General features: G+C 46.0%; 1 protein-coding gene across 6 annotated transcripts; it reads right to left on the bottom strand.

Annotated features, from left to right (window-relative positions):
* Positions 1–170,802: 170,802 nt before the first annotated feature.
* TRPM4 (transient receptor potential cation channel subfamily M member 4) lies at positions 170,803–540,106 on the bottom strand. Of its 6 annotated transcripts, none has more exons than XM_078655174.1 (25): positions 539,895–540,106; positions 394,599–394,666; positions 367,911–368,088; positions 334,408–334,588; positions 327,403–327,575; positions 326,500–326,677; positions 317,815–317,879; positions 309,014–309,196; positions 306,814–306,913; positions 292,138–292,256; positions 290,431–290,802; positions 286,411–286,536; positions 276,375–276,504; positions 262,557–262,702; positions 261,825–261,937; positions 245,278–245,367; positions 241,173–241,613; positions 240,082–240,214; positions 235,212–235,386; positions 232,689–232,857; positions 219,056–219,237; positions 204,970–205,102; positions 204,633–204,705; positions 186,433–186,526; positions 170,803–174,219 (listed from the first exon to the last, which is right to left on the bottom strand). In XM_078655174.1, the coding sequence occupies exons 1-25, from the start codon at positions 539,919–539,921 to the stop codon at positions 174,206–174,208; spliced, it is 3,663 nt and encodes a 1,220-aa protein (XP_078511300.1). In that variant the 5' UTR covers positions 539,922–540,106; the 3' UTR covers positions 170,803–174,205. The 6 variants fall into 6 exon arrangements, with proteins under 6 accessions (XP_078511300.1, XP_078511301.1, XP_078511298.1 ...); XM_078655175.1 differs by having other exon boundaries at positions 241,173–241,610; positions 539,895–540,100; XM_078655172.1 differs by lacking the exon at positions 539,895–540,106 and adding an exon at positions 481,292–481,411.
* Positions 540,107–576,716: the final 36,610 nt, after the last annotated feature.

The following is a 576,716-nucleotide window of genomic DNA, read 5'->3' as shown; positions in this document are numbered from 1 at the left end:
AATTTTGCCTCTGTAAACTAATAAGGGTTGCCTGCAGTGTACCTCTTTTTGGTGCACTTTATAGAAAGCCCCATTTCTACAGTAATGAAGACCCTGGGAGTTTAGGAATTCACCCAATTGCACTTACTGTGGTTAGGTATACTGTAGGCCCTCCTGCAGATGTGAATTTTCATGAGCACATTAAAGAAATGCCATGTGCAGCCCATCGCTGAGCTTAGAAGTGCATGTTGCCCGGTGCGAGAGACTTTAGACCATTTGGCTGTGTGATATCGCGTGCATGCATAAAGCACATCCCACCTACAGCCAGGCTATGAGCTTCAAAATGCATAGTGCCTGGTATCAGAGGGTTTACACCAATTCTGACTGACACCTCACGCACGTATAAAACACATCCCACGTATAGCTAGACTCTGAATTCCAAAGTGCATGGTCCAATTCTCCCTCAATGTAAGTGATCTATCTGAGAAATCCCATCTACAGTCCACTTCTGAGCATAAAATATACACAAGGAGTGCGGGTTCACATCCCCATCTAATTAAAACATATGAGTAATCAGTGCTTAATATGTAAAAAAATGAAGTATGTGCCAGGGCCTACGGTATTTCACAAGAGGCTTTCAGTTTGCACCACCCACTGTCGCTGCCAGCTCTGCCACATGTGAGTACCAACATAAGTACTAATCGCCACACTCCGACAACTGCAACGGTTTAGCCGGAAGCGCTGATATTTATAATTTTTCATGCATATTTATTGTTAAACACGCTGCTGATATGCTCACTTTAAACTTAGACAAACAAGGCCACTATGTGGTGAACTATCATAAGAGCCAGAGTTGAAAATTGAGTGCCGGTGCCGGAGCTGAGCACTGGCAAACACTGGCTCAAATTAAGCACTGGTAGTACTATCATCTATGGATACTATCATATATTAGAGAGGTGTGATGTAGCGGCCAGGGCAGCTGCCTTCGGAGCACAGGGTTCACAGTTCGATCCCTGGCTTTGGCGGCAGCTCAGATCAGCACCATGTGACTCTGGGCAATAGCTTAATTTCCACGACGACCTCCAGCGCCTTGAGACCCATAAGGGTGAGTAGTTTGCGCTTTACAAATACGGATTAACATTTTAAGTCAGACTTCTGGTATGAAGCCTTATATAAAAATAAGTTATAATTAGATATTTATAAGGTACTTTGTAATGTGATTCTGTGAGATATTTGGGCAGAGTTTTCTGTAAAGTAGCGTCCCTAAAATGGCCTAGAGCCACCAGGAGGTACAAGGTATCAAAGTATCTCTGGAACCCACCACTTATCGACTTGGGGGTGGAATGCTGGGGACAGAGGCGATCCTTCCTTATAGGATGCATGGACCACAACTTAGGGAGTAGTATGATGCACTTCTGTTCACTTGTTTTTGTCTCTTCTGTTTACACAGTCCCTTACAGAGGCACAATCCTTAACTGCACTGACTGCCTAGGTTGTCTACCCCTGACTCTCTCTGTGATAAAAACCTATGAATCCTATGGAAAGTCACACATGGACTGCAGAAAGCGCTGGGATATAGCCCCATGTAAATTGGAAAGAGGTAGAGGCTCTGTGATCTAAGAAAAGTATATGACTTCCATGAAAGGGTGAGAACAGAAGGATAACGAGGGGAAGACCAAGTCGATCTTGTTCTGTCAGAGCAGCTAACTACCAAAAGCATTGTCTCTCACCCTTGCACGCGCAGGGTACCAGTTTGGAAAATGTTCGAAACATGACACTGCCAGGCCTCACCTGACTGGTGTTTGCCCATCTTTGGGAGCCATTTGACTGCCAGTGGGAGCATAAGCGAGGATCTGGTGCAAACCTTTCCCCAAGACGTTGGCCCACTTCAGCCTAGCAGTATTACGTGATATTTGGATCTTTAAAGAATGGGTAGTTTCTTGAGGTACTGGGTTTTTCAAAACCGGCACAGACACCGGTAACCCAGCGGTGTCAGGGTACACCCAGAGACCTCGGGTTCTTCCTGATCCAGACCACAGAAACTCAGAGTCTTCTAGGTGAAGTCAAAGATCGATTTATTGGCTGCAACCAAGGTAACAAGTGTCCTAGAAGTACAACACACGGGGAAGTATATTCTCAGGAGACTGCTCGAATTTACAAAATCAGGCTTCTCTTCTTATACACAATTTTAATCTTCAGGCAAAACATTCTTGGTTGTAAAGTAAATCGTTAACATATTTCCAATACAAAGAAAAAGCAGAGTCATGATGACATGTCCATATTTCACTTCGTGCTGCCTACAACAAATCACCCGGCAAGGCCCAGCATTTCATCAGATATCGGTGGACCACCAATAAAAACTGGCACCTCCCCACCATAAAGCAAGTGAAGCAAAGGAGCAGAGGTAGATGTGAGCAAGATACGGCAGGTGTGTGCGCTGAAATGGATTTATGGCTTGTTGAGCCTTGATGCTATCTTGTTCGGCCACTGGGAGGGGAACTGACCTAACGAGTTCGGCCTGGGGCAATGGTTCCAACTTGCACAGGTCATAGGAAAGTCGATTAAGGAGTACGTGTCCTTGCTGTAATGAATTTGGCTGGATTAAGGCCTATGTAAAGGGCAACACACAAGATGGCTGCAGTGTATAAAATGGAAGCCAAGGGTTCTGGACGAAAATGACGATTTAAAGAAGAAATCGTTACTCGAATATGCTGAAAATATATGTACATGGGGTGCTCGTCATTCTCGGTCTTTTGATACCAAATTCGTCATGTCTCGATGAAGTTTTAATTCTCGAGTCCAGAACGATCACATGAATCCAGAATCTTCAGAACCACAAACCCTCCTTTTGCCCTTACATAGGCAATTAATCTATCCTCATGTTAATCTGAGTCCAGATCTATATTCCTAAAGTCATTGAGATGTTGCTGTAACATCATTCTAGTACTCAGTTCATCTCTTGATACAGGCTTCCTTACACATGATGTAACACAGAGGCCACATATTGCAGGAGCACACTGTATGCATAGACAGAACAGAAAAAGAATGGCTAAGACCATCCCAATGACCATCAGAATTTTCCATCCCCAGGCGGATATCAGTTCCCAGAGCCATCCCATTAATGACCAATCTCCTTTATCCACATGAATAGATTTGGAAATCTTATGTAGTTTGGAGATGGCCTGGTATACTGTTGGAGCGTTATCAGGGATGAAGATGCAGCAACTAGATTGGATCAATCTGCATACCCCACCTCGGTCTGCAAGTATGACATCTAGAGCGACCCTGTTCTGAAGGGTCATAAGTTGATCCGACTGGAGCTCAGCAGTCAGGTTACTAAGGGCACCAGTAGTTTCTATCACGGTGGACTCAACTACCCTTGTCAATTGCCTTATGTTTCTGCTGTTAGCCATGGATCCCCAGAACGGCAGAAAACCCTTTGCAAAGTCCCCAAATTCTTGACCTGCAGTGTCTTCTTCACTCAAAACACCTCTAACTATCCTTGTCCGGTGGTAGTCTGCCGCTGCTGTGTAGGTGGGAGGCAACAGGAAGGAAACAAAACATGAGCCCGAAAAGTCAGGGGGCAACCATGTATAGGCTCTATCGTGGCAGATGAAATAAGTACCCTTAGCTGCCAAAAACGCAGGGGAGGTCTGAGATCCAAAAACATACGTTTCAGTACAGACACTCTTCCCCAACTGAGCCCTGGGATTCGTGCCATTACCTTGCAGACACAGATAATCCTGATGGGGTACAATCCAAATCGGGGACGACCTCTTAGCTTGCTGTTTCTCACTCAAGGTAGCTCCATATCCAGTCATGTTCCATCCTATGTATAATAGTGTCTCATCTCTAGGGATAGTCTCATAAGAAATACCTTCCTTAATCATGTCAACTATACCTTTGACTAGAGCACTTTTTCTAGGATTGTCTGTTACAGAACATAGGGGGTAGATTTCGTGTGCATATATGAACATTGTCCTATATGCCCATACAGAACCATTGTGACTAAATGGCAGGACCAAATAGGGGATACCTTTATCCGTTGTGTGAGGCATAAGACCGCACACCCAACAGTTAGTTGTGTTCATTACAAGTTGGTGTTGGTGTAACAACTGAACAAAGGAGTTATTAATGAACTCCAATCTCCTATTTGATTCGTGGTCAGGCAAAGGGTGGAAAGAATGAGAAGAAACAGTGGGAGGAGGTATGGGGGATGCAGTGGGTGCAAATGTTACACGAAAAGAGAATAAAACATAACTTATTAAAAATACCATGACACTGAATAGCATGGAAATACACAATATTATAAAGTTTTTCCTTGTCATCACGTTGCACAGTCGGCGCTTTAAGGTCGCTTGTTTGGCAGGTCTCTCCACATCGGGAAACTCCATCCTCTCTAAAGTGCTGCCCGCGGTGGTAGGTTGCCTCTGCTAAGGGATGCTTCTGTCAGTCTAGGGCAACTCCCTTGGACCAACCAGAACTACCGACCTAACGTCGTCAGCTGCACCCCAAAGACTTTTAATCAACCGCGGCCCTAGCAGCGTAACCCGGATGGCGGTTCGAAAAAGAAAAATAAGCAAGTTACCTAGATGGGAGAGCTGCACTTTCAAAAATAGTACTTGGGGGGAAAAAAAGTATCCGTTTTATTAGTTCATGGATCTTGGTCCCAAATTTGCAAAAAGAAAGTGTTTTATTAGTTCGTTTTTCTCGGTCTCAAATTGTATCGTCGTTTCCCAGGTATTGTCTGATCCTGGAACAGAAGGTCAGGCTCTGTAATGTTCAATCGCTCGGACGGTGTCACAGCCTTGTGCAAAATGTTCTCATTTTCTTGTTCAGAGTCAGTTCTCTTTACGTGCAAGTCATGAAAAGGGACGGTATGTGACACGGTATCAGGTTCAGGGTCAGCGACACCCTTCTGGACCCACTGGTCATGGGGTAGAGGGAAAGGGAGTTTCTTACAATGGATCCCGTGGACCCAGTTGGCCTTCCCCTCCACCCGAACGGCTGATCTTGTAGAAAGAAGGACGAGATGAGGCCCGGTCCACCTGGGCTGGTCGTTCTTCGTTCTTTGGAAGTTCCTTACAAGGATGCAGGAGCCGGGGTCAATGGCGTGACCCGGAGTCTCAGAGACCGGAGGCAGGGTGTTGTGGACCTGTTGATGCAAAACACGCAATTTAGCCGTCAATTCATACAGATAGTTAAGCAAAATAGGGTGTTCAAGCTCGCTGAACTTGGTGGGTCTAGGCACTCCCCATATGTTGGCTGGCCGGCCAAAAACTATTTCATATGGACTAAGTTTCACTCGTGAATGCACAGTCATCCTAGTGGACAGGAGTGCTAAGGGTAGAGCGTCAGGCCATTTGTGGTAAATAAATAATTAATTACCGGTACTATTTTTGACTAGATATACAAATAACAGACAGCTCAATAAATAAGAGTCAAGATTCGAGGTAGCTGGAGTTTGCAGGTTTTAATCAGGCATAAAGGACAGGAACAGGACAACCTGCATGGGAATGGGATGGCAGCTGCCGGGGGCAGGATCTGGGAGCATAAGGGGGGTAACTTTTAATAACAGTGCACAATATTTATAGTTAAACAAAATACATTACATGCAATACAGTAGGCGTAGCAGTAGGCGGGGTTTCGTAGCAGTCGCGAAAGATAAGGCATAAAGTGGGTGTAACAAGAGGCGTGTACATAGACATGTGATGTAAACGTAACAGAATATGTCATAAATGGGGCGGAAACATGGAGGGGGCTACCTAAGGAGCCGGGACCTTTAACCTAGTGGTGCGCGCAAGCTGGCAATGACGTGATACCAGGAGGAACTGGGGGCTATGACTTCTGCACTAGAAGAGGAGACGAAAGTCTGGAGTGTCAGAGCGACATGTACCTAAGCCTATCTAGTATCTGGTGTTTAGAGAACATGTTGATAGAATCCAAAAGTTATCAGGGCAAAGGCTAACAGACTCTAAGACTGGTGCATGCATTATTCTACATGTAGTGCGTGTTGAGGAATATTAAATGAACATTAATACAGTATTTCTCTTACATGGAGACGTAAAGGCTAGACTATGACTGAAACTATTGATGCGATTCAGTAGCTTAGGAATGCAGAGAAGGAGGGCTGGACTGATAACTAGAATCATAACATACTCTTGGCAGACTGGCAGGCAGAGCCAGGCCGAGCCGGGCACTGTGAGGCAGGAAGTAAGTGAAGGGTCAGGGATGCAGGTGGGGGCTGTATCGCTCCTCAGCGAGGGTTCAGGAGACAGGAGCTGAATCTGGTGTCCGGGCCCTTTTGAGGCCTAGAAACGGGGATTTTTACTGAATTAACGTGCACACTGTGAAACGTGGCAACATTGCTTTACATAGGCCTAATACTCGTAGCTTTCACGAGAACTGGAAACTGGCATACTAGAGTTGGACACAACTGTAATTGCGTCTTTAATCAATCATAAGGGAATACATATGCATATTAATCATGCACATATAACATAGGATGGGGAACACGTAGGGACACAGAACATGGCAAAATTTACTTTTCCACATTCCCTCCTTGTCACTACGTTTCCATCAGGAAACATCAATATTCATGATACCATCTATCATTTCATACAGTATCATTTGCTCGTCTCGAATTGTCTTGGAACGGGACTTAGGACTAGGACTTGGAATACAGGATGTAGCACAAATCCCGCAAATCGCAGGGCCACATTGTAAACAGAGGCAGCAACTGAAAACGATCATTACTGCTATACCTAGGAATGACAATACTTTCCATCCCCAGGCAGAAATTATACTCCAGAGCCAACCGGACCATGTCCAGGTGCCTGGATTCTGGTGTAACTGATGGGCAATTTTATGAAGTCTGGTTATAGCTGAATAAACAGACGGCGCGTTATTAGGAATGAAAATGCAGCAACTAGATCCGATGACTCTACATGCTCCTCCTCTATCGGCCAGTATGACGTCAAGAACGAGACGATTTTGGAGCACAACAAATCTCATAGCAGATTGCTCTTCAGTTAAGTTACCTAGAGCAGAAGTAGTCTCATTCACTACTGCTTCAAGGGTTCTGGTTAACCTACGGATTAACTTACTATTCTGGATAGGTCCTATAAAGAAGAAGAAACCTCTATTGAAGTCTGTATACTGTTCTAGAGCAGTTTCAGTTTGATCGACAATCGGGGACTCGATCTCTCTTTTATGTCTAATGTGTACTAGATGTGTGTTTCTATGATAATCAGATGGGGCTAGAAAAACTGGTGGCAGTAGGAAGGCAATGTAACATGTTCCATCCCAATCGAGGGGCAGACGAACATATGCGGTCTGACCACAAACAAAATAAGAATGACGTGAGGCTTTGAAAATAGATTTCCCACTGTCACTATACTTGACAATAGTAGTACAATCACTATGTCCTACATGTGCGGAACCATTTTTTCGGACACATAATTCGCCTTTGACTGGTAGTACTGAAATAGCAGGTAAATCTGGAGTAGTATCAAACTGAACATTCAGGACCATAAAATTCGAAGAATAGTTACCTAAATCATAAACTTCATTTTCTAGATCTAACCCGGTTCTATGGGTGAGACCTTGCTTGTCTGGAAAACATGTACTATTCAGAAGGGACATATCAGTTGAGGATGACGTTAACGTGGACCACGCTCCACACGAACCATTATGTGAAAACGGATAAGGAAAGAGTGGCAGAACTCCCTTCGGTGTCTGGAAAGGGGGGAGTCGACCACACACCCAACAATTAGTGGCATTGCTGGTCTGGTGTGAATAGTGCAACATTCTAATGAATGTATTATTTCTCATAGCAAGACGATAGGATAGCTCGTGAGGAGGCAGATCACTGAATGTGTGCTCTACTGTACCATTAGAATACTTATTTACATGAGAAATTGGAAAACATAAATGTAATGCATAACTTGTGCAGGTAACCATAAGACTTAGAAACAATAAGAAACTTAGAATGACGATACATCTTATAGAGTTTTGACTAACTCTCTCACTGTGGGGGTCTATCTCATACATGTCAGAAACCTGTCTAACCGTTTCACCCGAGGGGGACTTAGACAATTAAACTGGCTGACTTATTTTACTAGACCGGAGCTTCTTTTTATACTCCTGCTGCGGAGTTTCCTCTAACAGGGGAGGTTTGGAATCAAAGTTTGTAGCGGGACAGTCCTTAGAAATAGGGCAGTTTTTAAAGTTCTGGCAGTCCTTAAAAATGGAACAGTCCAATGTCTTTATGCGACATCCATGGAATTTCTTGACGTGAGACAGGTGCACCCAGCCCTTGCGGCCTTCCAGCTTCACGGCCGTGCGGGTGGTCAGAAGGACAAGTTGAGGCAGTTTCCAGCGGGGCTCCAGCGGACTTGAACGATCAAAATTCCTCACAAGGACTAGGTCGCCTGGAATGACCTCATGCGGTTTCACCTCGGTTTTGTCTGGAAATGCGGCGGCAACCTGTGAACGACAAGAGTGTAGGGCAGACATCAAGGAAGCTAGGTAATCTGTCAGCATATTACTGGAAACATCTGTAATACTTCGGGGTCTAGGTGTACCCCACATGTTCGGGGGCGGCCGAATACGACCTCGTAAGGGGACAGACCTGATCTGGAATGTGCGACCATGCGCATATAAAACAGAGCGACTGGCAGAGCTACTAGCCAGTCTACACCTTTCTCTTTACAAACTTTAGAAATGCGGATTTTCAGGGTCTGATTATGTCTCTCTACGAGACCTGCTGCTTCAGGATGGCGTACACAATGAAACTTCCACTGGTACCCTAACAGAAGGGACACATGCTTCATTAACTCTGATGAGAATGGCTGGCCGTTATCTGAGTACACGACCCTAGGGAGTCCATAACGAGGGAAAAATTCACGAACCAACTGCTTGGCAGTGGTCGCGGCAGTGTAATCTGGGACTGGATATGCCTCTGTCCACCTGGACAAAGCGCATACAACTACAAGGACATACTTGAAACCTCGACATCGCTCCATCTGAATATAATCCATCTGGAGGACCTCAAAAGGGTGGTCAGGAGGCTGGAATCCCCCTTGTTCCACCGGGACACTTTTACCTGGATTGAACTGACAACATATCATACAGGTACGGACTTTCTGCTTGGCTGCAGCTCGTAAATGCTTGTTGAACCAAATGTTCTGGATACTGTCTAACATGGCTTTTTCTCCTAAATGTGCAGGACTATGTGCGGTATTGATAATGACTTGAACCATTGAGTCGGGGAGAAACCATGTGGCTTTTCCCTTCGTCAACCATCCCTGATCTGTCTGGACCCCTCCTTGTTCGGACCATTTCTTGATTTCTTCGGAAGTAGCATGTAACTGTATGTCTATGACATCTTGTGTAGGGTCCTTAACTGTCATACATGTAGTCGGATCTGGAGTGTGTGTCAGTGTCGTGTTAACTGGAATGTCTGGAGTCTGAGCTGTGAGCTTGGCTGTTCGGTCTGCTAGATCGTTACCTTGGGAAATAATGTCAGTGACTTTCGTATGTGCTTTGCACTTCATAATAGCGATAGCTGTCGGTAAATGTATTGCTTCTAACAGAGCTTGTATAAGAAGACCATGCTGAATCTTGGTTCCATGAGAAGTCATAAAACCTCTTTCTTGCCAGAGCACTCCAAAGTCGTGTACGACTCCGAATGCATAACGTGCATCTGTGTAAATATTAACTTTCAGGTTCTTGGCACGTATGCAGGCTTGGGTCAGAGCAACTAGCTCTGCTGCTTGAGCGGACAGGGTGTCAATACGGTGTGTCTCTATAACTTCAGTGTCAGTAGTCACTGCATACGCGGCTACTAGTTCTCCTGTACTTGTTCTCATACATGAACCATCCACATAAAGTGTCAGGTCTGGTAATGGAATATCTGTCAGGTCTTGTCTTGGCTTTGTCATAGTGTTAACTACTTCCACGCAGTCATGTGTGGCAGGATTTGAAGTAACTGACGGTAACAGTGTAGCAGGATTTAGAATGTTGCAGCGTCTGATTTCTATGTGTGGCTGGAACAGTGTCAGTTCATAACCTGTTAAACGTGCGATTGTCAAGTGCTGAGTCTGTGTTCGGTTTAAAAGAACTTCCACGGAGTGTGGAACTTGTACTGTCAGGGAGTGTCCTAACACTATGGAATCACTTTGTCTGATAGCTAGTGCTGTGGCTGCAACTGACTTGAGGCACGCAGGCAGAGCCTGGGCCACTGGATCTAATGTGCTCGAAAAATAAGCACAAGGCTTGTATTGTCCTGCTTGATCTTGTGTGAGAACAGATAATGCTGTACCATTACGTTCTGTGACAAAAAGTGTAAAAGGCTTACTGTAGTTCGGTGTAGCTAGAACAGGAGCTTGACATAAAGCTTTCTTTAACTCATTAAAAGCAAGTGTATGTTCCTGGGTCCAAGGGAGGACAGTCGATACGGCTGCCTCCTGTGTCGTTAACTGTATCAGTGGCTTGGCTAGAAATGCATACTGAGGAATCCATTGTCTGCAATAAGAAGTGAGGCCGATAAAAGCTCGTACCTCCTTCTGTGTCTTGGGCTGAGGAAGACTTGCTATTAACTGGATACGGTCAGGTGTCAACTGCCTACCCCTCTTGGACAGTAAGTGGCCTAAATAGATCACTTGCTGGACACAGAATTGAAGCTTCGAAGGGGACACCTTGTGCCCCATCTCGGCTAGGAAATACAGGACTGTAAGTGACGCTCGCTCGCAGTCACGTTCAGAACGGGCTGTGATCAGTAGATCATCGACATACTGGAGCAGGGCAGTGTCAGTTGGCATGTGAATATTGTCTAGTTGTCTCTTAAGTGCTTGACTGTAAATACTAGGACTTTCTGTGAAACCTTGAGGAGCTCGTGTAAATTTATAGCTCCTTCCATTTAAACAGAATCCGAAAAGGAACTGACTGTCTGGATGAATGGGGACACTGAAAAATGCATTTTTGAGGTCTATGACAGTGAAAAATGTGGCTTCAGAATCAATGGCTGTCAATAGGGAAGAAATATCTGGAACAACTGGGTACTGGGGAATGATACATTTATTAAGTTCTCGAAGGTCAATCACTAATCGATATACTGGAGGTGCATTTGGATCAGTACGTTTCATGACTGGAATGATAGGAGAATTACATACATTGGAGTCAGTTTCTACAACCACTCCTTGAACAATAAGCTCATCAATAATTTTGGATAAGGCTGCTACAGCCTCAGGTGGCAATCTGTACTGTCTGATTCGTGGTAACACTACACCTGGTTTCAGAGTCACACGATGGGGTGTGATCTGCATACAACCTACATCAGTTGGACCTTGTGCCCATAGATGCTGCGGGACATTCAGTAATCTTGGATCAAAATCACGTAATACATAGTGACCCTTAAAGTCACGTAAAAATAAACGTATTCCTTCTGGGGAGCAACAAATAACTGCACCTAATTCTTTCAATGTCTTAATACCTAACACATTTTCTGGACATGATTTCGTAAGTAACAAAATCAGTAGTTCGGGACAATGGACCTACTTCTAGAGAAACTGGTTTGGAAATTTCATTAACTATCGGCTTTCCTGAAAATCCAAGGGAAACATTTCTAGAGCCTGAGAGCGGAGCCCCTGGAACCTCGTCATGACTGATAGTAGTCCTACTTGCCCCTGTATCAATCAGAAACTTTCTGTCTTTCCCTAATACTTGACTGTGAACATAGGGACCCTCTTGATCTACAGGTATCTCGATGAGAGGCAAGCCTACCTCCCTCTCTAGGCTGTTTCATGAATACTGCTGATACTCTGGATACTCGGACTGTGCATACTGGTACATTTGCTGTGTAACATGCTGTGTTGCAGCTATAGGCTGCGGTGCTGTAACTGTCTGTGGTGCATTCTGTGGTGACTGAAAAGTCTGTGAAACTTTTTCTTGTCTAGGCGGACGTGGTCTTTCTTTAGTCTTACCGGTAGCTATGTTGTGTTTCAGAACTGCACACTCGTTTATAAAATGACCTGGCTGTTTACAATAATTGCAGGTCCCTTTAACAGGAACTGCAGGATGACTGGCTTGACTCGGACCCCTCTTCTGACTGTCTTGTGGAACAGATTGTGCAACTAATACTTTCATTTTCGTGTCTTTCATACGTTTCCTTTCATGATCTTGCTCTTCTCTGATTCTATTCTGGTGATATTGAAGCATCTGAAGCATTTGGGACGGAGTATTAGCTTGCCAGGTACTTTCGACTTTCAAAACTCGATTTTTAACTTGTGGACTTGAATTCTCGACTAGTTTAGTAACAAAAAGATGAGGGCATGACTCGCTACTCGTCTTCAAACCACTGTTGATACTAAAACATTTCTCGAATCTAGAATAAAAATCACTAGTATCTTCGTCTGGTTTCTGTTTACAGGCTGAGATTGCATCCCAGTCTTCCTTTTTCGTGGCTAGTAATCTTGGCAAGACTTGTATTAACAGTTCGGGTAATTCTTTACATTTATCTCCTAGACCGGTACCTGGTACACGTGTATTTTCTTCAGCTTCTAGAGCTGTCCAATCAATCTTTTTCTCTCCCACCTCCCATTCTTTTTCCTTGAGTTTTTCATATGTGCCCGCAGGCAACAGGACCTTTAACATTTTAATTATATCTGGATACGTGTATTCTCCCATACGGAGCATGTCTTTTAATTCACGGTGGAACCCTGCTGGATCTTTGTCGTGACAGGGAATTAACTTTTTCATCTCTAAGAGTTCCATCTTTGTAATCGGGGTGTAAACAAATACTCGTTGCATTTCACCACCCTGTGTCCTAACTGGGTGTACTTCTCGTAACGGATGCTGTCTGTCTATGTAGAATGGTTTATTTTCTGGGGGTGAGACGTGAACAAAATGCGGATTCAGAAACGTTCTATATTTGTGGCGCTGTTCTAGAATGACACTAATTAAATCGGTACCTAGACCTTTCCATCTATACTGGAGTAACTCGTTCAGAACATCATGTAACGGACCTGGATCAGAATGCTGACCCTCATACAGAGTGATGAGGTGCTGGATCATATACATACCCACCAGTCGCTGCTCGGCTGGGGGCAGTTTCAGAAACATTTGTGCCACTATTTCGTCTGGAAAAGTGGTAGAATCAGTAGCCCATCGGACTGCTGATCGGGCTAGTTCTTGTTCATGCATGGTACTAAGTTCACTATAACCGATTCGTGATTTCAGAATGTGATCGGTAGCTTGAAATACTTGCTCTAGAGAACACTGTTCTGGTGCTGGAAGAGAGATAACTTTCTTGTGTTCTAGACGTGAATGTCGGTCGGAAAGTCTAGTTCTACCTACATACGCTATTCTGGAAGGATTCTCGTCGTCTACCTCTTCGGTAGGAGAGTCGTCTTCTTTCTCGCTTACTTGTGCTGCTTTGCGTTTCTCGTGTAACCTTATTATTTCCTTACGAATTTTCTTGTACATACTCTCTATACTACTGAGTGTCCTGTGTCTTCCCTCGGCTATATGATCACTCCATTTTGTCAGAACTCTCATTTCGGTCGGATCTTTAGTCGGATAATCTTGTTCCCTTATTAAACAATTAATTAGAAACTTTAATAGCATGAGCTGGATCTCAGCTTTCCTTAGAGACATGATTTCGCCAATACTTTCTGAATCTGTTCCTGTACGAATGAAACGATATATTCTGTCTAGATCTTCTTTCATATTCGGTAGGGTGTCCAAATACTCGGTCACCCGTCTTACACGCAATGAATATATAACCATACTATCATCACCTGGAACTGGATCATAACGGCACTCGGTAAGAGCTCGCCTGATATCTGCAACGGACTGATGTTTGGGCATACGCTGTAACGCACGTTCATGTAACTCGACTGACGTTACACGTTTGTGTGGCGGCGGGGTTCCCGGGGGACCTCCTCCCGCGGCCCCTAAACTGGAATCGTCGACTGATACTCTTCGTGCTGGCAGAGTGACTGATGTAACGGGTACTTGTACTGTAGGCTGGACCGGGGGTACCGTAACAGGTGCTGTAACAGGTGCCCCGGTGGCTGGAGGAACAGAAATTACATTATTTACAGGAGCTGGCGGAACAGGATTTGCATATTCGGGGACTGTGTCGTCCAAATAGGACGAGAGAAAAATATCAGCCGCGGTCGGTTTGTGACGTAGCTTGGTCGGAACTAATGATGGCGGAAAATTACTGGATGCCTCCTGGGTTGCTTTTGGCAAGCCCTCGGCAAGAAGAGGGTACATACCCTTAATAAGGGCATTCCTCTGTCTGTCTGACTGTTCGGTTTTAACTCGTTCACCTATTTCGATTAATTCCCTTTCTTGGGCTCTTTCCGAGGATTCTCTACTTAATTCTGACTTTCTGATTTCTTTTTCGGTTCTTTTATGAGATTCTTTGCGCCATAACTCGATGGCATCTTTCTGTGACTGTCTGGCTTTCTTTTTCCATAATGCTTCTTCTACTCGCATGATGCACTCTGCATCCCATGTGCCTGATACAGGCCATCTATATTTCTCTTCTAATTCCTTAGTATACTCGACCCATAAATCTAGATATAATATGGCACTTATGCCATGCTTATGATACATAAAATGACCTGGACTGTCCCTAGGCGGGACAGGAACTGCTTCCTCGAGCAGACCTTTCCTAGTTCTTAACTGACGTAATTTTGAGAACAGAGGCATGACGTAAACTGGGATCTGGACACAATACAATACACGATAAACACAATAATGACTGAGAAAACAACTCATGCATACCACGACATTGAAAACACATTTAAATGACATTTAAAATAACAGTTCGAACAGAAACATTACCTGGAATACTTGAAAACAGAAACACAAGAATTTCTCGAGAACAGAACTTACTAGAATTACTAGATGCACTGCTGAAACAGTACGAAACATACCGGTCCCATAAAGAGACACGTCAGGACCCGCATCCACCTAGGTGGACACTTCGTGTTGGATTTGCGTACCCAAACCCACGGACCAGAGACAAATTAATTGACCCTGTCTAGATACTACCCCAGCAACGGTACTCACCGGGCAGCAAGAACGGAAGGCCTCGGACTGGACTGGACTGCTACGACGGCGGACTATGAACTTCGGACTTCAGTTACGGGTGGGCCTCCGGATACCTCGGACCTTGGACTCTCGGCTTGGGCTCTGGTCGGGACTCGCCGCGTTCCTCCACCGCCTCGTCTGGATGCTGGACTGCAACCTCCGTCTCCTCCGTGGGCCTGAGGGATACTTGAAGCAGAAATATCTGCCACTGCGCATGATGGTTCCGTCACAACTGCAGAGGGTCAGGGGGCTTGCGTGGCTTCGCCGGCGCGTGGGGAAAGGGCAAGACCCTGTTCGGGGGCCATTATGTGGTAAATAAATAATTAATTACCGGTACTATTTTTGACTAGATATACAAATAACAGACAGCTCAATAAATAAGAGTCAAGATTCGAGGTAGCTGGAGTTTGCAGGTTTTAATCAGGCATAAAGGACAGGAACAGGACAACCTGCATGGGAATGGGATGGCAGCTGCCGGGGGCAGGATCTGGGAGCATAAGGGGGGTAACTTTTAATAACAGTGCACAATATTTATAGTTAAACAAAATACATTACATGCAATACAGTAGGCGTAGCAGTAGGCGGGGTTTCGTAGCAGTCGCGAAAGATAAGGCATAAAGTGGGTGTAACAAGAGGCGTGTACATAGACATGTGATGTAAACGTAACAGAATATGTCATAAATGGGGCGGAAACATGGAGGGGGCTACCTAAGGAGCCGGGACCTTTAACCTAGTGGTGCGCGCAAGCTGGCAATGACGTGATACCAGGAGGAACTGGGGGCTATGACTTCTGCACTAGAAGAGGAGACGAAAGTCTGGAGTGTCAGAGCGACATGTACCTAAGCCTATCTAGTATCTGGTGTTTAGAGAACATGTTGATAGAATCCAAAAGTTATCAGGGCAAAGGCTAACAGACTCTAAGACTGGTGCATGCATTATTCTACATGTAGTGCGTGTTGAGGAATATTAAATGAACATTAATACAGTATTTCTCTTACATGGAGACGTAAAGGCTAGACTATGACTGAAACTATTGATGCGATTCAGTAGCTTAGGAATGCAGAGAAGGAGGGCTGGACTGATAACTAGAATCATAACATACTCTTGGCAGACTGGCAGGCAGAGCCAGGCCGAGCCGGGCACTGTGAGGCAGGAAGTAAGTGAAGGGTCAGGGATGCAGGTGGGGGCTGTATCGCTCCTCAGCGAGGGTTCAGGAGACAGGAGCTGAATCTGGTGTCCGGGCCCTTTTGAGGCCTAGAAACGGGGATTTTTACTGAATTAACGTGCACACTGTGAAACGTGGCAACATTGCTTTACATAGGCCTAATACTCGTAGCTTTCACGAGAACTGGAAACTGGCATACTAGAGTTGGACACAACTGTAATTGCGTCTTTAATCAATCATAAGGGAATACATATGCATATTAATCATGCACATATAACATAGGATGGGGAACACGTAGGGACACAGAACATGGCAAAATTTACTTTTCCACACATTTAAGACCTTTGCTCGCTTGGATTTTGGCCAGTTTAAGTTTTAAAGTGCCATTGTAACATTCTACTAATCCAGCTGATTGGGGGTGATTTGCAGCGTGGAACTTCTGCCGGATACCTAGCCCTTCACACACTCTTTTCATCACACAACCCACAAATTCACTCCCATTGTCAGACCAGACCATTCTAGGCATTCCAAACCAGGGGAAGTACTCTTTCACAAGGGCTTTTGCTGTGGACAAAGCAGTATTGTCTTTTAGGGGATAGGCTTCTACCCATCTTGAGAAGGCACAAACAACAACGAGTACGTATTTTAAATTGTTGCACCTCTCCATGTGAATGAAATCTAGCTGCAAAACCTCGAACGGATACGTAGGAGGTGCAAAATGACCAGCTGGAGTTGGGGTTCCCCTACCAGGATTGTGTTTCAAACATACCATGCAATTCTTGACAACATTCTCTGCACACTTGGGAATCCCTGAACTCTTCCATACTGGGGCCAACAACTCGCAAATCCCTTTAACGCTAATATGAGCCATTCCATGAGCCATTGTAACCACTGCAAGCACATATGCATCGGGTAACAACCATCTCTGATGCTCTGATAATTCAATCCAACAACCATTTGCATCCATTCTACCCGTACTTTCTCTCCACGTGCTCAACTCTTTCTCTGTGGCCTCAGCTTGGATGGACTTCACACTCTCTATTGTGTCTTCACACATTCCAACATCACCAGTCGATCTTGCAGGGCCTGCAACGTACATTCGGCTCATTACATTCTTTGCCGTTTCTTTCGCGATCTCATCAGCAAATGCGTTTCCACGACCAACATCATCAGTCACCTTCTTGTGAGCACTACATTTCACAATCGCCATTTGCAGGGGCAAGGTCAGTGATTCAAGAAGCTCATTCACCAACTGACCATGCTGAATCTTAGCTCCATGCGAAGTCAGGAATCCACGTTCTCTCCACAATCGCCCAAAACTGTGAGCCACTCCAAATGCATACTGACTATCAGTGTAGATAGTCACTTTCATCCCTTTAGACAACACACATGCTCTCGTCAGTGCAATAAGTTCTGCTGCCTGAGCTGAATTATGTGGGACACATGCAGCTTCAACTACTGTGCGTAACGTCGTAACGGCATATGCTGTGGTCGTGTCTCCACTCGGGAGCTTAAAGCACGAACCATCCACCCATAATGTACCATCACACTCAGCAAGAGGAGTGTCGAATAAATCTATTCTCCCTTTCGTCTCTTCCTCCGTTCTGAGAAAACAATCGTGCTGTTCTGAAACATCTGATTCCTCTGTAATTGGCAACCACGTAGCTAGATTTAAGGTACTGCATCTTTTTATGTGCACATGGCTCGCTAGCAGTGTCAATTCGTAACTGGACAGTCGAGCACTAGTTAAGTGCTGTGTCTTGGTTCTATTTAACAATGTGTCTACTGCATGCGGGACCATCACGATTAGTGTATTATTCATTACTAGACCAGCAGACTGTCGAATAGAGACAGCTGCTGCTGCTGTGGCTCTTAAACAACTCGGTAATGCTTTAGCTATCAGATCCAAAGTCGACGAAAAATAGGCGCATGGACGCTGCCTACCTCCAAACAACTGAGTCAACACAGACAATGCACAGCCCTCTTTTTCGTGGACATATAATGTGAAAGGCTTACTGTAATCGGGGGTACCTAACACAGGAGCCGAACACAATGCTCTGCGTAATTCGAGAATACTTTTCTGACACTCTTCAGACCAAGGAATGGGATTGGGTGTATTTTTACACGTTAATGCCACCAAGGGTTTGGCTAATAACGAAAAATTTGGAATCCATTGTCTACAGTACGATGTAATGCCCAAGAAAGCATGCACTTCTCTCTGTGTTCTTGGCACATTCAATTTTGCTATTGCCTGAATTCTTTCTGGGGTCAGTTTCCTTCCCTCCTTCGATAAGAGGTGACCTAAGTAGGTCACTTCTTGTCGGCAATACTGCAGTTTGGAAAGTGACACCTTGTGATGAAGATCACACAAATGATGTAACAATGACAGCGTGGCCTTTTTACAAATTTCCTCAGTGTCTGCGGCAATGAGTAAATCATCCACATACTGTACAAGAGTCGCACCTTCAGGTAAAACAATCGTATCAAGCTGTGTTTTTAGAGCTTGACTGTATATTGATGGACTTTCACAGTAGCCCTGGGGAGCGCGTTTAAAGCGGAAGCTGCGGCCTCCTAAACTGAAGGAAAAAATATCCCTGCTCTCCTCAGCAATCGGGATGCTGAAGAAGGCATTCTTCAGGTCAATCACCGAAAACCAAGATGCAGATGCTGGAATCATAGTCAATAATGTGGTAATGTCGGGGACAACTGGGAATTGTGGCACAACTATTTTATTCACCTCTCTCAGATCAATCACGAATCTGTACACAGGTGGCTGAGAAGGGTCAGTTCATTTTAAAACAGGCAGAACAGGACTATTGCAAACATTGCCTCGTGTTTCTTCAATCACATCCTTTTCAATCAATTCGTAAACGATCGCTAGCAAAGCTTTTTCACCTTCGCTCGAGATTTTGTATTGGGGAATTCGTGGCATTTTAACGTTGGCTTTCAATGTTACAACATATGGTGGAATTTCTAAGCGGCCCACATCATTAGGACCAGTGGCCCAAAGAATATCTGGAAGAAACGACAATTCTGCTGGAAGTTTGTCCCTCGACAAAAACATGGGAGAAACTACTTTTTTACCTAAAGTAAGGTGTACTCCCGAAGGAGAACAGTACAAAGTCGCATGCAACCTTTTTAACAAATCTAATCCTAGCAAGTTTTCACCACAACCTGTTGTCAGAATGAGGGGTGCTTCGAATTCGCAAGGACCAACAGAAAGAGACAAAGGGTCAGAAATCGGATTTCTAACTAGGGCGCCAGAAAAACCTACAGAAACGTTCATTTCGCCAGACAAAGGTGCGCCAGGGAGTTTGGAGTGCATAATAGAACTCTTTGTAGCACCAGTATCCAACAGAAAAGGCTCTGACACACCTGATGTAATCACCTCAACGTAAGGTCCACTCTGATCTACTGGAACTGAAACAACTCCCTCTCTTTGTCTATGGCTGTCCTAGCAATCATTATTCTCCAAATACTCATCTTCTGTATAGTAATCATCAACGTAGTATTGAGCTGTCCTGTCAGATGCGTTATTCTGCTGATCAAACCTATTCATAGAGTTTTGTGGTGGAAGGGGACGTGCGTTCTGAGGGGAGTTTCCACGCCCTCTACCTCTAGGTGCTTGCTGACTGCCACGACCTCTCACACCAGAAACTCCATTTGCACGTTGTAATAGAATAGAACAATTATACTTGAAATGACCCTCTTCTCTGCAATATGAACACTGGTTGGGGCCTACAGGTACACGGGGTTGAGTTTACTCGACTCTTTGCGAGTTCCACTGATACTGTTGAGGCTGCTGAAAATTATTTTGGTAGTGATTCTGACCATTATTATTTTGATTACCACTACCACGTGGCGGATATGCTTGCTGTAGTAAAACCTTCGTTTTCAATTCTTTAGTTTTCTTTTCTACTCTATCGTTCTCGTCTTTGTCTCTATTTTCGTAATATTGGGCAGTAGCTAATATCTGCGCTGAAGAGGAGACTGCCCAAGAACTTTCCGAATCCTTTAACTTTTTACACAATTCTGGAAGCAGATTGTGCACGAATTTATCGACAAACAATCTCTGACCACCTTCTGTGGTCATGTCTTGACCGCTGTGGTCGACAAATGTCTCTTCAAACCTGGTGAAGAAATCTGAGACTGTTTCTTCTTTCTTCTGCTTGCATGCAGATAACTTATCCCAATTTACACGTATCGCAGGCATTATCGTTTTCATGTAATCAACTATTCTACCAGGAAGTTCTGCTATCAAAGGCTCAGGCTTAGCACCACCAACTTGTCGGGCGTCTGCAGCGGCAATATTAGCCCATGAGTCACCTAATTCTTGATCATGATCTGTATGACGAATTTTACCCCATAAAGGCTGTGGAACAACATTCCCAAATAGCATATCGATATCGGCTAAATTCATTATACATGACCCAGCAGTTTGTGACAACTCTTTGTAATACCCTGCAGGATTTTTACGCGGATCAGGTAATGTCTGTTTAAGTGCTAAAACTTCAGCTCGCTTCCATGGGACATGTACCCATACACGCTGAAAGTGTGGCAGGATAGGTGGGTTAACAGTTGTGTCGCCCTCTCTCCATTGTGGGGGAACTTCTCTCATAGGGTATTGTCGCGCCTTTTTCCTACTAGATGCACTAGATTGCGACCCAGAACTGCTTCCCTTACTCCGATATGATAACAACATTTCAACTGCTTTCTCCACATCTGGACCTACAATCATGCCCTCCCCAAACTTAAACCGTACACGACACATCTCTTGCGGGATGCATTCCAGATCATTGTCTTCCAAATCCTCGCAAAGGAAAACACACATCTGTTCAAAAACATATTTCTGAGTCGGTGCTTCCCATTGATGGAAGACTTCCATGACCGACTCTACATCATATTTTACGGTGTCCATAACCCATTTTCGTGCTAAACGATTCAATGAGTCTCTCTCTTGATAGTCAGGCAGTCGAATTCGCAACTGTCTTCGTTCCATTCTAGGGGTCGTGGTAGGCGACCCAAATAGAGGTGAAAGAAGGATAGTGACAGTGCTGGCCATTTTCTGCCGAATTGAAGGTGAAACTGAAGGAAGAACGGGGTAAGATAAGGCAGAGGCAGACATACTAGCAGAGGAGGCATTAGGAGAAATAGAAGGAGCACTAGGCACAATCGTAGAAACAGGTGTGATCGGTGGGCCTTGAGGAGGCTGCACCAAAGGAGTAGGAGCCAGCTGAAGAGTAGCTGGTGGTTGCTGCAGAGGAATAGGAGGCATAATAACCACAGGTTGTGCAACTGTGGGTTGTGGAGGTGCCGTGGCATTTTGTGCATAGGGGGGTGGTGAACTTAATAAATGCGACATTAATGGATCTTTTTCACGCTCTTTTGCTGCCTCTTGCTGAAGAGACGGCAAAACTGGATAACATTTATCTATTGCCATTTTACGTTGCCTGTGCAACTGCTCACTCATCTGCTCTTCTTCATTATCTTTAAACTGCATAGCAGCTTGCATTACTGAAAGTCCTCCTTCTCTCTTATTTTTCTTAGCTGATTTGATTTCCTTCTGTTTGGCCTCCTTACGCCATAGGCGGAAAGAGTCAAACATTGCCGGCCGGGCTTTCTTTTTGAACAGTTTAACTTCAAGGTTATCTAGGATTTCGGTATCAAAGCTACCATATTGGGGCCATTTTAAAACACCATCTTTCCGTGTGTATTTGATCCACACTTCATTGTATGTGATGGGGCCTACCCCATGTTTCACATATAACTCGTAAGTTGGAGTTCCAACCGGAGGAACCGGACATGAGTCCTCCAATCGGGAGTCCCTATTATTACAACCAAGACAAAACAAATTTCCAAGTCTAAGACTAGGCATCTCTGCTCTCTAGTCTAGTTCCAAACTTCAAAGGATTATCGATTACGATATTTCTCGTGAATACACGAGTCCTTCGGTTTTGGTGCTTGCAAGTACCAACAATTATTCCAAAGGATACCCAAGACTAAGATCAACTACGGACTGGGAGACGCTCCACTTATACTTAACTGAGATATCGATGACGTCACCAGAAGACTCGTCTTAGTGTTTCGCTCTACCAAACTTCAAGGGTCCAAATCAGGGCGATAGCCAGGGCAGCAGTCCTTGTAGCCGTCGGGAAGCGGGGAACCTCGCAGCAAAGACCTTCGGACCACGTCGACATGCAGGGGTCGATGAGGTGGTTGGCCGTCCTCCGGAATTTTCACACGAAGCTCCTCACGAACCTCTGGCTGACTGGTACCACTGGAATCGCCCCAAACGTTGGGCGCCAGCTGAGGTACTGGGTTTTTCAGAACCGGCACAGACACCGGTAACCCAGTGGTGTCAGGGTACACCCAGAGACCTCGGGTTCTTCCTGATCCAGACCACAGAAACTCAGAGTCTTCTAGGTGAAGTCAAAGATCGATTTATTGGCTGCAACCAAGGTAACAAGTGTCCTAGAAGTACAACACACGGGGAAGTATATTCTCAGGAGACTGCTCGAATTTACAAAATCAGGCTTCTCTTCTTATACACAATTTTAGGCTTCAGGCAAAACATTCTTGGTTGTAAAGTAAATCGTTAACATATTTCCAATACAAAGAAAAAGCAGAGTCATGATGACATGTCCATATTTCATTTCGTGCTGCCTACAACAGATCACCCGGCAAGGCCCAACATTTCATCAGATATCGGTGGACCCCCAATAAAAACGGGCACCTCCCCACCATAAAGCACGTGAAGCAAAGGAGCAGAGGTAGATGTGAGCAAGATACGGCAGGTGTGTGCGCTGAAATGGTTTTATGGCTTGTTGAGCCTTGATGCTATCTTGTTCGGCCACTGGGAGGGGAACTGACCTAACGAGTTCGGCCTGGGGCAATGGTTCCAACTTGCACAGGTCATAGGAAAGTCGATTAAGGAGTACGTGTCCTTGCTGTAATGAATTTGGCTGGATTAAGGCCTATGTAAAGGGCAACACACAAGATGGCTGCAGTGTATAAAATGGAAGCCAAGGGTTCTGGACGAAAATGATGATTTAAAGGAGAAATCGTTACTCGAATACGCTGAAAATATATGTACATGGTGTGCTCGTCATTCTCGGTCTTTTGATACCAAATTCGTCATGTCTCGATGAAGTTTTAATTCTCGAGTCCAGAACGATCACATGAATCCAGAATCTTCAGAACCACATTCTGCACAGGCTACCAACCTTGATATCTTTAGCATTCCTTTCTTCACTCATGAGATAATTTGTACAGCAGTAGGAAATATCCATGCCATTAGAGAGCTGCATGGTGACTACTCAAGCCACCTACTCCTATTGTTGTCCATCTGGTATCATTTTACTTCTTTCGCAGCATCTCTGCCTTGTACATGTCGTCATTAGGGTTACTTAGCCTTCTCTGATTACTCCCTTTTTGGTGTATATGTCCAGAGCACCCCACAGATCATCTGACTAGATTGGTGTAATGTAGCTGCTGATATATATGTACTTCCTTGCTCCCCCCCAATAGATAGATATTGCTGTAACCAGTGCTAAATGTGTAAAAGGCCCAAAGCTTTGCTCAGAAGACCATGGCCAGTGCTACTGAATGCTGGGGTGCCGAATACCAAGACTTCATAGTCTTTATTCCCCCTTGTGCCGCTTTCATCCACTACCAGACATTCCATGCCTCCTTATCTCACTCTTTCAGGTTTTTGGTTACACCTGCTTTCTTTCTTTGTTACTGTCTTTCTCTTTCTCATTCTCTTCCCCTTTTGTGATTTTCAGTTTCTTGCTCTGGGTCTAGGGGTGGCTACTAGGGACCATAAGTGGTAGGGCAGCTGGTTAAGGGAGTAATGGTGGGTGGTGGGTTGAAAAGAAAAGAGAAAAGATCACTTACCTGTGTACGGTTGCCGCCTCTCCTCCGACCTCTTCTGTTCCTGATTCCAGGCAGCACACAGGCTCCCAGACTTCCCATAGCTATTAGGTCTCAGTGTCCTGGTGTGCCGCTCAGACAGTGCCTGGGAGCCTGGGACAGTTCTCCACCCGGCTGTGCAACCATAATGCCTACTTATGGTGCCCACCACTCCTCCTCCCATCTGGCTGCTGCTGGCTGTCAGGATAGCACAGCCCCGCCCCACCCAGGTTCAGTATTAAAAAATTCAATAATAATAACATTGGTATTATCATTTTATTTTTCCTTCTTGTACTACCGTCGCTGTCTGGGTCAAAGTCTGAATAAGTGCTGGTCCACACAAATGAGTGTAGGTGGGCCCCACCTGCAACCACTGGCTCAAAGTAAGCTCTGCCTGTAGCACAGATCATCCAGGTGGATCTCGCATCGTCCCCAGTCCTCAGGGCAGCATGCCACTCCATTTAGAGTGTGGACATGCCCATTGAAGCCAATTGGGACAGACTGTTCTAAAGAGAGTAGGCATGCGTAGCCATAGTATACATGTGAGCAGACTGAAGGCATGGTAGAGCCTGCACTCGGCAGGATGGGCAACTTTACCAGGAGTGTCTGAGCAGACTGAACCCATCGGAGAGGACAGACTGCTCTCAGAAGGGTGGGAAGCCATATTCCTTGTATATGTGAGCAGGATGAAGCCATTGAGACAAGCGGAATTAAGAAGCGTGCGCATCTTCACTGAGAGTGTCTCCGTGCAGTCTTACGTCATGTGAGACAGACTGCTCTCGGAGGGCCGCACAGCTTCACTTGGAGTGTTTCTGATAGTCAGTGGAGACAAGCTGTTCTCAAAAGGGTTGGCAGAAAACTAAAAGTGTTTTTTTGCAGACTGCAGTCAGTGGAGACAGGCTGCTCCCATAAGAGTGAGTGGATTTACTAAGGGTGTCTCTTTGTAGACTGTAGTCAGCAGAGGCAGGCTGCTCTCCGAAGAGTGAGTGGCTTCACTAAGGGTATCTCTTTGTAGACTGGAGACAGGCTGCTCTCAGAAGAGTGGTACAAAAGGGGGTGGTGATGGACGGAGCATCTGAACCAATCAAACACTCACACCCAGTCAAAAGATCTGGGTTTAATCCATCACCGTTCTTTAGCCCACTCTGCCACACCAGTTCAGACATGGCCATATGCAATTCAGTCTGACCCTGTGCCTCATGGGAACAGTCCAGCCCGAACTGCCAAGCCATGCCTTTCCTGGACCGGAAACAAGCTTCCTAGGATCGGTTTCTGGCATTTCAGCCGTCTTCAGCCAGGCTTGCTTGAATCCAGTGGCAAAGTGAGCAAAGGACTCACGTCTGAGCATACCCTGCCAACTTATGGCAAACAAAGCGGTACAAAAGGGGGTGGTGATGGAAGGAGCATCTGAACCAATCAAACACTCACACCCAGTCAAAAGATCTGGGTTTAATCCATCACCGTTCTTTAGCCCACTCTGCCACCCCAGTTCAGACATGGCCACATGCAAATCAGTCTGACCCTGTGCCTCATGGGAACAGTCCAGCCCGAACGGCCAAGCCATGCCTTCCCTGGACCGTCTATCACCACCCCCATTTGTACCACTTTGTTTGCCATAAGTTGGCAGTGTATGCTCTGACGAGAGTCCCTTGCTCACTTTGCCACTGGATTCAAGCAAGCCCGGCTGAAGACGGCTGAAATGCCAGAAACCGGTCCTCGGAAGCTTGTTTCCGGTCCAGGGAAGGCATGGCTTGGCAGTTCGGGCTGGACTGTTCCCATGAGGCACAGGGTCAGACTGATTTGCATATGGCCATGTCTGAACTGGGGTGGCAGAGTGGGCTAAAGAACGGTGATGGATTAAACCCAGATCTGTTGACTGGGTGTGAGTGTTTGATTGGTTCAGATGCTCCGTGCATCACCACCCCCTTTTGTACCGCTCTCAGAAGAGTGAGCAGCTTTGCTAAGCGTGTCTCTTTGTAAACTGCAGTCATCGGAGACAGGCTGCTCTCAGAAGAGTGAGGTGGTTCACTGAGAGTGCTCTCAGAAGGGTGAGCAGCTTTACTCGGTTTGCACTGTGGTGGCAGCTTTACCCCAGAGGGCCCGTCCATTAAAGTCCTGGGAGCCCCTGGGCCGCGCGAGGGTGGCAATGACGCCGACGAGTGTGAACCGAGACTTGAAAGCGGTTTGTTTTGCTGATGGCTTCGGGTTTGCTCTGCTGATGGGAGCTGTGCTGGTGTGAAACTGTCGTCCCTCCTCCATCACCTGTCTTGAAGGGGCTCAATTACAGCCAGTTTGTTCTCCCTACGGGGGTCGCACCACCTCAGCTCGGCAATCTGACACAGTAAATATGGCATCCCTTAGCAACTACCCTGGCCGGCGGGGGGCCTTCAGTACACTAGAGTGGCGGTGATGTAGTGCCCCCCCACCCTCCACCCCCACCCAGGGAGCAGGCGCCCGAGCTGCTTTCCATGTCATTGATTCACCCCCCTGCCTGATGAGGAGAGGAGAGGCCGGCACTAGGCACGTGCGAGACCCGTTCGTTTCACTGGTGGATACCAGGGGGCCACAGGCGGGGGCTAGGGTCAAGAGTAGGGGCAGGGGTTGTGCAATCTACGGGCGAATCACTGGCGGGTGGCCTGAGCTCACTGTTATGGTTTGAAATTACCAGTAGGTTTGTGCTCACTGATGGGTCTGTAGATTGCTCTGTCTGGAATTACTGGTGGTCTGAAATGGCTGGTGATCTGAGCTCACTGGTATGGTTTGGAGTTACCGGTGGGTTTGTGGTGACTGATCGGTCTGTACTGATTGTTCCAAGTGGAACCACTGGTGATATGAAATGGCTGGTAGCCTGAGTTGCCTGGTATAGTTTGAAGTTTGTGGTTACTGGTGCATCTGTAATGATTGCGATGTCTGCAGTCCCTGGTGGGTTGGGGTGTCTGGCAATGCTTGAAGTCACCCTGTGGGTTTAGATGTTGGTACATCTGCTGTGAAGTCAGTGGTTTGTTTGGGAGTCACTGACAGGCTCTGGTGTTACTGGTTAGCTTGGCATCAGTGTTCGGCCTAGGGTAGGGTGACCAGAATTTTAAAGCCAAAAACTTGGATATTTCACAAAAATAGAAGGACAACATTTTACTTCAAGCGAGTGCACAGAAGGACAGCGCTCCTCATCAGAGAATTACAGAACAGTTAGTTAGAACATACATAAACTGCACTTTTTAAACTCAGTAGCTTGCCTGTTAATTAAATTGCTTTCGTGAAACAACTGCTAACTATCCCTGCTTTGTAAAACATAAAAAACACCTCCCGCCGTTTTCAGTCGACCCTCTCTAAAAACCGGGACAGAAGCTACATTTCCTGAAATCTGTTGGGACAGCTGGTGAAAACCGGGACCCTCCTGGCAAATCCGGGACGCCTGGTCACCCTAGCCTAGGGTGATCAACCAGAGGTGGAACTTGTTGTGTGGTGGAGGGGTTGGGGCAGGGGGTCAGTGATGTGCCTGAGATCACTAATAGATCAGAGATGAAAGCTGAGGTAGCTAATGATGTTTCTGGTTACTGGTTGGGACTCGCGCCTTTTGTGGGCTTGGGGCACCAGCTGGTCTGTATTTATTTTTGTGTCCGCCTCAATGTTGGGTCTCGGTCACTGGTAGCCATCAGGTCATGGCTTGATATGGGGTTACTGGTAACGGCATGAGGTCCCTGGTGAGGTTTAGGAATCAGTGGTGAGGTTTGTGGTGCTTCTGTATGTGGTAATCTGATATGCTTAGCTGGTGTTCGGGGGAAATTGGAGGATAAACCCAAAAGCTGGCACCTCTAAAAGCCTATAAGGTTGGGGCAGAGTCAGGCAGCCTGACATTTTTTTTTGTAGAGTTTTATATAGCGCGAACTAGACCCGAACCGAATCAGGTATCAGAGCGCTTTATATAGCACAAGTTACGTTTTTACATGAGGACACACACTTTCATTTTTAGGCACGGGGAGATTAAGTGATTTGCCCAGAATCACAGGAGGTTTTGGCGTCGTTACATGTCACCCACTCACTGTATATATAGTCAAAGAGGGGGGGGGGAGAAAGAAGAAGCTGCGATCCATTCAGCTTCCTTAATCTATATCAACAAAATCAAGTGGGGAATGGATCACTTGTCTTGCGTAACCAGGGTTTACAATTTTTCGTTCAGTGTACCAATAAAAAACCCTCATTCACGTACAGAGGATGGAATTGGCGGTATACCTTGATTCTCCACCCAACTCTTAAAAACGTGACAGCGTCATTTTTTTTACCCACTCACTGTAGCCAAGCCATAGCTTTCAGATGCACTGGCCTGTCATGGAAATATCTTTGCCCCACAGGCCTGCCCCCCCTCTAGTCTTTCACACATGGTACCTCTGTCCAGCTCTCCCCAGACCCTGGTTACTACGCATTTGGCAGTGAATGGGGCAGCAGGGATGATTTGACTTGGGGATTATTTACCCTCTGTCACTGTTAAGCTGTTGAAGATTCCTTGTTGATCGGGCTAATCCATCTCTGCTTCCATGGGGGTGGTCAGACGCGAGTTTGATGGTTTACTTACTGAGGCACTTGGAAAGCTCTGAATAACCTGTCAGCAGCATCCGTGTCCGATGGCCAGTGGCACTTTTCTGACATTATTCATGGCGGCGGGGCGGGGTGCCTGCGAGGGTGGGAGGTGCAGTCATACTGGCAGCAGATGTGATGCGCAGCATCAATGAAGAGGCATGAGGCCGTCGGAGGAGGGGGCGCCCGGGGGGGTCAGCGGGACTATTGTGCAGAACACACTTCAGTGTGACCCTCGCCCCCCTCCGGACCACCTCTTCACCCCTGGCCCATGCGCTGCTGCATTGTGGGACAGAGTGACAGCCTAATATATCAGGGCTGGGGAGGGGGCTTTGTTTGAGCCCCCGGACCGAGTGTGAAGGGGACACAATAGGACAGCGTTGACTCTAAAGGACCGTCCAGGCTGTCACAATCTACCCCAGGACAAAGAGTGCAAGAGAATGGAGGGAAGGGGGGAGGGGGGGGGGCAGAAAGAGAGGGATGAGGAGAGGGGACAGGCAGGAAGGGAGAGCGGAAGAGAGCCTATGAGAAAGGGGGATGAGAGAGAGAGGAGAGGGGGATGAGAGAGAGGAGCAGGGGAAAAGAGACACACAAGAAGGGAAAGACAGTGAGAGTGCAGAATGAGAACTCTTTGTAGTACAGGGAGGGCTAACTCTGACAAGAAGGGAATGGAAAAAGAGGACGCAAGAGATGAGTAATGTATAATAAAAAAAAGCTAGAGGGCGCGCAGATGGGAGAGAAGGGAAAGAGCGATAATGAAACGGAGGCGCGGAGGACAATTTGAAGGGTGGATGAGGGAGGACTGGCATTAAGGGGGGCAGGAGAGCGCGGGATGGAGGGAAGGGAGAGACTGTTAACTGAACTAGTGCACCTCAGGGGATGTCCCGGAGCAGAGAGAGCAGCGGCCGGCTCTAGAGAGACATACAAGAAGAGGGCGCTTCTAACTATGTAATATAACCTGCCTGCGCCACCAGCCCGGGGCCGACCCCTGCACTCGGTGGGCCTCTGCCTGAACGTGTGGTCTCCTGAACTGCAGGCTCACAGCGCCTGCTGCTCGTGGCCACTCACTCGCCATACATTTGGTGGCTCTTTCTTTCCGGCACCCCCAGGTCTGCCTGTCACTTCCTGTCTGCCCCTGGAGCCGTCGCACCCTCCACCCATAGAATGTAAACAGGTGCAGCGTGAGCAATGTAACCAGGCGGGGCGCAGCATTAACGTCACACTTGCGTCAAGGTCTGAACCTGTTTCCCGGAAGTGACTTCACGCAGAGGCGTGTGCGGGGGAGAGGGTGCTCACACATGCACCGGAGGATAATCCTACCACCTGGAGAGTCGCTGCAGGGGCTGCCAGCACAGCTCCTGTGCTGACACCGATGTGGTGACCCACCGATGGCCCAGCCGCACAGGAGTCGCCTGTGTCGCGCATCCTGTGTTTGTCCACTCCTTTACATATGAGGTCATAGTATATACCTGGAGTCCGTTGCATCCCTCTGCGTAGTTTATTTTTTATCGTGGAGGCCTCCAGGTCTCATCCATTACTTTGGCATTATTTGTCTCTATCTGAGAGCTCCAGTTTTTTTTGACCTCTTATTCCTGTGACCACTCAACTCGTACTAGATACTTTTCTCAGGGGCGTTGCTTCGAGAGTAAATGTATTTTCTGATAAGTAGTTGGGTCCAGGTGCTTTCAGCCCGGTATGGCGAGGTGTCTGCCTGATTTCACCAGGAATGTTTCCATAGAGTGATAAAAACGCGCGCACAGAACTCTCTCCCCCTCTCTTCTAAAAGTCTTCATAAATGTTGGTTATTTTTTTTTTAAATATATCGTGTTTTTTATCACTCCGTACTCCTATCAATGTTCATTCAACCACATTCCCTTTTAGCCCCTCGTTCATGTACCATGTTTGTCATATTATATATTTATTATAATGTGCCAGTGTGATTGTTGGGAAATCCGAGCCCCCTCTCTCCCGCCCCCCCACCGCCCCCCCCCAATCTGACTAAGCTACGCCCCTGCCTTTTCTGCCTGTATTTGAGATGCCCACACGGCTCTATTACTGCCTGTACGTTCAGCCCACGGATGCTCAACATGGATTATTTGATGATTACCAATCTGTTTGGGTTTCCTAGTGTTCTTCGTGTCCGCTGTGCTGTACCTCGAGCCCCTGACCGTCCAATCTGTATTTGCTCATTTCTTGCCTGTATTTGATGTTTCTAAAGTTGCCTGTTCATACATCCTGCCTATGGCCACCTACCACGTATTTAGTCATTCTTCCCCTTATTTGAATTTCCCATGTGTGTTTGTTGCCTCGCCTTTTCTTTCAAATGAACATTTTCTTACTCCCCATTCCTCTGCACACCTACTCTCCGAGGACAGCCTCATTCACGTCATTCATTCATGACAGTCGCATTCATGTTTGCCTTAATCCCTATTATTTTATTTCTGCAAACGGCCCTCACCTCATTTCAAAGATCACAGGTTTCCCTTTAAAGGGCACAACTCTGCAACTTTACGTTAACGAATCCCATGTTGTTCATCTCTAAATATGGCAATTATTTGCATGATTTCACATACTACCCCAACTCAAAATCACACCTAAATTATTCATTCAGTTAGATTAATTGAATCTACCACGTAGAAACTGGAGTAAACCTATGGAATGGTTTCCTTAAAAGCACCAGACGCATCCAAAAACCAGCAATTACCACTGATAAAAACACTAACTTGGGGGTCCGGAGCTTCGTGCTGCCGGGTGTAAAGCACTGTAACCCCTTGTCAGGGATAGTAAGCGCTATATAAATGCAATTATAACACAGTGCAATGTTCTGCAACTGCCTCTAACTACCTCATGCGCATGGCCGCACACACTGCATTTGCTTGTTATTGGGCTGTATTTTACCTCTCCATGTCCGTCTGTATCTGCCGCTAAGTACCGCGTGTCCATTGTCGCGCACCGTGTATTTGGCTGTTATTTGCCTGTATTTTACCTCTCCACCTCAGCCTGCATCTTCCTAACTCCATGCACATGGCCGCACCTGTATTTAGTTGTTATGTGCCTGTATTTTCCCTCCCACGCCTGTCTGTATTTGCCTGTACCCGACTCCTTGGCTACCCACCATGTACTGGGTATTTACGGATCTCTATCTAAGATCTCCTCTCTTGTCTTCGCCTGCCTGGCACTGCCACCTGTACATGGCCTCCCACTGTAAGGCTGGTCATGTTTTGTCTGTTCTTGGGACCTCCAGGCCAGACTTATTTCTCTCCAGCCCTTGGCAGCTCGGCTGGTGTTTTCCGACTATACTCCCGGATCGGGGATCTTCTTCTGCCTTGTCTGTGCCCGCCCCTGACTCTTTCCAAGCAGTTGTTTTATCTGCCGGTTGATATCCTGTGAGGCAGCAGCCCAGTTTGGTTGCCAGTGACATTTAGCCTCTATCTGAATTTCTCAATGCTCTATGTTCATTTAATTGTGTTCAGCTTCTTTACATCTTGGAATCAAATATACATTTTATGGGAATTTAACCATTTTCTTTCGCTGCTGTCGTGTTCACAAATTAAGGATGGCAGGCTGGCACCGCACAGTGACAACTGTGCCAACGGGAGCACGAGCGCCCACATCATGTGAGATGCTCTGCTGGCAAGGGAAGCTCGAGGAACAGGTGGACTCTTTTACTACAGCCCGGATGGGGCGGGGGTTGTGGGGGGCATGCGGACGAGTCGTGGCGGGAACGGGAGAGGGGAACTCCAGAGGGATGTCCCATCCAAGTGCCCCCTTTCTTCGGGACTGTGATGGCAGCAGGCCCTCCCTTAGCATGACAATGCAGGGCGGAGAAATGCGCCCAGCCCGGGCCAGGAACGGGACAATGGCCGCACAGATGGGCTGCACAGTCCTATTGTGTACGTCAGTCTGTCTGCAGCCCCGGCACAGAGCACAGTGACGTGCCTGTCCCAGCCAAGGCACCTCTGACTCGGGAGCAGACCTCTGGGGACTGCAGCACAATGTCTGCCCACTGCACGCGCGCATCAGCTGAGTGCATGCCAGCGCCGTCTGCACAGGAAGCCGACGAGCAGCTCAGAATAGCCTGCAGGCTGCGACAATACCAGCCTTGATCAGCAGCGGAGTGCATGCCTGTACTGTCTGCTGAGACGAGCAGACACCTGCCAGAACAATGCACCGGCGTAAAACACTGTCCATGGAGCTGCGGCGCTAAACTACCGCCCTCAACAGTATACAGCCACACGATATAAAATACAAACCCGGATGAAATGCAGCTAAGCGACGCCGACAAGCAGCACTGAATAGCCTTCAAGATGCGCTAAAACCAGCCTTGATCAGCAGCTGAGACAAACGCCTGTACTGTCTGCTGAGACGAGCAAGCACCTGCCAGAACAATGCACTGGGGCTAAAATACCGCCCTAAAGCGCCGGAGCTCCAGTGCCGTCCCTGGGGCTGCGGCGCTAAAATATCGCCCCTGAGGCACCGACTCTAAAATACCTGACCCGGGACACCGGCACTAAAATACCGTCCCTAAACACAACACTACCAATAAAATTAAAATCCTTTAAAGTAGTGGCTGAGTTCATGCTATGTGATGAAATGGCAGTCCTCACCAGCAGCTAGCACATGCCTGTACTGCCTGCAGAGAAGCCTAAACTCCAGCCAGACCAATATATCAGCGTTAAAAAATGCAAACTGTGCTAACTGCTATGAATTGATGCGGCTCTCGGAATGGAGGGTCGTCTCCCACTTGCACTCAAAAACAAGGTAATCTGGCAGAGCTTTGGTAAATAACGATTTGTTATCAATAAAGTTTTCTTCAATTCAATTTATATGTATGTCTTCACTCATTTTTGTTCTTTCATTTGTCATTCATAATTCCATCAATAAACCTGCCGGTCACACTAACCTATTTCGTTCTCTCTAGCACCAATATGGTCACGCATTCTTTAAAGGGCATGTCACAATACACTATATAAGTACAGTCTGTGCACTCGAACCACTATTACGATCTGTATCATCTTTTGACCCTTCCTGTTGGTCACGATACATGAACCACACATCTAATATATCCGCTACACACGCACAATTGAGTAATATCCTGGGGTTACATTTCCTCGCATGCTAATTACGGATGTGTTTGATAAACATCATTTTCTATGAATGTTTGATTACATTAACCTTACGTTTCCTCTCAAATTATAGAATTTAAGCCCATAATGATGGGCTCATGCCTGAAATGTATTGAGCGAGCTGATGTATAATACTATGTATAAAAAATCACATTTGTAATGATGGAATTATGAATAACAAATGAAAGAACAAAAAGAATAGAAGAAATACAAATATTTGAATTGGAGAGAACTTTACTGATTTACCAACGCTCTACCAGATTAACATTGTTTACGAGTGCAAGTTGGAGACGACCCTCCATTCAGAGGGCCGCATCAATTCATAGCAGTTTCTCATCCTCACACTCAGGAGGATTCACCAACCTGCACCACCCACCTGAACACTTCTCGTAAACAGAGTTGAACAGAGTGCGAATTGTCTACCCTTATCATTCTTCCTAACTGCTAAACTACCAGCACTCAACATGGTGCATGTCTAAAGCACTCAACAGCGGCTAGGTGCATGCCTAAAGCCCTCAATAGCGGCTGGGTGCATGCCTAAAGCCCTCAACACCGGCTGGGTGCATGCCCAAAGACCTCAACACCGGCTGGGTGCATGCCCAAAGCCCTCAACAGCGGCTGGGTGCATGCCCAAAGCCCACAACAGCGGCTGGGTGCATGCCCAAAGCCCACAACACCGGCTGGGTGGATGCCTAAAGCCCTCAACACCGGCTGGGTGCATGTCCAAAGCCCTCAACACCGGCTGGGTGCATGCCCAAAGCCCTGAACAGTGGCTGGGTGCATGCCCAAAGCCCTCAACACCGGCTGGGTGCATGCCCAAAGCCCTCAACAGTGGCTGGGTGCATGCCTAAAGCCCTCAACACCGGCTGGGTGCATGCCCAAAGCCCTCAACACCGGCTGGGTGCATGCCCAAAGCCCTCAACAGCGGCTGGGTGCATGCCTAAAGCCCTCAACACCGGCTGGGTGCATGCCTGAAGCCCTCAACAGTGACTGGGTGCATGCCTGAAGCCCTCATCCACGCTGGGTTCATGCCTAAAGCCCTCAACAGCGACTGGGTGCATGCCTAAAGCCCTCAACACCGGCTGGGTGCATGCCAGAAGCCCTCAACAGTGACTGGGTGCATGCCTGAAGCCCTCATCCGCGCTGGGTTCATGCCTAAAGCCCTCTGTGGCTCAGTGCATGCCTGAAGCCCTCCTCAGCGGCTGGGTGCATGCCTAAGGCCTTCAACAGAAGCTGGGTGCATGTCTGAAGCCCTCAGTAGATGGGTGCATGCCCAAGGTTCTCAACAGCGGCTGGGTGCATGCCTAAAGCCCTCAACAGCGGCTGGGTGCATGTCCAAAGCCCTCATCTGTGGCTGGGTGCATGCCTAAAGCCCTCAATAGCAGCTCGGTGCATGACTAAAGCCCTCAACAGCGGCTTGGTGCATGCCCAAAGCCCTCATCAGTGGCTGGGTGCATGCCTAAAGCCCTCAGTGGCTGGTCTGATTTTATTAGACCTGTCTGTGGACTTTGATACCGTTTCTCACGCTAAACTCCTGGCAGGCTACAGGATTTTTGAATAGGCGGCACCCTTCTGAAAGGGTTTTCCTCCTTCCTAGAGCACAGAAGCCAGGAAGGCTGGACTTCTCCCTTTGTAGCCCCCATCCCAGTCGGAAAGTTGGAATTCCTCAGGACTCCCCACTCTCTTCAACTTATATATGACCTCCTTGGCACCACTGGCAGAGGCTTGTGGTGTTCTTGCGCTGACGACAATCAGCTCCTTTTTACCTGTGATAAGGGAGCTGACTTTGAGGGTGAGAAGTTCAGTACCTGCCTCTCAAAGGTGTTTTCGTGGCTGAAGAGGAACCAGTTAAGATGTAACCCAGAGAAATCAAAAGTCATCTTTTTTGGTTCCCCTCCTGCTAATGAGCGTAAACACTGGTGGCTTGTGGATATATCGCATCCTCTCTCTGCGCAAAACTCTGTTAAAAATCTGGGAATCATGATGGACAGTATTTTCGATGAGACCTCAAGTCCAGTCGGTAGCAGGCACCTATTTTGGGCTTCTGCGGGTGGCGAGGAAATGTTTCTCCCTTTTGCCACTTGAGCACAGGAAGACCGTAGCCCAGGCTTTGGTTACCTCCAGACTGGACTATGTCAATGTCCTGTACCTGAGCCTCCCTGAGTATTTGCTCAACCACTTACATGTGGTCCAGAATGTAGCCAACAGAGCTGTTCTCTTGCTTAAGTTTAGGAATCATATTTCCCCGCACCTCAAGGCATTACACTTGAAGAACTGAACTCTTCATTCTCAGGGAATACTTACTAATAAAAAAAAAGAACTTGGCACAGAAGCTGAAAATATGAAAAGACATCTTTATTAAATTTAATAAGTGAGGCCACGTCACACAGAAGCCGTAGCAACTGAATGAGGTAGTCTGAAGAGTACAGAGAACAGAGGCCTTTTATATGCTCTCAGGGTTACAAACTTCAGCATACAAGTAAGGGGCAGTCCTAGCTTTTGCAAGCATGCAAAATACCTAACATTCCTTCTTACACAAGCCGGACAAACCCATAATAAAAGGACCACAACCCATATCATAAACAGACCATAAAAGAAGGAACAGAAACAGATAAGAAGCAGGATAAGGGGTGTGTGTGTGTGCATACCAAACTCTACAATGTCCCGTGCTTTGATCCTCAATCTTGATCAGCTAAAGGGCAGGAACTGGTTTAACAAGGTCAGCTTCAGGCAACAGGGTCAGTTCACTCAGGTCAAACAGGAGTCAGCATGAACTCAAGCTAAGGTCTACATGTCCTTAAAAGACTAGTTTCAGCCACAATCATGGCCTATGTGAGGGTAACCACAAAATGGCTGCCATACACAAAATGGAACCCATGGGTTCAGAATTCACAGAACCTCAGACCCTCCTTTTGCATTTACATAGGCAATCACTCAGTCTGTATCTGAATCGATATCAATATTATCCGTTATTCCCTTCACTAAGGCACTATTACTCGAGTTATCTTTCATGGAACACAAGGGATAGACTTCGTTGGCATAAAACATCGTCTGATATGCCCATACAGACCCATTGTAACTAAATGACAGAACTAAATAGGTAATACCTCTATCTGTAGTATGTGGCATAAGACCACACACCCAACAATTAGTGGTGTTCATTACTAACTGGTATTGATGCTGAAGCTGTACAAAGGAATTATTCACAAATTCCGACCTTCTAATCTGCTCGTGTTCAGGTAAGATATGAAAAGAATGCAAAGAAGTAGTAGTAGGAAAAGACATAGGTTGGGAGGTGGGTGCAGAAGTCAGTTGTGTTGAAAATTAGTACGGTTTGGTGAACATTATCTGCGCCATCTTGCCTCTACCCCTGATGCCACACTTTTGTCGTGCGCACCCGCCATTTTAAGATGCCCTGATCAGAACAAACCCTTTTGCATGCCGCTGGCCCCTGACATAGCCCTTCGCCCTCACCAAGCCTGCACGCTGACCAACCCCCTGCTTGCACCTGCCTTGAATCATAAACCCCTCTTCAGCGCTGCTCTGCCTCAGGCCCTCATCCCGTTCCCAGCGCAACACCTCCCTTCTTCCCTTTCATGATCCCCGGCCCTTTGATGCAAACCCCCTTTTCCCCGTGTGCCCGTTTGTCTTCCTCGTTCCCAGGCCGACACCCAGCTCTGCCGATACTATTCCTTGCCCCTCCCCGTACAATAGAAAGCTTCCCCCATCAAAGGATCCCCGGGTTGATCAAAGCCCCCACCCCATGAGATCCGATCGAACCCCGCATTCCATGAATCAGCGGAATATCCAGCTGCGCGATACTCATCACCTGTTGTGACCAGGGTGGGGACCTCTACTGTAAATGCGTGTGGGAACGGGCCCGGAGGGGGGATTCCGGGAATGTCTTTCCGTACATCAAAGCTTTGTCATGAGTATGTAAACTGTAATAAAAACCGCAAAACCCTGTATATAAGGGGCCAGGCCTCAGACATAAGTTAGAGCACCTCAGAACGATACCTGCTGTCTGTTTTGCTGTGTTCTCCTCCGGAGAGAATAAAACCTTGTTTCCTGCTTTCCAGTCTCCAGCGCCTGCCTCTTCATTGATTAAATAATTCGAGGGTCACAGAGGCAATACCGCCGGGCAAATATCGATTGTCCCCGACCCGACTCAGGTTTTACAATTGGCGCCCAACGTGGGGCCCATCAATTGGCGCCCAACGTGGGGCCCATCAGCGACTCGTGGATCCAGTGGGAGAGGTCCCGACGACAGAGTGAACAACTGCAACGATCGGGAGAGCTCTTGCCCAATAGACCCTCGTCTGGCAGCCGATCATCCGAACTTCACTAGTTCCGAACAGACCTCTCTCGAGTGATCTACGGTCCTGACTGGGGACCATTAGGAGTGCCGTGAGAAATACGAGAAAAAGAGGACGAACGGGCGCTGGATCCGGAAGACAAGAAACTGTCCATACGGTCCGGGTAAGGTCGTGTAAACACGACGGATTGCGAAAATAATTGATTGCTTGATTGTTTAAAAAAAAATACTAGTATTACTCTTTGTTAACTTATTTGGAGATTCACTGTCTGCACGCGGAGAAACAGTAGGCTCTTTCCCTTCTGCAAACAGTGAAGGATAGGTAACGCACCGTCGCGCCTGTTTTTCTCCCCCACTGACTCTATTATTTCTTAACGGTTTTTGGGAGACTCCCTCTCCCTCACTGATTAACTGGGTTCTTTGACCCCGAACTACTGTTCGCAGATTGTCTTCTGGAGATTCTCTGTCTGCAAACCGGAAACAACAGATTCCTCTTTGCGGATAGTGAAAGGGTAGAGGACGCAGACTTTTGCGCCCTACTTACTCTCCCCATTGATCCTACTCTATCTTATTTATTTATTGATTGTTTGATTGTTCCTCGTTATTGGTTACTTTTTATTTTTTTGTTCATGAGGTATTCACTGCCTGCAAACAACGTAGAATAGGAATATTCTGTCTAGTCTTTGCGCCCAGTGATAAGATAGGCAGTGCTGACTTTTGTCCCTCGTTACGAGCCGTCATGTCTGTCTTCTCCCCACTGATTGATAATTGGTTCAGCCCGGACCGTGTATTAGAGGTGGACCATATAGCTCCACTAGAAGGCACCCCTAATAAGGACATGTTCATAAACTATGGATTAGTTACCATAGCCTATAATAAATTGTGGCACAGGTATACCAAAGAAAGTCAAGACAAACAGTGGCCACTGGCAGGATCCTTTGACCTTGATAAAATAGAAACGTTGGAAATAGCCCTTTGCAATAATAAGACAACGCCTATTATGCTCGACAGTCTCGGTATGTGGCGCAGAGAGGCTATGCAACGACAGAGAAAAGACGAGGACAAACCAGGTAGAGAAATATACCGACAGGACAACCCCGGGGCACCACGACCCAAAAGTTATCCCCCGACACTACGCAAAAGACGGCCAGACTTAGGGCAAGACCAATGCGCTTTTTGTAGATATGTCGGACACTGGAAAGCCCAATGCCCGACTCTACTGAGCGTGAGTAAGGGCAAAGGGCCGACAGGAATGACAGGCCGGCAGAATGAGAAAAAGCGCGAGACAAAGAAAAATCCGACTCGCACGGACAGACCAGATAGAACCACCACGTTTGATTATGCCCGATGGCACAGGTTCCGCCAGAACGATTTCAGCGACATGTTCGAGTTTTCCTAGGTCGGACAATATAAAAACGGGAACCCAGCCTAGCTCTAAATTAACAGACGGAAAAAGATAATTTTGGCCAAATAATCACTGTTTTATGTTTGTCTTTGGATCTTGTGTTTCATACTTTTCTACTACCCCCCCCCCGTCTGAGTTTATGTGTTCGTAAATCTGCGTCATCCCCCTGCACGTGCTTCCATGTTACATAAACTATGTTAATAGAAATTTTAGCATGAAACAACCTGGAAAGAAAGAAATGGGAAACGAAATCAGTAAGCCACTGATAAAAACGAACTTTTATTTTAACATAACAAGCAAAGAAAAACACAATAACGCTAGAAAAACAAGAACGGTAAACTGTAGAACATGAAAGTCAATAGAACATTCGCCCCCCCCACCTTCTGGAACCTTCCAAAGTAGGGTAGGGTTACGGCTACGCCCAACCGGCGGCAACCCATATAAGGCGGGCCCTGCTGCCAACTCTTGGTCAGGAAATCTTAACGTATTGGGGAGCCGGAGGAGAGGCAGGGGCCAGCGGCCTGGGCAGTTACAGGTAGTCCCGCCACATGTCTCCTCGGCCTGCCGCAACGGGCCTGGATAGTCTTAGGTAGTCCCGCCACATGTCCAGAGAAGAACGAGACACCTCTTTCTTTTCCCTTCCGTAACAGCCGCAGCAGCTCTGGACGGCGGGATGTCCTGCACGTACCTCCGCAACAATTTGTCCAAGTTGGGCTGGGAGGGAGAGGCGACGCGGACGAGCCTCTCCCACCTCCACGGATAGGAGGTCTCCCAGCCCCCGGCCCAACGCCGAACACCCCCAGCCAGGCGATGGTGCCCCAATACTTGCGCAGCACCGAACGTGCAATGGTGCCCATATTTTCGGAGCACCGAATATGCAATGACTGCACCGATACTTGTGCGGCACCGAGTGTGCGCCACAGATGGCCATACTCCCACAGCACTGAGCACAAGACTTGGGGAACACCGGATGTGGAGAGACCTTCGTGCGGGCCGATGAAAAAGAGCAGCATGGAGTGCACCGGGAGAAGGAGACGGCGCGAACGAGTCTCCCTCGCCCCCCAGGTGGGGGCATCGCAGCCGCACCCCAGCCGAATGTCCCACTTCCACAACACAGAGTTCCACTCTCTATTTTTGTCCTCAAAAGGTCTCTTCCACTCTTGCAGACTTGATGAGAGGGGACTGCTGCAGGACTTCAAAAATGGCGTCTGAGTCTGCTGGAAGGCGGGTCTCGGTCGCTAGAGTAACTTTGAACAGCAATATAACTCGGTCGCTCGCCCACCGGAGCGTGAGCCCCCACCCCCGACAACATCTCCACAGCCTTGAAGATTCTACAAAGATCCCCGGAGGAGCCCTCGGCCACTGCAGGCCTCCGGTAAGGGACAACTGCCTTGTTCGCCAACGAAATAAACATGACATTGCCACTCCTTCTGTTAGCATGAATTCTAGAACTGCCGAAAAGGACTCTGGTCCAACTGCCGGTTGTAGGAAACATTTTTCCCTGATGCTACTTCCGGACTAACCCGGCCCCGCCCAAAATGGCGCCGGTATCAATAGGAACTTACGAGCACCTCGTGGTGTCCCTTTTTACTATACAAACTTAATGTTCTGAGACATATATGACCCTTTGTACACTTGACAAGAAGAAAGGAGAGCTCACTCGAGGAACATGTCAAAGGATCGCGTTAAAAATGATGATTATAAATGTACAATGTATTATATTTTTATAGCCGATGTATATCCTCGCTTATGACGCACGCACACGGTATGCATATAGGAAATCTGATTGCAACTAGTATGACTATGCTTCTAAATTATGAAATAAACGCCCCCGAGCCCCCGGCCAACTGATAGACGTTCTGGTTTGCTACAAATGAATTGCTAAAACTTCCTAACGTTTTTATTGCTGCAAAACGGCACCCCCACTGTACGCACTTTAGCCATTGCCGTGTCCGGCCAAATACGACTGTACCCCCATAAATCCACGTGCCATGATTTTGCATAAATAAAGGTCTTCGAAATAATGAACGGGTGTTGCATGCTTATTTTGAAAATATGGGACGGGCGGGAACGTTCTTTTCTGTGCACCCTACTATGCTCTCTCTTTTAGGTTATTAAGAAGATGGCTGCCCAGCCCTGGAGGACGGATCGGATCTACGACACGACACTCTGCCTTCAAGGTACGCGACTGACTCATGAAACTCTCGCGTGGAGGAAGACCTCGGCTTCCAAGGATGGGTAAAACGAACGGTATAAATGAGGGAATGTAAAGGAAGGGTAAAATAACACGATGTAAATGTTATAAAGTACGATGTTCAAAGGTATTGGGGAACAGAGCTGACCCGAGAACCGAAGAACCCTAGAACGTCACAGCGTTGAAGGAGATTTAAGGACCCCGATAGTGAGATACATCTGCTAACTAGATACCTCGCACTAGGCACCTCTGGTTTCCTTTTTACGTTTCCCCGCGCACGACCTATATGGACACACTGCCCCCCCCCCGACTCCAGAAACCATATCCCCGGGGACTCTGCCCAGAGGAGGAAAGACGAGTAAGAGGTAAGTAAAGGACTCTCGAATCCATGTATTTGAATATGCGCGAATGCTGTTCCCCTCCCTTCCCCCCCCCTTTTTTTTCTCCCTCTGCAGGTTACATCAGAGATTACAGCCGAGGTGTGGCGAAGATCTGAAGCCTTGCCATGTCTAATACACGAAGCAGACTGGCGCTGCAAGGTGGCGCCTAAGCACGCCTACAAACTACTCACGCAGCGAACAAACCCGTAAAATTAGTATGACCTGATAAAAAGTGATCACCTTAAACCAGACCGCACGAATGAACCCATGTCACGTATGATGCGAAACTATGAGAGAATGTGTGTGTGTGACTGAGGCGTTGACCCAACTGGTCAAAGGATCGAGAATGCAAGAAAGTGCGACAAAATGGTACCTCCTTTCTTTTCCTTTTTCTCAAAGCATGTCCCCTCTACCCTGTCTAATGCTCAAACTGCATGATTTCAAGATTCTAACGCAGACCCGTGAATGTCCTTTACTGTGTAATGCACTAAATAGCCTTTCTTAAATACACTGCCACTCTCCCTGTCGCACGTGTACTATTTAGCCTGCCGTTGCACTCTCTCTCTCTCTCTCTCTCTCTCTCTCTCTCTCTCTCTCTCTCTCTCTCTCTCTCTCTCTCTCTCCTTCACACTCCCACTCTTCCGAGCGATTAGCCCCGAAATTGGCAGACTGCCACCCCTAGCACACCACCCAATTGGCTTCAAATACCGCCGGTATTTGCTCAAAACTTGTCTTTAATAAAATCACCCTAATGCTGTGTCACCACCTCTCCTTTCCGGAAATATTTTGATGAAACCGAGAATTGGTCATAAAGGAAAGGACAGGTAAGCTGACTGAGGTTCCCTAAATCTGACCCGAAATGAGGGAACTACATGTCAGCGGCTACTACTATGAGATAAAAGTGCCTCAGATAACGCGCCCCTCCCCGTCCCAAATTGTCGCGATACCCAAACCCATAAAGGTAACCGAAACCCCCCCATCTTCTCAGGACGCACCCAGTATTGCGTTCAGTTGCCCCTCCCCCGATAACTATCCTTCATCCCCCGATTGTAAGGGGTGGGTCGACTCGCGACTCACACAGGCCAGCTGTGGCACCTAGAAATGATTTTTATATATAGGCAAATTTCAGAGTTTGAAAATTCGAGAAATGCCACTGAATGCTCACCAACTGAACTGTGGCCTTCTGCCGACAGTACCCCTATAACCCAAAATGAGATGATGCCCCCCATCACAGTTTTCTATGTACCTAGTTGTCTTCCGATGAGACCCCTGTCTTCTCTAATTTAGTAATCCGGCCGCGAGAGGCTGCATAGGGACCAGAATGATGTTTTACAAAGTTAAAGATTAGACCGGAGCAAAGAAAACCATTACACTGAACCTTGTCGAAAGTGAAAATGTTTAGTTAAAGGGCAGGATGCATTGATGATATGAAAAATGTTTAGCCTATGTTCGTCCCTCAGCGAGAAGCCTATTAGTACCATGCGGATAGCTCACACCACTTTTTGTTAGCATTACCAGGCTTACATTACAGAGGTGGGTCCCCATCAGATGAACTGTCGTGACTATATTAAACAGTTGTGAGGGAAAGTCATAGTAAACCCAGCAGGTCCACCATCGATCATTTATATGTCAGTCGTGAGCCCTAATATAGCGAACGTTTCTATCTTCATTTGCCTGGAGCTGGGAGAGAAATAGACTTATGTGGTTACTTTCCTCTGCCAATTCTCTAAAAACTGTCTTTTCAAACTCCTTCAAGGGTACGGCTGTCGGAGGAAAGAAGGACCGGATGTGGGAGCACGTGGCCTGACTACGGACTATGGAACGTCTGCGACATGGGCCAAGGCAAGACCGCGACAGAACAGAGCTACAGGACGAGGCACTATCTCCAACAAAATGAGAAGAAAGGGCTAACCTGATGCCCCCGCTCCATGTTCGAATGTGTGCCGAAAGGTCCCCGCTCTCTAGACTCGGTCATGAGCCCGCCTATCTGAAATCTCTCGTTCCCCTAGTTTGTTCCTGATTTGGCCTAGCTCCATCCCCCTTTTTCTCCGACCTACCCTATGGACTATTTTGTACACTCTTCTTCCACCTGAACTTTTGACTATTGATCCCAAAGGACACCGGGCGAGAAAGACCTTTTTGACCAGAAACGCGAGGAAAAGGTCGTGCCCTGCAACACGGAACTTAGAATAGAGCTGGACTCGTAGCTCCACCGCCGGTGCTCCACAGTGCCAACGGAAGACGAAGAATTGCTGAAAGCTTACTAAACCTCGAACATTCCTGATCATTTCTGCCACGTCTCGTTTCTCTCCCAGCCAACATTGTATTGATTATGTAACAATCCATCAGTTCACCTTATGAAATGTACTCACTGCTCTCACTTCGAATCACTTTTGCATTGCATTACTATGACTTTCCTGCTAAACAAGTTTATCAAAGTTTATCAATAGGTCCGCCTCCTAAAAACTAGAGATCTTAAAATGTAATGTTTACAGCTCTTTCATCTAGGGTTCCTACTGCTTTCTTTCTCATGCCCACCACAATAGAACCGAGTAGAAAATGAACCAGCAAGATGTCTTGAATATGTTAAAGGGAGGACTGTTGAAAATTAGTACGGTTTGGTGAACATTATCTGCGCCATCTTGCCTCTACCCCTGATGCCACACTTTTGTCGTGCGCACCCGCCATTTTAAGATGCCCTGATCAGAACAAACCCTTTTGCATGCCGCTGGCCCCTGACATAGCCCTTCGCCCTCACCAAGCCTGCACGCTGACCAACCCCCTGCTTGCACCTGCCTTGAATCATAAACCCCTCTTCAGCGCTGCTCTGCCTCAGGCCCTCATCCCGTTCCCAGCGCAACACCTCCCTTCTTCCCTTTCATGATCCCCGGCCCTTTGATGCAAGCCCCCTTTTCCCCGTGTGCCCGTTTGTCTTCCTCGTTCCCAGGCCGACACCCAGCTCTGCCGATACTATTCCTTGCCCCTCCCCGTACAATAGAAAGCTTCCCCCATCAAAGGATCCCCGGGTTGATCAAAGCCCCCACCCCATGAGATCCGATCGAACCCCGCATTCCATGAATCAGCGGAATATCCAGCTGCGCGATACTCATCACCTGTTGTGACCAGGGTGGGGACCTCTACTGTAAATGCGTATGGGAACGGGCCCGGAGGGGGGATTCCGGGAATGTCTTTCCGTACATCAAAGCTTTGTCATGAGTATGTAAACTGTAATAAAAACCGCAAAACCCTGTATATAAGGGGCCAGGCCTCAGACATAAGTTAGAGCACCTCAGAACGATACCTGCTGTCTGTTTTGCTGTGTTCTCCTCCGGAGAGAATAAAACCTTGTTTCCTGCTTTCCAGTCTCCAGCGCCTGCCTCTTCATTGATTAAATAATTCGAGGGTCACAGAGGCAATACCGCCGGGCAAATATCGATTGTCCCCGACCCGACTCAGGTTTTACAGTTGGGTAGTGAAAACGATCCAACCCACAAAAGACAACGTCATGCTTAAAAATACTAGAAAACATGTTATTAAGAACATATGGACAACAGGAGAAAGTAATGACCACTATTAATTTTTTTAAAATAATTTTTCACAACTCTAAGCAGAAAGCAAATCCTAAAATTATCTAGTAACATTTTTATGGCTCCTATGCACTTCAGTAACTTATTATATGTTCAGGTGAAACAGTGGTGATCTTCATCAATGCTCTGAGGTGAAAAGGGGATACTCTTCCACAAAGAATGGATTTTATTCGGCTTTTACTAAACAGAATACTACTTTAAAACAATGCCAGTAAAACAATAATGATCAGTCTCCTCAAACCCATTTTATGCAATCACACGGAAACCACTTGTGAAACCAACTATGCTCAGAGTCCGTTCAAAAGCCTCTCTGGCAGGCTTCTATTGTCCATCATATCTGCTCCAGTTATTGCATGGGTCTCTTGATTCAGGCCTCCCATGAAAAATAGTGTTTTTCAGTATCCGTTGGAGTGCCCTCCTGGCAAACACTCACAGCTCACCTGAAAGTCTCAATGTCTCAAGGCAGTGCACCAATATCTCTCCTCTGCGGCAGGCACTACAGATAGTGTGCTCTTCATTGATCAAGGGCACAGATCATCTCATGCAGACCCAAGTACTATTAATCAGGAAAGAGCAACAGGCTTTCATACTCAGCAACACTTTCAGACTCCAACACTCGCTTTTCAGTGTCAGAGGATGCTTGGGCTGCTCTTCCATTTAATCATAGGTACCACAATGTAGTGCCTTTTTCCAATCCTGGATCCTCTGGTGCACTGCCTTTCCGTTGGAGAAAAGAAAAGGGGGGGGTGGCCAAAACTCAGGCCATGGGGCTCAAGGGACTGCACACTGTCAGAGGTTGCCAGCACATGACAGGTGGGTGGAAAACTGAAGCCTCAAACAACAAGAATCCTTCTCTTTCGCTCTTTGCACTGAAATTATTGTTCTGTGATGTCCAATGCCGTCTGATGGAGCAAGTGCGATGCTTTAAACATTTCATTGTATAACAAGGGGAATGCAAGCAGGTGGCCTGCAATCTTCAAAGGAGTGGCCATATGCCATGGGACAATTCTGGTCTAGAACACACTGTCATTCTCATGTAAATGTATTGCGATTTATATAGCGCACGTATCACCCGAAGGCATCAAGGCGCTTGCCTTGGGAACCCGTCCTGGTATTCCCCTGTGAGATAACCCCAGCAGGGTATCCACAAGGTGAAAGCCAGGCATCCCGCCGCGAGGGGCCGTAGTGGAGATTAAGCAAGCTATTGCCCAGAGTCGCAGAGTGTGAACCTGTGAATCGAGTAGGCACCGGAGCGAGAATTGTCGAGTCCGTGGAATTTTGAGCCCGAGACCCGCCGAGGCGGGGAATCGAACCCTGGTCCAGGACCGATCTCAGCTTCCGATTCTGCCGCCTCTAACCCCTGAGCCACACTTCTCCACTGATAGAATACAAAGACAAAGGCAATAAGCAAAACAGTGCCTCTAATTTCTTCAATTGGGTTTCCATGTGAGAGCATATCCTCTACCATCTAAGGGTAGATAACTATATGAGAATTTTATCTAAATGGATGTCCTCACACATAGTGACATCGTCTAATGGGGTAAACACATTTTTTCTCTCAATAATTACATATAGGTGTTCCTAAATTCCTTATCTAGAACATCTCAAAAGAGAAATCACATGATACATATTATCAGGGACATGTAGATACCTCCCTTTTAATAACTGTGCATCAAGTGCACTATGCAATACACATGCTAATGATCAAAATGTGGAAACTTGTCTTATAATAGCATTGAGTCAGTTAACCAGTCCATCACTACCATGACCGTTAGACTGAAAAACATCGAGTAAGGCCTAAAGAAAATTCTTAAAAAACAGTCAAGTCATACAAAAGGTAATTATACATAATATAGGGGGTCTCTGGTACATTACTGCAATCTGGAAGTGTGAACCTAATACAATAATAATAATAAAAGAAGGCTAACTGGTGAAAGGAATATGGAAAAGGGAAAATGGGACTAGGACACAGCTAACATCCCCAATTACTAGGGACGATGCGCTTGGGTGATAGTCAGGCATGTGACACAATACCAAGAGTATGGGTGATACACAAAAGGTCAAAATAATACACAAATTCAAACTCTACCGCTGGCCGCTACACCATATACGATAATCTCAGCTAATGTTCCAGTTCCTTCTTCAGGGAAAAATGAAACCTGGTTTCCTTTATGGTACAAGGCCATACACTACTTAGGAAGCAGAACAAAACTGACTAATGTAATATAAAAATTAGGTCACCATGCACAAAAGTCACAGATCTATAATTTATCCTTACGTCCAATTCAGGATACATAATTTTAGGGCTGCCTGTTCCTTAAGGGGAGGGGCAGTACGTGACTAACAGCATGTGACACACTTTGATTCTGTATATCTCTTTTTTATTTTCCTTCACATACCATTAAAGCCAAATTTGACATACACTGATGAAGTGTTGTCTGTTTTTCTGTGAAATTTAGTGTCAAAGCAAATCTACCCAACTGTTTGCAGGATACACATCGTCATGTATATCCCTTCACAACACAAGTAAACTTGTAATAGTATTAAAAGCAGCAACATAAAACAAAAAACATGCAAAAAAAAACAGCACAAAACGCACATGTCAAGCCATCAGATATACTTGCTGTATATCAAGCACAAAAAACATAGACAAGACAATAACATATGTAAATGAGCGGTGACGCACCCACTTCAAGTCCTGTACTTTATGCACTGTGAACCTGCAGCCCAAAACCTACTATTGAGGCTTTCTTAATTTGTCAGGTTTAAAATCCTCACCCTCCTTTTGACAGCAAATCACCATTTAGTGGACATTTGGCTGTCAAATACAACCCACTATGTCTCTTCTGACACACAGGACCCGCAGGAACAATTCATAATAGGACCAAATACACAAACATAAAAAAAAAAAAACACGTGAACATTTCTTCCCAAAGGCTACGCAAAAACACATCCCTTTTTAACCAACCAAACTCACGTGTCTTGTCAGCCTTAAAATCACCCAGAACAATCCATGAATGATCTGTTGGCAGAAGCAAAAAAAAAATACACAACACACAAAAGAGAGACATTTCTCATAACAAACAGACATCAATTATAACTTTTAATCCGAAGACAAAACATAATACACATTAACAGACACAAAAATAAATTTCCATTACTTAACTGTTACCATCTTGTCAGTCACCTTGCAACATGAAGCCATTTTAACTTTCCAAAAGTAAAATTCTTTCACTGACACTCCATGTTATCTTTGGGCCACAATTCGTTCTCACTTAGGCATGTAGCCTTCAAAATTTTAGTAAAGGGCTTCATCTGATTTTTCTGCCTAAGACTTAATGCAATGCTTCATTTTCGGTCAAATAAAAGCAACTAGCAGACATTATTTTTAGAGGCAGAGATACAAATATATCATTTCTGCAGAGCATTTAGCATGTGTTGGGACTTTCAAAAAAACCTTTTACATATTTTTTTCCTTTGGAATTAAGTTCTTTAATTTTATTGATGTTCTTATTTAGAGACCAGAAACCCCACCTTTTAGATGCCTGTTTAGCAAGGTCATTCTGCATTCCACAGAGACAAGGCCCTAATTTAAAAGGTCACAAATGTCAACATGACAGCCTCTTCCATTGTTTACAGGAAAACCAAAGATAGCATCTCAGCGCGACTTGAGCCAGCTGCAGCTTCTTCCAGCCCCCACCCTCTGCTCATTCTGAGGCTGCCAAAGATGAAAGGCCTTCCTAATTCCTCCTAACCTGCAATAATTCACTCTATTTTGAAAAATATTTTCTCTTTTTCAGGCGCTAAAAATGATTTCCATTCCCAGATTATTAAACAACATTTACTGTGAATAATTCACAGAACCTAATTACACACATACCAGTTTTTAGAACAAATGCTTATTGCAATGGTACTCATTTCATCAACCTTAAATGGATCTCACTGGGTCATTTAAAAGCAAACCCCAAATAGGGACAGTCTGCAAATTTGTATTATACCTAAATGTATGCATTTACTGAAGCCTAAAGCACTTTAAAGCTATCATAAATGGCAAGAATGCTGTTTTAAATGGTCTATTTTACCCAAATTCGACTTTGATGTTTGGGGCAGTTAAAATAAATATCCTATACTTGTGATACATATTAATCATCCTCAGAATGTTCTTTACAAATGACAGAGATTGGACATTAGACATATCCCATGTAAATCCTTAGAAAAATGAGTTTTTTACGCCTGCGCTAGGTAAGATGTCATATGCTAATGTCCTCATTATGCAGTGCAACACAACTCAAATCAAAATATAATGCTAGGAGGTCACAGTATGAGCATTAAGCTCCATGAATAGTAAAAAACGAATTTTGTAGCACTTATTTTTAATAATTATTTTTCATAATTAATATTTATTTTAATAAACCCAATTATTTTTGATAATTCCACATATAAGAGCAAGCTGCATCCCTTGCCTATCATTTTTAGACGCATTCATTCATAAGCCCAAGCACAGACGCCTAACTTGAAACATGACAAAATGTTTGCTCCATTTTTTTTTTCTAAAAAGGACGATTTTATTTAGCAACAGACCCAAGAATATGCTTACAAAATGTTGCTTAATAGACTGAAAACATCAAGAAAAACCCACAAACAGACATTGAGCTAATTTCAGACATAAACAGAAAGGGGTCAAAACACTCAGGACACACAATACAGCGCGCTTTAGCCATGCATCTCGTGAATAGCGCCATCGCTATGTACTTACAGAAGTTGCACTAATGGGAAACCCACATAGACATTTAAACACACATTTAACCCACAAATCAATACCCAGGACAGAAACCAAGGACAGCCCACAGACTGTACTTAAACCAAACCATTTGTAAATATTAGTTGTAAGTCATATTTACAAGAAACGCTTCTCAATTGTGTTTCAAAAAGACTGCAAAAACAGCCCAACAGACTGATGTATGTCCAAGAAGCGAAAATACACTCAATTCACTAGCTTTGGCTAGCAGAACACCAAACAAAATCGCTCTGCATATCTTCCTTCATAACATTGCGCAGAACAAAGGATCCTTATATGTATTATGTCATATTTTAATTCCCTGGGGATTACAGAATCACCAAGGAAGAAATATGTTTGTATACTTAAACCTATTTAAGTATTCCTTCTAGGAGAGCCGACTAATTAATTTCACATCACACTATGGTACCTTCCAAATAAAGCCACACATTCTTATGTGAGCTTTTAAACAGGCGTGCCAAAAATATTGCAAAATATACAATATTATAATCAATGTAGTGCTTAATGTTCTTTTTGTACGTGCACCGTTCAACTAAACCAAATAGAGAAAATTCTCCTCATTACCAGTTCTACACAAATTGCAATTCGCATGTACAAACCTATACAAATCCAAAGTTGGCCAACACAAATTCCAAAGTTCCAAAGCTACAGTACTAAATTTGCCAAGACCAGGCATCTTATAGCTCACTAATCTAGCTTCAAACTTCAAGGGGTTATCTCTACCAATACACTCGCAAATATACGAGCCCCTCGGCTTTGGTTATTGCAGCAACCAAATCAAAACCAAGAAACCAACCCCTCGGCTTTGGTAATTGCAACAACCAAATCAAAACCAAGAAACCAAACAAAGTCGTGGGAGCGACCCACTTGTACTTCTTATTCTTACTAATCAAAAGGTTATCCAAATTCTAACTGTCAAGTTCTACATGACCTAACGGTCTTTTTTAGAATACTCACGACAAAAAGGTTCTCAGTCAGGAGTGACATCATGTGGAGGATCAAAATCAGGAAGATCAGAAATATACTGGGCTGCAGAATCAAAGAATCTCCAGAATCCCTGTGCACAGAGTACCTCCTTGAATCCTCCTTGAGTAGAATCCTGTTCTGTCCTCCTCAGTAGATTTCAGTCCTCTGACCAGATCACTCCCACAGAAAGTCACTTCTCTGATGAAGCCCACGTTGGCCGCGCCATTTGAAGAACTGAAATCTTCATTCTCAGGGAATACTTACTAATAAAAGAAAAGAACTAGGCACAGAAGCTGAAAATATGAAAAGACATCTTTATTAAATTTAATAAGTGAGGCCACGTCACACAGAAGCCGTAGCAACTGAATGAGGTAGTCTGAAGAGTACAGAGAACAGAGGCCTTTTATATGCTCTCAGGGTTACAAACTTCAGCATACAAGTAAGGGGCAGTCCTAGCTTTTGCAAGCATGCAAAATACCTAACATTCCTTCTTACACAAACCGGACAAACCCATAATAAAAGGACCACAACCCATATCATAAACAGACCATAAAAGAAGGAACAGAAACAGATAAGAAGCAGGATAAGGGGGGGGGGGTGTGTGTGCATACCAAACTCTACAATGTCCTGTGCTTTGATCCTCAATCTTGATCAGCTAAAGGGCAGGAACTGGTTTAACAAGGTCAGCTTCAGGCAACAGGGTCAGTTCACTCAGGTCAAACAGGAGTCAGCATGAACTCAAGCTAAGGTCTACATGTCCTTAAAAGACTAGTTTCAGCCACAATCATGGCCTATGTGAGGGCAACCACAAAATGGCTGCCATACACAAAATGGAACCCATGGGTTCAGAATTCACAGAACCTCACACTGGCTCCCAGTAAAAAAGAGGATCCGTTTTAAAGCTCTGGTGCTATTCTTCAAGGCCCTACATGGAAGCGGCGCGGAGTATCCCTGGAGAGTTACGCCTAGAATCTTCGAGCCTGGCATCCGTCCCCAGGATACGCCGCGCCCGATCAGGCGGTCCTTCTTTTAGGTCCCATGGAGCCCAAGCCTGGAACCTTCTCCCACTGACTCTCAGAACTGTGACTGACTTAGCCGTTTTTAGGAGAATGCTTAAAACCTGGCTTTTCTGCAACTAATCTAGCTCTCCTATTTTGTAGCTGCAGTTTAAATCCTAGTCTCCCTCTTTTAGGGGTTGCAGCTGGTTTGATAGAGTATTTTTAGCGGCGGGACACTCTTTTTGAGTAGGTGTGCGCTCTATAAATGTTTTCATTCATTCATTCATTCATTACTTGATATAGCATTTGTACTGTCGTGGACAGAGGTCAAAGTGCGACGCTGATCTTATTAGATCTCAGCGCCACCTTTGACACGGTGTCCCACGAGATTCTACTCCAGAGACTCGAGGAAGCAGGGATAGAAGGCATAGCCTTAGACTGGCTTCGCTCATTCCTGACTAATAAATCATTCCGAGTCTCAATACCCCCATATACATCTCAGACCCATGCCATTGGTCAAGGGGTGCCCCAGGGCTCGGCCATGAGCCCACTGCTCTTCAACATATACGTCCAGCCTCTAGCTGCGGTCGCCAAGCTGTGGGACCTTACGATTGTCTCTTATGCTGACGACATGCAGCTAGTGGTCACCTTGGCGGACGGTTCTTCCCCCTCGGCCTCCAAATTTAAAGACGGCATGACGGCAGTGGCCAATTGGATGGCAGCCAATTGTCTACAGCTAAATGCCGGGAAAACGGAGGTTCTGTTGTTGGGTAAGCACGTCAATCTATGGAATGATTAGTGGTGGCCGGCAGCCCTGGGAACAATTCCCTCCCCAAAAAATGTAGTGAAGAACTTGGGGGTTATGATGGACTCTTCCCTCTCCTTTCAGGCCCATACCAAGCAGTTAGCCGCATCATGTTTTGGTATTCTGCGAAGCTTAAGACCCATTCTAAAATACTTTGCCCCCTCGGTGCGTCAATTGATCGTGCAAGCTACCATCAATGCACGTCTTGACTATTCAAACTCTCTTCTCCTGGGGGTAAATAAAGCAGAAATTACAAAAATGCAACGCATTCAAAATGCTGCGGCTCGAGCCTTGGTGGGTCTGCCACGTTTTTGCTCAGCGTCCAGCACTATCCTTAAATTGCATTGGCTTCCCATTGACAGACGTATTCAGTACAAAACACTTTGTATTTCTTTTAAAATTCTGAAATGTGCTAGCCCGGCCCTGCAGAGTAACTTGATTTCACACTATGTTCCTTCACGCCCCCTTCGCTCAGCAGAGCTATACTTAGCAACGGTGCCTAGAATTAGGCTTTCCAGGACAGGTGGTCGGGCCTTCCGATACCTTGCGCCTAAGTTATGGAATTCTCTCCCGGTACACATCCGAGCTATCGATTGTCTGACGTCTTTTAGAAAGGCTATTAAGACCTTCTTGTTCCCGTCACCTTAACTTTTTTATCAATTTTTTTAGGCTGGCCCACATTGTTATCGTTTCCTCATGTGGTAGCGCCGGGACGCCCCTTAGCTGGGGCAGCCATGCGCTTTACAAAACAGTTAACATAACATAACATAACATACTCAGCTGACATCAGCTGGGACAAAATGTATTGTAATTTTTATTTATATAGTACTTACTACCCTGATGAAAGCCATCCTTTCTTCCAGTCACCAACATTCACACCAACCTTATCTGAACAAGTTATGCAGGGATGGGACTTCCTCTATTAATTAGATATAAATGTAAATGTTAAGCCACTCCCCAGAAGTGTGTTGACATCAAGCACCATGGTGCGATATGACCCAGATAAAACCTGAATAGACTGGCCCAAAATAAAAGAGAATAGACAATATGTTGTCATGATCTCCCTAGCAGACTTACATCAGAAAAACTCAGAAAGAGGATCCAACTCTGTCCAAGGCTTTTTTTCCCATACACCATCTCATAAAGCTATGAAAGGATATACCATGGCGTATTTTTCAATGCAATGGACTGTTATAATTTTTCGAAGGAGATTCCAAGTGCTGGGTCAGACACACCGCCCTACAAGTAGCGGGCATCTTGGAACCACCAGACTAAAGAATCCATATTGCAGATTTGTTTGGCCCAATATCCTTTGTTGACATCCGGATACAGTGACAGTCTTTTGAAGTGTGTCAAAACCAGTCCTCCCAAGAGGTACCCCAACCCAAGATCAAACAGAGACATCCTAATGTTATGGGGCCCTCGGCACAGACATATTTTAGAATATTTAAAAAGTGTGTTAGAAATTCCATACCGTCATGATATCACAGTCATCCACATATCCTGACTATGTACTTTCTAGGAACCCACTGCTGTTAACTATATAATTCATCACCACCTACCCTCGTTTCTGTGCTGCTCAATCTAGCACTTTAAACTCGATCTGCTGAACTAATTCAACAATATCTTGCCCTTGGACTTCAAAGTCCCACGCAGTTTCTCCAGACTTTGCAAGAACCTCCATTCAACTTTCTTAACAGCAAGAACCAGCCCCATCCTGTCCAAAGTCAAAAATTTATATCTGGACTTATAAAAACTCAGATGTCCAAATGCACCAGAGTGGCCAGACTATGTCCCATCCGGTTTTCATTCTCGCAGACATCATCCACCCACCACTGTCAATCAAATCCAACCACACCACAATACTGCTCCTTCGTGGACTTGCACTTTAAAACTCTCAAGTAAGAACTCATGGCCCTGGCGATCACAACTGACTAAAGCCAATGTCACTTAGTGCACCTCACACTGAGAGCTAATATTAATACTTACATCTTCCTGATTAAAAGCAAAGCTTGCAGCATCTCGAGGAAGACAGGAAAGCAATGACAGCAAATGACATCTAAGCAAGAAAAACAACAGCATCAACCCAAATCTGAGTGAACTGTCTGCATTGTTCACAGAGACACCTCATCTCTGCAGACAAAACCACCTATAACAGGTCAACATTTATGCTGAATCTTTGAAGTGTTCAACATCATTTGCATCATCATCAAAGCCATCAGGCGTTGCTTCATTAGGATCCCAAACCCACACTAATGCAAAGCCATCACTCAATTCTTCATGAAAACAAGACCTCACTAGCACAAAGTAAGATAGTGATATCACTCCTATGGCTCTAGAAAAATGCTGAAGTGGACCTCTTTAAAAGTGTCTCCATATAACATACTTTCTCCCAACCTTACCACCGTCAACTCCAACACAAACGGAGACATCGAAATAGTAATTGCCTCTCCTGCACAAGGAATCTTTCCCTGTACAATCCAAACTGGAAATGTTTACCTGCTATTTAAACAAGCATTGGCATAGCCAATAGGTCTCGCTTTTGGGACCTTATAAGTATTTAGTTATGCAGCACAATATCCTTAGTGCAACAACACCAAATGTTGCATGGCTAAACACTTATAAGGTCCCAAAGGCGAGACCTATTGGATATGCCAATGCTTGTTTATATTTTTTACCCACACTGTCACTTTTGCACATGCTGAGCATAGAGTACGGTGGAAGGATATTCACTGCAGCCTCCATCGTGGAAGGTTGAATACATGCATGGATTTACTTACTCATGTGATGAGAATAAGTATTAAGAATACACCTTGAGAAATCACACATTAACGGTTATGTTTAGTAGTTTTAGCTCTGACCAATACCGTGTAAATATTCTGGGCACACAAAGCGTATGAACTGTATTAGACACCTCTTGGTATAAGCGCACTTACCATAAAGACGGATACAGTAATAATATGCCTCCTTGAATGGCACATAATGCTTGACAGTGTGTTAGCAATGGTAAACCAAATCACTATTGAGATAGGGTCACAATCACAATATTTTCTGCCAATGCATTACACCAAGACTGTGAGAAATTGCATAATTTTTCTTGTGCAATTCATTTAACATTGTGTGAAAGTATGATTTTGTAGTGAAATGTAATTTGCTGGTATCCTTGTCACTTTCCGCCGCCCACTAAGCAAATTTTAATAGTCTTGTAGGAGACTGGTTAAAGTAGAAAATGTTTCCCGGTGAGACCTTTTCTACTTGAACCTGTCTCCCACTGGTACCGTGCCAGGCTTTTTGACATAAGAAGTGTTAAAGTAAAAAAAAAAAAAAATATATGAAAAAAAAAATGTAAACAATACCTGCAAAATGGCGTAATGTTATTTTGAGAAATTTCATGAAGTTTGCACAGCGCGAAATGCAGGAACTTCACTGGAATAAATGTAACTTTGCCAGTCCTAATTCCTATTGATTATGATTGATTGTCATAAATATCAGGAAGAGACTTTGAGACCATTAGCTATGCCATTAGCAATGATTTGTATCTATCCTTTATAGCAGTGTCACTGCTGTGCAGCAAGGCTAAAAATAGTAATAAACAAGCATTGGCCGCGCTGCCGTAAAAGTGGCGTTGCCGTGAAAGTGAAGGAACAAAGGCCTAAGGGCAACAAGCCCGGGAGTTGTGTGTGCGCGCGCACTGAAAGGAAATTAAACAAGGCGTGGAAAGGAACACCAGCCCTTGTATTTGTGCCGGAGAGGGAGTCACTTGATCCTTGGTAAGACGATAGGAAGGGAACAATAGGGGACAAGGCAGGGCTGAGAAGGAAGACAAGCGAAGGAGGGGCGCAAAGCGGGAAGCTTGTGATAAGAAAACAGGCGTCAGATTCAGCCCGGTGACTAAAAAGGAGGGAGGGGGAGAAGGGAGGGGGTAGTGAGAGGGAGGGAGGGGCAGAAGGGAGGTGGTAGTAAAAGTGATTCGCACTCTGTAAGGCTTAATGAACCATAATAGAAAGCCAGATGGCAGCTGCGCGCGTGCATGCGCGCGAAACCGCAAGCTTGAGGCCAGCAAAAGCATGTGGTAGCACTTTTAAAAGCCCACTTACTAAATGTCTGGCAGCGCATGCGCTGGCTTAGGCCAGACATAAAAATCAACTCAAACAGATAGACACCTTCAGATCCCACAGGCTAGAACCAGCTTGATAAGTAACCTATATAGTGTACACACAGAACAGGCACAAAGACATCAGTAGTACAAACTTCCTTCAGACACACAGAACAAAGCACAGCAACAAAGCCATTATGAAGTCCTGGATTCAGTATCTGTATGTTTGTGCATGTTTGTGTCTCATTCTTGTCATTCTGATGGACCTGGCACAAAATAGCCTTTCTTGGCAAATTGTGGCTATTTATTTAAAACCAATGTTGGCACTGTCATGAGGCAGCCCTCCTTGGTATAATATGTGCTTCTACGGCATCATGGTGGCGTAAAGTGATCCTCATTAACTTATCGTGAGTCTCCCAGGCATTATGGTGCTCTCCCGGCATAATGGGTTGAGCTGGGTATGCTTTGTATTTTGCCTGCATACATGGCATAATTGTGGAAATCACATCATACTGGTGAAAATCACTCGGAATTATGAATACCAATGTCTTCTGAAAGGTGACCCGGTTAAAGGTGGGCATCTGTGACTTTTTTGAGATTGTGTTACATGGGCATATGGGACAGATTCTGCCATTGTGGTCCAATAGTATGAGTGTCTGATGAAAATGACAAGCTGCTATTTAGGGAGCAAACCAGTGGATTAAATAAAAACCAAAAGCTGGTCTTTGGGTGACAACAAGTAATTTTAAAATGTGCAAGCTACTTTTTGGAAAATTGAATTAATTTAATTAAATTAATAAATATTGCATTTGTTTGAAACTCAATATGATTGTTTTGCAAGCAATTTTGCTTGTTTTTTCCCCAGAAAATGTAGATGTTGTGCTATTGTTTGGGAAACAATGACGGCTTTTTCCTAATGTATTTAGAACGAATGTTCAATATATTCATGTTCTATTGCAGACACATATTCCTGATGCTATTTCCATGGAGCTGTAGAGAGCCTCCTGCTTTGGATGTTATTTCATGATTGACAAAGAGGCGTTTCATCCTCTAGATTATTACCTCCCATTATTAAATTTTCAGCAGTACTGATGTAATGGTTTGAAAGAAGAAATTAAGGATGATTTGATCTGTTCAGAACGTCCTACATTATTTTATGAACTTACTGATTTTGTGTTGTTGATTGAATAAATATTACAAGAACGATAAATGGAAAAAAGGATGTTCAGAAGAAGTTATTCTAATTTGACCAGAGTGTAGCCATCTGTTCACGCAATGGATTCACTGGACCCAATGTCTCAAAAAGAGCCTGTGCGAGTAGGAGCTGTGAGGGGTCAGCTGATAATGAAAAGTAGAGCCAACAAAAGGCTGGGCTCTTTTTATTTTGTGGTGATGCTGGACATATGTTTCAAGTGTCTGGTAAACACCCACAGAGGAATACTGTAAGAAGCCAGCCATCTCCTGGGAAGAAACAAGTAGTGCATGTGCTATCTTATATTGAATATTCCATGAACAGGACAGACAATCATTTGCTTATTCTACCAATTGCTACGAAAACACAAGAAGGAAAGTTTGTTACTACCACTAAAGTGATGGATTGTGGTGCCTATGGATTTTTTTTATTGATCAGGACCAGGACAACAAAATAATTTTGCTAAAAGAATTAGAAGATTCCTGACATCATTTGAACTGTTGATGGCTCACCATTAACTTCAGGTCCAACAACAAATACCTATTCTCCATTGAAGGTCTTTTTGAGGGAGCATGCAGAAGTGTAACTCTAACATTATTGCCTCTCCCAGTTATGATGCAATTTTGTGAATTGCTTGGTTAAATAGGCATAGTCCATATGTCAGGTGGCCTACTCGCAGTTTTGTCATGATCATTGCTATGGCTCAAGAAGTTACCGGTCATTTAGTGATGAGGTAAAGGAGTGCAATATAATTTAATATTACCTACATTTTGTCAGTGCCACTGCAGTACCAAGCTTTTTTCCTAGTTTTTGCTAAGTCTAACATTTTGATATAATTAGGTTCAAGTGAACTGTGCAATATGCCAACTAGATTAGCGTCATTTTCATAATTTCCCATTACTCTTGTTAGATGAAATCATGATGTGGTGCAATTATGCCACATCCCGTAAATGTGCAGCATTTGCTGTCAAAATATACTCTAAATGCACAGGAACAATGCAAATGACAGAGCGCGCCTGGCTGTTCACGCTGCTTTTATTTTTTTTGCACTATTTTGTGTAAAATGCATACTTGTGTCAACGTGGATGCAAACATGCATTTCCCAATAGTATATCGCGCAAAATGCAAGTTTAGCATTTTGCGTTACTATGTGGAATTTCTTATAATTGTGCGAACATTTCTCAGAATTAAACAAAAGTAAATTACCCAAATTTCACACACCCGTAGAAAATATATATTTTCCAATTAGGTACCCCTTTTGCATTGTTTATGTTCATTTATCGGATGTAGGTTTTTAAGTACAAATGCAATACAAATTCAATGTAGTTAAAATATTTGTTTCAGTCCAATGTGATAATTCTGCTCACTCAAATATATTGCTTGACGTTTGTTCTAGCAAAGCATGATACCTTGATTTTCAATATTGGTTGTTTATTTGGAAACATTCAACAATGTTCAAAGCAGTACATAAGCAGTATTAAAGCATCGTTAGTGAGAGAGGAACGTCGATCAAGGGATTTCAGGCTAAGGGGTGCACAGACGAGAGCGCTAACTGTAATCTGCCTGTGTGGGGACAATGGAGTTGCTGAAGCACAAAGACAGGAACAATAACTCTCTCCATACTAAACATGTGTGAGCAACGCCATCCCTTTTGGTGCCTTTGGTGTTAACACCAGCTTAGTTAGCCAAGGGAAGGAAGTAGTTGGGAAACTAATGCAGAGAAATCCTAAATTACAGTTATAATGCTGCAGTATATTCTGTTGTTCCATTTGTTGACAAATATAATTGCCACTATCTTTATATTTTCATAGTAACTGCTATTTATATTGTGTGCACTAGGAGAGGTGTATGATATTAATAAATCATTAAAACAAATCCAAGTGTGAATTCTTGAGTGTGTCTAATTATGATAAAAGAGGATTTGGGGGCCAATTACAACAACTACTGTTACTTGATACTCACTTTACTCATCCAGTGTTCAGTGGGTTGTGGAAGGTTGCAGTCCACTGGATTCTCTGTCTCATGCTGGCACATTGACTAACTCCTTCTGCCAGAGGGTCTAGAGAAACCTTTCTCGGGCTGTGTTCAGGAGAGAGTTCTATCAAATGAATCAGATTGTTTACACTCCTTCATAGGGAGTACTATTATGCTCTACCAATGGAAGCTGTTGCTATTGTTACTGTCAGATGTACCCCTCTCTTAGAAAAAGACAGATACTAAAGGCTTATTTGAAGGCGAATTTATTTGCAAAATAGTTTAATTCTACCCTCCATCTTAGCTGCTGATGTATCTTTGTTCAATGATAGAGATCCTTTGCCTCTTATAAAGGCATTTTAGAGTCAGTCCACAGAGGATGAGTCTTGGCTATTATGTTGAGGAGGGGCATTTTTGGGGGTAAGGCCTATATGGCAATCAAGGACAGCACTCAGCGTTGCCTGAAAGGGTGAATGGTCGTACAGCTCCACAGTGTGTGCAGGAAGTCACCCACTGCAATTCCACAACGAAGGCAGGTAGGGTCGGGTGCTCTATTCATTCGCTGTTGGCTCAAGTATATGCAATGTAGGTACGTGTATTGTATTAGGTGGAATCGTGTACTTATTGCTGATTCCTTATGTCCCATCAAAGCCATCGCCCACTCAGCGTCTTCCAACTCTCCGGTGTATTGATCACCAAGGATTTGTATATGGCAGATACCGGCCTTTGTCAGGAAAGGAATCCATAATCAGTTTCGCCTCAAGGGGCTATAATCAGTTAATTCAGCAAGCGTGTTTAAGTGGGGCGAAGTGCATATCATAGTTGCAAGTAACTGTAAAACTGTTAGCATTCTAGTCCAAACTCGTCCTGCAGCTCAGTAAATGATTTAATGTTGATACCATGTACAACATGACCCAGAGTGGTGATTCCTAGGAACGCTCAGTCCTGGAATCTTTCTAATGATGTAACATCAGGCAGGAGGGTTCCATGCCAAAAGGGTGTCTCTCCAGGTAGTCTCCCTACCACCAGCGGCCCCCGAGTGACAATTTTCAGATTTGTAAAACCGCTCGTATCAAGGGGTAGTGGAGGGTCTGTGGTGGCAGTCGGCCTTCATATGGTCAACTCTATAATCTAGATCAAACACGGGTCCAGAGATCCCATCATTGTAGATCAGTCGTGAGCGGTGAGGTAAGATTGTCCGATTTATGTCACTGGGGCTTGGATATGAACCTCTGGGTAACGGAAACCAACCGTCGTCACAGTCATACCCGTCTGATATGTCTATTCCACAGTATACTCTGGTGCAGGAGCCTAGTTTTGCCCATATTGAACTGGAGTAACTGCCAAAAATATCAACTGTGCTATAATGATCAGTCCAGGTGTATGTGGGTGGGTTTGTGCAGAGAGAGTGGACTATGATCTTCACAGCTAAGGCAAACAAAAGGGCAACAGGGGGAGCCCTGTTGTGTCCCCCGCTCAAGAGCGAGAGGTGTGGACACAGCACCTCCATCTATCACTCAGACATATGGTTTGTCATATAGTAGTATAACATATGACAAACAGTGGGGTCAAAATCCAAGGAGTTTGAGCAGTACAAACAAATAGGCCCACGACACACAAAGGCTTTCTCAAAGTCTACGAGCATCACCTCCAGTGACTGTCGTAGTTGGTCGGCAGCTGGAAGTGTGTTATGCAGGCGACCGATATTGTGATGTGTAGCTCTGCATGGCATGAAGTCACCCACCCTGGTCTTTGCGGATCAGGCCAGTAAAAATTGGTGAGCCGTGATGCAAGTATTTTGATGAGTATTTTAGTTTCGTAGTTGATCAGTAATATGGGTCTTTATGAAGAGAAGAGATATGATGGGTGGCCTGCTTTGAGGATTCTGGCAATGTGGGATTTTTCTAGGTCTCTAGGAAGCTAGCCAATCTGACATGCTTTTGTGAAGAGGTCCATTAGGGGTTGTGTAAGGAGTTTGGCAGAGAAAGAATTTAATAGGGAGTCAACTGGGGTTTTTCCCCATGGATAATTGAGACATGGTCATAGTGATTTCATCAACCGTTTTAGGTCTGTCAAGTGCGCGTTACTGATCATCCATTAACCGCCGAATCATAATGGCTGAGATGGGGAAGTCTAGGTCTGTGCAAAGAATGAGACTTAGTACATACCAAATGCATTCGCTATCCACTCTGGATTTGTGTATATCAAGCTTGATTAGTCGTCAATCCAGTGAAGATTGCAAATCCGGTCCGCAGTTTGGCTCAGTCAACAGTTTGCCTGTTTTTTTGCTGTGCTCACAAAGGCAGCTTTGGGATTCCAGACAGATTTTCCTGGCTTCATCAGTTTGAATATGATAAGCATTCCCTAGCACAGGTGATATAAAGTAATGACAGTTTCAGATGTTAATCACATATAATTCAGAACACGAAAAATTGGTCAGTCGTTTCTTTCGTCTTTTATTCTTTCTTCAAGTCTTTTAATAAGTAAACTGTTCCCAAGCCAACACGTGTTTCGTCACCTCAGTATGGTTGTACATGTGACTTGTTCACGGCTAGGCAAAATATAATATAAGGTCTTCCATTACTAATTATCTATATCAATTTGTTCAACCATACTGACGCGACGAAACACGTGTTGGCTTGGGTACAGTTCACTTATCAAAAAGCTTGAAGAAAGAATAAAAGACGAAAGAAACAACCGACCAATTTTTCGTGTTCTTAATTATATGTGAATAACATCCGAAACTGTCATTACTTGATATCACATGTGCCAGGGAATGCTTATCATGTTTTCTTGTTGCTTAGCCCACAAAGTTTAGGGAGGCAGGTGGTTCTCTCAATCCTACAGCACCGTCACTACTTTGACCAAAACCATATATATTTAAGTGAAATAACCCTATTGGCTCCTATACCCTATTGATTATACCACCATTCCAAGAAAGTCATCAGTTTGAAGTTGCTAAAGTGTTAGGGTGGCTCCTGTGAGGCTGTGGAGCATTTTTTCTGAGACTTGTTCCATATAGTCACACTCTGTGATCTGTGCCACTTGATCAAGAGCAGTGAACTAGCATATTGTCTCCTTTTTCTTATGGGGCAGTTTGAGATTATCTCACCCCATGTCACCACACCATAGGCCCCCACAGACTCCACAGACTCTGCGTTCTCCTGGAATAAATGGGTCATGCTGCCCTCCAGGGCCTTTAGATAAGGCTGTTGAGCCAACCACCAATCGCTAAGGTGCCAGGGGATCACTAAATAAGCAACTCCAGGAGGGCGTGGTCAGAGAGAACTCAAGCATATAAGAGCATATTAGATATCGAGGGCAGGTAGGCAGTAGGTATCATGAAATAATCGGGCAGGGAGAGGGTACCATATACTCCGGACCGAAAAGTGTATTGCGTTGGTAGTGACGCCATACATTGTTGAGGCCAAGCGCCCCAGATAGGATTCCAATAAATTAGTCAAGGTCAGAGTTTGTGGTATCGGCCCAGGCGAATCAATGGGAGTATTCTTTAGACCAATTAAATAACCTTCAATAATTGTGAGGCCTAGGGGGGCTGAGAGGACAGTCTCAGTAAGGCGTGTAAGGAATGGTTACGTGAGAGGCAGTGGGGCATATGTGGAGCAAAAAATTATAGTGTAGCCCCACAGCTCATCATAGAACACACGGTATACCATTATGGGAAGGCGGGCATGAATGAGAACAGCTACACCCGAGTAGCCCTGATGGAAACCAGTTTGGTATACTGCATTGAAGCTGTGCCTCTGGAAGCCGCGGCAGTGGTTTCCAGCGGGGTGCATCTCCTGAAGGAGGAGAACATCTGCTCAAAGTTGTTTGGCCCCTCTAAAGATGGCTCCTCATATAATATTTTCGAGTAGTCCATTGAGGTTGCATGTAAGGCAACATAAGTCAGAAGTCGTCGGACTAAGCTGGGCCTTTGCATGGTCACATTGAAGGCATAATATGCATGAGAGAACACAACATTATAGATAACTATCCTCATCCCCCTCCCCATACCTTGAACAGTGAGGTACCGGTCATATACAAATAATGCAAGTGCCCACTCCCCAGACGGAGTAATATTTCATACTCTGCCGAGAACATCCCTACCAAACAATTTTAAAAAATGGTAACTGATCTGGGCTGGCTATGGGGGAGATGGCCAGTGCTCAGTGAATATCATAGTGTCGTATATTTGTCCACTGGAAGGTCTGTACAATAGCAGGGCAGTAGCAACGATCCTGTCGAGCTCAAGTATGGCCAGCGCTCAGCTCCGAATCCAGGTGGGACAATGGTTGAGCAGTGTTTTTCACAGGCGATTGTCTTGCCAGAGGACCCGATCTGTCCTTGTCACCTCCCTCATTTCTTTTGGTTCTCGGTGTAGGCGAGGGGCCTTAGAGCCACCGCGACTGTCTCCCATAACAACAAGAATGTTTACGACATCGGACAGAAAGGGGTGTGCATTGCCAAGGAGTAGTCTGTTTTTGAGGCAGCAGCTCTCTTTCTCATCAGAGTTCTTTCTTCCACCCACTGCCAAACATGTTCTGGTGAGTCGAAAAAGAAGGAAAATGACTGGAAAATCACCTTGAGTTTTTTAGGGAATAACAGCATGTACCACAGTCCCATGTTTCTCAGCTTTTGTGTGACTGAGTCAAACATTTTCCTTTGCTGTTGTATGTCCTTTGTGTAGTCCAGGAAGACCATTATAGTGCGAGAGTCATGTTGGATGTTACCGTTTGTTCAGACATTGCGAAGGACCAGATCTCAGTCTCAAACATTAAAGAACCTGGCAATGATATGCCTAGCATGGGCTTCCCGGGGTGGGTTCAGTCCTGGGGTTTGATGGACATACTCCAGTATGAAGCTTCAAGACAAGTCCTGTTCAGGTATGAAGGTGTCATGGCAGGTCGTCAGGAAGAGGGCAGATTACAACTCCTCCAACCCCTCCGTGAAGCCCATTAATCTCAGGTTGTTCCAGCAGAAGGAGCCCTCTGCTTTCTCCACTCACCAGTGGCATAGCAAGGGAGGGGTAAGGGGGCAGTCCACCCTGGGCGGCACGAGTTTTGGGGGGGATGCCCCCCGCTCTACACTGCGGCAGTCGGGTGTGGCAATCAGTGGAATCTTGCCAGTAAAACCCCCACACCCTCTGCTCTTAAATTTGTTTGTGGGCGGCAAATGCAGAGACCACCACAGATCCCAGAAGGGCTAGCTATGCCACTGGTACTCACATGTGAAGGGTACACTAGGGTCAATAGTCTTGCCATGGTGTCCTTTAGCTCCCAGACTGTGTCCTCCAGTTCGGATATTCTCCCCATTGCCTCTGTGATTCTCTCAACAGTGTTGCAAAGATCTTGTTGTAACAGAGACATCAACTTGGATCTTCTCAATCTTGGCCCCAAGAGAGGTTTTCGAGTCATCAATGGCCTGTAGAATAATTGAAGTAGAGGGCTGGTTGCTGGAAGGTTCGAGGGATAGGGGGCCGTCTGGGTCTATGTTGCACTGGCGGTGGGTCCTTAGTGGTGCTGATCGTGTATTTATGAAACTTCCCCTGTACGTAGATTGAGGCCGATATGTCCCTTCCACCTAACATTTCCGTCATGTGATGAGGGACCCGTTGAAGACAAGTGACAGTATAGGCAAGGTGGGGAGGGCAGAGTGCCTAGTGTTCAGTGGCAGTCCAATCACTATACTGCACCTCAGGCTGAAGTGGGGTATCGCTTTCCCTTGCCACGTGTGCGGATTCTCAGTGGACCAGGGTCACTGTAGTCCATGCTATCCAGTGTCTCCCAGCATGGCCCTGCGGGCCCAACCTAGGCCGTCTCTCCCCCGGTAGGTGCTACCACGTGTTGCAGTATCCAGTGAGGTGGCAGTTGACAGTTATGTTGTGTAGGCAAAAAGGGGATGATTAGCAGTAGGATCAGTTGTCACTGGGCATCCCGGCCTTGACACCTTGCCACCAACGTATGCCAACCACGGCGCGCCCACACCACCGAACCTAGACCTTCAAGCGATCCCCGCTCCGATGGCTTCCAAAATTCCCCCGAGGGCCCACTTCACACGCTATCACGTATCTAGCACATACCCTCAGAAGCATGTCTAAACCCTCAACCTTCTGCCCGTGGAATCTTCCTGCACTCCGGGATAAGGAAACTCCTACTAGGGCCCACCATACTGGTATGGAAACGCCTAATAGAGCCCAGAACTTTGGTCGAGGTAGCCCCGCCACTAGGCCACACACTCAGTCAGACTAAATCGCCCCCCCCCTGCTTTCTGCCACCTGCCTACAAGATTTTCCCTCTCATAATGACACCGATAGACCTAGCCCCCCTCACTCCGTCCGAATAGCGTGCCTGCAACCGGCCCGCCTAAACCCACCTCTAGCCTGCCAGCACACACTATCAGGACCCCTCCCTTACAACTGGCCCCCTGACGGCCAGAACCTACTTCTCTTAGAGACATTGATAGACACCACACTGGGCATCCACAAGTCCATTTTGGACCTAAAGCACCTTTTTCACATCACCGAACTCTCCTTCTCCAATCTCTGGCTCTCGCAGAACGCGACCCACATCCCCGTCACGATGCCCCTCCTTAACCCCCTACCACTTTCCCTGAGACACCTGCACCCCCACAAGCAAACCTGCCACCTCTCGGAGGAGGAAATTCTTGCTCTCCTCCATACCTAGAAACCCACTCCTGAAAGACTTAACCCCTCAGAACTCTCGGAGGAAGAAGTGCCTGAGCTTCTCAGTGGTTACAACTCTGCCTTGACCCCCATGCCCCTCAGACCTGAGGGAAGTACTCCCTATCGACACGGTTGCATCTAACCCTAACAGAACTGCTACCCTCAGCATCAGAGTGGTGGTAAATAGCAACCTTGCTAGAGTTCCCCTCTCTGCTTCTACCCTTGACTCTCACTCCGGCCCCTCCTTAGGTGGCCTCCTAATAAACTGCCAGTCAGCTGTAAAACATGCATCTGATGTCGCCGATCTCACCCAGAGACATAAATCAGACCTAGTGATTTTGACTGAATCTTGGCTCAAGGAATCCTCATCACCCTAGCTAGACCTCTTAGTCCCTCCCAACTATATCATTGTAAGGATGGACAGGCACTCAAAGAAAAAAGGGGGTGGCATTGCCTGCATCTACCGCTCCAACCTCCTTGTTACGGAACTGCCGGTGGACCCCACAGTCTCCTGCTAATACCTTGCACTCTCCATCTCCAACAATACTTCTCAACTGTGCAAACTACACATCTTTTACCACCCCCCAGGCAAGAATGACACCTTTACGGACCTCCTCATGGAAATCATAACAGCCAAGGTTTCTTCAAACTCTAATGACATTTTCCTTGGCGACTTCAACTTGCATTGGAACGACCCTAAGGATCCTCAGGTCAATGCCATTAGACACTTCTTGGCTGATCAAGCCCTTACCCAAGCCTGCTCCCTCCCTACTCATTTGAAAGGCGACACCCTAGACTGGATCATTGCTAAAGAATCAGAGGTCAAACTTATCTCTATTGACCCTTGTGATTGGTCTGACCACCATGCCATCACTTTCCTCCTACCCAGCACCCACAAGACATAAACACTTCATCCCGTGATTCCCAAACGAAGGGTTAGAGACACCAAGAACCTTGACCACGAGAAACTGGCAGCGCGTTGTGAGACCGACCTCCCCATCTCAGAGCACTTTGGTCGACAACCTAGCGGATCATTACTCCTCAACCATATCCGACATTCTCGGAGAGGAGATCCCTTCGACAGACTGAACGTAACTGGAAACAACACCCTTCAGGAGCACATCTAAAAGTTCTCCTCCAGGCCAGGAATGCCTACAATAAGAAAATCCTCAACTCAAAAAAAAAGTTCTTCAGAACTGAACTGGAGAACGCCAACAATCGACCTCGAAAGCTGTTGGATTTAGTCAAACACCAATCCAACAAACTAGCGAAAACCTCCAAAGAAACACCTAAACCCCTAATAACAGGTGAGGAATTCTCTTCCTTCTTCTGCGACAAAATCTCTGCCCTAGGTACCGATCTCAAATCCGCAACTCACCACCAAAATCAAAATCTGCCAGCTCTAAGTCTTCTCTCCGTGTTGCCCTCCCAAACCTCACCCAAAAACCTAGCGCACTGGTCCAATTTTAAAATCTATGACTAACACTCTATCTTGAAAATTCTTGCCTCCTTAAACCCGAACAATCACTCCAATGATCCTCTCCCATATAACTGCCTAGCTGCAACCTCTCAGGCTATCATCCCTTCCTGAATTTCAATAAACAACGCCTCCCTCCTCCCTGGCTCAATTCCTGATTCGCTCAAGGCTGGCCAAGTTGTCCCCATCCTAAAAAAAACCACGCTGGACCCTGCTTCACTGAGAACTATAGACCCATACCTGACATCCCACTCCTAGCCAAAGTTCTGGAAAAATGTGTGCAACACCACTGAGCCTATACATCAACAAATTTCACCTGTTAGATTACTTCCAATACGGGTTCAGATCGGGACATAGCACAGAAACCACCACCCTCCTCCACATTTTAGATGATGCTCTCCAAGCCCTCGACCAAGGCAAAACATGTCTCCTAATCCTCCTAGACATTTCCTCTGCCTTCGACACGGTTAACCGTCAATTTCTCCTTGAACGCCTCAAACTCAGGATGGGGTTGGATGGCACCGTCCTTGAATGGTTTAGATCCTTCCTCAAAAACGGCTCATAGAGCGTCCTCATCAATGGTAATCTATCCAACCCGCTCCGGTTACAGTTGGAGTCCACCAAGGCTCAACCCTCTCCCCTACCCTCTTCAGCCTTTACCTTGAACCTCTCACCGAGGTTCTACGTGCCGCCAATATCTCCTACCTTATTTACACTGACGACACACAAACCTACATAAAAATCTCTTCCCCTGAGGACATTTTCTCCCTGAATGAGGCCTTGAAGCTGACAGTCCACTGGCTGACCGCCGACCAGCTCAAACTAAACGCAAATAAAACTGAATTTCTTCTGATGTCTCCACCCAAACCCAATCCAGACATCCAGGAAAGGATCAAGACCATCTCAGCACTAAACGGCCCTCCTACCATTGTTGACTCGGCGAAATCCCTTGGACTAACCCTGGACGGCAGCCTGAACATGCGTGGACATATAAACTCGATGGCCAATATGGCTAGATTCCACCTGAATTACCTAAGAAACCTAAAACCCTTCCTCGATGTGTCCGATCTTAAAACAGCAGTACAAGCTCTAGTCATTTCCAGATTAGAATATGGATGCTCTACTCTTGCTGGCTACCCAAGAAATCTCTGGCCCCATTGAAAGCCTGCCTCAACATCGCCCCCAGACTACTAACTGGCTCAAAGAATTTCAACCACATCTCTCCCCAACTCAAAGCGCTGAACTGGCTTCCGCTAGATGCCAGAATCCAATTTAAACTGGCCTGCATTACTCACAAAGCTCTTTATAACAACTCCCCTACATTTCTTGCACAAAAACTCGTGATATCAGGAAGACCCAGAAACTCCCAATCTTCCAAAGACCTACTGCTGCAACCTGCACGCTTCCGGAAGAAAAAACTACAATCGGGCCTTCACTGGAGCTGCGCCAAGGATTTGGAACGCTCTCCCACCCGCCATCAGAAGACTTCTGTCCTTGACACACTTTAAGTAGGAGACCAAAACGCCTAATGAACAAGTTACATTATCTTTCTATGGACGACACCTATTCCTGCACTCCTGGGCATTCCCCCAAGAGTTGAGACTATGTGCCTTCTTGTACAATGTATCTACCTGTTTTAATTTCTTTCCCACATGTAGGCGGGACTTTAGACTGCGTGTTTTCTTGCATTACGTATCCCCTATTTTACCCAAGTGATCCCTCCCTTCCCAACGCTTTGTACTCCACCCTTAATACTGTAAAGCGCTCTGATACCCTCACGGGTCTGGTTCGCGCTGTATAAAACTATAAAATAAATAAATAAAATGGCTGTGGTTCGGCAGCGTGGCAGTGGAGTGGGGGTGTCCACAGTGGCCCCCAGTGGAAAGGAGACACTGCGAAGAGTAGCCACAAGACCCAAGCTCTGCTGTGCATAGTAAAGTGGGGAAGGCTGTGGATACAGATGGGCACTCACTCACTTTCCTTTCGTCAGAGGTCAGCGAGCAGTCAGGAAATCCAGCGAAAGTAAGGGGCACAGCTCAGCATTCCCTGGGTAGTGCACCTCTGAGTTAGCTAGCCACCTCCCCCCCCAGGAGTCTCTAGGGCTTATTGAAATATACCCTGTCCAAGCAGTTTGTCACACCAGTCCCTTCCTTCCCGGCCAGCTTGCCGACCATTATAGAGTCTGCCGGAGGCAGCAGCATAAGTAGTCGGGCAACTTAGAGTGTCACAGTGTTGATGCCAGGGTCACTCACTTTGAGAACCCACCAATGATCAGGGCGATTACCAGCAGTCCATTGCATGGCTTGGGGAGTGCGCCATCACCAAAGGCTCATGGGCGCATCAGGTTACCGGGCCAACTACATCCCTCCAGGTCGATCAACGCCATCTTGTGCTCCTCTCAATGCTGGAACCCTCCTGTCTCCCTCAGTGGCCCTGCCTAGTGCAGTTTGAAGGGCACCGGCTGTAGCAGCACACAAGTTAAGATAGTAGTAATGGGCAGGATCCTAGAACCACGCAGGATGTTGGAGGATTATAAGGGCAGCAACCTGAGCACTGGTAAAAGGTATCGCCCATGTTGGCTGCCTAGCCATGCCCAATAGTTGCCCAGAGATTAGTTGTTTGCTCTGATGACTGGTCTAGTGATGTCTGGCAATCTCTCTGATTGCAGTGGCAGCAATGCATGTGGTCAGAGTGTCATCAGTGATTCAACCAGCTGCTCCAGGAGGCCGAGTAGTGATTTAACTGGGTTATGCTTGATGTGGTAGCCATGAGTACCAGGTGTACTAGGAAGGAGGTAGGTAGGAGGGTGATGAAGAGGTGAGGTGTGGGTAGGCTGTGATAGTCATTAGAGAACGTCTGCAAGGTTAACGAAGAGAAGGTATTAAAAAATGGATAATGGACTTGAGAAGAGCTCACGTTTGAGGAAGAGATGTGATGTGTAAGTGGACCTTCTCTGTATCCTTCATGACAGACATTGCAGCAAGGGGCGGGAGTCAGGGAAGTTATTAAAGATGTTTTCAAGGTGTGTGGAGGGAGACAGGGGTGATGACTGAGTTGGAAGAGAGTTGAGAAATGGGAAGAACAGTAGGGTGACCAGTAGCAGGATATGTTGGTGTGTGGGGTGATAGAGGGCATGGATTAGTGTTTACTTTGTTTGGTGAGTAGAGGACAGTGTGTGTTGGTGTGAGCAGGTGATTTCCTCCAAGACGAAGCATAGGTCATTCTGATCTTCATACTTTGTCTCCATCTGTGCCTGTCTGCTTATTTAGTCCTCTCTCTTACCCCTGTCATGGCTGTCTCTCTGATCCTCTGCAGCTCACTGTCCTGTCATGTGCTCCCACGCTTTCTTTCTCTTGTTAGTATGTCCCAATTAGTTCAGGGATATCATCATTTCTGTTGCAATAAACTTGTCTCTCTTCATCGCTCCTGCTGGTCGCTGTCACTCCAGCTTTCTGACCTGCTCTCACCCACTGCAGATCCTGAACTAGTGACACGGTGACCTGTCATTTAAGAGTCACTGGCTCCTAGACGTGGCCTGTCTGCGGTCTCTGGGGCTCTGGCAGAGCCGTCTCTTCCTGACAGCTTGCTCATTGTGCTCTTGCAGTCCTGTCCTACTGCTGACTGTGTCTGTTCGGTGGCTCAGTGAGCTGTTTAGTGTCTCATTCCCTACCCATATCGTCATTCCACCTCTGTGACAGTCACTAACTTAGTCGTGAGGTACAACTGGTTTCCACTGATCTTCACATTTTTGAACATGCAACTGTGTGTGCATTGCGGACAAAATAAGGGGAATGTTTCTGTTTAAATGAAAATGGCGCTTGAAATCAATAGTCATTAAACCTCTAACTAGCCCCCAAGTACATCTGGAATACTTATCACAGGAGATATGTGATTGGTTCGAACACCCGGCAACTAAACCCAGTAGAAACCATTTGTAACTGGTCACCTGGAATATCGATCAGAGCTCTCTTCGTTTCTCCTTCCTTCGGTTTCTGTCAAGGATTTGAGGTGGGGGTGCAGACAGGTGGCCGCAGAACCCCATAAATCGCAGCCGGTCCTGGGCCACCCAGCCAGAGAGGGGGCTGCTGGAAGGATCGGCGAGTGGGGCAGAGCGGAGGGGACAGCTGAGAGGGCAGTGATGGGGGGACACCTGTCCGGGGCAGAGTGAGCACGGGCGGCGCTCTGGGGCGTCGCCGCGGGTGTCCCACTGCCCCCGTTTGTCACAGATGCGCTCTGTCTCTGCCACACACGCAGCAGCTCTGCCGGCCAGAGCACTTCCGGTGTGCGCCACACACAAGCAGCGCGCCCAGAGCTGTGCAAAACAGCACGTTCACACCGACCTGGTGTGAGCGGAGAGTGGGCACATCCTGACCCGGGGCTCTGACGCAGAGGGGACACCTGGAAGCACAATCGATGCTGTAAGCCGCCTGTTGCAGATTGCTAGACTCACTGCCGGTGGAGGCTGGAGACCCGGTGGAGGCTGGAGACCCCGTGGAGGCTGGAGACCCCGTGGGCTCAGACTGTCTGCCAGCCGAAGACTCCTATCAGTGAGGGCTGTCCCAGCACCCTTCGACCTTTGGCATCTGTGGAGGATAGGATTCCATGCTCAGCCCAGACCATGTACCTCTTGCGTTAGGTAAACAACAAGAGAGAAGGCCCAAATAGTTCCAGGGAACTGAGCTCTTCCAGTAAGCAGAGAAGAAATTCCCTGGAGACAGAGGGCCATAGATATGTATCAAAATGTCATTTTGCGATTCTCAAATAGCGATTTTTTGCGAATCGCTATTTGAGAATCGCAAAATGCTATGTATGTAGGATTTGCAATCAATTTTGCAAATCCTACATATTCCTTAATTGCGAATTTCAAATTGCGATTCGCAATTAAGGAATACCTCCCTATTCATTCCTATGGGCATAGAGGCCCATAGGAATGAATGGGAAGACATTCTCAATTTGCGATTAGCAATTTGCGATTCGCAAATTGAGAATGCAATTTCAAGGGTGCAGGGGTGTCCAAAGGACACCCCCCCACATGCATCAACCTATTTAGGAAGTGCAAACGGTGCGAATCGGTAAATTCGGCCGTTTGCACTTCCTAAATACGTTTTTGGGATGCATGAAACAATTCGCTATTTTTTGCATTTCTTAAAAATGCAAATGCAATTAAGGAATCGCATTTGTGCGATTCCTTAAATGCAATGCATCAATTTGTAAAAAATAGCGAATTTTGAAATTGGAAGTGCAAATTAACACGAGGTTGACCCTCGTGTTAATTTGCGAAAATGTTTAAAAAAGCAAAAAAATGCATTTTTTAAACTTGCATGTTACAGACACACATGTCCTTAGGACATGTGTGTGTGAAACATGCACTTGAAAATACATTTCAAGGGTGCAGGGGGGGGGTCCTTTGGACCCCCCTCTGCACCCTTGCAATGCATCAAAAAATTGCGAGTGCAAAAAAAAAAAATGCAAAACGCCATTGATTCCTATGGGCCTCTAGGCCCATAGGAATCAATGTAATGCCATTCCTTAATTGCGATTCGCAATTAAGGAATCGCAATTTCCGAAAATTAAGAAATCCTAAAAACTTTTAGGATTTCTTGATGCATAGGATTTTGCATTTCCTAACTAGCGATTCCTTAATTTTCGCTATTTAAGAAATGCAAAATCCTAGATTGATGCATGTGGGGGACCATGTTGCACCCCTGAAATAAGCATGGGTGCACACGTGGCGCTCATACATGCCCTATGGGCATGTATGTGCTTCATATAGCACTTTAAAAAGTGCAAAAAAGTGCATTTTTCAAAGAAATCGCAAATTACCACCAACTTGAAGTTGGTGGTAAATGCAATTGCAAAATAAGAAATCGCAAACTTTGCGATTCCTTATTGTACACGCAGATTTGCTACATACATAGCATTTAGCAAAAATGTGTTCGCAAAAGCCGAAATTCTGCGAATTTCGGCGTTTGCGAACGGATTTGTGCTTGATACATATGGCCCAGAGTCACATACGCTTACACCCTTTACTCACACATTCAAATCGCACCGTACCACCCCTTTCACGGTATCCCCTGTTACTCATCCATAATCCCCCGAGTGGCATAAAAATTAAAACCCAAACTGAAATGTAGTGCTTGCACAATTTTTATTAATAAAAGAGAGCAACAGGTACCTCCATCACTACACAAGTTAAAAAATGTTCTCAAGTACTTAATCAATAGGCATGATATATTACATACATTTAAAAAAACTATTTTCTACATAACAATATCTTCTGTTTAAAAGCATAAAAAAAACATTTGCAGCATAAAAAAGACCCATGAAATACAGTTATCATATTCTTTTAGTAATCCATGAGATCCAAACACAGTACATTATACACAGGGAGCTGTTGGTAAAATCCATTCTTCTTATTCAAGTATCCCTTGTTTTTTAGGATTCTTTGAAAAAAAAGGATGCGTCGACGCGTTTCGGTGGTATTGTAGCTTTTTTTAAGAAACCACCTTCTCCAGGACAACATTTGTTAGAGGGTCAACTTTTTCCACTTAATAGCTATTATGTCGACATAAAAGAAAACACGTATCAGCCAAGGCTCCAACACATAATGTACTCATATTACAAGTGCAGTTGTTATTTTCATATTACAATTGTCCCTATATGTTAGATAGACAGGTGTTACCCCTTCCATGCCTACTAAACCCACATTGTTCTCTATCAAGTGATTCATACCAGTATGCATTACATTTCAAATTCGAACAAGATCAAAGGGTGCCACTCCCTTTAATATTCACCTCTCTAGTTCATCCCCCTTAAAAAAAACCTTGCATACCATGCTCCACCATCCATATTATTTTGATTCTATTTGCCACCGGAATTTACTAACCGTGGTAAATGTAGAGAAGAAATAGGGCCAGAAATGCTGCTCGACCTGCCAATTTTAGGAATTACAGCAGGGAAGAGCTCTTATCCTTACAAACTAGCTCCCATATTTGTGTACACCAGCTAGATGTATCCCTATGGAAGGGCCCTGTGAGTTGCCGGGGATGTAAGGAAACTTTCACTTTTTTACAAATTGCTGCACTCACAGTTGGTAGAAACGATCTAAAGGGGGTTTAATTAATGCTAGATCCCTGCCCAAACATGCACTACATATCTATGATCTAATAACTGAAGAAAATATGGACTGTCTTTTTATTACGGAAACGTGGCTCTAACCCTGGTGTAAACCAGATATAGTGTACGCCCTACCACCTGGATATTGCATCCAAAGGGTGGATAGAGGGAAAAAACGGGGGGGGGGGGGTGGCGATTATTCATAGGGACTCCCTCAACTGCACTGTGGTTGAACTGCAGGACTTGAAAGAAGCCGAAGGGATGGAGTTTCACATCAAGGTCAATGACACCTTCACGTTTGCGGGTGCTTTGAACTATCGCCCCCCGGGTCCACATATGGGCTTCTTGGAAAGTATCGGGGAGGCCTTTAGTAATTTGGCACTTATGTTTTCCAATTTCACTGTACTTGGGGATATCAATATCCATCTCGATTCACCTACAGATGTTGTACTATTTTGTTTAGAGACACTATGGATGTACTGGGACTAGTTTCTCTTACCACACAGTCCATGCACAAGGTGGGTCATACCATAGACTGCATATCTTCCAATCTAGCCATACTCAAGGTCGAGCACCCTAAAATCCAAACATGGACAGATCATGCGCTGATACATTTCAATCTCCTGCTTGAGGGCACTGCGAAGGGCAAGCTGTCGGGAAAAAGTACCCAGGCTAGAAATGAAGGGTGGAAAGTTATCATGAGCCACTCGGAATTGACTGCAATGGCCAGTGATTGCAGGCCCCATTTAGTAGGTAATCTGGAAACAGACAATAACATTTTTAGGGAATGGATGTCCGAGATCAAAGCTAAGGCGGGTCCTATGAAAAGTGGAAAGAGGCCAGGCCATAAGAAACTATCATCCCCCTGGTTTGATCAGTCACTTAAAACAAAACAAAGGGAGGTACGGAGAGCCGAACGAAAATGGCGGAAAGATTATCGTGACGACGAGCGATGTAATTATAAAATAGCTAGGAGTTCACACCACGCACTCATTAAACAAGCAAAGATTACATTTTACACTGCAGCAGTAGAATCGTCAAGCAACAAACAAAAAGCTATCTTTAAGATCGTAAATAGCTTTAATAATCCCAGGATATTAGTGCAAGAAATCCCGCCCTCTCAGAGTCTCTGTAACACTATTGCAGACTACTTTGAGGAAAAAGTACAGGGTCTTACAAAGGACTTTGTAGTCCCTGCCATAGAGTCAGGAGAAGGGAACAGCAGAGGGAAAGGTCCTGTGGACCAGCTGGCGATCTTTCGGCCAATTAGCCTAGAGGACACCTATCGGGCAATACTGACGGCTAAATCAGGGTCACCGTTTGATCCATGCCCCCCCGCGTTCCTACACTCGATCGTTGACGTTGTCAACCCTACGATCAACTAAATTGTAAATACCTCATTAGCCACAGCTAAAATCCCTCTAGAATGGAAATTAGCGGCGTTCAAACCCCTGCAGAAAAAACAGCTGTCTGACCCCACTATATTATCCAACCTCCGGCCAATTTCATTACTCCCTATATTATGTAAGATCACAAAGTCTTTCGTAAACAAACAAATCACAAAGATCCTGGAGAACAGCGAGGCTTGGCACCCTAACCAATCAGGATTTAGAGCACAACACTCAACTGAGTCAGCCCTCCTGTATACCACCGATACCATCCGTATGGCCCTTGACCAGGGTAAGAAGGCTGTCCTCATTTTATTGGATCCGTCGGCAGCCTTCGACACGGTTTCACATACGATCTTGATTGACCGGCTAATAACATCTGGCATTACTGGTAGGGTCCTGGAATGGATTAAGAACTTTCTGAGTGGCAGGAGACAGGTGGTTACCCTGGGCGACTACTGTTCGAAGGAAAAACTACTCACGACCGGAGTACCACAAGGGTCTAGTCTGAGCCCAACATTGTTTATTGTGTACACCACCCCTCTGATTAGGCTGATATCATCATTTGGCATTGATGTGGTCGCATATGCCGATGACACACAACTAATCCTGGTCCTTGATAGAGATACTCAGGACTGGGAAGAAAATCTTAAATGTTGCCTCACGGCCACTTTCAATTGGATGGGGAAGAACCATTTGAAATGCAATACGGGCAAGACAGAGATCACGCCAATGGGCCCACAAAACGACTTTGTCCCCAAACTATGGTGGCCGGAGAAGGCAGAGATACCACCTCATACTACCAATTCGGCTCGTAATTTGGGGATCAACTTTGACACTGCCCTGTCTTTCAAGCAACAAGCACTGACAGTAGCTGGGACCTGCTTCGGGATCATCAGAGGACTAAGGAAGTTTTTCGATCTACTTCCTCTGGCGGCTAGAAAGACGGTAGCGGTCGGCCTTGTGACATCAAGGATAGACTGTTGTAACAGCCTATATGCAGGGACAAACAAAGCTGTTACTTATAAACTCCAGATGGTGCAACATGCAGCAGCCAGGCTGGTGCTGAAATGACCGAGGAGATCATCAGCATCATTAAAAACTTTGCACTGGCTACCGATAATCAAACGGGTCCTTTTTAAGATCCCGATTATCACCTTTAGAGCCGTTCACTCCCAAGGGCCGAAATATCTACGGGAGAAGTTCTCTAGGTACCGACCTCCACGTACCTTGAGGTCCTCAAGTGCTAACCTATTGGCGGTTCCAGCTTTTAGACTTAGCACGAGAGGAGGTAAATCACTACCAGTCCTAGGCTCAAAAGCCTGGAACACTCTTCCCCCTCAACTCCGGGTATTGGAGCGGGAATCCGAATTTCGGAAGGCTCTGAAAACCTGGGTTTTTAATTTACAGGATACCTGCGCTAGAGCACTAGTTTGACAGCGGGACTAACTACCACAAGCAGCCTGACCATGTGATAGATCTTGGTCAACAGTGGGCGCCTAGATGCTCCTTGGAGCGACCGTCGCGCGGTATAAATGCAATATTACATTACATTTACATTACATTAATAAAAACTGTGCGAGCACTACATTTCAGTTTGGGTTTTTATGCCACTCGGGGGATTATGGATGAGTAACAGGGGATACCGTGAAAGGGGTGGTACGGTGCGATTTGAATGTGTGAGTAAAGGGTGTAGGCGTATGTGACTCTGTCTCCAGGGAATTTCTTCTCTGCTTACTCCTCTTGCGTTAGGGGCAGAGAACAAACCCACAAGCCGCTCCTCCTGGCCCCACACCCCCAGTGCAGACTATGGTCATTAGAGACTCTGACTGACCAGCCCCACCTTTCCCCACTCCTCTCAGGATCAGCTGACTGGCTGCCAGGCACATGGTCAAAATATCCCCGCAAACTAACTGTGGGCCATTGAGTGGGAAGTGGAACCCTCCTTTCTGCACTGACTGTGAGCTCCAGCAGTGGAGGCTTTGCTCTCCGAACTCCAGAGGCTAGGGCAGGGCCGGACTGGGAACCACAACCGGCCCTGGCAAAGTGCTCGGACGGTCCCCCCTCCTCACTCGGAGGGGTTGGTGGTGCCGCCGAGCTCTTTGCCCGGCCGGTTTTCAGCCGATTTTGGTACAGGGCCGATTTTGCAGCTATGCTGCAAAAACAGCCCTGTAACAAAAACGCCCCCCAGGGGCCCAAAACAGGCCCCCACCCGTACGGCGCACAGGGGGATTGCCCGGTGCCCGCTATTGCCAGTTCGGCCCTGGGCTAGGGCGTTTCTTTCTTCACGGACTGTGAGCTGTGAAAATGGAGGCTGTGCTCTTCTGATAATGGAACCTGGGAGGCTCCTTTCTGCACTGTGTACTCTGAAAATGAAGGCTTGGCTCTTCTGACACCAGAGGCTTGGACGTTCCTTTCTGTACTGACTGTGCTCTGAAAATCGGGGCTGGGCTCCTTTGACACCAAAGACTAGAAGGTTCCTCTCTGCATTGACTGTGAGCACTGACTGTAGAGGCTGGGCTCATCCGGCACTGGAGGCTGGGATCCTCCCTTCTGCACTGACTGCTGTGGCTGGGCTCATCTGGCACTGGAGGCTGGGCTCATCTGGCACTGGAGGCTGGGATCCTCCCTTCTGCACTGACTGCTGAGGCTGGGCTCATCTGGCACTGGAGGCTGGGATCCTCCCTTCTGCACTGACTGCTGAGGCTGGGCTCAACTGGTACTGGAGGCTGGGATCCTCCCTTCTGCACTGACTGCTGAGGCTGGGCTCATCTGGCCCTGGAGGCTGGGATCCTCCCTTCTGCACTGACTGCTGAGGCTGGGCTCACCTGGCACTGGAGGCTGGGAACCTCCCTTCTGCACTGACTGCTGAGGCTGGGCTCATCTGGCACTGGAGGCTGGGATCCTCCCTTCTGCACTGACTGCTGAGGCTGGGCTCATCTGGCACTGGAGGCTGGGATCCTCCCTTCTGCACTGACTGCTGAGGCTGGGCTCATCTGGCACTGGAGGCTCGGATCCTCCCTTCTGCACTGACTGCTGAGGCTATGCTCACCTGGCACTGGAGGCTGAGATCCTCCATTCTGCACTGACTGCTGAGGCTGGGCTCATCTGGCACTGGAGGCTGGGATCCTCCATTCTGCACTGACTGTGGGCTCGGACAGTGGAGGCTGGGATTCTTCTGCTAGCACACAGTATGTCTCTCTGTCAGCAGATGCTGAGGACCTCCTTTCTACACTGACTGCTGGTTCCAACAGAGGCTGGCCTCCTCTTACAGAAGAGGCTGGCATCCTCCTGTCAGCAGAGACCTCATACCCCATCTAGTCCTCTGTCCAGTAGAACTGGTGTTCCTAGAGAGGTGGGCACTGCCAGTGATAACCTCTGGCACCAATTAGATCCTGAAGGAAATCCAAGTCAGTCACTCAGTCCCTATTTCATTTCAAGTGTTACTTTGTGTTGCATGCAGTGTGTGTCCATACTTCATGGGAGTCTTTCCTTTCCCCACATGTTTCTGTAGTTGTGATCCCTGTGTAGCTCATACTGCTGAGTTGCCTTCATGAGTTTAGTTAAGGTCAGGCTGTGCTGGGTGTTGTGGACGAGGGATGATTGAGAGCTCTGGATTGGAAGCTGAAGACCGTGCCTCTCACAGGATCATACAGGCAGGCACAGTGCGTCCATTAGGGCGTGGGGGCGTAGCCCCTTGCACGCAGCCGTCCGCAGCTCCGACGTTTCTGAACTTAAGTAAACTGAATAGTTTACTTAAGTTCAAAGACCGACGCCGAGGGAGAACTGACAATGCATGCCAGCCAGCATGACGTCAGACCGCGCGTCATGTTGACTGACATGTATTGTCAGACATGGGGGCAGCAGCACAACACAAGTGCGCATGAGTGGGGACGGAGGGCGAATTTTCGCACCGTGCCCACGCATGCGCACTTGTGTTTTAACTTGTTAGCGCATGCCCATTAGGAGCCCCTCGGTCTCCTAATGGGCGTGCTGCGGGTGAGGATTAACTGTGCCCTGGCGCTGCAGATTGGCTTAGGGGTTGCCACTCGGTGCTGCTGTTCTTGCTCCGGTTCCTGTTCCTGTTTGGAGATAAGGCGCCAACGCGGACCAGGAGCAGAGGCGGTCAGGTACGTTTTCTTAATGTTATCTCCCTTGGCGCACCCCCCACGCGGACCCCTCCCCCCGCAACTCCCCCCGCCATCCTCCCTCGCGAGTACTGCATTGATTTGTCAGTTTGTTAAAGTGTTCATGCGTTCATCTCTTGACCTCTTCACATAGATAATGTATAGCTATAACATCATTGCTCTGTTTCCGACCTTGAAGTTGATGCATGTCAAACAATTGTCATCAGTAGCAGAACAGAGCGAGAGTGTCTATTCTAGATTACTTCAAACTGGTAGGATAGTTCCATGGGTGAAGCCTTTGCTGCAGCAATCCCAGATTCGAACCCTAGCAGTCCTACGTCATCCACTCTGACGTAAACATCACCATCCATTTGACGAGTCGCTTTATGAACGGTTCTATACACATTATGAATATTATTCTCTTTAAGGGATAGATGAAACACAACGTTATGTAACCGTGGACAGACAATTACCAATTATTGGTCAAAACGGTCACCTAAATCTAAGCAGCAATGATTGTTAAAAAGTGAAACATACATGCTCCGTGTTTTTTGCTCATCACAGTTGTATGTATATTGATGGGCTAGCCAGTTTTCAGTTCAGAATGTGTGCATTGTTCATTTTGTCATGCGGCAGTGCTTTAGTAGAGTTTTGCTACTGTCGCTTCTATGGGGCATTGCATTAGGTTTTCAATATGGAAACCTACTGGGTCCAGCGTTTCATGCAGACAGGCCTCACAAACAGGAGTGGAGTGGCAGCAGTGTGCCTGTGTGAGTCCAGGGTGAGTGATGTCTGTGTGAGTATAGGGTGAGCAGTGTGCCTGTGTGAGTCCTGGGTGAGTGATGTCTGTGTGAGCGCAGGGTCAGCAGTGTGCCTGTGTGAGTGATGTCTGTGACAGTGCAGGATTGGTGATGTCTGTGTAAGCGCAGGGTGAGCAGTGTGCCTGTGTGAGTCCAGTGTGCTTAAGAATGCACCATTTGCCCACTCTTTTTTCAAAATGTTCTCGTGGGAGAACCCCCGAATTCCCCATAGGTGGTTGGGCCTCGCTCGCCACAGTGCAGTATTTACGCCCCACCACTTTCAAATGCCACCAGCCACCCCTGCATACAGGTGTTTAGAATACATTGTCGAGTTCTTGGTCACTCTGTAGTGCGCATAGAGTGATTCATATATATGTCAACTGTAAGCACCATTAGAAAAGAAAATGCATCATTTGTGTGTGTAGGGATGAAAGGCAGTACGTGCAGGAGAGAAAAGACATTGATGGAGAGAAAGGCGATGAAGGGTGAGACATGCAGATACAGGCACTTCGGAAATAGATGTGTGGAGGAAAATGGCATAAATAACGAACATAGAGAGGAAGTTTGCAGAGGAAAGACCAGAATGGAGCTATTGGCTTTATGAAGGGGGCACCATATCAACATATATAATGCACACCTATTTTCTTTGTAATAAAAAATCACCAATAATTGTAATCAAACGTATATTTAATTAATTCACACAGTGCAATATTCAATAAAAGAGATTGTCTTAAAAATGTTAATAACGTTTTTATTTAAAACAAAGAAAATAATTAACTTGTCTTTGAGTCTTTTTTTCTTTTTACAGTTGTCATGCTACAATAGCAGCCATAGAACCAACCACAAGGGGGCGCTCTACATTCCAGCTGAAAAGCCGAGAACTCCAACTAGGAGTGTTTAAAGAAAAATGGTGTAAGCTCTCCCTGGTTCATAGATATCATGACCCAAGCGACTTACTGGGCTTTAAAAAAGTTGCTGGGGTGCTGCTGCACACCTACCGCCCTAACAACATAAAAAAAAAAAAAATCGGCAGTGCCATCCCTCCTCTAGGGGCACCACCAAGCTCCAAAAATATAAACAAAAAGCCCTTGAATGGAGTTATGGGGCACACCTTAGCAGATCAGTGAATTATAGTTGAGCATCTCCTGCTGCTCATGTATTGTTCTTTTTTAGGTCTCGCCTGTCGATGCGCATGCGCATCGAGCTTGCGAGACTATTGGGGCTTAAACAGTCTTTAACCAACTTGCAAGGAATCGTGGCGATTCCTTGCAGTGCCCGTGAAATTCAAGCTCAATGCGCATGCGCATTGAGCTTAAAAGCTCGTGCACATCAGTTCCCTCAGCCGGCTGCTTTAACACCCTCTCCCCGCTCCGCCCCCTCCCCTGCCCGCCGTGTCGCATTTCTCCTCCCCCCTCCCCTTCTCTCCCTCCGTCTTGTTTAATCCCTCCGTCTTGTTTAATGTAGCGTTCTTCCATATCCGCTTTTATCGCATTCATACACCATCCGCTACTCTATACACGAGCGCTTGCACTCTCAGTGTATGTCGGGATGAAGGCACATGTCACACACTGTGGCCGGTGAATTGCTTTGCTGACTTCCTTCGTCGTAAAGGGTACTTGTCCTCATCGCAGGGTTATGGTCATTATTTTCGGTCCCCATCACATTATTTTCCCTTCTGTTTATTCTTGTGTTCCATATCCGCTTTTAACGCGTTCATAATACACCGTCTGCACTCTCAGTGTATGTCAAGAGGAAGGCGTGTGTCACTCACCGTGGCCGGTGAATTGCTTTGCCGACTTCCTTCGTCGTAAGGAGTACTCGTCCTCATCGCAGGGTTTTGCGGTTTCTTAATAACGTTCGGCTGCAGTCTGGTAACAGACAATGTGCACCCGCAATCTATACTTGGTGCTTTCTCTGTTTAGATGCTGAATTGACTGGTTGCAAGTTGTGTATGTGTGTATACCCACCTAGGAAGCGCATTCAGATGTTTCAACAATTGCTGTTCAACCTTGACAGCGTGCTTTAATTATTTTCGAGCGATCCTGTACTTTCTATAGGACACGGAGAGCCCAAGCGGCAAAAATGCACAGCACTACGCAAGAAAATGTTCCTCTCCCCAAAGCCCTGGTATTGTATGTTCCCTTGAAGTCCTGATCTCCATTTGGGTGGGGTGTATTATTTACAAAGTGAAAGCTTGTTCTTTTTGTGACTTGCGGTACAGTTTTGTTTGGCTTTGTAATAAAATCTCTATTAGCTCTCAAGTGCTTGGCAATACTCCCCCCTCCCCCCATCCAAAATTCGTCATCGCTCCCGGCCCCGCGGCCAATGCTTGTTTTTCCTCGCTCTTGCCCAAATCACTCGCATGAACTCAAAAGACCGTGTAAACGCGCTTTGTGGTTCTGTTTAGAAACCAATATTTGTATTTGCCCTTCTGTTTTCAATTGCGGCTATTTGACCCTGCTGTTTCAACAGATAAAATGCAAATTGCAAGCAATTTGTCCCAAGCCCGAAAGTGTGCTTCTGGGAGGAGGAGCTTTAACACATACACGCAGCCACCTATCTTAATAGCTGTGCAGTCGGGGATACAGGAGCTTTCCTAGCTACGGTGCTGGGTGCAGGAGGCAGAGGTCGTCTGTATATTCATTCTTCAAGATCTTATGTTTGCTCAGTATGTTCCCTCCATTAACTGACACCTTTCGATTGTATGCATTCGAAATGTCTCGGCATCTCTCTCTCTCTGGTCGAGCGCCTCTGTGTTTTGTTTTAAACTACTTTTATTTAAAATGAAACGGGTGTGGTGAAAGAACGACACATCCTCCGCACCTCACGATAATAATTAGTTGATCTTTAAACGGCTTTGACACGCAAGGTAGCAACACGGAGACATTTTTAGGAAAGGGTTTATTTATTGCACAGTTGGAGTTTCATACAATCAATAAGAAATGTATCTGTGTCGTACAGCATATTTTAAATTTCAGTTTTCAAAGTGACACATTAAACTACTGAAAATATATTATTGCAGTTTCCTTTGCAAATATTCGAACAAACTCCCCGACCCTACTTATTTCTCCCACTCCCGCTTGCTACCCTGCTCCCCCTCCCCCGCCTCGCACCAGACTACCATTTGTCGCATTTAGACTACCTTCTCCCCCACCCGACTTGAAAGGCAGCCTCACACACCAACATTTGTCTCTCACACCACAGACTCCTGCTCCCCCGCCCACCCAGCAATGCCGAGAGCTATTCCCTCCCACTTGTTACTGTCTCGGCGCTATCTATCACACAACGTGTTTTTTTTCCGGGCCCGGCTTTCACCTTTGAAATGTGGGGCACGTGGACCCGCTGGTAGACGGGGAGCGAGGGGGTGCGGGGCCTAGCGCTTAGATGGGCATCTCGTTCTACCCAGCTACACCCTTTCTACCCGTCAGGGTGCCGTTGTTGTGATGATTGTACCAATAGTTTTATATATCAACAGGTCTCGCCCCCTACGGCTCTGTACGCCTGGCTTTACATTTCAAAATATTAATCTGTAACTCAGGGAGCTGTTGATGTAGTCATGCGTCTACTGTTTATAAACGTATGCATACACCTGGTGCTCGTTGTACCAAAGGGAGAACCTATTTGCACGCATTCGTGAAATATATAATACATATAATGCGGTGGTAAACATGTTTGCAAATGGAATTGTACGGCAATTTTCGCGCACTTTGCTGAACGAGGAACTTTGCCGACCTGCGTTACCCTTTGCTAGATGCTCTGCGTTCGAGTTCAGGGTGTACGATGGTGATCTGCAGCACAGGAAACAGGACAGCAACTCACTAGAACGTGCACGTTTTTCTTATAGCTACTGTTTTTATTTGTACATTATATTATAGTATTATTTTTATTTTTATTATTACAATATTTATTTGGTTTATCACAAACCATGGACAGCATTAGCATAAAACGCTAATAGTTAAACAGTCAGTTGCATCCTCCGGATATTCAGTTCCTCCGGTCAGTAGGGCTAAGCCCAAAAACTTCTCCCCCACCCCCAACACTTCACGATCTCTTCATCTGTGTACATTATCCAAAACCATTGCATTGCATATACTGTGGGAGCATCTACTCCTTCCTAGCTATGTTTCGAGGGTTTGTTTTACCTTTAAATCACCTACAAGCCAATACATCAAAAGTGGAAGGTTGACTCAGTCATTGAAGAAGGGTGTTAGTAACTTTTCGCTGTTTTCGCATCCATCACATGCAACGCCACTCACACATGCAACGCCACTCACACATGCAACGCCACTCACACATGCAACGCCACTCACACATGCAACGCCACTCACACACGCAACGCCACTCACACACGCAACGCCACTCACACACGCAACGCCACTCACACACGCAACGCCACTCACACACGCAACGCCACTCACACATGCAACGCCACTCACACATGCAACGCCACTCACACACGCAACGCCACTCACACACGCAACGCCACTCACCCACGCAACGTAACTCACTCAAAGCCACTCACACACACGCAGTGCCACTTTCACCCACACTGTGCAGTGCACAATAGGTCTCGCAGTAGGAAAGTTGGAGCTATTGGTTTTGTAAACGACAAAGCCCTTTATGTTTTTAAAATGAAAACAAAAATAAAAGGCATTGTTATTTGCAATTGTAATTGCTCCAACTTTCCTACTGCGAGACCTATTGGCAACGCCAGTGCTTGTTTAATTATGTTTCTTGTGGGGCCCTGGTGCTTACCCAGGGCACCCACACTTTTTTTTTTTTTTAATGTTGGGCCTGCGAGGAAAGCCACAGTGCTCTTTGGCCCCTCTGGCTGTCCAGTAACTATTGTTGTGAGAGTCGGTCACTTTGTTATTTTATAGTGGGTGCCCTGTGCCCATGCGGGGCACCCACATGCGTGATTTAGTTAGGGAGCTAGCCATTTTTCAATTTTTGGTGAGTTCCCCAGTGCCCACCCACAGTCATTGCTCTGTTGGGGGTCACGAGGGCACCCAAAGGCCTCTGCGACCCCAGCTAACTCCCCAGCCAGGACCATACTGGGTGCCAGTGGGAGCCAGGACCATTTCTTTGCTCCTCCCCGGGCAGGAGCAGCATTTTACATTTTACATTTTACACCGGGGTGGGAGCAAAGTTGAATTTTCTGTTCAGAATAGAGTGGGCAGGGTATGCCCGCACTCTCCTGGGCAGAAAACAAGAATGGGAGAATGGGGCTCCCATATCACTCCAGCCCAGGGGTAGGGGTACCAGAGGCTTATCATCGGCTCATGGAGGTGGGCCCCACGCAAGTCCCCTGACCATTTCTATATTTTCTTTTTCTAAATTACCGGCCCTAGTGGATGGTGTCCCCGGGGCCTCTTCTATGTCCAGGGAGGGGGTCTGTGAGCCCCTCTGTCCTTAAAATTCAATGTGGCCTTAGGAGACTCACACAATCCGGTCCTCGCTGTGCGAGTTAAACATAATGACACATACACATTGTGAGGTATCTTTAGGTTTAGGAGGTGTCATTAAAGGATGAAACAGATTAGAAGAGGTCTATCTAATTACCTTAACCTGCATTAGATCACAGGTTGTTATTCTTATTATGTTACAGTGATTACTCTGATGATTTGATCTTTTTATTTTAGATTACGAGGCATTACCCTGCATAGATAAAGAAGTAAATTAGATTAACGATGGAGACTAATCAATTAAATACACCGGTGTCAGATTAAGGAAGGAGATTACTCGGATTACATTGCTTTGCATTTGCTAACAGAAGGAGATTACTCCAATTGTTTTATCCTTCACTGAAGTCGAAAGGGATATTATTTTTATAGTTGCTCTAAATTAAATTACAAAAGGAAATTATTTTGACTATGTTAGACTGGTTTAGAATTTTTTTTTAAGTGATCATGCTTATTGCTGTAGTCCATGTACTAAGTAACAGAAAATTGCTGCGGTTACTTCATGCTTCATTCAGTTACAGAATGTGATTACTCTGGATTGCTTTCCATGAACTAAAGCACACGCACAGTTTGCATTACCCTGCAGTAGATTAAAATGACTATTGAAATGACCCTATATTTTACTGCAGAATGGAATTACCCCAAACTCCCCTTATTGAGCTACGTAGATTACTTTCAGTAGTTTACTGGGCATTACAAATCAGAAAGAATAGCTCTCACTACTTTGTCTTGCATTAAGTTACTGAACTAGATCATCCTGATTAATTTACACTCTATCTGATTACAGAAGATTCTCATTACGTTACTATGCAGTAGGTTACAAGCTACTCAACACACTGGATACTGCAACACGAGGATAACCTTCAAGCTCCTCACCCACTTCACTGGATACTGCAACACGAGGATAACCTTCAAGCTCCTCACCCACACAAAGCGCTCCACGACACCGGACCAGCGTACCTCAACAGCAGACTCAGCTTTTACACCCCCACCAGCTAGCTCAGCTCTGCCAACCTCGCCCTCGCCAATGTCCTCCGACAGTGGGCACACCCTGACCCGCAGAGGGGACACCCGGAAACACAGCACCGAGTGACCGCCGGCGGCAGATCATTCTCCCACCTCGCCGCCAAGACATGGAACACCCTCCCCATCTGCCTACGGCAGACCCAAGACCTACTGACCTTCAGAAGACTCCTCGAAAACCTGGCTTTTCGAACAGGAGCAGCACCCCCCCCCCCCCCCCACCCCTCAGCGCCTTGAGACCCTCACGGGTAAGTAGTGCGCTTTACAAATGCTTGATTGATTGATTGATTGCAGAGTGCGATTATGGAGCTTGTATTATTTTGCATTAGGACAAGAAAGCAAATATCTTCTGATTACTTGCCCATTGCATTATAGAACGTGACTGCTTCGATTACATTACTGGTATTTGTTGCTACAGACAGTGCGTTCGATTATTTTACCCTTTACTGAAAGAGTACCACGGAACACCTTGGGCTGTGTCACATAAAGTGATCTATGAAAGTCCTATTTTAATGCAGATTTCTGTAACAATTTTAACTTAATTGGTGTCTTACATAATTGAAGTACTCGAGCGACGGTATTTTACCGGCTTAAACAGAGGTGCAGCTTGTTTACCACTGGGACATGAAAGTAATGTGCTGCTTTTTTATGTAAATGTACTCACAATAGCTGCAATCTCTAGAGTAAACAACAGAACATGGCCTGGACATGATACCAAGGAACATAACAACGCAATAAATACATAACACGGTACAGCACAGCAAAAGAGTCAAAGCGGAAAGAAACATCATAAAGAATAAAACTAAAGCAACACGGTGCTACAAGGTTGCACAAAAATATGCTTATATTCTTGTAACACAGTAACACCTCTACAAATCCTCTTTGTGACAAGGTGTTAAAAGAAGCTTGCATTGAGCACTGCTCACTTATTACCAGCGCCACACAAAGTGTGACCCGGCCAAGAAGTACCAAAAATCGAATTCCTATCTCAGGTTTTCCAACTCGAATCTCCATCTCCGAAGCTACATCGCCACCTAGTGGCCAATTTGTAAACCAACGGTTCGTCCTCAGCATGTGATATGACAATCTTGTATTTTATTTTTTGAGGAGCGAACTGCGCCCGTTCAGTTTTCAGAGAGCGGTGCAAGCCGGCATTGTAGTAACTTGAATAGATGAAGCACAAGTTGAAACATTCTGAGGAGAGGGTTTGCAATGATAAGGATATAAGAGGCTGAGGGGCATATGTATCAAGCTGTCACGCTTTAGCCCGCCCAAAATGACCACAGGACACGGAGCTTAACAGGGGCAACTTTCTTTATTCCCTGCCAGGAAGTTACTGGCTCACATCCTAATTGCTCCTCCTTTTCCTGTCCCTCTTTCCTCTTCCTCCTTGCCTGACCTGTCTCACTGGGCAGTCAGGCATAACGACACGACATCTCCCCCTTTTGTTCAAAGAAGTGGTGCTACATTTCTTCGACAAGTCGCCGTGGTTTCCTCACCAGGCGTCTGGGACGAGTCTCTCTCTCTGGCGAGTGTCGGCGTCGCTCAGGACTATAGGCCATTCTCGGCTGTTGATAATGATGGGTCTCGGCGTTGTCGTTTTGACTGGTAGAGTCACTTGACGTGTGGCCTGAGGATGATTCATGCCTGTTCACTGGATAGTGTCTTTTGAAGTGAGAAATATTTCTCGTTATTTGCTTGTGATCAGCTTTGGCTGTAATCATGGTTCCTTTCCTCTTGTGGACTTGTAAGGGAAGGTTCAAGTATCGGCTGTCTGCTTTCGTTCGCCGGTCTCCTCTCACTATGACCCAGTCGCCTTCGCGGATGTCAGCTTCTTTGGCGTGCCGGCGACTGTCTGCATAGGTCTTCATTTTCTGTTTCCTTTCCCTGTCAATGTCGACTAGTGTTTCATGGTCCACGGTGACGGTCCTTGATTGAGGCGTGGTGTTTACCATGGGCACTCTTGTTCTCGGTGTCCTTCCCAGCATTATTGTGGCTGGGCACTGATTCGTGGTGTTGTGGGGAGTGGTCCGGTAGGCCCTTAGTACTTCGTTCAAAGTTTGTTGGACATCTCGGCGTGTTATCTCTGCTTGTTGGATGGCTTTCTTTAATGTACCCATAAATCTCTCTACCATGCCATTGGCTTGTGGCCACAGTGGAGTTATTTTGTGATGTTTGAAGTCGAGATGCTTCGCAAATTCCGCGAACTCATGGCCATTGAACGGAGGCCCGTTGTCAGACTTGACTCTTGCGGGGACGCCCCATGCTGCAAAGATGTCGTCCAGTACGGGAATGACAGCAGTTGCTCTGGTGGATGCTATCATGTGTGCGAATGGAAATCTTGAATATTCATCCATGACAACCATGATGTATTGTCCAGACTGGAGCGGTCCAAAGAAGTCGACCGCTACTTGCTTCCACACCTCATCTGGCAGTTCGGACATTTGAAGAGGTGCTGGTGATTCTTCACGACTCACTAGTTGGCACGTCATGCAGTCTTTTAGAGTTGTCTCTACCATGGAGTCGAGAGAGGGGACCCAGACTCGTTCTCTCAAAGTCTTCTTTGTGGCATTCAGGCCTCTGTGTCCTTCGTGGGCTAGATTAATGATGCCTTGGCGCAGGTTGTGAGGAATCACGATCCTTCCCCCTCGCAAAAGAAGGCCGTTATCACTGATGGACAGTTCCTCACGAACACGGTGGAACGCTGTGAGGTCGTGCAGGGGAGGATCCGATCCTGGCGCGGTGTTCATTGCGTTGCGCCAGGAGTTGTTGCGCACGTGGGACATGACAGTTTGAATCAGCGGGTCAGAAGCAGATGCATTCTGGATGGTTTCCAGGGGAACTGCAGGAGGACACGCTGCATCAATGACGAAATGGATGTAATCGTCTGCAAGAGATTCAGTTTTCGTGGCACTCGGCAACGGGTGTCGGGACATATAGTCCGCCGGGTTTTCAGCTTTTCCCGGTTTGTGAACAATCGTGTACACATAGTCTTGAAGTCTCAAACCCCAGCGTTCAATGCGGGGTGGCATCTTAGCGTTGGGATTGCCAAAGATTGTGAGGAGGGCTTGATGATCAGTAATGATGGTAAAATGTTTTCCGTATACAAACAAGTGAAAGTGTTCGCACGCCCACACCACAGCCAAGCTTTCCTTCTCCGGTTGGGAGTATGCTCTTTCCGTGTCCGTGAGGCTACGACTCGCATAGGCAATGATGTGCCGTTGATCAGAATGTTCACGGTACTGGGCGAGAATGGCCCCCAGACCCACCGGACTGGCGTCAACAGTGATCTCCGTCCTTTTGTTAGTGTCAAAGTATGCTAGGTTAGTGGCAGACCCAACAGCTTGTTTTATTTCTGCGAAGGCTTTGGCACACGCTCGTGACCACTCAAAGGGTTGTCCTTGACGTGTCAGTTCTCGGAGCGGGTAGCTGATGGTAGCGTAGTCGCGGATATATCGCGCGCAGTAGCTCGCCATCCCCAGGAAGGAGCGGAGGTCACTTACATCATTGGGTGTCGGAGTGTCAGCAAGTGCGGCTACCTTGTCGGGGTCTGGTGTCATGCCTTCATTGGAAAAGGTATGGCCATAGAATTTGAGGGTGCTTTTGTGGAATTCGCACTTCTCGGCATTCAGTGTCAGGTTTGCCTGCAGTAGCGCGTGGCACACTCTATCCAGCGCGGTGTCATGTTCAACTTGATCTTTGCCGAAGACCAGCAGGTCGTCGCTGTAATTGAAGGAGTTCGGGATCCCTTGTATGACCTTTCGGATGGTTTCCTGGAAGATTTCGGCGGCTGATGAAATGCCGAAGTTCAGGCGCTTGTATCGGAATAAGCCTTGATGCGTGGTAAATGTCGTGATATAGCGCGATTGTTCATGGAGCTCTAGTTGATGGTAACCTTTGTTCAGGTCAAGTTTGGAGAAGATGGTGGCACCATTCAGTTTTGTGATCATATCACTGATATGAGGCCCTGGGTGTCGCTCCCGTTTGATGGCGGTGTTGGGCGCTCTCATGTCCACGCATAGCCGAACTTTGTTGTCTTGTCCTTTCTTCGGGACCACCACGACCGGTGATACCCAAGGGGTGGGTCCAGACGTGCGTTCTATGATGTCTGATTGTAAAAGGTCTTGTAGCTCGTCATCCACGGCTTGTTGCAAATGGAAGGGCACCTTCCTGTGATGCTGGGCAACAGGTGTGATGTTTTCGTTGATGTGGAGCTTTACTTTGAAATGGTTCAGTTTGCCTAGACCTTTGAAGAGTTTCGGGAATTTTGCCACGATGTCAGGGGCATCTTCCGTCATGTATAGCAGCTCCACCAGCTTCAGTCGTTCCGCTGTTGGCAGACTGAGCAAACAGTCGGCGAAGTCGGGTCCTTCCACGACGTGGACATATGCAGGAATTTTCCTGTTCTTGAAAGTCAGTGTGGTATGAAACCGGCCAAGGCACGGCAGTGGTTTCCGGCTCATCCATGTGAAGATGCGGACTGCCGCTGGCTCTAGTTTGGGTCGGTTCTTCATCTTCTGGTATTCTAGCGCACATATATAATTCAACGAAGCACCTGAGTCCAGAACAAATTTCGCTGGATGGTCTCCTATCAGAATGTCTAGTTTCGGATATCGTTTGAGCCGATCTGGGTCAGCCACCATGCATATGTATTCGTCACTGTCCTGCATTGTTGTTGAGGAGTCAAACACTCTGCAGACATATTCGTCACTGTCTTGTGACACGGTGGTGAGTGCCGATGAGCTGTTGGATGAAGAGCGGTGAGCCCGTGGCCTCGTGGAGTGATGACGAGAACGAGGCATACTTGTGGATCGGCTGTGTCGTTGGTGAGAATATGTCGAGCGGGTACTAGAACCTGAGGAATCTGACGAGTGGCTCTCTCTTCTCGTTACAGCACGGGCATGGTGCCGGGTGTCAGATCGTGGAGTGGGTGACCTTCGAGCAGATTGTCTGGCTTGGCAGGCTATCTCAAAGTGATTGTCTTTTCCGCATCGGTGACATCGTTGGCCGATGGCCGGACACTGCCCTGAGTGGGGGTAGTCTTGACCGCATCGATAACAGGCAGGTGCAGGTTTGGTGTGTTTGGTATGTCGTGAGTCTCGGCGGGGTGATGATTTCCGAGAGCTGCGGTGATGCTTGCTTGTCCTATGCGCACTCGACCCTGGGCGGATGTTTGTGCGCGACTGTATTCGGAAAACCTGCTCTTTGTGGTCTTTGTCTTTGTGTTCAGGCTTGTGTGTTTCCATCCTCTTAGCATGGTCTTCTGCTTGGTCGTTAATCCTTGTAAGTTCTTCGATTTGTTCTAGTGTGTAGGACTTCTTTAGGAGGCGTCTGCGTAGCGATTCTGAGCGGCAGCCATCGATGATTCGGAGCCGTAATGCATCTTCCGTCTTGAAGTTTTCGAAGTCACAGTGACGCGTCATCCTCTTGATGCGTGTGATGAAATCACCCATGCACTCTCCTTTCTCCTGAGACGCTAGGTTGAACACATAGCGTTCGTAATCGACATTGCGCTTGTGCAGGAATCGCCGATCAAGGGCAGCCTTCACTTCGTCATAAGTGGCTGTGGCAACGTTGGGCATTTCTTTGATTATTTGTGCTATTTCTTGGCCAGCAAGATTTCGTAACGCAACCAGTTTGCGCTTAGAGTCTTGTACAAGAGACCCTTCCATGTAATCTTCAAAGTCCTCGCTCCAGGTTTTCCATGCAGGGCCCATGGTGTTGCCCGGCGTCAGCACCAGCGGCTGTGGTTGTCGCATGAAAGGTGCTCCTATGGACGCTACTTGAGGCACCGCCGTTGTGGTGGGTTGCGTGGGTGCACCTCCGGTCGAGGACGTACTTTGAGCATCGGTGTCAGACATGGTGGTTCTGTATAGTAGGTATTTGCACTTATTGTTGGCAGTATTCAATTGTTCTGGTATTCTTTAGTAGTGCTTGTGAGTGTTTCAGCTTATAATTGTCTTCTGCTGCTCCTGCGTGATGTATTTGGCTTTGTTCCCGCCTTTTTAGGTGCTCGGGTCACTTGCCTGACTTTAAAATGGCCGCCGTGTGGGGACGCGTGGGTCTATTGAGGGCCGGCGCCTGACTTCAACATGGCCGCCATGTTCCCCGGCTCTCGGCAGTCTCAGACGCACGTGTGGACCCGCTCTGGCTTGTCTAGCGGTCGCGTGTGCTGGGGGACTCACCCTCGCCGTCTTCAGGCCTCGAAGGGGTGCAGGGACATTGCGCTCACCTCAGCGCCGCTCGACCGGGCTCTCCACTTCTTGCGGTCCTCAGGCCTCGGAGGGGCAGGTACTCGCGCACCTCAGCGCCGCTTGGCAGGCTCTCCACTCCGCAGCTAGGCACTATCACGCAGGTACGCCCTCGCGTGCTCTTTCCTGCTCCGCTCGTCCGTGAGCCAGGATCCGACGCAGGCGTCGCTCTTCTGCACGCTCTTTCTGGAGCTGCTGGCTTGTCGTTGGGGCCGGTACTCGGCTGGGCTGCGCGACGTTGTATGTGGGGTTTGGCTTATCCCACCCTCGTCGCCATTGTCACGCTTTAGCCCGCCCAAAATGACCACAGGACACGGAGCTTAACAGGGGCAACTTTCTTTATTCCCTGCCAGGAAGTTACTGGCTCACAACCTAATTGCTCCTCCTTTTCCTGTCCCTCTTTCCTCCTCCTCCTTGCCTGACCTGTCTCACTGGGCAGTCAGGCATAACGACACGACACAAGCCCTAACGGGGAAAGGCCTTTTGGGATGTATCATCCCAAAAGGGCAACGCAAATAAGAGAATCGCAAAATTAGCGATTCTCTATTTTGCGATTGCATTTATTGGTGATAATTTGCGATTACTTTGAAAAATTCACTTTTTTGCATTTTTCAAAGTGCCATGTGGCGCACATACATGCCCTTAGCGCCACATGTGTACACATACATATTTTAGGGGTGCAACAGGGTGTCCTTTTTGTACCCTTGAAATTGCATTCTCAAATTTGCGAATCTCTAATTGCGAATCACAAATTGAGAATGTCTTCTGATTAATTCCTATGGGCCTCCTAGCCCATTAAATGAATGGGAAGGTATTCCTTAATTGCAATTCGCAATTTGCTAATCGCGATTAAGGAATGCCAAGGAATCGCAAAATATTTGTGAATTTTTTATTACATCCTGTTTAGCGATTCCAAAATAGCGATTCTCTAAAAATCGCTATTTGAGAATCGCAATAACGGTATTTGATACAAATGGCCCATTGAGAGTTACAAATTCGCAGTGATGTACAAAAGGGTTTGAAAACCCGGACTAAAGAAGGTTTTAGTGAACCATTGCAGACTCTCTCTACAAGTTTAAATTTAATCAAGTGTTCATAGTATAAGCAGAAGTGTTGAACTGAATAATTTTGTAGAATAACGTTAGCTTGCAGGGGGTAATCATGGTTAGAGGAGCACACAACGGGCCACATTTACTAAGACTTGGCGGGCAAACAGTGTTGCTAGTAGTCGCTTGGGCGGCATTCCAGTCCATCGTTTTGCCCACTAGGCCACTCTACTAGACAAAGGCTCACTTTAGGCGAATCAGTACCAACTTTGCTGCTCATGGGAACAGCCCACCCCAAACTGCTAGGTGAGGCCCCCTCCAAAAGGTACCACAGCATCCCCCAGACTGCTTTCACTCTACCAGGGGGCTTGTCAGCAGGGGCGTCGCCAAACCCCTGCTTTAGCAGCAGTGGGGTGTTTCAGAGGCAGGCCCAGGTGCATAATTAACGCGGAAGGGTGGGGAGGTGAGTGAAAGGATGGATGTGTGAATGAAATGGTGGATAGGTCGTGAGTGATTAGGAGGATGGATAGATGTATGGATGGATGAGTGAGTGAGTGAGTGAAAGGGAGAAGGCTGGATGGATGGATGGACAGATGTGTGAAAGGGTGGATTGATGAGAGAAAGGAAGGCTGAATAAGTGTGTGAAAGGATGGCTGATGAGTAAAAGCGTAGATGGATGGATGGATGGATGGATGAAAAGGCTGTCTGGATGGTCGGGTTGAAAGGATGGATAAAGGACGGATGGATAAAAGGATAAATGTAAGGCTGGATGAGTGAAAGAATGGATGAATTTTGTAAAAGGGAGGATAAATGTATGGCTGGATGAAAGGATGGATGGATGAATCACAAGGTGATTGGGTGGATGACTGAAAGGGTAAATCAGATTTCCAAACTGTGTGTCCTGACACAGTACTGTGTCGCCTGCGAATGGTGGGTGTGTCGCGGGCACTTAGCACATAATTGCTGCTAATTAAGAGAGGCACTCTGCTCTATGGTCTTTTAAAGACCTGTGAAGTGCCCGGCTGCGACTGTGTGGGTGCTCGGGAAGCTGGAGTGAGGTGCAGATAAAATCCAGGAAGTTAAGTGCAGGACTTTACTCATTTCTGTACAGTATGTCATGTTTGAGGTAGACTTGCTGGGCAGGATCACGTTTTACCACCGGATGAGAAAAAAAATCCTAGTTCCGCTGAGATGGCGTACTTTCGATGGGACACTGACAGCCCTGATGAAACTCACCGAGATAAAGATAGATCGAGATCACCCCTGTATCCCACCAAATGAAATGCTGCTAATGTGAAACATACAGTAGAGGAAATATTTTTTTTGTTATCATTGCCTGGACCATCTAGATCGTATGTAATTGGCATGGTCCATGTCTGTCATTACTTTTTGCTCGTCATCAATACATTCGAGAGACACCATTTCCACTTTCATACTGTCTACAGTAGAAATCGTGATAAAGGTAAAAAATTGTGGATTGCAATTGCGATTAAAAAATGCCACTGCTGCCTTGAGTATATACCCTCCTGTATTCGCTCAAAGGTAGAACATTTGTTAATGAAAATTGCCTGTTATGAGAAATGTGAGATAGAAGAAACACAATGTAAGCTTCGTGCATGCTTGTCAAAACAAAAAGGAAATGCCTTCCTCGTTCCTGTAATAATGACGCTGGTAGTATCAGCTCATTAAGGCAAGTGCAGCGATTTTGCCACCCTCAGTAAAGGAGGTGCACTGGGCAGGGGATGGGCAGCGGATGGAGGGCCCCCCCACCCACCCTGGGACCCCGGAGTACACTCTTCATCGGAGCGGCCTATCCTGCCACAGATCGGGGGTGGCACGAACATTCTCAACTGGTTCTTTTGTAAAGCGCTCTGACACCTTTGGGTAATGTTCGCGCTATATAAAATCGCATGAAATAAATAAAAAAGTGACAAAGGGTGACAGAAGGAGGAATACAGAGGGAGGAATACAGAGGGAAGGAGGGCGACAGGGGGAGGGCGACAGGGGGAGGGCGACAGGGGAGGGCGACAGGGGAGGGCGACAGGGGGAGGGCGATGGAGGGTGGGATATGGAGAGTGGGAGATGGTGGGAGGGAGGCAGAGTGCGACAGTGGGAGATGGTGGGAGGGAGGCAGAGTGCGACAGGGACAGGGAGGGGGGGAGGAGGGCGACAGGGGGAGGGGAGGGCGACAGGGGGAGGGGAGGGCGACAGGGGGAGGGGAGGGCGACAGGGGGAGGGGAGGGCGACAGGGGGAGGGGAGGGCGACAGGGGGAGGGGAGGGCGACAGGGGGAGGGGAGGGCGACAGGGGGAGGGGAGGGCGACAGGGGGGGGAGGGTGACAGGGGGGGGAGGGCGACAGGGGGGGAGGGCGACAGGGGGGGAGGGCGACAGGGGGGGAGGGCAAATGGGAGAGGAGGGCGACAGGGCTAGGACGGCGACAGGGCTAGGAGGGCGACAGATAGGGGGAGGAGGGCGACCGATAGAGGGCGGGCGACAGACAGAGGGTGGGCGACAGACAGAGGGTGGGCGACAGACAGAGGGTGGGCGACAGACAGAGGGTGGGCGACAGACAGAGGGTGGGCGACAGACAGAGGGTGGGCGACAGACAGACAGACAGACAGAGGGAGGGAGGGAGACAGACAGAGGGAGGGAGGGAGACAGACAGACAGACAGACAGAGGGAGACAGACAGACAGAGGGAGACAGACAGAGGGAGACAGACAGAGGGAGACAGACAGACGGAGGGAGACAGACGGAGGGAGACAGACAGACGGAGGGAGACAGACAGACGGAGGGAGACAGACAGACGGAGGGAGACAGACAGACGGAGGGAGACAGACAGACGGAGGGAGGGAGGGAGACAGACAGACGGAGGGAGACAGACAGACGGAGGGAGACAGACAGACGGAGGGAGACAGACAGAGGGAGACGGACGGAGGGAGACAGACAGACGGAGGGAGACAGACAGACAGAGGGAGACAGACAGACAGAGGGAGACAGACAGACAGAGGGAGACAGACAGACAGAGGGAGACAGACAGACAGAGGGAGACAGACAGAGGGAGACAGACAGACAGAGGGAGACAGACAGACAGAGGGAGACAGACAGACAGACAGACAGACAGAGGGAGACAGAGAAGACAGGGGGAGACAAACAGGGAGACAGACAGACAGACAGACAGAGGGAGACAGACACAGGGAGACAGACAGACACAGGGAGGCAGACAGACACAGGGAGGCAGACAGAGGGAGGGAGATAGACAGACAGAAAGAGGGAGATAGAGACAAAGGGAGGGAGGGAGTTAGACAGAGGGAGGTATTGTGTTTTTATCCAGGAGCCTTAATCGATATTACTATTTTATGCCCTTGTTCGGTTATAATCAATAATATCCCTATAACGGCATAGAAATCATATCCATATTCAGTTGTCGCACATGCTGTCACATTAAGCAAGGCTACTTCCCCGGCCCCCTAGAAAGCACAACGAGTTCTCTAAACAAATCCAAACCTCCAGCAACCTGGGAAATCCCCCTTGCTTTTGTTTTGATTTCATCCAAGAACTCCTGTAAAGCACTGTAAGAACGGCCAGTTCTTAGTGACATCTTTATTGACGTCTTATGTCCAACCTTACGTCAAACCCGGCACCTTTCAGGTATAAATATACCAACGTTGCCTTAAGCAAACACACGGTGGTGATTTTGGAGCAGAGCAGCTAACTACTTGCCCGAGAGCCCAGCTGATGCGAGAGCCCACGGACGCTGCCCCTCCTCTTTGACGCACTGAGAGAGACGCTGTCTTTTCTCCTGCCGAGAAATCCATCTCCGGTGTTTCCAGATACCTTTGTGGGTTACTGGGATATCGAGTCCTGAGAGAGAGATACCAGACCTCCTGCTTTCTAATACCCAGGTACGAAGCGGACTAAAACCTTGGAGAGAATTCTTGAGCCAGATTCTTGGCAAAACCAACTTAACTTAAACTGCTACTTACTTACTCCTTCCCACGTATTAGGCTTAGGTCAGGTACACCGGGGTAGGCGTATTTAGAAGCACCAGTTGAGTACGTTAGTCAATGTATACAAGTATGTATATATTTTATCTATTTTAAAGTATCTTATGGCTAAGAAACCATATCAATGCTTTTACAGTATTATTTCTTAATCCTCCTTTTACTGTACGCACTTTACTTTACTATGAGTATTGCAATTGTGGCAATTCATTTCTCTTGTATGAGAAAGAAGACTGCTCAATAAATAACAACCTTTTATTGAAAACGCCCGTCTTTCTTTTCTCTGCACTCTGGTGAAACTAAGTATGCACATTTGACTGAGCGAAATAGCTGTCTATTGTTTTCACACGACTCTAGAGATACACTCTTATTCTGAGAGAGCAAAGTTGTCATGTTATATGGTTGTCAGAAGCTAATCCCTTCTTGTCTATCCAGGGAGGTTAAACTCCTCCTCGTTTATTCGAGAAAGTTTCTAGTGACCTCTGAGCTAGCTGGCAAAAAAACTTAAGTCTAATATACTCAGTAGAGACCTAGTTGAACTCAGTCCTACGTCTACACTGCTGAATATATTATTCTAATGCGCAGAGCCTATTGGGACTATAGGAACTACACTACATGGCGCCCAACGTTTGGTAAGGCGATAAATCTAACGCAAGACGTTAGAGTAACTCAGTCGTGCTTTTTCACACAGACCCCTTTTTCCCGTAAATACTCCAAAAGACGTCTGGAGTGGGTAAAAGGTTAAAATCCGCCGGAACTTAGTAGAAAGAGATTTCTATGTATAGTTTATGGTATAGTCAACGTTGAAGGATGCAGGGTTCCAAAATATTGTCCACCTAATCTTTGTTTCCTTGAAACCTGATCTGCAACCAAAAAAATCTTCTGTCAGTAAAATGCCTGACAAAGACGAAGAAAGAGATGCTACAGCGTCTCAACTGTTGTTGGAAAACACAACTCTCCAACAGAATGACCCGAATGCTATACTCATTCCAGTCAACATAAGAAGAACTATAACTCTTAAACTTATAGAAAATGGACTAACACCAAGAGGTGGAATAGTCGTATTCGTAATTGAGGCTCATGAATATCAGCAGACGGAGGTATTCTATTCATGGATAAACTTTCCAGCAGCTAACGCTGTCACACACGACTTCCACTATTACAAAATAGAGGAACCTCCGGATGAATACACCCCTTTCGAGGAGGTGGAAATCCCACTAAAATACCAAGAGCACCTGCTCTGGTTTAAAGGCACCCTAAAACATAATAATCACATTACCAGGCTCGGTCCACTAGGTAGACCAGGAGCAACGTGGCCGGTTCTAGCCAGCTACACACCACATCCAGACATCGAAAAAATGTCAGTACCAGAACTTTTAGCACAGCTAAAACAATTGATTAAAACACATAGACAATTAGTCCAATATGTAATGCGGACTTCAACGGTCCAACCAGCTATCAACATTCCACAGCTGACCCCTCATCAGAGGAACACAAACAAAATTACACCACAGAACATACAATCCTGTCTTGGTAAAGTACCCGCAAAACGGGAACAAATTCCATTCTGGTTAGCACAAAAAAATCACTCAAATAGAGGCAGTATTTCCGGATACTACCCCTACTGAGAAACACAGAATTCTGACTATCTGTCTTCCAATGGGGATCGCACCACATGTGGAGGACTGTGACACTTGGGGCACAGTCTTTGCTTCCATCTACACAAAAACACATGGTGTTCCGTCTATGGCGGTAATACCAGATGGACTAAGACAGATTCAAAATGAATATGGTCCAGAACCTGCTTTAACTCTGGGTATGAAATTACTGAAAGACTTCAAGCATGTCTCGGCTATATTATTAGCCAACATAAAAGGAGAAGCAGCATCTGTGGCGATCCGCCAGAAATTGAAAGAAACAGATATAGCAGACCAACCAATTGAACTTGCCAGAATCATAGAAAAATCCTATGAAGAACTAGGAAGAGATAGTTTGGGTGGGAAACCAGTAAAACCCCAACTAATTGAAAATCCGGAAAAAATATTTATTAAAAATAATTTAAACACTTCAAAAAAGAGCTGGGATGGAAATAAACAATCCACTCCCAAAGAAAAAAAGATTCCAGTCCAGAGGAAGGTCTCTTCGGCGGAGAGAAAGATCTCCGGACCAGGGACACAAGTCTCCCCAGAGGGAGCCCTCTGAGAAAAGATACAACCTTAGAAATAGGGATAATCTGAAAAAACCTGATAGATATCAAGATATTGATACACGTCCCTCTCGATCTTTTCAGACTTCCTCGCAGAAATCGGAAAGAAGAGGACGGTCAGAACACAGGGAAGAGCACATCAAGTCCAAAGACAAGGAACCTGCTCATCAAAGTAAAAAATTACAATTTCCAAAAAAGAAGGTAGCCAGTATTAAAATAATTAAACATGCCGAGGATACTGAGGACACAACTGAAAAACGGAGAGTGGGCCCAGACAATGCTAGACAGCGCAGCAGAAGTGACCATAGCTCGCAAGATCTTGATGAATCTTCTGGAGACAGTGGACACGAATGAATACATTCAGGTGGAAACTGCAGATACCAGAGTTAGCAAACCTCACAAAATATACGAGATAACATTACGTATAGAGGGAGATAAGACTAGGAAAGTAAGAGGTCTATTTTGGGATAACCTTTCCAAAGGCTATGACATCCTTTTAGCTGAGAAAGACTGGCCACCAGAGTTTGTCAGGGAGTGCCCTAATGGCGAAGAAATGATTATGCCTGCCTTCTCAAATCATATTCCAATTCATAGAAAATATACATATGCAAGAAAATGGGCAGTAGCCCAAGCTCCTGCATTATACAAAAATCATGTTGGATGGGATGAGGACTCTCCTCCTCACAAAATCCAGTTAAAATGTCAACCAACTGCACGAAGGCAGTACCCAATTAAGCAAGAAGCTAAAAAGAAAGTCAGGGAGATCTTAGATCAACTTGAATACCAAGGGGTGATTGAAACATGCAGCTCTCAAATGAACAATCCTTTGTTTCCTGTCTCCAAACCAGACGATTCATATCGTCTAGTTTTGGACTACAGATACCTTAATTCATGTTGCAAAACATTTGCAGTACAAAACTCACACAGTGCAGCACTAATGAATAACATCGTGCGCAAAAAATACAAAACAACATTAGACATCTCTAATGGATTCTTTTGTCAAAACATAGCACCTGAAAGCAGGTATTTGACCACTTTCTCAATAATGGGGTCACAGAAAATTTGTCGACTCCCACAGGGATTCAAGAACAGCCCAGGAATATTCTCAGCAAGAGTAACAGAGTTACTACAAATATATGATGATGAGGCATTATCTTATGTCGATGACATCTATCTCACAGATGATGACTTGGACACTCACTTGAAAAGAGTGAACACCATAATACTTGGGTTCGCAGCAGAGGGTTACAAATTCAACTTTAAAAAGTCACGAATTGCCCATCTAACTGTCCTGTTTTTAGGATATGAATTATCAAGTGAAGGCAAAAGCCTAGCGGACACTTTCTTAGAGAAATGCGCTGTCCTCCAAGCACCAAAAACGCTGAAGAACTTACAATCAATACTAGGTTTCCTGAATTTCGGAAGAACATACAATCTAAATTATGCAGAGAGGGTTAAACCTCTCTATGAATTAATAAAACATGATTTTAAACAAATCAATTGGACTAAAAAACACACAGAAATTTTGAGATCATTGCAAACAGACATGTTAGCTAAAACAAAATTGCAAACTCGCGATAACACACGCAACCTTGTAATCCGAGTCATCCCAGGCAGATGCGGATTCACGTACCTGACCTCTAATGAGGGAGAAAAGGTACCAATAGCTTACAAATCACATCTGTACACACAAGCTGAAAAAACATTCAGTATTACAGAAAACATGGTAAATGCGGTTCAAACTGCTGTAGCAAAAGAAAGAGACCAAGCTCAAGGTAAAAGGATAACTGTTTTAACAGCAGAATCAGCCTTTGAGGCACTAACAAGCCCACGCAATTTGACTAACGTGGCATTAGATCCAAAATGGATACAATGGGAAAATTCTCTTGCTACAGAAAAAGTGAAATACTATTTTGACCCGAACATGAAAAAACTGAAAGATCTAACGTATGAAAAAGAATATCCCCTGCCAATCGAAATTCTGCCCCTACAACACTACGCCTGTCTAATATATACAAACGGATATGCAGAACCCTCAGTTTGGGGAAAACAAGCTTACAATGCTACGTGCGAAGTTGTTAAATGTCGGTGCACAAAGGTAAATTGAGACCACTGGTAACTATGTCTCAGTCTGTAAAAGACAATTCATGTCAACAAACTGAATTAATAGCTTTAAAAATGGCGCTCGATATTGCCGATTGCGAATTCCCGACACTAATAGTGTGCGATTCGCATTCCTGCATCAAGTCTTACAATAATGACTTGCAGAACTGGGTTCAAAACGGTTACAAAGATGACACATGTGCCACAATCAAGCAAAAAACGCTTTGGGAACAAATAGTTCTTTTTACGAAAAGAACTACAGAAGACTCACGTGATACATACACTGAGTCATCAGCGTGATGGCGTTCACGCTGCAGGGAATTCATTGGTTAACACAGCCAAGGCGGAAGCAACTCAACAGGCTTCCGTAGCCACAAAAAAGCGTTCAGAAAAATACATAGACGGGGAAACAATGCTGGTGGTAAAAACGTCTTCAAAAGGCGACTGTGTAGCATTACCTGTGAACTATCCACTCAATTATACATACATAATAGATGCAAACTCCGTTCCTTTTGCTCGAATCCCTGGAGTGGGGGATAGAGTAATTCCAAACACGAACAGGAGAGTCTTGTTAATAGCAGACGCACACATGGGTGAAGGTCTAGGGCACTGAGAGATCAAGGAATCTCTGAAAGAATTACAATCAGAATACTGGTGGCCGGGGATGAGCCTGCAACAACACAAATTTGCAATGAGCTGTCCAAACTGCAACAGAGATCGCAGTGGCGTACCGGCCGGAGTAGTGCCAGGACCCCAATTAGAGAGCATAAGGCGATCTATACGCATAATCAAACAGAAAAAATGCGTCCCAATGTATATTATTTAAGACTAGAGTCACAAAAAATGTAGACCCCAGCGCTCGGCTGACGCCAGAACTGTTATAAAAGATTTGCGAGTCTATATCGGCACATACGCAATTGGCATGCTACATTCTGACCAGGGTCCTGCTTTTAGCTCTCGAGCTTATAAGGAGGCCATGACCAGCATGGGCATTGCATTGCGGTACTCTTGTCCCTTCCATCCTGAGGGAAATGGGATTGTGGAAAGAAAAAACCGAGACATAAAGCAATCTATAACGGCGAGGGTATTAGGTTCGGGTGATGGGTGGGTCCAACATTTAACAAGTGTCCAACGTAGTCTTAATAATCTGCCAAGAAATTCTCTGAAAGGTTTCAGCCTGTACGAACTACTGTTCGGGACTAGAATGCATATTCAGGACTTAGATAGTCAGACTTCAGTGGTAGAAGAAAAATGCTTTGATATCAAAGATCGTTTGGCTATTTTACAGGACTTAAGTGAAACAAGAAAAGGCCTGAGCAACGTAAAGTTAAAACAGCAGCCAACAGCCACTGAAGATAAACCACCTGTCCCAGCAAGGCCTGTCTGGATTCCAAAAATTGGGGATCTGGTCAGAGAGAAGATCGCGGTGAAGAAGGAATTTGGGCCTTCTTACAGAAAACCAGTACCTGTCTTAGCTGTCAGCGGAACAAGATCAGTTGTACTACCGCCCCTTGCTGGTAAAAAGGAGAACCAAGTTGTATCCATCGACCTGGTAAAACCACAATCATGTGGCCAATAATAAGTAGTAGGCCCAGTGGACTCCCAAGATGTAGCAGAACACCAAAACTTGCTACAATACAAGAGGTTCAAACTGAGAGACTAATCACATTTGATAAACCTACAGTGAATAAAAAAGGACTATGCAACAATGCCATGGAACTTGTTCCTCTTGAAACCCAAATTGTAACAGTTCGTCAAGAAACACCAGTCTACAACGATGTAGCCTCAGACTATGCTAATGAAACAAAGAAAATTCCAAAAGCAAATAAAATTCCGGAAGCGATTCCAACAATTGACAGAACTGCATCAGGCTACTTCATCAATTTCGATGACTTTTCTGAGGATCCAAGCAAACCTGAAGAACAGCCAACAACAAAAACTTTTAAAGACAAAGTAACAGAACTCTTTCATCAACTCAAAGAAACCTATCTGATTTCTCCATGGATTGAATTTTGGATTGTGTTAGGTGTATTTTTCCTCCTGCTTTGGCTCATCATGGTTCTTTGTTTGGGAAATTTTATTGAAGGGAAATACAGTACAATGGACACAGCAAGTCAAAACATCAACTTGGTCCTAAAGCCTCACAAGTCATCTCACATCGAGAAAAGAGAACTATCATCAGTGAATGTCACAGCCTATCCAATACCTGGCGGGGTAGCTTGGGACAAAACAGATTACGAAATCTATGGCCCGGTCGAGCTCTTGAAATATCCACACCAGTTTAAGGTTTCATTAAGTGACTTTGTAAAACCGAGTACATTCGCTGATGATTGGGACTTTGAAAGTATTAATGATATGATGTCAGATTCAGTTATGTCAGCAAAATTTACAGAACATGATTATTTACAGGGTTCATCAAATTATGAAGAAATGTACTGCTACAACCACTTTGCACATCATTACTTGCATAAATCTGCTCAACCTAGAAATGTTTTTAGTTATAATCAATGGGAACATTGTGCAACTCCACCAAAGGGCAGTTCGAAAATATTTTATGAGAAATTCCCATACTTCTCAGGGTTTAACACAAGTCAATCAATCAATCAATCATAGGCATTTATAGAGCGCTCTACTTACCCGGAGGGTCTCAAGGCACTAGGGGGGGGGGTGCTGCTACTGCCCGAACAGCCAGGTCTTGAGCGTCTTCCTGAAGGCGAGGTGGTCTTGGGTCAGGCGCAGGTTGGTCGGGAGGGAGTTCCAGGTCTTGGCGGCCAGGTAGGAGAAGGACCTTCCTCCTGTTATCGTTCTTCGGATGCGGGGGACGGCGGCGAGGGCGTGACTGGCTGATCGGAGGTGTCGTTTGGGAGCGTAGAAGTTGATGCGGTTGTTGAGGTAGCTCGGGCCTTGATCGTGAAGAGCTTTGTGTGCGTGGGTAAGGAGACGGAAGGTGATTCTCTTGTTGACCGGGAGCCAGTGCAGGTCTCTTAGGTGTCCGGAGATGTGGCTGTGTCGTGGGATGTCGAGGATGAGTCTGGCTGAGGCGTTCTGGATCCGTTGGAGTCTCTTCTGGAGCTTGGCGGTGGTTCCGGCGTAGAGGGCGTTGCCGTAGTCCAGTCGGCTAGTGACGAGTGCCTGGGTGACAGTCTTCCTGGTCTCGGTGGGGATCCACCGGAAGATCTTCCGTAGCATGCGCAGGGTGTTGAAGCATGACGAGGAGACGGCGTTGACTTGCTTGGTCATGGAGAGGGAGGAGTCCAGGATGAAGCCCAGGTTGCGTGCGTGGTCTGTCGGTTTGGGTGCGGTGCCCAGGGCGGGGGGCCACCAGGAGTCGTCCCAGGCGGAGGGCGAGGATCCCAGGATGAGGACTTCCGTCTTGTCCGAGTTCAGCTTCAGGCGGCTGGTCGACATCCACTCGGCTACCTCTTTCATTCCTTCGTGAAGGTTGGCTCTGGCGGCGGCGGGGTTGTTGGTCAGGGAGAGGATCAGCTGGGTATCGTCGGCGTAGGAGATGATGTTGAGGTTGTGCTGGCGTGCGATGGCCGCGAGGGGGCTCATGTAGACGTTGAAGAGGGTTGGGCTCAGCGAGGATCCTTGAGGGACGCCGCAGATGACTTCGGTGGCCTCTGACTTGTACGGTGGTAGACGGACTCTCTGTGTTCTTCCGTCGAGGAAGGAGATGATCCATTCCAGCGCCTTCTCCTGGATTCCGACGTTGCTGAGGCGATGCACTAGGGTGCGGTGGCAGACGGTGTCGAAGGCCGCGGAGAGGTCTAGTAGGATGAGGGCCGCTGTTTCTCCATTGTCCATCAGGGTTCGGATGTCATCGGTGGCCGCGATGAGGGCGGTCTCGGTGCTGTGGTTGGCTCGGAAGCCAGACTGTGAGGGGTCGAGGGATCCGTTCGTCTCGAGGAAGGCGGCCAGCTGCTTGTTGACGGTCTTCTCGATGACTTTGGCTGGGAACGGGAGCAGCGAGATGGGGCGGTAATTCTTGAGTTCGGTGGGGTCCGCTGTTGGTTTCTTGAGTAGAGCGCTGAGTTCGGCATGCTTCCAGCTCTCAGGGAAGGTGGCGGTGGTGAAGGAGGTGTTGATGATGTCCCGCAGGTGGGGTGCGATGACAGCGTCGGCCTTGTTGAAGACGTGGTGAGGGCAGGGGTCGGTCGGAGATCCGGAGTGGATGGAGTTCATCATGCGGACGGTTTCTTCGGTGCAGATCGGAGTCCAGGCGCGGAGGGTGGTGGTGGGGGGCGGTGGTTCGGTTGAGTTGGACGTGGCGTTCGTCGGTTGGGTGTGGAAGCTGTTGTGTATGTCCGCGATCTTGTTGTGAAAGTAGGAGGCGAGGGAGTTGCAGAGTTCTTGCGATGGGGTGATGTCGTTGTTTCCGGCGTTGGGGTTGGAGAGCTCTTTCACGATGTTGAAGAGTTCCTTGCTGTTGTGTGCGTTGTTATCCAGCCGATCCTTGAATGCGGTTTTCTTGGTGTCGCGGATCAGTTGGTGATGCTTCCGGGTGGCAAGCTTGAGGGTGGTCATGTTGCCCAGTGTTGGTTCCCTTCTCCAGGCTTTCGAGGGCTCGGCAGTTCTTCTTGGAGCTCTTGAGTTCGTCAGTGAACCACGGGGCCTTCTTGCTGCCGGGTCTGCTGGGCGGGGTCCTCAGTGGGGCGAGTTCGTCCGCGCAGTTGCTGATCCACTTCGTGAGGTTGTTGGCGGCCTGGCTGGGGTTCGCTGAGCTGGCGGGAGGGTGCTGGCTCAGGGAAGCGGCGAGCTGGTCGGCTGTGATCTTGCTCCAGCTTCTGCGGGCGACCTGTTGATGGTGGTGGTGGGTCGTCGTTCTTCTGAAGGTGAAGTGGACGCAGCTGTGGTCCGTCCAGTGGAGTCCTGTGGCGTGGCTGAAGGCGATGTCTTTGCTGGATGAGAAGACGGCGTCGAGTGTGTGTCCGGCGAGGTGGGTGGGGGTGGTCACCAGCTGCTTGAGTCCGAGGTTGGCGAGGTTGTCGAGCAGGGTGGTGGTGTTGCGGTCGTTGTTGTTCTCCAGGTGGAAGTTGAGGTCCCCCAGGAGGATGTAGTCAGTGGAGGGGAGGGCATGCGGGCTGACGAAGTCGGCAATGTCCTCGCTGAATTGGGTGCGTGGTCCCGGGGGTCGGTAGATCAGGGTGCCCCTGAGGGTGGTCTTTGGGTCGGTGTGGATCTGGAAGTGTAGGTGTTCGGCGGTAGTCAGGATGTCGTCTGTGTAGGTCGTGATGCGGATGGTGTCCCTGTGGATGATGGCGATGCCTCCTCCTGTCTGGTTGGCGGTGCGGTCCCTCCGGGTGATCTTGTAGCCCTCTGGGATGGCGATGGCGATGTCGGGCGCTGAGGAGGCGTTCATCCAGGTCTCCGTGAGGAAGGCAACGTCAGGAGCAGTGGTGTCGAGGAGGTTCCAGAGTTCGATGGCGTGTCTGTGGACTGAGCGGGTGTTGAGCAGGATGCACTTGAGGTGGTTGCTGCTGATGTTCGTCTTGGCGGGTGCTGGTGCGAGGCAGGTCCGGATGCAGATGAACTTGCAGGCGGTACAGCAGAAGGGTCCGTGGGTGCGTCTCGGGGTGGCTCGGTAGCATCCAGGGGTTCGGCCGGCGTTGAGTGCGTTGAGGGTGGCGGCGTCGTACGTCCGGCGGGTGGGCTGGGCGCTGCGCGGGCCAGGGGTCCTGGCACTGGGCGCGGTCCAGGCGCGGACGGGCGCAGACGGGCTTACCTTTGGCGCACCTTCGGCGCTCAATCGGTGCTCCCGCTGCGCGCGTCCGCTGCGCGGTTGCTGAGGGGGCGTCATAAGAAGGGATCCGTGAGGGCGGGTCAGCTGTGAGGCGGGGAGCGCGTTGTACGTGATGCAGAAACATTTTATTTCAAACTGTTAAATAAGACAGGGATGAAAACAATGCTGACAAACACTAAATTGATCTATTCGGAAACATTTTTTGAAAAATTAACTGCATTTGGTTTCGATTTTTGGAAAAATAACATTGAAACAAAAACCATCTGGGGTACAAAAGATTAGCAGGTCCAAGGTTTAGAAGCATTATTTAGAGCCTGCATGATCCCAGAACAAATTATATTCTTGAATGACACCATTCAACAGACAACCTGTCTTGGCCTAGCCAAAATTAAAGACTTAAATAAACCGTCTATTCCAAAGCCAACACCTGACAGTAATAGCACTACAGAGGTTGAGATCGACGTATCCCATATTTTTAACCAAAACAGAACACATCCTGATTGGAAAAAATGGTTGATCTGGCCCACAGACACAAATAACTGTCAAGATAGATTCCTGAACAAAATACAGGGGTTAAAAATGAACAGGCCAGATCCTAGATACTCCCAGAGACAACATCCAGGGATAGTTACAACATACAGTGTAGGAAAACTCTGCCTCGAATGGTTACAGACATCCACACTGGCAGAAATTAAGCAACACTTGACTTTACTTAAAGACGGTGCTGACTTGCGTGATTTCATAATGGGACCACGCAAACAGCGTCAAAAATGTTTCATAGCGGCCGGTATATACGCTACTTACAACGAGGCTTGGAAAGTGATGCAAATTAAAACAGCAGAAAAAATACGAGAAATTGATCGTATTAATTTGGAAAAATCTTTTTCTGTTGTGGACAATGGGTTAATGACTCTGTCCTCCAGAATATATTCACTGGACAGTATTGTATCTTCTGCTATTGATATCATAGAACAAGACTTACTAATGTTACAACACGGTCAGTCCCAATTACGTTCTATTGTACAGCTTGGCTGGACGTTGCAAAATCTGCGTTCAGGCTACGTGCCCTGGCGTTTAATCAACACAACGTCATTATTCTCTATCTTTAACCTTACTGATACTCAAATCAGTTTGGCACAGAAAGGAGCAGAATATACGATTCTGAGCATTGAAAAACTTGAGAGATTACCATTGACAATGTCAGAAAGACCGGTCATTGAATGGATAATATATGGAATAATAACAATTCCGATAACAACTTTCCAATTTAAATACTATCAAGAGTATATACCAGCGGGCCAGTATGAAAGATTGGGTAAAGGGTACATTAATCCATCATGGAAATTACCTTACACACACACACGTTATAGTGAAAAGAAACACAATGTATTTCTTAGTGGAAAAAATTGCAAACAATCACTAAGCGGTATACTTCTGTGTCAAGGTATTGACCTGCATGGGGCCTGTGAGGGGACTTCAAATAAGCTTTCATGTCACCAGCATGGCACACCTGCAACACGAATAGAGCCATTCTTTAGACGACTTTCTAACGGGAGTTACATTCTAATAGTGGACCACAGCGGTTGTGGCATGGTGCCAGGAAAAGCTTATCTTGTTAGCGTTAGTTCCATGGTCACTTGCTGTATGCAAGTATTGTATCCAAACAGCACTCCAGACATGGAGGCGAAAATTTGGCCTTTTTTGAATATCTCTTCTATTCGAATTGATACTTTAAGCAGAATGAAGTCTGTTCTTTTACAGACAACTGTGCCCTTGACGTCATCAAAAGAAACGTATGATCTGCAAGTTGCAAGGACAACGGCGGAGATACATACCCTTTTATCATCAAATTGCCCAGTGCATTTCGCAGAAATGCTAAGCCAAATTCTAAATATGTCTGATACCAGTGGTATCCCACATATATTTAAGACAATTTTTTCGGGACTGTTAAGACCCTTCGAAACAGTTCTGGGCATTTTTCCTAATTTTGTCCATTCTGTCTTTGGCGGCCTACCACTTCTGTTGGGACTCGTAGCAGGCATTTTATTTTTGATACTTCTGCTTCGATATGGCAAGCCAAATCGCAGACAAGACTCCAGCAACAATGGAAGAAACGATCCTGGCTATACGCTATCGGGACCGCATAACTAAAGTCCTTGGATTAGCCTGGCTAAGAGATCTGAATATTACCTGGTTTCTTTCATTCAGACCCATCTGGCAGAATTGCATCTTACCTGTGCTTCGATGTATTCTATGCGGAGAAGAATGCGTGTTGGACGTCTGTCTTACATTACCATCAGCAGTACCATTGGATACTGATACTTTGCTAAGTCCTGTAACGGCTCATGCATCGTGTTGTCCCCAGCGGTTACCTATTCTGATGACGGCATTCGTTGAGACTTCGCCACTACGATTAGGTGGTAGTGAAGTACGAGAGGAAAGCAACATCACCCAGGTACGACCATCTGTGAGCATTGCTGATCCTGACATCGACGATAGAAATCATGCTCGAGACTGCTCAGTTGCGGCATTTTCGAACTTAATCGAACTTTCACCTGAAGCCGTAGACAACTTTTTTGCGAGTGTCTGAAATGATGTTCTCCCCTGAACAAAAAGAATAACTTTTAAGCAAACGAGCACACAGCGTTCCCTGAACTTTGAATTCGGCCATCAGCTTTGATAAACAAAAGCTACTGAAAATATTTGGAACTATTTTTCTCCCACTGAAAGCAAAATTATTTTTTCTTCGATTCCAAAATATTTACCTTTTTTCCAGGCACTTGTACTCTGCTTAAAGTAGAACTATTCTTAGAGAACAGAGCTTCTATTTTTAGGAACTCTAGAGACAATATATTACCTCAGCCTCTAGCACATTTACAGCGACTGTATTTATATGTGATGGAATGGTCTCGACCTTCTTTTCTGTATTAAGAGCCATTTCATGTGTAAATTTCGCAAATCGTTCAGCTAATCAAATATATGCATCGTTTTAACTGAATGATTACACTGCTTGAAAAATATACAGTACCAATATCATTTTCGTGTATTTCGCATACGCCATTTCACATGCAAATAAAAATGTATTTTGGGGTGGGTTGGAATACACATGCACCTTTAAATGTTTACTATTGCTTAGTTTTAGTAATGATGGACATTAGATCGTGGAGTGGGTATTGTGTTTTTATCCAGGAGCCTAAATCGATATTAGTATTTTATGCCCTTGTTCGGTTATAATCAATAATATCCCTATAACAGCATAGAAATCATATCCATATTCAGTCGTAGCACATGCTGTCACATTAAGCAAGGCTACTTCCCCGGCCCCCTAGAAAGCACAACGAGTTCTCTAAACAAATCCAAACCTCCAGCAACCTGGGAAATCCCCCTTGCTTTTGTTTTGATTTCATCCAAGAACTACTGTAAAGCACTGTAAGAACGGCCAGTTCTTAGTGACATCTTTATTGACGTCTTATGTCCAACCTTATGTCAAACCCGGCACCTTTCAGGTATAAATATACCAACGTTGCCTTAAGCAAACACACGGTGGTGATTTTGGAGCAGAGCAGCTAACTACTTGCCCGAGAGCCCAGCTGATGCGAGAGCCCCCGGACGCTGCCCCTCCTCTTTGACGCACTGAGAGAGACGCTGTCTTTTCTCCTGCCGAGAAATCCAGCTCCGGTGTTTCCAGATACCTTCGCGGGTTACTGGGATATCGAGTCCTGAGAGAGAGATACCAGACCTCCTGCTTTCTAATACCCAGGTACGAAGCTGACTAAAACCTTGGAGAGAATTGTTGAGTCAGATTCTTGGCAAAAGCAACTTAACTTAAACTGCTACTTACTTACTCCTTCCCACGTATTAGGCTTAGGTCAGGTACACCGGGGTAGGCGTATTTAGAAGCACCAGTTGAGTACGTTAGTCAATGTATACAAGTATGTATATATTTTATCTATTTTAAAGTATCTTATGGCTAAGAAACCATATCAATGCTTTTACAGTATTATTTCTTAATCCTCCTTTTACTGTACGCACTTTACTATGAGTATTGCAATTGTGGCAATTCATTTCTATTGTATGAGAAAGAAGACTGCTCAATAAATAACAACCTTTTATTGAAAACGCCTGTCTTTCTTTTCTCTACACTCTGGTGAAACTAAGTATGCACATTTGACTGAGCGAAATAGCGGTCTATTGTTTTCACACGACTCTAGAGATACACTCTTATTCTGAGAGAGCAAAGTTGTCATGTTATATGGTTGTCAGAAGCTAATCCCTTCTTGTCTATCCAGGGAGGTTAAACTCCGCCTCGTTTATTCGAGAAAGTTTCTAGTGACCTCTGAGCTAGCTGGCAAAAAAACTTAAGTCTAATATACTCAGTAGAGACCTAGTTGAACTCAGTCCTACGTCTACACTGCTGAATATATTATTCCAATGCGCAGAGCCTATTGGGACTATAGGAACTACACTACAGAGGGAGACAGACGGAGGGAGGGAGACAGACTGAGGGAGTGAGGGAGACAGACAGAGGGAGTGAGGGAGACCGACGGACAGAGGGAGTGAGGGAGACCGACGGACAGAGGGAGTGAGGGAGACCGACGGACAGAGGGAGTGAGGGAGACAGACAGAGGGAGTGAGGGAGGGAGGGAGACAGACAGACAGACAGACAGACGGAGGGAAGGAGACAGACAGACGGAGGGAGGGAGGGAGACAGACAGACATAGGGAGGGAGGGGGACAGACAGACATAGGGAGACAGACATAGGCAGACAGAGGGAGGGAGACAGGCAGACAGAGGGAGGGAGACAGGCAGACAGAGGGAGGGAGGGAGGGAGAAACACAGACAGAGGGAGGGAGACAGACAGACAGAGGGAGGAAAACAGACAGACAGAGGGAGGGAGACAGAGAGGGAGGGAGGGAGACAGACAGCGGGAGGGAGACAGGCAGACAGAGGGAGACAGAGGGAGGGAGACAGACAGAGGGTGACAGATAGAGGGAGGGAGACAGATAGAGGGAGTGAGGCAGAGGGTGACAGAGGGAGGGAGACAGATGGTGACAGATAGAGGGAGGGAGACCATTTGCCCACTTTTATTTCAGAATTTTCTTCCGGGGGAGAACCCCCACCCCCCACCGAACCCCACTTAGGTGATTTGGGCTCACTTGCTCGCTACACTGCCTTACTGTGTCACAAAATGATGCATCTCCAAAAAGTGTGTCACCAACATGAAAAGTTTGGAAAGCTGTGGGTAAATGGATGAATATGTAGGTGGATTTATGTGTTCATGAAAAGGTGGCTGGATAGATGCATGTATGAATGAAAGGATGGGTGTAATGATGGATGAGTGAAAGAGGATGGATGGATGGATAGATGGATGAGTAAAAGGGTAAATGAATGGAATAGTGAAAGTGCATGGCTGGATGGAAGATGAGAGAAAAAAATAGATGGATAAGTGAGTGAAAGGTTAGATGAGCAAAATGGTAAGTGGATGGATCTGTGAGTGGATGGACTGAGTGAAAGCATGGTTGGATGAGTAAAAGGATGGATGGATGAGTAAAAGGATAGATTTAAGGATGGATAAGTGAAAGAATGTATGGATGACTGAAAGGGAGGTTAGATGGATTGCTGAATGAAATTGTGGATGGATGAGCAAAAGGGTGAAGGGATGGACGAATAAGTGAAAGGGTGGATGAGTAAAAGGGTAAATGGATGGGTGAGTGGATGGATGGGTTAAAGGATGGATGTATGGATGAGAGAAAGGGTAGATGGCTGAGTGAAAGGGTGGATTTATGGATGAGTGAAAATAGCTGGATGAATGAGTGAAAGATGGATGAGTCAAAGGTGGATGGATGGGTGAAATGTGGATGGATGAGTAAAAGGATGGATAGATGAATGGATAAAAGGGGTGGATAGGTGAAAGGATATACGACTGAGTGGAAGGATCAATATGTTTGATGGATAGGTTTGGATTTGGATGGGTGGAAGGATGGAGTGCAAGGATGACAGAATGTAAAGGTGAAATGTTGATCAACAGGGGGTGAATGGGTGGATGAAAAGATGAATGTATAAATGCTTGGATGGAAGAGACAAGCAAGCTTATCTGGGTAGGGTCGCAATGACTTGCTTCACTTGCTTGGTGTCATAAGAGCTTTTGCTCAAAGTGGGGGTATTTTAATTTCTTGGCTACTCCCTTGATGGTGAGCCAGGTATAGTTTGAGTCCCGTGGCACAGCGACTGAGGGACCCACATCTGAGCATACCTATGACACTTAGGGGGTCAACTGGAACAACAAGGTGTTGAATATGAAAGCTTCAAATAATCTCAGTCACTGTTAATCACTCTGGCTGCAGTACAGTCTATCCTTTTTCTGGTTCAGAGAGGACCCGGGTTGGCATTTTGGGCTGGGCTGTGTCTATTTAAGCAGGACCAAGAATGATTTGCATAGTGTTGGGTCCAGGGCTTTAAGTGGGCCAGGTCTCACCGGTGCTCAAGCACCGGCAGTTTTTTTTAAAAGGGGCCCTGAAGCAGGTCTCTATTGGGCTCTGTTTTGTGCCCTGGCACAGGCGGTCCATTGTTTTCTGGGCTGCAGTGACAGCAGGCACATGGATGTGTGGTTGCTCACACTGCGTACTTCTCACTAGTGGAGAAGTTATGGTATGACCTCATGCCAGGTGAGCGTTGTAGGGGAAGGGAAATCCTTCAAAGATTTCCGTTCTCTTTTTGAAAATCAGAAGCAGCAACATTGTCGTGGTGTCAACAGGGCTTTAAGTGGAAGCTTTTTCAATATTATAGACAACAAGCCGTAGTTGCTGCTTGTTTAGCTTATGCAACTAACAACCATTGACAAAGCCAATAGTCCTGACTTGTTGTAGGTATGATGTTACTTGTTGTATTACATATCTGGATACAATGACAGAAACAGCAAAATACAAGTCGGGCGGCACACTATGGTAAGCACAGATTTTTAGCTTACGTGTTTTTAAGCCATGCCCTTAATTACGTTGACCAGGCCTCTTTGAGAGAACCCCCACCCATGTTTTTTAAACCCATTTAAAGCCCTGGCTAGGTCTAATCTGAGGTGGCATGGTGAGAAAAAACAAAGGCCTGGGTTGCAGCCTGAGTAATTCCCAGTGACTGAGAGTAATTCAATCATTCCACTCATCACTTTTTTTATGTTATCTCAGTGTGATGCCCTCATTGTGACCCGTATACCCAGATGTAAATCCTGTGCTCACTGGAGCCAAGCTGCACCTGACTGAAGAATCCCAACTTGGGGGAAACTGGTCTTGGGATACTTGTGTTCCGGTTCAGAGAGGACCTTGCTTGGCAGTGCATGCTGAACTGTTCTAATTGGAGCCAGACCAAGAGTGATTTACATATGGCTGGGTGTAATATTATGCAATTATTTTTAGGAAACCCTTGGGATGTTTGTTGGAAAGCACGCTGGTTGCTGAGAGTGAGGTGGGAGCTTTCACTATACAAGTTAATGGGGGCAAGACGATCAAAGGCTTTTTGGTTTATAGACCCCCAGGGCCTTGCGCCAAGTTCAGGGAGAGTCTGTTAGAGAACTTAACAGAGGCAACGTTGCGTAGGGATACATTCCTCCTATTGGGCGATCTGAATTTGCACTTAGATTGCCCAGAGGATAAAGGAGTGGAGGAATTTTGCCGGGATATTCAAGCCCTTCAGCTTGAACTTAAGTTCTCGAGCCCCACGCACCGGCAGGGGCACCTCCTGGACCCGGTTTTTGCTAACTGGGAAGGGGTTGAGGTGTCCACTATTGAACCAATCCCCTGGACAGACCATTCTCTGGTGGTCTTTTCTATAAAGACCCCTAAAACCACTAAACCCAGTCAGGCTCCCTTAAATTATTTAAGGAGGAAGTGGGCTAAGTTCTCATTGGAGGATTTTAATCATGCTCTGACTAGAGATGGCCAACCTGGAGGGGAGGATATTGAAACGGCGGTTTCGAACCTCAATAAGCGCATTACTCAAGCGCTGGACCAGACCGCCCCACTCTGTCGAACATCTGCATCCGGCCGTAAAGAAAGATCTGCCCCATGGTTTAGCGGAGAGCTGAGGCAAACAAAGGCGGAATGCAGGCGAGCCGAAAGAGTGTGGAGGGTGTAATATGATACCCAGGCTAGGGAACTGTTCCTAGAAAAAAGGCGGCAGCATCATAGGCCGATTAAAAAGTCTAAGGCAGCCTTCTATGCAGGACAAATTTTAGGGGCAAAAAACTCGGCCAAAGAACTTTTCAGTATCTATAAGTCTTTGACTATTCTAGACTCATCGGCAGACCCAGAGAGTTGTTCGCCCGAAACTTGTGATCGAATCGCCGAATATTTCTCCACCAAAGTCGAGAAAATATATTCGACTTTTCCTAATCCTCCCCCTGTAGGGGTTGAGTTTGTGGCATCATCGGAGGGCATGGAGACAGAGGGGTCCCTCACGAACTTTAGCACCCCCCTCCTGAAGAGCTAGTCAGGGTGTGCCTCTCTGTCAAATCGGGCTCCCCCTTGGACCCGGTGTCCCCTAAACGTTTGGGGGACAGCCTGGAAGTGTTGGACCCTTTCATAAGGCATGTCCTGGATACCTCCTTTAAATCGGGAATGTTACCTGAAGGGTGGAAACAGGCTGTGGTACTCTCTCTCCGGAAGAAATCCCACATGGGTTTTGAGGTGTTGGAAAATCTGAGGCCCATTTCTCTCCTGCCTTTTCTGTCCAAAGTGGCGGAAAAGGTGGTTAACACCCAAATCATGAAACATGTGGAGGAGGTGGGATTGCTCCATGCCACGCAGTTTGGCTTTAGACCGCGCCATTCTACCGAGTCCGCCCTTCTTATGGCAACGGAACATCTGAGACAGGGCGTAGATGAGGGGCAAACGATGGCCTTGATCCTGTTAGACCTCAGCGCGGCGTTCGACACTGTAGCACATACCACCTTGCTACAGTGTCTGAACAGAGGTGGTATCACCAACACCGCGCTGAGGTGGATCCAGGCCTTCCTCACGGGAAGAAGCTTTCAAGTGAGGCAAGGCGACTGCTATTCAAAGGGGGTTCCTTTGGGCCAGGGCGTGCCTCAGGGCTCGTCCCTGAGTCCAACCCTTTTTAATTTATATGTAGCGCTGGTAGCCTCCATTGTGGAGAACTATGGTCTCCAATTGGTATCATATGCCGATGATACGCAACTGGTCATCTCCCTGTCGCACGCACCCTGTCTTGCTGCTGATGGCTTCCGGTCGTGCATGAAAGAACTTGCCGACTGGATGGCCATCAATTGTTTGAAACTCAATGGCAACAAGACAGAAGTGATGGTGGTAGGGAGAGCCCAGTCTGCATGGTCATCGGCATGGTGGCCACCCTGCTTAGGACCAACCCCCACCCCTTGCCAGGAGGCAAAAAATCTAGGGGTATGGTTTGATGCAGGTCTCACTTTCAGGCCCCAGATCAACCGTGTGGTTTGCGTATGTTTTGGGGTACTGAAAAGATTGAGGAAAGTTCTGGACCTACTGCCGATGGAAGCTCGCCAAACCTTGGTACATGCTTTGGTAACCGCCAGGATGGATTACGGGAATTTGCTTTACCTGGGGGTGCCAGAGAAGAGCATGGCTCGCCTCCAAGTGCTGCAAAATGCGGCAGCTCGTCTAATCCTCAGGCTGCCCAAAAGGGCGCCTTCGAAGGCGGCACTGCAGCAGCTACATTGGCTTCCGGTGAGGCGCAGAGTTGAATATAAAGCCCTCTGCACGTGTCACCGTATCCTGTATGATAGGGCTCCTCGACTACTGAGGAAACTGGTTGAAGCTTATATACCCGCTCGAGCGCTCAGATCCGCCGATGGGGGTCTGCTTAGGGTCCCCAGGGTGAAGAAAGCGCGCATGGGAGGCAGATCTTTCAGGTGTCTAGCGGCAAACTACTGGAACAAACTTCCAGTGGACTTGTGTCTGGAACCTGAAGAAGCGAGGTTTCGAGCGAAATTAAAAACCCACCTCTATGCGAAGTAAATGACTACTAAGCTACTGTGCTCCCTGTTTGCTGCCTCTTTCACTGTCAGCGCGTGGACACGCCGGTGCGCGTAACGCAGCGCTTTTACAAATGTCCCAATAATAATAATAATAATAATAATATGAGGTGGTGTGGTGGGCAAACAAACAATGGACTGAGATGCAGCCGGCGTAATTTCCAGTGCTAAGATTAGTTAAGCATTCCACCTTTAACTTTTCTTTTGTGTTTCCTTCAGTGACAATCAAGTATCCCTAAAGAACAAGTACACACATTTCATTTCATTGATTGCCCCTCAAAAGATTATTGTGCCCAATGTGTCTTAATCGGCAAGATAAGTCGAAGCTTTGTCCGAGCCAAAATGGTTTGTATCGCCACAAAATGCAGTGATGACAGGGAGAGCATGCATAAGGGTGGAACAGAGGGAACTCTGCCCTTGGGCTTAGTCAAGCCTCTTGTTTTTCAGTTTCCTTTAGGTTTTTAAGGATGTCCTGTTTCATGGAATCTGGGGAGGTATTTCTTAAATTGCTTGATTGCTTACCAGTAATGTACATTACTCTGAGTTTGAGCCTTGCTCGTCACAATCATTACGTGATGAAGTGGATTCCTGTACGTAACTGCTTGAATTGTTCTGAACCAGGAGGCGGGAGTAAGGTCCAATTGAGGGCTACTATGGGAGGACCATAACGACTACCGACCCTTGCAGCCTTCCACCCAACCACACATGAGCTGCTATATTTTTGTACAGATATCCTGGCACTCAAAAGTAACTTTTCTTATCTACATTTGATCAAAGCAAAATACTTTGTATATTCTCCAAATATCACTGGCAGTAAACAAGTTAGGTTCTCAAAATTGAATGATTTTTAATTCAAAGCTATATTTAAAACATCACAATTCCAAAGATTTCAAACATACAGTTTCAAAAGATTTCAGAATCATGGACCAAGGAAGGACAAGTATTCCCACAAAAATATTGTGCCTCACGGTAAATGCTTTGGCAGGAGCTGTGGACTTTAGCATCTAGGTAATAGGGTGCATATTTATCCTGAGTGGCACAAACTCCAAAATGATTTACTGACTTTGAATATTATACTTTTTGACTCAATCTGATTTTATATATGCTTTAGGTGCACTTCCTTTACATTACTACCCGTAAGTGTTGTTACACAGGAGCTGCTATTAGAGTGGTCTCCTGATCCTGCTGCAGAGGACACCTCAGTGGCATAATAAAACTTGAGGAGGCACCTTGCACAGTACATGGAGGTCCCACCGAGCCCGCCACCTACCACTTTGGTCTCAGACCCAGTTGTCGTGACCAGACAGCTGGGCACTAGGACCCACGGGTCAAGGACACTGAGGAAAGGACACCAGACACCACATCCGGTCAGGGGGGGGCAGGACCCAGAGCACAGGGAGCGGGGACAAGGGAAGGACGCAGATGCAAGAGGCTGTATGACGATAAAGAATAAAGGTACCTGAACGAAGATACTGAGTGGCGTGTAATCCTTGGGGGGGACCCTCTAAGACACTACAACTGGCGACGAAGGTTTGAAGAGGCCACGCGTGTCGTCTGCATCGGATCGCCCGCATCGCGATTTAAACCAGGAGCCCACCCTGGATTGCGTCCGTCGTGTGCAAAAGTGAAGAAGGTGAAGATTTGGCACCCTGACCGCTGCGAGAGCAAGATCGCCTGTGCCCGGTAAGCGCTGTGTGAAAGAGCGCAAAGTCAAAAAAGAGAGTCTCGGCGGCCATTTTAAAGTCAGGCGAAATCAACGAATCAGTGCGCAGGAAAGACGGGCAGCCATCTTGAAGTCAGGCAAAGCCCGATTGGTCGCGAAATCTCACGGGAATCTCGGTGGCCATTTTGAGGTCAGGCCAAGGAGCCAATCCGAAGGCAGAAAGAGCCGGCTGGCCATTTTAAAGTCAGGCAAAAAGCGAAAAAGGCCGAAAAGAGCTCCAAAAGAAAAGGAAAAGGTGGCAAAGAAAGCCAAGAACAAAATAAAGAGCAAGGAAGAGCTCTAGACGACGAGAAAGAGCCAAAAAGGGCCTGAAAGAGCCCTAAAACAAACAAGTGCCATAAAGAGCACCACGAGGTGAAAACAAAGAAAGGAAGTAACAAAGAGAAATACATAAGAACAAAGAACAAAGAGAGGAGATATGGCAGAGCCAAGACAGGCCGCCCAATATCACAGACCCCTCCCATTTAACATATCAGAGCCACAAGTGGGAATAAGATGGAGCGATGGATCGCAAGATTTGAAAGCTACATGGAGGCTACGACGTAGTAGAGGCCAATAAACTGGGCCTGTATCTAAACTTAGTGGATGATGAAGTGGATGCTCATCAAATGCCTGACAGACAAATTTGACCCTCAAAGAAACATTGATTTCGAAAGATACACCTTCACCATAGCTTTCCAACAGACAGATGAGTCGTTGGATGACTTTGCGACGCGACTAAGGAAGCTGGTAACGCACTGCGAGTTTCACAAATATGACAACTAACAAGCAATTCGCCTACACATCATCAAAGGGTGTCGTGACACAGAGTTACGCACACGAGTCTTGAAGGAACCAACATCGCTAGAGAACATCCTGTCACTAGCAAGAGCAGAAGCAAGGGCAAAACTACAATCAAAGCAAATGGAAAGGCAAATTGAACAGGCGCACCGCATAACAGACAACAGCCGCGCCGGCAACCGGAAGAAGGGACAAAACGAACATACAACAAAGAAACAACAAGAGTTACAGTGTTACAGATGCGGTTTGGAATTTCCACATAGAGGCGCATGCCCAGCGTTTGGTCAAACTTGCAGAAAATGCAACCGAAGCAACTACTTTGCCAGTGTGTGCCAAGGAATGCAGTTTAGAAATGAAAGAGGAAGACGAGGAAGACCGCGGATGGTGACAAGCAGGCATGTCAGGCACATCAAAACAGCAAACAGAAGCTCATCATTAGAGTCAGGAGACGAGGAAGAAGAAGAAAAAGTGGAGCGACTTTACCTCATGTCCACAGATGAAGTCAAAACTGAGGAAAGCATTCGCCTGGTGGATAAGAAAACAATCAAAAAGACGGAATCTGTGACAATAGACGTCGGACCACACAAGGCACGGTTCATGCTTGACAGCGGCGCCAAATGCAACATCATGTGTGCATCGGAATATGAGAAGATGGAAATAAAACCAGCGCTACAACCATCAAGAATTGAGGTGTTCACATGGGGTTCAAGGAAACCAGTAACAAACCTAGGGAAGTTCACAGAAAACCTAACATACAAAAACCAAACGACAAAAGAGGAGATTCATCTGTTGAGAGGGGATATTCCAGCACCATGCCTGCTGAGCAATATCACAGCACAAGTGATGGGCCTGCTCGAGATGACATACAACATATCAGATAAAGGAAGCATCCTAAAAGAATATCCAAAACTACTAAAAGGACTCGGGAAGCTAAAAGGGCGACAAATTACGCTACATATCGACGAAACAAAAAAACGGTAGCTCAGCACCACCGGTAAGTACTAATACACCTGCAACCACAGGTAGAGGAAGAAATAGAATCATTACTGAAACAGGACATCATAGAGCCGGCAGAAGGACCAACGCCCTGGGTGTCGCCAATAGTGGCCGTACCAAAGAAAAACACATCAAAGATCAGGATCTGTGTCGACATGAGGATACCGAACATGGCAATTGAAAGAGAAAGACACCCTGGACCGCACCTTGACGACATGATCAGCTGCCTGACAGGAATGAGACGATTCTCGAAACTGGACTTGCGCAAGGGATATCACCAGTTAGAGCTGGATCCGCAATCAAGATACATAACAACATTCTCAACACACAAAGGTTTGTTCCGCTATAAACGTCTGAGCTTTGGGATATAGTCAGCAGCCGAATTATTCCAAGAGACTATCAGACAATTGATAAGGCCAGTGAAAAACAGTTTGAACTATAGCGATGACATCCTGGTGTTCTGCAAGACAGATGAAGAACACGACAAAGCGTTGCAAGAAGTATGCTCCCAGCTAGAACAGGCTGGCCTCACACTAAATAAAGACAAGTGTTAACTGGGACGAGATGAACTGGTGTTCTTTGAACACATTTTTTCAAAAAAAGGAATGCGGCCAGATCGCAGCAAGGTAGACACGTTGGAAAAAGCGAAGCCACCAAGCGATGTCGCAGAAGTCCGGTCATTCCTTGGTCTTGCCAGCTACTGTGCAAGATATATCAAAGACTTTGCGACAGTAAGTGCACCACTGCGGGAATTGACAAAACAAGGACAGATTATTGCATCAACAAAAGATTGCAGCAAGGCCTTTGAGGAAATAAGAGAGGCCAGACTGCCGTAGATCATCTGGCATACTTTGATCCACTGTTGTGCACCGAACTAACAGTAGACACAAGCCCAGTAGGGTTGGGGGCAATACTGGCGCAACACAGATCAGGAAAGGACTCGCCAAGATGTGTAGTGGCCTATGGGAGCAAAAGCCTATCAGACATTGAGAGAGCATACTCTCAACCGAAGAAAGAGAGCCTGGCAGTTGTGGGGGCCTGTGAACATTATCACATGTTCATATATGGGAAACCATTCACGATAGTAATGGACCACCAAGCTCTAATTACAATCTATGGAAATCCAAAACGCTAAGATACCACCAAGAATAGAGAGGTGGGGAATAAGGCTAATGGACTATAACTTCAAAATAATACACAAGCCTGTCAAGGAACACAACCCAGCTGACTATATGTCCAGACATCCATTGCCACACAAAGCTGAGGCCACGACAATGGCAGAGGAATATCTGAATTTCATCTTGAAGCACAACACGCCAGCCTCAATAACAATGTCAGAGTTGGAACAGGAGACAAAACGAGACCCCACCATGCAAGTCATCCAGAAAGTGACCAGACAACAAAGGTGGAGGCACATAAACAACAATAGCTATCTGGATGAAGGGGTGGTAAAGGAGGAACTGCTAGCATTCAAGAAGATTAATGAAGAGCTATGAGAGACCGAAAATGGCATCCTGATGAGAGGAACAAGGATAGTGATGCCCCGCACGCTGAGAAAGCAAACAATTGAATTGGCACATGAGTCACACCAAGGAATAGTGGCAACTAAGAAAATGCTGAGAGAAAAAGTGTGGTTCCCGGGGCTGGATAGCATGGTTGAAGCGATTGTCATGCGTTGCCACATCTGCCAGGTGACGGGGCCACCACCAAAACCGGAGCCACTTCAAATGTCTGAACTACCAAAGGCGGTGTGGACCGAATTGGTGGCAGATTTCTATGGACCACCAGAGACAGGAAACTATCTACTGGTCATCATAGATGAGTTCTCCCATTTCCCAATAGTCAGACAAGTAGCATCAACGTCAGCAAATGCAACCCACCAGTAATGGATGAAGTGTTCGCCGCATGGGGCTCGCCCCAAAAACTAAAAACGGACAATGGCCTGCCATTTTCAGGAGAAGAATTCCGAAAGGTCATGGAATACCTAGGAATCAGACACCGGAAGATAACACCTCTGTGGCCACAAGCAAATGGAATGGCGGAACAGTTCATGGGGACCATCAAGAAGGCAGTCCAAAGAGCGAAATTAACACAAATATCGATAGGACAACCACTATGCCAGATACTGCGGGACTACAGGAACAGCCCTCACAGTTCCACAGGCTGATGCCCGGCCGAACTAGTTCTAGGGCGTTCGAGCAAGACCAGGTTGCCACAAATGGAAGCAACAATGAATGCAGACCGAAGCGACATAGCTGTCAAAGATGGAGATGCGAAGGCAAAGATGAAGGCCTACGCTGATCAACGGAGGCATGCCTCCAAACCAAAAATAAAGGAAGGCGACACAGTGGTAGTGCGGCAAAGACAGCAGAGGAAATCAGACAGCACATTCTCGAAATACCCGCTGACTGTGATGGAAGTGAAAGGACCGATGATAACCGCGGCGGCGGGGCGGTATAAGATCACAAGGAACCGTTCGCATTTCAGAGAATTGAAGACTGAAGAAGAAGGACCGCTGACACCAACTACAACAGCAGTGAAGGAAGAAGACAATGGACAAGGGAACGAAAATGAAATAAGATCGAGAAGAACATGCAAGAAACCGCAGAGACTGATTGAAGAGATGTAATGTGACCAGGTCTCTCTCTCTCTCTCTCTCTATCTCTATCTATCTATTGCTACCTCTATCAGCACTCACTAGCAGTGACCGCAGACTACGTCATGGAAAATGTTTGTTTGCAACAAAGGGGGAGATGTCGTGACCAGACAACTGGGCACTAGGACCCACGGGTCAAGGACACTGAGGAAAGGACACCGTATACCACATCCGGTCAGGGGGCAGGACCCAGAGCACAGGGAGCGGGGACAGGGGAAGGACGCAGATGCAAGAGGCTGTATGACGATAAAGAATAAAGGTACCTAAACGAAGATACTGAGTGGCGTGTAATCCTTGGGGGGGGACCCTCTAAGACACTACACCAGTGTACTGTGTTCAAGGGGCTCCCGAGAGCTCGGGCCCCATGGGAGCTGCGGGGACTAATGTTAAGCCACTGGCACGCCTACAAATAACTTTGTGTTGTGTCTGGGCCAGAAGGAGGGGGTAAGATCCAATTGAGGACTGCTTGACTCTACTAGGTGGAGGTCTGCAGGACCAAAACCGCCACAGGCCTCAGCAGACTGCAGCCCCACTCACATGCCAGCACCACTACAACAGTGTTCTCCTGAAGCCGTGGCTCTGGATCAGTTACTGGGAAATATCCCCAGGAAAAGGTGGGAATGGACGGTTTACGTACCGTGCTCGAGACTCTAGAGTTGATGTATGTGATCCACCAGCTACTTACTACATTTCAGTCTCTGCTTGATAAACCCTTTTCTAACCTCTATATTATTGAACAAGAAATGCAATGTATCACTTCTAAGAAGCTTGTATTTGTCACTCATGATCAAGCTGATAATCCGCCTACTTCTTCTCGTAAGTCGGTTGAGAAGGATCAATTGGCTGTAAATCGGAATCGTTTGTAAGGGCCTAATTCCTACCATTGCGATGGAGTATACATATCGCCAACATAATGACTCGCCCGCCCGATTAGATGCAGGCCGACCATAGGCCTAGCTAGAGCATTGACTACTCCATCACCGTCATAGCCAAATCTCTGACAGCCCGACGGAGTAACGGCCTTTGAATAATCGCCTATATGGCCACCCACCCAATCAAAATGGGCAGCCATATAGCCATTTTTTTACTGTCTGTCACTGTCAGGCAAAACCTGGTGATGAGTTACAGTAAAATAGAAATAATCCCCCCTCGCCAAGGGAGAAGACTCCTGTGATTAATACGGCATAACTTTTTTAGTTTAAAAAAATCCAGTTTCGGGATTTTCTTTTTGCAAATAGAAAACTGTTGGGTGCAGCATACAGTGAAATGCATTGCAGGAACCGTCGTAATTACGGTTCCTGTCAATGCCTTATAAATGACCACCTGCTTGCCGGTCATTTATAAATTTGGGGCGCGGTCCCTTTGCCCACCAAATTTATAAATGAACAAGCCCCCGAATAATACGAGTTGAAGGGATATTGATAGAGTAGGCCGCTATAAACAAAATACATTCCCATAACCCCTGCAAGTCTCACCTTATGCTGAGCTTTAACATAACACCTTCCACCTCTTGGAACTACAACTAAGGACATTCACACACACATTTTTAAAAAAGCTGTGCTTTGCCGTATTTCGCATCAATGAAACTTTGCTGTCATTTCATCTTCTTCTGTTGGCTCTGTTGGGGCCTCTTGGTGTGGGTGGCTCTGAATGGATATTGTACAATTAGTAATTAATTCAGGTTCTCTTAACATTAAAATTTTGGTTTTGTCAGCTGCGGCCCGTGCCGGTGAGAGCGGTGGGGTGGGGGATTTCGACTGACGAGTGAAAATTTATTATATTGCTCGGTTTTGGATGTAAAGAACTATGGCATTTTATCTTAATTAGTTTTGCCAGTGATACATACTGTAGATTTAATGATATGCATTTTAGGAAACACGTCTTTTGGGTCAGATCTTGAGTAACAGTATATCTGAGAAGGTGCCATACATAATTTCAGCTGGCGACCTTAACCGCATCGCTGCTAGAGCGATTCCCCTGCTGTGCTGGACAGCAATAAAAACGGGTGTGGTCATGACGAGCTCAGCTCGTCATGAGCACAGGAGCACTGTACTGCATGACGAGCTGAGCTCGTCATGAGCATGGAAGGGGTTAAAATAAGGTTTGAGGGTGTCGATTACACTTTGTCACTTCTTTCAGAACTCCTTTGAGTCTAGGAATTATTCCTGCATTGCATCTAAACATCTGGATCACCAATGTTCCAAGCTACACGAGATTATGTTACAATGGAATATTTCGAATTTGGGAAATATTTATTCCAAATCAGTCTGTACACAAACATTTGCACAAGAGGTTAGAATAGGACTACAAATTTTGCATTTGGATTTTATTTGTGATTCGATGTTGTGAGAAGCCGGTACAATGATCATAACCCACTTGCTATTACTTTTACAGTGTCTCATTACCTTAGGGAGTCTCATAAAGCTGATCCAAGTCAAATGGCCAGTATCAATAATGGCAGGCTAGGAATATGGAGACAATTTGCAGAAGAAAATTTGTCTCCATAATATTAGCAAATTTGCATTTGCTATTATGATTTGCCTTGAAGATTCCTCAGCATTTAGCATTAGGACCTCCTTCGATTCACTGTGTGCCACTGCCTAAACCCTAAGATCCATTAAATAAAAGGCGGTCAATACTGGTTGCAAGAGGGCAACCCATACATTAAGGTCCCCTTTATGTGATCCGCATAGAAACCCGAGACATGTTGAATATGTAAAGACGCTTGTTAGGGTGTTCCACGTACATCTTGTAAAGACATTCCACTACTTATCTATATAAATAAAGCTGTTCTGATGGCTAGAAAGGCTAACAGATTAAAAAATAAAGAGCATAGAACAATCGGAATGGGATTTCAAAGTTTGGAAGTCAGGAAAATAAAGGATCTTCCCCCTCTTCTCATCTTGGGAAACCCTGGGAACTTGCAATAGCTTTTAAGCATTGGATCATAAAGATCTGCCCTGGTAATATGCTTTAGGATTCCTCCTCAGACACAGAAGGCCTTTCTGCTGAAAGGCTCTGTAGGCAAAAATGAATGGCTGGAATTTAATTCGGCTAACAATGAGCAGCCAACGCAGTTGACGCAAAGGAGGCAGAAACCGATACTCATTGGAACCTTCAGGATAAGGCGCGCTGCCGCATTTGTAATAATCTGCAGATGGTGCAACAAGTCAGATGACAGGCCCAGGTATAAGCTGTTTGCATAGTCTAACTTGGATGTAACTTGAGTGAGGACAAAGGTCTGCCGGTAGACCTCAGGCACCAGATGGAGCATCCTCCTGAGGGATTTCAGAGTCAAGAAGCAACTTGCAGATACAGCCTTAATATACGGTTCAAAAGATAGGTTGGCATCAAATGTAAAGCCTAAATTGGCGACGATGGCATGGGGGGATGGGGTGTACCAAGCTCTACGAGTTATGGGAGTCTGGGTAACGACTAGTACCAAAAAAGGATTTCTGTTTTATCGGAATTCAGTTTAAGACAATTGTTATTCATCCATTCTCAGGCAGCTTTCGGACCACGCTTAAAGGAATTCACAGCTTCCACTTCATTATCCTGGAAGGCCAGAAGCAGCCAGGTATAACCAGCATAGGAAATCACCCGCAGGCCCCAGGCTTCCACAAGGCTGGCCAGAGGGGCCAAAAAGGGTCGGGCTCAAGGCAGAGTCCTGAGGCGCCACAGTCGTTGAAGTAAAGAAAGAAAGAAATACCACTTGTGTCCTGCCTTCCAGCTAAGATTTAAACCAGGCCCGCTCCTGACCTTGGACTCCAACACTCCTGAGCCTGTTAAGAAGAATAGAGTGAGATACTTGTGAATGCGGATGATAAATCCAGTAGGACTACCATTGCTGCAGCATTCTGGCCAAGATAGTCCTTAATATTTATTTATTTGTTTTATAAAAAGTGTTATATAGCGCTAGCTTGACCCGTGGATATCAGAGCACTTTACATACATAAAGGAAAGAAAATTACGTTACATAGCAGGACAGAAGGATGCATAAAGATATCAGCAAAACATAATAATTAGGCATACAGTGAAGGGGAGGGAGCAAAAGCATACATTCTGAGACCACCAGAAGAGAGGACTCAGTGCTATAACTTGCACAAAAACTAGATTGCGTATTGTGTAAAACGTGGTTAAGCTCCAAGAAATGAGTTTTCTTCTGACCAGCTTCTCAACATTTTTGCTGCTGCAGGTAGGAGAGAAAGGGGTCTAAAGTTACTGAGCACCTTGAAGTCCGCATTAGGGTTCTTCAACAAGGTGAGCAAGAGGTCCTGCTTCTATCTCTGCAGCACTACAGCAGACTCCAAGAAGGAATTCATCAGCTTGATCAGAATGGGATTGCCAAGCGGGGAGATCAATTTAAGAATGTCCAGAGGACATTGAACAAAAGGCATTCCATACTTACAATTGGTCAGTATGGAGAATGAGTCCTCAAGGGATATCAGTTCAAACCAGTCTCACTCAAAACACACAGACTTAGGGTCCAACATATGGGGATTTGAAGGAGTGGTGACGGAGGCAGCAATAGAAAAGAACACCCTCACAGGCAGCTGGGAGGAAAAGTGAAACCGAAACCGCCTTAGACTCGGGACAGCCTAAGGGGTGCCACAGTGTAGTGAAGAAGACGACATAACAACAGAGTTCACTCCAGTGGGCGGGGACGGGAGCCTGCGTCACTACACTCTGTTGTCTCAACTCTGTGGCCTCAACTCTAAAGCTACCTTTGTATGATGCCCGGTGGAGCTACCTCGCGAACCATAGGGGAGATTAACTTTGGACTCCCTCCTTTGACTATTACCTACCTAGCCGGAATTCAGGCAAACGCTCCCGCGTCTCTCATGACCTTATCTTCCCCCTCTCTGTTCCCCCCAACCCGCTCCCCTCTCCGCTCCTACTCTTTCCAGCTGCTGTCCGCTGCCATCACCTGCCCCTGCCCCTTGTCCCCACCCTGTTTCTCAGTGAACCTCTTCCCTCAACACTTGATCCAAACTATTTTGTCTGATGCCCGATGGAGCTACCTGGTTTAGCTATAGGGGAGATGGGCCGTGGATTCCCTCCTTGGTCGTCACCTACCCAGTCGGTCTTTAGACAAACTTCTTTTCGTCTCTCCTTATTGTCTCTTCCCTTATCCTCACTTTCTCACCTCCCCTACCCCCGACTACTTTTCTCATCCTTTCACTCCTCTCCTAATGTATTGCTGATTGTTTGATGTAATGTGTAATTGTTGATCTTTTTCTGTTATATTGTTGAACCACATTGTTCCACTTCCTTTCGTCTCTCCTGTCCTCTCCTCCCACATTCCTCCCTCTATTTTTGTCTCTCCTTCTCTCCTCTCTCAATGTATTGAGACTGAACTATTTTGTCTGATGCCCGATGGAGCTACCTGGTTTAGCTATAGGGGAGATGGGCCATGGATTCCCTCCTTGGTCGTCACCTACCCAGTCGGTCTTTAGACAGACTTCTTTTTGTCTCTCCCTATTGTCTCTTCCCTTATCCTCCCTTTCTCACCTCCCCTGCCCCCTCCACTACTTCTCTCTCTCCTTTCTCTCCCCTCCTAATTGTATTGCCTATTTTTTGATGTATTGTGTAATTTGTTGAACTTGTTCTGTTACATTGTTGATTCTCATGTAAAGCGCTCTGATACCTTCGGGTCTAGCCAGCGCTATCTAAAACTCTTTAAATAAATAAATAAATAAATAAATACATAAATAAGATAGTAGCTGGCTAGAAGAACTCTCCTTTAGGGTGGTGATCAGTGCCTTCAAGTGGGAAACTGGTCATAATTCTTTTTTATTTTTATTTAAAAAAAAGAAGGAGTGTTAGAAATGGGATTTCGGGCTAGTTGAGAACTGCGTCAAAGCAAGGCAGAAACCACCACTCTAGTCATGATAAAGGAATTACACTCCTAAAGTAACCCCAGCTCACCCCCTTGGTAGCTTGGCATGAGCAGTCAGGCTTATCTTGGAGGCAATGTGTAAAGCAATTGCACATAACCAACAGTAATACAGTGTACGCACTACAACAGGACACCACACCAGTTTAGAAAAAAAGCCAATATTTGTATGTACCTTAGGTCAAGACCAATTACAATAAAAATCCACAATACTATGCTTAAAAATCTGCAGTTATCAAAAAAGGTTTCAAACACAGTTCCTTGATGTCGATAGTTCTGTCCGGGGCTATCACAGCATCATGAACAACAAATCTAACAGTTCTGGCTGATCGTGGGGTCGTAGGCCAGCTACGGTGTCGGGAAGACCCCCAAACAGTACCTGTGAGAAATGCAGGGCATGGAGGCCCCTGAAGTTATTTATTTATTTTATTTTAAAGTTTTATAGACCGCGATCCAGACCCGTGAGGGTATGAGATCGCTTTACAGGTTTACGGGTGGTATACAAAGCGTTAGGAAGGGAGGGAATAATTGGGTAAGATGGGGGATACATTATACAAGAAAAAGCACGCAGTCTAAGGTTCCGGCTACAAGAGGGATAAAAAGTAAAAAATAGGTAGACACTTATAAAAGAAGGCACACAGTCTCAACTCATGGGTGGGATGCCCAGGAGTGCAGTAATAGGTATCCTACGTAGAGCTGTGGATGATGTCAAGGTGGAGGGTGGAAACATGTTGCTACGGTGATTGAGATGTAATCATAAGACGAGGTATTTGCTCATTAAGAAGGTTTTGGTCTCCTTTTTGAAATGTGCCAAGGGCGGAAGTCTTCTGATGGTGGGTGGGAAGGAGTTCCAAATTCTTGAAGCGGCCCTAGAGAAGGCCCGATTGTAGGTTTTCTTCTTCCAGGAGCGGGCTGGTTGCAGCAATAGGTCTTTGGCAGATTGGGAGTTTCTGGCTCCTCCTGATATCACAAGTTTGTGGGCGAGAAAAGCAGGGGAATTGGACTAGAGAGCTTTGTGAGAAATGCAGGCCAGTTTAAATTGGATTCTGGCCTCTAGGGGAAGCCAGTTCTAAGTTTTGAGGTGGGGAGAAATGTGGTTGAATTTCTTTGAGCCAGTTAGGAGTCTGGCGGCGGTGTTGAGGCAGGCTTTCAGTGGGGCCAGGGAGTTCTTGGGTAGCCCTGCTAGAGTGGAGCATCCATATTCTAGTCTGGAAATGACTAGAGCCTGGATTGCCGTTTTGAGGTCAGAAACCTCAAGGAAGGGTTTTAGGTTTCTTAGGTAGCTCAGGTGGAACCTGGACATCTTGGCCATCAAGTTTATATGGCCGCGCATGTTCAGGCTGCCGTCAAGGGTTATTCCAAGGGATTTCGCAGAGTCAACAATGGTGGGAGGGCAGTTTTGTGCTGTGATGATCTTGATCCATTCCTGGATGTCAGGATTGGTTTGGAGTGGGGAGATTAGGAGAAATTCCGTTTTATTTGCATTGAGTTTAAGCTGGTTGGTGGTGAGCCAAAGGACTGTCAGCTTTAGTGCCTCATTCCAGGAGCGAATGTCCTCAGGGGAGGATATTTTGATATAGATCTGTGTATCGTCTGCGTACATAAGGTAGGAGAGATTGGCGGCACGTAGTACCTCGGTGTGTGGTTCAAGGTAAATATTTAAGAGGGTAGGGGAGAGGGTTGATCCTTGTGGGACTCCAACCGTGACTGGAGAGGAGGCGGAAAGATTACTGTTGATGAGGACTCTCTGAGAGCGATTTTTGAGAAAGGATCTAAACCATTCAAGAACGGTGCCATCTAATCCCATCCTGAGTTTGAGTTGTTCAAGGAGGATTTCGTGGTTAACTGTATAAAAGGCAGAAGATAGGTCAAGGAGGATTAAGAGACAGGTTTTGCCTTGATCGAGGGCTTGGAGGGCGTCATCCGATGTGGATGAGGGTGGTTTCCGTGCTGTGTCCAGGTCTGAAACTGGATTGGAAGTCATCTAGCAGGTGGAATTTATTCATGTGTAGGCTCAGCTGCCGTTGCACTCATTTTTCTAGAACTTTAGCAAGGAGTGGGATGTTGTATATGGGTCTGTAATTCTCAGCAGAAGCAGGTCCAAGGTAGGTTTTTTTAGGATAGGGACAGCTTGGCCAGCCTTGAGTGAATCCGGAATTGAGCCCTGTTGGAGGGAGGCGTTGATTATTGAGGTCCAAGACAGAATAATAGGCTGTGAGGCGGCTGCTAGGCAGTTAGAGCTCCTCTTTGATGGAATCAGGAGCGCTGGCAGGCATCAGATGCTGTGGTGCGAAGTGCGGTGGTGCAGTGTGCGGTGCCCCCAGGTCGCGGTGAGAGCAGCAGCTCAGTGACAGCCTCGTCGGTGAGATCAGGGTCACAGTGTGAGATGAAGGTGGTGCTCGCCACGGTGTTAGCAGGTCACAGTGCAAACAGCGGCGTCCTCGTTGCTAAAGCACTGTTGTCGGCTGACGAACTGGAGTTTCCGACATCGGTAGGCTAAGGCTGTGGTGCGTAATGAGGGCGGTGCGTCAGGTGACTTAAGAGCGGTGCAAGCAATGGTGTCGATTTTGGCATGAAGCGGCGGCATCAAGGAGGCCAAGACGTCCTCGTGAAGCAAGGCGGTGCAGAGTGGGGTGCCCACAGGCCGCAGTGCAAGCAGCAACTCGGTAGCGGCGTCAACAGGCGTCATCTGTGAGACCAGGGTCGCGGTGCCCTCTGCAGTGCCCAGGCATCATCGTGAAGCGAGGTGGTGCGGAGTGCGGTGCCCACAGGTAGCGGTGCGAGCAGCGGCTCGGTGGCGGCATTAACAGGAGTCATCAGTGAGACCAAGGTTGCGGTGCAGCGTTGTGGGAGTGCTCTATGCAGTGCCAAAGCTTGGGCGTGAAGCGAGGCGGTGCGGAGTGCGTTTCCCACAGGTCACGGTGCAAGCAGCGGCTTAGTGGGGGCATCAACAGGCGTTGTCAGTGAGACCAAGGTTGCGGTGCGGCAGTGCCCTCAAGACACGGAGTCGGCAGTGAATGAATGAATGAATGAATGAATACTTTCTTTTATAGCGCATGGCTACTCTTGAGCATCCCAGCGCTGTAAGACAAAGGAAAGTAAAGACACTATTGGAAAAGGTGCGTCTTTAAGCGCTTCCTGAAAGCAAGATGGTTTGACTCATGCCTGATGGCGTCTGGGAGTGCGTTCCATTCTTTAGCTGCATGCACCGAGAGTCGGCGGCCACCCATCCGGGCCAGCTTCATCCTGGGAACTACCAGCAAATTCCGCTGGTTGGATCTCAGAGATCTCACTGATTGGTGGCGACGAAAAAGGGGATCCAGGATAGGTGGGCCAGCCCCATGGATGGATTTATGCGCCATGCACATGGTCTTAAAAGTTATCCTTCCCTTGATGGATAGCCAGTGCAAAGATTGAAGTGCGGCTTTTGCTGAACATCTTTTCGGGACTTTCATGAGTAGTCGGGCAGCACAATTTTGTACCGATTGCAGAATTTTTATGGTCCCGACCGGGGCCCCCATGTAGACAGCGTTTGCATAATCCAGCCGTGACATAATCAATGACTGGACTAGCATTCTTCTTGCTTCAAATGGCAGAAGGTCTAGCACTTTTTTTAAGACTCTCAGCAGCCCATAGCAGGTTCCGGCTACCTTTTTTGCTTGGTGTTGAAATCCTAAAGAGGAGTCTAGCCAGATCCCTAGGCTCTTTATATGAGTCTTGGGTGCTGGGGGAGGTCCTAGGCAATGAGGCCACCAAGGATCAAGGTTAATTGGGGCCTTGTAACCTAGGAGCATGATGTCTGTTTTGGCCCCATTTAACTTTAAGAAGGAGGAAGTCATCCACTCCAGAACCTTGGTGAGACATGGGGTCAGGTTGTTGATCCCCGGGTTTAAAACATCGTTCCTCACCAGGGAGACCACCAGCTGCGTGTCATCGGCGTAGGTAACAAGTTGGATTCCCCAGGGAAGCACCACCTCAGCCAGTGGTCTCATATAGATATTAAACAGAGTTGGGCTGAGGGAAGAGCCCTGGGGAACGCCGTGATTCAATTGCAGCTGGCTGGATGACACCTCTCCCTCAAAGACAGAGAAGCTTCTGTCAGATAGAAAGGAATGGAGCCATTTAATGGCCAATCCCGAGACTCCTGTAAGATGCAGCCGATGCAGCAGAAGAGAGTGGTTTACTGTATCGAAGGCTGCGCTGAGGTCCAACAGGACCACCGCAGCGCAGCCTCCTGCATCCACTATACCTCTGACTGCCTCCACTACTGCCACCAGGGCTGTCTCCGTTCCCTGTTTTGCTCTAAACCCGGTCTGGGTGGGGTGCAAACCTTCCGTGGATTCAATGAAGGAAGAAAGGACCCGATTCACAAATTTTTCAGCTATTTTGCTGATAGTTGGTAATAGTGAAATAGGCCTGTAGTTGGCCAGATCTTCAGGGTCTAAGCTAGGTTTCTTAAGCAAAGCTCTGACCTTGGCCTTCTTCCATTTGGGGGGCACTACACCGGAGGCCAGTGATGCGTTAATGACCTGCGTTATCACAGGGCATACTGTCCCTGATACCTGTTTAAGAACTGCCGGGGGAGCAGCATCTAACGGGGAGCCAGATTTAAGCTTACCTAGGAGACTATCCACCTCATCCAAATCCAATAAAGGAAAGGCTTTAAGATCTACTGATGGGTTAGAGTCCATGTCCAGGTCCTCCTTTTTTTCTCTCTTCCAATCATCTGGGATGTCTGTCACAGATGCAAAGCCGGAGTAGATGTTAGAAACCTTAGATGCAAAAAAGATAGCCAACTCATCACAGTGTTTCTGTGGATTCTGAATAGGACTAATGGTCCTGGGTGTGGTTGCCAGGGATTGAAAGATTTTAAAAATTTCCCTGGGGGCGTTAGCGGCTTCCATAATTTTGCTCTGATAATATGCAGCTTGTGTGGTTTGTATTAAAGTTTTGTAGGATCTCAGGGTTGACCTATATTCATTTTTCGCAGAAACTGCATAGTTCTTTCTCCACTTCCTTTCCGCACGTTTACACACTTGTTTGTGTTCCTTGAGTTCCCTGGAGTACCAGGGTTGCTTATTAGTGGCGTCGTAGACGTCGTCGAGTTGCTTTTCCTCTGTTTGCAGCACAAAACGCACAGTCCCCAGTACTGCGGGCAGAAGAGCTTTAAGTCTTTGTTGTTCCTGAGACTTTGTGAACAGGGGGAAAGCTCTACCTCAAGCCCTTGGAGAGACTCACAATTTAGGTTGCAGAAAGTCTAGTGTAGGCCTTTAACTGCCCAAGACAGAAACAGCCACTGAAGGTCAGCCCAGCAAAGCAGTCGTTCCTTTTCGCAGCTTCTCCAGCTCTTCTTCTGGTCAGTCTTCTTGATCCAAAAGAGTTCTAAAGTTCAGGGGTCTTGGCCCCAGTATTAGTATCCCAAAATCCTTTGATCCTCTAGGCAGAGGGTGTCTGTGCCCAGGAAGAACCAGTTCTGCCTTCTCTTGAATTAATTCCTGGCAAGAGGTGGAGACAGCATTGTCAGAGGCAGACCAGGCCCTTTGAGGTGCAAGGAAATCTCCTCCCCCTTCCCCCATTGCAGCCCAGGTGTATGCAGCCTTTTCCTGACCTACCTAGACTATCTGGAGCCCTCCTGCTCCCCAACCTTCTGTCATCCGAAGCCCAGACAGGCAATCCACATTCCAAAAGAGGCACACGGGATGACTGAGCAAGAAAATACTTACTTTCTAAAAGTGGTATTTTCAAACACAGAATGTAAAATTCACCTTCACTAAAAGATGTATTTTAACATTCTGAGTTCAGGCATACTAAACTCGAATCTCTACCTTGTTCCCTGGGTCAGTCTCGGATTATAAGATGTTATGATCAAACTGCCCATTCTGGCCTAAGAGAACAGATAGCCTTGCAATAGTGAAAAACAAAATTGCCTGTGTTTCACTATCAGGACATGCCACACACACCCGGGCATGTCCTACCTTTCACATACACTGCACCCTGCCCACAGGGGTACCTTGGGCCTTCCTTAGGGGTGTCTGACACGTAGAAAAGGGAAGGTTTAGGACCTGGCAAGTGTGTGCACTGGCCAAGTTGACATTTAAGTTGTTGTTGTCAACTGCATGCAGACTCTGCAATGGCAGGTCTGAGTTACCTTTTTAAGGCTACTCACGTGGGTGGCACACTCTGTGCTGCAGGCCCATTAGTAGCATTTAATTCACAGGCCTTGGCACACTCAGTGCACTTTACTAGGAACTAACAAGTAAATCAAATATCCAATCATGGAAACACCAATCCATAACACAATTTACACAGAGAACATCTGCACTTTAGCACTGATTAGCATTGGTAACGTGCCCAGGATCCTAAAACCAACACAAACAAGTCAGGAAAAAAATAGGAGGAAGAAGCAAAAAGTTTGGGCATAACCCTACATAAATGGCCATTTCCAACACAACCCCCTTCCAGCCTAAAGCCAGGGTAGACCAATCCCTACCTCAATGGACTTCCCTGCTTGGGGCGATAGAACATGTGACCTGGCCCGCAACAGCAGGGTTTTCTTCCCGTTCTACGTGTTCCTGAACCTAGTTGGATCCCTCTATCCCTACTCTCAGGGCCCACTATGCTGACCCATGGGGAATCCTTCTACTCACCTGTGGACCCCATCTGTGCAGCACTTAAACTTACTTTGGTCACTGATGTGCACCAACAGGCAGACAGTACCCACATGGCCAACATAAAGGTGTGGCCTAGTCCACCCCCAGGGGTGACTCCTTTTTCCCTCCCAGGGGCAACTCTGTCCCTCCGGACAGCTAGCCACAGTGGCCACTAACAATTGTCAGTGATGAGAGCCAGACCTTATGCCTTTCAGGCCACTCCAACCATTGTGGCATCAGAGAGTGGAGGGCGGTAGCCCCAGGTGCCTGGCACCCTTTCTCTACTCTCCCCCCTGCCAAGTCAAGTATGGCATCCTGACACTGGCCCACCAGCCCAGGGTCTGTACCCTGCGGCTGGACAGGAGGTGGGAATGGGCTCCCCCACACCCTCTCCTAATCCCTGGTGCTCTGTACCCTCCCACCTGGAGCGGCACCCCCAAGAAGTCACCTCTTCCCTCAGGTCAGGGGGGACACCCTGAACCTGGTCCTCCAACCCAGGGTCTGTACCGTCAGGCGGACCAGAGGTCTCGGGTTAGGCTCTCCTCTCCTTACCTCTCCTTCCAGGGTTCCGCACTCTCCTCCCGGGAGACGCACCCTCAGAACAAATAACTGTCAGGACGCTGGAACCAGATCTCCTACACAATTCTTCCACCAGTTCAGGGCCTTGACCCTGCAACTGATCCACCACCTTAGGATCTAAACCCTTGGGTTGAACCGGGGTCAGAGGCGAGGACTCCCTCCCTCCCTCTGCACCCCCTTCCAGAGTTCTGCACCCTCCCACCTGGAGTGGTACCCCTAGAAGATAAACGGGCCAGGACACTGCTTACAATCGTCCTTCCCTCCAGGTCAGGCAGGACCTAAACCTGGCCTCCCAATCCAGGGACCAACCACTGCGGCTGAGCACCTGCCCGGTGCACCAGGATTTCCTTGGGCTTACACATGCCCCCCCTGAGGGTAACATGACATGGGTTGTGTGACAGTCTGCCTGGCGTAGATCTCTCGACCCCTGTCCATATGACAGTGCACGAAGATATCCCAGAACAGAAGTAGTGTCACCATGGCCACTCCTAGGAGGCTCAGCCCTTCTGGCAGGCACCTGACCCATTGGTTCTCCCACTGGGGAACGCATCCCCCTCTAACTCCTCCGTCTGGACTTCTGCACTCTCCACTTAGGAGCAGCACCGCCAGACACCAGAACCACAGGAGCTCTGTTTACAGACCCTCCACGTTCTCCTGACACTAGGAGATCCCCCTCAATGGCCGGCCTACTAGTACAGACTAGGCTCCCCACCTGGTGTTCCCTCCTGGAACCACCCAGGCTCCGGGAACGGGTTTCGGGCACCTTGGGCTGCAGCCCATCCTCACTCCTCGGCAAAGATAGGACGTAAGTCCCTACACCCTTCCCACGACACCGGGACCTATTTGGGCTACCACAAACCTTTCCGACCACCCTTGGGTAGGAAATACCTAAGCCACTTCCTTCCAGGTCACACACAGATGCTTCTCCAGACCCTCTGGAGTCCACTAAAAGGTCTGCGTCCCATGCAATCTCCCTGGGGTCAGAGAACTCACACTCCAGTAGGTGCTGGCATAGCTCTGGAAAACAGGGACATACAATATGCTCTACAACAATTGAATCCTACAGCTCCACACAGGTGTTAACCAAACTACCCTTCACCCAATCATCCAGTGCCTCAGAAAAGTACCGCACATCATTATCACAAGACTTGTGAGACAGTGTCTGGCTGTTGCTGTCTCTTAACCCATACTCTTCTGGCTGGTCTTCATACTCACTTACCAGGGCTTCTATCATGGGGGAACCCTCCTCCCTGAACCTCTCCTCTAGAGTCAGTAGAGTGTCTCTCCAACTACCAGGAAAATGATCCCTTGTGCCAGTTCCCCAATCCACCTCAGGGACACTGCGCACCACTGGAGTAACCTCACAATCCTGAACCCCCTGGTGTATGTCAACCCCCTCCTTGAAGCAGGGCCCCAAACCTGTGTGTGTGTGTGTGTACCTCATCCTCAGTACTGGGCCTAACACTTTTGCTGCCACCATCTGGGCTGGGCCTAGCCCTACTGGCTTCCCAGTCCAGCTCTCTCATTTTAAACTCATGGTCTAACATCACTCTCCTTTCCTCCATGGCTATCCTGAGTTTTTCCAACTCGAACTATCTTGCTTCCCGCCTGTCCTGCAGCTCCTCTGGGGACAGGCTACTGCTGCCTGGCCGGAAGGGTCCCCCCACTCCCAAAAGCACATCCACCCTTGGAATAGGCTCCTCTGCCTCCATGCCAAGATCTCCAATCAGCTCCCTAGCATGTCTGACTGCTACCCAGGCACTCAACGCCTTTTGCAGCTCCTCTTTTCTGGTGAGGCCCCTGATTTGGATTTTGAGGTTTTTGCAGATCACCTTCAATTTCTTCACTTTGTAGGTTTCTAACCTCTCCTCCTCAAAGGCCACTTCCAAGGATGCAACAGATGATGCAATTGATTCAGGCATGATGAAGTAGCAAGTTCAAACTGGTAAGATCAAAACATAGGCCAAAAAAAAAAAGAACCAGTATGTGGTAAGTAATGGTTAGCGATATGGTAGTAGTGCACACCAATCACTGTAAGTCAAGTGCAAACGCAAGTCCTATCCTCACCGCTGACAACCATTGTTAGAAATGGTATTTCTGGCTAGCTGAGACTTGCGTCAAAGCGAGGCACAAGCCACCACTCTAATCAGGATAAGGGAGTTACACTCCTAAAATAACCCCTGCTCACTCCCTTGGTAGCTTGGCAGTCAGGCTTATCTTAGAGGCAGTGTGTAAAGCATTTGCACATAACCAACAGTAATACAATGTACGCACTACAAAAGGACACCACACCAGTTTAGAAAAATAGCCAATATTTTTATATACTTTAAGGCAAGACCAATTACGATAAAAATCTACAATACTATACTTCGAAACGTATTTCGATAACTGCAGATGTTTAACAGTTCCTTGATGTCGATAGCTCTGTCCAGGGCTATCACTGCGTAATGGACAACAAATCCAACAGTTCTGGCTGGTCGTGGGGTCGCAGGCCAGCTACAGTGTCGGGAAGAACCGCAAACAGTATCTGTTAGAAATGCAGGGCGTTGAGGCCCTTGAAGTCACTCGTGTTGCAGGTCGAGCTCCTCTCAGATGGAATCAGGAGCGCTGGCAGGTATCGGGTGCGGTGCGAAGTGCATGCGGTGCCCCCAGGTGTCGGTGTGAGCAGCGGCTCGGTGATAGCGTCAGATGGCGTTGTCAGTGAGACCAGGGTCGCGGTGCGAGATGAAGGCGGTGCTCACCATGGTGCTAGCAGGTCACGGTACAAGCAGCAGCTACGTAGTTGCTGAAGCGTTGTTGTCGGCTGGCGAACTGGAGTCGATGGCACCGACGTTGGTAGGCCAAGGCTGCAGTGCGGGATGAGGGCAGTGCGTCGGGTGACTTACAAGCCGTGCCCTCGAACCACGGTGCAAGCAGCAGCATTGATTTTGGCTTGAAGCGGCGGCATCAGAGAGGTCAAGGCGTCCTCGTGAAGCAAGGAGGTGCTGAGGGCGGAGCCCACAGGTCGCGGTTCGAGCAGCGGCTCGGTGGCGGCATCAACAGGAGCCATCAGTGAGACCAAGGTTGAGGTGCAGCGTTGTGGTGGTGCTCTCTGCTGTTGGCGTGAAGCGAGGCGGTGTGGAGTGCGGTGCTCACAGGTCACGGTGCATGCAGTGGCCCGGTGGCGGCGTAATCGGTGAGACCAAGGTTGCGGTGCGGCATTGCAGCAGTGCTCTCTGCAGTGCCAAAGCTTTGGCGTGAAGCAAGGCGGTGCGGAGTACGGTGCTCACAGGTCGCGGTGCAAGCAGCGGCTCAGTGGCGGCATCAACAGGCGTCGTCAGTGAGACCAAGTTTGCGGTGCAGCATTGAGGCGGTGCTATCTGCAGTGCCTTCAGGACACGGAGTTGGCGGCGGCGTCGTAGACATCGTCGACTTGCTTTTCCTCTGTTTGCAGCACAAAACACGCAGTCCCCAGTCCTGCGGGCAAAAGAGCTTGAAGTCTTTGTTGTTCCTGAGACTTCAGGGAGGCAAGCTCTCCCTCAAGCCCTTGGAGAGACTCACAATTTAGGTTGCAGAAAGTCCACTCCAGGCCTTTCACTGCCCAAGACAGAAGCAGCCACTGCAGGACAGCCCAGCAAAGCACCCAGCTGATGCCAGTGTTGGATTTATTACCAAATGCACTCAAAGGGCATCTTAGAGACACCACCTGAAAACCGACCAACTCTCTTGTGTGTAGAGGACTGTCTGCACCAACCTGCCACTTCCAGACGTGGTTCTGATCCCCCCTGAGGTGGGAGCTGATGGAGTGAGTTTCAGAATAATATTTTGTTCTGACTCGCAAAGTTAAACTTCCATAAAACCATAACCGTATTAATAAGCATGAGATGAAAAGTACTAATCAACCTAGTTTTAAAATGCATATACACGAGAAAACATGTGGGACTAATTTACGTGCTCTATGTTGCAAAAGCAAGTGCATTGAAAATAATGAATTAATCTTGTCTATTGTCTTTGTCAGTATTAAATGCGGCTGTTTAATTAATGGCATGTGCTTATTATGTGTGCTTACGTTATGTCTTTTCGTCTTTATGTGGCAAAGTTCGTGGAGAATCCTGCGGCCTTAAAGAAGAAGGTAGATAAAATTGCAGCTTTGTGTGCACAGCTAGGTAACATAAATTAATGGGTTAATAATTAGCAAAGGGGGTGGGTAACAGAATGGGTCTCAATTCTCTAATTAATTGATGTCTTGTGTTTGTTTAAATAATAGTTTGAGTGAGGCCTATAAGCACATCGAAAAGATGGCGTTTTGAAGTCCTGTCCAGAGAGAGCAAGAGCCCTGCATGGAAACTTTTACCACGTTGAAAAATATTTGCAAGCTGAAATGAAAATTGTATTATACGTGCTCTTGGAAGGACTGTTTCAAGGACAGGAAGCGGCAAAGTTTGCCAAGCTAAGGAAGTCACGGCCTGTGTCTCGTGAAATGTTTCATTTTAAGGAAGCTGCGTGACTTGAGAATAAGAGACAATGGACTCTAAGTAAAACCCGGTTTGGGCTTGGAGAAAGGTGATGACACCATATGAGCTGACATCAGTCAGCCAATGAGGACACTGGATGGCAGAGAAAAATATACTTTTAGTGAGATTAGCTAGGCAGAAAGGTATAAAACATGGCCCCATTGGTAGGAGGGCGCTTCTCGCTTTCCAATTCCTGAAAGGCGTGTCGTGCTGTTGGACTTTTGGCGCACGTAAGGATAACAGGCTTAAATGACTTTCCTTTTAGGTGGAATGAGTTTTAGACAGGGACATAGAATTTAGGGAATGGAAACTGTTATTGGCTTTAATTCATACTGATTCGCCTTTAATGTGTCAGACTAATGTGCCTTTCTTTTAATAAATGTTGAATTTTCATTAATGCTAATTAAATAAAGATTTCTTATTAAAATGCTCTTTCTATGAATAATAAAGTTAATAAAATTAGATTTTTGAAACAACAAGCTGGTCTTGTTTATTCATGGTCTAGTTACCATCAGTTGAGCCATTTACCTAAGTGGCTTAATAAAATGATTTATGTTTAAAAACCATGGTAAGAAATGATAAACTACAGTTATATAAATAGTGTAAATAGTTTGTGAATAGTTCTGATTTATTAAGTCACATGATTCAGTTGCCCAAATCTAGTCTCGTTAGTTTATGGGCCTACATGAGTGATTTATGTTTAATGGTGAGTATTGTGGTGTTGGGTAGCGTTGGTGAGGCAGATTTTCTATAGGGGCGCTGGATCCGAGCCCTGTGCTCTCGTGGGTCAGAAACAAAGCCTGCTCTGGGTGGAGGTGCTTCACACCTACCTCCAAGAAGGAACAGCATTCAAGAGTAGTGAGCCTCAAAGGCTTCCTTCCCTTTGTTATGCTAGCTAGGACATCTCCAGCAAGTGGAGATGTCTGCCCCCTCTGACCAAGCTCCATTTTTGGTGACAAGATCGGCTGGAAAATTAGTAATCAGGAGAGGTGTATCCCCTCTCAGCGAGGACCACCCTTGAGTGTCCCGAGCTGAAATGAAAATGAAAATACGCATCTTGGAGGTCGAGGAATGTCAAGGTCCCGCTGGTCCAAGAGCTGTAGCAAGTCCTGCAGTGTTACTATGCATATTGATTGCTTCCTAAGGAATGTGTTGAGGTTTCTGAGGTCTAGAATCAGTTGCCACTGCCTTAACTTCTTGCGGATTAAGAAGAAACGGGAATAGAAAACTTTTCCTTTTTGGGCTACAGGAACTCTCTCTATAGCTCCCTCTTTCAGCGTGGCTTTGACCTCCAATTTGAGATGTTGTAGATGCTTGTGGATGGAAGGTTGGGGCGGAGTTGGAAGCGGTCTGTGGAAGAATTCCAATGTGTGGCTGAATTGGACAAGGTCCAAGACCCACTGCTCTTTGGAATTTCTTGCTATCGGTGGAGGTAGTAGGTAACTCTGCCACCGAGGCAGAACAAAGGAAGAAAGTAGCTGGAGGTACATCACGGACGTTAGCTGGCATCCTTTCCATGATGTACTGACATTTCCCTTGGAAGTGATCTGATGTGTGTCGATTGTGGTGGTTGCCTCTGCTGGTATTTGGGACAATAGTGTTGAGCGGATGAGGAGTAACAATATTGTTGGTAACCCCCTCTATGTGAAGGTTGTCCTCTTACACGTGTGCCACGAAAAGGCACTTTCCTTTTTTTTTTTTTTTAAGTTTGTTTTATTGCGAGTTGATCAGGCTACAAGCATATACTATAAGATACAAAAAAGCAACATAAAAATTAGGCAAAGGCAGTAGAGAATACTTCATATATACAGCAGGCATTTCATGAAAAAGAAAAACAAAGAAAATACAATGGCAAAAAAGACACAAAAAGAGAAAAAAAGAGATTGTACATTGAATACACAACAGTGTTAACTCATAAGATTAGTTAACTAAACTACTAATCCGGTTTCTCCCTCCATCAAACGCTCTACCGGTTCCCAAATTTTAGTTCCCATTGTCCTTCTTTTACGTCCTTTTGTAGTATATATAGCTCGTTCCATAATATATCTTGCCAGCAGGTGCCCTTGCCAAGAAGAGAATGAGGGTGGATCTGGGCTGATCCAATCCTGCGTCACACAAGAGCGAAAAATCCCAACAGAGATAAATAACAGCTTTTTGTGATCGTCTATCATAGATATAGCACTTTCCTGAATTGTATGGTCCCCAAAGACTTGGCTGTGTGTGTCAGACTTAATATCTTGGAGGGCCTCATCAATGCGTTTCAGACTTTTGCAAAATTGTAAGGTTCCCAAAGACTTGGCTGTGTCAGACTTGATAGCCTGGAGGGTCTTATCGACGTGTTTCCTGAAGAAGGCTTCTCCACCTTAAGAGGTCCAGGATTTTGTTCTGATCCTCTGGTTAGAAAGAGGAAACCTTAGGCCAACCTTGACGCCTAAGCAGTGCAGCACCTGCTAACTGCCAGAAACCTGTAATAGCAATATCTATGGTACAATCTATTACTTCACAGAATGTGCGCTCACCCTCATGCAAGCCCTTTTTGGCTTCTGCCTTGACATCTTCTGGTAACTGGTCGATGTATGGAGCAATGTCCAACCACATCTGTTGGTTGTAAATTCCAAGAACTGCTGAAGAGTTGGCTGCCCTGACCGTTAGTGCGGACATTGAGGAAAAACCTTCCCCTGTATCGTCAAGGTGCCTAGCCTTTTTAGGTTGAACCTAGCAGCACGCATGCGGTGCTGAGCGAGGCTTCTTGTGTCTACTCCGTGTGGGTCTGACTCCTCCTACACATTGTATCAGCTTTTGTGTGCGTCATTCAATAATGAAAGCATGCCAATGGCTAAAGGTGGGTGCATGTCCCACCTCTTTTGTAATGTTCACTCCCACAGCTTTTTGCTCTGGAGCGAGCAGCGGCGCACAGGATGGCAGCTGCATTCCTCATGGTTCAGGTTGCTATTTAAACAAAACGCTCCGTGCTTTCACTTTCGCTTGCAATCTGGAGGCCGCCCGCTTTTGCATATGTTATTTTTTTTAGAGCACTGTGCTTTACACAAGCGCTACTGCCTACTTGTCTTTTTTTCACATTAAATATTGGCGGCCGCGCGCCGTCTTCCTAGTTTTCATTCACATTTTGCTGGCTGCGAGTGGTAATACTCCATACAAGTGAGGGTGGGGCAGCGGGGGATAGATCGTTTTGTTTACCAATCCAGTCCATCTTCATTGGTGCAGAGCGCGGTGTGCCTTCTGCCTGCAGAGTGCCACTCAAGGCGCTGCCGTGCAACTGGTAAACAGGCCAGCTGTCACATGTCCTGGTTTGATGCTCACCCTGCCCAGGAGCACGCGGCGGCTCACATTGCAGCAGATCCGGAGTGACCGCAGACACTCCCCTGGTTTCTTTTGGCCAACTCGGCCTGGCCTGCTTAGCTGCTGGTTTATTTACAGGGTGGTTAGTCACAAGAAACAAACTTCGTGTTCTTTTGCGTTGGCCTGTTTTATTGCGCAAATAGCATAAAGATGGGATGGGATACAATGCACGTGCAGCCGTATTTCTCACACTCTGGGCGACACTAAGGGCATTGTGTCCCACCCCTTCAATATGTCCCATAGAGGGTCCCGGGCGCTCCGAGGGGCGCCAGCAGCTCTTTACGACCAACCAGATGATACAAATATGGGTTGCGGGGAGGGGGCAGCCTTGTTCACGGCCTTGCAAGAGGCACTGTGAGATGCCCCTTGACCAGAGTTTGTCAGTTTTTTTTTTTTTGGGTCCTTTTAATCCTCTCGGAGGACAAGCAGCTCTCCCTCTTTTCAGCCAATAGACATTCCCGACTGTGCGTGAACACAATGCCTGGACCTGTCCTGGGAGCACGCCCTCGGGGTTTACTTCTTACCTTAAGCGTGTTTCAATAGGTCAGCAGAGAGGAGCATAGGGAGAGCAGGATTTGCCCAGGATCAATCAGTTTGTTAAATTAGTAGACCAGCAGCATATTGGATTTCGGGTACTCTGTGACTATCCCTTCCCCCAGGTGCTTTCCGGACCATGTTTTTAACCACAACTTTCACACCGATTGTAAACCCTCTCAATCGTGCCAAAAAAGAGAGGAATATATTCAAGCCATGATTGCCCAAGGGCACACAAATTGGTCACATGGGAGCCAGGATTAACAAATGTGTTTCTGGTCCTGTGTTTACAGCTGCTCCAATAGACCACAGACCACAACTTGGATGACAGTGGTACTAGACCTAAAGTTGCCTCTCCAAGACCGTACAGGCGCTTAGAGCCCGCCGAGTGCTCACCATTGCGTGGCTGTCTTGTTATCACTGTTACTTGCCTGCTTCATATCCTTGTCCCAGCCTGTCAGTCTTGTGTTTCTCTCCCCAATGGAGCATAGCTTCTTCACCGTCTGTTGATTGGCTGTCTTCTATGCTTCTAATGCTTGCTTTACAAGCACACCTTTTTTCTTTTGGGTTAAGCACTCCATTCGAGTGCTTGTGTTTCCAGATCCCTTCCTCGTGCACTTCTCTCCCCTCCACTGTTTGCTCTGTCGCCTTTGTGCTTCTCCTTGTCCCCCTCTGCATTGATCTCTGCCTCGTGTGCTCCCCTGTTGCATTCTCTCTCCAGCTCCACATCACTATTTTTTACAGTTTGCTCCTCTCTGTGCTCTACTTTGCATTTTTCCTGTCTGCCTGCTTACCCCTCCTGCGAAGGTGTTGCTTCCTGCCCCGACTCCTTGTTACTTTCCCTTCCTCCTCTTAAAAAAAAAAAACATCCTTTGCATTCTATTACAGTTTTAGTTATCCATCAAACATTAATCATTAACCATAAAGAAAAGAGGAATATGGTATTCTGTGCCAGCATGGCTAAAACGCCGACAAAGCGAATAAGTCACAATGGAGAGACCTATTGGCTTTGCTAGTGCTGGTTATCTGGAGGCACTGAGATAGGTGCTGAAGGGTTCATGGAGAAGCGCTAGGCCGCTTGAATGACAACGGAATCAGGTATAGGGTGCCCAGTAAGGCATGTGGAGCATCCTCAGGAGACTTTTATTGTTTGTCAAGGCGTGGTAACACTGCTGCCACCAAAGCATGACCTTAATGCCCTCCTACCAAATTTAATCAATTGGGCATAGCTCTGATAGTTTTATGAAACAGCTCTTGAGCAGGCTGTTAAATCCTCCAATATTCTCAGGAAGAGAATCCGCCGGAGGTGTCTTTGGAGATGTGGGCTGTGGCATCATGTAATCATCCCATTCGGTGTGATTGTCCCGGAGCTCACCATCTTCCCTATCATATGCTGAGGAGGTGGTATCCTGGAGGGGATTTGTAAGGTACATGGATTGCCATAGACAAGCTTTGTCTCGTCGATGAGGCAGTCGACAAGGTAATCATCCCAGAAAGCTTATGCTTCGTCGCAGGTGGGGATTTCATGGACGGCGGTGTCTTTGTCGATGACTTCATTGACGACCGGGTGTTCATCATTGGCAGTGACTTCTTTGACGGTGGTGTCTTCGTCAATGGCAGTGACTGACTTCATTGACGGTACAAAAGGGGGTGGTGATGGACGGAGCATCTGAACCAATCAAACACTCACACCCAGTCAAAAGATCTGGGTTTAATCCATCACCGTTCTTTAGCCCACTCTGCCACCCCAGTTTAGACATGGCTATATGCAAATCAGCCTGACCCTGTGCCTCATGCGAACAGTCCAGCCCGAACTGCCAAGCCATGCCTTTCCTGGACCGGAAACAAGCTTCCGAGGACCGTTTTCTGGCATTACTTGAATCCAGTAGCAAAGTGAGCAAGGGACTCACGTCCGAGCATACCCTGCCACACTTATGGCGGCCAAAAGCGGTACAAAAGGGGGTGGTGATGGACGGAGCATCTGAACCAATCAAACACTCACACCCAGTCACAAGATCTGGGTTTAATCCGTCACCGTTCTTTAGCCCACTCTGCCACCCGAGTTCAGACATGGCTATATGCAAATCAGTCTGACCCTGTGCCTCATGGGAACAGTTTAGCCCGAACTGCCAAGCCATGCCTTCCCTGGACCGGAAACAAGCTTCCGAGGACCGGTTTCTGGCATTACAGCCGTCTTCAGCTCGGCTTGCTTGAATCCAGTGGCAAAGTGAGCAAGGGACTCACGTCTGAGCATACCCTGCCACACTTATGGTGGCCAAAAGGGATGGGTATGCTCAGACGTGAGTCCCATGCTCTCCACACCACTGGAGTCAAGCTATCCAGGCTGATGAAGGCTGATAGCCAGAAACCGGTCCTTGGATGCTTGATTACGGTCCAGGAAAGACATGGCTTGGCAGTTCGGGCTGGACTGTTCCCATGAGGCACAGGGTCGAGGCTGATTTGCATATAGCCATGTCTGACCTGGGGTGGTGTGGAGTGCAAAAAAACGATGGATTTAGGCCCAGATCTCTGTACTGGGGTGAATGTATGACATTGTTCTGCATTCTGTCCATCAATGTTGTTTTTGCATTTGACTTCATTGACGGCGGTGACTTTGTTGACGGCGGTGACTTTGTTGACGGCAGTGATGTCTTCATCGACAGTAATGACGCTGTCGACCGGATTACCGTTGACAGTGGTGCTGTTGAGATGACTATCTTTGGCATCAATGATATTGGTGTTTGGCTCGTCGACAAAACGGTCATCCTCAAGAGTGATGATGCTGTCGAGATTGTGGAAGAAATTTAGGTGGTGGCTGCCTTTGTCATAGACCTTGTGGATGAACCATTCTCAGTTGACGGTGAGACACATGTTGACTATCTGCCCATCGAAGGAGCAGAAGGTGGCTTCTTGAAGGAGTGACTGACTCGTAGTGAAGGTGTAGGAGGCTCAGAATTAGATTTAGAAGATGGATTTGAAGACTGTTTTTTCTCTTATGGACGAGAAGACTTTTCTCTCGTGTCTGCGTTCTGAGAGAGAACCAGGAGAGGATTTTGTAGAATTGTTTTTGGGGGAGGTTCTAGAGAGGAAAACAAATGGGAAGAGTCCCTCTCTCTCTTTTGCAATTTTTTGGAAGAAGATGACGAATCTTCACTTTCAGTGTCTGATACGGACTCTTTTCTTTATTTAAGTTTTTCGAGCCAGAACATCAGCCACCCTTCGTAATCCTTAAGAATATTAGCAGAAAGGGAAAGACATATCTTACAGTCAGTTGCCTTATGTGATGGGTATAGGTAGTAAATGCAGCCCTGATGAGGGTCATTCATGTAGAGCCTCTTTTTACTAGAGGTAGCACAGTCTCTGAACAAAGCCTCTTTTGATTTTCTGACATGATAAATCAGATTTTAGCAGGAAAAAATAGATCCACAGGTGTATTAATAGATTTGGGTTTATATATATATATATATATATATATATATATATATATATATATATATATGTGCAAAAAAGAAGGAGAGAACTCTGGGTAGTTCTCAAGTTTAGGTGGAAAGCAGCTCCTGTTAGAGCACTCTCAACACCAGCAACACTCTAGATCTGCTCACCTCAAATGTCTGTTTTTCTATCAAAGTTTTTAAGCATAGGATTAGCACAGTGCTATCCACGCCGAGATAGAAAATGACAAAGTCTTTTGCCATTTAAACAGCAAAGTTTTTAAGCATAGGACTAGTACAGTGCTGTCCTTGCCGAGCTGTAAATGACAAAAGCCATTTATCACTCCAGGCACAATATTACAGCTTTGAATTGGTAAAATACCAACTCAAGCCAACCTGAAATGAGTAAAAGCAACCCCTGACACAGTGTTTTGCTCTAATTAGAGCTCTACAGAGAGGTATAGCTTTGTCCAGACACAAGGGAGCACCCAGTATTAAGTCAAAACAAAACCCTTTCAGGCATAGAGTGACGCATAAATTATGCAAAAAAGAAGGAGAGAACTCTGGGTAGTTCTCAAGTTTAGGTGGAAAGCAACTCCTGTTAGAGCACTCTCAACACCCAAAAAAAAAAAAAAATATATATATATATATATATATATATATATATACACATACACACATACACACACACACACACACACACATCTATATCTATATATCTATATCTATATCACACCACGTCGCTTCAGAACACCGGAGACTGCAGCGCTCACCACGGGTGTGGCTCCCTGCGGCAGAACCACGCCCCTCAATTATTACACCACAATTCCTCAGGTGGGGTAAAAACGGAACGCACTCCTGTAATTGTTTTCAGCATGCATGGTATATTGCCATATTTGCATCTTCTCAAGGGCAAAAGCGAGCAGATCTACTTGTTTCGGTATCCCGGATACCTTGCTCACGATCTACTGGACGCTCATTACCACGATCTTTAAATGCATTTCAAACACGCAATTACATCATTTCCTTTCATGTGGTTTAAGCATCAAGGTGCATTATGGATGCTGTAGTTTTTGCTACTTCTATATAAAAACAAACTGAATCTTAATGTGACTTTATAACATATGAAATAATAAAGTGGTTGCTGATAATCATAAGGGAAGCAGTTCACTGGTGATCATAAGGAGTTCCAATAATAAAGAGCCTCATTGTTATATTATTTTCCATCTTTTTTGTCTTTTCAATACCCAGTCATACCCACCAGTAGGGCTTCATATTATGTTGTTTTTCTACCTTTTTCTATTGCTATTCTTCCTCCATTCCCCCCACCAGTGGGGCATACTTTTTTGTATTGTTGATATTCCTCGGTGTGTTCACTCTTTATATTTGATCTCTCATTGCGCTTTCCCTTTCTTAAATTTCCTTTGTGTTTTTACAACAATTTTTTCATTACATTTCATATTTATAAATTAATATACAACTCCTCTGACTGATTAAGGCCGTGTGGACTCGATGTTCGCAATTTTAAGATGTGGCGGGATTCCTTCTCCCGGTCGCTGCCACATTCTTTTTTAGGCACTGTCAATACCGTAGAATTTTAGCAATTTCCAATCTCCGCCATGATGTTGCTCCATGTGCTTGGCGATTGCGTTTGATCTGTCCTTATGTATTGTAGCTCTCACGTGCTCCATTATTCGTTTTTTCAGTTCACAGATGGTGCAGGCCTACATACATTAACAGGCATGGACATTCCATACACATACACAGTGTATTGTGTCTTACAAGTTATTAGTTGGTGTATCTCCCACGTTTTGCTGTTGGCCATTTTGACTTCTTTTGTCCGTTTAGCAATTTGACAGACTTTGCATCCATGATATTTCAAGAAACCTTTTGTTTTTAGCCATGTTTCCTCTTTTTCTTTGTTTTAAAATGGCTGTGAATTAAATGATCTTTTAGGTTCTTTGCTCTTCGATAGGTTATTGTTGGATGTTTTCCTACTATTTTACTCATAGTTTCATCCAGATGCAAAATGTTCAAATTTTTTCTTAGGATATACACAATTTCTTTGCTTTCCTGCAAGTAATCAGTTATTAACCTTATTGGTTCTGGGTTATCCTTCACTTCGTTACTTTGACGAATTAGGCATTCCTCTCGCGATTTTTCGTTTGTCTTTGTCCAACATTTCTCAACAGTGCCCTTGTTGTATTTTCTTCTCATGAATCTCTTTTCTCGTGAATCTCTTCACTGTTGTTTCGCTATGTTTCTGCCTTTCTGATTCTTCACTACATATTCTTCGAACACATAACATTTCTCATATGGGATGCTGGAGAGGAGTGAATGTTAATGAAAGCTAGTAGCTTTTAGTGTGGCATTTGTTAAAGTACTCTTTCTGTGCAACGTTGTTTGAATTTGGTTGTCCTTGATATAAATCTCTGTGTCCAAGAAGATCACTCGTTGGTTGCTTATTTCATAAGTAAACTTCAATCCTGTCACACTGTTGTTGATGATTTCAAAGTATTCTTGGAACTCCAGAGTTTACCCATCCCAAATAATGAGCAGGTCGTCAATAAATCGTATCCAGCTAACGATTTTATGTCATTTGGTCATTTGCCGGATTCCATGCCACTTCCTTCTCCCACCATCCCATTGCCAAACAGGCGTAATTGGGACTAAAGGAAAATCCCATAGCAGTTCCATTATTTTGGCGGTACACTTCTTCGCCAAATAAAAATATGTTTTTCGTCAGACACATAGAGATCATGTCCAATAACATCTGGTTGTACTTTTTATGTTGTATGTTCCTGTCCTGTAAGAAGAAGCTACATGCTTGTAGACCCATGTCATTCCCTATGTTGGTCTATAAGGATATGACATCCATCGTGATCAATCGACAAGTTCCATGCCATGGTGTATTTTGGAGTCGTCGAAGCAGTTCACTCGTATCCTGTATGTAGGAACTCAGTTGCACCACATAAGGTTTAAAAAAAATGGTCTATATAGTTGGTGATTGGTTCCAGAATCGACCCCTTTGCCGACAGGATCAGTCACCCTGGTGGTTTTTGTTGATCTTTGTGCAGCATCAGCAAAAAGTAAATTGCAGCGGTCACTGGATGGAGCACCACTAGGTATTTGTATTCCTCATCAATTAGGTTGCTCATTTTCCATTCCAGGAGTCTCTCGTCCAGTTCTCTTTTTATTTCTGTTGTCGGGTTTGTTTTCAATTTCACATAGTATTTGGTATCCCGTAATTGCAGATGAGCTTCAACTACGTAGGCAGCCTTGCCCCAAATAACTACGTTGCCTCCTTTATCGGCTATTTTTATTTCAATCTGGTCATGATGTTAAGTTTTTGAGTGCTTCCCTTACCTGTTTTGTTAGGTTATCCTCATAATCAGAGCCCTTTATTTTGTAGAAGTCTTGAATTACAGCTTCCTGGAATAGGTCCACTTTATTTCCAGGTGGTAGTTGGGGGTAAAATTTTGATTTAGTTTTTTTTCCACTCCGGATTGTTCACATGCTTGACTTAATGATATTTCATTCCCCTCACTCATATCTACATTCACTAGTGTTAAGAAGGCATCCGAGTCTTTTGCTGAAAGAGCCGGAACTGTATCATCCAATACACCTTTTCTGAGTTTTTCCTGGTTTTCCACAATAATTTTGGCAGCTTGATTTTCCTTATGTATAGATATGCCTATTCTTACTTGAGCGAAGTTCATCTTCCTTATTGAGCAAAAAGTTATAGCTCTCTTTAGTAGTGATATTTCCATTTCAGTAATTTCTCTTTCTGATAGATTAACCACCGGCAGCTCATCCATCACTTCTTCCTCCTCTGGCGCATGCTCCGTGTCTCTGTATCAATTTTTTCCGTACTCTCGCTCGCACCTCTTTCCCCTTCTCTTGGGTTTCTTGGGGTCCACTGGCGCCCTCTGCTTCTTCCTCTTGGTTGACATTGTCTGGTTTGATTTTGTTCCCACTGTCTCTGCTGTAACACGAGGCGCATATCCCCTAAAAAAGTCAGTTTTCCTTAATCTGTTGACATCCCAGGCTCTCCCTCACTTGCATCCGTTGATAATGGGGATGAGGCGCTGCTGGAAAAACTTGCTGCATTGTTCCCCGGTACTTGTTGTTTAAGCATGTCATATTTCATTGAGAACGTGAGTATGCGCCCTTCTACATAATCGATTGAATCACGTATGTATTTGGTATGTTTGCATTCTCGGACGACATCCTCGTGTTCTTCAATTTGGAATTCAAGCTCTTCCTTGAACTTGCTCATTTCGCTGGTCATTTTTTGTTGCGATATTTCATTTTCCGTCTCATTTAACTGTTCTTTGATTTTTTTCCAAGCTTATCTCTATATGTTTCACTAGTATCTCGATCAGTCCCAATGAGGATCTTAGTATGAAGTCACCCCATTCTTGTAATCGCTCATTTGAGGTATCCTGGTTGCTTGGCATGAGCATTATCCCCAAGCCCCTTGGAACTCTCTGTACCTCCAGATATTTTTTAAGAATGATGAGTTCCCATGACTTGTTGAATTCCTTGCAACTTAATTTCTCCCACATTCCTAATTTACTTTTGGTGTCCGTTTTTGCACTTTCTGGTATCGCATTCATTTCCTTGTCCATATTGCCCTTCTCAAACATCGTTAATAATTTAAAATTTGCTAACATTCGTGCCAAGAATTTTCAATTCTATTAAAGACAGGAGGCGAGGATTATGCGGTCTAATTTCTTTACTACCAAAAAATACAGCAGCCAATCACAATAGTAAAGAAAAACAATAAACTACATATCCTATGAACCCCTAGGATACCATAGAGTAGGTGTAGTATAAAAGGTATTCCAGAGGACAGTCCTTCCTCTTTCTTTGTGTAGAACAGTTCAGTCATAAGTAAAGTCATACAAGTAAAAGTTCCAGGAATCCAACAAGATAAGATGAAGATAAACACGAAACCCAGTCTTCGGGGAGCAGAACAATGAACCAGAAGAAAGACGGATGGCCAAGGGTCCAGGACGTCCTAAACAGAAAGCTGCAACTGGAGAAACCGTCCGAAGAACAGCCACCGCTGGCCCGAGGGACACGACCAAATGCAATCATTTAGGATCAGAACCTGAAATGAAAAAACAAATCCGTAATATCTAAAAACCACCAGATGAAGGAAGCATGGATAAAGGATAAGGGAGGGAAAAATACAACATATGCATAGAATACAAGTTGAAAAGCAATGAGCAATACAATGCACATATATAAATAAGGGTGGGATAATCCTCGCCTCCTGTCCTTAATAGAATTGAAAATTCTTGGCACGAATGTTAGCAAATTTTAAATTCTATGTCAGGACGGAGGCTCCGATTATGCTTTTTTAAAGCTGTTCCACCACAACAGAAGCAACATGCATAATAGGTTTAAAATAAAAGGTTTTAAACACTGACTCTGAAGACCAATCCGCAGCCTTCAAGATGTCTTGGAGGCCGGCACCCAAGGAAAAAGCCTTAGAGGCCATAGCTCCTCTAGCCGAGTGGGCACCAAAAACAGAGACATCAATGCCCGCCTCCTTCATGAGCCAACGAACCCATCTTGCTAAAGTGGCAGGACAAACAGGCTTAAACGGTTTCTGTAAAGCTATAAGCAGTTGACCTTGGAGATTGCTACGAAAAGGAGCAGTACTCACCTCATAATCTCTGATGCATTGAACCACACAGAGTTTGGGATTGTGAGGAAAAGAAGGATATGAGACACAAGAAGTGTTAGACTTAGTACGGCGAGAAATAGTAAAGGAAACCCCTTCTGGGGTGAAAAGACGTCCAGCCAAATCCAAGGCACGAACATCAGATACACGTTTGCAAGAGAGCAAACACAACAACATGGTCAGTTTGGCAGATAACTGTTTGCGAGAGAGCAAAGAATTAGAAGGCCATGAATCCAAGAAACGTAAAACCACTGAAACATCCCATAAGGCGACGTACTTTGGGCAAGGAGGTTTTACCATCCGAATGCCTCTGAGTAATTTGCAAATAAGAGGATGCTCACCAATAGGTTTACTATCAACAGGGACATGACCAGCTGAAATCGCAGACCGAAAGTTGTTAATCGTCCTGTAAGCCAAACCCAAAGAAGCCAGAGAAGCCAGGAAATTGGAAACTAAAGTGACATCCGCAGAAGAGGGATCCACTGACCTCTGTGCACACCAATCACACCATCGTTTCCAAGATGAAGCATAACGCTTGTGTGTGTTGGGAGCCCAAGCTTCCCCGATAAATCGGGCAGCCTCCGAAGAAAGCCCAGGGACTTGCCAACGTCCCCCGAAATCCGCCACGCCACTAACCGAAGCTGACCCGACAGAATGAGAGGGTGGGCATTTCTCAGAGGGTCCAGCAACAGATTCTGCAGGTCGGGAAGCAGAATGGGAGGAGAGCAACTCATCTCCAGAAGAATCGGAAACCACGGTTGGGCCCTCCACAGAGGAGTGACCAGAATCAATTCCGACAGAAAGAGCCTCGCGCGGGCCAGAACCCTCGAATCATTATGAAGGGAGGGAAGGCATAGCATAAAAGAGGAGGCCAGGTCTGAAGGAACGCATCCGTGGCCAGAGCCTCGGGATCCGGTCTCCAACTGTAAAATTGAGGAACCTGCGTGTTCAGCCGAGAAGCAAAGAGATCCAGATGACATGGACCCCAAGTTCGGGACAGGAGCCGAAACACCCGAGGGTGAAGCCTCCAATCGCTGGCATCCCTCAGATGGCGAGAATTCCAATCCGCCACTTGATTTTGGCGACCTGGAAGGTATTCGGCAATAACGTGATCTGACGTTGCAGACACAGGTGTCAGAAGTCCTTGGCAATTTCTGCCAGAAGCATGGACTTCGTACCTCCGAGCTTGTTGACATACCTCACAGCCGAAATGTTGTCCATGCGTAGAAGAATGCAACAGTTCGTTGCATGGGGAGTTAGACAACGAATCGCAAAAGAGCCCGCAAGAAGCTCTAAGCAATTGATATGGAGGAACAACTCCTCTGGAGACCAACGCCCCCCTGTCGTCAGAGAGCCGCACCGAGCTCCCCATCCCCAAAGACTCGCATCGGACTCGATCACAACCTCTGGAGTCTGACCGAAAAGAGCACGTCCGTTCCAGGATTCCATGTGGTCTAACCACCACAGCATCTCCCACTTGGCGTCCTCTGAAAGAGGAACCATATCGGAATACCGCAAGCCCTTCTGAAGATGACGGATTTTGAGACGCTGAAGAGCCCGATAGTGTAGAGGACCTGGAAAGATTGCTTGAATTGAGGAGGACAACAGACCCACAATTCGAGCTACCGATCGCAAGGAAACCAACTGTTCGGACAAAACCAAACGCAATTCCCGTTTGATTGCTCTGATCTTCTGTCCCGGGAGCAGAAGTTGACAAGCAACTGAGTCGATTTTGAACCCCAGAAACTCCATGGTTTGAGAAGGACGAAAGTCCGACTTCTGAGGATTCACAAGAAATCCCAGAGATTGCAAAAGATCGATGGACCAATGCAGATGTTGTTGTAAAAGGAGAGGACACTGGGCCATCAAAAGAAAATCGTCCAGGTAAACAATCAACCTGACCCCCACGGGCCCGCAAGGACTCTACAACTGGACGCAATAGCTTCGTGAAGCACCACGGAGTGGAAGATAGACCGAACGGAAGGACCGTGTATTCGTACCACTGACCCAGCCACAAACTGGAGAAAGCGACGATGTGGAGCATAGATTGGAACTGAAAGATACGCATCCTTCAAGTCCAGACGAACCATCCAGTCTCCTTCCCTCAAGAGATCCCTTAGAAGGTGAATACCTTCCATTTTGAAGTGACGATACACCACTCCGCCGTTGAAGTCCTTGAGGTTGAGGACTAGACGAGAACCCCCTCCTTTCTTTACCACCAGAAAGACATTGCTGACGAAGCCGTCTGGATGAGGGGAAGAAAGGACTATGGCCCCTTTCGCCAGAAGAGACTATCTCTGTGGAGATGAATTCCTGATCTCGTAGGGAAAAAACATGGGGAGAAGGAGGACGGTGTTGGAGAGGGTGAGCGTAAAACTCGAGTTTGTAGCCCCGGACCGTCTCCAACACCCAAGCATCGCTGGAGATTAACTGCCAATTTGGAAGGAAACATCTCAACCTGCCCCCCAAAATTACTTCTGAAGACAGAATTAATCTCACCTGAGGAATCTGGGCGGCCACCTTGGGCACCTCCGTATCCACCTTTGGAGTACTGACCCGACCTTTCCTTGAAGGGTAGAACTTCGATTTTCCAGAATTGTAGGACTCCTGTCCGCCTCCTCTTTGGGACTGACCTCCTCTCTGATTAGGTTGGGAAGTTCCACGGCCGGACGAACGCCCCCTTCGTCCAGCCCGACCGAAAACCGGACGGAAAGCTCTACGCAGGTTGGCCTGCGCCCTGTCCAAGCCGCTGAAGGTGGCCACAAAACTGGAGAGTTCTTTTAAAAACGGCTGACCAAAGAGTAAACCTTGAGCTAGAGGCCCAGACTCCGAAGGAGCCAAATCAGTGAGCTTAGGATCAAGCTTCATGAGTATTGATCGACGGCGTTCACTATTTAGGGCGCAGTTAGCATTACCAAGCATGCAGATAGCCCGCTGAGCCCATCCTACCATCTCTTCCGGATCAATCAGGGCGTCAGAGTCTTTCGCTCGAAAAGCTAAATCCAAAATTTTCGTGAGAGGGCCAAGAAGATCCAGCATCTTATCCTGACAGGATCTCCATGACCTGTCGAGACCCTTTTTAGGATCCTTGGAATACTTCCGTAAATAAGTCACCATTGTAGGGTCTACCTCAGGAGTCTCCGCTAACTTGTCGGACAGATCGGGACGGGGACACTCAGATCTTAATCGTGCTCGCACGTTACTGTCAAAAGATCGCCTGATTTTAGTCTGAACATAAGCAGCCACCTCAGGGGAAGGCAACCAGGCCGAAGAATTAGGATGCACAATTTCAGTGGGTTCAAAATCTAGCACCGGAGGCTTAGATGGGGCATCAACAAAGTGCTCTTTACGAGCTTTCTTCTTAGGAGGGGGCGACTCGGATTCAGAAGATGTAGAGTCAGAGGAGGTAGAAGTGGAAGGGGAAGGATTGCAAGACTTTTTAGAGCGTTTCCCCTTCTTAGAGGATTTGGGTGCAGCCAGAGATTGCGCCAGTTTAACAAAGTCCGCCACATGCGGATTCTTGGGAGATCTAGTGGAACGCCCTGAAGGCGGCAACCATCCCTGCTTAGATGCATATTCTGCGAGGTGTAACTGGAAAGGAACAAGATTGGAATGGAAAGCCTGTCCCTCATATTCCATCTCCATGGAACCAGAAGGTTCCTCTTCACCATGGTAGAAGCCCTCCTCTTCATAAAAATCTCCCATCTTTGGTAAACAAAGAACAGTAAATAGCCCACAGAGGAAAGGACTGAAATTCACACCCTTAGGGTATTCAGGGGGAGTGCGACCCCAATAACAAGCCTCAGGCAAGAAAACTGACCAGAAGGAACAATTTGAATGTGGAGGGAGGGCTTGTAACACTCTAGGCAAAGCCTACTTTAAATTTTACAACCCTTAGTCCTCTCTGACAAAAGGGCGTCTGGAGCCTGACAGCCGGCAGGTGGGCAGAGGCTTAGAAAGCCGATTTCAATGTTTTCTGACAGATGCACGAAGACGCGCTGCAATTCCTCCTCACAAACGCCAGGAATGCAGGTAATGCGCAGTACCGACGGTCGCCTGAAGCGCGAGACGAAGGTACTGCGCATGCGCGACACAGAAAACAAAGCCGGCTGAAAATGAGAGACGCGCGAGGAACGCGCGTTTCTCAGCTCCTACTCCCACTCCACAATAGTAAAAGCAGGCGCAGAAGAGCAAGCCCGCATGCGGGGGGTGACCACACGCCCCCAAGGCAAAACCAGCGCGAAGTCAAGCGCTACAACACATGCGATAATAGCAAGCGGCAATAACATATACAGTAAGGTAAGCGGAGCAAGCACGCTATAACTTTAGCCAAAATTACGCAAAGCGCAGAGTAATGCACAAAGCGCAAGGAAGAAAGTCAAAAATGCACTTAACTGGCTGCGGAGCAGCAAAGAAAGAGGAAGGACTGTCCTCTGGAATACCTTTTATACTACACCTACTCTATGGTATCCTAGGGGTTCATGGGATATGTAGTTTATTGTTTTTCTTTACTATTGTGATTAGCTGCTGTATTTTTTGGTAGTAAAGAAATGAGACGGCATAATCGGAGCCTCCGTCCTGACATAGAATTAATTTCGTTTAGCTTCTCTTTTTTTCCATCCTCGACTTTGATTTCCTTCACTTTCACTGTGTTCAAAATTATCACTGCATGCGATTACAGCCGTACTTTGCTCACAGCCTTTTGCAGTTCAGCTTTTATACTGCACGCCCTCGTTGGAACTCAATGCAGATCTTTTACCGCTGCGGCTGTAAAACTTTCCGGCATGAAACTGGCAACACGCTCTGATGCGCGATTAGTCTGCAATCATTCTCGCCAGCACACACCTACCTCGCTCCCAACGGCTGATATCCAATGATTTAAAGGAATTGTATACACGCAGTGTACCATAAATGCATTTAGTCCAAGGGCTAGTACAGGAGAAATAAAATAATATAAAAAATGATTGAAAAGATCAAACCACAAGTGAACGGTCTTGACTGACATGATAATATGAGACAAATGGTTATGTTTTATCCTCTTTCTCCCGATATTATCAATATATTATCGTATAATTCATTTCATTTAATACGGGAAGTTCAAAAACATCAGTAACTGTGTTTATGAATGCAATATACATGTTACCAGGGGATAAGTTCAAATAGGGCCACTTATTTTACACAGAGAGTTATTTGTATTGAAAGTCAGTTGTTTATTGTAACCATTCATGTCGTGGTCAGTGAATACTTAATGGTGACGGAATTCTCACTTTCTTCATGTGAGCAAGGCGTAACTGCTGAAACGCGTAGCGTGGAAGCATAATAAACTTCCTGAACTAACATTTCCATTGGGTTCTGAGTGCATTATTTTCGCGACGTGAAGCGGATTTGGAATATATATACAATTAAAATATATATATATATATATATATATATATATATATTTATTTTTTTAAAGAGTTATACCTCTCAAAATTTGCTGTACAATCAGTGTGGAACAGGAAACCTGAGCAGAGCTCTGTGAAGACTCTTAACGGGATGTGTGGTAGGAAATCTGAGGGACTGAAGTTTCTCATAGGTGTTCTTAAGGGTGATACCAGCTGATTGGTTATGACCTAAATTTAGTCTCTTTTTATATAAATGAATATGATAGGTTACTATCCTATGCCTTTTCTAGTCTATAACCATCATTACATTGCTTTCTAAAGGTAACGGGGAACTCATCTCGACAACAGGGAATGTTCAAGCATGTTAATCTATCAAAGGTCTAATACTGGAGTAGTAAAGAAAATATAAGGCCTTCTATGGTCCCAGTATTTGATAGATTAGAAATTGAACACAGAAAAGTGTTGCAGTATACTAAGCCACACCTCCACCCTTTTTATCAGTCCTATAAGTAAACTGAATGAGGAACCCCTGCGGGATGGCTAAAGTAATGTCTGTTGCGGAGGAGTCCGTAAGCCATATTTCTGTAAAAAACCATACGCTTCACTTATCCTCTGAAAGCAAGTTACAAATCTCAAAAAACATGTTTCAATAAGGACCTACAATTAAACAAGCATGCCAAGATAGTGGGCCACCGCTGACCCAAGTGCTATCATTCACAAATAGAGGATTCACAAGCATTCTTGAATGAGTGATTCCCTAAATAGTAGAATAGGATCCACAAGACATACACTTAGCCAAAACACAGCTAATCAAAGGGATGGTAAAGAGGCTATGCTCCAAGGGAAGGACAAACACAAGAAGAGGAAGACATGCCATTGAATACAAAGAAAGCAAATGAAAGTGACAAGAAGCCATCCAATCTTGAGCAATTGTCAGGCTCTAAGAACATGGTACGTTCTTGGTATGGTCCACAAAATGCATTTGTCTATGGAAAGCTAAAAGTGATCTGGTAGTTGAGACCTAAAACAAGGCTATTGCTTTTTAATGTGGCCTTGTTTTACAGTCATGTACAAGATTTCAATGGTGTGGTTCGGTTGCTAAGAATGAAGTAAGTGGCAGGGAAAATGACACTGTCTATGGCACCCCGGAAGGCACACAAGACTGCTTCCATTTTAATGTCCAAACAGTGGCAATTCTTTCTTTTTTTTTTTAATATATTTTTTTTTTTGTTCCTCATCTCAACCATGGCTGAACCATCAGAGCCGTGGGCTCGAAAGAGTGTGACTTGGAAGACTAAAATGCTGTCTCAGTACATGACTGGTAGGGGTCGGTCGTTTAAGAGGGAGCGCCAAGACCCTACAGCTAGATTAGCTTAACGCTAAGTCACAACCCCTTTAACAATATAAGATGGAACTTGCCATTAGCCAAATTACACCACCGCCTATGCCACAATTGACCTTAGGTATGAAGGACAGATGTGAATAAGCAAAAAGGAGTTCGACATGGCTTCGTAATCATAGGAACTGGGAAAAAAAAAAAAAAAACCAGTTTCTACTCATTGAGACCAATCGAGTTTCAACCAAAAAGCTCTTTTTTCTGGTTTACCTCCTCTAGATAAATCTAGTTTCGATATAGAAAGCATGGAGGAACTCCAATCTTGTAGTGTCGGTGGGGAGGCCTCTTTCCAACGCTTACAAATCTCTCGTCGAGCCACCAAAATTGAGTAGAACAAAAGGTTATTATTTGCACTACGCTTTTTGTCTTTTACTCCAAAGATTACAAGGCCTAAATCTATATTCACCATGGTACCTATAGAAGATGTTAGTCTGTTGCTTATTGATTGCCAGTAAACTGTTAGATGTGGGCAATCGTGAAACATATGTGCATCTGAGGCCTCGACTTGTCCACACCGAGGGCAGGCCACTGGTGTACCAGATGAAAATTTGGACAACCTCTGAGGCGAATAATAAGCCCTATGGAGGGAAAAGAGGTGGTTTCTTCGCAGCCACGCTGGTTTTACAATATCCCATAACACGGTAAAGGATATTTCCCAAAGTTCATGCAGATTAGTTATCGGCAATAGACGACCCCAAAGATGATCTGGAAGGTGGAATATTCCGTCTATTTCCTCTAAGATTAAATTATAGAAATGGGAAACCTCTTTGGTTTTTAGGGCATTGTCAAGTAGGGAGGATTCTAGTTGGCTGATATCACCCAATAAAGGGATTAGTTGGCGAGTGGAGTCAGATTTTTGTGCTGCCGCCCAACTGGAGATCTGGAGAAATTTCAGTCTTGATAAGTTTGAGCCTACCCTACTCACTAGATGTTCCCAGGAATACATTTCCCCTTCAAAAAAGAGATCACCCCAAGTCAAAATCCCAGCTTCTTTTAGCGGGCTTATCAATGCATCTTTAGTCCATTCAGGTGGAGCTGGAAGATCCCATATAGGAGAACCGTTGGAATAGTAGCCTATTTTGGTAGTAGTTCTAAGGTTGTACCAGGTTCTTGCCAGACCCTGTAGTATCTTCAACTTAATTTTCTTAAAAAATTTTGGATCTCCAAACTTAAATAAAAATCCTGTTTGATTTAAGCCTTCACATTTTAGTAGTGTAGAAAACATAAGGCCTATGCCCTGATCTTTTGGAGTTTTAAATAGGATTCGAGCATGTGCCAACTGGAATGCCCAAGCATAGATTTGGATATCGGGGCCAGCCAGACCCCCCTTCTCCCTACGGCGCCTTAGTTTATTCCAAGAGATTCTTACAGACTTATTCCTCCATATAAATGAAGTAATGTCACTTTGCATCTTTGCTATCATTTTCTTCTCAAAGTAAAGTGGTAAACTGTTGAAAATAAAGGTCAATTTAGGCAGGATGGACATCTTGACCAGATTCGAGCGGCCTAAGAGCGTCAATGGGAGATGTCTCCAAGAATTCATTAAGTTCCTGCAGTCTTTGGCTACCTGGGTAAAATTTATGTGGGCAATCTGGTTGATATCATTTAAAATTTTAATACCTAAATATCTCATATTGTCACAGGGTTGTACTGGTAATGTCGTATTAGTAATGTTCCATACCATTACCTCGGTTTTTGTGGCGTTGATTTCATAGCCGGAAATTTTGCCGAATTTTTGTGCCAGATTAATTACTAATGGGAATGCTGTGTTGATGTCAGATGTTAAGATCATAAGATCATCCGCGTATAGAGACACTTTTTTTTCCCAATTTCTGTGACTAAATGGAGTGATGTTAATTTCTTCACGAATCAATTGGGCGAAAGGCTCCATATAAATATCAAAAAGTAAGGGCGAGAGCGGGCAACCCTGCCGGGTGCCTCTTGTAATGGTAAAGGGTTCCGACAGCCCACCATTGACCAAGACCGAGGCTGAAGGTTCATGGTATAATAGTTCCACCGTTCTACGAAAAGCTCGGCCCACCCCAAATTTTTCCAAGGCCCCCGACAGGTATTTCCAATTGACCCTGTCGAAGGCCTTGGCAGCGTCTAAAGCAAGAATGGCCAAGGGCAGTGATGAAGTAGTTGCCATGTCAATTGCACCTATAAGGTCGTAAATTAATTCGTAGAGTTGGCGACCCTTAACAAAACCCTTCTGGTTAGAGTGTAAAATTAAGGGGGCTACCTGTCCCATTCGTATAGCTAGTATAGACGCGAAAATCTTATAGTCAGCGTTGAGGACTGAAATTGGGCGATATGAGCCACAGGCTGTAGCTACTTTGCCTGGTTTCAAGATAAGCGTAATGGAAGCTTTGTTCCATGATGGAGGGGGGAAGTCTCCCTCAACCAGTATCAGATTAAATAAATTGGTAAGAAAAGGGGCGATATCGGCTACAATATGCTTATAAATCTCTACCGGAAGACCATCCGGGCCTGCCGCCTTCCCATTTTTACTGTTTAATATGGCTGATGTTACCTCCTCTAACATAATTGGGTGGTCTAATAGGTTCGCCTGCTCTTTAGAGAGAGTCGGTAGGGTGATTTTGTTAAGCCAGTTTTCTATCTGAATTGGAGTGATATTATTGTCCTCCCTATAGATAGCTTGAAAAAAGTCTTTAAAAGCTAATCTTATTTCTGGGTCTGAAGTCGCTGTACCAGAATTCGTTATTATAGAAATGATATTATTACGTTTTTGATCTGTTCTGGACTTCCAGGCTAACAGTTTGCCTGCCCCTTCGCCAAATTCGAAATTAGCTAATTTACTAGCTTCCCACCTCTGCAGGATTCGCTGATTTAGTACAGAAGCCATTTGTCCTTTAAGTTTCGTGAGCTCCTCCTGTTTGGTCTGTATAGCATAGTCTGAGCTGTTGTTTGTATTTTCTAAATATGATTCAGCTTTTAGTATATTGGCCTCTATCTGTGAAACCTCTTGAGTATATTGCTTCTTACGGTATGAAGTTTTGTTCTTGACAATCCCTCTCAAAGAACATTTGAATGCATCCCATACTAAACTGTGTGACGCCGAGCCAATGTTGGTTTTAAAAAATTCTTGCGTCTCGACCTTAACATAGTCCAGATCCTCAGGGGATGTAAGGAACGATCTGTCAATTGTCCAAGACCTTGTCACGGTGTGAGGCTGTAGTTCAAGGTCTAAACATACTGCCGAATGGTCGGACAGGTGTGATGGTAAATAAGTTATATCCCTTACTGACTTTTCCAAGCACTTGTTAACCAATATGAAATCGATCCTTGATCTGTGTCGATACTTATAATTTCGAAAAGAGAAGCCAGATTTCGAGCCCGATCTTACCCTCCAAATATCAATAAGTCCGTATTGGTGCATATTTTTAATTAGAAAATCTCTTGATTTGGAATGTAGCTGTTGTCTGGTAGAAGTGGACTTATCCAACTTCGGATCAAGGACGATGTTAAAGTCACCCGCTATTATCATTGGTTCTGGAAAATGTAACAGCTCGGAAAACAACGTGGCCAGAATAGATGGGTCATCTCGATTAGGCCCATAATAGCCTACTAATGTAATGCTTGACCCCCCAATCATTACTGTCGCGATTGCCCATCTGCCATGCGGATCGACCTTTTGTTTCAAGAGTTTTGTAGTGATGTTTTTTTTAAAAAGAATGACAACCCCTTTTATGTTAACTATCTGAGAAGTAGAGACTGTTAAATCTATCCATCTATTCTTTTTTACCAAGTCTAAAATTTCATCTTCAACCAAATGTGTCTCCTGGAGGATAATGACCTGGGCACCAAAATCCCGAATATATTGTACTATTGTATTGGCTCTAGGTTTGGTGCGCAGGCCATTAACGTTCCAGGAGAGAATCTTAATGGTGCTCATACTTGGCATGTCTACTGATATTTATTGAAAGTCCTGCCGATACATTTCCCTTAATATTGCTAAGATAAGAAAAGCTAGCCCATTTTTTATTTATGTAATTATCGACCGCCATTTTAGAAATGAGAAACATTTTATTTTTTATTCCCCTAACCCCTTCCCTCGTGTTGATTTCCCCCCCACCCCTGAGGAACCCTAGATTATCCAACCGGAAGGGATCCGGTTTGTGATACCCCTAAAGCTCTATCTAGGCTCAGGCGGAACGTTCTTAAATTAAGATAGTAGAGGACCTAATATAAGTGATGTGTCTAACTCAAGTGGAACCTATGGTGAAAATATAATTCAATAGCTTAAAGTAGTATCTATAAGTGGGTTTAAAAGTGCTCTTTATTGATTTATTGATTTAATTTGTGAAAAATGTGAAAGAAATGTACAAACACACACACATATATATACATACATATATACACACATATATATATATATATATACATACACACGCCTTTCCTTCACTTCCCACTCTCCCATTTATCCCCTTTTTTTTTCCAATTTATTTTATTTCCTTCTTCACCCCCTTTTTTTTTTTTTTTTTGTTTTGTTTTTTCCTTAGTTTTTTTCTTTTTTTTAGTGGAGCATTACGTGGTTGTGAAGTGATATTAAAAAAAAAAAAAAAAAAAAAAATAAACACATTTACCCTTCCCTTTTTTCTCTCTTTTCTAAGTTGACTGTTACGTTTTCCTTATTTTTCCCTTATTTTATTTTTACTTTCTTCTGTAAGCAGGATCAAGTAGGATTTTAAATCTTTTTTTCTTTTTTCCCTTTTTCCCTTCTTTTCTCTTTTTCCTTCTCCCTCCCCTTTGTAGTTTCACTCATGAGTAAGCGCTATAAACTCTATGGAGTTAATATTATAGAAAAAGCTATAGTAGCAGCTGACATTATTAATTGGAGGTGCCTAAACTTAACAATAGTTCATCTGCTGCTTGAACAGTGTGAACGTTATACATTTTGTTGTTTAGCATAATCTTGAGAGCTGCAGGGAAACTCAACTGGACGGATGCTCCCAGGTTTCTAAAGGCCTCCATTCTTCGACCCAACTCCCATTGTCTATCAAGGGTTGCCCGCGACAAGTCAGAACGCACTTGAAAAGAGAAACCTTCACCTGATAATGATTTTTGTTTTAAAGCTAAGTTTAAAATATGGTCCTTGAGTTGAAATGTGTGAAAATTCACTAATATCTTGCGAGGCTTTGTACGTTGCGGATTGCGCCTGAATGGGTCCCTGTGAATCCGCTGAATATCCTGATTAAGCTCCTCCTCCGTGTGTTTCAAATTTAGGGTTTTAATTAGGAGTTGGATAATGTATGCTTTGATATTAGTACCTTCATTTGCTTCTGGTACATTCAAAATGCGGATATTACAGCGCCTCGAATTATTTTCCAAGTGTTCTATTCTTTCCGCCAGTGCCGTGTCTTCTCTTTTAAGCTTCCGTATCTCCTCTTTGGCGTTGTCGAGTTCTATGGACATTACCGCTGTTGTCTCTTCTAAGACTCCCGTCCTAGAATATAACCCATCAATCTTACTATCTAGTGATTCACAGTAGGACCTTATCTCTCTTTGAATTTTAGATGACTCCTCAAATCCACGTTTGATGTCGACTGTCAAGTTAGTAATCATAGATAATATTGTAGAGAGGTCTGAAGGAGGAGTAGAAACAGCGACTTCTGATAGTGAATGCTCATCGGAACTGAGAGATTGGGAAAACTGACTTAGTTGCTGTACAGTGCCCTGAATACTGAGAGCGTTTTGGTCCAAGACTGGAGGCACTTCAGTCCCTTGAGGCGGATTATCTGGTTCTAATACTCGACTCTTACTTATTTCCGCAGTATTGCAACTATCAGGATCTACCTGTCTAGTGTCGCTCGTGTTGGTTTTAAGGGCTTTAAGAGTCTCATTATCACCTTTAGAGACTGAAAGATTTTCTAGCTCAGGAGCTAACTGTATGCCATCCATAGAAGGAGAATCAGAAACAGGGACTGTAGTCATATTGCTGGTTAATGCTAAGCTTAAGACTGCCCCAGGAGAGGCCCCACTGGAGGAATGGTCAGAATGTGCAAGGCTCAAGACCTGGGGAACCACTTTAAAGTAAGAGCGCAAAGAAGGTGTTATCTTTGTGCCCGGGTCTAACACTGATTTTTTTTTATTAGACCTCTTCGAACGTTTGGGCTTGGCTTCTGCTGAGAGGTATGAAGAGGGCTTGGGAAGCGTGGGTTTTAAAGCACCGCTAGTCCAGGTCGATATCTCAGCATTAGTATCTTGAAACTCCTGCTCGGATGCCTGGGAAGTCTCCAGTACTGGGATAAAGTTAGGTTTTTCTGGAATTAACCTCCCTTGTTTGTTTACTGTGCTCCGTACTTTAGCTGATGTTTTACCCCTATGGCCTTTTCTGGGTATTGTAGGTGTCAGATTTGTTACTTGTTTGCAGTGAGTAATAGCTCTGCTCCTGAGAGAATACAAATTATTTGCGGGGGTTATAGCTTGCGTTGTACTCGTTGCATTTATTTCACTTTCAGGTTCCAAGCTAGGGTGTAACAAAATCCCAGCCTCCAACTGTTTAGCAACCACCTCCTCCTCCCCTGCTCTCTGTAACCCCTTCACCTTGTTCGTTAGAAGAATGTCTCTCCCACAGCCTTTCGCCTCCTTGCGCTGTGGAAAATCCTGCGCGGAGTTGTCCTTGTCTCTGCCTCGGTTCGCCGCCTCTGTTTGCAGGTTATCTCCCCCCGGTCCTGCAGCTGCCACTACAGTGTCCCTTCGGAGAGAACGAGCCCGCCTTTCTCGTCTGCACTCCAGGGCGGCTCGGTTCCACCTCCAGGGAGCCGACGCAGAAACAGAAGCAGAAGCAATTAGAGTGTGGGAGGTTGACTGGGTCGACAACACGTAAGTTACCGCCGGGTAGGGACTCAAACATGACACACCCCCAGCGAGCCCAAACATAGAGGGTTTTCAGTAAATTACTGCAACTCCGTGAAAAAGTGCAAAAGCTGAAAATAAATGTCTTTTACATGCGAAGACAGCGCAGCGGTGATATACGCTCAAAAAGAAGTAAAAAACAAGAGCCTCCTTAGTTTAGCCCTCATCCGAGAGATCCCGGTTAAGAACGCCCGTGTGAGCTAGAGCAGGGTATCGCGACCGCTAGCCTGCAGCCGCCATGTTCCTCAGCCCCGTGGCAATTCTTTCTTGGTGAACTGTGTGGCAAATATAACAGTAGGATAACAGACATCGTAAACATGAAACAAAACACATTTCCTTATAGGCAAACTACATTTTATTTTAAAATGTATAATTTTAAAAATATTTCTAATAGCATTAAATGTAAACAAACACAAACTTTTATCCTCCCACCCCTCATAAAAATATTCTTAGCACTGTGAATCAATAGGAACAGGTACAAACCCCAGGGCCATTACACATATAGTGTTTGCTGCTCAGCTACAACTGTTCCACAGAGTCTGTAGTACACTGCTTAAGTGGGAACCTATTTAGGTCCATTGTGCTTACACTGTAAGCACAGCCTCACACAGATCATTAAGGAGAATTTTCATGTGCAAGACGATCATGAGAGCCAAACATGAGGTAGCCAAAGGAACGGACAACGTAAATGAAAGCAGGACATTGAGAGGAGTACCCTCTATCAGAGATACTTGTCCTCTTATTGCTTTACATTTGCAGAGGTGAACTGATGAGGTATGAAACTGCCTATATGGTGAGACTTAAATTAACAAAGATCACAGCAGAAGGAGAAGCCTGAGACAACACATGAAAAAGGTTGAGGAATGGTGACTGATAAGAGAGCAAGTAGTTAGAGGAGTTAGAAAAAGAGGTGTGTTGTGTTAGTCACAATTTGTATAGAAATATGGTTCAGAAAAGAACAGTCAAGAAAGCCTGCACTATGCTGCCATCTGCCACACACCTGAAACATGTGTTCTCTGGAGATCTTAGAACTGTAGCCTGTCCAACTACTCACTAAACGACATATGTCTTCTGTTTTCATACTGTTGTGGTTATTACCACATACCAATCATATCCTTCATTCTTGCTCTGTTTATTGAAAGACAACAGTCCTCTACTTTTGGTGAATCCAGGACAGAATTGTTTGCTAGGATCCAGAGGCTTTGGTTAGAATGCCTGTGACATGGTGAGATATGACGAGGAAGGAGACAGCAGTCCATGCATTTGCCCTTGACTAAAAACATGTCTCAAGTGTTGGGGCTACCTTTCTTTGATTGGTGGCCAACAGCAGGACATCTCTCCCCTTCTGACCAGTAAACATTTCATCAAAACTTGAGGACACCAACCACTAACCCCCCAGGCACATTGTAAGTTGAATAGGCTGGTAAGAATAATATCTTACATTTGATCAGTGCTACCCCAAACATAATGAATGTATATAATTATGTATTGGTATTTATAAAGCTCAAACGTAGTTATGAAAAAACAGAGTGCTGTACATTACATGAAGGATAGGGCTATGACTTACAAGATCATGTACATCAAGTGGGGATTACACAAATACATTTGATACAATTAGGTTTTGGGAGAATAAGTGATTTGCTATCACATGATGCCGAGCATGCACAGGCCAGTGTTCTAACCTGGGTTTCCAGGTTCCAATGGCAGCAGCTGAAGCCACTAGGACACATCTCCTCATTCTTCAGGGATTTAGATAAACCTAACCAAGCTTAATGACATGTTTTAGAGAGAGTCTCAATAGCCTGCCAGTGAGGACATAAAGGGGAGTCACCATCAAAGAGTCTTTCCTAGCTGGATTATCAAGCAAACGATTCAATAATCCCCAATCTATAAATGAGAGCACAAAGAGGGAAAGACAAGGGCATAGGAGGTGAGGGAAAATGTTTTCTAAATAAGACCGGGGGAGTGGTAGGATAACAACAGCAATGCTGTCATGGTAGGAGGGCTAGTTGTGTGGCCCATGGATCTGGTTGTAGTCCAAGATTCCTTAAAGCGCTCCAGCGCAGAGTCTTCTCTGTCGCCAAAAAGAGGACTGCAATCGAAGGGCATGTCCAGCAAAGTTGCCTAGACATCCCCCGAAAAGCCAGACTTATTCAACCAGGCATACCACCTAAGGGCTGCCGACGTGGCAATCGAAAAGTCGCTGACAAAACATTTGAAAAAGTTAACTTAAAAAGTGACTCAAGGGGTAGTTCTCTCTGGATCTGCGCTAGGCTGGCATGGAAAAGGGAAACGGACGTCAGCGTGCAGGGGCAGCATCTAAGTAGGCACCGCGACGGCATCAATGCCAACGGCGGATGTGGAATCAACCGATACCACCTACCGACACGCAGGGGTACTGCTAAGAAAAAATTCACAGGATCCAGTTTGACACCTGGGGGAAATTCTAAGGTAAGGAATCTATAACTAACAGTCTCTTTCAGATCTTTGTTTGACATTGTGTGGGTGGTATACAGAACATTCAACATGGGGTGCAGAAATGGGCAGAACAATGGTGATTTTTGCATGGAGTAGAGCAGGTACAGACTGTTTAGCAGAGACTCTCTGGCATATGCACTACAGTGACTGGCGTACAATAGCTTTACTGTGGGTTGCTGGAACAGGCAGAATAATAAATATCTTTGGTTGGCATTGACAGTGTATTGATGTTTGGTTGTCGTTAGTTGGGTCCCTAAATCATTTATGCCGATGAGCAATATACCATTCAGGAAAGATTTCTGGAAAGAGCAAAATAAATTGAGACCGATAGCCTCTGGGCACGTCTTTGTGCTCCTTGCCTCTCAGCAGCTTAAGCACAGGTTGCAAGATTAGACAGAAGATTGTTATTTCTTTGCAAGGGATGCAACAATTAACAGAACATTAGAGTTTGGTTGCCACTAAGCATGTCTCTGGATTCCTCACCCCAATGGCAGGTGTACAATGCCTTTAGCATGGGCTGCAGCAATGAACAAAACATTGGTGTTTGGTTGGTCGCATCAGTAACAAGTATAGAGTAGCTTTAGCAATGGTTCCAGAAATGGACAGAAAAACTTTGGTATTTTGTTGCCATTAGTAGGATTTCAGGATTCCTCAGGATAGTTGCAGGTTACAGAGGCTTCGGCATGGGCTGGCAGAGTGAACAAAACATTTGGCCGTTGGATGCCAATGAACAAATGTCAGGGCTCCTTGCAGAAGTAAGAAGTGTACAGTAGCTCCAAGTCTGCTTCCAGGAATGGACATAACATTTTTTGTTTGGTTACCAGTAGGTATGCTTCTCGGATCCACGTCGCAGGGAGGGGTGCACTACCAGTGTAGGCAACAGAATGATCCATTCTGTCTTTGGCAACAAACAGACATACAGCAAGTTTGCTTCCTCCTCTGTTAAAGCCACGAACATTGGAAACCAGATGGGGGATAGTTGCGCTCCTTGAGCCCTTCCTAGTTTACAAATTGGTCCCTTTGGAAAATGTGGACTGGGGCAGTGTGTGCAAATGAGAAAGGGTTAATAAGGAATGTGTGTGCACCACGCCTTGCACTCAGTCCATTGTTGCTCCCTGTGCAAGGGTCACGCCAGGTCCATGGGCGTTGTGTTGCATGTAAGTTGCAGGAAACTCAATGCCATCCCCAGGGTCATCAGATTTGTCTCAGGGATCTTGTTCTTCTAAAGAGTGCTTCAGATTTCTACAGAAAAGGGAGCACTACTACTTCTTCCAGTCTGCAAAAGAAGAGAACAAAAAGGTCTTATTCATTCTGCAAGGCAGGACATTCTACTAGCAACACACTCCTCCTCACAACGTCTCCCAGAATCAGTCCATGCCCAGGTACTCTCTTAAGCTGAACCAATGCAGACACTACCCCATCACACCTGAATGCCTGGTCACATCACATCTTCTGGAGACACACACCATGGTCTGCCCAAAACCTGTAGGGTCATCAACTGCACACAGACACTACATACCAGAAAGCCCTGATATGACCCCTAAATTTTCCAGAAGTACTGGTCTCGCCCAGAGACGTAGCTAGAGCTTCTGGAACCTGGGGCTATCCCTCAGATTGCCACCCATGGCAGGTAGCGGGGTGGGGGTGCTGGGTAAAAAGTACGGCGAGCACTCAGGAGGTCTGAAAGGTGCATCATGAAGTCCCACTGCGCTGTTGTCCAATACAGTACAGGCTGTGCTGCGCGCGGGCTGCACACTAAGTATATTCTTCAATTTCTTCCGAGTTTTGGCTTAAAAAAGATGAAACCATAAACCGATTGATAAGAAAGCAAAATGTACTCCTTGAGAATTACTTTATTGTCGTTTTTTTTATGACATTGACCGGGCTGTTTCTCAGCCTTCACCTTTGTCAGAGTGGCAAATGAAGCTCCCATGGCCTCATGTATTTTCTCTGGAGCCCAATAGAGTCAACCGTGTAGCTTGGCTCTATCCTGACAAAAATCTCCAGTTGATTATTGATATACATGTTCTGTCTGGTGCGGTGCTTCTAAGGGACTCATAACTGCCGCAGAGCATTGCCTGGCTGTGAACAAGGAAGACCTCATTCCCTCCTGCTGCCGTAATATAAGGGTCAGTGGCTGAACCATCTCGGAATTGATTTGTTATAAGAGGTGTGTATAGGATTGTCCTACAGTGTAGAGTTTCACCCAACCTGTTAATCAAAAAATACACACCACATTTCATAAGGAGGGCATGGGGATTAATGAGCAACGGTTTGTCATCAACCATTCAGCTGTTGCGTTAGCATTTTTATACACTTTTGCTTAGTATTTTAGAAACTGAGATGATGCAGATAAGCCAGGGTTCTGACAACAAAGAGCAGGTGAAGATTCTTTTTTATGGGTCAATAAACAGCTTTAAAATTGATACATTTTTTTTATTCTGTTCTAGGACGTAGATGGTTAATCCTGTATATTCAAATATATCAGTTAAATGATTTATGGAGGTTTTAGCCGAAAGAAATTAATGAATGAATGAATGCATAATATGTATGTCGTCGACTTGACCGGCGCCAGCTTTCCCTGTTGCGCTTCGACTTCTGGCATCATACTTGCCCCAAAGTATTGGCCTGGGGTTTCTTATTTCTGCTCTGTTGAGGGTTCTCAGAGGGATTTTCCATGTGGTCCTTCTGTATTTCTCCCTCCTCCCCACTTGCAATAACTTTTATTACATCTTCGAGCTGGGTTTTATTGCTGGAGTGGCTATATGTATCACCATTTTGATCTTCTTTGATCCTTTCCTTCCCCCCGTCCAAATTGAGTTACTCTGCCCCCCTTCACAGTTGTCCAGTATCTGTAGGCAGCCAGCCTCTGCTAAACTGGGCATTGTCAGATTAAATATTGTCAGATTGTCGTTTACCTGCAGGCTGGCCGTTAGTGCCGTCTTCTGGGCCCTTCATCCAGATCCTCCGCTTCGCCCTGCTCCTCGGTCCTGATGCCAACACCCAGTCCTGGTCAGGGTCTGGAGCCTCCAAACAGATCCACAATCGTCGCCCAGCAGATGTTGTTGGGGCACCAACCCTCCCTTCCCCTTCCTCTCTGGAACGTCGTACTTCCGGGTCCCAGTTTGCCCTTGGCGTCCAGGCAGTCGAGCCACTGCCTCTGTCCCAGCGCATATCTCAGTCGCTGAGCGGGCAGATGTCGGGGCCACACTTAATGACGGACTGCCAGCAGCTGGAGCCGCCCGGTCTTCCCTCGAGTTACTGGTTGCCGCTTTGGCTTCATCCTGACTGGAAAATGCATCTCCGAGCAACAGCAATCAAAGCGGCTCAGTGTGCTGTAGAGCTTCTCACAGGTTTGTAGGAGTTTTTGCTGTCCAGCCGCAACTCTGCAAGTGGGGTTGCAGCTAGCTGTTGGCCTCCTCACTCAGTAATTTCAGCAAAGTGTTCAAAACTTCCAATAGCATCCTTATTGTAGTACGGGGTACATTGGGAGATCTCAATAGATCAAGGCGCTGTGAGCGGTCACCTCAGCCGACCACCATCCTGCTTCCCATGTGGTTGCTTCCTCAGTGTGGCGTCCACTCCCCTCAGCAATTAACCCAATTTCCCAAACTGGAGAATATCGCTCTCATTGCTCCAGAGTGTGGTCTCTCTAGGTAGATATAGAGCTTCCGGCCCCAGACTGGAGACCCGTATAAGGTCGCCGGCCGAATATGGCTCAGAGTATGTCTAGGAAGTAGGCATCTTTTGGACTCTTTAGTTGTTAAGAAAGCTCTTTATATGGGTGTGATTCATTTTACTTTCACATGACCCATTTATAAAAAAAAAAATAGGGTTTTAAAAAAAAAAAAACACAAAAAAAACCCCACAAATCGCTGCTAACCGCACAATCATCCGCGGCCCAAAAAAATAAAAAATACACAACTGATCAATCAAAACTCATAGCCATATGATAAGAGTCTACAGCAATATATGCTAAGGTGCCATGCAGATGGTAGATTGCACTATACACATGCTGGTAACATAAAATATAGTAAAATAGCATAAACCTTAGTTTAGAATCACATACTGCAGTGTTCACTGAAAAACATTGCAGATTAATTCCTCTACAAAAAACATGTTGAAAGCTTGCATTTAATTATATTCACCACTAATTATTACTCATTAATGTGCAGATGGAGAAATTGCTAAAATCACTGGCAATCTCACTTACGCTTGTGAAACAAAATTGCTCCATTGGGGATACACCTTCAAATTTAGCAACAATCTCTACATGATAGTCCAAGCATTGCTACTGCATTGATGCTTTTCTTATATTTTTTCTCCTAGAATTCTTTTGGCTGCTGCGATTGATCTTTCAGTCCTGCTGCCTTAAGCAGCCGAATTTTCGAGCTTATCAAATCAGAATGGAAACGTACATGGGGTGAAGTTGTGGCCAAACGGCAAGGGCGGCTGACTTGGAAGCTAGGCAACCGGGTTTGCATTGCGGCAGGAACAGCTCAACATGCGGCGATTATAGGCAAATCACTTAACAAAATGAATGTATACGTCTGTAACGCAACTAGTGCTCGTGCAACTCTCTGACCGCTTCGGGTTAAGTTCGTGTTTGGGCAAGTCATCCATTTTCTTTAATCATCAAATGACAAATATTTTTTGTTCAATTACTTCATGAACACAATCAATGAATATGTTTATTACATGTTAAATTATTCTGACAATATATGTCCAGGGGCCAGGAAGGGCGGCTGGCAACGAAAATGGGCCCCTACATTCTGCCAAGGTAATGAAATACAGCAATACTCCGTTTCGGTTGGGCCAATCAGGCTTTTGAATCTCGGTGTAAGTGCACCTGCTGCACACTTGATAGCTACACCCTTGTATACATACACAAGAAACTTCTTTCTGAGAGGAGGTATGAAGTTAAGTATAAGGAAAGTCAGGGGACTTCTGTTTTTAATTTAACCTATTCCTGACTTTTCAATCAGCACGATTTCAAGAGAGCAGACTGTGAATGACGACATCTACATAGTTAGCAATACAGAAGGAGGTTCGGGCAACTCACAGAGGCTGCTCTCTGATAACCTACTGTCAATTAAATGTAGATTGCAGCGCGGGTGCAGACAGCCACTCTCAGCATTAAAGCACCCCACACGGTCACACATCATGCCCTCAATTGACCTCAATTGGTTCAACCGAAACGGAGTATTGCTGTATTTCATTACCATGGCAGAATGTAGGGGCCCATTTTCGTTGCAAGCCACCCTTCCTGCGCCCCTGGACGATTATTGTGTCAGAATAATTTAACATGTAATACACATTCATTGATTGTGTTCATGAAGTAACTGAACAAAAAATATTTGTAATTTGATGATAAATGAAAATGGATGACTTGCCTGAACACGAAAAAACCCAAAGGTGTAAGAGTTACACGAGCACCAGTTGCGTTACAGACGTACACATTCATTTTGTTAAGTGATTTGCCTAGGATCGCCGGATGTTGAGCTGTTCCTGCCGCGATGCAAACCCGGTTGCCTAGCTTCCAAGTCAACCGCTCTTGCCGTTTGGCCACAACTTCACCCCATGTACTTTTCCATTCTGTTTTGATAAGCTCGAAAATGTGTGTGCTTAAGGCAGCAGGATTGAAAGATCAATCACAGCAGCCAAAAGAATTCTAGGAGAAAACATATAAGAAAAGCATCAATGCAGTACCAATGCTTGGACTATCATGTAGAGGTTGTTGCTAAATTTGAAGGTATATCTCCAATGTAGCAATTTTGTTTCACAAGCGTAAGTGAGATATTGCCAGTGATGTTAGCAATTTCTCCATCTGCACATTAATGAGCAATTAGCAGTGATTATAATTAAATGCAAGCTTTCGACATGTTTTGTAGAGGAATTAATCTGCAATGTTTTTCAGTGAACACTGCGGTATGTGATTCTATACTATGCTTTGTTATGCTATCTTACTATATGCAATGTTACCAGCATTTGTATAGTGCAATCTACCATCTGCATGGCACCTTAGCATATTTTGCTCTAGACTCTTATCATATGGCTAGGAGTTTTGATTGATCAGTTGTGTATTTATGTTTTTGGGCCACGGATGGTTGTGTGGTTAGCAGCCATTTTTTTAAAAATGGTTCATGTGAAAGAGACTGAAGAGGGAGCTCTCACCATCATTATCCTTTATCGCCCTCCCTACCCTGTGCCTCTCTTCCCTGTCGCCTTCAGTGAACAGTTAGCTAATTTACTTACTTCATCTGCTCGAGTCGCCATTCTGGGCGATTTGAACTACTGGTATCATGACAGCGATGCTGGCCCTCATGCGGCCGAGCTATTTGAAGTCCTAGCCAGTTTTAACATGATCCAACTTGTTACTTCTCCCACCCATATTGGGGGCCATATTCTAGATCACATCTGGACTCATAATCTTACCATCTCCTGTCCTGTGATCACTCCTTGTATCTGGTCTGACCATTACTTGATCGACACGGTGATCACAGTCAGGGGCTGTACGAAGGTCCCTCCCCTGGCAGGCGGGATTGCCCGTAAATGGAGCTCTCTTGACTCCCAGGCTTTCCTTTCGTTTCTGGCTGAAACTCGTCCCCCGCCGCCTTGTGCCGCGACTGTTCACACTCTGGAGGAGGATCTCACTGGCTGGATCATCAAAGCCAGCGACCGTTTTGTCCCTCCTTCCAGATTTCCCCGCTCTCGGCACAGCAAGTCCCATAAGTGGTTTAACGCCACCTTGAAAACCCAGCAACTCGAACTGCGCCAGACGGAACGTAGGTGGAGACGCAATTACCTACCCACCGACAGAGAGCTCTACGTCGCTGCTCGAAAAAAATATAAAGAGGCAATTACGGCAGCAAAAGCTCTTCACATCTCGGAAAGGATTCTCATTGCTCCCAATAAATCCAAGGAGATTTTTTCAGTCATGAGGGAGCTCACGACTGACGCCAGGACCCTTCCGCCCCAGACTCCGACGCAAGAGTCTTGCAATGCCTTAAATAGTTTCTTTATCGAAAAAATTATCAAGATCAAGAATACTATTCCTCCCGCCTCTTCTGATGGCATATTAGCTTCCCATCCTGAAAACCCACTTTCACTATTATCCTTCCCCGCCCTCGACCCCAGCACTTTGGCCAAACTCGCCGCTCGGGTTAAATCCGGCTCGCCTAAGGACTGCTGCTCTCCCTCTGTCTTCCGTGACATCTGCCTGGCTATGCCGGACAGCATCCTGCCTTTGTTAAACACCTCTCTCGAGGCAGGCGTGGTGCCCAACTCCTTCAAGGAAGCGGTCCTGGTGCCCCTGCTGAAGAAGCCTGGCGCTGACTCGGATGATCTTGCCAACTATCGGCCTATTTCCCTCCTGCCCTATTTATCCAAACTCTTGGAGGCACATGTCACCAGTTGCCTCTCTAAATTCGAGTGTTCCAACTTTCTCGAACCCAATCAAGCCGGCTTCAGACCAGCCCATTCCACCGAGGCTGTGATCCTAGCAGTTATGGATACTCTTAGGGCCAATGCCGATAGAGGGACACCACAGGCGCTCGTTTTATTGGACTTGTCGGCAGCGTTCAACACGGTGGACCATAACATCCTTGTCCACCGTGCCGAGCAAGCCGGCATCTGAGGTGTGGCCTCGGCCTGGCTTAAATCCTTCCTGTCGGGCAGAACCCAGGCGGTTCGGTTAGGCCCCTTCACAGCCCAAAGGTTCCATCCATCTGCGGAGTGCCTCAGGGATCATCCCTGTCCCCTCTGCTTTTTAACCTTTATCTTCAGCCGCTCATCTATTCCCTGAAGAGGTGGAATGCCACCGTTTTTAACTACGCAGACGATCTGCAAATCATGTTCCCGCTGAACACCCCAAATGCAGCTCTCGACTGCCAAGAGGTGATGCTATTTAACAACAAAGGGGGACAAAATGAGGACAATATTTATAGGGGTCCAGTGTACGTGTCCTATGAACTAATAACCAAATAATGTACAAAGTTCCCCAGAAGGTAGTGATTATATGGCTGAGGAAGTCTCTCTCTCACTGAATGGATATGTGTAGGAGTGTCAGGGAATCAAAGTAATCCCTTATCGGAACTTAGGATGCCTCACACAACTAAAAAGCTGGACGACTGTTGTCATCCTAACAGATGGTTGTTTTGTCTCATCATTGGCCTCCTGCTCCAGCGACAGGCTGGCGCTGCAATGCCTGACGGGTAGCACGGGGTGCTACACTTTAGTGGAGTTCTTTTGTTCCTGGCCGTTGATTGAGTGTGTGTGAGGGACCTATAAGGTGGAGTAGTGAGCGTGAAGGGGTAATAAAAAAGGTAAGTATAGTCCACTCAGACAACTTTATTCATGTGGCTAACTGCCTTGTTAAAATGGTGAAGGGAGGGGTACCGAAGCTCAAAAGTAAGGTAGTTTGGCTTCATTCAACCCTCACCTATAGTGTGGTCAACATGTTTCATGCCATATCGGCAATTCTTCAGGACCTAAACGTACTCAAACTCATAACAAGCCCATCCGGGCTGAAAGGTGTGTTATATACAACCTGCGCGGTCAGTTTACCAAGTCAGGATGGTATCCTGCGTGGAATCCCGCCCTAGGAGAGAAATAAGGATAATCATTCTCCGCAGCCTCATATAAGCTATGTAGGTCAGTTCTGTATGTAAAGAGAGGGACAGACCCTTGACCCAAGCGTGTGTCGTAGCTCAGTGGGGTCACATCAATGAACGGTGAGAGAGAGAGACATAGTGGGTGCCATATATTGACATGCTTAATTAAAACAATTAACTATACATTATGTACTCAACCCATTGCTTGCTACTAATTCGTATGTCAAGTGCAGGGGGTTGGTTAATTAATTACTGAGTGAGGGGCCATATACGTCATCAGGACCACGAGGGAGGGGGATGAGGGATGAGGACCCAAGGGTGTGCTGTTAGAATGTTGGGATCTTACCCTCAATCCCTGGTAGACGGTCCCCACAGACTGTCCTTGTGGAGCTTGAGCTGCTAGGTAATTACCTGGATGAAAGGGGTGATAAGTAAGGAGAGAGAAAGAAGGTGGACAAGGTTAAATTGTCCCGGTTTACAGGACAGAGAGAAGTGGTGGTGGTGGCACGAGCTGGCCAACAAACCGTGTGGGGCTCAGTTCCGGCCCCCGAGAATGCCCGGGAGGCACGCCACCTGAGCAAGATAGCCGCGGGGGTGGTGATACTGCGGGCACCAATCGGGCCCTGGACGGCAACGCCGTATGCCACCCAGAGTACACACCCATCCAGCCTACTGCAGGAAATGTCGACCACAACTAGATCCAGGAAATGCTCCCAGGGAGGCACCGTGCGAGTCCCCTGCCCGACGGCGCCCAGCAGGACACCACCGCGGCAAAACCCAAGGCAAGAGTAGCCCCCAAGCACCCCCGGGGCAGAGGTGATGCTACACATCCAGCACTGGATGAACTCCCACCAGCTTAAGCTGAACCTGGGGAAGACTGAGTTAATTCTCCCGGGCAATAGCTCCACTCACTGGGGCCCACAGTTCTGGCCGACTGAGAATGGCTCCCCGCCCGTCCCAGCTAAATCAGCAAAGAGTCTCGGGATCATAATTGACACAGAGCTCTCTCTCAAGCCTCAGGTGGGAGCGGTTGTGTCATCGTGTATGTTCCAGCTCAGGAAAAACAGGAAAGTCTCTCACCTTCTCACTCCGGAGAAACTGATACAAGTCCTGATTGCCTTGGTGCTCTCCCGCCTGGATTACTCAAACTCTCTGTACCATGGCCTCCCTAAATCCCTTCTTTACAGGCTTCAGATTGTACAGAACCAAGCAGCGAGACTTGCCTTTAAAACCCCGAAGTGGCAGTCTGCGAGACCACTGCTTCACAGACTCCACTGGCTGCCGGTGGAGCAGAGAACTGCATTTAAGATCGGCTGCCTTACTTTTAAGGCTGTGTCTGGGACCTCCCCCGCCTTTCTTAATTCGTTGGTCATCCCCTACTGCCCGGCACGTAACCTTCGGTCGTCCTACCGCCAACTCTTAGTTGTCCCCCTATCAAACTTAAAAAGTTCGGCGGCCGTAGATTCTCTCACCGTGCCTCCATTTTCTGGAATCAGTTGCCCCTTTCGCTTAAATCTGCTAATTCCCTTCTGGCATTTAGAAAGCTTCTGAAAACCCACCTCTTTACGCAGACTGGCTAGACCCCCGCCTTTACACTTCACAGCATTCAACCAGCGCCAGGAAACCTACGGTGTCAGTGCGCTATACAAGTGTCCCCTAAGATAAGATAAGAAAGTAAAATGAAAAACACCCACATAAAGAGCTTTCTTAACAACTAAAGAGTCCAAAAGATGCCTACTTCCTAGACATACTGTGAGCCATATTCGCCCAGCGACCTTATACGGGTCTCCGGTCTGGGGCCGAAAGCTCTATATTAACCTAGAGAGACCACACTCAGGAGCAATGAGAGCGATATTCTCCAGTTTGTGAAATTGGGTTAGTTGCGGAGGGGAGTGGACGCCACACTCAGGAAGCAACCACATGGGAAGCAGGATGGTGGTCGGCTGAGGTGACCGCTCACAGCGCCTTGATCTATTGAGACCCCCCAATGTGCCCCGTACTAAAATAAGGATGCTGTTGGAAGTTTTGAACAATTTGCTGAAATTGCTGAGTGAGGAGGCCAGCAGCTAGCTGCACCCCCACTTGCAGAGTTGCGGCCGGACATCAAGAACTCCTACAAACCTGTGAGAAGCTCTACAGTACGCTGAGCCGCTTTGATTGCTGTTGCTTGGAGATGCATTTTCCAGTTTGGATGAAATCAAAGGGGCAACCAGTAACTCGAGGGAAGACCGGGGCGGCTCCGGCTGCTGGCAGTCCATCATTAAGTGCGGCCCAGACATCTGTCCACTCCTCAACAAATATGCGCTGGGACAGAGGCAATGGCTCCCCTGCCTGGCCACCAAGGGCAAACTGGGACCCGGAAGGATGACGTTCCAGAGAGGAAGGGGAAGGGTGAGTCAGTGCCCCAACAATACCTACCGGTCAGACGATTGTGGATCTATTCGGAGGCTCCAGACCGCGACCAGGACTGGGAGCTGGAATCAGGACTGAGGAGCAGGGCGAAGCGGAGGATCTGGATGAAGGGGCCCAGAAGACAGCACTAACGGCCAGCCTGGTGGTAAATGACAATCCGGCAATATTTAATCTGGCAATGTCCAGTTTAGCAGAGTCTGTCTGCCTACTGACATTGGACAACTGTGAAGGGGGGGCAGAGATACTCAATTTGGACGGGGGGAAGGAAATGAACAAAGCAGATCAAAATGGTGATACTCCTAGCCACTCCAGCAATAAAACCCAGCTCGAAGATGTAATAAAAGTTATTGCAAATGGGGAGGAGGGAGGAATACAGAAGGACCACATGGAAAATCCCTCTTAGGACCCTCAACAGACCAGAAATATGAAACCCCAGGCCAAAACTTTGGGGCAAGTATGATGCCATAAGTCAAAGCACAACAGGGAAAGCCGGCGCCGGTCAAGTCGACGACATACATATTATGTATTCATTCTTTCATTCGTTTCTTTCGGCTAAAACATCCATAAATCATTTAACTGATATATTTGAATATACAGGATTAACCAGCTACGTCCTAGAACAGAATAAAAAAAATGTATCAATTTTAAAGCTGTTTATTGACCCATAAAAAAAGAATCTCCACCTGTTCTTTGTTGGCAGAACCCTGGCTTATCTGCACCATCTCGGTTTCTAAAATACTAAACAAAAGTGTATAAAAATGATAACGCAACAGCTGAACGGTTGATGACAAATGGTGGCTCATTAATCCCCATGCCCTCCGTATGAAATGTGTTGTGTATTTTTGCATTAACAGGTTGGGTGAAAATCTACACTGTAGGACAATCCTATACACATCTCTTATAACAAATCAATTCCGAGATGGTTCAGCCACTGACCCTTATATTATGGCAGCAGGAGGGAATGAGGTCTTCCTTGTTCACAGCCAGGCAATGCTCTGCGGCAGTTATGAGAGTCCCTTACAAGCACTGCACCAGACAGAACATGTATATCAATAATCAGCTGGAGCTTTTTGTCAGGATAGAGCCAAGCTACACGGTTGACTCTATTGGGCTCCAGAGAAAATACATGAGGCCATGGGAGCTTCATTTGCCACTCTGACAAAAGTGAAGGCTGAGAAACAGCCCGGTCAATGTCCTAAAAAAAACGACAATAAAGTAATTCTCAAGGAGTACATTTTGCTGTCTTATGATTTGGTTTATGGTTTCATCTTTTTTAAGCCAAAACTTGGTAGAAATTGAAGAATATACTTAGTGTGCAGCACGCGCGCAGCACAGCCTGTAATGTATTGGACAACAGCTAGGGCAGTGGGACTTCATGATACACCTTTCAGATCTCTTAAGTGCTCGCCGTACTTTTTACCCAGCACCCCCACCCCGCTACCTGCCGTGGTGGCGGCCGCCGTTATAATATATTTGGGAACACGGACACTACTGCAAGTGATTGACAGTAGTGTCAGTGAGTGTCCCCAAATATATTCTAAAGGCGGCCGCCGCCATGGGCCACCAGTATCGCAAGGCCGCCGTCCCCAAACTAGTGCCGCCTGGGGCAGACCGCCCCCACTGCCCCCCTAGCTATGCCACTGGTCTTGCCACAACAGAAAGCTAGAACCCCACCCCTTCAGCCCCTGTAGTTCACAAATGGTGACTTTCTACATCTGAATGCCCATATGCCAATCCTTCATCTCCAGAAGAGGTCATCTCTCACACTCCATAAAGACGAAGTGCCACCCCCATTAACCTATGTACTGTAGACATGGTTCCTTCTAGAGACACATGGCCAGGCACACACATCAGCTCCTGCAAGAAGGGGGCTGCCAAAGCCTTCCTCCTCAAAAGCACTGCCCCATCCCCAGCAGCTATAACCTCTTCCTCACCAACATGTGCTGGTGTCACCCCGTCCTCTCCAGAAGACATGTTACCCCCCTTGATTCGCCTTCTGCAGGCAACACTGCCTCCTAAACGCACTACCCTCCTCCCCTACAGCTAAGAGGTGCCCTATCTACAACCTGAGATGCAGTCTTACACCATGCTCACCCACTCCTCTTTTTTTATTTTTTTTTATTTTATTTGTATGTTCACAGCAACACAGTAGTACAACAAAAGAGTTGAAACCAAAGTAGTATATGAGCAGTATGCACAGTAGTGAGTTAGACAGCCTGATACATATAATAATATGCTCACCCACTCCTCAATGCCAAATTATAAAAAACATTTTTACAATTCCTTGGATCCTTCCCTGAGGTCAATATATTAATTTCGGGGTACCAGCTAGATGCTTGCACCCGGGGTAAGGCGGGGGTGGTGGGGTGGGTGGGGGGCCGGGGGGTGAGAAGGTACATAAAAAACGAGCTCATTGGAAAAAAGCAGGAAGAGGTGCAAATCGCACCGCTCACATTCACTCTTACCTTTCTTAAAGGTTGGCACCTGGCCACCTTTAGCCAGATCACTCTGTGACAGGGTCTCCACCATCCAGGACAGGGCGCTGGTGCAGTAGTCCAACTGCAAGAGAAGACAGAGTATAAATGGAGTCAGTTCACTGCATACTTTTCTGAGCCTTGCACCGGTTTATATCCTGTTACTCATTATGGTACCTGATGGGTGTGGATATGGATGTGTGCAGAGCACCCACTGGTAAATATGTTTTATCCATTAATGACAGTGCAACTTGCAACCCGACTTTATTCTAAAGTTAGTTGTTGGATTCCTCAATAGAGAACTGAAATTCTTTTCGGATGAGGAAATTTCTTGTTTATTAGGGAACACATCCTGCATGTTTTAAACCTGCTGGTTCTCAGAGGTTTTGATTTTCCTTTCAAAATGAAAATTACAATATATAGCAGTTAGAAGTACCTAATTATTTTAAATGTATATTATTCTTTGTTGATTGTTTGAACATTGTCTTTGTTAGATGGCATTATTGAACACCTGCCATCTCGACATGCAGTTATCCCACTGCATGGCGGAGTATACCCTATTGTTGTACTGTACATATTTAGGGTGTACCAGCAACCGTTTTTGGTAATGAGTGAGGTGGTTTGAACTATAACCCTATCCAATTCAGTTATAAGTAGAAATTGCCATCAGAATACGTTTTGCATATTCCCATTGGCTTGTATTCTGCTAAATAATGCTTATTGTCAGAATATTGGCACAGTGTCCCCCCCCAGTTTTTGTTTGTAATCCCCTGATTTGTAATCACCTGAATGCCCAAGCAAACTTCGCCTCAGTGCATCCTGTAGCATGGACCCCCATTGGTGTAGATAAGCAACCATTGGCAGTTCTGATCAATTTAGAACTAACTATTGAACAGACTATACTTTGCAGTACAAAGTATTTTTTTGCAAGGGTAAGATGGTAAACCTGCAGGTCTGTCACACCTAGGACGGAGAAAAAATACAAACACTCCTCTCAGGATCCTCCCTACATCCAGGTATCCGTGACGGCGGACTCCATTATTGTGGCAACAGCCAGGAAGAGGGCAAACGTCCCAACAACATCAGGCCCACCACCAGACAAAGAAAGTAGGAGGATGGACCTAACTGGGGGAAAAATAGAGAGAAATGCAGCAGTACACTGGCGCATGGCGAACTCCAATACCCTACTGAACAGACACCAGTACCAGCATTGGGACGAGATGGGACAACTGCTCAAGCACCTCCCCGATGAATACCAGCAAAGGGCATCACACCTGGTGGAGAAAGGGAAAATATAGCAAAATGCTTGCCTGAAAACAGCCTTGGATGGGGCGAACACATCCAGCAGACTTATGATGATAGGAATCACAGAAAGAAGGAATGCCTGGCTCAGAACGAATAGTTTTCTTACCTGTCGGTGTAGTTTTGCAGCTTGAAGATCTTTCTGGATTCACTATGCTGTGCATTATTCCGCGGTCTTGTGGTTGGGTCCGGATTCGTAGTCTTTTCTTTGTTTTTTTTTTTTTTCTTTCTCTTTGCCCAGGTGGGCGTCGGCGTCACACCCCCTTTGGGTGTATTTCCGGTGACGTCGGCATGCTTCCTGCGGAAGCTCCCACTCTTGGGCGCCATCTTCGGGTTCTTTTTTTCCGTGTTTCTTTCGTTTCCGAAGTAATGGCAATGTTCTTCTTAGTTTGTATTTACCGCTTTGTATTTTCAAAGTCTATTCTTAGTTAACCACCTCTTCTCTCTCCAGCCTCATCTTTCTGGCGGAGGTGGGTGGGTTCGCTAGTGAATCCAGAAAGATCTTCAAGCTGCAAAACTACACCGACAGGTAAGAAAACTATTCGTTTTGCAGCGTGAATCTTTCTGGATTCACTATGCTGTGCATAGATTTTGTAGCGGTTTCTCATCTCTGTGGCGGCTGGGTGGAAGATGAGCGTTGGGTGTTGAATATGTGCTGTAGCACCTTCTGTCCCACTTGAGCTTCCTTGTTCATTTGTATGTCCACACAGTAGTGCTTCGTGAACGTGTGCACCGAAGCCCATGTTGCCGCCAGGCATATGTCCTCTATGGGTGTGTTAGCCAGGAAGGCTATTGTAGCGCCCTTCTTCCTGGTGGAGTGGGCACGTGTCCCCTCAGCCAGTTCCTGTCCTGCCCGTTTGTGGCAGAGTTGGATTGTTTGTGCGATCCATCGTGCAATGGTCCTTTTGGTTACTGCTTTGCCCATGAAGCTGTTTGCGAAGGACACAAAAAACTGTTTCGTTTTCCTGTGCCCCTTTGTCCTTTCAATGTAGTGCATGACTGCCCTTCTGGCGTCCAGGGTGTGCAGAGCTCTCTCTGCGCTGGTTGTGGGTTTTTGGAAAAAACTCGGTATCTGTATAGACTGGTTCATGTGAAAATTGGATACCACCTTCGGCATGAAGTGTGGGTCAGTCCTCATCACAACTCTATCGTTGTGTATTTGTATGTATGGTTCTTGTAGCGTCAGCGCTTGAAGCTCGCTTACTCTGCGTAAGGACGTTATCGCAACCAGGAAGGCTGTTTTCATAGTTAGCATCTTTAGGGAGGCCTTGTGAAGTGGTTCAAAGGGCTCTTTCATGAGTTCCGTTAGGACTGTGTTCAAGTTCCATGCAGGTGGCGGCACCCGCTTGGGTGGTGCGATCCTTTTCGCTCCTTCTAGGAATCTCTTCACCACCTGTGATGTGAAGAAGCTCCTGCACGTTTCTCCCCTTGTGTAGGCTACTATCGCTGCCAAGTGAACTCTTAACGAGGATGAGCTAAGGTTCTTCTCCAGTAAGTGCGTCAGGTACCTTAGCACTGTGGAGTCCCTCTTCATCTTATTGTGGAGTCTTTCCTGTCTGCACCATATTGTGAATCTTTTCCATTTCGCAACGTAGCACTTTCGAGTGCTGGGCCTTCGTGCCTCCCGAAGTACCCTCAGGGTGCTTTCTGGTAGTCTCAAATGTGCGAACTCTATGTCCTCAGGAGCCACGCTACTAGGCTCATGCTCTCTGGCTCTGGATGCAGTACCTCTCCGTTCTGCATGGACAGTAGATCTTTCCTCCTGCTGAATCTGTGGGGTGCACACTGTGTCATCTCCATGATCTGCGAGTACCAGGTCTGCCTCGCCCACTGCGGTGCGACCAGTATCAGTGTCATGTTGCTCGCTCTGCACTTGCTCAGTACTCTGTGCATCAGTGGTATCGGGGGAAAGGCGTAGGCAAATGTCCTTGACCAATCTATCCATAGGGCATTCCCCAGTGTCCCCTCCTCGGGCTGCCTGGATGCGAAGTTTTGGCATTTTGCATTCTGGCGTGTGGCAAACAGGTCCACCGATGGTGTCCCCCACCTGTCGAACAGGTATCTTGTCTCCTGAGCATTGAGCTCCCACTCGTGGGATGCCGATGTCTGCCTGCTGAGCCAATCGGCTTGTATGTTGTCCTTCCCTGGTAGGTGTATGGCTAGCAGGTCTATCTTGAGAGGGATGGCCCATCTCCATATCTCCTGCGCCAGCGTTGAAAGCGGTGCGGACTGTGTGCCCCCCTGCTTGTTGATGTAGAACATCGCAGTGGTGTTGTCTGTTTGTATCAATACCCTGTGCTTGTACAGTCTTGTTTGAAAGGCCTTCAGTGCAAGGAAGATTGTCTTCAATTCTAAGTAATTGATGTGCTTTGTGGCATCCGTCGGTGTCCACAGTCCCCTCACCTTGAGCTCCTCCATGTGAGCGCCCCATCCCTTCAGGGATGCGTCTGTGGTGATGGTCACTGTTGGCGTTGGGGGCGTTAGAGGCTTTCCCCTTGCTATGTTCTCCATGGTCCACCATGTCATCTCCTTCTGCACTGCGTGCGTTACAACCACTAGATCCTCCCAACTGCCTGTAGCTTGTGACCATTGCTCCTGTAGCCATTCTTGAATGGGTCTCATGTGGAGTCGTACATTCGGTACCAGGTGGATGCATGATGCCATCATCCCCATGATCTTGCTCGCCGTCCTCACTGTCCGAGCTTGTCCCTTCCGGTAGAGGCGAGTTTCCTTCACCAGCGCCCTCGCCCTCTTCTCGCTGGGGAACACCTTGCCCTGTAAGGTGTTGATCTGTGCTCCCAGGAAGATCTTCACTTGTTCCGGCTCCATTGATGATTTCTTCCAATGGATGGAGAACCCCAGGTTTATGAGCGTGCTGGTCACTGTATGTGCGTGCAGCTTGCATTTCTGGTATGAGTTTGCTTTCACCAGCCAGTCGTCCAGGTAAGGGTATACATGTATTCCCTGCCTTCTTAGGTGCGCTGCGACTGCTGCGAGGCACTTTGTGAAAACTCTTGGTGCCGATTTTAGACCGAAGGCCAGTGTCGTGAACTGGTAGTGGCTTTCTCCGACGGTGAACCTGAGCATGTGCTTGTGCTTCCTGTTCATTGGGATGTGCAGGTATGCGTCTTTGAGGTCTATAGTGACCATGAAGTCCCCGGTCTGCAACTGTGGGAGCACCTCTTGCAGGGAGGTCATTTTGAATTTTTGCGTTCTTATGAATTTGTTCACGAACCGTAAATCGAGAATGGGCCTCATTGTCTCGTCTACTTTTGGTACCAGGAAGTATGTTGAGTATACTCCTGTGTTTCTTTCCTTGAAGGGTACCCTTTCTATGGCCTGCTTCTGCAGGAGTTCTTTTGCTTCTTCCTGAAGGCACTGCAGCTGCTTGCTTGCTAGCGGCTTTCTTCTTGGTTTTCTGCTTGTTGGCCTCGCCTCCAACTCTATGCAGTATCCGAATTGGATAATGTTGAGGATCCATTTGTCTGATGTGATTCCTCTCCACTCCTGGAGGTGGAATCTTAATCTTCCTCCCACTGGTGTCCTGTGGTCGTAGGTGTCTAGTTTGTCTTGACCCATCTGTACGTGCTGCCCCCTGGGATCTTTTTTGTGGGTGGGCACACGGATTTTTTTGAAGTCACTTGGAGGTGGGCTGCTGGCCCCCTCTTCTATTTTGTCCCCGTCCATTTCTCCCTCGAAAGGACTGGCCTCTTTGTTGGTACTGCCAGGGCTGTTTCTGATGGCCCTGCTGACCCTGCGAGTCTGCCTGGTGCGTTTGCTGGAAAGCCTGGTGTGATGTACCTGGCTGGTTTCCGCCTCTTCCGCCGGGCCTCCGTGACGGGGTGCCCCTCTTGTTCCCTCTGAACTGCAATGCTCCCATGGATCTTGCTGTTTCGCTATCCTTCTTAAGTTGGCTGAGTTGCTCATCAACTGTTTGTCCGAAAAGCGTACTGCCGTTGAATGGTGTGTTCAGGATGCTGTGTTGCACCTCCGGTTTGAAACCGGATATCCTGAGCCAGGCGTGTCTCCTTTCCGTGACGCCCATCATCATGAGCCTGCTGGCGGTGTCTGCCCCATCCAGGGCCGTCTTAAGGCAAGAATTTGCAGCATTCTTCCCCTCTTCAATTAGCTTTTCGGCTTTCTGCTTGGCATCCTGGGGCAAGTCCTTCACCAACTGCCCCAGTCCCTCCATGATTTGGTACATGTGTCTGTTTACCAGGGCGTTGGAATTAGCCATGCGCCAGTGGGTCGCGGCATTCCGTTCGATCCTTCTGCCCACCAGATCCATCCTTTTGCTCTCTTTATCCGGTGGCGGGCCCGAGGTAGTGGGTACGTTAGCCCTCCTCCTTGCTGTGGCCGTGATAATGGAGTCTGCGGAGACCGTGCCCTGAATGTAGGCCGGGTCCTTTGCGGCATGCTTGTACTTCTTCTCAGTTCTGGGAGTTACTGCCTTGCATGTTGCGGGCTCCCTGAAAGCTTCCTTCCCCTGAGCCAAGACGCTCTCGAGCATCGGGAGGAACTGGCTCCTCGTTTGTGTTGGGAGCAATGTTTCCAGAAGGAAGTCTGCTTTCTGCTTCTCTTCGTCGAGCTTGAGCTTGAAAGCTGCTGCGGCAGATTGTATCACCGCGTTGTAGGCCCCGATGTCGTCCGGCGGCGAGGGCCTCGAGGGGTAGGTGTCGACCACCTCCTCCGGGCTGTCGGTGTCGACATCGATGTAATCTACCTCCTGAAGGTCATAGGGCGCCGACTCTGTGTCTGTCCTGCCCTCATCTTCCTCCCCATAGCTGTAGCTCTCGTGGGGATTCTCGTACTCCTCCTGGTCGTCGAACACCTCGACGTCCTGGTCTTGCTCGGTGACTTCGGCGACCTCTTCTTCTTCCTCCTCGACCGCCTCCAGCACTGGTGGCTTGGTCTTGTGAGGGATCGTGAAGGCCTTCATCCTTGCGTCGAAATCTTTTTTCCGCTGCATGAAGTTCTCCATTTCTGCCTCGAGGCGCCTTCTTTTCTTTTCCATCTCGGCCGCGTGTTCCGCGTCGGATGGTTCCGCCGCTCTCTTCGACGGATGGCTCGTCGCCGTGCCTCTCGGAGTCGAAGTTTTCGACGTCGAACCGGATATCGGGTCTCTGGTCGTCGTCGACAGTTTCGGGTCTTTCTCCCTCGTCGATCGATCCTTTTCGGGGACGATTTTCGACGTCTTCTGCTGATCAGCAGCTCTCGGCGCCGGGGACTCCTTCTCTGAGGATCCGCTGGGCCTGGGAGTAGTCGCGGACGCCGCCTTTTTTGGCGTCGGCGCTTTCGGGGTCTTGCCCTCGATTTTTCGAGACTCAGAGTCTCTCGGGTTCTTGGGGGCCGAAGAGTCTCCTACCTTGTCAGAAGTCTTCGTGTAATCGGTCTCTACGACCGTGTAGCTGTCGTCTTCGGCGGCAGCGTTGTCTTCTTCCTCGGAGGACATCCCCAGCTCGTAGAGCGACGGGGTCGGGGCCTTCCCCTGCAGGGCGGCGTGTGCTACCCTCTGCCTCTCTCTCACACGAAGGGTCTTCGGGGTGAAGGCGGAACAGGCGTTGCAGTCTCCGCTTTCGTGGTCCACCGGTAGGCAAAGGTTGCATACCGGGTGCTGGTCCTTCTGCGCGTACTTGTGGTGGCAGTTACGGCAGAACTTGAACGGCGTGTTGTCCATCCTCGAGCGTCCAGGGCCTCTCTGGTCGCGTGTTCGTCGACGGTCGTCGAAGATCTGGATGGAAAACGCCTTATCTTTGCTTGTCTTTCGTCGGTGAAGTCCCCTGGAGTCTTCAGATGACTTCTCCTCGTCTTTTCTGTATTTTCTTTCTTCTTTCTCCAAAAATGTCTGGAGCCCAAACGGGAACGATCCAGACCCGACCGCGGAAAAAAAGAATCTGAAGATGGCGCCCAAGAGTGGGAGCTTCCGCAGGAAGCATGCCGACGTCACCGGAAATACACCCAAAGGGGGTGTGACGCCGACGCCCACCTGGGCAAAGAGAAAGAAAAAAAAAAAAAACAAAGAAAAGACTACGAATCCGGACCCAACCACAAGACCGCGGAATAATGCACAGCATAGTGAATCCAGAAAGATTCACGCTGCAAAATCTCAGGCTTCAACCCGGAAGTACAGAACAACATTCTGAGCACTCCTTTCAATGGAGAGACACTGTTTGGGGCACCGGTGGATGAGAAACTCACCCAGCTCAAGAAAGAAAATGAAACTGCAAGGTCCATGGGGGCCTTACAATTCAGAGGGATGAGAAGAGGTACCCCGACACGGAGACCAAACAGAAGGGGAGGAAACCAGCCGGGAACGTGACAAGGTCAAAAAGAGGGGGTTACACGGACCAAACATCGACGAACATGTAACACCAGTAGGAGGCAGGCTAAAACACTTCTTCCAGGAGTGGAAGAAGATAACTACAGCCAAATGGATACTCAACATCATACAGTTCGGATACTGCATAGAACTGGAAAAGAAACCACCAAACAGAAAACCAAAAAGGAAGGCGCATTCAGAAAAAGAACTAGCACTACTCCTAGAGGAATCAAAATAACTCCTCCGAAAGGAGGCGATCGAGGCAGTTCCATTCAGATAAAGGAACAAGGGAGTGTACTCAAACTATTTCCTAGTACCAAAAGTGGACGAAACGCTAAGACCCATCCTGTATCTAAGGTTCCTAAACAAATACATAAAGACACAAAAGTTCAAAATGACATCCCTACAAGAGGTAATATCCTCAGATAAGGGACGGAGACTTCATGTCCACCGTAGACCTCAAAGATGCCTACCTGCACATTCCTATGAACAGGCAGCACAAACATCTACTAAGATTTACCATCAACAAAGAACACTACCAGTTCACAGCCCTAGCCTTCGGACTAAAGTCCGCACCAAGGGTGTTCACCAAATGTCTCACAGCCGTGGCAGCATACCTGCGCAGGGAAGGGATTCATGTATACCCTTACCTCGACGACTGGCTAATAAAAGTAAGTTCACACAGGACGTGCAAGGAACACGCACAGCGGGTAACAAACACTGACAGACCTGGGATTCGCCATACACTGGGGGAAATCCTCAATGGAACCAGAGCAAGTGAAGATCTTCCTGGGTGCACAGATCAACACCATACAGCGCAAGGTCTTCCCCAGTGACAAGAGAACACTGGCCCTGCTGAAGGAGACACGCCACTACCAGAAGGGGCGAGCTCTGACAGTGAGGACAGCGAGCAAGATCAAGGGGATGATGGCATCCAGCATACACCTGGTCCCCAATATACGGCTCCACATGAGACCATTCCAGGAATGGCTGTAACAACAATGGTCACAAGCTACAGGAAGTTGGGAAGATCTAGTGGTTGTAACGCACGCAGTGCAGGAGGAGATTACGTGGTGGAACAGGGAGAACATAATAAAAGGGAAGCCTTTAACACCACCAACCCCAACGGTGACCATCACCACAGATGCATCCCAGATGGGATGGGGAACACACATGAACAAACTCAAAGTGAGGGGTCTGTGGTCTCCAGCACATGTGGTCAGACACATCAACTACCTGGAACTGAAGACCGTGTTTTTCGCCATGAAGGCATTCCAGAAACAAATGTACAACCAGAGAGTGTTGATACAAACAGACAACACAATAATGATGTTCTACATCAACAAACAGTGAGGAACACAATCAGTCGCACTATCCAACCTAGCGCAGGAAATATGGAGATGGGCCATCCCACTCAAAATAGACCTGCTAGCCATACACCTACCAGGGAAGGACAATGTGGAAGCAGACTGGCTCAGCAGACAGACTTCAGCATCCCACGAGAGCTCAATGCACAGGAAACGCAAAGGCTATTCAGGAGGTGGGGAACACCGACGATAGACCTATTTGCAACACACCAGAATGCAAAATGCCGCTACTTCACATCCAGGCAACCAGGTAACAGTCCCAGGGGAATGCACTCTGGATAATCTGGTCGAAAACATTTGCCTACGCTTTTACCCTGATACCACTGATACACAGGGTGCTCAACAAGTGCAGAACCAGCAACATGACACTGATCTTGCTGGCACCACAGTGGGCAAGGCAGACCTGGTACTCACAAATAATGGAATTGGCGCAGGGACCACTCCACAAGTTCAGGAAAAGAAAAGACTTACTCTCCATGCAAAACGGAGAAGTACTACACCCAGAGCCAGAGAGCCTCAGCCTAGTGGCATCGCTCCTGAAGACAGAGTTTGCATACCGAAGGTTACCTGAGAGCACCCTGCGGGTGCTACGAGAGGCAAGGAGACCTACCACACGAAGGTGCTATGTGGCAAAATGGAAGAGGTTCACACAATGGTGCAGCAAGAAGAAACTACACAAGAAGAGGACAAGGGAATCAACGGTGCTAAGATACCTCACGCACCTGCTGAAAGCAAAACTAAGTTAATCCTCGCAGCGATAGTAGCCCACACAAGAGGAGAGACAGGAAAGAGCTTCTTTACATCGCAAGTAGTAAAGAGATTCATGGAAGGAGCAAAAAGGATCGCACCACCTAAGAGGATGCCGCCACCGGCATGGAACATTAATTTAGTCCTAACAGAGCCTATGATAGCGCCCTTTGAACCCATCCATAAGGCCTCCCTACAAATGCTAACAATGAAGACAGCCTTTCTGGTGGCAATCACCTCACTGCTCAGGGTAAGCGAGCTGCAAGCGCTAACACTGCAAATGCAAATACACAATGATAGGGTGGTAATGAGAACTGACCCACACTTTATGCCAAAGGTGGTTTCAAAGTTCCACATCAACCAGACAGTACAAATACCGAGCTTCTTTCAGAAACATCCACAAGCGAGGGCAAAGCACTCTGGACGCTAGAAGAGCAGTAATGCATTACATGGAAAAAACGAAGGAGCACAGGAAAACAAAGCAGTTCTTTGTGTCCTTCGCAAGCAGTTTCCTGGGTAGATCAGTAACAAAGGGAACCATCGCACGATGGATCGCACAAACTATACAATTCTGCCACAAACAGGCAGGTCAAGAACTAGCAGAGGGGGCACGAGCCCACTCTACCAGGAAAAATGGAGCAACAATAGCCTTCCTGGCTAACACACCCATTCAAGACATATGCCTGGCGGCAACATGGGCTTCAGTGCACACGTTCACTAAGCACTACTGTGTGGATATACAAATGAACAAGGAAGCACAAGTAGGACAGAAGGTGCTTTAACATATATTCAACAACCAAAGCTCATCTTCCACCCAGCTGCCACAAACATAACAAACCGCTACAAAGTCTATGCACAGCATAGTGAATCCAGAAAGATTCACGCTGCAAAACGAATAGTTTCTTACCTGTCGGTGTAGTTTTGCAGCTTGAGGATCTTTCTGGATTCACTAGTGAACCCACCCACCTCCACCAGAAAGATGAGGCAGAGAAGGAGGTGGAAATAAAAAGGACAATATACAAACAGACACCTTAAAAGACAAGGCGGGAAAATCATTTACTTGAAGAGAAAACTAGAAAACATTGCCAAAGGATTCACAAACAGAACACAAAAACAAGAAAAAAGAATCCGAAGATGGTGCCTAAAGGTGGGAGCTTCCACAGGAAGCGTGCCGACGTCACAGGAAGTACACCAAAAGGTGGGACGTCGACGCCCACCTGGGCTACAAAAACAAAAATAAAGAAAGAAAAGATTACGATTCCGGACCCAACCACTAGACCGCGGAATAATGCACAGCATAGTGAATCCAGAAAGATCTTCAAGCTGCAAAACTACACCGACAGGTAAGAAACTATTCGTTATTATCATTGTATTTTTCTTGCTACAGCATCTCGGCGGGCGTGGCAGATCTGCTCTGCTCTCAGAGCAGGGGAGATGGGGTGGGCACTATGTAAGAGCGCTTGAATGTTTGACCGGCTCTGGGGCCGGCCAAACATCCATGCGTACTTTGCATGTTGTCCATGCAGGCTCATTACAGCCTACGAGGAGAACATGCCCAGACTCCCATACCACGGCGCTCGTACCAATGGCTATTGGGAGGCTGGAAGCCAGTGCTTCCTGCTTCCTTTGCAGAGAAGCCAGGAAGAGGGCGCAAGAGAGGCGGAGGATTTCCAGTAGGCCGGCACGTATTTTTTTTAAGTGCCCTTACTCCCCTATTTTCTCCCTCCCCGCCTCACTGCTGATTCCCGGGAGCAGCCGCGACTGACCTAGAAACTGGACTGCTAAGACACTCGATTGAGATACAGCAAAAATAAAAATGAAAGGGTCTGTTCCCCCTACCCGGGATCTAGTGTATCTAAGGAGTACTCTCCTATTTCCCAGGACTAGCTTACAACAAGTTATAGTCTGAGTGTTTCTCAGAGCGCAGCCCCACCAAGTACCACGCATCAGGCATTCGACTAAACACATTTTAATGTGGCAGTCCATATGATCGCATTAAAATGCATTATCATGCATTTTTAGCACCATGACTACCTGTGCACGCTGAGCTTGGCTGAACTAAAGCAGGTAGTAACAATGACTGCAGTCGAACTGCAGCAGTGTGGTGTCCGAGACACAATGTGAGCATCAATGTCGGAGGAAGGCCGGGCTGGGGCAGAGCCATGGTGGGGCTGGACAGGCAGCCATTTCTGAGTCCAGACACAGAGTATTTATCTGCCGTAGTGTTTAACATGCTGGACTAGCCACCTGCACAAAAGCAAACCTGCTTCATCATGCGCTTCTAAAACCCATCCAATACCTTCTGGGTCCTGCACGTTTTTGTCCATTTTAACTGCTAAGGGCTACTAATGGCCATCCATAAGTACTGCACCATCATCTGGGCCAGACTAGGCAATGAAACTGGCCCTGCAAACTGCTCTGCCGGCTCCCGTTATTGGGGGGGGGTTGCAGCTGAGCCATTTGCTAGGGCCGGTTTCAGACGATTTTGTTACAGGGCGCCGATATTGCCAAGCCACGGTAACTAAATCGGCCCCCCAGAGGCCCAAACCTGGCACCATCCCTGGTGACCCACCGGGAAAACGCCCAGTGTCCGCTACGGCCAGTCCATCCCTCACCATCATTAATTATTATTACTTCACTCATCTGTAATAAATAGTTTGCTTGGTCTCCTGCTAATACAGAAAGCAAACCGTTTAGAACGCCTAAACACATCTATAAACGCCCACCAAGACCAATCCTTCCCTGGTGAACTTAGGTGCCGTCAGAAAACCAGACGCTAGGGTCTTTCTAACTATGACAGTATTATCCTTGAGCAGGAAGTACTTCAGCACGGCTCGCAGTTGTCCTTCTTCTCTGTCATTGTAGATCAGCAGCGTACGAATGACGGGGCTGGTGTTGCATCACTGTGTTGTCAGGGCATACCTGTGACGTTCCTACTAAGACATCTCTTTTCATCTCAAATTAGATCTTAAAGAATGGGCGTCAGCAGATGAGGAGCATATGAGGAAAACCAGGTGTGATGAGAAACTCCCAGATGTATTATTGGCCTTGGGAACTATGATACAGGAACAGATAGCCACACCCCAGTCATCTCAACTAGACCCAACATGGGTTGAGCAGCGGAATTCAGGGGTCCCCATAGGATAGGAAGGACAAACTGAAGTCACCCAAGTTGACTCCTGAGAAACGAAGACTAACATGTAAACACACCTAACACTGGATTACAGACGCTGGTTGAAGGGGGGGGAAGAAGGGGTGGGGGGTATTTGGTTAATTAAAATCTTTGCAGTTGGAAATATAGGAACATTTGGAATGGTTAGTATATTAGGCCAATGGTCATACTGTATATGTTGATAAAGAATATCCGATTTATTACAAGAGACCATTGTCACTTTATGTGATAAAACATTAAAGAAATAAAAAAATCTCGCTTCATTCAACCACTGAACAGAACCGGATTACTCTGTAGAGCCGAGCCTGGCTCTGTATGTAGAGCCTTGCTTACAGGTGTGAATAACTGTTGCAGGGTTGCGGCATCTGTAGGTGTGCTGCCAGTGGGCCGGGGCTCCAAAAGTCCTTACTACTCCAGGCCTGTGCGACCCCATCTTAGCAGAATAGTGGCCTTGGTTTGATATATCGTGCACAGCACTATCATGGTGTCCACAATAACAAGGAGTCAGGGATTAGATTATTGGCCAATTGACTTGCCAATTGGTGGGCACAACTTTGTTCTTGTGTTCTAGTGCACCTGCCGCCACAGGCAGACTGAGTGGGGCCTCTCAGACCATGCGGACCCCAAGACCACATGGACTGAGCAGCATTCCTTGAGAGTGAGTCTGCACACTCAGTGACTTGAGCAGAGTTCTGGGAGTCAGCCCGGCCTTAAAATGTATTGCTGCTCTAGTCTCTCACTGGCAGCCTGGTCATGATCATCTCACTGTGCAGGAGGGCGCGTTAAGACTTGGTAGTTCCCCCAGCACTGCCGCTCCCTCCACTCCACCCAACCAAGCCCTGCCACCGCATTGACAGGACACCCCGGATGTATGATAGTACAACACGATCATTTTGATCGCGGTACTTTACATCGCGGATTTTACAACGCAAGTCGTTACAACGACTTGCGTTGGAGGGCGCGGATTGAGGATTATTATAATTTTATATTCCAACACCAGTCCACGTAACAGTAGGGAAGGTGTTGGAATATAAAATTACAATATTCCTTAACCAACGGCGTCATCCAGCGCAAGTCGTAGTAACGACTTGCGTTGTAATGGCAGCGTGGTAAAGGTCGTGCGGTGGAAACACCGCGTTGTAAACAACGTTTACCGACACCCCTAGTGTGCACTGTACTGTCACAGACCGTGTCACTGTGCTGCTCAGCTCTGTGTGCCTGCTGTTTGCAGAGACCATCCATTATAAAGTTAATTATTTGTAGCAGATGCTACAGTGCAATCGGACTCATTGCTAGTGGTCCGCAAACATTTGAGAATATATTGTACTGTGAATTTGTAAGTTGCTCAATGTACCAGTCACCCTGTCCGGCTCAGAGTGAGCGAATCACTTGCCCTCTAGGTTTCTCTCAGTGAAGCGCTTGATAAATATAGATGGCTATCTGGACCCGCGGCACCGGTAGAGATCATGCCTTCATGTGGATCCTGATGGCTGCACCTTGCGGTTATTTTACGGCACAACGCTTGCCTCACTCCACGGTGTCCTACAGTATCTCATGGCCCGGCAGAGCAGGCATTGAGGTGCCCTTTCATTTCTGGTGCTTTGCAGCAGTTTTAAGATCTTCTTAGCATTTCTTGTTGCTCAAATGGGTGCAATTTCTGATATGAATGTTTCCCTCATCTTCACTGCTTGATTTTGGCCATGTGAAAGTGTCACTCAGAGTCGTTGAATGAACTGAAGCAAACAAACACCAGTTGGCCTTTCTTAATACTTAAATATTCTTTAACAGTGGCTAATTGAATAACAAACGGAACAGAAGAGGACAAGTAAATGGAGAGGTGGGTATTTATAAAGATAGAGGAAAGCAATGCTCACATTTTTAAGTAATTGTTTTTATTTCCAGTTTGAAAATCCAGTAGCGATCTAGAAACAGCCTGGTTTCTGAAGAAGTAAAAAGGTAAGTTTGAAACGCTTCGACCCGATTATGCACTAGGGAGTCTGGACTAAATAGTGATCAAACTTGGGCAGCTCTAAAAAGGAATAGGTAGCTGAGTTTGTTTCAGATTAACCTCTTAATTGTGCAACTACTAGGAGTTCGCTCTATCTAGAGCAAAAAAGAATACCACAGAACGCAATACACTGGTTACTGGGTTAATGCCATTGTTTTTGATTTTATGTAATGTTGTGCTATTTTGATTTAATGTAGAATGAGTATATGTTGTTTAAGATTTTGAAAAAAAGCTGTTGTACAGTGTTTTGATACTGCTGTCAGAAGAATATGGAAAGTGTTTATGGATAATGCAATAATGAAATGACTGTAAAAGAAATGAACAAAAATAAGAAAAAGGTCAAGTTAAATTAAAATACTTGATCACAGATACAATTAGTGGGAGTGAACAATTATCCGCTTCGGTATTTTGCTCACATTTAATAAAATTGGCAATTTCTTGTGCTAAACTTTCTGATACCTTATAGGTGTTTCCAGATGCCTGGGCCTGTTAATTGCTCCCCTATCAAGAATGTGTATTGGGCTCAGACAGTGAACAATAGGACTTGGGTGTAGCTGGAAAGGGCCATCCTGCTAGGATGAGAGGGGCGGAGCTGTTCCCTATTTCACATACATTTCAAAGGGTGACACCCAGCACACTTACAAAGGAACTTGACCCCAGCCTTTTGTCACCCCAGAGCTCTTGGAACCTGGCAGGGAAGGAACTTTCTAGAATAAGATGGGCTTGAAATTTCCCCTCACTTCAAAGGGTGGCACCAGGTATATACAGTAGACTTCCTGAGCCACTCATCAGTATACTCCTGGACCTGTGGCCATTACAGAAGAAGGACTGCATTGTTCCCAAGAGGACCGACCTGCATCTTGAGGCCTGCCTTGTTCTTTAGAGGAAGGTTTGGTGCTACCAAAGGACTGACCTACTGCTTGAGGCCTGCTTTTCCCCCCCAGAGGACTGCCTTGATGAATGAGACCTGCCTTGCTCCCTGAGAAGACTGCACTTTATTACTGCATCCCAGACCAACCTGAGTGACTCCAAGGGTCAGTTGGATGTTCTGAGCTACAGGGACACAACAAGCTCCAGAGGCCCCCCTGCAACTGTCCAACTGACCTGCTGCAATTGGCCCTGCCTGGACCTGCAACGGGACCTGCTGGAGCCTGCTGGCCTCTGCTGGAGTGAGTTCTTGATCCCCACAAGAGGCCTCCCAAGGTCATGGACCCATGGCTAGCATTAGCAGAGCTCCTCCTGTGAACTTGAAAGTTTGGAACTCTGCTCGCTAAATTTTGAGAAGGCAACTGTTTCAGCTGGACTAACCTGGTCCCTGTATCTGGCGTGCACTCCATCGCAGTTGGTCTGAACTTGTGATTTTAGTGCAACCAGATACCCACAGTAAGCACTTTCTGCTTCTTGCTACTACTTTCACTTTATCCTTCTAAATTTCATATCTCCAGTTTTACTGATTGTTTTTTTAATTATTATTTTATTTCTTACGTGTCACTCTATTTTTCTAAAATGGTGTGGGATATCATTTGTGTTGCGAGTTCACTTTATTACGGTTTGCCTGCTGCATAAATACTTAACACAGTGGCTTAAGTTAAGCCTGACTACTTTTGGGTCCAGGTTAATTTAGTGATGTTTGTGGTTCACCCTGACAAGGATTGTGGTTGGTGCTTGAGAAGAGTTTTCACACTCAGTCAAAAACCGAATTTCTTACACTAGCAAAAATCATCTGATGCGGGCATTACCATAACTAATAAACAATGGTTGTTTTGTTGTACACAACTGGAACACCTTTCGCCAAATTACCGACTCCGGTTAATGAATTTGAACTATTTGCACCGATTAAATCGTACACCTACACAGTTACACCGCATGGGCCTTCACCCGAGACAAATTGCTGGGGATGCGCCTCTCAACAGGCCACCTTTATCCATCTGGCCTGGGAGTGCCGACCAATAGCACAGTACTGGAAATCAGTAGTTACCCACATATCGCAAATACGAGCCATCCTTTGCTCTGCTCTCCGCTATAAGCCTTATTGGGATATGTCCTTAATTCACCCAAAGCAATGAGAAAACTCACAGCAATCCTGTTGCTCCTGGCAAAAAGACAGGTGGCGATACATTGGAAGAAAAAAAATCGCCCCCCTCTATTACAGAATGGGTTAACCGCATCGCTGCGGCGCATTTTCCCGCTGTGTGCTGAAGTTTTTAAAAACCCGCGGTTCATGACGAGCTCAGCTCGTCATGAGCGTGCGAGAGGTGTACCTCATGACGAGCTAAGCTCGTCATCAGCGTCGATGTGGTTAAAGACGCAACCTATTGTAAAGACCAACTGTCACTTTATTGGGAGCTCATGCCTAGCAGATCTCGACCAAAGGATATCTGGGAGCCCTTTGAAACCTGGTTGAGAGCTGGAGGAATGGAAGCTTGTGGGGACAGATCAATGGGATACCTAAAAACAAAGAGATACAGAGACACCCTATGTATAGTGATAGTCATGGGTTGCAGCCGGAATTCCAAACAATGGTGTGGTGATGCTTGACATGGTATATGTTACTAATGCAGGTGTTACAAAGCTATCAACATAATAGGCTATACTGTCAAGTTATAGATTAAGTGTGGTAAAAGAACAGTGCAACAGGGAAAATGCGGATGTTCTTTTTTTTATATTAGTGATAATGCGAGTTTATTGATTTTGCACCTGTAATGCTACCTTGTGTCATTGCAATGTCGTCTTACGAAAATATGCAGTGTTATGTTTAATTACATGCAAAAAATCTCAATAAATAAAATTTAAAAAATCATCTGATGTGTGAAAGATATGGTAAACTCAAATGAAATCCATTACGGGAATTTCCTGCATTATACTATTTGGAGCAAATGACAATTATGGATTATTTTTGCTTCTCTGTGCTCTGTTTTAATGGAATGGTCTTAGTTAAAAAAAATTCCGATTAGCATACATAATATCCATCATTTTCATAAATACATACAAATGATATGATCTTGACTATTTTATAAAGTTGTGTCTACAACTTCTCATGCTTAAGGTACTGCATCTCCTACTTAAACGTATTATAATACTGAGTGTCATGCCTCTACTGAAGGCACAGTCACCGTGTGACTTTAGATGAAAGTTATCTCATCTCCCATTCAAGAAAGAGCACTCCGGGGTCTCAGAGGTGTGGGCCTCTGCTCTCCTCGTTATTTAACAATAGATCACACCAGGTGAAGCTCTTTCGTCCTCAGAACTCTTTAAATGGACCTAGTGTTCTTGTACCTGATGCTCCAGGGTTCTAAGTCGCCGGTCGTGCTCCTTGATCTCCGATAGCTGCCGCAAGGCATTGTCCACTCTGCAAAGACAGTAAAACATTGCTTGGTCATTACCGGATGTTCCTTTGACAATGTCATCACATTATAATCTGCTAGGCCAGCATCCTCCTGAGGCCAGGGGATGCATCATTAGCACATGACCTTCAGGTCTAGCATAATAGACAGCGGCATGATAGGTCTGAATATTGTAACTTATGCATTAAGCGCTTTTCTGATGCAGTGGGAACAGTGAGTTCTCTATAGCTCATGCTTGCTGAACCCCTTCTCTCTCTCTGCAACCTTACTTCTGCGATGTCCGCCGGAGTCGCTCTGTGTCGCTGTCCCTTTTTAGCTTGGCCACATTTAGCAGGTAGTTCTCTTTCTGGACGGCCTCCCATGTAAGCAAACGGCTGTCCTGGGGTTCTTCCAATTTCAACACTGAGGAATAAGATGAGAAAAACTGATTTAAGTGCATATAAATTCGATTTGGCTCCTAAAAACCAGCCTACAATATCCTATCATGTACTGCTCACTACAAGGCATTTTACCTCCGCTAGTTCCATTTTAGGGATAAGATCCATTTCTATATCATCTAATTCACCAAGACTGAAGTTCGAATGTTTCAACAACTTTTTTTGATGTTCAGTATCTCCTTCTCATAATAGGAGGGTATGAACAAAATACATACCACTCTCACTATCTGTGCATTTCTCGTCTATGCGAGTAATGAGATTCAATTATGAGTGACTTTCCAATCTACTGCTGAGAAGACGCACCAATATGTGGCATGTATGACGACTCAAGATACCTGGCAAAATATTGTTCATCATTGAATACCTTGAGTAGAGATGTGTTAACATGTTTGTACCCAGGCATAATTACCCATAACTGTATAAAAGTCTCATATGTAAACTATTGTTGCAGGGTTTCTGTACTCACACAGAACTGTGCACAGAGGAGTGGAACCTCGGTAAATTAGGATGTCCCAAAACTTACCTTAGCAACCAACTCACCCCTTACCGAGCTAGCTACAGTGTCTCATTGGACATATCAAACACCCAATGTTTAGACAAACCAGAACATGAACTTACAGTACCTCAGGGTACGTGGGACTCATGAACACTCTTTCGTTATATTATCATTACAAACCAGAACATGGAGTAAAGAAGACACATGTGCATTTGAAATGTTTATTTACTAATGCCGTCTTCTCAGGCGCAGTATCTTTGATAATACAAGTATACTTATTATCAGTAGCAAAATTATCAGCATAGTTACTAAGACATAAAAAGCGAATGGTGACAGCATGTTAACATGCTGTAATGAATAAGAGTTAACAACACTTATATCTCACCCTCCCTAACACATATATTATATTATTATCTAAGAAGGTCTCTTTGGGTTGTTTTAGGGCGGGCCCATACCTTAGTGTCCTAGCATGAAGGAATCACATCAGCATACACCAGCTCTCTCTGCATGTGCACCGCATCAAGTGTGTTAACAATTCTCGTGCAAAGCAATATCAATCCCGCCTCAAGCCCAAGTTGGCAAAGGCTGCACTTGTGTTATGACTATGAAGGCGTGGAGATCAGACCTCATAACAATTCCATATCGTGTTGCTCCTGAAACTTCAGCACTCTCCGTGCAGACATGTTTTATTAAACAAAGCAGATATCAGAGCAATAACATATTATTCTCACATTCACCACGGCAAACTACTAGGTTGAAAGCTAAGTCAACAAATGAGGGTCGTGTGCAGAAGTTGCACGAAAGGAAAAATGGCGTTTAAATCTCAAACGCACCTATGCTAACTTAACACGATATAGGGATATATAGGAGTTATACAACACCCCCCCATGATCCGAGAACGGACTAAATAAGGTAACAGAAGTGCCATCACATGAGAGCAGAATCCATTTATAAGCGAGCATGAATATAAAAATTAATGCTAAAAAAAATAGCCAATAGGCAAGCAAAAAATAAAATGTCTTGACCAAAAGTCAATAAAATCAAGGAAATGCTATCAATCAGCATGTCAATTTGAGGCAGTGTCTATGATAAGACCGTATATGAAAAGTAAGCTGCAACAGCCTCCAGGAGGAAGTCACTGTCCTCATCCGAAAACAGTTCAGCCATCCAATTTAAAAGATGAAAGGAACATACGTGATCTTCCAGCACCGGATCCTCTATAACCATCAGAGGACAGCTCGGTGGGTTCTCAAGAAAACTTAGTTCCAAGAAATTTTGCGCTGCCGACAACACATCCCAGGGACCCATTAGTCCATGTGCCACCGCCAAGGCCATAACCCTTTCGTCAGAACAAACCAACTCGTGAGCAATGATAGGACTCATCAGTTGATCAAAATCGACGTCAGAAGATGCTGGTCCGCAGAGACACAAATCAATGGCCCAAAGGAAATCACAGGTCAGACAGCGAAATACAGGCTGGACACAGGTGAAATAGGAGAACCGAAAAGATAATCCAAACGCCGTGCTTAGAGTCGCTAACGGCAGTGTGCCATAATAATCAAGCATGCGGTTGCGAAACCGCGTCAGTAGTAGCTGTGCGTGGTCTTGCACATGAAGGGCATCCATATTTAAAAAGGCAGAAAACCACCAATGCGCCAGCCGCTAATGCAAGCAAAAACGGGAACCCTCCAAACAAGGATGAAAAAATAGAATGGAAGAAAGCAGGGATGACTCCAAAAATCTTCTCAAAGGAAGTCACGAGACCACCGCTAACAACTTTAAAAAAATGTGCTAGGCCCGTTGTGGAGGATGCGTTAAAGATTGAACGGACCATGGCTCCGAAATGCAAGGGCAAATCAGTGTTTAAAAGAGCCTGAACCTCCGTACGGGTGTTAGCAATGTGAAGCACGAAAGTTTCACGGGCCGAGCTCAAGGCCACCTCTTTCTGGGACAATAGAGCTCTTATTCTAGCCATGCCGCTGAATTCTGCTCCCAAGGTCGGTATCTGTGGCCAAATGGAAGACTCCCTATGTTCACGTGTGGGAGGATAAAGAACATTTCTGCAGCAAATAACTCGCTCACTAACCGTTACTATGAAAGCTATACCTTTAATTAAACCACAGCAGTTTTCATTATTGAGCATTAAATAACTACCATTCTCTAACAATTTAAACGTGGGGATGATAGCAGGAACTGGCGTGCCCTGTAAAACGCAAGCCATATTCGGTCGGTCCTTGTTACATGAACCGTGTAACTGTATGTGTCTGCACATTAAAGAATGATCTGGCGTCTCAGTACACTCATCCCCTGTTAGATAAACCTCTTGTTCATCCTTGAAACATCTGTATGTGTATGGGAGTGACCAGACCTCATGAAGAAAACCGCTACCTAAGGGTTCAAAACGACCTATTGGCACATATTTCATACAATTTGAAAACTTATATAAAGCAAAAGGCAGCGTTATTAAACCGTGGATAAGCCACGTAGCAGCAGTGGTCTCTGCCACAGAGAAAGGTAAAGATTCCAATCTTTCAATATGTAGCATAGAAAAGGAAGCATCACGCATTGAAAGCAAGCGTTGTTTGTCTGTCAAATTAAACGGTGCAAATAAAGAGGAAACGTTCATGTATCCCCAAGGAACTTTACCCATTTTTAGAGTCTGTAGTGTCCATGCAAACTGCATGATTGAACGTAATTGATTTTGACCATGGTATAATACAGACACCTCATCATGCACAATATCAACAACAGACGACACAATATTATCTAATGTGTAAATTCTAGAGGAAAGTACGTTAATGCTATTGTCCACAACTGCAAGAACTTTCTCAAGATTTGCCCGATCAATTGCCCTAAGGCGTGAAGCAGCCTCAATTTGTGAGAGTTTCCAAATTTCATTGTAAACACCATATAACCAGCGTTTCGACCTGCCACTAGCTGGGCCCTTAATGAAATCATTCAAATCCACATCTGCATTCAGTTTGGAAAGGTGATATTTAACCGCAGGTAAAGTTGAATGTTTCAGCCAAGCTTGACACAACTTGCCCACAGAGTAAGAGGTGACAGTATGACTCAAATCAAAACGGGGATCAGATCTAACAGCCCTAAAACCGTCAGACATATTTAAAAATCTCTTTTGGCAAGAATCAGCACTACGGTGCCAAAGCAGCCAACCCTTGGGGTTCATACTGGAAATGTTAAAGGAGGAATTCAGAAGCAGAGCCTGTATTTCTCTAATGGACAATTTAGTAAAATTACTCCAATTCTCATATTCCTCCAACTCCGGGAGAGACGGGGTGTTTAACCTTTTAGATGTAGCCAATCCAAAGCACGTGGTCTGGGAAATGGTTTCATTTAAAAACCACATATGATTTGGGATGAGACATGCACGGTGCAAAGCCTCAGTGCCTTGTACCTGCCAGGCCCTTGAGCCCCAAACTGCTTTAAGGTCTATGGTATCCTTCCATAACTCATACCCTCCAGTAACTAATTTATCCAGGAAGGCCTTTGAATATAACAATTTTGTATTTGTAAGTCGAACCTTGGACAGTGGCTGTTTGTTAAATTTAAAATAAAAAGACTCGGGATTGGACTGATTAAAGTCAGTGAAATAAGTATACTTTTTAAGAAACGTTTCTGAACTTCCTTGTTTTGGTGCTGGGCAATGTTCCCACTGAGTAAAATTAACCGCATCCCTTCGGGAAGATGTCTTGTGTAAGAAGTGATTGCCATAATGTTGGTAACAGAACAATTCACCATAATTAGCAGATTCTAAATATAAATCCTCAGCATCAAAAGCAGCATAATATTTCAAATCAGAAAACAAACTTTCCACAGCATTAACATCCCAATCATCAGAACGAATGTTTTGTTTCACCACATCCCCCATATTAACTCTTAGTACATTAGGGACATTAACGACTTCCGTTGGACCATGAATCTGAAAACGAACTGCATCCCACGCGATTCCATCCAGAACAGGCCATGCTGTGATGTTAACCAAAGTCAAGTCTCTTTTTAATCTGTGTGTAGAATGTGAAGAGGAAAGTGGGGCCAAAGTTCCATTCAAATGAGTAATGCAAGTTCTCTCCTCGACATAGTGTCCATTCATAATCCGAAAAAAATAAAACACAAAACCAATTGACATAAAAAGGTAAACTGAAAAAAGGACCAGCCAAATGTATATCCAAGGAGGTATCAAAAAATGTTTTTTAAACAGGCTGGCATATACTGCAATTTTAGAGGGTTTTTTCGAGGCAAGGGAAGCAGAGTCAAATGAAAATCTGGATTCCGTGGCTAAACGAGCTTGCAGGTCAGGCATGGACAAATCAGTGGGGTATGTATAGTCTGTCTCATCAAGGGTAGTTCCTGGTAAGTTATTCAATAATGGACTGGAAATAGCAGGTAATTCGATGGCCACCTCAGGTTCATTATTAGAAGCAGTGGGCATAATTGAATTTCTCACAATGGAAGGACAGGAAACAGCCGGTGTCATGCTAAGAAGAATCGGCCACTCTGTGTATCTTGACATTGTCAATAGAAATAAACCTGTTTTCCTTACGACCTGGAAGTGGTGGTAGAATGACTGTTCTTGTGCCCTTCACTCCAAGCACTGGGACTGGAGCTCGATAGGAGGGACCAAACTCTTTCTTGTTGTCGATCTTCTCTCGAACCAGTTCTCCAACTTGGGGTAGCCAGCCAACTACCGGGATCTGCAACGCATCATCCGATGTGGAGGGCAAATGTTCCTTTGCAAGAGTGTCTCTCGTCTTTTGTAGATTCTGTAAAACATTGCAATGTTCATCTGCGTCAAAGGAAGTGGCGCGAACCACCGAGTCTAGACCGTCAAGGTCAGGGACGAACATCTTGATGCCAAAGAGCATTTCGTATGGGGTCCGCCCACCCAGAGACCTTCTAGGGAGATTATTAAGAGCACGCTGCACGCCATAGAGGTGGGCCAGCCAGTTTCTGCCAGTGCCTATAACTCGGGCTGTCAAAGATTGCTTTAAATCACGGTTCATTCGTTCAACTACACTATTACCCTCGGGTCTGTAGGGTGACGAAAACTTGACTTGGACCCCCATCGAAGTCATGGCATCCTTATACGCCTTAGAGGCGAAAGCCGGACCCTGATCCGAATGGAAGGTACCACAGGCAAAAATCCCTATAAAGATACGCAAATCTCTGATGACAGTCCGGGAATCAGCGCTGCGATGTGGCCATAACCACACAAAGCGTGTGCATGAGTCAACTGCTACTAAGATGTATTTATACGCAGTATCAGATGAAAATGGACCGCAGTGATCTAAATAAACACAGCCTAGTGGTTTATTAGAAATGTACAACTGAGTCTGAGGCGGACGCGTAGCAGTTGAAGGTTTAATCTGCTGGCATATGTCACAAAGAAGGACATAATCACGCGTCTGTTTGTACAGTCCCCGCCACCAGAAACGTTGTTGTAGTTGCGTTACAGTGGCTGAGACGCCCGCATGCGCAGACGCCACACCTTCATGAGCCGCTGTAATCAAGTCTGTTCTGCGATCCGAGTTGGGAATCAGCCGTTCCCCAACATCAGGAATTGTCACAAAAGGAACCTTTTCGGGACTTAAGTGGTATTTATACTTCGAAGGGAATCCCGAAGGATGTTTACTTCCCTTCTCAGAGGCAGCAACCGCTGCCAAGATGTCGCTATCAATCTTGGTTTTAGACCTAGTAACTGCTGCAACTAAGTATGTAGATACTGCTGATTTCGCCGCTTCATCAGCAAGCGAGTTGCCAAGAGCGTGTACTCCCACGCGCTGATGACCGAGAGTATGAATCACATAAACGAGCGGCAACATAGCCTTAAGCTCTGCCACTCGAACCCAGATCATTTTATGTTTTATTGTGCTACCCTTGGAATCACGAAAGTCATTTTGAATCCAAAAGAACAAGTTTTCATTGTAAGACTGGACACAGTAGTAAGAATCACTTACAATTAGAGTAGTAACACTTGGATCTGCGTACTCCAAGGCTAGTAATAGAGCACGAAGCTCTGCTAATTGTGCAGTGCAATCGCCCAGGGGCAACGTGTGTACCTCCCTGGAAATGAACTCGTCATTCAACATAGCACCGACCACAATGGCGCATGCGGAAACGTAGGCATGTTTAGAGCCATGCGCAACCTGCGCCGACCCATCAGTGTAAATGATGCAATGGAAGTCCTCCAAAGGTCGCATCGCCAGAGGAGCAGGATGAACGAATTCATACTGCAAGTACTCTTGTGACCGTAAGGAGGCGTCAAAAATAAACATGACATCTGCGGAAGACAATGACGCAGCCCACTGAATCCACCGAGGGTGCAAAGCCTTTGAATTTGGTACACTGGCTTTCGTGACTGCCTCCAAATGAGGACAGGGTGTTACCACTAGCATGCGTTTCCCCTGTGACAGAGCACGTTCTTTTAGAATTGCCATCTGTACAGCAGTTAAAACCTTTTCTATGGTGGGAAACCGCATCTCAGCCGAGGTGTACAAGTGTGACTTGTAAGCAATAGGTACTGTGTCACCTTCATTAAAAGTAAGGTAGGTGAAACCCACCGTCCCAGGAATTATTCTTATTACCAGGTTGGTGTGGTTATCACGAGTCAGTAAATATTTAGAAGCGAGCAGATCAGCCTGCAAGGATTGCAAAATGGCTGAATGCTCAGGCAGCCAGCATGATTTTGAGAAAGTTGGTTGTATCAAAGCATACAGAGGCTTGACACGCTGGGCATATTCCGGAATGTAAGTTCTGCCGAAATTCAAAAAGCCCAGTAAGGATTGTAATTTCTTCAGTGTTGTTGGTGCGCGCAATTGTGCGCACTTCTCCAAGAAGTGAGGAGCCAAACCTCTACCTTCATTGTTGAGCTCATAGCCCAAAAACAACACTGTATGTTCAGCAATGTGCGATTTTGCAAAGTTGAATTTGTAACCCATGTCTGCGAAGTTGCAAACAAGAGAATTCACACGACACAGATGCTCCCAAATATCGTCGTCTGTGAGATATATGTCATCCACATACGAAAAAGCATCAGGGTCGAGTGCCTCCAGAATAGAGACAATTCGAGCGGTAAATACTCCAGGACTATTCTTGTAGCCCATTGGAAGACGCCGGAATTGCTTTTGGACTCCAGCGCTTGTAAAACTGGTCCATTGGGAGCTAAAGCTGTCCAATCTGTGGGCATAAAAACCATTGGATATGTCAAGCGTTGTCTTGAAACGCTTACGCACGAGACTATCCACTAGGGCAGAGCCGTGGGTATTCTGTACTGCACAGTTACGGCAATGCGAGTTCAAATGCCGGTAATCCAAAACCAAACGATATGATCCGTCAGGTTTATTCACAGTAAAAAGGGGATTATTCATCGGTGACACACACGTTTCAATAACTCCCTGATATTCCAATTGTTCAAGGATTTCTGCGACGGAAGATTTTGCTTCACGTCGAATGGGATATTGAGGTTGAGGCTGCGGCTGAGACCGCAACGGAATTTCGTGGCAAGGCGACAATTTATCCCAACCACATTGGTTACGGTACAGAGCCGGCGCGAGAGCCCGAGCCCACTCTTCTGCAAAATGCTGCGCATGCTCCTTCGAGACAGTGTTCGCGAAACTGGGTAGGATTACCTCCTCCCCTCGCGGCGCCGCGAGCACAAAAGGTGGGGGCCAGTCAGCCTCCGAAAGTAAAATATCATATGTGGAAGACAGATTCTCCCAAAATACACCTCTAACGGTACGCTGTATGTCACCTTCAATCAACAGGACGATTTCATATAGTCTTTCAGGGGGAGCAAGTCTCGTATCCGCTGTTTCTATCACAACGTAGACATCAGTCGCTGTCACCCTCAGTAGTGGACGCAGCGCCTCTCTGACTATTGTTATCTCCGCCGCGCTGTCCAGCAAGGTCAGAGCCCACGTCAGATTCCGAAGCCGCGTTCTCACTATCTGTGGCATATCGATGCGCTGTTAAGGCTGCGACTTTCTTTTTCGCAAACTGCGGACGCCTAGGCGTAGAATCCTCTTGCTTCACTGCGCCGTCCGTCTGGCGGGACTGACCACGTCCTTGTTGGCCACCACGTCCACGTCCACCCCCTCCTCCTCCACCGGTTTTCTGGGCCGATGTGTCCTGAAAGGAACGAGGAGAGCGTTGATCAGAAACCTGAAAACGATCAGGTGATTTAATCATCGCGCGGTCGCGCAAATCATAAACTTTCTCGGATGGCGCAGGAGCTTCAATTGCAGGAAAAGAACCCTGAGTCTGCATTGTCTGCTTCCCCTGTGTCTGTTTTTTAGGCCAATTTTGTTTCTTGGACTTTGGCTGGGCATCTGTCACTGCAGATTGCCCCTGTGGTTGTTTTTTCTCCTTCACTGGAAAATATTTCAGACCTCTACTTGTGCGGCCAATTGTTTTATAAGCGGCCACCACAATCTTTGCTAACTGGCGGGGTTTGTCGGCATCGGGCAGGGCAGCCAAAGCATTCGACACCTGAAAGTTAACTGCATCTCCTTTAACATTGGAGAGAATGAGATCACTTACAATCTCAAATGAACCACACAGGCGCATACCCAATTCAACCGCTGCCTCTGGACCGTGATCATTCTGAACACGTCGAACGATTTCAGGCAGGGCAGTCATAGACGGGGTGCCGAAGCACCTTGTATAAACTGCCGCAAATGTTTTTCCCCAGCTGTCACAGTCAGCAAGTTCAGGAGTTATATCCTTCGGGAGAGTAATCGTCAACATTCTATGTTTATCAGCAGGAGTGGAATTCGGAAAAACCGCTTCCAGTTGATCAAACTTCTCTGCTAGCCAGAATGGGAAGTCATCGTTGTCAACAGGACGCGCACCAAAAACCGAATTTACCATCACTGGATTGAGACGCATTCCGCCTCGTTCCAAGGGAGCGGCCGCACCCCCCTGGGGACCACCAGGAAGATGTCGACCGATGTATTGCACTAAAGCACGAATCACGGAAATGGAAACTACATGTAGCCTGCGAATTTCTGCCAGGGTACAAGCCCCGTGATTCGGGTGCGGGGTAAAGCCACCCAACGCAGGCCAATTAGTACCTGGAATCGAGAGTGGACCTAACCTCGCACGGGACATAGAGTGGGGGAGGGCGCCATCAAACCAAACTCGATGCTGCCAATGATCAATAGGTATTTCCAATGCCCTGTATGGCGTATATTCAGCCGGGACATCCGAGGCGGTGTAGGAGTGGTACAAACCAGAATTAGCGTCCACAGCCGGAAACGTAACCCAAGAGTAAAACAACTCGTAAGGAAACGCCGGATCCGCACTCACCACGAAAATCACAGCCATCCCATCTACTGGGACCTGGTACGTCTGAAGATGGTTGCGTATCGCTACGCGACTATGCTGCGCAATAGCCACCGCTGCCGCCATCACAGAATTGGAAACAAGAAAACACAAAGAATACTTTGTAGCACAACTGGGTAGTAATTCAAAGAAACCGTTTAAGTAAGAATCAAGCTTGAATAAAGACCTATTTCAAAAAATAGGTAGGTTTCACCAACACCCCGTTTTCCGGAAACGGATGTGAAGGGGTTAAGGCATGAATGATAAACTACTCGAGTGTCATGATATAAGACCACCGAAAACGTTGGGCGCCATGTTGCAGGGTTTCTGTACTCACACAGAACTGTGCACAGAGGAGTGGAACCTCGGTAAATTAGGATGTCCCAAAACTTACCTTAGCAACCAACTCACCCCTTACCGAGCTAGCTACAGTGTCTCATTGGACATATCAAACACCCAATGTTTAGACAAACCAGAACATGAACTTACAGTACCTCAGGGTACGTGGGACTCATGAACACTCTTTCGTTATATTATCATTACAAACCAGAACATGGAGTAAAGAAGACACATGTGCATTTGAAATGTTTATTTACTAATGCCGTCTTCTCAGGCGCAGTATCTTTGATAATACAAGTATACTTATTATCAGTAGCAAAATTATCAGCATAGTTACTAAGACATAAAAAGCGAATGGTGACAGCATGTTAACATGCTGTAATGAATAAGAGTTAACAACACTTATATCTCACCCTCCCTAACACATATATTATATTATTATCTAAGAAGGTCTCTTTGGGTTGTTTTAGGGCGGGCCCATACCTTAGTGTCCTAGCATGAAGGAATCACATCAGCATACACCAGCTCTCTCTGCATGTGCACCGCATCAAGTGTGTTAACAATTCTCGTGCAAAGCAATATCAATCCCGCCTCAAGCCCAAGTTGGCAAAGGCTGCACTTGTGTTATGACTATGAAGGCGTGGAGATCAGACCTCATAACAATTCCATATCGTGTTGCTCCTGAAACTTCAGCACTCTCCGTGCAGACATGTTTTATTAAACAAAGCAGATATCAGAGCAATAACATATTATTCTCACATTCACCACGGCAAACTACTAGGTTGAAAGCTAAGTCAACAAATGAGGGTCGTGTGCAGAAGTTGCACGAAAGGAAAAATGGCGTTTAAATCTCAAACGCACCTATGCTAACTTAACACGATATAGGGATATATAGGAGTTATACAACACTATAGAGAATCATGTCACTCCTAGGAAATATATTACAAAAACATGGGAATTTACCAAACACCTAAAACATTTTCAAAACTTTAAAATAAAGTTTACTTCTCATAACCACATGCAATGACTAATTTTACTGGATTGCCAAATTGTTTTCAGAGCCTGCACCCCTGGCTTCATCCCGCACTGTCGGCCTATCACAATAAGCATCCTCCTCCACTGTGTCTTTGGCCAACCTCCCAATACCCACCATCAAAGGTGAAATCAGGCTTATCACAATTCACCTTTGCAAACCAGGACTCATGCCATCTTCGTATATTGTTTTGTGACCGATCTTTACGTATATCCTAAAAGGTTGCGTATATAACTGCTGCTCTGCTTATGCACAACTCCTCTGTTGCGGTCACTATAGCAAACTCACATTTAGATTGCCTCTTCCTAACTGAAACTTGTTTGATTTCTCAATCGCCATCTGTATTACACTGTTACGTTCCCCCTGGCTACAACATATTGACAGAAGACAGGGAACAAAACATTGGCGGTGGGGTGGTACTAATTTTCACAAGCAAGTTGCAGTGTGTTAACATTTCCACAACAAAATGTGAATTCCGCTTAGGTGCCTGGATAATTTCTACAAATGTACTAAAAAGGATACTCCCTCAACACAAACTTATTCACTTCTCTAATTCTTACACCCATTGTAAAGAGAAAATGTACGAAGCAGACAGGATAGACTATGTAAGCCTAATCGAAGTGGACTAGCCTGCTCACTTATTAATTCTACTTCTCATATGCTCTTCTGCCCTCCGTCCTGAGCACACTCACCTTCTGTCACTAATGAAAAGGCATTTTAAATGGGTTTCTGATCTCGAGTGGTCAATGGAAGTTAATAACCTAAAATATACCTTCATGTCTAAAGAACTAGATGAAACATTTGTCAGATACAACAGAACTGTCCTAAATACAATAGATATAATTACACCTGCAAAAAAAGCAAAGGCTATACATTTTTAAAAAAAAATATTGTTCTCTGATGTACTGTTTAACATGAGAAGAGACGTCAGGAAACTGGAAATGTTGTGGAAAACACCAAAGATACCTAACTTATTCTCATCCTTAAAATGGTTTAGAAAACTTTACACGGAAATGGTGATCTCATCGAAGGTTAGAGTCATTTAATCAAAAATGTGCCATGCCTTAAACCCACACAAGGAATCTTTCAATCTGGTGAGACTCAATTTGGCTGCCCTCAGTTTTAGACCCGTCAGTCTTAGGGTGGTCTACCCCCAAACTTTTTGCTGAACTTCTTAAAGTTTCATATCTTATCTACTGAGAGGGGATTTTTGTCATTCTGGTCTTTATTTATTTATTAAAACATACTATTTTTTTCTAAACTGGTGTGGAGTTCTTCTGTGGTGTGCTTTCACTGTGTTACTGTTTGAAGTGTTGCACTACTACTTTACACATTACCTCTGAGTTAGGCCTGCTACCAGACAGTTGGGCACATGTTAATTAAGGGTTTGCTTGTGACTTCACCCTGACAAGGATTGTGGTTCTTGCTTGAGTAGGGTTTTACCCCCACGCACCCACCAACCTGTAATCAATTTCTTACACCAAGGCAATCCATCTATCCCAGTTGAAAAACAAATGTGATGAATTTGTAGATTTGTCACAAAACAAATACAAATGATAGAGGTCTAACTGAAGTTTGATTTTTTACCTTAAACATACTAATTAGTTATTATTCTTCATTCAATGGGGAGGTTGATATCGGGTACAAAAAATACTACCACATTTCTGTAGTGCATTTGCTATTACTGGAAGCCAGGTTTAAATTCAACCTAATCTGCATTAGTTATGAAGATTGATATCTCCAATAACTTTTTCACGTTGCCCTCAACGTATCAGGGAAAAGAACAAACCTGAGAAGTCTCCAAAACCTACATTTAGAAACTAAGAAGTATAGAACACAAATATACTGATCACAGGCAGAACCAACAATTTTGAATAATCTCCCGGTTGATTTGAGATATTTAGAAACAGTACATCAATTTCTAAGAAAACAAACTGAAAATGTTTGTGTTCAAACTACATCTGGATTAGCACTTGTGGTTTCTAGCTGTTGGTTATCTCTTCATGTTCTTTTCTGCACTATCCTAAGTTTCTGAAAAGCAAACAACTTTGGGAAGTCAGAGAAAGTTGGGTTTATTAATTTAAAAAGTTAGAAAATTATTTAATAGTTTGGAACAATGCAATTTTTTGGCAAAAAAATTATTACACAACGTTAAATTATTTATTCCAAGGTTATATGAAATGTAAGAATAAAGTTGAAAAGTTAATTACAAAAGTTAATTGATGATTTAAAAGTTAAACAATTATTTAATATTCAATATATTTCCTAGTGAAAAACTAGAGCTCTATCGGTTAGCTTTTTAATTTTCGGACTATTTTTCTGTCAAGTTTGCAACAGTATAGCTGTGTAATTTCAATAAATTCTTTTTTTTTTCAGTTGTGGGAACACTAGCGATTTCGGAGTGCACTTGTTTCATTTAGATCTCATTGCAGGCTGTCCCCTACTCTGGATCTCTGAGTTGGACTTACATGAAGCTCATCACTAAAGTATTGTGGACTCTTCAGGAGCAGCACTAGCAGCATGTGAGGTAAGTTTATTTCAATTATCTAGTTTTAGAGAAATATCCACTACCCCACCCCCTCTCAATGGAATAAATGTCATATATTCTACACACTAAAATGAGTGATATTTGACGATCTCCATTTTCTCATAGATGGTTGAGTAATATCACTCTGCCTGAACCCAGAAATAGCTGTCAAGGCGCTACTCACTGAAGTGTCTGATCTTCATGGACTCTACTTTGCGGATCTTGCGTTTGATGAAGGTGTGGATGTGGCTAATTATGATAAAGGGGGGCGCCAATGCAGGTCGGTTGTGATACTCCACAATCAAATTGTAACGTTGGAATTTCCAGTAGATGTCGCTGTTCCCTTGAACCTTCGAGAATGTGTAACTGATAGAAGAAATAAAGGAGATTGTTACACACAGTACACAAAAATAATCACACATACATAACTGGTAAAGAATGAAGGACATTAAGGAAAATTAGTTGTGCAAAAAAATAACTTCTCAATTAATCAAGACTACATTATCAGATCAGCCATGTATTTCCTTATAAACATATTTTCTGTGCTTTTAGCACTTTTAAAATTTGCTAACTATGGAGTAGGGAGAGCCAGTGGTCAACCCCACATTGTGAAGCACTGTGCATATAATGTAATCTCAGAATATCTGCATGTGATCGCACCGCAGTCAGCATAGAGGAAGGACCTCAAGACGTGGCTCTATGACTTAACCACAGATGCACCCCTCCCCCCCCACTCAGCACCTTGAGACCCTAACAGGTGAATAGTCATGCTTTACAAGAAACCAGATTGATTAGTTGCATACTCAACTCCTCAGATGCAGTTATTAAAAGGCAGGCCTCCTTGCACTTACTCAATGTACCAGCGACATCCCCAACATGGCTGCTGAGCAGAGGTTTTTCCCACGTTCAAGTTTTGCGACACATACATAAATGAAAATAAAAGCCCAATAAAAACAAAAAAAGGTATTTACCTCTAATTAAGTTTCCCTGCCTCAGTTTCCTCTACAGCATCTCGTGTTTGTTATAACATTAGCCCTACTGTGAGATGATTTCACACACAAACCTTTAATAACTTTTTGCTTCTTTACAGACTTCTTGGCATCAAGCAGGAATTATTTGATTGATCTTAACCCATTTACATCCGTAAGTTGGTGCAAGGTACTCCTCTTTTTAGCTCTCGAGCAGTTGTAGAACTGGCACAGCAAAACGTCATATACGACGATAGAGAGTTACAACATTTAGCACATATACAGAAAACACCCACTAAAGAGGACCAGCTGCAGAAAAATGGTGTGTTCCTCCTCTTCAGAAAATCTTATAGTCACAAGTAAATTAGAAATGAAAATCAATGACCAACACGTAGGTTCAACAATTAACCTGAATGCCCACTCAGAACACATTGACATACTTGAATATCAGGTCTGCAGGCAATAGTGTTAGCAGAAAGGTGAGCAGATTGACATATGGCTGCTTTGAAAATGTTGGCAATATAGCCTATTTGCATCAACATGGGCCTACGTTGGCAATCATGCCATGGCAAAAAAAATAATTCGCTGCAAAAGAGAACCGACGACAGAGGTCTGGCAGCTTTGAAAATCAGGAGGATGCCATCATGAACAAAATATCTGTGATGATGCAGAGACGACAGAAATTTTATTTTCATCAAACCGGTATCATGCATGAAGACATCACAGTGATTTAAAGATGATTATTTTTATATTTTAAAGACAAGCGGTTGACAGTGATTTATTAGGTATTAAAAGTCGAATGCTGGTTGTCTGGGGTCAGGTATTTTCTGTCCACTTTGACTGATATATTGGTTGACAACCCAATGCAAGAAGCGACTGATAAAACCACGTACCTCAGCAAGTAGTATCTTGTTATTGTTATTTTATTTTTATATAGCGCAAATTACCACTGGTCCCCAAGCGCTTTAGAGAGGAAGCAGAAAGCTGCAGGACAGCGAGCTAAACAGATGTCAGTGTTGCTCTGAACAGATGCGTTTTTAGCAGCTTTCTAAAAGGGAGCAAGGCAGGTTCCCTACGTAAGGACTCTGGCAGGTCATTCCAGATCCTTGGCAGGAGAATCGAAAACGCTCTGCCCCCTTTAGTCTTAAGGTTGAAGCTAGAGGGGGCTAATCTGCATGCTTCTAAGGAACGCAGGGTCTATCCCGGCACATACTTTTGTACTCTGTCTTTTATATATTGTGTCGAATCTCCGTATATGGCCTTGTGGGCTATGCACAAGCTCTTAAAGTGAACCCGCTGTACTATCGGCAGCCAGTGTAGTTTATGCAGCAAGGGGGTAGCTCTTGTGCGCCTAGGTAGGCTAAAAATTAGCCTAGCTGCATCATTTTGGACCACCTGCAACCTCCGTAATAGCTTCTGTGGGATGCCTAAATAGAGAGCATTCCCATAATCAAGCCAGGAGATGACCGTGGCTGATACAATTGTTTGTAAGACAGAGGTGGAGAGAAGCGGGACCAGTTTCCGTAGTTGCCTGAGCAAATTCATGCATACACCTACCACTGTCGATACCTGGCTAGACAGCGACAGTTCAGAGTCAATCTTCAGACCCAGGCTTTTTACTACTGCTACTGGGGTTGGTGCCCCGCCCAACTCCGGGGGCCAGAACAATTCACACCAAGGGCTATTTTGAGCTGGAACAATAAGCACCTCTGTTTTGTCTGGGTTAATTTTTAGTAAATTCACTGCCATCCAGTTTACAGTGTAAGTGAGAAGATTTCTCACGGATTCTTGAGCCTGGCTGGTATGATCAAGGTGGACCAGGAGTTGGGCGTCATCAGCGTAATTAAAGACCTGGCAGCCCCTGCCTGTGAGCGCCTCCACCAAGGGCTGCAAATAGATATTAAAAAGAAGTGGAGACAGCGCAGAGCCCTGGGGAACTCCACAGGTCAGGGAGCCCAGGGTAGACACCTGGTCTCCCATTTGGACTCTTTGGGTACGGTTGGTCAGGAAGGACCTTAGCCATTGGAGTGCTTGTCCTTTTATGCCCAGATTAGACAACCGGTACAGCAAGATGTCATAGCTGACTGTGTCGAATGCTGCTGAAAGGTCTAATAAAATCAGGGCACTCGGAAGTCTATTGTCAGCCCTACGTCTGAGCTCATCCAGAACAGCCACTATCACCAGCCCAGTGCTATGGTGTGCCCTGAAACCCGCTTGTCTAGAATGTAAAAGCTGGTGGTCATCTAGATATTTTGAAAGGGATTTCAGGACATGTTGTTCTAGTATTTTAGCAAGAAACGGGAGCTGTGAGATGGGTCTGTAGTTTTTTACGGCTGACGCATCCGCCCCTAGTTTTTTCAACAGTGGAGTGACCCTGCTTCTTTCAGTATTTCTGGTAAGTAGCCCAGATGCAGGGACTCATTGAGTAGTTCCAGAGTCTGCTCTTACACCCCCGGCAGGGCCTTTTGAAAAATGCCGGGCGGGCAGGCATCCAGTCTCGAACCTGATTTGATTTGTTTGGCCACTGTGGTTAAAGTAACTTGGTCGAGATTTAGAAAGCTGGCCAATTGGCAGCTCTGGCAGGTGGAGTGCGAAGGGACATACTGGTCTAGGAGACTATGGTCTATGGGATTAGCAGTGATTTCTGAGACGATATCCCGGACCTTTTGAATGAAAAATTCCTGAAATTCATCACAGGTCGGCAAAACTCCCGTGACGTTTTTCTCCCCTACTTGACTCAGTTCTTTCAATATTGCAAAGATCTCTTTTTGTTTATTTCCTGTCGAAGTAATCCTAGTTTCGTAGTATATTGCTTTTTTCTCCAGGATGGCTGCTTTATATCTCTCAAGGATGGTTTTATAATTAATTAGCGCCAGAGGCTCATACCTAAGTCTCCATCTCCGCTCAGCTTGCCGGAGTGTTTGTTTTTGCTCCCTTAGGGACTCGTCATACCAAGGGGCTCCTTTCCCTTTATCTCTAACCCTTTCTGTCCGTTCAGGAGCTAGGGAGTCAAAGGCCTGAACTAGTCGGGAAAATAGGGCTGCACATTTATGGTCCAGATTACCCTTACTTAGCACAGGGACAGGAATAGAGTGAAGCAGGGCGACTAAGGAATCAGCCTCAACATTCTTCCATAGTCTGACTTTCCTCCACAGCGGTGGTGGTCGCAGCAGTGAACTATCCATAGGGACCCAACAACTCACCAAAGAGTGGTCTGAACAGGTACAAGGACTGATGTCAGTTATCCGTGCCAAAGGTTTGGAGGACCAGATTAGATCTAACGTGTGCCCTTTAATATGAGTGGGTCCCTTTACTAACTGCACCATTTCCATAGAGACCAAACTTGACTCAAATATCGCTTCCTCTGGGTCTTTATGCAGCCTGTCCCAGTGATAGTTTAAATCTCCCACTACTAGGAGGTGCTTATATCTGGAGCATAGATCAGACAAGAGTTCTAGAAAGCCCTCATTAAAATCTGGGGTGGATCTGGGGGGGCGATATACTACTGTTAGTAGAAAGCAGGATGATTTCAAAAGGAATTTTACCGCCAAAATGTCGGCACTGTCACAGTTGTCCGCAAGTATTTGTCGTCACAGTGAGATTCTTTTTGAACAGGACCGCTACTCCCCCTCCTCTGCAGAAACCAGGCCTATTGTGCCAGATCGCATCATAGTCAGCAGGCAAAGCTGCCACCATGTCCGGTATGGAGGTGTCTCCCAACCATGTCTCAGTAATGTGAGACTCTTGTGTGCTGATCAGCACAAGTAGTAACTTGTGTGTTGACATTTTATGGCCATAAAGTTCTGTGGGGCTCAGTTTCTATGCCTTGATTGACCTCTCGATGAATTCAAGAGTAAGATCTAGCCATTGATATGTCAGAACTTAAAGCAGATAAATTCTTCTAGATTGGAGTTTGATGACGAAATTTCCCTCCATTGTGGGACAGCAGTAATGAAACCATTTGTAGTTTTATTTAGGTCTAAGAGAGGTGAAGCCCAGATGGGTACAGTTTGTGTGGTCATGTCGAAGCTACAATGACAAGGTTTGCCCTAGCCAGTCCAGATTTTTAATGGACTGGGATTTTAGGCGAAGAACACACAAAGGTTAAATACACATACTTATTTCCCTGAGCTCAAAGAAGAACCCCTTTCTATTTAGTGAAATGTGACCATGCAATCATCAAAATGTGGTAGCTCTGGAAAACATTGGAGTGAAAGCCTGTGCAATTGGAGAACAGGGATTGACATAATGTGGATCACCGATCCGCATTCCAGGAACACTCCTCGCGAGAATGAAGCATTTATCAGATTTGATCAAAACTGCATCACAGATGAACTTGTCTTTGACGGCTGTGGATGGTGTGGGACCCATGAAGTGGGCAGATCGCCAAGCTTTGCATTGGTGCTGCACGCCTAATCTTGGGAGACTATTCTGAACCCACTTGGTATAGCCATAGGTTTCTCTGTAGGTTCCATTTCTGTGTGGGTCACAAGGTGACTGAGTAACTGTTTTTAATTCCACCAATTTTCTCCTTAAAAAAATGGTGACGTGTTTGTATGTTTTTTGGGGTACAGTATTGGGTGGACATTTAGCATACTGTTTAATAAATTCAATTCAATAAACAAACCTTTTTGAGCCGATGTTTTGCTGAATGAATTTTGTTTCTTACAATCTATGCTTTGGCCTGAAAGATAAGATGTTTCTATTTTGTTTGCAGTATGGCGTATTTCGAAGGTTTCCACTGAAGGGCCACCATGCCAGATTCAAAGACTCGTTTGGTCATCAAGTTGTTTTGAGAACCATTGACTGAAAGCCATCATATCCATCACCCTGCCCATCTTGCAGACAAGCTGACTATCTCTGGTGGCACTAAGCACACCCTCAGCCAGGACACTGAGAAATGTAGAAAACAAAAAAACAAAGCATCCCGAATCTGGAACACCATCCCTAGATCCATAGAGACTGCCCCAATGCAACTCAACTTTAGAAAAGTAAAAAATTGCACCTCTTTAAAGAACATTACTAAACCAGCTACTACTTCTACCACTTGTTCACTGTACACTTGTCTTGGACCTGTACGGTGCTCCGCTGCCTTTTCGCTAGGTTGGCACTATACAAATACCGCATCCTTACGTACTGCAACTTCACATTGTTCAAATAGAACATCATCTATATAAATGCACATATACCTGACAGGTATCGCTTTGTGGATTCTTGGCAGGTGTAGAACAGGTAAATTCGGACAAACACTTTTATATGCGAATTTAGCTGTTTGGATCGGGAAGCTAGTGTTTAGGGGAAAACCAGCAAGAAAGCAGAAACCTTGAGCATAATTGTACACATCCAGCCTCCCTGATGACGCTGCATCAATAGCTAGTGAAGTCAGGATCCTGCATTTTTATCTATATATCCCTTAACAAGGTTAGAATGCCTGTTTCTGGGTATTTTAGGCAGCAGGAATAATGGTAATGCATTATTCTCCCTATATTAACATATCGTGGTACTATTTACATTTCTGTAGCAGAAGGAACTTTAGATTTTTTTGGTTAGTCAGAGTTGTTGGCAGGAGGTTATCCTACAGCTATGGGTGTATTTTCTCCACCTTGTCTGAATTGAATAATCTTTTATTGGTAATTAGAACTTCAGTGTATGCTGCTTGTACTGCTACCACAACTTGTCAGTTTTTTTTATGGTGTGACTTTGTGATTTTATTTTCAAAGCCTACTGACTGCCTTCAGAGATTTAGATTCAGTTTTCATGTAATGCATTTTGTCAACCACATGTGAGGCAAACAATGTACCCATTGTAATGGAGGCTTGTTATCTAATGTTCCGCATCAGGTCTCAAACACGCAAGTTTCAGGCAGCAGGATTAGTGTATCTTCACCTTGTATTACAATCTATAAGCAAATGCATGTGAACTACCTGCTGCACGTTTACTCTGCTAAAGACTAACAGACCTTTGTAGACTGCTGGGAAGGATTTGCCTCTTCTGTCTTGGAAGAATAGGCTTTGTGTCTTAATGGCAATGGCATATATGCCATAGACCTTCCTGGTAGATGCATCAAAAAGTCGGCTTCCTTCGACCTGTGGTCAGATGAAAAAGAGGATGATACACTGTTCTTTATAACATCATCTCATACTGCAGAGTCCTGTATTCCTTTATTAGTCTGACAATGGAGTCTTTCTTCAATGGTGGTGTTAGGAGCATTCTCATTACCAGTACAACTTGGCATGACCTAAAGAGAAAATTGGCTTGCGGTACGCTTGATATTGCAATGCCACAAGGATCACTGAAGAATCTAGTCACTGATGCAGTTGTAAAGATCTTAACCATTGCGCTTATCCAAATAGAACACCACCACCAATAGGGATGCCATCAATGAGACAAGCCATTGTTGGAGGTGCAAATGGTTATTTTGGATATTAAGATCTCCGGGTGATTTCCCATTGGCGTTTAACATTCTTCTTGTTCTTGAAGATTGGCCATATTCTGGAGTGTGAAAAGGAGTTTGGCTCTGTTTATGTACCTTTTTTACTCTGAGAACTCGTCTTCGCAGTGCACAACTCCAGTGATATCTTGTTGGAGTGCTGCTCCTTCCAAGGTCCTGATGTCTACGGGGTGGATTTATAATGACTCAAGAAGAGAATATTGACCATATAGTGAGAAGTGCATGTCATCTAGTGAGTCACACAAGAGGTTTGAGACCACTCATGGCAACCTCGACGGCGAACCATGTCTGTGCACGTAGACCTTGACACAGAGATCTTTAAATTCAGAGTACGCAACATCAAGCACCTCAGCAGCGTAGGATCTAACAAGGGTGAGCTGACCTTTGACAGCTGTAACCTCGACGTCATCAACAGGTTTTTGGGGAGTCTGTTTCGGATAAGTATAGCACCTTTGATACTAATCCCCTCAACGTCGATCGCAAAGGCTGCAAACCCATTGGTGGTGGTGCTTTTCAGTACAATGGAGTGGTGATTCAGAACAGACGTCCCATGTGTCTGGAGGTGGCTCAAATATATTAGCAAATAACTGCTCTGCTGGAAAGTCATGTAATGACCTTCATTTTCTTGGACTTCTTATGCCAGGCCGTCTACAAGCCCTCCGGTTTAACCCAACTTATCTGGTTTGCAGTTCCCCCCATGGCGGTTTTCTCAGGCTCCTACTTGGCTGTTCCAGCTAGTGTGGCCAACTAGAAATACAAATTAGTACTTTTGGTGCTGCGCCTGTCGGCCTGTGCTTATAATACACAATGTGCACTTAGTTTCAAAGTGAGTATGGTCTGTCAAGAACTCAGACATTTTGTTTAAAAACATTGGATAACAATGGATAATAAGTTAAGCTACACGGGACAAAGATAGGTCCCCATCAATCTCACTACCAAGACATCTTAATGTACAGTACCATTTCTGGTGATTTTTAATGGCAGTGTTTGCATGATTTACTGCCTTATGATGGGAAGCGAGTTCCATACTGTACTTCTTGCAGCTCTACCTGAGTTGCAGATGCCTTTGTTTCTAAATATAGTACTACAGTCTTTGGCGTACACTTGTTGTACTTCATAGAGCAGACAGAAGACTTAGAGTCTTGCTGGTATTGAACTAACCGGAATCTGAAAGCTTTACCGGATTAGAGTGAAGCCTGGAGACTCAGGTGTTGTCATTGCCTGTACAGTGTAAATCATTCCTCCAGCACCGACTGAAAGTGGACAGCGCCAGAAATGGGATAATGTATTCCAGCATCCCATCAACTGGTGGTAAAAGGGTAGTAGAAGGAATGCAGCAGTGTCAAGAGAGGAAGAGCCATAAGTAGCGAAGTCAGACTGGTATCTTGTAGATCGGAGTATACGAAAAAGCAGTGCAAACGACAGTGAGACCAAAGGCCTTTTTTTCCGACAGTTATTTGGTCTCACTGTCGTTTGCACTGTTCTGTTTTTAATTAGAGGATGTGCCCTTACTTCAATTAAAATAGTGTTTTTTGGGACACATCACTCTATTTTAACTCACCACTTAATTACTCTTTGCACTGCTTTTTCACTACTATTTTAGCCATCAAAGATTAGCTGTTCTATGGTGGTCCACGAGTGCTTGCGGACATGATCCAGTCCAAGGAATTATTGAATGGTAATTGGTCTCGATGATCAAGGGACTTAGCATATCATTTGCTGGATAACCATAAGATATGACTGATCACGAAGTCCATTTGATGGCAATCCACATACCGGTGGTTTGGATCTTGTTAACCTGCACTTTGGTCATTTGTTCCCTTGCATTAGTTTCTTGCATCTTTTAGGCTCTCCGAAGTGACTAGGGCACTAATTCACCTAGTGGAGTTAAGGATTGCTGGCTAGAGTGGTGGCCTATAGACCCCCAGGTTCTCTGTGTTGTTCAAGTGTTTTTCTTTCCCAAATATACTGACACTATGGTGCTAACATCCAGCAAACAGCCCAGGCAGGATCAGTCCAGAACAATGGTTCTTAACCTTTTGTTTTCTGTGGACCCCCTTTAGTCATTATTGGAATCTGGGAACCCCACTGAATCATTATTGGAATTCAGGGACCCCCACTGAATCATTATTGGAATCCGGGGACCCCCACTGAATCGTTATTAGAATCCAGGGACCCCCACTGAATTATTATTGGAATCCAGGGAACCCCGCTTAAGCAGTTTCGATGATTTGAACATCAAAACCATACACAAAAATACAGAAACAAGCATTCATCAAACAATATGGGTCTGCTTGGTGTAAAAGCGTATCGGAAAACTAGGGAATGACAACTTGTCCGATGTAAAATCGGGAACGGTATATCTGCTGAAAGGTAGTTGAAACGGAATCCTCAATAGCCGGAAGGTAATCGCGCATGTATTCAATTTCAGGGAATGGGATTCCATTTTCAACTACCTTTCAGCGGATCTACTGATCCCGATTTTACATCGGACAAGTTGTCATTCCCTAGTTTTCTAATACGCTTTTACACCAAGCAGACCCACAGTGTTCTATGATTTCATCTGGTTTTCCCCTGAAGAAGGGACTCCCAAGTCCCGAAATGCATCGGGCCGCATGCAAAACACAGTGGAATTGATTTCTTTTGCTTCTTGATACACCAAGATTGATTTATGTTATGTATCATTATGTGCAGAATATTGCATTTCATGCTTATGTATCTAAAATGAAATGATCTCATTGAATATGAACTGAATAATTCATGAACACATTGAATACAAAGTTAATTTGAAAAATGTTTAGACATTGTTTATTTCTTATCTACCAGTAGGTTTTGGTTGAAAATCCAGTCAACAGTGCACGGTACCAGCAGGTGTTCTTGCTAGTTTGTTCCTTAAATAGGTAAGCCAGTAAATTTGCGAGTCTGAAATGAATACGTTGCGACTCAACAGCCTAATGTCCAGAAAACAGGTTTGATTGGCAGAACATGACAGATGCTACCTTAGTCCAAGAAGAAATAGAAAGGATTATTTCATTCGAAAGGATTAAGACAACCTCTATGAAACGTTTCGCATTAGTGAAGAAGAGCATGCCCTTTACTAACCCAAGGAACTGTGACTAAGTTGGATAGTTGCACAGACATGCGAACATCCCCCCCCCCTTCGTTTAGGTGTATCATCGGGATAATCATTTCCTTTGCTATCACCTTGGATGAGTTGTTAGTAACTTAAAGATAGTAACACACAAATGACCACATTTTGTTCATCTACGCTTCTAGCATCTCTGCCTCAAACCACAGTGCACAGTAGTGTAAGCAAGGTGCAGTGTTGGTGTTTTTTTCTTAATAATGTGTCAGGTATATTAGACTAGAAGCCTCTTGTTCTCCTCACTATGGAAGGAATCACTCTTGCTCTTGGTTCGTTCTTGCAATACCTTGGGTTGGCCTCATGAACCTCACCCGTTGCGATCACTATTTATACTATACAAATTTTCCAGCACTATTTTCCCCTAACCACCTGTCACTTCTTCGATCTTGATCCTGGTCAGTGACCCGCCCCTTGCGGACACAGAGAATCATTCCTGTCAGTGTTCTGTACCACACTCATAACACCACCTCAACGTATTTGTGGGGCCATTTTGTGGAGTCCTGGGTTTCCAATACTTTTGCTATCTCTGAGTTAAAGACAGGACAAGTGAGCTTCCGCGTTTGAGTTTTCACTTACAAAGCAAACTGTCCATGCACCCAAAAAGCCACTAGCATAACAAGGGTGCAAAGTAGTCAAGGGTACAATCAGGCTTCTGGACGGTGTTTGTGTCCATGTCAATGGTGACAGGAGGCCCAGTTACACATTATTGGTGTTCCGGCAGGACAGAGCTCAAGTATTTTCAAAACCAAGTAAGGCCCAAACTGCTTTGTAGCGGTTTAAGTGGGGGCAGATGTAATAGTAGACTAGCACCCACTATGAAGTCCCACAGTGACATCAATAAGACCCGCAGGAAGGGGGGGGGGCACCCTATGCTGTATCACTTCCCACTGAGAAATGATTCAGGGTCAAACATGAAGGGCAAACAAACAACAACATATCTGTTGTGTTCTTCGATTCTAACCTATGTACTGGCATTCTTATAGTTGTTATGGACACATAGCATCCTAGGTCTGGTTGGTTGGACTCTGCCTGCCTGGGGTCGGTTGTGTATCACTTGTCTGAAATAATGATCATCAAAAACTCCACGTGCGTGGATCTAAAAATATCTGGGCTTGTGAGTTAGGGAGATGGTTAAATCAGCCAGAGGATCATATACTGAGTTTGTGAAGGCAAGTCCTCATGGTCCCTCTGTGAATGGGGAGGATGTGAGATAGGCACCGCAAGGGTGCCGAAAAGTTTGGGATGAGGGCACGCTAGTTAGTTCATTTGAAGGAGAATTATCTTTTCACCTTCCTGACATTGCCACTACTTTGTATTTGTGTTTGAATTTCAAGGCCTAATAGGCTGCAGGGAACTGGAGGTTCCTGGGGCCGTCTCGGTTTTTTGAGGAGCTCTCCATGCAGATTGTCTATTCAGGTGGTCCTTACGCAGGATTTCCCAGTATCAAGACAGATTTTCTCCTTTTAGGAGCCATTTGGCCATTTTCCCAGTCCAGACAGATCACAAAGCAGTTTACCCATGGCTAGGTCACAGAGTACCCTGGCTGTCTAAAGGTTGATGTGCAAAATACTGTATCTTATCTTGGTGATCAGAGTGGTAACGCTGGACAACCAAAGTGCTACTTTTCAAAAACTTTCAAACCCTTCGATAATATAGGAGAAGATCCGCTTTTCCGAGGTCAGACCTGTTTTAAACTAGCCAAGGTTAAAATGTGGATAGCCTTGAAACCAAGGAGAGGGGCTCTAGTCATCCAAAGGGACAGAGCACCTATGTAACTTAGTAACTCCTTTTACACTCTTATTCTTTCATACTACAATCATACCAATGGATACCTAATGTTCCAATCATATCAAAATAAATAAAAAGTATACAATAAAAATAGATGTCATCATGAACAATACAATCAAAACTGTTAAAACACCTGGGCTATCTAATAGACCCCAATTAATCAAAAAACAACTAGCCTGGACAGGAAAACTACAAGAGACAATAACATGTGTCTTAGAACTGTTAATTGGAGACTATTGTAGACAACACCCCGCAGGGGAAAGGGCTTCCCTGCCTTTTTTGAGGCCGCTGACTCTCCTCAAATTTAACAAAAATATTCTGCGTCAATGCGTTTCGGTGAGTCAGTGTTAATAGAGCCACCTAGGCGTTTCGGTGGGCCAGTGTTAATAGAGCCACCTGGGTGGCTCTAGTAACACTGGCCCACTGAAACGCGTTGATGCAGAATTTCAGAGCACAGGGTTATGGAGGCAGTCTTGTCCACCATGAAAAACACACAACGCACAAAAAGACATTCAGGTTATGTGGCACTGGAAGGGATTTTACGGAGAGACAGACATTCTCACCACAGGGGTAGTGTAAAAAGGCCAATGTCTCTAGCTCTGGGTGATGGGGCAGTAGCCACCATCACTCAAATTAGGAGTGCCGTCTGGGGGACCCCTGTCAGCAGGGTTAGCACAAAGTTGAAGTACTCACAGATAGTGAAGTCCACGAGAGAGAAATCATGCAGTAGAATACACAAGACAAGATGACAGAGCTAAGCTTAGCCATGCAGAGGACTTTCATCCCTTCACCACTAATTCTTGGATCCCCCTCCTGAGCATTGTGGCTTATCCCCGCTCCACTGTTATGGTGCTCACTCCCCTTTACCCTAATTGCTGTTGGTTTCCTGTTCTTTTTCCTCCTGTCCATGCCAGGATGATCTGTGGCTCCAGAACCAACCACGTCTTATGATTAAAGGTGACAAGATAGATAATGAAGACACATCTCAAGGTACTACAAATATGCACTACTTTGCTTTGGCCAACATTGCTTCTACTCCTAGAATTGCCACACATCAGAGACTGCCCACCCGGCTGCAAACATTACACTTGCCCGGCATGTTTCTATCAGTGTGCCTCTTTGGCATAGGAGTGAATTTCACCATTCATCTTTGCTGCTTCTCTCAGCAGTGGGACAATAAGGATTGTGAAACTGACAGTAACACATAATGGCCAGAGCTGTACCACCAAGGCACTGAGAGGAGGACCTGAATACATAGTATGGAAATGGCTGAGACACAAAAATAGCCTGGAACCTTTGTTCGTGTACACTGTTATTAGAGAGAAAGGTTAGCAATCTCTGGAAATGGTCTTTATTCCCTGCAGTGACACACTGAGAGGATTATACTGACCAGGGAACAGTCTTGAGTACATGCAGTGATACTCGGGTGATAAACAAATGGCGAGAAGATTTGCATCAACCTTACCTGAACATGGCGATGAGAAGGTTTAACAGGAGAATGTTGGCCACCAGCAGGAAGATTACCAGCAAGAGGAGGACCAGCCAGTTGGCGTAGGTGTTGGTGCAAGGTTCCGCTTCCTCTAGGAGGATTGCGATGGGGTTATCTGTGCAGTTTAAACTGGGTAGCTGTACAGCTGTGGGTTAAAAGCACACAACAGGGCAATTAGATCATGCATTGATTGTAAAATACTAAATATAAAATACAAAACTGAACACACCACATTGCTGGAATTGATGCTCTGTCATAGATCAATCAAAAAGATTGGCACCCACACACCCCAACTCTCAGTAGGCTAGTGACAGTATTCTGGGTTAACCTTTTACCAGCATAAGCACCAAATAACACAGAAATAATACTGTGACTGCTGAGTCTTTCCTTATTCTCAAACTGAACTACAGCACTCAACCCCCACTTGGTAATTCCATAATTCAAGGCAATCCACAATCGAAGAAAATACCACACTGAGCAGTGAACACTAACCAGAGAAAACAAACAAATTGTTACACATCTCACATAACATAACACTCAGAGACCCAATAGAACACATGCAAAAATAGACTATGCTACACATCTAGACAAACACACATACCGACCTAGCAGCAAGTCTTTATAAATGGCAATGTGAGGCTGCCCAACAGCACAGCACCCAAATAGTACTTAACATAAGCAACACAGCACAAACCATATAGACAAAAACATGAAACCTTCCCTCAGCATCAATCTTAAGATCTTATTCCAGAAACCTAAATAGTGCCCTAGGCTAACACACTGGACAAAACACCTGCACCCTCTCAGACACGCCAATACATACAACAACCATGGCCCACTTATCCAACTGCATGACCTCTGCTCATCACAATCACCTCTCCTCTATTATCGAACATCTCGATCTCGCTGGCGCATTTAATACAGTTGATCACTCCACTCTGCCGTCTACTCTAGCTGATCTTGGTATTGTAGACTGGTATTAAACTGGTTCCCATCCTACCTCGCTCATCGTTTGTCTCAGCCTATTGGTGCTCACTGCTATCTCCCCCTCACTTCTGCCATTAGTTTCCCACAAGTCTCGGTCTTCTTGCGCCAAACTTAATCGGTTCCCAAAATCATCACTCCATTCTTCTTTTCCTATCACTTTCTTACTTTTACTGCTCACTTAGAGGACATAGGTCCCAAAATGCCTCCTTGCCATCCAATCACTTAAGTTGGGTTCATCAAAAATTGGAAATTTATTTTTCTGCAGTATTGCCGCCACCTGTGTATCTCCTTTATCCTGTTCACTTTCCCCCCAAAATCAACACATGTGCATTCAGCCAGAAATGTTCCTAAACACGGTATCCCCACCATTACCTTCAAAACGTTCATAGTTGACATGGGTGAGGCCGGTGGCCTGGCAGTGGCTCTATTCACTACGCATCCTTCCCAGGCGCCCAGGTCAGCTGGTGTTTAGAATGATTGTGAAAAGGGTCAATACTCCTGATTCACAACATAAGCCCCAGGGTTAATCACAAGGCCATTGCCTCCCAAAGAGCCTCAGGGCATATGTAATTCCTTCAGCTACTCATAGTATTTCAGGCAACTTTGGAGTCTGGGACTGGAAGTGTCACTATTATCGTTTCATGTATGGACTAAACAATCCCACCGTGAAAAGAGCAGTTTGCTAAAAGCCAGGGCCGGCTCACGGTATCCCATGTGATATGAAGCCACTTTGCATCCATGCTAGGCATTTTCTACTGCAAGGGTTGCTTTGCCTCTGCCTGGCACGTCAAAACTTATGTTTCCATTGTGCTGTCTTAGTTACCTTTTATGTCCATATTGTAATGAGCAGAGCACTTATTATTCAAGCTAAACAAGCATTAAGTGAGTGGACAGTTTGGTTTCGTTCATAGTTCTTGTGTGTTCACATACAGACAGAAAAAGGCACGGGGAATATGTAAAAAATGGGGGCGACCAAAGGGGGGGGGGGTGCTTTTTTAAAAACCTACTCTAACTTTCCAGCGATTCTGAGGACAAGCGTTCCATGTTCCAGATGAGTACAGGGCTACAATAACTTTCTGGGCTCATGTTCCATCTGGAAATCTCGATGTGCAGTCAACAGGACACTGAGGTAGATCAGTGGGTTAAGATACCTAATGCAGAGATCTGAGTTTTTATCTTCAGGCCATGATTACAGAGTGACCTGAGAATGAACAGTTGGCTAATGCACTGGTTAAAGAAATATGCATGCTACCCACAGATCACAGGTTCTGAGTCACTAGACACCGCCTCGAGGTGCTAGTCCAAGTTCTTTCAGTAGAGCGCTACTTCACCTTAAAAATAAATCATTATTACACTCTAGATTATCCCACACTCTGTTAAGTCTAAAGTTTACCTTAGCCCCTCCCCACACCCACAGTTAATGCCACAGCACAGGGTCTTGGCACTGAAGAGCGGTGCTTGATCCTTGGAAGATAAGGTGCCTCCCCCCAGAGTGCTGAATCCAAAACTCACCATCTATCTCATTCTGGGGAATTTGGCCAAATATCTGCAGGTAGGGCCGGTAGAACACCCGGCGGAAGATCCAGGAGATGCGCATGTCATTGGGGTGCAGGAGCCCTTCGGTGGCCACTCCGTAGGCGATGAGCCAGACCCCCAGGAAAAAGAGGAAGAAGAAGACGTCCTTCATCTGAAGAAAGAAAGGAAGCAGTGAAGACGTAAACCCTCAGACCAACATGAGCAGCATCAATGGACTGTGACAGTATCTGGAGGGTTGCGCTTGCACTCAACTCTCGAAAGTCTGAATAAGGCAAGGGCCGTAGAAGGCTCACTCCCACTCACAGGCATGAAGGAAAGAGACCTGGCTGAGCAGCCTTTTACTCACACTACATCCAGGGAAATACATATTAAGAAGGTGAGAGGCATTAAATGTCTCATTATATCACATTCAGAAGCACTGAAGGAGAAAGTGCATTGGGCAGTCCTAACCTACAAGCCAACATCAGAAAAGATCACCCTCACTCGCATGCAGGGAATGAAGAGGGTGGAGGGAGGCTATTAACACACGCTTGCATGCAAAGAAATGTATGGAGGCAGGAGCACGAGGACTCCCTGCGGATGGCTGAGAATGGGGTACTGAGGCCTAATAGGGACATCAGACTTCCATCAATGCATTTGCATTCACTGAATGCAAACTTTGGGCCAGATTTAGATCTTGGCGGATGGATTACTCCATCACAACGGTGACAGATATCCAGTCTCCCGAAATATAAATCCCATTGTATCCTATGGGATTTATATTTCGGCAGACGGGATGTCAGTGACCGTTGTGACAGAGTAAGCCTTCAGCCAAGACCTAAATCAGGCCCTTTATTTTTTAGGCTTAATGTGTGTTGGACTTGGCCCTTCCTGCAGGGTCATCCCTACATGTTTTGCCTTCACCCTCCTGTTTTCTGAACCCTTTTTTGTTGTCTTTTAGGATTGTGTACACTTTACTACTGCTAACCAGTGCTAAAGTGCTTGTGCTCCATCCTTTAAACAAGGTAGAATTGGCTTACACCCTATGGGCATTTTAATTTACTTGTACGTCCTTAGTAAATTAGTACTACACGTGTCCAGGGCATGTAAATCAGATGCTACTAGACGGCCTGCAGCACTTAAAGTAGCCCTTTGAACATGCATCGGACCTGCCATTGCAGCCTGAGTGTGCAGTTTTAAATTGCCATATCTATCTCAAAACAAACCTTTTGCCAGGCCCAAAACTTCCTTTTTAATACATATAAGCCACCACTCAGGTAGGACCTGGACAGCCCAGAGGGTAGGGTGCATGCGTGCACATTTGTACTGATTCACTGGAGGCCATTTTGTGAGTTAGGCAAGATAGGAGGACATAGCTCGGCATAGCCCTACTTACACTTGAATAGGTTGTGTCCTGCCTCCACACAAAAGACTGCATAACTCCTTTAGTCAGTCTGGAGCCAGAGCAGGGGAGGCAGGAAACCTGTGCACCTTAAGGAGAAACCTCTACAAGCTTCTCCCACTTAAAAAGAGGCCCCTGGTATAAATAGGACATCAGACACCAAACATTCAGATCACTTCTGGACCTGTGGATACTCTGCTAGGAAGGAGGACTGCTGTGCTGCTGAAAGGACTGTCATTCAGCTGGACTGCTGCCCTGCTGGACCACTGCCTTGCTGAATTGCTTCCCTGCTGACCTCCTGGCTGAGTCAGAGGGATTTGGACCTGCATCAGAACCCAGGATTCCCAGAGTGATTCCAATGGCTAATCTGCTGGCTTCCTGTTCAGAGCCACAGGGACATAACAGGCTCCCAACCACCAGCACCCAGATACAGCTGGAGCAAGCCCCTGACCCCCCCCCCCCCCCAACCCCCAAGTGGGACCCCTCAGGTCCTAGACCCTTCGTGCAGCCTCAGAGGCTGAATTTAAGCATTTGGGCTCTCTGCACCTACGAACGGGCCTGTTTGTGTGAAACCTTGTCACTCGCACAGCATGCCAACGTGAAGTTCTCGACCCTTCATCCTACAGCATTAACCACTCATGGGGAGCACCACTGTAAAGCCTATGACCTCCCGCTTGCAACGACAACAGGATCTTTATACTACAGCGACAACAGTCCATGATGATAGGCCTGCTCTTTGTGCTACATCGATGAGCATCAGTGATGCTCTCTGCTCCTTGCGGCAAGATCCCACAGGATTAGGCACAGGTTAATAGGGGTTTTGCTTGTGCCTCACCATGACAAGGACTGTGCTTGCTGCTTGAGTAGGGTTTCAAACCCTCAACCAGTAACCCAATTTGTCTTAATGTGTAATGGCACTTATGCCTTTTGTATCAAACATTTTTATATTCTGTTCTTACACTAAGGGACTTTAGTTAAGCCACCTTCAGGAAATGGCTTAAGACATTGATAGTCTTGCTGGATGCATCATACCAGCTCTTCTACAACAGAAAAGTACACTTTGCCATCACACATTTAGTTCTCATCTCATCTATGCTTCTTATTACAGACAGAACAACAGTGGAAGGTTCCCAAATAAACAGCACCTAGTCAAAATTTCTCCCAGATTTAGACGTATTGGGCCCACCCTCTGATCCTCGGGCGGTAAGTGTGCACACTCCAAAAATACCCACTGTTACAGTATAGGTTCAAAGAACATGAACTAAGAGGATTTTAGAAAGGACAAGGTGCACCACTTAAGCATATGTAAAGACTGTTTTCTCTAATAACAAAAAAGCAATAATAATCACAATCAGATAATCCTTGTATTTTTGGTGATTCTTTATATGATTCCTTTTGAGAAAAAACGGTTGTACACAGGATCTACAGCCGACGCGTTTCGTCCTCAAGGGACTTCTTCAGGGCATGAAAAGTCGCTAACGATGACGCCCCTGGGTCCTCTCACGTAGTTAACGGAAGCGTGTATTTATCCAAATGGTTATGTTGTGGACCAGTGGCAACCCGTTAGTCGGGCACCTGTCAGTTTGTGAAATTCTGTCCAGACAAATCACTTGGTCTATGTCGACTAAAACCGAATCACACCCAAAATAATGGTTAAAGAAAACGTATATTCGTGGCCACTCTCGGATATCTGGATAGTGCTCCACTACCAATTGAGAAACCAGGGTAGAGGGATGGTGGGGAACTCCATATGTCCTCTATTAGACTCTTCTACTAGGCTGCTAGCTTCTTCTTATCGGCGGACAGTATAGAATTTCAATTTTGCCAAGATACTCTTGATAAAGTAGCCTACAGCATCCCCTGGTTCCTTCAGTGGCTCAATAAAGCAGCATGCAGAGCGACGTCCTCCCCCTTCCAGAAGCGGCACTATGCTTCTTGTTCACAAAAGAATCCTTTTTTTTTTACTGTTTAGCACAAAAACATGAATTTTTGTTAATGCTTTTGTCAATGCCCAGGTGTAAGTGTCAAACCTGTTGGTTTTGCCAATCCTTGTTCTTGAAAGCATTGACTGTTTCTTAAAGTGACAGGGGCTGCTTCCATAAATAAAAATTGTCATTCAGTCACTAACATCGGCGTAGAGTTCCCTGGATCACTTTCCGCTCTCTCCAATAAAAGCACAAGGTGAAAGTGGTCTGTGGGGACAGCATCTACTTTGAGAATGGAATACCATTCCATTTAGGAAATCAGTATCAAATCAATGGTTTGCAACCAAAATCACTGGTACAAACCACTGGTCCATGCCTTTGTGTTTCATTAGGAGCAGGTGGAGCCCCTTTCATAACCCTGTCCTCCTATCAAATAATTTTTAGAAGCAAATGCCATTATGCAAATTGGAAAGCAATTTGCCACTCGCAATTTGTCCTTGTACATTGAGGCTTGTCTTTTTGCGGTTGCCAGGTGTATAATTTTGTGAATCACAGGATTTGCAACAAAAAAGGTTTAGTATATCTGGCCCATGAACGTTTATGACTCTTTAGAAGTGGTAAGCACTCAGGGTGACAGTAGATGAGTTTACTGATGGGGAACCTCAGGATGTAGAGGCTGCTGAAAACGAAGACTTAGTCTGTAAGCCACCCAGCAAAGCATCAAAAAATTGTCCTTTGATTACAGGAACTTTTATACAACTTGGCCTCCACGTCTTTTACTTGTGAACAACGTATGATTGTCGTAATTCATTTATGTTTTTTAATAGTTTTTTCTTCGTGCACAAGGTGTGTCGAGTTCTCCAATTTTCCCTAATTTGGGAAAGATTTCCTCTCATATTCCCATTTCCCCTCATTCTTCCCCTCTTTCAAATTCTTACCCTGGTTTCTATGCTTTTTGGTCATTCCGTTATTTTTGTGCTACCCCAGCTGCCCATTCACGTGACACTATTTACCATTTCTAATGAAGATAATTCCATCTTTTCAGCCAAAAAACATCTGCCAAAAACATCAGCCAGAAATTAATTTGTTTTCAAAGTTTTTATAACAATGTGTTTTCCCTTTGAAAATTACTACAAACACAAAATGTAAAAGTCTATAAAAAGTAAGGATGATTTTTTGGAGTCTAATGCATTAGTCACCAGCACGATAGGCATGGCCTTAACCGTTGTTGTTGAGAAGAAAGGGGAAAAATGAAGGGAAAAATCAAAGTTTTCAAATAAGGCCAGATTAATAATGGTCCACAAATATTAAGAACTGCTTAATTGTGAGTACAGCGCGTCATTGTACAGCAGCTGAATGGCGCTTTTCCACAAAAGAAATATTGGAAAATGAGGCCAAATTCACAACCTTTAAGAAAAACCAGGAGTAAAAATGCAACAGAATAGCCCTAGAGTTTTATACAAATCATCCATACACTCACTGCCCCACACTTATTTGTGAACTCTCAGGTACACAATAATTTAATACATTTCACCCTCACCATTTTCTGCACGATGATGATCTTGGGTCCCAGCTGCTTGTTGACGGTGAAGATGTGAATTAATCTTAGCGTGAAGACCATGAAATCCAGGCAGAGGATAGTTCGGCCGTCTTCATAGGATGATTCAAACATTCTGCAGATGGAAAGGAAAAGAGATCTGGGTGCCTAAATCTCTGAACCGATATGACACTCTTAGGAGGTGGGAGGCGGCGAAGCAAGCCAAGGGACTTGATGGAAAGAAAAGAGGAAAGGGACACAGGAAGGAAGCATGGTGGAAATAAGAGCTGTAAGATATGGGGATTGCAAAAGAAATAATATATGATAGAGGGACTTACACGTGAAGGTACATAGGAAAAATAGCCATCTGGAGGGAATAGGGGGTGAGCGTATGAGGAAGAGATAGAGGGAGGAAGGAGGCACAGGACAAGAGGCAGAGCGCAGCAGTGAGGGACAGAGGGATAGCAAAAAGGAACGGAAAATAGGTAAAAAGATAGCGAGGGACATAGTGATGGAGAACTAAGAAACTGAAGAAGTGAAGGAGTGAGATACTAGGGATAGGCAAGGATGCGAAGACTATGGAGGGAAGGATTTAACTAAAACAATGCTTAATGCAGTCCAAAGAGCTGAAAAAGGAATTACCGAGGGGAGAGAGACCAAATGTCTGCTCCATTAGCACACATCTCTGAATCTGTACCATCTGAGTGACAGAGGAATGAGGGTAGACCAATGATGTTTCACGGCACTAAAGCTCATATTTACAAATCTATCGATCGATCTATCTATCTATCTATATATATTTACACCCACACACCCACACCCACACACACACACACACACAAACGCCAAGTACCTGGAATGGCGCATCATTTAGAAAACGATAAAACTTGATGTAGACATAATTCTCTGTTACAGACAGCTGCCTAGAGTGTAAGAGACTTGATGAAAACAATTTCCTATGCGTTGAACTCTCCCACGAGTAGGAACCCTATGCTAGCTCCATCAATGAGCTCCTGGGACAGGCTATTCTTACATAGACGACCCAAAACCGCACCAATCGTCTGTCACCTCCTTCAAACACACCATGCCCTCACCTGCACACAAGCCCCAAAATGAAGAGCAGCAGAGCTATGATATCAAAGTGGTTCCAGGAGTCCTGCAAGTACTGCTTGACCTTCTGTGTCACTGGAGCCGTGCCAACGAAGAAGCTCTGGCGAATCTCCTCGCACACCATGGTGAAGACCCAAAAGTACAAGATGATTTCTGAATTGGAGGGGCCCTTGGGTGGCGCCGGTAGGAAGTCCAACAGCAGCACATAGGCGAAGAGCAACAGGAAGGTGAAATACATGATCACGTTGCCTAAAAAGGCTGTGACTGGGGCACTCCAGAACTGCTTCCAGCGACGTAGCCAGCGGGGACGTGCCCTCTCCTTTGACTTAGACCCTTCTCTTGCACGGACAATGATTGGTGAGCCACCATCCACAAGGTCCAAGGTCTGTTGTTTTTCCTCTCCATTCTCCAGCGCATCAATTCTGCTGAAAAGAAATGGAAAAGTTACTTCCTTGGAGACAGAAATAGTAATTGGTAGATTCATATCCTTTGACCTCTCAGAAGGATCTTGCAACACTTCTAGTTATACCTATATTTAAGATCCCTCTGTAAGGCACATGGTGACACCCCCAGCAAGGGGAGGAACTCAAGAATGCCATTCCCTTTTACTTAAGCCACGTGGTTGGAGAGCTTGGGATGTATGACGTTACAACGCATACTTTTACAACGCCTACCATTACCACGCAATTTTTACAACGCAGGATCCATTACAACGAAGTACCATTACCACGCATGTATTTACAACGCAGATACCTTTACAACGCATACCATTACAACGTAAGTATTGGTAAGTTTATAATATTTTTTTTAAATGTAAATTAATTAAAATTAATATAATTTAATTTTATTTAATTTAATTTAAATAATTTTATTTAATTTATTTAATTTAATTTAATTTAATCAATTTAATTTAATGTAATTTGAATTTAATTGTATTTAATTTTTACCTTGTACCCCTTTACCCAAAAACCCAAAACTGACCCTGAACCCTAAAAATACCCCTTTACCCAAAAACCCAAAACTGACCCTGAACCCTAAAAATACCCCTTTACCCAAAAACTCAAAACTGACCCTGAACCCTAAAAATACCCCTTTACCCAAAAATCAAAAACTGTCCCTGAACCCTAAAAATACCCCTTTACCCAAAAACCCAAAACTGACCCTGAACCCTAAAAATACCCCTTTACCCAAAAACCCAAAACTGACCCTGAACCCTTAAAATACCCTTTACCCAAAAACCCAAAACTGACCCTGAACCCTAAAAATACCCCTTTACCCAAAAACCCAAAACTGACCTTGAACCCTAAAAATACCCCTTTACCCAAAAACCTAAAACTGACCCTGAACCCTAAAAATACCCCTTTACCCAAAAACCAAAAACTGACCCTGAACCCTAAAAATACCCCTTTACCCAAAAACCCAAAACTGACCCTGAACCCTAAAAATACCCCTTTACCCAAAAACCCCAAACTGACCCTGAACCCTAAAAATACCCCTTTACCCAAAAACCCAAAACTGACCCTGAACCCTAAAAATACCCCTTTACCCAAAAACCCCAAACTGACCCTGAACCCTAAAAATACCCCTTTACCCAAAAACTGAAAACTGACCCTGAACCCTAAAAATACCCCTTTACCCAAAAACCCAAAACTGACCCTGAACCCTAAAAATACCATTTTATCCAAAAACCCAAAACTGACCCTGAACCCTAAAAATACCCTTTACCCAAAAACCCAAACTTATAATATTTTTGATAAAATTACATACTTACCAATACTTACGTTGTAATGGTATGCGTTGTAAAGGTACCTGCGTTGTAAATACATGCGTTGTAATGGTACTTCGTTGTAATGGATCCTGCGTTGTAAAAATTGCGTGGTAATGGTAGGTCGTTGTAAAAGTTGCGTTGTAAAGGTTGTATACCCCCACCACCATGTCAGACTTCTTCCAACTGCTTCTCCACATCGGCCATGAGGTGCGTTTTCCTACATATGTCTCAAAGAGCCCACAGTTTACATTCATACCACTTCCTGTATAGCGGATTGTAGCCTCATCATTCCAACAGGTAAGTAGATGTGTGCCAGGGTCACCTCTGTGCGTATCTCTTTGTGAATGAGGGATACAACCATTTGCTCCTCGATCCTCGGCCCTGAAGTCCATGTTTTGCAATGGGGATGATGTGTGTGTGCAGAGATGTTTGTTCACATGCACCACATTTGGTGAGTGCATTTATTTTTACTGTTCTCAAAATACCTTTTTAAGAAGACATTTTTTGTAAGGAATATTCTCATTCTTAGGTTCTTTGCCTTTACGTTAATATTTCAAGCTTTGCAAACAAAATGGCGCTGAAGCCCCCAGTGTTAAAGATGTCTATATCTTGCTGCAGATGAACATCAGTTCCCTTCAACAATAGAATAATGTTTCTATAAAAGAAGGATGTCTAAAAATGACCTCTTTAGCGTTTCAGAAACTCCTATACTATCAGACAAGCCTAGGCAGCAGCCTGGAGCACTACTTAAGTGGGCCAGCTTGCCGAGCAAGAGCACGGAGACACCAGGTATGAAGATACTAGGTCCCTGGATTATGGATTTTGGCCGGTATCTCTGCACCCAACAATGCCTACTACGAGTTAATTCCTGCAGCATTAGTACTGGTTTTTCAGCATGGATTTCCCAATCACATGGAAATCAACGCTCACATTTACCACCTTCTGTGAGCAGGTGGAAAATGTGAGTGGAGAGCCAGTGTGGGGTTGGGCTGAGGGTGAGAAGGGGGCTAATGGAAGGGGAGTATGTGGGTAGGCATAGGAGCATTACTCGCCATAGATGGAGGGCCGTGCCAGAGGACGGGACAAGGGCAGGACAGCATACGCAACCCATTCCCAAAGCAATTTCGCCAGAAAGATTTATACAGCCAGTAAAATCAGATCTAGTATTTTCCTGGAAATCTGCCAGCTGGAACACCCGCCATCTATAATTAAGCCATCCAGGGATACTGTTCCGCACAACTCATAATTGGACCAAAGTATCACTTTGCCTATGATGGAAAAAATCTGTGCATGATTGGCGTGCTGACTGGTCACCTGAAGCGATGCGCAACAGGTAATATAAAATTCACCAACTACATTCCGTAAACATAAGGTTTGTCAACAGTAGTTCTAGAGATGAGTTTTACCACACATTTGGTGCATTTCCAGGAGTCTAAATTTTCAGCTCGAGAACTCCTTTCTAACACCGCGAAACGCTTCATATTAAAACCTCGGGCAATTGGGTAATTATATACAGCTTTCCCTCTGCCTGTTCAGCAGTCCACCAAAGAATCACACTGAATATACAGAGATGAGTGCAAAAAGTGAATCCCAGTCCCCCACCTTGCATTACTTAAGACTCCATTTTCTCCTCAACTCCCCCATCATTTTTCTATCCTAAAGAAATCTGAGTCAGATATCCAGCCTTCTTAAAAGCCAAAGGGACAGGCTGCCTGACACATCATGTGGACAAGGGCGTGAGAATAAGCATCACCAGCTGTGCTTGAGTGCTCACCATTTTGTTTAGAATTGTTAACTAGATCACAACAAGCATTGGTAGAGCCAGTGGGTCTGGTTTTGGCTGCTTTGTTAATGCTTGTTTTATCATGGTTTTTGCGCAACTGTATGGTTGAAGAGCTTGCTATATAAAAAATAAACAGCGGCTAAATGCAAAATATTGTTTGAGCCTCGGAATTCACTCTTTGCCATAGTAGACCCTAGTACTGAAGGGGGTTACTTTGAATGCGCATACAATCTTTGTGGAAGAATGAAATGCTGTCACTAATAGTGAAAGTGCCCAGTGCCTGAAGTGGGCTGGCCTATTACCCCATGCTGTAGTGGGACACGAAGGACACCGGACCTAAAAATGTACACTCTTGGCAGTCCAGGCTGAGCAAACCCATTAGAAAATTCTTCAAACTGCTTGAGCAACACCCCCTCAGTCCCTTAGGCCCTTTTCTGAAACTTACCCTCCATTTCTTACTATTCCAGATGTTCAAGACCTCCCCCACTCATCTCTACCCTCCTGTCTGTGGTGTCGATTGGTGGTCGTGTGCTCTCACCTCTCCAGCATAGGGATCTTGGCATCCACATCCAAGCTGTCCATTTCTAGACGTTGAGCAGTCTCATCTATCCCGTCTCCTTCCAGAGTCCTGAGAAAGGTACAACAGGAGTCAAGAAAAGTCAATCATGGTTATTGAGCCAAATAGGGTAAAGAGATCAAACATGCCTTTGAAATGCAAGTACACACTTGAATGTTGTATGTGACAAGGCTGAATGGTTGCGATTCTGGAGTAAACTTGCGATGATTAAATTGTCTCGCTCGTCCTCTCCCAAAATGTCCAATGCATTCTAGTGAATGCCTTACATGCGGACAATGACCCTGCAGTCAGTTTTTTTCTGGATCACAGATTCCGGGTTTCTCTTTTGATTCTCTTGCTAACCTCATTAACCCCCCTTTTCATCTACTATTTTTTTTCTCTATTTTTTATGTATGTAGTTTTATATAGCACGGGCATCGCCTGAAGGCGCAGAAGGGCTTTCCATAAAGTAGCGTGTTACTTTAGTATAAGAGCATCATAGGAAGTTCGAGTAATCTGGTATGAAAGTTCCATCATTTTGGAGTGGTGGGGTATTATGTTACATGAAAGAGTGCTAGAAGAGGTCAAGAGGTAAAGCAGGGGTTCATCTTCAAGAGAAAGCCCTAACAAGATACTCAAAGTAAAATGCTGAAACAGTCCAGGAAAAAAGACTGATCAAGAAGAGATCAGGAGAAGATGGCGTAATTAAAATACTTTAGTAGAGAAGGGCTTTCAGTTCAGTCTTGAATGTAGGCCGTGGGTGAGTTCCATGTTTGATTCTAGCCTGAATGCGTCTCCTCGAGGGAACTCAAAGTGTGCAGACGTTTTGACACTGCCCTTTTGTTGGCGGTGGTGAAACAATCCAACCAGGGTTCTCTCCATTGTCGTTGGATGCCCTGTGCCACCCTCAGGCTGCCATTGTCATTTGTGATCCACCAGGCGTAGTATCACATGGCAGGGGTGTTGTCAGTGAGAATCTGCATCAGCCTTCTATTGATGATCAGCAATAAGACCTTCAATACCAGGTAAATGGCCCACAACTCGAGCAGGTTGATGTAGAGATGTGTTTCTGCCACACACCAGAGTCCTCTAATCTCTACCTCAGTAAATGACCACTCCAACTCAGCAGTGGCGCATTTTTCACCACCATGAGCTCTGCGTGGAGAAGGGCGAGGGGTCTGCCACTGGTTAGGTTGTGGTCCAGCAGTCACCACTGCAGATCATGTGCAGTCTCCACTGAAATCTCGATAATATCGGAGAGGTTTCCTCGTTGCTGTGCCCACTGACACCTCAGATCCATTGTTGAACCCACATGTCACCTGGTGAACTAATCAAGCAGGATGCATGAAGGCAACAGGCCAAGAAGCATCACAGCTGCACTCACTGAGATGAATGAATGAATGAATGAATGAATGCTCAACAACCACCTTAAGAGGCATCTATGCACTAAAATGACTAACAAAAAGAAAAAAAAACTGTTCCTCTGGAAAATAAACACTTAAGATTCAGTGAGCAACAATGTTTTCATAAGCTTTCTGAAAGAAGCAAAGTTGGCAGTTTGTGTTAGAGTAAGCAGAAGATTGTTCCATGCTTTTGCCCCGAGAAAAGATCTAGATCTGGGCGCCCCTGGCTTGTAATCTGATCTTCGGGATAGATAGCAGATTATTCCAGGCAGATCTCAGCGTTCACGGTGGACGGTGGGAAAGAAAATAAGTTACTTACCTGTAACTGAAGTTATCCAGTAGTGGTATCGTCCAGAGATTCACATGCTTGAAACATTCCCCGTCGTCAAAGTGGGAATCCCACGATACTATAGTAATGCAGTATGTATAACCAACATAGGCTATACATTAAATTGCCTGTACATGTCACTTTTGAAAAATGACCAACCTTTAACTATAATCAATCAGGTGGTAGCACCCCCTAGAACACTCCCTAGAGGCTGATTCGCTCATATTTCCAAGCACAAGTTGGAATAACATCCCTAGTCATAAAGGGAACCTCTCAGGGGTGAAGAGTGTGTCGCATGTGAATCTCGGAAAGACACCAATACTGGATAACTTCAGTTACAGGTAAGTAACATATTTTGTTATCCAGTCTTGAATATTTCATAGATTCACATGCTTGAATTAGAATAGTAAGCAGTATTGTATGCAATTGAAATACCCTTAAAGGATGGTAGGTAAAAACAATACACCTTTGTAGAGGTCAATATGAACTTACAACATTATATTTGTATATATATACATCAGATAAATTGAGAACATAAGCGTTTATGTGCACACCCTTAAGATAAAGAAGGTAAATAGAACAACAATGAACAATGAAGTAGCTATATATTATAGTCTGGAACATTTGACTTGAAGATAAATAAAATCCTCTATCTAAAGAGCCTCACCTTTTTGCAATAAATGGAGTAACACCATCTGGCCTATGGCTACGACGCTTCGCTGTGTCGATTCCAGGCAGTGGTGCAGCGGGAACGTGTAGTTGGTCTTTAACCGTGCAGTACGGCTTATTTTCGTCAGTGGGATTCCCATAAATAGAGAGGCCGAAGTGGACACTGCTCTTGTCGAATGAGCTTTAGCCCTTCTCGGTAAGGGTTTGCCTGCCTTGGAATGGCAAAACTGAATTGTCGCCGAAATCATCTACCAATCATAGGTTTTGTCACTGCAGTGCCTTGGTAACCTTGCAAAAAGAACAATTGATGGACTGAATGCAGAACAATGTCATACATTCACCCCAGTGTAGAGATCTGGGCCTACATCCATTGTTTTTTTGCTCACCATGCCATTCCAGTTTGGACCCAGCCATATGCAAATCAGTCTTGACCCTGCGCCCAATGGGAACAAGCCAGCCCGAACTGCCAGGCCAGGTCGTCCCTGGAGAGGAAACAAGCATCCTAAGACTGGTTTCGGGCTTTCAGCCTCATCAGCCAGGATAGCTTCACTCCAGTGCCATGGAGAGCACGGGACTCACATCTGGAAATACCCGTCCCACCAAAAATCCTTAGACTGCTAATTTTTATGTCTTGTTGTGCAGCACAAATACATTTTGCAGCCTCTGGCAAGGCATGGGTGACTAATAATCAGGTCCACTGGAATTATGAGATTGTGCAGCTGCTGCCATTTCACATCATTATAGATTTGCTACACTTGCCACATAAGCCATCATTTTCTCGCCACATAATTTAGTCAACCCTGCCACATAGTTTGGCTGTCTCCTGATGCATAATTCCAATGGCCCTGCTAATAGTGACATTGCTTCTTTGGCCGTACCTCCAACTACTCTAATAAAACAGTCTCTGCTTTATGCTTGCATGTCCTTTGTGTACTAGCAGGCTCTATGGAATGCTGCTTTTAGCCTGGCCATTAGAAAGACTTCCAATTCTGACAAACCACTGTGTGCCTACGTTTGTAGTCTCTCTTATCAAGTTTATTTAAAGTGAGGGATGGGGTCTGCTTATGATGGCCAAGTGTGACTGTGTGAGGGGGTCGAGGTTGGGGAGATGGTTGCTGATACACACTGTCTAATAGCAGCCGGGCATTAATTACTGTCAATGGCCCTTTCCTCTGGTTTCGTGCCTTCAGTTTTGTTGATTCGGACCAGTTCGTGTGAGAAATAACAATTGTTATTCGCTCGCAGCACAGGGCCCAGACGCGTTAATTTGAGAACTGCAACAACGGAATACAGATAGAATAGGTGAAGTGACAAGCAGGTAACTTAGCAGGTCCATCTAGGTATCAGATGTAAACTGCTGGACACAAATGTTTTAATTATGGAATGTTTATTACATAATTCGAATTTTAAAAATCCAAGTATTATTTAAGAGGTGTGAGGCAAGTTGTCAACTCTGTTCGCAGTGAGTGCTACATAACAGTTGCTAATAAGGATACCAAAGCGAAAAATGGTAAAAACACATACCATCATCAATCAGCCACTTAGAATAAGAAATGGCAGGTTGTTTTCATAATCCCACACCTTGCTTTTACTACAGAACTGAATACGCCAATATTATTTAAACCCCTCAGCTCTTTATCACTAAAAAAAGTCCTTTCCGCATCCTGACGCTGTGATTGGTCGTCCATTTCACAGCCATTCTGATCCCGTATATCACAACAAATTTAAAACACACTTTCACATCATATGGGTTAAGAAGGTCACCTGGAAGGCAGTTGATGTAGCGCATGCGCTTGGGCCGGATTGCCCCAGCGCGCGGGGTGCTTTGAGACTGCGGAAGGTTACCACAGCACAGCAGCCGCTGCAAACACCCCAGGCTGGATTTCACTTCCCGGACCCAGCCCCCCCCACCTTGCTTTGTGGCAGGGCCATCCTTTTACAAGCAGTGAAGGCTGAGGACTGTGCCCAGGCCGTCTTTATTGCAGCCATCACTCTTCCTTATTAGCCCAGTCAGTGCCCACATCCAACCACCAGATGTTTAGACTCACGTTTCAGGGAGATTCTTGCGGCTGAAAACTGACAGCAAATAGAGTCGCCCTGTGCAATAAACACAGAGCACAAAACGGACCCTCTTCCTATTGTTTGAAAGTATGGGGCGGGCATTTAATTAATATTATGCACATAAATGGCTCACGGGAAATATCCCTGGATAGAGCCTCTGCAATAACCAGGCTGCACGTGCATTATTTTATTGTCTATTAAAAAAGCAAAACACGTAAAGATGCCGAAAACTTTGTTGAGAACCCAGTCGTTGTAGGGCATAAATAATCCAGAAAGCAAATTCCAGCCCCACAGAGGGGATGCTGAAACCTTGGGAGCATTTTAAACCAGAAATAACAGAGAGCACAATGCCGAACGGATGTGGGGGACTTAAAAAGAAGACAAGACAGACATAACAAGTACTTGACAGTGGGAGGGGGGAGATTGGGGGGCGGGAGAAAAACCAGCTGCTGAGCGCATTCGGAAAGGCAATACAATTCTTCACCAGCCTCAATTCTCCCCAAATAAATGACAAGCACGCAGAGGTTACTTCTCAGATAACAAGCAAAAGCGAAAGCACGTGACCCAGGAGGAATGCAGCTGCCAGCCTGTAACACGCTGCTCACTCCCGAGAGCAAAAGGGCATACGAATGAACATTATAAGGTGAGGTGGGACAAGCTCCCGCCTTTGATCAATTGCGTGTTTTCATTTTTTAAAGCCACACGAATGTGTGGAAAATAACACGCACAAGTTTAGTGAAAGTCTGGAGTGATTCCAAGAGGCACTCTCCTAGAGCAGCGCATGAGCGCTGCACTAGGCTCGACCTAAAAAGGGACCAGAGCTTATCTTGGAACCGAATGGGAATTGTCACCAAATTCCTTGCAGAACCAAAGGCAAATTCTAGGGTCTCATATAGTGCCGAGAACAGATTTGTGGTGGTAACCAGACAGGAAGCCCCTGCAGAACTTTCGTGCCCAACGGTGCACCAGAAGAATGCTAGAAAAGACAGCATGGCTTCCTTAAGTGCCTCGAACTGCTGCAGTGGCGCCAATGGCCTAGAAAGTTAAGGGCACAGTGGGACCTGTTGTGAAGTCGGCTCCTCAATCGGAGAATAGGAGCACGATCTACAGTCACCTTGATGCCTTCGACTCCTCTTTGGACAGCATGGAAGAAATATCTAATACAAAGGAAATGCTTTACCTTCTCCTCTGCCCAAAGTGGCTGTTAGCAATGCTGCCCTCCTTTGCTGGTCTGCAGAAACTACTTCCAGTTCTTCTGTCACCTCATGGGACGCAGAAGAGAGCTTAAAGGTAATGAATCACCACACCCTTTCATAGGTGTTAAACTGATCAGTCTATGCGATAAGACTGCAATACTGTTAGGTTATAGATGCTTAGAACAGAACAATGAACTACACCATCATGTTGGTGATGAGCAGCCCCCACCATCCCAGCCATGCATTTGGAGAAGACTCTTGGGACAGATGTCAAGCAAAAGGTAAATTGATCAACAGACTGTCTGCCCTTGGAACCTAATGTATATCTATGGCAAATATTACAGAGGAACACAGAAAGATTAATTCATTGTAGCCAAGGGGCCATCTAAATGGGAGGTATTAAAGAGCAACAACCTGAATCTCTCCTTTTTGAGGAACTTGTTTAGGGATCTTAGAACAAAAGCACAATTTGTCTTAAGTTTCCTGATGGGGCTTTGTTTCAAAGCACCTTAAGAATGCTGTTTTTTTTGGTGGCTTTTTGTTGCATTATTGCTGAACATGATGTCAACCCCCTAAGGGACTGATGTAGGTGTGACGGATATTAATTCTGCAGAGAAAGATGAACCAGTCATACCACAGTTTAGTACTAAAATGTATACCAATTCTGGCTAATGATAATGTTCATCTCCCAACTATCCATGGTGGGTGCATGAAATCAGACAGTCCATTCTTACGGGATGCAGAATGCTGAGAGGGTCAAGAAGCAGTCGTTGACTTTTACAGGGTTGAGGCGTGGACTGTCAGAAGGCTGCTGATAGAGAGGCAGCATTTATTTCTATTTATGAATGAGGTCTGGGATACCTTCCCAGGCCATTGAAAATTCTGCTCATTTGAGTTTGTCTTTAGAAACGCGCACATTATAGGTTCTTTCTTTGTACACCTACACACTTCAGAGTATCTGATTGAATCTAGGGTTGTGCAAAATTTGTGTGATTTTCAAAATGAAAATCTGCAATTTTACGCTTATTTTAGTGTGAAATGCATGGTCATGTCAATTCTTGGTAGACGGATGCATTTAAACATAGCACTGAACAACAGCTTCTCGAGTACTGTTCTACCCATGCATTCACTGTAGATATTTACTGCCATGGTGTCGTTTAGAATACATTTTTACTAGAAATGGTGCGTAATTACATGAAGTGGTGTAATAGTAATTGGGAGAATTGCGCATAAGAAGAACATTAAATTACACAAATTAAGACACAGTAATTTAAATTTTGCCCAAGCCTAATTTAGTCTTCTTCTAAGTAACTTGCTACTTGAACCACAAAAAAACTATTGCCTAAAAAAGCGGATCTAAAACCTTAAGTAGAACTGCCAGCTATAGATTTGTAATGTCAAAGAGAAACTACGAGTTTCATTCTTAGAACAGGATTTACCATTTCAACTGATATTCTAATATGTTTGGAAAACGCCCACCCGTCTAAAAATATCTCCATAATGTCATCCCTGACTTTATAAGGAAAATGCAATATGAAATTGCCCAACATGTCCCATAAGGTTTGATCATATCTTTGTAGAACTGCAGTGGAGCATGTAGGGCCAAAGTGGCGGCGGGGCAAACTTCCATGCCAACTTGTTACATTCTCTTGCTCTTTTTCTTTGGCGGCCTCAAAAAAGAAAGTTCTCCGAGAATAAAATGCCTCCCTGATGTCGATTATTACGCAGATGGTTCTGAGGTGGAGCTTTCTCATTACTTTCATGGCACTTTTTTATGGGTGGTTTTCAGTTGCATTCTTGCTGAAGATGATGTCAACACCCTATGAGACTGATGTATGTGTGACTGATTCTAACTCTGCAGAGAAAGATGAACCTGTCACACCACAGTTTAGTACTGCAATTTATACCTGTTCTGGATAATGGTAATGTTCATCTCCCAAGCATCCACAGTGGGTGCATAAATTCAGACAGTCCCTTCTTAAGGGGTGCAGAATGCTGAGGCTGCATGTCTGATTCCTGAAACCTGGCACCAAAGGCACATTGTTTTATGTGCTATCACAGGCGGTAGGGCCTTCAGATATCTTGGAGGGAGTAAACCAAAGTAAAGAAAATAGGTAAGTCATGAAGTCTACCACCATTAGGAAGATCTCCATAAAGGTCAAGCCATCAGGAGAAGGGTTTGATGCCTGTCCTCGGTGTCAGGGGGCATCATACATGGAGTAATTCAAATCAAATTCAAATAAAGCTTTATTTCGATATAAAATTTCATATCATAAAAGCATACATTTAAAATACATCGAAACCACCAAACAGTTTTCACTATATATCACAAAAAGCCATTATCAGTTCAATTATGGATGAAGAAAGGGGAGGTAATAATCATATTCATGTTCAAAAAGTACCTTAAATTCTTTAAAAAATTATTTGTGATTATACAGTTCAGAGAGCCCTAGGAGTTAAAACATTTTTATCTAAAAAAGATATATACAATCAATTCATTGAATTTCTAAATTTCACCAATAGTTTCAAAAATTCTACTAGAGTAAAAATTATTTTCGGGGTTTCCATTCTTTGTAGTTTAAAAAAAGCCTCTCTGCAAGAACGGATCCCCCACTCTTTAAGAATTGGTCTTAACAGAATTTTCCTAGGAACATGATAAAATTTACAAAATAAAGTGCAGTGCAAATTTGATTGGAGGGCCACATCATCACAAGGACAGGGCAGGATTTGTCTCGACCAATCATTACAAGATGGAAAAGTGATCAGTCGAAAGAAGGAACCCATTCTAAATCTGGATAAAAGCATTCTAGCGTAGCTATTAATATCACTATTAAGATATAATTGTGGACCCCGCTCGGGAGTTATCTTTTGATAGGCTAGGACGGACTTTTTTTTAGTTTCTCCGTCTTCCATCTTTTATTCTCTAGATGGTCCATAACCATTTTGCGTAGCCCTTTCCTTGATATTGATTCCATGGTAGAGGGATTCTTGAAAAACTCTGGATGGCCAATGTCACTCATCATATTTTCAACTGTCGATAGCCACTTAACCCGCTTAATGCCATCCAATTGTAAACAGTCGGATATGATGTTACGATTAAAGGCAGTTTCAGTGGTCAGCCAGAGTTTATGCCATAGAAGGATGGGTTCCGTCATAATAATGTCCGAAATGTATGCAAGGCCGAGTTCTATGTGTATAAAATAATTTGGGGTGGATTTAGGTACCCCTAAGAGGTACCGGAGAAAACGATTCTCAGTCTGTTGTATACAAAGTGCCGAATCGATTCCCCACACCCCTGAGCCATAAATCGCCGTAGACACACATTTGGCTTTATAAATGACAATCAACTCTTTGACAGGTCTTCCACCAATTTTAATAGCAATATTCTGTAGGGCACCAATGGCCTTGGAGAAAGCTAATTTTCTCGCTAAAATAACTTGTTTCCAGGTGGCTTTACGATGAAAACAAATCCCCAAGTACGGGAATTGGTCTGTAGTCTCTATTTTTTTTATTATCTATGAAGACAGGGCAAGGTCTTTTCTTTATTCCCTGTCGACAAGACAGAGTAAGTTTTGCTAATGTTGACCTTCAGTCCTTTCTCCCTCATAAAAAGAGTGAACTTAGAGACTGCCCTCTGAAGGCCCAGTCTGGTCTGCGATAAAATTGCGGCATCATCCGCATAGAAGAGGATGGGGACAGGGGAGCCCTGCACAACAGGGCAGTCATAAGGAAAGCTGTTGAGGTGATCACCAATCTTATCGATATAGAGTGAAAAGAGCAGGGGTGCCAAAATGCACCCCTGTCTTACCCCCCTCCTAATCGAAAATCTTGATGAGCACTCTCCCTGTTGTCCAAAGCGAACCCTTGCTCCAGCATCTTTATATAATTCTTTGATAAAGTTTAAAATGGAAGGATCCAGATCGAGACTTTTAAGGGCAGCCCACAGTTGTTTGTGTTCAACGCAATCAAATGCTGAACTTAGATCTATGAAAGTAATAAAAAGGTTCCCTTTTTTTGCTATGGTGTATTTGGAAGTTAAAAGATGTAAATTGAGGCTCTGCTCAACCGTCCCCATACCTTGACGAAAACCATACTGAAAAATCGAGAGAATATTCGACTCTTCAATCCAATTTTGCATACGTTTTAAAATGATTCGCCCAGCTACTTTCATTAAAGCATCAATCAATGAAATTGGACGGTAGCAGGACGGATCGTGCCTGTCCCCTTTTTTAAAAATGGGGACCACTATAGCTTCTGACCAAGTTGGTATTAGGCCGTAGGTATTAGCACAGTTCATTATAAAGCTAACAGTGGGTCCCAAAAATCTAGATTAGCTTTAAAAACATCTACTGGTATGCAGTCTGGACCCGGTGCCTTACTGGCCGGGCTTTCTCTAATAGCCAGACTCACCTCTTCACATGAAAAAACAAGATCCAACGGAAGATTATTCACGTGGGATTCGGGGATAGGAGGGAATATAATGCCACCCTCAGGAGCAATAAATTGTAGCTCCTGTCTCTCGTACAAATTTTTAAAATGAGCGACCCAGGTATCCCCGTCAATGGCAAGATCTATCATTTCCGGTTGGTTGCCTCGCCAAAAGGGGGCATTTACTGCCTTCCAAAAAGCCGTGGGATCTTTACTTCTTGAGGCAGAGATTAGAGTTTCCCCAGGCCTTTTGTTTCAAGGCTTTTTCTCTGTTCTTAATTGCCTTGCGATAATTACATCTTGCCTGTCTAATAGCCTCTGTAGATTGCGGGATGGTATGTAACGCCTTTTTCAGATTTTTTAAGGCAGCGGTACAATATTTATCAAACCAACCTCTCTTGTTATTAATTCCAGGTTTAGGTTGCCGTGTCAATAGGGATTTAAGGGTTTGCTGAATTTTATTAAACGAGTCTAGTATTTTTTGCGGGTCTTCTAATGGAGATAGGCAAATATTAATCTCCGTACGTCTCTCATATAATAAATTTCTAAAAAGTGTTTCAGGGATCACTTTATCCCATTTAATAGTATAGCCATTTGACCGTCCCATGGAAATATGGGGTTGATAGTTAATAGTATTTGTATTCGCTTGTGACCTCTCTATATGTTTTCTTATGTTAAACATTAGAGCGTAATGGTCTCCATACACCTCATCCAATGTTTTCCATGAGGAGAGCAAAGTGGCATATGATTTAGAAAAAAGGGTAAAGTCAATCACAGAACTTGAGTCTCTTCCGTGGAAGGTAGTTTGAAAAGGTAAGGACGGTGAGCATAAATCATTTACAAAATCTAAATCAAAAAAGAAAAGAAAGCTATTTAAACTATCCCCTAATTTTGAATGACTAAAATGATTCGGGGATTCATCCATTATACGATCTAGGCCACAAAGTTCCTTTGGCCCATACTGGCAGGGGTTACAGTTAAAATCACCCAACCAGGCAATCATACATTCCTTGTTGGTATGTTCTTTCAAAGTGACGACTGCCTGAGGTAAATCATTTAATGCTTGATTTAAAGCTTCAGGAACTAAATTATTATAAACATTTATTATGATGAGATTAAGGGAGTTACCCCATCCAATCATAACTATCTGATAGGAAACTTTTGGGATGTGTGTCAACACAGTTAGTCCACTGTTAATACTAAGATATGTTACCAGACCTCCCTTGCTTCTGCCATGGTTTGTCGCCAAGGCAGGAGCGTGGAAGGTCTGGTACCCTAGTAAATGCACTGGGTTTAAGGCCCAGGTTTCTTGAAAACAGAGGATTGAATGGGTGTTCACCATAATCAGCCATGATTGTGATGCAATTTTACTTGCAAGGCCAGCCACATTCCAACTAAGTATGGAATATACAATATAAGCAGGGGTAGGAGTGGAGATATTAGAAAGGGCCTCTACATTGATCTGACCACCAGAAATACATTTTTCAGGGAGAGATACAGTATCAACAAGTTCTTCATTCCCACCGCTGCCCTCCATGTCACTTGCCTTAGAATTAGTAGGAAAAATTAAGCACTTTCCACTATCCAAATGCATACAATTAAACGTCATTGGTGAGGCATCGTGCAATAAACCCTCCGCCCTACCCCACTCAACCTTAGTATCACTGGAAGTGGAAGTGGTCTCCATATCATTCAAATTCCCTGAACAAAGATTGACATCATTACTAATTCCACTTTTCTCCACTAAAAGAACACAGGTTTTCTCCCACATATTAATATTTGACTCGGCGGGACTACTTATTAATGGAGAAGTGACAATAGAAGGGGCAGTTTTGTTGGCTTCATCTGATGTAGGAGGAGCTCTCAAGCAATCTTGGGTATCCTCAATATCGAAAATTAGCTTATCCAGTCATTCATTGGAGTCGAGCCCAGAAAGTGGTTCATACAAGTTCTGTAAGGGGATATTCCAGAACTCGTTAGGGTTAACAGGGCGGCCAAAATTGGTATTCGGAGGAAAATATCTAGGAGGAAGTTGACATCCAAGAAAGGGGGAACAATTAGTTGTATAATTAGCAGAAAAAGAAGGATGTGAAAGATGGTGACCCAAATTTAAAGGATAAGGAACACGGTGTACTACATTTAAGGGATTAAAGTTTTGACGATTTGGTGGTTGGTTAGGGGGCATTAACAGTGCTTCAGGGTAAAAATAACTTAGATTACGGGTAGAAACACCTCCCTCCGTTCTTCCTGGAAACCAATCACTAATGTGAGTGACCACTCTGTGATCCCTAAAGTAAACTATCACGATATCCCCCTCGATGTCTTTAGGTCTGGGGCCCACCCACTTACATCGTCTAACGGAGATTATGTCTCCGTTTAGGTGTGGGGGAAGGGGCCTATTTTTTCTCAACCAGAAAATAACTTTGGTTTTAAGATTAGTGTTATGTTCGATGTTTCCGTTTGGAACGGTTGGGACTCCAGTAAGAACTATCACAAAATTGGCTGACTCTGGTGGCAAGTCCACTGTATTCCTAGAATTTAAGTTTGCTCTCTGCCTTGTTGTTGTCACAGGCTTCGTGCTTGGAATCTTTGTAGGAGGGAGCGGTTTTTTGGAAACCGACATTACCTTCTCTTTATGTATAGTCTGTGCAACTATTGGGGTGGACGAGTTTGTTTTACTTTTCAATACAGAGTTTTCTTTCTGGGGGATCTTTGCGTTCACCTTATTAGGGGTTAACTGGTTATTTACTGTAGAAAGTGCCTTAAGGTTGCCGGTTTTGGGATTTACGGTAAGGTTGGAGGCTGCCAGGATGCAATCCATTTTTTCCCCCCAACCTTCTGACTCTTTCGGTAAGTGGGAGCAAAAGAGATTTTATGAGATGTTCAAACATCTCCATAGTCTCTTTAGTCAACGAAATTTGTTCCCCTGAAATTGATGATGTTTGAAGCCCTTGTAAAGCATCCCTCTCCGGTTGAACAGATGGTTTATCAATAAAGTCAGTCGGAGGGGGAGTGACACGTAAGCTGAATTCTCCTTTTTTAACTCCACCCTTTCTCCTTTTCCTTGGTGGCGAGAAGTGTACCCTCGGGGGTTTCTTAGAATTAATTTTACTCCTGCTAACAATAACTGATGGAAGTATCTCTGTCGGAATGTCAGCATTAGGTAGTGGATTAAGGGAGATTAAATGTGATTGCGAAACAAGGTCCATGACTACCGGGGAGTTTAAGTCTATTAAACAACTAGGAGTAGCCAATGGGCCATTTACAGTACCATCATTAGTAATATCATTAGTAATATCAATAGATATGGGTGAGGAATTGTGTTCTTGGAAAATGAGAGGAATATTATCGGTACTAAATAGCTCAGCATCTTCGTTCGGGTTACTTAAATTGTCAGATAGTGACTGCGTAGAGGCCTTCGGGGGGGAAGATAATGGCGTCTTTTTGAGTAAATCAATTGAGAAGCGGCGCTCCGCACGTTTTTCCGCTAACAACAGTTCTTTATCTATTTCTTTAGTTGCCCTATGAGACTGATGTATGTGTGACTGATTCTAACTCTGCAGAGAAAGATGAACCTGTCACACCACAGTTTAGTACTGCAATTTATACCTGTTCTGGATAATGATAATGTTCATCTCCCAAGCATCCACAGTGGGTGCATGAATTCAGACAGTCCCTTCTTAAGGGGTGCAGAATGCTGAGGCGGTCTGTCTGCATGTCTGATTCCTGAAACCTGGCACCAAAGGCACATTGTTTTATGTGCTATCACAGGCGGTAGGGCCTTCAGATATCTTGGAGGGAGTAAACCAAAGTAAAGAAAATAGGTAAGTCATGAAGTCTACCACCATTAGGAAGATCTCCATAAAGGTCAAGCCATCAGGAGAAGGGTTTGATGCCTGTCCTCGGTGTCAGGGGGCATCATACATGGAGTATGTTCTGAATCTAATGCTGAAGGGCTATCAGTACCGGCTGATATTGTATAAGTTATATTAATATGTACAGCTTGTTGTGGCAGGGGAGTAATCTTGACATACTCAACCTGGTTGAGTAATACGTCTGTTAATATGAGGAAAGGCATCTCCCTTTGTGGGCACCTCTTGAAGGTAGGAGATATGTACTTTTCAGGGTTACACACCTTCTGGCTTGGTGTTATAAAAGGAGGTCAGAGTATTTTCGAAATCATTTTCTGTTTTTCTGCCCATTTTCTCAAAAGACACAGAAGAAAGTGGCAGAAAGAAATAGTGAACACCATGTTCAAAGTGGATCTAGGGTCTGCAGAATACAAAGAACCAAGATGTCCCTTGAGATAGCAATGTATATCTGAACCCATAGTGTCTGCTTAATAGTATGAATGAGTACATGCCACTTTATGTAAACCAACTAAATTCGGTATGATCTTGGTCCTGGTTTGTTGAACTGATCAATTTTCAGCGATGATTGTGAGAAAGCGGTCAGATAGTAGATGGGAATATTACTTTGGAGGGAAGTTAAATGTTATTGCACCTGTTCAAATCTCAAATCTCCCAATAGGGAAAACAATTTCCCCCAGTGTAAGAAAAATGGTTCCTTTTACAAGCTAACATTAATGTCCAGCTTGTTATAACAAGCATTAAAAATGCAATAGGTCTCGCCTTTCATTAAGTTAAAGCCATTTGCTTTGCTATACTATACTATACCATTAGCAAAGCAAATGGCTTTATCTTAATCAATGGTGAGACCTATTGCATTTTCAAAGCTTGTTTATACTGCGAGTATGGGCTGAAAAATCTCAACTCTGAATGTGCCAAAAACCCACGACTGACTGAAGTTTACACACCCGACATAGGCGCCACTAAGTAGATATTCTTGGATCTGATCTTTGGGACCACAACTGCCAAGTTATTACAGTGGCTATCAAACTATTGACTTTAAAAGTTCTCGTGTAAGGTAACAGAGATCACGCTCTAAAATGCAACAGAATGTAATTCCAGAGATTCCCCCTTCTGAACTCCTAGGATTCCCTGACCCAACCATGCGTGAGCAGCTCATCCAGTCCAGGTTTTTGCTTCGTATTCTATGATTTGTCGCCTTGCATTTCTATTGGGATAATCAGGACTACAAGTCCCACAATGCAAAGTGATGCCTGTGCTGTTCACTCATGACCCTGTAAAACTTGAAGCTCTCACTGCCACATCACTACTCTATCTCTGCGGTCTGTGCAGCTTCAGCTGCCTAGTGCATCTGCAGGGTTTGTGAAATGTTACGCTGGCACTTTAGCAGCACAGTTCACTTCTTGCTTTGACAGTGACAGCAGAAAAGGTCAGCATGCCGGTTGCTAGTCAACCTGCTTGCAGGCAGTCATCGCCAATCACAACCTTTATCTTGTCCAACCAACCAATCACAATAGGCCTTCACAGCAGGCTAGGTTGCACAAAACTGTCGCAGCAGAAGCGCTTGTCATTTATGGTCGGGATTTGATGGTGTGTGGCAGTGCCAGCACAAGGAGGGTAGTAAGGACTGTTTCCCATGTATGTCCATACTTACTTTTTTGGGTGAAACTGAAGACATGTTTCAACTTAATGTTTTGGTAGAGAGGGGTATGTGCTCTGGCTTGTGGGGTGTGGTTGATACATTTTCTATAGTAAAACGGGGAAAGGCTCTGAGGAAACCAAAAACTCGAGTTCTAATTTTGGCTTCCTCATTAGAACAAGTTCTGTGATACTGGTCAAATCATTTTTATTTTCTAGTACATCCGCCCTCTTTACTACGAAAATTACTAGCGCCCTGAAACTGTTAAATGCTGTTTTGGAGTGCTACAATATGAACATTACATACAATACATTTTTAATTATGGTTTCTTGCTGAAGACAAGGAAAAACAAGCGCCGCTGCCGGGATACTGGAGGAGCAGGTAACTGGAAGGGAAGCAGCTCTGACGTGTGAAACAAGCTTGCGAGGAGGATGGGGCTGAGGCTGTCGCCAGTGTGAAAAATATAGTGTGTCTGTCTCACGCCGCAAGTAAAGCATCCAGAACCGCAGTGCACATCATCTGTCCGTCCGCGTGCACATCTGGAATCCGTATTGATTCCAAAAGGCTCTCACATAGCGAGTGCAGCGGATGCGCACTGCTAACGCCAGGCGAGACCTAAAAAACATAGTGCGAGTCTAACACATAAGCAAGTTCACTTTTGTAACTGGTCTCCTGTATCCTCACAAGGTTGTGCGTTTGTGTATGATCTGTCCTTCCAGCATTTCTCGTGATATCAAAAATTGCAGTACATTATTAAAGGAGTTTACACATGTATATAACTCATGCGGATGTTTTATCAAATTGCATCCAGGTTGTTTTTGGAATAATGCCCGAAATACAACACTAATAATGGGAATCTTTAGTCATTTGCCATGATTGGTAAGAACTGTTAAATGTTGAAAAGTGTGGCATAGAGCAAGAGCAAGATGTACTCACTTGAACGTGATCAGACTGCTGTAAATTAGAGGGGGGCAGATGAAAGTGAGCATCAGTTTCCAGACAGGGGTACCTGGAATCATCTCTCCCCACCAGTTCTCTGTGAGCATAGCCTGCAAAAGAAGATACCGGGGGTTACAAAAAGTTGATAAACTTAACGCTTGTTCCTACAGGTTTGTAGCCTCTTTACTGTTAGTCAACCATTGTCACACGAGTGACATCATAGAACACACATCTGAATAAACTCTAGGTTTTAACCCTGTGACAAGCAGGTTAAAGACACTTAATGGCAGTGGGTGCCTTAACACTCGGAGATAAGCTTACACCATTCTATGCATCCTATCCTGGTCATCAGTCAAACCTTGTGCAATGTTTATTAGTTATTGCGTGCAGAGTCTTGCCAGCAGCTCAAAAGATGAAGTGACTCTCCACAGAGTCCTCAAGCTAGATGCAACGCTGTGGGCTTCCTGCCTGCTCCAGTGAGTCTGTACTGTCTGCTCCAACCCATCTGCATGTTAACACTAGCCATTTCCCCTCTGCCTTTCCTTCTAGAGCTTACCTTCCATCCACTGCTTTCTTCTAACTTCACATCCAATCATTCTCATTCTCTTCTGACACCCAAGGACTTTCCGGTCACAGACTTAACTCTTCTTTTAAGTTTTATTATCTTCTCATTCAATTTCGAACACACACTTTACTTCTCCACCATGCACAGTAAACCCACTCACTCACCTGCACGCCATCCTGAGCAAAGAAGTTGCGCGCATCGGCCTCGTAGGCAAGCTTCAAGCAAGTAGCCTCCATCCAGACGTTTGAGCGTCGTACCAGCAGCTTCAGTGCTCTCACCTCACTGTTACTGTAGCAGTCGTTAAACACCCCTAAAGAAAGCAGCAAGAGAATTACGAGAAGGAATACAATATCAGCGTCACTTGAGGAGCAGGCTATTGAGAAAGTGTACCCAACTTGGTATGTGGACCTAGAGCATGCAAAGACAAGTAGCCACCTGATCAGCTATCAGGTGGGGAAACACACACATCTGTATATATATTACATATACAAACACCCACATACTATGTCTGAGTCATCTGTGGGGGATTCGGTCATGTTGGTGCGGTTGGCTGTAGGATTGTGGAGAGCAATTGATCGAAAATATTATATACACACATTGTGTATGTATGTATGTATATATATCATACAACAAAAGATGCGGCACACCAAATGGTCGTTTTGCTTATTTTATTGATAAGCTCTCCCCCACCAACGCGTTTCAGCCACCAAGGCTTTGCTATGGTCAGTAAGTCCTTCCTTCATTTCTACTTTTATACCCATATCTACCTTTAAGTGGTATTCTGGGATATGTAGTTTGACAAAAATATTTCAAAACTTTACACAAAAACAGAAAGACAGTGGCGCTGTTGCGAGTTAGTTTTGTGCAATATTAACTAGAACCAATGGTTTCTAAAGTAATCAGGGTTAGTACCCAATGTCATACTTATTGATTGCAACGTTAGTAACTTTGTAATGGTATAGTACCCATTTTCATGATATAATGAGTTCAAAATGAAGTTTTTGGAGAACACAGTTATTCAAGGTGAACATAAAGTTCCTCATCGTTGTTGATACCCCCCGGCTGTTTTGTCCGGAATTTTATGATGAGTCTCGATTCCGCTTGACGTAGCATACGGACACGATCACCTCCTCGGTTATCTTCTGGTATCATTTTAATCCCGTAAAAGCACATTGCTCTCCAATCTCCCTTTTGACATGTGAGAATGTGTTTAGCTGTTGCATATGTCATATTTGAGCTCTAAACTGCGCGGATATGTTCCAGGATGCGCTTACTTAACATGCATGTCGTGCTTCCAATATATTTCATTCCGCATTTACATTCAATCATGTAGATGACGAATTTCGATGTGCAGGTTATAGCTTCTTCGATTACCATCATTTTGCCATTTGGTTCCTGAATGTTGACCATGTTTTTACCTATTTTACAGGCTTTACACGATTTACATGCTTTAAATCCTTTCCGTTGGTTTGTGAGCCAGTCTGTTTTCTGTTTGACTTGAAAATGGCTTTTTACCAACATGTCTTTTAGGGAAATGTTCTTTCTGTAGGTTACAGTTGGTTCGTCGCCTACTAATTCTCCAATGTCAGGATTCCCTGAGATTAGATGCCAGTATTTTCTCATCTTGTTGACAATGCTTCCACTTTCCTTGCTATATGTCGTTATAAATCGTGGAGGATTTCTTTCCGCAACATCCTTTGGCTTTTCTATTAGGATTTCCGCTCTGGTTTTTAAGTCTACTCTTTTCTTACATTTGTCAAGAGTTCGAACATTATATCCTCGTGCTCTAAACCTTCTATTGCATTCTTGAATTTTGTCTTCCGCATCTGTTGTTTTGGAACAGTTCCTCTTCATTGGATTAAATTCACTAGTTGTCTGGGGTGAAAGCTCATCCCATGTAGGATACTGTTCGTCGCAGTTTTCTTTCTAAACAGTGTGGATTCGATTTTGCCATTGTCTATATAGATCTTGGTATCCAAGAAATCAATCTCTTTCTTGCTGGTGGTGCAAGTGAATTGTAAACCCACTTGATTTTGGTTTAATTTGGCAAAATATCTCTGAAACTCCTTGTCTGTTCCATTGCAGATAAGGAATAGGTCGTCGATATAACTTACCCAAAGTATAACTTTTTCCATCTCCAGTTGGTTTTCGGTGTCCCAGGCAATGGTTCGTTCCCACCATCCCATAGTGATGTTGGCATAATTAGGGGAAAAAGAAATTCCCATTGCTGTCCCACACTGTTGTTTGAAGAGTTCTGTGTTGAATAGGAAGACATTATTAGTAAGACAGATGTTGAGAAGCATTTTCGTGTGATTAAGTTGTGTTATACTCCGCTGTTTCAAAAAGTATTGGCATGCTGTTATCCCTATGTCGTGTCTGATGGATGTGTATAGTGATACAACATCGATTGTTACTAGGAGAAAATCCGGATTCCATGTTATCCCTGTGAGTATCCTTAGAAAGTCTCCTGTATCTTTCAGGTATGAACTCAGACTGTGAGCAATCGGCGCCAGAAATGTATCCACATATTTGGAAAGATTTTCATATAGGGAGCTGCAGGAGGAGACTATGGGTCTCCCTGGTGGATCGATCATAGTCTTGTGAATTTTCGGGAGAAAATATATACAAGGTATGACTGGAAAGTTTGTTGTCAAAAATTTGCGTTCCTCATCATTGATTCATTGTTCTTCATACCACCCTTGTATGTTTTCTTTTAGTTCCTTGGTAATTTTTTCCATTGGATTGGTTTTTAATCTACAATAGTTCTTTGTGTCATTGAGTTGCCTTAAAGCTTCTCTGATGTAGTCACTCGTATCCATTATTACGATATTCTCCCCCTTGTCGGTGGGCTTTATCGTTATTTTCTCGTTTTCCATAAGTTTCTTGACTGCGACCCTTTCTTTAGTCGTTAAATTTTCCCTTTGATTGATGTTCCGTGTTTTAGGCAGTCTTTCGAGTTATTCTATTATTGCATCAGAGAATAGATCAATTTTATTGCCTGGTGACAGTGCAGGACAGTATCTCGATTTCTTTTTCAATCCAGTATCTATTGTTTTGTTAGTTTCAATTCCCAATTGTTCCAAGATTTCTGACTCAGTCATTACATCATCCTCTATTCCATACATGATGTCGAATATGTTTTTAATATCTGGCATTTGATCTATCGATATTTGTGCATTACCTTCCACATTTGGAGTAACGAATAGTTTATTACTTGTCGGTGTAGTTTTGCAGCTTGAAGATCTTTCTGGATTCACTATGCTGTGCATTATTCCGCGGTCTAGTGGTTGGGTCCGGAATCGTAGTCTCTCTTTCTCTTAGTTTTTTTTTTTTTTCCGTAGCCCAGGTGGGCGTCGACATCCCACCTTTTGGTGTCCTTCCTGTGACGTCGGCATGCTTCCTGCGGAAGCTCCCACCCTTGGGCGCCATCTTCGGATTCTTTTTTCTTTTCCCGTTTGTGTTCTGTTTCCGAATTGTATAGCAATGTTTCGATCTTTCTTTCTACCGCTCTTTTCCTTGAAATTCCATTAAAGTCTTTTTTTTTTTTTTTCCCCGTTTACCACCTCTCTTCTCCAGCCTCATCTTTCTGGCGGAGGTGGGTGGGTTCGCTAGTGAATCCAGAAAGATCTTCAAGCTGCAAAACTACACCGACAGGTAAGAAACTATTCGTTTTGCAGCGTGAATCTTTCTGGATTCACTATGCTGTGCATAGACTTTTTAGCGGTTTGTTGTTATTGTGGCGGCTGGGTGGAAGATGAGCTTGGGTTCTTGAAAATGTGCTGAAGCACCTTCTGTCCCACTTGTGCTTCCTTGTTCATTTGTATGTCCACACAGTAGTGTTTTGTAAACGTGTGCACAGAAGCCCATGTTGCCGCCAGGCATATGTCCTGAATGGGGGTGTTTGCCAAGAAGGCTATAGTAGCTCCCTTCTTTCTTGTTGAATGGGCCCGTGGACCTTCTGACAGTTCTTGGCCCGCTTGTTTGTGGCAGAATTGTATCGCTTGCGCGATCCATCGTGCAATTGTCCCTTTAGTAACAGCTTTGCCCATAAAACTTTCTGCGATTGACACAAAAAACTGCTTTGTTTTTCTGTGATCTTTAGTTCTCTCTATGTAATGCATGACTGCACGTCTCGCGTCCAGAGTGTGCAGTGCCCTTTCAGCTTTTGTTGTTGGTTTCTGGAAGAAACTTGATATTTGAATTGCCTGGTTGATGTGGAACTTGGACACCACTTTTGGCATAAAGTGAGGGTCCGTTCTCATCACCACCCTATCGTTGTGAATTTGTATGTAGGGTTCCTGTAGCGTTAACGCCTGTAGCTCGCTTACTCTGCGGAGCGAGGTGATTGCCACTAGGAAAGCTGTTTTTAACGTTAGCATCTGTAGAGAGGCCTTATGCATTAGTTCGAAGGGTGCCTTTATGAGTTCTGTCAGTACTATATTGAGGTTCCATGCAGGCGCTGGTAACCTTTTAGTTGGTGCAATCCTTTTTGCACCCTCCAAGAATCTTTTCACAATCATAGAAGTGAAGAAGCTTTTGCCTGTTTCTCCTCTAGTGTAAGCGACAATGGCTGCTAGGTGTACCCTTAGCTATGATGAGCTCAGGTTTGTCTCGAGCAGGTGCCTGAGGTACTTGAGCACTGTAGAGTCTCTTATCTTGTTGTGCAGTCTCTCCTTTCTGCACCATAGTGTGAACCTTTTCCATTTGGCCTTGTAGCACATGTGTGCTTGGTCTTCTAGCCTCTCGAAGGACCCTCAGGGTGCTCTCAGGTAATTTAAGGTGTGCGAATTCTATGTCCTCAGGAGCCAGGCTGCTAGGCTGAGACTTTCCGGCTCTGGATGCAACACCTCTCCGTTTTGCATGGAGAGTAGGTATTTCCTTCTCCCAAATCTGTGTGGTGCACTCTGTGTCATTTCCATAATCTGGGAATACCATGTATGCCTTGCCCACTGGGGTGCGACCAATATCAGGGTCATGTTGCTTGTCCTGCACTTGCTGAGAAATTTGTGTATCAGGGGAATCAGCGGAAAGGCGTAGGCAAATGTCTTTGACCAGCGTATCCAAAGGGCATTCCCCAGGGACCCTTCCCCTGGTTGCCTCGATGCGAAGTGTTGGCATTTTGCATTCTAGTGTGTTGCAAACAGGTCAATTGACGGTGTTCCCCACCTGTCGAACTGTTTCTTTGTTTCTTGTGCATTCAGCTCCCATTCGTGTGAGGCCGATGTCTGCCTGCTGAGCCAATCTGCTTACACGTTGTCCTTTCCTGGTAGATGTACTGCCAGTAGATCTATTTTCAGTGGTATAGCCCATTTCCATATTTCCTGCGCTAGCTCCGACAGCGGGGCTGATTGTGTTCCTCCCTGTTTGTTTATGTAGAACATCGCTGTTGTGTATTCCGTCTGGATCAACACTGTTTGATTGTACAGCTTCTTCTGGAAAGCTTTCATCGCTAGGAGAACTGTCTTTAGTTCCAGGTAGTTGATGTGTTTGACTGCATCCGTTTGTGTCCACAGGCCCCTCACTCGGAGTTTTTCCATGTGTGCTCCCCATCCCTTTTGGGATGCGTCTGTGGTGATGGTCACTGTTGGTGTTGGTGGCGTTAGAAGTTTCCCTTTTGTTATGTTTACTTTGTTGCACCATGATATCTCCTCGTGCACTGCGTGTGTTACAACCACTAGGTCCTCCCAACACCCTGTCGCTTGTGACCATTGGTCCTGCAGCCACTCCTGGAGTGGTCTCATGTGTAGTCGTACGTTTGGTACTAAGTGGATGCATGAGGCCATCATGCCCATCATTTTGCTCACCGTCCTCACTGTCAGAGCTTGCCCCTTCTGGTAGAGGCGCGCCTCCAACAGCGCCTTCGTTCTCTTCTCGCTGGGGAACACCTTCCCCTGCACGGTTTTGATCTCTGCCCCCAGAAATATTTTGACCTGTTCTGGGTTTATCGAGGATTTCTTCTAGTGAATGGAGAAACCCAGGGCCATCAGGGTGTCTGTCACTATTTAAGCGTGCTGTTTGCACGTGTTGTATGACTTTGCCTTTATTAGCCAATCGTCTAGGTAAGGGTATACGTGTATCCCTTTCCTCCTTAAGTGCGCTGCGACTGCTACTAGACACTTTGTGAATACCCTCGGTGCTGATTTTAGACCGAAGGCCAATGCTGTGAATTGATAGTGATTTGATTTTATTGCAAATCGTAGCAGATGTTTGTGCCGTCTGTTTATTGGGATGTGAAGGTAGGCATTTTTGACTGTCTATGGTGACCATGAAGTCCCCTGTTTGAATCTGTGGAAGTACTTCTTGCAGGGATGTCATTTTGAATTTTTGTGTCCTTATAAATTTGTTGAGAAACCTTAGATCCAAGATGGGGCTCATTGTTTCGTCTACCTTGGGTACTAGGAAGTACGTAGAGTACACCCCCTTGTTCCTTTCCATGCGAGGTACAGGCTCGATAGCCTCCTTTAGTAGCAGTTCCTCTGCCTCCCTCTGAAGCAGCTCTAGTTCCTTGTTTGCTAGTGCTCTTTTCTTTGGTTTTCTGCTTGATGGTGTCTTTTCTAACTCTATGCAGTACCCGTAATGTATTGTGTTGATGATCCATTTGTCTGTGGTAATTTTCATCCACTCCTGGAGAAAGCGGTTTAATCTTCCTCCCACAGGTGTTACGTGCTTGTGGTCTTTCGTTACTCGACACTCCTGTTTTTTGTTTTTGTGCTCCACCCTTGGAGTCTTTGGGAGGGTGTGCACTATCAATGTGGCCGAGTCACTTGGAGGTGGTTTGCTGTCCACCTCTCCTGTTTCCACGTCCACTCGCTCTCCCGCGAAAGGACTGGCCCCTATGTTGATATTGCCAATGCTGTTTTTGCTGGCCTTGTTGCGTATGGGTGTTGCTTTGGTGGGAATGTTGGAAGGACTGGTGCGACGTTCCCGGCTGGTTCCCCCTCTCCCATGTGGTCTCCGTGACGGGGTTCCTCTCTTTGCTCCCCTGAATTGCAAGGCCCCCATGGATCTTGCGGTGTCGTTATTTTTCTTGAGCTGTGAGAGTTTGTCGTCCACTGGTGCTCCGAACAGTGTTTCACCATTGAACGGAGTGTTCAGGATGTTGTGTTGCACCTTTGGCTTAAAGCCTGATATTCTGAGCCAGGCTTGTCTTCTTTCTGTGATGCCCAACATCATAAGTCTGCTGGCAGTGTCTGCACCGTCCAGTGCTGTTTTTAGGCAAGAGTTTGCCAAGTTCTTTCCCTCCTCTACCAGGTGCGAAGCCCTTTGTTGGTATTCTTGAGGAAGGTGTTTCACCAACTGTCCCAGTTATTCCATTATTTGGTAATGGTGTCTGTTGAGCAGTGCGTTGGAATTAGCCATGCGCCAGTGCATAGCGGCATTTCTTTCGATTTTCCTTCCCGTGAGGTCCATCCTTCTGCTCTTTGTCTGGGGGTGGGCCTGAAGTAGTTGGGACATTGGCCCTTTTCCTTGCTGTTGCAGTAATGATAGAGTCAGCAGTGACCGTCCCCTGTATGTAGGGTGTGTCCTTTGAGGAATGTTTGTATTTTTTCTCCGTCCTTGGTGTGACAGGTTTACAGGTCGCAGGCTCCTTGAATGCCTCTCTTCCTTGTCCTTTGATGCTTTCAAGCATTGGCAAGTACTGGTTTCTGGTGTGCATTGGGAGTAGTGTCTCTACTAAGAAATCCCCTTTCGGCACCTCCTCCTCGAGCTTGACTCTGAACGCTGTTGCTGCGTTCTTGACACATTCATTATAAAGGCTGATGTCGTCAGGCGGCGAGGGCCTCGCTGTATATGTGTCTACTCCCTCTTCTGGACTCTCAGCTTCGATGTCTTGCCACTCAACCTCCTGTGTATCCGAGTATGTCCATTCTTGGTACGCCCTCTGGTCGTCATCTCCCTCCTCTACGTAATAGGGGGTATCATCTTCCTGATACGACAGATCTTCCAAGCTCTCTGGTGTTGCTTCGACCTCGAAGTCTTCCTCTTGTTCCTCGACCAACTGTACTACCGGTGAATTGGGCCTCGACGGAATTGTGTAAGATTTCATTTTTTCGTTGAAATCTTTCTTTCGCTGCAGGATGTTCTCCATCTCTGCCTCGAGTCTCCTCTTCTTTCTTTCCATCTCCGCCGCGTGGTCGGCGTCGAGTGGTTGTGCCGCTCTCTTTGCCGTGCAAGATGGCGTCGAGACTGGTTTCGCCGTCGAGACTGGTTTCGGCGGCGAGACTGTTCTTGTGTCTTTCGTCGTCGACTTCGAAGTTATTTTCGGAGTCGAGCGCTCCTTTTCTTGGACGCTTTTCGGCGCCTTTGGCTGGTCGCCGTCCCTCGGCACCAGGGAGTCCTTCTGTGAGGATCCGCTGGGCCTGGAAGTCACTGCGGACGCCGAAGTTTTCGGCGTCGACGCTTTCGGGGTCTTGCCCTCGTTTTTTCGAGAGTCTTGGGCAGACTGTCGAGAGTCTTTCGGCCCTTTTTGGGGCGTCGAGTCTCCTACCTTTTCTGTAGTCTTCTTTTTATCGGTCTCTGCAACAGTGTAGCCGATGTCTTCTTCGGCGGCGTAATCCTCCTCGTCGGTCGAGAGCCCAAGGTCTCGAAGGGACGGTGGTTGGCCCTTGCCCTGCATGGTGTAGTTTGCTATTCTTTGCCGCTCTTTTACTCGAAGGGTCTTCGGCGTGAATGCTGAGCAGGCGTTGCTGTCCTTGCTTTCGTGGTCGACCGGCAGGCAGAGGTTACAGACTGGGTGTTGGTCCTTCTGCGCGTACTTGTGGTGGCAGTTGCGGCAGAATTTCAATGGTGTGTTGTCCATGTCTTGCGTTCAGGGGGCCCTTGATTGCGCATTCTCCTCTGGACGTCGAATTATGTTGAAATCTCTTTATTCTTCTTTGTCGTCCTTTCGATGGTCTAGTCTTCTTTCGTCTTTTCCGAAGTTTTTCTTCCAAAAAACTCGATTTCTTTTCTTCTCTTCTCTCCTGATCTCTGGAGCTCTCTCGGGAACGATCCAGACCCAACGGCGGAAAAAAGAATCTGAAGATGGCGCCCAAGGGTGGGAGCTTCCGCAAGAAGCATGCCGACGTCACAGGAAGGACACCAAGAGGTGGGATGTCGACGCCCACCTGGGCTATGAAAAAAAAAAAAAAAAAAAAAAAAAAAAAAAAAAAAGAAAAGACTACGATTCCGGAACCAACCACTAGACCACGGAATAATGCACAGCATAGTGAATCCAGAAAGATTCACGCTGCAAAACTTCAGTTTGTATAGCAGGCTGAGTTTTTATTCGCATGAATCTTTGCTAGTTTCAATTTTCGAATGTATCTGTACATATCAATGTGAACTTTGAGTGTAATCAAAATGTGCTTCTGGGCAGAATGACAGCCCTTTGTTTAGTACCATTTCTTCTTCTTTCGATAGATGATACTTTAAAAGATTCACAATTAAATTTAGTTTCGCTCCTTTCTGTTCCGAAGAGGGTATTGCCTTCCTTCGTTTTGACCTTCTGGTTTTCCTTGTGTTTGTGAGGGAATTGATGTTACATTCCCTCGACCTCGGCCTGTTGCTCTTCCTCTGCCGCTCCGCCTTCCCATGGATGTGTCCAGATTCATCAGTCTGATTTCCTCTAAAGAATTCAGCCTTGTAACTGTTTCCCCTGTAAGTTCATTCTCACTAACATCGGATTCACTTGTGCTTGTCACAATTTTACTGGTGCGCAAGGGGTAATTCTTTTTCAGAGTGTCGTAGCGTCTCGCAAAGGTTAGTATCCTTCCATAAAGATAATCTTGTTCGTCACGTTTGAACTTGCATTCCTTACGTTCCTGAATCTCTTGTTCATATTTGTCCACTCTTGTCTCCATTTCCTTTCGTAATTTCCCAAGTTCCTCCTGATTTTTTTCTTGGATTAGAATGCCTTCCATATCCTTGATTTTTTGCGTTATATCCGTGATATCTATTTTTGCATGTTTTATCAGGATACACATCATATTCATGGAGCATTCTGTATTGTTTTCAACCCAGTCATTTAAGAGTTCTTCTTTAGTTTCAGGTTTGTGTGGGCATTGTGAAGATTCTCAACCCTCGTGGGATGCGTTTAACTTCGATATAATGTTCCAGGGCTATAACTTCCCAGCTCTTGTTGATTTCCTTTTTATAGAGTCTCTCTAGCTGATTCACTTGTTGTTTTAACGTGTTCCCCGTTTCTTTAGATTTCTCCTTTGATTGTTTGGCACTTTGTGGATGCTCCCCTGACAGGAACATCGTGGATGCCTTCGACGCTCGTTTCGCAATCCGAGCTTCCATTTTATGCTTAAACTCATTCACAGCGCTTTTACTTAAAGGGGTGAGTATTTTTTAGAGCAGGCATCAACATTAATAGCACAACCATTCGTAATGTTCTCCTTGAGACCGCCCGTATTGTTTATGTGTGCGGTGCTTTTAAACAAGTCTGAACAAAAGGACTTCGAGTCACAGCTTCATAATTTTCACAGTGTTGCTCACCTCATATCGCGGTCTCCGTTTCCGATCGACGCTGGCTCTTCGTCGTCTCCGGACCTCGTATTGTGAGAGTGAGTTTGTTGCTCATTTTACAACCCTGTGTGTTGCCAAGACTCGAGGCGCTCCCAGTCACTCAATATTCCTCCAAAGTGACCCACTGCTCATAGGGTGCTCACCAGTCGGTGCTCTGCATAGGGACCGGGTCCAGGTCCAATTTAATCATACAACAAAAGATGCGGCACACCAAATGGTCATTTTGCTTATTTTATTGATAAGCTCTCCCCCACCAACGCGTTTCAGCCACCAAGGCTTTGCTACGGTCAGTAAGTCCTTCCTTCATTTCTACTTTTATACCCATATGTACCTTTAAGTGGTATTCTGGGATATGTAGTTTGACAAAAATATTTCAAAACTTTACACAAAAACAGAAAGACAGGGGCGCTGTTGAGAGTTAGTTTTGTGCAATATTAACTAGAACCAATGGTTTCTAAAGTAATCAGGGTTAGTACCCAATGTCATACTTATGATGGCATAAATCAAATTCATAGAGTCGCAGGTAGCAGTAACATGTAATGTGATGGGATGGCCTTTCATGGGGTGTCTTATGGTGTTCCCTTTAATGACGCAATTGCAATCGCTGCAGTTCTTGCACGGCAAAGTTCCTTTGTACTCTATGTGAGTGAGAGGTTTCTTCGTGAGGATTTCCTTCATGTTACTACTGCGGGTATAGGCAAACAGTGGGGGAGTTTGAAAGCAGTCCCTGAAATCGGGTTCCATTTGTAGGATAGGCCAATGATTAAGGATGATTTTCTTGAAGGTGGCACTAGCTGTTGAGTATTTGGATACTAATACCATGCGTTGATCAGTGTTTTTAGTTGTTTTTTTGATAAGACTTTCTTGTCTGCTAATGGCTGCAACTCGGGTATGGGCTTCGTTGAGGATAGTTTGAGGGTACCCTCTGTCAGAAAATCGATCGTGCATTTCTTTAAGTCTGATGTTGAGTGTGTTTTCGTCGAGAGACTATGCGTTTCACGCGGAGCATTTGAGAATATTGTAGGTGCCTTTTAAGGGATCCTTGGTGGAAGCTCATGTAGTGTAACGTATTGTTACGGTCTGTGGCTTTTCGGTGTAAATCAGTGGTGATCCCTTTGTCAGTAATCTTGACGATGACGTCAAGGAAGGAGATTTCTGTGTCACTCATCTGCCAGGTCAATTTGATTCGTTCATCTTTGGTATTCAATTCGCTCAGGGCATTACTGAGAGAGTCTTTCGTGTCTGACCACATGAAAAAAAAGGTCATCGATGTACTTGACGTACATCTTTGATTTGGTCACAGAAGTTGGTGTTCCCATACCTTTATTTTTTGTTAACCAAAATATGCCATCAAAGCTTTATAAAAAATAAATAAGATGTTTTCTAATCTCCTCTTCTAATAAGCAACGTGGAGCAATCACTGGCTAGTTGGTAGTAACCACACTAATAGTAGTTGTGTCATTGACAGCACAATTGCGCCTTAAACCAGAGTTGGCTAAATAGAGACTCCAAGGAGGTTGGCTTTGACACCATAGTGTAGGGAGTCACCCGAAAGACTAGACCACATTTTTACTTAAAACAGCGGCACATTTCAGATGATAGCTGGCTGGTCTCCCAGTTTAAGACATATCCTATGTCCAAGGAACAGCAAAGTGCCGTTTCCAAAGACCTCGAAAGGAGATCCTAAAGAATCCGCGATACTGACTTGACTGGTAGCCCTTCTCGATAACTCCAGTGCAATTGTTAGAGCTATGTGAATGAACTGTGTGGATGACCACCATCAGGATATCTTTTGGAATAAAAGCACCAGCATTCCTTTTTTTTTTTTTTTTAAATTAAACATGTTCTCCAAGTCAAACTTACTGCAATACTAATCTGCACTTGAACTCAAGTGTGTAATATTGGTATAACATGTAATATCACACCCATGCAATTTATTATATGAAGGGTTTGGATTATTGCACTGTTACAAGTAAAAAACAATGAGTTACTGCAGTGACGGTGCAATAACAGAATCAAACTTAGATAGTCTCGATGGTCAGGACTCTTATAGAGTGTAAAGCATCAAGAGGTATCATTAAACAAATTCACTACGGCAGCGTTTCCCAAACTGTGGGTTCAGACCCACTGGTGGGTCACAAGCTGAGCAAGTAATATTGAAAATGATTAGCCACGTTTCTGCACTGGTGGAAAGACGCTGAACAATGTCCCTAAGTACAGTTTTAAAACAAACCTTGCTAGCATCCCCAAGCTCGACTCCGGGTGAACTTTGCAGTATTTTTTTTGCTGCTATTTTTCTTTACTTCACAAGGCCATTTCAGCAGAAAATGAGCTACACAGCCTCATCAGTTATGCATGACTTTCATACTTAAAGTAAGAAATATGGATGTGGCCTAACGTTCCACAAGATTGATTGAATCAGCACAAAGGGGACTATAGTTTTTTTTGGATAAAGTCCACAACTGCCAGCTTTGTATCTGGGGAACCAGGATCCAGGACCAGCGCTGGCTCAATATCCTTTAATTCTGTGCAAATCACAATCTCCTGTGCTTTTAATTAATTGAAGTTGACCTTGTGTAATGTAATCTGGCGCTCATGTAAAGTGCTCCAATGCTCTGGGCTGTGCTCACGATATATAAAACTGCAAAATAAACATATATGGAGTCCAAAATGCACTACTACTGGGTGGGCCTTGTTTTAACAACACAAATGGCTACGATTTCTCACCATACTCTGCAGAACGGACTTCTTAAATTTGCTTAAAACACTAGTATCCACACCTAGATTTTTCAGAAGCCTTGTGATTTTAGCGAACAGATGCTACAAGCCAGCACCCAACTCTGAAAAGGGTTCCAGCAGCACCTTTCAGTGCAGTTCATCTGCTCTTTGTATTGCCAGATCAATATCTTGGACACAGCATTCTATCAAAGGGCACGTTCAGGGGTGTGATGTTTGCAAACCATTTCTGTTATTCCATTAAACAATTGGCCCACCTCATGTCCATTAAAGTTAGGTAGGTCGTAAAAATAAGGCGGAAGTTCTAAAAAGTTTTCAAAAGCACTGTACTACCCTAGTCCACGTCATTATAGATAGACACTGGATGCTGGCAATTTAGTTCAGGATACATATTTCAGAAATCATACTCTATTGGGACTGAGCCCCACAACTTGTTGGTGCAGAAAAAACACTTTTCAAGGTCAGCCTCATCTCTCTAGTTACATATACGACTCAGACTTTGAGGGCCAGTGTCTTCAATCTTAAGATACAGTGTTACGAACGGGTTAAAGTTGCTCTTCTGATGTCGGGACTGCTTCTTCTACACAACCCCATGGCAAATGTGAAAGTCTCTTAACTCAAGACGCACTTTTTAACAACACAAGTGACATTAATGACAAATCAGTAGGCGAATTCTAAACGTGGTTGTGCAATTTGTGAAAAAAACAACTGAGAGGGAACTCTTAGAAACACACCGATAGCCAGGTGCTCAAACTTGGCAGCCAGGTCTCGCATGGCTTTCGATTCTTCGGCCTCCTGCTCCATCCGGGACATTTCTTTCAGGAGCTTGGTGGCGGCGAGAGCGGAGCTCACAGCATCGGGGCCCTGGGGAGAGGTGAGAACAAGGGTTACACAAGTCTGTTCTTGTTTAATATGCCTGTGTGTATTTTTAGTGTTAGCTTACCACTCAAAGGCTTGCTCATTCTACATGTAGCTAGATGTACAAGGAGCATGCACTACCAAGATGCGAACAATACAGGGAGTAAGATTTTCCAGGGTGGAGGAAGTGAAACTATTGTTGCGATCACCCGCCGCAGGATTGAGGACTAATTTCCACAGCCATGCCAAGTACCATGCATCTCGCATTACTAGTAAGTTCCCCGCATTAACACAGCGCCTGAGATTGTCAGGCAAAAGAACCGTGTCCTAAAGTGCGGTAGTTCCAGTTTCTCGCTATGCTGGGATGAACGGCATTTAAACTAAACTCGAGTGCTGTTTTTCAAACGCCACAAGATGGCGCTATTACACTACCGGAGGTATAGGATTCTCAATATATCATTACCTGGAAATATATCTTGCTATCACAGTAAACCAAACGAACTTCAGAGATTTACAAACAAAACCACACACACACGACACGCCTAATTAATATTAAAAAAAAACACCTCCGCTCAACGCACAGTATCAAACAGATGTGGATGTCCAGCCGCAACACAAATGCTCTAAATACATGCCAGAAACTGGGTCTGTCTAAATTGTAGCAAAAGTGGGGCCTAATTTAAGAACTGTACAGAGAGAGGATACCGGCTGCGGTCCCTCTCACGTCCTGTAGTCTACCTCGGGGTCCACGTGGCAGAAAGCCTGGTCAGACCCTGTCAATGGCCCATGATCTGATCATGCCATTCATTTGATTGACTACCAGCCAGGTAGGGGCAGGCCGGCTAAGGCAGGGAATCTGTTCTCTGCAGCCCAACTCGGCAACAGGAGTCTGACCTAGGCTGTGGGCTGTGCCATGTGGGTGACATTGTACTATTAGCGAAAAACTGACACTCAGTTCATTAATTTAATGCAGTTTTACATAACGCAAACGTTACCTGTAGGTGTCGGAGCGCTTTACAAAAGAACCAGGAAAGTTACAAAAGGTACACATGATAGAAATTACACAATAACAAGTTACATAAACAACCAGGATTCTAAAAATCCCAGCATTGAGTTAATACAGGTATAGCATAGATATTTACAAGGTTGACCTCGTGTGAGTGCCTGGCGGCCGTGAGGGTCATGAAATGGGTTGAATTATTCCTGGAAGTGCCTTTGGAGGAGAAGAGTTTTAAGATCGGTTTTGAAATTCCAGAAAGAGGCGGTCAGTCATAAGTGCACTGAAGTTATGGGAATGTCACACATAAGCAATCTGAGACCAGGGCAGCCATGCTTCCATGGATATACTGGGAGTAACTACAAACTGAAGAGATTTTAGCAGGGTACCAAAGACCTACTCTCCACTCCCTTTCTCCTTCCTCTTTTTAACCCCGCCCCCAGCGCTAGACGAAATGATGCTTGTAAAATGCATTGTATTCAAGGCCATTTGTAAACCAGTGCTTTCGTTATGGTCTATGATTCGAAAGAGGGTGGTGTGAGCTTCTGAATCACTTCCCATCGAACTTTTGGGGGAAATCTTTAGCACATACCAGCAATCTGAGAAAAAGATTGAGTCTTGTGAAAATGTGTCGCCAGTGTATTGGTTTAGTGAACGAAGTAATGCTGCCCTCGTGTGGTATATTGCAGTAATTAAGGTCAATAGTTTGCGCCTTATCGGTTGGAGCATCGCGATAGGTATATTAAAATGGCACACAGCAAAAAGGCTGTGGATTAATTTTAGAATTAGTTCAGAAGAATTTATAAAATGTACCATACTATCAATCAATATCTTTATTTCGATCACTTACGACCACAAAGACAATTAACAATAAAACTAGAATATGTATAACAAACAAGTTATGTGAAAAATCTCGGGAGCATTTCAGACATAGGTTTCTTGTAAAATTGTAAACATCCTTAGAATGTGTATTAGTTTAGTACATTTCTCTTACGTTACCAGATGGTGTTTTAATAACAGTGCAATTTATAATATCGATAACACTTGAACTTTAATTGTCTATGTGTAGGAGTGGTGTGGCCCACTGGTTAGAGGCGGCAGACCCGGAAGCAGAAGTCGGCCCGGGACCAGGGTTCGATTCCCGACGCGGCAGGGTCGTGGACCAGGGTCAGCGGACTCGATAATTCTCGCCTCGGTGCCTACTCTAACCAGGGGTCCCACTCAGCAACTCTGGGCATTAGCTTGCCTAATCTCCACAACGGCCCCAACAACGCCGGGGATGCCTGGCTCCACCCTGGGGATTCCCAGCAGGAAACATCCCACAGGGAAAGCCAGGACGGGTTCCCCAGCGGTATACAGCGCCAGGACGCCGACTGGCAACAGTGCGCTTTACAAGTATACACATTACATTACATTTACATTACATTGTCGTAAATATGTGCTAATTAATCAACTGCACAGCGACATCTACTACAGCACACCTGTAAGATCTACATCATCAGCTATTGACAATTATCTTTCAAATTCAGGTGCATTTATCTAGCACATTTCACAGTATTTGCAATCTTCCAAAGTGCTTTAGTAATCTCGGTAAAGTTTTAGTGCTAAACACAACTATTCCCTTTTTACAGAATGCACTGGTTTTCACAGTTTAATGACACTTCAGTTTTTTGACAATGCAAGGATGAAAGACTTGCAACAGTCTTCATCGCAGCAAGACCTTGCGCTTCCGATATTCTATTGCAAAACACAGGCATTCCAGTTCTGTTTCTCTAACCTTTACTATTCATCAGCAGCAAAGAAGTAACAATAGTAGCATTTCTTGGAATAAATATAGTTCCCATGAGTGCTGAAGTATACATAGACAAACAAAATACTATGCCCAACAGGGAGCCTCCTTAAGTCCAGAACATCCTTGTTGAAGACCTCTTCTTACTCTTTTCTTTGCTGCCCCTCAGTGAAATAAATGTTCTTGATCTCTCTTTCTTGTGGTTCTAATTATACTTGGATTGGTTGAAATTTGATTGGGTTGCTCTTTTGAGGGTCGACTGAAGCTAGAGCTTTTCTGAGTTTCCTTGCAAGTATATAATCCACTCATGTGTCATTTTAAGCCTGGTGAAATGGGGCTTGCTGCGCTCTCGTTCCTGGAAGATGCTGTGGCGAACACTGGCAGCGGAGGGGAATTGCCCATTTAGGGCACAGGTGCTCCCCTATATTGTCAAGTGTCATGAGCCTCGGGTGGAGACGCTGCACGGTGGTTATTTGGCACAAGACACTCTGATGCCTATGGTTGTGCCTACTGTGCCAGGATCACCACTGCATGCCCACAGCGAGCGGCACTAAGTGAACCCTTACTCACACAAGCCATGCAGTGCAGTTCCTCTAGCAGTGACACCACTAGTGAGTTATTTACCACAGGCCTAGCAGGGGCGGCCTTAGGCATGTGCAAGCTGTGCACCTGCACAGGGCCACCAAACCCCAGGGGCCACCACGCCAATATATATCCTTAATATAATAATCCTCTGAGGATGGATACATATTTGCGTGGCAGCCCCTGGCAGGGATTTGCCTACCTCCGGCTCTGTACCACTTCCCAAACACCCTGACCCCACCCCTCTTCACTGGCCTCTGCGCTCCGCCCCGCCCGGACCCTGTCTTCCGGGGCCCCCTACCTATGCTATCTGCCCAGGGCTGCCATGAACCTAGAGCCACCCCTGGGCCTAGGGCTTACCACAGAACTGGTTAATCATGACACTGCAAGCTAATAAATACTAACAAACTTGCACTATTGCCTTACATTGTGACTTCATGAATTTGATCTACAAGTCGATACATACTTTTATACTTGCAGTACTGCCATATATGGTTAGTTCATTATTACGGATGCACATTGTTGTTCGGAGCCACTTTTAGTGTCGTGTGTACTGGACCCCAAGCAGAGCAGATAGCATATTCACATAGATGTCGACCCGCCATATGATTCCCCGGAGAGGGAATCAGATGTGTGGTTCTCTCAAGGCCCACGGCTTCTAATGGGTCATGGTTGTTTCTGTAGATAACATAGGGTGTAGGGCTGTATCCGAGGCTTTGAAATCCATAAATGCCACACTCTAACATCTGTCGCGACAGGTACCAGGCCCCAAGAGCCGTCCTGGGAGGGTACACAGGCAGAACCGAGGGGGTTCTGGCGCTGAAGGGCCTGGCATATACAAACATGTGGTGAAGCGAGTATGCAAAGAGGTTGTGTTGAGAGGGCACTGCAGCGTTAGCTCAAGAGAGCCAGTGATTCCTGGCATAGTAGGGAACACGAGGGACCTCAATCAGGCTCTTCCCAGAGGAGAAACCCTTAGATAAATGACAGATTCTGATATACAGCTATGACCCGGATAATGGGATTCCTGCAGGAGGTGGAAGCTACAGCGCAATAAAGAAGGTAACGATGATTCATTCCCAGGTGACGCTGATGACAGATGATTATAGACCTATGACCTCCTCTGGAACAAACACAGATATGGAGTCCTGACAGGACATACTGCTACAAAACATAGGAGGATGGATAAGTCTCAAGTGAGGAAGGGTCAAGAGTATCCGGATGGCCCCAAGGTAGGCTCGGAGGACGAATACTTTGCCCCACAGTTTATTATACACTCCAATTCTTTAGGATGGAGGGCCTTTCATAAAATGGCCCAATATTTGTTCAAACAACTCAGGAAGCCATTAGACATGGAGGTCCGTAATAAACTAAGAGCAGAATGTCCTCGGCTTATCAAGGGTAAAGTGATGGTCTCTCGAGATGTAAAAAGTGTAAAAGACCCAAAAAAGGGATTGATAGGCCCTGGCACAGCTGCATGGAAATCCTGCAGGAGATCATCTTCCCCTCTGCAAAGACATTGGACTTGGTGGAGAAAGCTAAAACACTGAGGAACCCAGTGAACCCAGATGTGCTGAAAGGCTAGGCCCAGGAGCAGTATGCTTCCTTGTAATGCAAATTATTCATTAGTGGCAAAGGTGAAAATGTTTCTTGCTGAAGACCGACCCTAAGCTGTGGGACGAACTGCAACATAAATTGGCACGGTCACACAAGGTCAACTCTCTCTGGACATCAATATGAAGAAAGTCACCATAATAGTGGTTACCTACATAATTCTCAGGCTTGATTCTCACTAAAGAAAGTTTTGCTGGACGTTTTCCCTCAGGATGGGTCAAGGTGGGAGCTGCTTGATTGGTTGAGGTCCTGCTGTGAACAGGTCCCAGGAGAACGGGTACTCTCAGCAATGGTAGGGTAAAATAGTTCTGTCTGGAGGCAAGCTGGCAAGTTCATCAGCAATTGGCAGTTGATTTCTTAGGATGCTCTGTTCATTGCAGAAGGTAGTGCGTGTTTCATCGGGTATTCTTCCCAAACCTGGCATTCCACCCCAATCAAGTTCACAAGTAGCAAACGTGGCTGGACAGAGGTTCTGAAACTTGCGGAAAAGAGGGTAATCATCTGCATGGACACTTTGGTACTGTAATTACTTGAGCAATTTGTTCTTATTCTCCAAGAAGGATTCAGTAAACATGAACCAAGCTATAAATATTAAAGACTTAAGATCAGCGCTCAGTATATATCATTTCAAAATGGAAGGAATTCATCTCCTATGGACAATCCTATGACAAGTAGATTATATGAGATGTCTGGGTCTCAAAGACGTGTATCTGGTGTTGCAGCATTGGTGCTTCCTACAATTCCAATGGGCCAGTCAGATGAATTTTACAGTTTGTCTTTTCGCTTGTTTTCCACTACATGGGGTTTACAAAACTACTCAAATTGGTGGGGGCCTATCTGTGATCCATAGGTGTCAGAATAATACTATTCGTGAACGAGGAGATATTCATGGTGCAGGACAGAGCAAAAGTTCAGAATTAGGTTGTGATGGCGGGTGTATTCGTTTTTAAACTCTTTATTGATTTTTCACGGGAGTAAAACACTATCATGACTCCAGTGTTGCAGTACTTATACACATGTCCAATAGTGCATTGCTTAATAACAACCCCTACACACCCAGTGCTATGCATTTTCTTCTGCACACACATCCCTATTGTGCGTGGTCATCAAACATAGAAACAATTGGTCTAGACTCTGGCCTCATCCCCCAAGTCTATTATAGCCTATTTGGACGGCCCGCCATTTGCAGTTATCTTAGCCTGTTCCTTCTGTGTAGCCTTGTTTCCTTGTCTTTGGCCTGTTCTGGGGCTTAACTAGGATTCTAGAATTGTCGCTTCCCCTCTCCGTCGTCTTTATGATCCTTAACCACCCTCTAGGACGTTTCTACCTCCCCTACTTCCCCAGCTTCCACATTTGTATCTGCCGGTTCACACAACTCAGTCAGCATCAGTGCCCATGTAGCCAAATTGTCCCCTAATTTCTCATCCAGTCTCACATGTTTCATTCTCACTTCCTACACCACTTCCCCTTCGATGGCAGTCTAGTTGTTGCAGGATCTGAACTTTGTATTAAATTGGGACAAATCAGTTCTGAATCCAGCCCAGTGCCTGCAATTCCTGGGCTCCAAAGTAGAACTGTCACAGGCAAGTCAGACTTCCAATGAAAAATATTTGGACAATTACTATCAAGTCCAGAGATTTATTTGAGAGATATGGCAGGAGTCATAGGGAAGTTCTTGTCGATTTAGGTGATATTTCTCAGTCTATTGCACTACAGGGTGCTTCAAGCGATGAAGATGTTTTACCTCTCGAGGCTTTTATCCTATACGGATTGGATTTGGACATGCTAAAATGGGGCTGGAATGGTGGTTAGCACTCATAAAAGCCCAGAACAGCTGGAGATATTTGGTGCAAAACCATACACAAGTTTGGACTCCGAGGACAGCAGGTTAGTTTAGGGTGCCTTCTCTGACAGCTTATCAACATGAGGACATTAGCTAAAAAAGCACTTGAAACTCCACATCAATTGGTTGGAGTTGTTGGTGGGTCTTTCACAGTTACAATGTTCACTAAAAAGAAGATACAATGTGGTCTTTCTGAGAATGAACAATGTATGAACAATGTATCAGCAGTATGTTATGTCAATCACCCTGGAGGGATGAGATTGAGAGTGCTGTTCAAAACGGCAAAGGCATTCTAGCATTTTTGCATGAACTGAAGAGTCAAGAGATTGCAGAATATCTTCCAGGTCGTGCCAACAGAGTGGCAGATTGGCATTGTATCACTTTGGGAACCCCAGCGGTGCACTTACTTCAAAACCAATTGGGTCAATGTGAGGTATATCTGTTTGCGTACTGTTGAATTGTCAGATGGAACAGTACTTCGGCTGGAAACCGAATTAAGGGGTGCCAGCACCGAGAATAGGGTCTGCAGTTAAGGTATGCTCTTCCTCACCTCTGGATGATTCCGAGACCAGTGAGTCAGGACAGTAAGGAAGCTGACAACTGATTTGGTTACTCCTTTCTGGATGGCCAAGTTTGGCATCTGGACTTTAGGCAATTGTCGGTGCAGACAGTACTTTGTATTATTACCAACCACGCAGTCTTACAATTCTGCGATATTCGACAAGGGGGGCTCATCCCCTTGTTAAGAAGGGCCATCCGAGGCTCGTGACATAGAAGATTTCCAAGAAAGCTGGAGCATCACAGGTCTCTCAGAACATGCAGAGGAGCTCCACAAGGAATTTTGGGTACCAGGTACCGTCAAGATCTACAAGAGAGCTTGGTCTAAATAGTCTAGCTGGTGTATGGAACTGGATTTGTATCCCACTTCAGCCCTATAGTGCATGTCGTGCAAGCAGTTAGTGCAATAAGGCCAAACAGAAAGGAAGGTAAACTCCTTTAAGTAAAGTTCAGTGGGCCACTCTTAAAAATGTTGTACCCCTGTAGGTTAAACATCACTTGGTGTGTAGGCTGTTAAAAGGCCTAAGATGTAGATATCTCCTCAACTGGTCTATGAACATTTGTGGGATGTAAATCACATGTTTCAGTCAGAGCGAGACAACTATGTTTTATCCATCAAAGACTTGTCTGGGACATTGGTTACACTTTTGTGACAGATATCTTGTCAAAATATCTATAATGCCCGAATCTTAGTTGTTATGGGCCGGTCTTTTTTGCTGGAAGGTGTTACTTTTGTGATCTTTAGGTGAACAAAAATTCTAGGGCAGAATTCTTTCTGGTCTTTTGGAATAAATCCCAAATTATGGGTGGTTAGATATCTGCAGAGTATGAGGCGAGGAATAGGATGCTAAGTCCCAGAAGAGTAAGACAATACTCATTGCCACAACATTTGTTTATCCAGAGTGGCTTCCCCTTTGTTCCACTCGATATGCAAAAAACTTTAATAGTTACTCTGATCCTGTCCAAAATAGCCTATTACAATGCTCTGCTGCTTGCTTGGTTGCTATTAAAAATCACCAAATTCAGCGACATTAACTAACAGTATAAAGGACCTTTATTGGCTGCCCGTTCAAGATAGAACCAAATTCAAGGCACTGTGCATGGTGCAGAAGTTATTGTATGGACTTGGACGCAGGGTTTCCAGAAAATATTAGTCCGGTATGTCCCTCAACGCGATTTGAGATCTTCCAATGCTCGGCTGGTTGTCATCCCCAGGGGGAGGAAGCGCAAGTGGGGTGGTAAAGGCCTCTCCTACCTGGCGGGCAAACTATGGAATTCCTTGCCTTCCTCCCTTAGGTCTCAACCGAATAGGCTCCGTTTTAGAAAAATCGCTCAAATCCTGGCTCTTTGCCCCCAAGTCTAAGTAACTCTTATTTCTCCTACATCAGAGGCAGCATTGTGTTAGCTCTAATATGCCTCGGCATTTGTGTGCTTTATAAATATCTATCTTACTTATTCTGGCTAGGTGGGTCAGGTGTGTAATGCAGTGAGCAGAAGTGAAGTTTCATCACCTGGGCCCATTATTTTAGAGTTGTTGTAGCCTCAAAAGGCATTCCAGGTGGCTACATCTTTAGACAATATTAATAAAGCTGTAGATTAGTCTGGTGACTCGGTTTTTAAAGAATTTAATATAAACCCATAGAGGGGGTGGCATCGATTGTTATCAATTGGCTTTGAAGTAGCATAATAGGCACCTCTGTGTTTTGCCATAGAATGGAGAATTCCTTGGCTTCATAAACAAAAGTCTGGATTCTATAAAAGACATAAAAAGACAAGTATCAGCTTTACTGATAGAAAAAAGATGGGCGGTGTGGGGTAATTTCTATTGCTGGCGATAATGTAAATGTGAGATGTATCTGGTTATTGCTTGCCTATCAAGTGTTTTTATGACTGCCTTCCATTGTGTTCGCTCTTCTTTTCGTCCCTACCCAACTCTAACAGTGATGCTTTTTTCAGGTGATTCTCAGAAAATATAGTGACTTAAGTGGCTGAGACAGGATGTCTTGGTCATTAACGGACAGGTTATGATTATTTTGGGACCTTCGAGGAGGCAGTGGTGTTCTTCAAACTTAAAAAAAGGGGGAGAGGATGTATTTCTCAGGGATGGTATTGACTGAAGGAGGCTAACTATTGATAACATTTTGTTCATATTTACTACAGCGTTCATGGGTGCTGTATTTTATTCAAAGAAATGTTATTGTTGTTTCTCTGCTGCTGGTGAGTACTAAAGATTAGAGAAAGCATAATACTCAACTCTGTGTCTCTATTAGAAACAAGACTTTCTTTAATGTTGTACACAAAATCTCCACTTAAATGTGTGATCAGCAGATCCCATAATAGAATAACTTGCTTAGCCATCTTGCCAGCTGATCCCTGATACTGAGCTGTAAATGCATATATGTATGTAATCAGATACTAGTGGGATCAGCAGATTTATACTTTCCATTGCAGATGGGACCCACAAGATGCAATCAGTTACACTTGAGATCTGCAGCAGTCTGTTCTTCTCACCCCATAACAGGCTCTTACCATCTCCCAGAAGAAGGTGGCCATTTCATCGCGGTTTTGCAGGATGGCCCATATAAAGAGGTCAATCCATGGGGTGCTGGACCTTTTAATTCGGTATTCTTTAGGATCTGGCGGAGGGGGTTTCGGCTAGAAAGAAATTGGCAAATGAACATAAGGAATCTGGTTTACATTTATGAATGTGCTTTTTCTTCAACAAAACTATTAAACAAGACCTTGCACATTATCAAATCGAGTTTCAGAACCCAGAATGAAGTAATGGAAAAGGTATCCAACACGGATCACATATAATGGTCTACAAAGAGCATCGACTATCTTACCTGACCCTTAATCCCTCGATGATGATAGGCTGATGTTAATATTACTCTAGTATTTATCAGTGTGATAGTTTCATGTTATGAGCGGTGTTCTTGCAGTTGTACGCTTTTAGTTCCTCTCAATGCACTCTGATGCACTAGGATGAGCTCCATGGGTGAGTTTGAGGTGTATATAATTAGGCTGCCTGGTTTCAGGTTTAAACCTATAATAACTGATAAAACCCCAACGAAAGGAAAATACCCATCACCGGTGTAAACATATAAACACTGAAAAACACCTTCTCAACCACAAACTAAGTGCCATTCAAAAAAAGAAAAGATGACAAAGAGTCATTTATATTTCTTCCTGAAGGAGCCAATACAATGCAACTTTGTTATACAAGGCAGCAGCAAGAAAAATGGGCTAACATTAAGCTGCTTGAGTTTTGTTGTGTAGGGATGTCACTAAAATATTGCAGGGTTTAGTTTTAAAAACTGTAGAGAATCAGGAAATATCAAAGTCATATTTGATATTTTGGCTACATTTGATTTCAGTGATAGGTAAAATGACTGGTTTCATAAGAATCTTTCCCAATATGTAACATCACATTTACCCACAGAGAATGGGTAAAATCTGTTGATACATCAGCCCCCTTTTCTAGCGAGTCAGTATTGATTGTAGTTGAATTGCCAAACACTCTAGACTTTATACATTCAATGCAAAGTGTACTGACAGGTATATATGATAAGAATGTTGTCACCAAGTATCTGAGATAGTGGTGAAAACATGACACCAGACGTTGGTAAACATGGAACGCAGTGTCACTTGGAATGCTGCTGGAAAAAGTTCCTACCAAGTTCAATAAAGACTGGAGTGATATTGTTTGTATTTGCAGTAGTTCAGCTCCGTATATGAAAAATGTGGATGATAACCTGTCAAAATCGCTACCTGAACTGAAATGCTTCCCTGTAAGACATCCTTGTCACTTGCTAGATGGTATGCTAAAAGCATCTTTACAATCTTCAGAGTTAATGAAGAATGCTATTGAGTTTGTAGTCTATTCTAGTACACTGTTTCATTATGCACGGGAACTAAAATGCAAATATTTATTAATTTGTGCTTTGTGTGGCATCAAAGAAAGAGTTATCCTAACTGTGTCGTTTAGCTGGTGGTTCTCAGTCCTAGAGGCTGTGAATGCCATATTACCCATGTGACGACCGTTTACCGACTTTTTGCTTAGTGATGATTCCAAAGGCAAGAAATGTGATGATCTTTGGTCACATTTTGATAGTGATGAGAAAAAAGTACATTCTTCTACATACTTAATTTTTTATAGGAAACATAACTTATGTAGTGGACTTAGTGAAAATGCTGGAGTCTGAAAACACCCTTGTCCACCAAGTGTTCAGCGAAATTGGTGTAGATCTGAAACATCTCCTTGAGAGTAGGCTGGGCGACACTTTTAGTGACTTTGACACTGCAACTTGCTCCATGTTAGAATTCTTGCCACTTGTTAAGCAAAGGAGCGTTGAGGAGCAATTCAAGAAATTTTATTTTGCAGTCTATTGAAAATGGCCTGCAATGATGCATAGAAATGTCCCTTCACCAACCATGGCATTTGAAGTTAATGAGGCCTCACTGAGGTACTCTGCACAAGTTCTAGATCCCTTCTGAATTTTCTCCAGACTTTGAAAAGTACTTCTTCATTTTTGACTGCATAAATAACTGAGGGCATATGTGCCCAATTCAACGCATATGTTGCAGAACATGTCCTGGACAATCACAATCGTAGGGTGCACCAGTATTAGCATAGAAAGCTATGTAATTGGCCAGAGTTAGCTAATTGTGTACTGGCTGTTTTGTCATTGCCAGTCTCAAGTGCCAATGTTGAGAGGGCCTTTTCACAAATAAACGTTTACAAAGGAAGGAAAGAGCAAGTGCGCATGACCAAAGACTCACTAAAGAAGTATTGTGAGGTGTACTACAATAAATTTGATTTTTTTAAATGTATTAGGACTCATACACCCTGTACACATGCTATGTATACACATGCACTATCAGTGCAGAAAGCAAACAATAATTAAAAGCAAAACATTCCATAAACACCGGAAAAACACAGTTTTCTGCGCGAAAAGGTGTATCCACTGATAACCACTGTTTTTTAAAGTATTGAAAAAACTGAAAAAACCCCACCAGACTTTACCAAAAATAGAAACTGGAAACAGTAAAGCCTATATATAATAAATAAATAATGAATAAAAAGTAAAGAAAGGGAAGCATGATCTACTTGAGAGCAGAGGTCATATGCCAGTGTTTAAGAGGGAGTGATGTAAGTGGCTATATGGGTAGCCCATCTCCTCCCTGGAGCCAAATAAAGCTAGATTTCTGAGCATCTCTTTCAAAGCGCTCTACAATACTTATCAGGAAAAGTAGCTTTTCTAGTGGCTGTTACGTAGGTTTGCAAAGTAAGTAAAATTCAGGCTTTATGCAGCAATAAACCGCATACTACCATTCATACCAGCAAGAAATTTCTTCACACAAACTTTGTTTCTCCTGAAAGTGGCATCAGATTTCTGCAGTGCTGAATCTAGATCTCTTGTATTTTCCCTAATGCATCTTCTCCAGCAGATGTCACTATACAAGCTAAATGTGCTAAAGACTAAGATATTGTCTGATGAAAACTATGCATAACTCACTACATCAGATTCAGAACATCAGGAATCCCAACATTGCAGGACTACATTTGGAAGTCACTAAATTGCAAACAATGGACATCGAGAGTCACAACATCACAAAATATATAACATATATAGAATGTAGTAGCAGAGCTTTTAAGAGATGCGTAGTACTGAGATATAGTTCATAATTTAAAGACTAGACAGAGAAAGCAAAAGTTAGAAAAGTGTGTGAAGCACAGCCAGCAAAAAGCAATAAGGTGGTCTCAGAGGTGAACTGATAAACATTAATAAAGAAGCAATCAAGAATGAACTAGAAAAACAACATTGAAAGTTAAATACATTTTTTGTAAGAATAAAAGCTTTTGTGGCAGAGTGCATTTTGCTAAACTTGTACATCTTGACTTGATAAGCTTGAAAGGGTGATAGAATATGTTGGGAGACAGAAAAGATTAACATCAACATACCACAAAGATAATGAACAAAGAATTGCAACTCCAGTGGAACTAGTTGGAAAAGCATCTGAAAACACAGACCTGCAGCTCTTAAGAGATTAAACTGTAGGAACAGATAGAGGATAAGTAGTTTGAAATGTTGAAGGATTGAAAAGGGATTAAACATTTTGAGTCTCAGCCTAGAAAAGTCTTGGTATTGTGCTGCAATAGGGTTAAGGAGAAGGTGTGGTTTGCGTAAGGCAGAGGTTTGCTATAGTGTTAGAACAAAGGTCTGATCTTAAGACTGCAGAAAAGATTTGGTCTAGAGGGGAAGCTTAGTCTAGTGGTTCAGGGAGAAAATAAGTCTTGCGGTGAAGGAGGTGGTGTGGTCTGTTGAAGAGAAGATGTTTTTCATATTTAACAAAGAGGTGTTGTATAGTTTGTGGGAGGGGTGGTATGATGGGAGTCTCGCTGGTAGGCTCCTCTTATCTTTCTGCCCACATGTGTCCTAAATACTCCTGGAGAATACGTGAAAGGCAATCGAATGGTTTCAGCCCCCGGGCAGCTACTATTCATCCACCCTGCCCACCCGCTTAAATTTACATACACAAACTTACATTTGAGCCCTTTCTGGAAAGGGATGGCTTGTGCGAGTTCAGTGCCGGAGTGTAGAACGGGGCGCATATGTCCCCTAGCAGCTCGCGTAAGACTTTGGAGACCTCATAGAGTGTGAAACCGTGGCCCTTTCTAAAATGCTCCTCTGTAAGATACTCCTGGTGTTGACTCTTGGTAGACTCATGACGCTCATATAGTTTCTTCTGCAGCATGTTGTAGAGCAGATCGTTCTTCGTTACTGAGCTGTACAGCTCCTCGAGTTGGCCGTAAGTCAGATAGTCCACTATGTTCATGCCGTTGTCCATGAAGAGCTTGACAAAGCTTGGCTTGTTGTTGATGAGGGCATCAGTCATGGTATCAGTAAGGTCACTTGGCTACACCAAAGAGAGACAAGGGGGAAACAAAACATTACCTGGGAGAAGGATCTGCGATCATACAAAAATAAGATGAGAAGAAGCAGACAAGACACGAAAAAAAATTATAGCGGCACCGTGACCAAAAGGAACGAGTGACTCTGGTGGGGTAGATGGATCAACGAGTTAGTCACAGGGTCAATTCACCCTCAGACAGCCAGTCCGACCCTCACCAAGGTCAGAAAGACCTGCATGTCATACATGTCCTACACTGTGGCCACTTGTTTAATAGTAGGCGTGGCATAAGATGGGGAGGTTAATTCAGTTCTCGGGTGCAGGTGGTAATTTAAAGCACTACTGGAAGTATAAGGTCAAGGGTTCAAAGAGTGGAGCCTAAGGTACAAATAAATGAGCAGGGTTTACTAATGCTGGTGGGCAAGTAGGGTTGCCTGCATTCACTGAACATGGATCACTGCAAGTACCAGAATGTTTGGGATGCTACTGACCATGCCAAATAAATGGCAAGTGTTATTATGTGGAGGAGTGTGCTGCTACAACCTGCGGTGGTGCCCAATTATAATGGGCATGTACGAGCCCTCTGGATGTGTATCTTGTTTTTTGGCTAGTACAAAGCTGAAACAGCATAGAAGAACATATCTGCACCCCACCCTGAAAAGTATGAACATGCTTGTCTAATCAAAGAAATAAAGCATAACATATACCCAAGAGCATTTCCATACACAGAGACAGCACAAATGTATTGAAGACGACCTGAGGATTTAACAATGACTGGATGCCATTGGCATTGTTTCATTATCACTACCTCATAACAAAGAACCCTATAATCTTGGGAAAAATTCCAATAAAATGAAATGAAATTAAATTAGGAATTTATAAAGCGCCATTACCATGAATTTAGGGGGCGTAGCAAAGGGGACAGGTATGTGGAGGGGGTAATGGAGATGTTTGAGAGGGGTGTCGCTTTGTTAAAAAAAAGAGTTAATGTGAGAAAAAAATAATTTATGGTGACAGTTTCTTGGTGATGTGGTAAGAGGTAGTAGTTTGGTTGGTGAAGGGTGTTTTATTTCCACAAGATTTATGTGTGCACCACCCCAAGCAATATTACACGCAGCACTGAAAACTACAAGACTCAGAATGCTTGGAGGAGTTAGAAGTGTCCCAAAACAAATGCCAATATGATGAGAATTTTACTAATGAGACCAGCACTGGCCTACGCATACTCCAAGGCTGAGAAAGCCTAGGAATGAGGTCTAGATCCATGCAGTGGCCCTCGAACCCAGGCTGCTGGGGCATGAAGCCGAGTTCCAGAGCAAAAAGCTCTAACACATGGCTCACCTTCCATTGGATCTCCCCGTGGAACAGCTCGGAGGTGGCAATATCCACGCGGTTCCATGCCACCGCAAGCTTCAGTTCATCCAGATACTCCATGGCATCATTCGTCTGTTTCTTGCAGGCTGTAAGTGACAAAGATACACCGGTTTTACCAGATCTTATTTTGTAAAAGAAAAAAACATCAGAGCACAAACCTTTTCTCAGAGGCCTGCTGCAGTGGTTGCCAAATACCAAGGCCGTCTGGTATTAATTCAATCTCATCCACCACCTTGCATTCCCTGCCCCTTTATCTCACTCTTTCAGCCTCTAATTAGTCATTGCTTTCTCCCTTTGCTACCCTTTTCAATCCTTCTCTTTTCTGGTTTTTTTCTGTTTTGCTTTAGGTCAAAGTGTCCCCCCAAAGAGGAGTGCTGGTGGGTCATACCTCATACCACCTGCTCAAATTAAGCACTGGGTTTTGGTAACCCTGGATTCCTTGCACATTTTTACTTGGGACATAGAGAACTAAACATATTAGGAGACCAGTAATCAACGTAACAATGTAATGCGTGAAATGTTAGTAAATCTGGACCTAGGTTTTGCTCCAGGTGGCTGCTCAGTAACCTTTTTCGTTATTCAAGCCCAAACTTTGTAAGCAGGAGTTTGTTTTAAAAAAAGAGAAAAAACGAACGGTGTTGACACCCTAAGAAAATTCTCCAAGAGGGAGGGCATACATTTTTTTTCTGTGGGCGACTCTTATTGGCCATCCTAAACAGGGAAAATGTATGGCAGAAGCAGTATGAACGATGTAAGATACTTAGACCAACAGGTTCGATGTCCGGGTTATGGTTGATCTAAGCTCTCCACCAGCAAAGCCCGCTGGGGCTCTACCAGCAGAAACACAATAGTTCGCCCGACTCTAAAAATTTAAAATTTAGTGGACAGTCTGACACTCTGCCATGATGGTGGCTATCTTTGTCAGCCAAACTCTACTTAACTCTGAAAGTTCCACAAGTTTAAAAAGTACTGCAGCTCACCAGTAATGTGTTTTATTCCCATCATAACGCTGTACAAAAGAAATTAATTTGGCTTGAATGGCATTGTGTAATCTTGTAGGCTGTGTTGTGATGGAATTCTGTATTTTTCTTGAAGTAATGTGATTTTTGGTCTGTTCACTTCTTATTACTTATAGACTGAGTAGGAGTCAGAAAATTAAAATACAAACAAGCAAGGCATGCGAGCCTGGACGTCCCTAGAAGAGCTACCGTGTCCCTTCCATCCAATAATCGATCTAGCCATCCTTTCACCCTTCCATCCACCTGCTGATATCCACCATTTTGCTTTTAGATTTTCTCACCCATTCAGTCTTTCATCCATCATTTACTCTTTCACCATTTCATCCATCCATCCGCCATTCCATCCATCCATCCGCCATTCCATCCATCCATCCATCTGCCATTCCATTCATCCATCCATCCATCCATACAGACACCCCTCATCTATGTTCGCAGACTTCTACATCAATCCACCTATACATCCATCATTAGACTTACCCATCCATCAATAAAGCAGTTCATCCATCAATAGATTCTTTATCCCATCCATTCACCTATCATCCGTCCTCTCTGATTTCAATTTACTTTGCCATCCATCTTCTCAGATTTCCATGTAGTGCGCTATATAAATGCCTATACATACATACATACATACATGTACTATGCCATCCATCCAACCTCTCAAATGACAATGTACTCTGCCATCCTTTCACCCACCCATCCATCCATCCATCCTTTTAGATCCCAGTTTACTCTGTCAATCTTGTATCCATTCATCCAGCGTCACAGATTTCAATTAACTGTGCCCTCCTTTCATCTATCCACTATCCATTCATCCATGTATTCACCTCTCAGATTTACATTTACTCTGCCATCTTTTCATCCACCCATCCATCCTATTACATTTCCATGCATTCCGTCATCTTTTTATCCATCTCTCTAGCCATCTCACCCACTCATCCATCCATCCACCCTTCCTTAGTTCCACCCATCCATTCTTTTCACCCACTCATCCGTCCAACCTTTCATCCACTTATCCTTTCACCCATCCATCATTTTATTGACTCATCCTTTCACGCACATCCATTATTTTACCCACCATCCTTTCACCCACACATACATCCTTTCATCTACCCATCCTGTTACCCACTCATCCATGCATGCATTCTTTCACCTTTTCATGCACTCATCTATCCTATCCCTAGATAGTCATTATTCTGGACATTCTTGTGTCGGAGCAAAGGTGTGAACTTTTGAGCTCAGTTCGGGGGCTCTGTGTGGTGTGAAGTTCAGGGGGGGGGGGCGCTGGAGGGCTTTAACACTCTTGGAAGGGGAACCCTTACATTTGCATTCTGTCCCTGCCCACAGTCCTGCAATGAACTTCATCACGGCCGTGAGGAGAAAGGACATATCTGTAACGCAGGACATAGCCAGGGGCATGGGCTTTGGGGGCGTGGCACTCAGTGATGACATCAACAAAGGAGCAGATCAACTATTCATGAGCTATGTTGATCCGGGTCAAGGGTCGGAGTCGTTCACATGCAGGGTTGTGTTAGAAGGCATGCCTCTAGGGTGGTTACATTATGGCATATTCATCAAATATGAATGCAATGCAAAGGAAAGACAAAGGTGCATTGGGGCAGTTTAAAGCGTTCTCGGTTCTTTGCTTGAACCTATGCATGGAGTGCTTCTGGGAGAATTACTTTAATAATAATAATAAACTTTATTGCGTGATTTAAAAAGAAACCATTGCAAGTACAAAACATTTAAGAGGTTCAAGATTGCATTTAGAATGTTGAGTTCATTAAAAGTCAGTAGTATGTATAGATGATAACAAGTGAAACTTCCATTTAAAAAGTCATATTCTTAAAAGCCAGCAACAGCAAGTAAAATTTGGCAGCATTATTCCAATGGGGTGTCGCAAACTCTGGGCAGCTCAGTAAGTTTTTTTGCAGCGCGCTCCATGAATCTTACTAGGGCACAATTTAATTTAGTGTTCCTAGGGTCGAAACAGGCCAAAACTGCTGCTCTACAGCTTCTAATCAGGTTTCTATTCCAGTGATGCTTGAGTAGGGCCCGTCTCTCTGTCAATAGTAGAGGGCATAGGCATATGATGTGTATGATGTCTTCATTTTGCATCCCACAAAGTCGGCATTGAACTTTTCCATGTTCTCTTTTCCATTTTGGCCAATGAGTCAACAGGTTAATAGCTCCCAGTCTCAGTTTTAAAAAACTTAGTTTCATCCGAGCACTAAACAATATAGTAAGGTACGGCTGTGGAATTAGCGAGGCATAAGATTGAAGGGTCATCCACCCATGGCTTCTTTTTGCAAGGCTGGCCTTGTCTTCCACTATTGATAATTGTTTAGTGCTGATTTTCGCTAGCCTTTTAAATTCCATCTGACTTGCGTGCAAGTTCCAGAGGTCATTTAGGCACAGGGTTTTTAAGCCTTTTGACCAGTATTCATGTCCTGCTCGCCATGAGTTGTTATCAATGCTGGCCCACAAATGGTATCCTAAACTTCCCTCCTTTGATAACCTCAATTTGTGACAGCACACGAGGAAAGACATGGCTCTGGCCAATCGTTGTTTGCAGATGCCAAGTTCCAACCTAATTTGTGCCGGTGATGTATGGTTTGGTAAGTTGAACACAGACCTGTAGATCTTAGTAATTATTTTATCCAGGTGGTCACTGTCCAATCCTTTTAAAGCTTCGCTGCCGTAAGTTAAGGTAGGAATGATTTTTGCCTGAGCCACTTGTAGAGTGGGTGCAAGAGTAGGGCCTTGTAGTTTCTTTTGAATTAGTCCGATTGCATAAGCAAGTGCCGTACCCTTCCTTTTTTGCTCTTCTAGGTGGGATTTGTATTTTCCGTTGTTGAAAGTGACTCCAAGGTACCTTTGGCAGTTTGATTCGACAATGCTTTCATTGTTCAAAGCCCATGACAGTTTCTTAACTTTCCTTGAGTGCACCGCTAAAATTTTCGTCTTCCTGTTGTTGATTCGAAGCTCATTGTCATTTGAGTAGTCAGAAGTAGCATCCAGAAGTCTTTGTATTCCGATCTTTGTTTTACTTAACAGTACCACATCATCTGCATATAGTAGATTTGTCAGCGGCAAGCCAGATAGTTTGGGAGCGTGGGAGTTGACCGTATTAAGGGCTTCAGGGAGGTCAGCTAAGAATAGATTAAAAAGTGTCGGGGCCAAGACACAACCCTGTTTGAGGCCTTTTTCCGTCGGAATCGGGCGAGACAGTCTTGAGCCGTCCCCGATCTTAATTCTAACCCATGTGTCCTGGTGTAGGAGTTGTATGGCTCTTAGAAGGGCCTCAGGAATGTTGAGTCTGGACAGCTTCTGCCAGAGTTTACTTCTGTTGACATTGTCAAAAGCCGCTTGGTAGTCAATAAACCCCATATAAAGTGAACAAGAGCAGAATTTCGCTTGGTCAATTAAGCATGATAGGGTCATGAGGTTGACTGAGGTACCGGTGTTTATTGTGAAACCTGTTTGATTCGGAGGAATTATAGAGTTTATCAGCCCATGCCCTAAGTGAGTTGAGCAGCACTCCCGCAAAATATTTTGCTTCGTTGTCAATGAGTGCGATGAGACGGTAATTCCCTGGGGATTTTTTGTCCCCGCCTTTGAAGATTGGTGCAAGGATGGATCCACGCCAGGAGGGCGGTATGGTGTTGTTTTGCAGACATGTGTTAAAAAGGGGGCTTAGTTTCGCAGCCCAGAAAGTTGCATCTTCCTTGAACAGAGCTTGAGGAATTCCACCTGGACCAGGCGCGCCATCCTTGCGTCCCTTTTTTATTATTTTTTCAATTTCGTCCTTCTGGACTGTCGCAAAATTGACGTGGCTTTGGGTCGAGTGACGTTCTTTTGTTGGTGTCATTTTATGACCTAGCTTATTTAGGGAGTTTGAAGTGTTCAGGAGAGGTTCCAGGACAATCTCTGTTTGTGATAATGTGTCCATGGGAGGGAGATTTGGATGGTTAATGAGCAGTTCCTGGTCATTAAAGTGGGAAAAGAGAAATTCAATCCACTCTATTTCAAGAATGCTCGAGGAAGCAACTTTGGATGTGCGCCCAGATGCGCTATTGATTGTGCGCCAAAACCTGGCAGAGTTGTTTGTTTTAATGTCATGCTGCAGTTTGACCCAAAACAGGTTCCATTGGCTTGTGCGTAGTTCACGTTTCGCTTTCTTGAGGAGGTTACGGGCCTCTCTCAATTTTATTATTTTAATGGGATCCATTGGATCAGCTTTTAAAGCCCGCCATAAGCGATTCATCGATCTTGTTGCAGATAGTATTTCAGAATTTGAGCGCGGCGTATACTTTTGATCAGTTTGACTTGTGTATTTTGTTGGTTTGGCGAATCTGTCAGTAAGTTCGGTAGCAAATGTTGACCAGTTGGCACATATATTGTCCAGGCACGTTTGGCGCTCAATTATTTGTTTGGCCTCTGCTGATATGAGTTGAAGATCCTTAAAGGAGCATTTGATGCGTTTGAGGTTGATTGTAAGGCTCTCAGATGGCATGTCCCTTACCTTTTTGTGTTGTGCGAGGCAAGTCCTCAGAATAATTTCTTGCGGGCAGTGATCACTTTCTGTTCTGTTTCCAAGACAGTATCCTGCTACTTGGTGGAGCAATGAGATGCTGACGAAGGTATAATCAATTAATGAAGTGCCTTTTTTCGATAGATATGAGAATCGAGGTGGCTTGTCGGCAGGAAAACGCCCATTTAAGGCTCTTAAGCCCAGATTTTCAAGGTTACCTTGTAGAGAACTTCCATGTGGATCGTCCTTGTGCCAACCAGGCTTGGCTTGTGGTGGAATCACCCAGATGCTATCATGTGATTTAGTGACCTCATTTTTTTGGAGGACTGACATTAACCACATGTTAAAGTCACCAGCGAGTAGGATTTCTGAGTTTAGAAAACCGGTTTGCACTCTTACTACTGACGCTGTTACTTCGTCTACAAAGGATTTCCTGGATGCTGTGTTTGGGCGGACGTAGGCATTCATGAAGATTAACCTCCAATTTTGGCCATTGTTCAAAGTAAGAGAGATTCCCACACATTGGAGGCGATTTGATGAGCCCGGCAGGTCCCAGGAGGTGACTGCATTTTTTGTCGATATATAGACTGCAAGACCGCCACTCCCTCTTCCTGGACGATTCAGTTTGTGCGCTGTAATATGGTGGGTTTTAAAGCCTTCTAGGTGCTGCGGTGCCGTAAGCCATGTCTCTTGTAGTAAGAGTATGTCGAAACCCCGAAAGTAGGAAATGGTAGCGTTGTCCTCGAGTTTGCTCGTAAGGCCATTTATATTCCATGAACAGATTTTTAAAGGAATCTTTTCGTGGCAGTCCACCCTGCTGGGATGTCAACGTAAAAGGCGGGTTGTATTCAGGGCGCCGGCCAGCCATGACCATGAACCCACCTCGTCCTGATTCCTATTTATTGTGATCCCGTCTTCTTTTGCTTTCCTCATTGGGTGGACAGAAGTGGGAGTTATGTTGCATGCACCCCTGAGGACGGAGTAAACTGTACCCCTCCCTACACTTCTATGTTCAACACCACAGCTTCCCTGTAGAACGTATGGATAGCCCTCTTCCCTGCCCGGTTGTATCAGTATTCCCCATTGCTTGAAGGTGTCGATTTGCCCTAGAATTTTGTTCATTGCCTCTGCGGTTCTCCAGGTGATCTTTGTGGGTTCGTTTAATTGGCCTTGACATGGTGCAATGAATTCTACCGATATTACTTTCTAAACGCGAGTTAAAATGTTAAGATTGACAAATAAATGATGTAAGATGTGAAAATAAAAGCTGCATGATATGGTCTAAGTTAGGGTCCTGCTTCCTCTTCCCTTCACAATCTTTTGGTCTCATTAATCGGATCATCACTTGACCCCAAACACAATACTGCTCTATGTACTGAACCTCGTTTTTGAGCTGTGTCTGCAACAAAACATTACATTCACTGCAAAGCCCTCACTCTTCACTGCAGCTATGTCTGTGCTGTTTAAATACCTAACCGGATATTGTATTGCACTATCTCCTTATTAAATTATTTCAAACCAAACTGAAGGTAATGGAGAACAACATCTCACTCTTTCCAACTCAAAACCGTACACTTGAGATTTCAAAATTGGTTTGGAAGTTTCTAAATATCTGGTCAGCGAGCAGCCACATCACCCAAGGAGCTCTTTGTGTACAAAGGAGACAGCGTTGCTGTCACTGGAAGGATCAGACGTGTACAGTATGCAGAGAGCCTTTTATTACATGAACAGTATACATTCTGCTGATACATGCACCTGTGTGCCGTCTGACATTTATTTCATTATTTATTTAATGCGATTTTATATAGCGCAAACTTTACCCGAAGGCGCCAGAGCGTTTTAAGTAAGAACCAGTTGCAAAACATAAGGATTTAGGATTACATTGCGTTACATAAAAGAAACAAACAGAAAAAATTGCAAATGTACAAGATGTAAAGTCACACAAGGAAGAGATACAAAGAAAAATTGCAAATGTACAAATAGTAAAGTCACTCAAGGAAGAGATACAAATGGATATACTCGAAGAGTCAGATAGGAATGGTAGAGAGTAAAAAGGTCTACTGCATATGCTAGTGATTAGAGTTATCTCTATATACATAAGGAAGGGATACAAATGGATATACTCGCGGATATATGCAAAGGAAGCACATCCTCTGGCCTAAAGATAGTAAAGATAGCATGCATGCCTCGAATATAAATCGTCTGTCTCTTATTTGCTCTGTAAAGACCTCCGATAAACACACGCTATTCAGACAGGAGATAGTGTCTGCATATGGTGCACACAGGGAGTAAAATCGCTCAGACACTTAATGCTCACTCCTGAAATCTGTGGAGATCTTTAGATCACAAACTTGAATATAGGCAAGGCTAAGTCAGCCCCCCATCCGTACAAGGTGAATACTCTGTATTGTGGCTTGGGGTACTCTATATTGTAATATATAGAATCTTGGGAGTACTCTGCAATAAGATACAATGGGGCCTTGAGGTATTAGGCCTTTGGGTACACATTTCATCATCTTGTGACTCTGTACACTAGATTTTCAATGGCGATATTAGATGGATGTGGTTAGAAACACGCAAGCCTGTACAGAAGACAGTGTTTGTGTCAAAATGTAGGCAGGTAAATCTGCTGAAACCTCAAACGTTGCTGGTTGTGCAAGACTTCCACATACCACTCCTTATATAGACCGGTTTGGTAAATGTGTAAAAGGATTTCTCTACTGGTTTCTGAGTTGCTGAATAAACCAAGCTAAATTTAACTCACAACCATCTCTCTGTTCCTGACAACATGCACAAACTTCGGGAAGTTCGAAGGACAAATCACGATTGAAAGTTGGAAAAGTTTACATTTTGAAATTAAAAGTGAGAACATTTCACTCTGAAAATTATAATTAATAAGAACTATGGAATTATCATTTAGGTTTAATCGAGAACACTCCACTAAATCCTCAGCTCCAGTGACTTCAACGATATTAGCTAATCCAGCTACAATTCTTGTCAGGGTGTACCATAAAATTCACTAAATTAACCTGTGCTTAACTCCTCTCTGGTAACATGGTACAACAACTGTCAGGCTTAACTTGGAGGCAATATGTAAAGTATTTATGCAGCACTCAAGCAGTATTAAAGAAAAAAACACAACACAAGGAAAATCTTACAGTAATCTATAAGAATAGAGCAAATTTTAATAAATAAAATCACACCAGAAAGAAAAAAAAATCCAATAAGTAGAACTGGAGTTATTCAATTTCAAATATTAGGAAAAAGTAGTGCCAAACAGCGGAAAGCAACAATAGTGGTTATATGTTCGTGGAGGGACCTGCACAGGGTCACCAGTTCAAGCTAACCGCTATGAACCTCGGGCTGGGTACAGGACCAAGATGCTAGGTACAGGGTCGTGCTAAGTCGAGTTTCGTCAGTTCCGATGGGGTCGCCCATCAGGTGGTGTGAGGTGCTGCGAAGAGTTGCATCATGCTGCATCAGTTCCAATGAGGCCGCCGATCAGGAGCTGCAAGGGGGTGCTGCAATGAGAGGCCCTACGTCAAGATGCGCCGCACTGCGTCAGTTCTGATGAGGCCTATGATCAGGAGCTACGATGTGCGGTCCTGCGTAGAGATGCGGTGTGCTACATCTTTTCTATTGAAGCCACTGATCAGGAGCTGATAGAGGTGCTGCAATACCAGATCCTGTGTTGCACTGAGGTGAGTTGCTTCACTCTTCATCGGTTCTGAGAAACCTCAGAGTTGGGCCAGGATCAATAAACTCTGACACCAGCCAAGGATCTAGGACCTTTGGGCCACATTTTGAGGAATCAGGACTCACTCCAGCAGAGGCCAGCAGCAGGGCATAGGCAGGTCCAGTTGTGTCTGGGCAGATGCAGGGGAGGTCTCTGAAACTTGTTTTGTTCCTGTAGCTCAGAACAGGGGGCCAGTCAGCTACCCCTTGGAGTAACTCTGTTGGTTCTGGGCTCAAGGGTTCAAGTCTTCCTTCCTCGGGCAGCAGGGCAGTCCTTCCAGGAGCAGAGCAGGCCTTCCTGCAGCAGGTCAGCCGAGTAGTCTCCTAGGTATTCCACAGGTCCAGAAGAGATCTGAAGAGTTGGTCTGAGGGTGCAAGGGTATATTTATACCCGGTGCCAGCTTTGAAGAGGAAGAAACCTCTAAACTTCTCCCAACTTCTGGAATTTCCTTCTTCCCAAGCCCTCGCCTCTGGTCTGGGGTGAAAATAGCACACTCACAAAAACTTCACACTTGTCTGAGGGAGTCCTTTGAAGAGTAAGTGTGGTAGGTAACAGCTCTGTCCCGCTCATCAGGTCAGGGTGGCCCATCCTACCAATAGCCATTCCCTCTTTGTAACAATCTCTGGAAGGAATACACAAAGACCAACTGCCAACTACACCTAATCATGTGACCTTGGACACAAGCTGTAGGCACCAAATGGTTAGGACAAGAAAATGCCAGCTTTCTAAAAGTGGCATTTTCAGAATTGGGACTGAAAATCCGACTTTAACATTAGAGAGGGCTTTAAATTACAATTTATTCGAGACCAAATTTGAAATTCCTACCGGCTCCCAATCAAATGCTATCACTTATTAATTGTAATAAGATAACCCAATGTTATCCTAGGGGAGAGGTAGGCTTTGCAGTAGCGAAAAACAAATGTAAGAGTTTTTTACTACCAGGACTTGAAAAACTTAAAAGCACATGTCCAACTTTTTAAATCCACTGCATCCTGTACTATGGGCCGTTTACGGCCTACCCTAGAGGTGACTGATGCGTTTTAAAAAGGAAGGATTAGGCCTGCACACTGGCAGCAATTGCAGGCCTGAGGCATGTTTTAAAGGACTACTTCAATGTGTTGTACTATAAGTGTTGTAGGCCCCGAAGTAGCATTTAATTTTCACATCCTGGGTACACATAGTACCGCTTTACTAGGGACGTAGGAGTAAATTAAATGTGCCAATTGTGTGTACGTCAATTTTACCATGTTTAAAAGAGAGAGCACAAGCACTTTGTGCACTTTACCACTACCAACAAGAGCTAGAGTCCTAAAGTAAACAAAACCAAACTGAGCAATTGAGGAGGTGTGACGGCAAATGGTTTTGGGGTGATCCTGCAGAGAGGGTAAGGTCCAGCACTTCCATACCAGTGGCCACTCCAGACCTTATTCTGCTGCACCTCTGAACGTTAGAAAATCAAGTGCAACAATCAGGGTAATTACATATTATGATGTCAATTGACATTTTAACTTTTTTTGGCTTAAACACTTTTATATAACTTGTATGCATTAAAACTACATGATTTGCAAATGTAAAGACTCAAAAGCAATGTGTTTCAGGTACTTGTTTGGCAATTTTGATCGCTCTGGGCTTTGCAGCACTACAGAGGCATTCACATATCAAATGTTCCAGTCATGAGAGACTGTGAGTAATACCACAGGCAGCCAGAGTTAATACCAACATAGCAAAGTATTATAAAGTACCGTACTTTACAGAATCTCAGGCTTTCACTGGTAACCAATTTAAGCATCAAGATTATTATAGGTATGGTTAGTCGGCAGACACAAATTAGCAATCACTTTAATTATCAAAAATGTCTGTGGCATACTCCACACTCAAGTGATATTAACTGCTGTGACTTTTCAGAAAGCCATCAGGAAACAAAAAGTCAATGATGAATGGAATAACAAAGAAAATCTGAACAAATATAACGAAGGTCAACTTTAGCCCATCAACACCACAATGCCCCTAGGCATGTTTGGCACCTTCAGCAAGTCCTGGCTTTTTATCATTAATCACTTTCCAGTCTGCAGCTTGAAAAGTTATATTTAGAAAGGCAAAAGAGTACTCCAAGCCCAGAAAGCATGTGGCTGTTAGCAAAATGCCTGAACTGGCCAAAGGAGTTACACGTCATGCGGCCCTCGGCACAAGTCCACGATGGGACTTAGAAGAAGTTTGGCTACAGTGCTATGTTTTTATTGTATGTCCTGGGTATTCAACTTCTATTCCAAAATACACTTAGAAAGTCAAACCTGAAAAAGACACTATTGGAAGCATTGAGGTGCGCATTGAGGCCAACCAAAACAAAGAACTGCAAGGTTGTGAATAGGTACTGGCCTTGATACTACATTATAATGGGCTTTCTGATAGGTCACGGACATCAAGATCATTAAAGAATGCTGTTAGGTTGATGAACCATGAAAATCATTTTTTTCATCCAAGCAACTACATATTACTTTTTCAGAAAAACACTGTTTCCCTTTCCCCGCAACTGCAAAGCCACCAGATCCTCTCAAGAACAGAGACTTGCATGGAAATATTTTATCTCAATGAAGGCATTTAAACTTTCTTCTCGAGTTAAAACCATTTGATTTAAACTTAACAGGTCTTCAAACTACTGTATATGCTGGATTCTCTCACCTGCCAGTTCTACTGTCTTCAGCCCGAGCCTGGGCTTGCTGAACTCAAGCCGGCCTGACTCAGACATATGTCCCAATCACATCTGGCATTGTGAGGGATGCAATAGGGGTACAAGACCATAAAACAGCGCCAGCCCATCGCCTGAACTGGTGATGCACATACAGTTATGCTGCGGCACTGTCTGGTGCGAGCTAGGCACAACCAGCAGTGAAAAGAATGAAACCGAAAGCATGTGAAGATGCTCCCGTCAGCCATAGCATCACTACCCAGCTCTGCTGCCGTGGCACGCTACTGCTGAACTGAAAGTTTGGCACCAGACAAGCTCAGAAGCCAATAGGTGTAGCAAAAGGCACCACAGGAATGCAGCCACATTCGTTTGGAATGCTGCTGGGGCCACACAGACCTCATAAAGAAGAGAAATAAGTGTAAGGTAATTTAAAGTTTGGGTTCCGAAGTAGCATGCTATCCACCGAAAAGCGTGTCAACACCTCATCAGGGGTAGCAAGCGCTATATAGATGCAAACCCTTTCCTCTTCTATCCCTCTACTATCCCTTTCAATCCAAATAACAGACTAACATGTCAACTGCTCAAATTACTTTCATAGTTCACTATACTAATTCACCAATAATCCTTTTTGGGTTCCGGAGTAGCATGCTACTCACCGAAAAAGTGCTTTGACGCATCGTCAGGGATAGTAGACGCTATATAAATGCAATTATAATTAATACTAAATTAGCTAACCTCACGTTTCACTATATGGTTCGGAATTCGAGGGGCCAGAGTGAAATATGGACTTGCCTGGCCCCTGTCTGCCACCGTGACTGCAGCTGGCAGTTGAATGGAGCAACCCTGCTAAACTGGCCGGGTGGGACAAATAACTTGGCAGAAGGGGCGAGCTTTACGCCTACACACCCACGGGAGTGGCATTGAACAAATCACTTTGTGCTGCAATCAATCTCTGGACGACAGCAGAGGGTGTGGGCAATATCTTTATATTAGTGCGCATGCAAGCACAAACAATTTACAGGATTGTTAATATGTAACTTCTCAGGGAGGGTAAATGTCAACATGCCACCACTGTTACCCGCACGGCTCCTGCACAGTATGGTAATATAGATCTCCCATACATGTGCAGGAGGCTGCTGCAACAAACGACGGACTACAGCGTCATTTGTCACAGTGACTATGATGTCTCAGGAAAAAGATTGTGATGACTGAAGCAGACTTATGTCGCGGGAAAGAAGGCATAACCCCGTAGTCCTGTTAATCAAAGAAGATGGCGGTGCTGTCAGAGCAGTCTGCAATGCCAGACCCATAACACACTTTGTCTTGAGGCACACATCAGGGTATGAGCGACAAGAAGTTGTGTAGATTCCCCTGACAAGGTAAAGGAATGCTCTCCTCACTCAAAGACAGACACCTGTTTTACCTCAAGAAGTAGATTGGAACAGCATCCCAGGTAGAATACTGCAACATTGTGCGATAGAGAACTACAAGTGATTGGCAGTAAACCGACCAATCATTTGCCAGCAATCACAAACAAGGAGACACACTTCCACCATTTCCACCTCCTCATCATCACCAAGACTTCGGATTGGTGGTGATGTGGGCCTGAATTTTTGGTCTGGTTATGAGAGACCTTCAGAGAGATGTGTACCCCGATAGACATATCTAGTCACGATCAAGTAGCCATGTTGGAAAGTGAACTCATTATTGGTCTAATGTGTAAGTTGTGTTCCAGTGTCCTTGTATGGAAATGGTGTCTGAATCACTCAGAGAACTGAAGGTATTATCAACTTTTGCCAAATACAGGATAACAGACAGAATAATGCTATTCACAGCTTGGCTTAAATATATGCCAGTAATAGAAAACCCCAGAGTGAAAACCGTGGGGCTGAGCTACAAAACCAGAGATTGAAAACCAAGGGTGTAAACAGCTGAGTCTATTAAGAAAACTGCACATTGAAAGCTAGAACTGATGGTAAACTGTGGGTTCACATAACCTGGATCAGCTATAAAAATACACATATATAACAGGAACACAGCCCGGAGAGAGGACGCGCTACACGCCGCTCCCGCGTTAACACAGCCTGGGGTTTCCCGCCATTCTTTCAAGTCGTACCCGACATGAACGCACAGCAGTATACTTAAATAGAACAGTACCATGTTCTACGTTTTCAACATTTTGCATTGTAAACGCTGTGATCTCCGGGCACCACAGAACTAGATATACAAAACATTGAACTGAGAACCTTACCCTGTTTTCTCAATTTCGTTTGCACACCAACGGTCACGGGCCCGGCTGGGTCGGAATTACCACCAGCTGAGCGACCTTCTGATTTTGAAACAGCCATCTAGCCCTGAGGAATCGCGAGTGCGATGAAACACGTGTCGGCTGGCTGTATACTCCATTAAAAGACTCCACGATTTACCCTTCCACTGGAGTTTCTGTTAAAGTCTTCTGTCATTCTGTGTTCTATACTATATGTTGTATTGTTACATAACAATCTGTATACTGTGATTTGAGTGCATCGGCAACCCAGTCACACATATATATCTTGACCTGGGTATAAGACAGGTGATGCTAAATCCAACAAGTGAACAGCGTGAGCTAGCTTTACACGAATTATGGAGGTGTACCAACTAATACCAAGACATCAAACCACAGCCTCACCTTTCACAAGAGCTTTCAAGATGACCGTCTCAAATTCCTCTGTCCCATCCTGGTCAGAATACACGGTCACCAGGTCCCGGTTTGCCACAATCTTTTCCACCTTGACATACAACGACAGGATTAGAAACATAACATAATATACTCCAGACCACGGCACTGACCCTACACAAACTGAAAACTGAAAGGACATATTTAGTGTTAAAGGGACCGGTGTACTAAGATATAATTCCCAAATTTTGTCGCAAATTGAGCACTGACTTTTTGTGAAGTAATTCAGATTTTGTGAACTGACTTATGTACTAACAAGCTGGCTTGCAAAATAAACATTCGGAGTGGGTCACAATTCAACTTACCTCCTCAAAATATATGAGGTAGGTCACAAATTGCAACTTATTCGGATTGAATGCCATCACAATGATGGCGGCCTACTAGGCTCACCATGTCTGTACTTCTATTTCAAAAGTAGCCTGTATTCCATTACGGAAATGGGTCTAAATTTAAGAAAAATAATGCTTTTAGACAGCTGCCCATTCCGAAACAAACATTTTTCCATCAGTCACAAACAGTAAGGGGTCACACAGGGACCCCATCTCATTTACAAATGGTTTAACATGTCCTTTGAGGAGTCGCTGACCTGCCAATAATCTGCGACCGAAAATGTGTTTGCAAACCATTGGTACATGGCATTGCGAATAGGAACTTGAATGAGCCTCCTTAAGCGTGCCCCTCCAAATTGTGATTTTTACAGCATTTCTAGACCCACTTAGCGATTTGGTTACCAGTTACTGAATAGCAAAGTGGGTTTAATACATTTGAGAGGGCCCCGGTGGCCGAGAGATCCCTATTGGAAAGTATAGGAAAAAGTAAAAAGTTTATTAAACTTGAAAAAAATGTGTACAAATATTTTAAAGCTACTTATTGCAAATAAACTTTTTATATTTTATATTTTAAAAGTAGAACAAAATAAAAATGCCACAGCATTAACAATTTAAATTTAAAATGTCATTATTTTGAATATTTTGTTTTCTGAAGTTACATTTAAAAAAATCTCACCTAAAGTAAAATATATATATTTGTTATATATTAATTATTAAATGCTATCTGTAGGATTTAATTAAAATAGCGATAATTTCTAATTTTTTTTTTACATTAAATAAAATGTATTTATATTTGTAACTATTTTAAATAATTTGACAGGATTTTCTATGGGGTTTTATTTTAAGTCCCCACCTCCAAAATATTCTACAAGAGGGTGTTGCAGTACCTGTGAGTGGCCATGTGTGGTGCTGGACTTAGCCCAGCTCTGGCCAGGATCACGCTTACAACCGTTGTTACTACTTTTTGGCTGAAGTATTCTCTTTTAAATCTTCCTTACTCCTTCCTTACCCCTTCGCTTTAGTAGCAAGTATTTTGCATTTTCCAGCCGTTCATCCTTTCCCGCCAACATTTTCTACTAAAACCTATACCTACATGTGTGCAGACTGTGCAGTAGGGGTGGAGATCTATGCACAAAAAAAGGTAGGAGGGCGGAGGTGGAACCTCCACACTAATGTTTTGTGAATAACATTTTGCAGTACGTATAGTAGTACTATTCTAGTACTACTAAACATACTACAAAATGCAGTTTGTGAATAGGCCCTGGAAGGTGTAGACAGACAAAGAGGTGTGCAGCAATGGCAGTCCTGTCAGAGCGTAACATTGGTCGCGGTCACACTGTGCCCAGTCAGTGATCTTGTCAGCTAATCAGTTCACTGAATTCTAGGTTTCTGTAATCCAAGACTGATTAATACCAAATTAATAAAAATAAAAGTGGGAAAATTCTAATGAGGAAAAGAGAATTTGAGTTATGAAGGAGGAAGACATTAGAAGTTGGATTTGGATATCTGCAAAACTGCAGATCATGATTTGGCCCCACCACCACCACAGCCGCCTTCATTTCCTACCAGCTCTCCCAGTCCCATCTATTTTCCCAACCTTGGAATAACAGCACACCCACCACAAAAGCAATGTTTCTTTTAGATGTCCCTGCAGGACCTTTAACAAAATTAGGCTGTCGCCAACAGAAAAAGATTGAGTTTAGCGTACCCCATTGGACTCCTCCTACTTCAAACTCCTAAAAAACATACAAACACTTTCCCTATAAATTCAGTCTCTATCTACTCTATTTTTCTCTTGACAAGTGCATCATGCTCATACATACCAAGTCTACCATTTTGCTCATATTTCCACCAGGGAAATACAGCGCGAGCTTCTCTTCCACCAGATCCCGTATGGAGTCCATGCTAATGGAGTCCTCAAGGATTTCTGCAAGACAGTCGGCCACCCCTCCTGACCCAGCCACGAGGAGGCATGGGATGGTGCTCTTGGTCACATTGTATACCCGCTGCAAAAGAAGACAATGCACCATGTTTAAGAAGAGGGTACATAGCATCAGGTTCTGAGCACTTTGTCGGGTTCGATAGGTAACGACAAGCATTTCAAGAATTTCTTAATCATTTCAGCGGCTCCACCCACAAAAGAACACAACACAGGTACAAGTACAGTGTCTAAATCCCACAGGCAAACATTGCAATTGCAGATTATTTGCCCATGGTGATGAACAACTTCCTCTAGAGAAAGCTGTGAAAGCACAATAGTTTTGAGACTGGGACAAAAAAGAATAATTTAATTCAGAGTTTTAAAATAGAATTCAGAACTCTTATGTCACTCAAGTTGAAATACACAGATTAAAAAAGGTAAATCCAGGTAATATATAAGACGCTCAAATCTATTTTGACTACAGACGAGACAGAATACATGATAATAGTTCAGTCTACAAGCAAATTGATTATAAATGAATCACAAATAAAGGAATCGTCACACATTAAATTCACACCATCTCGTATTCTGTTGCGTCAGTAATCAAAAAGGTTTTACAGTTCTATATATTTCCTGAATTTACGGTTTACAATCTTATTTTCAAGTTGGGTCACATAAGAGTGCTGAGTTATATTTTGAAACATAGTGGGAGACCTTTGGCAGTCTCCGAGCGAGGGATTGTGGTGGCTGATCCCTGTAGCACAACACTAAGCGATTTGGACTGTTATTGTCAACAGTGATGTCTGCTGTTCTTTTTAGTGCCTCATCTGTCTCCATTCATATCCTATTAATTCATCCTTAATAGAGCACGTTCTTCATTTTGAATGATATTGCGGAGCTTTGTATATCTTGGTTTGTTTTTGCTCAATTGAGGGAACTACACCCATTTGTTGTGAATGGTGGGAGTGTATGGTTGAGTTGGGTTCGTATAGATTCGCAAAACTGTCTAGTTTAGTAATGGTTTGTGTTGGTTAATCTGAAATAAGTGTTTGCTGTTCCTCAAGATCTTTCTTGGTGTTTAATATATATATAGTTTGAAAAACACTTTTGCCGAAACGAGTCAGTGCATTTGGTGTAGTAAGTAAATTTGATTATACCTCGCATCCTGGAGTGCCCGCTGTCTTTTTATAGTTTGGTATACTGAAGGACTTTGTGGTTTTTCGTTCAACTACGCCTGCAGTTATCCACAAAATGATTCAGTGAGAGACCGAGGTCGGTGCTAATTCCATGTTGCACACACTTTAAGGTTGACTAGGGAAGAGGTAATGGGCATCTCTGAAAACTCAGAAGAACCATAATATAAATGCAGGTTTATTATAAAATGCCTTAGAACAAAAAACCTAGACAAACTTGTACAAGCAGCCCAGCCAAATACAGAAAAAAGTACTGGAACCCATTCAAATATTACAAATAGGAGACAAATTGATGTTGAATTAACTGCAGAAGACACGAAACTACGCTAAGGGTGTGTTTATTACTATGACAATTCTCCCTGAAGCTCTTTAATATTTACTTGTGCTCCTTATTTAACCCGTTCAGAGTGCAGTACATGCTTATGCTGACAGCACCCAAGCCTCCTCCTACTGCTATGAAACAGACATTTCTAAATCCTTCCCTTCTATCCCTCCACTATCTTTTTCAATTCAAATAACAGACTAACATGTCTGCCACTTAAATTAATTTCATATTTCACTATTCTAAATTACCACTAATCCTTTATGGGTTCCAGTGTAGCGTGCTACTAGCAGAAAAAGTACTTCAACCCCTCATCGGAGTAGCAAGCGCTGTATAAATGCAAACCCTTTCCCCTTCTTTATCCCACCACTAGCCTTCTCAATCCAAATAACGGACTAACATATCCACCTCTCAAATTACTTTCATATTTTCACTATACTAATTCACCACTAATCCTTTATGGGTTACGGAGTAGTGTGCTACCTTGCCAAAAAAGCATTTTGATGCCTCGTCAGGGGTAGTAAGCACTATATAAATGCGATTACAATACAATACAATATTAAGCCGTCTGAGGACGCACCACTGAGCACCACACTCGAATCACTACTGACCAACATCCAGTTCTGGATGGTGTCAGACTCAATACAACTTGATGGGGCTAAAACGGAGATTATCATTTTTGGGCAAATTGGGAGAGCAATGATCATCATTAACCAGCCCAACTCCAATTAAAAACTTTGATTTGACCATGCATTGTGTACAGAAAGTAAAACATCTAGGTGTACTTTTCCAGAAGATGCTTCCACAAATCATATTAGTGGTTAGGAGCTGCTTTTTACACCCACACATCAAACCCATCCTGCCACTCCATTTAGTAAAAATTGGGCAACTTGAGACTGGATTATTGCAATGTACCGCATGCAGAAATTCCAGTGTCATCGATAAACAACTACCGAGAGCCCAGAATGCAGCTGCTATTATTATTATTTTATTTATTTATAAAGCGCGCTGTCACCTTGCAGGCATCCTGGCTCTAACTGACTCATGGGCATATAAGTATCAGGCAGGACAAGACCACACAATAGATCACTTAGGAAACAACCAGGTTTTAATCTTTCTCCTAAATGGGAGAAGTTCCGTGGTTTGCATAATCTCAGATGGGAGCAGATTCCATAATTTAGCGGCGGTCACCTCAAAGGATCTGCCACCTGCTCTGACCTTCTTAAATCTAGGTACTTTCACCAGCCTAGCTGTTGACGACCGAAGAGGCCTGGCTGGTTTGTACCAGGTAAATTTCAGTTGCAGGGAGGCAGGACCAATTCCATTAAGAGCCCTGAACACCATACAAAGGGCTTTGAATTGTATCCTCTGTCGCAAAGGTAGCCAGTGCAGCTTCGCAAGGGCAGCCGGCCCATGTGCTCTTCTAGGCAGCCCTAGAGCCAGCCTTGCAGCCGCCGATTGCAGCCTTTGAAGCCTATCCAACAAAAACTCAGGGGAGCCCAGCAGAAGGGCGTTGCAATAATCCAATCTACTGAGGATTGTGCACCTTGCCACTTGAGCACGTGCCTGGAATGGTAAAAGTGGCAAGACTTTCCTCAGAGATCGAAGGATAGCAAAGCAACAGGCGGTCGTTTTTTTTACATGAGTCTCCATACTGAGCTTTTGATCAAGCATAACCCCTAAATTACGGACTGAGGCCACAGGCCGTACTTTAGTAACTGTTTCCGGAGGCCAAAAGTTTTCTGGAAACAGGCGGGAGGGTCTTATTCCCGGCGCTAAAAAGCACTTCCGTCTTACCAGCATTAAACTGAAGAGAGTTGTCTTTTAGCCACCGTGACGTATCACGCAGACAGTTGTGGAAAGCTTCCACAGATGTTGAGTCCTCTCCCTCAAAGGAGAGGATCATCTGCGTGTCGTCACACGCAGTGAGATCAATCTTCGACCTGAGCAAACAAAGTAGTTTTTCTGCTACCCACACACCTCTACAACGGTGACCTTCAAATGCTTTAACCACCCATCACTACTCCAAGTAGATTCAACAGTTAAAACCTACACTCCAAATAGGGACGGACATAGCTATTAACGCCCCTTTATACAGTTCAAATTTCTATTTATCCGCATGGCTCTGTCTGGGTTGAGGCTCTCGAGTCTTGGAATGCATTACCGATTAACTTAAGACAGACAACCTCTGTTTCCAGCTACCAAAATCAGAAGTCCAGTTTGTTTTATCATGCTATCTAAAACTAGAGCAAAGAGACCCAACTATGTGTGCATTATAAATGTGGTCAGTTAATGATCTAGTCAGTTACCTCACTATGAGCAACAATAGGTATGCATATGAAATACAACAGAAAAAGTATATGTTTAAATTTGAAATCCAGGTCTTCAATATGAATCAATTGGATAATAGAGATTTCACCCTGTAGGGAAAACATCTGATCAGACAAGCAAACCTGGATCCAAACACTGGCAAGGGTTCACTTGGTCACAGTCCGTGGGAAACAATGCGCAAAGTAGGATAGAAGTTGGATTTTGCTTCAGTAAAACAGATCTCAGCCAGAAAATAGGATTAGAAGTGGCTTGTAAAGGCTATATTGCACAATTCAACTCCACTTCACTAACCTTACTGTAAAGTATACGAGAACACAGGAAATAAACAAAACAGTTCAGACTTGACAATGCAAATTGTGAAGAAAAAAATAGGTTAATTGTCTCTCATGAGCCAACTACTTCTAACCAACTTTTTCCTCATACGAGTTTAAGGATTGGACACTAAAAGTGTGTACAGCACAGCCAATTCTTACACATCAGAAGAAGAGTGACTGAAGAGGCAGATTGCATGAATCATTTGAAAACATTTGAAGACAGAAGCCAAGAAAGGCATTAGTAAATCACTATTGCAAAGATGAAATGCTAACGAGGAGGACATTTTTTTTTTTTTTTTTTTTTTTAAATCTGTTTATTAGCATAGTAGGTAAAGCATTCACAAATACTTCCAATCCCGAAGGGATACAGATTAATACACGTTTAAGGTTGCTTAGAACATATAATGGCATAGTTTCCTTAATTTTCAATTTGTTGGTACATATTAATGCAAACTCCCGTCCTAAAAAAAAACTCTCCCTCCCCCCTCCCCCAACAGATCCATCCGACACTCACATAACAATTATATTCGGTCAATCAATAGACCGGGGCACGCCGAGAGCCATAGCATATGGCACTGTTCAAATGTCCACAGGAATGGAACCAGACCAATACATAAAATATAAAATATAAAATGGGTGGATCCCCCCCCATCTCTCCATCTCTCACCATGGTTAGTGACAGTGCATGCCAGTCCAACCGAGGACACAGTTATCGTGCAACCGAAGAGGCATCAGTATCCCGGTCATCCCCGTCTCCCACAGTTTCAAACATACCCAGTATGGTATACCAGTCCAGAGAAATTGGCTTTTTCCTCAGTCCCCTGTATTCCTCCCTCTGGAGTGCAACTCCCTCCGCCTTACCCCATCTCACCACTTCTGTTCTCCACAACTCCGGGTCAGGAGGCCTAGCCGACTTCCACCTCATAGTGATGGCACGTTTCGCAAGCAACAAAGCCAGATCCGCGAAGCGTGTCGCCACTGTCCTAGTGCGCTGTGAGGGCCCCAACCCCAGTAACGTGCCTTCCAATGTTTGGGATCGGGTCAATGCACCCGCTTCCTGGAGCGAATCATGGACCGTGGTCCAGTAGTACCCTAGTTTGGGGCATTGCCAAAGCATGTGTATTAGTGTTGCGTCCTCAGTGTCACACCGGGGGCAATTACTGTTAGCATCCGGAAACATCGTGTGTATGCGGTGTGGGGTCAGGTAGGCTCTGTGTAGAAGCATCGACTGAATAAACTTGAACTTGGGGTTTCTAGCCACTCTTTTGGGGAACTGGAGAATACGTTCCCATTCCTTATCCCTCAGGGGCCTACCAATATCTACTTCCCATTTTGCTCGGAGTGGCGACAGATCGAAAGCCCTCCCCTTCTTGATACTAACAGTGAGCCACTTAGTAAGGTGTGCGCCCGTGCCCATAAGGTATTGCATGGTGATGAGAGGATTCGTAGCTGGCTCCAGTCCCCTAGGGGACCACTTATGCATGATATAGTGGCGAATGCTAGAGTGTAGCAGGAAGGTGCCCCCAGGGACTCCATGTGCAGCTCTAAAGTCTGCAAAGGACTGTAGGCGTTCATCCGCGAACAGGTCACCCACGTGTGACACTCCGGCGTCCTGCCATTGCTCCATCGAGGCCATCGATAGCGTCCCGGTAGCCAATGGGATACCCAGGAGCGGGATCGTGGGGGCATAGGACGACTCAGGGGATGTGTACTTTAACGCCTTCCGCCAGTACGTTATCGCCAGTTTGAGGAGAGGGGGGACATCCCTAGGTACAATTGAGTTAGGCAAAAGTAACGAGTGTAATCTCCCCAAATCATGATCCTTGTCCGACATGTTAATCTCATGAAGATTGCGGCCCGCCACCCAGAAGGCCAGCCATTGCAATTGACATGCATAGTTGTAGGCCCGAAAATCAGGCAAACCCATGCCACCGGCTTCAGATGGGAGCTGCAGCTTGGAGAGGCCCACACGCCTGCGGCCGTGCCCCCATACCAGTTCGGTAAGTAGAGAGTCCAGGGCCTTAAAGGTAGTTGCCGGGATCAGGTGTGGCAAGTTAGTGAAGTGGTAAAGAAGGCGGGGGAGCATCACCATCTTGGATATCGCCACTCTGGAGGACATTTATTTGTAACTACATACTCCTCCTACAGTTTTAAAATGGAGCATATTGTTTAAATTAGATTGTTCCAAACCTCCAAAGTGACAACCAACTAAACAGATTTTCATGGAACACCTGTGATTAAGAGCAAGCAATATTCATGGCAATTAAACTTTTGATTGAAGCTCATCCACGACTTCTCAGCACACATTCTGCATGCATCAAAATAGCATATTTCCATGTTTAATCTGCAATAATTAGTACTCAACTATCAAAGGAAATTTTTTAAAACAATGTGGAAAATATACAATCACATATCTGTTTGCAACTTCTTGCTTATACTTTGACAGTGTAGAAAAATAGCACCCAATTAAGAACAGCATGGGAAAAAACACAAATGAGACATCGGGTAACAAAATGATAAATACCCTATTGCAAGATATTTTCTTCTGCTCACTCAATCGAGATTTAAAAGTATTGAATTACTAATGTCATTACAGCAAGCCGGTATTACATATCATTACATGCATTAAAGAGAAGCCATTATAATATATAAACCTTCTGTGAAAAATGCGCCATTTAATGTTGACCGTTACACTCTGGACTTCAATGGGCTGCTATTAAATCGTCATGTAATCAGGGCTTTAAGTGGACCAGGTCTCACCGGGTCTGAGCACCGGCAGTTTTTCAAAGGAGGCCTCGAAACGGCTCTCTATCGGGCTCTGTTTTGTGCCCTGGCACAGGCGGTCCTTTTTTTTTCCCCGGCTGCAATGACAGCAGGCACTTTGATGTGCTGTGCTTGCACTGCTCACTTCCCACTAGTGGAGTAGTTACGGCATGAAGTCATGCCAGGTGAGCGTTATAGGGGAAGGGAAATCCTTTAGAGAGTTATTTTCTCTGTGGATTTCCCTTCTCTTTTTGAGTCTCAGGAGCAACAACATTGTCGTGTTGTCAACAGAACTTTAAATGGAAGCTTTTTCAATATTGTACACAAGCCGTAGTTGCTGCTTATTTATCTTATGCCATTAACAACCATTGACAAAGTCAATAGTCCTGACTTGTTGTAGGTATGATGTTACTTGTTGTATCATATATCTAGATGCAATGACCGAAACAGCAAAATACAAGTCGGGCGGCACACTTTGCTAAGCACAGATTTTTAGCTCAAGTGTTTTAAGCCACGCCCTGAATTACATTGGCCACGCCCCTTTGAGAACTCCTCCAGTTTTTTCATCCCAATTAAAGCCCTGCATGTAATTCAAGAAGTGCTGCAAGGATCCTGGATTGCTGGCAGAGTAGGCCTTTACTCCATCCAAAATGGTGAAGACCATTACGATGCATAGAGTTGTTTGCAACTAGTACATCGTTAGGTTTTATTTGCAAAATAAATGACCAACAAGAAATGCTAATGGTGATTAAGGCTGGATTGCACCCATCATAACTATTTTTTCATGGATTTAATTTTGTCATGTTACATTCTATCGCTAGACTTACAGAAGGGATATAGACTATCTATCCATGTAGTCGTACATTTCAGTTCACTGTGGACTCGGAGTCCATGTCTGTCATGTAGACAGAGGCTACTTGCAGGCAGCGAGCAACAGGCAGAGCTTCTCTAAGTGCTGTGTAGTCAATAAAATGTACAACCAAAGCTAGAATCAGACAGAAAATGCTCACCCTCATCTACAAGGTCTCAACAACGAACGTAGTTGAGCAGCACACAATTAAATTCTCGCAGTAACGCAAGAGTCGTGCCTTGGTTTTCGAGAATGGTGCAATTATGCAGTAAAATGTGCATCGTATGAGGGATAGGTCTGCTCTCTTAGACCAGAGTTTAGAAGAACTGTGCAACAGAGGGATCTCTATTCTGCAGAGGGCCTGAGTCCATAGGAAGTAATTCTACATGACTGAGCAGCCTGCAGTTTGAAGTCTGTGTTGTAAAATGTGTACGACCTGCGAGAGGGCTCACCTTTTGCAGATCTGAGCTGTAATGGTTGCAAGACCTGAATAAGAGGTCCACTGTCTCAGGTCTGTGTATAACCTGAGCTACATCATTGTGTTCTGAGACTATGGAATGTGCTGGAGAGCCCTGCTGTCTAACGCTCAATTATGTTAGATATATGTAACCGGAGGGCGCACCGTGCAGTCTGAGCTCTGTTGGAAGACTGTAGACGATTGGCATTACCAGATGTACAGGCTGAATCTATCAGAGCCATGTTACTGAAGAGAGAGCTTTGCTGACTCAGCCATCAGTTGTATTTGTGTAACTCGAGGGAGTGCCCAGCTGTCTTTGGTCTAAGCCTCTATATTTGTGCCACTTGGGGGCTCTTCTTGTTTAAGGCCCCAGCCTCTGATCTGCACACCTCACGATACCTTTGCAGCCTGCTCCCAAGGTATAGATGACATGAAACACAATAAATGAGTGAACGATGAATTGTCTACAGTACCTCCAGCATTTTTGGTTCTCCAGCGATCAGCATGCAGAGGACCGGGATCTCAATACTGCCCCTCCCTGCAAAATACAAACACAAACAGACTAGTGAGCATCGCGGCACCTTGGACATGTATTAAATTCCGAGGATTCTTAAATATCAGAAAATTATTATTAGCCGTTGATCCACCATTGAAAAGTGGAACATCATTTTTACATACCTGTTTTCTTATCAGTGTCTAAATCACTTTGGAGTTTAAAGGGTGTATTGATTCCTATTATACATGGAGGAGGTATATGAGTTTTCACAAACTACATGTGAAGCAGAGTTCAGAAATGGACATCAAACAATTTAAATAATTGACAAAATAGTGATATCTATAGGTGTAAACTACTACGCATCAAATGCATGCTCACCCTAGACATAAATCCGGTCCAAATATTGAAATAATATTCCATGCTACTTTTCACCCCAGCTTACCAATCATGTGATCACTTGTACCAAGCAATGTAAAGGCATATAGGTAAAATCATCTTCCAAACTGTTGTTAACATGTTGGCAGATTGAAAACTCATACATATACAGGAAGTGTCAAAGTGCAACCATATAACTGGCTTCACTCAGGAGATTTGGTGACCAAATGCATAATGGAGGCACAACATCCATCTTTTTTGCCCTCCATCCTCCTGCTTTGGATACCTAGTGATTGGAGGTTTGAAGTGGCACAGGTTTGCTGAGCAGGCCTCCGACAAATATGCAGTGTTTAGAAGGACATTCGATTTGAAGTTCACACACCTGCTACATTGGTAGATCTGCAGAATCGTTTTGCGCTGGTTTTCAAAGCTGAGAAACGAGGCCTCAGAATAAAAGACACCCTTCTCTGCCTAGCACTTTAAAATGAAACCTATGCTTTTTAGAGGTGCATGTTTACTACATCTTTGGCGCAGCAGGTGTTTCCAGTACATAACGTAATTTAAAGTTTCTTCTGTAATGTTTGGTAAAATGCTGTGAAAACCAGATCTGCCGAGTATTTGCAATACAGTAGTAAAAGCTTTTTGGAAAAGTTAGATTTGTATAATCTATACAGTTTCATCCATTCTGAATCATGAAAAATGCTGTGCTACGAAAAGGACTATTCACATTGCAGGCCGGCTCTTGTTTGCAACTATTTGAATGCCTTTTGCCAAGACAGCCAGCAGTTGCCACTTCAAATGAAGCTTAGGCAGGATTCCAGGAACAGATATCACAGCTGCCTGTGAAAAACCACAAAGCTCTCTTTGGAATTTGGGGGCCAACCCCAGACTCTTGGGTCCAAAGACCCCACAGGGCAGAGATTTCATTTGATGCTCATAGGCACAAGTGTCCCATTCATAAGTAGATTTTGAAGACTGGAAGAGCACACCACAAAGAAAAGAAAGCTCGACCAGATCTGTTGCTCTGGTGAAAGGAACTAGGAGTGAACCCTTTGCATGAAAGCATATCCCAGGAACAGGAACTGGGCCAGACAAAGGCAAGGGATGCCGCAAACAATTGGAAATTATAGTTCTGTTGTTCCCTCAGAAGCTATTACCAATAGCTGACTGGATTTGATATTTGAAATGCCCTGCTTGTTCCACTCCCAGATGAGTTCTACCTTGATTGGAAGAAAAAAAAAAAGACTTGCCTAAGTGCTGCACTGAAGAAATCCTTCCTACCTAACAGAAGGCTGTGGAGAAAGTTGTCTTCATCTGTGTCTTGAATCAATGGACTAGAAAGCTTCTCCAGGGCTAGTGGTACAAACGTTTTGCTGTGTCAACAATGGGGAGGATCCGACTATTCCAGTATGGCTTGTACCCCCCTATAAAACATCTCTCCAGTGGTTGGCGAGCAAGAGACATAGAATGTGTAGTGGTAAAACACACCTCCACCCGTCAGGTATCTTGATGTTGAGCTCAATGGTACTATGTTTATTGATGTAAGAAGAACGAATTAATGGCTGAGTGGACCCACCAGGATTCAAACCCGTGACCACGACCAGATCCCGGGAGTGGGTACATTACTCCACTGAGCCACCAGAACTGACTCTGGACACACCTAAAACGAAACTAATAAACCAGTTACAACGAAATTATTTCCTTCCCAGCCGCATGAAACTGATTAGCTGGTGCATATTTTGCTGTGGACCTGACCTGGAGGTATGGAACCCACTGCAACTGGAAACTGTGAATTGGTATCTGAGGAAACTGCCCTCAAGATTTATAGTTTGTCTCAAAATCGTTTTCGTTCACTTTACCAAAAGCAAATGCACTGCTTGCCTCATGAGCCTTTTCCATAGAAACCAGTTCTTTGTTTTCGATCCTAACCTGGCCTTCAACCAATTAGTATTACAATTCTTTTTTGAGTTTGACATTTGATTCAGGAATCACTTTCCCTCAGTTTTGTGACGTTCTACTAATTCACTTTTTCCTTCACTGCGCTCTTTCCTACCTGGATCACACATTTCTCAGAGAAAACCTTCTGTTGGCTCCGAGTTATCCGGCAAAAAAGCCAGTTTATCTTTTAATCGTCTAACTGTTTGCCCTTGTGCGAGCACTATCACAACTCATTCCAAGACTAGCCCTCATAACTTAATATAGCCTTATAGCCCGCCGTAGAGGGCTATACCGGCTATTAAAGGCCCTCTCCAGCGTTAAAGGCCCTGAGCCGAAGGCGAGGGCTTTTAACAAGGGAGAGGGACTTTAATAGCGGTATAGCCCATCTACGAAGGGCTATAAGGCTATTAGAACATACTGTCACTAGAGGACAGAATGTTCTAACAAAAAGCACAAAGCCTTTTGGGAGAGTGAGGGGATTGGAATCCCCTCAGGTTCCCTGAAGCCTTTGTTCACAGCCAGAGCTGTGAACAAAGAAGCATTGGAATGTTGGAGCTCCAGGCTTATACCAGCCATTATAAGCCCAGAGCACTCCATTGTTTTCAACGGAGCTCCCAACATTCCAATGTTCTAATAATTCAATATGCTAAATACAGGAGTACCAATCACTGCTTTCCATTTAAAACACTTTGCTAGGTGGTTTTGGTTGCATGTATTTTAATATGGCTGATTGGAGTATGCTTTTCAAAAAAAGTGTCAGGAATTGTTGCATTATATAAGCATGTTTTCATGTGGATTTCAAATTTAACTAGATATAGATTCTCTCTCTCTATACATATACACACACACACACACATATATACACACATATATATTGTGTAAGATAGACACGGAAATGTAAACACTGACGAAGGACAACTGGTCCGAAACGCGTCTGTTTTGACTGTCCGTGGCTGATTAAAAATATTCGCTGCATGTACCCCCGTGAGTGCGTTATCGTTTGTGGGGGAAGGAGAAACGATTGGAGCTGCCACACATATATATATATATATATATATATATATATATATATATATATATATACATACATATATACATATATATACATATATACATATATACACATATATATATATATATATATATATATATATATATACACACACACACACACATATATATATATATATATATATATATATATATATATATATATATATATATATATACACACACACACACACATACATATATACACACACATATACATATATACACACACATATACATATATACACACATATACATATATAAGCTTCTCTCTCTTTCGAAAAAGAAAAGGGGGCACAGCAGGTCTCCCGGGATCCATTTATTCGAATGTACTGGCATGACGCGTTTCGGCGATAGGCTCTTCAGATGCCTCTGATGTTACAAAGTTCAATTTACTTTTATTTATGTTGCCCCTCCCCCTAAAGTAGCATGGGGAACACCTGCACCAATCTCGTTAGAGAGCACTCAGCTGTTTCTTCGGTGTGGACTGCAGATCCCATCATGCAGTTTGTTCGCTGTTGCTGGGAGTGTCTCTTACAGCCGGATTGTTCTTTCTAACGGTGAGTGGCTGAAGATCGGTCGGTTTGAAAGTGTAACATTATGCTGCGCAATAAAGGATTCTTGAGTCCTGCGCTTCCAGCCCCACAATCACGCTGTTGGCAGAGCTTTGGGGTCGGTGGTAAAGTAACTCCGTCTCTCCATGTAGGTCATGGACTGTCGATTGGCAGCAAGATTCTCTGCTTCCCTCGGATGTGGGGCGGTCTGGGTCGGGCCACTGTCCCAGAACAGAGCGAGAGCGAGAGCGAGAGAGAAAGAGAGCGAGCGAGAGCGAGAGATAGAACGAGAGATAGAACGAGAGAGAGAGAATGGGAGAGAGGGAGAGAGAAAGGGAGAGAGAGAGAGAACGAGAGAGAGAGAGAACGAGAGAGAGAGAAAGCGAGAGAGAGAGAAAGGGAGAAAGGGAGAAAGCGAGAGAGAGAACGAGAGAGAACGAGAGAGAGAGAGAGAAAGCGAGAGATAGAAAGCGAGAGAGAGAAAGAGAAAGAGAAAGAGAAATAGAGTGTGTGAGTGAGTGAGTGAGTGAGAGAAAAGAACGTCTGTACCTTGAAATTGCAGCTAAGTGAACCTTCACAGATGCATGTACCAATCCAGATCTAGCTCTAACTAGCAACTGGAAGTAAGGCAGAATCTGTTGAAGTGATGCTTTAAATGGATGCAGTTCAGATTGTTGACACCATGAACAGGATCGCTTTCATTTTAGTTTGTACATCTTGTTTGTTGTTTCAGCTCTTGCCTTGGATAAAATCTTCCTACAGTCCTGAGGGATATTCAAGTCTCAGATCTTGGGGAATTCAGGAGCTATGCATGCAATTTGAGAGAGGCTGGTTCTGGGTGTAGGATCTGGCTGTTTTCGCGTGTCAAGAGTGTTAAGGTTGCCAGTAGGCGAATTGGGATTGGACAGACAGCAGTAGGAGCTCAGTAAACCAATGCTGCCCAGTCCATTTGGGAGCTTTTAGAATGAGGCAACAATGTTCCATTTTCATTTTGTTGAGAATCCGTGCTATGAGATGGAATGGGGGGAAAAGCGTATGCATAAATCCCGGACCATCTCATTGAAAGGGGATTCCCCACAACCATGAGAGCAGGTGTCAACTGGTGTAAAACTGGCATTTGGTGTTCTTGTCAGTCACAAAGAGATCCAGTGACGATTTGCCCCACCGTGAGAATATATTGTTCAGCTGTGACTGATCCAGTTCGTGCTCGTGGCAACTGACCCTGGTTCTGCAGAGAGTGTGCGCTAACGTGTTGTTCACACCCGACAAGTGCTCAGCTTTCAGAAATATTATGTGGACTGTGAGCCATCTACAAAGGTCTTTGGCTTCCTGAGAGAGAGTTAGCAACCTTGTACCCCCTTGCTTGTTGATATAATACATGATGGTCATATTGTCTGTACGTACCAGCATGGAAGTTCCTGCAATTCGTGGAAGAAAAGCTTGCAGTGTGAGAGATATCGCTTTCAGTTCAAGGCGGTTGATATACATTGTTTTTTGAAGCGTTGACCACTTCCCTTAGATTTGCAGGTCCTGTAAATAACCCCCGCATCCCTCTAAGGAGGCATCAGTAGTGATGACGAAGTTGGGTACTAAAGTCAAGCATGTGAGGCCTTTTGAAAGATGAGATATTTGAGACCACCGCGCTAACATTTCTATCATCTTTGGGGTAATGTTTATCAAGTCTTCAAAAGAGCTTTCCGATTAGATTCATTGCGCTTGAACCTCCTCTTGCAATGGCCTCTACTTCAGCCGTGCCAGCGGGTCCAGGTTGATTGCGGAAGACATCATGCCCAGTAGCGATTTGTACAGTCGCACTGAAATGTACTTTCTTTTGGAAGTATTTAGGGCTAGGTTTGTCAACCTTCACTAGCTGTCTTGCGAGAAAAATGCTTTGTTTTGATTTGTAGCCAGGTTAGCTCCTAGAAACATGGTTTGACTTGGTACAGTTGAGGATTTGGATAATTCACCACGAGGCCCAGTCTGTGAAGTAGTGAGAGGCAAGTCTTTGTAGTTTTGGAAGCTTGCTGTGGTCTCGAGGCTTTTAGCAGCCATCCAGTCGTCTAGGTAGGGGAATAACTAATAATCTTGTTTTCGGAGTGTGGCTCCTACCGGGCCAAGACATTTGGTGAATATGCAAGGAGCTGACAAGGCCGAATGGGAGGACTCTGAACTGGTAATGGGTACCAGCTACCGTGAAGCGGAGATATTTGCGGTGCTTGGGATGTATAGGAATGTGGAAATACGCATCTTGTAAGTATAAAGGGGTCATATAGTCTCCGATATTCAGCAGGTGCAGGATGTCAGAGAGAGTAATCATGCAGAAGGATTGCATTAGAATTTGTTTAGTTTACTGAGGTCTAGGATGGGTCTCCATTCCCCGTTTTTCTTTCGTATAAGGAAAAAATGGGAGTAGAATCCCATGCCCTTCTGGGAATAAGGGACCTTTTATATTGCACCCTTGGCCAGCATTATGAAGACTTCTTTTCTCAATAAGTGAAGACTAGGTGGGTGTGCTCCCCTTGGAGTGTTGTTTGGTGGTCTCTGTACAAACTCCTTGGTATGTCCATAGTTTACTAGATTTTTGTCAAAGAAGGAGGGACAGTGGGGCTTTTTAAAGAGGTCCAGTAAACGTGCCCTGTTAGGTCATGCGAATAATGAAATAGATACTGTTCCTCTAGGAATTGTGTATAGAAAGTTTAGACGTGCAAGCCAAACACCAACTGGTCAGTGGTGGTGGCAGTGTTGTTGTTAAGAGCACTTGGAGGAAGAGGGATGTGGGGATCCCGCTGTGGCGGAACTAGGGTCCTCAAACACCCAGCAAGCTAGGTGTCATGCTTCATCATTTGGACCTGCTCCTCGTTGGGCCAGGCACCTGCGAAGGGGCTCTTTATCGGAGATCTTTTGTTCTTTTGCCGTATGATGAAGTGGGGGTGTGTGGGCCAAGATGGTGTAGATATGGTGGGGTGCAGGTAGTGCTTTAAAAAAGGTTGGATATTCCAAATAAATTTTATTCCGGCTGGTAATCCACCTTATTAAAAATTTTGGAGTGGCAATATCCTCAGGGAGAGGTGGTCAGCTGACCCTATGTTCAACTCTTATGGTCGACATGTTTCTTGCCTATTGGTTAAAATACCGTGGCAATTCTTCAGGACCTATATTGTGAAAAAGTGATATAGAATGGGGGATGTGTGTGTGTATATCTACACTGAATGGTGTTGCTCAAGGTTACCTATCATCCATAGGGCACTACTACGGTGCTTTGCTGTAGTGCCTGTCTGAAGACCTCCCTGTGTTCAAAGAGATGCCTCAGCTGGGGCGGGGAGTTGTATGGGCGCCTCCAAAATAGGTGCCCTGTCTGTTGGTGGAGCCTCGCTGGATCACCTACCCTCGCTCGCCGCACCAGGAACGCAGAGTGCGGCGAGGGTAGGTGATCCAGCGAGGCTCGTTGTTCTGACTTGCGGAGTAATGGCATGCGGAATCACAATGCGGTCGTTGCAGCGACCACGTTGTGATGCCCTGCGGGGAAAATGATTAGTGATAAACGCTGTTTACCGCCTTGACTATGGGAACACTTTAGTCAGTAAATTATCTCTTGCTGTTCGAACCGCAAGTGTTCCAGAATACCACTGCACGGCTAATATGTAATGTTCCTTCATGCTCACCTTCCTCTCCAATTTTCTGCAAGCTTCACTGGCTGCCCAATAAAAATTGTGTCGGTTTCAAACTTTGTTGTCTGTCACATAAGGCACTCTGCAAGTGTTGTCTTGCCTATTTGTCCACTCCATTATTCCCCTACCTGCCTGAGAGATGTTTAAGATCTTTAGATAAGGCACTTCTGGTGCCCTCATGCATTTGTACTTGCAGATCATTCTTTTACACAGCCCCTTATCACTGGAAAAAAACTCCCTATTAGTCTTCACTCTTGATCTCCTTTAAGATTAAGGGTTTGAAGACTTGGTTGTTTTAGAATGTTTTATCCTCTTGAGCAGCACAGCACTGAGATACTCCTCTGTGACTAAGTCGTACGCGATATCAAATGTTCAAATAAATGAAATAAATTTAATGGCCAGATAAGTGAGATGGATGGCATTGGTATGCAAACCATTCAGATACTTAAACTCAGCCCAGTGCCTCAGTCACTATTTCTTCAATAAGAGCTGCTATAATTCTGCGAAGGGCTTATGGAAACTGATATTCTGATGAGAAACTGAAGATCTGATGGTCTGATGGGGTACTGATAAGTTGTTAGTTTGATGGAACACTCATGGTCAGATAGGAATAAGACATCCTGTTGGCAAGTGGATTCTCCAATGGAAAGCTCATGGGGCATCTAAGATCTAATGGTACACTAATGTCACACTGAATGTTGGGGAAACTGATGGTCGGGTTGGGCATTTATGATTTCCTTGTACCAGTGATAGTTTCAGACTCTTGTATGAGACCCTGCCCTACAACTACAAAAAGCATGTCTTGGGAATATGGCCGATTCTTATTGGCTTTCTTTAAAGGTCATCCTGTTTGAATAAAGTCCAGGAGCAGTGATTGTTTGTTATAACCAGTGTGCTTCTCATCATATATGCACACCTAGAAAGAGATGGTATAAGACGACCAACCAGTATCCCGCATTTCCTCATCCTACTGCCCGTATATAGAGACCATACTTGCTTTTAAAAGTACCCAACTCAGAATTTTAGTGTTGTGGCACTAAATATTGCACAGCTTCATTAGGTTCTTGTGCAACTCACCGCCAATTCCTGTTTTCTGACGGGAGATGTGCTCCTCCAGCCGTGCTCTGAAGTCGGTCTCCCCTCCCATCTTCTGGTGCATTGCATCATCCACCAGTAGGAATGCAGAATAGTTGTTGTCCAGACAATATGTTGGGCCATCTACATTCCCCATGTAGTATTTAGCAGGAAAAGAGCCCTGAAATTATACAGTACATAGAAATGTTAACAGTCCGCAGATATGCAAAAAAATATACATTTTTTAAAAGTGCAATTCAGAAAAAGTAATGTCACCAAAAGCGGAGTAGTGTGAGCTTCATCACAGCAGCTCAGTCCCAGCAATGCAGTTTCAGTTCTAAAGTATCTTATCAGTGTTTACCGTCCCACTGTTACAAATCCTACCAGCATCAGCGCGCCCTTTACAAATGCACGGTCCGTACTACAGTGCCCCAGCAGTAACCTGCACAAAAGGCGATTTATATCTTAGTGGTATTACAGTTTGCCACAGTATCTCTTCCTTTGGAGTGACAGTGCTCTGGGACCCCAGGCATATGAGCTTCCACTAGGACTGACATCTCAATGCTGCAGGCATCTAGAAGCGCAATCTTCAGTGCCTGGTCTGCGCTACTAGACACGAGCCGTGTAAGAATTTCACGAGCAGTGCTTCGTCAGTAGCATACCACCTTAGCATGGAGGACTTTCTTAGCAGTGCCTTTTTAGTTTTACGTGACCCATTAGTGTCACCTTCCTCCCAGCACTGCCCTTTCTATCTTCTATAGTCCTAGAAGAGCACTTGTCCACTGCCGCTGACATTTGACTCCAGCAGGGTGAGCATCACCCAGCCGTGTGATGTCATCCTAAGGTATTTCTATCATGGTGATTACGGCTATCTATTGTGGACGCTGTTTTGTGCAGCCGCCTTACCTTGGGATTGACCAGATTCTCGCGATTATGTATAATTCCCCAGGGAGCGATGCCCATTGCAATAACTTTATTATTATCGGTCTTGCTGGTGTTGGCAGTGGCGTGGTCTCGGACTGCTTCCCCCACATACTTTCCAATTCCAGCCTGCATGCCACCAGTCATAATCCAGGCCCCTGAATCAAAAAGTGAGCGAAGAAAAAGGTTAGTGAATCAAGCAAGAACCAGCAAGTACCATGTAAAACAGGATAATCAAATGGATTTCTTTATGGTTGACTGTGGCTCTGAAATGGGCAAAAAAGTGTGATGGGAAGCTGGTGGTAGACTGAAGGGATACTGATAGTCAGAAGGAATACAAATAGGATATTGGTGATCTGATGGAAGGTAGACAGGTGGAACCAGATGCTGATCAGGCACTGCTGCTCAAATGAGAACCTGACAGTCAGATGGGACATTGATAGCCTGACCGGACACTTGAGAGCGTGATGGAACAATGACTCTCTTTAGAAGTAGGGAGGTCTAATAAGACACATGAGTATGGTCGGGCATAGATGGTTTCTTGCAATACCAATGTCTAATGGAGCCACTGATGGTCTAACAGCAACACCATCACTAATGGGTAACTTATAGTCTTATGGGAAATTAATGGTGAAGGAGGACTCGAGCTATCTCACAAGAAGTTTATGGTTAGATGGAGAACTATTGTTTTGGACTTATAAGTGTGGGTACTGGCTGGTGCAGTGCTTCGTGGGAAGGGGCACGGGGGTCTGATGAGCTAATGGGGTTCATTCATGGAAACTGATATTCTGTTGGGAGGTGAAGGTCTGATGATCCAATGGGGTATTGACTATCTAGAGAGAATCTGATAGTACACTCATAGTCAGACATGAATGTGATGGTCTGCTGGCAAGCGGCTTCTCTAATGGAAAGCTGATGGGACATCTATGTACACTAATGTCACAGTGAATGTTAGGGGGAACTGATGGTCAGCTTGTAAAATGTAAATGCGGGTGTACTTGTAAAGCGCACTGCGACTCCATGGAGTATCCTGGCGCTGAAGACCGCTGGGGAACCCGTCCTGGTTTTCCCTGTGAGATGGTCCCTTTCTGGGTATCTCCAAGGTCAAACCAGGCATCCCCGGCATCTGTGGGGGGCCGTTGTAGAGATGAGGCAAGCTTAATGCCCAGAGTTGCCGAGTGTGATCCCTGGTTAAAGTAGGCACCGAAGCGAGAATTATCGAGTCCGCTGACCCTGGTCCACGACCCTGCCGCGTCGGGAATTGAACCCTGGTCCCGGGCCGTTCTCTGCTTACGGGTCTGCCGCCTCTAACCAGTGAGCCACACCACTCCACAGCTTGTGCATTGATGGTTTCCTTGTAGCAGTTTTGAGGTTATACTGATGATATACTGATGAATTTATGGTAAGCTCATGATCTGATGGCAACATTGGTGGGTCAAGGACGATTTGATGCTATTTTTTAGATTAGGCCTAAATGTGCTTTATATGTTAATATTAACATAATATAAGTTTGGTCTTATGAGAAGCTGATGGGTTGGTAGGTGAATGGCAGTGTGAGACCTTATCTCCAGATCCTATGGCAGGGTGGGTCTGCTGAATAGGGTCAGTACTTGGTACTATATTTTAATATCATCCCAAGACCAAGAACACCGTTACATACAAGTCCAGATAGCATCCACCACTTCCAATGGAAGCTGTAATTGAGCCTTTAAGGTTTACTCGGAAGGGATAGTTTGAGATTCAGTCATAGAACCCAATAACACCTAATAAAAAGTATATAATTAAAAATTAATGTGTCCCAACACTTCAAAAGAATATTATTTTAAAAAGAAAGAACATTAGAAAGAATGAAGTGCCCAAAACATATGGGTTCTGAGAACTGATATCAAACAAACAAAAGGTGATCTGCGAGTCCAATATATCATAACGTTACTAGCAAACCATTGACCTCATAAGTCTGCAAGCAATAGTCATCACCCACCAATATCTAGACACTTCGGGACCATTCTCTGACCTTCCCATGGCTTCAGCTCTGGCTTGTCTTTTTGCTGCTTCCACAAACTTGTGTGATTATTCTTGTGAAACAGAGAATTCCAAAGGGTAGGAGGGATGGGGGTTCTATTGGGATATGTCTTGACAATATGCTAGGGTATTGATGTTTTAATGTGATTGTCTACTGTGGACAATGGTAAACTGATGGTGGCTCATATGGTATAATGAAGCACTGTGGGTCTGGTGGAACATATTAGGCTCTGATGGGTCACTGCTAATCTGATGGAATACAGATTGCCTGGTCAACCCATGGGGACTGATGGGAACACAGTTGTCATAATGGGAGCAATTGCGGACTTAATGGGATAGATGCTTTCCTGGTAGGAGCACTGATTGGGACACAGCTGCACTATGGGTCTAAAGGTTGCACCAAGATCTTTAAATAGCAATGTTGTTTGAGGTCGTACCGACAGCCTGATGTGACATTTACAGTATAATGCTGATCCCGGACTGACACCTAAGACTGCATTCACCCTTTCACCCAGGCTTTCAGATCTCTTGGTTTGTGAGTCACCACTTTTTCATGATGTGGGGGACATATTTTATAGCCCTTATCCCTGCCAAATGATCAACTGGCTTTCCATCACCTGGCATACCACTTCCATCTCTTTGTACCATACTCAAATGTACTCCAAGGCCACCGCTAGGTGATTAGAAGCACTTTATAAACCCCAAGGGAAAAAAATATATATATATAACTTGGCCAGTGGGGAATTAATGGAGCAAGGACCTCAGCGCTGACAGATACTGGACTGATGGAGAACTAAGGGTCTGCTGGAGTCACTGTTGATCTGGTGATGCAATGATGGTCTGATGGGAACACTGGCTGATGCACTAAGCCTTCAGAGTGGTTGCATAGAAGGGCTGGTGTGATGATCCTACTCTGATAGAACACAGATAATGACTTGATGGCCACTTGTATTTTGATAGAAGCACTCGAACTTTAAAGGGAACAGACCTAACGTATCACTGTGGCTTGATGTTACATTATTGATTAACAGGGCACTGAATGCCTAATATAATACAGCTGGTCCTATGGGGACACTGGTGCACTAACTGCACATGAAGCTTCCATTGGTGCTTTGCGAATCTGTTAGCGCACTAATTGTCTTATGGGCACAGTGGTGCATTATCAGACCCCTGAGGGTTTCATGGTAATTTGGTACACATGTGGCTTGTTAGCCATAGTCTAATGGAACACGGGTGGCAGCATGGTAGGTGAGCTGAGGACCTGTTATTGATGTTGCTGGTTTGACTGAAGCACCGAGAGGTTAATGGGAATGGTTAACTTTAGCATATCAATATGGCATGCTGTTATTCTGAAGGCCTGGTGTGACACAAAGTCCAATATGGCATGGATAGGATGGGGACACTGTTGAACTGATAGTCCCTATTGGACTGATGGAGAGAGGAGGATATGCTAAAAACATTACCAGCTCATTGCAGGGGCATAACGAAGGACCAAAAGATAGACTCATGCGGTCACTCTGGGTTGGACGGTGTTACGAGTAGTTTGCTAGAGTCACCGATCATTCACCGTTGGTAGGTGGCATTTGCAGTTTGATGATGGTAATCCTGAACGGACAGGCAACAGTTCATGACTACTGAAAAGATCATGCCCAACATGCTTTGAGCAACACTATTTTTAGAACAGCCATAGAAAATGCCAATAGAAAATGAAATGGATCATAATTCCTAAGACCATCAGACAGCACACTTTACATAGAACATTTGCATTTGTACCATAAACGATGTGGTTTTAAAAATGCACCACTGCATCATTTGGTAATACTACCAAAGCAAAAGACTATATGAGAATTCTTCCCACCTCTAAATCTCCCTTCCCCCTGAAAGGTTTCTAACCACCTGTTAAAGATGGGCCATATTTCTACAATGTGGAGTCAATTTTTCACTTTTTTACGGACCCTAATTTTGCTGACTTTAAAGCTCTGTCTACTTTACCACTGCCAAACAATTGTAAAATGCCCATTGTCTATATCAAGTGCCATACATTGGAACACCCTATTTGGCCTATTTAAATTCCTTCCAAGTTCACTGTTAATGGCATCTAAAGTGAACCTACGTCAAGGGAAGTTAAATGTCATATGTTCTCTGAAATGTATATTTACACCACCCACATATGTAACAAAAACAGTTCTGCCAGGAGCACCACTGTGCTCTGGCTGGGCTGCAGTTTAAATATATTGCAGTGACACATGGCAGGGACAAGTGCCTTTGCCATGTGGGAAAAAGCTGTTTTCATATATTCATAATACACCCCTGAAGTGGGCATTATAAGCAGACACGGCAGGGTGATAAACTATAAAAATAGAGTGCATTACATATTAGGGTTAGTGTGCTCTAACAGTGAAATAAAACCAAAAAACGACTTCACTTTGAAGGCCTGACCTTACCCTTCCCTAATAGGCCTAGGTGGGATAAAAATATGTATTTTTCCACCTCTGTTTAAGAAAGGACTAGTTAAAATGCTTCAAAATTATTTTCAGCTTAGTTTTTAAAATCAATGTTGAAGTCAGATTTTGATAACTGAAGCACAAAAGTAACTTTCTTATTCGAGTTCTGCTGCTCATCACACCTCCAGAGCTGGAATACACATACTTGACTAGGAGACTTAACAACTCTCGCTTAGAGACTTAACAACTCGGGCTCAGAGTACAATGGCTTGCCTCTGGGCCCAGGAAAGCCCAGGAAATGTGCCAATTGGGGTGAACAGCTTGTCATTTAGCAGAGATTAGCTACCGCAGTGTGGATAGGTACAGTTGGCAGAACAAAGGGCACATTTTGCACTACCTCTTTCGACTTGGAGAGGTTTCTATTCAGCTGCAAAACTCTCCTAGACAGTTAGGCTCCAGCAACAGTAGGAGGGAAAAGAAGCTTTGACCCTTTCAGGTAGGGCAGATGCCAAGAAGCCAAAGACAGCCCTTCCTGGTGGCAGCAGGGTCCCGTTATCTTTAAACAGGGGCTCTTAGGTAATTTTAGAGTAAGGCAAAGAGGAAATGCTGTAATAGGTGGTGGTGGGGCTGCAAGAAAGTTGTTAGGCTTGGCCACTGGAATTCCTCCAATCATTGTTAATGCACATGATAAATCTGGAATCTACACCATCAACTCGTCCAAACTTTTTTGAGACCTAAGAATACACCACCTGAAGAAGGTGGCTTAGTTGGAAATGGACTCCTGACTCCTGACTCCTGGTTCCTGCTGGAAGAAGAAGACTCAAACAAAGACTCAAGAACCCTGAATCCTGCTGCCACCCAAGGACTGGTTTTCTAACGGTCAGGTGGTTGGCCTCCTGTTTACCTTCTTCAGGGACACTAAAAGCAGACGGACTTCTGACTCCAAGAGGTACTAGCTTACTAAAGAGTACTAGACCCTGCATGAGTTCTGCCTTAAGAGACGTGGGGCCCGGAAGCCTGCCCTGAGGAGCTAGGGATGCGGGACTGAGTGACCAGAATCAGCCTATTCAGCCGTTGGAGTCAGAGCCTGATTTAGATCTTGGCAGACGAGTTACTCCGGCACATCGGTGATGGATATCCCGTCCACCAAAATATAAATACCATTATATCTTATGGGATTAATATTTCGGCTGACGGCACATCAGTCACCGTTGCCACGGAGTAACCAGTCTGCCAGATCTAAATCAGGCCCCGAGTAGGGATCTTTGAACAGGACAAACCACTTGGTGTATCCGACCGCCACTCCATCACTGTTGGCCTGAAATTGTGCTTACGTCCTGACCCACTGAGACCTGTTTTTGCATAGTGCTTATTTTGTTTGCGGCAATTAAACATAGTAAAATTAATCTCTCTTTCTCCCTGTAACGTTTTGATATGCTTGTTGTGTTCGCTCATTACACTGGTCTGTTGGTATGTTTTTTTTGCATTTTGTTGTGTACTTTGATATTAAATTGTTGGCACTGCTTTGACACAGCACACACTTCTTTGGGAATTGCTTGCTGCTTGTTTATTAGCTACCATGCATTGAGCAGAGATGCTCAATGATTGTGTTTGACCTAACCAGAGCTGCTAGGTGTACCCCAGTAGCCCTTAAAAATTAACAACCTCATTTCTGGCAGGCCAAAACTGAGCTAGTATATTTTCATTAAAGCAAGAGTAGTACATGGGATATTAAAGTAAACTTAAACCTAGCCCTGAATTGTCTGGAAGTAATCTGAATCCCAAACATGAATAGTCATGGATACTGTTAAGGCAAGTAGGATATGCAAGGTATTTGTTACATAGAAAGGGCTTAATACGATGAAGCTAAAATACCTATGGTATCTTATCACATTGAATCTGAAGGTAAAAATGCTACTCCTCCTAGACTGAGTCAGTAGGACTATGAATTTGTAAGACCGATTGGCTTCTGGTAGCATACAGATAATCACTGAGGACGAAGAACTGTGGGGGAGAGGAGAGCACCCCAAGGCCAAAAATAGACATGAACTGAAACACACAATCCCTGAATACAAATTTGAATACTAGTTATGTTTGAGAATGCTGATGTGTTTGTTGTACCTTAAGTGTAGGCAATTGTTAGACACAGGTATTCAGATAACTTGAGGGACTCTTGGGAGCCAAGTGGCAAACAGGATTTGGTCAAAATGAGAGACCAAAAAAAGCCTCTAAGAAAACAAGATTTATAGCACATATTTTCTTAAAGGTGGAAAGAAGTAGAACTGGACTGAAGTGGAGTTTCTCCCAACGAGCAAGTATGTTGTTAGTGATGCATCTGTCATTCCAAATGGTAAAGATATCATGAAATGTGAACTGCTGTTATCTTTTAAAAACGCTTAATAAATACATTACTTCCCTAAATAAACCTTCAAAATAAGGACAGTATCTTGTAAGTTGTTTAGACCGCATCGAACCTCAGTCACGTTAGGGAATCCCACCAGCTGACCCCAATGCATCTACCGACCTGTACTCTGTGCAGCTTTGACCAATCCCTTCCTCAGGATGTCCTTCAGCCAAGTCTTTATCTTGAAATCTCCATCACCACCCACGACCGACACCACCAGGTTGGGAGGAGGAAATTTCCATTGCTGCGTGATAAGTGTATATACAATGTTTGCTTCTGTTTCATCAGAAACTCTGACAAACTGAGTGGAAAGAAATGTGAAAAAAAGGTTTTAAACCTACAGAGCCAGCAAAGTCTCCTGAATCAAGCGTATCACACATTATTATTGGCAGGGTCATTATTGGTGTATTCATACAGCATAACTAGGGTTTGCAGTCAAAACTGATTATAACTGATAAAATATTTGCATTTCAGTTGAAATCAGAAAGCCCTGGATTTTGTCACACAATATTTGCTACTCTAGCATTCTGTGGTGACAAAGAAGACCAGCCTATACTTCTAAGCACTTTCCAGTGATGGACATTCCTATGACCCACGTAGGTCATAACAGGTCACTTAGTACCCCTTGAAACAAACCATAAGGTCTCTGGATTTCGAAGGATCCCCCACTCCTGTATCTACAGCATTGCTTACATTATACAGCTTCAGCTCACTGTTCACTGCATGTTGCTGTGTAGCAATGAAAAGGTTTACGGCAGAAAGCTCGGGCATGCTGTGCATGCACACTCTTCCATGATCAAAGCGAAAGATCTCCTGCTAAGATCTGATTGGATGCCACCACTTCAACCAGAAAGTGGTGGCAGCCATCTTAGAACTCTGGTGGTGGAGTCTCTGAGGGACCCACCTGGGCCAAAAATATTTTTTGTGGTTATTTTGCAGCAAATTTGTGGAGGATCCACAGCAAAAATAAAAATAAAACGACAAGTTTAGGCTTTGCAGAGTTAAAAAACAGGGTGCGCCAGAGCTTTTGAGGGGGGAGTGAGGAAGGTCCACGCCTGTTTTTATTTTGGGGAGGGGGCATGTGCCCCCCCTCCCCGAGCTTAAAAAGCTCCCCCATCCTAGGGCCCAAAATGTAAAAGGCCAGAGGACTCCATTCCTCTGGATCAGCCTAGTTACTGTGTCCCTGGGAGCCCACCCCCAGGAAACAGTAATTCCCCTGCCCACATTAGTGCAGGCAGGGAAACCTGTTTGCTCCCGCCTGGCGGGGGAATTTTTAAATCTCTAGCCAGATGGGAGTAAATCGGCAATTCTGCTCCCAGCTGGCAGGGGATTAAAAATCCCCCTGCCGGCTGGCAGCAGATTTCTATTCTGTTTCCCTGCCCACACTCCTGCGGGCAGGGAAACAATACACATTTTGCTTCTACCTAGAGGGAACAAGCAATGCCAGCTCCTCCTTCTGGGCGGGAGCAATGCCAGCTCCAGAGCAATGCGGGGAGCCTTCTGGGACCCTGGAGCTCCCCCCAAAACACCAGTTTTGCTTGGTGGGTACCCTGGGGAGAACCGGGGCACGCACCTATAATAAAGAAAGGCACTGGGGGATTGGGTCCTCTGGCCCGATAATGCTCAGGGAGGGGCGAGGCAGGCAGTGGGACCTGTAAAGACTCAGGAAGGGAAGCTGGGCCGCCCCCCTCCACTTTAAATAAGATCTGGACCTGGGGATAGGGTCTCCAGAGCCCGAGAAGGGTCGAGGAAGGAGGGCCGCCCTCCCCTTTGTTGAATTTGGCCTCAAGGATGGGGTCACTGGAGCCAAATGAGGCTTGAGTGGGGCACACAGCTTCCCCCCTTTGTAATTGAATTTGGCCCCAGGGCACGAGGTCCCCAGTGCCAAATGAGGCTCGAGGAGAGGGCCACACACCCTCTTCCCCTTACTCCAAGTGCTTGTATGGTGGGTGCCCCCTGTGGGCATGGGGCACCCACCTATAATTTAGAGAGGCTGTGCACAGCATGGCGTTGGCAGCCAGCGAGGGAGTTGGCAGCCTTCGGGTGGGTTGGCCACATGCATTGCTAATTACTCTACACATTACATCACTCATGGCATCTTCTATTACATAATTGATAATATCACTGCAACATTTGCAATGAAATTATTGATAAGATAACCGTGAATGGTGGGCACAAGCTATAGTTACCTTAGGGCACGAGTTCTAGTTACTTAAGATAACTATAACTGGTACATTTCTGTTCTTTTTTAGTTTAAAATGTTAGAAGGTTACTGAGCATTTTACCTAACTATAACGTTACTTTAACCTTTGTTTTTTCAGTGAAGTGAAGTGTGAGTGTGTCCCCCACACTGTGAGGACCAGATTGGTCTTCAGAGCCTGGGTTAACCTTGACAGAACCAGACAAACACTCTTTGTGAGGACCTGTGCGTTATGAGGACCGGTACCCATAGTGTGTTTAAGTACCTTCGAGCGAGTGTATAAAAAAAAAATGTTAACACCCCGGTGGCGCACAATGCTGAGCCAAATTTACATGGCCATGCATAAGCCACCCTGCATGGCTTTTCATGGACTTGTAAACGTGGCCCCCTTCACCAATTACTCTGCGTAAAAGGGGCATTCCATGGGTGTTGCTGTGGGTGTTCACAAGCAATACCCATGGATTCTGATGCATTCCCAGATTCACAAGTTTTCGTAAACCTGGGAATGCGTCCGATTCTAATACCTCCCCAGGGGAGGCGGTTAAGTGGCACGCTGAGAAGAAATACCTTTATTTCTCCCCATTTTTATATCTTTCTATGTGTGATGCATTGTGCAGCACACATTGAAGGAGGAAAAAGCCATCCGTGATTTTGTGCAGGAAGGAACACCTTTCTGCACACAAACAATCCTCCTTACAACACAGGCACCCTTGCACCATGGTGCAAGGGTGCCTGCGTTGGCGCTAGGCAGTCAACTGTGCACCAGTGCAGAGGAAAGCACAGGAATGTGTTATATTGCTGTAAATACGACGCATCCTTGCACTTTCCTAATGATGCAGCTCAGCGTATCAAGATGGTTTGCAGCGCTGCGCTACATCATTTTCTGATAAATGTTCCCCAAAAAGTGCAGTTATATTTGCTTTGGTCTGCCTTATAAACTACCCTACTAGTAAAGCACGTGTGCAGTTTTAGGAGCGGAAGCTGGGGTGTGGAAAGCGAATGCATGGTGATGTACTGTAGCCTTCAGTTCCTTCCCATTTTTTCCATTCTTCCCTCTTCTCTAAAAACAGGGGCGTCACCCCTCCATATTTCTGGGTGCATACGTATGCATTTAAGACACAATCTACGGTGGAGCCTTAGCTTAGCACCAGGACTTTAAGTGGGCCGGGATCATCTGGGTCCCAGACCCGGTACAAGTTGCAATGGACGCTGTAACCATTCTCTATGTGCCCTTCATTCATGTCCTTAACTTTAAGGGCAAAAACACTGATTGACTTCTGAACAGTGAATGTAAAAACGTTAAGATTATCAATTTCAGCTATTACTTCCTGTTTATATTTCACGTTCTACTTCATCTTGCAATCTCTAAAAGTGTTAACAGTTTCCCTGATATGTTTTTTTTTCTTTTTGTGCAGCATATTACTCTTGTAAAGTGCAAACTTTGAACGGAGTCGCCTCCGGTTATTTATAACTGTGCAAGATTAAGAGCAATGGGGTTAATTAAGGCTGCAGGCAGTGCTGGTTTCACTGGGTGAAAGATGTGTTCAGGATATATAGTCATTCAATCCTTTGCCTCTCTGCTCAGAGCACATGCCTCAGTAATGCTTAATTCAGTCTCAGAATTTAAGAATTGAAACATTTTCAATATTCATTATTTACAAAACCTCATTGTTGTTAATCAGTTATCTTAGACAGCTAACAACCATTAACAAAGCTGAAAGTCCTGGGTGGGTCAGGTGTAGATCACTTGTTGTGTTCTATACCTTTTTTAAATATTTCTTTTTATTAAGTATCATCAACATAATGTACCATACATAACATGCTAAGGTGACACCGTACATTTAAAGTATATTAGTTCTGGATTACAGAGATTCAGATCATAGTGCACAATGTGTAACAATTAGGGGGGCGTAAGGCTCCCATCTTCATTCAAATGTGCCGGTGGGGTACAAATATCACCTCGATACAAGTTCCAAGGCCCCCAAACCCTGTTCCATTTCCTGGGACACCCTCTGCCTATATAGACTGACTTCTCCCTGAACATGCCCCAGTCTAGATCTTCTTTCCAGGTTTCTATCCTGGGTGGTTGAAGGGCTCCCCAATGTCGTGCGATGTTTCTCTTCACGATCATTATTGCCAGAGTAGCCCATAGCTTTGTGTAGGAGGTGAGGTCCGTTGGTTCCCATATGTTCAGGAGGCACCTGCGCGCCTCTGGACGCAAGTCGATTGTGAGCACCTCACTGAGGGTGCGGTGTATGGCGCGCTAGTAGGTTTGTATTTGCTTACACTCCCATATGATATGGATCAAGGTGCCGTCTTTCCCACATTTACGTCTACACTCCCCACTATCTGCTGTGTTCTATATCTTGATGAAATAACTGAGCTCAGAGGAGCATCAACAGAATAGTCAGGTGGCACACTCTGGGATCACAGACATTTCGTTTACATGTTTCAGCCACACCCTTAATGCATAGGCAACACCCCTTTTAGAGACCCCCTACCCCCACTATTTTTATCCCACCTAACGCTCTGCTTTGGACAGAGTGGGGAAGGTGGGAAGGAAGGACAGGAGGAAGAGGGGGAGCAGTCAGCAACACAAGTAACATGCTCGAGTTTGATGGTCCTTTACCTCTAACCCCAAGGGTAAGATTCTTAGCTGGAACATAAATGGTTTATGTAAAGGGCCTGGATACCATCTGAAGCTTGGCACATCAAACCATCTATAGCATGTTGGCAATAGACCCAGCTCACCTGCCCTGATGCATTTCCTTATTAGAACTTATTCACTTATCTATGTATTTAATTCTTTTTATTAGGACTTGTTTATCCGCTACCAGAGTTCCTTTTTTTGTTATTGAACAAATACCTACATATTTGAATAATTTAAAAACAGACAAAGAAGGAAGTTGGGAATGAGCTAAAACTTTTCCTGTACTCAGACTGAATTTACTTTTCCCCCACTTTGCACCCCATAGAAAAGAGAGAAATACAAATGGAGACCTTTGCCGATAAGAGAGCGCCTTTCAATGCTTGGCGCAGCGATACATATTTTGGATATTTATGAAAGGACTGCTGTAGTAAATTCCAGTTGTCTGTGACACACTGTGTTGGGTGAGATTAGAGGGACCCATATTACCATTCTCATGGTCTGCATGCTGTCAGCAGTTAAATGATGCTGGTTGTCCTTGTGCATTCCCATCTTTGAATCGGGCCCATTAATGTTGGCCTGCAGTTAACACCTGTTAACACCCGCTGTAGAGGATGTTAACCATTCATTGTTAGTGCTCTCAGAAGTAAGCAATAAATCTTAATAAACACACCGAGGTTCTCCACCGGAGGTCACTGATAGGAACATGAACGCGTTGTTAACCAACTTGGCTGGGTTCACCTATAAACCTGTTTTTGGACGTACAACTGTTGGCAAGAGGAAGTCCATAAAAGTCTGCTGAAAATGTGGTTAAACCAGCCTTTTTGCATAGTAGGAGAGACAGCTCTCTGTTGCTCTTAAAGTGAACGCTTGTGCCCCTGTTTTTAGTGGCCTCTTTACGCCAGCGGGTACTGGTGAAAGTGCAACTGCATTGTGCCAAAAGATACGGCACAGGCTTCTCAAAAAGAAAGGCAAGAATAGCACCGTGGGGACTTTAAATCCTCAAATCGATAAACTGCAGCACAGAGCTGTTCCTGAATCTCGTACAGCACCTGCAAGATCCACTGTTTACAATATACACAGAGCAAGATATGGGTCCGCCCCTTCACCCATTGGCTTAAAGCCACAGCATCACTCACATCTTGGATCAGCCCAAAGGAGCAGAATACAAGTTCTGTCTGACAAAACCACCGGAGTACCTGAAGTACAACCTACAATCAAGTAGTCTCTCTCCCTCTATCTGGCTTTCGTGAGGTCATCTGTGGTGTCCCTCAGGGCTCGGCCTTAAGCCTGTCCCTTTCCGCGCATTGAGCGGAGCGAGAATTCATGTCCTCGAAACGCTCGTGAAACCAAGGGTTTTGTTTGTGCGGTTTTGTTTAAGTTCACGTGAATCACGTGATCAAACAAGCACGCGCATCAGCCTCCCTCCCTCCTAATTGCATTTTTTTTAACGGCCGCCGCACAGCACATCAAAGGGCTTCGCCCAGCGTGCGCTCTGCGGCTTCTCCTCCCCTAATTAATCATGGGCCGTACTTTGTTTCCCGGCCGCGCACCACTCGCGTCTTTTTTTTTTTTATTGTTTTCGCGTCATTGTCTTCAGAGTATTACCTGCCGTCCAGAGTGAGCTTCTACTGTAAGTAGGTTGTTTTACTTTACTTTATTTGGCTCTCAATGTCTGGTTAGTCTTTACACATTTGCTGTTAACCACACTGCTTTAATTAATAGTCAAATCAGCCACTGAGACTTTTTCACGCGCAGCACTCTCCTCAATGCGTGACTTCAAAAGAACAGCTCGCAGCTCGCTCCGCTTCCCTTCTCACTTGCGTGCTGTTCGCTCTGTCCCGTTCCTCTCCAGCGCTCAAGGCACCAAGTCTTTTCTCACACTGCACTCTCCTTACAGCGTGACATAAAATAACTCCTCACTGCTCACTCTGGCTCGTTATCCACTTGCGCTTGTGACATCGATTTATTTCCTACGCAGCACTCTAGTTTCTTCGTGACAATAAATCAACGGTTCGCTGCTCGCTCTGCATGCCTTTTCCACTGCGCTTATGGCACTTGCTCTTGGACATGCCATACTTTACATTTCAAATTTAAGCTGCGCAACAGTTCAATGTATGTGTGTTCTTTCCAACAGTGCTACAATTACATTACGCTGCTCGCTTGCCTTACAGCTGTTTTTTTTTTTAACGCGACAGCTTTCATCAATTAACTGTCTCTTCTTTTTTACTCTGGATCTGCGCTCATAGGCTAAACTCCCAGCTGTGCTATCCTTACCATTTGCGTTTCAATTCCTCCACTTCACTGCATCGTCACGTAAAACACTTATCTCAGCCTTCTTGCCATGTGAATCTCCTTCCTTCTTCGCAGCACAAGTCTTTCGGCAGTTTTTTTCCTTTGTCCACATTGCCTGCAGGGTGTAACGTGTGTCTTCCCAGTCAGCTTAGACACAACATTTCAACCTTTCCCTGCCGTTACTCCTCACCTAAGCTGCTTTACACGTCGATTTGAGTTCGTGTTCGGGGTTTTAATCCATCTCTGACACCATATTATGTCTAGCCAAGCGTCGCCAAAACTGTTGTAGTTCAAATGGGGACACAACTTGATATTAGTCTTCAGGAAGTAGTTAATGTCTGTTTAGATAGCTTGTTTTCCACATTATAATTAGGTTCCCTGTTTCTGATATCCATGATTCACCTCTGTGTGTCTTGCTGCCTGCCCTCGACTTCAATACTCTCCTGCCTCTGTGTTCTGCATCCCTCTCTTATTTACTTTTAATATAATGTTTTTACTTCACGCACCCAAACACGTATGCTTTCACCTAGATACTGCTGCAAGCTTCTAATTCTCTTTGCAGTGTGGTGCGTTGTTTGTGCACTTTCCATTCACGCTTCAATTCCCTCCCCCGAGACAAATCGCGTCACTCTGCTGGCCTCTCCACTCCCCCCGCCACCCCCGCCTCTTTATCCTGCAGCAGGCCGAGAGTCGGGGCCATTTACATTTGAATGCTGTTTAAATTAGTGACAATGAACAAACTTCACGTGGATGGTGCGGTCTCAAAACTCTTTCGCGCAAATAAAATGTTTCAGAAATTGTGAGTTACTTTATACTTAATCCTAATGTCTGTTTAGATAGCTTGCTTTCCACATTATAATTAGGTTCCCTGTTTCTGATATCCATGATTCACCTCTGTGTCTTGCTGCCTGCCCTAGACTTCAATACTCTCCTGCCTCTGTGTTCTGCATCCCTCTCTTATTTACTTTTAATATAATGTTTTTACTTCACGCACCCAAACACGTATGCTTTCACCTAGATACTGCTGCAAGCTTCTAATTCTCTTTGCAGTGTGGTGCGTTGTTTGTGCACTTTCCATTCACGCTTCAATTCCCTCCCCCTCCACCGAAACAAATCGCGTCACTCTGCTGGCCTCTCCACTCCCCACGCCACCCCCGCCTCTTTATCCTGCAGCAGGCCGAGAGGGAATGCCATAAAGAAACCTTTCTAAAATCTCTGCTGCTCGGGAAGTGCCTAGCGCACCCATCCTCACAGGCCCAGACAGCTCTCCCAGATGAGGTGTGACCAACAATGCAGTTGTTTTGAAAAACAGACATTTTCAAATATATGCAAATCCCTGAACAATTTAACAGTCTGCGAATACTGGCAGCTACTAACTTTTTAAAGTGGCATTTAAAATCGAAAAACATGTTTGCTCCTGGCACACCAGTTGTAAATGGCTGTGACTACTTTGCTTACGTGTAAATTATTGACGCCAACACACGCAAGTCGCCTGCATCAGGCCCCTCACACACTGCCCCCTCACACACAGACCACTCACACAGACCACTCACACTGACCCCTCCACACTGACCCCTCACACACTGCCCCCTCACACACTGCCCTTCTCATCAGTTATCCCCTCCATCTGGAACAACCTGCCTGAGAGCCATCGGAAGGAACACAACCTCCTTCCTTTCAGGAAAAAATTAACCCCCATGCCCCCCGGTCGTGCAGCACCTCCCTCATTGACTCGAACCGCTTTGTCTTTCCCCTCATTAACAGCCTTGTTCTTTGACCGGCTGTAACAACATCAACTGTTGCATGCCTAAACACTTATAAGGTACAAGGTTTAGCCGTGCAATAGCTGATGTTGTTGCACCAAGGATATTGTGCTGCAAAACTAAATACTTATAAGGTCCCACAAGCGAGACCTATTGGCTATGCCAATGCTTGTTTAACATCTAACTCCCTCCCCTGACCCTCACTGCAAAAAACGTAGGTATCAAGCTAGACAAGGAACTCCCCATCAGGCCTTTTGTTAATACCACAGCAGTAGTCTGTGTTTTTCCTTCTGAAAATGTTTAGGAACGCTCTCAAATTTGTGCTAGAGCACACCAGAAAAATTATCATTCATGCATTAATTATTTCGAGACTGGACTATGCCAATGTGTTGCTCTGGGGTTCTCCTCAAACGTATCTAAAAAGACTTCAAATAATCCAGAAAGCGGAAGCCAGACTTGCGTTGGATGGAATGGATTAAAAGCCTCAACTGGCTTCCCATCAAGCAAAAAATAGAATTCAAAGCCTTGACATTTACATTTCGTCCACCCATCTAAAAGGCCCTGTGTGCATCTGCGACAAAATAAAAAAATAAAAACTATCTTCCTCGCAGGGCTTTACATTCAACCAATCACAACCAATTCTGCATTCCCAGGATCAAAACATCCAGAGCCGGTGGACACTCCATCTCCTTCTTGGCTCCAAAACTCTAAAGCGCTTACGGGGGCTCCTTCAAAGAATTCATTCATTCTAAAGACTGACCTCTTTAGAGAGACCCAAGTATGGTAGGTCCCTCCTATGTCTGCTCTCTACTGCATCTGACTTTTCACCAGCGCCGGGACGCTACTTTTTGGAGCAGCTGTTTTGTGCCATATAAATCTATTTTATTCATTCATATCAACAGACAGGTGGATGTGGTGCTGTGGATCCTGTGTTTGAAGACCAGTAGTGGCACACCTTGTGGCTCCCTCAACTTGGTGGATGCTCTGTGTAGCTTCTGCTCAGAGGAATACATGTGGAAAAGACTGTATCCTGCAGTGTGATACTATTTGCAACAGACTGGGATGTCTATACATGGACCTCTTCACCACGGCCCAAAATAAGAAGTTTCCTCGGGTTCGCGCCATACTCTTACCTTTGAATGGATCCGTGGAAGATGCCTTCAGATGAAGTTGGTCACAGGTCCTTTTCTACGCATTCCCCAATCCCACCGTACACCCCAGTGGGAAAGAGGATTTGGTATGCTGATCTTTTGGAACTCCTCACTTGGCCCATCTCACCCTCCTCTTCTTCAGCAGTGTCAACTGAAGACCTTCTTCTTACTGCTCGAGCTTGTGGACATCATTTTGGTAGCCAGGGAACCCACTGGAAAATCCATGCATGCATACCACTGGAATAGGTTTATACTGTGGTAGGAGTTGGAAGGTCTAAACCCCTTTAAGCCCTGCCTTTCAGACATGATGTGCTTCAACACTTGGCCAGTGTTCCTAGCACGGACGTCTGTAAAAGCATATTTATGTGCCCTCTCCGTCTCTGTGCGTCTCTCTAACCAGCCTTCCTTGTTTAAATTATCCTTAGTGGCATGTTTTCTGAAAGGTTTACTTAAACTGTTCCCCATCACTCTGTTTATTGTTCATTAGTGGAATTTGAATCTTATGTTAACATTTCCGCATGGCATCCTCATTCGAAAAGAGTTTCATTAGTAGGGATGACCCTTGGGGTCGGAACACTTCAGGTCCACACAGTCTGACCACCATTCAGGGTTTTCTATTGGGAGAAACTGGTTCTCCGCACCTCCCTATCTTTTTTAGCAAAAGGGTCATCTGCCTTTCGCTTGGGCTAAATCTTCCTTCTTGAACCCTTCGTCTGTCCTCCTCAGCCCACTAAAGAGAAGCAGGAGCTACATATATTGGAACACAGGAATGCAGTGACGCACAGCACACAACAGAACAGGGGGGTGATCAGCTCTTAGTAGGATTTGCCGAAGCTAAGACGGGCAGAGATCACCAAGTGCTCCACTTTGCCTTGGATTTACTTTGGCATTAAAAGCTGCTGTGCCTTGGGCCATCACGTTGGCATTCGTGCCCAGTCCACCAGATCCATAGCTGCTTCCAGGGCTTGATCAAAGGTATTTCTACTGGTTGACATCTGCCAGTAAGCCACCTAATAACGTACAGACCTTTGTAAATATTATTGCCTTGCAGCTCAAGAAAACAGTGACTCACACTTTGTCAGAGCTTTGTTGCATGACTTATTTGATTAATTACAATGTGAAAAGGTGAAATCCTTATTTCTACATACCAGGTATAGCAGTACACTACAAACAATGGTTCCTTATAAGCCATTTAATTCATTGCAACACATTTTTTTTTGGGGGGGTGGGGGGGATGGTGAGGGGGGAGGGTCATGAATGTACATATGAAAGTCAAAATGGCAAGAACTCACAGCCAGGAAGAATTCCAAACTGTACTGGTCAGCAAAGAGTAATACTCATGACAAACAAAATAGGTGCTCCAAAAAAGTAAAATCCCAGGCTCCTCTGCCCTCCACACGTGAAATTATCTTCCACTGTTCAAATAGTAACCTGATCCTAATGATCACCCTAACTTGTAACAAGTCGGAACACTGTTGACTTTCCAGCGCAACTTTTGGCGCTAAACTCTGGTTCACCAAAAGGCCAAACCCTGTGTAATCTTTTGTAACTACCTACTAGTGAACATCAAGTACCTTTTAAATACTGTCACCTTTGTTCACTTTGCGCCGCTCATCGCTGTTCCACGTGTCACTTGCGCCGTCCACCCTGTGAGTTACGAGTGTTTATGTGCACAAAGTTTTGTTGGGTTACTCCTACATTTACTGTCAACAGTGCTAATACTACTGTATCCACTTTGCTTGTTCTAAATATAATGTTTCCACTTTGCTTGTTCTAAATATAATGTGCCTCTGGCACGCAATTAACATTTTGAGTCTCCCTACTTGGTTCCTTTGTAACTAAATGTGCATGTTTATTTACTTGCCTATGAAATACCACATTGTTTTCTTTACACACTATTAGCACCCAGATCTCAACTGGGTTTACGGGTGTACACCCCCGGTTTGTTCTTGTTCTATGGCTGTGTCACTTCTCTGCACCAACTCTAGGCAGAATTGCTGCGTGAACATGTGTGCGCTCTTGCTCGTCACAGCACAGCATTTCTTTTCCAGTGGGACACCTACTAACAGAGCAGCTGAGGTATCTACTGCCCTTGTGGAATGCACCTACGCTCTTGTTGAGTGGTTTGTCAGCTTTGCTGTGACAAAATTGTATGGTGGCAGAGATCTATCTTGCAATAGTAGCTTTCGTGACTGCCGTACCATTATGAGGGAGTCGGTAACAGACCAACAGCTGATCGAGTTTTTGGAAATGGTTGGTACGATGAAGAAAACATTTGAGACGACACTTAATGTCCAAGGTGTGGAGAGACCTTTCAGCAGGAGATTCTGGATTTGGAAAGAAAGTGTGAAGTATGATAGAGTAATTGAGATGAAATTGCGATGGAAGCTTGGGGATGAACCTTGGGTTTGTTCTGAGAAGCACAATCAGTGAAACTCCAGAATGGTTCCTGAATTGTAAAAGCCTGAATTTCACGGATTCTTCTAGTAGGCCTGAGAGCCAACAATAGAGTGACCTTCCACGTGAGAAAGATCAGATCTGCCTTGTGAATGGGCTCGAATGGAGGCTTCGTAAGCTGCGAGGGAACCAAATTGAGATGCCATTCTGTGGCAGGATCCCTTACTGAAGGGAAATCTCTGAACAACCCCTTCATGAATTGTTTGATTATCATGTCGAACAGAGAGAGGGAGAATGAGCGGAACTTATGTATCTTGAATTTGCAGCTATGTGAGCTTTTACAGACACATGTTCCAATCCTCATCTGGCTAGTGAGAGTAGGTATGGCAGAATCTACTCCGGTGACGATTCTGAATGATGCAGGTTAGATTGCTGACACCATAAACAGAATCTTTTCCATTTTAATCTGTATGTCTCATTTGTTGATTGAGCTCTAGCTTTTGCCAGAATGTCACTACAGTCTTGAGAGAGATTTACATCTCGGAATTAGTTGACTTCAGGAGCCATTCATGCAATTGGAGAGAGGCTGGTTCTGGGTGTAGGATCGGCCCTTTGTTCTTTGTCAAGAGGGTTTGGATCTTGGGTAGGCGGGTGGGATTGGACTCAGAGCAGCAAGAGCTCTGTAAACCAATGCTGCCTGGGCCTTTTGGGGGCTATTAGAATGAGGCAACAGTGCTCCATCTTCATCTTGGTGAGGATCCTCGGTGTGAAAGGGCAGGGGGGAAAGCGTTTGCATAAATCCTGGAACATCTGATTGAAAGGGCATTCACCCTACGTCCCTGGGAGTGGGTATTGACTGGCGTAGAACTGGCATTCCTGTAAGATTTTTTTGCCTCTGGCTACCTGTCTTCAAAGATCAAATCAAGCAGATTGCTGACATCGGATCACATCTGGCAATCATAGTGCCCCAGGATCGCTAGTGAGTTGGCTGCTCGAATGGCGATGGCAGATATGAGGGAGAATCCATTCCCTATGTTGTCCACGTGCCTTCCTTCTGTATCTGGTGGCGCGGAGATGGGAGCAGAAGGTTTTTTTAAGCGACAATGTGCTGCTTGTCAGCTAACAGGGTCAGGTTTGGGATAACTGGTGAGGAAAGCAGGAGGGGGGGGGGAAGAGTCTTTCGTTCTCCCTCTCGTACACAGGTAAAAGAAGCAGACTCCAAGGCAGAGGTGTAACAAAATCCCCCACAGCTCCCACCGTCTACCGCAGGCACTGGCAGGTCCCTGGCCTGAGAGCTCCAGACTTTTTCCTGCGTGTGGGGGAGGGAGGGCCTGCATGTACTTTGCAGGGGGCAGCCTCAAGTTTTGTTACGCCACTGCTCCAAGGGTATAAGGCTGACCTTATGTTCAAGCTACAGGGATACAATAAGTTACAGGAGGTTTCATGTGGTGAATTGGGACTTAAAGGACTAATTAAATTTTAAACACAAGAAAGATGCCGCAGGTCTTTTGCACAATCCAGACACACTAGGGAATCTATAAAGTATTCCGCAGGAGGAGCTGGAGTGACAGGATAGATAAAGGGATACAAAAGGTGAGAAAAGTACCCATCAGCCCACTCAATAGTGGAAGCTCGTCATTTGGGATTTCAAGTTTGAAAGGTTGGTGTCCGACAGGCACTTCCTCAAGTAGACATTGAGGCTAGCCTAGGACCCAATGGTTGAACCCTCAACCAGAGCAAATGACAGCATATGGGGCCGAAAGGGCTTAGTTGCAGTGCTATATAAGAAAAATGTGAGAAACAAGGAAAATGATCCATGTGATTTAAAAATGCCTATCTTGACGTCAACAAGGAAACTTTATTGAGTGTGCCCATCAAGATGGTATAGTTAAAAACAGAGTGATAGTAGCAAGAAAGATGGTTTGCTAGTTACCATAGATGTTCTCTGGTCAACATGTTTCAGCCTTAAGAGGCTTTCGTCAGGACCTATGAATCACTACTGCAACACTTACTTCATATCTTGTGAAAAAAGAAATACAAATATTTTCATGGGTGGTGTATCCCCTCCCAACTTTGTGGTATCAGGAACCTCACCTCACCTGGCGACACCTCAGGCTAAAGGAGGCCACGCACTCTCCGTCGTTACCTCTGGCTTACGCTGAGCCTCCCCCTCTGGAGTTGGGAGGGGATACACCACCCATGAAAATATTTGTATTTCTTTTTTCACAAGATATGAAGTAAGTGTTGCAGTAGTGATTCATAGGTCCTGACGAAAGCCTCTTAAGGCTGAAACATGTTGACCAGAGAACATCTATGGTAACTAGCAAACCATCTTTCTTGCTACTATCACTCTGTTTTTAACTATACCATCTTGATGGGCACACTCAATAAAGTTTCCTTGTTGACGTCAAGATAGGCATTTTTAAATCACATGGATCATTTTCCTTGTTTCTCACATTTTTCTTATATAATTTCTTTAAGCACTGCAACTAAGCCCTTTCGGCCCCATATGCTGTCATTTGCTCTGGTTGAGGGTTCAACCATTGGGTCCTAGGCTAGCCTCAATGTCTACTTGAGGAAGTGCCTGTCGGACACCAACCTTTCAAACTTGAAATCCCAAATGACGAGCTTCCACTATTGAGTGGGCTGATGGGTACTTTTCTCACCCTTTGTATCCCTTTATCTATCCTGTCACTCCAGCTCCTCCTGCGGAATACTTTATAGATTCCCTAGTGTGTCTGGATTGTGCAAAAGACCTGCGGCATCTTTCTTGTGTTTAATATGTATAGTTGGGGGACAAGATGCTGATAGGTCTATAACAATAATTCCCCTCGGGGCCCTTATCCACCCTGTAGTCTTTTGTACTTAAAGGACTAAGTCAGAAGGTAACATCTTTGATTAATATGAACCTGATTGGTGTATCTGACCTGCACTCCATCGCGGTCAACCTCAAATAGCGCCTAGATCCTGGTGTACCGCGACCATTGACTGTCATTGGCACTTTGTGTTTCTTGAAACTAGTCCTATTTAAAACTTTAAAAATTTATATTTCCAGTTCCCCTTATTGGATTTGTTGTTATTTTGTTAATTAATTTTTACTCTATTTTTCTAACTCAGTTAGGGATATTTATTGTTCTGCACGTTGCCTTTATTACTGTTTTGGTACTGAATAAATAGTTTACACATTGCCTCTGAGTTAAGCCTGCCTGATGTGTGCCATAGCTATTAAGGAGTTGACCTCTGGTTAATTTAGTGACTGAGGGTTCAACCTAACAAGTAATGTGATTATTACTTGAGGTACGTACTTCTATTACACCCCTCAACTAATACTCCAATTTCTAACACCCATTCTATCCAGTCCAAAACCTATATTTGGTGACATTTCAACTCCAATGTTGCTCAAAATGGGATCTTGATCAGGGAAATATTGATGCACCCAGTGTAATAGTAAAAGTGGCAAAGGTCACTACATCATACTAAATTAACTCTGACGTGACTCAAAGTCTATAAGATGTACAGCTGTTACTTTTTACTACCATCCTCTGAGCAGAACAGCTGGACTTGCAGAATCCGTGGCCTAGCAGTTGCATAGCAGCGGAAAGACTGTTTGCCTAACTGTAGCACCTATCAAAAGAACCTAATATATCACTATCTGGGGGCGTGGCTTGGCTGTGCAGCGGAATGGCCGCACATTAGAGCGGCTCCGCCGGCCGAATGCGATTAATCCGGCATCCATCCGTCAAAAAAACACTACTGTCTGACCACTGGGAGCAGCTATAAGATCTGGCCAGCGACTTGGAGAAACCCGGGCTCGAGGGATAAGTGTGACTATCAGAAGGAGGAGTTCCCGAGCCAAGATGAGGCCTGGCGATGACGCGGCACCCTGAAGCAGAGACCTGGATTTTGGCGATTCCCTGCAGCAGGGTGAAAGACCGCCGCGGGACGGGGCTGAGCAGGGGCCTTGGCTGTGGTGAGTGGAGGAGAAGACTGGACGGGAGGCTCCGCAACTAGAGCGCGACCCTGTGGCGTGGGTGTAATTGCTCAGAGCCCCAGCACAACCTATTGCCCTACGGACTTCGGCCGATGCCCGTAAGAGTGCAGATAGCGCTATGTAGCGAGACCCGGGCCGGACCCGGTGAGACTCATGTGATCCCGCGAGGTGACTGGGGCCACCGCGCATCATACCCTGCAAGTTGACGTGGCGGTTAGCAACTACTGGTCCCCCATCGTGCCACCTGGTGATATTTAGGAGCGGAGGTGCCGATAGCCGTCATTTTGTGTAGCCGGGGCCGTTCTTCCCTCGCGTACACGGCCGACACAACGGACGATCCCGCTAGTGCAGAAGCGATTGAGGCAAGGGAAGGCTCTTAAGGTGGGGTGACGAAACGGCTGTGCAAGAAGAGAGGCACATTAACGGCACATCGCCGCAGTGTGGAGAAACAGAACAGTGACAGAGAGGACATACATCACACCGGTGCACCCATGGCGGGTGCGCAGAAGACCAATCACTTGGCGGATGGGCCCTCAGTGAGCTTGCAGCAGTGAGGCGATCCAAAGTCCAAATATAGTAGGGAATCGTGCAATGACAGGCACAATAAGGAGGGGACAAAATGCTAACATGATGTACACTGTAATTGCCATGAGTGCATGGGGCACTCATCTAGGGGCTGCCAATAACGTGCCCCACTGAGTAGAATCTGTAGATAGAAAACAGCTCCCAGAAAGGAGGTGTTCACTGCGGGGCATACTGTCGGAAGGACTGAGTGTTAGGGAAGTGGTAGCAGAGGGTGCCACTGAGCAGACAGTACCCACGTGGCCTGGTAGGTTGGAAAGCAGAGATTTGGCAGGTGACAGAGGTTATCGTCCCCTTCAAGCAGTTGCCAAGTAGTAGAGCCATGGAAGAGTGCGCAACTATTATGCACAGACTACAAGCTTGACGCTCAGTCATTGGCGGTGATATCCGTGAGACCATTGGCCTGTGTACTTGGTCAGTTGTAAACAAGGGATTATTTGTGTTGGGTCAACGTCACCGAACCTCATGTGCCAGTGACAGCTGTGTGCAGCCATGGGCAAGCCGGCCACAAGACAAACACGACTGAACTTTGACAAAAAAGCTGCCAAAGGGGTAGAGTGAGATGCGTGCCACCAAGAGCAGACTGAAGACCATAAAGCGGGTCAGCCACCAGCAGAAGATATCAGAGAAATGTTTAAAGATCTTAAATCTAGTCTTCAGGGCCTGGATACCAAGATGGATTCATTAGCGGAAAGGATGGACAGAATAATCCAGCGAGTAGAAAAACAGGAAGGCCGCCTTGGAGTGTTGGAAACCAGAGTGACGGAAACAGAAGGCCAGACGGAAATGGACAAGAAACTGCGGGGCATGCATGGCGTGCTGTATGCCATACCACAGAAGAATGAGGACTTGGAAGCTAGGTCTCAAAGGAACAACATACGTATTACAGGAATTGCGGAAACAACAAATATCCAGAACATGGAGAAGTATGTGGAGACGATGATGACAGATCTCTTCGAACTGGACTTGTCAGCCATGTTTCTAATAGAACAAGCGCACCGCACTCTGGGCCCTCGTCTTAGACCCGGCGCACCTGTGCGGCCAATATTGGCTAGAGTACTGAACTACAGGCATCAAGACACTATGCTATGGTTGGCTAGGGAGAAAGGATATACAGTACAAAGGGAATAATATTGCGCTCTATCCAGACTTCACACTCCAGGTTCAGGCAGCTCGGCGAGAATTCATTCCCACTAAGAACATTTTTCAGCAAATAGGAACCAAATATGCTTTAATATATCCAGCCAAACAGAGTTCAGGGGCCTGGAAACCCCACTTTTTTCAGACGCTAAAGCTGCTCTTACTTACGTGAAACAGTTGGCAAAGGAACACAAGCAGCAAGCGCCGACCAGAGACTTACAAACTGTCAATCTGAGTGATAATGATTGATGGATCTGGCTCAGGGAGCAGAGTATGCAGATAAGTATCACCTGCTGAACTCTGTGAAACAATGCATTATTACTATTGGAAGTGTGTCGCCATGACAGACTTAGTACGAATATAAGAGATTAGAGAACAAGTTGGTTTATAAGCATTAATGTTGGTCTGTTGATTCGTGTGGAGAACTGTTCCAGTGGTCCATGGCCGTGGTGAGGTTCCGTGAAAATCGTTACGACGTTTTGGGCATCGCCGAATATGGACGAGTGTGGTATCTATGAACCGTAAATGACGAGTTTAGTAAGTGTACGCGGTATCGCCATGCTACTCAGAAGAGTTCGTCTCATTTACAGGTTTTTCCAATGAACCCTCGGGTTCCATTTTAGATACGGCATCCATTTTGTTTCTTGCCCTCACGTAGTCAGCGAACAGGCAACTGTCCGCATCGTGACCTTTTGTTCCCAAGCTTCACGGAAGAAGCATATGCCTTTTCATGCGTCTTTTATGAGTAGGGGGAGGACACTGCTAAAGCAGTTGCCTCCGCTCGAAGGTGATTCTGCCGTGCCGGTCTATTGTTTCAGCCTCACACGTGCTGGGATCAAGCCCTTTTAAGCTACGATTACGCATCCAATATTATCCTCACACTCTCTCCTCCATGTTGTCTGACTTCCCTGCAGCTGTTCTTGTCTCTTTCTCTTGCTTATTTACAACTCAAGTGGAATGTACCTAATGGTGGGAAGATGTGCTTTTACAGTTGGAACTGGTGATGTTAATGTAATTATGTTCCGGGGTTCTGAATACATGAAAGCGATCCTTTTGAATTTTACTGTGGGAACTGAGCTGTAACCTTTTGCTTACATATTGTGCAATGACAAGATCTTGTATAAAAGAGAGCGACCCACAAATGCAATTTGAAGCAGACTCTTGGAACCTACACTCTGTTGTACTTCTCATGACTTTTGCATCCCTGCAGTAATAAACGCTGATCTTTGACGCCGAAGGAAGTCTCCCGTGTCTCTGTCTTTAGTGCGCCAGAACAGGTATCCCACGAAGGTTTTAGGTGTTGTTCCCTGGCACCGCTGGGCCTTAAATAGTCCAGTCCTTCAGTGGGTCATACACTCGGCCATCCTGCAGGGAAGTGTTGCCGGTAAACTAACGCACCCCGTAGGGATGACTTGAGTTCACAACTGTGGACCAAATGTTTGCAGTTCTGGGGGAAGGGGTAGGGCGATTAACAACCTATTTGGGGGGTTGTTGTGGAGGTGGAGGGGAGTTGGGTTAAGTTTTATTTCATTAACCTGCCTAGTCAAATGCAACACATTTTAGGACGTCTGGGTTTGAGATATGTGCGCTCATTTTGCTGGATTCGTTATTTACCTAGATCGGAATTGTAGACTGATGTTTCTTGCACTACTCACAGTTGATTGCACATTGGACACGAGATCGTAGCCAAGTGCATACATACGCATCATTGTCACTCCACATGACATCACTCAATTGCCTTTCTTGGAATGTTAGAGGCCTAAATGATCGCAGAAAGGCCAGGCTGATCCACTCTTATCTTTTGAGACATGCGGTGGACATCTCCTTACTCCAGGAGACCCACCTAACGTCAACGGCTGCTAACACGCTTAAACAGAACAGATGGGGGGAGGTGGTGGAAGCGGGATACTCAAATTATTCCAGAGGGGTGGCAATTCTTATTCGTAGGGGACTACAATGGAAAACACATCACAAGATAACAGACGCTGAAGGCAGATATATTATCTTACAGGCCACACTGTACAATACCCCTGTGGCAATTATAAACACATATGGTCCAAACACTGACAATCCCACCTTCTTTCAACATGTTCGACAAAAGATCCATACATTGGGAGATGTGGCGATTTTATGGGGGGGAGATTTTAATGTAGTAATGTCACCTGCACTGAACAGACAGGGAGCGGCTCCAAAAGCTGCTGAAATGTTGGCGGGAATTGTAGAGGACCTCGGCTTAATTGACTCATGGAGGGAGCTCCACCCGACCGTCAGAGAGGGTACATGCATGACATCATCGTAACGCATGGTCCCGTTTGGACTATTGGCTTGTCACTAAAGACCTTCATTCCTGGGTGGCGGGAGGGCTACACACCACTCGCGTACTCTTTCAGATCACGCACCTGCTCAGATACAACTGTTGATTCCACCCCCATATAGGCAGCCATTTACCTGGCGATTTCTGACAGGTGCATAATTGGATCAATTGGATCAAGTATTTCGGGAAGAATTAAGGGGAAAAATCGTCGAATACTTTACGTTGAACGAGGGGACGGTAGACTTGCCAGGGATGCTATGTGAAGCGTTCAAAGCAGTAACTATGGGTAATTGCATAGCACTTAAAACAGGGGTACTTCGAGATATACGCATTACTCTAGCCGGATTGGAACACGAAATCAGAGAGCTAGAGCGTTTGATCCAGTCATCACCATCACCTGCTGATAAGGCCCAGCTTTGAACTAAATTAACAGAGTTTACCGAAATACGGACGGATAATGGTGAAATGGCTAGGACACAGATATACTAAAAATGATGACTGCTTTTTACCAACAGCTTTACACCTCCCACACAAACCCAACGCAATCAGACATTACAGACTACCTAGATACTGTGGCCTTGGCTTGGTTTAACAGGGGTGCTAGGGAATATATGGACTTGCCGATTACAGTAGATGATGTCAGACAGGTGATAAGCGGCATGCCGGACGGTAAATCCCCAGATGCAGATGGTCTTACTGCTGCCTTCAATAAAGAATAGGTTGACATTATAGCTCCTCGTCTATTGCAGGTATATATGGAGGCGAATGGCGATGGACACAGGAATTTTGCCCCCCACGCTTAGAGAGGCCACAATAATCACTTTATTAAAACTCGAGAAAGACCCCACTAAACCGGATTCATATCGACCACTGTCGTTAATAAATCTAGATGCTAAGTTTTACGCCAAATTACTTGCCAACAAGTTACAGCCAATGTTACCACAGATTGCTTTAGCAGACCAGTCTAGGTTCATCCCGGGCTGTTCAACAGCTCATAACTTACGGACTATAGTTGGTTTATTACATTACTTGGCTCCGCATGTCCAGGCAGTTGCTGCATTATTAGACGCTACAAAAGCGTTTGATTCTTTAGAATGGAAGTACCTTTTCTCCCTTTTGACCCGTATGGGCCTGAGTCCCATGTTCATTAAACAAATTAAACTCATTTATAATAACCCGATGGCAAATGTGAAGGTAAACGGGCACAAGGTTGTCCATTATCGCTGCTACTATTTGCTATCGCTACCGAACCACTAGCGGCCAGGCTCCGGCAACACGACACACAGAGGAGCATAAGTTTTACACCTAGGGGTCTATTGATATCCATGTATGCGGACGATATGATGATTTACCTGGTAAATACCAAAGATAATTTTGATGTCATTTTGAGGGAAATGGTTCAATATGGCGAGTTAACGGGGATACAAATAAACTGGGCAAAATCCACAATGCTGCCACTCACAGATGAAACAGCCCCATGTGATACTGAGTTTCCTATACAATGGGCAGATGGTGAGGTACGCTACTTGGGTATCTGGGTTAGCAGGTCCATTCAGGAAATATGGTTGGCAAACTATGGTAAAGCGATTGAATGGATGAAAAGTAGGGTCCAACGTTAGAAACAACGCAAAAATGGTTATGCTACCAAAACTTTTATATTTATTTGTAAATATACCAATGCCGCTGACCACTCAATTTTTTTAAACTTCTCCATACAATCGTCATTGGTCTGGTAGCACCTCTCCCGTTAAACATGACCGTATACAAACCATACAAATACCACATATGGAAATAGACATGGTGGAAACAACGAGATGGGAGTGGAAAAACATTGCCAAGAGAACGGGTCAGGATGAGCTATATGCACCGTCCATGCCGTTGGGGGGAAATCCACTCTCAGCACCACTGATGGATACTGCTAACACACTGAGAGCAAAAGCCCGATATTAACCAAGGCGAGTGATCTGTATCCCGATGATACATTCCTAACCTTACAACAGATGTGTGACCAGCAAACACCCTCAGCATCAGACATGTTGTTGTACTACGAGATCAGAGTGGCAAGTAGGGCGAGATATAAAAGCTTCCCTCAAGCGCCTTCTACTGTGCTGGCTTTAGAAAACATATTATCGTACCCATCTCCCCGCAAGCTTATTACCCGCATTTATAACACGACACAAGAAGCATCCCCCATTATTATGAACGAGTCGAAAGCGCATTGGGAAAGGGATCAAGGCACATCAATTACTGACAAAAAGTGGCAAATCTGCTGCTCACAATTGAAGCATCTTTCACCAAACTATAGACTGAGGCTCATACACTTCAATTTTCTACACCGAGTGTATCGTACGCTGCCTCAATTACATTGTATGGGCTTGCACCCCGACACGAGATGTTGGCAATGCGGATCACTAGATGCAACTTTTATATACGTGGCCTGGTATTGCAGGCCAATAGCGCAATTCTGGGGGGGGGGAGGTTGGCAGACACATTGGGAGCATTACTGAACAACAACTGCAGCTTTCACCACTGGTGGCCCTGTTGGGATTTGTATTAGAGGTCCCTAAAAATTTCCGAAAACTGACAGCTATGCGGTTATTATTATCGAAGCGCCAAGTAGCGATACATTGGAAGAAGCACCATCCTCCAATGATAGCGGGATGGCTCAATGCGGCTACATACTGCAAAGACCAGTTAACGAATTACTGGGAATTGATGCAAGTAGGTCCAGACCTCAAGACATCTGGGGTCCCCTTGGGAATTGGTTGGGTTCAGGGGGAGCAGACTTTCGAATTGATGACTCAGGATAAACATTTTATGTCCAGCAAAAGTTGTCAGATTGAATCAACCAGATGGATATATGGATTATAAACGTGTGTTGTCGCGATGAGTGATATTGATAGGACACTACTTTTCGAATGAAGAGGCGGAAGACTATGTCACAAGTTTATAAGCTGGTTTCTAACCATCTTAATTATCGATTTGCATTTGAGAAAGGCAGGAAGTGGGGACGGGAAGGGGGTGTGTGTTGGGTTTGTGACACTTATGACACCTAATACATTGATGTACATCACCAATTTTGAGTTTCATTTTCGTAAGTTCACTACATCAGGTATTGAAATCGCTGGCGGACCCCCGGGATGTCAGCATGTCAGCTGTGTTACATTAGGTTGCCATTCTATATATGCTGCCGGCCCCAGGGTTGTAGGCTGAGAACTGTATTAACTGAAGCGATGCAATACAGTTTTAAATAATAATAATAATATATCACTATCTAGCATGCAAATAAAGTTGTTTCTCTCTACAGATTTATATGCTATCGTGAAAAATCTCCACAATATTCTTTTAAAACCCTGCATGAAATTCTGACTTTGACTTAAAACTTCTTATTATTAACTTTCCATTTTCTTTCGAATAACTCTCTACTTTGTTTCCAATTCTCTGTATCCCTCCTTCCTCTAAGTACAACCTACTCTAATTCACCGCTATATTTACTATTATTGTATCTCTGATAATTGCCCACACCTCATTTCAAAGGTCACAGCCACTCCTTTAAAAGTCAATAGCCAGCAATATATCCCCATTGTGGGGAGTGAGAAGCCAAAACACATGGTTGCCCTCAGCCTCTTAATTGATGTACACCAAATCTAATATTGAAGGGTTATCCTGTCCGCTTTGTGCCCTGAGTACTAGAGGTGGCACATTGTGGGACCTGGAAATCTTTGATTTTTATTAGGATTCTCCCCCACATATGCCACATATGGCATACTTCATCTTTGGATCTTAACCCACTGCACCTAGTGTGAGTGGGTGGGCTTGATGCACTTTCTAAGCTTAGTACGTCCTAAACAGGGATTATGCTAAATTGATCTATAATAAACCAAACTTCAGGAGCTTTTCCTATGTGTATACTGTTGAGAAGAAATTTTAGGCTCCATAAGGCATTGCAGGAGGGCAGAACCTGTAGTCAAGCATCCGTCATGAGTACTCGCACTGCATTCTACCTAAACAGTGTCCTTCGAGCCTCGCATCTGCAGAGACCTTATGGAGCCCAAATGATCTTCTTGACAGTACAAACCTAGAAAAATTTCCTGAAGTTTGATTTGTACTTGAATGCATGCTTCTATGTGTGACAGTGTTGCACCATTAGGTTAGATAAGCGGGAAAAGATACCACGGCAAAGTAGGGATTCGACTCATTTGTCCTGAAGAAAGCACAATGACCCTGTGGTGAGTTTAGCAGGGCTGAAACAGGATAACCCAATAAAACACCCTGTCTTGGTACCCGAGCTGCCCATGCATCCATTATTTCTAGTTTAGAAAAACAAAATATAGACATAATAAAATAAAGGTAAACAATTAGAATGCAGGAAGACAGAAAACAAAGTAATAACACACTGCCAGCATTAAGGGATGCAGCCAAGCTGCACTCAGGAACAGGTGCAGAAACAAAAACAAGTATTGGCAAAGCCAATAGGGCTTGCCTGTGAGACATACAGGCTCTGCCAATGGGTTACAGCCATGCTGTACAGCAATCCCGATGCTGTGAAGCATGGCTTGAATAAAGAAAATGTTGAAAAAGTAATGTGAGAGTGAGTGTGTGTGTGTGTGTGTGTGTGTGTGTGTGTCGTCGTCACTTTGGCTACCCCTGGCAATTTTGTTGCAATGAAATGGCAGAAAGTATTCCAGTACTGTGCTTCCAATTTTACCAATCATTACGGTCTGTGTTTTAAACAACTGAAGTCTTCGGAAGTTAACCAAGACTGCAACTCCCAGAATGCACTGGTTTACTAAAAAGTTACCAACTGCAATATGTAGTACCCTGGGTATGCAGCAAGCCCCAATACTCACTGAGGCAGAGCAGGTGAATGGTGCAAGAAAGGCTAGTGTCCATAGCATCAGTGTGAATGAACCTTCCAATGCCTAATGAAACTAAGCAAAGTAAAATCAGCTCCCATTGGATGAGTCTTTCTCACATGTCTATTTCTGTTCATCTCACCTAAATGTGTTCCTGATATACCTTATAATCATATGTGTGAGGTCTTAATATCGCATGTCACTTCTTGTGAGGTCACTTCCAGTGGGATCACTTCCTGTGATGCCACATGCAATGTCACATGTCGTGACAACATGCGCAGTCATGGCATGCGTCATGATTTCACTTGCATACTGACAACCCTGACACCTCAGGGATCGTGGTTACAGATCAGAGCCTTTCGCTCAGTCACTCGTGCTTACCTGTGCTCAGAGAAATATACAATATGCAAAGCCAAGGATTCCCCCAAAGGATGACCCCAACCCCATTACCTGGCAGGAGAGAATGTTGGGCCAGTCTTGGTCATGAACTGGACACCTCTGACGAGATGTCAGACTGCTGTGTGGTGAAGTCTCAGCATGCAAGGGCCCTCGGTTTCAGCTGAAGTGCCTCCTCAACTAATCTTTTGGTATGCTCTTTATTTATAATAGAAAGTAGCCTTGTGATGTACATATAGATTAACGTTGTTACGGATATGTAGATAATCATATCGCCCGTGGATGAAGATAGAACGACATTTGAACATAGTGCATAGAATGGCGTTGTACATGATTTTCGAAGCATCGTGATAATGTTGTGCAAAGCTAGATGTGTAAACAAAGAAGTAGTTTCAGAGACACTCATCCAATATAGTCTTTCACGCAAATATGTGCAAAAAACCATGGCAGTGATGTTATTGTGAAAAACAGGGCAAAGAAAGAAATTAGCTGCTTCACTACAAGGGCCTAACCCGGGCAACAGAGTAACCGATTTGGTCACACAATAAGAACTAGGATTCAATTATCAAAGTTCAAGGTGCTTTTATTAAACTTTTAGTATCAAACCACCAAGTAAGCAACACAAGAAAGTATTCTATACAGGAAGTATTACAGCAAGTGGAAAGCAGAAAGACGAGAGATCGATGCTTCTCCGAGAAGGTAGGCTTCTCCCTTCTAAACATGAATAATTCAACAGTAATGTAACCTAAATTAGAATCTACTTATACAGGAGTCATTATAGATGGGCAGCAGAGAAGTTAAGAATGCAGCAGGCATCAAGATTGTGGGGATTTCAGTAGAAAACCTCTAAAGGAACAAGTGTTTAGCATATAGCCACACACTCGCAAGCAGAGAGGTCTGTAACTCCCCATGTCCAAAAAGATCTGTCCTTCATTCTAACAGGATATACATTAATTAAAGCATACAGATACAGTTTCATGATCAGTTCATCACACCACCTTTTCTTTGATCAATGGTGGTGAACCTTTCGTTATTTTAGTAACATTAGCGTTTTCTCCTATCTTACGAAACCTTGACACACCCACCTCCTTGAGCACCTCACTTGTTGCAGATACACAACGAATAAACAGCTTCTTCACAACATTGGCTTCTCAGCTCTTTCTGCCAAGATTTCCTTCTCATCTCTCTCCATCGCTAATACAGAATACTCCTTTCTCTAACTAATGTGGCCTTGGGACTGCACATGCAGAGGAGAGGCCATGCAAGCAGAAAAATACATTTTGATGTTCAGGCCTACTAAAGTTAAGTAAGACAAGAATAAGAGTGCACTTCAGTTACAGGAATATAGGTGCACGGATGTATGTCAGTACAACGCGATCTTTTAGATCGCGGTACATGACAACGCTGCCATTACAACGCAAGTCGTTACAACGACTTGCGTTGTATGGCGTGGATTGTGGAATATTATAATTGTATATTCCAACACCAGTCCACGTAACAGTAGGGAAGTTGTTGGAATATAAAATTGCAATATTCCTTATACAACAGCGCCTTCCAGCGCAAGTCGTAGTAACGACTCGCGTTGTAATGGCATCGTTGTAAAGGCATCGCGGTGTTTTCACAGCGTTGTAAACGATGTTCCCCTAGGTGCACATGTCATTTCAAAATAAATGTTATCAGAGTACTAAAATCATCATTATGCGTGTAAAACACCTTTTCATTTGCGTGTAACATAACTTGAATTGTAAGAGCAAAAGAATAAAATCTACAATTCTTCATGATTAAGCTAAACATTAATGGAATAGATTTATGAACCTCTGGTTTCTACATTGTATGCACTTCAGTATTCGTACGTTAATCTTTATTTCGGCATTTTTGCCATAAAAGATGCAACATAAAATCAATACAATGAAAATGTACAGACATCATTGCACCATCAGTTACCGAATAACACACAGATAGCACACAAATACAGGGTGGTGGGTCTCAAAGCAAGCCCCAGTACACCAAAATCACAATATTAAATGATCAAATGATTCAGAACTAGTTAATATTAAAAACAATCTATAGAGTTACGGAGTATAAAAAGCGAATAACACTGACAACTGAAAATCTAACATAACATATCATAATACATAAAAATGTATTATCTAATTAGTACAAAGTCTGAATCAGGATTGGGGTGCCCTAGAAATTAAAAACAATCTCTTGTGCCACACTGCTTTGAGGAATTTAGCCACTGCAAAGACAGTTGCACTTGAGAGGTCAGTCTTGAGTATTCTAAAAGCCTCTAAACAATTAGCAAACCCTAGATTTTTACAAAGTGGAATTATCCAAAACCTAGCAGCAATGTAAGCAGGACAAAAGAAAACTAGATGCACTTCATCTTCTGTCGTGCAATTGCAGCCAGGACAGTTTTCCAAAGAGTGCTGTTTCCATTTGCTAGTGAAGGCTCTTAGCGTCAGGGTGCCATAGCGCCATTGCAGGTATAATTTCCTGGCATGATTCGGGAAAATGTCATCTGAAACAGTCTCAAACTTACAGCAATCTTTGACCCCAAGAAAAGTGTTAGTTATGGAATCTGAGCATCTACCCTGTATGTGGGATGTAAGATTGCATGCGTGGAAGGTTGCCACCAGATGTTTACGGGATAATCCCTGGCAACCCGCTTCAGGATCACTCCAAAGGGTCGGGAGATCCAGCCTGGTAAACTCTGTTTTTAGATATTTAACCACGGGATATTCTCTATAGTAGGAAGAGCAAGAATTTCCTGCAATTCCTGCCTATAGTTAGCTAACTCAGGAGTTGTCCATAATCTTCGCCAAAAGGTTAAAGGCTTTAGACCCACTACTACATCCAGTGGTTTCAGGCCCAGATCCAAACGTAGGGGCAGCAGGGGAGTGCTAACAGGTAGCTTTAGGAGTTGTCTGATAAACTTATTTTCGACAATAAGTAGATCTTTTTTACAGACGTGGCCCCAAAATTCGCTACCATAAAGAATTGCACCTCTAGCCTGGAGTCTATAATTCTCCAACGGGGGACCTATCGGTCTAGCAGATGACTTATTAGAATTGACTAACCTGATTATTCCCCCTGCTATTTGGGCTAGTTTGAGCTGGGACTTAACTTGATGATCACCCCATTCCAGTTTATCGTTCATGGTCACACCCAGATACTCAAACGTATACACTCTCTAACCTATTCACACCTATAGAGGAATTGGGGCGAGTTTTTTGGGGGGGTTAAAAATCATGTACTTGGTTTTGAGAGCAGTATTACATTCGAGTGCACCACTACACATAAATAACATTAGAACAGCCACAGATAGTGGTGCTAAGAGCCCGTTTACATTGCATAGTTGAGACGCGCAAGGATGGAGATTGAATTATGCCACCCCCACTGTCTAGGCAAGACCTAACAAATGAGGTACTGTATTTTTTTCCCAACACTGACGTATGGGTTTCCTGAAAAGTGTGTTCAGGCCCAAGGGAGTCTGTGATGATCACAGGGCCAGACTTGCCCAGGCTAGCAGCTGGCCTTGCCACACACCTAAGTGGAGGGGGTGTGGTCACATGCAGGCTGCCTGGACTGGGTGAATGAGTCCTTTGGACAAGACTGACAGACCAAAGCAACAACTTGTCTTGAGATTTTCAATCTAAACAAACATCCAAAACTACACAGTAAAGCATTAAAATGGGCCAGGGAATGAAAGCATAATAGCGGTTACCTGGAGAACGGCATGGGTACATTGTGACAACGTAGACAAATATAGAAGGCAAAGGGCGAGACTCGTCGTTGTGAAGAGAATACGAAAGTGCAGAAAGGAAGTAGAGAGAGGGAAGTGAGGAAAAAGACTGAAAAGGTAAAAAAAGGTTAGAGGAGAAGAGCAGTGCAGAAATATAGACGTGAGGAGAGAAAATGCAAGCAGGATGAGACCATGTATAGAGCTCATGGGAGAGAGTTTTAAGTGCAGCAAGATGAGAGACGGACCTTGAACAGAGGCAGAAGGTAAGGGCTTACAGGCAGGAAACAAAAGCACAGGTGGAAGAAACTGAGAATGAGAGAAACAGTAGTGCAGGGGAGAAACAAAAGGTAGGGGAAACAGAAGGGTAAGTGTGAGACAGAAGCAGGGCACAAATCAGGGGTACACGCAGGTACACAGAATTCCCCCCACTATTTTCACAGAGTGGACGCCGTCCCCCTGCCAAGAAGTTGGGCCCCACAGAAATATGCTGAACTTCTCCCTGTGTAGGACATCGGGGCACGTTTAGCAGCACCTGTACGTTGTCGCCTTTCGATTCCCAGCAGCAAAGTGCAGGCAGTGAGGGGGCTTTTTTTCACCTCCAGCTGGGCCGAAGTTAAGGGGCCCATCAGGCCTCCTTTTGTTTGTATATGCGCATGGAACCTCACACTTAAATGTAAATTCCACAGAGGGGAAACAAAGGTACACAGCTTGTTATTGCTTCACAGGTACTTAAGCCAGGCATGCTTTTGCCTTTGTTCAGTCCTTGTATATGAGAGATGCATGCACTGTAAGAATGTCAGATGTGTTGGTCTAGCCCAGTCTTTATCAAATAACAATTTCAGAAGAACTTTTTTTTATAGCGCTACGCAACCCAATACAGGGTGTAAGAGCTCTTTACATAACATACACATTATACATTATACATTGAAATGGGTAAATCAATGTACAAGATTTGTTACATGAGGCAGGGTTACAAGGTGTGGGAGTCATACGTCCTTCATAGCTCACTATGCTATATTACAAGGATTACAATGTATAAACTGCAGGGAACAAAAGAATCTCTGTGTTAAAAACAGTAACCCACTTTACTATCTACTTAAAATACAAATCTGTCATCTGCATGTTAAGTGATCTGCTTTGCAGGAGACACATTAACCGTTCAAATCTGGGACTTCAAATCACAAATCTTTCCGCGAAATGCGTTAAATTCCAGAGTTCTCACCATTATTACTATTCCCAGAGATTTACTGGCCACCTTTATATCAGATGCCTTAACCCAATCAAATATTTTTAAACGTAGACTTTGCAATAAATTAAGCATAACAGATCTAGTGCCATGCTACTCCTTGTTGCCAATTTCTTTGTAGCATGGATAAAAAAAATAAACGTATTCATTGAGGCACAGATTTAGCGTCTGGATTGTGCGCCTGTTTTAGCATAACTGACGCCAAATCTCATTTGTTAAATCTCATAATGCTCTTAAATGTACTCCCGATATACCTAATAATCACATGTGTGAGGTCTTCATATCTGATGTCACTTCTTGTGTGGTCACTTCCAGTGGGATCACTTCCTGTGATGTCACATGCAGTGTCATACGTCGTGACATCATGCGCAGTCATGGCATGCGTCATGATTTCACATGCATACTGCCTAACCTGGTTCGTCCCCCCACTTCTTTTTTTAGGACATGTGCCCTGGACAGGAGGTCAGGGGAGTGATAGACCGGTATGGCAGAAGGGCGCAGTGGAGACAGAAGCATGGGTAAAGATAAAGGCAGGGAGAGGAACAGAATAGGAGGGGAACGGACAAAGGTGCAGGGGTGATAGAGAAGCACGGGTAAAGATTCAGAGGTAGAGACAGAAGCACAGGAAAGACAGGAAGGCAGGGGAGAAACAGCAGGTAAATGGGGGGAAAAGAAGGGCAGGGGTACAGACAAACACGGGTAAAGACAGGAAGGCAGGGGGAGAAACAGAAGGGCAAGGGGAAAAGCATAAGGGCAAGTGGAGTGAAAGAAGGGCAGGGGAGAAACAGGAGCTGGGTTAAAGACAGAAAGACTGGTAAGAAACAAATGGGCAAGCAAAGGGACCGATGGGCATTGAGGAGACAGAAGGGTATGGGGAGAGAAGGTTTTAAGAAAAACAGAATGCTGGGGAAGAAACAGGCGAGGGGAGAATCATATGGTTGTTGAAAGAAACCGAAGGGAAGGAGGCAGTACAGAAGAAGGGCAGTAAGAAAAGGTTAGGGTATTCCTAGTGTTCCATCAGCATCAGCAAAAGGCTTCACAAAGTGCAAAAGGTAAGACCTATTGGCTTTGTCAGTGCTTGTTTTTTAAAACCTAATTCAAGGAATCAGACGAAAAATACCCAGTTTTACAAAGGGTATGACATTTGACTGCATCAGATTGAAGCAAGGTTAATATTCTTCAATTGCTTCTATATTTTCGTTGAAAGCTCCAAAGTATGCAGCAGATAGTGGATTATGCGGCTAGTGCAGTAAATTCACATTTACAAATAAAAACTACGACCACGTAAGGCAATGAAGCGTTTCCAATTGCCCGGATTACAAAATAAAGGCAATTCCAAAATTATAAATTATTATAATCAGTTTCGAGTGCCTGAGCAGCGTGCAATTCTCCGAGTTTGATCTTTATGCGCTACTAGGAGTTGTTTGACCTGTAAACCTAAGCACACCGTTTCAACCTTCAATGCCCTTCCTCGTGTCACGCAGCTGCAGCTGTGAGGTGTGATTATCTGTGGGGCGGCGCCATGGGCGAGTCAGGCGATCCACTCTGACAGCTGATGTTGCACATAGCTGAACTGTGAGTCAGGCGCTCGTGAGAAACATGCTCGTGTTAAAGCACAAACCGGGCGGAGACAACAGCCACGGCCTAAAAGTAAACATGGCCTTTGTTCAAGGTACAGAAGAGAAACACTATCCACGCCTCCCACGAATGAAGGGATGGAGCAAGGCGTGATGATGGAAGAGACAACAGAAAACCCCAAGGGGCAGAGGAAGGTAAGTGGGAAGCAAAAGAAGGGTACTGAGAAAGATTGAGCGAGATAGAAAGGGACAGGCAAGCACAGGAGAAATAAACAAAAATATAAATAGCAACTAAGCTGGACAAAGAAAAACAAAGTAATAATGGACAGATGATAGACCAAGAGAGAGAGACAGAAATGAGTAGAATAAAAACAAGAGAAAATATTGAAGGAAACAAATAAAATAAAAATATTCAACTCTTTACTGGATTAAATAACCAAATCAATTATTTCCTGATCTGTCAAATATAACATTTTGCACTAGATTGAAGTATTCTCCTAAAATGATATTGGGTGAGAATTAAGATTCCAAAACTCTTGAAAGATTCTTGAAAGCCCTACGTGGAGATGAAGCAGAGGCAAAATACCACCTGCTACATCTTGCAATGATGGCATCACTTTTCCTTTGTATTCAAATGCAAAATAAATGGATTTAGTCTTTGCTATTGTGTAAAGCACCTAATAAGATTACTGTATAATCAATAAAGCTCATAACGTAAACACGGTTTCCATTAACAAAGCAATAAATAAAGTAATTATATACAGGGCACAAGTCGCAAAAAAAGAAGTGGGGGGACGCTGTCACCGGAAGTGACGTCACGACAAGAAGTGACGTCACGAAAGGTGACGAGCTCCTCGTCCCAGAGAGGCCAAAGAGTGAAGTACAGCTGTTTGGCAGGGGGGATGGCGACCCCCCCCCCCCCGGTAAAATAAGTAGTGGGACACCATCCACCCGCGTGGTATCCTGACTCAAGCCCTGATTATATAGCTTTTCACATATTCATGCTACCAACGATCAAGTGAATAGACAGAACCTTGCAGGATAACCAACCTGCACTAGAGAAATAGGTAAAAGAAACTGCTCTAGGCTACCTGTGCTTTTTTGGGGTAATTACAGTTTAAACGTCACTCCCACATACTACAACACAATCTGAATCAATCTCACAAATACATAATTGGGACGACACAGTAGGACAAATCCCCACCATAAGATCCTTAACAAGATGTGGCTTACAGACAGAAAGAGATCAGTCAGAGGGCATGTTCGCATATGACTCGATAAAATCTCCCCAGAATAAAAATGGTGCACAAGCAGCTATCTCACCTTGCTGACTTTCTTGCCGGCACCTACAAACTCGATGTCTCCATAGGCGTCCGTTGCCTCTTCAGTTGTGTGCTCGTGCGTGTCCCACTTGCTGACAATCGCTGCTCCGAAGTTATCCTCCATCGCTATAGCCACATGCTTGTTCCTGGGGGCACCGCATTGGCAATGTGGCACAGAACTGAGGAGTTAAAAACAATATCCAGATAAGAACATAAATCCCCTTAATTCATACTTAAAGACAGGGCACAAGTCCTATAAAAAGAAGTGGGGGGACTGATAGTAAGCAAATGACTTCATGACGTCACCTGCTAAACGTGTCCCGGTGTCTGAAATTTACACCGGGACACGTTCAGTGTATTTCTGTGGGGCCCAGCTTCTTGGCAGGGGGCGGCGGGCACCCTGTGAAAAGAGTGGGGGGACGCCGTCCACCCGCGTGGACCCCCGACTCGAGCCCTGCTTAAAGAGCAGTACCAAATTAAGACAGACAGGCTGTGGGAGGACAGTGGAGAAAATCATCCAACAAGACTTTGGGCCTGATTTAGATCTTGGGGGATGGGTTACTTGGTCACAATTGTGACATATCCAGTCAGCAGAAATATAACTCCTATAGGATACAATGGGATTTATATTTTGGAGGGTGGGATATCCGTCACCATTGTGATGGAGTAACCCATTTGCCAAGATCTACTTCAGGCCCGGAGTCTTTACACCGAGTGCTGCTGGTTTGGAGGCGACTGCTGTTGGTGCAAGTGGTGGGTCAGTGCTCTCACTGTGTAGGCTTCCGAGGCCAGAAATGGATAAAGATGCCTCTGGTACCACCTAGTCACTGGTTCATCACCACTGCTCCATCCATATATTGAAATATCCACAATATGTGGACTTCTCACTTCAGAGCATCAGCAGATGAGGATGCTCTGATCAATGGAAGGGTTTCATAAGGTGTGGCAGGAAGCATCGGATCGTAAACATCGCTACCTTCTGTGGCAGACTGCGAAGACCGATTAACTTAAGTCCAATCTAAAGACAAGGGAGGAACTCCTGAGGCCCGCCGGCAACAACCAAGGGTATGGAGTATCTCATTAGAGTCTACTGCTGTATAGTAGGGTCCAGCTGCTACTGTTGTCCAATAGATTACCTCTGGATCCCATCAGGATGCACTGCTGTCTAGGGGAGCATAATGGCATAGTGATGCTTAGTGTAGTATATCTGGGGCTGTATGAGGTTTACAACTATTTAGTGATGCATCTCGGGGACTGTGAGGTGTACATCTGTCTATTGGAGCATATGCGCATTCTGCCCCTTAATGGGGTATCTGTAGGACCCTATGGGTATACTGCACTTCAGTAGAGTATCTCAAGGGCCACTTACTTTTGCATTTGAATCAGCTGGAACATAAGGGAGGAGTACTGGAAGGAGGAGTATGGAATCTCAGGAGCATTTGTTACCTTTGAGGTGCACTGCTGTCAAGTGGAGCATCTGTGGGGCTCTATCCACATGTACTGCTATCTTGTGGAGTAACTTGGGGGCCCTATCAGTCCATGCAGGGTCAGAGGGGAGTCCTGTCCAGCGGAGTACCTCTGGATCTCTATGAGGCATACCGCTCTCCACTGAGTACCTATGAAGACTATCTGTTAAATCTGCATTGAGTAAAAAAGACTTAGTCGGGTACATGTTTTATTTATGTGATGTAATTACCATACAGCCAAACATGCTACTTTCCAATTGCTTCTCAGAACTTTGTAGTATACAAAATATGCAAATGACGTAGTTACCTCCGGGGTCAATTTATGGGATTAGCCTAGGTGAGAATTAGTGTTAGTAATGGGTTTATTTCAATGCAGTAGGGTGGTCTTCTATGTTAGAGTGGAGTTTGGCAGCTATTCTGTGGAGGATATTAAAGCGAGAAGTGTTAAGTGATGGTATAATGAACTGGGTAAGCATCCAGTAGGCTATGGTCTACCTGTAGCTGGTGTAGGGGAGAGTCAAAATCAGATGGTCTTTACTTATGGTGACCTCCGTTTTAAATCACGGAATAATGATAGTCTTCATTGTGGATAGATTCCTAGCCTATGGTCCTGTACATAGGAATCTCCCCCTATGCCTCCGTCATCTAAATTTCAGGAATGTTGCAGGTGTCCACTGTACACAAGAGCCAGATTTTCAGTATAGACAAAAATTGTACCATTTAATTGTATAGCACATACATTTATTCCATAGCTCATGCGGATACTATGAAAATTTGTCATGCCCTTATAGACAAATGTTGAATACTTTTGAGGTAGATGGTCTGTGTGACCAGTGATCACACTACCCTGGACAGGATGCAATGAGTGGGAGGAGATTCTACAGTAAGAGTAGTTACCAACCCCAGCGGAATGCACATCCGCAGGAACACCGCGGCTGACAGGCCAAAATGAGGTATTGCACATTGAATAACCGCTTTGTCTCACTTGTAATCGGCATGTGAGAAAAATCCTGCCCACTGACTGAGCCAATCATATTGAGGGCCAATGTGTAGCAATTTCCCAACATAAGCATATGAGCGTTGGTCGACTGTGGGGTGAAGTACATAGAGCATACGCAACATGCAAGTGAGCGGAAAAAAGCAAGAGATTCAAATAGGGACGAACAAGTTGCATATTGTGCCATGTTGACAACAAACTTTGTAGCAAAGAGTTTGCTAATGTTCAGGGATAAACATTTTTCAAGGGAGTATCTTTATCCGGCACGGTTAGCGGTGTTTAATTTATGACAGTGGCTGCAGGGGATTGGGACATTTTTCATCATCAAACATAGCTGCAAAGTAAGACACAGTGAGAGAGACAGAGAGAGAGAGACAGAGAGACAGAGAGACAGAGAGAGAGAGAGACAGAGAGAGAGAGAGACAGAGAGAGAGAGAGAGAGAGACAGAGACAGAGACAGAGAGAGAGAGAGAGAGAGAGAGAGACAGAGAGACAGAGAGACAGAGAGAGAGAGACAAGTGAAAATGAAGGAAGATAAATACAGGACCACAAGAAAATAGTGTCAAAAGGAGGAATTAATGAATTAGTGTTTTTGTAAAGCGCGACGTTCACTCCAAGGAGCATCTTGGCGCTAGTGGAAAAGACTTAGAGAAGTCTGTGGTAGGAAACGGCTGAGGATACCGTTTGGGAAGAGTGTCAGATAAGAGATAGTACAGTATTATGTGGGGCGGCGAAGATCCATGTCTTTAACAAATTTCTGAACCGGAGTTCACATTGTTCAAGATTCAACTGAGAGTGCGAGGTATTCCAGGCTTCAGTTCCTAGTACAGCCATAGCCTTTCCCCCTCTCAATTTCAAACAAAGGTAGGGGGTGCTGGGAAGTTTCCAAAAGATGACCGCAAGAGGCGTTGTATTGTATATGGACTGGTTCTGGACCTTAGATATATTGGACCGTTGCCTTGGTGGCGTTATAAATGAATATTAGAATTTTGAAAAGGATCCTTTTATGAATTGGTAGCCAGTGCAGGATTTTGAGTGCTGCTGCTGAAGAAGAGCCCTTAGGTAGCTTAAGCACTGACCTAGCTGCCGCGTTCTGGACCACCTGTAGTCTTTTCAGAACAATTTTATTTGCTACTGCATACAGACAGTTGCAGTAGACGACGGGACAGGATTAGTGCTGCCACTATTGCCTTCCTAGCTCTCATACGAAGTAGATCGAGGAATTTTCTCAAGATTTTTATTGTGTGGAAGCACATACCTGCCACCGCAAGGGCTTGCTTGTGGAAAGATGGTGAGGGATAAAACTTGATCCCTAAATTCCGCACAGTATCTACTGTGTTTGGGGGCAGAACCGTATTTGATGGCCACCATTGATTAGGCGTGAAGAGGTTAGATTTTCCAAACAGTATGATTTCTGTTTTTTGGCTGTTACATTTAAGATGGTTATGCTTCATCCAGTCCATAACTGCAGTTAGACAGTGATGAAATTTCTCTTCAGCCACTGTTGACTTCTTGTCCAGGGTAAGAATTAGCTGTGTATTGTCTGCGTACGAAATATTTGATATCAAAAGTGTCCATCAAGGTGAGCAGCAGTGTCATATAAAGATTGAATAACCTCGGGCTTAAGGATGAGCCCTGAGGGACCCCTGATGACAGTTGTCTTTCTGTGGATTTGTGACTACCAAGAGTAAATATGTTACGCCTGTTCTCTAGAAAAAATGATAACCAGGTGAGCGCCTTTTTGGTAATGCCACCATTTGCTAGCCTGTCGCAGAATATCATGAAAGACCATATCAAAAACAGCTGATAGGTCCAACAGAATGAGTACCGCGTCCTTGCCCTGATCCAGGGCAAACTTTAGGGTTTCAGTAGTGTTAAGCAGCACTGATTCTGTTGAATGGCCAGGTCGAAAACCAGATTGTTTAGGGTGTAAAATATTTTCTTGCAGCAGAAAGTCATTTAGTTGTTTGTTTGCCACCTTCTCCACTATTTTACTCAGACACAGTAGCAATGAAATAGGCCTAAGGTTGGAGAGGGTGGTGATGTCCTCAATTTTCTTTTTTTGTAGGGGTTTTAACGCCACACTCTTCCAATTGTCCAGTATGCTTGATAACTTAAAGGGGGAACTATTTGATTTATAGTTGGGTTTATGATATCCACAAGTGCGTGCAGAATTTTTGGAGTGCAAGGATCGAAGGGTGAGCATAACTTACAGGAGAGATTAGCTTGCCTAGACTGTTCAAGACTGATCTCCTTGAAACATGTGAATTCTCTTCTGGTTCCTGAGGATTGAGATTCACTAGACGAGGAGAGTTTTTCTGTGAAGTCTTTTTTTAGGTCTATGATTTTATTCTCAAAGAATTCTGCAATTTGGTCACATAGTCCCTGTGACGGCAGAATTTCCTGTTCGAGTATGTTAGGATTCATATAAGATTCCACAATATTAAAATGGTTTTCTGCTGCCCTATTGATTTGATTAGAATAGTGTGCCTTCTTTTCAATTTTAATTTGGTGATGGTATAGTCTGAGAACTGCTTTAAAAGAGAAGGTCATCTGATTTATAGTTCTTTCGCCATATTCTTTCCAATTTCCTGCATTGGCCTTGTAAGTCTTTTAGGCGGGGGTGAACCAGGGAGCAGATTTTTTATTAGAAGTGCCTTTTCTAGGAGGGGCAAGTGGGGCCAAAGTATTAGCCAAGGATGTCATCCATTCATTGAACCGGCTGTTGTCAATCGAGGGATTACCCGTGAGGGTAGGTTTACCCGCTTCTGCAGTGGATAGTAACTCGGGGTTGCTAAGCATGTTATTCCACTTACGTCTCAATGTGGGTCCGGATTGTCTAGGCAGGAATAAAAATGAAACATGCAAGGTAAAGGTCAAGAGAGAAGAAGCGTATGGAGGTCAAAGGAAAAGGCCTGCGGTGTAGTCAAGACTCGCTGTGTTTGTATTGGTCAAACCGTTGGACCAGTGCACTTAATTTGTGTTACAAATTTAAGCATTGACCGTCAGGCTAGTTCTCCAGCTAATCAAATAATGTAACAATTATTGACACGTGTCCCTAGAACCACAGTAACCAAGCATTACTGCAATCTCACTGAAGTCCTGAACCTCCAAGAAAGGCTTTGACTCTTGGCGTTAGGAGGGCGAATAGTTAAGAGTGAGAACTGGATTTAAGGTATGGCAGTCTTTACTCCGTCTGTGAGGGTGGTGGGTGACAGGATGTTATGTATGCCACCCTCATGGACAGGAGACCGCCATATTTAGAGCTCACTCTCAAAGTGGGAGTCTGTTTATGAAGAACAATTAACTAATGATCCCCACTCCCAAGGCAGTATTTCTCCCTGGGCTGGGGGAATGGGGCCATTTTTATTTTTATGTTTTTCATCACCAGGTTTCTCTGGCAATGATGGACGGGTAAAAAGGCAGTCAACCCTAATAAGGGTGGGAGATCAGATGCCCTTAAGTCGACGTCCAACACGTCGTCTGGTAAGAATAGGTTTTCCGGAGACTGAGCCAACCGAGGCACTGTTGACAAATAGGTGATGGTCTGCCTAACTCTAAATAAGGCTGGTGTACTCTAGATCAGGCCCTTATTAATTTAGGTCGATGTCAGTCATAGGCTCATGTACAAATAAATATGAATGATGCACAGTAAATTCAAAGTCCAGGCCCTGCTTTGACTTTATAAAACGTCCTTAACTTTTGTTATACTCAAAAGCACATTAAAACTAATTTTGCCTTGCAGAAAGTTCCTTTTTTAACATAACAGTAAAACAATCAGACTCTTTTGAGGTTGCAGCACGTCAAATACATGTATTAGTAATTCGAGGAATAGAATGGTGTTTTAAAGTTGTATAATGCGGCCTAAGTAAAATGCTTGCTCCATGCAAGTGAGTTGGAAAGTTCTGCTTGGCGTTCAAATCTTTTAGTCTTCTTGTTTTAGATGTGAGGCTTGGTAAGACAGAGTTCCTCAATAGGCTGCTCTCTGACCACCCACTGTCAGAGCCGGCCTGGGCTTATGGCAGCTGCAGTAGGTGTGCAAATTTGATGTAATTGGCTTATGCACTCAGTCACTAATAACACATTCAGCTATGGTCCTCGAGCACAAGGGGTAAACTTTAGATCATGAAAAGCAAAGTGTAAGGCATACAGTCTTATGAGAGACAGTCTCCTTGATTGGGTGTGGCGATGATATGCAACACAGAAGTGTGGTGGGTCACACAAAGTATTGCAGGTTACAAAAATATCGCTATTCACAAGGGTGAGGAAAAATATCCCAGGCAGCCATCGTTTTGGAAGTGGTTTGAACTGGGAGTTTTTGTTGGCTCAGTGGAACCAGCTGGCAGCTTTTGCACAACCTATATATCTCATCTCTCATGGAGACATTGAGAAATGCTTGTACCCTGCCTTTGTCCAAGTTAGTTTCTGAGCAAGGCTGGGCAACGGAATCAATACTGTTTCGGCCATTCTCTTTTTCCAGGCATTGGCCTGCCCACTAGGGTTTAAAGCAGCTGTGACTTTATTTCTTGAACTGAATAAGGCAGATTCTCAGTATGCTAGACAGCCTGCTCCCCTTACTTCAGGGCTCTACAACCGGCCTTTAGCTTCAGGCCTTGGGTGTGGCCCTGACTCTATGGGAGGACAGGTAGGTTTACTGCCCCTGATCCAGTGCCTTCTCTGAGCAAGTGCACAATGTTTCTGATTGAAGTCAAAATGTGAGCTTGATATGAGACTCATAAGGCCAGATGATATCCTCCACTAGTGACACTTGATGCTGAGCCAACCTCTCACTTAGATCTTGTGAAGATCTTGATATTTTGGAGGGATCCAAACAAGGCTAAGTACATATTTATTTAGTTATGGTTCAGTTCTCTGGTAATTCTCACGTCTAGTTCTCTGGAGTAGGTAACTACAGGGTCACCGGATTCGCTTAGACAAAGATCCAAAGCCAGGTCTGCATCATACAGTGAACCGCACCTATGTTTCCTTGACTCTGTAGGAGGGAGTGTGCAGGAAGCCATAGTTTATCTCAAAGGGGTGTTCATTTGTAGGAAGACTGATTTTCTGCCAGAGTAGTGTGATAACGTGTACAAACCGAATATAATATCTCATGCAAAATAGGTTAACAGTGCAAACTGTAATCAAGGCAGTGGAAACACACAAAATGCACTATCCAACTATACCAAATGTAATACAGTAAACAATTACTAAACCAGTAAGCTGCAGTGAGAATGGTGATCTTGGTTGGAAACTGGCAATCACACAGAGCCGGTTGCAATAGAACTATACAGTAATAAAACCAGGACCCCTGTATAAACACAATAGATATTGTTCGCAAACAGTTATTTTTCACAACACTCTTGTTTGGGAAGTTCAGGACTCACCTGAAATCGAAATGTTAAGGCACCAGTGCATTGCAGTAAGAGAGTTTTGCAATTACAGGCACGTTATGCAAGTCCATTTGTATGATTCTATGTGCATATATATGTGGTATTTATATAGCAGAACCCTAGCTGAAATGCAAAGGAGCACTGTATAGGGCCAGCAACATAGTTAAATTGTGACTGGAGGTAGCAGGTTCCTAAGAATGAAAGAGAACTGTTACTGCACTTTAGCTCGTTGCTTAATTGGAATAGGGTTGGGGCAGTCTTCATGGATACGTGGAATGTTGATCTAGATCCTGGGTGTGTAGATGGAGGAGAACTGTTGCCTTGTTTTTTTCTCTTTTGCACGTCTTTATCTTTAGTCTGATGGTGCACTGGCTGAGATCTGCTGATGGCCAACGGGAATTGTGAGCTCGTCAGCCAGACAACTAGAGCTGCTGTTCCTGGTGGCATTGTAGATGATGCAGTTGGTTTTCAAGATTGTTTGGGCTGGCATTGAAGAACAAGTTACTTACCTTCAGTAACACCTTATCTGTTAGACTATATCTAGCCGCAGATTCCATTCCTTTAAATTTCCCAGGCATCAAACTGGATCCAAAAGATTTTCCATAAGCAGGTGGCGTCGTTCAGCTCTGCCTGCGCCGTTGCCATCGTCCGTACCCAAAGTGAAGTCCGCGGCACCTATATAGGCACCACCCAGGTGCGTGACATCAGTTTCTTTTAATGACTTTCCCCCATAGCAGTGCAAATCCATGAAGAGCACGGACCACTGATGTGGAAAACTAGGGCCCTGAAAGGCATAAGCCCTGTCCCTAGAAATCAGTTTGCAGAGCGGGGAGGATTGGTGGGTCGGTAAGGAATCCATGACTAGATAGTCTGTACCAGATAAGGAGTTGCCGAAGGTAGGTAACTTGTTCATCTGATGGAGAATTCTAGCCAAAGATTTCCTACCTTTGAATAGATACCACAGCAATACCTCCCCTTAGGTGGTCTGCGGACCGATTTCCCACAAGGATGTCTTGCAGGACCGAACTGGCGAAGTGCCCATCTCTATAGACCAGACTGTTACGACAGTAGTGTTTGGTGAGCGTGTGCAGGGAAGCCCACGTTGCTGCTTGGCAGATGACTAGAACCAGAACTTGTGCGTGCAGCTTTAGCTCTGGTGGAATGGGCTCGCAAACCTTCAGGAGGTAGCTTTATGGCCAGTGCACAGCAGATTTTGATGCAAAGTATGACCCACTTATAGTTGGTCCACTTCTGCGCAGCCTGACCCTTCTTCACACCAACATACCCCACCACTGTGCGCGGTCAAGGTAGGGTTTTTGGGTCCAGAAGGTGAATTTGCTCCTCTTCTTTAGAGTGGCGTGGTGAAGCATAAAAAGGTAGGCAGGGTGATTGATTCGCCTACATGAAATGGGATGACCACTTTTGGTAGAAAGGAGTCCGCCATGCGAAGCACTAGTTTGTAAGAGTAGGCTGAGAGGTAAGGTGGCTTGCATGACAAGGCCTGCAAGCTCATTTACTCTACGAGCAGATATAATCGCTACAAAAAGCCGTTTTGATTGTCAGAAGCCTGAGGAGACAATTACAGAGAAACTCGAAAGGAGCACACATTAAAAAGTAAAAACCAGATTATGGTTTCACTGAGGCATAGTACAAGGTGAAGCCGGGGAGAGATGGACCAGACCTTTTAAGAACCTATGTACAATAGGGGGCTTGAACAATGAGGGTTGATCAGGCAGCCCCCACACGGGAGAAAGGGCAGATAGATAGCCCTTAAGAGTTCCCAGAGCAGAGCCCTGCTGAGCAAGGGAAAGAATGAACAGTAAGACTTCAGAGAGGGGAACAGAAGGTGGGGGTCACTGTCTTTTTCTGCACACCATGCCACCATTTCTAACAATGGCAGGCATATACCAGCTTGGTTGAGGGATGTTTAGCTGCCATTACAGACTTCGGGAGAAAGGTCAAAGGCTGTCAACTGTTGCCACTCAATCTCCATGCAAGAAGGCAGAGAGTGGACAGGTTCAGGTGGAGAACTGCTGTTGTGACAGAAGATCCTCCCAAAGGGGCAGCCTGATCAGAGGATCGATGGCCATGCTCAGTAGCATAGGATACCAGACTCTCGGTGCCCAATCTGGAGCCACAAGGATGACTTGTGCCCAGTCATTCCTGATCTTCTTGAGAACTCTGGGCAGAAGTGGTATGGACGGAAAGGCGTACGGGAGGCCTGAGATCCACTTGAGGCAAAAAGCATCTCCGAGCGAGAGTCGCCCTGGAAATTCCAGCACGCAAAACTGCTGAGATTGCACATACTCAGCGAAGTCAAACAGATCTAACCAGGGCTTTCCCACTGTTGAAAGAAACCTTGCACAACCTCCGAGTAGGGACACCATTTGTGATCCGCTAGGCATCGACGGCTGAGTTTGTCTGCTCTGGCATTGAGAGAACCAGCCAGGCGTTAAACCACCAGGGATATGTCCTGCTGTTCCGGCCATGTCCAGAGGCACAGGGCATCTTGACAAAGGGGCCACGACCCCCTTTCCCCCCAACCATGTTTGTTGCAGTACCACATGGCAGAGGTGTTGTCCATGAACACTTGTACCAGCCTTCTATTGATGGAGGGTAGAAAGGCTTTCAATGCAAATCGAATCGCACAGAGCTCCAGCAGGTTGATGTCCGGATCCCGCCGGAGACCATAGTACTCTAAGCTCCACCTCTCTCAGATGACCGCCTCAATTCCCAGGAGTGATGCATCTGTCAATACTGTGAGATCTGGCTGGGGAATAGAGATGGGTCTGCCTCTGACCCAATCGCGGTTCGTTAGCAACCACAACAGATCTTTCGCAGTTCCCACTTAGATCAGGACCACATCAGAGAGGTTCCACTGATGCTTTGCCCATTGAAACTTCAAGCCCCACTGCAGAGCTCGCATATGCCACTGGGCATCAGTTACCGACATGATGCAGGTGGCCATGGGTCCCAAGACCCTCAGGGTCTGCCTCACCTAAATGCAGGATAGAGGCTGAAACATCGGCATCGTAGCCTGAATATCCTGGACTCGCCGCTCTGGTGGATAAGCCCAAAACTGCACTGTGAGCAGAACAGAGCCGATGAAAGGAAGCGTCTGAAAGGGAGTCAGCTGTGGTTTAGGCATGTTGATAGTGAACCCCAGCGAGTGCAAGAGGTTCGCCGTAACCTGGAGATGGAGAGTGAAGACGATAGCCTCGGGCGAGCTCCCCTTCAACAGCCAGTTGAGGAAGGAGAAGACCAGCACTCCTGACCTCCGCAGATGAACCGTAACCTCCGCCATCACCTTGGTGAATACCAGATGGGCGCTGGTAAGGCCAAAGGAGAGCTGAAAATGCTTGTGCCCTACCGTAAACCGGAGACAGAGCTTGTGGGCAGGCAGGATGGGAATGTTGCAGTAGCCGTCCTGCAAGTCCAACACTGCCATCCAGTCTCCTGGGTCCAGGGCAGACAGGACTTGAGCCAACGTGAGCATTTTGAATTTCTCCTTCTTGAGGAATAAGTTATGGTTCCGCAAACCTAGAATAGGACAAAGGCCTTTGTACTTTTTGGGAACCAGAAAGTAGCGGGAATAGCAACCTCAGCCTACTTCTGGCACCGGAACCCTCCCTACTGCTCCCTTGGACAAGAGAGTCATGACTTCCTCACAGAGAAGGAACAGATGATCATCCATCAGCCAATTGTGGGATGGTGGCATGGAGGCAAGGAGGGAAGGGTTGTTGCAAATATTAGGGAGTAGCCTGGTCAGACAATTAGCAAAACCCACCTGTCCAATGTAATGGACTGCCAGTGGGGAAGGTGATGGGAGAACCCTGCTACCACTGGATGCCCATGGTGGTTCGGGAGTAGATTAGGAGAGTTTGGAGGCTGCAGCTGCTGGTGGGGGGGGGTAGTGGGCTGACGAGATCACTGGCTACCGGACACATGAGGTCTGTGAGCATCGCAACCTCAGCCACGCAGAGGCTGGGGAGCATGCGTAGCTCAGTGGCTGGGAGGGAACGGGCATGCTTGGTAAGCCCCTTCCATAGCCACAAAAGGTAGATTGGGGGTGACGTGGGCCATAGGAAGGACCAAGGACTTGGCCGAAGCCCAATTCAATTGAAGTGATCCAGTGCCAAATCCACCTGGACTCTGAAGAGACGCATGCCATCGAAGGGCATGTCCATAAGGGATGCCTGGACATCCCACGAAAAGCCAGTAGTCCTCAACCAGGCATGGCACCTCAGGGCCACCGGTGATGAAACCGCTCTGCCCAGTGAGTCAGTCGTGTCCACATCGGATAGTGAACTTTGCTGCGTCTCTCCCATCAGCAACAGCATGAGAGAGTACTGCCTGGGCCTGCTCCAAGACCTGTGGCAGCACTTGCACAACAGTATCCCACAGATTGTGGTAGTAACAGACCAATAGGTATGTGTTCACAGACCGCAATACCAGTCTGGCGGAAGAAAACATTTTCTTCCCCAAGGAGTCCAGCCTCTTGAATTCCCACTCTAGGGGTAGTAGGGAATGGGTCATCGGATGTCGAGTCTTGGACCACCAAGCTGTCTGGGATAGGGTGCTGGATGAAGAAGTTTGAGTCCCCTGAAGTGGGGCAATGGAGGCAGGCAATTGTATTCACAGGAGCCACGGTGTTGGGTTTGGGCCAAGTACACAAAAGGACATCAGTGAGAGCTTCATTAAACAGGAGTAGTGGTTCGTATGTGGAGACTCCCGGGTGCAGCACATTGGTCAAGATATTAGTCTGGACTGTCACCGAGGGCAACTGAAGGTCATGGACCTCAGCCGCCCTCCGCACCACCAATGCTTGGAGGCTCCCTCCAAAGTAGCTAAGGTAGGGGGAGAGAGAAATCAAGTCCACTGGCTTCACTCAGTTCCTCACACCACTCCATGCTAGGGTCATCCTCAAATGGCTGGTATTCCCCAATCTTCCCCAACTCCTGACTCAGTGGAATAGGACTCCGGCCCTGATCTAGGAGGCAAGGTTCCAGTTCGTGCCATAGTTGGCGTTGAGCGACAGTCATCCAGCTCAGTATCGGAGTCTGGGATCAGGATGGGGATGACACCGCCAGTGGGTGGCAGCACCAGGAGTGTCAGGAGCGGCATCGGGGGAAGGTCGAGTTGGTACAAGTTGGAGTGGGACGACCTCTGGCTCTGCGACCACCCCCAGGACTTTCCTCTCGATCGGGACCTCGAGTGACGTGGTGTCACACGCCAGGCCGCCATGAGCTTGAGGGAACACTCCTGCATCGCCTTTGGATTCTTGGCATGGCAATCTCTACAGACACCTCAGGCACACAAGGTGTGGGTCCGTAACCGACATCATCTGAGGACAGGCTCCACAGGGCTTAAATGTTTCTTTTTTAAATGACACAACTAAACACCAATAGGACAAGCCTCAAAAAAAGACTGGGCAAAATGTCGATACCATCAAATCAAACAGTGACGGAGGGGTAGCTCTTTTCTGAATCAGCACTGGCTGGCGCGGAAAGAAAAGAACTGATGTTAGCACACCTGGGTGGCACGGACATCACCTTCAGTGCAGATGCCGCCAATGATACACGAGGAGCCGAATTAAGCCACCCAACGGCACACAAGGGTACTGCTCACAGTAAATCTTCCAGATCAAGTCCAACGGCTGAAAAATTCAAAAGGTATGGAATCTGCGGCTAGAAGTATCTATCAGACTACGTTCTCGAAGCCATCGCTCTTGTTAGTGGAGAGTGGGATAAGAGAGCGCAAAACACTTTGAATTGATCTATCATTAACAAACCTAAATATTTAGTAGCATGTAAACAACACAAATCAAAAGCAAACTCAAATAACTACAGTGCTGAGGACATTTCCCAAGGTAGGGGACTTTGTGTCAATGTTGTGGACACCTAGTAGCCACACTGACCACATGAATATAGGACCACCAGGCTCCAGCTCAGGAGCACATAGGGTTGCTAAGCCCAATTTTATATATGCATAATTAACTCATTTATTAACAAAGGACAATTTACATTGATGTATACAGTATGCATGTTAATCATACAATTTGTAGCAAGTGAACGTATTTAGCCATTATGAGCAACACCAGAGTTAAAATGCTGTGCAACTTGAGGGCGTGGCTTGCCGGGCGATGATGGCGGTCGCAGCGTTGTAGAGCTCCCGCCTGCCCTGACACAATCCTACCATTTATCCTGACCCCCGAGCCCGCTACCTGCCCTACCTGAGTGGCGATTGTCCCTGGCAGCATCTGGACCTGTCCGGTGAGGCGCGCTGTCCCCCCGGCTGCTCTGGTGAGCCGACATCGGATGTGGAGTGGTGCGGCCTGGGGCCGGCAGGCGGAGCCGGGACCTCAATTTTCGAGGCATCGGCTGGCGGCCGCTGGTCGGACCGGTGGGAAGCCTTCCTGATTGGTGCCTGCGACACCGGAGGTGAAAGGAGCTGCGGCGGTGACCAGTGGAGCGGACTCCCACGCCGGGGTGGCCCCTGGAAGCTCCGGTACCACTGCGGCCTATGCTGACCCCGAGAAGCCGGGGCCTCGATTTTGGAGACGCTGAGCTGACCCGCGCCTGGGAGGTGGTGAGTCGGCGCTGGGTGCCCCTGGGGTTGGTGGACCGAGCTCTTGCCACAGGACGCCATTCGTCGTGAGGAAGGGGTGCCACGGGAGACCCCCCGTGACTGCGGCCCATCTGCGTTGTGGGTTGGCCCCCCTTTTGGTGGCGTGGGTCCGGAGGTACAATTCCCTTGCCTGGGACTGAGGCTGCCTGGTTCCCGGGGACGTGACGGAGGGCTCCCCGGACTGCCTTTGCTGTGACGACTGGGGGACCTGGCCCCCGGGGACACCGGAGTGGTGCTGTGCTCTGCTGGGCCTCTGGACGCCGGGACCTTGAGGTTGGCGGTCCCCGCCTGGCGCAACCGTCTTTGGCTATCTGTCGGGGGAGCCGACGCTGTGGTCAGTGGCGCGTGGGGTCGAGGGCCCCTCTGCGACTGGACTGTTACGGATCCTGCGGCTGTGCTGGCTGGGCAGTGGATCGGTGGCAGGCAGTGTCCAGTGCAACCTATCCCCGCCAGCCTGGGGATCGCGCCTGCTGCCCAGGAGTGGACTGTGGCCTGATCCGACTGCGACACGCAGAGAACTGTGAGTGCCCCCTGATTTGGTGTGTCCACCTGCGGTGTGCGGCTAAGCCCCCGAGTGCATTCTACGTCTACTTTACTGCGGGTGCGGAGGGGTTCGCCCGACTTCCCCTGATCATGACAAGAGGTGGGGGCGGCGCTGGACCCAACAAGCAAGGTCCAATCGACAAGTTTACCGGACCCAGCGGGGGGTCAGGAGCCTCGGGTGGCAGCCAGAACGCGGGACCTGACAACGCGGCCCTGATGGCGGCCATCACGCAATCCAGGGACTCACTGGACGCCAAGATCGGGGCCGTTGGGGCTGATGTCATGCTTCTGCGCCAGGACCTTCGAAACGCGGTTGCTCGCATCACGGAGGCTGAAACCAGGATCACGGGAGTGGAAGATGATGTTGGTGCCCTAAAGAAGAAAGTGGCGGAGATGGACAAGATTCAGAGGGGTCTGGCACTCCGAGTTGAGGATGCAGAAGGGCGAGCGCGCAGGAATAATCTACGCTTCATTGGCTTTCCGGAGGATTGCGAGAAGGGGCCCATAGATGCGTTCTTGACGCGTTGGCTAGAAGGTTGGCTCCCCCCAGATGTCCTCTCGAGCTGTTTTGTGATCGAACGGGCCCACAGAGCCCTGATGCAGAAACCGCCTGTGGGAGAACGACCGCGCCCAATCATCGCAAAAATCCTCAACTTTCACGATAGGGATACCATACTTCGAGAAGCAAGGGCCACGGACGCGTTGCTGTTCGATAATCATAAGATCATGATTTTCCCGGACTATACCAGACAAGTGCAGCAGCAGCGTCGCTCCTTCCAAGATGCGAAAGCCAAGCTCCGGGGTTTGAAGATTCCTTATTCACTGCTCTACCCGGCCCGTCTACGCGTCGTATTCCAGTCCAAGACTCACTTTTTCGATACTCCAGAGGCAGTGTATGGTTGGACGGATGAGACTATCCGGCTCCGGCCGAACGCCCAACCGGGCCTGAACCCAGGGCCATCACGTGGATCGTCGCAGGAGAGGAGTGACTCCTCCACTAGGGGTAAAAGACGCGGGAAATCTCGGTCGCGGAGACGCTCCCATTCCGGGAGCGCCCCGCGGGATGGTGTACAGTCCGACACTGATCAGTCCGGGAAAGGGCTTTGATGATCATGAGACCTCCATTTCCTAAGTCAGTTCTCTTTTCATCAATGGACTTTCCGAGAGGCCCGGAGCAACTGCCGCGATGGCCGAGGAACTAACGCCAGGGGTGGTGAGACCCAGACATTGGTTTGTCTCAGGTGGGGCGCTGTTGGTGAGGCCTGATTGCCTCGCCCTGACCGTGTTACAGGTCACTAGTGGTTCATTGGGGCTCGGGGTGTTGACATATGGGCAGCCTTGTCCTCTCACGTTGGGAGGCGGCCCCGAAGGGTAGTTCCCGTTAGTTTGGGGGGTGTAGTGGGATCCATTGGTATGGGTGGTTTTGGGCACTATGTTTTGGGCCCGAAGCTCCCCATGCCGCGACAGGTACTTCAAGGTTTCATGAGGTATAGGGGTGGGGGGAGGCGGAGTATTGGGTGTTGGGTGGTTTGTGGGGTTGTGTCAGTTGGGGGGGCTGGGAGGGCTGGGGGGGTGTTGGATGGGATGCACGTGATTTTGGCTACAGTGATTTGCATGCTACAGGGTGCCTGGGCCGGGTCCTGGGGCTTTCTGAGACTTTTTCGTCAGGACAATGGCTGATCCCGCACAATTGACACCTACTAGTGGATCTATGAGAATTTTAAGCTGGAATGTGAGGGGGATGTTGGACAAAATTAAGCGTGGGGCAGTGTTGCGCTGGGGCAAGAGAGACTCAGCTGATGTCATGCTATTGCAGGAGACACATATGTTGGGAACAAAGGTGCTAAGCTTACAGCGCTTTGGCTACACTCAAGTGTTTCATGCGGGATTTTCTAGAGGTTCGAGAGGGGTGGCCATCCTTATACACAGGAGACTGTCCTATACCCACGAGCGTCATTGGCTGGATCCCCAGGGTCGATATGTCTTTGTCAAAGGGGTGATAGGCGCGGAGCCGGTGGTGTTTGGCTGTGTGTATGCCCCTCCTCCTCTACAATGGTCCCTGGCTGAGCGCCTCTTTGCATTGTGGGCTGAGATTCCGGACTCTTTGGCTGTGATAGCTGGTGACTGGAACGATGTGGTAGATGTGTGCCTGGATCGGCGAAGGCTGCAGGAAACTGCGGTGGCCACCTCCCCTACTCGCTTGAAGGCGATGGTTGATGGGCTGGGCTGGGTGGATGTCTGGAGGCATTTGCATGCCAGGTCGCGTGAGTACACATATGTCTCTGCTGTGCATGGCTCCTTCTCCCGACTAGACTGTGTGTTTGTGCCGGGGGCCTTTCTTGACAGAGTGAAGCAGGCCGTGATTCAGCCTCGTGGGCTGTCGGACCACTCCCCAGTCGTAGTACAGATCACGCTGCACAGGTCGCCCCAGCCGTTTCGGTGGCGGATGTCCTCGTGGCATCTCCAGCAACCAGACTATACTACTCACATGCGCGGAGCGATTGCCCACTACTGGCACGAGAACCTGACTGAGGAGATTGATGGGGTGATGGTCTGGGAGGCCATGAAGCCCACGTTGCGAGGCGTCGACATAGCTTGGTGTGCTGCAGCCCGTCGACGTCGTCGTGAGGCTATAGTGGCGGCGTCAGATAGAGTAGGGGTGTTGGAAGCTCGGTGTCGGACTGACGGTAATGGGGTAACTCTCAGGCTGCTCCTGCAAGCGCAGCAATCTTACGCCTCAGTTTTACTTGACGAGGCGCGACTGGCCTGGCTGGCTACGAGGAGCAGGGTCTACCAATGGGGCGACAAATCTTGCACCATGCTCCATAGATTGTGCCAACAAACACTGCAGCCGGTTACTGTGCCGGGCCTCGTGGACGAAGACGGGTTGGCCATGACGGATCCGGCTGCCATTGCGGCGAGCTTCGCTCGCTATTATGCGATACAATATGCCCCTCGGGACAGTCTCCCGCCGGAGGCTATTGACAAGTTCATCGCTGACCTTCCCCCTCGCGCGATTACAGACGAAGCCAAGACCGCCCTTGATCTCCCCTTGACGGCGGAGGAACTAGGCGATGCATTGGGTCAACTCAACACTGGCAAGGCGCCCGGACCGAGCGGATTTCCCAGCGAATTTTATAAGAAATTCCACTTGCAGCTGGGGCCGCATTATAGGCGGGCACTAGAGGCAGCGCGGGAATGTGGTAGCCTGCCGATTGACTGGCGTCAGGCAGAAATTGTGGTTTTTCAGAAACCAGGCAGACCACCCGACAGACACGAGTCATATCGTCCCATATCCTTGATCAACTTTGAGGCCAAATTGTTGGCCAAGGCGTTGGCGAACCGCCTCCTCCCGTATATGGCGGATTTAGTCCACCCGGATCAAGCGGGCTTTATGCCCGGTAGGGCGACGCGTCACAATATCAGGCGCGCGCAGGTGGCCGTCGATGCGATGGGAGCGACGGGAGAACAAGCGGCGCTTCTACTAGCGGACATCGATAGGGCATTCGATTCAGTCAGTTGGACTTATCTCTTCGCTCTTTTGCCGCGACTCAACCTCGGTCCAATTTTTGTCTCGTATGTCCGGCTTCTATACACAGACGTCACCGCCTCGGTGCGTGTTTCGGGGGCTGTGTCGGAGAAGTTCCCAGTTGCCAGGGGGACTCGCCAGGGGTGCCCCCTCTCCCCGTACCTTTTTGCCTTGGTCATGGAACCTTTGGCCGCGTGGGTGCGCATTGATGCACAACTTCGGGGCTTTGTGTGGGGAGCTGGACTCTCGGACAGGATTGCGTTATACGCAGACGATGTCCTCTTCTTTCTGACAGACCTTCACCGTTCTGGCCCGCGGATCCTAGACATAATGCGTATTTTTGGTGAAGTGTCGGGACTCTTCCTTAACCCGCGTAAATCGACTTTATGGGTGCTGGGCGGGAGATCGGAGGTGTTCCCCTGGGCCTCGGCCTTGCAAGTCGCGGTTGGTGGTCTAAAATACCTGGGAGTTTTCCTGTCTGAATCTGCCGCGGTTGCATGGGAGCGCAATGTGTTGCCGGTGTGGGACAGAGTTCAGTCGGACGTCAAGACCTGGTCTCGCATGCCCCTTAACATCTATGGCAGGTCGGCGATTTTTAAGATGGTCGCCCTCCCTAGACTCCTTTACCAGCTTCAGAACTTCCCATATAGGGTTGACCCACAATGGTTCCGTCGCGTGAATTCGGTACTGGGACGTTTCCTGTGGGCAGGGGGTGCCTCCAGAGTGGCACTGCGGACTTGTTTCCTGTCCACGTACTGTGGCGGTCTCGCTACATCAGACATACTATCCTACTACCAAGCCTCTCATCTGCTGGTTCTGAATGAGTGGTGGTACGGTGGGCGTGATGACCCGGCATACGCCCTGGAACGCTTTCTTATGGGGGATGCCACGCTCCACACGCTGTTATACTCGGCCAGCCGGCGGCGGAAGCTGCCGCAGGCTACTCAGGTGGTTTTCATGCTTTGGAGACAGGTGCTACGTCGTATGGGCTGGTGGGGTCGCCTAACAGCGGAAACGCCACTCTGGAACAATGGCCGGCTCCCTGCACTTGCCTCACTGTCGGGGTTTAGTGGATGGGACTCTATTGGGATCTCGACGCTAGGCCATGTCCTTACTGGGACTACTCTTAAAACCTTTCAAGCCCTTAGCGCCGAATTCGACATGCCCAAGACCCAATTTTTTAAATACTTACAACTGCGTCACGCTCTCGCGCCGAGTCTAGTGGGGTTAGACCAACTCCCAGAATTTAGCCCCGTTGAAGCCAAGCTCTTCATGGGGGATCTGGGGGATAAAAAAGTCTCCAAAATTTATCAAACCTTAATTACTCACTGCTCCTCTTCCCTCTTGTCGTTGAAGGCCTCCTGGGAAGTAGATGTTGGCCCCTTGGATGAGGATGATTGGAGGGAGGCACTGGAGTCCCCCCGTGGGGCAGCCATCGCTGTGAGACTCCGATTTATACAGTTCAAGTACCTGCATCGGGCCTATTACACCAGAGAGAGACTGTGGAAGGCTGGCCTCATTGCCACCCCTGTATGCCTGCGTTGTGGGACGGAGAGCGGTACGCTGCTGCATACTGTGTGGTCGTGTGTGGGTCTGACTCGATTCTGGAGTGGGGTTTGGTCTTGCTTGTCAGAGGTGCTGCACTGGGACCTTCCTCGCACGCCCAGACTAGGTCTTTTACATATCATGGATCAAGTAGGGGGTAACATCTATAAGCGTCACCTCCTTCTGTTGGGCCTGACGGTCGCCAAACGGGATTTGGCAAAGGCGTGGAAGAGTGACCGCGCCCCCCCACTCAGCGCATGGAGGGCGGGACTAGATTTTCTTATGGGACTGGAATTGCCTGTGTTTGAGGCCAGGGGCTGCCCCCGCAAACATTACAAGATCTGGAAGCAGTGGGCAGAATACAGAGACTTGCCATTGGATCCTCCCGTTGACCTGGATGATGGACTGCCTACCGGCAGTGACCTCGGGGCCTAGGTGGCTCCAGGACGCCTATTGTGCTTTACACTATATGCTGCAGCTGATGGTGGTCACGTGCACTGGGTTAGGGTGGGATAAGGGGAGGGTAGTCGGGGCTTTTTTTTTTTTTTTTTTTTTTGTTTGTTTTTTTTCTTTTTGGGGTTGTTGGCTGGGGGCGGGACGGTGGGTGGGGGGTTAGTTGAATGTCTAGGCTGTTCATGCACTCTATTATGTGTTTTCCACTGGCAGTGTCCTCCTGGCTATGGAGTACTGTATGTATGATTTGCCTGAAACCCTTAATAAACACAGTTGTGAAAAAAAAAAATGCTGTGCAACTTAAGTAAGCCATATTTTGTTTTCTATTGAATATGTTGTTTAACATTTTCGAGGTTAGGAGGCCAGCACATTTCACTTTCATTTGTTTTGCATGGGATGTGTTTTTCCACTGTAGATGCTTTTCTCCAGATGCCTGCTAGCTAGCGAATAGTTTATTGTTATGTATTAGACAACTGATAGTGGGGTTCTCATCCAAAAAAGAAAAGGCGGTCAGGATTGGAGAGAGACTCATGGACGCATGTAGAGAGCGGACTCACTGTACCCGACAGTCGGTCCAATGTAACAAACCAAGGACATAGCCATGCATGGACCATTGTTTCGCCCTGAGAAAGAGGGGAGTTTGCCTGCTCTAATAGTCTGGAGTAATACGATTGGCTCCTGAAAATTAGATCAAGCTGTGATGTTGCACACAAGTGCATTATTGAATAGTAGTGTATGTAGATAAGAGGAGAGGTGTTTGATGACTTCGGACCGAGAAGACACTTCTTGCCTCGGTTGACCTCCACTGGCTGAGGGCAAAATAAGTATTCATATTCTCTCTCGTCAGAGACCTTTATTTGGTTTCCTGAAACGGACACCTTACCTTATTTGCATAACCAAATGCCCTTTCTGACCTGTACTTAATTTAAGGTAAGGATTTTCTTTATGGAACACACTGTTTGGATATTCTGTATTCGTTAACTCCTTGTTAACTTTCTATTTTTCCATTTCCTGAAATTTGGGCTTCTGGACCATTCAAACTTGTAATAATGCTGCTTAAATCTGAATCTTTTCTGGATTATTGCCCTTAATTTAACAAAAATTGCCAAGAAATCCTTTTTAAACTCATTGTCATTTTCCTTATATTTTCTTGTGGAAACCCATTGGTGTTCACCGTTTACAGCAATGCATGTAAATGACTGCTCCTAGATCTCTCTCCACGTCCATGAATAGAGGCCCATATGACCAGTTGTGGGGCTTGTATGATGCTTACACCAGATGTTGATATTATGGAACCCCACACTCCAACGGGCCTAACACCACAAGGGGTCTCTGGATCTGGCTAGATTGTTAGCCATTTGGATTCTGGACTGTTGTATTTAGGAAGTAACAAAAAGAAATTGATAGAAAATCAAAAGCTTGTTCGAGGAGATGTGCGTTCACTAGACAGAGTCACCACTCTGGCATCTACACTTGAGGGGTCAATCTATAGGGTAGCCCAATTCAGTCTCTTATGTAGGACCTTGTGGGTCTCAGCATTCGGAGGTCATCAATGTAGATTATTCAGCAGTTCACCACCATCTGGCAATGAGGGGTAGCGTGGTGTCAGGCTTTCTTCCACAGCATTATTTCGCCTTTGACTGGCTGGTGGCTTCCAAGCGGGGCCTGGCAAAAATGCTTAAACCAGCCTCACTCCGTCACCTCCTCGTGCAATCACTTATCATCCGTTCTCGCTCTCCTTCACTCCTCCCTCTCTGATCACTTTTTTCCTACCTTCCCCCTCTGCTCCTCTTTCTCTTCCTTTAAGCCAGGAGCGTTAACACAGGCCCTTGCAGGATATGGGGGGCGGGGGGGTTCCTTACTTTTCAGGGGGCCCCATTCAGCCCAAGTCCAATTAACATTTCTGAGCGATGGAAAACCCAGGAGCCCCTCAACACATTCTGCAGAAGCTCATCATTTTGTGTTACATCACTGCTCGCACCTGAGTAAAGTGACAGAAGCCCCACAAGCGGCCCGGGGCTTTTCAAAACCAGACACCAAGGGCTCCAGCCCACTGGCATAATGCCAGGTGGGATATAAGGCCTGTCAGGAAGGAGTGGAAAGCATGCCACCTCCATAGTCTGGAATGCACCTTCAGCAGCAAGGTCCAGGTAGGTGATCAGTTCAAATGATTTTCAGAAAGCTACTGGATAGCTCCAACCTAACCCTCCAAAGGCTGGGTAAATGAGACATAGCCCACTCCCAATTATTGTCCAATGCAGCCATCAGATTCAGAGGTCCATCCAATCGGAACTTCCCTCCACAAAGAGGAGTCTGGGGAAGGTTTCTTACTAATAAGGCAATATAGACCCTAAACTTAAGGGAAGAATGAAGAAGTGGGGTGGGTGGGCCTGTAAAGAGTACACATCCTCCATCTTGCAAATTCCTTATTTACTATAAATCAAATGTTTGCAAACCATTAGGGGTATCCCAAACAGTGGCATACCGGTAATTAATAAAATATCTTGTGTATGTTAATAGTCAAAAGGGGCATGGTCATAAAGTGTAACTAGGAATCCTTTACAAAAGGTGTGGCCTATGTCATTAAGGGTGTGGCTTAAACCATGTGATGTAGAATCCCGAGCTTCACAAGCATATCACATCCAAGTATATCATACAAAAACAAACATCTACACCTATAACAAGCCAGACCTATTGGATTTACCAGTCTTCCAGTCTCATCACTTTCAACACATCACTTTCTCCCCTTCATGTCACTTTAATCTGTAATCTCCTTCTCTGTGTATGTATGTCATTTGCACCATCGCTCTTCACTTTTGTCTTTTGAATGTACACTCAGATCATCGCTCTGTGCACTCTACTGCAAGGTTAAGGATAGCATTAGCATGTAGTCTAAAGAACTATATGACCCAGTGACCGCACTATGAGAAACTCACACAGTCTTAAGCCAAAGCTCTGGAGCTCTGAATTGGTTCTCATCATGAACAGCCATCCACCCCCTGACATCACCCAGTTACCTAGAAGTGACTCCGTTTGCAGTATACGCTATACAGACTCATGCGTTGCATGAAAACAAAACTGCAGAAACACATCTGGGAATAAAATCTCTTTAAGTAGATAAACATACTTTTCATGAAACATGAAGTAAAACATGTTAAATGCGCAATAGGACTTCATTGTGGACTTGGATACCTCAAGAGTCATTCTGCTTATTATTAGGAAAGATTTGTGTTTTGGTTGTTAAAGTAAGGACATGAAAATATGGCCCAGTAAAAAACAATCAATATCAGTTTTTGTAAAAGAATGTTTTATTTCCTTAGTAAAATGGTGTCTACTATATTGGATCACTTAGGACATTAAAATACGTTGTGTCCATGTCATTCCCAGGGTGTGAGCATGCATGGTGACTTATGGGCACTTCTATAGAATGACGCGTCATCACGCCGGTTTGCTGTTCCACAGCATCGGAAAAAGTATTGGAAAAGTCAATAGATAAACAAGCACTGGCGTTGCCAATAGGTCTCGCAGTAGGAAAGTTGGAGCTATTACAATTGCAAATAACAATGCCTTTTATTTTTGTTTTCATTTTAAAAACTTAAAGGGCTTTGTCATTTACAAAACCAATAGCTCCAACTTTCCTACTGCGAGACCTATTGGCAACGCCAGTGCTTGTTCAATAAGCATCAATGGCAGTGTGTGCTTTTTGAGGCAAAATATAATATAAATATATAATATAAAGCTTTTCATCCTATACCTACAGGAAAAATCATAATTGAAAATTCCTGGTCGAGGGGCGGAGTGCGTTTATTCCATAGTCCCGTGCATTACTTTCCTCAATTCTCCCTTGCCAACAATACAAAAGCACACTTAGGAAATTGCATTATAAAGGTAAAGTAGGGGAAATGTAGGTTAAACTCATGCAAGTAGTGGTTTAAGAGAGGACCAGGACTTTGTAAACAGCCGGGTCCCAACATGGAAGAAAATGTAGCTTAAATAAAGAAAGCGCAGCTATATAGATGAATGTAGATCATAGCGAGAGCTAAACGCGTGATACCAATAAACACACTGCCCATAAGCCACACAGTAACAAAACAAAAAAAAACAACTCCCTGCCGTTTGGAAAGATACACGTTAATGGCAGCTGTTGTATAATAAAACATCGCCGATAAAACATTGCGGTGAAACACATGCAAATAGCTGTTGTATAATAAAACATCGCCGATAAAACATTGCAGTGAAACACATGCAAATGAAACACAGTTAGCTTTAACCAAAAATGCAAAATTGATTGATATACATTCCACTAGTAGTTGTAAGCAGATACAACAGCATACACACTGTCCAAAAGCCACACTGCAACAACAACAAGAGCGGCCGGCCATGAATAATTAGTGGAGGAGAAGCCGCACAGCAACAAGCGCACGCTGCAACGTTTGTCTGGTCAGTACACAACTGTGGCAAAATAAAGTATGGGTGGGCCCATCTGAGGCGAGTGATCAAAAGCATCGTTTCCTGGGGCAACATAAGGAGCAGTCACTTCAAATGTCACCAAAACGTGAGCCATAGCAGTGATGGAAACTCGGATAACATTAAATAAATGCACGCACGGAGACAAAGTGAAAAAATAATGCATCACCAACAGGTACATGATAATGCAATTAGGGGAGGAGAAGCCGCAGAGCGCACGCTGGGCGAAGCCCTTTGATGTGCTGTGCGGCCGTGAATGCTCGTGCTTGTTTGCTCACGTGAACTTAAAGAAAACCGCACAAACGAAACCCTTGGTTTCACGATTTTTTTGAGCACTTGAATTCTCGCCATTTCCCATTCCTTCGGAATGGAAAAGACGAGACCTAAAAAAAGTGAGTTCTATTGGTGTTGCCAGTGCTTGTTTATTACTGCTGGCAAACACCAACCCATTAAAAGCCCTTGTTATACGAGCGATCACAGTGCGCAATGTTTGAAAACAATACATTTAACCAATGCTTAATTTGTAAAAGAATGCCACACACTGCTCAGAAGCGCACAGCCGATGCAATAAATGTTGGTCCACTGAATGCCAAGGCTGTGTAGTCTTAAATCCACCTCATGCTTCGTTAATCTACTTCCAGGCACTCTCTGCCCCTTTATCTCACTCGTGCAGGTTCGTGCTCTCTCCCATTGTGACGGTTTTGCCTTCTTTCTCTTCCTCGGTCATTTCGTTGTGTGTGTTATTTCCCTGTTTTGCTCTCGGAAAAAGTCTGAAGAGGAAAAATAAGTGCCAGTCCCCAACTAACTCCTAGTGCCCCTATTCTCTGATAGCAGCCCCCTCCCCCCCCCCCCCCCCGGCCCTCCCTCCCACCCAGCAACCACTGGCTCAAGTTAAGCACAGCATTTAACTTAAAATAACAAACATGCCTCTGGACATTCCAATGGCAGGCCATGATACCCCCAGTGGATATGATATTGTCTCAGACGGCCTCCAGACAGTTTTAAAGAAGCACTTGTGTACAAGAGAAGAAAAGTACAACTGCATTGAATTGTTTCAACTCCGATCACTGACAATTTTCACCATTGCAGCCCAAGGTGTAATCTTCAGTTTTAGGTCGAACATGTGACAGCGCATGCACTCTAGTTTGCGAGACGTATGTGTACAGTAAAGGACCTACAGCCCGCCCACTGCTTGCCATGTATTGCACTCTTCTTTACGGATTCATAATTGGTCAGCACAGGCCAAGCGTCATTTTCGTTCCTTTCAGTGGAGCATGGACCAAGCACAGATTGATTAAAGTTAATTAGCGCCTGCCTGCAGTTAGAATAGCACGGGCCCAGGGTTCCCCAACAGTAACTGTGCATACTATTTCGCCCCCTGCCTTTCATATGTGCTACTCAGTCTTTCTCCAAAAGTAAAGGCCCCGGACACCAGAGGCAAGAGGCCCTCACCGTTACAATCCGAGCCCAGTAGCCCCCGGGACTCTTTCAAAAGTACCCACATTAACAGCAAATACAATATGAAGAACCAAAACAGCGAAAATCTCGACTTGTCCTGCTCGACTGCAGACAGGGCCTCCCACGAATGAGGTCTGAGCCCTCTCACCACCAGAGAGACTGAATTAATGGCGACCCATGAGGTGCGAGCCTGACGGGCGTCCGACAGTCTTACCTGTTCTCGCCGGTGTCCTCGATGAAGGTCGTGCATGTTTTCTTCTTGATGCACTTGGGGATCCAGTTCTGAAAGAAGAAAAACAAAAGCCTGTTAAAAGCAGCGTAAATTCAGGTTACCAGTTACAACGCGCGTCTTCACTCCTTGGTGGGGGCTCGTGAGAGGCGGCGGAGGCACCGGGGAGTGGCGCGTTCCGACCACACCGAAAACAGATGAGCGACCAGAAAATACCGCGCAGTTATAATTCACAAAAAACTACAGAAAACTAGATTTACACTTTCAATTGTACACATGACCTACCGTGCAAGGTTGAGCAAAGCACTTGTACAACCCTCTTACATCTGTTTGGGGTGGTACTGGGCTAAAAAATAACCGTGCACCCCTAACCCACGTCCAGCCTCTGTCCCAGCAGGCCATGCGGCCCATGGAGAAGAGTCAATGACTGAAGGCGACCCCTACTTCCACCCCACCCCTAGCCCACAGCCTAGGGGAAAGTGTTCAGAATATCAGCACTTTTAATTCACAGCTCACGAGTCCATTAGGAAACTGATAAAAACAACTATGCAATGACGAGGCAACGGCATGGATATTAATGCCAGCACACTCCAGGGCACAAGTCCTAAAAAACAGAAGTGGGGGGACTAACCTAGTTAGGCAGTATGCAAGTGACATCACGATGCGTGACATCATACCACATGACATCATACCAAATGACATCACAGGAAGTGGCATCACAAGCCACAACCTTAATATGTACGTGTGATAAAAGCGCTCTGACATTCTAATTTGGCATAAGTAGCGCTATACAAGTAAAAATAGTGGTACTTAAATTATTTCAACGCCTCCTCAAGGGTAGTAAGCGCTATATAAATTGCATTTATTTTGTATACATAGTGGGAGAGACCAACACATCTGACATTCTTACAGTGCATGCATATCTAGTACAAAGGGCGAGGCTAGATGAGCCCGCCTTTAGGGCCCGGCCCCCCGGCCCACGCCACGCGATTGGTCATAGGATCCGGCCGGGTGCCCTATGGGCGACCGGCTGGGGAAGTGCTTCCAGGTCGGGGGAGGCGTGACGCACGTCCGGTGGAGGCGGGGGTCAGAGGCCATGACCTATTTAGGTCAGGATCACGGACAACTCTGCCTCTTTCCTCGCCAGCGCCGGACGTGCTCGCCCACTCCCCTCGCCATTAGGAACTTCGTTAATCTGTGTTTAGAGTACGCAACCCAGTAGCTTCCCCTCCCCCGTAGTCTTGTCCTCGTGATCGTGCCGGGGAAGTCGGAGGTGGAGCGGCGTTCGGTTCGAGTCGAGCAGAGAGAGCGTCGACCAACTCATCAGGTGAGGTGCCGGGGCTTGCTGAGGCTGCGGGCGGGCGCGGGTGTGCTGAGTCTAGGCCCTCCCGTCTCCTCCCCTCCCTGGTTTACCGGTGGCGGCACGCGACGCGGAGGGCGTCTGGGGTGCCCACGTGCGTTCGCAGCTGCCTTGAGCGTGGGCAGAAGGGCACCGGCACCAGCACCTGGCGAATTGGTGGGTAGGTTAGCGCCGGCAAGGGAGGAAAAGGGAGCGCTTGCGGTGCGGCGTGCAGTGGGACTTGTGGGACGCGGCGTTAGCCTTTGCCATGCCGGCCAGGGGGCAGAGTCATAAGCGCAAGGACAAGGATCCTGAAATTGCGCAGTTGCTCTCCCTGTTACTTGAAAAATTTAGTAGGAACGATGAGAGCAGTGAGGGGGAGGCCGAGGAGTCTCCTTCAGAGCAGGAGGGTGAGGCTCCGATCATTATAGAGCGCCCGCGCAGACAGGGGGTTTCACCTAAAGCAGCTTTCCCGCCTCTGCTGAAAAAGCCTAGAGTACAAAAAACGAGTAAGAATCGCGCGCAGAATAGGAAAGTGGGCAGTAAGGCTGCGGGGGCGAACCAGCCACCTAGGGTTCCCTTGGAGCCAGTGAGTACGATTGTTCCCCCCCCCTTTACCGCAGCTGCCCGTGGTACCGCATTGCGCCCCTTGCACCCCAGTAGTGCCCCCTGCTGCAGATGAGTCTGGGGGGATTTTAGACGAAATTCGGGGGGCCATAGCAGCGCTGGGATCTGCCCCGGCGGCGTCTGGGAAGGCGAATGTGACTCCTCCTTTAGCGGTGACCGCCCCCCCTCCTTTACAACCTGGGGGTGCGGGGGCAGGGGGCGCCCTGACCGAAATACTAAGCGCATTGAAAGCCCTGACGCAAGGGCAGGCCCCACAGGGGGGAGCAGGGGCATTGCCGAGTGTAGCGGCCTCACACCCCCTTTACCAGCAGTCGCGAATGTGACAGCGGCAGTCGCGCCTTGGGCCCCGGGGAGAGCAGATGAGGGCCCCCTTGGCGAGATAAGGGAGCAACTAGCTTTATTAGTGAAAGCGCAGTCTTTGAATGTACCTGCGGCTCATCCACTGGTCTCACCCCCTTCAAATGCTCCCAGTTCTTCAGGAGGTAAGCCTGAGGGCGTGAATGCTGAGCCCGGAGGGGGGGCGAAGGCTGGAGGGGGCCAGGGCTATGTTTTATCTAAACCAGGCCGGTTGGCTATTCATGTATCTCCCGAAATGAGAGAGAAGATTTGGAAGGGAGAATTCGTGGATATATTTGCTTTGATCAGACCCAAAAGAGTTGAGGTGGAGAGCAAAGACAAGGAAGGAAAGGACAACTCCGTGCGGGATGAGACCAAGGGTAGAGGAATCTATTACGAATTAGCTCTTTGGTTTCCAGGTGTTTATGACAGTGGTCATTGAGAAAAAACCAGAGTTAGCAGGGCCTTTGATATACTATATGCATAGGATTTTGAAGGCGCACACGACGCATGGTGGCACAGCTTGGCTGGATTACGATAGGGATTTCAGGTGGGAAAAGGTGCAGGACCCAGACATGGGTTGGGACCAGGTGGAGGTCAACGTGTGGCTAGAAAGTGTGAATGGCAGGTCAGGCGGATCCCAGAATAGGCAGCCCTTTCGGACTTCCCAGGGAGGGCCTGGAGAGAAGCGAGGGGCATGCTGGGCATTTAATAGGAAAGTGTGCACCTGGTCCGCCGAGAAGTGCAAATTCAAACACGCGTGTTCCTTTTGCCGGCACCCTTCTCATCCAGAATTCAAATGCATTAAAAAATCCAAGGAGCGGGGAGGAGGGGGAAAAGAGGCCAAGCCCTCTCAGCCATAAGCTGCCCACTCCTGTAGACATTGGGAAACTGATGTTCTGGCTGAATCAGTACCCAGACCGGTCGGCAGCCAACTTGTTGTACTTTGGGTTCTCGGAAGGGTTCCACATCCCGGCACAGGGTGTCCCCCCGGTCGGGTATTGCAATAACCTGTTGTCTGCAAGGACTCAGCCTGCAGTGGTGGAGTGGAAAAAGAGCGCGGACTGGGACGCGTGGCGGGTCCTTTTGGGGCCCCTCCACTCCCTGGTTTCGTGTGCTCTCCGCTGGGAGTGGTACCAAAGAAGGAGCCGGGGCAATTTAGAATGATTCACAATTTGTCAGCTCCAAAAGGTGAGTCTGTGAATGATGCTATTGACCCGGCCCTTTGTTCGGTGACCTACTCTTCCTTCGACGTAGCTTTGAATAAAGTGAGGTCCCTAGGGCCCAACGCCATCATGGCCAAGACAGACCTAGAATCAGCTTTTCGCCTGTTGCCTGTACACCCTGGGGATTATCATTTGTTAGGGTTCCAGCTGAACCAGCAATTTTACTATGATAAGTGTATGCCTATGGGGTGCGCTGTCTCTTGCAGGTATTTTGAGACCTTTAGTTGCATGCTCCAATGGTTGTTCTCGCATAGGACAGGGTGCAAGGAGGTTGTCCATTATTTGGATGACTTCATGGTGATGGGACCAGCCGCTTCAACAGCATGTAAACAGGCGTTGGACCAACTGGTGGCCTTGTTCAGTGAGTTTAATATACCATTGGCTCCAGGCAAGACAGTGGGCCCGGCGACATGCATGACTTTCCTTGGTATTGAGATTGACACTGTGGTTGGGGAGTGCAGGTTGCCATCTGACAAGGTGCAGGCTTTTTCCCAGGCTATAGATGCGGCCTTGGCGGGACCAAAGGTTACGCTACATCAGTTGCAGGTCTTGGTAGGGCAGTTGAACTTCGCACTCAGGATCATCCCTATGGGCCGCCCCTTCTCTAGATCTATTGCCAGGGCTATGGTAGGCCTAACTCAGAAGCATCACAGGGTGCGTCTCCGGGCGGAGGTGAGGGAGGATTTGAGGGTGTGGCGCGACTTCTTGGCGAACTTTAATGGCGCTGTTGTCTGGCCTTCCGCCCCGGTGAGTAACTCAGAGTTGGGACTATACACGGACGCTGCAGGCAGCATCGGTTTTGGGGCTATTCTTGGCTCTCAGTGGTGTGGGGCGGAATGGCCAGAAGAGTGGCACAAGAACGGATTGACGAAAAACATAGCCTTTTTGGAGTTGTTTCCTATTCTAGTGGCGGTGTCCGTGTGGGCAGAGCGCTTCAGAAACAGATCAGTGATATTTTGGTCAGACAACATGTCTGTGGTGGAGGCCATTAACCGGCAGGGGGCTACTTGTAAGAATGTACTGCGATTATTGAAACATCTGGTGTTAGCATGTCTGAAATTGAGTTTGATGTTTAAGGCAGCACACATACCAGGTGTTGACAATCATGCTGCTGATGCTTTGTCTCGTTCCAAGCTACACGATTTTCGGAGGTTCCATCCCGGAGCAGAGGACCAGATGACAGTGTTTCCACCATCACTGTGGAAGATTGGAGCCCCGCTTTAGCGGGGCTGGTAGGTGCCTCATTGAGTGACCGCACTCGGAAAGCATATCAACAGAGTTTTTTTGTATTACAGGACATTGGTACAAAAGGCTGGTTTCTCATGTTGGCACACTGATCAGGCAATGTTTCACTTTCTGCAGCAAATTAGTGATCAGGGTAGGTCACTTTCGTACGCTAGGACTCATGTAACTTCCGTGGGGTTTTTCGCCAGATTAGCAGGCCTGTACGATCCTGGGACGTCTTATGTAGTCAAAAGAGCCTTAACCGGGTGAGCCAGGAGGGAAGGCCCCAAGCGAGACAGCAGACGGCCTTTAGATGTTGGGACCTTACAAGACATGCGGGGCGCCCTCCCCAGACTATGCACCTCTACTTTTGAGGTCACGTTATTTTCGGCAGTATTCTCCCTAGCCTTTTATGGAGCATTTCGCCTGGGGGAGATTGTGGGAACATCTCGCAGCGACCACTGTGGGGGGCTGCAGTTTGGGGATACCAGTGTTAGAGCGGGGTCTTTCGAAGTAATCCTGAGAAAATCTAAAACCGATCAGTTGGGGAAAGGGGCAGTGATTCAGTTGCGCCCCGCGCCAGAGGCACCTATTTGCCCGGTCGCGTGTATGCAGGCATATTTAGCCATCCGCCCCGGGGGGAAGAGTCAAGCCTTGTTCATTCATGAGGGGGGGGATTGTGTGTCACAGTACCAATTCAAGGCAGTGCTGCGGATGGTCTTGGTAGATCTGGGCTTGGGGGACTCTGGTTATTCATCCCATTCATTCAGGATAGGGGCTGCCACTTTGGCAGCAGGAGCGGGTTTGTCATCCAAGGCAGTGAAGAAGGTGGGCCGTTGGTCGTCCGACTGCTTTAGACGATACGTGAGGCCTGAATTACTCCGACTTCATGCAATGACATGCCCATGCCTGACTTTTCTATTTCTTCTCCGATTACTAGTATGCCTGGGAAGGTGGTGTGGGTATTGGGACACTCGTTCGTTTGGCGAGCAGCGGTCCGATTGCAGCAGCGGCGAGTGCGGAAACCACCTGGGCTGGAAGGGACAGAATTTTTGTGGCACGGTGTGGGAGGAATGCGTATCCGACACCTGCGGCGACTCGTGGAAGACATCAGAGGACGTGAAGGACAGAAGCCCCCCGCATTGGTCATCATCCACTTGGGCGGCAATGACATGGTTGACAGGGGCCGCCTGGCAGTCAAAGAAGCACTGCTCACAGAATTTGCTTGGCTTGGGCGGACCTTCCCCCAGGCCAGGATAACATGGTCTTGCATGATCCCTCGACGATGGTGGGGCGATGGAATCCGGGCTTATCCGCTAAATGTGTCAGTGAGACGTCTCAACGGGGAACTGGCAAAGATGTGCTCAGGAAAGGGCCGCTTGCTACATCTCTCACACAAGATGATCTCGGGACCCAATATGTTTCACCATGATGGAGTACATTTATCTGACACTGGTATGGATGCATGGATTAAAGGGATTTGGTCATTCGTGCTGAACTTGGCTGCAGGGGGGAAGGGCGACGGACCTTTGGGCCCTAGTCTCCCTTGTGGCGGAAAAGAGACATTTGACCACTGATAGACTTACAAAATGGAGGGGAGTCCGCCTTGCGCACTCCCTAGGCCAGCACTGAGGGGAGAGAAGGTAAGCTCTCCGCAGGGGGATGGAGACCACCGGCTGGGGAGGCGATGGCGACAGGTACGAGCCTCCTAGGCAGCCTGGTGGACGAGAGGTGGGGCCCTGGAAATGGCAGACAAGGACCCGAGGGCTGGGGCCCATCGCTCAGGGGCGCAGGTGGGTTGCACCTTGCGTGGGCATCTCTACCTGGGGGATGTGAACCAGAGGGCCCCTTGGTGCTGGGGCAATCAAGAAGTTATGAGCAAATGCAAGTTGAATAATGCATAATAAAAGCGATAATCGAGTTAATAATAAATGATAAATGTTGCTCATAAGTTGATAATGTTTTAATAATGTATACGTCATGTTTAAGAATGTGTGATTAAACATGGCCTTTTTACACCCACCACATTTCTAAGTTACTTGATTGGTGGGTATGCGGGCGGGGAGCATGCTGGGGGATCCGGGTCCTATACAAAGGGCGAGGCTAGATGAGCCCGCCTTTAGGGCCCGGCCCCCCGGCCCACGCCACGCGATTGGTCATAGGATCCGGCCGGGTGCCCTATGGGCGACCGGCCGGGGAAGTGCTTCCGGGTCGGGGGAGGCGTGACCCACGTCCGGTGGGGGCGGGGGTCAGAGGCCATGACCTATTTAGGTCAGGATCACGGACAACTCGGCCTCTTTCCTCGCCAGCGCCGGACGTGCTCGCCCACTCCCCTCGCCATTAGGAACTTCGTTTATCTCCCACCCACGAGAGGTGGGGCCCTGGAAATGGCGGACAAGGACCAGAGGGCTGGGGCCCATCGCTCCGGGGCGCAGGTGGGTTGCACCTTGCGTGGGCATCTCTACCTGGGGGATGTGAACCAGAGTGCCCCTTGGTGCTGGGGCAATCAAGAAGTTATGAGCAAATGCAAGTTGAATAATGCATAATAAAAGTGATAATCGAGTTAATAATAAATGATAAATGTTGCTCATAAGTTGATAATGTTTTAATAATGTATACGTCATGTTTAAGAATGTGTGATTAAACATGGCCTTTTTACACCCACCACATTTCTAAGTTACTTGATTGGTGGGTATGCGGGGGGGAGCATGCTGGGGGATCCGGGTCCTATACAAAGGGCGAGGCTAGATGAGCCCGCCTTTAGGGCCCGGCCCCCCGGCCCACGCCACGCGATTGGTCATAGGATCCGGCCGGGTGCCCTATGGGCGACCGGCCGGGGAAGTGCTTCCGGGTCGGGGGAGGCGTGACCCACGTCCGGTGGGGGCGGGGGTCAGAGGCCATGACCTATTTAGGTCAGGATCACGGACAACTCGGCCTCTTTCCTCGCCAGCGCCGGACGTGCTCGCCCACTCCCCTCGCCATTAGGAACTTCGTTTATCTCCCACCCACCCGTACCCTTAAGGCAGTGATTCGGAGTGGTGTTTTGCGGAAAAGAGACATTTGACCACTGATAGACTTACAAAATGGAGGGGAGTCCGCCTTGCGCACTACCTAGGCCAGCACTGAGGGGAGAGAAGGTAAGCTCTCCGCAGGGGGATGGAGACCACCGGCTGGGGAGGCGAGGGCGACAGGTACGAGCCTCCTAGGCAGCCTGGTGGACGAGAGGTGGGGCCCTGGAAATGGCGGACAAGGACCAGAGGGCTGGGGCCCATCGCTCCGGGGCGCAGGTGGGTTGCACCTTGCGTGGGCATCTCTACCTGGGGGATGTGAACCAGAGTGCCCCTTGGTGCTGGGGCAATCAAGAAGTTATGAGCAAATGCAAGTTGAATAATGCATAATAAAAGTGATAATCGAGTTAATAATAAATGATAAATGTTGCTCATAAGTTGATAATGTTTTAATAATGTATACGTCATGTTTAAGAATGTGTGATTAAACATGGCCTTTTTACACCCACCACATTTCTAAGTTACTTGATTGGTGGGTATGCGGGGGGGAGCATGCTGGGGGATCCGGGTCCTATAAACCGAGCCTGAACAAAGTGAAAAGCTGCCGCTCTTAAGTATGTGTGAAGTGCTAACCTTTGTTTCCACTTGCTGCATTTGCTCCCAGCCAGGACACTTTAACAAAAGGAGGCCTGATGGCCCCTCAAATGTGGCCTTTGTATTGGGCCCAGCAGGAGTCTTAAAAAAAATAAAGCCCCGTCCCCGCCTGCACATTGTTGCTTGTTGAAGATGGAAAGCAGACAATGTGCAGATGCTGCTGAGTGTTTGGAAATTAAACCGGGATGAGTTCAGCACATTATTTAGTGGGGCCCAGCTTCTTGACAGGGTGGACAGCGTTCACCCTGTGAAACAAGTGGGTGCACCCAGTCCACCCGCATGTACCCCCGACTCGTGGCACACCCACACTCTTAAAGGAAATACACTGAGAGGCCAAGGGGCTTAACCCCAGAGCTGCTAAACCTTAGAAGAGAGGAACAGGGTTCGAGTCCCAGGGGCAGCTCAAAAAGTGAATCTGACCATGTGTCATGTAATCTGGTGCGCATGTGAAGTGCTCGAATGACCTTGGACTGGGGTCGCACTATGTCATGCTATGCACATTTGTATAGCACTCAACTCACCTGGGAGGGCATCCTAGCACTGAGGCAGGGGCTGTACGGCCGAGCCAATGGCGGGGCTTCGTGAAGAGCCAGGTCTTTTGTTTCTTGTGGAATTCAAGAACTGAGGAGGTGGCTCCGATGTGCAGGGACAGGTCGTTCCAGGCTTTAGGAGCTGGTAGGAGATGGCACGACGCTGGATCTGGTTCTAAGTACGCGTTATATTAAACGGAACCAGTCAAGTGGCAGGAGTCCAGCAGCACGACGGAAACAAAGTCCAGAAGGAGGTCCCATCATTTTTACGTAGCATATAACCTAGGGAGACTTCACGGTGCTTTCAGCACTCCCACCTCGGTTCCCGTCCATAACACCCGGTGACGTAGGACAGTATTCAGACTTTGACCCCCACACTGGCAGCCTCCTTCATGCCACCTCCCATGCTGTGCACACGCCTCCACCTTTTCTGTACTCCTACTGCACCGACGCAACCTGTGCCTTCGACATCTGGGCATTGCTGGTGGCAGCAGCGACATCACCTATCAGAACCCTCACCTGCCCAGTCCAGGTCTGGTCTCATTCTCATCAACGCCAGTGATTGTCGCCATGTGTGGGCTGGTAGCCCTGATCTCGCACATAATCACCAAACTTACCCCTTTTCCCTTCTGTACCTGTGCATCACTGTATATCACCTCCAGAGACCCTTTTCCCTTCTGTACCTGTGCATCACTGTATATCACCTCCAGAGACCCTTTTCCCTTCTGTACCTGTGCATCACTGTATATCACCTCCAGAGACCCTTTTCCCTTCTGTACCTGTGCATCACTGTATATCACCTCCAGAGACCCTTGTCCCATCTGTACCTAAGCATCGCTGAACTCCCCTCCAAAGACCCTTGTCCCTTCTGTGCCAGTGCATCACATATCTCACCTCCAGAAACCCTTTTCTCTTCTGTACCTGTGCATCACATTTATCCCCTCCAGAAACCCTTGGACCTTATGTGCCTGTGCATCACATATCACCCTCCAGAAACCCTTGGACCTTATGTGCCTGTGCATCACATATCACCCTCCAGAAACCCTTGGACCTTATGTACCTGTGCCTCACATAGCACCTCCAGAAACTTTTTTCCCTTCTGTGCCTGTGCATCACATATATCACCTCCATAAACCCTTTTCCCTTGTGTACCTATGCATCACATATCTCACCTCCAGAAACCCTTTACCCTTCTGTACCTGTGCATCACATATTTTTTTATTTATTTATAAAGCGCAACACTCATCCCAAGGGATATCAAGGTGCTAGTAGCAAACAGGGCATGGCTGCTGATAAGGGGAGACAAGTAAATATTAGTTTTAGGGAATAAATTAGTTTTTAGTTTTTTTCGGAACGCCAGGTAGCTAGGAGTGAGCCGTAGGTCCAGGGGAAGCTCATTCCATTTCCTAGCTGCCAGATAAGAGAAAGAGCGCCCTCCAGTCCTCACCTTCTTGATATGCTTTGTTCTGGCTAATGCTTGATGTAGAGTCCGTAGGCTCCTTGTGGAGACATAAAACTCAATTTTCTCCTGGAGTATTTTAGGGCCGCTTAAATACAGTGCTCTATGTGCATGACTGAGCAGTTTAAATACTGCTCTTTGACGCATGGGTAACCAATGCAGGTTTTTCATGCACATTGATGCAGAGCTTGATCTGTTTTATTGCATACCTGTTTGGCTGCGGCATTTTGAAGCACTTGTAGCCACGTGAAAAGGTACTATGTCATGCCCACGAATAAAGCGTTTCCGTAATCAAGCAGACTTATGAGCAGGGCTTGCGCGACTGTTCTTCTGCAGTCCTACGGAATCCAGGTAAAGAGTCCAGATAGCAGTTTCAGGCTCGCGAAACCCTTACCACAAAGGGCCCAGCACATGGTCCTTCATGGATAGGGTATTATCAATAAGAATGCCCAGATTTCTTGTGCATTGCTTAGGGATAGGAGCAGCGCCGAGTGTTTGTGGCCACCATGTGGCGTCCCAAATTAGCTTGCCACCTCCAAAAAGCAGGATTTCGGATTTCCCTGCGTTCAGTTTCAGACAATGCTCATGCATCCTCTGTGCCATCTCTGAAAGACAGTTATGAAGTTTTACCTCGAGAGACCCTTTTCCCTTCTGTGTCTGTGCATCACATACACCACCTCCGAAGACCCTTTTCCCTTCTGTATCTGTGCATCATATATACCACCTCCAGAAACCCTTGGACCTTATGTACCTGTGCATCACAAATCACCTTTGGAAACCCTTTGACCTTATGTACATGCGCATCACAGATCTCACCTCTGCAGACCCCCCCCCTGCCTTCTGTACTGACGCATCACTGATTTCACCTCCACAGATCATCCTCCATTCTGTATCATTACATATCACCTCCAGAAACCCTCATCCCTTCTGTACCTGTGAATCACTGAACTCGCCACCAGTGACCCTCACCTGCCTGCACCTGTGCATCAGTGATATCACCACCACAGACTACCACCCTTCTCTACCTGTGCATCACTGATTCCACTTACAAAGACCCTTCTCACCCTTCTGTACCTGTGCATCACTGATTCCACTTACAAGGACCCTCGACCTCTGTACCTGTGCATCACTGATTCCACTTACAAGGACCCTCGACCTCTGTACCTGTGCATCACTGATTCCACTTACAAAGTCCCTCACCCTTCTGTACCTGTGCATCACTGATTCCACTTACAAAGCCACTCACCCATCTGTACCTTTGCATCACTGATTCCACTTACAAAGACCCTCGACCTCTGTACCTGTGCATCACTGATTCCACATACAAAGCCACTCACCCATCTGTACCTTTGCATCACTGATTCCACTTACAAAGACCCTCGACCTCTGTACCTGTGCATCACTGATTCCACATACAAAGCCACTCACCCATCTGTACCTGTGCATCACTGATTCCACTTACAAAGACCCTCGACCTCTGTACCTGTGCATCACTGATCTCTCTGCCAGTGACCCTCACCCATCTGTACCTGTGCATCATTGATTCCACTTACAAGGACCCTCGACCTCTGTACCTGTGCATCACTGATTCCACTTACAAGGACCCTGCCACTTCTGTACCTGTGCATCACTGATTCCACTTACAAGGACCCTGCCACTTCTGTACCTGTGCATCACTGATTCCACTTACAAAGACCCTCGACCTCTGTACCTGTGCATCACTGATCTCTCTGCCAGTGACCCTCACCCATCTGTACCTGTGCATCACTGATTCCACTTACAAGGACCCTTCCACCTCTGTACCTGTGCATCACTGATCTCTCTGCCAGTGACCCTCACCCATCTGTACCTGTGCATCACTGATTACACTTACAAGGACCCTGCCACCTCTGTACCTGCGCATCACTGATTCCACTTACAAGGACCCTTCCACCTCTGTACCTGTGCATCACTGATTCCACTTACAAAGACACTCACCCATCTGTACCAGTGCATCACTGATTCCACTTACAAGGACCCTGCCACTTCTGTACCTGTGCATCACTGATTCCACTTACAAAGACCCTCGACCTCTGTACCTGTGCATCACTGATCTCTCTGCCAGTGACCCTCACCCATCTGTACCTGTGCATCACTGATTCCACTTACAAGGACCCTTCCACCTCTGTACCTGTGCATCACTGATCTCTCTGCCAGTGACCCTCACCCATCTGTACCTGTGCATCACTGATTACACTTACAAGGACCCTGCCACCTCTGTACCTGCGCATCACTGATTCCACTTACAAGGACCCTTCCACCTCTGTACCTGTGCATCACTGATTCCACTTACAAAGACCCTCTCACCCTTCTGTACCTGTGCATCACTGATTCCACTTATAAAGACTCTCACCCTTTTTGTACCTGTGCATCACTGATTCCACTTACAAGGACCCTCTCACCCTTCTGTACCTGTGCATCACTGATTCCACATACAAAGCCACTCACCTATCTGTACCTTTGCATCACTGATTCCACTTACAAAGACCCTCGACCTCTGTACCTGTGCATCACTGATTCCACTTACAAGGACCCTGCCACCTCTGTACCTGTGCATCACTGATTCCACTTACAAAGTCCCTCACCCTTCTGTACCTGTGCATCACTGATTCCACTTACAAGGCCCTCGACCTCTGTACCTGTGTATCACTGATTCCACTTACAAAGACACTCACCCATCTGTACCAGTGCATCACTGATTCCACTTACAAAGACCCTCGACCTCTGTACCTGTGCATCACTGATTCCACATACAAAGCCACTCACCCATCTGTACCTTTGCATCACTGATTCCACTTACAAAGACCCTCGACCTCTGTACCTGTGCATCACTGATTCCACATACAAAGCCACTCACCCATCTGTACCTTTGCATCACTGATTCCACTTACATAGACCCTCGACCTCTGTTCCTGTGCATCACTGATCTCTCTGCCAGTGACCCTCACCCATCTGTACCTGTGCATCACTGATTCCACTTACAAGGACCCTGCCACCTCTGTACCTGTGCATCACTGATTCCACTTACAAAGTCCCTCACCCTTCTGTACCTGTGCATCACTGATCTCTCTGCCAGTGAGCCTCACCCTTCTGTACCTGTGCATCACTGATTCCACTTACAAAGACCCTCGACCTCTGTACCTGTGCATCACTGATTCCACTTACAAAGACACTCACCCATCTGTACCTTTGCATCACTGATTCCACTTACAAAGACCCTCGACCTCTGTACCTGTGCATCACTGATCTCTCTGCCAGTGACCCTCACCCATCTGTACCTGTGCATCACTGATTCCACTTACAAAGACCCTCGACCTCTGTACCTGTGTATCACTGATTCCACTTACAAAGACACTCACCCATCTGTACCAGTGCATCACTGATTCCACTTACAAAGACCCTCGACCTTTGTACCTGTGCATCACTGATTCCACATACAAAGCCACTCACCTATCTGTACCTTTGCATCACTGATTCCACTTACAAAGACCCTCGACCTCTGTTCCTGTGCATCACTGATCTCTCTGCCAGTGACCCTCACCCATCTGTACCTGTGCATCACTGATTCCACTTACAAGGACCCTGCCACCTCTGTACCTGTGCATCACTGATTCCACTTACAAAGACCCTCAACCTCTGTACCTGTGCATCACTGATTCCACATACAAAGCCACTCACCCATCTGTACCTTTGCATCACTGATTCCACTTACAAGGACCCTCGACCTCTGTACCTGTGCATCACTGATTCCACTTACAAAGACACTCACCCATCTGTACCAGTGCATCACTGATTCCACTTACAAAGTCCCTCACCCTTCTGTACCTGTGCATCACAGATCAGCCAGTGAGCCTCACCCTTCTGTACCTGTGCATCACTGATTCCACTTACAAGGACCCTCGACCTCTGTACCAGTGCATCACTGATTCCACTTACAAAGACCCTCGACCTCTGTACCTGTGCATCACTGATTCCACATACAAAGCCACTCACCCATCTGTACCTTTGCATCACTGATTCCACTTACAAAGACCCTCGACCTCTGTACCTGTGCATCACTGATCTCTCTGCCAGTGACCCTCACCCATCTGTACCTGTGCATCACTGATTCCACTTACAAGGACCCTCGACCTCTGTACCTGTGCATCACTGATTCCACATACAAAGCCACTCACCTATCTGTACCTTTGCATCACTGATTCCACTTACAAAGACCCTCGACCTCTGTACCTGTGCATCACTGATCTCTATGCCAGTGACCCTCACCCATCTGTACCTGTGCATCACTGATTCCACTTACAAGGACCCTGCCACCTCTGTACCTGTGCATCACTGATTCCACTTACAAAGACCCTCGACCTCTGTACCGGTGTATCACTGATTCCACTTACAAAGACACTCACCCATCTGTACCAGTGCATCACTGATTCCACTTACAAAGACCCTCGACCTTTGTACCTGTGCATCACTGATTCCACATACAAAGCCACTCACCTATCTGTACCTTTGCATCACTGATTCCACTTACAAAGACCCTCGACCTCTGTTCCTGTGCATCACTGATCTCTCTGCCAGTGACCCTCACCCATCTGTACCTGTGCATCACTGATTCCACTTACAAGGACCCTGCCACCTCTGTACCTGTGCATCACTGATTCCACTTACAAAGACCCTCAACCTCTGTACCTGTGCATCACTGATTCCACATACAAAGCCACTCACCCATCTGTACCTTTGCATCACTGATTCCACTTACAAGGACCCTCGACCTCTGTACCTGTGCATCACTGATTCCACTTACAAAGACACTCACCCATCTGTACCAGTGCATCACTGATTCCACTTACAAAGTCCCTCACCCTTCTGTACCTGTGCATCACTGATCTCTCTGCCAGTGAGCCTCACCCTTCTGTACCTGTGAATCACTGATTCCACTTACAAGGACCCTCGACCTCTGTACCAGTGCATCACTGATTCCACTTACAAAGACCCTCGACCTCTGTACCTGTGCATCACTGATTCCACATACAAAGCCACTCACCCATCTGTACCTTTGCATCACTGATTCCACTTACAAAGACCCTCGACCTCTGTACCTGTGCATCACTGATCTCTATGCCAGTGACCCTCACCCATCTGTACCTGTGCATCACTGATTCCACTTATAAAGACTCTCACCCTTTTTGTACCTGTGCATCACTGATCTTGACGGGAGTGACCCTCACACTTTTACACTTGTGCATCAGTGATATTCCCACCACAGACTCTCTCCAATCTATACCTGTGCATACATGATCTCAGGAAGACCCTCACAGTTCAGTAATTGAGTAGCACTGATCTCATCATCGCAGGCTCTCACCCTTCTTTGCCTGCACATCACTGATCTCACGACCAGAGGCCCTCAATCTTTCACCACCTGTGCATCACTAATCTCACCCCAGAGAATCTCGCCCTTCTAAACCCATGTATAACTAATTTTACCCACAGCCAGGCCGAAAAGACGGGGGAATGGCTGGGTAATAAATTAGAGGGCCACCAGTCCGCCTGTCAGAACCTCAGTCTAATCCGCACACCTGTGCAAACAAGAGGCCAGGCCTTGATAAAGGTCTGTAAAAGATTATTCTGGCTGTCAAGGAAAACAGTGGAAGTTTGGGCAGATTTAACCACAATCCTCAGAACCCAAAAGCAATCTTAAAGAATTACTATAAATGTGAAATCTGATCTATTATCTTGGGTAAAAGGCCTGTTCTGCAATCCTGCTAGACTTAGATCACTAAGTCCCTCACTTCACAGACAACAAAAAAAAAAGAGTATGCACATTGCCATTTTTTATTCCATTTATTTGGATTTCTGTTCAACAAGTTACTTACCTACGGTAACGCCCTATCTGGTAGAGACTATATCTAGCCGCAGATTGCTTGCATTTAAATTTCTCTGGTGTCAGCCTGGATCCAGAAAAATTTTCGATAGCAGTACCCCTGCGCACTGGTAAGTGGCACAGTTCATCTTCACATGCGTCATCACAGTTGTCAGCACTGGAAGTTACATCCGGGCTCCTAAATAGCAGCACCTAGAGCACGGACGTCAGTTTCTTTTCACGACTTTCCACGACAGAAGTGCAGAGCCATGAAGAACATGGACCATTGGTGTGGGAAAATAAGGCCCTGAAAGGGATAAACCCTGCCCCTAGAAATCCACTTGCACTTTCAATAGATACTAAAGCATTGAGGAACTAGTTGAGGATCTGAAGGTCTATAATAGGACGAAGTTCTCCATCCTTTTTTGGGGACCAGAAAGTAGCAGAAATAGCAAAGAGTAAAGAGCCCACTTCAGGTACCTGCACGCGCTCTATGGCTCCCTTGGCCAAGAGAGCTGTGACTTCCTTGTGGAGAAGGGATAGATGATCCTCCGTAAGCCAGTTGTGAGATAGTGGCATGGAGGGAGGGGTCGGACAATTTGCAAAACCCACCTGTCCAATGTTAGGGACCGCCAGTGGGGCAGATGATGGCAAAACCTGCCACCAACAGGATGCCCATGCTGGTAATGGGGCATATCAGGAGGGTTCGTAGGCTGCAGCTGATGGGGAGGGGGTGGTGGACTGACCAGACCACTGGTAAGCTGACCCACGAGGTCTATGGGTACCGTGCTCTCGGCCACGCAGAGGCTGGGAAGCATATGCGGTATGGTGGCTGGTAGGAAATTGGTGTGGCTGGAAGCCCCTTCTGTTGCCCAAAAAGTAGCAAAAGGGCGGAGGGAGAGTGATGTGGGGCCATCGAAAGACCCAAAGACATGGCCGTAGCATGACTTTACTTGAAGCGCTCCAGCGGCAAATCCGCCTTGTCCCCAAAGAGGTTTCCTTCAAAGGGCATATCCATTGGAGAGGATTGGACATTCCCCGAACAGCCAGTCGTACTCAACCAGGTGTGGCGCCTCAAGACCACAGTCGAAAATAACACTCTGCCCAAAGTGTCAGTTGTGGACGTCCACAGTACCCACAGTGGTGTTCAATTGTGGAGATCAACTTAACCCTTTTGAACATGGTGTATCATGGGTTGTCTCTCAGGGGTAGTGTGCAGTGGTCATTGGGATCTCACACTCTTAAAGGTATATTGGAAAGCTTAACACAGGTCTAAACCAAACTGATTTTTAGGGCAATCAGGACCTCAGTATGAGGGACGACATTTATGCCTTTCCACTCTACCAGTGGTTGTTATAGTTAAGGTAGCATGGTGTTTGAGGCAACTGTTCTTGTCTGGGGAGATTGCTCCGGGACTGATAGGCAGAGGCCATGAAAATAGATACTTCATCTCTTCAAGTACAATATATGATGCATCCTTTACGGTGCTGCTTCAAGGTCTGCCTCCTTGTCCACCATCTCTAGGTCTTGTTGTATCTCCCAAATCCCTGTTTTAAGTTACTCCAACACTCCCTATTGGTTCATCGACCACGTTATTTGCTCGTTACAATGGCAGGGAGTGCACTGGTGGTTGTGGTGCAGCTTGTTTTGCGTCTGCGGTGTGTGTGAGAACTGTTGGGTGTTCTCAATTACTATGAAGCGATGGGGTGTGAAATATTGGGGTATGGTGTGATGCAATGTGAAGGGATAGGCAATATGATTGGTGAGGACTGTTGTCTTGTGGTTATGCTATGTACCCTGGTGCACACCAGGATGCGGGGTTATTGAGGGAGGCTTCGCAGTGCTATGCTATGGGTATACTGTGCATATATAGTATATGTGTGGGATATGACATGGGAATGTGTGGGGTGGTGAAAAAATTGTGACATAGGATGTGGTCTACATGTGTAAATCTAGTGCAAAGTTGTGCCATCGAGTTCACATGCAACAAGAACACAATGTCCTGAAAGGTGGAAGTCGGTAGACAATTATAAATAGCATGCACATAGCATTACTTGAGCAGAAAAGAAGGAGAATACTCGTAATTTAAGGAAAAAGATAGTTATTCATCTTTATATAGTTACATTAGTTCCTAGGTCGGACGTATAGAGTTAAGAACAGCACTGCATAAATTGAATTAATGACAACCACATGGAACTTGGTGCAAAAAACGTGTACAAAAGTGCAAGTGGCGACGCAAGTGAAAAGTGAACAGCGTTGATGGCGCACTGTGCATAAAGTGTGAACTATTTACAGTGAGTGGCCTGACGGCGCATGTGACATTGTGATATCACAGCAGGCACGATTAATTTTATTTAATTTAAATGTAGAGCCACAAGGAAGAAGTGCGCCTATTGTTCAGGCTGTCAGGTCGACGGCGTTTCGATCCGGGTTAGTTCGGATCATCATCAGGACTGGTTGTCTGGATGAAAGAGTGCTGTAAGGAAAGGGCGGATATTTTAGGGGGAGAGCCCATAGTGCAGGGGTGGAATACAGGTAAAGGGAGTAGTAGAAGTACCTGGGAGGATCCTGGGTGAGTAGAATCCTTGTAAGCAACAGTCTTGGGAGAGGTCAGGGTGACTTTTGGAGCCCCAGAATGGGTCGTCTGTGGGCTGCACGAAGGAGCTGGGGAGAGAGGAGGTAAGGGGCATTGCTCAGTGGACAGATAAGGAGTGTTGAGCACATCTCGTGTTGCATGATAGACAAAGCACAACGGGTCAGGTATCCAAATCACGTACCTTGTTGTTCGACTCAGTGCTCTCGCCGGCTCTAGGAATCTGCCGTGCTTCGCGTGCGCTGGAAGGGAAGGGGAGGGTCAGTGTTGGCAACTTACTCAAGTTAAGGAGTGGGGCAAAGGATTCGGGCCGGTGCCGAAGGTTACCTGAATTAATCGACGTCCGCGGCGTTCACGAATCAGAAGGCAATTGTGAACCGGGCCGGGCGAAGATTGCTGTTTAACTTCCGCGTTGAGGCGGAGTCAGGGCCGAGGGTGTGGGGCGGGGAAATGGCGTCAGCAGGGGTGTGCTGCCATAGGTAGACAGTGATTGGTCATATGGAGTGGGAGGCGTCACAACAGTGGCGTGTCCGGGAGGTTTGATAGTAATGAGAAGAACGTGAAGCGTCATTACTATGATGACGTGGCCGAGTTGAAAGGGACCTAGAGTGACAATGTAGTTAAAACCATAGGCACAAGGGTCCCAACAAGGCATTTCTTGATCACCAAGAAGCGGCCACTGATAATCATTGGGAACAGTTCGGTATTAGCATGATTTGTGTATAAAGACGCTAGGCTGTTCGTTTCTTTGTGGATCTCGGGACGTATAGCGGCAGAGCCGGTATGTCCTGTTCGATTCACAAGAGGGCGTGCGCTGTAAGGCAATTGAAAAACATTCGGCGCATAAGGAACAGTGAAGTGGTGTTAAAAAACATTTTTATAACAATAATTTGGCAGACTTTTCTTTAAGATGTAAACACAAATTCATACGAGATTCCTTTTTCTTTAAAAAGTAAACACAAATTCATACGAAATTACTGTCAATTGTAATGTAAAACAATACTGTGTTAGTGTCTCTTAGGCCTGAATGTGCATGAACTGCGAAGGGGTGGTGGGGATAGCAAGGGAACAAGGGACATAGTTCTGGGATAGGTAGCTAGAAAGATCTGGGCTCAGCGAGCCAGTAGCAGGGCAAGTACCACAGTTCTAAAATGGATAGCAATTCAGATCAGGGTTCGGAGAGACTGGGGCAGATTCAGGTGGTGACAGTACCATTCCATTTATCAATGGTGTTTAGTCCTTTATTGATTGAGTCACAAATTGTCATCCATTTGCATTCCGCTTTGTTGAGGAGAGTTCTAATATCTCCTCCTCGGATGGGTAGAGTGGGTTTCTCTATCACTTGCCATTGCATGTCCGTATCGTGGTGGTCGTATTGTAGATAGTGTGATACCAAGGGGGCTGTCATAGTTTTGCAATTAATTCGGCTTTTATGCTGAATGATGCGTTGTTTAATCATTTGTGTTGTCTGTCCGATGTAAATCAGATCACATGGGCATTTGATTGCGTAGATTACATTTTGTGATCTACAGTTTGTATGTTTTGTTAGTTTGTGTGAGCGACCATTGGCGGCAAATTCTTTTGTGTTTATGGTTAAGCTGCACACGCTGCAATTTTGACATTTGTAGTGTCCTACAATTGGATCAAGGACCCAGGCAGCTGTAATGGTATTTCTTTCATGGTTGGTTGGACGCCACGTGATGGCATGTACCAGATGATTGGCTAGATTGCTGCCGCGTTGATATGAGAAGAGTTCACATGCACACACTCCGCACAAGGAAAGCCAATAGGCTTAGTATATGGATTACAAACATTGTGTGAAGCCAGAGGTTGAACAGGCTGCAGAGTGCTATCAATGGTGGTGTCCAAAGCGCGGCCCAGACACCCCAGGTCGGCATTATTAAATGTCAGCACACCAAATACCTAGGCTGCATCGTCCCATGCACCTCTTTAATCCACTGCCAGGCACTCTCTGCCCCTTTATCTCACTCTTGCTAGTTCCTGCTTTCTCCCTTGTTGACGGTTTGTCCGTCATACTCTTCCTCCTTTCCAGTTTGTGTGTTTTTCTCTTTCTTGCTCATGGAAAATGTCCGATGAGGAAAAATAAGTGCCAGTCCCCAGAAATGAGTGCAGGTGGCCCCCACCATCAACCTCCGGCTCAAATTAAGCACTGGCTACTACAGATGGTTTAACTGAGCACCTTTCAAAGACAGCAACCCAGGGCAGCCAGGATTAGACAGATTTATTACCGTGTAACACCCGTCACTGGCTGCACAGCAAGACTAACGCCGTGAAATCTGATCTGCATTTATTGCACTAATCAGCCAGGGAGTATCTCGAGAGGAAAGGGAAGGGAGGGGTGGGGAGAGTGGCTCCAACGACGGCTTTTCATTACAGCCACCAGGGAGGGGAAAAGCACGCTGCTGCCGCCACGAGTGAATCTTGATTGTATTTCATTGTGGGATTAGTGACCATCAGCAAGGGGCATCTTTCAAGGTGGACGAAACTTGTACAAGTGCATTGTGGTTGTGTATCCTTGTATTCGGGCACATGCTAGCTTGGTCACATCTCTTCATGGGTTTGTTTGGTGCTCAGCAGTGGAGCCCTTTCACCCCAGCCTTCATCCTGTCTCCGCTGTGTTAGGTCGAGCCTGGGCAGCGCATGCACTGCTCTGCGAGGCGTGATGTATTCAGTTCGGGATTTGAAGCTCCGCCTACTCTCCGCCCATATTTTTCATTGGCTTCTGTGGTCCTTTGTAAATGCTGGCTTCTGATTCCTTAATCGCCTTGTTAGTCCCTCCTTCGTACCGCCTTGTCTTCATTTGAAACCTCCCAGGAGGACTGGCCCTTTTACTTCTGTTGCTACACAGTAGGTTTTATTTAGTGTAAGCACTATTTTCTTTAATGGGTTTTGCCCTACTGCAGGCACAACATGCTTCCCTTACATTCAGAGCGCAATGTGCGCGTTCACTTTCCGAGCAGGGGGGGAAATGGCAGCTGCTTCTTTGCAATGCCCTGGGTCTCGAATTCATGAGAGTTTGAGCTAATGGCATTACAAATATTTTTGTTCTTGTCAAAGCCCCATGCTGCACTTCCCCGCGCATGTAAGCCGCACCCCTTTCTTTAAAAAAGCTATGCCTATCAAAAGATGCGCAGCCGCTCTTAAAGAAAGGGGCGCTGCTTACATGCACGTGAAAGTGCTGCATGGGCCTTTGACAACAAAAAAAATATTTCCAATGCAATAGGTATCGCGTTTGAGCTATTGGCATTTAGAATGTCAATAGCTCAAACTCTCGAAAAATGCTAGACCTGTTGCATTGCAAATGCTTGTTCATACAGGCTTCACTCACACATGTTCAGGAGTGGATTGCAGAGGATGAAGAGTATATTCAAAGCTTATTCTCTGCGCGTGAACCTGTTAAAGATCAGGCCGAGAAAGCCTGGGGAGGCTAAAATAGTACCGAGCTCGAAAGGCTTTAGCTGGAGACCACTTGGAAAGAGACAGCAAGCTTCCTGCAGCCCTTACCTGCCGCTCAGACCTGCAAGTCTCTTTTCACTGTCTATTGATCAGGTGTCCTGACCCCTGGAGCAGAGCTGGAGAGAGTCCGAACTCAAGGACACTGAAGACCTCACCTGTCCACTTCCGTCTGACCGCTCATCTCGTTTGCACTCCAAACCAGCAGCCCTCAGTCCTGAGGATTTCATTTCCCCAAATCTGGTTGTAACCAGCCCCCGAGTCACCATGCGAGCTGGCTTTGGGAGTGCCAAACATATTCAAATGAGCTTTGGCAGTGGTGATCAACCCCATTTAAACAATAGGCATAAACAGAGCTTTCTACAGTAAACATTTTCAGATAAAGCACTGAAAACATGGCTGTTTGCCTCGGACTAGTCTCCCTGAGAACTCGGGAGTTTTTTATCTTCCACATACATCAGCTCCAAGACGCCACGGCATTCGAGCGCTTTAAAAACACATATCCTATCCTATAAACTGATTAAAAGACACTTGTTTATAGCCATTCCTGAATGGGAGTTAACAAAATAATCCATTACATCAAAGCCTGGACATTTTCTTCTCAGCTGTAGGAAATGCATTTAGATGTCCATCAGGGACCCTGCCTGCAGGACCAAAAACATTGGGCGCGCAGCAGAACAGATTAAAGGTTTGTGCCATGGAATCATCGGGCCATCTCCTTGATCTGCTTCCGGTTGGCATCTGCAGGAAGGGCAGTGCTGCCCAATAATGGCAGGTCTTGCTTCTCAGGGCCTAAAGACTCCGGAAGTAACTCATTTGAAAGTATTCTCAGGCTGCACGTGCATTCATCGCAAGGAAACTAGAGATTTACACTGGTTGCAACTGCGACTCGTATTCACAAAGTTTCTTTGACCCTTTTTCACTCAAGAATTAAATTAATCACTCTATATATGAAGTAATGCTATTTGTAAAACGAGGAACTAGTGGCATGGGCACCAGTGTGCTTGTGCAACTAGGCTGGCCACACTGCACTCTAGAACAACCCGTCTCTTAGGGATAAAATTACTGCTGTACGGTGAAAGGATTACAAGTCACTCAGGAATTACAAATCAAGGAACAAATTCAAAGGCCGAGTTTCCCTTCTGTGTCCAGAGATCACCAAGCCGACCTGTAACATTTCTTTATCACTTGACAGGGTGTATTTTAGTTCTTATAATACATTGTCACAGCATCACTCTACCCCAACCATACTGGTTACATTAGGTTATGAGGAGGTGCACAGACTTTAGTGGTGTAAGTACATTTGAAGAGGTGGGTTATTCAGTGCTTTCAGGAGAATTGCACACCTTCCGGTCCCTACTCTCCTCCTTGCCCCTGTTCTTTGTGAAGAACGTTCTCTCTTTCTGTGGAGCACAATGCATGACACACACCTGTTGACTGAGTTGTATTCAGACTGCATACAGGCACCGATTTACCTTTGCTCATTGACACTGTATAGCCTTTATAACACATGGTCTGAGAAGAACTGGGATGATAAACGTTCGATGGCACTGTGCTTGTTTTTTTTTTTTTGTTAGAGTCTCGCACTCCAAATTGGTGCCAACAGCCATTAATAGGATACTGCATTCCTAATACGCATTGATACTAATAAGTCTCAACTGAGACCTATTGGCTTTGCCAATGCTTTTTGGAGATGCCTTACACTACAGCATTGGGGAAAATCAAAATGTCTTCAGATATTGTGCAGCATCAGCAAAAAAAGAAAACTTCATCATGACTTGACTCTTTCAGTGAGTGTAAAGATCAAAATGGTACTGGCTTTAACATCATTTACTACGCGCCGCAACTGATATTTAGGCCTGAATCATCTAGCGCGCATGCACATGCCTACGTAATGACGCAGGAGCGTTTTTCTTTTATTTTACAGATCCAAGATGGTGGACTCCACTTGGCATGATAAATAAATATAACATTTTCAAATTGTTCTGAAGCGCAATTCAGCATTCAAATTAAGAACGTCTACAGCCAGGGCTGAAGAAGGGGGTTTGATGAAGACCTTTTCCTCTCACAGGGCCTTGCACACAGTTACCTGCAGAGGAGAATCTGTCCCACTAAACTATCTCACAAGCTCTAGGACCCTTAGCGGTCATGAACAAACACCTGCGCACACCCAGCACAACTAAGAGTGCCTTTTATTCACATGAAAGTACATGTGATTTTCCACGTGGCGTTCTGTTTTTTGTAGGTCGTCAAAAAATATAGATTTTTTTTTTAATGTATTTAGCAGTTGATTCATGACACGTCAATTACAAAGGATCACAGTACCATGAACAGGCCACTTGCAAGGGGGGGCGTAACTCATTCCTAATTTCGACTCCAGCTCGTTCTGAAACTTTGTGGCACCCTCCTAGCCACAGAGCTAATTTTAGGCCCCATACACCTCCCCCCCCATCCCCCCATCCCCCCACCGGCTAAACGACAAAAACATACCGGTTTGGTTGGCTATACCCAAGGACCGCATCCACGGTCCCCATATTTTTTCGAATTTACGCGGGCATCTCCGGGAAGGGTATATATTGTCTGTTCCGCCAAAATAACACAATCTTAGGGTACGGAGATTGTAACCAGTGATCGAATACGATTATTTGAGCCACGGCGATTTAACATTTTATACTTTACGTATGTGTTAATTCTTATATACATCTGTGACCTGGCTTTCATCTCTAGAGTCCAGTGGAAAAAAATTATAGATTTACCTATGTAGTCGTAACACTGCAAGAATTTTTTTTAACGATCCTAGTTTATATTTTAAAAATGTTGTTATGCAGCTCTGAAAACGGAAGTCTGAGAAAAGAGTCTTACTGGCAAAATGAACTTTTTGAACTTCTGAAAAGCAAACACCGTGAGAGGGGAGTGGGTGTAAGCAACAGCACAGAGTGAGGCGAGGCCTTAGGGAAAGGGGCTTAAAAAGATGTAGAAGCAAGCACAGAATGGACAACATTGAAGGGAATTCATGGGGGTGGAAAGGGAGAGGATGAAACAGTGAAGGGGAACAAGCACAGGAATGGAATGGGTGAAAGTAACAGGGCAGGGTGGTACCAGGAGGAAGATGACCAAGAATCTCATGCACGCTCAGTGAATGCTGCCAAGTAGAAGGAAACAAGCATTTGCAATGCAATACGTCATGCATTAACGTTACGCGAGTTTAAGCTATTGGCATTGTAAATGACAATGGCTTTTATTTAGGTTTTAAAAACGAAAACAAAAATAAAAGGCATTGTTATTTGCAATGTCAATAGTTCAAACTCACGTAAATGTGAGACCTATTGCATTGCAAATGCTTGTTGTGTTTGTACCTCTGATAAAGTATAACCACTTAACCATCCTTTTGATCGTCTACTTAAATCCTTTCACTGAGCACCTGTAGGGGACCACTTTTTGTATTTTTGGATATGCACTCCAGGAAAGAGCATGTGTTTTCCAGTTCTTTCCATCGTGTGCTTCTCCCCAAGAAATATTCTGCTCATTTTCTCTTGATTGCCACTCTTATGCCAAACTTACTCTCCCTCAAACTCGGTGTTTCTCTCTACCTCCACTACGTCTCTCTTGTCCCCCCTTGTTGCTCTCTTTCCCCAATGCTGCTCACTCTCTCTAATGTGATTCTTCTCTGCCAAATTACACCCTCAACCATGCTGTGTTCACATCAGTTGTTTCTTCCCCACTGCCCATTTGCTCTCTGCCTAGTCTGTGGGTTTACCCTCCTCTCTCAAACCACCCTCCATTGCTCCCCCACCCACATAACCATCCCGCCCCCATGTGGTCCTTTTGTTATTGTATTTTATAGGAGCAGGCAGTAAATTACTGCCAGACCCTCCCATTTTCAAAAAGCGATTTTGACTTAGTGGCATGTATTTATTTTATTTACTTTATCTTGGATCTTTAAATAAATAAAAACAGTACCACCTCTTTAATTTCATTGGCAGAGCATGCGTAATGAGGCATGCTCACGCTTGCGTGATCACAAGTGTGCACACATATTTCATCATGCAAACGTGCACCTTTGAAATGGCGGCCGCTAACTGCATCACCAATCCCGCTACCAATTCTGATAAAGTACCCAGATATTTTTGCACCATGTCAGTGTCGTGGTCATGCCGATGGCCTTGCAGATGACTCGTCATCCTCTCTAATGATGCCATGTTAATGGCTAAGGAACTCAGAGGGTCAGCGACCCCACAATGCAAACCCTGTAGGGCCAACTCCGCCGTTCATGGTTCTGGGGACGATACAATGAAATAAATAACAAAGTATGTAAAGGGGGTATCCGTTATCAGAACTGCAAAACAGTGAGTTTGTTAGTATTATTATTAGTATGAATAGTATTATTAATTAATTACTAACAATAATATAAATAATAACTCTAATAAGCCATTATTAACACCAGCAGTGTGCATGATCACCCACATGCACCATGGTATTATTGCTATTAGTATCAGCAGTAGTAGTAAGGATATGCACATTATTAATAATACTATTGTAATTATATTACTATAATAACAATTGATATGGTTTACATTTGTGTGCATGTGCGCTGTCATTAATGAAATGATCGTAACAGTACTTCAATTATTATATTAATAATAATTCTTATTATCATATTTTCACTTTGGATTGATGACGATTAGAAACAATAGCTATGGTAATGAAAACAACAATAATATTATGAGGATAGTGTGCATGGACACAGTAATTACTATTAACAATATTGTTCCTATTACCATCGACATCATACAATGAACCAGCCGTCTCTACGTTTTACGCTCACTTTAGAGATATACTAGCGGTCATCTCGAAGCATGAACTCTAAGAGAAGCTGCAGGCACGGCCACCCTCCTGTGTGGGCATGCCCAGCCCTGGCCTGAGATACAAAGAGCACAAGGCACTCTTGTGCCAGACTCCTGCCCCTGCGCCAGCAGTGCCACCCTCCAGTGTGGGCACGCCCAGCACTGAGCCCTGGGCACCCTTGTACCCAGTCTTGCCCCTGTGCCCAGCAAAGCCACCCTCCAGTGTGGGCACCACCAGCACTGGGCACCCTTGTGCCGGACTCCTGCCCCCTTGTCCAGTCCGGAGCCCCCCCAGCTGCATCCACCGAATGAATAAGAGGTCCGAGCGCGCAGACTAGGCCTGTCGCCGATTTATATGGCATTTTATGAAGATAAATACATTGCAATGAGTCCTAAGCCCTATAGATGGTATCTGCCCGACAGCTCCATCACTGGCACCAGCCACCAGAGCCCCCATGCGAAGGCACTCATGCCTGCATCCCTGAACCATGCCCCTCCTCATCGCCGATGGCTCGTAAAGGATAAATAGCTGAGGATCCGAGATCTTATCTTCTGTCTTCTTTATTATAAATACATAAAAACAGTCCTAACTCTTAACCCCCGCGCCAGGCGAGACTTTCAATACTCACCTGTGCGTGGAGGCAAAGAGAAACAAAGAGACAGACACTGATGTGCGATCAGATTTTTAACAAGCACTGGGTGGGAGCGTGTGAGGCAGAGAGGAGATGCCATGCGCGTGCAAATCACCTGTCTGTGTGCACAAATGGTTTGTCTCCCTTCGTGCACCGAACCGACAATAGAGTTTCGCCAAGGCGAAGCGGCGCATGCACTGCATTCGCTAGGCAGGACCTAAAAAGTAGCCTGGGGCAGAAAGTGCGAGCAGCAGAAGGACACACTCAAAGAAAGGAAGCCGCGATTGGGCTATGCTCCAGCATAGGGACAAACACATGAAGAGGTGTAGAACGTACACGCTCATCAAACAGGAGTCAGAAAATAAGAGACGATGAAGCCAACTAGTGGCAAGCAATGCTTTTGCTGAAAGCCCCCTTTAAGCTAATAAAATGTGTTGCAAATCAAATGTGTTGCAAGCTACAGCACGGTCTCAGAAGAGACCTAAAAAGGGCAGGACACTGATCGGTGTAATGTACCAGGTAGATAACCAATGCCATGTAAATATGACTTTACAGACATATTGCATAGCACAAATCCCTCTGGTGATGGAATAATATAAGCAACCAGCACACAAGTGTGGAAAAGTCTGGTGCTCCTCTCAATTGATAACAGATATAGAGATGTCCACTACCTGGAGTAGCCTCTGGGGCTAGGCGCGCTTGTGAGATGTGCTCCTTCAGGAGGCGTGAATGCACAGACTTGTACTCTGACCAGATCGGTAGAGAAAGCTATAGTAGTCCTGCTGACCGTGGTCACGTCAGGGGTTGTCCCTTCCCCCCTGCGGCAAGGAGTGAGGGGGGGTTACAAAAAAAAAAGAAAGAAAATTTCATTTACCTTCCAGACTGCCCCCACTCCTCCGTCCTCTTTGGTCAACGAAGCAGGAAGCACTGAGGCTCCCAGAGTCCTCTAGCCAAGCACAAAGCTGGTGTCACCAGAATGACAGCGAAGTGGAGAAGTGTGGCTCACTGGTTAGAGGAGGCAGACCCTGAAGCAGAGGTCAGACCCGGGACCAGGGTTCAATTCCCGACACGGCAGGGTCTTGAGCCCAAATGTCCACGGACTCGATAATTCTCGCTTCGGTGCCTACTCGAATCACGGGTTCACACTCTGCAGCTCAGGGCATTAGCCTGCTTAATCTCCACTACGGCCCCCCGCGGCGGGATGCCTGGCTTTCACCTTGGGGAAGCCAGGACGGGTTCCCAAGGCAAGCGCCGAGATGCCTACGGGTAATCGAGCGCTATATAAGAACGCATAATAATAATAATAATAATAATAACAGCAGTGTTGTGATTAGTCTGAGCGCCGTGGTTCGGTGCTCAGACAGGGGATGGGAGCCTGTGGAAGTTCTCCACCCAGGCTGTGAAATACAGCCGGGTGGAGAACATGCTATGTGCGCATGACTGTTTGCTGGCCCAAGACAGCCAGCCAAACCGAAATACGCACTTAAGAGAGTGTCCACCGCTCCTCCCCATGTTCTGTGGGCGGCACAGCCCACACCTTTGCAGAGTCAATAGAGAAAAATAAAATGAGAATAGCATTATCCTTTTATTTTTCTCAAGGGGCGACGCTCCTCCGCCTTAGCGGCGATACCGCCACTGACCAATACAGGCTCAGGTGAAGTCTGTTGCAGATAAGCGAGGGTTCAGGCTCGAGTACCAGCTCCATACTGTCTAGATCACGGTCTGCCAAAGGCTGGACACACAGCTAGGTACGTTGCCTTCTTGGGCAGAATACTAAACCTCCCTAGCCAACTGAGATGCTATTGGCTGGTAAGGCTCTGGCCTGCTCCCATGTGGACCCTGATGGTGGAATAAATGTATCCTCCTATACCACTTCTACATTAGCGAGTATGGAACTTTGGACCGAATTATGTACAAGAGGAAAAATTGTACTGTGGGTCAAAGGAGTCGGTTGTACAGATACCAACAGTTTAGAGAATTCATTCCTTTTCTAATATCGAAAAGCTATGTTTCTATTCTGTACCAACACGTGCACCCAAAGAATGGTCTCAAATTTACAGTGCACCAAGATCAGACCATGCACCCAAAATACTCTCCAGCTCTATCAATAAGAATCTGCTATATGTGCCCAGGCTTTCTGCCCAAGAGTGACTTTCAGCTTGTTCTATTTTTTTTTTTTTTTAGCAGCACCAAGCATACTGGGAATGGCAATTGGAGTTCCCGCTCATACCTGCTGCCTGTTCCCTGCCAGGTGCTCCCTGGTCCTGGGGGACCATATTGACCAGCCTGCTTGCTCCTGACGGCGCCCGCCGCCAACGTCATCAACCAGCGCCAGGAGGCACTTCAAAAGCGGCCACAAGATCCTGCAGCACGGGGCCCGCTCATACCTGCTGCTTGTTCCCTGCCAGTTGCCTCCTGGTCCTGGGGGACCATTGACCAGCCTGCTTGCTCGTCACGGCGCCTGGCTGCCAACATCATCAACCAGCACCAGGAGGTGCTTCAAAAGCGTCCGGCCTGCCCGGGCCAAGGGTAGGCCCGCCTGCACCTGTCAGTGGCTGAAAGGGGCGGGGCGGGGCGGGGCGGGGCTGGGCTGCCCCCCCCCTTAGGCCTGCAACGTGAGATTAGTGGACTTTTGAAGCTCTGATTTAGCAAGGATTTCAAAGTCAGTGATTTCATTTCCAGCCACACAACACTACTACTTTTGCGACCTATTCGCATGGCCACGCCCTTTTAACAGAACCCATTGAGAAGCCTGTCCGTGGTATTCAGTAATTCAAAAGGATTTGGGTGCTCCTTCGAGCCCCTCGCAGCTATGGGAAGGAAAATCGGCGCAGGAAATTTCAACACAGCACCAAAGCAATTGGCATCCTCTCCTCAACCAACCTCCATAGGATGCTTCAGAGGGCAATAGGTGTGGTTGCTACAGAAATTGATTTAACTGAAAGAAGTCGGTCGCTAACTCCTTATCTAGTTCAACCCCTCAGTAATCATGGTGAAACAGGATCTTCATTGTCCGTGGCCAAGGAACCCCCACTTTCCCACCTCAGGACCCGTGCAGCGGGCTGTGTGGATGAGCCACACCCGGAAGGCGTCCGCACAAAAAAAAAAGTAAAGACTAAATCCGCTGCACCTATGGGGTCAAAACGCAAACAACAAACCACAGACCATGTGATGACTGGCGATTTGGGGGAGGCCAGGCCAGGAACATCATCCCAAGCAGGCTTGGAGCAGCCAGCTTGGGTGACTAACGTGGTGGTGGACATACAGGACCAAGTAAGGACCATGGTAAAGGATGAGTTACAAAAGTTTGGTAACGGGTAGACCAGCTCGCCAAATTGGTCGAACTGTGGGTTGATAGGACAGAGGCAGCTCTGTGAGGGAAGGAATTGGTAAACCGTGTGAAATTAAAACCAGGTCTTCCAAGTACTAGCTCAGAACTCCCAATAGCAGAGAACATGCTTACTTCTGAGAGAGCACAAAATCTGAAAAATGTATAAGTACACCATATTTACAAGCACGTAGTATTAGCTTAGTGTGGAAGGAGGAGAATCTACTCCGCTTCAGGAAAGCCTTGAAGACCAATTTGTTCCGAACAGCACTCAGTCCAGCTTAGGCACTCCACCCTTTCTTTTTCTCGGATGTTATGTTCTATGGTCAAAGCGCCCTGAGACCTGTAGGTGACCCGGCGCTATATAAACCCATATTAACAATAACAATAACAATATACAAGAGTGTCAATTTATATAGTGAAACTATATGAGTGTTTGTTTTAATTAGAATAGATGCATATATAAGTGTGGAAAACTAATGTAGAGGTTGTAGAAATGTTAAAATGATGTTGGAGTCACACGTTAGATGAATAAGTGAAAACGAAATGTAATTCTGCAAACCATGAAAATGTGTAGGCCATATGGCATTTCACAGGAAACGAAAGATGCTGCTACACTTTTAGTGACGTGGATTCTAATGTCATTTGAGTGCAAATGTATTATTAGGCATAGTATTGAAGTATATGTTTTACATAGATGTGTTATATTTTAGTATATGTGTGTTAGATAAATATCGTTTAAACAAAGAAATTAAATGTGCATATTGCAGAGGCCCGTTTCATGTAATTTTAGTAGGCCTGAATAGAGAAAGTTGCTTCTTTGATCTGCCAGAGCTCGTTAAGGAGAAGTCGCACAGAGCACGAACGATAGGTCTGTTCAAAATGTTTTATGACTCTTAGATATGGTAGAGACTGGAATTTGGGGCCTACCGAGAGAGTGTCTGTTTGCAGGTGCAAGGGGAACTTAAATCAGAAATAATGAATAGGCCCTTGTTCAGAAGTGCCAGACCTGTAGGAGTCTTCAGGAATTTTAGGGGGTACCGCTTGGACGGAGAGAAGCCTGGGAAGCAAGGTCAACTTTAATGAAGAGTCCAGAGGAGCACCAGTACGGGATTTGCCGCTCAAAACTGCACCACGTGAGAGGCGTCTCAAGGGGCATTCCTATTGGAAATGTGATTTGGTATTAGGGATAGCACCCCGGGGAGGAGTTAGAGCAGATGATCTGAGAAGCCTAAGCGAGCGGATAGGTAGGCAGATAGAGAACTAACAGACTTCAATTTTGAGACAAAGACTAAGGGAAGTGTGTGATCTTCTTTGGAAGTCACCACTGCTGACACCTTTTTAGGTAAAGATCTTGTTAAGTAGGGATGCCACTTAGTCTAGTGTAGGGACAGATTAACTTGTATTTTTCCTTTCTGTAAATGACTCTCAGGTTGCAACTCACAGCGATTCTTGCAACGCTTAGGCTCTTTGAAATAGTTTTGATAATTTCCTTTTGTCGATTGAGAATATTTAGAGAGTACCTTTTTGTATTAATACCTGTATACCTTTTGAATCTTATTCTGAGATGTTTGTATCTCCAGATACTTTTGGCTTTGAATTAAAACTTTAACCTTTCCCAGTGGTAAGTGGTTCTTTAGAGTGGTCTAAGTTCCTAATTGACTAACCTAGTAGTAGATTGTCTTTTACTCAATGACAGGTACCAACGATTCAGTCGACATGATTAGGGATCTGGTAAGAAAACTAGTGACCAGAAACCCCGCGTTAACAGTTGGTAGCAGTGTAGGATGGTTATCTTCTTGAGGAAGGTAATCTAGGCTAGGTTAGCTTACCCCAAGGCCCCTAGTGCTAGACATCGAGAGATGAGCAGCGGAAGAATCGCGTGCCGAAGAAGGTGCTGACGGTGCGAGAAAAGCAGCAGTATCGGAGGAGAGTGAGTATAACAAGGGTCATGCGTGAACAGATTGCGGTGTTTTGTGTTGTATTTGTATTGTAATGTCTTGCGGAGTTGAATGCCTGTAGCGTGATTGTGAGAAGGTTGTGAGCGCGCGCAACCTGGTAAAAATCTTAAGTTCAAGGTAGAGCTTAAGTGGTCCGGGTGTATCGAACACTCAGAGTAATTGCCAACCATAGTACGGAGGTCATGAGGTACCATTGACCGCCGCAGAACCGAGATAGGGGGAGTGCAAGAGTGAGTGTGTGAGTAACGGACGCTGGTCGAAAGTTACTGTGTGTAAGTAACCTATCAGAGAAGGCGATTGTCTGGACGTAAACGGAAAGACATTTCGCCAGTTAAGGTGACAATTACAGATTGACTGTGGGCGTACAGTCAAAGATAAGTGATCGCTTGGACGGAAGTAATCATTTTTCGAAGTATGAATGGGACGCATGCATAAACGCGGAGATGAGCTGAAAAAGGAGGGGAACTGCTGCGAAGGGGGACGAGTGACGTCAGCAAGTGCCGCGCTGAGATAGGGTGGCGAGTGAAGAGCCGCGACGCGATAGGACGGTTGGTGTGACGTCGGCAAGAGCCGCGACGGGATTGGGCGGCTGGTGCGACGTCAGTGAGAAGTCGCGTTCTGATAGGCCAGTTGGCGAGAACCAAGCTGAGATTGGTGGATTGTCATCAGGAAGTAAACAAACCGGAGAAAACAGAAACTAGTGGATTGAAAATGAAGTGTTTTAAATGTTTGAAGGATATTTTTAGGAGAAAAAGGAGAGAGTCTTTTTACGGGCAAGAGGCACCGCCAGAGGGTACACCGGCTCATTATATGGCAGCGAATGTTGGGCTGCATACGATATTATGGATTGGAGTTTGGAACAAGCTTACGGAAGGGAATGAGGAAATGTCGTTCCCAAAGTATGGGACGTTTAAATTAGAAGTGTTACATCGGTTAAAAGCAACCATGTCCACATTGAAACCCCCACCTAGACCGACCCAGTTTGAGGCCCTTAACGCATGGATTAGGGCGGCGCACGATAGGAATCTGAATAGGCGTCAAGAAAGGCTGACGCGATCAGTAAGAGCAGTGCGAGATTCCAAATGGGATGAGGACGCCAAGAGGTGGAGGGTACAGGCTATTGAGGTGGATAAGTTGTACACAGTGAGAGAGGTGGCAGGAGGAAAGAACCTCATGGAAGAGGATGAGGAGAGCGACTCGGAGGACAACTTGATAAATAGATTGTTGATAGATAAACCGCCTCCGAGAGTTGGGGAGATTGAAAGTGGAGGACTCGCAAGGGAAGGTGGGGCTGCCATAGATGGGTATGTACCACTTCCTACATCGGGATGGACACCTATCAAAAGTGGGGAGACACCTCAACATAGTACAGCACAGAGTGTAGTCGGAAGGTTTGTGGTACAGAAAACGCCAACCGCAGAGAGGGCTGAAACCTTTGGATTGCCAGATGCTCTCCAAGTACCCGTTACCATAGGACCCATAGTATCGATTTACAACCCAGAGAATGGGAGAGAGGAAGAACAGATACGGTTAGACAGTGAAAGGGTTGAGATGGAAAGGAGGACTAACACGACAAATGCCTGGAAGCAATTGCCAGGACCGGTAACGTGGAACACCCCATTCGAGCCAACAGTGAGTCCCGCGACAGAGCAGGGGGGTCAAAGAGGACCGATGGACCTAAGGGGACCACGTCCGAAATCCTTTAAAGAGTTAAGAGTCGATTTGAGAGAATGGGATGGGTCCACAGAAACGCAGAGCAGTAGGTCAAGAGCAGAAGCTGAGTGGGGAAATCGAGGCAATGGGACAGTATCTCACTGCGGGGCTAGCGAAAGCAGTCAGGGACGTGAGGGTCAAAGCCAGGAGAACAGAGGAGTAATACGTCCTAATGATGGGAGGGACCAGCAGGAGCGAGAAGGTAGAAGCATGGAGTGTGAAGAGATGTCTCGGCTCTTTGAAAAGGGTGGAGACCAAATGGTACTAGCATACAGAGATAGGTTTAGGTGCACTCATCACGCGCCAGGGGAGAATGTGCAACACTGGAATAGGGGGAACAATGAAAGATCTTGCCATACATCGGGTGATCAGAGGTCACAGACCAATTGTGAAGAAAGGGGGAGTAATGGAATGTCTTACCATGAACCCAGAGAATCCAGGCATGAAGGGGAAGGTGGGACTATGAGGCACAATGGAGTGTTTCATCATCCACCCAGAGAGGACGGAACAGCATGGGACCTGGAGGGGTGGGAGCATGGGAGGACTCCACGTAACTCACCTGAGCCCAGACGTAGGACTCGGAGCTGGGATGGGAAAGATGTGAATGGACCCCCTAGAGCTAGCGTACTGAAAGCTACAATAAAGGCGAAAAGACTTGATGTCACCAGTTTGAAATCTGATTTGGATGAGATTATAGATGGTACGTTGCCATTAGAAAGGATTGAGTTATACGAGCAAGATGAGCTGCTGTTCATAGCAAAGGATGTTACTCGGAAGGCGAGAGCGACTCATGAGAAACTGTCTGAACTGGCAGACAGGTACATGGTAGATTTGTCCAGAACAAAGACCCTACAGAGTAACCATAGGTTACAATACACAGATCAGGATTTAGATGAAAAAAGGACAACTGGATTAAAGACACACATAAGGGAACTAATAGCAGGAATAAGAGCGTGGAGGGATCTGGACAAATGGGAGGAGAGATGGTCCAAAAGGGGAACTGTTAGGCGGTGTGCGAATGGGACGTCTTCTGAGGGAAGGTTGATGCAGATGGAGGCATTCCCTTTGAGAGAAATATCAAATGGGAATTATGTACATGTGCCCTGGAGTAGAGGAGATTTAGCTGCATTTACCAACTCATTTCCAAAGTTAAGGGACAATCCAGTAGAGTGGTATAAGCAGGTAGAAAGGTTTGTAAAGATCTCGAAAGTATTGTGGATTGATTTGAACACTTTGTTTGACATTGTGGTCCCATCTGACTTGTGGACATCGTGCAAGACTAGTGTTGAATGGCCAACTACTGAACCAGTGAGGGATGCTCAGACAAATGGACCGTCTGAAATTGTCATGCAAAAGTATGAAAGGGTAATAGCTTGGCTGAAATATAAGGTACCACCCCAGGACATAGATTGGGTAAAAATAGACCGAACAAGACAAGAACCAAAGGAGACAGTTCATGAGTTCTATGAAAGGTTGTTGAAAACATTCAAACAATACAGTGGACTCGATGTAATGGATCCCAAAGATATAGGACAGTTTGTGTCAAAGTTTGTTTTGGGGTTGAGACCTGATATTTGTTTGATGATTCAGCAACATTTAATTTGTTGGCAAAACAAACCACTAGATGAAATTTTAAGGTATGCCAGATACTGTAGCGATGAGATAGATTCCAAGACAAAGAAAATGAAGGAGAAGCTGATGGTGGTACAGATGCAGTCAGCCGGAAAGGGTGGACAGCAGAAACAGGGAACGGGGACAATGGGACGGAAGTCGAATGGTCAGAACAAGGATAGTGAAGAAAGTCAGAGACCTAGAATAGATTTTGCCACTTTAAAGAAAACGACAAAGTGCCACCAGTGTCACCAGGTGGGACATTGGAGACGCGAGTGTCCCTTTAACCCTGAAAGTGGAGAACTAGAATTAGAACAGGAGGTTCAGGAGGTTCCAGCTCAAAGGGCGACAGTCTCAGGAAGCAAGGTGGTCAAAGGGGGGACTTCTGCTCCACGAGCTCAGTTTCCACAGCCACCGAAGATTGCGACAGGGGGAAAAGTCTATAAACAAATGCCTCTTTTTATTGAAGAAGAAAAATGTTATTACACTGACCCAATGACCGGTCAACGTGTGAACAGAGAAGGAGACTGTACCCTCGGGGCAGTTCTAGAAGTAGATCAGAGAGGGCCATTTGTTGAGGCAGAGGTAGCAGGGTGCCCGATGACATTCTTGGTGGATACTGGAGCTACTCGATCAACTCTGAGATCAGCAGTGGTTCCTGACCTACCAATGTCGGGGGAAACAATTCAGGTGGTTGGAGTCGCAAATAGAAGAATGACTAGTCCTTTGACAGAACCAGTGTCAGTTAAAATAGGGAATTACACAAATGAACATCAGTTTGTGGTATGTGATTCTAGTCCTGTATGTCTGTTAGGGAGAGATTTGTTGTGCAAATTGAATTGCACCATATACTGCACCCCTCAGGGTGTGGAGGTGCAGACCGCAGATGATGATGCTACCTTTAAGATTGCCAATGAGAAAACATGTATAGAACTGTATCCTACTCTGACTGTGGAAGACCTTCCTTGTGACCTAAGATGCTGTCTCAGCTGAAGTGTGGGATTTTACTGGGGAAGAGATAGGACTGATCAAAGGGGTGGAACCAGTGAAGATCATGATAAAACCAAACGCTGAATTTCCAAGAACGCCTCAGTACAAACTGTCCCAGGAAACGATTGCAGGAATAAAACCTGTGATTGACTCAATGATTCAACAGGGAATACTGAAAGAAATCGTGGGTAGTCCATGTAACTCCCCGATTATGGGTTTGCAGAAACCTAGTGGGAAGTTTAGAATAGTTCAGGACCTTCGAAAGATTAACAACATAGTGGTTTCATGTTGTCCAGTGGTACCGAATCCTTCAGTGATACTGTTTCAAATACCATTCCAAGCTGAGTGGTTTACAGTGATAGACCTTTGTCAAGCCTTCTTTTCCATCCCATTAGATGCGGACAGCCAGTATCTTTTCGCATTTAAAATGGAAGATCGCGCCTTAACATGGTGTCGAATTCCACAAGGGTTCACAGATAGCCCTTCGATCTTCAGTCAGCTGTTGAAGAAGAACCTTGAAAGTCTGGTACTGCCACAGAACTCGGTTCTGGTCCAGTACATAGACGACCTACTTGTTGCGTCAGAAACAGAGAAAGCTTGTAAGGAAGACACCATTGCTTTACTGAATCATTTAGCTGAGAATGGACATAAGGTATCTCCGAACAAATTACAGTACTGTCTGACAGAAGTACAGTATCTGGGTCACCGAATTGAGAAGGGGAAGCGCAAGGTGTCTCCAGACAGGATAGAGGCCATCATGAAACTGAATGCGCCAACGACACAGAGAGAAGTTAGGATGTTCTTAGGAATGGTTGGTTACTGCCGACAGTGGATAGCTAACTTTTCACTGAAAGCAAAACCTTTACAGAAACTGACGCACAAGGAGGTGAGTGATTCGGTACCATGGGACAACGAGTGCCTAATGGCGTTCCTACAGCTGAGAGAGGATTTGTGTCGTGCTCCGGCTTTGGGAATGCCAGATTATGAGAGGACTTTCTCATTATACTGCTGTGAAAGAGAAGGATGTGCGTTATCAGTGTTGGTGCAAGTACACGGAAATGCCCGTAGACCAGTTGCATATTTTTCGGCTACATTAGATCCGGTAGCCGCAGCGTTGCCCGGATGTCTTAAATCCGTTGCTGCAACAGGTGTCAGCATTGAGAGGTGTGAGAACATTGTTATGGGACACCAATTAGTGGTGTATGTACCGCATTCGGTAGAACTGTTAATGACAAGGACCAAGACGCAGCACTTGACCAATAGTAGGCTCACGCGCTATGAGCAAGTTATTCTTGCTGCAGAGAACGTGACCCTTAAGAGGTGCTCGGTCTTGAATCCTGCTACATTGATGCCACTTCCTAATGATATAGAAGGCGAAGAATGTGAAGATCACGATTGCCTAGATGTGACTGAACTATGCACGAAGCCCAGACCAGATATTGTGGATGAGCCATTGATCGACCCTGATGAAATTTACTTTGTTGATGGCTCATGTTTAAGTGACGATACTGGTCGGTTGAGAGCAGCTTATGCTGTTTGCACCATTACTGGAGTTGTGGAAGCCGCTTGCCTGGAAGGAGTACACTCCGCTCAGGTAGCAGAAATCATTGCATTGACACGTGCCTGTATAGCAGGTAGCAAAAAGAGAGTCACCATCTATACTGATAGCCAATATGGTTTCGGTGTAGTTCATGATTTCGGGCAATTGTGGTCTCAGAGGAGTTACATGACCTCCTCTGGTTCGCCAATCAGAAATTGGGAATTTGTACGACAACTGTTAGAAGCATTGCAAGGTCCAACTGAAATTGCAGTGGTCAAGTGTACAGCTCACACTAAAAATACAGATTTTGTGTCACAAGGGAACAGATATGCTGATGAAGTTGCCCGCTATTGTGCGGAGCAAGGGTATACTTTCACGGAGGTGGAAGTAGGCGGGGCGAAGGAAAAAACAGAAGTCCAGATGATGTTAGAGACCGTAGATACATGGGAAGATCTGAAACAAATGCAAGAAAATGCACCTGAGTCAGAGAAAAAGTCCTGGGAAGTAGCAGGTTGTGTGAGAAGTGAAATGGATTTTTGGGTTTCAGCAGATGGAAGAGCAGTGTTACCAGAGGAATTAGTGAGTCCAATGGCACGACAAATACATGGTCCGACACACTTAGGAAGGGATGCCATGCTGAGAGTATTTAGGCAAACTTGGTATTGCCCAAAATTCAGGATTGCAGCAGAAGCAGTTTGTAGGAGATGTGTCACATGTCAGCAACTGAATGTAGGGAAAAGAACACCAGTTACCACGAGTCACATTGGGAGGTCTGGGGGGCCTTTCAACAGAATGCAATTAGATTTCATTGAAATGCCTAGAGTCAACCGCCTTAGGTATGTGTTGGTGGTTGTATGCATATTTTCCAGATGGGTCGAGGCATACCCTACACGTAGGTGCGATACACTCACCGTAGCAAAACTGTTACTTAGAGAATTGATCCCGCGCTACGGGGTGCCAGGCTCTCTGGAATCTGACCGAGGAACACATTTTAACAGTGAAATTGTGAAGATGCTCTGTGCCGCGTTGAACATTGATCAGAAGTTGCACTGTAGCTATCGACCAGAGGCTTCAGGAATTGTGGAGCAGATAAATGGGACACTAAAGTGTCGAATTGCCAAAGTGTGTTCTTCAACTTCCTTGAGTTGGCCAGATGCTTTGCCTTTAGTGTTGATGAGCATGCGCAGCACACCCGACCGGAGGACAGGTCTCTCTCCACACGAGGTGCTGATGGGGAGGGCAATGAGGCTTCCTTCTGTACCAACTGCGACACTATTAAACATTACAGATGACCTGATCCTGGATTACTGCAAAGGACTGTCTGACGCCATTCATTCTGTGTCCTTCCAGGTGCAGGCTGCTGAGGTCCCATCTTCAAGAGAGTTGTGTCATGACCTGTGCCCAGGAGAGTGGGTGCTGGTGAAGAAACACGTCCGGAAAAACTGCCTAGACGTGCGCTGGAGAGGACCTTTTCAGGTCATACTGACCACGAATACGGCTATCAAGTGTGGAGGCCTGCCGAATTGGATTCACGCTTCCCACACCCGAAGAGTTCCAGCACCCCTGGAAGAAACAGCTCCTCTCACAGATGAGAATCCACCTGAAGACGGTGAACCATTAGAGGGGATCAGTCAAGCTGTGGGGGTGTCTGAAGAAGTTGGGAGCGTTGCAGATCCAGAAGAAGAAGGGCAAGGCGGTAGCGAAACTGAAGCTGCAACAGAAGGAGAGAGCAGTTGTGAATGTGATTTGGAAACAGATCAGGAACAGAGTGATCAGGAACCGAACAGGAGGGAAAGCAATAGGAGAACAAGAAGTGGGGCAGCTACTTGGCCTGAAAGAAGAAGGAGGCCGAGCCTGAAGCTAGCTCGAGAAGAAACTCTTGCTCCTATATCCGAAGATTTGGATCTGGAAGAAGGTGTATCGGACCAAGAGCAGGAGGGTCTAAGGAGATCAAGGACAGTACGAGTGCCTAGCAGAAGATACTCTACACCCGAGTGGACCTACCTCGCTGCAGATGTCCGAGGGATGCAGAGCTGGGAGGGTGAGGGAAGTGACCCTGACCAGAACTGACCCAATCATCACAGTGGAAATAAGATTTCTGTTGCCAGGATTGGAGGTTGAAAGACTGCTGACACTCAACATCGTCTATCCTGCTCTCCTGAGTGGAATAAGAAAATTGATATTTGAGACTGTTGAGTTTCCGTGTTGCTGTTCAAGGAGTCCAATACTGGAGGGAGTCCTTCTCCGTATGGAAATATTTGAGCTAGTGGTGGAACTTCTGGGAACACGCATAGTTTCAGATTGCTAAAAAGACTTTGTAAAGAACTTTGTAAATATTGATTGGAAGATAACCTAGCGCCGAGTGGAAGAAGAAAGAATTAGGGACTTCCCTTTTAGTGGATGGAGAAGGGCTAGGGTTGTCTATTGTTACAGAACTTAATGACTGTTCTTGCGGGAGAGAATTGTCAGCTTCCAAGTGTGGTTCAAAGAAAGACATTGTGGTTCAAATGAAGGGTGTCTCTGTGCAAAGCAAAAAAGACATTGAGAAGAAGTAAGAGACTTTGCTGGGAATGACGACCAGAGCTACACTGTTTGAGATCATGGAGACTGGCAACCCGAACCGCAGGGCAAAATGCATAGTAGGCACACTTTTAGTGGTAGTGATTTCTCTTATAGTTTTAGTAGTTACTGTATCATATATAGTGGGACATGAAAATGAAACAAAGGCAAGATTAGAAACAAAGAAAGCGTCAACACAAAAGCCCATCACTGTTGCTGAGGTAAAAGGAGAAAACACTGAGAAAGAAAAGGCTTTGCTAGATGCTGAGATCAAGAGATTACATGTTGACGAATCACAGGGGAACTTTAGGTCAAATGCTTATGCCAAGTTGCTTTACGAATACATTGATGTCATGGAGGCGAAGAATTGCTACGTTTGTATGCAATTACCAGCTTCTGTGGATGAGGGTATCAGATACCATCATCTTCCATTGACGTATGGAATCACATGTAGTTTGTTGTTGAGCATATTCTATGGACGAGATGGATTCGAGTATTATTTCTCGAATTTTGACTCGACATTGCCAGAGGTCCCAAATTATAAGCATCTGAATAAATGGGACTATTACAAGAGCGAAGACAGGTTACAGAAGTTTTTCATTCCATGGAAAACGTTAGATACTTCACATGCCCGAAGAAATAATCTGACTTGTCAAGTGTCAGAAATTGAGAAAAAGTTTATAGGGCAGGTGGATACTAGATACAGGAGGCAAAAGATTCTAAAAGCTTCAGGACAGTGGGAAACAGATTGGAATAAGGAAGAAAGGATACATCAAAGAAAGGGTAGTTTTGGTCCAATTGCTTTAGATAAGGAGAAACGGGGGAAACTGTGCATTCACAGGAGTTACTCCTATTATGAGAATCTGTATGTAGGTCAAGTCAGTTGTGAACATGCTTTCCAATTGGAGTACTACTCCAAGGATTTTTTGAAGGAGATGCAAGCAATTCCAAATGTATATTTTGTATGTGGAAGAAATGCATATGTGAAGCTACCAGATAATTGGTACGGATCATGCTATTTAGCAATTGTCTTCCCCAAAATATACCATGTTGAAAATTTAGAAACGACAAAGAGAGGAATACCAACAAGAGGGAGGAGAGGTCTAGGTGCTGAAGAGGTAATTGGGGATGTATTTGGTGCTGCATTCCCTCTCTTGGGATTGATACTGAATGACATCAAAATTAGAACATTGGCTACAGTCGTAGATAGGTTATCTGCCAGTACTGCTAGATCCTTAATGCTGGTGGAGGGAGAGATGCAATCGATAAGAGCAATGGTTCTTCAGAACAGACTTGCTTTAGATGTTCTGTTAGCCAAAGAGGGCGGAGTCTGTAAGGCCTTGAAGGTCCAGGAATGTTGCACTTACATTCCAGACAATTCAAAACCTTTAGAGAAGTACATACGAAATATTACTGCGATTCATCATGAAATTGAGGATCTGACAAAGATAAATGTGTGGGAAAAAGTAGGCCAAGGAATGGGTAAAGTTGGAGGTTGGTTTGCCAACCTAGGAAAGGGTATCGTTTGGTACATATTGAAACCCATCATAATTGTGATTTGTGTGATCACTTTGTGGGGATTGGTGCGACTGTACCAATGGTATAGAGCAAACAGGTTGCAGAGATCCATGAGGGAACAGGAGAAAAGATTGACTGCGATGCAGGATACACAATATAAGAGTCTGAAGGCTCTAGAGACAATGAAACGAGGGGGTATTGCAACAACTTCAGTCTGAAAGATCCTACATTTTAGAGATGGTGTTTTGATGGTGATGACTCCTGAAAGTCATCAAAGGGGGGACTGAGAGAGCACAAAATCTGAAAAATGTATAAGTACACCATATTTACAAGCACGTAGTATTAGCTTAGTGTGGAATATACAAGAGTGTCAATTTATATAGTGAAAATATATGAGTGTTTGTTTTAATTAGAATAGATGCATATATAAGTGTGGAAAACTAATGTAGAGGTTGTAGAAATGTTAAAATGATGTTGGAGTCACACGTTAGATGAATAAGTGAAAACAAAATGTAATTCTGCAAACCATGAAAATGTGTAGGCCATATGGCATTTCACAGGAAACGAAAGATGCTGCTACACTTTTAGTGACGTGGATTCTAATGTCATTTGAGTGCAAATGTATTATTAGGCATAGTATTGAAGTATATGTTTTACATAGATGTGTTATATTTTAGTATATGTGTGTTAGTTAAATATCGTTTAAACAAAGAAATTAAATGTGCATATTGCAGAGGCCCGTTTCATGTAATTTTAGTAGGCCTGAATAGAGAAAGTTGCTTCTTTGATCTGCCAGAGCTCGTTAAGGAGAAGTCGCACAGAGCACGAACGATAGGTCTGTTCAAAATGTTTTATTACTCTTAGATATGGTAGAGACTGGAATTTGGGGCCTACTGAGAGAGTGTCTGTTTGCAGGTGCAAGGGGAACTTAAATCAGAAATAATGAATAGGCCCTTGTTCAGAAGTGCCAGGCACAGGCCTGTAGGAGTCTTCAGGAATTTTAGGGGGTACCGCTTGGACGGAGAGAAGCCTGGGAAGCAAGGTCAACTTTAATGAAGAGTCCAGAGGAGCACCAGTACGGGATTTGCCGCTCAAAACTGCACCACGTGAGAGGCGTCTCAAGGGGCGTTCCTATTGGAAATGTGATTTGGTATTAGGGATAGCACCCCGGGGAGGAGTTAGAGCAGATGATCTGAGAAGCCTAAGCGAGCGGATAGGTAGGCAGATAGAGAACTAACAGACTTCAATTTTGAGACAAAGACTAAGGGAAGTGTGTGATCTTCTTTGGAAGTCACCACTGCTGACACCTTTTTAGGTAAAGATCTTGTTAAGTAGGGATGCCACTTAGTCTAGTGTAGGGACAGATTAACTTGTATTTTTCCTTTCTGTAAATGACTCTCAGGTTGCAACTCACAGCGATTCTTGCAACGCTTAGGCTCTTTGAAATAGTTTTGATAATTTCCTTTTGTCGATTGAGAATATTTAGAGAGTACCTTTTTGTATTAATACCTGTATACCTTTTGAATCTTATTCTGAGATGTTTGTATCTCCAGATACTTTTGGCTTTGAATTAAAACTTTTTAACCTTTCCCAGTGGTAAGTGGTTCTTTAGAGTGGTCTAAGTTCCTAATTGACTAACCTAGTAGTAGATTGTCTTTTACTCAATGACAGGTACCAACGATTCAGTCGACATGATTAGGGATCTGGTAGGATAACTAGTGACCAGAAACCCCGCGTTAACACTTCCAATATGGTAATCCACCCAAAAAACAAGGGGCCCAGATAGGACGAAACAATGATCCATCCACAGCAAGGCCACAAGCACGAGATTCTCCTCACGAGGGGCCCAGAGAGAGGAGTGCCCCACATGAGGAAAGTCATGAAACAGGGCCAGCTTTACTGTGTATCAATCTTCCCCCGGCCTCAACACCCTATGTAATTATATTAGTAGGAATTCCGTAGTTGAACAAGGGGAGTAAGGAATCACATTTTGACCTAAAAAATAAATGCACACACTGGTTAGCCAAACAAACAATTTTCGTATAGAGATGCAAGTGAAATCCTCATGACCCGCAGGGTGGGTTGGGTGGGCTGGAGACTGAAAGATGTCCCTGGTAATTGTGTTGTGATTAATTTTAGAAATACGATTGTGGAATCCCTTGTAGACCGTTGCCACCATTGGGAGAAGGGGGCATTAGATCTCTCCCATTGGGTCATTTCTTCCACCCTGGCTTTATACCACCCACAGGAAGAAGAGGTGGCCAACAGAGGGGGGAGTGATTTCAGAAAAAACAATACTCCACACTGGGACAGGATCAATCATCCCCCTTATTTAATAATCTACCCGTATCTAACAGATGTAACCCCTAAAGTCAGTAGATTGACTTGTGAGTATTGAGCCCCACAAGAGGCCTCTCCCCAGCAGAGGGAGTCCGCACAGAGGAGAGAAACCCCGAAGCAGAATGAGCCACAGGTGCTGGAAAATGGGGGTGGAAAACAGATTACCTAGGGGTACACAGAAGACAGCCTCTACCAGTCCACGATCTTTGACCTACCCCGCCAGGGTACCCAGACATCCAGTTTAGAACTGTGGGATGAAGTAAATCCCCCATCTGTTGCAAAGGGTCTCCATGAATTTAACACCAAACTAAGGTCGATGCAGCCAATGGAGTTTTGTCAATCTCCCAGGGGCACCCAAGAGAACCACAACATCTATTCCCCTAGATTAGTTAATCATGTGGGCTCCTCAAGCCTACAGCTTCTTTCTTGGAACTTAGCCGGACTATCCTCTAAATTGGATAATCCAGAACAGAGGCTCTTTATAGAACAACATGAGATCTGTATGTTCCAGGAAACATGGGCCAGGGAAGAAATGCATAGAATGGGCTACGCGTCGATTAGTATTCCAGCTACCCATGCAGGGTAGGGTAGACCATCCGAGGGTTTGTGTACCTGGGTCGGTGTGCATCTGGGCTGTGAGGCAAAACAGTTTAAGAGCTCCTCACGTGATATTCTTTGGGTCCTAGTGTCCTTCCCTACGAAAATTAATATAGCTTTAATTAATGTATATTCTCGGCCGGTCAGTCGAGGCCAAGAGTCTATCACTCTTGAACAACTAACTACCTTTCTTTCAACCATCCCTGACAACTTTGGGGTAATCATTGGTGGAGATTTCAACTGCCAATTTGAACCCCTGAATGGCCTGGTCATGGGTACTCCTAGTGAGGAGGACCGATACTGGTCCATTCCAGAGCCTAATATCTCCCCAACACGGGCATGGACCTCGTTAGTGCTGCAGATATATACCCTAACATTAAATGTTTATCTGAGAGCATGTAATGGATGAACTACATCTGATACCTCAGGGAATTATACCTTTAATAGACTGGGGTACACTTCCATCATAGACTATGTAATGGTAGACACTAAATCTTGGCATAGGGGTATAGACTTTAAAATCAGTCCTCACTATGATAGCGACCACAATGCTCTCACTACAGAAATAACTTTGCCATGTGCCAGGAATGTATCGGATAACCTATTGGCAACAGACCAGAGACTGATTCAGTCTAATCGAGGGAGGAGAGTCCACTGGGGGGGGCGGGGGAATCTCTCTCAATCACAAGAAAAACTGGCTTTGCTTTACCATCAAATTATTCCATACCTCATGGTTGCAAACCAACTTGTGGAGATTAATGACACTCCCGACCTCCATTTGAGAATCCTCAATAATCATCTAGACCGGTTTGCCTCTATGGCTGCTTTTTTCTACCAAAATAAAAGGCCCAGGGTGACCTGTAAACCCCATCACCCATGGTTCAACGTAAGCTGTAGAGCAGCTACGTCCGGCCTCATTGTCACCTTTAAAGGCAACGATAGGCCACTGATCAAAGAAGCGAGGGCAGTATATAAGAGTGCCATAGCGAAGGTTAAAAAGCTGGGAATCCCAAAAATGGGACAATCTTAGAAGTGCTCTAAACAATCATGACATGAGGAACTTCTAGAATGTTATTAATTTGGGTTCCCAGGATGGCAAATTGGTCATAGAACCCAACATCGGGGAAGAGGTATGGAAGGCTCACTTCGAATCTCTCTACTCAAGGGCTGGGGAAGTGCCAGTGATCAGCCGACCCTTGCCCCCTGGCCCAGCACCTGCTGACATCCTCCCAATCTCCCATGGGGAGGTTACCGATGCCCTGGGCAAGATAACACCAGCCAAGTCCGCAGGTCGGGAGAAGATCCCTGGTGACCTTTTTCATTCCGAGCCCACCACTTGGGCCCCTTATCTGTGCTCCCTGTTTAATGCTATTTTACAAATCATGGCGACCCCTACCACCTGGGCGGGGGCCGAAATTATACCAATTTACAAAAAGGGCTTCGCGCTTCTGCCTGTCAATTATCACCCCATTAGCCACATTTAAGTAAGCCAGAAAATATTTGCCCGTGTTCTTTTGGGGCGACTCCAGATCTGGATGGAGGAATATAACGTCCTTACCCCCCCTTTAAGCCAGGTTTAGAGCTAGGACATCAACAACTGATCACATTTTTAGGCTACAACTGATAGACTGGAAAACCGTGCGTATAGAGGGTGGCAGTCTCTACCTTATATTTGTAGACCTTAAATCTGCTTTCGATTTGGTACTGAGGGACAAACTTTGGGCAATTATATTGGATATGGGAGTCCCAGGTACCTTTGTTACCAGTTAAAACGTTTACATGAGGGTAATTTTGCCCAAATTAGATATGGCAAAAACAGCGAACTCTCAGCCCCTCTGCCTGTAGAGAGAGGGGTTCGTCAAGGCGGTGTCCTGGCCCGACCCTCTTTTGCCTTTTTATCAATGGTTTAATAGAGTCATTGATTGCCGGGCAGAACATCGATGCCCCTAGGTTGGCGAATCGTAAAATACCAGCTCTGATGTTTGCAGACGACACCCTCCTGCTTGCGAAATCCCCTATGGGAATCCAGAGGACTCTTGACAACTTTAGTGTCTTCTGCAAACAGCGGGTCTAGAGATTAATCTTAAAAAACAAAGCATATGGCCTTTAATGTGGGCAATACCACCCGCCCAAATCCCCACTTGGATGGAAGACCCCTGGAGAGGGTATCCATCTTTGAGTATTTGGGGATGACGCTAACAGAAGATGGACTGGGGTGCCCAAATCAACAAAGCAAGTCTGAACTAACTCAGACAATGGGGGGGTATCTTAAAATGATATAGGAGCTGTACCGAAAAACTGGTTGGCCCAGCGGTGGGATTTTATAAAGTACAGGACAGGAGTGCTGCTCTGTATGGTGCTGAATTATGGGGCCACTGCGCATCTGGCTTGCTAGTACGTACTGAGAACTTATTTGTTAGACAACTTGTGGGCCTCCCTTCTAGCACACCATTAACACCTCTCCAAATGGCTCTTGGGATTAGGCCCATTGCGGATGAAGTTGCTCTTACACCCCTATTATACTGGCGTCGTTTGTGGAGCACTCCTGAACTAGCTCCATACAGGGAAGAGCTGATTAAAGTCATGGGGATGCAAGGTGAGAGGAAGCTACCATGGTTGTTGTATATTAAGAACACATGTGAGGCCCTCGGTTGGGGTAATTTGTGGAATAAAGCAAAAGAAATCTGCCAAAAGAACCCCAGAAAGGCCTTGTTGGAGAGCTATAGAGACAACAAACTCGCTTAGCTCGAGAGGAGGCCTACATTGAGCAGACTGACTGCTGAGTTTCTGGAAGTAAAAAACAGATACAGCCTAGAATTGGTGTTGGACTACATTCAGCCGCTCCTCGCCAAGAAGCTCTACTTACAATTCAGACATGGGAGTCCTTCTGCTGCATTCATTTACAAACAAGTGGGAGGGCTCTTCTAATGGGGCTGCCCAGCGTGTAACAACGCAGATGAGACGGAACTCCATGTGCTATATTTCTGCCAGGGCTATAGGAGGGCAAGGTCTCTTGGCTTCTTCAACTTTGCAGGAACCTGGGGTCTACATATTGCAGCAATGTGTACAGGTTATTAAAATGTGATACTCACATGCCCTTCGGGTTTCCATTTCATGTTTTTTATTTGCCATGTGGTATACTCGTAGAGCTATTTTTAAGAAGACTGTTCATACGAATGACCAATAACTGATGATCACCTCCTGCTTACATTTTTTTATTGTTAAATCTTGCATACATTGGTTTTTAGGTCGAGCTGGAAAAGCATGCGTCCAAGCTCGACAACTAATGTTGTCGACTTCTGGGAATGTGAGACACGAGTCGGCCACGCGCTTTTTGTGTCTCAGATTTGTCCTTGTGAGTGCGCTTTTGCTGCTGGCTGCTTGCTGTGTGGGCGCGCTTTTGCTTTTGGTTAACGCGCTCAATTAGAAATGAAATGCTTACACTTTAGAGACACCCAAGGGGGGAAGTTTGCAAGATGCTTTTTTAGCTATTTACAGCAAGTGTAGTGATCTTAATTTGTCTTTAAGCAGCCAGGTCTTGTAAAAGGCTCTCTCATTATTATTACACCCGCACACACACACGCATACCCAGACACACACAGACACGCGTGCACACACGCACACACACAGACATGCGTACACACACCCACATCTCCTTCCCACCTAACCCCCCCCCCACTCACCGGGCTCTTTCGGCGTGTCCCTCTCTCCCTCGGCAGCAGGCGGGGCTCTCCACGAGCACGGGAGCCCTGCTAGCTCACGGGCAAATCTTCCGTCTGGCTTGACAAACAGGAGCGCAGGAGTAGGCTCCAGTCTGCTTCCTGTTTGCGGCCCCGCCCACATCCCAACACAGGTTGCCTGGCTTCCTGACTGCCATGGAAAACATTCGGATGCTATTCGACATAAAAGAGCAGTGAGTGATATTGTACTGAACACTTAGTTTATTCCCTAAATGGAATATGCAATCGTTTTTTACTCTGTTTTCTTTCAACTCTGCGTTACCTTCTATCTCATTTTGGTTCGAGTTTTAATGCACATCCGGTCGGAAGCGTGCAAAGTGGATCCTTTTATCGCTTTCTTTATTTTTTAAAGGGATTCACTCTTTAAAATTCAGATAGATTTTCATTTAAGACGTTTATTTACGCAAGCTTTCTAAAATGACGACTCAGCCCTTGATTCTAACGTGCTGCATTTAGTGGGGACATTGACGTGCATTAGAGCGGTGATGATGAATAGGTCACACCTTAGGGGCAGGTGAGGCTCATTGCAAATGTTAGGCTTTGTGTGGACTGTCAACGATGAAGGACAGGTGGCTCCGTGCCAGATATGCATGTGACATAATCCATTCTACCAAGCATTTAAATATCAGAATACGTATTGTGTGTGGAATCGTGTACAACGGGCCTCTGCAGAGTATTGGAAGATATTGGGACTGAATGAACTATCTTGCCGTTTTTTTCCGGTAGATATTTTCAATGTGAGCTGACCTTCCCTCCACCAAACTCTAAGTCCACAACTTCAAAGCGAGCGCTGCATTAAAACCATCAAGTAATATTTTAGCTAGTGTGTGTCTGCAGCTGGATGAAATGCTGAGTTGGAGGTACTTTGTTTCTCTTATGCAAATAACACCACCCTTCCCACTATGCATCCGGAATTACTGGTTTGTAGCCAGGGGTTATTGTTAAACTCGTGCTGGGACAAAGCCATTCGCCGGCCATGCATTTTCAGTTTCAGGTTTCTATAAATGTATGCTAAGATCACTTTTCTAGGTGAAAGAGTGTAAATTGTTCCAGCTAACTGTGCTATTTATAGCCTTAGCATAGGGAAAAAAATGCCGACATAGCCTTACACTGTTCACGGAAATATGGTACCAAAGGAGAACCTGCCGTTTGCAATTGAGTATTGTAATACTAATACATGTAAGTCACGTAAATACAACACATATTGCATTACAAATGCTATAGGTGTCACATTTGCAAAATTATAACTATTGGTATTGTAAATGACAAAACTATTAATTTGGCTATTTTCAAAAACAAAACAAATAAAAAAGTGTCAATTACAATACCAATAGCTCAAACCTTTCTAATGCGAGACCTATTGCATTGCAAATGCTTGTTATTTTTGTTCTTGTCAAAATGAACAAGCAATATTTAATGATCAACTCTGGCCTACACCAAAGGTTGTACATATTGTTGACTCTTCACTGTTTCAGCCCTAGACAATTTCTGTGCTGCTAAGTGGGGGCAAACATGATGGTTTATTTATTTATGCAATTTATTAAGCGCACAAATACCCTTAGGTGTATCGGCGCTGTGGACGGAAGAGGATAGGACAGAGTAGGAGCTGGTTATTTATTGGTTGAACAACTAAGTTTTGAGTAGTTTACGGAAGGCAAGGAGAGAGGGGGCGTTTTTGATGTGTAGGGGGAGTGTGTTCCAAAGTGTGGCGGTGGCGACTGTGAATCTTCTGTCACCCCAGGAAGATTTTTTTGTTCTGGGGACAGTCATAAGGTTTGCTGATGAAGAGCGAAGTGATCTGGTTGGTTTGTAGGGGCATAGTGTCTTTTAGGAATGCAGGTCCTGTGTTGTTTACTGCATTAGAGGCGATACATAGGGCCTTGAACTTTGTACGGCTTCTGATGGGCAGCCAATGGAGCTGGCGTAGTAGGTCATTTATTTATTTTATTTATTTAGAGTTTTGTATAGCGCGAACAAGACCCTTGGGTATCAGAGCGCTTCACATTACATGAGGTAGTTATAATCTGTATCGTTGTAGCAACTTTCACAACATTAAGAGGTAGGTATATATATATGGCACATAAAATATAAGAACAAATTTCTACAGGAATATAGATTATATCAACATAAGTACGAACCATGACTTAATACATAGCACAATATAAAGTGTAACTGAATCCGACGATCCTGAATGTTTATTTTCTGAGTCTGTTTCAATTCCTGCCAATGCGCATGCCTGTTGGTTGGATGTAGGTTTGAATTTGGGGGTGTTAATCAGGATCCTTGCCGCTGTGTTTTGGACCATTTGCAGTTTAAGACTCTTTCCTGAGCTTTAAGGAATAGGCCATTACAATAGTCTATCCTGGACATGACTAGCGTGCTCATGAGAGTTCTCCCGGCATTTGAAAGAAGGTAGGGTAGAAGTTTCTTTATCATTTTGATGGTGTAAAAAGCCAAGGAGACAACTTTATTAGCGTGTTGAAGAAATGATAGTTTGTCGTCAAAGATGATACCTACGTTTCTGACTTTTGTTACAGGGGATGGAGGTGGACCTAACTGTTGGCCACCTGGAAGGAGACCAGCTGGGGGAGAGGTTGCCAAGGATCATTACCTCCGTTTTGTCTGAGTTTAGTTTAAGGCAATTGTTTGCCATCCATGTGCTTGTTGCGAGCATTCCGGTTTGAAAATTTGCAGCGACTTTTTCTCCGTCGTTATGGGTCTTTATTTCTAGCTGTGTGTCGTCGGCGTATGTAGTCAGTCGCATGCCATGAGATTTGATGACCCTCGCCAAGTCGAACACGTATTGAGTAAATGTTGTTCTTTTAAAATGTATTAATTCTTGTCTTAGTAGAGCTTTGTATTTATACTTTAGAAGGGCTTGACTTCTTCTAAAGCACTTTCAAAAATAGATTAGTAACCCAGAAGAACTAATTAGGTGGACTACTATGAGCAATGTTCCGCTCAGGTATTGCTCATGCGTTCAATCGATATTGCTCTATGTGCATTTGTAATCTTAAATGTAATACACAATTGAGCAAAGATGATCCTTTGAAAAAGCCATCTCTCGAACTAAACGTATGCACTCCATGGCACTCCAGTGCTTGGCAAATGTTGAGGCTTTATGATGCCCGTATACTGCACAAGCACTTTATGTCTTCCTTTTAGCACCACGGTTGACGACTGGAAAAGCTGCTCCAGAATACCTGGACCTTTTTATGAGTTGTATGTAATCCATTGTATTTTAACTGTGCTTATATGGCCATGTGAGCCGAAATAAAGTTTTATGAAATAGAAAATGGAATTGGAGTTTCATTTTTGCATTGCAAGTCTAGGCCTACAAGTCCCAACATGCTTCGGGCTGGGGCTGAAACACAGGGGCTCGGCGGAACTACCCTCTTGTGGGTCCATTTAACAGCTACAAACGTTTTCGGTCTTGGATGCTCAGCAGAACCTGGGCATTGAAGTGACAGCACTTCGGGGGGCAGTGCATGGAGTACCCTTAAACTGGGCATTAGTAATACCTCCGATTTACAGCTCCTAGACACTGCAAGGTGTAGCATGTAACGCTATACAAAAGAAGTTTTTATTATTGGCAGTTTTCTGAACCGTGTGTAGAGCTGTCCCCACATCACCGAAGAGTTCAGACCGGAAGTCGTCCCTGCCTCCCAGGGGTGTCCTTTGCATTGGGTGTGTCCTTCAGAAGCTTTAATCGCGTGCCACGGGCGTGATTCCCGGGCTGTTGCAAGCTGCGTTCTGGTGAGAGCCCCACCTGTTAGTGTTCAGTGAATAATGACAAGTCAATGATAAATAATGACCGTAGCCACAGCAGGGAACAGCATAACATGGTCTCTCGCGGTGCTCACATACCTGATGCACCAACTCCACTGTGCTGCTCCTAGCGGCGGCTTTAGAAGGATTAAACGCGGAGTCGGCCCTGCAATCTGTGGCCTTCAAACCACTAGGCTCAGCAGCTCCCGCGTTACCTCGCCTGTAGCCGCACAGGGCTCGCTGCTTGGAGCTGAAACCGGAGCCGCGCGGAAACTCTCCTGGGTTTAGAAGCGCTCACCTCGGGCTCCGGTTTCAGGCCGAGACGAGGGTGTGAGGGCCCGAGGCAGCTGCGGGCCTCCTTTGGAAAGGCCCTGCCTGCTCCTTGTGCATACTGCTACATGGGGTTTAGGTTTACAGGCAAGGCGAGATGAAGGATAGGGGCAGGAGAGGGCTGGCAAACAGAGGAGCCTTCAGACACAGTAGGGTGAAGCTGTAGATTTATTTCATAAGTACAAAGCCCAAAGGACCCAGGGCGACCAGCTGGCAGCTCCAGTGAGGAAACAGACCCACTGCCCTCCCCTCAGTCACATACAACAAAGAGTCCGAAAGAGAACACAGAACCCAATACCCACGCATTGTAAAGATACTAACCTACCTAGCATACTACAGAGCGGTACCATGAGACGAGAGGAGGTGGCACACAGGTTTACGATCCCTTGTGTTTGTTTGATTTACAAGTGTGTCAAATGTTAGTATGTGCTGAATACTGACCAGTTGCACCAGGAATCTTCCGAAACTGAAGAATAGATTTTTCGGAAATAAAGTTCCAAACTTCATACACTAGCTGCATTGTGAGAATAGTTAGAAAACACTTTACTCCCGCCGAACAGTGCGCAACTGACCACTCAACCCCCTAAAAGCACACACGTTTGGCACACTCATCCATGCACAAGTCACTACCAGATCTTTCAAGATCAAACTAATTTGACCTTTATCCTAACCTGCAAATGCCACTTCTAAACTAATCGTCAAAAAAAGTTCTCTGCTAACCTCAGACAAAAGCAGTTGATTAATGGCACTCGCAGGCTCATAGAGAGGGCATCAAGATGGTCAATATGATACTAGTCCATAAACAACAACACTTACTTTGAGATAAAATACCTCTAGATTAACCCCACGTTAAACGTCACTTCATTTACTCTTTCTGTAGAAAGGCTTCTGCAGGTTACTGATCTGTCAAATATATAACTTACCTAAACACAGCAATATGTTACTTGTAATTTGTTGTAAACAGATTCAGTATTTACAAGTGATTCATTACCAAAGTCAGCTTTCTAGTTTAGACGATGCAGAGAGATTCCTTTTCTAGTGTGGTGAACCTCAACAGTATACAAAAGTGGATGCCACATTACATCCGAGTAATGAGGTCACCACCGTATTGTCTAAGTAGTGCAGTCACAAGACTCATAAGGAAACTAGAGACCAGGTATCCAGGTGTTTATATATTATACATATATTTACAATTACACTCTTTTTAAAACTTCTCTCAACTTGCCACATTCCTATTTAATTGAATATAATTTTCATTAGTTTCTTTATTAAAAAAGTAAATGAAAAATAGCAATTTAGCTGCATGCAATGGTTTGTTAATGAACTGCCATTTAGAATAGGTAGCAAAAGACACAAAGATGATACTACGTATGCAGAGCAAATCAAACATTCACCCCCAGTCAATAGATCTGGGTTAAATCCATCGTTCTTTTGCTCACCATGCCATATGCAAATCAGTCATTACCCTGCGCCTCATGGGAACAGTCCAGACCGAACTGCCAGATCAGGTCCTCCCTGGACCAGAAACAAGCATCCTGGGACCGGTACCGGGGCATCACCTCTCATCAGCCAGGCTAGCTCGAATCCAGTGGCACAGTGAGCCTAGGACCCACATCTGGGCATTCCCGGTGCACTTCGGGTGAGAAAGCAAAAGACACAGATGATGGACAGAATGCAGAGCAACTCAAACAAACATTCACCACCAGTCAATAGATCTGGGTTAAATCCATCATTCTTTTGCTTACCATGCCACCCCAGTTCACACCCAGCTCTATTCAAATCAGTCTTGACTCTGTGCCTCATGGGAACAGCCCAGACCGAACTGCCAAGCCAGGTCCTCCCTGGACCAGAAACAAGCATCCTGGCAGTTGGCAGGATATGCCCAGACGTGGGTCCCTTGCTCACTTTGCCACTGGATTCAATCTAGCTAGGCTGAGGAGGGATGTTACCCTGAAACTGGTCCCAGGATGATGGTTTGCGGTCCAGGGAATACCTGGTTTTGGCAGGTCGGGCTAGAATGTTCACATGCGGCACAGGGTCAAGACTGATTTGCATATAACTAGTCTGAATAGAGGTGGCAAAGTGAGCTAAAGAACAACGATGGATTCAACCCAGATCTGTGACTGGGGTTGAGTGTCTGAAAAGTTTCAGCGCTCAGTCAATCATCTCCTTGTGTTTGCTTTGAATTAGCATATGAAAGAACATTTACATTTATTGTTTATAAGTCTCGGCCTGCCAATGCGCTTGCGCATTGTTGGCTGAGATTATAGTAATTGGGCAAAAGAACAGTCTACCAACGGCGGATTTGGCACAGTTCATGTGACCTATGCGCGTGCACAAACCAGCCACGTCACAAACAACCATTTGTCTGTGCCTCCCGTTACCCTTCAAAGCTGCCGCTCCCCGCCCCTGCATCGGACTTCAAAGCAATGCGCTCCTGCCCCACCCCCCCCACAGCAATGCCAAGAGCTTGTTAATCATCCTTGTGATAAAACCAGCCGCTGCCGCCCCCCGGGTAGTTTGCTCGAGCCGTCTCCTTCACTAAACCCCACCTCTCGGTTTTGTTCGTCTTCACGTCTCATCCTTTCTTGTCAGCGTCCCTCTCATTCACCCTCCGTCTTCTTCATTTCTCTCCACTCCCTTGTCATATTTTTTTTTATTTATTTAACTCCTTTCTCGCATTTTATTCTCTCTTCTTGTTTCCCTTCTCTGCGTTTCTCTCACTGGCATCTCACCCCCACCCGTACTTCTGTTCTCTTTTGCTTGCTCTTCTTACCTCACCACATCACTCTTTCTTCCTCTTAGTCTCTTTTTCATGCATTACCTTGTTCTTCATTATCACATATCAATGCACCTTTCAATATGCGAGTTTAGGGAGAGCACTGTACAAAATACCCCATATTTATTTATGTGAAGCGCTTCATTTCACTTACATAAACAAATGTGGGGCTATCTCGGCGCCCTTCTACTCTGGCGCTGCCTTTGTGCTTTAAGGAGAACACTGGCCCAACGTTAACAAGGATGTAATCACGTCAGGTGGCGCTTCCACGCACTCACATAAAAATGTTGCTCCGACGAGTGTTAACACTCCCAAGGAAACTTTATCTCCCTTCATTTTTTCCACAATCCAGTGAGTGCCCTTGATTTCAGTTCTATGACCGGCAGTCATTTTCACGATTCAGCCCGCCCATTTGGTGTCATTGCAGCCGTGTTTAATTTTGGCATGAAGCAGTGGCAGCTGACAGCGTCAAGGCTTTGAGGCATTGCACTCCTACACACACACACACTCACAAACGTGTTTTGAATGATGGCATAACAAAGCTGGCATTACATTCTGGTCGGCTTCTGAAACCCTGACGCTGCAGAGGAGGGAATTGTCTTAAAATCTGCCTTACTGTAAAAATTGCAAAGTAAAACCTTTTTTTGTTGCATTTATTTACTTTATTAGTAGCTGTAAAGTCGTCCGCCCACAGTTTTTTGCATTCATTTGTTTTATTAGCAATTGGGTCTTGCCACGCTTTAGCGTCACTCAGCATCACCACAGCACCACTCAGCGCAACCCCAGCATCACTCAGCGCAACCCCAGCACCACTCAGCGCAACCCCAGCACCACTCAGCGCAACCCCAGCACCACTCAGCGCAACCACAGCACCACTCAGCGCAACCACAGCACCACTCAGCGCAACCACAGCACCACTCAGCGCAACCACAGCACCACTCAGCGCAACCACAGCACCACTCAGCGCAACCACAGCACCACTCAGCGCAACCACAGCATCACTCAGCGCAACCACAGCATCACTCAGCGCAACCACAGCATCACTCAGCGCAACCACAGCATCACTCAGCGCAACCACAGCATCACTCAGCGCAACCACAGCATCACTCAGCGCAACCACAGCATCACTCAGCGCAACCACAGCATCACTCAGCGCAACCACAGCATCACTCAGCGCAACCACAGCATCACTCAGCGCAACTACAGCATCACTCAGCGCAACTACAGCATCACTCAGCGCAACCACAGCATCACTGGTTCAAATATGTTCTCTCATGTTTCAAGCTTTATTACAAATGTCACAAAAAGATGGTAATATTTCACTTCTGTTCCTGGATTTTCGTCACAATAAAATACACTTAACATAATCTTCACAAAAGTAATTTACAAAAGTTTAAGCTATTGCCATTATAATTTACAATACATTTTATTTAAGTATTAATTATTTTAAAAAAATGAAAAGCCATTGTTATTTGTATAGCAATACATATAAGTCACGTAAATACAACACATTGCATTACAAATGCTATAGGTGTCACATTTGCGAAAGTTATAACTATTGGCATTGTAAATGACAAAGCTATTAATTTCGCTATTTTCAAAACCAACACAAATAAAAAATTTGTCATTTACAATACCAATAGCTCAAACTTTCCTAATGCGAGACCTATTGCATTGCAAATATTTGTTTGTTTTTTATTCCTGTACTTAAGTAGCATTTGTACCACTGATTACCTGGTTCTGAGCACTTTCAGGGATAGAAACAAACATTGGAAAAGCCAATCGGTCTCCTCTTTTGGACCCATTGACTTTGCCGGTGGTTGGATGCTGTGTAGTATGGCTAAAGAATAAAAAAAAAAAAAAAATCATGCAGTCAGCCGGATCATTTTGTAGGCATATACACAGCGCATGTGCATTGATCCAATATGACGCAGATGATTTTTTTCCCCAGTTACTGATCTGAGTTAGATTGGTAAATAAAAAGAAAAAAGCTGTAGAGCGTTTTTGTTTTATGTGTGGGTGATTGAAGCAACACAGAAAGGAAGCAATACGAGGTGCAGGTGGGGGGGGGGGACAGAAACATGGGTGGGTCATGAGGACAAGCAATATGGAGGCTATGAGTGGGGGGGAAGCAGACAACAGAAAGATAGAGAAAAGTGGAGCGATGGGGGAGCAAACTGGCAAAAGAGAATAACGTTGATTGGATAGGGAGTAGCATACGGCTGTGAAAGCAACTGAAGGAGTACATGAGAAAAGTTGCAACATGGAGGGAGTAGAGAGAAGCACCATGGAGTGCTGGGAGAGAGAAGTACACGAGGGAGATAGCTGGAAAAATACATGCACTCCCAATTAACGCTTAACCCAAATGAAAAAAGAAGTGCTTGAAAAGCAAGCAGTGGAAGCATAGAAGTCAGCCAGTCAAAGGAGATAGTAAAGAGGCTCTTCTCCATGGGCGATACAAACAAGATTGACAAGCTGGGAAACACCAGGAGGAGGAAAATGAGCGACAGGAAAGCCAACCAGAGGGAAGCAACAGGCAGGCTCGATGCTGCTTTATGTTAATGGTAAGCTCGCAATGTGTCTTGCAACAGATAGCGCATGTGCCCTCTATTAAGTAAGACCTAAAGGAGGGCGAGGCATGGGTGAAACCTAAAGGGGGGTGCATGGATGAGTAGCCCAGAAGATAATCTGGAATCATGTTGGAACGAGGGACAAGGTTCGAGTCCCGGCGTCAGTTCACAACCTGGTTATTCGAGTGGGGGGCACATTGGATAATACCCTTTCGCCAAAAATCCAGCTAACCTTGTGAATAAAGGCCCTGGGCCCAGTCTGCTCTGTATATATTGCAAACCTCAATTAACTTCCTGCTGGGCTTGGGTCCTGTCGATGCATGCTTTGGTTTTTCTTGAAATTTAAAGCAACACGTGTATTATGTGGCAGCGGTCAAGCACAGTAAACTGTGTTCATTAACTTAATCTTAGAAAAGCGGGAGTTTCCAGCCACAAGGTTACAGCAGCGGATTGGTAAAATATGGTTAGGTTGATTTCTGGCTAAATGAGCCTATGGTAATGGTGGTGTGAAGTCCATTTTACCCACGTTTCGTGAGGACGGGCCGCTCGCTCATAGTGGATAGGAATGTTGTACATTTTCATTTTATTATGGAACTTGTTTTGGAACGTACTCTTTCAAGTTGACATGTGGGCCTGAGGTATGTTAAACTCAGCCATACGTCGAGCGCTTTAGCGGTAGGCTGTAAATCGGTAAGAAACGGACTCCTCTGGCGAAGTATCTTCCGAATTTCGAGGCACAGAGGAACAACTTTGGTCTAGCCGACTAGACTTGGATTTCTGAAACCAGAAATTTGATTAATAGGAATCAGAAATGACTATTTATTCTATCATTACAGTCACACTTCAGCGGTCCCAGGATGCTTGTTTCCGGTCCAGGGAAGACATGGCTTGGCAGTTGGGGCTGGACTGTTCCCATGAGGCACATGGACAAACAACAGGGGAATACCCAAATGACTCTTCAATACCTGGGTAACGCACAAATTGTTATACAAACAAGAAATGGTATCAAAGGAAAAAATATATAAATAAGTCGAGTACTTTTAATTACTCTCTTAAAGAGGACTATTTGTTCATCATGAATATATCTTATACATCAACACCGGCACTGATACCCATCAGCAGTGGAAGAAAACCACTCAATACAAATATTTATACATACGTAGAAAAAATGCAAAAATACAATAACACATATACCATAACCCACAATAAAACACAAACAAGTGTCTCCCTATCAGATCCAGGAAGAACACTTAGATGGAATCTGACCACTGTGCCTTAGTATGACTATACAATTCAGTAAATCTGACTCTCATATGGCTCAAAACGAATCAGTGTATTTATAATTTATGCAGATCCCTCCAATTGAAATGTCGACGTGACCACGTTTCAGCATTATCCTCTTTGGCCTCTTCAGGACAGGGTTATACACATCGATGAGGGGATCAGGAAGGAAACCCGATCCCCGTCCACTCAAAAACTCCTTTATGTGCGTCGCCTTTCTGTAATAACTTTATGTATGCCGGGGCCTTTCCGCATATAAAATGTAACCGGGAAAACACACCACGCCACTCCTCCACTCCTTATGTGTCCACCATCTCACAGTCGACGTGACACTCCACTGCTGACAACAGTGGAGTATCACGTCGACTGTGAGATGGTGGACACATAAGGTGTGGAGGAGTCCCATTACCTATCGCGAATTTCCCCGTGGTGTGGTGTGTTTTCTCGGTTACATTTTATATGCGGAAAGGCCCCGGCATACATAACTTTATTACAGAAAGGCGACGCACATAAAGAAGGAGTTTTTGAGTCACTAGTCATTGTGACTCACCAATGCGTGGACGGGATCGGGTTTCCTTCCTGATCCCCTCATCGATGTGTATAACCCTGTCCTGAAGAGGCCAAAGAGGATAAGGCTGAAACGTGGTCACGTCGACATTTGAATTGGAGGGATCTGCGTAAATTATAAATACACTGATTCGTTTTGAGCCATATGAGAGTCAGATTTACTGAATTGTATAGTCATACTAAGGCACACTGGTCAGATTCCCTCTAAGTGTTCTTCCTGGATCGGATAGGGGGACACTTGTTTGTGTTTTATTGTGGGTTATGGTATATGTGTTATTGTTATTTTTGCATTTTTTCTATGTATGTGTAAATATTTGTATTGGGTGGTTTTCTTCCACTGCTGATGGGTATCAGTGCCGGTGTTGATGTACAAGATATATTCATGATGAACAAATAGTCATCTTTAAGAGAGTAATTAAAAGTACTCGACTTATTTATATATATTTTTTGTATTTTTTCCCTTTGATACACATGAGGCACATGGTCAAGACTGATTTGCACATAGCTGTGTCTGAACTGGGGTGGCAAAGTGAGCTAAAGAATGAGAATGGATTCAACCAAAATCTGTGACTGGGGGTGAGTGTTTGAAAAGTTTCAGCGCTCTGTCCATCATCTTGTGTACACTTCACCGGTCCTCCAATATCACTTCTCCCCCTTTGCTGTGCACTTTTGCTTCTAGTATCCCTCATGCCGCACTGTCTTTAACTCTACTAACTTAAGGTGCCTCCACGCCTGCATGTGCACCCCTCAGAGTCCGAGACGTTTACCATGTGGACACACGCTGCTGGTAGCCTTTTGTTACCTTGAGTAACAAAGATCTAATGCTCGAATTCTCTTTCTTTGCCGTCTGCCGCAAGAGGGATGTTGTAAAGTTCGACTCTATGCTTACTCCTGTGTTTAGCTGCCTTGTTAGCTGGGCATTAAGGTTGCCATGGCACCACCGAACATTATAGAATGGTTTCACCATATAAATGTGAAGATTGCCTCTGTGGTTGGGTGCCACAAAGCGGGGTTCGTCTGTTTCTTGCCAGAGAGCTGCATCCTTTATGGGTTCCGGAGTAGCGCGTTACTCGCTGAAAAAGCGCTTCAACGTCTCGTCAGGGTAAGTAAGCGCTATATAAATGCAATTACTAGACAACACAGTAAAAGTGTATAGAGCAACCAGAATTGTCACAATTAATTCGTGGTCTGCCTCAGATTTAGAGGGTTTTTGCTCTGAAGTGGCGTCATGGCATGGATTTCAGGAACGCGTTTGCTGAAACTAGAATCCATCGGCGGATGTAAAATGCGTGCCCCTGTAGAGGCAGGAAGGCTGCGAAATAAGTGAGGGTAAATGCAGCTGAATTCACTATTTTACAGAGTAGCACACTAGAAATATTTTATGACACCTGGAACCTGGTCTACAAAGGGCTGGACATAAGAAATAGGATTGTACACAAAATAAGATGTATTCATTAATATGCCTTTTCTGTCTTTGTTTCCTTGAAGTATTATTGATGGAGCAACAATGTAGCTCTAGAACTCATTTTAAGTGTTTTTACATTTGTAGTGGGTTTTTTTTCTCGCGGCGACCCCAAATAAAGGCGATTCTTCCATTTTTTAGGGGGCCATAGTCCGTAGGGGCGGTCTAAGGCCTAACATACTGTACCAGAGCCCTATCAGCACACGTACACATATAGTCAGATTACCCATGAAGGTTCCTTCTCAGTAGATTAGCTCTGGTTATTCCCTTGTACTTCTCTGGTCAGCCTGGCAGCCCACAGGACCTTCCTCTTCCTTAGCTACTGCCCGCTTCCGGATGGTCCTTTATTTTAGGTGGGCATGCGGGGGCGCACATAGCCACTCCGTGCATTAATCCCCAGACCAGTCTGTATATATCTGGGACTGAACAGCCCATATCCACTGGCTTTACCAGTTCACAATCCTGGCTCTAATTTACAGCCAGCATACTTTCAACATTTTATAGATTTATTCCAGAGATAGTCTCCGGGTCTTTGGCATTTGTTGTAATTGGATTGACTTAATGTTAAGGTAAAAGCTATGCTCAGCGAAGAAAAGGTTCCTGTGAACGACCGAGAGGAGTTTGGGGGTTTCTTGACACCACAACTTAATGCCGAACCCCGTGACACAGCCACGCAGGCCCACGGATGTCCACTCGTACCGGCCTTTTCTTATGGACACCCATTTAGGCCATCTTTGACACGGGGTCATCAATGGCGCGGCCTAGGTTCCATTTTAAATGGACTGGCAAATTATTGACTTTTACTATGCATTCATGATTTCATAACGTGCATGTTCCATGGCCACAGTATTTGCTTCTCGTTAACGATATTCATTTTCGTGCTAGATGGCATCCACTTTATAATACCATTAAATATATTTTGTAGGCAGCCCTTGCGATCAGCCTACAAGCGGCAGACACCCACTGGGACAGGCAGCTGCGAGTCATAGCAGTAACCGTTCTAAGACTCGAACCACCTGACAGAGAGTAGTTCATGTGGTGGTAACACTGGGCGGGTGTTTTATATGATGGGTAACCCAAACATACCCCTTCACAACAAGGTGGTTGCGATAGCTGAATGGTTCAATGCCGGTCCTGTGGTTCTAGATTTTACTTGGCAGCCAGCCCACTGACACTCATTAAATCTGTGTCCTGTCTGGGTTTTACTTTTGAGGAATAATCTATGGATGTAAAAATTCTGATTTCCATCATGTTATCTCTGAGGTAAGCATACCGTGCAGCACCCTCTACAGCAGGGGTAAGAGTTTGGAGACACTGCTGCATTCCAACACCACATGCAATACAATTTCAACTGGGCTGTATGAAAAGATCCACCCATTAGTTTTCTGTCTACTTGTCAAAGGTTACAGGCCCAGGCATGACTGCCAGCTACTTTTGGTAACAATGAGCATCCATCATTATTTATTGGAAGGCAGACAATGTCGGTGGTGTACATCCCTAACTGAACAAACACAGCACTTTCTGTAGCACAATAAGCAGTCATTCGACTCACAAGTTACAACTCTTGCTTTGGGAAGCTAAACCACAGACACCAGGTGGTCCAACCAGTGGTTAGACAGACCGAAGTTTGCGTTTCGCTATTAGAAGCCCAATACAAACCAGTAATTCACACACTGCAGAAGAACCATCAGGTTAAAGATGCTAAATGTCATACACAGTTGCATGCATTAGAAACAAGGGGGACATGCATTAAAACCCACCCAATTTTCATTGTGTCATATTCATTACTTACCCACACAGGCCTGTAGTCAAATTATACACATGCTTGAATAATTAACTTACGAATGTTAACACTGCCCACATTTACATAAGTTGGAGCAAAACAACACCATCTACTCTTGTTCCCGGGGTCACTGGTATTACGTGATGCAGCAGCAAATTTGGACCTGCATTAATAGCCATTCAAATACCTCTTCCATTCCGGCCCACAACAAGACAACTCTGCTCGGACGCAGTTTGATCTGACCGATAGAATAAAGCCCTTACCAGGTTCAATCTCATTGTGGGTACATATGGTCCCGTTACTGGCCATGTAGGGTTTGTGTCCTGGCAGGAGGGCCTTCCATTGGTTTGGCTGGTTTCTACTTTAAGGGTCCAGATGTGGACAGTGAGGTCTTCTTTAATGTACACAAACCCTCTGAATGATGAACAGGGTTGAGATTGAATTTGAAGAGCCACTTCAAGGGCGTCCACGAGCTACCAGTAGCCGACGCATTACAGGTTTGAGACTTGAGATAAAGAATAATGTGCACTTCAGACAAAGTGAAGACCACGTGGAAGGAATCGTGGATGTGAGGAAAGTTTCAAACAACCAGAACACCTTGCTGGTGGTTAACTGAAGGCATGTTCAATGTAGGTTGCCTTTCCACGAGTTAGTATGAATTTAAAATAATAATTACATCTACAAAAAGGTGGGTTAATAAAAAGGAATTAAACAAAAAAGCATGAATTGGCATACTAGGGAAGTTTAGGTTCAGAGAAACAGGGATGGCTCCGGATTATCAGAAAGCGGTGGGGCGATTCGCAACCATTTCCAAGGGACACAAATAGAGTACTTCCAGTGACTAACTTGTCTGGGTGGATCTGCAGGGGTAAACTGCTAAAACAGCTTGGGCCTCATGTTACGATGCAAGTGTCTGTGCACACCTATAAGTTTACCGGCAGAGGGATGGCCCACACCCTTCCATGGACGTCCAAGTTAAATAAAGAGGCCTTTAAACTCTGTATTGGACTGGTCACATTTGCTGCGCTTTAAAGACAGAGGTCGAATTAGAGGCTGTCTCCTGACAAATTCTGATTACATTTTATTTATTTTAATACTGGGATTGGGATTAGTGCTTACAATCTACTTCCATTTTGCAGTCAGAGAAAGTAGAGACAATGTAAAGAAATAGTTGTGAATTTACTGGGTACACAGCAGTAAAGCAAGCAAAAATGAAGTACGCTTATTGTAAATCTGAAGTGTCACAGAAGCAACCATTTTGATACGGTCAGAGCAAATCAAGGCACCTTACTTGGTGATGCATAAAAGACAAATTCACTGAAACAGGATTTTGACAATTAATTTGTCCAGTATACTAAAAATGTGTTCAGTGTAGTTTTGCCAATAAAACTGTCGGTGTAAATTTGGCGGCCATTTAAATGAGAGTGTGTGCCATAGGATGCTTCTTTTGAGCTAAAAAAAAAATGCCCATCTCGTGGCCATTAACCGCTTCAGCGCGGCGCGAATTTTCGCGCTGTGCTGAACGTTCTAATGAGCCAACGGGCTCATTTAGGAAAGTGCAGAGAAATTTGAACAGGTTTTACTCCACGTTCTCACCATCCCAAAGCTTTTCCACTTGCCTGCATTCGGGTATACCTTTATCAGGAATTTGGCACTGGGCTACCTACACTAGGGTGGTGACATCAGCAGGGTGACATCAAAAGATCACGGCCAGTTTGTGATGGTTTTGCTGGCAATAAGGACATGAAATTAAAGAGTACCAGGATTACATTTAGGGGGACCTCGGGCCACACCCTCCGGTTTAGATCCATCCATGGCAAAGTCTAGGTGGGAGAGGCACACCTGGTATCCTTCAAGCTTTCAATTCTTTGAGACATGCTATCAAATTCCTATAATTTTAGAGGGCTATGCCTAAGGTGCCCGCTCAAGCAACGCTGGTATTATATGGCACTAGACACTAATTTGTCCCCTCCCATTAACTCTCTCCAGTGTGTCCCTATTTCACTTACTGGAACTGTATATGGTTACCGATTTGAACCCTGAACTTTAAGCCTTGTCAGTGTGGGGGTAAACACAGGGCATAGCCAAGCCCTAAATATAAAGGCACACATTTGCACAACTCTGGTTATCCAAGAGAACAGGAGTATCAAATCGGTCCCTAGGGGACTGTTGAAGACGCTTACAAGGTGGGAAGTGAATAAAGATAACTGAATTAGGCGGACCACTAGAAATAACTTATTAACAAATATACTTATGACACTTTGAAGACGTTCACCCTCACTCTGTTAGCATGGGTGGTTTTCCTGGCATGCATCGGCACCGCTTGTTCACAAAGCTGCAGCTCCTGCCTTATATTTAAGTAGTTCGCCTTGGGGTAATGACCTCACCTCCCTGGGGTGCTGCGTGCTGATCAAGGCAATGAAGCTTACTATGAGTGCAATCAGCAAACTCATGGCCCACTGTGAGTTATGGTGGTCTGAGATAATACAGTGCAGGGTAAGGCATGGAGCTAGGTCTGGGGATGCCATTGAACATTCCTGCAGAAGGGAAAATAGTGTAATGCGCATGTTCATTGAGCAGAGGGGTTTGGTTTCTTAAGGCATGGCATAATTAATGCAAGCAACGTGGGGTGCTTCGAGAAGGACGGGGTACACCGGTCAGAGGTTGGCATGAACTTGTTCCTCTTGGACCTGTAAGAAGCTCCGGAAACTGCAGGTGATTAGGGAGCCTGCAATGGAGGGAAGGCCCGGATGGGACGGTGTTCACATCCAAAGTGTTTAGGGAGTTACAGTGTGATCTGGAGGCAGTTTGGTACATAAGGGTACCATCCGAGGGAGCACAGCAGGGATGCTTTATGTCAAACCCCAGCAGTCTTTACGGTAGGACCCTAGGATGTAACCAACGATGCCCAGTTACTCCCTCAGGAGGTTGCAAGCCTGAGCCACTGGGGGTTTGCCTAGTTATGTCCCGCCATCAAAAGGCATGAGTTCTACTCCTGGACTGGTGGTACACAGTATTTAAGAGAGGAAAACTCCTCAAATAGAATTATAGCACTGAATGGCTTGACCCACAGTGCAGCTTGGCTCATCAGGCAGGTGGTGAGCTTAGGTTACTCATCGATGCCTGCCCCTGGATCGTCCATAAGTTAACCCCCCACATAGGCATACTTCATTTCTGAAATAAATCTGCAGCAAGCTAGTTTCCACCAAACCATGTGTTGTCTGATTTATTTCATTCCTTGTGTGCAAAGTAGTCATTAACCAATGTTTGCTGGGGAGGGTTGCCTATATTGACCCTATGAATGGCTCGACCCCCGAAACATTATTACAGCAGCAGACGTTGCCAGCAGGTTTTGGTAGCGCCACACCAGGTTCCTGGGTGTCTGGATGAGAAGGTGCACTTCTTTACCTCTGGCTTTAACCATCTTGCTGCAGGTAGCTATAGCTCTCAAGGGGGCCACTGTCACGGTTGTCTTTCAGCCAGTCCCGCTTTGTTTTCCTTCAGCTAACAGTGCATTTCACACTGGAAGTAGAGATGAACAGGGCCCTACTTACAAAGACAAATGTATACAAACCCCAGCATGCTCTCTCTGGTTGGTGGAAACAAACAGAACTGGTTATAAATATCTTTATATCATGGCAGCCAGCTAAAAGTTAAAATCAAAGTATTCAAACTTGTATCTATCAGATGCTAAACTTTAGAACACCCCTTCGTCGAGAAATTCACAGCAATTACATTCTGGTGGGTCCTGGCGGCTCCCAAATAGGATGACCCTTGCAGCCCCAGGGTATTTAAACAGGTTGCTGCCCGGAAGTGACTTGCTTGAGACCTCCACTTCAGGCTCGAGCTCCCCCTCAGGCCCTGAGGGGAATGAAGCAGCAGGAGCGGTGTGCAGCCTGCAGGGGAGTACTGTACTAAACTGTTGCCTGCCTCACTGCCCCCCCTGCGTGCGAAGCAGGCAGCTACATTTGGCCGAACCCGCCACATTTTTATGGGGATAGAAGACCGGAATTGTCGTCAACACTAGGGCAAGTAACTATGGGGCACAAGGAAGAAAGACATCTGGTGGCACAGTACAAGGCAGAGTAGCAGGGGAGAGGCAATGTGTAGTAGGGCTCATTTATAAAGGATGTTAAAATACTTGAGGTAAAAGTTTCAAATGCCAGTAGTTACCAGGCCATAAAGAAAGAAAGCCACAAACAACACATATGCTGTTGTGCACATATTGCAAGAAACAATCGAAAATGAGTTTAGAACGAAAATGCACAATCGGTCAAAATTTACCAGGAGAGATAGCTGGGGTCTAGAAATGAACTCAGGCTATTCTAAAACTTCAGAGGTGATGGATGGTGGAAGAACTAGTTACTCACTTATCTAAGAGAAAAGTGTAATGTCTTTAACTGAGATTTCAGCTGCTGGTCGGTGTGGCGCTGTAGGCCTAACCAGCTGTGGCGTAGCAAAGTCAGGTGGTACCCAGTGCGGAAAATTTCTTGTCACCCCCCCACACTTGACAAAATGGCAAAAATATGTGTTTAAAACACATATTTCCCATTTTGTCACCCCTCCTTTGGTGATGACACCCGGGCGGCCAGCACCCACTGCACCACACTTCCTACGCCACTGCTAACATGCAAGCGGCGCAATCCTCGCCCGTCTTGGCCCATTCGTTGTTGGGGAAGGGCAGTAGCATATGACAAGGCAACTTAAAAGAACATTTTGAAATTAAATGAAAAGAACATTTATAAGGAGCGGTAGCTACCCTCGGGCGTCCTAGCGCTACTGACAACAGGCCTCATGAGCCAACCATTCGGGCTATTCTGGTTTGTTAAAAAGCAGGGTTTTTAGCAGTTTGCGAAAAGTAAGTAATTTAGGTTCTGATCTGAGTTGGATGGGAAGGGAGTTCCAGAGTCTGGCCGAGTTGAAGGAGAACGAGCGGCCTCCACATCTTGCAACTGGCTAGAGACAAAACTGGAAACGTGTCAAGACGACTGGAGCGGTTTTTAAGACGCATGCCTCCATTCCAAGCAAAAAAACTAAATTCTGCACACCTGTTCACCTAAGTTCAGAGGAGCGTGATAAGCTTAGGCGGAAGAATTTGGAAACGTGTTCTTACCAGTGACCCCGGCCGTTGGTATGGAAACTTTTCTTGCCATGCTTGTCAAAGGCTTGACTTCCTTGGTGGGTGGGGCCGAGGTAGGGGTGGGGGGCGAGGAGGGAGGGCTGAGGCTTTTTCCTCTTCAGTTCAAGGCAGTAGGGCCACAATTGCCCTTGTAGTGTTGGAATGTTAGTCTGTCTACTAGTTTTACTCGTAATGTAATCCAGTGCTTTAGTCCCAAAATGGCAGCCGCCATAGCCAGTTCTATGGAATGTTTGTCTGTTAGTGAGATATAATGGGGTTGAATAAAGAAGCGACAGCTCTACTGAAGTCACATAGGCCAGGGGCAGCTCTAGGCTCATGGCGGCCCTGGGCAGGGAGCGTAGGTAGGGGGCCCCGGAAGAGGGGGTCCAGGCGGGGCGGAGCGCGGAGGCCAGTGAAGAGGGGGGGTCAGGGTGTTTGGACGTGGAACAGAGCCGGAGGCCGCCAAATCCCTGCCAGGGGCCGCCACGCAAACATGTATCCATCCTCAGAGGATTATTATATTAAGGATATATATTGGAGTGGTGGCTCCTGGGGTTTGGTGGCCCTGTGCAGGTGCACAGCGTGCACATGCCTAAGGCCGCCCCTGCATAGGCTAAGTAAACACTACCTATGGTAACAGTATACCTAGTGTTCAATTTAAGCCAGTGGTTGCTGGTGAGGCCCACCGCCACTCATTTTTGGGGACTGGCGCTTGTTTTTCCTTAACAGACTTTGATCCAGAGCAAGAAAGAGAAAAACACAAAAGGGGGGGAAGAAGTAGGAAGAGAAAGATTTAAAAATGGTGAGAATGTGGGGCAGCACAAACGAAAAAGAACCTGCAGGAGTGAGCTAAAGGGGCAAGGAATACCTGATGGGGGATTAAAGAGGCATGAGGTGTAATCAAGACTACGCAGGCTCGGTATTTAGATTGCGGACATTCAATAGCACTTGTTGTAGGCTTTGGAGAAAAATAAATAAATAAATAAATACATAAATACATAAATACGTAAATAAATAAATAAGTGCCCAGACATTTATTTTACATTCTAAGCACTGCTATACTGCAACAATGATTTCCCCAAAGTGGGCTCGGTTTAGGAGATCAGATTCACTAAGGTGCATTTACACCTTTGTGTATGTTTACACTTATTGTAACTTTACAGCTTTTTAGAATTCACAAACTACGAGTGTAATTTTACTACGAGTAAAATTACTAGTAGTAAAGTACACCAGCAGTTTGTAAATATCAAAACACTAGTAAAGTTACTACAGCAAGTGAAAACTTACTCAAAAGTGTAAAATTACTAGTAGTAAATTTGCACTTGTGGTTTATGAATAACAAAACAGTAGTAAAGTTACTACAGCAAGTATACACTTACACAAAAGTGTAATTCTGCCTTTGTGAATCAGGCGCATTGGTATTCATGTCTTGGGAGCCGCCACAGCTCATACCTGGTACCAGATCTATTGCACGTAAAGCAGACGTGGAGAGGCAGACTCCCCGGTTGAGCCTCAAAGCAGATTTAAAGTGCTCGGCACCTTAGAAGATGAGAAAAAAGAGCAGTGATAATCAGTCCTTGGAGTGAGTGGATAGTCTGAAAGAGCTTCGGGCACATCTGGAAAATTGTTCGCTAAGAATTGAACATCGCACACATCCATGCTCCAAGAGCAGCAGGATTGGCTATCCCGAGATCATTCGGAGACGGCGAGGACGGTCAGTCCCTTAACAGTGTTGAGGAAAAAGGGAGGCCATGTGTCAACACTACATCCACACCATTTAAGGTCTGGTTATCACCCTCCAACCCCAGGAATGAAGAAAATACACTTCACTCATCTCCCATATTATGCCACGCTAACGCGGGTGCATCAAAATGGACCCCACTGGCCTCAGTACTCACAACCATGTGCTACACATAAACAGTGTATACATACACACAAACGCACTTACTCCCCATGCAGATGGGATGTCATCACCAGGCTCTGCATTCCGCGTCACAGCTGAACTTTACATGAGTGGGGTTTGTAGATTGTAATCAAGCTGACACAGGAAAAAGTTCTGGTCACACCACAGATTTGAAAAACTCTGCATGCTGTCTCTGCCGCTTTATGTGATACACCCAAGGCATGAACCAGAGTCCACTGTCTACTAATAGTGTACGCTTGGCGTGCCCCTCCAGGTCACCGGACATGTCCTCAAACTTGCAGTGAGCGGGACAGGCCTGGCCTCTGGGCACATTTTAGATTAGCAGAACATCAGGCCGGCATAAAAGTCGGGATATAATTTACTATGCAGTCGGGCACTCGGGGCAGGAGTAAAGCCAGTTTATGTTTATGGGGACATTCCCGTTCTAATAGACGCTAAAAGTGAAACTGGCATCTCCAGATGTGTGCCCAGTGCCACCGAATTTAAGCTACGCATGAAGCTGCGACTCACTGATGAGACATGACCAGGCGGTCATGTGGTGTCTGGCTGGGACATTGACAAGATTCCACCCATCAATTTTGTGGGTTTTTTCTTCCCCTTCTAGAACTGAACATCATCCCTCCCAACCTTCAAATCAGCTGGAACTCCCCCAGTATGAGGTGGCCCAGCCTCAGTTCACCATTTTTGGGTAACAGTAAGTGAGGTGCCACCGTTTCTGGGGAACAGTAAGTGAGGTGCCACCGTTTCTGGGGAACAGTAAGTGAGGTGCCACCGTTTCTGGGGAACAGTAAGTGAGGTGCCACCGTTTCTGGGGAACAGTAAGTGAGGTGCCACCGTTTCTGGGGAACAGTAAGTGAGGTGCCACAGTTTTTGGGGAACAGTAAGTGAGGTGCATGAGCAGAACGCAATCCTGATCAGAACACGTAGGAGTGACAGTGGGAGCCTGAGCTCGCGCCGTGCCCGAGCACACCCCACAGGAGGACACGTCACTCAGCCCGGTGCTGTCGCTGCAGCTCTGCTGGGCGCACGTGCTCCCGCACCCTTCAGGCCGTGACCTCCGAGTGTGTAAACTTACACCGGGACCCAGTTGGGCCTCTGTGCCCGTCTGGTGCTGCTGCAGTCAGCACTTCTATTACCGGTGCCCCTGCCAGCTGGTGCTCGCCCTTCACTTGCAATAGTTACTGTCAGTAGCCACCGGGGGAGGGGGCTGGCCTGCCAATCAGGGAAGGGCAAGACCTCTGCTTATCAGGCCCAGGCTACTGAAAGATGCAACTTTGTCTTCACAAAGATGTGCGTTGGATAGTTGCCTACTGTGTGTGGGTGGCATCGACAGCCCTGCAAGGGGTGTCTGATAAGACACGCCAAACATGCAGCCTGTGTAGCAAGTGTGCCCCAGGGCGAGGAAGGGAAGTGGGTCTCCTCCTTGCTGGTTTGGGTGTAAAATCCACCGATATCCAATTTAAAGTGGTCCACGCAGGCCCGAGGGCCCCTGATGCGTCATTGAAAAAGTACACATAGTGGTGACCGAAAAATGATGGGCCCCAAAGTCTTTTATTTATTGGCATTGAGCAGAATGGCGACCCACTTGAACATTTGGGTCCCCTGGAAGATGAAACGCCCCCCCCTTCTCCCCGTGCACCCCTGGGGGTGGTCTGGCCTTCCTTCCACGCACAGGATCAGAGGGACCCCGGGCTTTTCTACCTGCACATGCCCCGCAGCAGCCTGTGCGGCAGCGGATAAATGTGCACTGAATCTGCGCCGGCTTAATGAGATGAACGTCGCACCGGATAAACAACATTCCGGTGATCCTTCGCACATGCCACGCCCGAGCCCGGTCCCACATGGTTAGGAGAGAGAGGTGTACGACTGAACACATGATTACACGACATGGAGGAGTTTGGGAAAGAGGAAAGCAAAACGGCATTATTCCACTCACTCCATATGCACAACGCCAGTGCCCGCATTCAATGCACTCTAAGCACGTGGGCACCAGTAGTCCGGGGTCTAAGGCCCCTGGCACAGCTGCCTTGTGCTTTCCTGCTCCCCGGTGACTGACACATACGTGATGTTTTCCTCTGTAGGAGTCTCTATTCACGAGCCCTCCAACACATGCTCCACATTTTTTGGATGATGCTGACCAACAGAGTGCTCGTCACTGTGAGGCCGCAGGTGTAGGGGTGGCCATGTTATTTTAAGGTGTAGTCCTATAATCCACTATATACCACAAACGGCCCTATTCAGCCTTCGGAGCTAAGGGGTCAAACCACAGAGGAACCAGCAGAGACACATAGTAGACAGCATCACACCACATCAAATGCAGGTCAGCGAGACAAGCCAGCGGAGATGAAGTCTCCAAAGGGGTAAAAGCTCCCAAAATTCAGTTCCACCTCGGGGCTTCTCCAGAACCTGCACAGACTCCCTGTGGACTAGTGAATACACTTTAAGACCCTGTGCATTGCCTACAAGACCATGCACTCCCAGGGGCCCTCATCCTCAACAATCTTGTATCATCCTATCTGCCATCATGACCTCTCCGATCAGCAGCTCTTAATCTGGCCATTGATGTCCATGTTGAGCGGCCAAGAGCAGGAGGCCGCTCCTTCCAAGCCTTAACGCCGACCTTATGGAACAGACTCCCTATCGCTCTCAGGAAGATTCAGAACCATCGGCACCTCAGGAAATCCCTCAAGACCTGGCTCCTCACCAAATAGCTTCCCCTTACTGCTTGATGTTTAACTCTGCAGTTTTTGTAGCAACTTGCTGGGAGCCAAGTAGCATAGAGTTACAAGAATACTTCAAAGACTGACAGTCATTTCAGGAAATTGGAGCAAAGGGAGGATCCTGAAACAGCAAAGATGATGGAAGGCAAATTTGGCGACTGTCAAAAGTGACAACTGGATTTCAAATCATCTGGATTGGAATTGAACCCGCAGTATCCTGCCAAGTCAACTGGGCCCAAGGGAGAGATCAGACTGGTGACTATTCAGGCAAATCCAGTTATGATGCATCCATGTTTCAATATGTAGTAGATGTGGCTATTGCCTGCATACGTGTGACACCAGGCATTGTGTGCCTCCAGTATTTCTACCAATTCCGCCAGGTAAACAGGGAAGAAACTAGGCGAGAGTGCTGTTCCGTGGGACACTACTCATGGGAGAAATAGTGCATAGGAGGATTCTTAACTTGACTTGATGTAACTACTTTCCCTGTAATCAGGACATGCCTAATGGTTGAGGGAATCGGATCTATAGCTGTGGGAGACAAGTCTTTTTACCTTGACTCCAGTGGGGAGACTGCCTATTGGCTCACTCTGTGTAAACCTGCGATCGATTATAGGTGCGCATCAGATACCGGTGACTATATGAAGTGGGTGTGGGCGTGAATGCAGATGTGTGGGGTGCTTGGATACTGGAGGGATGTGGTACCTTGAAACAGGGCTTTAAGTGGGATGAAAAACTAGGGGGTCTCTCAAAAGCGCGTGGTCAATGTAATTAAGGGTGTAGTTTAAAAACACGCAAGCTAAAAATCTGTGTTTAGCACAGTGTGCCGCCCGACTTGCTTTTTGCTGTTCCTGTCATTGCGTCCAGATATATGATACAAGTCAAATCATACCTACAAGGCAGGACTATTGACTTTGTCAATGGTTGCTAGTTGCAGAAGATAAATAAGCATCAACTATGGCTTGTATATCATATTGAAAACACTTCCACTTAAAGCCCTGGTGACCCCACGACAATGTTGCTGCTCCTGAGATAAACAAAAAAAAGGGAAATCCAGAGAGAACATCGCTCTCTTTAAAGGATTTCCCTTCCCCTACAAGGCTCACCACGCGCACATCGATGTGCCTGCTGTCACTGCAGTCTGGAAAAATACACGGACCGCCTGTGCCAGGGCACAAAACAGAGCCAGATAGAGACTCGTTTCGAGGCACCCTTAAAAAAACTGCCGTTGCTGAGACCCGGCCCACTTAAAGCCCTGCCTTTAAATTTAAAAACCTCTGGTATATATATTTATGTTAACATTTATAAAGCGCCCACAAGGATATCCCAGCACTAGACAGGAATCCAGACTAATTCCATACATCCCAAAACACAATCAGTGAGGGAAATGCTGTGTCTTCAACATCCTTTGAAAAGTAAATAGATCAGAAGTGCATATTAATGTAAAGCCACCACATAATGAAAGGAGCGGTCCTCCATTGTAGATCTCTTAATTCACCTACATTATATCAGAGCCTGGCTAGCGGATCGAAGGGCATGCACTGGCTCGTGAAAGGCAACTCTGTCATGAGGGCTTCTGGTCTGGTCTCAAAGTGATCAGTGCGCATGACACAATAGCTTAAAATTAACCCTCTAACAGACTGGTATCCAATGAAGAGGGGCGATTGCAAATCAATCTCACTGTCAAATTTGGACTCAATTGAAAGTATTACCATAATCTAATCTACCCACAATCAGGGCTTGCACCATGCAAAAGGGAACCATTGAAAGACCCATTGAAGAGACAACAGCAACTTCCACAGACAGCATTCACCTGTTCCTGCATAGAGAGAATCACTGATCAAAACCCAGATTCTGAACTACTCTTTTGGAACCTAGTTGAAGGGGCCACCAAGAATCGTTCCAGACTCTTAGTGCCTTTCCAAAGAGCAGGATCCCAGTTTTCTCTGTGTTCAGTTTAAACAATGAGACTGCATCCACATTGCCACTTTATTTTTATTTTTTAATTTCAATATACTTTTTATTTTTACTTTTCCAAACTACATTACATACAAACATGTAACATACAATCATCATTTTTTTGTCGTTACAGGGTTTCAGCCCAAACTGGCTGTAGCTCACCATCAGAACTGCAATGCCAGCGTTCTCACAGCTTGCTCATCAAAGAAATTCTCTTAAGATGGATACAATGTTAAGCAAGCAGGTGAGAGGCAGATTTTGAAGTAAAACAACTAAAGACATTATAGAATGTACGCAATTTTGTTTGGGGAGCGAAGTGTCTGCAGACAAGCATGGCCCACCTGCAAAGCATGAGAAAAGTACAGCAGTGGTGAGAAACGGAGGGCAAAAGGCAGTGGGGAGGATTAAACAACAGAGAAAAGGGGGGGGGGGGGGTCCTGGAAACAATCCACTTTGGAGGAGGGGGGAGATGTGGAGAGGAGGACAAAGCACGGGGTGCAGAAAACACAACTTTAAAATATGCATGCATGACGAAGGATGTATGATAATTCAACGCAAACAAAAACACTGCACACCATTACATTGCACTTTTCACATCGCATGCATCTACCACGCAAACCATTACCACGCACCCGCCTCCACATGCATGCAAAAGACCTTTACAACGCATACAAAGACCACGCATCCTATTACACCGCAAAATTCTCCTTAACGGCCCCCAAAACACACGACGACGCCCTGGCACAAAACAGTAAAGTGTAGAAACAAGGCAACACAATGACCTAATGTAGCAACGTACCAAACACACTACGACCCCCAAAAGCCTAAAACACTACCATACACAAACATTAACCCTAAGCCCTAACCCTAAAGCCTAAAACACTACCATATACGACCCTTAACCCTAAGCCCTAACCCTAAAGCCTAAAACACTACCATATACTACTATTAACCGTAAGCCCTAAAAGCCCTAACCCTAAAGCCTAAAACACTAACATATACTACTATTAACACTAAGCCCTAAAGCCTAAAACTCTCCCATCCACTACACTTCCCATCAACTACCCTTAACCCTAAAACACTGAGTACAGCGTCGTCCTTACCCGTCTCTCGTCGTGGTTCCAGAAGTCTTGTCTACTCGCCGTACATGTTCCGGCGCCTGCGTTGTAAAAGCGTCTGCGATGTGATGGCGCCTGCGATGTAATGTCGTGCATAGTGAACGTACACGTAACGTCGCGTGCGTTGTGACGGCACGCAGCGTAAACACATGCGATGTAACGCATGGATGATCGCCATGACAAACTTGCGGGGGGGGGGGGCTGGTAAAAGCAACAATGTGGGGGGAAGGGTCCCTGGTTGCAAGAAACTGTGCAGAAGGAATATGAGGGAGGAGGGGAGGCCATCCAAAAACATGTGCACTCTTATGAGTGCTAGAACTTAAGTTTTTTTTTTTAAAAAGTACTTTGAGATGCATGCAGCCAGTGGAAGGACACTGGCCACCAGCCGGAAACTGTACTTGGGCCAAGTTCTAGCTGAGGAAATAGGAAGTGAAACTTGATGACGTGACCCTATTGCTGCTGACTAGTTCGAATCAATAAACCAAGAAAATGAGAGCGACTGTGTAGCCTAGGCATTGGTAAGCAATAAGTGGGCTTTAAGCCCCTTTTAATATAGATTTTTTAACAACAAGACATTTTGCAAGCAGAGAGCAAGCGCTGTGCAAGCAAACCCTAAAAAGCACTATTAGACTGCTTGAAGGAAGCTCCAACCGCTGTAAGGAGACCTTATCGAACGTCAAGGATTTCACATCAACCTCAACCATGGTCAACAACATTGCTGCCTCCCAACAACTTTGCGACAACCCATTCAATTTCTTCCACAGCAAAATCGCAAACATCTACAGCAACTTCGCACACCAACCCAACCTCAGAACTCGTTGCTAATTTATCCATCACCAACCCAGACGGCCACCGCACTGAATGGACAACCCTCACCAGAAATGACACATCAGCAATCATCCACACCATCCACTCAAGGGCACCAACGGACCCATGACCCACCACATCTACAACCTGGGAACATCACCAATCAGTACAACCCTGGCACACATAATTAACAACTCCATCCCGGCTGCCACTTTCCCAGGTGAATGAAAACTTTCAGAAATCAACACCCTGATCAAGAAGCCTGCAGCTGACCAACTTACGACCCTGCTCCCCTATTCAGCCAAAGTGATTGAGAAGGCCATCAACAAGCAACTCACAACCCACCTAGAACCTCACCTTTTTCTTAACACGCGATCAGGATTCAGAAAAAAAACACAGCACCAAAACAGTACTAATCGCGGCCACAGACGACAACTTGAAACATCCTGCACCAAGGAGAAACGACAGTCCTCATCCTGCTTGACCACTCGGAGGCCTTCATCACCATCTCCCACAACATCCTCCTCAGAAGACTCCACAAGAGTGGCATACAAAGAAACACTCTCAAATGAACCTGTTCATTTTATTTTTTTTACATTCCTCAAGGGGAGAACCCAAAGGGTCAGGCTGCCACGCTTAAAGTCAGAGACCAAGAAGCTGTTATGCGTTGTACCACAGGATCATCCCTCAGCACCACCCTTTTTAACATATACATGAAACTGCTTGCCCACATCATCTGAATACAAAACATCACCGTCATTTCAGACGCCAATGACACCCAACTCATCCTATCTGTGAGAGACAAGGAAAACACAACCAGAACCAATTTAACTAACTGCATGACCATGGTAGCAGACTGGGTGCGAACCAACTGCCCGAAGCCCAACTCCGACAAGATAGAACCAGCATTTGCAATGCAATAGGTCTCGCATTAGGAAAGTTTGAGCTATTGGTATTGTAAATGACAAATTTTGTATTTATGTGTTGGTTTTGAAAATAGCTAAATTAATAGCTTTGTCATTTACAATGCCAATAGTTTTAACTTTCGCAAATGGGACACCTATAGCATTTGTAATGCAATATGTGTTGTATTTACGTGACTTAGATGTATTGATATTACAAACAACAATGGCTTTTTTTAAATAATTAATACGTAAATAAAAGTTATTGTAATTTATAATGACAATAGCTTAAACTTTGGTAAATAACTTTTGTGAAGATTATGTTTAGTCACAGATTGATGTTGTGGTGCCCCTGAGTGATGCTGTGGTGGTGCTGAATGATGCTGTGGTGATGCGACAGATAGAAAGAGCGAGTGCAATATATAGATAAAGTGAGGGTGACAGATAGCTAGAGGGAGGGCGATAGATCGATAGAGGGATTGCGATAGATAGAGAGGGCTACTTCTTTATAGGTTATATTCAACTACTTTGTTTTGACTAACCAACAACAACAACAAACGACAGCAGTCTATTGCCTATTTTCTTATAACAATATCAATTCATTGACTCTTAAAATTAAGATGTCGTTTTGGATAAATTTTCTTAGCCAGACTTGTATTTCCATATGGAAATACAAGTCTGGCTAAGTCTGGTTGTTGGTTAGTCAAAACAAAGTAGTTGAATATAACCTATAAAGAAGTAGCTATATATTCATCTAAAATTATGTTTTATTCTGTCTAGAAAAAGTGGCTGAACATTCATATGTCCTGATGAAGACAAAAGACTTTGTCGAAACGTGTTGACACACACAGCCCGAGTCTACCAATATTTGAAGACATTTTAAACAATAATTTTATTATCAATTTCCGCCTTCTTGGTTTTTTTAATGTATCATGGAAATGTCACAGACAATTGATGTATCACATGTTCTATTGTGCATATCCAATACATAAAGTGATATTTATTACCCCTTTTTAAACATCAGAATTAAAAAACAATTATTTGATATCATATCAGTCCATTGCACCATTTATTGTTTATTCTTTGTTTATTCTCTATTTGTTGTTCATAATATGTTCTGTTGAATAGCCAGTTCCTTGTAGCTAGAGTCTGCCTGGGCGTATACTTTCTCAAAAATTTGTTTCCCTGACCCAGGAGTCGATCCTTAACATGGGGTCCTTGATACTTACATAAGATTACATTGAATCACAACCAGCTGCACGTTGCCGAGGCATGTACAGCAGCCAAAGTTTGTGTGCACACATTGATAATTGCTGTTCAATAAATGGACATCAAAGGGCTGGCTGCACTGAAAGCGTCATGAAGAGCAGAAGAAAGAGTGGTACATCCCAATGACAGATAAATTACCCCATGACCTTTTTTTTTTTTTTTTTTTTTTTAAACGCTCCTCGAGAAACCGACGGAAGTTTCAGCTATTTCAAAACAGGAAACCAATGAAACAGTCAAGTGCCGTGTGCACGCGCAGCATGTTGTATAATTTGTTATTGAATGTATTAATGTTTTTAGAGTTCGTTGTGGTCCGTAATGCTCTCTACCTGTTGGATTTTACACCACTTTCCTATATATAGCTACAATGTTAGAATACCATATTATAATACAATTATAATATTACGTGTTTCTGAAGAAATGTTAGTGCTTAAAATATCACATTGAAAGAGAGATCTAATTCCACAGCAGCATCAAAGTCTGTCAGTGGTTATAATATTTATTTTATGAGTAATGCTCAAGGCAACCAGCATTATGTATACAAGGTCTCCTTTATTTCTTCGTGTTTTAGAATGGCTTACAAGGGCTAATCTCGGTCTTTAGAACACAAAACATTCTTCGCCTTCACAAATGTGACAATACAGTGTAGAGGTGGGCTGCTCAAAGGTGGTGCTGTGCATGCGTTGCATGCGTTAAGGTTGGGAGTCACTCCGGTAACACAATCAATCAATCAATCAGGTCATTTGTAGAGCGCACTACTCACCCGTAGGGTCTCAAGGCGCTGGGAGGGGGGGGGGTGCCGCTACTGCTCGAACAGCCAGGTCTTGAGCTTCCTCCTGAAGGAGAGGTGGTCTTGGGTCAGGCGCAGATTGGTCGGAAGTGAGTTCCAGGTCTTGGCGGCCAGGTAGGAAAAGGATCTTCCTCCTGTTGTCGCTCTTCGGATGCGGGGGTAGGATGGTAGGAAACAGATGTAATGCGGGAACAAGCAGATAAGTAAAAGTTTATTCATTAAAAAAATATATAATGCAGAACCCTCACCTCAAAGCAAGCGGGACTGCATTAAAAAAAAAAACACTAGATAAAGCCGGGTTCCTTCTACTGTTAAATCCAGGCAGAGTACACTTCGTGTGAAGAAGTCCTCAACAGACACCACCACCACAACAACGTTAAATGCTATTTTTGCATTTTGGCAATGGTAAAGCATCAGCTATCACAGAGGAAACAAAATGAAAAGTAGCTGTTTGTCATTGCGGAGTCATGGTTCCTTCTTAGGGCAGTTCATCGCTGCTCCCGTCCCTGGCGGCCCCCAGCAACCCATGGGTTCGGATGGAAAAGTCTTAACTCGCTCTCCTGATAAACTCACTTGCGTGACCCCACTGACTCCTGATGACATCACCCAGCACAGGCCTGACCCGGTATGGCCATGGTGGCATCCTGACCAGCATCACCCAGCCCTCCTCTCTGATGACGGACTCATCTGCAGCTCAGTGCTGGCTGGCTGCAGTCTCGGGTGCGCGAGCCAGTCTTCTTCATACCAAACGAAGCAGTGACGCACGGGAACCCACAACAAGTGATAACAAGATGTGCGCGCGCACTCATGAAAACGAAACCTAGCGTGGGGGCGGGACTTCCGTCTTGTGCGCGAATCAGCGCCCACAGAGTTCCTGGCCCGAGTAGCAGTGGTGACGCGGGGCTCCCAAGCCCGAGGGAGAGCCCCGCAGAGGCTACAGAACACCGGATTGGCGGTAAGTGGGACTGTATTCGGGAGCGGCGGGGGCGCGTGTGTGTATGTGTGCGCGCGTTGTGGGTGTGTGTGTATGTATGTATGTATGTATGTGTGCGACGGCGGGGGTGTCTCTGTATGCGTGCGTGTGTGTATGTGCGCTCGTGTGTGTGTCTCTGGTGAGGTAAGGGGGGGAGCGTGTGTGTATGCAGTGTGTGTGTGCACGTGTGTGTATGCGACGGCGGGGGTGCGTTCTCTGTATGTATGGGTGCGTGCATGGGTGCTTGTGTGTGTGTGTGTCTCTGGGTATGCGCATGCGTGTTGGAGCTTCCGAGGCAGGAGATGGGCACGGCGCCGTGCGCGCCCACGAGGTGCAATCTGTGCTCGTGCCCATCTCTTGTCCACATTCCCAAATACGGCTGACAATAGGTCTAGAAGTAGACAACAGCAATCAATGCTTCGCATTGAATGCAGGTCTGCTCGACCAAAAAACTGGTCTTCAGCCACATGGCCTCCCCATTGTATACCACTTGGTACCTTTCGGAGTTAGGATCAACACCGAAACCTACAGACCACGCAAGACATCTAGGGATCGTCCTAGATGACAAGCATCATTTGACAGCTCAAGTCAGCGTAGTGCGCACCTCCTGCTTTGCCATCTTATGCATGCTGCGAAAGATCTTCAAATGGTTGCTTCAGAACACCAGACAGACCCTCATTCAAGCACTCATCAGCAGGCTGGACAACAGCAACAACCTATGCCAGAATCCCCAAAACTCTGACACAGAGTCCAAACCATCAAAAACGCAGCCACAACTCACACTCTATCTCCAAACGCTGCACCCACATACACACCACACCTCAGGAAGCTTCATTGGCTCTCCATTCACAAGCGCAGCCCATTCAAACTTCGCACAAACAAAGCCCTACACAACAAGGGACCAGAATACCTGAACATCTGCAGACACTTTCACCAACCTACTGGACACCTACGATCTACTTCAATCCCAATCGCACACTCCTGCATTATGCAAAAGAAAAATTGGAGGTTGAAATTCTCTTGCATCGCACCCGAGACATGGAAAAACCTCCCTCAACACATCAGAGCCTCCTCCTCACCTTTTGAGTTCAGCAAGAAGCTGAAGAACGGTCTCTTCATTTAAGCACTTTGCAACCACATACTTACACACACATTTAGCCCATGCGCCTGGGAAATTGCCCACTATGCCACCAATTGAAACTGTTTTTCGCATTTATCCAACTACAGGGCATCCCAATTGGATTCATGTTTGCTACATGCTGTAGAGAACACCACCAGAATTAATGGAAAATTAGACACAAAAAAAGAAGAAAAAAAAACTTGGGAGAAAGCTGCAATGAAGTGGCAAAAGGCAAGAGGAGTTTACACAGATCTCAGACGCTTACCTAAATGCCATGTTTATTCATTGTGTGACTTCAGGATCATTCTGGATTAAACATGAACCTGGAGTAGCCTTCAAAATTACCCCTAACCTCAAAATTTTAGAAGCCAGGGTTAGGCTGGGCAGGTAGTATGAAATCCCTGCATCTTTATCCATAAAGTCTCATCTATCTACAATTGTTATGTGATGGCCTGATTGGGCTTCTCGATTTCTTCTTTACCATGCCTGCGAGGCTGGAGCAGCTAAAAAAAAAAAAACCTTGGGCGCAATGGGCTTTGCCTCTTTGCTCCTCAGATGCTTCCTGGACCCTGGTCTGTCTACTGCTTAACTCTCAGAAAAGTATGGATTAATTCATCTGGTGAGACGCTAACATTTTATGGATAAAGAGACTGAAATAATAGAAAGTAAACTGTGCTAAGGTATCAAAATCTGCAATGCTAACTAACTGCGTTGCAAAAGTCTTAATTTGTTTTTGCAGAATTTTTTTCAATAAAACCTTTCCTTCATAAGAATGTTCTGCTTTAAGTGGGCTTTCGCAGTGGATTTTGCCTCCAAATCTACTTTGCTGACATAATGTATTAATTTTTAAGCTTTGTAAAGTAGGCAAAGTTGTGACATTTTGCAATTTAGTCTCAAAATGTATTCAGAACAAACTCTTCATCTTCATGGTTAGACTGTAATGAATAATTCGTGTTTCATACAGACAACTTTAAAATGTGAATAGGGTTTCGATGCAATTGTACCTTCAGCAGAAAAGAGCTTCAGGTTACGCTACAAAATAGTCAAAACTTAAAGCAAGCTTCCAAGAAAAGTGGAAAATATGGTGGGAGAGTTATATGAAGACCACAGAAGTTTACCTTAACAGCTTAATTTCTCTAGATATGTTACTTCAAGATCATTGTGGGAAGCCAACCACATCCTGGACTCCTCAATCTGGATTCCAAAGCAACCACAGCACCAAGACCGCCCTCCTCTATGCCACCAACTGCATCCATTCACTCAACTGGGGAGAAACAGAAGCCCTCATCCTTCCCGACCTCTCAGCCACCTTTGATACAGTCTCTCGCCGCACCATAATCACAAGACTCCACAGTGCCGGCATCCACGACAAAGCCCTGGACAGGATCAGTTCCTGGCTTACCGGTAGAACATTGCGAGTCAGATTTCCCCTGTTCCTCTCGGAACCAACAGAGATCAGCTGCGGAGTGTCTCCGTGCTCCTCCCTGAGCCCCTTGCTTTTCAACATCTACATGGCCACGGACTCAACATAGTTTCCTACGCGGAGGACACCCACCTGATTCTCTCCCTCTCCAATGAGCACACCACCGCCAGAAACAACTTTGTCAATGGGATGAAGGCCGTTGCCACCTGGATGAGACACAGCGGCCTCATGATCAACTCGGATCCTAATCCTGAGGCCCAAAACCTCCACTTGGAATGACTACTGGTGGCCTACCGAGCTGGGAACATCCCCCCACACCCACTGATCACATACTAAATGTCTGCATGAAACTGGGCGTTAGCATAATTTCTATATAAAATTGATGCAATGTGCGGCTTTGAGTACCCCAACCCTACACCATTCTTCCTCTATAGAGCTCAGGATGTGCATTAAGAACAAGGAGAGTGAACTACCTCACCATGTCATCCCCTGTGTCTGACACCTGCAATGATGGATGGAGAGGATGTAGCCTTATGGCTAAAGTGGTCGACCTCAAAGCTGGGGAACCGGGTTCAAGTCTCGGCAACGACGCTCAACATCCTGTGATGCTGGGCAAATCACTTAATTCGAAATCCATATGGTCGCACACTGCTCCTCCTACCAGCGGGTTCACCCCCGGGGCATCATGGTCAATGCAGTTAGTTCCAGCGTGTGCGCATACACATGCCTATTCCCTGCTGATGAAAGGTAACGACCTTGAAACACGTGTCCAGGGATGGCCAGCACAACGGTGGATATACCAGACATTTTTTCAGAAGCGCACACGCTGGAACCAACTGCATTAACCATAATGCCCAGGGGCCAACTCGCTGGTAGGAGGAGCAGTGTGCGACCATATGGGTTGTTGTTTATTAAGGCTCCCTTGAGCCTGTCGAGCTGACGAGCTCATGGTTACGCACCTGCGCGCCGCGAGAGGTATCAAGACCTGAGAACACTTTTGGCAGCCTACGCAGCAGCCCCATACACACGCCTATTCCCCGCCAATGAAAGGTAACGACCTTGAAACACGTGTCCAGGGATGGCCCGCACAACGGTGGATATACCCGACATTTTTTCAGAAGTGCACATGCTGGAACAAACTGCTTTAACCATAATGCCCAGGGGCCAACTCGCTGGTAGGAGGAGCAGTGTGCGACCATATGGATTGTTAAATCACTTAATTCCCCCATGCCTAACAAATATGTAATGTGTTCATCTGCAACGAAACTGGTGCTCATGTAAAGTGCTCCAATATCTTCGGGTCTAGATCGCGCTATACAAAACTCAACATTTTTTTAAAAAAAAATAGCTGTGCTGGGGACTCCGGTAATATAACGGGGAAGAGCCCTATGTCCCCCAAAAGCAGGGCCACCAGAACTAAGCGTCCTAGAGGTACAGCAGCACTCCCTAGATATCCTTAAAGGTCATATGGTTAAAGAGAATTAAAAGGTCATTGAAGTGCGTTTCTTTAAGCAAAATTAGCTGTGCTTTCACAGAAAGTAAAACATTAGACAGTGTCTGTTGCAAACTGCTGCTATTTTTAACACTAGGAATTATATATTGTTCCTTTCAGTGAATTGTTTTCCCTGTGGTACGTGCAACAAAGTTAGGAACAAGTAAAGGATTTTCTAACACTTGCAGACAAAAACCCTCACACACTCTCGTCTCCGTTTTAAAGGTCTTTAAAATTATTTGACAAAATATTGAGTTTTAAGAACCTCTCAGAATCGCACTGCCCTCCCTTCCCACTGCTCCTTAAATCCCGTTCCCGCCCTGCTTCTTTTCTAATAAATGTTACCCAGTCCTAGCGTGACTGTTGGGAAGTCTGAAGCCCAGACAGACCAACTATGCTGCAGTGACGCAAGGCCTCTGCTGAATGCGAGGAAGGGCCCCCGAGCGTCACTGATCTCCGAGATATCACGCCGCCGTCTCTCTCTGTGGTTCATGCACCATGTATGCATTGCCTTTAAGTTCAAAGTGCCTTTCTTTCCAAGGCTGGGGTGCACGTAGAGAGGCGCGACGAACAGAAACGCGTCGCTGGGAAACAAATACGCAGGCCTTGTGCAGACCGCCGGCTTAGGCAGGGATTGAACATGTAACGTGATATTTTAAGATTTGAATGAAAGCTCGAAAAAAGACAGACGGAGCGGCCTAGTACAAGAATCTTCTAATGGAAGATGAGCGGTTTCCCCCTTTCCTCTTCGTGAGTCCCCACTTCAGCCCCAGCCCCGCCCCTTACCTTTCCCAAACTCTTCCTCCTCCGTGGAGGCGGCTCCGGTCTCCTGTGAGCCGGTTCATTGGGCTGTAGGTCGGGAGAACGGGGAGCTCCCGCGCTCTTTTCCATCCCGGGAGGCGGAGGAGCTTCTAGGCGCCCCTTTCCTCTCTTGATTCCTGCTTCTGCAAGTTGTGCCAAGTGCTTCGGAACAGGAGGACCGAGCAGGCAGCAATCACACTGGAGGGGTGATGTGGCCTTGAAGTCCACGGCCAGACACTGGCGCAGTGCCGAGCGGGAAATCCGGAGCTCGGATAAACACTATTACCCCTCTGGCTCCAGCACACCACACCCAGGCCCAGATACAATGCCCACCCCTCACACCACTGGACAGGGAACTCTAAAGGCAGGTGCACGGGCGGGCTTTTTCCTCTCCAGTGTTTCCCAAACTGTGGTCCGCGGACCCCCAGGGGTCCGTGACACATTCCCAGGGGGTCCGTAGGCAGCAGTTTTAAAAGCACAGAAACATTTCTTGTAGAATTAGCAGCTTTCCAGCAACAATAAAAGTGTCAAGAGAATGCCAGTGATTAATGTACCTGCTGGAGTTGAGGAGAGTTTTGTTCAGTTGCAGCTTTGATTGAACTAATGTAGCACAGAGGGTTAATGTGCCTACTGCAAAGAATGTGTATCATGCATCTTAAAAAGCAGTATTTTATGTGCATAGGTTCGTGGTTACTGCTTTTGTCACAGAGATTTTGGTACTGTGTACTTCATAAGTGACAATCGTAATCTAGCAGAGGGACCTATAAACTGTCATCAAAGAGCTGCTTGCAAACTGCAAGGTACCAGTTAGTAACATATTTTTTCCCAGGTATTCATTATTCTGATGCTGCTAAAAAGATTTCTTTGGGTGGAAATACATTTTTAATGTTAAAGTTAGTGCTAGCCACTGTGTTATGTTCTGAATCCTGAGTTTGTGCTTTTCCAAACCGGGCACTCTTCAAACATTTTATATACACACTGATTTACATGTATGATTCAATGTCTCTATATGTGTGTTATGTAAAGTGCTCTGACATCCTACACTGGTATGAGAGATGCTATAAAACATATGAAATACATGTGACAGAGGGGCTATTACTTCAATATAAAATACTAAGCGCCAGATGTATGATCTGTTTTTATATGCGCGAACGGGTTCGCGAACCCGTTTTTGCATGCAAAAACCTATTGAGCAATGTACATAGCCTATTTCGCGAGTCGCAATTTGTTTGCGACTCGCTAAATAGGTTTTGCAACTTGCTATTTGGAAGGGGCATTCCCTTCCAAATAGGGAGTCTCAAAACCATGTACAAATGTTTTGCGGTCGCAAACCAGTCGCAATTACCACCTACTTCAAGTAGATGGTAATGCATTCGCAAATGGGAAGGGGTCCCCAGGGGACCCTTTGCAAATGCATGCAAAATTATTTTTTAAGGGCAAGCAGTGGCCCCAGGGACCTCTGCCTGCCCTTAGAAAATTAAACAAAAACGTTTCATTTTCTCTCTTTTTTTTTAAATGCATGGTAAACAGGCTGCATTTTCTTTTTAAAACTACTTTATTTAAAAGCAGTCCGAGACATGGTGGCCTGCAGAGCCCAGAAGGCCACCATCCCTGGGAGGGCTGGCATTCCCAATGGGCTTGAAAATTGTGAGAGGCTCATTATTATTAATGAACCTCGCAATTTGCGACCCCATTGGGAATCCCAAACAGTGTTAAACACACTGTTGTACACTTCATTTAGCGACTCGCAATTTGCCACTCGCAATGTGTCGCCAATTGCGAGGCGCTAAATTAAATGGTCTTACATCTGGCCCCAAAATCCTTAGTACTTTGAGTATTTGTTTTGTGTACACGTGTGTATTTGTTTCGAATTACTGTTTTAATTTTGAAATTCAACTCATACAAATTGCTTGGGGGTCCCCGGCTTCCAGTGGTGACTCAATGGGGGTTCTCAGGAGACAAAAGTTTGGGAACCACTGCTAACCTTTTCCGACACCTCACTCCATTAATCATTGCGGTCATGTCTAAAGTCCATCTTCAAGCGGTGAGAAGGGGGACCTGGTCTCTGAAGGTACCAGATTACATCTATCTGGCTGAAAAGTGCCTTTATAAGAAAGTCACTCTACCTACTACTGCCACCAAATATACAATCAAAGCTACAAAAAAAACAGTCACTCTACCTACCACTGCCACCCAATATATACTCAAAGCTACTCAGATCTGACATATATTTGCAATGAAACAACATCTGCAAGGTCCGTACCCCACACAAACACCCAATCAGTGCTCAGTAGATACATCTTACTGCACGTGCTGAACTGACTACCAAGTGCCATAATCAACTATCAGTCACAAAACGACACTCCCCACCCACCAACAGCCACTTCACAACACCTCTCCATTACACCTACAATTGACATTTACACAGACTAGGCCAGGCTCCCACACCCTGAAGTGCATAAATCATCAAAAAGAATCCACACCGTTGGCCAACTCAACAAACAGCACCTTGCGGCACTAAAACAACATACATCAAAGATCCATTCAGAGAATGCTTACCTAAACATACAATATCCTCACACACCACACCTCATCAAAGCTGTACATCTTACTGGAAAACATTCTGTACGGCCAGGTACCCGGAAACTCACCACCCAGCTCAACGAAAAATATGATTGGCCTCCAGCAAGTCCATCCATAAGCATAAAACACTACAAAGGCCTTTAGCAGGAGCAAGGGCATTTTCCTTCAACATTAACAGACACCAACATAGTGGTTAAGCTTTACATTTAACACATCTCTACCAACCAGACACTACGAGGTAGAGACAACTGAACTTCGAAACACCAGAACAATAAACAAGCATTGAAAATGCAATAGGTCTCGCAATAGAAGAGTTTGACCTTTTTCGTTTTGCAAATGGATGAGTGGCGTTGCGTGGATGAGTGGCGTTGCGTGGGTGAGTGGCGTTGCGTGGGTGAGTGCCGTTGCGTGGGTGAGTGACGTTGCGTGGGTGAGTGACGTTGCGTGGGTGAGTGACGTTGCGTGGGTGAGTGACGTTGCGTGGGTGAGTGACGTTGCGTGGGTGAGTGACGTTGCGTGGGTGAGTGACGTTGCGTGGGTGAGTGACGTTGCGTGGGTGAGTGACGTTGCGTGGGTGAGTGACGTTGCGTGGGTGAGTGGGGTTGCGTGGATGAGTTGCGTGTGTGAGTGGCGTTGCGTGTGTGAGTGGCGTTGCGTGTGTGAGTGGCATTGGGTGTGTGACTGTGCTGCCTGTGGCGAGTGCAAACTACAATCAATTGGCACAGATTAAAATAATATTTTTAAAACATGAGTTTATTATGCCAGTTTCAAAACAACTAGTAGTTTCACTTAACCTGCATTAACAGTAGCACTTGGAATATAGGTATTTAAACTCTTTGATGTCGCACATACGGCATTGAGTTGGGAGATCAACAGCTGAGCTGTACATTTTCAGTTTTGCGTGTAATTGTGTTATATCTAGGGAGACGGACGGACGTGAAAGTGATCGGGGGAGGAGGGGGGTGGGGAGCACGTGAGTGGTGTATGTATGTGCCTAAGCGAGGTGCTTGGGAGAGCGAGGTTGTCCAGGAGGGAGGGGGAAAAGGGAGGGGTTATGGCAAGCAGGGGGCCTGATTATGGCCACAGCTTGAAGTCTTTGAAGTCTCCGCATGCTGGCAAATGGTGATGAGGCAGAGAGTCTTTGATTCAGAGTTGTACTTCTGGATTGCTTTACTTAGGGAGGAGCCAGACAAGCATGAGGGCCTTTGAAAGTCGGTAGTATAGACGGTATGCGAATGGCGACTTTGGGTGATGTTATCATACATGGTTCATGGCCCTGCACTGCAGAGCCGGCATAGCGGAAACGATTTACTGTCAACGAGAACTGAAGGCGAGGGTGCTAGGCAAAATGCAAATCTGGTGGGCGAGACAGTGCAGTGGCCCGAAGATGGGGGGTTGGGTAGTGTGGGGTAAACAAGAGCCACCCAGCAGCACGTGAGCGGGAGGCACCACTTGTAGGGGGTGGATGTGAAGAGGACTCGTCCCTGTGCACGCGAAAGTGAAAGCAGCGGCCGCATCAAAAGTGTGCAAATTTAAAATACAAACTGCAACGAAGTAGAGCATCAAAAAGAACCCGCTGTAGACTTACTGCAATTTGAGAGATGCTGTCGCGTGAAGGGACAAACTGAGTGTGTTACTGCAGTAGAAAGTGAAGAAAGGCAAACCAAGATGAAAAAAAAGTTAAAACAAGAATAAGACCAAAAGAGACAAGACGGAGGGAAGGCAGAGAAGGGGAGGGGGGAGGAGAAATGCGACACGGCGGGCAGGGGAGGGGGCGGAGCGGGGAGAGGGTGTGAAAGCAGCAGGGGCCTGGAGTGCGGCTGAGGGAACTGAAGAAATGCGACACGGCAGGCAGGGGAGGGGGCGGAGCGGGGGTGTGGGAGGAGTGCGCCTGAGGGAAAGTACATGCAAGGCAGGCGGCTGGGGGCATGTGCACGCGCTTTTAAGCTCAATGCGCATGCGCATTGAGCTTGAATTTCACGGGCACTGCAAGGAATCGCCACGATTCCTTGCAAGTTGGTTAAAGACTGTTTAAGCCCCCATAGACTCGCAAGCTCGATGCGCATGCGCATCGACAGGCGAGACCTAAAAAAGGACACCCTGATCAAGAAAGCGCCATACTAATCCATATGCGGTGCCATACAAATGCGGATAACATACGTGCATAATTTGGGCAGCTGGTGACAAGTAAAAGCGAACCAAATAAGTCATAACCTTAAATGACATAAACCAGTAGCAAATCGGTCTTTCAAATTCAAAACCTAAAATATAATTTAAAAAATGTAAACCAAAAGAAAATAATTAAATATGCAACCATTATTACAAGGGAATCGACACCATATAATTAACTTTATAACATGTGGGCGCTTGTAATCTCCCTATAATGTATTAGGGTTTATTTCTTATAATCAGCGCGTACTGACATCAAAACTGGGCGACTAATAAGAAAAAGACACACCCAGTCACTTGTAATAACTAATTACAAGCAACTTCTGACATCACAATGTTCGAGGCCCAGCTCCTTCACTGACAAAGTTGGTGCGCACGAGTCTAGGCACTACATGTGTGTAGCAGCGGTTTTATTTTATTTATTTATTTATTTATTTTTAACATTTCTAAAGCGCTGCTTATACCCGTAGGCGTCTTGTTATAAACAAACAGATTCTTCGGAGAGACAGGGCTCGAGGCAGTGACCCAAATTCCCTCGACATTTCTGGGAAGGAATGCGGCCGTCCAAACCAGCCTACAGGAATGTGCAGAGATGGCCCATCTAAGAAATGAAAATAATTTCTTTCAAGGGGGAAGGCTAAAGGTATGCGCTTTTTTTGTCCCTGTAGCTTTCACGGTTAAAGTAATGGGTTTTGTTTTTAGGATGGGCCAGCTCTGCTAATTTATGGAGGCTGTCAAAGCAAACCTGCAAAGGTGCCCCCCATCATGCGCCACACCATTGTAGCCTGAGGCACATTGCATTCTGGGACATGTCATTTTGTTTCAAAACTGAAAATCCCAACATGCACATTGCTGTGGGCTAAAAAAGCAGGACTAGAAGATGCCACACAACACATGGCCACTTGTTTGCCATTTAATGTGTTTTTAAAGGAGGGAGAAAAGCGCACATATTATATAGGATAAAATACTCTTTTATACGTGTGGCTGAGTGCCTTTATTGGTCACATAACTCAAAGGTTACTTTCAATAGCCTTATAATGTATAGAAGGTGCATTTTATCTCTTGTATAATTAACACATACAAAGCCTGGAACCCTACTAGAAAGACGGGAAGTCCTTAAGTTATCATACCTACAAAAGTTCTTGAAAGCCTCAGCTGCAACCTCAGATAATATTGACACGTTTTTAGGTCTAAACGGTCTGGTTTGCTGAAGACATCTTGGGGACATTGGGAAAGCTTCCCTGATAATGTATTCATCCCACTGCTTACCATTGGTTGTGTGGTTTGGAAATCACATTTGCTTGTTTTCTACTTTCAGCCCTTTTTTTGGTTTAGTCTGTCCAGATGGAGTTCATCCCTTGCATGGAGCACTGCCTATTTACTGTATCCTTCAGAATGCTCCCTTTAGGAAAGCAAGCCCCTTTAGGAAAGCAGGCCTTTAAATCGTTCTTATCTTGTCACATTTGCTGTGCATTCAAAGACAGAGGTCAAATGTCGGGCTCTGTCTTTAAAGGGAGCTTGCCATTTCCTTTCCCTGGCTTCAAAGTGAGAGGATGTGTGTGACAATCTTGCTGTGAAAGAAAGCTTTTGTTCTAATACACAAAGATTAAATGTCTGTTAAAAAACTGTGCAGATATTTGAGAATATATAAGAATTAGGAAAGCACAAATGAAGCACATATTTGTAATTCTGAAGTGTGGTGGTAACAAATATTTTAATATGATCAACACAAAATCAATACACTAAGTGATAACATTTCCACACATTGTTTGCGCGATGGACACGTTTATCCGTAAAACTGTATGTCTGTGCACATGGTCATTTCAACTGAAAATGTGTTGTCTGAAAATGTGTTGTCTGTATTGGCAGTGCACTAACACACCATGCATCTTTCACTTTACGTCTCTCCACCCTATACCACACCAGGCCACTGCATTCTCCTCAGCACCACTCCACTCTTCAACACTGCACTTTGTACCACTGCAATCTATACAATTGCACTCTACACCAATACACTCTCTGTACCACTCTATGCCAGTCCAGTCTATGCCACTCTACTGCACTTTATCATACACCACTGCACTCTACATCACTGCACTATACACCTCTATACTCTGCTTCTAAACTCTACTCCACTGCACTCTACCTTTGCCACAGCATTCTATACCAATGCACTCTGCGCCACAGCACTTCACTCTATGCTGCAGCACTCTACGCCACTCTACTCTGCAGCATCCACTCTACACCACTGCACCCATCTCTACTCTGCACCACTCTACTCAGAGCCACTGCACTTTATTCTGTGCCACTCCGCGCCAGTCTACACCAGTGCACTCTCTTCTGCACCACTCTACGCCACTGAACTGAGTGGTGTACCACAGCACTTAATGCCACTGTTTTGTACTCTGCACCACTCTACTGCACTCTATGCCAGTTCAATCTCCGCCACTCTACTCTTCCGCACTCCACTCTTTGCCACTGCACTCTATGCCTCTCCACACTGTACCACAGCATTCTACGCTACTCTAGTCTACTCCGCATCACTCTAATCTATGCCACTGCATTCCACGATGCTGTGACACTCTACACTACAGCACTACTCTGTGCTACTCTATTTTACGCCGCACCATGACACTCTCCTCGATCCCAAAAAGATTTAGTCATGCTGAACAGCAGCCACGCTGGCCTACAACTGGACTAAACCACATTGGCAAAACCAATAGATCTTGTATAAGCAAGACCTATTGGCTTTGCCAATGCTTATTGTTAACACAACCAGTTACATAAATTCCAACCAGGACGCGAGACTACAAATGTTGCTACTTGGCCCTGAATGTTCACCCATCACGGTTAATGAAACAAGGGTTGTGACCTGAGCGGGATCATCAAACGGCTGCGCTGCACTCATCTGCTATGATCTGATCACTTTTAAGTCTAAACCAACACAGACCTGTTGTGACTCCACTGCTTTCATTTTTATTAACATAAGTTGTTAAGTTGCTAAAGTAAAATGGATCACATCAATTACGTTTTGAGAAAATTACAGATCATCAACCATTTGTGCCGACAGCACTACTTCTATTTGGTCAAACGACAAAACCTCTGATCAACACTTCACCCATGCTGAAGTACAGTCTGCCGCCCCCTACAACAACTCTTAAATTCCTCAGTGTCCACAAAAGCACCTTATGAACAACACTTCTCTTGTTCTTGGAGAAGAGGTCACTTGTATTACTTTCTTTTCCTCACCTCAAGGTGACCTTCTCAGCCAATGAAGACCCCAGCCCATGGTGACCACACAGTGATAATCACCAACTCTAAATGAGCATGAACTCCATTGATACCAACGGTTGACTCCTAATGGCGACTGTATATAGCGACTCTTGTCCAACGCCAGACCCTCCCTCCCCCCAACATGATCCTGCTTTGTGGAACCACCTGCAGCCTGGACCTCTTGTCCTTTCTACTGACCCGAGTGCAGACGGTACAGCTTCTTTGATAGAGATGCTGAATACACGGAGTGAAGAACGCTTCATGGGCAGCGACCATTGTTCAGAGACCATTGTAAGCGCCTCTAATCCACAGATCTGGTTACCAGCATTAGAGATATTAAAGGTAAGAAGATGCCTTTGATGTCGCAGGTGCCAGGCCCATCACTGTGTGCTCAGCTGCCAGGCGTGGCACTCCCTGGAACCGAGGACCCGTCAAACAAGTGATCCTGTATTTCGGGCTCGCTTGCCACATACCCCCCAGACTACAGCGGCTGTGCGACCAACCTCCACAAACCACTGGACTAGAGCGACTGTACTACCAACCCCCACAAACCACCAGCCTATGACACCTGATGAGCTTCCAACCACCACATACCACGAGGTCCCACCCAAGGGGTCCTTTTGAATCCGCATCAGCGGTGCTTGGTGGGGGGCAGGAGCTGTGGAGATCAGACTTGAATGGGAACCCCCTCAGGAAGACAAAGGTTGGAGGTAGAAGGGAAAGTGAGGAAAGGCGAGGAGGCCTGAAAGAGGCCTGCGGGCAGGGAGGGGACGACCACGGCCAGTACACGGATACTCCGTGGACCACCGTTCAGGTTAGGAGAGGCGGTCGTTGATACTTCGATACGGATACGACTTGGCAAACTGCCCTCAGAATCCATATTTCGATTTCATCTTCTAACGCCAAATGCTTTCCTGTAAATGTATGCACCTTTAAAGTGATAACTGACGAGTTTTACCTGCATTATTTGTTAAAATTTTCGGGCGAATCCAATAAATGTGTGTGTCACGGTTTTATCCATATTTTAACAGGACGGAAATTAGAATTACCGCTCCCATGAACTATTGCGCACCATCTCATAAAGGTCCAGACACAAAAAAGTGTTCAGCACGCAGGTTACCTGATTTTTTCTCTGCAACGTTGCACCTATTTCTAGGCATTCCTTTGAGCAGATCTGGACATGCCTGGAGTGGCTATATTCTGGACTTCCCGTAAATTATAGGAACCGTCTCTGGCACCGTTGTGCGAAAGGCAGTAATGCAGCGGTGCTGGAACCATTTTCAGAGTGGGGGTGCTGCCATCAATCAATGTTACATCACTGAAGTCAGGGATTGTGAACATCCAAGCGTCACACAGAGAACAACCGCACCAAATGAGCCACGTCACTTTAGCAGGAGAGTGTCAAGTGTGTTGTGTGTAGCTGGTAGGGCTTTTCAGAGCATAGTGTCCCAAATATATCACTAAAGCATTGTGTGGTAGAGCACTGCCATTTACAGGCAGCCCACTTCACTTTCCTTTGAAATGTCAACAACATTTCCACTGACATGCAGTTTAACAGATTTTTTCGGAAAATCCTTTATTCTATTTCTTTTGCATGGTAACAGTTAGTGCATACATACACAAACAGTTATGAGCATTCATTTTATACATTTAAGCAACATTCAAGAATACAGAAAGTCATTGATCCGATAGGCTTGCCATTATTATCACGTCATTCTATCCAAGAAGACGTATCTTATATCAAGCAACACATGTTAACTTTCATGACATGCATAAAGAGCCAATACTACCTTTTTCCAACCTGTCCACCACTGGGGCCCTCCCATCAATTCTCGCCATTTCTTTATTAATCCGTTCCATGCCATGAGGCCCTGTGCCACACATCCTTTCAATTCTGACCATCCAGCCTCTTGAGTTTACTATGGCTCACTTCTGCTACGCAGATGTCCTACCCTACAACACACATCACCGTGCCCAGCCCATCGCGCATTGTGCAATCATCCCACATGTTCAGGATGGGCCTTCATCAGACCTAGGTTTCAATTTTTCCAAGTATGCACCCCATTCAAGAAAGGACTGAAGACCAGGCTGTTCAACTAAACCCACTTTAGCGACAAGGGTCTCAGCGCCAGTATACCCGCGAAGGTGATTAGACACAATTCATAGATCCTTCTTGATTGGTTGATATGGCAACTAATATTTCTTTATACCTTTGTTTACAGAGTTGAAGAAGCATGTCCTCTTCTGCTCTCGTTCACTTCTTGTCGTGGAGCGATTTATTGACATCTGGGCCACTTGGCGTCTTCCAGACCATACCGATGCACCTTTTAAGCAAGGTGATTGTGAGATCTACAAGCCTATTCTTGTGCCTATTCTTCTTTGTACAGGGCAACAGACCCGGCAAATATAGTTGGGGCTCAGGGTTAAGGTCCCTACCCACAACCTTGATATTACCTCAAACACCCTTGACCAAGACCCAGATAACAGCGGGCAGTCACACAACATATGCACCTCAGGCCCTATGCAACTTGGGCATTCTGACGTGGCACTTCTGTACATAAGATCTTTGTGGTATGGTACAAGAAGCACAAAGTTGAGTTGTGTGTACTTTTGTCTGCCTTTACCATCTTTTGCTCATTCCCATGAGATAGTACAACACCCAATACTCAGGCACTGTAACATCATGCAGTTTTACTGATAAAACTATATAGCGCATGTTGGGATGGAAACGTCCTCTACTAATGGACGAGTTCCTCTGCTCCGAGTGCCCAATTGTTCTGTTGTCTGGCTTCCAAATGCTTATTTTTGTTGTGATAGGCAAACATTGATCATGTTTGTGCAAAATGACATTGTTCTGTCTCATGGATTGTGGTCTTGTACAACCGGGAGGGGTTCCCTTAGTGTGACCCTCTAGTGGTGGAAGGCTACGGTCTTCTCCAGGAGTTAAGCGGCACGAGTGCAGTGGTGGCAGCATACTGTGTAGAGATCAGTAGGAGAAAACAGGTCCTTTTTAACCTCTCACTGTAGTGAGGCCTATAAGCTCAATCACCTTTTTTTTTTTTTTTTTTTTATAAAACCTTTATTGTGCACGAACAAAGAACAAATACGGGCCTACAACCTTCAGGCCGGCCACAAAAAGTTTTGGAGCACAAATGCGAGCAATACAGTTTCCAGGCGGCACCAGGAGACAGCGCAACAATCAAGTAACGTTACACTGGGTAGAATCATGTCGCCAGTAACAGGAGCATTGAAGGTTAAGTTTTAAATTGTACCCCAAAATATAAAACAGTGAAGAATAGGAATCAAGAAGAACCGAGTCCGTACAACAGCCGCACAACAGGAGCAGGTAACATCATCGCATGAAACCACAGTGGAAGCTAAAACTCCAGGCAGCATGGCGGTACAAAATAAAACGACAAGTCCAGTAGCTAGCAGTTATGCACCATGCACAGAGCCACCCACTCCCTATTAACCCCAATGGCGGACCCAGAACAGAAATAAGTTAAGAAAAGTGCAAAGAAATAGAGAAAAATAAGGCCCATAGAAACTAAATGCAAAAAACTAAATCCCTCCCCCCACCCTACATCATGCAGAGGCTACGGCCTACCCCCCCCCCGGCAATGTGTCTGTCGCCCACTAAAGAACCCGAAATATAGATCTAGAAAAGGAGGAAAAGAAAAAGAAATTTGTAACACCCGAGGAGGGCCACTTTCAAGTCCCCCGAGCTCCCCGGCCATAAAATACTCTCCACCCTACACTTAATGACCAAATCAAAACCTTCATGAACTAAATGAAACAGGGGGAGACATCGCATGGCACGGCAGCCCGCATCGAGGAAGCGTCCCATCCCGGGTCCCCACCCACCCCTCAATTACAGTACATAGGAATAGGGCCTCCCTAACCCTGGCCAGATCTCAAGCGTCTCCCTGAACATGCATACGGAAAAGGACCCTCCCCAGATAGAACAAAGTGGTAAAATGGCCGCCTTTGACGAAGAGAAAGTCCCCAAACACAAAATGGACACCTACAATCACTCGCAATGAAAGCGATCCAGAAGAAGTCCATCCCCAGTTCCATCCGCTGTTGTATAGAACAAGAAATTGCTGTCACAGCGTACATGGCAGATACAGTCAAGAAAAGTAGCTGCAGCGCCAGCGGAGCCATGAACAAAAATAGAGAACCAGTATCTGGGAACTGTGGCAGGATAGGATACAGTGTAGCGTCGATAGGACGATCTGACGGCAGTCCGCTAGAGCCATCACTGACAGAAAGTCGCTCCATCGCACAGTCACGGGGCAACAATGTTCCTCTAGCGATGTAAGGAGGGGGTTGATCGGTGCAGCAAGGGGAGCCAGCAGGCGAAGCACTCTCCAATCTTAGAGCGACACCGTCCAGCTTTGCGCAGAGTGCGCGAAAACACATGCCATTCCGCCCTCAAGTCGGCAATCGCGGCAATAACGGAGGCACGGGTGAAAACAGGCGGGCGATCCAATGTGTCCATAATCCGAGGTGCACCACAACATTCCACACACTTCCCGATGCCAGGCAGGGTGACCCCGTCGGGAGCCGAGATGTTATCCACCATGACCACAGAGGGGCGGCCGCCATGTTGAACGCAACAGTGGGAGCACCGATCGCGTAGGTGAATCTCACAGTGGGCAACGGGAGTGCAATCTCAGGACAAAAACCAGGCTCGCCACTATCGTGCGACAGGCAACCAAGCCGCCGTCGTGCAGGATGAAGCCGGAAGAAGCACAAAGGCGAGCCCACGCAGCCAGGTCCGCGGCAACAAAGAAAGGAACGGCGCGGCACCCCTCAGCGTCGCACAAAAAGGAGCAGCAGCGGAGACCCACTGTCGGTCGAATCACACAGTCCACTGGTGGGGCCGGTACAGGCGCCGTCACAGCCCACAGATTGGCAGGGGAATGGCAGTCACCTCGCTCATAGGTCGACCCTGAGGAGCTCCAGCCGTCTCCAGCGGTGCGCAGCGATACGGGGACCGGTCCCAGGGTTCGGCAATGGCCGTCGGGTTAGCACGCCAATAGGACCAGCGAGCGGGCAGGTAGGGACACCGGAGAAACACCCCCGGCATCAGCGCGCTTTCTTCGTCCTTCCGCTGCCGCGTTGTAGCAGGATCAGGGACAGGATAGTGTAGCAGGGAACACAGGCTCGGGGAGCCGGGCGACTACTCGTCCGTCTCCGCCGCCATCTTGGCTCCTCCCCCTCAATCACCTTTTTAAAGTTAGGCTGCTGTGTGCTGAACTCACCCTTGGCATACATCAGTAACATGTAAAGTGCTACGCAGTGCAGGAGTGATGACACTGCAGTGGATGTATGTGTGCCTGGGGAAGGTACAGTATAGGTATAGAGCAGTTCTGTGCAGTTCATGCATGGTGAGAGCATGTACTGGGTGTACACATGCCAGTGAGGAGTACATTACATGAGGGATTAAGTGCTGTGCAATGCTTGTGTTTTGAATGCGTGCAACGGGTGTATGGGTACTTGAAAAAAGTACGATACATGAAGGGTGAAGTGTTGTGCAGCACGTGCATGGTAAATGTGTGTACTAGCAGAGTGTGTGCTTGCAGGCGATTCAATACTTCTACGGTGGCATGGAGTCAGGAGCATCAGCGCTCCTGTGCATAGAGTCAGGCAATTCAATACTCCTACGGTGGCATGGAGTCAGGAGCTTCAGCGCCCCTGTGCATAGAGTCAGGCGATTCAATACTTCTACGGTGGCATGGAGTCAGGAGCTCCAGCGCTCCTGTGCATAGAGTCAGGCGATTCAATACTCCTACGGTGGCATGGAGTCAGGAGCTCCAGCGCTCCTGTGCAAAGAGTCAGGCGATTCAATACATCTACGGTGGCATGGAGTCAGGAGCCTCAGCGCCCCTGTGCATAGAGTCAGGCGATTCAATACTTCTACGGTGGCATGGAGTCAGGAGCTCCAGCGCTCCTGTGCATAGAGTCAGGCGATTCAATACTTCTACGGTGGCATGGAGTCAGGAGCTCCAGCGCTCCTGTGCAAAGAGTCAGGCGATTCAATACTTCTACGGTGGCATGGAGTCAGGAGCTCCAGCGCTCCTGTGCATAGAGTCAGGCGATTCAATACTTCTACGGTGGCATGGAGTCAGGAGCTCCAGCGCTCCTGTGCATAGAGTCAGGCGATTCAATACTTCTACGGTGGCATGGAGTCAGGAGCTCCAGCGCTCCTGTGCATAGAGTCAGGCGATTCAATACTTCTACGGTGGCATGGAGTCAGGAGCTCCAGCGCTCCTGTGCAAAGAGTCAGGCGATTCAATACTTCTACGGTGGCATGGAGTCAGGAGCTCCAGCGCTCCTGTGCATAGAGTCAGGCGATTCAATACTTCTACGGTGGCATGGAGTCAGGAGCTCCAGCGCTCCTGTGCATAGAGTCAGGCGATTCAATACTCCTACGGTGGCATGGAGTCAGGAGCCTCAGCGCCCCTGTGCATAAAGTCAGGCGATTCAATACTTCTACGGTGGCATGGAGTCAGGAGCTTCCACTCTGCTCCGGTAGCATTAAAGCCATCACCGGTGTCCGAAACTAGAGCTCTTCTCCGGGGGCATCCAGTCAGGAGCTTGAGCTCTGTTGTGGTGTCCTCGAGTCAGGAGCTCCTCATGTTGCGTGGAGGTAGGAGTTTGAGGGCTTCACATGTGGCACGGAGTCATGCGATAGGGGAATCCACCTGTGTAATGGAGTCAGGCGCTTCAGCGCTCCTCCTGTAGCATGGAGCTAGGAGCTTGAAACCATCACTGGAGGCAGGAAGTCAGGAGCTCCAGCTCTGCTGCTGTGGCCTGGTGTCAGGAGTCAGAGGGTTCCTACTATGGCATGAACTCAGGAGCTGGAACTCTTATGTTTTGGAGTCATGAGGGGTCCTGAGTAATCGAGTCAGGAGCGTGAGCTCTTCTCCGGTGGCATGGAGTCAGGTGCTTCAGCGCTTCTCCCTATGAGTTGGGCAGGGGCTTAGCTGCCATTGGTGTAGGTGGCACCGGGGCACAGTGAGCCCTTATTATCGCAATATTTTATATTTCAAACACCAGCCAGGTGATCCATTTCCTTCTTTGATACGCTATGGGAGCCGAGGCATCTCCCGCTCTCAATTCATACCCCGCTGTCATTATGGTCTGGCTCGACAGTGCAGCTGTCGCCAGATGATTATGTGAGCATCACTGGAGAGGGGCTTTGGCTCTGCCCACATGTTGGAAGCCAGCAGTCCTGTTTTGATTGGGCCATTGTTGTGTGCTTCCACAAAAAGGTGTTTGCCCTCCACACAGCTGTCATCATTTTGTTAATTTATCCATCTCCCTGAGCTTGCACTTTCAGGGGCACAATTGACATTGTAATCCTATTAAAGTGTCTTAGTTAACCAGATAATGTATGGTGTTTTTCTCTGGTAGCCGTACAGACAGGAGGAGGGCGGTCATTAACTTGCATGGATATTTAGCTTGGACTTGACAGTGCAACTGACATCTGACTTTTTACCCATCACCAATACTATTGTACAGTGCTGTGCTTCCCCAAAAATACACATCTATTCCATGCCATTTATGTGTAGTGCTTCCCATTATCATGCAGCATTCCTTTAAAGCCAGACCTATTGGCATTGCCAGTGCTTGCTTGAAAAAGGATTCTGGAGCTGGATGGGGCATGTCTCACACATTGTCTAAGGGAGTAGGCCATACAGTATCAGCAGAATGGAACTCCCTTCTCTGTTTACCCCCTGGTTCCCAGGGCGACGAACCACAGAAACAGAGATGAAAGCGGTAGCCAGGTGATCCTCTCCGGTACGGCGTGAGGCTTAGAAGCTGGGGACGGATTTCCAAGAACTGCAGTGAAGGTGGCTGCTGGCACGCACCTGTACACCAAGTGGGAATAACTCAGCTTCCAAGCAGTCTGTTCAGCACTGCTCTGAGCAGAAATATAGCACATTCACACAGTGGTGTAGCGTTTGTGGAGGGGTGGTTGCCCTGGGTGCAAAATTCTTTGGGGCATTCTTAGGAGTGCAAACTTTTAAAAGAAAAGTGGAAGCATACTTGCCTTGCCTGGGCGCTGGCAACCCACGCTTCGCTGCTGCATTCACAACGCAAAGCAGATTCCACAGACCAAACAGCCCTATGTAAAATTTCCGTCATCTGAGAGCTCGAAGGAGAGCGTCTGAGAGTCCCAGAGAGGCCGAAACCCACTATTGTAGCGCACAGCCAGAGTGAACTTTAAGGAGCCCAATGGGAGGTATCGCACTGGTAACCGTGCAGTCAGTGTACGTACCGAGGCCTCAGTGCTGGAACAATCCAGGACCAGATAGGATAAGATACTGGTCACACTGTGTTACTAGTCTTTGTGTGACCAGTATCTAATGTTGCAATGTTAATAATTGGTAGGTTTGAAGAATTCCAAATCGGAGTGCGTCAGACTCTGACCTACCTAATTGATGTTCATTAGGTATAACACAGACTATGTCTCAGTTCACTCAAAATCACAGGGATGTTATGTTAAATGATCTTATATAGCGCACATACACCCAACGGTTTCATGGCGCTAAGGAGCAAGAAAAGAGCTGAGACAATGATGCATTTGACTTACAGATATGCCTGAGTGAACAGAAGAGTTTTAAGTAGTCTCCGGAACTGTGAATAACAGGTAGTAAGCCTAATTTCCACGGAGAGCGAATTCCAGAGCTGTGGAGCCAATACCGCAAATCCAAACCCACCATGTTTCTTGTGTTTAATGCGGGGGTGGTCAGCAAATTAAGATTCGAAGAGCGAAGTACTCGATAGGGGACATACAGCCTGATTCATGTAGGTAAATTGCACTCGCAAAGGGCCAGATTCTGAGAATCTGGCCCTTTGCGAGTGCGATTTTTGCATTTGGTATTCATGATACCAAATGCAAAAATCGCTATGTAAGAATTCGCATATTTGCGTGGAATGGCATTTAAGGAATCTCTAATAGAGATTCCTCAAATGCTATTCATGACACAAAACAAAATAGCGATTTTGGACTTTTGGGGCCGCTATTTACCGACAGGTCAGACCTGTCGGTAAATAGCAAAAACTCAGAAAAATGCTTTTAAAAGCATTTTTCAAAGTTGCATGTAGCACACACACATGTCCTTTGGACATGTGTGTGCGCAACACCTGTCCAAAAGTGCATTTTAGGGGTGCTACAGGGCGTCCTTTGGACACCCCTGGCACCCTTAAAATCGCTATCTTAGTTGCGAGTAGCAAATTGCTACTTGCAAATCCCCATTCATTCCTATGGGCCTCTTGGCCCATAGGAATGAATGGGGAGTATTTGCGAGTAGCAAATTGCTACTCGCAAATAAAGAACATGTAGGAATCGCTATTTAAGTAGCAATTCCTACATGAATGCCGTTTTGCGTGTCCTCAATAGCGAATCGCTATGATTCGCTATTAGGGACACGCAAAACGGCATGTACATGAATCAGGCTGATAATGCTGAATCCTAGAGGAGAGGAAGGCAGGGCCATTCCCCATTAAGGCTCTAAATGTAATGCATCCCAGTTTGAAGGCACAACGTTTAGCAACCGGGAGCCAATGAAGGCTCTTCAATAGGAGTTTATTATGGTGTCGTAGAGGCTGATGGGTGAGGAGTCTGGCTGCATGATTTTGCACCAGTTGCAGACGTTGTAGTGGATATGCAGGGATACCAACGTAAAGGGAATTTGCGTAATCAATACGCGATGTTACCATGGCAAGAACGGTCAAGGTAAGGGATGGTGTCTTAAAAGGGTCAGCAGACCACAATCACTTTGATTGCTTCAACAAAACAGAGTTTAAAGCAGCCTATTTTCTTAAAGGAAACAGGCTTGCTTTTTTTCAACAGCCCAATTTTCTCATTGGAAGGTTGCTAACCCTGAAAGTTGTACCTCAATTTGCAAAGTGGTAAGGTTCAAAGGGGGCCACTTCCCTTTTACGAATAAGTTACCACCCCAACTTGGGAGTTGGTTACTTTTCAATCGTTTGTGACTGGAAAGTGGCCCCCAACCTGGCAGTACATGGGGGAAACACCTGGTGCCCGCTACGGCCTGTCCGGCTTGGACTAGAGTGAATGGGGCTGACTCGCCTTCTGTAAAGGCACTAGTGTCATTTATGGGTGCACTATAGTAATAATATCGACATTTGTAAAGTGCGAACAATCACCCGTAAGGGTCTCCATGCGCTGGGGGCCGTCGGGAAGATTAAGCAAGCTATTGCGCAGAGTCACACGGTGCTGGGTTAATCTGCCGCAGGGGATCGAACCGTGATCCCCAGATTCCAGCATCAGTCGCCCTGGCCGCGGTGCCACACCTCTCCCTTTCGATTAGGCCCCTCGCTAACAGCATTCACTAGAGTCCTCTCTTTAATCACACTCAAGCAACTGATCCTGTCAATACAGCGAGAAAGTAGAGAACGAGGGCTCACTAGCCTTCAGGTTTTATTAAAGTAACAGAGCGGTTTCTTCTACATCCCCTACTCTAAGATACCAAGCTCTCAAACAGGTCGATCTGTGAACTAGCCCTGAAAAAATATTCTTTACCGACTCATTTACCCTCTGTGAGAACGGGAATTAAAGGGCTAACATGCAGATTCACGAATCAATTCAATGATGCGCTCCATCACTCAGTCCTTTACTTCACTTAATAGTTCACAAACTTCCTTTTACTTTCATTAATTCATCCGTTCTAACCAAAATGCTTCTTGTTAACTGGAGTTATTCCTTACTTTTGTTTTTCGTTCATGAATCCATTTAGACCGGGGTCTCTGACCTCTTCTGCAGTAAGAGCAATTAATGTTCAAAGAAAATTATCCCGAACTACTATTACTACAGTTTTAATACCGACCACATCAGATAAGCTTCCATTAGGGGCTACTTTGTGCAAGTGGCATATGGTGAAATGAGTACAGAAGCAACGGGTCCCAAAAACAATGTAAAAAAACAACAAAACTTAGTAGTGTGGAATGTCTACACATGGGTAATATATAACAGACATAGCTGTAGTGCCTCTGACACCAAGTAAATACTAGCAATAAGTCTCCCCAAACATCAGCTCACGAGTACTCAAAATACACACATTTTCCTCTCGAATACACACTCTTCAAGTTTGGTAAACAGATTAATTCAACTAACCAAAAAAGTTTCTGATGTATTAAGCTTGGCTGAATACAGGAGAGCTAGCTATGGGTGTCAGGGGAGCTACCAATAGCTCACGAGCTACTCCTTGGAGAATCCTGATCAGTGGTAGAAGTGGGCGGGATCGGAAGGGCACGAGTGCCGCTACTTTTAAACATTATTTCAGTCCGTTCCCCTACTTCTTTCTTTAAAAAAAATCGTCCCGGGACAGCAAAAATAGTCCAACTTAATAACAATAACTTTTTCATTCAGCTTCCAGGGGCTGCTCGCACTTCCCTGTTGAACTCCAGAGGCTGCAGCAGCCCCTCCCTGAGCTCGGACGGAGGGCAGGCCATTGTCATTCCAATTGAGGCTGATTAACCCCTTTCGAATGACAATGCGCCCGCCCGCTGCCTTGGACTATGGTGTGCCCATCTTGTGTGGATCTGGAGCTGGAGGGATGGTGTTCTGCGAGACAAATCCCCCTCCTTTGAGCGTCCTGGGGTGAAGACCTTTTCCCTTATAGGATACTGCGTCATCAATGAATTAAATCGATCGTTTTTCAGGATATAATAGGTCTTCTGTAAAAACCTCTAGTCTGGATCCTCCAAATATACCACAGTTTACAAAGTGCCTTTATTGTCCGATTGTTCAAGCTTACTAAAAAACCCTCTAACACGATGCACGCTAGGTGTTAACGCAGTCCGGTGGAAGACGCACACGCAGGGAATTTGTGGTACAACGCGTTTTCCTGTTTGCAATGAGGTCAGAGTTAGTAATGACAGAGGAGCTTTCCCCAAACAGAGTACTCTGGGCAACTTGCCCCCTTGTGTAATTTGTCCATGTTGTACACAGAGTTAACAGGGCAGGAACAGTGACGGGACAGAAGAGGAGAGGTAATGGAGCAGGAGAGGTGACCGGGCAGAAGTAGTAACAGGCAGGAGAAATGACAGCATAGGAGAAGTGACGGGGCAGGAGAAGCCACTGGGCAGGAGAAGCCACAGGAAAGGAGAGGTGACTGGGCAGGAGCAGTGAACGGGGCAGGAGCGGTGAACGGGGCAGGAGCGGTGAACGGGGCAGGAGCGGTGAACGGGGCAGGAGCGGTGAACGGGGCAGGAGCGGTGAACGGGGCAGGAGCGGTGAACGGGGCAGGAGCGGTGAACGGGGCAGGAGCGGTGAACGGGGCAGGAGCGGTGAACGGGGCAGGAGCAGTGACGGGGCAGGAGAGGCACCAGGAAAGGAGAGGTGACCGGGCGGGAGAAGCCACAGGAAAGGATAGGCCACAGGAAAGGAGAGGTGACCGGGCAGGAGTGGTGACCGGGCAGGAGTGGTGACCGGGCAGGAGTGGTGACCCGGCGGGAGTGGTGACCCGGCGGGAGAAGCCACAGGAAAGGATAGGCCACAGGAAAGGAGTGGTGACCCGGCGGGAGAAGTGACGGGGCAGGAGCAGTGACGGGGCAGGAGCAGTGACGGGGCAGGAGCAGTGACGGGGCAGGAGCAGTGTAGGAGAGTAGGGTCTGCTTTCCTATGGTCACCCCATTTTTTTGCTTTTTGCTTCACTGGTTTTTGATTTAACGTAGCTGTGGGCCTGCTAATCAGACCCACAGTCCTGCTGTTCTCTCTCTAAATTTCACACCATGTACTTTAGGTACATCACCAATTGGGATTTGGGTCACTCTTGTGAGTCCCTGTACAGTGTACTATAGGTACCCAGGGCATAGGTGCACCCAAGGCCTACCAGGGACTGCAGCATATCTTATGCCACCCCTGGCTGGCCATCCAAACTGACACAACTGGCTGATCATTTAGCTGGGGCAAGGTCGTGTAATCACCCCTTGCTTAGGTATAGTATTCCTATACCTACCCTTATATATAGACACATATGCACCTGTAAGTCACTCCTTTATTCTGAGGGTAGAGACCCCAAGACTGGTACTTCAAGGAGGTTGGTCATACCTCAGGCCTTTAGGGGTTTCCTTCTTACCTTAGCCCATGATATTCCCTTAGCAGGACATCTAGGCCAGACCAAGACTTGGGACAGGCTTGTCCCTCACTTTCACTGGCCCCATATGTCAGAAAATACTAAGGAGTTTTGTCGCTCCTGTGTGACCTGCCAAGCCAGTGGAAAATCAGGTGGCACAACAAAGGCCCCCCTCATACCACGACCTGTGGTGGGGGTACCCTTTGAGAGAGTAGGGATTGACATTGTTGGACCAATGGATCCCCAAACAGCCTCTGAGCACAGATTTATACTGGTGATAGTGGATAATGCCACCAGGTATCCAGAAGCTATTCCCCTAAGGACAACGACAGCACCTGTTGTGGCAAGAGCCCTCCTGGGAGTTTTCGCAAGAGTGGGCTTTCTAAAGGAGGTTGTCTCAGACAGAGATGCAAACTTCATGTTTGGGTACTTGACTGCTATGTGGAAGGAGTGTGGTGTTAATTACAAATTCACTACACCCTACTATCCACAGTGCAATGGGCTTGTTGAAAGATTTAACAAGACCCTCAAGGGTATGATCATGGGTTTACCTGAAAAGCTTAGGCGAAGATGGGACATCCTTCTACCCTGCCTTCTGTTTGCTTACAGAGAGGTCCCACAAAAGGGGGCTGGCTACAGCCCTTTTGAACTTTTGCTTGGGCATCCTGTAAGGGGACCCCTATGTCTGGTGAAGGAAGGATGGGAGTTACCTCTCAAAAAGCCTAAACAAGACACAGTGGACCATGTACTTGGTCTCCGCTCCAGGATGGCTGAGTATATGAAGAAGGCTTCTAAAAACCTTGAGGCTAGCCAAGAACTCCAAAAAGCTTGGCATGACCAAAAGGCTGTGCTGACTGAGTACCAGCCAGGACAGAAGGTGTGGGTGTTCGAGACAGTGGCCTCAGCAGCACTCCAGGACAAATGGTCTGGACCCCACACCATCGTTGAGAAAAAGGGAGATGTCACCTACTTGGTGGACCTTGGAACTCCCAGGAGCCCCAACAGGGTGCTCCATGTCAACAGACTCAAAGCATATGTTACAGGGCAGACATGGACTTGCTCATGGCTACAGATGAGGGACAGGAGGAAGAGAGTGACCCTCTCCCAGACATGTTGACTCAGAACCCTGATGATGGTTCAGTTGATGGCGTGGCCTTAGCTGGCAGCCTCACTGACCAGCAGCAACAGGACTGCAGACAAGTTCTACAGTCCTTCAGACATATGTTTTCATTGACACCTAGTCAGACTAACTGGTGCACCCATGAGGTGGACACTGGTGACAGTCTGCCTGTGAAGAGTAAGATCTACAGGCAACCCGACCATGTCAGGGACTGTATAAAGACTGAGGTACAGAAAATGCTGGAGTTGGGAGTAATTGAGCCATCAGAGAGGCCCTGGGCCAGCCCAGTAGTCCTTGTACCAAAACCTCACACCCAAGATGGTAAGATAGAGATGAGGTTCTGTGTGGGCTACAGAGGTCTCAATGCTGTCACTAGGACAGATGCTCACCCTATACCAAGAGCAGATGAGCTCATTGATAGATTGGCTTCTGCCAAGTTTCTGAGCACATTTGATTTGAGAGCTGACTATTGGCAAATCAGGTTAGCTGAGGATGCCAAGGCCAAAACTGCTTTCTCAACCCCAGGAGGTCATTATCAATTTGTGGTGATGCCCTTTGGCTTGAAGAATGCACCTGCCATTTTCCAAAGGTTGGTGAACCAAGTCCTCACTGGGTTGGATGACTTTTGAGCAGCTTATCTTGATGCTATTGCTGTCTTCAGCTCCACCTGGGAGGATCACCTGATCCACCTGAAGAAGGTTTTGGAGGCCCTGCAGAAGGCAGGCCTAACTATCAAGGCCACTAAGTGCCAGATAGGGCAGAGTAAGGTTGTGTACCTGGGCCACCTTGTAGGTGGGGGTCAGGTTCAACCATTGGAGAGTAAGATCCAGACCATCAAGGACTGGGATCCTCCAACCACCCAGACACAGATCAGAGCTTTCTTGGGCCTGTCTGGTTACTACAGAAAATTTGTTAAGAACTATGGGTCCATTGTGACACCACTTAATGACTTGACTTCAAAGAAGATGCCAAAAAAGGTTAAGTGGACAGTTAGCTGTCAAAAGGCATTTGATGACCTGAAGAAGGCCATGTGCTCTGCACCTATCTTGAAGAGTCCTGACTACTCCAAAGAGTTTATTGTCCAAACAGATGCTTCTGAGTTGGAGGTGGAAGCTGTGCTTTCACAACTTAATGTAGATGGTCAAGACCAGCCCATTGCTTTTATTAGCAGAAGACTGACCCCTAGAGAGAAACGTTGGTCAGCTATTGAGAGGGAGGCCTTTGCTGTGTTTTGGTCCCTGAAGAAGTTGAGGCCATACTTGTTTGGCACTCACTTCAAGATTCAGACCGACCATAAGCCCCTCGTGGCTAAATCAGATGAAGGGTGAGAATCCCAAACTGCTCAGGTGGTCCATTTCCCTACAGGGGATGGACTTTACAGTGGAGCACAGACCAGGGACTGACCATGGCAATGCAGATGGTCTCTCCAGGTACTTCCACTTAGAACATGAAGACACAACTGGTCAAGGTTAGTCTAATGTCCCTGCGTTTGGGGGGGGGGAGGGGTTATGTAGGAGAGTAGGGTCTGCTTTCCTATGGTCACCCCATTGTTTTGCTTTTTGCTTCACTGGTTTTCGATTTAATGTGGCTGTGGGCCTGCTAATCAGACCCACAGCCCTGCTGTTCTCGCTCTAAATTTCACACCATGTACTTTACGTACATCACCAATTGGGATTTGGGTCACTCTTGTGAGTCCCTGTGCAGTGTACTATAGGTACCCAGGGCATAGGTGCACCCAAGGCCTACCAGGGACTGCAGCATATCTTATGCCACCCCTGGCTGGCCATACAAACTGACACAAGGCTTGTTGACTTCAATCCGGAAGCCGACACCACCGACAGCGAGAGCCTTCGTGGGACAGTCCGTATCCAGCCCCTGGTTGTCGTCGACACCTCCTGGTCCACGTGGCTGCAGACACAAGCTTCACGACATCACCTGGTTCCTTCCTGGTTCCTTCCTGGTCACTGGCTAGTGACCCAGACTCTGTCCCCTCTGCTTCCAGGTACTCTTCATCCTCGATTCGCCCTTGGATCCACCCGGACACTTCTCTCCTGGTCGCCTGCAGCATCTTTCTCCAATGCTCCATAGGAATCAGCGACAAAACCCGACACTTTGACACCTATGCACCCGCTTCCTGTGGGTGAGGTAACGTGAGTATTTCAGTACTCCTGTGGGTATTGACCATCCTAGTGTCCTAGTTTCAAGTAGCTTCTCCCTAGTCCATCCGGAAGTGTCCTAAAAGAACTAGTTTCCAATTCTTTCGTTCCCATTCTAACTCTATGGTAACTTGCGTGCGTGTAAAGACACTGCACGCGCATCCCGTGGGCCTCCTGCTCCCTATCCTTTGGTAGTACAGCGTAGCCCCAGCGATTCTCCAGGCCCTAGGCCTTTCCTTTGTTCGGGACGTGGTTCTTATACCACTATTTTAGTATATGGTTCGAAGTGCCCCTAGGGCATTACTGTATTTTGTGCAACTTATTGTATTTTAATTAGGTATCTTGTCATGTGCTGGTGCCTCTGACCTCATAAAGAGTTCAGAGGATTGTTTTAGAAATAAATACATATATATTTTGATATACAACTTGTGTGGTGTCCTTTCACTTGGTATTAAAGGGGTTACATATGGTAAAACAGCTGGCTTCACATGCCCTCTTGAGTTTAGCCTAAGACTGCTTGGTCCATGCTACCACTAGGATAGCTGGTCTATAAGGTTGACTTTACAACCATCACCATAAGGGTTGTTTGGACTGGTGCAAGGTGCTCACTAGAATAGTGAACATCATACACCAGACCAACTTCTCACAAGCAGTGACGGGGCAGGAGCACTGACGGGGCAGGAGAGGCAACAGGAAAGGAGTGGCGACGGGGCGGGAGAGGTGACGGGGCGGGAGAGGTGACGGGGCGGGAGAGGTGACGGGGTGGGAGAGGTGACGGGGCGGGAGAGGTGACGGGGCGGGAGAGGTGACGGGGCGGGAGAGGTGACGGGCGGGAGAGGTGACGGGGCGGGAGAGGTGACGGGGCGGGAGAGGTGACGGGGCGGGAGAGGTGACGGGGCGGGAGAGGTGACGAAGCAGGAGAAGTGATGGGGTAAGAGCGGTGATTAGGCATGAGCAGGAGCGGTAATCGGGCCAGAGCAGTGAACGGGGCAGGAGCAGTGAATGGGGCAGGAGCAGTGAATGGGGCAGGAGCAGTGAACGGATAGGAGAGGTGACAGGGCAGGAGAGGCGACCGGGCAGGAGAGGAGACCGGGCAGGAGAGGAGACCGGGCAGGAGAGGAGATTAGGCATGAGCAGGAGCGGTGAACAGGGCAGGAGCGGTGAACAGGGCAGGAGCTGTGAACAGGGCAGGAGAAGGGAGGGGGTAGGGAAATTGACGAGGCAGGAGCGTTGATCGTGCATGAGCAGAAGTACTGACTGGACAGGAGTACTGACTGGACAGGAGCAGTGACGGGGCAGGAGAGGTGATTAGGCATGAGCAGATAACGGGCAGGAATATATAACGGGCAGGAGCAGATGACGGGGCAGGAGCAGATGACGGGGCAGGAGCAGATGACGGGGCAGGAGCAGATGACGGGGCAGGAGCAGATGACGGGGCAGGAGCAGATGACGGGGCAGGAGCAGATGACGGGGCAGGAGCAGATGACGGGGCAGGAGCACTGACGGGGCAGGAGCACTGACGGGGCAGGAGAGGCAACAGGAAGGGAGAGGAGACCGGGCGGGAGTGGTGACCGGCAGCAGCGGTCGGTAGGGGAGTACCTGCCGGGGCGGTGACGTGGGGAGGGGCAGGGTGGGGGTTAGTAATGTATGGATGATGGAGGTTTGCAGGTAAGTAAACATATAAATAAATCAAACGAATTTCGTTACGTGCACTGCATCCCCAAATGCAATGCAGCGCGCGCAACGAAATTAGTTTGATTTATTTAAATGTTTACTTACCTGCAAACCTCCTTTATCCATACATTACTAACCCCCACCCTGCCCCTCCCTCTCCCCACGTCACCGCCCCGGCAGGTACTCCCCTACGGGGCAGGAGAAGTGACGGGGCAGGAGAAGTGACGGGGCAGGAGAAGTGACGGGGCAGGAGAAGTGACGGGGCAGGAGAAGTGACGGGGCAGGAGAAGTGACGGGGCAGGAGAAGTGACGGGGCAGGAGAAGTGACGGGGCAGGAGAGGTGACGGGCCAGGAGAGGTGACGGGGCAGGAGAGGTGACGGGGCAGGAGAGGTGACGGGCCAGGAGAGGTGACGGGGCAGGAGAGGTGACGGGCCAGGAGAGGTGACGGGGCAGGAGAGGTGACGGGCCAGGAGAGGTGACGGGCCAGGAGAGGTGACGGGCCAGGAGAGGTGACGGGCCAGGAGAGGTGACGGGCCAGGAGAGGTGACGGGCCAGGAGAGGTGACGGGCCAGGAGAGGTGACGGGGTAAGAGCGGTGATTAGGCATGAGCAGTGAACGGGGAAGGAGAGGCGACCGGGCAGGAGAGGCGATTAGGCATGGGCAGGAGCGGTGAACAGGGCAGGAGCGGTGAACGGGGCAGGAGCGGTGAACGGGGCAGGAGCGGTGAACGGGGCAGGAGCGGTGAACGGGGCAGGAGCGGTGAACGGGGCAGGAGCGGTGAACGGGGCAGGAGCGGTGAACGGGGCAGGAGCGGTGAACGGGGCAGGAGCGGTGAACGGGGCAGGAGCGGTGAACGGGGCAGGAGCGGTGAACGGGGCAGGAGCGGTGAACGGGGCAGGAGCGGTGAACGGGGCAGGAGCGGTGAACAGGGCAGGAGCGGTGAACAGGGCAGGAGCGGTGAACAGGGCAGGAGCGGTGAACAGGGCAGGAGAAGGGAGGGGGTAGGGAAATTGACGAGGTAGGAGCGTTGATCGTGCATGAGCAGGAGCACTGACGGGGCAGGAGCAGTGACGGGGCAGGGGCAGGAGCAGGAGCAGTGACGGGGCAGGAGCAGGAGCAGTGACGGGGCAGGGGAAATGACAGGGAAGGAGCGGTGACCGGGCAGGAGAAGTGACCGGGCAGGAGAAGTGACCGGGCAGGAGGGGCGACCGGGCAGGAGGGGCGACCGGGCAGGAGGGGCGACCGGGCAGGAGGGGCGACCGGGCATGAGCAGGAGCGGTGAACAGGGCAGGAGCGGTGAACAGGGCAGAAGCGGTGAACAGGGCAGGAGAAGTGACAGGGCAGGAGAAGTGACAGGGCAGGAGAAGTGACAGGGCAGGAGAAGTGACAGGGCAGGAGAAGTGACAGGGCAGGAGAAGCGACAGGGCAGGAGAAGTGACAGGGCAGGAGAAGTGACAGGGCAGGAGCGGTGAACAGGGCAGGAGAAGTGACAGGGCAGGAGAAGGGAGGGGGTAGGGAAATTGACGAGGTAGGAGCGTTGATCGTGCATGAGCAGGAGCACTGACGGGGCAGGAGCAGTGACGGGGCAGGGGCAGGAGCAGGAGCAGTGACGGGGCAGGAGCAGGAGCAGTGACGGGGCAGGGGAAATGACAGGGAAGGAGCGGTGACCGGGCAGGAGAAGTGACCGGGCAGGAGAAGTGACCGGGCAGGAGAAGTGACCGGGCAGGAGAAGTGTACTTATTATGTTCCTTGCCTTTTTATTTATATACTATTGCATGACATCCACTGATGTGTCTGCAAAGCTTACCTGTTGCCCTGAATTTTTGTCCTGAATTTTTGTTGTGAATTTTGACCTCCTGTCCTGAATTTTTGTTGTGAATTTTGACCCCTTGTCCTGAACTTTTACACTCCCCATTCTGAATTTGCGCCCATGCCAGTTGGCCACCCTACTCTGCAGTGCCCACAACCTCCTCCCCATCCCTTCTATCTAGGGCCCTGCAAAGCAACACTGAAAGGGCCATCAGAAAACTGTGAATTAACTGGTGACACAACAGAGCAGAGCAGACTGTTGACAATGCAATATCTTCTCTTGATTAACAGTGGATTTCAGAACAAGGAGTGTAAAACCCTCTGTGTAGAGGATGCTGTGGTGCAGGGAGGCACACAAACTAGTTTATTTTAACAAACTGACTACACTGAACGGGGTACCTGTGCACCCTAAATTTGAAACACAGTGATCCATGACATTTATATCCAATAAGAATACATATCTGCTGTACTGCATTGAAAAAGGTAACAATGCCGGACTGGCCGTTTCTGGCATCAGGCATTTCCCAGGGCGACTGGAAGGGTAGGGGGCCAGTTTAGTTTGGGGGGGGGGGTTTGTACAAGTGCAGGAGTTTTAAAAACACTGCACAGTTCTTTGTCTATTCAGCAGGTTTTGGTCAACAATACAAGTGCCAAGATAACTTTGGTGATCAATGTACCTGCTGGAGAGAGATGGGAGCATGTTTTGTCTAGTGGCTGTTTTACTCACCTAAGGTAGCGCAGATGGGTAATATGCCTGCTGGAAAGAACGTGTACCATGCATATCAAAGAGCAATATTTTATGTGCATAGTTCAGTGGGCACTGCTTTGTGTTCACTTCCCGAATGAAAGGACACTTGAATACATATGGCCTGGCAGTTCGGACTGGACTGGTCCCATTGGGCGCGGGATCAAGACTGAATTGCATATGGCTGGGTCCAAACTGGAATGGCATTGTGAGCAAAAAAACGATGAATTTAGGCCCAGATCTCTGTACTGGGGTGAATGTATAACATTGTTCTGCATTCTGTCCCCCAGTTATTCTTGTTGCTATATTATGATTAAGCAGCTAGTTGGCTGACATGAATATGAAGGAGCCTTTGTGGGTTTCCGTGAGACTAGATTCTTCTGACAGTCCCTTTCTCTTCTGAGCCCTGCTTAACACATGTGTACAGGAGGAGCCCTGTATTCATGACCTCAATGTTTGAGACAAAAAATAATCATGGATTTCTGAACAATGAGAGTAAAAGCATTAAGGGAACATGTTGTTCCTGCTTATATTTCACACACTTTACATACACCTGTGTGTGTTTTGCTATTTCTAGTCACACCCCTGACTCCGCCCACTGATCCAATCTTTGGTTATTCCCGCCCCCTGATTCTCCACCCTCAGTTCCCCTACTTTTTTTCCCCCATTTCGACCACTGATCCTGATCGATTGTCAGTTGATTCGCTCTTTCATTAGGCAGGTTCAGTTTTTGGTCATTCAATATGTTCTACTTTCTTCATAAATCTCAAAGAGAGAAATTAATCGTTGGCAGAAATATGGGATCAGAGCGGTACCGGGAATCAGATACAGAGCAAAAGAGACATCGATTCAGAGCAAGAGAAAACGAGTGAGAGGGCAAGTGAAAGCGAGAGAGAGGGGAATGGGATTCTAGAGAGATAATGAAAGAGAGTAAAGTGAGGGGCCCGGGAGCAGTCAAGGGCTAAAGGGCCCCTAGTGCAGTTTAGTAGTTGCAGTGAATCTTTTGGAAACCTTTCGTTTTAGTAATCACTGAAACGTAACTCTTTGAAAGAACTTGCATCCTAATCAGGTTCAATGTAACTATTCGGCCTTCTTTCTGGTTCCAGCCTCTTCAGCGCACTTCGTCATCCCATTGTCCCACCCACTGATTCCTAGAATAACGTGCCCTCTCTTTCCGTTGTCTTCACTCCACCAGCCCGCTCCTGGAATGACGTGCATCAGCCCCCCTTCACCGAGAGCTGTGCAGTGGCCTTTGGTGACGCGAGTTGGGTAAACACTGAACGTTCATGGGTGCTCTTTGGGGACACAGCTTTACAGCAGAGTACCGCCATGTGTCTCTTAAGAGACATCCGATTACAGCTTTAACGAGCGAAGCAGTAGCAGAAACGAGGGGGCGTGTAATCCATCCTCCTGGTTGGACTGCGGGTGACTCAGCAGGAAAGTTGAGGCCCTCGTGTCTTTCCAGTTCCACGAAAACTTGGCTGGTTGGGCGGGTTTGGCACAGCTCGTGAATCCCTGGTGGCTGCACACGGGGTGATGAGCAGGGCACTTGGGGAGGAGAGAGAGAGAGAGAGAGCTCTTCATACGGCTTCCAGGTACTGTAACCAGTGTTCCTGTGCCCATCGCAGGCCCACCGGCGCGGAGATGGTACCTGGCTCTTTCTTATTCTGAAAATCCTTGAGATTTAAGCGCCAAGTCCCATTGGCTGCAAGCATTCCCCGGGCAGTAAGCCACAGCCCATCCAGTTCGCTGTCTCGGGTTTCATAAGGGTTTTTTGATGCAGTGAGGCGCCACAAATTATTGGGGTCAGCAGCCACTTCTGCGGACTATTTATCATTTTTAAAAGGGTATTCAGTGCACCTCACTCATTACATGTTCAAGTCATTTCAGTTCGCCTCCCACCTCTCCCGAGGAGTGCTCAGAAAGTGCTGGGTCTTAGTGATTCAAACATGGTAGAAAAGTGCCGCGTTCTGATAATCTTTAGGTCACGAGATACGCTGTCAGCAGAAGGGGTTACTCACCCCAGAAGAAGAGGCTCAGCCCATAGAGCAGAAACTGGGATTCATGAGAATGCAGCCTCAAATTATCACAGATTCTCGTTTTTTTCTGGGGAATTGCTTTATCCTGTTGCATTTTAAACCTGTGATGTTTAAGTCACAGATACATGTACTTTTACCCACTGAGTTATTTATCTTATAAGGTTAGGCAGTCAAACCACCATAAGATAATCAATTCAGAGAGCAGTTTTAAAAATGGTGTGATCTGCCGATCTGAAATAAAACCTACACTACTACTTTCTTTATGGCCATTTATCTTTTTCTATTCGTCAGACTGCGTTGGCTTTGAACATTCACCATTATCTTCCCTTCTTCAACTACCAGGAACTGCCTTATAGATGTATCTTAGGTATCAGATCCCATCCAGCTGACCACAGGGCAGTGGACCCTGGTTCCCAGCTGTGGTAGTGAAGGTGATCTGCCATTGGCTTTCTAGCGTCTGTCCGATAAGACTCCGTAAACTTGTCCAACTACAACACCCTCTGCTCTCGCCTCTCAGGCTGCAAGGGCAACCAGTCTCGGGCTTATCGGGGAGGTTCTGATGGTGGGGCGTTGGAGGGGGCTGGAATGGGTGAGTAGGATCAAGAGCCCAGAGCTCAACAAATGAGACACAGACACAACAATTTATTGTCCATAGTCTTAAGTAGAAGTTAGTACTTTGATCACACAGCGTTACTCAATACTACACATTGCAATTAGGAGAATACAATACATGGTTAAACCAACGCTTGTGATTCTAAGCGCAAAAACTTTGTGTGTCCACCCCTGCTTACAGAGTTCCCCAGCGTCTGTGATCCCGGACATACAGTTGGGTACATGGCATTGGCTGTGCTCAGGCAAAATTACTTCGTCATCTCCCACGGTGCATACGTACCCAACAGTTTAGCACACTTATCCCATCATGCAATATTCAATCAATCAGCATTTGTATAGCTCATCACTTCCATACCCAAGGGTATATGGGCACAAGGGGTGCAGCATCTCAGTTGAAAAGCCAGGTCTGGAGTTTCTTTCTGAAGTTCGCCAGGGAGGGTGCGGTTTGAAGATGGAGGTGCAGGTCATTCCGGGTCTTGGCAGCAATGTAGGAGAAGAAGCAGGAGCCGCTGCGACTAAATGACTGCTGTAGGGGTTGTGCAACAGGGATAGTAAAGAGGAGCACAGGTGTCTTGCAAGTAGATGGAAGTTCAGCTGATGGTTGATGTAGGATGGCCCTTCATCGCGTTGAGCTCTGTAGGCATGCGTGAGGCTCTTGATCTTACCTCTGCGTGTTTCCATCTGTCCGGGAAGGCTACTGTGGAGATGGAGGTGTTGATTGGCTTGGCTCCAAAGTTGAAGAGACAGTGGGGGCAGGGGAGGTCGGTGGGTGCCCCGGAGTGGATGAAGATATGATTGCCGTAGTGGTCTGAGGGGTGAGCGGAGATCAGTTGGTGATCATTCAGCTGGTTGGGTGAAAGCAGTGGGTTGCTAGTTGAAGTTGTTGTAGATGGTGGTAATCTTGCTTTGGCAGTAGTCCGCAATGGTGTTGCAGAGTTCTTGGGAGGGGTGGATGGTGTTATTAGGCTGCTCGGTTGGAGAATTCCTGGACTATTTTCAAGAGTTCTTTTGTGTGATTGGCTGCTGTATTAATGCGGGCTGAGATGACTGCTCTCTTAGTTTCCTTAATGCACAGGTGGTAGTTGCTGAGGGTTGCTTTGTGAGCAACTGTTTTTCGAGTCAGTAGCAGTTGTGTCTGGAGGTTCTGAGCTCTGGGGTGTATCAGCTGGCTTGTTTTGAGGTTTTGTTGATTTTTGCTGGTTTCATCAGGGCGACTGTCAGCGCATTTGGTGATCCATGAGGAGAAGTTCTGTACGGCCTGATCAAAGTCTGATGAAGCTTTGGGATGGGTGGTGCCGAGGGCCTGTGTTCACTGGGTCTCAGTTACCTTGCTCGAGCTGGAGGGGGAATGTCTGTGATGCTTGGAGATGGTGAGCTGAGCATCAGAGATGGTTGGTCCAGGTGAGCTCTGTGACGTGGCTGAATTTGATTCGGTCACTGGAGGTGAAAATAGAGTCAAATGTGTGTCTGGCTCTGTGCATGGGTTCAGTGACCAGTTGGATGAGGCCGATGTTAATCAGGTTCTTCATGACTGTGGTGAAGTTGGCAATATTGGGGTCATCAATGTGAAAATTGAGGTCACCAAGTAGGACCTAATGGTAGGAGTCGATGAATAGGGGGTGATGTAGTTGGAGATGGCATCTTTGAAAGCTGGTCAGGGTCCTGGTGATCTGTATGCGAGGGTACCCTTTATGGTGGTCTTGGTCTGTAGCTGGAATTTGGGGTAGTTGTTGGTGGCAATGCAAATCTAAGTTCTTGCAGCAGGCTTCAGCGTGCCAACTTTTTATGCCACATGGTTACCTGTTTCTGTCAGTTTGAACCCTGTGCGTGAGGGATGGCTGATGACAATAGTCACGTTCCCACTGCGTGGCATAAGGGGTTTTGGGGTGCCCAAAGAGCCTCACAGCAAACTTGAATACTTCAGGGGATTTTAGTGCAATACCCTCCTCTGACTTTTGACTATCTTTCTCTATTGCTGCTTAGCTTGGCCAGGTGCAGAAGGGGCACCGGTTCAGAAGAGGTGGTCTCTGAGCTGCTCAGACCTCCCAAATGAATTCAGCAATGCAGCTACCGGGCTGATCAGGATGCACACATCTGCTTTGTTGGCACATTTGAGCTTCCAATGTTGGCGTCCTCCCCTTTCAGCTGCTGCAGGCTGCCGATCTTGCATGAATCTTGATTTTTATAGAATGAGGTTCTGTGTACTTTGGCAGTCCCTTGCTTTGTCTAGCTAGTCCTCATTTAGGGAGCAAACAGTTTCTCCTCCTAGATAGTCTCTCCCCCCTCTAGGGCAAGGCACTCTTCTTCACTCTCTCAGCAGGCAGGCAGAGGTATAGACAATAGGTGGCATGCCAGCTACTCCAGCAGAAACTGCAGGCTTCAGATGCTGTCCCCTCTCCTCTGTGGGACTTGTTGTCATACCCTAGTCACATAGCAGTCCTTTGAGAACTCTACAGGGCACTCCCTTCCTTGGTAATGAAGAACTTGGAACTGAAAGAAAGAAAGAGGGAATTTTTGGATCCCAGTTCTACACATTTAAGACAGGGAATGGAGATCAACCGTCTACGGCATCAGAACTGGTTTGGGTTGGTCCTCTTTCAAATGTAATTTTCATGCTCCTCGCCTGACAAACTCAGTGCAAAGTGATGGCTCTCACAGAAGTAGCAAGGGAGTGACACCCAGGAACAGTACCAAAAATATGAGCACAATGTAGTGGAGCTATCTGCAACTAGCTGCCATCACCTTCCTAAAGCAGTATTCAGAGACAGGCAAACAAGCTGGTCCTGCCTAGAAACGACCTCATCTTGATTATTAAACTGCACCCCTCCAGTCTAGAAAACTGCTGTGCTAATCAACAGGCCCTTGCCAACAAGAACCTCATAACACTTCTAAAGATAGCCTTGTCGGCATCCTCCTCAGTGTAGGGTCTGGGACTTCACCTTGTGGCATGCTAAATTAGGGCACCCAAAATGGATCTTATTGGTCCCAGCACTCAGACAACACACAAACACTACAACCATACGACTGGTGCACTCTTACTCCCCATACACACAAACTCTACACCTACACAGAATACCAGCACAAGGTTCTGGGTGTTACTTAACCGCAGAACTATACATGGAAGCGGTCAGTAGAGTCAAGTCAAGTCATAGAATTTATATAGCGCACTACATACCCAGAGGGTTTCAAGGCGCTTGGGGGGGGGGAGGGGGATTATTTGTCAAATATCCACGTTTTAAGTTGTTTTCTGAACGCTAGGTGATTCTGGGTGAGGCGAAGGTAAGTGGGAAGTGAGTTCCATGTTTTGGCAGCCAGGTATGAGAAGGATCTGCCTCCCATGGTGGTTTTGTTGATGCGAGGGACGGTGGCGAATGCTTGGCTGGAAGATCGAAGTTGGCGGGAGGGGGTGTAGAAGGACAGTCGAGAGTTGAGGCAATCTGGTCCGATGTCGTAGAGTGATTTGTGTGCGTGGGTAAGCAGTCGGAAAGTAATCCTCTTATTGATGGGTAGCCAGTGGAGGTCTTTAAGGTGACCAGAGATGTGTTCGTTGCGTGGGATGTCTAATATGAGCCTGGCTGAGGCGTTTTGGATTCGTTGTAGTTTCTTCTGTAGTTTGGCGGTGGTACCTGCGTAGAGGGTGTTTCCGTAGTCCAGTCGGCTCGTGACCAGAGCATGGGTGACTGTTTTCCTTGTTTCGGTGGGGATCCAGCGAAATGTTTTTCTGAGCATGCGAAGGATGTTGAAGCAGGATGAGGATACGGCGCTGACTTGTCTGTTCATTGAAAGTGAGGAGTCCAGGATGACGCCAAGGTTCCGTGCGTGGTCTGTCGGGATGGGTGCTTTTCCGAGGGCTTCCGGCCACCAGGAGTCGTCCCATGCAGAGGGGGATTTACCTAAGATGAGGACTTCTGTTTTGTCTGAGTTCAGTTTCAGACGGCTTTGTTTCATCCATTCGGCGACTTCTTTCATTCCTTCGTGTAGGTTAGTTTTGGCGGTGCTGGGGTCCTTGGTGAGAGAAAGGATCAGTTGAGTGTCATCCGCGTAAGAGATGATGTTGAGGTTGTGTTGGCGGGCGATGGTCGCGAGGGGGCTCATGTATACGTTGAAGAGGGTGGGGCTGAGTGAGGATCCTTGTGGTACGCCGCAGATGATTTCAGAGGCCTCGGACTTGAATGGTGGGAGGCGGACTCTCTGGGTTCTTCCGGAGAGGAACGAGGTGATCCATTCCAGTGCCTTTCCTTGGATTCCGATGTTTCTGAGGCGCTGTAAAAGGGTGCTGTGGCAGACTGTATCGAAGGCTGCGGAGAGGTCGAGGAGGATGAGGGCGACTGTGTCTCCATTGTCCAGTAGAGTTCGAATGTCGTCTGTTGCTGCGATGAGGGCGGTCTCAGTGCTGTGTTTTGCTCGGAAGCCAGATTGTGAGGAGTCGAGGGATTTGTTGGCTTCGAGGAAGGCGGCGAGCTGGTTGTTGACAGCTTTCTCGATGACTTTGGCCGGGAATGGAAGAAGTGAGATGGGGCGGTAGTTTTTGAGTTCGGTGGGGTCTGCTGTTGGTTTTTTCAGAAGGGCGGTGAGTTCAGCGTGTTTCCAGTCTTCTGGGAAGGTAGCGGAGTTGAAGGAGCAGTTGATGACGTCTCGGAGGTGCGGGGCTATGACGGAGTCTGCTTTGTTGAAGATGTGGTGAGGGCATGGGTCTGTGGGGGATCCAGAGTGGATGGAATTCATCAGGCGGATGGTGTCCTCAGTGGAGATTGGGTTCCAGGCGTTAAGGGTGTTAACTGGGGGAAGATGGTCAGCAGATGGTAGGGTGGGTTGGTTTCCGGGTTGGTTGTCAAAGCTGTTGTGGATGTCTGCAATCTTGTTGTGGAAAAATGAGGCTAGGGAGTCGCAGAGGGTTTGAGAGGGAGTGATGTCGTTGGAGTTGGCCGAGGGGTTGGAAAATTCCTTGACGATGTTGAAAAGTTCCTTGCTGTTGTGGGCGTTGTTGTCGAGTCGATCCTTGAATGCTGTTTTTTTGGCTTTTCGGATCAGTTGGTGGTGTGTACGGATGGCGTTTTTGAAGGCGTCCTTGTTGCTGGTGGATAAGTCTTTTTTCCAGGCCTTTTCAAGGGAGCGGCATAGTTTCTTGGATTTCTTGAGGTCCTTGTTGAACCATGAGGCCTTCTTGATTTTGTGTTGGCGTTTTTTCAGTGGTGCTAAGGTGTCTGCGGTGTTGGATAACCAAAGGGTGAGGTTGGAGGCGGCTTCGTTGGCGTTAGAAGAGAGGGCAGGGGAGGTTTGAAGGAGCGATGAGGAGATCTGTTCCGTGGTGATTTTGTTCCAGTTTCTTTGTAGAGTTGGTTGGAGGTGGATGATGGGTTTCGGCTTGTTGTAGGTGAAGTGGACGCAGCTGTGGTCAGTCCAGAGGAGCTCCGTAGTGTGGTTGAAAGAGACATGGTTGCTAGAGGTGAAGATGGGGTCGAGTGTGTGACCTGCGATGTGGGTGGGGGAAGTGACCAGTTGTTTAAGTCCGAGGTTGGCGAGGTTGTCTAAGAGGGTGGCGGTGTTGCGGTCGTTGAACTTCTCAAGGTGGAAGTTGAGGTCTCCCAGGAGGATGTAGTCTTTGGAGGGGAGCGCGTGTGGGGTGATGAAGTCCGTGATGTCTTCACTGAATTTTGCGCGGGGTCCTGGTGGTCTGTAGAGGAGGGTGCCTCTGAGTGTGGTCTTGGGGTCGATGTGGATCTGGAAGTGAAGGTGTTCGGAGTTGGCGAGGTTGGCGTCAGAGCTGGTTGAGATGCGGATTGATTTCTTATGGACGATAGCGATTCCTCCTCCTGTTTGGTCGGTGCGGTCTTTGTGTGTAATCTTATAGTCGTCAGGGATAGCGATGGCGATGTCAGGGGCGGAGGAAGCGTTCATCCATGTTTCCGTTAGGAAGGCGACGTCAGGAGAGATGGTGTCTAGTAGGTTCCAAAGGTCAATGGCGTGCCTGTGGACCGAGCGGGTGTTGAGAAGGATGCATTCTATGTGGTTGGGGTCGGGAATCTGTGGTGTGGTCGGAGCGGAGACGTTGACGGTGCCGCTGAATTTGCAGGAGAGGCAGGAGAACGGTCCATGGGTGCGTCCTGGAGCGGCTTGGAAGCAGTTGGGGGCGCGACCAGGGTTAAGGGCTAGGAGGGTGGCGGCATCGTAGGTAACGCGGGGGGGCTGGGCAGTGCGAGGGGCAGGGGGTCTGGCGCTGGGCGCGGTCCAGGCGCGGACGGGCGTAGACGGGCTTACCTTTGGCGCACCTTCGGCGTGTACGAAGCGCGTGGACGCTGCGCGTGGGGGCATTGGCCATAAATGGATGGTGGGGGGAGGGACGAGGGCGCTTCAGCTGGGAGGCGGGGCGGGCTAAGGAGGACGATAAACAACAGCAAAATGGAGGTGGAGGGGTCAGGGCGGCAGGAGAGCTTGGGGGGGACACGCAAGGACTGAAGCAGGGTCGCGCTGGTCACCAGGATGCAAAGTAGCACAAGCGGCGATGAGTCAATAAATTAAACTGCAGAGTCACGCTGGTGGAGTTGCACTGTGAATGGGCAGATCGTCAATTACAGCAAATTAAATGTTCAAAGCTGCGAGCAAAATGGGCAGAGCGGCAGGAGCAAAACGCGGTTAAATGCACTCAGGAGTAGATTAAAAGCGCTGCACAGACGGTACCTGTGCTCTCACTGACATTGAAAAAGGTCAGGTCACACAAATTCACAAAACCCATCATACTACCATCACAGCCTTACGTGATTAATGCAGGGTAAGAACAGCAGTCTACTGCCTAATACAAGAGCATGCTTGGTTCCCTTTCTAGTCTGGTCACAGGTCAGCTCCTATACTTCGCATCATCAATGACTGGCCTAGCAGTTTGGGCACATGCTATTTTAGTGGATTTCAGGATTCACGTTTCACATTCTTTTGGGCACTCACGGTCATTTACCATGCAGGGGATATTCATGTCCAAACATGATGAATTCATATTTTAGTTTACTTAGTAGATTTAATTTCTTTCTGAAGTGCACACCACAATCTTTCTTAGCATTTGGCTATGTTGGTATACATTCCTGTTGTGATGTGTGGGCGAGCGTGTGTACCGGTCGGTGTAATTCCTGTGAGCGCTCATGTCCACATGTATGTTCTCTGTGTGTATCTACAGTATTAGGATGAAAGAATGGGTTTTGATCAAGGCCAGGAAGATACCATATTCGGGAGAAGTATTAATGGGCTTCAGGGGGGCCTTACTCAACTGAGGCGCAATGAGCAAGTACATTACAGTACTCTCTTATTTTAAAAAGTAAAAGCACAGGCTAGACATGGATTTCTTGCATTGTTGTGGCCTGAGTTTCAAACCAACACACCCTTCCTGAATAAACCTTGGATGCCTCTGCCCTGTTACACTGCTTGGGCCTACCCATATCTTTAATTTTATAGTCTTTCAAACGCAAATGTATTTATATTATTTATAAAGTTTAATATAGCACAAACATGACCCGAGAGGGTATCAGAGTGCTTTATATGAAGGAGAAGTAAGAGATAGGTGTGAGATCAAGAACCAGTCGCATACACGAACAAGATACAAACAGAAGATTAACAAATTAATAAACTTGACCTCCATATCAAGTCAGCACTCTAGTAGTTCAAATCAAATAATTAACAGATAGGAATAAAATCAATAAACAAACAAGGTGTGACCTTAGGGCAAAAACGTGTTCATCAGAAATGTTTTCACTTCTTTTTTGAAGGAGGCAGTAGACGAAAATCAGGCGGACATCCAGAAGCAGAGAGTTCCAAATTTTCAGAGCGATAGCCGAGAAGGCTCTGTAGCAAGTTTTCTTTTTGCAGAAAATCTGGTTTCAGTAGCAGAGAGCTAGCCCTTTGCGATGATCTGAATCCTCCTGATAGTTCTAGCTTTTTTGCCAAATACCTAGGGGTAATGAAATGTAGGGCTTTATCATGCACGCAATCTTTAGTTGTATCCTTGGCTCAGAAGGGAGCCAGTTCAGGGATTTTAAATCCAGGGAGAGGTGATTATTTCTTTTTGTTCCGGTGACAAGTCTGGCAGCAGCATTAAGGGGGCCAGCTTGTATCTAGGCAATCTGCAGAGTCTGGCAATTCCATAATCCATCCTGTGCAGCACAATAGCTTTGATCACAAATGTACGGTCATCCCGCCTGAGGAAGGGCTTTACTTTCCTGAAAATGCACATCTGAAAATTTGCTTTGGTTAAACTACTGATGTGATCCCACATATTCAGGCATTTGTCTAGTGTAATTGCCAAGGATCTCGCAGTCTATAATGGGAGGAGAACAGCGGAGGGCAGTTGGATGCTTCATCCAATGGTCAATCTTGAGATTGTGGTTAGGAGGGGTAATGAGGAGTAATTGAGTTGTGGCAGCATTGAGCTTGAGATGGTTGCCAGTGAGCCAATTCGGAGTATTTTGTAAATTAGTGTTGAGGATCATCAGGTCCTCTTGGGAGGAGACTGTCAGATACAATTGGGTGGCATCTGCATACATGTGATAATGAATGTTAGCAGATGTCAACAAGTCTGCAAAAGTTGAAGAGAGTGGATGAGAGGGCGGATCCCTGTGGAACCCCAAGGGTGACCGCAGTACGCTTAAGAAAGGGATTGATTAATCTTGAATCTTTGGGTTCTGTTGTGGAGGAATGAAGTAAGCCAATGCAGAATGGACCGTGCTAACCCAATCCTCTGTTCCAGTAGGCTCAGTAGACGGTTGCGTTTAACAGTGTTGAATGCAGAAGATAAGTCAAGGAGTCAAGTTAATAAAAGAAGACACAATTCATTCTGGTCCAGCCTTTTTAATAGGTCAGCCACTATGTGTGTGAGTTCTTTGACCTTGATGGAAGCCAGATTGGTATTGGCCAAGGAGATGGAAAATATCTATGTGGTTGTAAAGTAGGATCTCAACACATTTTTCCAGAAGCTTCGCCAGAGTGGGAATGTTGGAGACAGGGCGGAAGTTAAGGTCCTAGCAATCTGCGGTTGGCTTTTTTAAAATGGGGGTTACCTGCCCGATTGGTGTTCAAGCCAGATGGTGGAAAAATTGACAGCACACTCACATTTTTTACAGACACACTACAGGAAGCACCGCCACACCCCACAGCCAGTCACGCACAACCAGAATCATTCTCATATGCCTAACAGGCTGTCAGCCACACACTACTAACCGTACTCACACCTCTTGTAGAACAGTCGTCTGACACTCCTGACAGCACTCTCACCCCTCACACACTAGAAACCTCACTCTACCGTCCATGCTCTCACAAGCTTCAAAGATTAGTATCCACAAAACCAGAAGCCTTCACACCACCAAACATTAAAGTAAAGGGGATAACAATGTGCCTGTTCAGTGATTGTAGAGTTAGTTAGTGTGTGGTATATAGGTGTGGTGTGAGGCTTTAAGGCAAACCACAAATGTTAAAAGTGTGTCCCAATTAGATTACGACACATTTGCCCATTTGCGTGCATTTTAGGTTATGCTGAAAACCCCAAATGTGTAATGCGGTAATGCAACAGCTTTCATGACAATACAACTGGACACTCAAGACCATAAAAATACACAATAGGTTACAGAAGTTATTAGTCATGTATTTACTTATTTGGAGGGACAATATTATTCTAATTGCTAAGGAGTACTAATGCTAATTTTATTTTGAACTTAAGACGAGCTCGTCGGTGTGGACTATTCAGAAATTCCTGGCGAAGCAAGTGTCAATATCCTCATGCAAATACTTGCTTAAAGGGTGAAGCTCACATTTACTTGGTAAGCAATGGATCTGGTGTACGGCGCGAGAAGACTGATGGTGCGCGAGAAGCAAAGATACAGGTGTTTGCATTGCGGTACTTTTGAGTTCCACTGAACTTTCAGAGGTCATTCATACGGCGAGTGCGGTGCTGGTCCTAGAACGGATCAATGTTAACTACAGTGGTAAGTGTGAGGATAGCATCAGACATTCTGGCAGAAAACCTGCACACACTTGGGCTATCCCACAGAACACCGTACACAGATCCTGCTATTCCCTCAAGAGGAGAGTCTGGAGGGTATGGATAACAGGGAGAGAGACAAAAAACAAGCTAATCTAGTCTACCTCCACAGGGCGAGGTTTAATTTCTAGGGCGAGTTGTGCACTTTTAGAAGCTGCAGCATAAAAGACCACCCCACCATGAGTTATTGGTCTGGTAATGTGTCGCTTATTTACACTGATCTTCTGCTTTCACTACTGTTCCCTCCTGGCTTCCTACTGGAGCACCTTTGTTTTACTCTACCCATCCACTCCCTTGGTTTCCTTCTTCCTAGTTCCTTCCCCTCCCTCCATGGATTGGAGTTTGGAGCTTTGCATCTTTGCTGCCGAGTATTTCCTCCTGAAGTTGCTGCTAGTCTCCCAAAGTCCTGAAGATTCTGGAAAGGCTCCTGGTATTTGACGCTCATCTGCCACCTGCTTCATTTGGAGGTGGTAAGCTGTATGTCAAGTGCCTTACTAAGGTTTCAACGAAACACTGGTAGTATATTATTAACCTATTGTACCATATTTTGTGAGAAACTGCATTGCACTGAATTAACTTCCTGCAATGCATCAGAGACACACATATGGTCTTACATTTACCAGAAAATTCAGTTTTTTTTAAATCTCTCTTAACCCCCATTTTCTTGTGGCAGTGAGGAGCATGGAGGACAGCCCTGAACGAACAGGTCATACATGAAAGCCTCCCCCACCTACCGAAACCAATGGAGGCTGTGCGAAGTACAGCTGATCATAGGGGCTGCATCTACTCTACTCCAAATTACTGTCAGTGCTTTTCCCATCTTGTACCTGCCATGTCATTGAGGTTGTCTGGCATTAACAAGCCTCTGAGCTTCATCGTTACCAAAAAAAAGTCAAATGCAGCCCACTGATGTTCTGCAGACTGGAATCCTGGGTCTTGATTCAGACGTGGTCTTGTGTCGCAGACCACAAAACCCTTTGCCATTTCAACAGGGCTTGGGTTCCTTTGGTTTGCTCAATGTATTGAGCTTGATTGACTTTTCGTCGAGTCGGGAGCTTAGAAACAGTGGATACTAAGGTGTTGTACATTTCCTGCAATCTAAATGTTTAATTTGGGAATACGAAAACAGATAATTTGTTTTTTTTATATTTTCCTCAGAATTATGCTGTCTATTTTGCTTCACATGGGTAAGTGGTCTCTGACACTTTATGTGCACGCTGACCCCGCTCTACAACCTGCATGCTGTTGCATAGGGAAGATCTGAACCAGTGCTTCTAGAAGTTTTAAAGTTGGGTCTGGAATGGATCGTCTCCAAAAACGATGTTTGGAATGGTACATATTAACGTTTTATTTTTTTTCCATACATGTGTACTGTTCGTATTTTCAAACTATTATGATAATGGTTTGCTGGGTGGTGTTTGTAAAATAAACAGGATCGTTCAGAGGACGAGAACAATTTTAAAGTCAATTGTAGAAACTATCAGCATTGCATCTGCTTCAGTACTAGCACTGATTTGGAGCCACGTGCAAATTGAGCGCTTTTTAGCTAACAACCGCTTTTGGCAGGTGTTTGTAATAGGAACACGTTTTGTTAAAGCCAATAGTGCTGGCTTGCATTTGGAGTCCTCACTAAAATCGTTAAAACGCCAGCTGCAGTGGAAAAAAAAAGACTTCTTTCTGTAAACAGTCCTTCTGAGATAATTGAATTAATGTGTCAAAATTAATTATACTATATATGCACTGCAAAGCAAGTACTACATAGGAACGATGTGGTAAACAGCCAATCGCACGTGATGAAAGAGTAATACACTTTGGGTACAGAGTCCATGCTCAATCTGTGTTTAATTTACAGAATTGATAATAAGAGGTCTGCTAGACAGCTGCACTGTTAAAATAGACCTAAAAACAAAAAACTTGCGAAAGGAAATGTACAAATATAATTCCAACCGGTGAGTCCAAGCTTTCAGCATTAAAATATAGCAAAAAACCTGAAGCATCATTATGCTGGGTAAATCTTGCACCTGGTTTGTTCACCATCTCGTGAGGTGGAGGTGGTCAGATTATTGGAAGCATCTTAATATCTAGATATGTTCATCGGCTGTCATACTAAGATATAGCTAGGTTGAGTTCATCTCCCGGTACAGACATCATTGAGGTAGGCTAGCTGGGCTCTGAACCACCTTTTACAGTGAAAGAGGTATTGCAATCTTTGTTGAATTGAAGGTTGGAGCTGGTGGGGAGATAGCCCACTAGTTTTGAGTTAAAAGGATAAAAGCACCAAGAGTCCCTCGCGGATCAGAGACGATGGGTTCACTCTGAGCTTTCTATAGTTGCAACGGTCTTTTTATAAATAATATGAACCATTTGAGGAGGATGCGGCTGCCCCCTATGAACTTGCACCAACTGGATGAACATTTCAAAACCAAAGAATGGTCCCTCAGAAAGACTAAGCAACAGGGCTTTTTTGTTCATGATCAGTCAATTCTGTAAGAGGGTGCGTTGCACCTGGAAGAACGCAAGGACACGGTGCTTGTATTAGAACTTCTTTATTCCTCCGGAGCGCCGGGAATCCGTGACTCTCTTCAGAGCCGGCTCGGGCCACACAAAATGGCCGCCTTCCGGTTCCGGCCTAGGAGCTTCCGGTACCGGTCCTGAACAACAACTAGACCGATACCACATATCTCCTCCCTTTATGCATTTGCTATAACTCAAAATAGAACAGTCTTACTTATAGTCCATATTGTAGTCCTGGAATCTCTTGGGTGCTCTCACGATTCTCCCTGCTCTCGTCCTCACCCTTCCATCGACCTGCTCGCCCTCCGGTGCGCACAGCTTGGAGTCTGCTCTCCCGGTTTCTGTCCCTTTTCTGGTACCTTCCATCCTCGCCGCCTTTCTTGCTCTTGAACCATCCTGACCCACTCTCGCCATTGCTCTCCTCACATTCTCCCTCATGTTCTCCCGCTTGCTGTGTCCCTTCTTCGACGTGCTCTTGTCCTTCTCGACGTTCCTCTTCCCTTGTCTCAACGTTCCTTCCCTCGCTTTCGTCCACTTCCTTCCTCCATTGCAGGATCTTGCTACACTTCGCCGTTCTATCCTGCGACCATATTTTTCCGTCGCTCAGTAATGCCGACCTGGTGTATGGCTCCAACACTTTCAGAGGTGGTGTGAACTTGCTTTCGGCCTTTCTTCTCATTGTGGCCACCTTCACTCTCACCCAGTCTCCCTTCTCTAGTGACACTCCTTGTACATTCCGCCTCTTGTTGAAATGTTCGGTGTAAATCTCTTGCGCCCTTTCCAAGTTCCTCCGCACCACTGCGGGTGACCACTTACTCTGCACTGTTGTCCTTGGTAAAAGGCTCTCTGCCTCTCAGTATTTTAAAGGGACTGTAGCCCGTGCTTCCTGGAGTGATACGGTAGGCCCACAGCATCTTAGGCAACTCCTTCTCCCAATCGTGCCCATCGTTAATGGCTGCTTGAATAGTCCCCATGATCACTCTATTAAAACGTTCTACCTGCCCATTTCCTGCGGGGTGGTATATGGGAGTGTGCTTGACCTCTATCCCATTTCTGGTTGTGTAGGCTTCCCATTTGGTGGATATAAACTGTGGACCATTGTCGCACATTATGACTTTGGGGATGCCTTCCTTTGTGAATGCTGTGTTCAAGAACGATAGCACTGCATCAGTGTCTACAGTGTCAGTTATCTCCACCTCTGGCCACTTGGAGTACCTATCGATCAGGACTATGGCATATTTCTGTACTCCTTCCCCATTCAGGATGGGTCCTAAGATGTCGATTGACACCATCTCCCACGGTCCTCCCGGCATGGGAAACTTCCCCAACTGTGGCCTTAGCATGGTTTGAGACTTGTCTGCTTTGGAACAGGAATCACACTGCTTGACATATCTTTCCACTTGGGTGTCAATGGCAGGCCACCAGTACCCCTGTCTAGCTAAGGCTTTGGTCTTGGTAATCCCCTGGTGTCCTTCAGGTATCAGTGCCATCAAGTGTTCGATGAGTCCCTGCGGAGGAATGATTTTATCGCCTCTGAGAAGGTATAGGGAGTCGTCACCCAGCGACAATTCGTCTCTCACCTCCCAATACCTCCTCAATGTCTCCTTAAGGTGCCTCTTCTCTGGCCAGCCGTGTGTGACATAACCCTTGATCACTTCCAACTCCTCATCCTGCTTCTAGGCCTCCGCCCACTCTTGCGCACTGATCGCCTTCTCCATGTCCTGTATCGTAGCTACTACGAATCCGTCCCATCCAGGCGCTTCCTGCTCGTGCGGACCTTCCATGGCTCCGCCCTACTCAGGAAATCAGCCACTTTGTTCTGGGGGCCCGGTATGTACTCCACTTCATACACGAAGTCTAAGAGTCTAAATGTCATTTTAGCTATCCTTGGTGTTGCATGCGCATGGCCATTGGATGTCAGGACCTTTATCAGGGGTTTATGGTTGGTACGGACCAGAAACTTGGCACCCCACAGGTACTGCCTGAAGCGTTCCATCGCCCATACCACCGCTAGCATCTCTTTCTCGATGACGCTGAATCGTTCTTCTGTGGGAGCCAGGTCTCTGGACGCGAAGCAGATCGTGGAAATCTCCCCGTCGGCGGCTCGTTGCATTAGTACCGCCCCAAGGCCCTTGTCGCTTGCATCGGTGGTGAGTATGGATTCGGCCGCTGTGTCGAAACCCTTAAGTGGAATGGCTCTACTCATCTAATGCTTCAAGGCCTCAAACTCTTCCTGTTCGTCCTCACTCCACTTGAAGCCATTCTTTTCCTTCAGCAGTTGGCGTAGACAATGTGTCTTGATGGCGAAATTGGGGATGAATTTACTATAAAATTCAGCCATGCCCAAGAATGACCGTACGTGTTCCTTCTTTTCCGGGGGAGGGGCGTTTTGGATTGCTTCCATGTTTGTCCTTTTTGGTTCTATTCCCCTCTCGCTGACCTCATGGCCCAGGTAGGTGACTGATGACATTCCGAATTTACATTTGGACCATTCTGCTGTGAGCCCACTTTCTTGCTACGTGCGTAGCACCACATGTAGTTACTCGTTGTGTCCCCGTTTGGACTTCCCCATCACTAGGATGTCGTCTTGAAAGAACTGGACTCCTTCCACCCTGTGGAATAGTCTATGCATCAGGTTCTGGAATACAGCAGCCGCCGAGGCTAGGCCAAAGGGCATCCTGACGAACTTGTAACACCCGAAGGGCGTTATGAAGGAAGTAAGGTGGCTGCTGGAGGGGTGGAGTTTGACTTAATGGTAGGCGGACGACAGGTCCACCGTCGAGAACCACTTGGCTCCTTTGGTCTTGGCAAGCATCTCACTTATGCGGGGAAGCGGGAATTTGTCAATGAGGATGTTTTTGTTCAGTTCTCTGAGGTCTACACACAACCTCACCTTCCCGTTTGGCTTCTGGGCGACCACCAACCATTCAGCACTCTCTATGGCCTGGATCACTCCGCTCCTTTCCAACCGGTCGAGTTCCTCCTGTACTGCCTCCCTGCAGCGAAAGGGAATGTTTCTGACCTTGTGGATGACAGGTTGTGCCCCTTCCTTCAGTCTTATGACATGTTTGAACTTAGCCAGTTCACCAATCTGTCCACTGAACACCTCCGGGTACTCTCTTCGCCATACTTTCTCCTCTTGCTCCTCCTTCATTTCCATTAGGAGCACCTTCTCAATGCCTCCTGGATTCAGCATGATCCCCAAGGCCCCTTGGTCTTTCCAGCTGAGCACTGAGGGACCCTTCTCGGCCACGTAGAGTTTGCATTTTGCTTGGCGTCCCTTGAATTCGAACAGCAACGGGCAATATCCCAACATGGGTATCTTTTGTCTGGTGTACGTGACAGGTCTCACGTCCATGGGGCGTAGTGCCTCTTGCACCCGTGGCCTGAAACAGTCTTCCCATATTTGTCGTTGGACTATCGTTATGGGGCTCCCGAGTCCGCTATCATCTCAACTGGTACTCCTCCTATGTGCATGTCGAGCTTGGGCTTGTCTGACTCCTTGCCACCTACTTCTAGGACTTGAGCGTCGATATAGAGGAGTTCTTCACTGTCTTCCTCTTCTGTTCGTGTCTCTTCCTTTTCCCGCTGTCCTTGATCGATGTATTTGACTGTAGTCCCTTTGGGTTTTCGACGACACACCTTCTCATAGTGTCCAAACACTCCGCAGAAGGCGCACTTGGCTCTAAATGTCGGGCATGCTTTGTCGTTGCCCAAGTGCGACGTGCTCCCGCACCTGTAGCAACACGGTCTCCCCCCCCCTTCCTGCCTTCGAAGTCGCACCGCTCCTGCTGCTGGATCTTCTTGGAGTCATGAGTCCTGGGGTTGTCCCGGTGTCTGGGATTCTCACCTTTGTTATGAAGCATGACTCGGCATACCGTCGGGGTGCTTCCCCCTTCCTTCCGAGCTGCTTGTGCGCATCTTTTGGACATCTCAGCTTTCTTTAGTAGGGCCCACACCCCCTTCAGCGGGGCATCGCCATTGACCCACAGCTTTTCCTGGACGTGTGTGCTCGTCGTGTGCATTATAATTTGATCTCTCACCAGGTCATCGTTAATGGCGCCGAATTTGCACGTGAGTGCTAGTTTCTGCAACGCGGCCACATATTCATCGACTGTCTCTCCGCATTCCTGTTTCCTTTGGAAAAAATTGTACCTGTCGATGGCTACGCAAACTACTGGTCTATAATGCGCATCTAGGTCTTCCACGGCGTGCCTGAACACTTCTGTGTCGTTGGCATCTCTTGGTTCCTTAACGATGGTGTCGAACACCCTCAGGCCCTCCGGACTAAGGGTGGGCGAAGTAGCGCTACGTGAAGCTACGCGAAGTGCACTTCGCGAACTTCACGTAGCACTACGCGAGCTGCGTAGTAGCATGTTCGCACTGTGCAAGATGCGTTTTCAATGATTGCACAGTGCGGACAAGCATCCGGCACTGTGCAAGCATTGAAAACGGCATCTTGCACAGTGCGAGCTGTAGTTTTCTGCTGCTCGAGTAGATTATTACTCGAGCGGCAGCTTTCTCAACGCGAACAGGTAGTTTCTCATTGAGAGCGGTCGCGAGCATGCGCAACCACTCACAATGAGAAACCTGACCTCCTCGCGTTGAGAATCTCGCCGGGATGTCATTTTGCTTGCTCGCGGTCGCGAACATGACGTTCAGGACCGCGAACAAGCAAAAAATGACCGCTGCACTACGCTACGCTACGCTACGCTACGCTGCACTACGCATGTTCGCACTGTGCTACGTGCAGCTCGCGTAGTGCGAAGTTGCGAAAACTTTGCAAACTCCGCGAGCGTAGCGTAGTGCTTCGCCCAGGGTTACTCCGGACCAAGATTTTGCAGCAAGATTTTCCTTCTCCTCTGTTCCGTGTACGCCACTTCACTCTCCTCTTCAAGGGCCTCTAAGTAGTTCTTGAAATACCGCTTCCAATCCTCCCACGGCATGGAAGGTTCACCTCTTCTGGGAAGGAAGGGCACCATGTGGGCGAGGGAAGCGGACGGAGCCGCCATCTTGCCTGCAACTCTCGGGTCTGCCTGGGCGGGAACTGCGTTGCTGGGGGGGCTGCCTGGAGCTCGCCTGGAGTCGGTGTCTTCTCCGCTCTCCTCCCTGCTGCTTACTCCTCCCGTGGCCCCTCTTGTGGAGCTCACCGTCGATTGTCTGCCCCTTTCCTCGCTGCGCGGTCCCTCACCTTGCGCCTGCGTTTCCGTCAGCGTGTCGTGGTGTTGGGTAGCACGTGTGCTAGGCCGTGCTCACCTCCGCCTTTGCTGCAGATGGGGGCTGGTGGCTGTGCCCACTGTTGCGGGGGGCCGCCGTGTCTCATGTCCTCTGCCGCGCTCCGGGGATGTTGGGCAGTCTGTGGCCGGAGTGCGCCTGCAATTCGGCGCCTTTGTCCGTTATCGGGCGTGTGCACGCTCCTACCACGTGTCCTCGCTTATGCTTGTGAACGTATCACCCTTCACACGTGACTACGTGTTGGAAGTTTGTCGTGTATTTTTTTTCTTTGTTTAGTCCTGGTCCCGCCTCGTCGCCATTGTAAGAGGGTGCGTTGCACCTGGAATAACGCTAGGACACGGTGCTTTTATTAGAACTTCTTTATTCCCCCGGAGCGCCGGGAATCCGTGACCCTCTTCAGAGCCGGCTCGGGCCACACAAAATGGCCGCCTTCCGGTTCCGGCCTAGGAGCTTCCGGTACCGGTCCTGAACAACAACTAGACCGATACCACAAATTCTTGTCAGGCGCGTTCGCCGGGAATCCGTGACTCTCTTCAGAGCCGGCTCGGGCCACACAAAATGGCCGCCTTCCGGTTCCGGCCTAGGAGCTTCCGGTACCGGTCCTGAACAACAACTAGACCGATACCACAAATTCTTGTCAGGCGCGTTCGAGGGCAGATTCAGTGCTGGGTCCCGGTGGATGTCAGAATAGAAGTAATACAACTCATGGAGAGGAGTGGTACCCATTTTTACCAGGAATGTGTACATAAATGGTCTGTCAGATGCTGCATTATTTGTGAAAACTGTGGGGAAAAGTAGGTTTGCCAATTAGGTGGCAATACTAGCATTCTTTAGGGATCTGAGAAATTTGCTTGGTGAATCAATCTGTGTTGGCCGAGTTTGTGGCATCACAGCTTACTTTTCAGAAGGAAGCCTAGCGAGGCACAAAGGGGCAGTTTCCTGGAATAAGCAGGTTTACGGTTAGTGTCAATTGTTCCTTGTTAGGGTTTTGTAAAGCATCTGGTTACTCCAATCCAGAGTGCCCCCCCCCCCCCGCTTGATAACTACGGTCACAATAAACAAAGTTGGAGGAAGCTTGGAGGTTTGGCCAAATATATATATGGATATTTGTGAATCAAAGAATCTGCTCATGATGCTCAGGTCCTCAGAGAGGGGACATGGCTGTTGGGGACTGGTGCAAGAAATCCTTAATGTTTTGGGGGAGTTTCCTTGCTTTTTGGATGTATGTAATTGCTAGTGGTAATGTGCTATTGAAAATGAGTTTACTCTGCCATTCCCCTGTGTATACAGGAAAGGTCTTACACATATTTTGTTCATGAGGTTCAAGTTCTTCTTCACAAACACCAAGATTTCAATGATTCTATGCACGTGTAACTGGACACTTCAGCTCTCCCTTACAGACTGACCAGAGACTTATGAGGCTCTTATAGATAAGATAAAAAAAAAAAAGAAGTGTATCTTCAATGCCTTTACACAGTTACAACAGCCTCCTTTACAACATGGAAACCAGTATCATATCCTCAGGAAAATACCTCTTCAAGGCACATGGAGAAGCATGCTTGTGATACTACTCCCAAATCTAATTACTTGTAACCACTAGTATTTACGTGTGAGGTGGAAGCAGTCTATATAAGTGGCGTTGGCACACATCATATCCACCATACTGACAGTGTTAACAAATCTTAATCACAAAGAACTTATCAGAACTTTTACTACTATTTTTGTCACACATTCTCGTGCACATGCGTTTAGCACTCCCATGCAAATCCAAAAGCTGAACGGCTCCAGGATGCCTTCATATGTTAATAATTAAATAAATAAAATAAAAAAAGTGTACCAGGTCTATGGTGGGTTGCTAGGGGCATGGTAATTCCCTATCCCCTTCCGCCAATCCAGCACCCCCCCACCCCCCGCATACTAACTTCTCGTGGGCTGCTAGGGCATTGTGTATCCACTACCCCGCCTTCTTGAGGTTGTTCTACAAATGCACCTGATACTTTATGCATAGTGGTCACCTTGCTTCCAATAGGCCATGGATGGGTGTGCCAAGATCGACAGTGACCCAGCCCGATTATGATCTTGGGGCTACATAGCTGGAGGACCACGGCCAAATCCCACATATTTTATGGGTAGTACCTATGCAGGTCTCTTCTAACCTTTTTTGAGATAATGTGATTTTGATCATGAAATTTATTATTGGCTTATAACCGTATTATTTTATAACTGGCAATGTAATGTTTTTACATCGCTTATTTAATCTTGTAAATATGTTAGAAGCACACTTTGTACATGTTTATGGTTTTAATTAACTAATAAACTATATTAACAACAGCTGCTCCAGGCCTACTTTTATGTCGTGTGTGCATTTTATCTGCTCTTTCAAGTCACCCTAGGGTTATCTTTAAGCACAGAATATGACAAGAGAATGGAAGAGAGCGATCAAGGGAGAGAAACGAGCGGGCAAGTTAGAGGGAATGAGGGACGCGCCTTGCAGATGGAGTATAGACTTCAGGGCTCGAGTCGGGGTACCATGCGTGTGGACGCCATCCCCCCTGCCAAACAGCTGGACATCACTCTTTGCCCTCTCTGGGACGAGATTGGAGCTCACAGGACGCTGCACACGGGTTGGCTTCGCAGATGCAATCGCATCTAAGGCGTGAGCGAGGGGAGGCAATGACCCCGATGGTGCAAGCCACCTTTTGTGACGTCACTTCCTGTTGTGACATCACTTCTGGTGACAGCATCCCCCCACTTCTTTTTTTAAGGACTTGTGCCCTGATAGACTTGTACATAAAGTGAGCAACTAATCAAACGGAACACACGTATTCGGGTAGTTGGGAGTCGGCTCGCCAGGGAAGGAAGGAGTGGGACTGGAAAGGATGGACAGAAACATACAGTAGGTAGAAGTTAAAGGTAAAGGGTGGTCGTTAGGGGAATGTGGATATGATGGAGAGTTAGAAATCATGTTTGGGAGATAAAGCGCTAGGGGATAAGAGAATAACCCCCTGGAACAGTACTTTTCTTGTATCCTCACCGCAGTAGATAACTACCTGTGTTCCCACAACTCAAGGAGGAGATGGAGGACAGGTAAGCAGGGGCTACTCACTTTTCCCAATTGTGCAGGCATCTCGGAAGACAGAGGAAGAGGCATTAGAGAGGAAGCCCTCAGCAGGGTGTGGAGGATTGACTCTAGTACTCACCTGGACAAAAGTGGACTGAAGTCAGTACTCAAGAACTCACCCTGGATTGCTTGGATGTCTGATTCAATGAAGGGGCTGAGCTCTATAGGTTTTTTTATGGTGAATGATGCTTTTTTTATGAACCTCCAGGAAACTCAACCATCTAAATTCTGCAGGTGGTGTGTGAAGGGGATTTGATTCACAATTAATACTGAGGATTTAGTGTAAAATGTGTACTGTTGCAAATGTTTTCACTAAGCATAACATGGCACATCTATGGAAATGAATGAGTCTCTAGGGCAGGTCAGTTACTGGTGAGGATATCAATACACAAAATAGTTCCATTTGCCAAAGCGGTCAGAGAAATGTCCATAAAGGAGAATTAGTCTTAAAAGTGCACCCGTAGAAGTAGTATATATTGGAATTCGAGAAGTGGATGTGATTAATAGTAAGCTTCGGCTCTCAAGACGTTTAATCCAAAAAAAGAATGTAGTACAAGAGAGTCACATCTTTATTGAGAGTAAAATGCCAAGAGGACCCGTCGATGCATAGAACGCTGTACAACGATCCCAAGCAGCAATGAGCAATTACCATAAGTTTATTGATGAGCTAATTAGAGATCAGCTTGCAAGAAAGTGAAAGAAAAAATGTCAACTGAGGTCCCAAGCCCAATTTATAGCAAGCAGTTAAATTACTATGTAGTATTGAATGTGATGTAGTATACTGAAAGTAAAGCTCTTCTCCTGCAAAAGTGAGAGGGCTGAGGAATCATCCCATAGAACTCCATAAGGTATCAACATCTTGCTTCTTTTGTAGCCCCTCGGGGATGTACAGATTTAAAAAGATGCCTTTTGATTTGGCATCAGGCACCATCATCCTCAGCTTTATAGACGACCATACATTGTCTTTGCATTTCGGGCTAATAGGCACAAACATGACCGGGGCTGCCTCAGGTGTCAAATATTTTGAAGAAATGTGGTATGACACGTCACTCACGAAGCATAAATGCACGATAGCTTTGGGAAATGTTCACTACTTGAGACGACATGTCTCAAGCAAGGAATGTGTAACAAAAGCAAGAAGAAATGCACTCGAAATCCAGAGTAAAGATCATGCCATGCCATTGCTCTGGTCTGAAAAGTTACACACAAAGTGTGGGTCACTTGGTTCTGAAAAACAGTACAGTTCCTGGATTAATTAAAAAGAATGTGCTGTTGTGGTGAACCAATTAGTGCAAGATAGCCTCTATGCAAGTGAAAGAGGAACTTGCCGTGGTTGAACTACTGCAAACATTTAACTCGTAGGACAGGACTACTGTAGAGGCAGATTCCAGTGGTTGAGGTCTGGGCATTCTAGGTTTTTTTTGGGGGAGGGGGGAAAGATTGAGAGGAGGTTGACGCATTCACATCTAAGGCACGGCGGAGTGCAACAGCTATTCATTGCGTCATGGAGAGGGAAGAGCTGGTATGCTGGCAGGATGTGCATTATTTCAGGGCTCACTTGTGGGTCAGTGAGTTTAGACTGAGAAGTGACCGTCAACCCTTGGTAGAACTGTTTGGCTCCAAGATGGCAGTGCATGCGACATCCAGGATAGCAAAGCCGCAGTACAAACTGCAGGAGCATGGTTACAGAATAGAGTAGGTTTCAGGGGTTAGGCAAGTGAAAGCAGATTTCCTATCTAATTTGCAGCTGGAGTTGGGGGAGAGAGATTTGGAAGATATTGATACATTTGAGGAGTGGGATAAGGAAGCTCGTACTGTAACTCGTCAAGTGGATACTGTGTTCTTTGGGAGCTTGAGGAAGAATGGTTACAAGATGCAGTTTTGATGAAGGTGGTTTTGATTCAGGAAGAGTGGCCTAGACGAGCGAATTTGGATGAGGAAGAAAGAGCTTATGTTCATGTGGCCGGATGAATTAATCACGGATAGAGGTACTGTACATAGTCTATGGCTGTCCAATAAAGGAACACCTGCATAAATGTGACAAAGCGACAGATACGTGAGGATTTCTGGTGACTAGAACTAGATGAAGAGGAGGAACTTTTTCTAAGAGAAAGCTTGCTATGTGTAGTTAGAAACAAATCTAAGTGACTTATCCTAGTTCTGGGTGCGGGTGCCAAATCAGCCCTGTACCACGCAGGTTTTGGAACTTAATTTGAGCAGGTGCTTTCAGGTGCTCAGCACCTGCACTTCTTTCACAGGGCCGGGGCTACAATTTCTGAACCTGCAGGTGGTAGTCTCAATATTAATTGTTCAATTCAAAATAAAAAGAATAACATACATTGCATGGTGACTGGCTGGTAAATGTTCATAGGCAGGCCGGCATACACCTGTCCAGGCCGGCATGATTGTGTATCACTATGTTAGTGATGATGTCATCACACTGATCACAAATCCAAGAAGTGATTGACAAACTAAGGCTTGCATTCTATTCCCCTCGTCTGCTGCACCATGCCACTGCCTGGGCCTAAACCTCCCATTGAATAATTGTAGCAGGGGGGCTGGCTCATGACAGAGTTGAGACAAGGAAGCTGCAAGAGCGCATTTGGCACTTGGGACTGAGGGCTCTTGAATAAATGAAAGTAAGTGTGGACTTTCCACTTGTTGCGTAGCCAGAGTAGCATATTCTGCAGCCCTGCAATGCTGCTATACTCAATGTGCTCGATGAGGCTCTGGCCAAACACAACTTTTGTGTGCCATGGCATCACCAGTAGAATCTGTGCGCTGCACCGCAGCATGGTAATTGCTGAGCATGCATGAGTCCAGTAGGCACCACAGCCATACTTACCCGCATTGGCAGCATCACTGCTGGGGACAATGCCTGTGCTGTAGCAGGCAGGATCACAGCAAGCTGAGCAGTGGATGCCGATGCCACCGCCATCCCTGGACCTACTAATTGCAGACGGTACTAGCAGTGACATGACCTGCTGTGCTCGAGCAGCGGCCTGTTCCGCAATAAACCCAGTCATACCACACTGATTAATATATGCAAAAAAAGTATTTTCATTTGGTGTACATTTTGATTTTGCACTCAGTGTAGGTAAGAAAGTAAAACATCTTCCGCTTCTTTAGGAATGACAACAGGAAAACGCAGAGTTCAAAATAGCAGGGACATGTACAGGCTGATGAGAGGGGTCACAGGCAGCAGCAGTGTTAGAGAGGAGAGACAGCGAGACTTAAGAGGAGGCAAAATTTTCAGCACCTGCACTTCTTTTTTTACAAATTAAGCACTGAATTGGTACCTATGGTGTGCTGGGTGAGATGCCGAAGTATGCCATAGGTATGGTGGTACATCATTCAAAGTGGCCTCAGATAAGATTTGTGAATAATATTAGCTCTAAAGAGATCATGAGGGATGTTTTTAATTGATATGGAATTCCCAAAGAGCTTGTGACTGATATGGGCAAATCGCTATGGTCGCATGATAGGAGCAGTATCTGAGCTTGATGCGTATAAGCAGGGCCACTTGCTACACGATTCATCATCTGCAGATTTTGACAAATAATGTTTCCTGCTGAAAACACATAAAAAGTTACTAATAACACTACAAAGACGGAGTTTAGTCCTTTTTGGAAACGATGGCCCTCGGGCCACTCTGGTAAGATGTTTTTCACCACCGAAGATATTATAACGTGCCACTCTGAACATTTGATCACCAACTCACCGTTCTGGACCACTACGGTACTGAATATTTAACCATGAACCACTCGCACGTATTTCGAGCATGTTTATTTCTTCACTATTCACGTTTACGAACAGTTTACCCGTTCCTTTCCACATACTTTCGTAGTGTCGGTTTAAACTCACACGTTCAAGTTTCCTTTTAATCCTCAGAATTTCACAACTGTTCACGCACTGCACTATATCTTTGGAGATGTTTGAACACCTTTATTCACGGTTTAGGAATAAGTCATTTTTATACTTACACTTTGCAACGACAATGTCAGTTTGTTATCATCACATCGTTTTTCTTCTATCATCATTTAGGATGTTTACCACTTTTTACTATAGCCATATAGTTTGTAACTTTATGCATCTTGCAGTGAATAGTGTGGGTCCTCATTACACATTTGTATTCTTAGACTCCCCTAATGAAGTGCCATGCCGGCACGAAATGCATTGGGACCACTTCATATATGATTGAACTCCATTAGTAGGATGAAGAAACTATTAATGTGATCTACAACATTGATTGAACTCTTCATATGCAAGTGAAATAAACTGATTCATGCAATCACAACGGATTCTTTTCAACTGTGTTAGAAAAATCCTTTTTGGTGAACAAACCTTTGCTCATTTGTGTTTAAATCGCTGTTGCGATTTTGAAAAAGCTGCGCCCAGAGGGTCGCCCCTTAGATTTTAAGGGACGCATTTCTTACTGTTACTAATAACACTACCACATGTTGCAACGCTGTGCAAAGTCACTTGTAAAGGTTAACTGGTCACCTTCTAATCGCCAATTGCTGTATTTTGGTGTTAAACAGATACTAATGAGGTGGCCTGGCGGTGTTACATATATTAAAATGACAATATAGTATAGTAATACTGCTACATCGCTTCTGTGGTCCTTCGTATAAGGCATGTAAAGAAATGTTTGTATCATCCTAGTCACGACTGTTCGTCACTTCTTTCAACAGAGTGATGAAAGACCATCTGCACCAGTGGTCGAAGTGCATTAAGTTAAGTATGGGACTGCGATACTGTGCACAAGAATGGGCAGGTGAGGGGGCGTGGCTAAAAAATACTATGTACATTTTTTAGGTCCTTCACCTTCATGTAGCTACATATAAAATAACGCACAGCTTAAATGAAAAATAATTACAAGTTATGTTAATCATTGGGAAACGCACTGTCGTCCATTATGAAACCGCTATTGGTTAATGCACTGCACCAGAGAGCTAGAATACTGAATCCTGGTTGGCACGGTGGAGAATAGGGACTTGCGTGTGTTTAGCGCTACGAAGTTCCATTCTGTGACAGGAAGCACAGTGAACCTAGAAGTCATTATATTAAACTCTCATTATACACAGTAGTAGATAGGCTGATACAAAATGCAGGACAAAGTTTAAGATAAAAGTGTTTTCAAAGTGTAGATTTTTTGCAGGCTATATGTAGTGCATTATTTATTTTTTTATAACGGTCTTTTAAAAGCACACGCTTCATCTTAGCTGGTAGCTCCCTTACAATACCCCTCAAAAAGAATAAATCTGTCATCAGGAAGCTTCACGTGATTCCATCAATTAAAGCTAATACTGGCTACCAAACAACCTTTACGTTTGCAGATTGACCAGCTGTGCATATTTGCATTTCTTTCAGGGAAGCAGGCACCCTGGCAAGAAGGTTTGTTTAGCTGTCTGCCCCACCCTCGGTTTCACAGTACAGGAGACTCCCTTCCTTACACTTCTACTGAAGCATTTCCGCTCTCGCAATTAGCCGTCCCGGGAGGGTTTTCATTTCACAAATCGTAGGGAAACAGTTTTTACTAAAATTTTAAAAAAAGCATGGGCTCGTCGTGCCCCTTCGATCCCCCCTCACTTCATCCACTTATCTGCACCTGGCATTAATGAATGAAAATAGCGGGGTCGAGCTGCGGGCAGCGCTCACCACACCCCAGGCCGGGTTCCAGCAGAATAGGGAAAGCGTGGGCCAGAAACGCGTGATAAAAGCAGTAGGAGTGATAGATTTCCACGCATCTGTACTATTGTGATGTCTTCTTATTTCAGCTGTTATTGGTGTATTTGGATGTGGGGGTAGTAGGAAGAGTTGGTTTGTACTGGGGCCTTCCAGGGAATCCTAGAGGTCCAGAGGTTCAAGGTTTGCCCTGTGCATTTATTCCGCGCTCCACTCAAATAAACGGAGTTTGAAACCGTACACAATTCGAGGACCGTCATTTCAAACCCAAAGACACTGCTCTATCAATTAACCCCACTCCTCAAGCCCTGGAACTCCCACACTTGCACCAAAGTCCCACCCAGCTCGGCAAAATCACCTCAATCTGGCCAGGCCCTTCTCCTGTCGCTCCTCTTACACTAAGAGTCTGCTGAGGATGCGCCGGTGCCAGTGATACATCAATAAATGTCAACTGCCCCCGCCGCGGTGCTCTGTTCGCACCCAGGTGGTGGAATTTGCATGAAAACCAAATAACAGCTCGTACAAACAGAGCGACGGCCAACAAGTGACTCCAACCTCGGAGCAGTGACGCTACTCACGAGGTGCTACAGGTGAAGTCAGACCCGGGGGTGAAGCAGGCCCCTCCCTCCTAGCCCCCCAGGGAACAGCGGCCCCTTCATACAAGCACACCTCTGCGGACCCGGGGGCTCGGTGTCACCTTTTGTATCCGACAGACTCACCTGGTTTGTCTCATCTGGGCTCGCCATGACCTCTGACTCCTCGCCACGCCTCCTTGAAGTGGCCCTCGAGGCCGGAAGAGATGCCTCCGTCCGCCGGTCCTCAGGGGTAGAGAGGGAGTCCCAGAACCGCGGCTCGGAGCCGAGGAGTACCTATAACAGAGCGGAGGAATGCCACCTCCAGACCGGTGCAAGTAGGCCACGCCCCCTCCTACGTAGGCCTCACACCCAGGGAACCTGCTTGGCAAGGTGTGCGGCGCCTTCAGCCTGCAGCTTACCTCGCCGGCGCCTCCCAATAGGCTATTCAGCCCCGAGAGGGCGGGGCAAGGTTACTCCTGAGAAGGTAGTTTGGCGGGTCAAAGAGCGTCTGCTGCTCACACGCCTGTGCGAAGCCACCAGTCCAGAGTTTCACAGCTAAGTGCTATCAGTGACAATATTAGGAGTACCTCTACCTGCCCTCTAGTGGCATCGCCTATTTGTTTTTGTTCACTTTTCTATACATAACTCAGACGAATTCTACAGCACTTTAGAAAGGCACATCAGTATGGTACTTTTTGTCATAATCATGCTGAATTACCCGAGAATTCCGTGAGAATAACAATTACGTGAGAAGTGTAGGGCACAAGTCCTAAACAAGCATTTACAATGCAATGGTCTCGGCATTAATTAAAGGTAGAGCTATTGGCATTGCTCATGACATTTTTTTTTTAAATCTTAAATAAATGGCATTGTCATTAACATTGCCAATAGCTTAATCGTTAAATACATGTCATTGTCATTTACAATGCCAATAGGTTAATCGCTCGCAAATGCATGACCTATTGCATTTACACCCACACAGAGCCACCCACACAAAGCCACCCACACACACATACAGAGGCACCCACAGAGCACCCCATACACACACACACAGATTTCCACCCACCCACAGAACAACCCCCCCACACACACACACCCACAGAGCCCCACACATACACACCCACAGAGCCCCACACTCACACACACACACACACACAGAGCCCCCCCACACACAGAGCCACACACACACACAGCCACATATACACCTCAAGCCACATACACACAGGAGAGCAAGCACAGCGAGGGGGCAGGGAGGCAAGCACAGCGAGGGAAGCAAGCACAGCCAGGGTAGCAAGCTCAGCCAGGGAAGCAAGCACAGCCAGGGAAGCAAGCACAGCCAGGGGAGCAAGCACAGCTAGGGGAGCAAGCACAGCCAGGGGGCAGGGAAGCAAGCTCAGCCAGGGGGCAGGGAAGCAAGCACAGCCAGGGGGCAGGGGAGCAAGCACAGCCAGGGGGCAGGGGAGCAAGCACAGCCAGGGGGCAGGGGAGCAAGCACAGCGAGGGGGCAGGGAATCGGAGGTCAGAGGGGGAGAGAAGGGAAAATGTATGTGAATATTTCTGTGAATTACCTAAAACTTCTAAGTCAAAGTTCTTCTATTCGTCCTCCACTCTCTCTGCACCCCAACACTACTGCACCCCGCTTTACTCATTTTACAGGATATGGGGAGACTCCTACATAACACCGCACATATTCAACGCCACCGAGCCCAGGCCCGGCAAGAAGGTGAGCTCCGCCTAACTGTAAAAACACTTCAGGCTGGCAGGAAAGACCTAATCAGAACCCCATGTGGAGGGGAGGCCTGGCCACATCCGCAGTCATTTAATTCTGACAACGGCACATGTGGTACAAACAGAACATTCATTTTTATGTTAATCTTGAAAGAAGTGAAGGATTGCATTGCCCTGGACATGCACGCACGCACACCCACAGGCACACACACTCACGCACAAATGCTTTTAAATACACAGGCAAACACACACACAGAGGCAAACACACATGCGCACACACACCCAGGCACGCGCGCACACACACACAGAGATGCACACACACACAGATGCGCACACACGACCAGGCATGCACACACACAGATGTACACACACACAGAGATGCGCACACACGCCCAGGCACGCACACACACACACAGATGCTCACACTGATACGCACACACGCACAGGCACGCACCCACACAGATGCGCAAACATACACACAGGCACACACACACATAAACAGATGCGCACACAGGGGCACGCGCACACACACAGACATGCATTCACATACAAAGGCAATCACACACAGCATGTACACATACACAGATGCACACACACGCCCAGGCACGAAGCCTGCTGCTCCCGCCCCACCCTGTGGTAGTCTCTATCGGCACCCTACCACAAAGCAGCCAGGTCACAGGGACAGGGGGGCTGCTGGGGGCCATTGCAGGGGAAACTCACCGCCTCTCCAGTCACAGGCATTCCCGCAATCCCCAGGCACCAGTCACCGGAGTTCCTTCCCTCCGACTCGGGGACTCCCTGAAGCCGTTTCCACATCGCGATGCCTCCCATGCAATCCACGCCAAAGGCGGCAGTTCGGCATCGGTGGGTTCAGTCGCGGGGATCATCGGACAGCACTAAAGGTGGGGCATAACATCGGCACTCACGATCCTCACCGGCAGACTCAGAGACTCTGGAGCGGTAGCAGGATCCACTCGTGCTAGCGTTGACCGCCAATGGCACCGTCGGGCAGCAAGGCTGTGTGCGGCCGTTGGCTCCGCCGTCTCTTTCGGCCCCAGGACTACACAGTACACAGCTTCCAAAAACAGCCACAAAGTCCTTATACCGCTCCCCATGCAGGTAACAACGGGACAGATCCCCCACACTGCCTCCATGGGACGGTGCCAGACTGCATGTACGCCTCAAACACCTCTCACCGGCGCAGGTAACACAACCGAAAGCCCCATACAGCTCTCAGGGGCAGACAAGTTACATACTGCCGAGGGGTCTCAATTTCTGTCTCATAGTTTTCTTTTTACACGTTAAAATCACGACACGGCCCTGTACCTTCTGACAGCCAATCCGTGGGCGTCTGTAAACCAGCCTAAAATGAGTATGCAGAGACTTTCTGGAGCGCCAGCAACTTATCTCACGGGGTGATAGAGGGGCAGAGGGGTGACCCAGCACCGGAAGCGTGTCAATGTGCAATTACCCACCGAGCCGCACGTTGGGCTGTCTTTACCTAAAATCCGTCTTCGCCGACTTTACTACAGAACTTCCTTTACTTTGAACCCATACTCACTGTCTTTATTTCTAAGCACATTTACCCTCAACCTGTCTTCACGGTCTATAATTTTAAGCCGGCATTTGCACCAATGGGTGTTCAGGATGTTTTTTTTCCAATGAGCTGCCGTTACCGCCGAGCTGTAAATACCACGGTGGTCATTGTGCCGCTTTGCACGCACTACTGTGTTTACCACCTGGCTAACTCCAGTGAATTTACCGCTGAGCTGCATCGTCGCAATTTCCCTCTCTTGCCACTTCTGCTGTGTCTGGGCGCATCCTTATCTACCTAGCTGGAGCAGGGCCATGTTTATCTCTCCCAAATTGGCCCAAATGGTGCAATTTAAGACAGTGTTTCAGCTGAATCGATAAAGTGCTTTTAGGGCTGAATCATTGGAGATTCCCACTGGTTCTACAATCGTGGTCACTGTTTCGTAACTTTTTATTTTGACGTTTTCCCACACCCTTTTTGATTTTACCTTTACTTGAACTTCACACACTCTTTGGAAATGAAAGCAGTCATCCAGCAGTTTCTTCTCCCCTTCACCCTCACTACCAACCTCTTTGGACGGTCACCAAGTTTTCAACCATTTTTCCATCGGCGGCTGGGCTGCGGGGCTCTATGGCTGCCGGGACGTCCTGGGAGGCGGGGTGGGCTCCCGTCCTCCCTCTCCTCACCGACAACTTCCGCTTCGGGGCTCTTGAGACCTCCCCTGGTGCCGCGGGCGGGGCTCTCCTTCACCGGAGCCGCGGAGGGGAAGCACCAGGGCACAAGTCCATAAATTTTACCTTTACTTGAACTTCACACACTCTTTCGAAATGAACGCACTGATCCAGCAGTTTCTTCTCCCCTTCACCCTCACTACCAACCTCTTCGGACGGTCACCAAGTTTTCAACCATTTTTCCATCGGCGGCTGGGCTGCGGGGCTCTATGGCTGCCGGGACGTCCTGGGAGGCGGGGTGGGCTCCCGTCCTCCCTCTCCTCACCGACGACTTCCGCTTCGGGCCTCTCGAGACCTCCCCTGGTGCCGCGGGCAGGGCTCTCCTTCACCGGAGCCGCGGAGGGGAAGCACCAGGGCACAAGTCCATAAACAAGAAGAAAAACGCAAAATGGCAGCCACAACTCCGAAAATTTCGGATTCGAGGGCGTGTTTTTGGCGTTCTGAGTGACGGATGACGTCACAGTCGAAAGAACGCAAAAAACACGCCCCCGAATCCGAAAGAGACGGAGCTTTATTGGGGTGACGCCTGTCTCCTCCAATGGCTGGCCTCCGTTTAGGAAGCCAGCCAATGGAGGAGAGAGGAGGAGAGAGGCGGGTTCAAGCCCCCATACTCCAAATCATTAAATCTCCTCCCGGAGACTGCGCAAGCGCAGCCTTCGGTCCTCGACCTAAAAAAGAAGTGGGGGACGCTGACGTCACAACAGGAAGTGACGTCAGGAAAGGTGGCTTGTACCATCAGACTCCCCTCGCTCACCCCTTAGATGCGATTACATCAGAGAAGCCAGCGCATAAGCAGCTTTCTGAATGAGCTCCGATCTGACCCCAGAGAGCCCAAAGATCGGACGCCGTCCACTCGTGTGGTACCCCGACTCGAGCACTGGAGAAGAGTAATTCCAGGGCTTTAAGTGTGATGAAAAAACTGGGGGGGAGGGGTCTTTCAAAGGGGTGTGGCTGTTGCAGTTAAGGGTGTGGGTTAAAAAGAGCATAGTGTGCAGTTGGACTGGTATTTTGCTGTTTCTGTCATTGCATCCAGATATATAGTACACTAAGTAACATTACATCTACAACAAGCCAGAACTATTGGTTTTGCCAATGATTGTTAGTTGTAAGCAACAACTATGACTTCCTTGTATAGAATATTGAACATGTTTCAGTTCTGATATGATGGGACTGTGAAAGAACTGTAACGAGTCTGTAGGAAGCTGGGTTTCCGTTGCAGTAACTCCCCCCCCCAGACACTTATTGCCAGATTTCTGATGTGCTTTGACTTGATGTACCTTGGGTCCTTGCCGATCAGGTTCCCAGGGAATGTTTTCTTTCCCAGAACTGTACATATGTAATCACAATTGGAACCTCTCTGGCCACATGTAAGTCCCTTATAAAATGTACCATGGGTACCAAGGGCAGTGTGACGAGTAAAGACCTCTAAGGGCTGCAGCACATATTGTGCCACCCTTAGAAGCCCTGTACCTTAACACACAACCACTGCCATTGCAGGATGCATGTTTTGGTGCAGAGAAAAGTCAATAGTAGACATGGCACACATACCTGTGTGGCTGTAACCCCCTGAGTACCCCGGGGTTGAGAACAGATAGCAACAACGCAAACGTTTTGATACTCGTTAGGTTTAATAGCACCAAAGAACAAACGAGCACCACAAGAGCCAAAGGGCCAACGACGTGGGGTGTTGCCGATGATATGGGCGTCCAACCGTCCTCTGCACGACTGCCGGTCCTGACAGTCACCCAACAGAGGACACCGTGCTAAGTAATGGCCGACAATGCCACTCGAACTGAAGAATAGGGGTCTAGGGAATGAGCACTCTCTAATTCGTCCTCTGCATAGATGCCGGTCCCGACACCTCCCAACAGAGGGCAAAAGAAGGATGAAAGGAAAACAATAGGGCAGAGCCACAACGTTCGAATACCCTCGAACGGGGACTGCCGCTCTGCGTACTCGAGTTATTGGCACTCGAAACGACAGTGAAGGGGAATGAGTGTTTAGGCGCTGTACAGCGTTCTACACCGCTCGAACCCTCAAGCGGGGACTGGGGCGTGCCGGCGCTTTAATGCGCTTTGAGTTCAGCTCGAACCCTCGAGCGGGGACTGGGGCGTGCTGGCGCTTCAATGCGCTTTGAGTACAGCTCGAACCCTCGAGCGGGGACTGGGGCGTGCTGGCGCTTCAATGCGCTTTGAGTTCAGCTCGAACCCTCAAGCGGGGACTGGGGCGTGCTGGCGCTTCCAGCGCTTGGACAAGAGATGAGAGGTAAACTCTCCTGAGGAACCGCTCACCTGGAACGAAAAGCGCAGACTCCTCGGTGGACGCGAAAATATCCGACAGCCTCCTCCTTCTCCCGGTCCGTTTTAAACTGTTTCTTCCGTGTGTTTGGCTCGCGCATGCGCAGCGCGCAGCACGACGGGAGTTGTAGTTCCCACCGGAGTGATTGTGGGGTTTGTAGTCCGGATGCGGCGGGAACAGCGTAGTTAGGTGGAAAGCTCTGATCCGTGTCCTAACAGTACATCCTCCTCCATCCAACCCCCCCTAACCAGGGCCCGGCTTGCCAGGATGCCGCCGGTGGAAGGCTGACACCAAACGCGGAGCGCGTAACCCCGCCACCGGTTCCCACGTTTGATCCTCAGGGCCGAACCCTTTCCATGCCACCAGATACCAAAGCTTGCCTCTGCTCCATTTGGAATCCCGGATGCCCTCCACCTCGTACTCCGTGTCGGCTTCCACCATGTTTGCTGAAAATAGAAAAGGAGAAACAACCCTGCCTTGTGATATAAAGGTCCTAAAAATAGGATCCAAACAGTATATGCGGGGTGATTTATCTAAGGGCCAGCATTGCACATGACAAGAATCAGATCAAGCCAAGTATACTCAAAGAATTTTTTTTAGAATATATATATATTTTTTTTTTTGTATTTTTAAAATTGATATAACAAAAGGTACAAAAATCGATTGCATTTTAAATCCACATAATATATTTTAGAACATCAACGAACATCCATTAGTGAGGGAAAAGATAAAAAGAAGGAAAATTCATCCTACATTGAGACCTACCCAGTAATTTTTCACACTTCATTCATACTCTCATACTTACTAATTTCAGTTCACTCGACCTAAAATTCTTTCATTCACCTTACATTCAACTTTCATTCATATAGTCCTGGTATATACAACACATAGATGGTACATTTGTTGTATAAGTCAGAATGTTATTCCAAGGGGCAGATAACATATACACGGTCCTGATGGATATAGGACAGTATGCCGTATTCCTGGAAACACAAGCCTTCCAAGGGGCAGATAACATATACACGGTCCTGATGGATATAGGACAGTATGCCGTATTCTTGGAAACACAAGCCGACGCGCGTTTCGGTGACAGGCCAATTGGGCCACACCTTCGTCAGGGCTAGAAGATGTTTACTGGGAGGGAAACAGGTATAAAATCTATATTGGAATTCCAATCATAAGGGCCCAGTTACTTGTGGCTGGAGGTCCTAAGAACAAGAAGGGTAATGCTCTCTAATTCAATTCACACTGGGTGCTGGACGTTGTAGTCCTGAAGGATCCCTGAATGTACCCTCCAGTGGAAGTAGGTAATAGATAAAAATCCAGGGAACCGAACAATGTGGCTTTCGATAATAGTTCCTGAAGCACTATGTAGAGGATACAGTTCCGTGGACCACGGGTAAATAGTAGTGGGTGGGGCGCCCTGCCGACGTATGCTGCTATGTGGGTAGAACGCGAGTAGGTATAGATGGAGATTCCTTAACGAGAAGGAGAATCGTCCCTGAATTGCATTCCGTCAACTAGCCGGGTCGACCGACCGCACCGAAAATTGCAATGGACACAATTCCGTTGAAGGCAGTCAGGTAGCAGTAGGTGGGGCGTCGTATTATCGTTTGCTGCTAGGCGGATAACGAGCGAGTGGGTATAGATGGGAGTTCCTTAACGGGAAGGAGAATCGTCCTTAATTTGGATTCCGTCGACTACCCGGGTCGACCAACCGCACCGGGAGACAGGGCCACCATGTTTGCAGCAGGGACAGGCCTTCCGACCTTGAGGGCCGGTTTGAGCAGCGACACGTGAAACACCGGATGGATCCGCATGGTGTTCGGAAGCTCCAACCGCATCGTCACCGGGCTGAGACAGGTCTTGATCCTGTATGGGCCAATGAATCGAGGGTGGAACACACTATGCTTGCGGAAGCGCATGTTTTTGGAGGACACCCATACGTAATCGCCCTGTCGGTACAAAGGCCCCGGCCTCCTTCTCCTATCGGCGCACTTCTTGTATGCCTCCTTGGCTGTCACCAGACATTGTCGGGCCCTACCGATCGTTTCCTTGATGTGGGCCACCCTCTTGTTGGTTTCAGGCATCCCAGCTGCGGCCTCTGGATGGGACAACGGAAGGAACCTTGGGTGGTGTCCATAGGAGCAGTAGAAAGGCGACACCTTCGTGGAGCTGTGAGCGGCGTTGTTGTACGCGATTTCCGCAAGCCACAGCAGATCCACCCACTCCTCCTTGCCCTGGTCGATAAAACAGCGGAGATACTGCTTTAGGGTCTGGTTAAGGCGTTCCGTCTGGCCATCCGTCTGTGGGTGATAGCTGGTGGATAGGGCCGTTGTCACGTGGAGAGCTGAACACCATGTTTTCCAGAACCGGGCCGTGAACTGGGATCCGCGGTCCGAAACTATCACACTGGGCAGGCCGTGTACCCGTACCACCTCCTTCAGTAGAATGCTTGCCAGTTGTCCTGCTGTGGGTACCCCTTTACAGGCGATAAACCTTCCCATCTTCGTTAGGTAATCCACCACCACAAGAATGGCTGTGCACCCTTTATCCTTGGGCAAACCCACTATGAAGTCCAACGAGATGCGTTCCCAGGGTCGGACTGGAGTTGGTAGAGGACGTAAGAGCCCCTGGGGCTGCCTGTGGTCAGATTTCATGGTTGCGCATACCGGGCATCCAGCAACCCACCCTCGAACATCCGCTCTTACTGAGGGCCACCAGAACTGACGCAACACGTAGTCCATCGTCTTCTCCAACCCGAAGTGTCCCGCGCTGGGTGACTCGTGACACCATTCAAAGACCTGCTTCCTTAGGGTGAACGTGGGGACAAGGATGCAAGCCCCTTTGACCGGTATCCCGTCCTTAACCCTCCATTCCTCGTGTCATTGAAGCCATGCCTTCCACTCGAAGGTGCGGATCCCTCTCTGGATCCCGAGGAGGAAGGACCCCGGTTGTATGGCTCCTACCACGACGCTGGGAGAGATGATGGGCCTGATGACTGGCGAGGGGCGCTCCCCACCGTTGGACTGCCTCGATAAAGCGTCAGCTTTCTTGTTTTGCGAGCCTGGCCGGTACGTGATGGTGAAATGAAAGCCAGAGAAGAACTGCATCCACCTTAGTTGTCGCGGTGACAGCTATCTGGCCGCTGTCATGAACTGAAGGTTCCGGTGGTCTGTGAACACCTTAACCACATGCCGGGCCCCCATCAGCAAGTGCCTCCATTCCATGAAGGCTTCCCTGATGGCCAACAATTCCTTCTCGGCCACGTGGTAGTTCCTCTCCGCGTTGTTAAGCTTCCTGGACATGAAAGCCACCGGATGGAGTACTCCTATACCGTTCCTCTGCGAGTGGATGGCCCCTACTGCCAGATCGGAGGCGTCCGCTTCCACCACGTACGGTAGTTCAGGATCGGGGTGAGCCAACACAGGCGCAGTGATGAAGGCTTTTTTCAACGCCTCGAAGGCTCGCTGAGCACCGGCGTCCCATAGAAAAGGTGTAGCTTTCCTCAGCAGATGGGTGATGGGAGCCACCATTCCAGAAAACCCCTCTATGAACCTCCTGTAGAAGTTGGCAAAGCCAAGGAAGCTCTGCACTTCTTTAACGTTCGTTGGAGAGGGCCATGCTACAACAGCATTAACTTTCCTTTCTGCCATTGTCTGGCCGTTGGGGCTTAACATCACCCCCAAGAACTCCACGATGGTGACGTGAAAATCGCATTTGCTGAGCTTGCAGAATAAGGAGTTTTCTCTGAGTATCTGTAGGACTGATGATACATGTCTCACATGGTCTTCCGTGTTCTCCGAAAATACACCAGTATGTCGTCTATGTAGACTACCACGTAGACGTCCAGAATGTCTCGGAGGACGTCATTCAGGAAGAATTGGAATGCAGCGGGGGCGTTACACAGCCCAAAGGGCATTACGCGGTATTCAAAGAGGCCGTATCTGGTCTTGAAGGCTGTCTTCCATTCGTCGCCTCCCCGCATCCGTACTAGGTGGTATGCCCCCTTCAGATCTAATTTGGTGTACACCTTCGCGCTCCTGACCTGCTCCAATAGCACGTTGATGAGTGGCAGGGGGTAGCTGTTCTTTACGGTTATGGCGTTCAACACCCTGAAGTCCACGCAAGCGCGCAATTCTCCGTTGGCTTTCGGGATAAAGAAAAGAGGAGAAGCCGCTGGGGACTTGGAAGGCCTTATGAACCCCATCCTTAACATGCTATCCAAATAGGACCGGAGGTGTGCGTTCTCGGGTTCCGAAAGCGCGTACAGTCTTCCGCTGGGTACGGTAGCACCCGGAACCAGATCGATTTGACAGTCGTATGTGCGGTGTGGAGGAAGGGTTTCCGCCTGTCTGTCATCGAACACGTCCTGGTAAGGGAGATACTCCGGGGGGAGCGCAACTTCTTTTTCGGCTGCCGTGGCCACCTCATACCCCGGTGATTCCTCCGTGACGGCGCCCCCTGTGGACCTGCAGAAACGGGAACAGAACGGTGAATCCATCTGTACTGTGAGGGACTCCCAAACTATGGAAGGGTTATGTTTCTTCAGCCATGGCAACCCCAAGATGACTCCATACTGCGGGGCACAGATGATATTGAAATCCAGGACTTCCAGATGTTGTGGTCCGTAGCGTGTCTCCACATTTCCCGTGTGTTGACTGATGGGCCCAGAAACCAACTGGCGCCCATCCACCGCATACACATCCTCGGGGATCGCACAGGTTAGAAGCGATACCCCTATGCGTTCAGCCTCCTTCTTGTCCATAAACAGCCCTGTGGCCCCTGAATCCACCATGGCGGCAACAGCTACCCAATTCTTCTGTACCTTGACCCGTAGAGGGATGAACAGGTGTTTGGAGCTGTTCACGCCTCGTCGTTGTATGGAAGGGATTTATCCATGACTCCAGGAATCCCCTTCTTTGTTCCGGGAGCCCGTTAGTTTTCCGCCTTCTTTTCCACCGACGAGGTGGACATCCGGCTGGATCGTGAGGATCCAGTTCGGGGTTTCACTGGACATTCACGGACGTAGTGCCCCTTCTTTCCACAGTATAAACAAAGGCCCTGTTTCCTGCGGGATTCTTTCTCTACGGCCGTTAGACCGGCTCTGACAGCCCCGATATCCATAGGTTCGTTTTTTGGGGTTGTCAGGGGTTCGTTGGCACCTGTGTGACCCAAAGCGGAGGTTGTCTTGTCCTTACGAGGCCCCACACCCCGGCGTTCGCTTAGTCGATGCTCCAAGCGGAGCGCTAGACTGATCAGGTCTTCACAATGTGCAGGTTGGGGGTCGATTTGCGCTATTACGTCCTTCAACTCCTCGCTCAGACCCTGGTGGAACAGTGCTGTCTGTTTGGCCGGTGGCCATTTGGTTTCCGCGATGAGACGCCTGAACGCGTTCAAATACTGAACGAGGCCCGTGGAGCCCTGTTTCAGCTGTAGCAATTCACGGTCGGCTGTATAGGTATCTGCTCTTCTGTCGAAGACCTTGACAAATTCCTCCTGAAAGGCCTCCCAGTCGTATAACAATGGATCGTCTCTGCTCACCAGAGGAACAGCCCATTGAGCCGCGTTTCCTGCCAGATATGATACCATAAAAGCCACCCTCGCCTGATTGGTAGGAAACGATTTGGGCTTACAGGAGAAGTGCAGGGCCACCTGTGTTATGAACACCTGCACTGTTGCCGGGTCACCACTGTATCGTTCCGGCGTGGCTAACGGTATGGCGACCGGCATTTCTACCACAACCGCTGCTTGCGGGCCTCCTCCATGAGCCCCTGCGTTAAAGGGGTTCCGTTGTACTAGGTCCATCCTAGCTCTTAAATCCGCGGTTTCCTGCCGAGATGCAGCTAGCTCTGTTTGTACATCAAGTAAGGCGGCCAACACGTCGTCCATGGCTGCCATTCTCCTTTCTCAACCAGGAGGTGGATTAAGGTGAATCAAGGTCGGATATTCTGTAACCCCCTGAGTACCCCGGGGTTGAGAACAGATAGCAACAACGCAAACGTTTTGATACTCGTTAGGTTTAATAGCACCTAGGAACAAACGAGCACCACAAGAGCCAAAGGGCCAACGACGTGGGGTGTTGCCGATGATATGGGCGTCCAACCGTCCTCTGCACGACTGCCGGTCCCGACAGTCACCCAACAGAGGACACCGTGCTAAGTAATGGCCGACAATGCCACTCGAACTGAGGAATAGGGGTCTAGGGAATGAGCACTCTCTAATTCGTCCTCTGCATAGATGCCGGTCCCGACACCTCCCAACAGAGGGCAAAAGAAGGATGAAAGGAAAACAATAGGGCAGAGCCACAACGTTCGAATACCCTCGAACGGGGACTGCCGCTCTGCGTACTCGAGTTATTGGCACTCGAAACGACAGTGAAGGGGAATGAGTGTTTAGGCGCTGTACAGCGTTCTACACCGCTCGAACCCTCAAGCGGGGACTGGGGCGTGCCAGCGCTTTAATGCGCTTTGAGTTCAGCTCGAACCCTCGAGCGGGGACTGGGGCGTGCTGGCACTTCAATGCGCTTTGAGTTCAGCTCGAACCCTCGAGCGGGGACTGGGGCGTGCTGGCGCTTCCAGCGCTTGGACAAGAGATGAGAGGTAAACTCTCCTGAGGAACCGCTCACCTGGAACGAAAAGCGCGGACTCCTCGGTGGACGCGAAAATATCCGACAGCCTCCTCCTTCTCCCGGTCCGTTTTAAACTGTTTCTTCCGTGTGTTTGGCTCGCGCATGCGCAGCGCGCAGCACGACGGGAGTTGTAGTTCCCACCGGAGTGATTGTGGGGTTTGTAGTCCGGATGCGGCGGGAACAGCGTAGTTAGGTGGAAAGCTCTGATCCGTGTCCTAACAGTGGCATGCCTGCAACCCACTGCCTTGTAACCGGATGAGCTCTACGACCCTCACCTCGCTTTGTATCAGAAGTCAGCCCCTTTCCTCATCCCTGTTATTGTCGGCACTAACAGAATCGCGAATACTGTCTCCTCGCCTAGACCCCCTTCTCAATACACCTTTATCCACCTAACTCCCCACATCATCAAGGCCCCCGTCCTCTCTCTTGCATGCTCCTAAACTGCAGATCAGCAGTACAACACGCTACTGACATTGCTGAAACTTTTCTCGCTGAAGAAATTGACATCGCCTTCCTCACAGAATCCTGGCTCAATGCCCACTCCACCCCCATTCTTGACATTATCACCCCTCCAGAGTACAACATCATCAGACAACACAGGCCGATCAAAGCTGGGGGGGCACTAGCCATCATTCATAGAGATGGAATACAGATTACCAAACTTAAACCTGCAGAATACCGATCGTTTGAATACCTAGGCGTCGAACTCACTACCAGGGGCACCCCACCCATTAAATTCCACACCATCTACCATCCTCCTGGAGAGCGTACCCTTTTCCTCGAAGAACTAACAGACCTAACAACACGAGTCTCCATGACAGACACTAAAGACGTGCTCTTGGGTGACCTCAATATCCACTGGAACGACCCAGAAGACTCCAATGTCCTGAACCTTTCCAAACTTCTGGAAATATATAACCTCAAGCAACTCTGCAATAATCCAACTCACATCAAAGGTGCTACACTAGATGCGATCATAACGAGCAATGATCTCCCTGAGAGAGATTTCTCCCATTGACTGGTCCGACCACCACCTCATTCTGTTCAGGATTGACACACTTGCCAGCCTCCAACCTATTTGTGTTGTCAAACCGAAACTCCTGACCAGAAACATCAAAGAAATAACTTTATCCGATCTTGAAGCCAAGATTCATCCCCATCTTCAACTCCATCCCTCATCATGGTCAGCTGATGACCTCACTTCACACTTTAACTCAAGAATGACAGAGGTTTTAGACCAAATAGCTCCTCTGAAACTCAAACAACAGAGGAGAACCAAATCAAAACCCTTGTTTAACGTGGAGCTGAATGATGAACGGCGTCAACTCAGACAAACGGAAAGGTCGTGGAGACAAAACCCCTCGACCTTGCACCTAACTCAACTTAGATCTGCTCGGCGGTCTTACAAAAAACACATCTTCAATAAAAAGGCATCTTTTTTCCGCAGCCAACTTGATCTGGCGAAAAACAGACCGAGAGAACTCTTCAACATTGTTAAAAGCCAAACTAACTGCACTCACTCTCAAGAAATTGAAGCCACCAATGAACGATGTGAAGAAATTGCCACCTTCTTCACTAATAAAGTCGCTAAAATTGACCAATCCTTCTTACAAACCGCTAACCCTCCTCCCCCCTTAACCGGCCCCCCTTCAACCTCCCTTGACCTCTCGGAAAGAGCTCTTAACAATGACAATCAAACCTACCTAAAACAATGCGCATTGGTCTGACTTTGAGATAATGTCGATTAGCGAGGTCTTCCATATAATATCTAATCTAAAACCTTCCTCCCACACTATAGACCCCCTCCCTTCCACAATTATAAAAGAACTCAACCACATCATCCCACGTTTCTGGAAAAAAATCATCAACGCCTCTCTCACCACAGGCTGTGTCCCTGACTCCATCCAACTAGGACAAATCACATCCATTCGCAAGAAAAATGTGGCTGACCCTAATGATCTTAACAACCTCAGACCTATCTCTAACCTACCTTTCCTTTCAAAAACATTGGAGAAATGTGTTCTCCTCCAACTCGATAAACACATTGAGGAGTTCAACCTCCTCGACGCCTTTCAATCTGGTTTCAGAAAAGGCTGTAGCACGGAAACATCTATCCTCAACGTCTCCGACGACATTCACAATGCCCTAGACAAAGGTGATGCCTGCCTTCTCATCTTTATTGACCTTTCTGCTGCATTCGACACAGTAAACCACCCAGCCCTTCTGGAGACCCTGTCGAAACGTTCCGGCATAAAAGACACAGTACTAAAATGGTTCACCTCCTTCCTTCAACACCAAATTAATTCCTGTCTCTCAAAGCCTACTAAAGTCACACTTGGGGTCCCGCAAGGCTCGATCCTTTCCCCGTCTCTCTTCATGAAGCCCCTCACAATCATATTGAAAAAAGCCAGAGTGAATTACCACCTTTACCCGGACGACACCCAAATCTATTTCAGGATCAAGTCCCCCAGCGACATCCAACTCCTCAATACCACCGTAACTGAGATCCAATCTTGGTTCTCCGTTAACCACTTAAAGCTCAACCCTGACAAAACAGAACTAATCCTATTCTCTCCAAAAAGTAACCAACATCCAATCCAAGAGTGGCTTAAAATCTGGTTACCCTAAATGCCCCCTTACCCTATCTGACTCAGTTAAGTCTCTAGGCATCACCCTTGACAAGAACTTATCAATGGAGGCTCAAGACAAAAACTGCAAACAGTGCTCTTTTCTCTCTAAAACACCTCAAAAAATTGAAACCTTTTCTACCCCACGATGACCTCAAGACAGTAGTCCAATCCCTAGTTCTCTCTAAAATCGACTACGGAAACACTATCCTTACAGGGACTCCATAAACCCACCTAGCCCCTCTAGGGGCAGTGCTGAACATGTCCGCTCAACTCATATCAGGAGTTAAAAGATTTGAACACATCACTCCAGCTCTCAGCTGCCTCAATTGGCTTCCCATGGAAGGGAGATGTATCTATAAACTGGCCTGCATCACACACAAAACCCTTCACTCTCCTGCCCCCAACTACCTAAATAGCAAACTGAAAAGAGCAGGTCAATCCAGATCCCTGAGAAGCTCCAACTCACTCCTTCTTATTCATCCAAAAATGAAAAAGAAAACCACCCAATACCGATCGTTCTTGGGCAACGCTCCCAGGATATGGAACGTTCTCCCTGTAGTCCTCAGATGCAACCACTCCTACTCCTGTTTCAAAAGGGACCTGAAACTCCATCTCTTAAACAAATACTTTCATGACCAACGTCAACTTACCTAGACTACTTTATCCGAGCTGTCTCCTCTCTCCCTGGACATTCAAGGATAGTGGGTGACGGACTATGTCCTTCTCACCTTTTTCTTTTTATTGCTCTCTCCCCCTACGCTGCACTACATATTTATCTCCCTTGCTATATTTTTGTTTCTTTGGTTAGCTTCCTTACTGCCGGTCAACTAGGTAATGTAAGGTCCTTCTGCTGTTTACTGTGTGTATGTAAAGCGCTCTGATACCTACGGGTTAAGTCAGCGCTATATACAACTTTAAATAAATAAATATAAATAAATAAATGGTCTGGGAGTTTGTCATTACGAACTCCACAGCACCATAATGGCTTTACTGAATTCTGGGAAGTGTGGTAGCAAACCTCTCAGCATAATAAACCCACACTGATGACAGTGTGGGATTTATTATACAATGCACTCAGAGGGCATCTTAGAGATGCCTTCTGAAAAACGACCAGCCTCTGGTGGGTTCCCTGACTGGTAAACACCAGCCTGCCACCACAAGACATGTTTCTGGACGCTTAGAGTGGGAGCCCCCGCTCCCTGGGCCCAGAAACAACGCCTTTCCTGGGCAGAGGTGTTCACACCTCCCACAGGCCAGGAAGAGCCATCTGTGGCAGGGGAGTTTCAAAGGCCTTGCGGTCTTTGTAATGCGACCAGCCTCTCCTGCTATCAGGAGCAGGCCCCCTTCCTGTCTAACCCACTTTTCGGCAGGAAGACAGGTGGGAAAAATTAGAGCAGCCCAGAAGGTGTGCCCATATTTTTCCCAGAGGGCGTCGGGGCTCCGCCCCGTTACCAAAAGCTGCTCATTGCTCAATCATATTTATTTTAAAAAATACTTTTTTTAACGTCTTCTAATTTTTACAGGAGGCAGTGTCAGCCTGTCTGCCCCAGCAGCCCCGCCACTCACCAATACCGCCGCCGTGGGGCATGTAACATGACTGACTCCCCTGGGCCCAAAGTAGCCTAAGTGTTTGCTGAGCCGACAACCTCACAGTATGAAGGCTGCGATGTTATAAGGTCGGCAAAGACCTAGCTTCAGGGCCGAGTCTCCACCCCCTGATGGCATGGAGGGAAAGTTAGCTCCAGGCGTTTTAAGTTTAAGTCCGGTATCGCTAATCCTCCACGTCAATCAGAGAGTGGAGAGCTTGTCACCCACCCCTTTTCCTACTCATTACAGGGCGTGGCGGGACCCACCCTGTGACGAGTTGGCAAAGGGGTGTGGCAGGCGGGAAGCTGAGGATTCGAGTCTGCACAGACTCCAACTCAGACTGCTTCCCGCGTGTCTGCCCTGGAACTTTCTGGAAGCCACTGCGTCAGAGAGCGAGCACATGGACTGCAGAGGCGACCTTCTGACTCGAGTCGAGTGTCCATCATTTAATGCCAGTTTGCTGCTTGCCGGCCCGGTGCCACGACTGACTTGACTGCAGCAGGACTCAGAGGCTAGTAGGACATATTATTGGTTATTGGTAATAATTGGTTATTGGTTATTGGTAATTAGTAATTGGTGTGGTGTCACTTTCTAGTCGTTTTAAAGGTTTTATACTGGCTTGGCTGGGCTGCCTTGTGATGAAGAATGACTCCCCAACAAACTAAATGTGCAGTGGGATGTGGAGAAATAAACGTGTTAAGTTTGGTTAGGTTGAAAGATTGAAAGAGGTCTGGTAGTAGGCTGAGCTAGACGCTCTCTGTGTAATCTACACATCTCTGGCACCCCAGGTTGAAAGATGCAATGAGGTTTGGTAGTAGGGTGAGCCAGACGCTCTCTGTGTAATCTGCGCAGCTCTGTGACATCAGGGTGAAAGATGCAATGAGGCCTGGTAGTCGGGTGAGCCAGACGCTCTCTGTGTAATCTGTGTAGCTCTGTGACATCAGGGTGAAAGATGCAATGAGGCCTGGTAGTAGGGTGAGCCAGACGCTCTCTGTGTAATCTGCGCAGCTCTGTGACATCAGGGTGAAAGATGCAATGAGGCCTGGTAGTAGGGTGAGCCAGACGCTCTCGGTGTAATCTGCGCAGCTCTGTGACATCAGGGTGAAAGATGCAATGAGGCCTGGTAGTAGGGTGAGCCAGACGCTCTTGGTGTAATCTGCGCAGATCTGTGACATGCAGTGGTAGTAGGGTGAGCCAGACGCTCTCTGTGGAATCTGCACAGCTCAGGGGCATCAGCTTGAAAAATGTAATGAGGTCTGACTGGTAGTAGGGTGAGCCAGACGCTCTCTGTGTAATATGCGCAGCTCCGACGCGGCTGTGAACATGTATACGAGTCGTGTACAACGTTAGACTACAGTCAGTACAGGCCACAGACTTCACGTGTAAGTGTGTGTGCATGGTTCTGTGTGTGACTTTGATCATGCATGTTTAACCGGACAGGTGTCACTGTCTTCCCGAGCATATGCACACACACACGCATGGTGTGTGTGCCCGTCCCTCAGCTCAGACCATGGCTGGCTGTGAACACGTTAGACTACAGGCCGCAGATTCGAGGCCTGCCTTCAGGTTGTGTGTGCAGGCCTGGCCACAGATATGCCTGTGTGTGTGTTTTTTTACAGACCCCCATCTTCGGAGCTCTCCCACATGCTCAAAGCAGCAGTCACTGATGCATCCCAGCTTTGCAGGGGGGTGGGGGGAGGGGTGATGGCGGGAGAGCGCACTGCAGGCTAAGCGGGGAAGGGTTGGCTCTCAGGGTGTGTGGTGTGTGTCTGTCTGCTTTCACTGTTTGATTCAGTGGTGTTGCGTTCTCATCGTTTTTTAGGTCTCGCCTGAGCCAGCGCATGCGCTGTCTACGAGACATTTAGTAAGTGGGGTTTTCATAGTGCTACCACACGCTTTTGCTGGCCTAGCGCTTGCGGTTATGCGCGCATGAACACGCACAACCGCCAACTTTCATGCTATCTGGAGCACGATCACTTTCACTTTTGCCGCTGCTGCGCGCGCACCACTCGTGTGAAACCTGGCGGCTCTGGCTGGTTCCTGTGCTTTGAGGCATTCTTTACCCTTGAAACTGCACCTGATTCGACCTCTGTCTCTTGCACCCTCTCCCCTCCAGTCTCACACCTTCTGTTCAAGCATTTATTTCTTTTGTTCTTTTTTTTACTCGGCCGTGGGTGCCCCCGCCTTTTTAATGTCTGATAACTGCCCCTAGGGTCTAGCTTTAAAGCCGGTGCTATCCAGACAGACGCGCAGATAAGTGTAAAGTTTATCTGTGTGGCTTTGTTGTGACTTTCTGTTCCCCTCATGCTCCTTCTCCCTTCCTCTCCTTTCAGTCGCCATCATTTCTGTCTCCTGTGTTGTGTCTTTGTGCTGCTCCTCATCCTTGCCTTTGGTGTTTACTGTGTTTGGAAGCGTTGTTTCACAGTGCCACGCTTGCGGAGCATGTTACGCAGAGTTTGGCGGTAGCCACCATTTTTCCAACAAAACAGGCCGATGTGTGATTTTTTAGACTTTCTTATCCCACAGTTATAATATCGCACCAAAATACCTCACCTGTAAACAATTCTGGGAGAGGGGAGTTCAGGTATTTGTGAAGCTTGTGAAGGGAGATAAGACACTGACTGCCACTTCTTCAAAATGCCTTTGGTCCTGCTTGAGGTACAGTGGCGCCTGTTTCAATCATTAGAAAGGGGGGGCGGGGCATGAATCATGTGAATTGTCCCGCATTTGAACATAACCTTTGTGCAGCCAAATGTTTTTTTTTCTCTCCACACCAGACAGATGCTGGGCGGCTGAATTCCTCTGGTGTCACTGGGATGTGGCAGTGTGCACCCTGATTAATGATGCGCCTTGGTGCGGTTAACAAACCGAGTTAAATCTTTAACTACTACATATCTTCACCTCAATTTGGAAGGCATTTTAGTGAGCAAATTACTTTTTACTGTCCACCTGCTGTGCGCTATTTTGATTGTGACCTTTCATTCCCTTGCCCCTAGTTCCGTCTTCCCCGCCCCCCAGCTCCCTCCACCTATCTGCATTTTAACCCCCCTCAAAGTCGGAAATAGGTGAGTGTCAGTTTACTGCAAGTCAATCCTCTGGGTAACACCCGCCTGTCTCTGCAGTGACCACCCTTGCTTTGTGGTCTCAAACTGGCACGTTGGGTTTCTATTTCCTGTTTAATTTTAGGATGCCTGACTCCCGTCGGCGGCTATTTGTTCTGCAGGGCAGGCACCAGAAAATCCGATCTGGGTAGTGATGTTGGAACTACTTCTGAGATTGTCTCTTCTTTTGGGAGTCAATTTTGAGGTATGCATGCATTATGCTTGATGACGATCTGTTGTATCTTAAAAAAATAAATAACCGCTGCAGCACGTGCCACACCTTACTTCATGGTCTTTGTGTGGAGCTTGGCCCAAGTACAGGTTGATTTAATTTTATTTGTGTACGTCCACTGCGCCTGCTGTGATTTTAGGTACAATTTAGTCCCGACTGGAATAGATTGGGGTGCTTTACATTGCACAAGTTAACAACATTATTTTTTTTGTTAGGGCAGATAGTGATTTGCCTAGAACTACAGGATGTCGACTTGAGAGTCGAACCTTGTCCCCCAGTTCCAAAGTCGGCCTCTCTGTAGTGCCACATCTCCGCCCCACCCCTCACCCGCTCCTCCATTCAGGTTGTGCTTCATCACTCCTGGCTTCATGACTTTATTCCTTGTTATTCTCATCGCCAGTACATATAGATCACAGCTACTCACTGCACACATCTGTCTTCCTTCACACTGCTGCCGGGTCTCACTGGAAGCCCCGGTTGGTCTTTGTGTTTGTAGGACTTCACACATATATTAATTTCTGGGAACCTGTGCGAGTCCTCTAGTCCTTGACTTGCACTTATCATGCGAGTTATGCAGCAGAATATCCTTGGTGCAACAACACCAACTGTTGCATGAATAAACACTTATAAGGTCCCAAATGCGAGACCTATTGGCTATGCCAATGCTTGTCCATCAGGAGGCTGAGCCCAAACTGGCCTTAAAACTGTTGAAACATTTTAGAAACGTGGACAGTCATTTCAAACCCGATAGCACCGTGGGGGTCTAAAATGTTGGTAGGACCGACTAAATCTAAAAAAAACGTACACAAGCTAAGGGCAAATGTTTTCTTCTCATTTGTGAAAAAATAAAGAATACCAACGCCTCAATTACCATCGTTCATTGATTTATCGTTCTGTTCGTTTTCTGTCTTCCTATTTTTATAGATTTCTGATAATTGTTTCCCTCTCCTTTCTTTCATCCGTTTGTATTTCGTAGTTTCATTGTTGTGTAGTTCTCTTATGTGTTCCTTCTTATTACCTATCTTTCTTTTCTCTTTTTTTACTTTCGCTCTTCTCTTTCTTATTAATCATCTTCATTTCTTCTTTCTGAAACACCTTTCCGGCTCTCATACAGACTCCACACTCCCTTTCTCTGCATCTCTTACTCGGAAACGAATTCTTTAAATTTGTATACTTCTTTTTTTCGCTCTTGTGTGTTCTCCTCTGTTATTTGTTTCTGTCTGGCTCACTTTCTTCCCTCTCTCTCTCTTTATATTTATTTCTTGGTTTCGTTGTTACTTTCCTCTCACTTTCTTTTTCTATTATCTATTATCCCCTTACATCATTTCTTAATTGAAAGTACGTTCATCATATTAATAAATTAGCATTTTCGTATAGCGTTTTGTGTACCGAGAGTAGTCCTTCTCACTGTCCTGTTCCATTTTTAAATTCCAATGTAATCCGGATTACAATTCTTCCTTTTATTCCGAGGCATAGGAATGATGATTGTAGAATGTAACTATATTAGAAACCATAAAATGAGAGCATGGTTTATTCTTCTGATCTTCTTATTATCAATAACATTTAGTGGTGATGGTTGAAGCGTAGTATTGCTGCTGATATTATTGCCTTAGTTATTGCCGTTGGTACAGTAATAACAGCAGTAGGATTATTTGCTGCTTTTGTTTATTGACGTGCTGCATGTCGCTGATAATGATAAGTTAAGTGTTTTAGTGTCAGAAGTCCTCGTTGGTTTAGGCTGAATTATCGGCATATGTGTTATTAGCTAGTTGTGCATTGTTCACGCACCTGTGTGCTGGTATCTGGTTCCACCCGTGAATAGCATGCTTTGGGGTGGAGGGGGTGAGGAGGTTCGAATGTTTATGTGTGTGGGTATTCAAGCAAATTGCTGGATTCAGTGACACTACATATGAGAATGAAAATGTTGCTAACTGTTCTGATTCTGGACTCTGGCGCAAACTGCAATGATGCCAGCTTTGTGGAAGAGCAGAGACACAGTGAATGTGACTTTGCCTATTGAAGTCCACTCTGCAGAAGGATCCTGTGGCATCCTGCTGTTGCTAGGTGCCAAGAATGTACTTGTGAGAATGTTATGTTTTAGAATGAGGCTGGGCAGTTGAAGCCTGGACTTGCTGCTGTTAACACCTATTTTATGGATGAGGTCCTATTTGTGGAATAAACTTATTGTTACTCTTCATTTTGAGTCAACCCATGATTTTACATTTGGTGACGAGAATGGGATTGCTAAGGATCTCAACATTACCCTTCATTTTTTAAGAAGAGAAGCAACTTCAAATATTATTTCTTCAAAGGAAAGGAAAGAACTTCATTGGAAAAGGTACTGTAAAACCTTAAATTTAAGTTCAAGGAGTGAGGGCCTCCGTTAACTCAAATGTACAATATATATATATATATATATATATATATATATATATATATATATATATATATATACATATATTCAATTTCACAAAGCACAGAGGAACCACCACTTCTGAACACTGCTGGTATCACCAACTTCAAACCTCGGTCCACATTTACGCCTTTGATGCTACATGATAATATTGACATTTTCCATGATTTGACCACTAAAGAAATCAAAACTCTGCATGTCAAGACATTGAAAAATACACGTCAATATCACATACAGAACAACAAGGATGTTAGTCTAGTGAAGAAAATACAAGGGGACAGCAACATCATAGTCCGACAGTCAGATAAAGGTGGCAACGTCGTCCTGTGGCCGCGGACATTATATATGGTGGAAGCCCTTCTCCAACTGAATGACCCAATGTGCTACAGGTGTTGTGATGCCACCATGATGAGGAAGGCGCAGGCAGAATTCTATTCTCTTTTGATGGGATGGCAATGTTTGGGACTTTTGAGCTTGGACGAAGTCAAGTTTTTAAAAAACGATCATCCTGTTACGCCTGTTCTTTACCTCATCCCCAAGGTACATAAGGACGCCGAGAGACCACCAGGCAGACCTATTATTTCTGCACGCAATGGTTTGTTGGAGAACACCACTGTGTATATTGATTCGTTCTTGCAGGAATTTGTTTGTAGTCTGCCTTCTTTCATACAAGACTCTGGTGATTTCCTAAGGAAAATCAATAGTGTTACCTGGGACTCTGACTATTGGCTCAGAACTCTGGATGTATCATCCCTTTACACTAGCATCCACCATCATGACGGTGTCAGGGCGGTCCAATATTATCTGGGCAACAGGCTTATACCGATGTCAGAACATAACAAAATGTTATTAGCCATGATTACTTATTGTTTAAATAACAACTACTTTATGTTCAATAACCAATACTATCAGCAGATCAGGGGTGTCACCATGGGGGCCTGTTTTTCCCCCAGTTATGCCTGTCTACATATGAGCTACTGGGAGAGGCAGGTACTCCATGGTGATCATCATGACATCTGTATTGAACATATTGTGCATTGGTATAGATATATCGATGATATATTTCTAATATGGCGTGGTTCGTATTCACAGGCTGTTGCATTTGTGGAACTCATCAATTCTAATGCTTTCAATCTATCAATTACGTCTAGCATCAGTCAAACTAAAGCTTATTTTTTGGATGTAGAGATTGGGATAATCAATGGCATGCTAGAAACCAAGCTATACAGAAAGCCCACGGCAGGCAACACCGTGTTGCATGCTACAAGTCACCATCCGGCCCATCTGATACGCAGTATTCCCTACGGGGAAATGCTGCGTATCAGACGTATCTGCAGCACAGACCATCAATTCCACCTGGCACAAGAGGCTAGTAAAGTAAGGTTTCTGGCCAGAGGTTATAAGGAGTCTGATATAGTCAATGCTATTAGAAAAGCTAATGCGTTTTCTAGAAAAGAGGCCCTTATACATTAGAAGAGTCAGAGGGCAAGTGTGGCAGAATCTAAACAGCCCACCAGATTAATCTGGACTTATAACAAACAGCACGGGGCACTCCGCAAGATTGTCAACAGGCATTGGAGCCTTGTGCGTAATGATCCAGTAATTGGTGAACATATGATACCCAGACCAGCGATAACTTTCAGGAAAGCGCGCTCTATGAGTGATGCTCTTGTAAAATCCAGTCCTGAAGTTGTCACTCCCAAAACTTGCTTGCATGCCAGCAAAGGCTTCAGAAAATGCATCGGTTGCAAAGCATGCAAACACGGGGTCAGTAAGTCTGAGTTTGCCACACCCTTTTCTGACATCCTTTTCTGACATCCCTCGTACTATCGCCAAACAACTTACCTGCAAGACTGAGTATGCAGTCTATGTACTGGAGTGTCCGTGTGGCCTGCAATATGTTGGGAGTACCAAATTGCAGGTCCACAAGCGGATACTCCAGCACATTAGGGCCATCAACACCAACGATGCCTCGTACCCGGTCGCCCGACACTTCAAAGAACATCACGGTAATAAAAGCGAGTTATTGCAATATTTCGTGATAGATGCCGTTGGCCCCTTGAGAAGAGGTGGTAACAGGGAGGCGATCTTGCGAGCTTTAGAAACCAAGTATATCTTGGAATTAGATAGTAAGACCCCCTCTGGCCTGAATGCAACCGAAGACTTTTACACATGCCTCTAGCCCATTGCAAATAGCTTTACTCCATCTATTAGCTTGGCCAGGTGTCACAAACGACTTTGACTATCTGGAGGGTTACCGAATTAGTAGTCCTAGCTTAATATATGAATTACAACCTCCCCTGTCAGGACTAATAGCACCTTTACTCTGGTTCCGCTGCTGTAATCACTTGTATATATGTTTATCAAACATGTTTTTAATTTCACTATTCACATATGTTCACTATGCTGCACAACATTGCATATGGTAGTTAAGACACAACAGATCATATTTATTTTGATCTCATCCTTTATTGGCCCACTTGGGCAGATATTGTTTGCACATGGCGTATTTTGCACTAATTTAATCAAGGGCAACAAATCGCATTGGTCTGGATTTTTGGGAACTGGTAAAAAATGTATTTATTAAATTAAATTTATTAAATAAGTTCTCTTACTGAATATGTATTACAGTATTCATGCTCTCTTGTATTATACATCTATTTAGACCATTCACATCAGGAGTATGACCTTATCTTGTACGGCACTTATTTGCGTATTTGCACATAAATATTTGCACTATCGGCATAATTGCTGCTTTACAGGTCTTTGCTGTTATCATGAATGAAGTCATGTAATATAGTGATTTTAGCATTGTACAGTCTGAGAATGTTTAATTAAGTTTACTGTCTTTTATCAGTGCCATGCTCCTCAACTTGTATTGTTGTCCCATATGCATAGTCTTTTTTCATTGCCAACTGTGCCTTGTGTAGTATCAACCAATCATATGCACTTTATTAATTGCACTTGCACTTTAAAAGGAGATTCCTCCCCCCATGGCGTCATGTGATCAAGGCCTCTGGGCAGGCCAAAACTTCATGCTGACAGGGTGCGCTTCTTTTGAAATAAACATCTAATTACTCACCTGCATCTCCTGGGTCAACTCCTCATTTCTGGTCATCGGAACGCTCCTATGACAGGGGGCTCGGCGATTTGGACCGAGTCTTCAGCAAATATATATATATATATATACATTTTTTTTTCTATTCTCAACTTTGTGATACATCTGGCCGGATATGGAGTCTTAGTTGTTATCTGCCAACATCTCCATAGGCTAAGGTATCACAATTAGGGCTTCGTATTTTGTGGGATGCTTCATGTCACTCGATATTGAATTTGGACTATCGACTTTTGACTTTGCTATGTCGGAAGGATGAGCCGACCTTAGAGGAGGTCATTACAATTGCCAATAGAATTGAACATTCATTGAAATGTGTGGAAGTTATTAAAAAAATGGTGAATGTAAAGACAAAAATACTGTACGTGTAGTCAAGACTCCTCTTAAGGAGAATGTAAGTCAAAAAAATAGTAAAAAGGAAGGGACGAATAATGATACTTCTAGCAAATTCAATTTTTCAAATGTGAAATGTTTTTGCTGTGGCAAGATGGGTCACTTTGCGAATGATAGGCAATGCCCTGGTTGAAAAGCAATTTGCAGTAAGTGTAAGAGGAAAGGGCATTTCTCTGTTGTTTGCAAAGGAAAATCCTACAAAGGTAAGGTTAGCGAAATATTTTATGATCCCGATAACTCAGAAGAGGTCGATTGTGGTCAAATCTTGGTTCAAGCAATTGATGATAAGGAAGGTAAGACTTGTCCCATAGATGAGATTTTTGTTGAAGGTAAAGCCACAAAAGTTCTTTTTTGACTCTGGTGCTAAAATCACTATCATCTCTAAAGAATTGCTCCGGTGGTTGCAGCTAAAAAGGCGGATGGCTAGCTTCGTCTGTGTGTGGACCTCAGGGAACTGAATAAGAATGTAGTAGTGGACCATTATCCTATTCCAAAAATCGCAGACATGTTAATGTTGTTGAAGGGGCCTAAGTCTTTAGTACCATCGATTTGAGGTCTGCATATCATCAGATTAGGTTGGATGAGGAGTCGAAGGACTTAACAGCCTTCATTACGCCTTTTGGAACATACCGTTTTGTTAGGCTTCCCTTTGGTCTATTGTCGGCTGCTTCAGTCTTCCAAAGAGCTCTAGAAAATGTTTTGAAGGATCTTATGGGTGTAAGAGTTTACCAAGACAATATTTTGATCTTTGGAAAGGACAACAAAGAACATGATGAAAGGGTTTTTCTTTTTTTTTTAACTCTTTTTATTATGTATAAAACAGTAAACAAACAAGGCAATAAAAGCAGTACAGTTGGATATGTGTTCTAGGAGGAAGGAACGTGTGTTACAGTTAATACAAATCCTCAGTGCAAGGGGGGAGGAGCGGGGGGAAATCAGAGTCATAATACATTGTATCTTAAACAACATTAGGAATGTCGGGTCAGGGGGTAAGAGGAACATCTGTAATATCAGCGAAGGGAGGTGTACATATATCCCCTCGGTAGGAGTTCCACTGGCCCCAGAGTTTGCCCCACTTCTTTGATCTGCCGCGTGCCACATACACCGTCTTCTCTCTAAACATACACCAGTCCATATTCTCCTTCCATGCCAGGACGGTGGGCGGTCTCTGGGAACCCCACAACTGCGCAATGTCTCTCTTGGCCACCATATTCCCAAGGGTCGCCCACTGGGTCTGTGCCACATCATAATCAGTCGCTTCCCAAACATTCAACAGACAACGCCTAGCTTCAGGCAACAGCGCGACACCCGTGACCTCCTCCATCACAGCATGCACTCAATTCCAAAACACTACCACTTCCGGGCACTCCCAAATTATATGGAGGAAAGTACCAATGAGACCGAAGCCACGCTTACACAACCCATCCACAGAATAACCCATACGAATCAGGCGGGGGCCGGTCACATACACCCGATGCAGGATCTTAAGTTGTACGAGTCAGAGACGGGCCAGAATCGCGACCTCCTTAGGTGAGGATATCGCCGACTGCCTGTCCTCGTCATCTAAATCTAGACCGTCACTGGTCCAGACCTCTCTGAGTTGCGCCAACAGGTCAACTCGATCGTTAATCAATTTCTTATATATCAGAGAAATAGTGCTGTCGGGAACGTGTCAGTCAAGCACCCGATCTTTGAGCGGGGACAATTCCGGGATAACAGTACCTTCAGGAAAAACCGAACGCAACGCGAGGCGAATCTGCACATAACGGAATAATTCCTTGTCACTCAGCTCATATTCTACCTTCAACTCCTCAAAAGTCTTAATCCTACCCTTGGCCCAGAGATCACTCACCCTGGAAATACCGATCATATCCCACTTCTCAAAAACTTTCGTCTTCCATAGGCTGCCCAGTCTTTCAGATGCATAGAGCGGCGTCGCCCGGGTCAGTCGATCCCTCCATCCCATTGCCGCAGTCGCACAATGCCACACTCGTACCGCTATCTTAGTGGGTCCCGAAAGGTTCCCTCCAACCGATTTGGAATACAACGCCCTTTTATAGTCTCCACCCGGTAGCAACCACTGATCCATCTCGAACGCAGGATTTAACGCAGGACTGTACATTCCATGGTTGATCGCTCCCAGCTGAGAGTCCCAATAGTATCGCCTAATGTCCGGAAGTACGATACTGCCATCATACCAGGGGAGCGTCAACTTGGCGAGGGCAATCCGCGAACGCCCATCCCATATCAACCACCTCTGCAAACTCTCCACCTCCCGGAAATAGCTCGCCGGGATGACATCAAACGTGTTCTGAAGCGCGTATAAAAACCGCGTCAAGGACATCATTTTAAAAAGAGCTGCGCACCCGAGAGGGACAATGGCAGTCTACGCCAGGCCACAACGTCAGATTTTAACCGTTGGAGCGGAGGAAACAGATTACAATCATAACGGACCCTGGGGTCTAATGTAATAAAGATCCCCAAATATTTAAATCCCGTCTGCGTCACCTGTATGTGGCAACCGCGCGGCAAAGAGGGAGTGTCGCCAGAAAGTACGTAGACACAAGACTTGGTCCAATTAATCACGAGGCCTGAGTTCCTCACATCAAACAGTACAATCAACGACTTTCGAGGCGACGTGAGACACAACAAAATGTCGTCTGCATAGAGTCATATTCGATCCTCAAAGTCAGGGGTCCACTGAATACCCCTCATCGACGGCTCCCATCTCAGCCATGCAGCCAGGGGTTCCAAGGCGAGGGCAAAAAGAAGCGGGGACAACGCACACCCCTGCTGCATGCCCCTCCCAAGAACAAAGGACGGAGAAACCCGCCCATTCACCACAATCTGAGCCAACGGATCCACATACAGAAGCTTCACCCAGCCAATGAAACCAGGAACAAAACAAAACTTTTCAAGGGCAGCCCAGAGATACGGCCATTCCACTGTATCAAAGGCCATCGTAGCATCCAAGGAAGCCAAGATGGCCGGTTCGCGCAGTGACTCTGCTCTCGCAAGAACGCCATGTAAGCGCCTCAAGTTCAATGCTGTATTACGATGTGGAATGAGACCAGATTGATCCGGATGGATCAGGTCACTGATAACTGTTATCAAGCGGTTTGCCAGCAATTTTGCGAGGATCTTGGGCTCCGCATTTAGAAGCGAAATAGTCCTATAAGAGGCACAGCGATCCCGCGGCTTCCCTTCCTTGTGAATAACCACAATGGTCGCAAGTCGCTGATCATGGGGGAGGGAGCCGATGTCTAGCGATTCCAGGAACATATCACGAAGATACGGCGCCATTTTGTCAGGACGCAGCTTATAAAGCTCGATGGGGAGACCATTAGGGCCCATAGCTTTTCCAGAACGGACAAAACGAATAGCGAGCACCACTTCGTCAACCGAAAGTGCTGCGTCCATCAGGTCCCTATCTGAATCCGACAGGCAAGGCAACGCAATATCTCGTAACAGCAGATGAGAATCTTCCTCCAGTCTATCGGAGACTGGGGAATACACATTTTGAAAATGTTCAGCAAAACACTCAACAATCTCAACAGGGTCAGTCACCCGCACGCCATCAGCTCTCACAATCACAGGAACCACACGACTCGCCCTCTCCTTTCTGTCTAACCAAGCAATCAGTTTCCCAGCCTTGTCTCCCACGTCATATAGCCGTCCCTACTGCTCTCTACTCATGACTCTTGCAGCGTCCGTCACCAATGCTCTATAATCAAGTTGTTTGAGGCTGAGGACATGAACCCTATCATGAGTAATACCCAATTCCAAATCCCCTTCCAACTCAGCTATTTCAGTCTCGAGGCCGACCACCGCCTCATTTTTGCTTTTCTTGGCACCAGCGATTAACGATAGCGCCTGCCCTCGGATGACCGTCTTGAAAGCCTCCCACAGTGAAACAGAAGAGGACACAGATCCCTCATTCTCAGCAAAATACAGATCCAGAGACTTAACCAACTCTGCCCGGGTTTTGGGGTTGCGAAGATACCAAGGATTAATCGGGGCCACTCGACCCTCAGCCCCCATCCTCGTGTCTATCGAAAGCCACAATGGGGAGTGATCTGAGATACCCCGAGCCAGGTGTCTAACTTCCCTAACTGACGAGGCCTGTGCTGCTGGTATCAAGGCATAGTCAAGTCTAGAGAGACTACCATGAGCACCAGAGTGGAAGGTGTATTGCGCCTGTCCCGGATGCAGTAACCTCCAGCAATCCACCAGTCCCAGCGTCTCCAGAAAGCCACTCAGCCAAGATTGTGATCTCGTAAGGTCCCTGGGGGGGTAGCGGTCCTCCCTGCCAGAGACGACCGAATTGAAATCTCCACCCATCACCAGGACGCCATCTGGTAGTCCCAGAACTACTCTCCCCAAATCAGCGAAAGTTGTAGTATGCAGACCAGGAGGGACGTATACAGAAAGAAATGAAACAGTCTTCCCCTCCCACCTACCAGTGAGAGCAGCGTAGCGCCCCCTGTCATCGAGGATTATGTCATCTACCTCCAGGGGGAGGGAGTTCTTAACTAGAATACCCACCCCTCTAGAACCAGTAGAGAATCCGGAGTGTACAGCAAGACAATATCCTCGCCGATTCATAGCATGGCAAGTGTTTCCGATCAGATGTGTCTCTTGCAGTAACACTACATCAGGGGAGAGGCATCTCAGTAGTTGCAACACTACCCCACGTTTTATGTAAATGTAATGTAAATGTAGTATACTTGTAAAGCGCACAGCTGCCCCAGCAACGGGGCGTCCCGGCGCTGTATAACTCTGGGGAACCCGTCCTGGCTTTATCCTATCCCCTAACCCGTTAACATTCTAACACATTAACTTCAACCCCCTACCCCCATCCCAGAAGTGAATGCGGAACCCACCCCACAGCGAACACAACACCCAGATCCATAAGTAAAACAATATGTTGCCTTGAGAAAAAATAAAACATACCCAAACCCCCCCCGCACCCCGATAAACACCGGTTACAACCCCCCCCCACCCTGCACCCCTGCGTTAGACACAAAAGCCACCCCAACTTGCAGTGTGCCTGTCGCCCTAACATTAACTAGTCTACAAAAAGAAACCTGGAGGAGGAAAGAGTCCCACTCCCCCCGCCACCCACGGGTCTCCCACCATAAGTAACGTAAGTGTATAAGTCATCGAACCACAGCTGCAAGTTATGTACAATGTCCGGAAACCAGGAACCACTGCTCAATCTTGCTCCGACGGGCCACCTTCAGCTCCTCCAGAATGTTCCGAGCGATCACGCTGCGTAGGCAATGTGTCAAGCCAGTCACTCGCTCTCTCAGGGCGGTCAAAGAAAAACGTCCGATCCTCGTATTCAACACGTAGCCGAGTTGGGAAGAGCATCGCGTATTTCATACCCATGTCCCTCAGTCGTCGCTTCACCCCCTGAAACTCCTCCTTTGCTTCTGAACAAACTGGGTGAAGTCTGGGTAGAAGCTCACTGTAGTGTTTTCGAACTTCGTGGGGCCGCCCACCCGCGATGCCTGCAGGATAGTGTCTCTGTCTCTGAAGTTGAAAATTCTGGCGATAATATGCCGAGGAGGGGCACCCTGCTTCGGCTTCCCACCCGGCACTCTATGTGCACGTTCCACCGCAAAGAAGTTGCTCAGGCCTTTTGGGGCAAGATGATTTAGGATGAGGTCCTCGACAAGGAGGTCTGCAGCTGGTTCTTCCGATTTTTCAGGGACCCCAATGATACGTATATTATTGCGTCTGGCCTGACTTTCAAAATCCTCCAGCCGACGAGCAAAGAGATCATTGGAGGATCGTAGATTGCGAACCTCCGTCTGTAGATCGGACACATCAGTCGTAAGGCTGGAGGTCTTCAAATCTAGGGATTTGACCTTTTCCTTAGTCTTTGATAAGTCCACCCTGATCAAATTGATGTCGATTGCCACAGTGTCAAGCTTAAGGGCCAGATCCTCGTATTGCTGGCCAATGGAGGTTTTCATACTGGCAATGGCGCCCATGACATCCTGTACAGTCAAATCATCCGACTCGGCTGAGCCATCACCTGCCTCCACCAGAGTCCTACTCGCACCACCGGGGGACCCTTTAGGATGGGTATAGCGATCCATAACATTCGATTGAATAGTACCCCCCCGTTGAATGGTCTTGGACTTTCGCTTCTCGCTATCGGGTTTGCCCGCCATAGTAGGTGTTGCGCCCCAGAGGGGCCTTTGAGACCTGGTAAAAATGGATCCAAATGATTCACCCAATGAGATCTCCAAAGGCGAATTTCAGCAGGATATCACCACAACCATAAACACTCTGCCGTTGGCACACAATAAAGTTGCGGGGCCTGGCTGCACCCCGGGGTTAGAGCGGTCCTGAGATAGGAGGAGGCTGAGGGACCAAAACCGAAACCGAAAGTCAACTCCAAGGTTGTGAACAGAGCCCCGCAGGCTGTTGTTGTTCAACTACTGCCTGGGCACCATAATGACTCGAGCCCGGGGTAGCTCCATGGAGCGGGCCACAAAAGTTCAAATTATCGTAGTTGCGATTCCCAGAGTCCAAATCGATTTCTGAAAGCAGCTATTATATCAGCTGGGCTGCGTCTTCAATAACCCGTCTTCGTAATCAGGATAAAGTTCAGGATAGATGCGGGAGCTGGCGAGGGTCCCGGGAGCCCTGTGCTTACGCGGCCATCTCGGATGCGCGCGAAGCTCCTCCGATGAAAGGGTTTTGAATGTTTTACTCAGACTCAAAAACGAAAAATGTAAATTTAGAAAGAGTTCAATTTATTATTTGGACCACGCTATTTCTGGAGGACGTATTTTGCCGAAAGAGAGTTTAATTGTTGTTATACAGGAAATGAGCTCGCCCACTAATAAAGAAGAATTGATGAGTTTTTGGGGAATGGCAGAGTATTACGGTAAATTTGTTCATGGTTTCACCTCTTTGTGTGTCCATATGAAAAACTCTGCTAAGGAAAGGTTGTGAATTCGTTTGGGATGATGAATGCGATAAAGAATTTGAGGCTATTAAAGAAAAATTGAACTCTGCTCCAAAACTTTCTAGTTTTGATCCTGAGAAGAAATCCATTTTGGTAACTGATGCGAGTATAAAGGGCTTAGGAGCAGTTATTTTACAAAGAGAAGGTAGTCAAGAAGAAGTTATTTTATTCTTGTCTAGGAGTTTAAGAGGGGCTGAAGTACACTATTCTGTGGTAGAAAGAGAAGCACTTGTGGTTTATTGGTCTGTAAAAAAACTCAAAAACTTGTTATGGGGAGGCAAATCTGAGATTAGGACTGATCACAAACCGTTATGTGAAATTTTGAAGAGCAAAGGTATTGATGCGGTTTCAGACAGAATAAAGAAATGGGTTGTGGCTTTGCAGGATTACGACTTTGATGTTAAATACTTACCTGGTGTAGAAAACAAGGTAGCTGATGCCTTATCTCGCCTTGTCCCAAAAGATGGTAGGGTTCATGAAGATGAACATGATGAAAAAGAAGAGATGGTTTGTGCTGTCGAGGAGTGCAATATTGGAAAAGACAGGTGGGAAAAAGCCTTACTTGAGGATGCCGATTTAAAAAAGGTGTTAGAATACATCAATATTGGTTGGACATTAAAACCTAAAGAAGGTGGTAGTGTTGAAAAATGTTGGTATGTTAGGGACCAACTTTCTGAACAGGATGGTTTTCTTGTTAGGAGAATGAGACTTGTTCCACCAACTTCTATTAGGGAAGAACTTATATCTCTGGCACATGAAGGACATATGGGAGTCTCTAAAACAAAGGAAAGGTTAAGATTATGCTATTGGTGGCCGGGGATGGACAAGATCAGGGATTGTGTAGAGTGTGCTTTAAGCGATAAAGAAGCAAAGCCTAAGGTTCAACCAATGGTCATAAGGGAGCGCCCAGGTTCGCCTTGGAAAGAAGTAGGATTAGATATTCTTGGTCCCATTTACTCTTCAGGCACAGAGTGTTATGTCTTTGTTCTTCTTGATTTTTTTTCAAGGTGGCCAGAGATAGCCATTACTCGAGGAATTGAAACCAAACATGTTATTATGTTCTTAGAGAAATTATTTGCAAGAGAGGGAATACCAGTGCCATCCTTACAGACAATGGGGTCCAATTGGTATCCAAAGAAATGGAAGCATTTCTTTCTAGACATGGTGTTTTACACAAAAAAATCTGCTTTATACCACCCAGAAACCAATGGCATGGTTGAAAGGTTCAACCGTGTCCTTAAAGAAACCATTGGTATGGCAAAATCTTCAGGTCTAGATTGGCGCACAGAAATTTTCAAAAAGGTTAAAGTCTACAGATTGTCACCACATGCTGTTACTAAACGTACACCTTTTTAACTTTTTAAGAGGGAGATGTCCAAATAGCCTTGTAGCACCTGCCTGGATTAATGATAAGCAACCTGACTTATTTGCAGAAAATGAAAAAAGTAATTGGTCATTTGCTGAATCAAAGAACATTGAGTCCAGAAAAAAACTTCATGATGTTAAAAAAAGTGTGAGAACAACTATTGTAAAAGTTGGCGATTGGGTCATGGTAAAGAATCCTTCAAATAAGAAGTCATCTGCTGCATTTTTAAAGCCCATTCAAGTTATAAAGATTTTCAAAAATGCTATCAAAGCCGCTGACCATCGCATTTGGAACTTGAATAGGGTGGTGGTGGTTAAGAATGACTTTGTTCATCATTTTAATAACTCTTCTTCAATTCTACGAAAAAATGATTTACCTCAACAGAATGGTTCTTCATCAATTTTGAAATCTTCACATCAGAATCATTCACCTGCAATTCGGAAATCTTTGAGAGTTTCTCATTCTCCTCGATATCTAAATGACTATGTTAATTAGATTTTATTATTAGTACATTCTGTTTATATCGTTCATATTGCGTTCTTTGTCTGTTTTAAGGAAAGGAGATGTGTGGCATCCTGCTGTTGCTAGGTGCCAAGAATGCACTTGTGAGAATGTTATGTTTTAGAATGAGGCTGGGCAGTTGAAGCCTGGACTTGCTGCTGTTCACACCTATTTTATGGATGAGGTCCTATTTGTGGAATAAACTTATTTTTACTCTTCGTGATTTTACAGATCCCCCTCCCTGCCACCCACATCTTTGGACCCTCGGCATAATGCGATAACTGCACATTTCCAATATCCTCCCTGAAACGTTGGTACGTAGAATGCGAGCCATCGGCGGGGGCTGCGTGCTCTTGCCAAGCACTGCGTCATTTGCTGCTGAGCAACAGAGCACGGCAGTGCTGTGGCTTGGATTCTGTCTCACCTCGGTCCTTGACCATCACTAGAGACTCCACCACCATCCTCACCAACCTGTCACCTCTGAGTCAGAGCACTCTCTGCTGTCACCTTTACTGCACTCACATCCCAGTGTCAGACGTCTCTTAGGGCCAGATGTATCAAGATACACTTTTGCAATTCTCAAATAGCGATTTTTAAGGAATCGCTATTTGAGAATTGCAAAATGGTATGTATGTAGAAATTCGCTATTTTTTTGCGATTTCTTAAAATTCCTTAATTGCGATTAGCAAATTGCTAATCGCAATTAAGGAATAATTTCCCATTCATTTCTATGGGCCAGGAGGCCCATAGGAATGAATGTGAAATTATTCTCAATTTGCGATTCGCAATTTGCTAATCGCAAATTAAGAATAATTTCAAGGGTGCAGGGCTGTCCAAAGGACACCCTGTTGCACCCCTGAAATAAGCATGGGTGCACATGTGGTGCACATACATGCCCTAAGGGCATGTATGTGCATCACATGGCACTTTGAAAAATGCAAAAATTGGCATTTTTCAAGAAATTCGCGAATTACCACCAACTTGAAGTTGGTGGTGATTTGCGATTCCTTAGGGACAATTAGCAATTTTTTTTTGCATCATACATTGCATTTAAGGAAACGCAAATTTTGAGATTCCTTAAATGCAATCGCAAAATAAGGAATCGCAAATTTGCGATTCCTTATTTTGCACTGAAATTTGCTACATACATACCATTTTGCTCAAATGAGTTCGCGAATTTCGGCGTTTGCGAACCCATTTGAGTGTCATACATCTGGCCCAATGTCTCTTCCCTCTAACTCTCAGCTCTCACCTCCGTGTCAGACACTCTCCCTCCCTTACTCTCTGCTCTTGTCTCAGTTCTCTCTCTCCTCTTACTCTCCACTCACTCACTCTCCCCTCTCACTCTTCACTCCCCCTCTCACTCGCCACTCTCTCCCCCTCACTCTTCGCTCTCATCTGTGTCTGAAATAATCTCTCCCCTCTCACTCTCCGCTGTCGTCTGTGTCAGACCTCTCTCCCCTTAAACTCTCATCTCAGTGTCAGACCTCTCTCCTCTCACTCTTTGCGCTTGTCTCAGTGTCAGACCTCTCACCCCCTCACTCTCTTCTCTCGTCTGTGTCAGACCTCTCTCCTCTCTTACCCTCCACTCAGTTTCCCCTCTCACTTTCCCTGACGGCTGGAGGGGAGGTGATTAGGGTAATTGAAGCTGTTCACCAACTGCCGCTTCCTGTACTTTTTCTCATGTCTATTGATTATCCATTTTGTAATTCCATTCCAGG

Source organism: Lissotriton helveticus, chromosome 7, assembly GCF_964261635.1.
Source record: "Lissotriton helveticus chromosome 7, aLisHel1.1, whole genome shotgun sequence".
Taxonomy (NCBI): Eukaryota; Metazoa; Chordata; class Amphibia; order Caudata; family Salamandridae; genus Lissotriton; species Lissotriton helveticus.
Note: the sequence above shows the minus strand (reverse complement) of the source record. Positions and strands in the feature narration are given on the sequence as shown.

Excerpts from the sequence above, each read along its gene's own strand:
- TRPM4 (XM_078655172.1), bottom strand. The coding sequence starts at position 481,396 with ATGGAAAAGAGCGCGGGAGCTCCCCGTTCTCCCGACCTACAGCCCAAT. Across the intron at positions 327,576-334,407 it reads CAAAGCTGCACAGAGTACAG|GGGCCTGGATTATGACTGGT; the intron begins GTCGGTAGATGC and ends TTTTTGATTCAG. Across the intron at positions 276,505-286,410 it reads CCACCTTCTTCTGGGAGATG|GGCCCCGATGCTGTGAGCTC; the intron begins GTAAGAGCCTGT and ends ACCTCTCCCCAG.